Genomic DNA, 519,643 nt, shown 5'->3' with positions numbered 1-519,643 from the left:
AACAGAAAAATGCCATTTGAGTGGAGTGTAAGGCCTCACTGGGGTAGGCCAAAACCAGGATGCACATGTGGAAAGAGCAGACTCCCAAACCAGGCTCATAATGAGATTCCCACTGAAGCAGAGCTGTTAGACACAGTATTACATTTTAGTCCAGTGACTAAAGGGTTAATTACCTCAGCACAGGCCCATGAGTGAAGGTGGAGTTCATGGGAGATGCTGTGCTTCCCTTGGCTAGAAGTGCCTGGGTACAGACGAAGACCATGCCCTATTAGAATTAATGTTCCAACTTGCACCTGTGCTTAAATAATTACACTGGGGCCAGCTATGGTGGGAAGTTCAGAGACAGAAGCTCCTAGAAACTGGTGGTGATACTTTCCTTCGGTCCCTAGAAAGCTTTTCTTTATTTAATAAAAGTTAAGCAATGGGGCAAATCTAGTCCCTGCCTCTGAGGTTGTAGAACCAGGCAGTGCAGGGGGTGGTTGCCAAGGGGCTGGAGAAGAGTGGCAAACACCTGTGGTGCAGAGTGCAGCTCACTGGGCACTTCCTGCAGAGTAGTATGCAGGGGACAGGTGGAGGTGAGTCCTGACAAGCCAGGACATGGATGGAATGGGTGAGGAACGTAAAAGAGCCTGCCAAAGCTATTTCAGCCATGGGGTTAGAGCAGCCTCCATGGAGTAGCTCTACAGTTACTCTACAGCCTGGCAAGGAGGCAGAAGTGTACAAGGAAAGATCAGAACAGATCACCTGCAATCCTACTGCAGATGTAGGAAAAACAAAGCTAAACAGAGGGACCATTAATTCAGTGCTATGCTCTTCAGGGAGACAGTATGGGGTTCAAGGAGACAGTTTGTGTCCCTTGCCTCCTGCTAAAACAGAGAGGAGTAAAAATTCACAATATAGATAAATAATTCCTCACGAATAAACAAAAAACTGAGGAAATATCTCAAATTTCAAAGGCTATCCAGGCAGCTAGGATGATAAAGAAAGTGAATTAATAACAAACAGAGAAGCATAGAAACTACAGGACAAGGGACATATGGTGTCAGTCTCACCAACAGCAGGCTGGACAGCCAAATACAAGGCCAGCTTCCTTAGCAGTCACTTAACTTACAGCTGCTAGTAAACCAGTGTCAGCATGAGCATCTTCACTACTAACAAAAAATTGTGTTTTTTTTACCTCAGGGTAACCAATGTGTCTGAGTTTTCCTGAGGTAAAAACACAGTGAAGAAAAAGAATGTTAGTTTTATTGTGAGGTAAACTCGAGGAGGTCAGCCCTATACCCCCTTATGGAGTTGACCTCTGCAAGTTTACCTTATGGTAAAACTAAAGTGACTTGTCTTCACCTTGGAATACCTCATGTGTGTTAGTTACCCTGGGGTAAAAAATGCATCATCTTTAGCAGTAAAGACCAGGCCTAAGCGTGTGATGCCAAGGTGGGAGAACAGCAGACTTTCCTCCTAAAATGAGCCAGTGCTTAATTTGCAATGAAAGAGATGCCAGGGCTCAAGGAATTAGGTACCGGGGCTTCGCACTCACCCACTTAAATTATATGCCTAGCTGGGAAAACTCACCTAATGTAATAAAATCTAATTCCCAGCTAAGAAACCCAGAAAGTATCTGCCATGAGTGAAAGTACAGTTTGAAATTTGAGGTACAGTGCAGAGAGAGTTGATGTAACCCATTTATAGTTGCTAAAATGGCTGCTAGGCTGTTTGGGTAGAAGTGAATTTATATTAAAATGTTTTCGTTTTTGTCTAAACTGAGTCTGATGCCCTATTTCTTTGCTGCGACTGAGATCGTCTTGGCACAGCAGATATGGGGGCTGTCAGGGTGTGGGTGTGATTCCCATATTCTCTACCTGGCTCCAGGACAGGTTAGAGCAGCCTGGGGGCAGCTAGCAATAGCCCCAAGGGACTGTCTGCTACATGTGAATAACCAGTGTCCTCAGTACAACCTTCCCAACACTTGCACCAGGGCTGTGTGGGTAGGGTGGCTAAGTCGGCTGTATTCCTGTTGGGGACTCTCCTATGCTGGGGAAATCCACAGCAGGGAAGATCAGGCGAGAGAATCTGGCCCTGAATATCTCTTTGACTAATGGACAGGTCTGCTGTTATACAATCTAGCGCAGTGGCCCCCAACCCTTTTGTGGCCAACTGCACATTCATGTTTTCAGAAGAGTGTGGTGGGCACCAACAATTTTTCAAGGCTTATTTTGTATTTGTACATTAAATAATATGAAAAACATCATATTTAATATTACATAATATATGAATCCATAAGATAAAAAAGGTAATTTTACATGTAAAAGGTATTAATTAAGTTATTCGGCAATTACTCTTTCACCTTACCATGTGAATTTGCTCTTTTTTATCTACCTGTAAGAAAAATTAAGGAGATTTTACAAAATAAATATCATAAACAGCTTTCATCTTATTTATTTAAAAAAAGTAAAATTATTTTTTGATTGGACAGTTTTTTTGGAAAAATGTAGACTAGCTGTAGCAGAAAGTAAGGCTAGTAATATTTCAGTCCTATGTATAAAACACTGTTGAACTGCTGGTCCAAATATATTTATTATTCTTACTTTAACATAGATAGCCAGTTATGGTTAATAAAAAATATTCTTTGTATTGTTACTTGTATCTGGATTTCAATAACCAAACAAACGAATATGAAAAAAAGTTAAACACAAGTTAATCATACGTGCTCATCAGCACTTAATGGAAAATAAGTATTATTAATTCACGTGGTTTTTCTAATAAAGTCAGCCAATTTTTCATAGTTGAGAGAGTAAGATGATATTCCCGTTTGTAAGCAATCGTCAAGATGGGCATCTGTAAGCCGAGATCTGTATTTTGATTTTATGATGTTCATTGTTCAAAACAGAACTTCGCATAGATAAGTGGAACCGAAATAAGATTTTATTTTGTATGCTCCATTTTTTAAGGCAGAAAACTTTTTTAGGTCAACCAGACTCCAAAAGTTTTCATCTGTTGCGCAGGATTTTAGAACAATATCATTTTGAAGGTCCACAATCTCCAGTTCCATGTCTTCTGTTCTTACTTGAATGAGACTTGCAATTGATGTAGCCATTTCTGTTACCTCTATTTGGCAAGTAAAAGGATTCACAAGAAGGCAACTACAGGCTCGATGATGGTGAACTGTTGACATCTCTTTTCAAATTGTTCGAGAAGTGTTTGATTGTGGATAACAAATGGTGATGGATTAAAATCACTGTCACATACCATTTTCTTGATACTTGGGAAATGTACGAGAGACTTTGTCTTCACATGTGACATCCACAAGATCAGTTTTGCTTTGAATGATTTTACAGAACCTATCATTTGAGCCACATGTTTGCCTTTTCCCTGGAGCTCAAGATTTAAAATGTTCAATTTGTCAGTGATGTCAGTAAGAAAAGCCAAGTCCATTAACCAGCTGGAGTCTTCTAGTTGCTCGAAGTTCTGATTTGTGGACTTCAGAAATTCTTTGATCTCTTCAATTAGGCTTAAAAAACATGCAAGAACTTTACCTTTGCTCAGCCATCGTACTTCTGTGTACAAGATAAGATCAGATTGTTTATCATCAACATCTTCCAACAGGGCCTTAAAAAGTCGGTGTTGCAAAGGTTTCTCTCGAATAGAGTTAATTATTTTAATAACGACATTCATGACATGTTGAAAAGAAAGAACTTTGACGTACAAAGCTTCTTGGTGGATAATGCAATGATAAGACATAAAGTTCGGAAAGAATTCATTCTTCTTGCAGAGTGCAATGAACCCATTGGTGCTGCCCATCATTGCTGGTGCCCCATCAGTGGTGATCACAGGCAGCTTGTGTAGTGGCATACTAATTGATGTTGCATATGATTTGAATAAATTATAGATGTCCTCACCCTTTGTTCACCCTTTCATAGGCAATACTTCTAATAACTCTTCTTTTACGGTGAAGTCACTAAATACCATCCTCACCATAACTGCCAGCTGCGCTGTATCCAATATATCTGTCGACCCATTGAACTGCAGTGAAAACCAGTCACATATTTCCAAGTCATCCTTTAGCTGAGTTTGCATGTGGCTTGAAATTGCATGTATCCTCCTCGTAACTGTGTTCTCTGATAACTGCAAGTCTTGTATTGCCGACAAAATCTCACGCTTATGAGGAAATCCTTGAAACAGGCAATCAGCACCAGTCAAAAATGCTTTCTTCAACAATTCACCATCTTGAAAGGGTTTTTTCTTCTTTTAGGCATCTAGGGCCAGACTGTAACTTACAAGCTGTCACACATAGGGTGTTGGGGGTGTGGAGCTGTCTGGCACCAGTGGCAGCTCTGGAGTGGTTTCACCTCCTCATTGTGAGAAATCTTTTAGCTACCTGGATATACAGAGCAAATGCACAGGATGCACCATGTTTTTTAGGATGGTGTAGCTCATTCTGCCCAGCACATCTGGCCAGCTGCATGGGATGATGCAGCCAGGCAATGGCCTTGTCTTTTCAATATCCTCATATGGGTGACTTCCGCAAATGGAAAGTAGTCTCTGGCTTTGTCTGCACTGCAGTCAGAGGGGTGATTACAGCACACATAGGCATATCTGAATTAGCTTTCATCTAGCTAGCTCAACCAACAGCAGCAGCCGGGAAGCTGCAGCAGCATGTGGCTTCCTCCTCCTCCCCTCCCTTCTCCCACAAATAAGCCAATCCTCTTATAACTGAACTTGCAAAACAGAAGTGGAATGAATTTAGATGTAATTTCTTCTCTGCTCTTTATGAGGCAATCAGAAAACTGAAGCTGCTGCTGCTCCACCTCCACCCAGACTCATCAGGCAAGTTGGTCTGCATTTGTGCCTGGTTGATTCAGGGGCCTGAGGCCCTACCACCTCCTTCCCTTGGAATCAGGAGGCTCCCAGACGTCGTGGAAGTTAAAGATCCAGCCTCACTGCTTAGTGTTTGGGGTAAAATTTTCATGTAAGGAGCTCACAGCTTAGAGGAGGAAATGAAACCATTCCTGCTTCTGAGTCAGGCAATCTAAGGGAGCAGCACCACATGTGATTGCCTTTGGGACTGTGACTTCACAGCACCTCCGTGCTCCATCCAATTCGGGGCACGTGATTAATACACTCAGACATCTAGTTGTGATCACTCTGCCAGGCCCAGGCTCCTACCACACACATCCCTCTCTGCCTTTCAGACAGGACGGTTCACCTTTGAAGCAGCAGTGCCGGCAGAAGAGCAGGTAAGTGCCAAGCACATAGAGAACATGGCTACATCATAGGGTTTTGGTCATTTCTTACATTGTAATGGGCTGTTTCTCTAACTGTGATATAGAAACTATGGGGTTATTTATTTTCCTCTAGGAACTGAATTGACATGGCAGGAATCTTTGTGGTTTAAAGGACAATGTTCAATAGACTGGGCTCCAAAGCCCCTCACCTAAAAAGTGGGTTCTTATTGTCTGCCTCCCTCTGATGTGTTTTTTTAAATTAATGAAGAGACAACGTTTTAAATAAGTGAGACTAGTTCTCCGCCTTAACTTTTCTCAAGTTGTAAATGTGAGCTCTATGGGACTGTGTTAAATCTACCGAAGTTAAAAAAAAAAAACCCAGTCTTTAGCTTTTTGAAAACAGTACAGCCAAATACTACACAAGGAAATAGATACATAAATGTAGACTGTTAAGGGAGTGCTCTATATCAGTGGTTCTCAACCTTTCCAGACTACTGTACCCCTTTTAGATGTCTGATTTGGCTTGCATATCCCCAACTTTCAAACTCATTTAAAAACTACTTGATTATAAAATAAGAGAAAAATACAGAAGTGTCAGAGCACACTATTACTGAAAAATGGCTGACTTTCTCATTTTAACCATATAATTATAAAATAAATCAATCGGAATATAGTTATTGTACTTGCATTTCAGTGTATAATATATAGAGCAGTATAAACAAGTCCCGTCTGTATGAAATTTTAGTTTGTACTGACTTTGCTAGTGCTTTTTATGCAGTCTGTTGTAAAACTAGGAAAATATCTAGATAAACTGATGTACCCCCTGGAAGACCTCTGCATACCCTCAGAGGTACAGGAACTCCTCACTTCAAGTCCTCCTGGTTAACATTGTTTCGTTGCTGATCAATTAGAGAACATGCTCATTGAAAGTTGTGCAATATTCCCTTCTAACGGCTGCCTGCTTTGTCCACTGCTTGTGGGAAAAGCAGCCCGTTGCAGGTAGCTGGTGGGTGGTTGCAACCAGGGTGGACTGGGAGCCCCCCTCTCAGATCCCCGCTCCCCTAAATTCCCTGTGCAGCAGCTGCTCAGCAGGCTATCAGTTGCTGGCAGTTCAACGGTCCCTCCCCCCACTGCCATGTGCTGCTCCTGCCCTCTGCCTTGGAGCTGCTCCCCAAGACTCCTGCTTGCTGTGTGTGGGGGGAGGGGAAGAAGAGGGGCTAATGTTAGGGTGTCCCCCTCCCCCCTGCTCCTGCAGCCCACTTACCCCATCTTCCATAGAGCTGGGGGGACACACGGAGGGAGGGAGCTGCGGTAAGGTCTCAGCTTGCTGATCTAATTAACAAGGCAGTGTACTTCTGACCCCACTCTTCATACTTAAAGGGGAAATGCACATCTCTATCTCTCAAACACACACAGGGTGTGTGTCTCTGTCTGCCCTCTTTCCTTTCCTGCTGCCTTGTAGAGTGTGAGAGTTAACGCTTGAGGACTCAGCCAATTGCTAGTTCATCATTTAGCAGTAAGGCATTCCCTGGGAAATATCCCACCCTCTGACTCCTCCACCTCAACCAAGTTTCACAATCATCATCACTGTGTACCAGTATTAAATTGTTTGCTTAAAACTTATACTCTGTGTGTGTGTGTGTATATATATATATATATATATATATACACACACACACTAGACTATAGTATATAATATAGTCTTTTGTCTGGTGAAAAAAATTTCTCTGGAACCTAACCCCCTCATTTACATTAAGTCTTATGGGGAAATTGGATTCGCTTAACATCGTTTTGTTTAAAGTCGCATTTTTCAGGAACATAACTACAACGTTAAGTGAGGAGTTCCTGTACGTGTACTTCTGGTTGAGAATCACTGCTCTATATCTTTGAATGTATAAATGGATAGTTAATAGAGAAAGTGCCAGCAGATGGCACTTAGGAACAGAAAGCATAGTTCTTGGGTTTTGTAGGCTCAATGAAACTTGTTGTGAGCTGCAAATGGCTTCCTCTTGCAGCTGTTTACATCATTTCTTAACACAGACCAAAAAGGCATCAGAGGCCTGCTTCTGATCTCACACAAGTTTTACTCTAGTATAATTCTAAAAAGACTTCAGTGGCATTAAGTTCTGATTTACACCATGGTAAATTAGATCAGGCTTATGACAAGTCTCATCATTCCCCCTCAACTAATGTCACACTTGAAATGCCAATATATTATCATCATTTTGTCATTACTGTATATAATCTACTAAAACAGTTTTCAGAGATTTATAGTTACAGAGGATGTACTTTCTTAAGGAATAATAATTAATAATAAACACTACCACATGATTATTATTTATGTGTTTAGATTGTTATTTTCAAAGGAACCCAAGGGGACTTTGTTGCCCAAATCCCATTGACATTAAATGGGAGTTCAGTCCCTGACTCCTTTCTGCTTCTTTGAAAATCCCAGCGTTAAAGCACAAGGATTGATTAGGTCTTATCAGGGGCACATCTGAGGAACCCACAGCATATTTATTCCTCTTTCCAGTCCTTTGCAGAAGGACATATAGTGCAGTGGCACAGAGCAGTGTTCTTTTCAAGCTCCAGTATTCTAATAAATCTAAGGAATGTTGTCATATACCTGGAGTAGGGAGTTGCACCAGAAGTGCATTTTGTCTAATGTACCCAGTATATTAGACACAATGAAGGCATTAACTCATTAAAGCATATAAATGAGTAAAGTTTTAAGATAAATCAATTCTGATGGCTCATGATCTTGACACTGTCAACATCTGCCTTTAACATTCCATCTGTTGTCACACTGTGTCAGATTCACTGATGCATGGTGGCTCACTTGGGCCTCTTTGAAGCTGCTACAGCGAAAAACCAGAAGTAAGAGCTGATTAGACAAAGCAGTACAGAGCATACTGGCTAAACTCCCCTCCCCATACCCCAAGTTTCATTTCAGGCTGAAACATGCCTGTAATATTTTTACAAAATACAAACATTCATTGAATTAACTGTGTTATTAAACACTCAAAAACCCAGACTCGCAAGAAGGGAAATAAACTTATTTCAAGTAATTTTATTCTATTCTCCCTTAGATCAATTTGACAGAATTCAATACTCTGAATTATACATATATCAGCATAAAAATGCCATTATTTAAAGTGAAAAATATTCCACCCAGAATGTTAAAAGCATTATTTCATCAAAATATCAGTTCTGCCTCTCCTCTTACTAGTTTTAGTCCATTCACGCTTGATTTACACTACCGTGAGTTGGAATCAGGCCCATGTAGTTGAAAATTATTTTAATTCAAGAATTAATGGTTTCATGTGTAAGTATTCAGTTCTTTTCTAACCTGCACACAAAGAACTATATTAAAGTAACATTAAGTTGTAAAGTCAAGTGCTTAGAAGTTAGGAAATACCAGAACTAAGGTTGCCTGTGCAACCTTAATGCTGCCCCCCTGTGTAGATACACTCTTAAATGACTTGATCACATACTCTTTTTCCCCACAAGACCCTTGCCTCATTTCCTTCCCTCCCTCCAGCTACCAGTTGCAGACCCCTTGCCCAGCCAGTTCCAATTTCTTTCCCCTCTCCATTCCCAGTCTCACGAGACTTCTTGTTGCTGTCCATTTCTCTCCCTCCCCTGGGTCCAGCTCTTGTCCATTCCAATCAGACTGCTTCCTCCTCCATGCTGCCTGCATTTCTGGTTAAGTGACATGCTGAAACCCTTACAGTGAATAAGTAGCTAAGCAGGAATTCAAACTGAGACCTTCACAACTCACAGCAACTTGCTCATTACTCTAGGAAAACACATAGAACTCTGAATCTGGGGAAAAATCTGGCAAATTAAAGATATGTTTTATTTCAAGACTTAAATAATTTCAGTTCACCTCCACGGCATTAACCTCCTGAATACATTAAACAGAGTTTCCCATATCCTCCCTGATCTACCTATTTCCAGTTTAAGGAATGACAGTTCTCAAGTGAAGATTGATCACTCTGTTTAACTAGTAAGGAATTATCATTAAGTTACTCACATCTATGGCAAATAATTAAATATTTTTATAATAGCAACAAAAAATTATATGATTGAGTCAGGAGTTCCTATATTTTTACTCATGATAACAATAACTAGTTCTTCCGGGCATAATCCTGCTGTGCTCACTCAGGTGAACTCCCAGTGACTCAAAGGGAGTTTTGCCTAAATGATGGCTGCAGGAATGCAACGTATGAGTGAGTTCAGAATTCTAAGTGCTATAATGAGACGCTCTGTGTCTGCATGGAAGCGCATTGGGGAAAGCACAAAGAAGCTCATGCTCATTTTAAAATTCTGTTTTTACAGACACAGCAATGGACAACTTTAACTTCTCACTTCCAGTTCTCACTGGAAAACAACAAGGTAACGTAAAGGGAAACATGGAGGCCAAGGCCTGCGGCACCGTCACACCACAACCTATGTCCCAGCTTTTGCTGTGCTGGCCCCTGAAAGCTCAGAACTTGGCCCTTCTGAAAATGTGCCTTGAGCCATCTTCTCCCCGCTTGTAAAAGACTTATGGAAACCCTCCTAAGGCGCATGCGTCAGACAGCAGGCGGACACCACGTCAGGCTGAGTCACTTGCATTTATTCTGGTTTCTCTTCTGATTTTTTTAACTCTTCTATTTGGCATTAACACAGTTGAGGGGGACGGGATTCTCCCGCACATCCAGGCCTCTGTACACTGCAGCAGGATGAACTCCTCTGTCAGACACATGGCATTGCACAGGCCCACAGCCAGCCGCAAGCCCCATTGTAGGAGTCATGCTGTGACTCTGGGTGCTCTGGTTAGGTCTGGGACACGGAGCTCCTCACAGACAGCCTCCTGAGTTGCCTACATTACCCTGGGGGTGTTTTTGGCCCCAATCAGCCCAGAATCCCCAGAACTCAAAGATGGCTTAAGGCCATCTCTGCCCTCCATCCTGCGGTGCTGTGCTGTGTGTCTTGCGCCACCAAGAGGCATAGCCCAGGAATTCACCCATTATGTTTGCCAACCTACAAAGAGATTAAGGAAGAGAACGAACAATGAAAGAATAACATTAAGTTTCCGTGAGAGAATCCTGGAAGAACGTCCATCTGGGATCCTCTAGCCGCCATTCCCCCTTAGAGATAGGCTGGAACATTTTTACATTTGAGGGTTCAGTATCCAGAAATCAGAATCACACCTACTATATACACCGGACCCTCGCTAGAATGCAGGATTTGGGATCCATGTGCCGTACCGCATTAATGCGGGGACCACGTAAAATGAATTCCAATTTAAGTAATTCAATTTGGGATCCATGGCCGCGACTGCGTGATATATGAATTTGTGCTATAAAGACGCATGTTCTAGCGAGGTTCCAGTGTATGTCACAAATGCAGCTCAACAGTCAGGGCCTAGCTTTAATCAGATTTTGCTCCCTTGCAATCCTGAGCTCAACCGCTCCTACTCTAAGGGTATGTCTACGCTGCAATTAAAAGCCTGTGGCTGGCATGTGCCAGCTGAATCAGGCTCATGGGGCTCAGGCTGTGGGGCTGTTTAACTGCAGTGTCGACGTCCAAGCTCAAGCTGGAGATCGGGTTCTAGGATCCTGAGAGGTGAGAGGATGCCATAGCTCATGCTGCAGCCAGTGCCAGAATGTGTACATCACAATTAAGCAGCCTTGCAACCTGACCCTTGCGAGCCCAAATCAGCTAGCACAGGCCACCTGAGGGTGTCTAATTGCAGTGTAGACATACTGTAAGTCGGCTGATGCAGCCCACATGCTCAGGGTTTAGCTGATCACCATATTTGGGGTCGGGAAGGAATTTTCCTCCAGGGCAGATTGGCAGAGGCCCTGGGGGTTTTTCGCCTTCCTCTGCAGTGGGGGGCATGGGTCACTTGCTGGAGGATTCTCTGCACCTCGAAGTCTTTAAACCACAATTTGAGGACTTCAATAGCTCAGACATAGGTTAGAGGTTTGTTACAGGAGTGGGTGGGTGAGATTCTGTGGCCTGCGTTGTGCAGGAGGTCAGACTAGACGATCATGGTGGTTCTATGAATACTCCCTGATGAGCAGATTCACACCAGTACCTTTTGGTACCCACTCTGTTTTGGCCACAACCTCTAGCATTAAAAATATTTCCCCTTCTTCCTCCACTGAAACAGTAGCATTGCAAAGGTACCAGGACTGTGTTATCAACTTATGAGATTCTCTTGTTGAGTAAAAACAATGAGGAGTCCTTGTGTTACCTTGGAGACCAACAAATTTATTTGGGCATAAGCTTTCGTGGGCTAAAACCCACTTCATCAGATGCATGGAGTGGAAAATACAGCAGAGAGGTATAAATACACAGCATATGAAAAGATGGGAGTTGCCTTACCAAGTGGGGGGTCAGTGCTAATGAGCCAATTCAGTTAAGGGGAAATGGGCTATTCTCAACAGTTGACAAGAAGGGAAGAAAAAAAATCACTTTTGTAGTGCTAATGAGTTCAGTGTAATCAAGGTGGCCCATTTCAAACAGTTGACAAGAAGGTGTGAGTATCAATAGGGGGAAAATTTGTTTTTGTAGTGACCCATCCACTCCCAGTCTTTATTCAGGCCTAATTTGATGGTGTCCAGTTTGCAAATTAATTCCAGTTCTGCAGTTTCTCATTGGAGTCTGTTTTGGAAGTTTTTTTGTTGAAGAATTGCCACTTTTAAGTCTGTTATTGAGTGTCCAGGGAGATTAGTTGAGTAGTGGCAGACCATACATTTCTCTATGCCATTGTTGTTTTTCATACAAATTGGTCAAGTGTTACTCCTTTTCCTAGAAGCCAAACATGCTACAGGGACCCATGCCCATTACCAGAGCTATGTAAGAGCATGACAGTAACTCCTCATCACAGGACCATCCTGTAATGCACCTTCTTTAATTGTATAAATATCTTTTTCCTAGACACTTTTCAGAAAGCTTTTGCTGCTGATGTTGATTATTTGGAAATGTCTGAGAAAATGAACCAGTCCTTCTGGAAATTGTTAATAAAATGTTTAGCCACTGTTAACCCAGCCATCCTGACTGCTGAAGAAACACACAATGTAAGTTACTAAGGAAACCTCATTTTCTTTTGCTCTTTGTAAAATATTAAGTATTTCCTTATTGGCTGCATGGTTTTGCTTGTCCACTGACCTATGGAAACCCTTTGGGAGAATAAAATGTAGAGCCTAATCCTCACTTATGCTAAAGTTCCTTTATGCTTGCCAGAGCTGCATAAAGGGGCCTTAGTGTTAAAGAGAATCATGGACAAAATTTTCCTGCAGATGTGAAGAAATTAACTTTAAAAAAATGTTAGCTCCCCAGTGTATTCCTCTGTATCTATTCACCTGCTTTCTTTGAAGCAAGGACACTAATGCTGAAGTTATAAAATGGCGTTGCAAGCTATTCAAATGATCACATGTCCATTCAAGAACCTTGTACGCTATTTCTCCAGTCCTGGGACTCAGCCACAGAGTAGGATGAAAAGTTTAATGCTATTGCACCATGCCACAGTGATGGCTTGTGGGGTAGTTCAGTGAAAGTAGCATGGGCTAGGGGTGTGAGTACTAAATTGGAAGCCAAGATTCTCATCCCAACTTTGGTCTTGGGCAGAACACATTTCCCCTTCTGTAAAGTAGGGGTATTGTTGTGCCTTTCCTAGATGCGTTGTGTGATGCTTATAAAGCACTTATTATTAAAGTGCTTGGTTTTATTAGTAGGCCTGTTGGATGTGTACTTACCTTTCTTTCAGCTCCTTAACAGAGACATAAACTCATCTGATGAGCGTGCAGCCTCCTTGAAGACCATAGGAAAAAAAGGAGTTAATGCAATGGTTGTGCTTTACCTGCTGCTAAAGGTGAAAGATCTATCTGCCTACAGAGAGCTGCCCAGCTCCAAGAAAAATGGTGAGTATTAATTGGCTGCACATCCGTCCAGACCAAATCTGGGATGTAGACAAGGAGTAATAGCTGTTTTGTTAAAAATGGCTGTAGCCAGACTAGGGCTTTAGTTTTATTTCAAAACACTGAAGTGTGCTGGGAAGGGAATAGAAGTGAATTACAGTAAAGTGAACAGAGAAAGTGCTTAGAAAGACGTATTGCCCAGGTGATGATGGCAGCCAGATAGCTAGAAGCCATTTAGACAGATGGCGACTGTACTTATTCTAGTTTGCAGGGTTTCTCTGGAAAAAGTCGTTGATCATTTAGGGTTGAGATCCTCACTCAGTGGTAAAGTCAAAGGAGCTGTGCCAGTTTACATCAGACCTTCAATTTCCCCCTCTTCTGATTAGACTAATCATAGCAAAATTTTAATTCTCACGTAGACTGCAGCTGACCTATTGATCAAATCAGCAGTGCACTGAGCTGCCATACTGGGCAGACAGCTGTGCTGATCTGGTGGAAATATTTTAGCAAAATTTGCCATTGTGTGTCAGGTGATTCTGTGTGCCTCATCTGATTTCCCTGGGAAATTGGATAACATGGCTAATTTTGAATAGAAAGTGTACAGAATTTGGAGTTTTGATCTTTGAATCTGAAAGCCTGGCTTTGCTTGGGATAGGCCCTTTTCCCATTCAAGTAAGCCTATTTTTTGAGCCAAAAGCTTATAAAATATGGCAAGTTTGCGGGAGATGCGAGCCTACATTCAAGTCTGTAGTGAGTTATGAAAGAACACAAGAACAAGTTGCCAGTGGCTTTGCCTTTTGCTGAACCTATTTCACCACCCTCTGTTAGGAACATGGAACTGTTCATCTCAGGGTGTATTTACACTTGGAAATTTACCAAAATAGCTGTTCCAGAATAATTATATCCTGATTATTAAGATACATTCATAAAGGGTGAAATTCATTCTTGTGCAGAGGGCCTATGTCCCACCCTCCCCCAAAGCCTACTTCAGAACAGGATGGGACTCAGAGGGCAGGGACTGTCCTTTTGGTCTGTGTTTGTACAGTGCCTAGCACAATGGGGTCCTGGTCCATGACTGGGACTTTTTGGCATTACTGTAATACAAATAAATAAGATACATAGGCCTTGTTCAGGATCTCTGTGCAGCATTACATTTAAACCCATAAAGAATTACCTAAAATACACCAGTGACTGCCAAGAATCCCCCACTGCTGGGAGTGTCTGGAGATCCCAAGACCACCCGCTTCTTTGGAAAATTTTCTCTGGAAACATTTTTCAAATGTCTGCAACCCAGTTTTCAGAGCCCAGAAGAGTTTAGCAAGCACAATGTTTAGAGCTCTGTCTTAGGCCTACAAGAGGATGTTGGTGGTGCAGCACAATTCGAGAGAGGTAATGAGAGATCAAGATTATAATGGGAAAATAGCAGCCCCAAAGTTGGTGAACAATCAAGTCCTCCAGCAAAACCACCCCTCTTGTTCTAGTTTTGTCTGCTTCTGGGCAATGTGATTTTTCATGGGAGTTGGCAGCATGGACATGGTAAAGCCCATGCCAAGATGTCTTGGGCTCCCACCACAACAGCATTTTAAACATTTTTTTAAATTGTGGCATTAAGCATTTGAACCCTTGTTTATGTCATGCTTTCGCTAGTGTTAGTTGCGGTGCTGTATGTGCACTAGCAAGCAAAACAAAGTTAAGATTTGATTTTCCTGGAGGAGCTCCCTTGTTAATAATGCACGACCGTAAAGTAGGAAAACCTTAAATATTAGTTTCAAACAGAATATATTTTATGTCTGCATTTTAACAGATGAAAAATTGAAACTACTTCAGGAATTGGAAAAAAGTGTCACATTTTCACAAGAAGAAAGTGAGGTTGAAAGGTCGTCTCGGGAGCCTGCAGAGACACAACCACGAGGTACAGAGAGAGTTTGTCTTGCTTTCGCTTGCAATTTAATTGTAAAAAAATGTAAATTATTGGTAGTCTGACTAAAGGCTCAGATATTTACACAAGAGAATCGTGTGCCAGTTACATAGTGATTCAAAAAAACCCCTCTGAAATAAGAAACTATGCAAAATGGAGATGTCAAAAGAGCAACATCTTTAGATTCACCAGGTGCCAAAGAGTAGCTATTGGTCTCTAGTGGAGAGGTGGTATTTGGGTACTGATAGTCACTATGGACACAAGGAGCAGAGCGAAGTCTCTGGGACTAGGGATGGGATGATGAAAGGCAGGCAAGCAGGAGAACAGAGGAGGTAAGAAGCTGGTGCTATGGTTGTGGAAAGTAATAGAGGCAAGCTGCTGAGGGAGGGAGTAATGAAGGAGGACAGAGAGCACTGCAGATGGGGATGGTGGTAGGGGGGAGATGCAAGTAGGAGACACAGCACTGGGGTTAAGAAGAGCGATAGAAAGCAAACAGGCCACAGTAGGACAGAGCCAGTACACACCATACAGATGTCATGTGCCAAAGTCTGGCGTCCAGGTAGCCATTTAAATATTTGTATCTTTTTCCATTTTGGAATGACACAAACACAAATACCAGCAAAATTCCTGTCCATGCACAGATCAGTGTCAAAGAGAGTATTCCTCTAACCCCTTCTACAGAGAAAACAAACCTGAATCCATTATTCAATTCTTTCTAAAGATTTCTCACTTGAGGAGTGTGATGGGGTCTACTCACCACAGCAGCACCTCCGACTGGCCTTCATGGTGATTAGTTCTGCCAGTCAGTGCACCCTCTCCTGTCATCCTCTCCATCTGGAGACCCACCTCAGTCCAAGTACTGCAGCATCCTCTTTGTGACTCAGCCCTCTGTCCACATCACCCATTCTGTTTCCCTATTCCGGGGATGGGTACCACTGTTCAACAGTCAAGCCACTTCCACAGCGGCGAATGGGGGGGATCCAGCCCTTCCCACTGCTCTGGGTCCCAACCCAGGGACTCTGTAGATAGCAGCCTATTGCTGCATCTCCTTAACTTCCTTCAATGCTGCTTCAGTTCCCTATGACCCCACACCTTCTTCACCCTCTTCTCAGGGCATTCAGCCAGCAAGTCCCAGGAGCTAGCCAGAAGCTGCCTCTTGATCTCCCAGTCTCTGCCAGCAACTACTCTGTCTAAGGAGCTACCCTTGCTGCAGCCTGCTAGGAGCACAGTCCTTACTCCTTGGGCTCCCACAGCCACTGCCCTGCAGCTCCTTTTGTATTAACCCTCTTGGCTCTGATTGGCGGCTCCGTGCAGCCTCCCTCTGAGTGGCTGCTTCCTGCCAAGCCTCCCTAGGCTGCCAGGGGGACTCACCTCCTTTGCTCCTTTCTGGGACCGGATGTGGCAGGTCCATGAGGCCACCATTAACCCCTTCCACTCTGGTGTGGGGTGAGCACCCCATCACAAGTAGGTTAGAGGTTTTAGCAGCTTAAAAAGATATTGTAAGGAGAGTGCTTTAATGCTGTATCAACGCACATCCCTTTCATAAAGATACATTTCAGTGCATAACAACGTTGACTTTTCCCGGATTTCTTGCCAAGTGAATGCTCATATGCCTGCACTCTCCAAGGTGTTCCTCATGTATGCTGAAACCTGTGCTAAGGCAGCTCATAAAGTAGTTTAAAGAACATACAGAAGTAGCTTCTAATAGCTATAGTACTTCACTATCATTTCTTTCATTCTTAGCAACCAGCGCTGGCAAGAAAAACATCTCTGTGGCAACAGTTAAACCAATTTCTCACAAAGAAAGTCAGGAAGACCAAGACCATGAAAATCAAGATGGAAGTGGTATGCAAATAAGCCTTTCTTTCCCATAGGGGCCCCCTATTATCATTAACTTTCTAGCACCCAGGACCAAGTGATTTGTATTTTAGAGGTGAAAAAGAAAAATAACTAGGTGGCTCTTTATACAGCTGTGTGAAAAAACATGGACTCTGTTACTGCAACTTTCTGGCCTCCCTGTAGCTGCACTTCTTGTGCCACATGCATAAGCACAAACACCAGCCAGCGCTTGGCTGTAGAAAGGGACGATAATTATGACAAGCATATGTGCTATAGTTATTAGTATTTTATCTCTTAACTTTTTGAGATGTTTGCATAGTAAATCATTAATATTAGAGCTGGGCCTGGAATGCAGTACCAGCTCTAAAGCCCTTCCCCTCCAGAAACATGGGAGAGCTCCCATCTGGATCTCAACTTTTTGTTGATTTCAGTTCATACCTAGGGTAATGGTTGGGCAGAGACAGCTATTGAAATTCATCTAAAGAGTTCAAACGCAAATTACAGGTGTCATTTACAGTGTTCACAGTCAGCCCCCCAGAATTGATTTGAGGAATATAACTAAAGTCAATGCATTGATTTTTGTTCTCAGGACTTTTCCTTCCCTGTAAAAGAAACCACAAAGCAAGTGCAGTCCAGATACAGAAAATGTGTGTGATAGCCACATACAGATAGTAACATCCATCAGCCCGTAGTAGTGGCCCATAAAATGTAAAAAGTTAAAGCTTTTGACATTTAACTAACCATTCTAAATGTCTCTTGAGTCTGATTCAATAGCAACATGTTTAGATTGACATCATGAGCTATAGTTTGTCACATAGGAGTCTCAAAGTAAAATAGTACTCCATCATCTAGTGCAGGGACTAGGATACAGCAGCAGGGACTAGGATACAGTAAAAATTATTTACTTTCAGTTGCTGAGTAATATTGTGTATAAATTACTTTCCTTTAGAAGCTAAACTGCATAACCCACAACCAATATCCATTTAAAGACTAGGGGCTCAATTCTGCCTTTAGACACACTTGTGCAAGTGTACTGATTTCAGTAGGATTGCATGCATGTGACTGAAGGCAGAATTGGGCCCTCAAGGCTTGCTAATTGGCTGAATACTAATCTACTGTATATTTGTGCACTATTTTAGGTGCACCAGGAGAGGTTGTCCCCTATAACGAATCAGGTAAATTCTCACAGGTTACCACCCTCAGCAACTTCACATGGATGGAAACAGACTTGTGTAAAAGAATAACTGCATGCTTATAAATGTGCTGTGTCAATGCACCTCTTTTCCTGGAGTGCCATTAGTCTGGCTTTAGCTCTGGATATAGCGTGGAGACTATATTCATAGCTTTGTTTGCTCTCTTGCTGGTATTTGACAGGTGTTGATGCTGATTTTTATTACATCTTTCAGCTGCCTTTTGCACAGCTGACGAGGGGATAGCGACTCATTGGTTAGAACAGCCAGGAATGGATAGGATCCATATACAACGGTTTTGGTCATTCCTTTTAAGGAGGGGGCTAGTGATTATGATGAACAGTTGTTCATTCTTCCTCAGGACGCTCACATGTGCCATGCTATTATTCGACCCCTTGTTCAATGTGGCTATGAGACTGTGAGCTGTTTGGAGCTTGTTTTCAGTAAGGTGATGATGCTCAGCTCAGGTTTCCTTCTAACCTTACCGAGATCCTGCAGTATTCATGCATTCCAAAACCTTGGCTTAAATAGGATCCTGGATGAAAGACAAATGAAAATCCAGGTAGAGGCATTGCTAGGCAGAGGGAGCTTGGAGCCGCTCCCTAAATTCCATTCTCCATGTACTGCAAGGTGGCAGCAAGAGATGCATCCTTACTAAAGACCTGTGTGCACCCTGCTGCCGCACTGGGGATGCTGCAGTGGCTGAGCTGATTGCCCTCTTGTGTTCTCCACTTCATCCCTCCTGCTCCCTGGGCAGATGTCACATTAGTCCGCAATCAGGTTCTGAGAGCAGAAATGCTGGAGGAGAAGTAACCATTTTGGGAGAATGCCTGCTCAACCACTCCCCTCTACTGCAATAATTGGCAGGGGTTGGGGCGGGATAGGCATTACTGCCTCCTTGGAAGTAAGTAGAGAAGGGAGTGGTTTTAGGAGGGACTCCCTAAAGAGTGAGCCATTGTTAGGAGGATTGGGTAAGATGCCTGGGAGGTCTGGATAGTAAGGAGGAAATGAGCACATCTGAACACGCTCCCTGAATTCCCAGGTGAGGGTGGAGTCCTACCATGCCTTTTCTACGGTACCTTTGGTGGGCCTGGAGATGCCGCCTTTTTTCACGGATGTGGACTTCACCACAGTTACCCACACCTTTGCTACTTCCAGGCTAGACTACTTCAGTGCAGTCTACTGTGCGTGGGGCTAGCGAGACATATCTGACTAGAACTGAACACTGCTGCCAATTTCATGTGTAAGTTAGATTGATACATACACATAACACCTGTGCTCCATGCTGGGCTGCGCTCACTTCCAATGGCAATTGTGGGGATTGGGTATGAATTATAAATCCCTAAATCATCTGTGACCCAGCTACCTCAAAGAAAGTAGTAGTCATAGCAGTTGTGAGCAGCCAAAATGTTTTTGCTACCTGCTCCTCATGTTGAATTCCTAGGGTGCTGGAGGGCCCCCGTCTCTCACTTACTCCCTCCTCTAGTCTGGACAGCCCAATCTGGTGCCCTTTTTGATGTCTTTTTCCTGTTTTGAGTCTCTAGATGGATTGTGATTTGTCCCTGGTAGAGTTGACAACAGTGGGGAATAATCTCTTGTGTGATCAGCTGTTGACAAAAGGCACATTGTTTTTAATTGTAAATATGCATGTGTGTTGTAATGAAGGGAATGGCATGAATTGATTTTTGTTTTAAACTACAAGGGACTAAGTCCTAATATTTTGTTGCTTTTCAGAGATTGCAAGACGAGAAAATGCAGCTGCTGCTGGTAAATATAAAAAAGCAAACAGAGAAGTTCTGTTTTCCCTAGAGTATGTGTGCCTTTTCTTTCATGTATATTGTATTTCAGTAATTAACTTTGGGTATTGGAGAACTATTTGATCTCCAGATCCATGGTGAAATTCAGGGTTCATACAAAACCCACATGAACCAAAATTGCTGTATTTTACACAACTGTTCTATTATTAATAATTTGTATAACTATAGGTAAAATGAAATTCACCCCATGCAATCATTTGTATGGTGAATTCAGCTGAACATAGGCAGAAATAGCAGAGGTATAGCTTGTGATGATTTAGCCATGAAGGTGTGTTTCGAGGGGGTTGCTTTAGGCCTTGTCAAATGAACAGTGAATAAGAAAAGAAAAATCTTCTCATCAAAACTGTTTGGTTTCAAAATTTGGCTAGAAATATGGTAAAATTTCCATCCCTTTCTGATTTCTTTCAGTCCATCCCTAGCACAAGAACAGTATCTCACAGTGGATTTTGGTAATTCTGCCTTCAGTCCTGGTCAAATTTCTAGTTAACATATTCAAAAACTTCTTTTAAGTCTCAAGAGATTTGGGTCAGTTTTTATTTTATCCAAACAGATTCCTCTCCCCTCCCCCCCCAGATAGAGCTCTTAATTTTGGGGCTATTATAGAAACTCTTTGTCACAGGTCAGGGCAACTGCACCTATATTCCCCCTCCATGATCCAGCATGGACATCTTCCTTTAGGCTTCTAGCTCCCCAGCTGTCACCTCTCATGGGCGAGAGTCATGTCTCTCTTCCCCCGACCAGGGTATTTCCAGGCTGCACAGTTCCCTGTCTCCATTGTGAATTGTCTAGTTCGTCAGACTGCCTCAGCAGGCCAACTGTGCCTGCCTTCCTCAGAGGCTGCAAACAGCATGTTTTTTTCTGAGCAAGCCTGTTTATTCTTAAGGTGAAAGAATTGCAGAGGAAAACATTAAAACAATAAAAATCTACACACCTGCTAATAAAGCTTCCTAGAGATCACCCCAACTCAAAGGGTTCAGGCAGGTGAACAATCCTTCAAATCCCGCCCAGGGATTTGCCTCTGGTTTCAAGTTCATAACTGCCTTGGCTCAGAACAAGCATCTCCCCCCACGAATCTGAGAGTCACTCCTTTATACAGTGGAGCCTCTGATTGTGTCCTCATGTAAAAGGTGATCAGCAGTCAAAAAGGGCCCCTCAGCAAGCTTCAGAAGGAATACCTGCAAAATCAGAGGGGTTACATTTTCATACACTTCCCTGTAGCAATTTCCTGGGAAGCCCACTTAACTTTAAAAGTTCACATGGTTCCAAATAGTCCCTTGAAGCACAAAACACTTTCCTCCCTCGAGACGTTACTTATAATCCCACACTAATGCATGAACATTTGCAGTTTTCATACCAGGAACTCTTGAAGTTAAGTCAGTAGGATTTAACTTAATTCAATAGGGTTTGTCCAGGTTATTGCAGGAAGTTGCCATATCTGTCATACACTTAATCAGCCGATTACAACAGATTCAATCCCCATCGTCATAATGATGAGTAATTTTCATTTATTCCGTGATCGTAGCTGCGGCCATAGAAAACAGATTTAAGACCTTAGGGCTCAATCTGAAATGCCTTGTTAGACAAAACTCTGGTTTATCTGGGTCTCAGTAGGGTCCTGAGATACTGCTACTGCTTCAAGCTCGATAGGCTGGAGAGTTGAGGGCCAGAGAAATGTCTGCTTTTAAGAGAATTATGTTTTGCTAATTCATGTGGTGTAATAATACAGCTCCTTCTAAATCATCACTATCAGTTAAAAGTTCTGTTTTGGGGTTTTGTTACATCTTCCTACAATCACTAATTTGATCTTTTTTGAAAGGCCATTGTTAGTCTTTCCTGGGATCAATATTACAATGATTTTCAAAGCAAAATTCATTTCAGATGCTGAAAGTAAAACAACCCATCAAAAGTTATCTATTTTAGAGTTCCTGTTGCACTAACGGTGGTGTCTCTTTCCTCTAGCAGGTGAAAAGGTTACTTACCTTCAGAGATGTCAAAGACAGTGGATAAGAATACGGAAAAATGGTAAGAATCTTCTTTTATTTAGCTGATCCCAAGCCTAGAGAATCTTGGGCCAAAGAACCTGACCTGAGGGCTTTGGCTTCAGTTCAGCAAGGGACTTAAGCAGGTGTGTAACTTGAAGCATGTGATTAATCATTTTGAAATTAATGGGATTACTCATGCTTCAAGTTATGCACATGCTTCACGCTTCAGCCTAGTAGAACTACATAAGGCAGCTGAAGTGGAAATAGAAAGGATTTATTATAACTGCTGTAGCTGAACATGTATGATCAAGGGCCATGATTTTAGTGATATAATTTCCTTTCTCTCTTATTTCAGATGTATTCTTTCATTTTGTCATTCTTTGCTTTGGCATTGGAACCGCACTAATTAGCTATTACCACTACAAAGGTAAGACAGGACTTTAGCGTAAGGATGAATTATTGTATTTTGGAAGACAGAACAAAACCAAATACTTGTATTTCTTTTATTCTCTTTAGACTGGATCATTTCTCTTGGTTTTGGTTTAATCACCTTTGCTTCCCTAGAAACCACCGGAATATATTTTGGTCTTGGTAAGTGTATTTTACAGTACCTAAGAAAACAAGCAGCTTTATATCAGTACCTGGAAAATGCAGAGTTTAAGTGATCATGTAAAACACACAGATGTAGAAAAATGCTAAAGATTGAGATTATGTAAAATATCACATCACATAATCCTCCCCCACATTCAGAATTACATGCCGCACCTGGCGACACACTGGCCTCTGACATTTGAAACAAGACGCTGACTCATTTTCCCCTGCTTACCAATCACAAGTTCTCTGAAGATACAGAGACACATTCTCCAGCAGTGGTTAAATAATACTATCCTCACAACATCTGGCAAGGTGGGAGTACTCGGAGTTTGATTCTGTGAGGTGCTGGACAACCTCAACTCGTATTGAGAGGAAAAGCAGTTGAAGATGCTCAGCACACCTTGCAGGAATGGCTCTCCAATCAGAAAACACTCAAATATTGCTACTTGGAATTAAAAAAAAAAAAAATCTTCAAGTGATTTCATTGGGGGAAAGTGCAGTTCACAAACTTAAGGTTTCTTGTTACATCACAGAGTAGTAGAAAGCTCCTTTCCTTATTTAATATTAAGGCACTTGACAATTTGTGGAACTGTTTTGTTGGCAAGCAACTTTGTTCATAGTCAGTATTTTGTTAGCAATAGAACTGCAGAAGGACCTAGTTTAAACAGTCAAACTGAAACACTTTGATATTTGTCCCCAACAAACATATACTCACCTCTTGCCCTTTGCTATTTCACTTCTTCTGTGTTGAAATCTAGCTGGTCCTGAACAACTCCTGTATTTTGTTTTTAAATAGTGCATCGAATTCACAGTGTCCTTGACAGATTCATGCCTCTGATTCAGAGATTCAAAATACCAGGTAACACCACATTGTTGCTCAGTCTTATTCTCTGTAGATATATTTCCGAGCTATCTCAGAGCACCCCATTTCTACTGGGGCCAGAGAACTAGCTCTGTTTTTAAAAAAGATTGTACTGTAGGCTATCATTCATTCCTTGAGCCTGTTTTATTTAGAAATTCATTTCTCTCAATTGAGAGTGGCAGTGCATTTTCACATTCTTAACATACTGTGGAGAACTTTCGTTACTTCTTGGCAATGTTTGAATGAGAAATGTGACTGAACTGGGAAAAATCCCTACTTTTTGGTCTCCATACAACTATCAGCTAATGTCTGAATGTATGAAATGTATGAAAATTGTATGAAAATCCAGACATGTGGCATGGGGGGAGGGAGTTTAATAGTCAACCCAGTGGAGTTCATTTGAACAGAATTCTCCTGACAGTCCTGTTTTTTTGTATCATCATGTAGGTATTAGAAAAGTTGACTGAACAGAAGATCTGAGAATTCAACAATTTTCTGGATTGATTGTACTAAAGTGAATAAAGCTGTTTTATGGTGCAGTGATAAAATCTAATGGCTATTATAAAATATTGAAGCATTAACCATAAAATTTGTTATTCTCTCTACTGTGGAATAAAAACTGCGGTACAGCAGGCCTGTCCTTTCCTTTGACATGTTTTGTGGCTCAGTGCAGCCAGTAAAATAGGCTGTGTTTGTTATAAATTCATTCTAAGCTATGCAGGTAATACATCATGTTATTTTCCCCACCCATATAATCGTGTCGGTCCCACTTGAGAGGTCTGATCCAAAGCCCATTGAAGTCAAGAAATGACTTGCATAGACCTCATTGAGCTCTGGATCAGGCCCTTGATGGTTTAAAAAAAGTCTTCGGAAACCCTTGTGGGGTTCTTTCCCTCCCCCAAGTTCTGGGTCAGGTTTACTTTTCATGTTGCACCCACCTAAACCTCCCCGCTAGCACCAGTGCTGATTGGAGCTATTCCCTTTTGGCTAGAGCCCTGCATAAGAGTGCTATCTGAGCGTGTGGACTAGTCAAGGCTGTTTTTCAAAGCACTTTGTTAGCACCTTTCCTCAAAGAGGCAACCTTGGCACTCAGAAGCTCTGCTTTCTTCACACCTTGTGAAACCATGAGCCAGGCAAACCTCAGCTGCTTGCTTGAACACCAATAGTACAATTACTTTGGATTAGATTAATTTATTGTAGCACACCTCGATAAACTGTGCTTAGAACATAATGACCTGCAATGAAAACCAGGTGAGATGTTACACACAGTGTATAGCAAAATGCAAAAATGTATTAGTGACAGCAAATTTAATTTCTCTTCCTGTGACAGCAGTCTGAGGAAAAACAAACAAGTGGTTCAAAAAAGAAAAAACTAACTAATGAACTGCAGATTTGGAACACCTGTCATTTTATAGGGTTGGGGTTTTTTTTGCAAATTTGTAGAACTATAAACAGTGGAAAGTGCTGAAGACAGCAAAAAAAAGTGGTTAAAAAACTAAATGTTATACATTACAGTACATGAAGGCATAAAAATGCATGGGGAGAGATAAGTAAAAGAGAAAGAAACTGAAAAAAGACATCTTAAGATATTAACCCAACACAGCCTATTTTAAGGGCAAAGGAACTATATTTTCAGTCTTGCTCAGCAGACTAGAGAAAATAAATTGTAAGCATTTATTTTTAACGACTCTGACCTTTTTTGCTTAATTTAGCTCAATTTGTTTATTCAGGAATAACAGTAATTGTGAGGTGGTCTGCATGAAAACAGTGGATCACTGAAATAGATGTTTACATGAAGAATTAATGTATTAAATTAAGAGTGTTAATAGTAGCATTATTGAAATGCTCATGGTCACAGCTAACTGATTATATGCATTGTTTCTATGCCTTTGTTGAACAATCCTTTGTCATACATAATGTAACTTCACTTTGAAAACAAGTCAAGTTCAGACAAAGTTAGAACTGCTCAAGCAGACTGTGTTTGCATATTTTGTAATAGAACATTATGAACGTTTTCATCCTGCGCTCATAACAAAGGCTAAGAAACATCTTCCTTTTCTTCTGCTGTAGAATATGTCTTGTTCTAGAAGGGGGTGACTCAGCTTTCATAAGCTGTCTTTGGCAGGGTTGAAGAGAAAGGGAAGAGTATATCCTCCCTCTTTGTTGAATATACTGAAATTAATGTTCTGCCAGAGTACTAACCTACTATATTGTGCTTAATCAAACTCAGGGCAGAAAGGTGAGGTAAACTGGAATTCATAAGAGGAGATACTGCCCACGGACAAGTTATCACAGCTCTTGTATGTGGGTCCTTGAATACTGCATATGGATAATCTAGCTCATCACTAACATGTTTTCCAATGAACCAGGAGTGAGATCCTCACCTCCGCTCTAACCCCTTTATGCTGGGTAAAATGGATGGGGTGATGAAAAGGAGCCCTAAAAGCCCTAGTTCTGTCTGGGAGAGAATTTCCTTCGCACAGGCAGACACTAGACACTCAAGAGAACAGGCAGCAGGCTGACTTACAAGGACACTCTTACAAACCCTGTCATAGGGGACATGCCAGGGGTAGGAGGGTGTGTTAGGGGCAGGGCCACAGCATCACTGCAGAGATTCTGGGAAGCGCTGTGGCCCATAGTATATCCCCAGGAGGTTGCCATAACTTAAGAGGTGTCTAAATTATGCTGCAGGCCTCTCCTGTTCCTTGAAAAGCTCAGAATCAGGAGGTCGGAAAAGTAACTTAAAGCACCTTAGCGCACCATCTCTCCGGGCTACAAAATCTGTGCTGCACCTCGTCAAGGCTGAAGCATAGAATCTCATCCTAAAGTTTTTTAATGGGTGTGACCCAAAGACCTCTTGATGCCAACTGACAGAGAGCACTGGAACATAGAAGGGTTACAGGGATCCCCTGGGTCTGGTATCTACATCTACATTCTAGCCTGTCAAAGTAAGTCATGTCATGTAAGGTCTCTAGTGAAAACCTGTGTCACATTGGTCATCACAATCACTGTAAGATGTATGTATGGAAAATGTGAGGAGTTATGGGGGGGGAGGGGAATCTTAGCCCAACTGGTTGAAAATGTTAAGAAAAGGACTTGGGGTAAGCTAAATTGTAGCAGCTAGGGGTATATCTTGAGAGTTAAGTTTAAGCTCTAGAAAGCATGTTATGATTTTGTTTTATATTGGAAACAAATGGTTACATACTCATACTTTCTACCACTGGAATCTGTTCTTTGATAATAAACTTATACTTGTTTTCACTATCTGTGTATCTAAGTGCTGTGTGTTAAGTGATCCTGAGTTGGACCTTGCAAATAGGTGTGCACTATTCCTTTGAGAATAGTGAAATCAGAGTTCTGTGAGCGTCCAGTGGATTGGGGCCAAGCACTCCAGAGGAACGCTGGGTGTGATCGGCGGTCACTGTGTGCCTATCGCTATATCGAGAGTGAGAGACCTGTGAGGGTAATGCTTGTGGTGCCAGAGACTGGTGGATTAAGGGAGCTGATCCACAACAGGCACAGACAAGACCCCCCCGTGCTGAAGTGGTGATAGCAGGGTGCCTCACAACCCTGGATACCGCTGGGAGGCATCACAATGGTGATATATATAGAAATATAAAGACCCATGAGAAGAACTTAAAGAAGGTGTTTCAAACTGGAGTATGCTGGGGAGGGAGGGGGAATTATACAGTGTATACACCTGTTTCAGGGGTTTCTTTGAATGGAAGTTCACAATCCAATCGAGCTTCTCCTCCGATTTGATATATTCCTGCATTTGAGAATTCCCTGCTTTTTATAACAGAAATGGACACAGTCACAAATTCAGCATTCAGACCTAATTACAGAATTGAGCAGAGAGAGCTGCTGGCCTGGGAGGGAAATAAACCCTGACAAATACATTATGTAACTAAGAAACATGGCAATTAAAATTGTGAAAAACAGGTGAGAGATTAATGGAGGCATGTTCCATGCCCCAAAAGACTGACATTCCAGAACAGTATGAAGTGACCTAAAAAGACACTAGGATGTTTATATTCAGACACCACCACACTGCATAAAAGCCCCTGTAAGTAAAATGATTTAACACACTATTTTGTTTAAATCTTGTATTTTTATTAGACCTTCTCTGCATATATTTTAAGCACCTTCTCCTCCAAGTCACAGTATAGTTTTGAACACTGGTCTGATGTAACACAACGTGCGATGCTTCAAACTACTCTGCATTCCTTGATTTGGAAACTGCCACTTTAACAGCCTGCACGATGGCATCTTTATCAATGCCAAACATCTTAAGGAGCTCAGCTGGTTTCCCACTTCTTGGCACATGGGATACAGCCAAGCGAGTGACTGTGATACCAGGCTCTCCAACTAGAGCACCTGACACTGCTTCTCCAATGCCACCTATGAAAAAAGACAGTAACATTCATAAAATTCATAGTGTCTAGACTAACAGGCTATTTCTGCATAAGCAACTTGCTGCAGCTATTAAAATAAAGACAATTTGGAAGACCTAAAGGTTACAAATTTGTTTTGTTCCCGTGATAAGGCTGCAGTATCAGCACTGTCACCTCCTACAGGCTAGACTTAGGCAAGCCAGGTTCAATTCCCCACTTCACCACAGACAGAGAGAGACCCAGGCAAGTCACTTCAGGTAAAATTTTCAAAAGATCTTAAGTGATTTATAAACACTTAGGACCTTAACTCTTACTGAAAGTCAATGGGACTGAGGCACCTAAGTCAGTTAAATGATTTGGAAAATTTTACCTTTAGTCTCTCTGTGCCTCAGCTCCCCATTTGCAAAATGGGAATAAACTTTCCTATCTCACAAGGATATTGTCAGGTGCTCAGATACTATGGTAATGGGGAGCTATATAAATATATTTAAGATAGAGAGAACTCTCAAGAGGTCAGCAGCATCCTTCAGAATCTGGCACTGAAAGACAGATTTACTGTAACTTTGCATGACAAGACCATCACCTCAGCAGTGTGAAATTAAACTACTGATTTACACTGGCCCAGCAGCCACCTACATATGGTGCAACCCAAGAGAACGTTGAATTTATAAAAGCACCTGAGTTAGGTTCCTAACCCCCACTGAATTCAAGGGGATTTAGGCACCCTGGTTTAGGCATTTTGTAAATCCTACTAGATGTCTATCAATCTTTAGGTACCTAAATATCTTTGTAAATCGGAGGCTGAGTCATTGCACGATGCTGGGAGAGAGGTAGAAAGAGGAGTCATCTACCAACAACAGTTCTGGAGGCTGTCTTGCAGAGGCAGACACAATGGGCTGGATTCTCTTGGGCTACACCATGTGTAGGTGGCTGAACCAGTGTAACTGTATCAAATAAGTGAATTTCACCCTGCCAAGGCAATTGTCTAGTCATGCAAAGTTACAGTAAAAACATCTATGTAGAGCGGAGAATAGGTGCAAAAAAGCACGTGCTCAGTCAAACTACCAGCATTGGTGTCCTGGAACAGTGGCGTGTCTAGACCAGTATTTACAATGATGCTATCTCACGCAGGCTGAAACACTGACCATAAACCCCAGTCCAGGACAAACCCACAGCGACAACATCTAATGATGCCGTACTTCATGTTTGTTCCTCTGATGACGTCCCTTTCAATGCTTCCCTCCCACGCAGAACAAGGCTGACACGTAGATCATGGAAACAGCAATCTGTTCCCCTTTGTGTAATGTAAAGTCTTGCCCTCACAGGACACTTTTACACAGGGAAGCCACTGAAGACTTGTGCATGCAGAAGATATTTTGCCATAGGCCCTACACATGACTTTTTACCCCCCTGGTGCTCTCCAGGTACCCCACAGCAACGACAGGGAATATAACAGGCCTGGCAAGCCGCTGCTGCACAGATTATGGAATGAAGAGAGGACACTGGGAATGCATGCCAAGCAATCCAGCATTGAGCCCAGTGACTCAGGGAATGCCAAGGAAGTGCACATAGCAGTGGCATCTATTACATCTTTTAACACACTGGCTGCTGTATATGCTCTCTGCCGGCCAGTGTGGAGAGGCAATCGCTATAGTCCCACAATCACCCTACCACCTCTGGAGTTTATAGCATTAGCAGGAACAGAAGGATCAAGATTTCACCGGATCCATGTTTAAGGAAGGACCCTAACGGAAACGGTAACTACAGGGGGCCTCTAATTAACCCAGTACCTTAAGGAAAAAACAGAGACTTTCACCCCTCATGATCAGTTTCCATTGTTAAGGATAAATTTGCAAGGAAGATGGCTGGAAACTTTTTTTGAAAGAAATAAAGCCATGAGATCAGCCATGATATTTCTGAGTCTCAAAAGTCAAGAAGAGACTGTAGGCTTGACAGGCCAGCTCTGTGGGCTATCACTAAGGTTGCAGGTCTGTCATGGATTCAGTGAATTTCCGTGACCTCCGTAACTTCTGCAGCAGCAGCAGTTTGGGTGTGTGGGAGGGGGCTCAGAGCTAGGGATTAGGAGGGTGCGGGGGGGAGGCGCTTACCTGGGGTGGGGGTCCCCCTGCAGCTCCTAGGCAGAGGAGGGGGGGGGGGGGGTCTTGGCACCAGGCCCCTGCCCTGTAGCTCCCAGCGCTTGTGGTGGGAACAGCAGAGGCACTCCTGCTCTGGCCCCTGCCTCCACTGCCTAGGAGCTGCAGGGACGTGGAGCCAGGTAGGAAGCCCTGCCAACCTGCCCCACCAGCACAGGTGCCGGGTCACCTCCCCCAGCAGCCCCGGACTCCCCCCTGCCCCCACTTGGAGCACCCTTGCCCCCCTGAGCGCTCCTGCCCATTTTAGTCAGGGTGGGTATTTTTAGTAAAAGTCATGGACAGGTCATGGGCCCGTGAATTTTTGTTTATGGCCCGTGACCTGTCCATGACTTCCACTAAAAATACTGGTAACTAAAAGATAGCCTTAGCTATCACCACCTGAAATCAGCTTACCTTCAGGGTAATGGTCTTCCACAGTGATAATTCTGCCTTTGGTTGCTCTTGCATTTTCAAGTATGGTTATCTTATCCAGGGGTTTTATAGTGAATGGATCAATCACTCGGATGTAGATTTTTTCTGTAGAAGTGGAATTGTAAAGTTATTGTACAATATGGTATGTGCCTTTGAAGAATGTGAGTTAAAAACTTCTGTGAGAAATGCAGTGCGAAACCCTGAGAGGCTCTTGCATAATTACTGAAAAAATGGCTCTAATGATTTCCAGAATATGATTTGCAAATTTTTTATTCTGAACTCATGAGTCATGCATGCTCCCTCCCCATTCCCTCAGTCCCTGGAGATGGCTCCAGCTCTCAGCACAGAGACCTTTACCTCACAGTAAATGCAGTATGGTAGCTGGACCCTGACTGAAGACTTTTCACACAGTCTTTATTGCAGGTCATCTGCTACTTGCAAACTGTTTGAATTTCACAAACCACAATCGCTACTTCTCCTCTGGCCAGCAACTCAGTCTGAGTTTACTCTGCCATCAGCTCAGAGTCTGAGGCCCATGTTTTCTGCTAAGGCACAGCACAACTCAAGGGCATGTACAAAATGGCTTTAAGCTACCTTAGCTTCCCCCTGTTCTTGGGCTTGCTGCATGTTGAGCCAGCTCTCACATATGTCAGAGCACCCTGAGGCCTGGTCTAACTTGTACCAGCTACCAACCACTGCAAGGGGCCAATACAACAGCCAGGGATCGCTGAGGCACAAGGAAACCTCTGCCACGTTATGCTGACAGTTAGGGGATGGCTTAGGAGCTGCTATGTCAGCTCTATGCCATCAGAGGATGCCCCTACAATGGGATGATCCCTGTGTGGCTGGTTATACTGACTTCAGGGCTTGCGGTGAAGTGCAAAGCAGTTACAGTGTAAAGGAGAATCTGGCCCTAAGAATCAAACTTACAACATGCCGCAAGCAGCACAAGGTCATGGTAGAACCTCTATCTACCCAGGCACAGTGTGCAGAGCTACCCACTAAAGCCATTTGAAGCATTAATTGTATCACACTCCGAATGTCTTGTAATCTATTCTTGGGCATAGGTTATTGAATTAAGAGGTGGATTTTGTTGGTCACATTCTCCTATTATTCCACTGAGGGATTTTTGTTTACTCCAAGAGATGTCAGTGGACTAGAACATTGTAAAGGATAAGGGCTTCCTGCTTCTATTTAAATGCTGAGGCACTGATCGAAAATCAAGATAGCAATGAAACATACCTACAGCAAGAAGCATTGTGTACCAAAGTCCTATTTCAATTATCTTATTCCTATTATAGCAAATAATTTATGCAAAACATTTTAAATAAACAGTCAGATTTGTTATTCAGTATGCCTGTTAACTGAAACAGAGCTAAGTGTGCCAACACAATTAATCTCTTCCTTATATAGTGTTTAGCACATTCTGGGCACAATAAAAAAATAAATTAGTACTCAGCCAACTGGTTCAGATATCCTAGAAAAGCTTTGGCTTATTGCAGTGTATTAATCCATCTTCAAACAAACAATATACAAGGCATAATCAAAAACTAATGTGATAAAATAATGCAGGACTTAAAGAGTAAGTGTAAATGATAATATTAAAAAAATTTCAGAGACAGGTGGTACTTGTAACCCAAGGCAGATTTTATCATTTTGAGTCCTGGTTGTTGGTGTAGTTCAATGGCATCCAGCCTGTGTGCCACTGTATGCCGTACTAGTGTATTCTGACTGGCTAAAGAGAATATTTACAGGATGAGATGCATATTGTGTATTTCAATTAACAGGAGATCAGCTGTTCTAGAACAGGTTTTTATATTTAAATGAGTTTCTGATTAGCAGAGTTTACATTTATCTGTACAGAAGACTCAGCTATCCACCAATTCTGACTGGCTAAAGAGAATATTTACAGGATGAGATGCATATTGTGTATTTCAATTAACAGGAGATCAGCTGTTCTAGAACAGGTTTTTATATTTAAATGAGTTTCTGATTAGCAGAGTTTACATTTATCTGTACAGAAGACTCAGCTATCCACCAATCAGGTTGGCTGGTACTGATTACTTATCTGTAACTAGACCTAAAGAAACCTCCATTCACCTTTCTTCAGCTGCTCTGCTGCAGCTAGTGCCTCATGCAGAGTCACTCCTGCTCCAACAACAGTGACCTGGTCATCCTTACTCTTGACCACCACCTGAGAGGAAAAAGCAAATGAGAATTATATTTTTTTTTAGTTTCCTCTTGATGATAAATATTGTTGATGGCTATTTGACTAAGATTCCTTTAGTTTTCTTTACGTATTGACTAGGTGTAGACAGCATACCCTGGAGAAGAAGGGTTTTTTAAGAAGGAACCTGGTATGTTATTTCAGATGGCACAGTTCTCTAGACAGTACTTACCTTGGCCTGTCCAATCTGGAAGTCCTCGTTGCTGCCATAGATAACTTCATTTTCAGGACGACTGGTCCTTATGAAACAAATGCCCTGTTTCCAAAAGGAACACAGCCTGAGTTACAAAAACAGCTGTGGCTAAGGCATTCTAATTTTTATACACATAAAACAAACTTTCCAGAAATTGATTTTTTTCATTCCACTTAGCTCTGGGTTTCATCCCTTCGATATTATCAGTGGTTTTATTGAGGGAACTTTCCCTGCCCAACAATTCTCCCTAAATCCATCACTAGTGCTTTTCAATTACCACTACTCTCAGTCATCGCTGCACAGTTAACCTCTTTGTCATGGTACACAAGCAATTTAATATCTTACTTCTCTTCCAAAGGTCATCCAGTTTTTGCTTCTGGAAATGAAAATCCTACCTGACCTAATTGGGATTTAAAATCGTACCACACTGCTAGAAAAGCTAAAGATCAAAAAAAACTAGGCAAAAGAGGAAACCCTCAACTAAAAGCGAGGAAGTTTATATTCTTTCTGTTCATTTTCAAATGCTCTTCCAAAGGAAAGTATCAATTCTTTTAACAAACCACTACCTGTATTCCTTCCCTCTTTTCCCTTGCTCTTGCTCTCCTGCTCTATATTTTGCACCTCTCTTATGATTGGCCATATCTGACACACCAACATCTCAACCCTGCTTTGCTTAAGGCAGCATTAGGAGAGGCACAGGAGCAGCAACTCAGGTTATTCAATCTTGGTTTCGGCAAAAACTCTTATTTTAGTCAATAGGAGTTTCACACAAGCAGGGACTGCAGCACCTGACGTTTTGTTGCCAGCAATCTTTGGAGACAATGGATCAAATTCTGTCAAAGACAGCCTGGAGTAAGCAGGAACATAAATGGATTTATCCTCAGATCCCCATTGTGAGATGGGCAATGAAATCCCAGAGAAGTTAAGGGATTGGCCCACGGTGACACAGGGAGTCTGTGGCAGCACCAACAGAATTTAGATCTCTTGAATCATAGCCCAATCTCTTAACCAAAAGTGTTATGATCTCTTGAATGACAGCCCAATCTCTTAACTCATTAACAAGAGACCGGAAGAAAAAGGGCCAGATCCTCAGGTAGGGTACGTCAGCATAGGTCCAATGGTGCTACAGTGACTTACACCAGCTGAGGAACTCCCCCACATGCTTTAATTTTTGTCCACTCCATCCCCAATGCCTCTAAGTTACACTCAGCTGGGCTGAATGTGTACCCCACAGAACACCACACTGGGGAATGTTATGCTTTTTGCCCACCCACTGAATACCAAAACAGAGCTAGTTACGCCATACCATTCCCCACATTTTTGAACCAGTTTAGACCCAGTTTGTGACCATCGTTCAACCATTTACGCGAACGTGCCCTAGAGTACAACACATCTCCCATTTGTGCACTCAGCACCAGTCAGGGCAGAGTTTGTCTGTACCGGAGCTGGAGCTCTAATTTCCAGCTCAGGCAGATATACGCATGCTAGCTCTGATTGAGCTACAGCGCTAAAAATGAAGCGCAGATGCAGAAGTGAGAGCAGCAGGACAGGCTAGCCTCCCCAAGTACAATCCCATCTGAAATCCTAAGCATGTACTCGGGTGACTAACCCATCCTGCTGCTTGCACCGCTGTGGCTATGCTTCTATTTTTAGCATATTAGCTCCATCAGAGCTAGCAGATACAGCCGTGACACTGGCAGACCAGGTGGCAGCATATGTCAAGGCCCCAGGCCTCACTGAACACTTACAAATGCATAGCTGGAAACCAGTTTTGTTTGCCCATATATTAGCATTATCAAAATAGATATTAGATGTTAAGTTGACAGGAACGTGTTTAGACTTTTTAAAATACTTGTAGGGTGCTGCATGTACTGATGTCACTTATAACCGCTATAGCCCATGTTATAAAAAAGGGGTCTCATACATGCGGCCCGCGGGGTTATTTCCTGTGCCCCCCCCCCCCCCCCCCAGCATTTACCTAGAGCAGCTCCGGCCTGGAACACATCGGGGGCAGGGCAGGCTCCCTCCCTGCCTGCCCTGCCCCGCTCCGGGAAGTGGCCGGGATGGGGGGGGTGGGGGAACGGGCACAGGGGTCTGTGTGTTGCCCTGGTCACTCCTCCGGGTACCTCCCCCGAAGCTCTGGCTGCAGTTCCCCATTCCCGGCCAATGGGAGCTTCGGGGGAGGTACCTGGAGGACCGGCCAGGGCAACACACAGACCCCTGTGGCTCCCCCACCAGGTCCCAGCCGCTTTCTGGAGGCAGGGCAAGCAGGCAGGGAGCCAGCCCTGCCCCCAGTGCACACCAGGCCGGACCCCCCCCCAAGCCCCTCCTGCACCCCGACCCCCTGCCCTGAGCCCCCTGCTGCACCCCACACCCCTCCTGCACCCCGAACCCCTGCCCTAAGCCCCCTGCTGCACACCTCCCGCACCCCAACCCCCTGTCCTGATCCCCCTGCCGCACCCCACACACTTCCTGCACCCCCTGGGGGCAGGGAGGGGGCAGAGTTGGGGTGGGGATTTCAGGGAAGGGGTTGGAATGGGGGCAGGGAAGGGGTGGGAAGAGGCGGGGCAGCAGGGGGATGGGTGGTCAGTGGTGTGGCCCTCGGGCAATGTACTAGTCCTCGTGTGACCCTCGTGGTCATTTGAGTTTGAGACTCCTCGTATAAATTATACTGAGCATTTGCATTCTAAACCTCTGTAATTGTGTAACTCACCAAACCTGTCCTGCCTACAAGATGGCCCACTGAAGGCAAATGGGTATTGTGTAGCATCAAAGGAGAGAGGCCTTGTTGATTGCATTCCTAACTCCCTCCAGGAAGGAGAGAGCTATGTGTGAACTCATCCCATCAGTTTGGACTCTGGAGTAGAGGGGAAATCTAATTATAGAACATACCACCAGTCTGGGGTGTCTGCCCTGCCTTTTTTGACAGTCTGACAGTGCCTTTAGACACTCCACACAGCATGACAACATCTATCCAAGCTGGAAATCACACCTGCAACTCCAGTATAGACATATCATCAGACTTCTCTAACTGAAGGAGATGTGTTGCCACAATGCCAGTGCCTTTGAAACTGAGGCATACAAAAGATGGGCTAGTAACAAACAAAATTTCCATCACTTATTAAAAATACATTTAAAACAAATACATATTTTCCAGTTCAGAAATGCTATGGCCCAAACCTTAGTGTTAGCAGCTATTTCTACTGCTTTTTCAACAGATACAGCATCGCTAGGATAAAAGACAGTTGAATTGGGAACAGCACGGAACATGCACAGATCTTCCAGCCCCATCTGAGAAGGTCCATCCTCACCTAAAAGAAGAAAAAAAAAACAGGCACAAAATGGAATGACTGTCTGCTCTGGGGACTCATTACAGCAGAGAAGGTCAAAATAATATATATCAGGCACACAGAGGACATGCAAGTCTACCTGCTTCAGAAAAGAATCATCTTCTCTTTAAACTTGGAACCATCTAAATAGTAAATAAGAAGACAGAAGGAAACTAAAAAGAAAGAGAACTAGGGTTATAAAGAAAAAAAACAAAAATAAAATGCAACAACAAAACAATAGGAAAGAAAGAAGCAACTAAAACAGGAAGTGTACGGAAGTAAGAGGAGGAGCTATAAGACATCATAGCACCTTCAGATTTACAGTTCAGCACGGAAGTTTTGTAAGCAAAAGTTACGCTCAAGTAAATGGTGTCACTCTGGATTTAGACTGCTGGAAATGTGAAAGAAAAATCACTTCTACTTCATCAACAGTTAATAGCCCATTTGATATGATTATTTTCAGATTTTTATGTTTGTTTAAAAGACTAAATGAGGATCCATATATTGTAGTAAAATAGTCTCATGAAAGAGCAGTAAAAAGTACAGATATTATTCATTTAACTGTTCAAGTATCTTATGGCATAAATTGCAGGTCTATAAAAAGACTCGACACAGAAAAGTGTTCTGTAAGCCATGAGTCGCCACAGTTAAAAACAAAAAAACAAAAACCCAACAGAATGCCCTTATGTAATAGAGCTCTGGAGATGGCACTATTCCAGACTAACCCTGCAAAGACTCCTGAATCCAGTCATGTCACTGCCTGCACTGGCAAAGGACAAGCAGGAGCAAAGCCTATCTGTTACAAAAGAGGTTACAAAAGGGTTGACGAGAAAGGAGAAGAAGAGTGTGTTTTTATAAGAGAAGCCCCCCCTCCCCCAAAAAAACCACAACTGAGGAATTTTCAAACAGTACCAAAAAAAAAGAAGTACCAAACGCTGGCTCCTATGTAAGCTCAATGAAAATAATGTCGGAACCAGGGCAAAAGTGAACAAGGGGTCTTAACCCACAGTCATGACATGGGAAAAACCTCCCACTGACATGCATGTACATACAAGCACTTGCACTGAATGGGACTTCAATAGGAGTCTTCCCATCATTAGGTCTGCACAATAGTTACGCTTCCCATTGAAAGTGGCAAGCAGAAAGGCAGAGACAACAACTAACGGACAAAGCAAAAAACCCTGAAATTCAACACTACTAACAGGCAATTGAATCAAAACCCAAGATAAAGATTCTAGTGTTAGTTCCACTTCCACTTACATTTCAGGCTTTTACAATCCACCTTCAATATTATCCATTATTGTTTAGCACCAACAATGTTCGCACCAACAATGTTCCAGGTGCTTTACAGATAAGTATTAAGAGACAGTTCTGCCCAAAAATGACTATTTAAGTAAAAATCCTGTTAAAGCAGAAATCTGGCATACAAGGGCAACTAAGTATAGAAAATTATTCAAGTTTTTATGTAACAACCCCCCTGGCTCCAACAAAACCCAAGAATGTTGGGGTTTTGAATTCTCCACAAAATGGCTTGAATGACAAAATGTCACGTGATTTGCCAACATGTTATAATCACTAATATTGTACATTAAAAACAATCATTAAGATGGCAGAGATATTTAAAACATTCATGTACACACTGTAATTTCTGTTCATACACATTTATACTGTCCACTTATTGGCTTCTATAACAGACTGTAATGGCTCATAAACCATTATGATCTAATCAGGTGACTAGCTATTTTGTTGTTGTTGTGTAAAGTACATATTTACAAATCTGACTCTGACCGTTCATTTATTTTATTGGCCCAATTTTCAAAACCACAGAAGCCCAGGATCACACACAATTGTGTGCCCAATCTTCACAGTCAATTTCCACCACTGGCCAGTTCAGGTTCTGAACTCGGTGTGAGCCAGGGGTTTCTATAAAAAGAATTTTTTTTTCCGAACACTGTAAACAACAAATCTTTTTGAGCCTTTCTATCTCAAAAGGACTCTTACCAATTTTTCCCAAATATTCTCCTTTGCAAGACTGTTGGTAGACATACAAAATTTTAGGTGCAAAGAAGTTTTTTTCAAAAAGGTTAGAAGTGGGAACAAAATCCAACTTATAATGGAAACGGTCTTATAACCATAACTATGGAGTCCCCACTGTAGCTCCACAGTAAAACAGTCCAAATGACAAAGGCCACGAAGCAGATCAGAAATCACCGCTCTCACATCAGATGAAGTGAGCTGTAGCTCACGAAAGCTTATGCTCAAATAAATTGGTTAGTCTCTAAGGTGCCACTAGTACTCCTTTTCTTTTTGCTCTCACAAAGGCAGTTCAGCTAATTACTGGAGTCTCATTCTCCCCAGCCAGTGAAAGCTAAAGATAGACACTGATTTCTCTGATGGGGAAGAGGCTCTTGTTCCTTTGGATTTTGCTGCTGGTTAAACACATTAGTGTTAGATTGTGGGAGCTACAGACTATGAAAAGAAGGGAGGACTGGTCTTTACGTAACAAGCTTTGTAAAGAAAAAAACTCTTAATGATACACCCATGCCATAATCCTATATGCTATAGTGGGTGTGGAGACACTCAGCTATAGCTACATTATGAGGCTTTTAGCGACATGGCTGTGCCGCTACAGCCATGTTGCTAAAAGGCACGCAGTGTAGGTGCTGTTTGTCGGCAGGAGAGCACTCACGCTGACAAAGCACTGGTCACTCCGGGGCTTTTTGTCAGTTAAACTTTGGTCGTTTGTGGGGAATTTTATTTATTTATTTATTTTAACACCCCTGAATGACAAAAGTTTTGCAGATGAAGTGCCAGCGTAGACAATCCCTAAGTGTTTGATATGAAGACATATAGTACACAACCATCCACTGAGCTGGGACAAGGCTCCATCTTCCAGCTTGTCTACAGGAAGTTTTTGTACTGCTTTATATTGGCTTGTGGTAAAGTTAAAGTGGTACAAATCCCTAGTGTGGATGCCATTATACTGTATAATTTATATGTTAGCATAGCTTATTCATGTACATTTAGGAATACACACACAATATGAAAATCTGCTCCTGCTTTCATTTTGCAATCTTTACGCTTTTCGCTCAGTCCATCCCCCAGAATAAACAGACATGAATTGAGCAGTTGTGGAGGTAAGCAAAAACCGGAAGGGGTACTGCAAATTCCTTAACTGTGCACCTACTTCACAGATCCTAGTTTTCTAAGCTATCTGTAAGGTTAAGAAATTTAGCTGTTAATAAGTTTATTAACGATTGCAGTAAGTAAGAAACACTGTGATAAGTCAAAATAATTATATCAAATGGGTAAGTTTAAACAGCAAGTCCTATCTCCCATAACAATAATAAAAATCGACTAATATCTAAGACCAATGTTGTATCTTTCATAGATCTCATGGCGCTGAACAAAAGTGGGTATCATTATTCTCCCATTTCAGGGATGGGGAAAATGAGGCAAAGAGAGAAAGTGACTCTACCAAAGTCACACAGCTAGTCAATAGCAGAGATAGGAATGGTCATCACTGAAGCCACTGAAAATTTCTGGTCAATAACCCCAGGTTGCACTTACCAATAGAAACGCCACAGTGAGAGCCACAGAGATTGATGTTACTCTCAGAAATGGCAGCCATACGGATCTGATCAAAAGCTCTGGTGAAAAAGGTGGCAAACGCACTCGCAAAAGCAACAGTCCTGTCGCGAGTGGCACAGCCAACTGCAATGCTCACCTGGGAGGAGCAAGAAGAGGGAAGTCAATTAACAAGGAAGGGTACATGATGGTCTGTGGGAGTTTTCACTGTGAAACCTCTTTATCTCTTGTGATGAGTACCTCCAGAAATTCCTACTTCAAATCTCTCTCTTTCACTAACTTCAAATCTTGTCCCTATTAATTGGATCTTCACCTAAGGAAAGCAAAGGCAATTTCTCCCACCCAATCCTTCTGCTGTGGAAACCCCAGTAGCGTTCATTCTATTTATTTGATTGTTTGTATAGCATCAACATCTTTTCTTCACCTATTTCCAGCCAGCCATTTTGAGGATTCTCAGACTTGACTTCCTCTTATCTTTTCTTTTACTGTAAATGAAGCCTGTGCATTTTCAATCTGGAGATTTTACTACCTCCAATTTGCAGAGAGTGATGATGTAAACAGCTATGGATGGGTTTGTCCACCTTTGCTTCGGACTGATGTCTACCACAAAGGTGCTTCACCAATGTAGATGAGAGCAGAACGTAGCCCTATGTCAGGTTATCATTAGAATCCCTTGATACATTTACACAGTACCTTTTATTTCACTATCACAGAAATATTACTCTGCTCTTGGGGCTGATTTTCTCTCACTGACATGAATGTAAATTAGGAGTAACTTCACGGAAGTCACTGGAAGTATACTGAAACGAAACATGCGAGGGTAGATCCTGTGTCCCTTAGGCTACAAGTTATTAAAAACCAATCGCCAAATTCTGCTCTTACTTACACCCAGGCAGTTTCATGTGTTTCAATGAGGTTGCACAAGTGTCAGACAGAATTTGGCTGAAAGAACATTGTATTATTCTATGACATAATAGATTTTTTAATCCTGTCATTATAAAAACCATAAGGACAATATTGCCTAATTTTCTCCCTCTGTCCTCAATTTTTTACACCCACTCTTGTGTTACAAATTGTCAAGCTGTGCCATTCTATATTTCCAGTCAGAAGAGAGAGTTAACAAGTCTCTTGAACTGACTCTCCACAGATCATGTTGTGGGATATGTTGTTGTTACATACACTCCGTTTGCCTCTTTGCAAGTTCTGCTACGAAGCCAAATATTGTGATTTTTTTTTAAGTCGTCTGTTAAAGATGCATTTCCATTGTGTTATTATTCCTGCCATGTAGTTTTTTCCTAAGCAGAGGGCAAATCAAATTACAATGCCTGGATAAACACCTAAAATCAAATGCTAAAACATTTATCACCAGGACAAAATTATCTGAAGTCTCATCTTCTGCTGCAGGGTACACAGTATTTCATAGAGCAAAGGAAATAATTACCATGTTCTGTTCAGCAATATAGCATTCAATGAAGCGGCTGGGATGTTCTTTCCTAAACAGGTCAGAGAAGGTGGAATTCTTTGTGTCTCCATCTAAAGCAATTACTCGGTCATTGGCATGGCCCAATTTTACAAGTGCGAGGCCATAAGCTTTGCGGGTAGCCATCTTTGAAGAGGAAAATAAAGCAGTACTGTTACTAGGTTGTGAATGGGATTTTTTGTTTGTTTGAGGTATGTTGAAATATTTTATTAAAGTGTAAACTCTATCAAGATTTTAAATGTAAACTATCAAGACACATACAAGAAATGTAATAAACCCAAAACAGAAGTCAGAAGAGAAAACGATAGGGAAAATGCAATACAATACAGTGTCAGGTCTATTTAGTCTGAATAGAACACACATATACTTGCTTCTCTTTAAATCCAGATATGATGTCTATTATCTACTATCTGCACAGTCAAAACTGTATGCCTGTTCAGACATTAAAAAAAAAAAAATACGTAGAACAAAATCCCGTATGGTATAAACATTCAACAAACAACTTTGTTCTTCACTCTGATTTATTTTTGGCTGAGCACTTCAACAAGAAGATGAAAATATTAACAACTCTATGGAAACTGAACACTTATATTCAGCCACAGAAGTGACTTCAATGATGTTTGAGAACATCAGTGTGTGGAACAGCTGCTATAGGTGACTCACCCACAGTTCTTTGCCCTTTAAGCTTCGACTTGAATGCAGGATACATGGCAACTAACTAGTGTGGACAACTAACAACTTAAACTCACACCAATATTAAAGGGTTTGAGGCAATCAGTGAATCCCTCCCAACTACCATGTTGGAAATTTGGAGTCAAACCCTTGTCATCATATTCACGCAGCTAGTCTCTTTTAAGTCAATGGTTTCAATTCTTCTCCCATTCGCCCCATCATGTAACTCCACAGCTGTACATGAGAGGAGAATCTCGTCATCTGAATAAGGGGAACATGATTTAGCCCTTTCTTCATAAAAACCCTGCCCATTTAAACACACTATCCCCCAGCATCAGGCAGGTCACATGGCAGAGGAAAAAAAGGAAATGAATGGGGAACACCTATGGTAGACAGGTGAAGGACACTGCACAAAAAGAGAACTGTTTTTACTTATACAGGGTCTAGTGTAAGACCCAGAATTCATTGCCATTCATTTGGTAAATAATTCACCCAACAGAATGGAAAGTACAAGGAAGCACTTTCCTGGACAGCATTTTTTACCTCCCTCTCATCCCTAAAACAGGTACATGTTAGTAGACAGTGTGGTACCTTTTCTCCTAGTTTGTAATCTGGTGCAGATGACATCTTAATGTTTCTAATATTTATGACTGGTGCATCCTCTTCTGGGAGGCCTGGGGAAAGCTTTTTCTTGCTCTGGATTTTGCCATCAATTTCCTGAATGACTTGTTCAGCCATGTTTTTTGGAAGGGGCTTACCATGCCAGTTTTCCTTATCTTCAATACCTGCATTTAAAATATATAATAAAATGGAATACGTAATAAAAGGAATTAAAGCCCGTAGTCTCACAGTCCTTACCAAGGTGAAAGTGCTGAAATCAATGGTTGCTCTAACTGAAGGACTTCACTATTACGCCCATCGTGAACAGTAACTACATCATCCATTCGCATCAAGCAAATAAAAAAACATTAATGCATAACAGAATAGAAAAGATCAAATCCTCGGTATTCTACATCTATGGGCCTGGAGGAGCAGCCATTCCATGCATGGAACTCCCAGTGGTTCCACCTGGAATTGTGCACTGAGCACCTATAAGACATGGCCCCATAATAGTAACAGAACTTAATTACCAAACATATACATGAATTTCATATGAAGGGCATGTCTTCACTGCAATCGGAGATGTGACTGCAGCTCGGCTTGGCATACATGCACTAGCTGCAATCTAGCATGGATAAAAATAGCAGTGAAGACACAGCGCACAGTCTCTAGTACAGGCTAGCAAGGTAAACACGCACCCAGGGTCCCCGGCAGGCTTCAACATCCCACGCTGAAGCCCATGCCACCATGGTTTCACCGATATTTTTAGCCATGCTAGCTAAATTAAAGCTAGTGCAGGTATGCCAATCTATGCTGCAAACGCACCTCTGACTGCAGTGTAAACATACCTACAGTGTCAGCAAATACCAGTTAAGTATGTCAAACAGAATTCACGCCTCAAAAACTACATGAATGTCCCATCGTTTAGGTACTTATTCAATCTAAGAAAGACCTAAAATTTTACAATATGAATTAAATAGTTTCATACAGTTTTAACCTTGTGTGCCTAACAGTACTGGGAGAAGAACATAAGCCTTGGCAAAACTCCACTACTCTTGCTTGCTTAGGTCATGAAAAGATGAGCATTATGCATTCCAATTTCTACTGATCCTTTAGGTGATCAGAAAGAGGAATTCACATCCTCCCACTTAAAATTTGTATTCAAATTCAGTAGTGGCAAAGTCCTTAGTGCATTCCGGAGCATAGTTGGCATTTTTATTATAGGCTCAGTGTCATGTAGCCAGCACGCCTTTCTTGCCATGCGAGAACCAATATAAAGCTTTCTGTCAGCCAATACCACCTGAGAAGTACAACCAGTTTGGACAGATTTCTTTTTGTCGTTTACAAGCATTGGGCAGAAATGAGAGGAAACATTAGTTTCCTATACATCGACAAGTGTTAGATATGTTTAGTTGTCAGTATCAAAGTGGGAAAAGTACTTTTCAAGGCTAATGAAGTGTTTAAAATAGGGTCTTCAGTGCCACCGTAAATTCCAAGTTAATTCAATAAAGACTCAAGTGGCTTTAGCTACTACAACAGCTTCCTAATGTAACGCACCTTAATGAGAATTACAGATTATGTAAAGTAAGCATGGTATATGATCAAGTCTTGGTGCACTGAGCACTGCACATCTAACATGGATTTAGTGTCATATTTGTGCACACTATCACTCCTTCTGAGCCACAAGAGGTCAGCTGACTCTGCAGCAATGCTACTCCCATCCCCTGCTCAAATGGAGGATTCTCTCTGGATCAGCGTACGGGCAGGGAAGGCCAGGAAGAGAGGTAATTGACCTAAGGGGGATGTGTATTGTCCCCATGGAAATTTTAAAGATGGAGTAATATTGCCTGAGGCTGATTTTCCATGGCATTCTTCCAGATGAGGGAAACCCCTTTAAGGAGAGTCTTAAGGGCAGTCATTAGTGGGCAAAGTTCTGCTATGGTACTGGGGGTGCTCTAAGGACCCAGAGTTCCCACAGAGGCATGAGGCTTCTGCACAGACGGCCTGGTGTTATGTACAGATCTCAAATAACCACCGGGCGAGTAAGCCAGACTCTCTCTTTGCTCTGCAGGGGGGCAAACACTGATGCCTTCCCAAAGGGAGGAATGTAGGAGGAATTCAATGGCAGAAAAACATCATGGAGTCTCCTCCCGCCCCAGGTTTCACCATATAAAAGCATGATCAGATCCACAGTTCGTATCAAATTCCCATCTAGTCCACCAAGCAAAGACCTGATCAGCCTGGGACAGCATCCTCTGTTTTAAGTTGATTAAATAAATATCTAAGATTTAGCTAATAATTTTTTGTAAACTTAAGTTTTACTCAGAAATTTGAAAAGCACATCAGATAAAGAAAATCAATAGTTTATACATTTCATGAAATTGTTATCGAGGAATTGAGTTTCATATGCCAAATGTAGAGATGGAATAAAGAGAGGTTTCATTATCTAGATTAGTCTAAGGTCAGGGTTCAGTGCAAGACCAAATTGTGCCTAGAGTTCAGGTTCATATTCAACAGCACTGAAATATCACCAGCTCTTTTCATGAAATTTCAGTCCCAAGTGATAAAGATCCTCAAGAGATCTGGGTAGATTTCAGCCATCTTGCAATTCTGGTCGCATACAATACAGAACTGGAGAAAACTTTAGAGAGGGTTTCAAATTCAAGAAATCCTCTCAAATTCAAAAGGTTGCTGATCTGAGGGCCTGACTTTGGCCTGTTTCTAACCAAACAAATGTTAACTTTACTTACCTTATGTGCTCCTAAATGATCATACCTTTATGAATGCTGTTTGAAACATTCCTCACATATAAATCATATAGACACGTGCCATTAAATTGTCATGTTATTACCTGATATTCCTTTGCCTTTTAAAGTCCTTGCGATAATGGCAGTTGGTTGATTTTTGGTCTGGCCAAAGGCTTTGCAAAGCTCCTCCACACTGTGCCCATCCACTATGAGAGCATGCCAGCTAGGAATGCGAACATACAGATTGTTTCTAAAGGGTTCATACAAATGAATCTCTGCAAGAGTTAGTAATAATTAATAATACTTCATTATGATACAAGGAGCTCTCAAAGCACTTTAAAAATATTAATTAACACTCATGAAATCAGTAACAATCACACATTTTTCAGATGAGTGAAATAAGACAGAGATTAGGTAATTGCCCATGGTCAACCAGCATAACAGTGGCAGGGTGGGGAACAGAACCTAGAACTTTCATCTCGTAGGTCCCTATTCTAACCCACTTTACCACACTTCTTGCCATATAACAGCTACCTTTCATTACAAGAGCAAGTGCCCCAAATTAAAAAAAAAAAAAGAATAAGAACAGACATCTTAAATTGTAAAATAGTGTAATATGGATCAAACTATAATTTGCCTGTGTAACTTCTATAAGGTCCTGTAAATACTTGTGCACACATGTAAAAAGTATTATAGATCTTTAAGCTAGCTGATGACCTTCCAGGAAGCAGTAAAAATATAAAAACATTTATTTTAACAATAATGTTTTTCCATGCCCATAAGAGAAAAAGGACATTTTATCCCTTCTTCCTGCCCCCTGTACACTTGAGGCCCCCTCTGTTTCTCAAGAGATATAGTACACATTGCCAGATACATAATTCTTGCATATTTTTTAAAAACAATGTAAGGTCCCTAAAGTACTAGATAAGCTCCTCTAATAAATCTGCATGAATAAAAGAGCTTTATTAAAAAAAACAAAGATTAAAAAAAAAGTTCAGCTTTGTATTGTTCTTTCAATACAGAAACAAGGATCTGATCCTGACAAGCAGTGAGAATATCCTGCATGGTGCTCTGAGCAGTTATCTGAATTCAATTCGCATTTTAATATGCATATTTGAAAATACCTGGAAAACAGACACAACACATGGTTTCAAGAAAAGAGGAAATTGAACTTCTTCCAACCACATACCCAAAGGCTTCGCAGCGTTTTTGGTAGATCTCAACATGATGCTGCAGAGGTGTAGGGTCACTTTGTCCAAGACGGTTAATGTCAAGTACAGCAACCAGATTGTCCAGCTTGTAGAACCCAGCAAAGGCCATTGCCTCCCAAATGGAGCCTTCAGATAGTTCCCCATCCCCAAGCAGACAATAGACTCGATAGCTAGAAAAGGGTGGGTTTTTTTAAAGTTAGTCAGTATGTCAATTTACATAAAAAACAGGACACAATATTCAATTAGGATTATACAAAACTAGTATGAATCTCATTAAATAGAATTGACTAAAAATATTATAGTCTTTCTCTGTATAAGTGTATGGTCTTTTTCCTTAGATTTTTTCCCCCACACTGGTTAATACAATCTGTGACTGATTTAAACTCCCACATTGGTACAGTGCTGTACACTTGTATAAATGATTGAGGTTTGTAGTATCTGGTACTGAAACTGTTGGAGTGAGAATATTGGAATATATGGATCATTGGGTCTGTTAAATATTCCTGGGGGAATTCTGTGCCACTGCGCAATGCAGAATTTTGCAGAAATTAACGATGTGCGTGCAGAATTCCCGACACCACTAGGGGCCACTATATCTGGCAGAGCCCAGCTCACAAATAGAAGACAAAGCCAGGGAGAGGGGGAGGAGGGAACTGGAGGGTTCTCAGCTGTTGCAGTTCCCAGCACCCCCTGAAGGAAGGAGGTGGCATGCAGGAAACTCTGTGCAAGCCCAGGACCCAGCATCAGGCTGTTTCTCCCTCTGGATCCCTGGGCTCTAGGAGGATAGGGGATGTAAGTGTCTGAGCTGGGGGTGGGGATGTCTGGGCGGCAGGGGGCGGCTGGGCTCTGGAGCGGGGGAGGAAAAGAGAGGGGCAGAGATAAAAAAACTGGGCTGTCATAGGGGTTTCTTTAACTCTCTACTCCTGTGGGAATTTTTGTGTGTCTGTATTGTTACAGACATATGTGCTGACAGTATTTTGAAGTAAATTACCAAAATAATTGAAACTGGTGTGATTATATAGTGTTATTTTGACTATGTAAAATAAATTAAAAATTGTGATAGGGAATAATTAAACTCCAGAGAAAAAACTTTTACAGACAGGTTTCTCTCATATGTATAGAAAACCATGTATAGTAAATTAATTTTTTTTCCAGAATACCATTTATCATATTTCAACATTTTGATTCTTTGAATCTTTTGGTTTACATGAAAAAAAGTTTGTTCTCAGCATAGGTCTTTGTGAAATTTTACACAGTTTTCCTATTGATTTCAATGGGAGTAAGATTGTGCCCAAATACTATTTTGTATTATGCCACTAGTTATCTAAAATCAAATTCAAAATCTCTTTAATAGTTCACAAGATCTTCCACTATTTTAGTCCAAATACCACTCCAGTTCTAAATGTGCAACCCTCACAGGTAAGTTTACAAAATACTTGGTAATGTGTGTCCCTGTATAAGAATGCTGTTGAGCACAAATAATAATAAAAAAACTATTAAAAATGGTAAATATAATGTGAAATGTATTGTATTCTTACATCCCTTGCCTCCAGACCCAAGTCTATTGTGTGATATATTGATAGGGAGGAAATGCTCCATTAATGGCAATTATAATGGTGATAGAATGCAGTTGCAAGCTAAGATACACGTAACCTTGGGAAAGGAGTTGTAACAATGAATCTTATTATAATTAAAGCTGGAGTGAACATGCCTGTTAAACACTGTCACTGTGACTAGGCAAGACCATTGACAATGCAGGAAACTATCTGAGGATTGCTTTTTGCTTCCTCATTTTATTTCCTCATTTCAGCAGTTCCATTTAGTATACGCCTTAGAAAAAACACCTACATTTTCATCTCAGAGAAACCACAAGTCAGACTGGGCTAAACTATATAGTAAGGATATGCATGATCATCCATAGCAAATATAAAAGAATTATATAGTTTTGCAGACTATTTCCACATATACTGAACTCATTCTTAGGCAAAACTCACAGTGACAGGAGTATTACCTGAGCATGGACTGCTGGATTCAGCCCTTTATGCTTTATCTTTTGTCACCATTTCTTTTTTGGATGGCCACATAGGACTCCATGTAAAACAAATACTGCCTGTTGACTATCACAACAGCAATATATTTACCTTCAAATATATAATTTTAAAACAAAATTGAGCAAAAGGCTATTATAAAATTAAGTATTAGAAGAGCTACTAAACTATTCCATATTATCATAGTAACGGTCATCTACTAAAGCACACTTCATAAGATGCTGGCCTAAACTTGATAATTCACTCAGGCAAATTACAATTCCACACGTATTGGCTGCTTTCCAACACTACATGTAGTACCACTATTTACTGCCAGTAATCACAGGGTAAATTATTCCTACAACTACCACCTGTTCAACTGTATTAAAATCAGAAAATTATCTTTCACAGAAATGATTTCAAGCTAATGAAGTGTAGGGTTTACTACTATATTAACTTAGCAAGCTGCATTTGAATGTGCTAAAACTGCCATATAATATACATCAACCGTATTAGATTGCTTTCTTCCTCAAACCATGTGTCTTTTGACATCTACTTTCCTTGTCCTCCACCCCGACAAATGGCAGAAATGGACATTCCTGTTCCACTGGAGTTGTACGGATTTCAGTTGACATTTTGGACCCCTATTTACAGCCCAGCAGTGCTCCCATTGATTTTAATAGGTGCACAACCAAGTCCTTGTGCTTCATATTTTCTTCACCACCTGTCTTTACCCTGTAACAACTATATTCAGCGAGGTTCTTCCCTGTGGGCATAACCGCTTTGAAAGAACAGCGGTTCTCCATATGCTGAAGGCTTGTTGCTACTCCACATAGCATGCCACCTTCCCTCTTCAGGAATAGTAACATCACCCTTGTAACGTTGTCTGGTTACACAGGAACAGCATACATCAATTTTTGCCAGTCCTTGGATCTGTGCAATTTTATTAGCTAGGCCTCTCAATTGGCCACCTTTAATTTCAAAACTGAATTTGGAGTTGGGGAAAGGAGTGGAAAATAATGGAATAAATAATTTTTGATCAGAGTAAGAAAACAATCGGTTTTCTCAGCATTTTTTTTCTCCCCTACACATCTACAAACACTAAACACTGAAAAGGATTACCTGGCTTTATCAAAGTATTTGCCAGTATAGGCCATACCGCAGGCAGCACCAAGTCCCTGACCCAGGGATCCAGTAGCTACATCAGTGAATGGTTGTTTCTGAAAATAAAAAAGCAAGTTACTTTGCAGTTAAGAACTTCAGAGACTAAATTCACAGGACTAAATCCTGTCTTGATGAGAAAGCCCATTCCCACTCCAGTAGACTCTCACAACAGCAGGACAGGATTCCAATCTGGCACTAAGAAGAGATTAAAGAGATGGGTCCAGGCCAAGATCCATTCTAAATCAAGCCTGTAGATTTCGGCACATTTGAATGGAGTCAAAGTCCCTAAGCATGCTGCCCTGTCCCCCTTCTCCACTGGCAGTACAGCTGGCTTAGCAGCCACAGTGCCACTGGCTAACTGCCCTGCAGCTATAAATTGATCCCATCAGAGAGAGGGTGGAAGTGGTAGATCAGGAGTTGACACTGAAAAGAACAGCATTAGCTTCCAACAAATAATCTGAGGTGCCTTGCTTGAAAAAACCTTCTCTTACTCTTCTCCCTGGGGTAGCGTTAGTGACAGCAAAGAGCTAATGGCTCTGGAGGGGAGGCTCCATCAGGAGTGGGGGGTGAAAAGCCACTGAGGCAATCGATAAGCTTCCTTCGAAACCAGGAGATGCTACATCAGAGTTTCCCCACAGGGAAAGAAGATGAACCATGCTGGAACTCCATAAAAGTGGTTTGCATGGGGACATCGTTGGTGTTTATAACTTTACTAAAATGTTAAGCTTCATATTCTTGGGCATCCACTTCTATTGGGACATCCAGTTCTCTATTTTGCTAACCACAGGTGCTACCATCTTCTTAATAAATAAATAAATAAATAAATAAATCTTTGTCTTTACTGTGCAGTAGTTAGCAAATAGAACTTGTTGCATAAAATGCACATACTTCCTGATTCACATGAAGCTCCAATTTTAAATAATTATTAAGCTTATTCCTCAAATACTTACTGGTACAGGGTGTCCTTCCAAAATGGAATCAATTTTCCGCAAGTTTAATAATTCTGCTTCTGATAGGAAGCCTGCCTCAGCCCAGGCAGCATAGAGAATTGGTGCCGCATGGCCCTAGAAAGAAAAACAAATTCTAAAGAAAGAGCAACTTTCCACAGTATCTCGATACCAAAACAAAATAAAAATGTGTAAATAAGATAAATTTAGCTCTGTGGACCCTTTATGTCCACCAAAAGTTTCTTTTTAATGCGAGGGACCAAGTTCTAAAATGCTTGCAAACAAATCACTGCTTCATATTGCTTCTAAGCCCTTTGAGTTCCTTTCAGAGACGTGGGATTTCCAGATTCTTGCTTTTACTCTCTCCATGGTCCAGGCCTGCACTACAATAATTAGACTTCTAGCCAAGAAAGACTGAATGTGACTTCCTTCATACCTATTTTAAAACTCTTATAGGAGGTCATACTTGAGTAGGGATAGGTTCTCTCTCAGGTAGGTACGTCTAATCTCATGGAAGACTTCAAGTATCAAGACAGACACCTTAACATGGACTCTGTATTCAATGAGGAGCCAGTGCAAAGAATGAAGTACTGGGTGATATACCCATGGCGACCAGTGTTTCTGAATAGATGGGATGTTGAGTTTTGTTCCACCTGGATCTTTTTGAGGGTGTATGGATTTAAGATTAGATACAGTGATAACAATCAAGATTAGAGGTCTTGAATTCACAGGTCACTGTGGTCAGGTTTGAATCTGATATGAATGGGTATAATCTTCGGGTCAACTGCAGATGAAGTGGTCATTTTTTTTTTATAACCGTAGCTACTTTGGCACCCAATAGCTCTAGGAATCCAAAAGGAACCCAAAGCTGTGGAGCAGTTTAGCAATTCAAGAGCAGGAGCCCTCAACATTGCAGGGGTGGGGGTGGGAGGTATCTAAGCAGAATCAATTACTTTGAAGTGATTCCCTCTTTCTATCAGCAGCATCTCAAAATTTGTCTGGTTTCTTTAGCTACCTTATCCTCGTCCAGGATTCATATAGGCATCAAGGAAGCTGAGAGACAGCACTGTTTCTGTTTTACGCAAAGGATATACAGAGATGGCTAGAGAAATTGCTATAGACATTTCCTCTGTAGGGGGTGACTACCTTTGTAATGTCCCAAACTTCAGCCTGGTCATATGAAAACTCAAGATTTCCTATTTGCAGCCCATTCTGCAGCCTGCTGGGATGCTCCCTAGTTTCAAACAACATCTGGTCCAGAGCTCCACAACTACTTTTGCCACTTTTACTTAACAACACCTGACATTTGAAATGCCACTCATCATAAAGTCTTCCAAAGAGCTTTGTAAACCTAAATATATACTCAGGGATCACTGCATCTGCCACTGAAGACTCTAGCAATATGCCAGCGGTTTAACAGAATTAAACACTACAGAACAGTTCAGAATAGAAAATAGAGGACATCAGATAGACACTAAATAACAAGGATGTAATTACCTCAGCTGAAATTTAGCCAGAATTCCAAGCTATCATCCAACTCCGGCTAAAAGTGCCATGGAAACTCTGATGACCTCAAGCAGTCAGGACATTTGTTTTATGTCTTAGCTGAATACACCTTCAGGAGCACTGTTCTCTTTAGTACCTTACTAGTGCATAGGGGAAGAATGTCACCCACTGAACTACCAACGCTACTGCCTACCATGCTCCTTGTAAGGCTCCCGACAAATTACTAAACTGACAAAGCTTAACATCAGAGCTCTGAAAGGATCACAGTAAAGGCAGCATGGCCACAGAGAGAAGAGATGTCACAGAAAGCTTAACCATAACTTATCGGTTAAAAATATACATAATGGCATAATTTCTTGGAACATTAAAAAATAACCTTTGCCTTAAGATGACTTTGCTTCTGGATATATTTCACGGACAGTACCGGGAAAGAATATATAATTTGTAATTAAACAACTTAACTGCTTAAATAGGTTGTATGTTACACCAACACACTGATGCTTAGAAATCTGGCAATTCCTTTCAGGCACTACGCTTACCCTTTCCCATGTTCAGCAAGATTTTATTTGGCATTTTCCTCTTTTGTTGCATATAATAATCTTAAAAGTCTTTTGAAAAGATTTGTATTGTCATTACTAGAGCTGTGTACTGATAAGGACCCTAAAGTATGACAGTGAATAGTAGTCAAGAAAACAGGTATGTTTATTTAACAAACAACTAATCTATGAATTAGATTGAGAAAGTATAGCACAGCTAGTTCTGGTTCTTACCTTTGAGAGTACAAACCGGTCATTGCTAGGGTTTCGGGGATCTTTTGCTTTGTACCTCATGGTATGAAAAAAGAGCACAGACATGATCTCTGCTGCACTGCAACATGATGTCGGGTGGCTACAAGACAAAGCCAATACAAGATTATTGCTGCTGCCCACTGTCAACTTGCTTTCATATCATTAGAATACCACCGTGCCAGTACTCTAACCCTCATCATTAAAATACACAACTAAGTGTTTTTGATAACCCCTACCATTTGCTGTTATCCTACTGCTGATTAGCTATACTTTGAGAGCATCCGATGTCTTGTTATCTAAACCAAAGTGGATGTTAAAATGCAGGTCTTAGTGATAAGGCACTGGCTTATCTGTTTGTGCACTCCATTCCTGAAACCAAGGAATGTCATCACAATCAGCAATTCTAAGGTGTAAGAGAGAATATGCAATACGGTGCTTGAAATTTATCAGTAAGAGTGAAATTCATCCTGAAGCAGAGGGCATGAGCAGAGGTCTCCATGCCACTTAGAACTCACATTAAGTGAGCAGAGTTAAGTGTGGTATAGTGTCTTGTGCAGACCCTTTGCACAGGGGAGAATTTCACCCTCGAAATGCTGCGTGTTTTATTTTTGCAAAGAGCTCTGGGACATTTAGAACTGTACTACATAAATCGCAATTACATTATATCTTATATCATAAGAGCAGCTAACATAAAGGGACTTTGAGAGAATGTGTCTTATAAGACAGTATTAAATAATAGACACATTCCTCCATTTTATTTTCATGTCAATAAAACACATTTTTAGGTAGTGAAAATTGGAAGGATAATTTAATGATAATCAGTTTATTTGCGGTAATTTTAAAAACATGATCAGTTCTGCAACTGAAACATGATGGATTTGTTTGGATGAGTATTTTCTATATTTACAGTCTGAAATATTGAGCCAGTGAATACATTTCAGTAGTTGATACATTTTGGGGGCAATCTTGCTTCCATTAATGTCAGGAGCACTTTTGCCATAGACTTCAAAGAGAACACAAAGGAATACTTCAACCATAATTTACTACAGAAGCTCAGAGAAGTGTGCACTCCAATTTCAGCAGTAATCATGCCACAGCATATCAACCAGAAATGGGTAAACATGAAAAATGTTGTTTCCAGCTCTGGATGGCAAACTATTGGGCTGTAGTGTTTCAAATGTCACAGAAAGGTACTCTTACACTGTTATTTGTGTTCACTACCATAACTTAAATAATTACCATCTGAAATTACTATCCACCCTTGTATAGTCAGTCTATGGTACCACTGCCCAACAAACGAACACAAAAAATTGTATACCTGGCTGTGATTTATAAACGTCTCTGAAGATACACATGAAAAAACAGTCTTAACATTAAATGCATTCCTAATAGAAGGCATTTTTAGCCACCTGTTAACAGGGCCTCTGGTTTTCACCATTTATTTGCCAACCACCTAGCAGGTATTTGGGGTTTAGTAAAGATCCCAAAAAGTAGCAATTTTCAGGCATTTATTGATATGAAACAGGACTATTCTTGATCTCAGCACTCACAATGTGATGATTTAATTTAGGCTGTAGACATCAACACTGGGCTTGGAAGGAAACTCCAGTGTTCAAATTATAGAGTGGTTTTCTTGTCTACAGATATTTAGCATTAAGTTTTTAATGATATTCATTTAAAACCTGAAGCCCTATTTGTAAAGCAAGAACAGTTTAGTCAAGAATGTCACACAGCAAAACTTTTATTTTCCATTTCTACATTTCCCATGCATGTTAGGATTCATAAGACAGTTTACAGTAGAACTTACATCAGAATACACTTTTGGTAGCGACACTTCTCTCCCACCCCTGTAATACTCTCTTATTTCAATCTGAAGTAAGTTAGACACATGCAAACACACTAGCAAAATGCAGAGTAAAGATTAGTATCCATCCCTTAAGTAAGTACTCACATACAGGGAACCAAAATAATTAGGTTTAAACCATGATTCAAACATATATTAGTAAATATTTATACATATGAGTTAATCATTAAACCTTACATGCTCGTTTAAATTTTTCATTCTTTTAATTGTATTAACTTTATACTTAACCATATTTCTATGAACTCTCGGTCTTGGGAAAAAAGGTTTTAAGCAACCTAGAATGGTGAGCATGTGAAAAAAAATAAAAAATGTATAAAAATATAAGAAGTCAACTCCAAAAATATGCTTGTAGAACTACTGGTTAATTAAATGCTTTTTTAATGATAGAAAATAATCCAAGATGAGATTGATTTCCAGTATCCGATGTACAGTCTCAAACCAGTGTACAGAATTTTGTTTAATCAGATGAAATATGATGGTTTATTATTGTAGTCATTTTTAATTTTATTAGAATACAGAGAGCTCCACCGGTGCTAAATTACATTAAAACCCAAGGCACTGTTTATTAGGTCTGAGTCTTTAGAAAAGAAGTTATTTAAATTACTATTACGAGAAAAATATGGCAAATATCATCTTTACTTTATTCATCAGAATACACTTCCAGATTCCATTCAGAATGGACATCCAATTTTGAATTTTAAAAAGACGGTGTGGTTTGTAAACTTCATTGCCAGCTGGCTTTTATAGAAGGGCCACCACACTTTTGAACCTGTTTCCATTAAACAAGAGATTACAAGGAATTAGGTTCTGTATCTTGGGCTTTTGGGGTGAAATCCTGGCTCTGTTGATGGGACCAGGTTTTCAATCTTGATATGTATGTAAATTGCTACACACTTCAGCTAAAAAGGGCTTAATTAAAAAGAACAATAATGCCAAAAAAGAATGAATGCCAAAACTAAAAAAGGATAGTTCTAATGTAGCAAGATCTGTTCATATCCCAAGTTGTGAAACTTAACAGCTTCTAAAGAAATTCCTGCAGCTTCCACTTTTAAGAGTCTTATCAAATCTTACAAGGAAACCATTGTTTCAAGAACTGCAGAAGTTCACCCTTTAGTTTTTTCCTCAAACACCGTATCTCCTAACAGTTAAGATTCTATAAGCTTTGGCCAATCAACTGCTGGCATTAATAAAAGGACCATCTTCTTCTCTGTGCAAAACCAACGAAGATGCAGCGCCAAATATGGCAGCTCGGCCTTCACAATTAGCTAAGCCAAATGCACCAGCTGGAAAAAAAAAATTCATGTAGAAGCTCACCTGACCAAAAGAAAATAATAAATAAATAAATAATAAAAAAAGAGTCACCTTCATCATTGTGTGTGATTGGCTTAGAGTCCCATATTAACGAGACTCAATTTTAAGGAAGCTGGCAGGATTCATTTGCAAGCATTGCACTCTTATCACTGTGAAGCAACAAGACTGCCATCAACACAGTTGTGCAAGATGATTTATTAAAACAAGGAATAGAAACACATAATCCCAGACATCTGTAACTATGGGCATTCTTGGGTGATGAACAGGAGCAACAATCTTAATTCTGAATTACCTAAATTTTGTAGGTTTGTTAACTGAAATACTGATTTTATATTTATTAATCTATTTTGATTCCCAAATATAATTGCAGTGGATTAACAGGAGAATTAAAACAAAACCCCTCTTTGCCCATAAACTTCATTTTTTCACTGGAACAGCCTTAGCATCTCTAAATTTCACATACAATCATCTTGCAGGATCAGGTTTCCAGATACTTTAGTCCTCATTCAGACAAAGCTCCCATTGTCTTCAATGAGAGTTTTATATGAGAAAACACTGCAGTAACTAGTTAATATAGCTACCACCTCACAGCATTGCTTGCAACACAGGTCATAGTTCACAAAGTCATTTCCTTCAAGGAAGTCCACAAGTTCTCTTTTGTTCTTAACTGCTTTAATTTCAAGCATTTCCTGTATTTTTTCTTAATCCTATTGCTCACAAATCATCTTTTAAAACCAAATATTAACATCCTTAACAGAGTTAAATGTAAAATGTGACTCAGACATTCAGTCTTTCTTTGCAATAAGAATGTAATCAAAAGTATTTGTATGCAGTGTTGTTGTGGCCTTGTGGGTCCTAGGATATTAGAGAGACAAGGTGGGTGAGGTAGTATCTTTTATTGGACCAACTTCTGTTGGTGAGAGAAAGCTTGTGTCCTCAACTTCCATTGACTTGGCAGCTAAAAGGAAAAAGCCAAAAAGTATCTTCTCCGTGTGTATATGGAGTGACAGAAAGCAACCCTACACTTTCAATTTTTAATACAACTCTCTCAGAAACAAAAGGTAAAAAATTGCTTATGTCAGAAATACAGTGAAAGATGTTCGCAAATTGAGAGACAACTTTAAAATATTTTGTAGTAGAGTAGCCTTTCCCATTAAGGCCTTAGTATGCAGTGATTATTTGTCCAATTCTTCTTTTTGAAAAGATGCATTTGCAGCCACATTTCAAAAAAGAGTAAACAAAATTTAAATAGCAAAAAGATGGAATACAAAAAGGCAGCGTTCCACAATGAAAAGCTTACGTGTGATGACCGGCAAAAACTCTGGCTTTAATTTTATATAAATAAATATGGATAGTATTTTTTCCATACATACAGCACGATCAAAGCAAGGCCAAATCTGGAACCGGCAAACTTCAGAGCCTGAACTAAATCCTGTCCAGAGGCCTAAATTAACTGCCCATTTGAGACTGCAGGCATTTTGCAGATAATCCCATTTGGGCTAACTTGAAATTCTGTGGAGAATTAGTTCCAACAGACAGGCACAAAATGAAAAAGAAAAGATTTGGCCCTAGGCATAAATTCTTTGGTTTTTAGTTCTGCATTAACTTAACATTCCTGGTATTTCTTTCCAGTCATAGTATATTTACTAGTACAGTGAACCTATACACACTTTGTTAACAATCAGATTTCCCCCAAAGGGTCATAATTAAACTGTCAAAATGTTAAGTGCACGCTTTCTCAATGTGAATCCTGTCCAATCTTGCATCATCAAAGCTGAATCCATGACTAAAAGAGGCAGCACTCCATCGAGACAAAGTGTAAATCACTCCCTCCCTCCAAACAAACATAAATACCGCCCCACCCCTTCCCAGACCCACTACATCCACTCACACCCCATGAACATATACCCATAGCGATACAAGTAGCACATTCAGAAGCAAGGGAACATACATCCCTGATATTTAAGTTATCTACCTGGGTGATCAATAAACTGGCAAGTTTTTGAAGCAACATCCCCAACATGAAAGGTTTTTTATCGCTATCTTCATCACACACATGCACTCCCTATATACCCATCTCCCATCAACATCCATTCCCCCCACAGCTTGCCTCTAAACCTTTGCATACACCCCAATACCGTACAACCTTCCACCCAAAACTGCACATCCACAACCCTGCATGAACCTCTAATCCACATGTAACCACAGTGCTTAATTTGTAATGAAGGAGGTCCGGGGGTTCAAGCAATTTATTTACATTCATAATTGATGCAGTAAGTCCAGAGGTGCCAGGGCTATGAATCGCCAAGCTGAGATTGCCAGGGTTCAGCCCTGGCACAAATTAAGCACCATGTAAACATATATCCCCACCCACACATACATACTACAGAACTTAATACAAGCGGAAGAACTAACGTGAATTAGGTTTTGCACTGGGTCTTTTGATATGTGCTAAAAATGGTTCCATATAAATTCTCAAATGCTACATTTTGCACCTACAGAAAGGGCTTCACTGAGCTGAACCAACGAGTTCACTTAAAACTCACAGTGATTCTAATATAACAAGCTTTGCTCATGGCAAGCTTGGGAAATACAACTGCTTCAAAACTCCAGATCTCCTGATGATGAAAATTCTCTCAGTTCTGCCCACCCCATATTGTGTATTTGCTCCCAGGACAGGAGCATGCTGCTCTCAGAAATAGCATGCAGCACTGCAAACATGGCTCATGGCTTACACATGGCTCAGCAGTCATCTGCTGCACATTTTCTAATTCAGTCAAGTGGCAAATCAAGGGGCAAATTCTGCTTTCAGCTACTCCAGTGAGACCGTACTGAACTCAAATCCAGAAACTGTAATGGCCAGTGCACAGATATACCAGAGGGCAGAATCTGGCCTGCTTCATTTCACTGGCCAGGTGACCTGCAGATTGGGAAAGTGGGAGAACAGAGGAAGAGAGAAGCGAGGTGCTAGGATGACTGACGCAAGGGGCAGAATGAGGGGCCCAGGGAAGAATTATACACAAGGCCTGAGACTGGAGGCAGTGATAGAGGCTGAGTAGGGGGCAGTCTGCACGAGGGGGCAGAGATAGGGGGACTGCAGAGGGGCAGTCTGCACGAAGAGGTCGGCGGGGGGCAGTTTGCACGAGGTCGCAGAGCGGAAGGGTTGGTAAGGGGGCAGTTTGCACGAGGTCGCAGAGCGGAAGGGTTAGAGTAAGGGGGCAGTTTGCACGAGGTCGCAGAGCGGAAGGATTGGTAGGGGGGCAGTTTGCACGAGGTCGCGGAGCGGAAGGATTGGTAGGGGGGCAGTTTGCACGAGGTCGCGGAGCTGAAGGATTGGTAAGGGGGCAGTTTGCACGAGGTCGCAGAGCGGAAGGGTTAGAGTAAGGGGGCAGTTTGCACGAGGTCGCGGAGCTGAGGGTTGGTAAGGGGGCAGTTTGCACGAGGTCGCAGAGCGGAAGGATTGGTAGGGGGGCAGTTTGCACGAGGGGGCAGCGAGGGGGGGCGCCAGGCTGCACGAGGGAGCAGAGCTGGGGGTCGGGGCACGGCAGGGGGCCGGGACGGGGCAGCGTGTAGGGGCGGGAGGAGCAGGGTGCGCGGGGATGTGTGGGGCGGCAGCCAGGCCCCAGTTCCAGACTCACCCGGAGCCGGCGGCGGTGGTGGCCCGGATGGAGCTGATGCGCAGCCGGTTGGCCGCGTCCTTCAGGGCCTGCAGCGCCTGTTGGTCGGGCTTGTGATAAGCCTCCATGGAGCAGCGGCAGGGCGCGGCGGGTCGGGCCTGGGCTGGGAGCAGAGTGAGGGACGGGCCTGGCCTCGGAGCAGAGTGAGGGACAAGCCGCGCCGCCTGCCTACTCGGAGCGAGGCAGACCCAGCCCGCCGCGGGGCCACCCACAGGCGGGGCCAGCCCGCCCGGAACCGCCCCCGCCCGCCGAGGGGATGAGCTGGGCGGCGGCGGGGCGGGTGGTTGCCATGGGGATGAGGGGGCTGGGGATGGTGCACAGCAGGGGGTGTAGCCACCGGGGTTGGGGGGGCAGGGTCCTGTTCCGGGGAACTCCCAGGCCAGCAGAGGCTCTCATCCCGCTTAGCTTCCCCCTTCGCGGGAGAAGTGGCTGCTTTCTGCCCGTGCAGCGTGACACAGCGGCTTTCCTCGGGGCATCGGCACCGCCCCTGTGGCTGCCCCTCCGCTCTCTGGGCCAGGCTCTGCGGCAAGCACGGGCGAGGCATGCTCCCCATGGCGCGTGTAGCACGCCCCGGCAGGGATGGCGGCGCTGATCCTGCAGCCTCTCCTGCGGGGAGGAGCCCTTGGGGGGGAGGGGGGTTGAATGGCAGGATCCGCCCGGTCCCCAACTAGGACGGGCCCAGCTTCGATCTCCTCTAACCACCAGGTAAAATAAAACGGATCTATAATCCACTCAATGAATACAAAAGCATCCTTGGGGATCTTAGATCTAACAAGGGGACTGGGTCCAAGCTCCCTCACTATTTTTGAAGATAAAAAAAAATGGAGGAATTTATTTATATCTTTTGGATAAAAGATTAGCTGAATTAATTCCTTTCTGCATAGTAACTTCAAAACTGTTATTTATTAGACTTAGCCAAGGGAATACACATTTTTACAGACACCCACCCACCCAGCGCTGCTGCCTATCACATGGCATTGCAGTTTGTCATACACCACAGTCGCCAACTTTCATGCCGTAAATGAGCACCCCAACTTTCACAATAAGCCAAAAATCAAGCTAATCCCATTTCAAAACAAGCCAATCCCTAAGAACTCCAACACTCTATGTGTAACTAGATCCCCTGGCCTGCAGTCTGGGACTGTGGTGGGCCCGCTATGCACCCCCTTACTCTCCTTCCCCCCCCCCCGCCCCCGTCGCCTCTGCTTGCTGGGAACTGATAAAAAAAAAAAAGAATCAGCAGCAGCGGCAACAAGCTACAACAAGCAACTAGCTACATGCCAAATACTAGCCAAAAAGCAACTCAGAAGCCAATTAAGCCAAAAACAAGCCCAATTTCTGCATTTTTTTCACGGGTTTGGCATGTGTGTCATACACTTCACTGTCCCACCTGTGGTCCACCACCAGTGCATTTCAACAGACTTCCCAAATTGTTCACCAGCCAGTGGCAGGTTTAAGATTTGAGATAAGAGAGAGATGTTTTAGGTACCTGCATGACTACATGCGTGTCACAGGAAATCAGCCTGTGGATCTCTCTAGAAGGTAGAGATGGGCCTGATTCGCAAAGTTTTCAGACCTGGGTCCAAATTTCTCCCAAGTTTTGTGCGTTGATTTTCTGCTTGCTAATGTTGTGGCTGGTCTGTATCTCAAACATCTAACGTTCCACAACTATTTGGTTAGCAGGAGTTGATATAGACCTAAATATAGTAGAAAGACAAGTTATATTAATATTAACATGCATCTTTGCTATTTACAATATATGGGCTCCATTACCATAGCATCTGGATATATCAGTCTTTCATATATTATCTCCACAACGCCCCTGTGACGCTGGGCAGTGATATTCCCATTTGACAGATGAGGGGAATGGAGGCACCGAGAAATTAAGTGACTTGCTCAAGGTCACAAAGGTAATCAGTGGTGGAGGAGGGAATTGAACTCTGGTCATCTGACAGACTAGCACTCTAACCATTGGGCCATATTAAAATCTATTTTCATTTGTTTAACGGATAAATAAATAAAAGACATTGAATAAGTCCTCTGCATAATTTCAACTGATATTGCCTCATTCCTGAATTTGGTTTAGACATGGATGTATAGGAATTTCAGAATATAACCAGAGTGGGAAAAATATTGAGGGGCAATTCTTCAATGGAGATCTGACAATTTGTACAAGCTGAAGTGCCTGTAAGTTTACTTTAAAACTTAGTTTTAACCCAAACATCTTTTGTTAGTTTATATTAGGATCAAATTCTTTCACTGGTTTTCTTGGGCCAAACTAATACTTCTGTCTTCTTAGCTTTAGCTTATTCTTTTGACTCTCTGTATTCATTACAAAAGTTAACCATCCTACTACAAAAGTAAATGCCCCCGAATAATAGTTTTGCAGCTCTAAAAGGCCCAGCCCAACACCAGCACAAAATAAAGCTATTGTAGGATTTTTCTTACTCCAGACTATTCAAATTACATCCCCTAGATTTTAAAAAAGTTACCATAAGTTCTTGACAAATACTGGACATCATTGCCAGAAGTCCATCTTCACTAAATAGATTTTCTCTAAGAATTGCAAGGATGAAGGGAATATTTGCAGTGTTCTTGTGGCTGAGTTGGTCCCAGGATATCAGAGACACAACGTGAGTAAGATAACATCTTTTAATGGATCAACTTCTGTTGGTGAAAGAGACAAGCTTTTGAGCTACACAGAGCTCTTCTTGTGGTCGTAGGGGAAGTCTCATAAATTTATCAAAACTATGGACTTTGTTGAACAGTGCCATAACTGTATTTAAATCAATGATAAAGCAAACCGTAGAAAAAGAGAGAGAGAGAGAGAGAGAGAGAGAGAGAGAGAGAGAGAGAGAGAACAGAAAAATATATAGAAGAAAAATGCATTCTTCTGGGGATGGGAAGTTTAAGGTCAGAGAAGAGAGTTTAGACTGAAGATGGACAGAATTTAACCAGTTTCTCACTTACAAATAAGTCAGTAGTTACCACAGTCACAGTTCTGGGCAACTGCACCTGTATTCCTCCTCTGTGGTTCAGCAGGGGCACCCACTTTTAGGCTCATGGCTCCCACGCCATCACCTCTCTCTCTTGGTCACAGACCTGTGTCTCTGTCTATCATGACTAGGGTTTTTTCAGGCGGATTTATTCTTAAGGTGAAAGCATTGCACAAAAAAAGTATTAAAACAATAAAGGAGCCTACGTCCATGCTAATAAGCTTATCACCCCACCTCCAAAAAAAGCTGTGGTAGGAGTCAGTCCATCAATCCCCACACAGGGGTTTTGCTATGGTTACACCTTTTGCTTAGAACAAGAACACCTATGCATAGGTTAGCCTTTCCTTTACATAGCCTGGGTCTTTGATATGCAGAGACTGTGAATAGGTAATCAGCCAGATAATGGCTCTGTCTTCAGGACATAGCTTCAAAAATATGGGTCCAAAGGTGGGAATTTGCATTCCCCCTCCCTTTTTCCTAGGAAACTCACTTTACTTTGTTAGACCTGAAAGTGTCTTCTTCTCTGGCACATTGTTTAAAATTCTTTGAAGCATCAGGTTATGCAAGAACTCAGCCTTTTGAGGCATTGCTCTGAAGAAGGGACCTTTGATCTGGCTGATTACCTACTCACAGACGTTTCAAAGACCCAAACTGGATAAAGGAGCGACTAAGCCCTGGTCTACACTAGGAGTTGAGGTTGAATTTAGCAGCGTTAAATCGATTTAACCCTGCACCCGTTCACACGATGAAGCTCTTTTTTTCGACTTAAAGGGCTCTTAAAATCTATTTCCTTACTCCACCCCGACAAGGGGATTAGCGCTTAAATCGGCCTTGCCGGGTCGAATTTGGGGTACTGTGGACGCAATTAGACGGTATTGGCCTCCGGGAGCTATCCCAGAGTGCTCCATTGTGACCGCTCTGGACAGCACTCTCAACTCAGATGCACTGGCCAGGTAGACAGGAAAAGGCCCGCAAACTTTTGAATTTCAATTTCCTGTTTGCATGGTCACCTTCAGCTTGCCACGCTGGCCAGAGCTCATCAGCAGAGGTGACCATGATGGAGTCCCAGAATCGCAAAAGAGCTCCAGCATGGACCGAACGGGAGGTACGGGATCTGATCGCTGTAAGGGGGGAGGAATCCGTGCTATCAGAACTCTGTTCCAGTTTTCGAAATGCCAAAACATTTGTCAAAATCTTCCAGGGCATGAAGGACAGAGGCCATAACAGACACCCAAAGCAGTGCCGCGTGAAACTTAAGGAGCTGAGGCAAGCCTACCAGAAAACCAGAGAGGCAAATGGCCGCTCCAGTTCAGAGCCCCAAACACGCTGCTTCTATGATGAGCTGCATGCCATTTTAGGGGGTTCAGCCACCACTACCCCAGCCGTGTTGTTTGACTCCTTCAATGGAGATGGAGGCAACACAGAAGCAGGTTTTGGGGATGAGGAAGATGATGATGATGAAGTTGTAGATAGCTCACAGCAAGCAAGCGGAGAAACCGGGTTTCCCGACAGCCAGGAACTGTTTCTCACCCTGGACCTGGAGCCAGTACTTCCCGAATCCACCCAAGACTGCCTCCCGGACCTGCCAGGTGGAGAAGGGACCTCTGGTGAATGTACCTGTTAAAATACTATACATGGTTTAAAAGCAAGCATGTTTAATGATTAATTTGCCCTGGCATTTGTGGCTCTCCTGGATGTACTCCCAAAGCCTTTGCAAAAGGTTTCTGGGGAGGGCAGCCTTATTCCGTCCACCATGGTAGGACACTTTACCACACCAGGCCAGTAGCACGTACTCGGGAATCATTGTAGAACAAAGCATTGCAGTGTATGTTTGCTGGCATTCAAACAACATCCGTTCTTTATCTCTCTGTGTTATCCTCAGGAGAGTGATATCATTCATCATCACCTGGTTGAAATAGGGTGCTCTTCTTAAGGGGACATTCAGAAGTGCCCGTTCCTGCTGGGCTGTTTGCCTGTGGCTGAACAGAAGTGTTCCCCGCCGTTAGCCACGGGGAGGGGGGAGGGCCTAGCCATGTGGTGGGGGGGAGGCAAAATACGACCTTGGAATGAAAGCACATGTGCTGTGTATGTAATGTTAACAGCAAGGTTTAAAGTGAAAGAGTGTACCCATTGTTCTATAAAATGTGTCTTTTTAAATAACACTGTCCCTTTTTTTTTCCTCCACCAGCTGCATGTGTTTCAAGGATCACAGGATCTTCTCCTTCCCAGAGGCTAGTGAAGATTAGAAGGCGAAAAAAACGCACTCGTGATGAAATGTTCTCTGAGCTCATGGTGTCCTCCCACACTGACAGAGCACAGACGAATGCGTGGAGGCAGACAATGTCAGAGTGCAGGAAAGCACAAAATGACCGGGAGGAGAGGTGGTGGGCTGAGGAGAGTAAGTGGCGGGCTGAAGAGAGAGCTGAAGCTGAAAGGTGGCGGCAGCGTGATGAGAGGAGGTAGGATTCAATGCTGAGACTGCTGGAGGATCAAACTAATGCGCTCCAGCATATGGTTGAGTTGCAGGAAAGGCAGCAGGAGCACAGACCGCTGCTACAGCCCCTGTGTAACCAACCACCTTCCTCCCCAAGTTCCATAGCCTCCTCACCCAGATGCCCAAGAACGCGGTGGGGGGGCCTTCTCAACTGTGAGGGCTGCTCTCATCTTGGTATTCATGCGCTTCAGGGCAGGGGAAAGCAAGTCACAAAGTTCCATGAAAGTGCCCTTACACATGCGAAAGTTTCGCAGCCATGGGAATCGTCCCAGACCTGCAACACTATGCGGTCCCACCAGTCTGTGCTTGTTTCCCGGGCCCAGAATCGGCGTTCCATGGCATGAACCTGCCCCATTAGCACCATGATGCCTGCATTGCCAGGGCCCGTGCTTTGAGAGAAGTCTGTGTCCATGTCCTCATCACTCTCGTCACTGCGCTGACGTTGCCTACTCGCCCGGTTTCGCTTTGCCAGGTTCTGGTGCTGCATATACTGCTGAATAATGCATGTGGTGTTTAATGTGCTCCTAATTGCCAAAGTGATCTGAGCGGGCTCCGTGCTTGCCGTAGTATGGCGTCTGCACAGGTAACTCCGGAAAAAAGGCGCGAAACGATTGTCTGCCGTTGCTTTCACATAGGGAGGGAGGAAAGGAGGGCCTGATGACATGTACCCAGAACCACCCGCGACAATGTTTTTTGCTCCATCAGGCATTGGGATCTCAACCCAGAACTCCAAAGGGCAGCGGAGACTGCGGGAACTGTGAGATAGCTACCCACAGTGCAACACTCCGGAAGTCGATGCTAGCCTTGGTACTGTGGAAGCACTCCGCCGAGTTAATGCACTTGGAGCATTTTGTGTGGGACACACACAATCAACTATTTAAAAACGATTTCTAAAAAAACGACTTCTATAAATTTGACCTAATTTCGTAGTGTAGACATACAGATTCGCAAGAGTGCTTGCTCTGAGGGAAACCTGTTATGAACTTGTGACCACAGAAAATCCCCTGGTTGTGGCTTCGAGGACTGTTTACCAGCCAGAACCTTTGTTAGAGTGAGGGGATGATCTCTGGTAAGGTTATTAGCATGCGTGTAGATTCTTTTATTGCTTTCAATATGTTTTCTCTCAAAGACTTTTACCTTAAGAATAAATGTGATGCAGTAACTTAACTGTGTAGCGGGCAATTATGCCGTTTACTATCCTTGAGGAGAAAAGCAAAGCTGGCCTGTTTAGACATTCTGACTTGCTGGGGGATTCAGTGTGTAGGCAGGGAAATGTGTAGCGTTGAAATACTCCATTCAGGAGGGGGAGAGATGCAGGTCTCTACTCGGGAGAGGTGAGAACTAAAGGAGCCTGGAGCCTCTAGTCTCTAGTAGGTGCCCTTGCTGGAACCACCGAGGTGGACTACAGGTGCAGTTGTCCTGAACTTTGACAACTGCTTTATAGTTTAGATTATAGAGCACAACCCAATCCACTGAAATTGTTGCCTTCAGTGTTAAACAACGACTTTTCTGAAGTGTGCCCATTTGCTACATCTTATCGCTTAATTGTGAGATACATGAAACTTTTACTGACTCACAATTGACCAAAAGTTACATGACAAGTTTCAAATTGTTCCCAAAAGTCCTAATAGTACCATCAAAGGAGATGAAGAGAAGAAATTCTTTAATTGCTTGTACGCCAATGCTAAGAGACAGGTAAATAAACGAGCAAATCCAATTCCTCTTAAGACATAAATTAGACCTATTTGATATTACTGAAACCTGGTGGGAAGATTTGCGTAATCAGAATATTAAAATAAATTGATAATACCTATTTAGGAAGGACAGAACAGACAAAAATGTAGCGAGAGTGGCACTCTTAAGTCAAAAATGGCATTACCTGTTTCCAAGTCACTGACAACTCAAAAGCAAGTGATTTTGAATGCTAATGGATCAATGTCCAAACAGAAAAATTCAAGATGGAGTACTAGCTAGTGTCTGCTACACACCACCAAATCCCACGAGAGAACAGGATGAACAGTTCCTGAAGCACCTGTCTATAAGGTGTATAAAAAAACCCATAACCCTACGTTATCATGGGATACGTCTGTCTACACACGCTAGCGGTCTCATGTTGCCAGTACTAAAAGGTCATTGGACTTTCTGAAAATTGTAGATAATTTCCTAACTCAAAAAGTGTTGCATCCAACATGGGCAAATTCTATATTAGAACTTATTTTGACAGATGATCACATAACTAAAAATTAGTGGTTACTTAGGTGCAGGTGATCATGATTTACATTTGTTATGTGCTAGTCCATAACAATAAATAAAGTCCAACCCAGTAATACATACACACACACACACACTGAGAGTACAATATATATACACTTTTGCTTTAAAATGGCCAATTTCATAAAGTTGAAAACAGCTATGAGCCAAATCATCTGAAAGAAGTAATTTAAACAGAAAATGTGAATTATAATTGGGAATTTCTTAAGAAATTTTTTTTGTCTCTAGTAAGAAGAAAAAGGAGGCTACACTGGTTAAATATATAACAAATGGAGGAAAGGGGAAGTTGATAAACAATGAATATTAATTAGAAACTAGGAATTGTAAAAATTGATAAGGGAAGTAGAAGGACAAAGGGAAAAATCTATGGACTGCATAGTTAAGGACAATAAGGATTTTTTTAAAAAAGTATATTAGGAACAAAAGGCATGTTAGCAGTTCATTACTAGATGGAAATGATAGACTTGTCAACAATAATATAGGAAAGGCTGCACAAAGGCACTGGTCTTCCACCAATCATGAGAGACCTACTGGTTTGAGACAATCTGCTCACTTTCATTCTGGATGTGACTGTGTTCAAAAGGAGATAAATCCCACCACGTACTGCACCTCTGAGCTTGCTTAAGAACGTTGAGTCATCCCGAGTGACCTCTGAGCCTGTTTAGCCAGATGAAACATCATAAGCAATTAACTGCAGGTCTTGTGATACACCCCATGCCATTCAGCCAGGGTCCTGCCAAACCACAGGTGAGGTCCCACCCAGGTATATCGGGAAGCAGTCTCTCTAGTCTGCTCAACATCACTACCTGGCTGCAAACACTCCCATTGCCAGTAGTTTTGACAGACTGCCCTTGATTCTGCTTCTAGCCAGCCTGTGTTGCAGCCTGCATCTGCTCCTGCCTCAGAGGGCAGCCTGGGGATTCTGACAACTATTGTAGCCATGAGCTAGAAACTCAAAATGAAAACTAATGAAGTTTCCTGCTTCCTGCATAAGAAAAATTGTTGTGCTCATATTAGCATCTTTTAGAGACCCCCAACCTAAACTCTGTTCTTGCTATAATTGTGCAAAACAGCCCAGCAATGAATGTGGCTATGTGTGACATAAATAGAGGCAACTCCACTGACTTCAGTGGGAACTTCAGATGCTCCACACCACCAAAAGTCAGGCCACTCATTTAGATATCTACATATGGAGTTAGGTGTTTAACTTTTGGCCTACCTTTAATATTTTCACCTTAAATCAAATTCCAAAACCAAAAAATAATCATAGAATATCAGGGTTGGAAGAGACCTCAGGAGGTCATCTAGTCCAACCCCCTGCTCAAAGCAGGACCAATCCCCAATTTTTGCCCCAGATCCCAAATGGCCCCCTCAAGGATTGAACTCACAACCCTGGGTTTAGCAGGCCAATGCTCAAACCACTGAACTATCCCTCCCCTGCAAGGGTGCTGACTGGCAAATATTTCGTTACCTAGCACATCATCTACAAAACCTAAGCACTTAAGAGCAAGGACATTACACACCTCATATATAAACAAATTATTCACATCAAGTATAAAGTAATGTACAAAAGCTCTGGGTGGGACCCTCACCTCCACTCCAGCCCCTCTACACCAAGCAAGACGGCCAAAGTGGTGTAAAGGACCTCCAAAAGTCCAGTGTCAGGCCATGGGAAGGATTCCCTCATTAGAGGCACTGCAGCGGACAGTTGTAAGGCTCTCCTCCAAGGACCCCCTTGCAAGCCCTGATTGTCAGGAGGCATGCCAAGGGCAGGGAGGGAGTGTTTGGGGTGGGGCTGCAATTTGGAACAACTGTAGAGATTCTGGGCTGTGGCGGCTAGGGCTAGGGCTAGGCCTAGGGAGCCTGTGTAAATTATGCGGGGGGGGGAGGGGACCTGTCCCATGCTTGTAGCAGCTGAGGATCAAGAGGGCACAAAAAGAACTTAAAGCCACACCACAGCCACACGCCCTGCCCCCAGGCTGCACTGCACCTTCACGCTCTGCCTGAGAGTGAATACTGTTCTTTCACCAGTGGATCTCAACATACAAAACAAAATCCATTTAAAAAAGTAGTGTTTGTTCAAATAGATGACACATTCTGTAAGAGGAAACTCCAAGATCTAGCAAAAACAACAATCGCCTCTCCCACTAAAAGGCTCCCTTGACCTATGGAGAACACGTACAAGTCATTTTTCCAGATCAGGTAACCGGTGAATGTAGTTTAAGTGACTTGCTAAAGATTACATAGAAAATTTGTCACAGAGTTGAGAAAAGAGCCTTATCTCTGAGATAGAGCATGAGGGTCCAGTATGGGTCTGCTAACAGGCACAGGACTTGAGTGCAAGAGCTAAAGGAAGGTATCTACATAAAACACTCTTACGCTCTTTCTAAGGAGCAACCAACAGCCCATAGAATACAACATGCTCATGCAGTGCCTGAACCTGCTCCCAAAGGCAGCAATGGTAAATAAACTCCCACTGAAGTCACTGGGAACAGGACAGAGCCCAAGGATAGCCACAAAAAACCTAGTCATATTTTTGCTTAACTTCAACCTGTTTTCTTCAAATATAGCTGCCCAGGAGCTTAAGGAGATTTTCTAGAAAGCTTGGAGGATAACTAACCAGCTGTTTTTGAGTTAGAGGGACTGAAACAGATGTTAGACAAAAAATAAAATTTCCAGTCAAGGTATATTTTAAATGGCCTCTTACTCAAAAATGTGATTTTTTTTTTTTTTAAACTTTGATAAAACAAGCCAACAAGAATAATTCTTTGTTTTCAGGGTAAATCTGGCATTTTTCAGACCAAGCCTATTTTCCAAGCCAAAATATTAAGGGGCAAAACAGCTTTATATTTGAAGCTTGTTGCAGCCTTTACACAGGGAGACTACCTCCTTTCCCTAATGAATGGATAGTCCATTGAAAACTACTGCAGAGACACATACACAGTGTTCCATCTCCCCATAGTGTTGCAGGAATCCCATTAATGAATTACTTTGGATAACAGATGCAATCCAATACCTAAGTACAATGCGGGTAATTTACAGGAGTGTTTCAGCTAGAGACTGATCCAAGTTGCAAAATTTAGAACCAGATCTAGATTTCAAATGCTGCAAAGTTTGGGGCTATTTGGATCGAGGGTTTTGATTCAGCCACTCTGGTTTCAGCCTTAGTTATGAAGATCTTTGCTTGTGCTTGTTTAAGCCAAGCCTTTAACTCTATCTGATCACAGTTTTAGTTAGATAAATGTTCTTTAGCAAATCTCTACAGCACACACACTTTTAAAAGGTTTCAGAGTAGCAGCCATGTTAGTCTGTATTCGCAAAAAGAAAAGGAGTACTTGTGGCACCTTAGAGACTAACAAATTTATTTGAGCATAAGCTTTCGTGAGCTACAGCTCACTTCATCTGATGCATTCAGTGGAAAATACAGTGGGGAGATTATTACATAGAGAACATGAAACAATGGGTGTTACCATACACACTGTAACCAGAGAGTGATCACTTAAGGTGAGCTATTACCAGCAGGACAGCAGGGATGGGGGGCGGGAACCTTTTGTAGTGATAATCAAGGTGGGCCATTTCCAGCAGTTGACAAGAACGTCTGAGGAACAGTGGGGGATGAGGGGGTGGGGATAAACATGGGGAAATAGTTTTACTTTGTGTAATGACCCATCAACTCCCAGTCTCTATTCAAGCCTAAGTTAATTGTATCCAGTTTGCAAATTAATTCCAATTCAGCACTATCTCGTTGGAGTCTGTTTTTGAAGTTTTTTTGTTGAAGAATTGCCACTTTTAGTCTGTAATTGAGTGACCAGAGAGATTGAAGTGTTCTCCGACTGGTTTTTGAATGTTATAAGACGTCTGATTTGTGTCCATTTATTCTTTTACGTAGAGACTGACCAGTTTGACCAATGTGCATTGCTGGCACATGACGGCATATATTACATTGGTAGATGTGCAGGTGAACGAGCCTCTGATAGTGTGGCTGATGTGATTAGGCCCTATGATGGTGTCCCCTGAATAGATATGTGGACACAGTTGGCAACGGGCTTTGTTGCAAGGATAGGTTCCTGGGTTAGTGGTTCTGTTGTGTGGTATGTGGTTGCTGGTGAGTATTTGCTTCAGGTTGGGGGGCTGTCTGTAAGCAAGGACTGGCCTGTCTCCCAAGATCTGTGAGAGTGATGGATAGTCCTTCAGGATAGGTTGTAGATCCTTGACGATGCGTTGGAGAGGTTTTAGTTGGGGGCTGAAGGTGATGGCTAGTGGCGTTCTGTTATTTTCTTTGTTGGGCCTGTCCTGTAGTAGGTGACTTCTGGGTACTCTTCTGGCTCTGTCAATCTGTTTCTTCACTTCAGCAGGTGGGTATTGTAGTTGTAAGAATGCTTGATTGAGATCTTGTAGGTGTTTGTCTCTGTCTGAAGGGTTGAAGCAAATGCGGTTGTATCATAGAGCTTGGCTGTAGACAATGGATCGTGTGGTGTGGTCTGGATGAAAGCTGGAGGCATGTGGGTAGGAATAGCGGTCAGTAGGTTTCCGGTACAGGGTGGTGTTTATGTGACCATCGCTTATTAGCACCGTAGTGTCCAGGAAGTGGATCTCTTGTGTGGACTGGTCCAGGCTGAGGTGGATGGTGGGATGGAAATTGTTGAAATCATGGTGGAATTCCTCAAGGACTTCTTGTCCATGGGTCCAGATGATGAAGATGTCATCAATGTAGCGCAAGTAGAGTAGGGGCATTAGGGGACGAGAGCTGAGGAAGCGTTGTTCTAAGTCAGCCATAAAAATGTTGGCATACTGTGGGGCCGTGCAGGTACCCATAGCAGTGCCGCTGATTTGAAGGTATACATTGTCCCCAAATGTAAAATAGTTATGGGTGAGGACAAAGTCACAAAGTTCAGCCACCAGGTTTGCCGTGACATTATCGGGGATACTGTTCCTGACGGCTTGTAGTCCATCTTTGTGTGGAATGTTGGTGTAGAGGGCTTCTACATCCATAGTGGCCAGGATGGTGTTATCAGGAAGATCACCGATGGATTGTAGTTTCCTCAGGAAGTCAGTGGTGTCTCGAAGATAGCTGGGAGTGCTGGTAGCGTAGGGCCTGAGGAGGGAGTCTACATAGCCAGACAATCCTGCTGTCAGGGTGCCAATGCCTGAGATGATGGGGTGTCCAGGATTTCCAGGTTTATGGATCTTGGGTAGCAGATAGAATACCCCTGGTTGAGGTTCTTGGGGTGTGTCTGTGTGGATTTGTTCTTGTGCTTTTTTTCCAGGGAGTTTCTTGAGCAAATGCTGTAGTTTCTTTTGGTAACCCTCAGTGGGATCAGAGGGCAATGGCTTGTAGAAAGTTGTGTTGGAGAGCTGCCTAGCAGCTTCTTGTTCATATGCTGACCTATTCATGATGACGACAGCACCTCCTTTAAGAGGTTTCAGAGTGGTAGCGGTGTTAGTCTGTATCAGCAAAAAACAAAAAAACAAAAAAAACCCCAAGGAGTACTAAATTTGTTAGTCTCTAGGGTGCCACAAGTACTCCTTGTTTTTTTTTTTACACTTTTAAAAGTAACTTCATTACATCTACAGAGTAGCTGTCTGACATTTGAATCATGATAAGTAAACAAACTAGTTTCCCCCCCTCCATTCAACAGACTAGGAATTTGCTTTGTCATTATAGGTTGGCATATCTGATCAGGACTCACTGTTTAAAGGAACAACTACATTCAAATGACTGAATTCCTTCGTTAAAGATCTTATTACCAAAAATGGAATAACTTACTTTGTGTAAATAAGGAGACATTTATATTATTTTAAAAAACAACCAACTGTTTCGTGTTTACAGTATAACTAGGAAGGAGAAGGGGAACAGGAGAGGCATCTAGAACAGTCAAATTAAGACTTTTTTGTTCAATGTTTGTACAGTACCTAGCACAATGATGTCCTGGTTTATGAATGGGGCTCATAGGCAACTCCTGCTATACTACTAATAAATAATAAAAACAGACTTCCCATTTACATTATGTCATACGCTGTAAAACTACAGTGGGAGAAATCCTGGCCCCACTGAAATAAATGGGGGTTTGGCATTGACTTCAGTGGGGCCAAGATTTCATGCAATGCAATCTTTTTCTGGAGAAGGGATTTCAGTTTCTTTCCTACAACGTAACAGATTTTGGGATTATTATTCCGTTTGGAAAGAGCAGCAGGAGAGGCCGCCTTTTGGGAGTAGGACTGGCTAGGGCCCAAATTCTTGCCCCAATTATGCAAGCTGTTGTGCACTGCCAAACCACTGCACCGGTGCAAAGATCCATTGATTTTAGCCTTGGATGGAACAGCCTGCAAAAATAGGGCCTAAGCAGTTTAATAAGTATTGCAGGGGTCGGCAACCTTTCAGAAGTGGTGTGCCGAGTCTTCATGTATTCACTCTAATTTAAGGTTTTGCCTGCCAGTAATACATGTTAACATTTTTAGATGGTCTCTTTCTATAAGTCTATAATATAACTACTAAACTATTGCATGTAAAATAAATAAGCTTTTTAAAATGTTTAAGAAGCTTCATTTAAAATTAAATTAAAATGCAGAGCCCCCCGGATCGGTGGCCAGGACCCGGGCAGTGTGAGTGCCACTGAAAATCAGCTCGCATGCCGCCTTTGGCACACGTGACATAGGCTGCCTAACCCTGATGTATTGTTTAGCTAAGCAACAAATAAAGGGGTAATTGGGGCAAAACTATATCCAAATATTGAACAGCATCGGCATCAATGATGGAGGAAAAAAATTAGAAGCAAGGGAACACAAACACTGTAATGAGAGAAAGATGTGGAAAGTTTTTCTAATACCCCAAACTTTCCTTACAGTGAAATCTATCAGATTGGAGATTAGTCTCCCCAGAGGAGGAGTAGAAGCATTGTTGCTTGGCATTTTAGAAGGAAACTGGACAATACACTAGAAAAATATACTGTGGATCACAATCCCACATTGGCAAGGGGATGGAATAGAAAGTCTTGTAGGCCTTCCTCCACCCTTCTCCGATTTCTACAAAGTGGGGCAGGATGTGAGAGCTATATGCTCTCTAGAGTAAGAGCACATAAGGACTCTGCTAGCATCACACTAGATCTTCTCTCTCGTGGTTACGCTGAGCCTCTTGATTTCTTTATGTAAGAAATAAACACCAGCTGTACATTCACATCGCATACCTGCATGCTTTAAGTGAGGCCCAAGGACAAGTGCCTTCAGTCAGCCTGAAAAGGAAGCATATTCCTTATGCCCTTGAGATTAGGCTTCCTGCAATGCATTTTATAAAATTGTACTACTTGCATTTTAAATAGGAAAAAAACCCTCCAGATTTATTCATGAAAAACGAGAGACTGAGCCAATTCACTAGGAACAACTTCTTTCTTAGCAAGAGCTACAGATTTTGGGCTCTAATGTAAGAGCCATCAGCAAAGAAATAGGACTTGGATATGCCATTAGTCTGGCAACTCCATTATCCTGCTTCAGGATATCTGAAGGCTAAAAAAAAAAAAATCCATAATGGACCTGGCAAATAGTTGTGTGCTATCACAGCACAGACTGGGGAAGGGAGGTCATGCCCAACTCAGCTTGGTTATCAGTGTATGGATTGAAATATTCTGGATTCCTAGAAGTGAACCTCATTTCATCCTCAGCTACTAAGCCCTGGTAAATCATCCAAAGGAGGCATGCAGCAGCCCAGGAATGAAATGGTAACTTACAGCAAAGCAACTAGTTTTTTCTGTGTTCCATGTAACATCTTTGTGTGTCTCATTTATCCCTGATCACCTCACTGCTAGTCACCTCTCTCCACATTTTCCCTCTACATTTTGCTTCAACTCTTTTCTGTTGACAGGTTTCAGAGTGGTAGCCATGTTAGCCTGAATCAGCAAAAACAACGTATTTTCCACTCCATGTATCTGATGAAGTGGGTTCTAGCCCACAAAAGCTTATGCCCAAATAAATGTTAGTCTCTAAGGTGCCACAAGGACGCCTTGTTGTCTTTTCTGTTGTTTACCCGCACTTCTATTTCCTGTTTGCTCTCCTTTTATTCTACCTCACTCCTAAAGTTCTTCTTTAAAATGTGCTAATGATGGACAGAAGAGCCTCCTCTCTTTCCCAGTGCTTAACTGGCCCTTCCAGGAGTCCTGCACACAGAAGGAATTTAATGGAAAGCACAAGAAAATTGGAAGACATGTACAAACATTTTTACAAACAAAATTATTAGTGCACTAATTCACAGTGATTGAGCTTTTGACACAATGGTCAATAGCCCGATTTAGATAATATAAAGGTATAAAACTAGAGTAACAGATCAGAATATGACCGCTCATATCAATTCTATACTTTAGTGAAAATTAACATCTGTGGGGAGACCTTCAAATATACATATATATAGACACACACACTTAATGTTTATCTGCCAGATAAAATAAATCCTTAATAGAAATTAACTTTGATAGGGTAAGATTGTTTAATGTAGCTAATTACATTAGCCTATCAGCCTTCTCCTAGAGATGGGCAAACAGTTTGTATTAACTAGTTTTAATCTTTGCCCATCCCACAAATCTTTGATAAGGGGTTTGAAGGTTCAATTGAGCAAAGAAAAATGGACTCAAAATTTCCCAGTTTCAGTCTGGATGGAAGTAGAGAGCGCGCATAGGAGTGCTATTCTCATGAGATTTCCAAGTTGGCCTAGATTAGTAACCTGTCAGGTCAGAGAAATGATAGTAATCATTAATAACAATACTTACACCTTAAGAAAGACAAGAGAGTTCATCTCTGTGGAACAGTTTAGGTTGCTCATCTTTACAGGAAAACAGCAGAGTAGCATAAATGTGATTCTAATCATGATGTCTACTTACAAAGACGAGAAAGCTACTTAAAAAAACATTCACCTGAAATATAACAACATATTTAAAGCAACAAGGAGGAAGCCACCATCTTCACTCTTGGAAAGTACAATTTCATGAAACAGAATGAAGACAGACAAATCGAGTTCCACTAGCAAGCGTTGAAAACAGTTTAAAAGTTATTTTAGGATGTATTTTGTAATGTTTAGGTTAATTTAAGAACTGCTTAAATGCATTGTTAATAAACTTTTTAAAATAAAAACACAATTCCTTTTCAACTTTAAATGAAAGGGAGAATAATCCACCGCAGTTTCATGAAACAACATTTTTAACTGGGAGAAAGGATGGTAGCAGTTTTCCTATCCTCTGATCCAGTAATAGGATATTGGTTGGCCCACGGCAATCCAGTCATTTTGTATGGCGTGAGGCACAACTGAGCTTTAATAAGTATATTGTTGCACAATGGATCACATCCAAAGTGGTGTAAATGAGCATGGCTTTACTGAAGTCAGTAAAGATGTTCCTATTTACACAAGCTGAGGATCTGTCAAAATGTTTTCTTTAGCATGTGCTGTTATTTGTATGTGCCACAGCGTTTATGTATTTCATCCTCTAACTCCATAAGAATTTACCCGAAAACTCAATTGGAAGAATCAGATTTCAGTGGGTGAATTTTCTATGCCCTGATTCTATTTCATGAAACTCTGCCTCCTGCTGGGAAGTACAATGCAGCATCACTAAGAGGTCAGACATCAGAGTCACATAGTCCAGTTCACTGGAGGGAGGTATAAAAACAGTGACAGGTATTTCAAAACACACTGGGAAATTCATTTTCATATATTTAGTTTTGGTAAATATTTCATTCTCTAAGAGGCATTGGAGAAAAGTATACTTTTCCTTTCAGCTACTTTGATAGCCTGGAAAGGAGCGAGCTAGCCCCAGCATTTGGAACATTTACCAACGCAGATGAGGATATACTGCATTGCTGGACAGCACCTGCTGAAGGAAGACCAGAAAGCAGAGCCCCAAATTCCCAGCCTCCCACCTGTTTCTTCATGATTAATACTGTAACCACCTTTCTTTTATAAAATTTGATTTTTGACACATGCTTCCACCCAAACTCAGAAGATACTCTTGTCCATTGCAGAGTCCAAACTGACATGTGAGATGGGAGACCAGAGAAAAAAGGTTTGGCCCAAATTTGAGAGGAATTTTATTTACGCAGTGGATGATGTAGTTTAGATACAGGAAAATATAATTCTTCACTGGATCTCTATAAAGAGACAGTGCCCACAGTACTCCATCCTCCTCCTCTGTGTTGACTGTTGTACGCAACAAATTCGACAAGGCAAGCAAAGCCACAATTCAGGCCATTATGGCTGTTATTTTGTTTTCATGACTATTCCATAAAAGTTATCACTCTCCTACTGGAAGGCTGCCATGCAAGGCAATTAGAGAGGACCTGCTTGCATATATAGTACAGTTCCCAGTCCACTAATAGCTACAAAGATAGCACCATCCTGTTTTAACATACAGTTCTGCCTCTTCAATGTGTAAGTTACATCCTCTTAGACTTATTTAGACTTGCTAATTTGTTGGGAGACTGGGTGTAAGTAGAGTCAAGAAAGACTGAATTTATGGGAGTTTAATACAAGGGCATCTAGCTTACTCCACCTGACATACAACTTCGGAATTTGTCCCCTTGTCTGTCTCAATTTCCCTATCTGATTTATCTTACAACAATTAAATAATGTTTGTAAGGAATATGTGAAGAATTTTATAATATTATTTATATTTCATTTCAGCTGAAAATAAGTTTCAAATTCAAGATGCAAACAAAGGAGAACCCAGAAAAAAAATCTTCATAAAAGGGAAAAGTTAGTGTTATAGTGAAATTGTGCTACAAGGTTTTGTTGCAAATAAATTAAAATTACCAAAACTATAATACTCACCAGTGGTTTGGGCAGCAAAAACAACAATAACTCAGTATTACCATCATCAATTTGTATAGAGTGACAATTGCTGAATTAATCCAGACCACCACCAAGTCTAAATTTAAACAGTTTCAGATTAATATTTGGTTTATCCAGTGTCACACATCTGCTAGAATGGAAGAGAAGGGTACTACAAAAATTAAATATTAGGATGGAAGCTAATGGAAGCAACTGCAGTAGTATTAGCAACGCACATCTTACAGATTTACTTCTTAAAAGGATGAAGATTGATTGGTTTGCCAAATTCAAAATCTAAAATTTAAGGTACCAGGATGGATGACCCCAATGAACCTTTTGAGTTTACACTCATAGCTAGTTTCTATCTCTGCAAGTGAAATAAAACACTGGAAGATTGTAAGAGATGCTGAAATATTTGTTTTTGAAATTTTATTACAAAAATATATTTGCAAACATACAAAATTTTGGATGAAAAATGCTAATTCTTAAACATTTATGCAATAACTTAATATTTGCAAACATACATAGATGGTATAAAGAAGTCCATACCATAATGTTAGTGATGCAGTATCTACGTTTACAGTATTTACGTTTAAAAAAAAACCTGTTTGCATACCATTTTTCCAGAAATCATTACTAAAAATCCCAATGTCTTGAGCATCTTCATACGTAAGAACATGCAAGTAAATAACAACTGGTGCAGCCAAAAAAAAGTGGTAAAAAAAATGACAGTTAAAAATGCATACTTTACATTTTAAACCCCCCCCCCCCCCCGCCACCAATGTGCCCATACACAGAATAGATAAAAATAAATAGACCATCAGGGAAAGATATTGCAATTTTTTCCAATTTAAAGTGGAAGGAAGATATTGCATCTTAACATTTTCACAACAATGTCAGGCTAAACTGAGGTGAAATATATTGCACACATTCCTCCTGTAAAGATATGCTGTAAGCAAGAAGCAATTCAAATAGTTGAAAAAAGTGTCTGATTTCTCACATACTTTTAAAAGATAACTTTCCAAAATAATCACTCTCTTTTGAAAGTTTCCCAGTAATTGCATACTTAACTAGATGGGGCATTATAGGTTCAAGGAATGTACCAAAAATGAAGCAAAACAAAATGTAGGCAAAATGAAACATGTCCAGCAGCAAATGTTCAAACATCAATACCTGGCAAGTCAAACATTTGTTATATGAAACTAAAATTAATAATCACTCTTGCAGTTTCACACTTTGCCTCAATTCTTTTGCAAATATTTTCTACTTTTATAAGATATACGGCTTCCAAATTAATAGCTGTTCAGCACCTTTCATATAACTTTGCAATATTAACAGCTACAAAACTGAGAAACAATTTTAATTTTGTGAATAATAATAATAATAATAATAATAAAGCTGTAAATCTTAAAACCATCTTTGATTAGAAGGTTATAATTTTTAAAGTGACTTAACATTGACCACAGAAAACACGTGCTTAGACTGATAATTAATTTTGGGAATATAGTCTAAACTAATTGTTTTCACTCTCAGAACTAATGGGTACAATCACATTAAGTAGTAGTTTTACCAAAACAAAAAGCCACTTTAAATGATCATGTTAAGTTGCTGTGATGACCCATGGTAACTAGCTATGCATTAACTATCAGTACATGCAGCTAACATGAATCAAGCAATGAAACGAACTTGACCATTTTAGAATACAAAAGTTCAAAATAACCAGAATAAAGCTGTCAAACAACTTCCACATTATAAAACATCTCCAGTTTTATGTTGCAGCAGAGCTTGTTTTACAATGCAGTTCTTCATTAAAGAGGTTTATCTGTTAAATTTTGTCATATTAGAAAAAGCACTATCATGGCACTCTGCATATGCAGGATACTCCTGTTCTCCCAGTGTGCGTCTGTTTATACATACAGCAGGTGGAGTAAATGTGAGTAAGAATTCAATGTGAACAGAAATCAGTTGTACTCATTAGAAAGCTTGCTTAGTCACGGTGATTTAAATTCATTCTGCAAGCTGGGAAGATGTCACTTTTTCAGATTAGCAGAATATAAAAATTAAGAGAACTTGGATCTACCAACATCGTGTTGAGGTTCCTGGACAGTTATAACACAAGCACGTTAAACAAAAATGTAAAATGTTGGGGTTTAAATCATAATCAAACTCTTGTAATGTTGTTGCTACTTAAAATAACATTCCCTTTATCATCAACTGTTCATGACTTACAGACTTAAAATGGAAGTACAATCCATATGAGGGAAATCCTTAGTGTCCCATCATTTATATAAATCTTTGGATATGACATTTTAAACATGAGTCTGTATTTAACCAAAAGTTAACAGAAATGTTTGTAATTGGTATCATCTCAGTAGCTCCTTTTCTCATTTCTATACTTGGGAACTCCTCCTTCCATCCATCCTCCTTTTCAAGCTAGTAGAAATGCTCATAAAAGTCAAGAAAATTACTGCTTCACTCTTTGCTGAAGCCAGAGAAAGACACCTGCTTGAGGGTCTTGGTTATTGTCCACTAGGACTATATCCAAAAGCACCTCTCTCTAGTTTGGCATTTTTTCCTGTTCTTTCTTCTCCAAAAAGGCCCTCACAAGTTTGATTTGGATCAGGTGTATGGGTTTAGATAAACTAATCAAATTCACATTGCTTTGTGCATGCACATGCTATTATAATTCTAGTACGTGACTAGGTCGCCTTCTTCCTTACAAAGTCCAGAAAGTCTTTGTTGCTGAATTCAAATGCTACCATTAATGCTAATATATTTCTTGGTAAATACACATGGTCACTAGTACGTTTCCCTGAATTCTGCATACTAACATAAAAATACTAAATATTTTTAATTAAAAACACTGAGTTCAAAGGCTGAAAAACTCTTCAGAAGGCAAATTTTGCTAAACAAAAATCTTTTCTATTCAAAAACAAAGTTCAAACTAAAACAATTATTAGACATGAAAAATGCAAACAAACATTTTGTTATAACTAGAAGAAACCCACTGCTTTGTGATGGAGTCACAATTAAAGCTTATTTGATCATTTCCAATGAAGTGACCCTGAACCCTTGACTATGTCAACATTATTATAATTAATCCCTAGGATATTCTATTTTGTAGAGCCAAACAAACTCGTTTCTTCTTCATTGCAATAGTGCTTGGAAAAAATAAGCAAAGCATCCTAACTGGTTAAATTTACTACAAATTATCCATTACCAAATATGCCAAGACCTCTCTACTCAAAAACCATTCCTTAAAATTAGTATTACTGGAATCAACTGAGATCTACTTTAAAGTATTACTAACTACCTTTTCATGCCATATAGAAATAAATATAAAAGTCACAGATAGACCAATAGCAGCATAATAAAATATCATTAAAGATTCTTTTCTGACTTCAAATGGGGAGACATGAAGTCGTCGGATTCTTACACTGGTAAATACTGAAATGGTAAACCATATGTAAGAAGCGTTCACTTTTCAACTAAACACAAAGCAGTACTACACAACGTGAAAAAAAAATTTGGAGGCAAGGGGTCAGTTTGCAATTTTTCCGCATCTGTATAGTTTTCAACACTACATGCCAACACAAGTGAATAATGAAACTCAATTCTGGCATTGGCTCATCCTTAGCTGAACAGAAACAATGTATTTCAAATATCATATATAGTCCCAGGGAATAGGAAAATAATAGTCTTAGAGTGATGTTCTTCCCCAGATCTGATTTTAAAAATTTACAGAAATCAGGCTGTTACTTAAAGAGCACATGATTGCCCTAGCCTAGGATTGTGCACACTTTGGATTCAATCTTTTTAGAGAAACCAAGCATATTTCAATGGACACGCGTTTGTTGCCAAAGATGCAAAGCCAAAAACTAACGGAACAGTTACAAAATAAGGATGTACATTGGGTAAGGCTGTTTGTTGCTCAGGAATGGGCAAAAGTATTTTTAACCCCTACCTCAAACATCTAGCTCTAAGGGCACCCAGCTCCAAGCCTGATTGCAGTATCTTTTACTACATGCACATCTGCCATCAACCAGTTTATTACGATAAATGAGCCTCCCCAGCCTCTACAAAGCCCTCAGAACCGGCAGTGGGTTTTACAACCGAGTTTTGTTCTGATCTGTGTAGTGTACTGTACACCTGATAGGTTAAAAACAGCACTGTTCCCCTTAACTCTTCAGTACTGAAGATAGCTAGAAAAAAAAGTCAGAGAAAACATTTGCACATTCACTTAATGCTAATGAAAGCTCATATGCAACTAAATTTTTCCTTAGAAACAAAGGTTTGCTGGTGATGATCACAGTGAAATCACAGATCACTTCTGAGAAGATTACTTTTTAGAAGCATTTTTAAGGAATAGTCTTTGCCAACAGGTTCAAAATTCGAGACACTGAAAACTAAATATTCTTTTTAAAAAAATATTACAGCTTTATAAATGAGGCATAATTGTTTCAGAAGCAGACATATTGTCAGTTGAACTGAATTAACTTCAATTATAGTTTGATGTCTGTATTCTTGGTCAGGACTTGCAAGTAGACTTCATGAACAGTACTGAGAAAACTGGAATCATTCTGCAGGAGGGGAAAAGAGCACATGCAGAACATTAACTGAAAACATACACTTAAGTGCTGATTTTTGCTACTTAATTGTGAATAAGTTAAGCCTCAAGATGGGGTGGGTGTCTCTTCAGAGTGGGGAATATAGGGAGGACTGGCTGCACGAAGGCACTGCTGCACAGGCATCAGAGACTGGGGGAGCATGAGGCTGGGGGCCAGGACTGTAAGATCCGTGATTATACATTTCAAGCCAGAGGTGGGCAAACTACAGCCTGCGGGCCACATCCAGCCAGCGGGACCCTCCTGCCTGGCCCCTGAGCTTCTGGCCCTGGAGGCTAGCCCCCGGCCCCGGTTCTGGGTGGCCGAGCAGTGCAGTTGTAGAGCCGTGGCCTGACCCGGTGCTCTGGGCGGCGTGGCTGTAGCGCCGCCAGCCACCGGTGCTCCAGGCAGTGCGGTAAAGGGGGCAGGGGGGGTTGGATAGAGGGCAGGGGATTTCGGGGTGGTTGTCAGGGGGCAGGGTGTGGATAGTGGGTGGGGCGGTCAGAAGGCAGGGAACAGGGGGTTGGATGGGGCAGGGGTCCCGGGGTGGCAGTCAGGAAGGGGGGTGGGGGGGTTGGATGGGGCAGCATGGGGCAGTCAGGGGACGGGGTGGTGGATGGGGCAGGAGTCCTGGGGGAGCCATCAGGGCACGAGAAGTGGGGTAGGGGTGGGGGATCGGATAGAAGGTGGGGGCTGGGCCACTCCTGGCTGTTTGGGGAGACACAGCCTCCCCTAACCGGCCCTCCATACAATTTTGGAAACCTGATATGGCCCTCATGCCAAAAAGTTTGCCCGCCCCTGTTTCAAGCGGTCCTAACATCCAGCACAAGTAACACTGCAGGACAACAGCCACCATTATTCCAGCCCCTACAATGTACTAGTAATTTTAAGTGGGTGGAAAAGCATGTGCACTGCAGTCCTTGCCCTGAGTTGGAAGGTACTGTCCCCCAGAACTCCTGCTCACTTCAACCACATCAAGTCCCATTACCTGAGCGTCGCAGGGGTGCGGTGAATTTTGCTTTTTGTGCATTTCTGAACAGTACTGACTCCCAAATCCATCTCCAAGCAGTGCCACCAATTATATAAAAAGACTTTCTGCAATTACTTACACTTCTAATCTAAGACCAATTTGGAAACCAATGCACAGTGTGTTCCTGGTCTAAAATCCTAGATCAGTATATTACCAGGAAACTCAGCATGCTAACTTATATGCAATATTTAAAGCTATTCTAGTTTTCTTGGGTTCTAATCATTCAAATGAGATATACTGGTAAAGCCTACAACAGACACCTAATCAATCAGCATGAAGATGAATATTCTTCTCCTTCAGCATTATTTTCACTTCATCCCTTTGTATTCTATTGCAGTCACTATTTATAGTAATCCCCCACTTCTGGGGAGGACAATTTTGATCAGCATTCAGGTTCCTGTCTAAATACGGCCTATACAGAGTGCACATAAAAAGAACTGCTTCCTTTGGAACTGGAACAGCACAAATAGTGTCCTCAAGATTGCACAGATTTCTGCCTGTAATCTGCCTCCGACAATAAATAAATAATAAAATAATAATAAAAGACTGGCTCAGTTTTCAGGTTTTTCCTGGGTCAGCAAGTGTTTTTTTTACAGCTGCGGGTCCTGCAAAAAAAGGCAGGTCGTGCAAAAGAACAAAAACAGCCACCAAACTGATCATATGACTTACTATGGGCCCCTTCCAGACCTAACAATTCTATTGCTAGGAGCTAGGTTTCTGTAGTCTTATTTTTAGAGCTGCATTTTGTGTGCAAGACCTGTTGAGATCAGTGTGGAAAGAGTAAGAGAGCCCTAATGTCGCACAAAGTTTTGTGACACTGATGGTAATTTTACAACAGAAAGAGGCTAAATAATCCTCTTGCTATATGGCTCTATAGGAGCAATAGCTCTGTTGTGATTTACTGAGGCCAGATCTGCATTATATTGGAATAACTCCAACACCAAGGGGCGGGAAAAATCTACATCCCTGAGCAATGTAGTTATACTGACCTTGCCCCCAGCATAGACAGTGCTACGTTGACGGGAGGACTTCTCCCGTCGACACAGCTACCACTTCTTGTGGAGATGGATTAACTATGCCGACAGGAGAAGCTCTCCCGTTGGCATAGTATCATCTTCACTGAAGTGCTACAGTGCTGCAATTGCATCAGTGCAGCTGGGCTGCTACAGCATTCTAAGTGTAGACCTGGCCTGAGGAACATTGCAGTAGAAGTTACAAAACAGAATTGCAGCAGAAATATTAATTGAAGCATTAAAACACTCATTAAAAACTTTCTAATTCATTAATCAGAATGCTTGCAGTTTCCATTTCAAGGTGAGCTCATGCCCCTAAAAAAGGAACAAAGAAAACTCATCTGTAACTGGAATACTTTGTTAAATAAAAATGTAATGGTCAAGTTACTTCCAGGTTGAGCTATTAATGAAATATATTTTGATTTTACTTACATATATTTTTAACTTCTTGCGGGCAAAATCCTGCATCAAATCACCCCTTTCAGCATAAAAACCTACAGAATGGCATAGAGACTCTGCAACTTTTCTCTTTACCCACAAATTCTGCACATCCTGTGAGATTTGCAAGAGGCTAGATTTGCAATACTATAGAGAGGCCTCTGCACAAATCCCCGAGCTCCATTCTGCTCCGTACAGATCCATTGGAGCTGTGCTGCCAAAGACTGCAGGCATGAAGTCCACCCCTGGAACGCCCTTTAAGAGGGAGCTAAGCAGCAGGAGGGGCTCCACAGGAATGTTAAAAAACCCTGAAGCTGCATTAACTTTTCTGTAGATTTTCATAGAGATGTATGTGGATGGAGAAGGAAGAGGTCCAATGCTTGTCCCTCGTGGCTTACCCTCAGCTGTTCCCCACCTCATCACTAAACCTGGATCCCAGAGAGGAAGTAAATTGTGCCATCCTGGGAAGGAAGACACCTTGAGTCAAGGGACCATCTCTACACATGGGACCTGTGTGGAATCATCAGGCTCTCAAAACTGCTGAGCTCTTGTAACGTCTATTGAATCCAATGGGAGTTGCCAGTGCACGGAGTCTCATTACTTGCCTCTGTATTCAGAAAAAACCCAAAGTGGTTTAATCTGATACTGACAGTACCTTTATTAGATGTATTAAGGTTTCCTGGAGCTGAGACCTACTGAGAACAGTAGGAGGCATTGTCTGAATTTCTGTTGCTCCAAGTGTTAGAGGAGAAGAGGAGCTGGCTTTATTCTCCATTTCAGTGGATTTTGTAGCTGACTGCTGGAAAACACTAGGAGACAAGAGGATTGAAGGAGTCACTGTAGTTGTGGCTGTAACAAACTGTGGAGGTGCGACCTGCAAAAGAAAGGAAAATAATTAAGCACCATGTACACTGTGGAGAGGAGTGCCTTTATAAGAACCTGGATGAATTAACCATTGTTGTGATATATGTTATCTAAATAGAAATTTAGAGACTGTTTTTATATCAAACTCTGATCAGACAAATACCTATTTGTAAAGACTAATACCTATATCTGTAGATTATGGAAGAGCCTTTAGTGCCTTCATAGATAAGACTGCTGCATTTTACCATTTCAACCTATGACAGGGATGAGAAAAGTGTCCGAAGTTTTCTCTTTACTCTTAGGATGCAGATTAAATGTTTGTTAAGGTCAAATAAATCAGTTAATTAGATTAAGAACTGGGAGGATTTAAAATGGCTCCATTTGAAATCTCACTGCTGGTGTCTGTCTATGCTGAGGATCTTTTGATCATAAATTATTTTTTTTAAACACTTGGCACTTTCGGTAGTTGTACACCTGAAAAAAAATCTCATGCAAAGACAAAGACAAACTAACATAAATAGAACCATATACAACATGATTTCAAAGATGACAGGATGGAGAAAATAGATTCATTAACTACTGGGAAGCATTAGGAACCTCAGGAACCCTAGGGAATTTAGCAGCTCTTCAGGGCACTGCTCCTAGGGTTGATCATTATCATACTGAGTTCCTTAAAATGTATACTTCTAACAAGCTGGCTTTTGTAGCATATAAAACACAAAATACCAGTATAAAACATTAAAGCTATACATGCATAAAAGGAAGTGCATTGGAGCTTAATTAGTTGAGTCATATCTGTTTGCTTTACAAATATCAAACTTTTAGGAGCTGAACAAGATACAGATTTATCCTCTTTGTAGGCACAATTCTTCTCTGCAATCACTACCCTCTTGTGTTCTTAACTCCGTATAAAGTAAATCAGAGTAGCAAGAACTGAGGGTGTGTCTACACTTACAGCGCTGCAGCTGCGCCACTGTAGCACTTAGTGAAGATGCTACCTATACTTACAGGAGTGCATTTCCTGTTGACATAGTGCTGTCTACACCAGGAGTTTGGTCAGTATAACTGCATACCTTCTCCTCAAGTTTAAGAGCCCCCAAAATGTCAGAAGGCTAGATCTGTGTGAGGAGGGTAGGGAAAGCTCACTCTCTCCAGTGATTAATCTGAAGACTCCCTGTCACCTCAGTTTTATATTGAATATACTGATCTACCTGCTTCTTTTGCTTAGGCTTTCTGGATGACCAAAATGTTTGGGATTCATTTTGGCAACATCAGCAGTTTTACCAAAGAAGGAAAGCAGAAATAAATGGCGAAACTCAAATAAGCTTTATACACAAACAAAAAGCTTCCCTTGGAAATTCAAAATCTTCCATTATAAAAAGAAATAGGGCAAAACTATTCACCCTGAATGTTTACATAGAGAGTCATATCAAAAAGGTTAAACCTTGCAAAATATATATTAAATTCAACATAGTAGGGAAAATACCACAGTAAGATTTAATTTGAAAATCATCACAGCACATTTAAACTTGCACATTTAGTTAGTGGCAGACCACCAGTACACTAAATTGTCTTTTGAGTCCAAAAGTGATGCTTTTTTTTTTTTTTTTTTTTTAAACTGTGGGCACACTGCTTAACTGATCATTGACTACTGGCCAATTTACAGACTGCACTGTGAACAAAGTCATTTTGTTGCCCTCCCGATTAGAGATGAACATGCAACTAAAGCAGCTTTTATATAATGCAAGAGGAATTAGAATGGCATGATTTAGTAATAGTGTTTAAAAGCCTTACCATTCATGATTTTTGTAAAGCCACTAATCAGTTTAGATGCTGCAGGCCACCACTAAGGACTACATTTCACTGTGCATTTCATTTAGACATAAATAATTAAATAAAAATCATTGGAGGACAAGTATATTTTAAAAGATATGATCTTGCTTTTAGGCTACTGCTAATTATTTTCTACCTAGATTCTAAAAGTTCCTTTTGATATTATATTGACCTGGATGTTCAAAGGTTATTCTTTTGTGGTTCTAACAATCTGAAAACTGAATCTATAAAAACAGCAAGTGGTGATTACAATGATTACTGCTACCAACTGGCTACAAAACTGTGCCCACAACTAGTTTGTGCTAGAGCACAATATTTTTTGGGACACTGTCCTTCCCTTTTCCTCACACCTATTTGTCCCATCTACCTGTTATGTCTGCCTTGTCTTTTAGACTGTAAGCTTTTTGGGGGTAGGGACTATCATTTACCATGTTTGAACAGTGCCCAGCATCCAGAATAGGCCCTTAGGTATTACCCCAACATAAACATTAAGTAAAAATAATGATGGAAATATGGAGTTCTCTAGCTACTGCTTCTCAATTGCCACCATCTACAAATGAAAATGCTTTTAAAAACTGCTACTGGTTCAAACAGCACCTAGGATTGGAGAGTCAAGATATATTCTTTCTAGTTCCTGCAACAACACCAGCAATAAAAGATGCTGCAGTCTGCTGCTATTCCTATTCATATTTCACAAAGCAGAAGAGACTAGTTCACTTTCCCACACTGCACAGCTAACATGCAGGGAAAAGATCCCCTACTAAAGAGGGGCCATTTTTAGTATATAGTCTCTCTTCTAACCAGAATAGCATTTTTCAAACTTTCAGAGGTGGAAACAGGACTAATGGGCATGTTAATGACTACAGTCTTGTACTTTAGTCTTCAAGATACATGAAATTATTTGCTGTAAAACAGAAAACTTTGACATCAGAAATATTTAATTTGCTGGAGAAAAGTTTATATGCTTACTTGGCTGGCTTTTGGCAAAGCCTTGGGTTGTGAAAATACATCTGGCTCCTTGTTTTGCTGTATGGTCTGCAATTTAAAAAAAAAGTGTGGTACACGTTATTGTCAGCGTCTGAATTTCTAGTAGTGTTATCTTCTGTTTTTCCTCCAACTAAATTATATATTTTCTTGGATATTACAAGTCAAGGTCTACAATAAGACAGACATGATATCCAATTCTATGCAGTTTTTTATATTTATATATTTCATAAATGGAACAAAATAACAGATGAAAACATGTAAAGGCAAGTTGAAAAGATTACAAGATTGAAGTTTACATTTGAAGACTGCAGAATCAGCAACCCTTCAACCATAGTTAAAGAATTCCAAGGACAGGGACTATAGAAGTTAAAGAAGAGAAGAGAAAAAGAAAAGAAAAAGAAAAAAGAACTTAAATCTTGGAACCCAGATTTTAAGGTACACTGGAAAATGATGGCAAACCAATCTCAATGAAATGAAGTGCTCAATAAATTTTAGTAGACAAGATAATCAAGTTCACAAAAAAATTCTATTCTATGTTTTGCTAAAAGCAGATGTAAAAATCTCAATATAGAATTGAAATCTGAGAATACTGTAGCTTGCTAGAATTTCAGAAAAAGTATTTTAAATCAGATCTCTGTTTTAGTGATCTGTCTTCCTCACATTTACCACTTGTCTAATTTTTGTGTCATCTGCAAACTTTATCAGTGAAGATTTTAGGTTTTCTTCCAGTTCATGAATAAAAATGTTAAAAAGCTCATGAATTAATTCTTGGTCCTACAGGACCCCACTAGAAACACATTTGCATGATAATGATTCCCTGTTTACGGTCACATCTTGATGAAGTGCATCAGTACAGTAAAACCAAGAGAACATCATAAATATTTTGTAACTATATCTGCTTAATCTACATAAATGCTAAAAACACAAGACTAAAATTCTGGGTGACTCCATAAGTAGGTACAAGAGAAAATTCATCTGTTTAGAAGGAAGATCAACTATACCTTGTTCAGTTTAATTAACACGACCATATAAGTAGCTAACAGCATGCAATAGCACTCACAAGTGGAAAAAATGGTGAGTTTGCACAAAACTAAAAGAAAACCAAACCAAACCACAGCTACACACAACAGCATTGCACATCCAAGCTGTCTCTCAAAACCTTTTGTGCTTACATTTATATCTGGGTATCAGCCTCCATACACGGAAAAGGCTCATTACTCTTAATTGAGTCTCAGAAAAAAAGTTTAGCAATAAAATTCTGGAAATAAGGCTAAGAGGAAACATCAGTGACCCCAAGGTCGTCTACATAAGATGTAGATCAAAAATTATTGCCCATTCAACTGGACAACCAATAGCGTCTCAGAGGTATTACCATAGATTCACAAACAAGGAATTACGTCCAAAACAGGAATGGTGAAGCGCTTTGAAGGAATGACAAAAGGGGAAACTGAAGACAGGACAATAATATTAAGTTCTATACCTTCATAAACCCTTGACTGGAACTTGTTATTGACTTCTGCAGCACTACTACAGAACTATCTAGGAAGGAAATCTGTGACAACACACCTTTTATTCCACATATCAGGAATGCACACCATCAACATTCAGTAGCATTTTCGCAATTATAGACATTGGTGGACTACTTGCAGCATACTTGTCCATGGTGATAGCAGCCTGATTAACTGTTCTTCTACAAACAGCTCTATCATTTATGATAGCTGAAAATTATAGGGGGAGAATAGCGCCTATTGGCAGAATTTAACTGTCAAATGTGCTCTGCCTGTCAACTCTCACCTACAAATAGTTGAAATCCAGTGTAACTTCTTGACCATTTAGCAAGCCACTAATATATCCACATATCCTGAGAAGTGCGATGGAGAATTAAGAATCTCCCTCAACACAGAAGAGAATTCTGCAGAAGGAATACTTTCAAATTCAGTTGGAAACTTTACAAATGGTATGTGATAAAAACAAAACTAGAATATCTCAGAAGTCCATGCCACATCAAAGTTATAAATTCTGTTGGCATGACAGAGAGCTACACTGACATGGCTCTGAGAAAGCTGCCACCTAAGTCAGTCAGAAAAATTTCAAATTATTAACCAACATTTTAATGAGAAAGCAGAAGAGAGCAGATTTCTCATCTAGAAGTATTGTAACAAATCATCTAATGCTTACAATAAAACCCTTAGAGTTAAAAGCTAATTTCTAAGGAAGTTCAAATTTAAAGGACAAAGCATTTGTTGCCTGGCAATATTTTAAAAGAAATACAAATATATATAAAACCATAGAATACCTGAAGTGGCGTGATTATTTTGCTACTCAGTGATGCTGGTTTGGTGTGGGATTCTTTGAAGCTTTCTGGTGTTGCAAGCTGGCTAACTGTGGATGAAATGCTAGGTGCCATGGTAGTTTTACTAAGAGACTGTTGTATTTGGTCCTGCTGTGGGGTCAACCTTAGTTTCTGGAGAAGGTCAACATTTGGAAGGGGTGTATTTGAAGCATTTCCTGTATTAGTTGCTGCCAAAGGTGCTATGAACTGGTTTTGGCCAGCAATTAGATTTTGTGGCATGTGATTCACATCAGATGGTGTCTGATTCATAAGTGGGGACATCTGTTTAGCAGCTTGATGCATAACTTGCATTATATTACTGTTTGAGTTTAGGTTGGGAAGTATCTGAGCAGAAGGAGCTTCTGTTGTTGAGGCTGAATTAAGAATAGGGCTTAACTGAACTGTATAGTTTGAAACATTCTTTACGTCAGGCTGCAAAACTGAAGCTGGAGCAATCAGCATGGGTGTTACACGCTCTTGCTGATTCAAAGTACTGCCATTGTTTTTGACACTTGTACTCTCTGGTTTCCGCAATGGTTGGTGTGTCACTGCTGATTGCTCAAGTGAAAAAGGTAAGAATAAGTTGTGCTCTCTGCCTGTAGTGTCAGCTTGCAACTTCTCTATTCTGTCTGGATTGGGATATGAAACTGTTGGTTGTTCCTTTGGCAAGGAGGTTCCAAATAATTCTTCCACTGTCAGATGTTTGTGCGTTGACTGGAATGGCTAGAAAAAGGGAGAAAAGAAAGTGTTCAGAGAACTGGTGAAAAAATAAAATACATCCCCTGTCCCACACACAGAAGCTGTTACAGCATTCAGAACAACACAGTTGGGAAGAATACTTTCTGAAACAGAAAGTCAAGGTGAGCGAGGTAACATCTTTTATTGGACTAACTTATATTGGTGAGAGACACAAGCTCTTGAGCTTACACAGAAAGCAGTAGTTTACTATGTGTGCAAGAATTTCAGAGCTTGCCATCTCACCCACCTGAATATACTAACTGTAAATTAATTACAAAGCCATTATATGGATCCAGGTCGTAGGTACTGTTGTACTGCCACAGAGCTAATTAACTCAGTGACTCTCTTAGGCTACACACTACAGCATAAACTCAACAAAAAGACAATCACTCTATCGACATACAATGTGTTAATCAATTGACAGCATCATAGCTGCCTTGAATGGCAGAGCATTCAAGATCTGTCAGATACTGCATACTTAGACTTGCATGCCAAAACAGGTGGTAAATGGAATATAAAAATCAGTGCACATCAACATGGCTCATAATCAGTCTTTTTGGGTATAATAATTTATACCAGATATTCAATTAGTTGAATGACACCAACTTTCACCACATGATCTTGAAGCATTTTAAGTAGGTGGTAGTATAAGAACAAAGGTAGTTTCAGGAACCCATGATCCATGTAAGGAAAGAAGAACAGGAGTGAGGGGTGCAAGCTCTGGGAGGCAGTTTGGGTGTAGGAGGGGGCTCTGGGCTGGGACACGGGTTTGGGATCTGTAAGGGGGTGTGAGGTCTGGGAGGGAGCTGTGGGCTGGGGTGCAGGAGAGAGTGTGTGGTGCAGGCTCCGGCTGGCAAGCGCTTACCACAGGCGGCTCCCGGCTGGCGGAACAGCACGGCTCAGGCAGGCTACCTGCCTGCCATGGCCCCATACTACTCCCGGAAGTAGCTGGTTGCTGGCAATCTCTGCATGCAGCCCCTGGGGGTGGGAGCAGCAGGTCTCCGTGCGCTGCTCGCGCCTGCAAGTGGGAACCGGCCAATGGGGACAGTGCTGGGGGAGGCGGCAGTGTGCGGAGCCGCCTCACCTCTCCCCTACTTCCCAGGGCCACAGAGATGTGCCAGCAGCTAGCCTCTGAGCCCCAGTGCGCTGCCAGACTTTTAGCAGCCTGGAGATCACGATCGACTGGCCGAGACTCCAGGATTGGCCAGTCGATCGCGATTGATGGGTTGGTGACCACTCATCTACTTTCACATGACATTACCTGCAGCAACAAAGTTGACAGTGTAACAACTTAAAAGGTTTCTGTATTAAATAAACAAACCTTTTTTGGTAAACAAAAAAGATATGAATGGCCTAAATATGCAAGCTGTATCCATTCCAAAGGGACCTCGTGAGTGTACATTTAATAAGTTTTCCTATCTCTTTTATTATTTTTAAATAAAACAAGCCAATTACACAAAGTAAAAACACACCACCATTAGTGTTAGCATTACATATTATTTTGATCACTTATAATTGTGCAATGCGCTTTGGAGGAAACAGTCTGCATCGGTTCAGATGAGTTTCACGATTGAAATTTCAGACACCACAAAAAGTGAAGGTCATCAATAAATAAATGGATTAAAAGGTGGGAGGGGAAGATGGAGGAAGCAGAAGGGTTACAACAATAAGATTAAGCAGTTAGACAGTAAGGCATATACACATCTTGATGGTTCTGTTATATTAGATTTTTAATTTTTTTTAAAAACCCTTCTTGTAGGCAACATGACAGATATTGTGACAAGTGAACTCCAGGAATTTCCAAGTATAGCCTGATACTTAAACCAGATTTTTTTTTTTTTAAATGTACCTCTGAGTTATGACCTGAATGCTATTAACTTCAATTTTTTTCCTATATAAAAGAATGTTCACTGAAGAACAAAATACTCTGAAGGTAATTAAATATCTTGTACAAAATTAATGTGACAAGCATCTTCTTGTTTAAATCAAAGAACCCTGGAACAGCAAGCTTAGGCCCACTTATATTACGCGGCATGACTGGGTTGTCATAATACTTTTTACTATTTTAAGGGATTTCCTATATTTAAAATTTTGCTTTGCTACTTTTAAACATAATAATATTAAATACAAGTTGTTTAATATTAGCAAAAAAGGAAGAGCATGGTCAATTACCAGTTATAGTATAATTTGTTTTCATTCTCCAGTGCAACACACATGGAAAATATTGTACTCTCTATTGACTTTATTTTCCATTTGGCAAATGTTTTAACTTTGTGTGCTTCTAGTAGAAAATGGCTGCCTTTTAATTACTTTAAAAGCAACTGAAAAGCTAAGAATTCTTTACACTGGAGTAGTAGTAGCAGGGACATTAGCAAGGCATTCAAAGTGATGAAGGTTATAGGGAAAATAAATCAAGTCACACATTCTCAGCTGTCCTATAAAAGGAACCCAAAATTAAAGTGCAGATTAGTTAGAACAAAGAAAAGGATGGATGTGATAATGTCTTCTAAAAGCTGTATCCACAATAGGGCAAAGAGTACAGAGCATTTGGGAATTAGGTCCCAACTACGTAGTCCATCTATCAGCCTAGTCAGTGTTACTTTTAATAAATGTAAGTAAAAATTACGAAAGAATCATATTACCATTGTCACTTGGCCCAAGTGCATCATTTAGGGGAAAAAAAAGACTACACTGCCTAAATCAACAGAAAGATCGATACAAGTATTTTTTCCTCTGGCTAACTGAGGAAACGCATAAGGAATTCATACCTCCACCAGAACCCAGAAATTCAAATCTAGGACTGTTGGCAAGAATATGCAAGCTGACGTCACATGTTTCTTTGACAGGGTAACAAGCCTTGTGAATGGGGGGAAGCAGTAGACATGGTATATCTTGACTTCAGCGAAGCTTTTGATGCTGTCTCACATGACCTTCTCATAAACAAACTAAGGAAATGCAACCTAGATGGAGCTACTATAAGGTGGGTGCATAACTGGTTGGAAAATCATTTCCAGAGAGTAGTTATCAGTGGTTCACAGTAATGGTGGAAGGGCATAACGCGTGGAGTCCCGCAGGGATCAATTCTCGGTCCGCTTCTGTTCAATATCTTCATTAATTATTTAGATAATGGCATAGAGAGTACACCTATAAAGTTTGCGGATGATACCAAGCTGGGAGGGGTTGCAAGTGCTTTGAAGGATAGGATTATAATTCAAAATGATCTGGACAAACTGAAGAAATGGTCTGAAGTAAATAGGATGAAATTCAATAAGGACAAATGCAAAGTACTCCACTTAGAAAGGAATAATCAGTTGCACACATACAAAATGGGAAATGACTGCCTAAGCAGGAGTACTGCAAAAAGTGACTTGGGGGTTATAGTGGACCACAAGCTAAATATGAGTCAACAGTGTAACACTGTTGCAAAAAAAGCGAACATCATTCTGGATGTATTAGCAGGAGTGTTGTAAGCAAGACACGAGAAGTAATTTTTCCACTCTATTCAGCACTGATTAGGCCTCAACTGGAGTACTGTGTCCAGTTCTGGGCGCCACATTTCAGGAAGGATGTGGACAAATTGGCGAAAGTCCAGAGAAGAGCAACAAAAATGAATAAAGGCCTAGAAAACATGACCTATGAGGGAAGATCGAAAAAACTGAGTTTGTTTAGTCTGGTAAAGAGAAGACTGAGAGGGGACATGATAACAGTTTTCAAGTACATAAAAGGTTGTTACAAGGAAGAGGGAGAAAAAATGTTCTTCTTAACCTCTGAGGATAGGACAAGAAGCAATGGGCTTAAATTGTAGCAAGGAAGGTTTAGGTTGGACATTAGGAAAAACTTCCTAACTGTCAGGGTGGTTAAGCACTGGAATAAACTGCCGAGGGAGGCTGTGGAATCTCCATGATTGGAGGTTTTTAAGAGCAGGTTAGACAAACACCTGTCAGGGATGATCCAGATAATACTTAGTCCTGCCATGAGTGCAGGGGGCTGGACTAGATGACCTCTCGAGGTCCCTTCCTGTCCTATGATTCTATGAAGTGGCACCCAGGTTCCAAACCACACAGGGCTTTAGAAATCAATGTCAACAGCCTGAAATATATCAGTTATTTCCCGGCTTCTGGGTGCAATATTCAGAATGTGCAATGACTACCACTGCCACCCAAGCAGACATCCAAGAGACAACAATTGAGAGCCCTATCTATCTTTGGGTTTACTCTGGCTTCTAGACTGCAGGAGTCCCAAGATGATGAGAATGAGGGCTGGGCAGTCGGCCATTCTGTTCAGGATACCACTTGGTCTCCAGCACTATCCCACTGCATGGCTCAGAGTTGAAGAGCTGCTCATTGGGCAAGGAATTCCTCCTGTAAGTGAGCTCCCCACCTCTTGTGTATTTCTCTCTCTATTCTGAGGCCTGTCCTCTGTGCTGGGACCAGGAAGGGTTTAATTAAGAGGAGTAAGGGGAGGAGAAGGATAAGATCAGTCCCTTTAAATATGAAAAGTTCACAAATCTTTCCTGAGCGATCCTCTACAGTCCTCTGTGCTGGGACCAGGAAGGGTTTAATTAAGAGGAGTAAGGGGAGGAGAAGGATAAGATCAGTCCCTTTAAATATGAAAAGTTCACAAATCTTTCCTGAGCGATCCTCTACAGTCCTCAAATACTGGGTCATTGCAAAGGAAGGAGCTCCTGTCTAAGCATAGGTGACCATAACCTTCTCCATCCACATCCATCACCTCAAATGCTGTTGGAGAAGACTCTCACCTCCAATTTGGGGTTGGGAACAATTCCCTGGCTGAGATGGGTTTCAGAGCTGTCAACAAGATAGTAGGTTCTCTCACTGGGCTATATCATCCCTTTGCACTCTTTCCCCTTGGCTCAACAACAAGCCAATCTGGTCACCAAATTTATTAGGGACTGAGTCTTCTCCACAGTAGCATGCTCAGTGCATCTCCTAAAGCCACTTCAAAGAGCCCAACTGCCATACATGGCAGGGGGATGGGAGGGCAAGTTTAATAATGCAAGAGACCAAAATTGACATTATGGAGAGAATGAAAGAGATCCTTGAAAGGGACAGGACTCTTCAATGGCACAGAGCTAAACTCCTGTGGGCCAATAGCTGCAGAACTAAATCCAAACTGTATAGAATTCCAATTGAGCAAAGGCTTTTTAGAGTGCTTCGATCAATGAATCTGAAAGCTTTGTTTTGATAGTCATTTATTTTAGAAGTTACCTAGTTCTGTTGATTTGTTGGAACACTCCACATAACTGATTTCCTTGCTTAATTGCTGAGATACAGAGCTTTTGAGGAACTTCAAAGTACTTTAGGGCAGCTAGATTTTTTTTTTAAACCACGTCAGAAGTATTTCTTTGTTGTGGATTAACAAATGTTATATAGATAAATTACACAAGTTTGGATTTTTTGGGGTGGGGTTTTTATTGGAGGGGGTGTAGTATGAACTTTGTAAATAGCTAATATTTTGAACGCAGTTTTAAAGATTTTTTTATCTTACCCTTTACAGCAGGGGTGGGGAACCTTTTTTCTATCGGGGGCCAAAGAAAAAAATCAGTCACGGGCCACACACAGCCCTGTGGGGGGTGTGGAGGCTCAGGGCTTCCCCTAGGCTCCGGGGCGGGGCCAGAAATGAGGGGTTCAGGGTGTGGGAGTGGGCTCAGGGCTGGGGGTTACGGTGCAGAATCTGCGAGGGGATCAGGGTGCGGGTTCCAGCTGGGCGTCGCTTACCTCAGGTGGTTCACAGTTGGCAGCAGGGCTAAGGCAGACTCTCCCCCTGCCCTGGCCCCACGCCACTCCTGGAAGCTGCCACGATGTGGCCAGGCAGCGCTGCACAGCGCGCCTGCAGGTGGAGGTAGGTGCACATGGACTAGGAGCTTTCTTGATCGCCCCTGCGTTTAGGGGCTGCAGCCAACTGACCGGCCTGGCACCCTAGCTTCCCCCTGCAGTGGGGCAAGCCCGTGGGGCTGGAGGGGGGGGCCAGGCACCGAGGCTCAGGGCTTCTGGCCCGCACTTCAGAGACTTGCCATGGGCCAGATGAAATTAAACAGGGGGCCGGATCCAGCCCATGAGCCGGAATTTCCCCACCCCTGCTTTAAAGTATGAAAAACCTGGCCCTTCTGAATTTTTCATTTCATTTCATTTAAAATGATTTTACTCATTGGAGATGGAACTGTTCCTTATTCTCCCTTCATTTGTGCAGATGCTTCTCTACATTAATAAAAATAAAAAAATCAAGGTTGCTCATGTATTGTTGATTGCATCTGTACCTCTATTTAGCTGCTTTTAGTCATTTCCACCACCGACACTAGAACTGGTTGCAATCTTTTATGTAATAACTAGACTAAAGGTTTCTAAAATCTCTGATCTATAAATCTTTCAATATTCAGTTTAAAAGGTTTTATTAAAGTGAGTCTAATAAAATATATCTAGTCTCAACTGCTCTATAAAAAACTCCTTCCCCCTCCTCCCCCAAGAATTACTGTTACAAAGCAATTTGCATATGTGTTTGCTTCTGGATTTATTTTGTAAATATTAAGCTGCCTTCCTAATTACAGTCATTCCTCCAAAGATGTCAAACTACAGAAACTGTAAAGCAATCTTTATATTTCATTTACAAATTTAAAAGTGCAAAAAAAGAATACTTGGGTTTTTTTTGTTTTGTATAAAGATATGACAGAATACAGACATACCAGGGAATTAAAACTAGCCAATTACTAAGCCAAATTGCTAAAGGACATTTTTTTGAAGTTAAGTATTACTTAATGCTTAAGCATTACTTTTTTGCCTCCACTAGGTGGCATTATTAGTAGGCACAACTTATTGATATATTGTGTGGCATCTAATTACAGCATTAGAATTGTTTTAACTGAATCTTCTCTGAAGTAGGAAGCTATACGACTTCATTGTGGGAGAATGCCTATGAGCAAATTTAATCAGTTATTTATCTTCTGACAATAGCCATGCTACAAAATGTCCAGTGATGCTGCAGAAAGGAATCAGAAAGGAAACCGGTTTTGAACCATGGGAAACTTCTGTCAGAGAGAAATTGCAAATTAAGAAATGCGTTTAAATTAGGATATTTTGCTAAAGTTTCCCATCACTGTTGACACAGTTTAAAACTCTACTGGTAGGAGCAACAGTGGATCATTCACATAGAAAAAAATCTCTGGGCAGCTGTTGGTTTTTAAGAATGTCTTCTAACCCTATTCAGAGCAGGTCTAGTAGACACATTACTTAAAATACTTGTAGCCACTAATCCCTTGGGTCAGATCCTTAGGTTGTGTAAACTATCATAACTCCACTGATTTCAAGGGAGCTGTGATCATTTATACCAGTTCAGGATCTAGCCCTTTGTCTATACTAGCGCTATTACCAATGGAAATAAACAGCAGTAATAATGGTGGGGAATTTTTAGAAAAAGTTTCCGAATATAGAAAAATGAGGTTGTATTTTTCAAAAGGACACAGATCTCTAACAGTCATTAGGTTTAGGAGCGCACACATCTTGGCATTTTTAAATTTTTTTTTAAACTGAAGTGTAAACATACCTTTTGTGCTGCAGAAGTCCTGAAAAAAATCTCACTTGTGTAGAACATGTTGTATTTCTATTACTGATGATAAAATATTAGTAAAGGATTGTTACTTTATTTAGGTTTGGATTGAACATACCTGGTCTTGCATTTGTAACGTTGAAGATGTTTGTTCTGAAGTCTCCATGCTTTCTGTCTTCGTGGGATTCTCATTTTGCTGCATTCCAGAACTTGATATAATACTTAAGTCACTGATCTGAGTCTAAAAAAGAAAATATTTACATAAATACATCTGTTTTCTATCCTTACCCCAGCAGCACAATTGCTGTAATTCCATCTGCACTTCCTTTTCCACTCATATATACAGAATGTAGATCTTGTTGATTTTTATAAGTTCATAAGTTTTAAATAAAATGAGACAGTGACATTCACCATATTAAATCTACGAGCTGTGCTCACTATTATTTTGTGGTTCTCTTACTGGGAAATTTACAGGACTTCAGTTTCATATTTTTTCCCCACTTAATAGAAACATGTTCAATTTATAAAAAGATGCCAATCATGTAAACTACGGACACTTAGCTGTAAACAATAAAATCTGCTACACTTCATTACTGCAAGAATTTACACCACATACAAATTACACTTCAAAGATTTGTACATGTTCATTCACTGGAAAAAGGACTAGTTATCTATGTTATCTCTATTGTAGTTATTTAAATGTGCAAGCGCATTAATGGAGGAACAAATTAACACTTGTAAAATACAAGGCAAGGAGAGCACAGAAAATCAGGAAATTAGCTGAGGCTACAGATCCCATGTTGTTTAGAGATGTTAGATAAATGTCCCAGCTGTAATACAGTAAGATAATAGTCAACTTAATGATTCAAGTGGCTTTTCACTTGAGTATTGTTTATGATGCATTTATTTCAAAAGCTGAGATTGATGTAACTTACTATAAGAACTTCAGCCTATATAGCACTTTATCCTAAGATATCTCTAAACACCAGCATCATCAAGTGATGTCAGCATAAAACAGGGGAATGTTCTTGTTACTTAACTGCTGAAGCTGCAAGGCGAGCAAATGGCATCTTACAGTTCATTTTGGGGGTTTTCTGAAAGGGCTATGAGGCTGTGATTTTTTGTTTTTAAAATTTCTCAGTAATTGAGCAAAACAAAACAAAGACTACATATTTAGATTCCAGGGCATTTCTCCCCCACTCCTATCAGCTTCTAACATTTAAGTAGTAACATACATTAGACCTAAAGTCCTTGACTGTTTTGTGGCTTATAAATGAGATTTAAAAGCGTGGCTTTTTTTCACTGTCATCAAAGGATTGGCTATAATACACTTCATTATCTCCCAGAAAGGGGAAGGAACAAACCAAACCAAACCCCAACCAACAAAAAGCATCCACCCACTTGATATAAAAATCTCGGAATTCATTCATTTTCACATATGGACTTGATGTAGAGCGTACTTGGAGGATTAAACTGATTTAGAATCCTAGATTAAATCACTCGGGCCTTTATAAATCTCTTTTTTGCTCTCCCTCTGTCCCCTTCTCATGCTGACTCTCTGCCAATCTCATGTGAGCTGCACACAAGGATTACTGTATGATCCATCTGGAACGTACTAGGCAGATAATTACACATGAATTTGTGTTTCAGTATTTAAGAGCAGAAAGTACTTATCAACTTGAGTGCCCCAGAAGAATTGGTAAAGAAATAAGACTGCATATTCTCCCAAGAAACACTCTTCTTTACAGCAAATATGTTTACTTAAAATTACACAGCATCAGTGTGGAAATACATGGACAAAAGAATAAAGAGAAAGACTCTATAATTAAATAATTGCAGACATGTCAATCTATTCCACAAGAGGTTTCCTTCTAAAACTAATGTGGTCATTCTTTTATTAATCCCACATCTTGAACTAGCTCAATTTTGCTTATCTGGGAAAATTTGACACAAACAAATACACAAGAGTGGAAAACCATGGGATTATCCTTGGCTCTGATTCACTTTATAGCTTGACACAAAATCAAAGAAAGCAATGAAACTAAACACTAATTACTATTTTAAAAGATTTTTTTTAAATAGTAGTCACAACTAATATGAGAGAATGTCACTTAGCAAATTAAATAAAACATAACATCCATAAGTGTTTAAAATCATATGTATTTTTATAGAGAAGTTTATAAAAAATTGCAAACATGCAATTGGCAAAAGCAAATTTGATATCAGATTGGCTGAAAATTGTAGGAGGAGAGATTGGTTTCATACATATAGCATCAAACATGTCAAACCCTATATTATTTGGAAATGCTTTGTTTTTAAATACATCAGAGGTTTTTAGTTTTAATTTAATTTAATTGCAGCAAGTCATTTCAGGCTATACAACATGCCTAAATCACATTTAGGGGGTCGGTGAAGGCCCTTGGTCTTTTGCCTCATGATTCAACACCACTTACACTATTTAAATTTGGACCTGCAATGCACATCCTATCATGATTCATGTCTCAATCAATCCATCTCCTCCCGTGAATTTCAGTACGGAGAAAAAAATGCAGACTGAAATACAGTGCAGAACATGTACAATTAACAGAATCTCTTGAGAATGTTTAATTTTTTGTAATACACATTTATGACTATATTTAATACAAGTCATTTCTACTGAGCTGCTCATGATATATCTTTGTTACCAAAGACTATGAATACTGTCAAAGAGATAAGACAGCGGATTAATACTCTGTATTGTCTGTTTAATCTCATTTATCTCAATTTCAGAAAAGAACAAAATCAGAATATTACAAATTTAATTTTTATTTCCTAATGTCCAGTTTTAAAATTATATGTGAAATACTAGATCTTAAAAAAAAATATAGTGTACTCCTCTGGCGGGCACCTCAATCTACAATTTAATACAAGTGTTACTTAAGCATCTCACTTTAGTAAGCATCTCGCTATTGGAAGAAAAAAGGAACCTCAAGAAGTGAATGCAATTAATTTGAACTATACAGTATTACTGAAGAAGTCTGATACAGGTTATAATACTTATGTACAAAACTGCCCGACTACACTTTGCTCCAACTCTCACTGAAGTCAAAGGCAAAGCTCCATTTGATTTCAGTGAGATCTACATTAGGTCCTTAAATCAAAAGAAGTACTTGGACTAGTTTTACATTACTAATATAGATAATCCTCTAATGCATCTCTCCCCCCCCCCCCCCAACAAAAAAGTTTCCTTACTCGTTCATATTCATCCTTGGCTTTGCTAAGCATTTCCAGGATATCAATGGGTTTGTTTTCACTGCAACCATTAGTTCTGCTGGGACTCTTTCTGTCATGTGAAACTTGCTGAGATCTTTGAGCTTCTTGTTGTACCACTCTATAACGGGGAAGAGAAGAGGGAAAAGAAACTGGATTTCAAAAAAATGTTATTTGGAATGAATCTGTCACACAGAATGCAGCAGTAAATGGATACACTACTATTTATGAATAAATTTTGTATTGTGTGAATAAAAAAACGAATAAGTCATTGATCAGAGTTATGCATTTGCGAACAAATCTCTATAGTCCATCTGACAGTTTGACTATTTTACGATTAACAGCCAACCCAGACTGCCCTGATCTGTGTCCCACAAAATTTTTCTGCAATATGAACTGCCTCTGCATAACTGTCACATTTAGAAGTTTTTTTACAATAAAATAAATTTGTAGATACCTAAACATGGATTATACAAAGAACACGTATTACAGTGTAAACTGAGTAGCATGGTTTCTCCATCTTCACTGACTAATGTACAGCCTCTCCATTTTTGGCCACATCACCTACCAAAATAAAATGTGTGCCCGGCTACACTTAGGATATGTCTACACTGCAATTAAAAACCTGAAGCTGTCCTATGCCAACTGATTTGGACTCACGGGGCTTGGACTAAGGGGCTGTTTAATAGCAGTATACATGTTCAGGTTTGGTCTGGAGCCAAGGCTATAAGACCCTGAGAGGTGGGAGGGTCCCAAAGCTCAGGCTTGTGCACACCGCAACTAAACCACCACACAGACGGAGTCCGAGTCAGTTAGCATGGGCCAGACATGGGTGTCTAACTGCAGCATAGACATACCCTTAAGGATCTGGCCTGCTGTGAAAACACATACACTGGGGAAGGCAGCTGGCTGCCACTGGATGGCGTCATTACAAAGACTCTTCAGTGCCTGTCATAAATATAAAGGGAAGGGTAAACACCTTTAAAATCCCTCCTGGCCAGAGGAAAAACCCTTTCACCTGTAAAGGGTTAAGAAGCTAGGATAACCTCGCTGGCATCTGATCAAAATGACCAATGAAGATACAAGATACTTTCAAAGCTGGAGGGGGGGAGAAACAAAGGCTCTGTCTCTGTGATGCTTTTGCCGGGAACAGAAAAGGAATGGAGTCTTAGAACTTAGTAAGTAATCTAGCTAGATATGCGTTAGATTATGTTTTGTTTAAATGGCTGATAAAATAAGATGTGCAGAATGGAATGTATATTCCTGTTTTGTGCCTTTTTGTAACTTAAGGTTTTGCCTAGAGGGATTCTCTATATTTTGAATCTGATTACCATGTAAGGTATTTACCATCCTGATTTTACAGAGGCGATTCTTTTACTTTTTTTTCTTCAATTAAAATTCTTCTTTTAAGAACCTGATTGCTTTTTTCATTGTTCTTAAGATCCAAGGGTTTGAGTCTGTGTTCACCTACGCAAATTGGTGAGGATTTTTATCAAACCTTCCCCAGGAAAGGGGGTGTAGGGTTTGGGGAGGATTTTGGGGGGAAAAGACGTTTCCAAGCGGGCTCTTTCCCTGTTATATATTTGTTAGACGCTTGGTGGTGGCAGCAATAAAGTCCACGGGCAAAAGGTAAAAAATAGTTTGTACCTCAGGGAAGTTTTAACCTAAGCTGGTAAAACTAAGCTTAGGGGGTTTTCATGCAGGTCCCCACATCTGTACCCTAGAGTTCAGAGTGGGGAAGGAACCTTGACAGTGCCAGAGATGTAAGAGCAGGCTGCCACCAACTTCCCAGCTCTGGAGAGAAGAGTGAGCTCCTGGTTTCCTTCATCCTCCTTGCAGTTCTCCCACTCACTGCTTCTTGTAGCTGTAGAGGACCTCTCCTCCTATGACCCCATTACTTCTCACTTCCCTGCTAGCCTTGCAAACATCTGCAAACTTCAATTTTAAAAAACAGTATGTATGGGACTGAGGGGCATGATATGCAATCATGAAGTGTGACTCCACTAAAATATTATCCTAGTAATTTTATAATAGAAACATTATTCGAGAGACAAGGTGGGTGAGGTAATATTGTTTGTTGGACCAACTTCTGTTGGGGAGAGAGAGAGACGCGGAGCTCTGTGTAAGCTCGAAAGCTTGTCTCTCTCCCCAAACAGAAGTTGGTCCAATAAAAGATATTACCTCACCCACTTTGTCTCTCTAACGTCCTGGGACCAACAAAGCTACAACACCACTGCACTCAGCAATATTATTAACATAATACTATAAAATCTTCATATCAATTTTCAGCAGCAGTAACTACTTCAGTGCATGACACTGACTGGGCATAATGGCCTTGAGCCCTCAAGGCTTCCTAGCCAGTCAATAATCCCCAGTAAACCTACCCCTCAACCCTTTTTTGCTTAAACACAGGAGAAAAAAAAAAAGAAGTGTTAAGGGTCAGACATAAAGGCAAGTGAGCTACTGAAGTTAAGGCTACCATAGATCAATATTTTTTTTTTTAAAAGATATGACACTAGTCCGTTCACTAGGTGATGTATTTTTAGACAGAGATGTGATAACTGCCTTGGCCTGAACAGCCCTCTTAGGAGGATTACAAGATATATGTAACAAAGGAAAGTTGTAGGAAATCTGCTCTCTCTGAAACAGTTTTCCCTTGATTATAGCAGGAATATTCAAACAGTTATTTTTCTGTGTTATTGAGGATAACAACTAGTGTGTTTCATTGACCAACCAGCTCCTTTAAAGACCTCCTGTTGTTCTCAAAAATCATTTGGGATTTATAATTTAAAAGACTGTACAACTGTTATAAGGCTGTGAAAGGCTATACCAAGAAAATGTGTTTACTGCATGTAGGAATGGAAGCAAATGTGATGTCAAACACTGAGCTGGGACATTACTGACTACCAGGAGGAAAAGCAGGCCTATTAGAAGAAAGATTCTTCTACATATATTTTGGTAATCAATAATTATAAGGGAAATCTAGTCTATAGCATTAAACTGTTAAAAAAAAAACCAAAAAAAAAAAAACCAAACACCCTCCTCCCCCGCCACAACCCAAAACTTTCGTCTCATACATTTTCAGCATCCAAGATTCACTAGAGCTGTATTTACGTAATGAAATCTTAATGGGAAGGCTGAATTCAAGCAATGAATGCATCTGATGAAGTGAGCTGTAGCTCATGAAAGCTTATGCTCAAATAAATTGGTTAGTCTCTAAGGCGCCACCAAGTACTCCTTTCCTTTTTGTGAATACAGACTAACACGGCTGCTACTCTGAAACCAACATAATACTGTAACTCTGCAACCACTGCCATCAAGTAGCCCTATACAGGCATGAGGAATCCCTGGCTGCATTAGTGCTGGTATAGCTGGTTCTTCATCCCACCATTAGTCCTTTCACTGCCCGTTCTCCTATCTCCCCATCTAAGGGAGTGCAGGTGCAAGAGGAGAAGGCACATGGCTAACACATTTCAGTGATGGGAGGAGAGTAAACGTAACATACATTTTCACTCTCTTAATAGTTCATAAGATATATCTATAGAAATACATTACTTCAGAAGATAAATTGTAAACACAACACCTTTTAAAAGCCTTTTTAAAATCTGCATTTATCAAGTATTTCAAGAAAAACAAGCATTGTAGACAGGGTAGAGCTTAGGAGCTGGCATGTCACTTCAGAAATCTCATGCTGTGTAACTAATGGCTGATGGGAAAGCCAAAAGGTGCCATCATAACAATCACAGAAAATGTCAATCATTCAACCCTTCATTTTTTTTTTCAGGTCATAAAGGGTTCCAGGATAAGTTAACTCTTTCTGCTGATTTTACAGAGTAGCCAGTAAGTATGCTATTTATGGATACCTTTTTAATTCTTATTTTTAAAAAGAAAGCTTAAAAATCTTACAAGTTTTCCCTGGAAGGTTTATCAGTTAAGCTAATTTGTTTCACTGGATTTTGGAAAAGCTGTGCTCTTCAAAGTAAGGTTAGACATTACAGCTGGCTGTACAGTTCAAGGAAAGAGGCAGAAGAACACAGCTTCTTTCCCAGTTTTGTTACCCAAGGCAGCTTTATACACATTTAATTGTACAGCTACACAAAAACTGCCCACTTGCTGGATTGCCTTATATTTCATTTTTATTAGTTATATTGCATTTAAATTTCTCCCCATTAGCAGACATACATTCACTAACAGGCATAATATGGATGCCAACCCATAGTTTTATATATTTGCTCTGCCAGATATTTTTTAAGTGTTATAACATTTGCTGATTTGGATGATAGAGTTTCTATGGCTAAGACAGCATGTTTAGTTCTAGAACCCTACATGGAGATACAGGGCTAGTCAGCTGACTTCTCTGGCAACCAAAGCAGGTGGATTTCTGTAGCTCCAACTCAGGAGGAAGTGTAGAGTCAGACAAAAGGAGAGCTAGGTAATGAATCAACATGTCTGGCACGAAAAAGGAATAAGAACAGCCAAGTCATACAAGTTAATAAAAGGAGACCTCTGGGTGCACCTTGGACAGTAACACTGCACAAGCACACTGTGTTGAGGGCAAAGAGAAGACTCAGATCATCTGATTTCATACTGGCAGCTAGAGCTGGTTGGGAGTTTTCAGACTGAACATTTTTCTGTCAGAAAAAGCCCATTGGTCAAAAGCTAAACATGTTGTAGAAAACATGTCAATTTCAACTAATTTTCATTTTTGAAAAACACCACATGAAACATTTTAAGAATATGGAAGCATTCTCTTGTGAAATGTTTGGAATGTTGTTTCAATTGGTTTGTTTTGAAACTTCTTTATAATTATAAAAAATAAAACCCATTAAAATCAGAAGATAATATTTTCAGCAAAAAACTCAAAACAATTTTGGGGAGGGAATTTCATTTCACAGGAAATTTTGAAGCTTTTGTTCCATTTGAGAACATATGGAATTTCCCATTAAATGGAAATCTGGTTCCCACCCAGCTCTACTCACATCTTTCTGAACAAAAGTTTCCTTTAGGGCAGTTAGTTCCCGAGCTTAGCCTTAGCCCAAACCAATTAGTTCTCCCCAGAGTTTTGAGAAAATTTTGGTCAGTCATTGTTGGATTTCGTGAGAAGGGGCCACTTTTTCCATCTTATAAAACTCTAAATACGTGTTTTTTAGTCAGGGCTACCAAAGACAAACACAAACCCATCCACCTTTAGTTGTAAACTTTGCCGGTACACAATCCTTGACAATAGCAAATGCCTTTGCTAGGTTGGGGAAAATATTTTACATATAAGGTTGACTGAAAAAGAATAGTTTCTGAGCATGCTCGAAGGGCAAATCTCCCTGACACCATTTACCTCAACGAGGAAGGAGCTTCAGGAACACAGCTGAACTATAAAAGCAGTAATTAAAATGCAGCCTTCCCCCACCCTATATTATTTCTACGCACACACACACACAAACTGAAGACAAAAGTGCATGTTAATGCAAAATAAGTTTATACACCTAAAAACTAAGAATAAAGGAATGCCAAAGTAAAATTTCCTGCAGCAACATTTACTCCTGGGGGAATTCTGCACCACTGTGCATGCACAGAATTCATGCCCCTCTCAGATTTATTTGCTTCCCCACAGAAAAACGACTTTCTGTCAGGTAAGCAAAGAGAAGCTGCAAGAGCAGTCACACATTACTCCCTAGCAGCGCAGGTACATCCTTTCAGGCACCCAGAGTAGCTGGCGGAGAGGTAAATCACTGTGGGACTGAGGACACCCAGCCAGTGGCTCCTACCTGAGCCGAGATCAGCTGCTAGTCCCGGCTGGGCTGGAGAGGACAGGACTTCCTCTGTCCCCGCAAGGAGCAGTGGGGTTGTGTCAGACCCACCCCTGGAAACCTCCCCCAGCTGCAGAAAGCTCAGCATCCTCCCCTGCTTCCTGCCCCCATTGCTCCTCAGCTGTGGAGGGAGGGAGGGAGGAAGGGAGGGAGTGGGGGGGGTGTCACTGTACTGGGAGCTGCTCCCCCATCCACTCAACCCCCCGAGCATCCAGACCTCCCATACCCAGACACCCCTGCCAAGCCTCAGCTGGTATATCCAGAACCCCCCAAGCCCTACATATACAAACCCCACCCACTGAACCTCAACCCCTACATCTGGAGCCACCCTGCACCCAGACCCCCACCTCCAGACCCGCACTCCTACTGAGCTGCCTGCACTCAAACCCCCACCCTGATGCCTCACCCTCTGCATCACCCTGAGCCCCCACATCCAGACCCCCCATGCCACTGACCCCCCAACTACCTGCATGCAGACCCCCACCCCATTAAGCCCTGCTCCTCCAGTACTCAGACGCTTCCCACCTGCTGAGCCCCCCAGACTCCTCTGCTGAGCCTCAACCATCTTCATCTGGAAACCCCTGCAGAGTCCCATTGACCCTGCACCTGGAACCCCCAATGAACCTCTGTGCATCCAGATCCCCCCACACCTAGACTCTTCACTGAGCTGCCTGCACTCAGATTGTCCCACGCAGAATCCTCTCACCTCACACCTGGATCCCCCCCACACTGAGCCCCTCAACACTTGGATCCTGCCTGCCCCACACCTGGCGCAGAGCAGTAGGGCCCCAGAGCGTTGTTGGGGCAGGCCTAGGCCTTGTGCTATGTCAATGATGAGGCTGCACCCGACTCTGAGTCTGTGTCCTGGGGGTGGGGAGGGGGGCTGCGGGGTGATCTCCCACCTTTGTGCAGCCAGTGGCCTGAGCTCCACACTACCATGCTGGAGCCTCTGCATTTATTTATTGACAAATAACACTTGCAGAATTTTAAAAATATTGTGTGCAGAATTTTTAATTTTTTGGTGCAGAATACCTTAATGTTTATTCCTGAGGGCATCCATGTTGAACATCCTGTATATATTAGAAACGCACTTAAAAATAAACCAAACCCATCTGTGGGTTCACCTCAACATAAGTTGCCCTGTCTACAATACATTTTTTAACATCTATTGTATCTTAAAAACATGATAACATGTTTAAAAAAATACATCTTTTATCCTAATATGGATTAGGAGTCTCTTGAAGTCTCTGCCTCCATCACCAGTTATTCTTGTGCAGAAAAGATTCAGGCCACTTGGGGGAGGTGGGGTGGCAAGAAAGCTTAAAGTCTGCAGAAATTCACAAGGTCACTAGAGAGGTGAACATACTGGTTCAATCCAACCTCCAGAAAGAACAAACATTATCATCTTCACCCACAAAATGGATCTTTCCTACTTTCATAGCAGTGGACAGTTACAGTTCCTTAATTTTCTTTAATATTTCAGGTTTTTCAATGCTCTAAATATATCAGACGTGCATACCAAATGTGTATTTTATACATATAAAAAAATTTATTCAAAAATCAGAAATGTATTTTCAACACCATGTTATACATAATACATACATATACATTAAAAACAAAAAAGATTGATGCAAACTGTTGCAAAAACACAAATTTTGAAGGTCATCTAAAGCTAGAAGTCTTTAGTAGCTGTTTTTTAATAATTACAGACAATCAGAAGAGATGCTTTAGAAAAAATACAGGTGGAAAGAATATTTTTGGATGAAGTAAATTCCACTCTATTTAAAAATTACCTGTATTACTGTAACTTTCCAAACGTTCGTGACTTGGATCTTAAAAGCTGGTGTGTGACAGCTCTATTAACTTAGAAGTGGGATCACTGCACAATAAGTTTATTGACTAAAGCATCCAGGCAGCACAGGGATTGTCAAAGCTCAAAGACAGCCAGCACACAGCCAGAGAAAGCAACTTAGAGAGGGCAGACAGAATGAGAGCATGAAGTTGAAAGTTCTCCCCTCCCTTTCTCAGAGACATTAACCAGGATTTTAATTTAAGTGTGTATTATGAAGACTCGCCCCTCTCATCCTCCATTTGAAAATGGAGGGGCAAAGGGCAGTAATTTCACCGTCTGTTTTGTGTCTTTAAGAAATGAAGATAGAAGTTTAAATAAAATATTGGACAGGTATCCAAAATCTCACCAATAATATCTTTTTCCTCTTTCTACTTCCTTCAATGGGCTTTCGATCAGATCTTTAGTTTTACTCTAACTCAAATCAGGGTTGTGATTTTCCACAGCTCCAAAAAAATCTCATTGGAGGTTTTATTAAATGAAAAAAATAGGGCTGTTGAATAATCACAGTTAACTCACGTGATTAACTCAAAAAAATTAACAGCGATTAATTGCACTGTTAAACAATAGAATACCACTTGAAATTTATTAAATATTTGTGGATGTTTTTCTACATTTTAAAATATATTGATTTCTAGTACAACACAGGATATAAAGTGTACAGTACTCACCTTATATTATTTTTTATTACAAATATTTGCACTGTAAAAATGGTAAAAAAAGAAATAGTATTTTTCAATTCACCTCATACAACTACTGTAGTGCAATCTCTTTATTGTGAAAGTGTAACTTACAAATATAGATTTTTTTTTGTTCTATAACTGCTCTCAAAAACAAAACAATGTAAAACTTTAGAGCCTACAAGTCCACTCAGTCCTATTCTTGTTCAGCCAATTGCTAAGATAAACAAGTTTGTTTACATTTACAGGAGATACTGCTGACTGCGTCTAATTTACAATGTCACCTGAAAGTGAGAACAGGCGTTCGCATGGCATTTTTGTAGCCGGTGTTGCAAGGTATTTACTTGCCAGATATACAGTTTTTCCCCAAGGAGTTCAATCACAAATGTAATTAACGCATTATTTTTTTAACATATTTTTTGAGCATCATCAGCATGGAAGCATGTCCTCTGGAATGGTGGCCAAAGCATGAAGGGGCACATGAATGTTTAGTATATCTCCTGTTCTGTTTTACCTACATTCTGCCATATATTTCATGTTATAGCAGTCTCGGATGATGACCTAGTACATGTTCGTTTTAAGAACACTTTCACAGCAGATTTGACAAAACGCAAAGAAGGTACCAGTATGAGATTTCTAAGGATAGCTACAGCACTCGACCCCAGGTTTAAGAATCTGAAGTGCCTTCCAAAATCTGAGCGTGACGAGGTGTGGAGAATGCTTTCAGATGTCTTCAAAGAGCAACACTCCGATGCGGAAACTACAAAACCCGAACCACCAAAAAAGAAAATCAACCTTCTGTTGGTGGCATCTGACTCAGATGATGAAAATGAACACGTGTCGGTCCGCTCTTCTTTGGATCATTATCGAGCAGAACCCATCATAAGCATGGACACGTATTCTGGAATGGTGGTTGAGGCATGAAGGGACATATGACTCTTTAGCACATCTAGCATGTAAATATTTTGCGATGCCGGTTACAACGGTGCCATGAAAACGCCTGTTCTCACTTTCAGGTGACATTGTAAACAAGATGTGGGCAGCATTATCTCCTGCAAATGGTAACCAAATTTATTCGAGCGATTGGCTGAAGTAGGACTGAGTGGACTTATCGGTTCTAAAGTTTTACATTGGTTTAGTTTTGAACGCAGTTATTTTTTGTACATAATTCTACATTTGTAAGTTCAACTTTTATTATAAAGAGATTGCACTCCAGTACTTGTATTAGGTGAACTGAAATATGCTTTTGTTTTTTTACATTGCAAATATTTGTAATAAATATAAAGTGAGTGCTGTACACTTTGTATTCTGTGTTGTAATTGAAATATATTTGAAAATGTAGAAAACATCCAAAAGTATTTAAATAAATGGTATTCTATTATTGTTTAACAGTGCAATTAATAGCAATTAATTTTTTAAAATCGTTTGACGACCCTAGAAATAACAAAATTCATATTATGTGGTTCACTGAAGCATATTTATTCTTCAAATATAAAAAGGCACATATATTCTCCAAAATGAAAAGCTTGCAGTTCTGTAAGATAAGGCCACAGCTATCAAGACCCTCAATCAACTAACTTATTAAGCCTAACAATCTCTTGAATCTGTCCTTCTATTAATAAAAGTTGGTATCTGTATTGTTTTACCAATTTATTTGCTTTTTCAGCACCTAACTGGTTACAAATTTTTGATCAAACCAATACAAATGTGATAAAAACACTCTTTTGATCTAAGCTGGCTGGACAAGTTTTTAAAATTTTGTTCTGCTATTTTACTCTGCACAATGTTTACATCTGGCTTTAGAGGAGGAACTGTTTTTGTTACTTTGTTCCATTCTAATTGCTTACCACCACTTTCTTCAACTTTAGACAAATTGTGTCAAGATTAGTAATTACCAACTTCAGTACAATATATGAGTTTAACACTAGTCACCTGTTTGCAATATTGTTCTGCAGTTTTCACATTTATTCTAGTTAGAATACAAAAACATATTAGTAAATTGAACAATGAAGATTAAAAATTGTAGAACAAGATGAGATAGCCAGCTTTACATGGGCCCTCCTGCCCATCTTCCAGCAAATTTCTGGACTCTGACAAAGAAGCCCTCTTAACAGTTCATAATTCCACTCACTCTCACCAGTCAGCCCCACACCTTTCTCCAATCACCAGTGATTACAACCACTTCCTCCATCCCTTGGCTTCTAGATAGGAAATAATTAAACTCAAAAACTACAGAACTAACAGGCAACATAAAAATCTTCACTTTTTTGGTCTGGTAATTAAATGCATTCATCATTCAAGTTGTTAATCATTTCAACTTATTTGTTGGACTCCTTTTATCTGTGCTGATATTCTGCCATCTAGGTTACCTTGATATTTTATTTCAGCCAGTGTTGTATAAAAATATATATCCACCGAGAACGCATGTGCACATGTTTTTGGGGAGATGGGCATGGGGAAGGGTGGCAAATTATTGATTTTGTCTCGTTTTAGCTCAAGTATTTATAAGAACTTAACATTTTCGAAAGCCTTCTGATGCTCTAAGTTCTAACATGAATTAAAGATTTAGCTATTACAAGAAGTTAAAGAGCAGTAGTGAGAATATCAAAGTTGTGATTTTAAATATAAAAAGCATGTTTCACAGTAAAAATTGAGAGAACATTACATAAGTGACACTGGAGGGCAGAATTTTTGGAGGAAAAATAAAAAACCAGGTACTTACTTTGCCATGAGTTTTGCTATTCGATGACAGTCATTCTTGTCATAAAACCAGATACTGTAAATAGACACTTGAAAACATAAAAAGAAAACAAGACAAAACTGTCAAAAATCATTTGGTAATAAAACAGCTCAGAGCAGCAGCCCACTAGCACTAACATACACAGATTACAATCAATCCTATGTATGAATGAGTATTATTTACCAGGTAATTAGGAATACTACCGTGTGCAGAAGAGGCATGAAAAACAATAAAATCAGTTAGGTTAGGAACTTACATTTCCATTGGGCACCTTAAAATGTAAAAAAAAAATAAAATAAATTTTCATTCACAAAATGACTTTAGTTTTGCAAGTACTATACACCTTCCAAATGTTACAGCTTAATGATCATGAAAGCATCAAGAGCATCTAGAACTTATGTAGTTCTACTCCAGTTAATATTTGTAGATAAAACCATGAACTATTTCAGTTTGTTGCTTAGAGGTCAGTAATGGTTTAAGTCATACATAAAACTGCCTTAATGAGACTTCAATTCCAGTGTGGTAATTAAGCCTTAGGGTTTTTTTTGGCACCTTCACTCACCTAAAACTCTCTCCACTGGAAATCTGTGTGCAAGAGAGGCAGCCCTGAAATTGCAATCGTACCAGTCTTATGTTTACAGATCTACTTAATGCTAGGTACATGGTAGACTCTACTCCTAACATTTAGTAAGCATAGATCAGCTGAGGTCATGAAGGCTCTGATTCAGCAAGGCACTAAGTATATGCTTAATTTTCATCATGAGATTCGTTCAACTAAAACTTGGCTGAATCAGGTTCTAAAAATCACATTGAGTTGAAAGATACACAAGTGAAATGGAGTAATTTTCAAAAATAATATTTCATTCCACCCTCAATGGAAGTCAGAAAGAAACCCATGCCTTTGGAAAGATGGGCTTTCCAAGAGATGGATCATAGCATCTGCCAAGTGTGTGAACTACAGTAATGTTTAGCTAAAGTGCATTGCAACTGAATTACGGTTAAACAGAAAAATATCAGTTCATAGGGCCATTGTAAAGTTCAGTAACACAAACACTGAGGGATTCTTCAAAACAGATCAAGATCTTTTTCATGATTCTGGACAGAGTCATTTCAGTAACCCATTAAAATCTTTCAAGATTAGAAATATTTCTGTGTTCTATTGAAATAAGCTATTTCTCTGAAGGACATCCTTGCCGAGTTTTTAGATATTGTAATTTGCAAATGGAACACGCCTAGTGGAGATTTGGTTTATTAGAAGAATTGTATTTGGATTTTCTAGTTCTGCTTAATGCGTTTGTTTACCAGATACTCATAGCCAACAAATGGAATGCGAACAGGTAGAGAACAGATTCCTGAATTGGCAGATTCTTTTATTGGGTTTGTCAATAACATTTATCTCTAGCCTTAATTAGAAGCAGTGCCATACTGAAAGCAACAAAAATGTTTCCATTTATTTACTGTATGTCAAAGAAAGGATACTAGCGTCTAACATTTCCACATCATAAAGAGGCACTTGACCTCACACATGTGAGTAAAAGATTCCACCTATCAAAGGTAGTAATTCAGTTTGTCGCTTTATAAAGATAACATTAAAAAAAAAAATCCACTACCTTTCTACTACAGTTCTTGTTAAGATTTTTACGACGTCTGAGCCACTATTTGGTTAAACTATCCTTCCAATTCAAAGAAAAAAATTCTTAAAACTGAAGTTCATATTAAGATAGGCCAAAATAATTTCATATCAGGGCTCAATGGGAATCCAGAAAACTTGATTTACCAACTGTAACTTACTAAGCCTCTGTAAGGACTTGTCTACACTGCCCTGCAGTTCAGACTATGGGAATGTGAATAGCAGTGCACACCAAAGTGCTGTGCTGTAACTCCCCAGTGTGGATGCTGCTGGCGTGAACTAAAAGCTTCCTAGTTTGTGTCACGCAACCAAGGTAGATTGACCTACTGCACTCGCATTCTTACACACACACACACACACACACACACACACACACAGAGTTTAAGGCAAATTGAAATATAATTTTCTAGGTCTAATCTTTGGAATTTATTAAAAAGCATGCAAGAGGCCCAACATTTAGGATCTGCAGCATGGATGACAGGCAACAACCTTTTTCAATCATAAAATCAAGATGACTGAATTGAAGAAATATACTATTGCCAGAAACTGAGCCAATAAAGAGTCTTCATACATGCAAAAATTAAAAATGTTTTATGGAAATAATATGAAAAAAACCTTATGATTGAGAAAGAATTAAAAAACCCAAACAACTATTTGAGCTACCAACTTAACATTATGAAAGCTTGATTTTAAACCATTTCTCCCTTAGCAGGAACACATTCTGTAGCATAATTGAGCATTATAAAAAGAGCATCTTCTCCTTCCCCACTCCATTAACAGAACTGCCAACAGGAAAAAAAAAATTCTTCAAAAGCATGTTTGCTGAAGAAATAAAGATAAGAAACCTGTAACGATAGCTTAATGGGGGAAAACGATAACAGTCACACTCAATTCTGCCAGAAACAGACCAGCACAAGACCAGAAATGCATCCCAAATCTGCTCTGTCTACCAACATATCATAATGTTTCATTCTGTGCTGCTGGCAAGGAGTCATAGGGAGTTACCATGAAAGGCTGTCAGTGTCATTTATGATGGAAAACAGATTACCAAACTATTTACAAGGTTTACTAACAAGATACCTATTTGGTGTGGATTTCAGACACTTTCAAAGATTATGGTACTCACTTTTCCTCCCTCTTTTTAACAGCACAACAAAAATCAGATGTTTTATGCACAAATAATTAATATTAAAACTTGATTTTTGAAGATGTTTCTAATTATATGTTCATGTTTGATATGCAAACTACTGCATTTTATTGTTGCACATTTAAGACATTGCTTAACAATCCTTTTACAAGATACAGCAAAATTATTAAGTGTTTACTAATTCCTTTTAAATTGATGTCCTTTCAGCTGGTTATATTAAAATCCTGCTGAATGTGCCCTTGTATGCAAGGAAAACAGTAAAAGATCCTTTCTATTACAGCACTGATTACATCTAGGCTAATTGAACACAACATTATTTGCTTGTGATTAGTGGGATTTATTGTAAAGACTATGTATCTCTTTAAAAACGCTGTGTGAGAGATTACCTAGTTTCACTATTTCAATGGTATCAGTGTCATCTGTTGATGCATCAAGTGTACAGTCGCTTTTCTTCCTATTGCAACAAGAAAATACTTGATTTCATTTTCACTCAGAATGGACAATTGCTGAATTAGTTTAAATGGTATTGAACATAAAATAGTAAATTATGGTCTAATCCATTATTGTATTGCTCCAGTTTTTCCACTGATGTCATTCTACTAATGCTTTTCCTTTATTTTTATTTTAAAATTTACTGAAAGCGAAGCAACATCTTTAGTGGTAAGACAGAAATGCTGTCATTGTTTCACACCAGCCACCAGTATCTTCAGTTAGATTTGTATTTTGCATATTCACGCTGTCTTTAACATAATTAGTGTCATTCCTGGGCCACATCACAATTTATTCCTGGTTTGTCAACTCAGATTTGGTTATCTTTAATGTAATTCTGCTGTGAGATTAAAATGCCTGGCTAAAATTCCTATGCAGTATTTTTTGTTCCATGGCTATTTTGTTACATTCTTTCTGAACCATTATTACTTAGCGAAATATGTTTAAAAAGAAAAAATTCATAGACATTTCTATGAATGGCGATAAGAGTTTATCCTGCCAAGGGAGCACAATACTAGTTACTATAGTTCCAGGATGAAGGCTTTGAGAAATACAAATGTATCATATTCCATTGTTTTTAAATCAGGAAAAATTGCAGAACAACAACGTCACATAAAACAAGACCTAACAACAGCTGCCGGAAAACATTCTATAGGTCACACGAAAGCAAAAAAGAAGTGTGGAACCCCAAAACACAGCACTCTAGGACAGTAAAGGAAACCATGCACCTTTCTTCTTGGCAGTTGGTTAGAACAAACTGAGGATAATCAAGGAAACAAACAACTCCTAGCAATTAAAACTAAACCACAACCCAATTATTTAACCTGTTGTCCCAGAGAAAAATTAAATGAATTAACTTGATCAGAGAAGACATTCTCTAGTCTAAATAGTATTCCAGATTTACTAGTAGTGTGTGCTAAATCCTTTACCCAATGTACTTGTAAAAGCCAAATGCTAATGGATTTGCTCTGAGACAAATCAAGTTGCCTCACTCAGCCACAACATAGATTACTACTTTGCAACAGTGACCCAGAATAGGAAAGTCACTGCTGTTAAAACACCGTCTCCAAGACCATACTATTCACTCTTCTTAGTATCCTCAACCTGAACGCTATCTCCCCTCTCAAAAAACCAAACCAAACCACAACAACCACAAAAAAACCCACACTTGCATTTTACCTCTTCTCTCTATAAAAGAAGCAACAAGCTACCTCCTTATCTTGGACCAGAAGGTTGAGCTAATGCAGTTGCTATAGAGCCATTCTCCTTCAGCAATCATGGAGACATGTCATGCTGGCAACATTGCTGATAAAAATGATAATGGGACAGTATCTTAAGGCTAAGACACATAGCACTAAAAGCAATTATGCAACTTATTTTTTTACGTTTTGTTTGTAAATCTTGTGAAATGAAACAACTAATTTGGTTTTTAGTGTTCTGGATACAGAACGTACTTTTAAAGCTTTAAAAAGTCATTAAATGACAAGCAAAGAAGACAGCAGCTTGTAGTTCAGATTTCATTTTGAATATCAGTGCGCTCCCCTCCCCCCTCAAGGATCTACCTTCTCTGTTGCATTAGCTCTCTTACCCTTGAACTGGGAAAGGGCAAGCAGAGAACTAAGGCAAGGAAACACCAGAGTACCATATTTCTTTTCTTAATATTAAAAGTTTATGTTTAGAATCTATCTTTTCAGCACCATGGAAATTAATTCTCCTGACCTATCTAGTGAACTAGCTTTGATTAAAAAACCTCTACATCAAGAAAGAGACTTCAGATACAAAGGGAAAATTATAAATGAAACAGAATTAGAAGCATACTTCTTGCAAACTTTTAGAGGTAAGTTTATTACTGTTTAATATGTTCGACATTTTCTTTCACTGTAAAGCAGACTAAACTTGTTGAGAATATTACTGCAATCATAATCTGGCACATATTTTAAATGAAGTTAAGATTTGATTTCAACTACACAATGAACATTTCAAACTACAAATGCATAATGTTGTTGCTATATGTACTTCCACCAGTACAAATGAAGGGACGAGAAATCATGGGGTTTGGAATTCTGCGAAAAGCTCATAATGCATGATTTAAACAAATTCTGGGACAACAGTAAACATACATTTAAAAGGTTGTTTTTGATGCTATCACTGTGATTCAAATGCTTCTTGAGGGAAAAAAAATGTAAACTTCTCAAACAGCATGAACTATAAAAGAGTCACCTTATGTCTGAAAAGATTAAGGGAAATTGACAAGTGACCACAGTCCAAGCAGCAACTCTGTATTAAACAATACTGGGAGTGGGGAAACGTAAACAGTTTTGCCACATATTATATATTTTACGATCCATATGTATTCAGTCCCATACATACATAGACTGTACTGTGAGACAGTACGATGTGCACACCGGCAGAGAAAACAAAGATTTTTTTTCCTAGGAAAAATCTTAAAGTAAATTCAAAATGTGTCAAAGACTAAAAGAAATCAGCTAACTCCAAGAAGTCTCACACTTGGAATCATTCTGATGCTTTCTCCATTGAATTCACTACTACCTAACACAGAGATTGAATATTTCTTCTTGTTATCCAGTCTAGTAATAACTCCACTCTACCAGAATATCACCTTAATTGGTACAATGTCAAATAAGATCTTAAGTCATCATAAATTGTCATTTCTGCAGCAGAGAGATCTGATACATAATGGATAAAGGATTAGAATTTCAAAGCAGTATTATATACAATTTTTGAAGCTGACATGACCTGCCTCACTAATGATTAAAGAGTTTTTGGTACTGTTCTAGGATGCAAATAATCTGTCTTAATCCTACTGATGTTTTGAGGAAACAAACGTATTTGAAATAGGAAAAAGTTTTTCTGTTTATATTCTTGAGTTTGGAAGATACAAAGAGAAACAGAGTTTCTAAAACAAATAACTTTAAAGAATAAAATTTACATGTAAATACACCGCTCAGAGACAGATACAATGGATAAATGATCTCATTAAAGACTAAAATTCAACGAGAGGAAAAAATGAAATGAAAAACAGAAGTTAGTTATAGGAAAAAAAACATATTAGGTCACTTATTAGGTCCATCCTCGTGACAGTACAACCCATGAAAGAGAATATAACTGTTAAGTTAATAAATGTGTGTACCAAACAAAAATGTTTTTCAGACACATGCAGAGTACTCAATAAATACTTCTGAAGAAACAGACCGCTCTAACAGAATAGTATTCAATTCTAACTGCAAAACTAAACGACCTAATACTAAAAACATTAAAGGCCATTTGTACCATCAGATGAATACTGCAATATATCTGAGGTTTTTGTTGTGCAGTAGCTACAAATCAGCTCTAATGCACGATAAACTAGTCATAGCAATTCTGCCATAGCAAAAATGCGCATGCAAGTCATAACCCATGGGGCCTTTATGAAATGTGTGGACTACAAAACAAAACAAAACAAAAACAAAAAACAAAAACAAACGCCTGACAAGCAAATCATTCCTACTCTCCCCTCCAGCCAGGCAAGTTACCTGTCAAAAGCAGCCAGCATTAAAATAATCATCTGAGGGCTACTTTGTGGCTGACATGAGACTAATCCAGTTCATAGTCAATAGATATTTGTATCACTCAAGGATTTCCCATGCTGTTAGTCTCAGAGGTGTCACGGACTGAACTGGTACCTCTTTTCCCCAATGATCCTTTCAGGTCAAGGCATAACGGCAGGGCATGGTGAAGAACTTTGCAATGCCATTGCCTTCACAGTTTCTGATATGTTTTAAAAGTGTTATTGATATGGCACTTTTTTAAATCAACATTTAACCTGGCAAAATAATTTCCCTTCACCATCTTTTACCCCTTGCTGTATGTCCCTAGGGAAGTGCAAATCTTAGTTCACAGCAGGACCACAATTCTTATGATAAATGAAACAGATTAACTCCTTTCAGGATCAGAAATGTGGAGCAGCTTTGGTGGCCATGATATGGGCTGAGGTTTTATGAGTTCTTGAGAAATGCAAGGCATTCCCAGCCCACCAGCTCAGGAAGCAGAATAATCAGTACAAGTTTTCCTCATCACATTGAGCACAAAGTTATCATTAACTTAGACTACCACAGTGGGTTTCATAAATGAACCTGCTTCCTTGCCTATTTTGAAATGTACGTTTCTTTAGCTTAAAAGTGCTCATTGTATGGACCTCATCAAATTCAGTGAAAAACTAACTAAAACAAAGGGAGTATGTAATTAGGCCAGTTCAGGATTTTAAAAGTGAATCGCTGAAAAGGCAGAAATACTAAATTATTTCTAAAAAAGAAAAGGAGTACTTGTGGCACCTTAGAGACTAAAATTTATTTGAGCATAAGCATCCGATGAAGTGAGCTGTAGCTCACGAAAGCTTATGCTCAAATAAATTGGTTAGTCTCTAAGGTGCCACAAGTACTCCTTTTCTTTTTGCGAATACGGCCTAACATGGCTGCTACTCTGAAACCTAAATTATTTCTAGTGACCATGCTTGGTTGACTTGGTAAAAAACACACAAATGTTTAAATATCCTCTCTCTGGAACTGTTAAATGTTACTAATATGAAGGGCAGAACAAAAGGCTGATTTTCCATAAAGTAATCCATTAGTATGGGAGTGGGGTGGAGAAATTTGCATATATAAAGAGACCAGAATTTTCCCCACCCACTCCCCTAAACCCTGTAATCCTCAATTTCTCTCCTAAATGCAGTAAACAAATATATTTATAAGTTCTATACTATTCTGTAGCCCCACAACTTGTAATTAGGGGCTAACAAAACTGTATTATACTGGAAATAATGCTTTCTTTTCCAAATGTATTGAAATTGCACAGGAGTTTCTCAAAGCAACCAACTGTAAGAAAAAGGGCAGACTCTCTTTTCAGAGCAGTATTATTCCCATGATTTGTTTGACCTTAAGTAAGAGAAAAAGCCTATCATAAAGATAAGATAATGGGCTACTGCATAGTTGTACCTTGAAAGGAGGAAAAGAATTTAAGGCAACATTCATGAATTATCTCCCTCTAAAATACAACTTACTAACCCAAGGGTAAGTGCTCTTCAGATACAGCCCACTCATTTTATTTCTCTAAGAAAGGGGTTATCTGGTTTACTCTGTCTACGAAACAGTATTCTTTTAAAACTGGACATCTCCATAAATTATGTTTTCTTTGAAGTTTGCATGTCAGGGAAATTCTAGAAGTTCAGAAATCTCAACAGGACAATTTATTCATACAACTCCTAATTAACCATCATAATGGATTCTTTGCGCAAAATCTAAAGCTACTGTACTGCTTATGTACAATAGGCTGCTAACAAGGTAATTTTTCTCTCCCAAACTAGCAGTTCTTCCTCTGAATATGATCGCAATATGGCTTAACCTTGACAAAGGCTTTCTTGGCACCATTTCTACTGAAATCTTTACAGAATGGGCATTAAGAGCTGGCCCTAAACGCTTTCTGTTGTTAATTGAATGCACTATGGGTATAACACCTGAAACAGAAATACACTGACGCTGAGGCAAGGAGGAGGAGGAGGAGAAATACACCCCTCTTTTGTTTCCCAGACCCCTAACCAAAAATTATGGCTTAACTACCCATGCACTGAATTTATACAAGCTGAAGGACTGTGTTCCAGAAAGAGCTGCCACTGACTGTTTTTAATTGGAAAGACACAATACAGACAGAGAAGCCCAGATCTGATACTCAAGATTGTGTCAGCTACATTTGCCTCTCTTATAGGAGGGGAGAAGCTAAACATTAAGAAATTTACATATGTGAGGAAAAAGTGAGGAAGCAAGTCCAAAACTCAAAAATTGAAATGGGGAGAGAAGAAAGGGGAGTAGGAGAAGAAACTAGAATCATATGTAATATAAAGCCAAGATGTAGCTCTCTATGCTCTAGTATTGAGACTTAAAAATTGATTTGGATGGAGCTAAGCAAACACTGATGGACTCGGAGAGAGATAGTTAAAGGGGGTCAGCTGTCTGTGGCTCAAAGGAAAAGGACTGAATTCAGAATTATAAAACTTCACCTAATAATACTGCATATTGTCACACAGGCTCAAGCTCAATGTTTTTCTTGCATGGTTAAAGGGTACAAAATATTTCTGTACACGTGTGTGGAGAGGGAATGCATAAACATGAGTCCACTGTATCCTAATGTAAAGAAAAGAAGCTCCTTCCCCTGAGTTGAGCAGTCTCCTCCACTCCACAACAGCCTCATTTCCAGGAAGCAGCTGACTATATTCTCACCTTCCACTTGCAAAATAAGACACTGAAAAAACTAAAACCATATCAAATCATAAGCCACAGTCACAAAAAAAAAATTGTTTTTAAGTTTAAAGTTACACATAAGACGTAACCGGATGCAGCAGAATTGTTCTACAAAGTTTCAGAAAACTTTAATTCCATTTTGCATACAACATACCACCCTGTATACTTGATCCCTTTTCTAAAAGAAAAAGTTGACTTATGACCTATGTATAGCGCCCCTACATTGATAAAAATGGTTAAAATAAACAGCAACTTCAAGGTAATGTGCAGCTACACATAACTGTATTAAATCAAGTAGCATAGACAAGGAAATAGCCGCAGACATTTCATTAGCATCTGACATATTACATTGTGCTTGAAACAGACCATTAGGTCACAGAACCTGAAAGTGGCCTACATCAGAAGACAGAGTTTGAACTTCTATATAATATATTTTTAAAACATCTATACTCACAGCTAGCGTTTCTGTAAAGAAGAAAAGGTTCATGCAGTTGAAATTCCAAGTCTTTATTTACTGGCTCAACTAGGTTGTGCATATTCAGTCGATTCACAATCGTAAAACCATAGTAGGGAGAAGCTGACCTGTTGTTTCATTGAGAATAGAGTAATTTGTTAAATGTATATCAAGTTTTTACTTAACAAAAATATTATCACGTCTATGCTTTCAAATGCCAAAACAAAGCCTGGATTAAGAGTATAATTTGTAATGCCATATATGCTTAGTTAAATAGCCACCTTCACAATATATTTTTATGACAAACTGTTATGCAGTTCAACCAAGCATTACTAATATTCTGTTCCTTCCCTTCACATGAAACTTTACCAAGATAGACAGATATATTTACTGGTTTCTGCATTTATAAACATATCTAGTTTATACTAAACTAGTTACTAGTTATATAATCATGTTTACATGTAAATACCCCAAACCAAATATATCATGCAATATAAAACCAAGCCTATGCACATAAGAAAACATTTTATAGGTTCAAATGAATTTCTACAGCATAACAAATAGTCAAAGATGAGTAAAAAACAAAAGTTACTTTAATAGAAGTACTTTACATGATCTATCTAAAGTGATCTACATGGAAAAACATTCTAGTTTTAATAAGTAATGGCAAGAATGGATAAAACTGACACTTTCGGTGAGCAAAACAGTGAAAAATCAAAGCAGTAACAGATTTAAAAATATTCCTCATATTATTAGAAGAGAACACTCAATGAAATTTAAAAAAATCAGCAAAATTAAAACTGATTGAAGGAAATACTTCAGTTTAAATTTTGCTTTTTAAAATGTTATAGTTTATAATTGACTTGTTGAACTTGGCACTTCAAGATATTATTGAGGCCAACGGGTTTAATAAGGATTCAGAACAGGATTTAACTACAGATGACATCCATTATGAAAAGTTACAATCCTGAAAAGACTTATGCAAATACTGAATCTTATGCACTGCGAAAAAGTACCTTTGAAGTCAATGCAATTGCTCAGAGTGTATAAAGGTAAGATTGGGCAATGAGTCATTGTAAGATCAGGGTCTTGTGGGTTTAGACCCCTTGTGGGTTTCATGGCATAGGACAGTTACTAAGGGCCTCGTCCATAGATAACTGAAGTAAATGGAAACACATTGATTTAACTGGGCTTTGGGATCAGACACTTTCTGCCTGGAATTAGGAAGAAGCTTCTCTCATATATTTCTTGTACAAGGTGATTCAGTGGAATTGGGCACTACCAGACAGGATATTGGACTAGATAGTCTTATTGGTTAAACTGGTATTGCAAATGCTAGTTTCCTAAAGTGTTCTGGAAAGAACTTTGCTGGCTTATGAGATTTTATCAGCTTGAAAAGAATGTTTATATTTCCTCATAAAAACTCTCTTGGCAAAATTTACCTCTACCTTAAATAGACACAATTTCATTAGAATCAAAAATATTAAGAGAGTTGAGCATGACTAAAAGAGCAGGGAATATATTCCGAGAGGATGCAAAAGCACCCCAACTTGCCTCACAAAGGGGGAGTTCCCCCCCATGACCTCAAAATAGTTCCGAAAAGAAAATGAATATATAGAAAAATTGCTTTGACAAGCATAACAACATTTAATTTCTAAATATTCTGTGTAAGACTTGCTTTAGAGTCTAGTTTTAGAAAAAGGCAAGCAAACACTTTAAGGTCAAAACAAAACAATTTCATATTTGTTTCCTCTTAAATTATTAGATTATAATATATCCTTTATGCTCAGCTATGCCTTTTAACACTTATGTGAACATAGCAGCAAGATGACTTTTTTCTGGTCATATTGTGAGGATACTCTGAGGAAAAATACATAACCATAAACAAAAATCTGCTACATTATATTCAGATGTGATTAGCTGTACAGATTTCATCAACATCACGGCCACATTCACTAAGGACCCAATAATGAAAGGTGCTGAGAGCCTCCTGAGAGGCGCTGAACATACCTGATTACAAGATTTATGCACATGCTTAATTTTACTACTGCAAGCAGGTCCCATTGAAATCAACAGGACTACTCACGTAGTGAAATTAAGCACTTGCTTAAGTGATTACAGGAATGGAGCCCAATGGACATTCAGAACCTCACAGTGCCACTGACAAAATAAATGCTAGTAATATTAAATGGGTTGTTGCCTGTCTCAGGATGGATAAATTAATTCTCCATTCACATTTCTTGCATCTAACGGAGCAGTAATTCATTGTTAAATTAGTTATTTGCCTTTGGTTTAAGATGAAATATTTACATATTATTTCTCATTAAGGAAATATTGGGACATTTCTCTCAAAGTCACCTGTTGAACAAAACAAAAATCCCAACTCTGCACACATACAGACTGTTAGTTTTTAAGTGACATAATCTGTATCACAACCAGTGGAAAATGGCAGACCCGTTCACTGGAAACTATTTTAAAAGAGATTTGGAAAAGAATATAAATTATATAATCCATAATTTCTGGAATATGGAAGGTAGAGGAAACACCATCACTTGGGTCATTTAAATCACTCAGGAATATATTACGGAATGATGCCTTATTACCAAAATTATTAACAAAACAACCTAATTACGACTTACATTTCTATGATTCTCTCTTTGTTTTATTCATTTATTTTCTTCAAGATTGTTACTGAAAAGTTGTGTATGTGCTTTTTGAAGAGTTATATGCCGAGGTGCTAAATTTCTTTTTAAAACAGGCTTTTTAAAACAGGCAGTTGGAGGTGAATTTCTGGTCAAATATCAGAATTAGCTGGAAAGCCTACTACGACAAAAATCTAAACTTAATAAATAGTTACACACTACACTAAAGGATTTTTGTGTAACTTACCTTCTGTACACAAATAAGGTACCTTCTATGTCAGTCTTCTCCTACAACAGATAGCAATTATAGTTATTTTAGTGATATGCTTATTCACACAGTTATGCAGCATTCTAACAAAAGAGTTTTTAGTATCTTCTCACAAAGAGGTTTGACATCATTGGCCTCAGATTTAATCTCTTATCTTTTCAGTGAATTGCTAACCCTTTAAGGCAAATATGTAGTTATACATGTCACCTTGTTGATAAAAACAACTATTCAATTTTGAAAGAAATGATAAATTTCTGATTACTTTCCCTTCCTAACCAGCTTCACTAGGAAAGTTAAAATTAAGTATTTTCTTTATATTAACCCCATATTCATGCATACTAATACATGTTTTACTTTGCAAATTAAAAAAAAGTTATATCTTGTAATGAGAAGTTACAATGAGACTTTTTTGGACATATCTTGTATTATAATTTTATGCTACGCACCATGACTTTGTTCTATACATTAAAACTTAGCTAAAAAGAAAAAAACCCTTATGGTTTACCACCTGCAAAATAACATCTGACTCCTGCAGATAACTCTGAGTTCAACTGGACTACTCATGTGGAAAGTTACGCACATGCTTACGTTTTTGCAGGACTGAGATCTCAGAGGCTACTCAGTTACAACCATGTAACTGGAAGCCTATGTGTCTTTGACAAGATTTTTTAAAAAGTAATCCCAAATCTCTTTACACACATGCTACCTTCTTTTTTAGCAATGTAGTGTATATTGATGGCCTTTATTTTCAAAACTGAAAAACATTCTTGAAATTAAACAGAAATTTTATTTAAGCAAAACAGTCATTTTCAACATTTCTCAAATCCCAGACTTTGTGGACCTCAACGTTACCAGCTAGTGGAAAGTGACAACTAAAAAGGTGTACACACACACAAATATTAAAAAAAAAAAAAAAATCTACAAAAACAAAAGAGTGAGAGTAAAAAGGGTGACAGGCTAGACTACAATATGTGCTACAATTATAATAGCATACATTCAAGCAATGTCACAAGGAAAGTCTGTTCTTTCCTATCATACATTCCATTTCACTCTGTCTGGTGTTTCCTCTGATTTAAATGGTCTCCACAGCCTAAGAAGAGTCCGAGCTGCTGGGGGGAGGGAAGGTGTGAAGATCCCAAACTTCTCAGAGTCACAGCCCCTACCCCGCAAATCACAGTCCCATAATCTGAACGGCCCTGACCCCTGTAGCCGCCAGTCCCGGTGGGGGGAGAGGAAGGGCGGGTCTGGGGCTGCCACTCCGCACTGGTGAGGGGTGTTTCGGTTTCTCCCGGGAAAGGGGCAGGGGGGGTCAGTGGCTACATCCGCGCGCTGATGATAGGGAACGAGTGTGTGTGTCGGTGTCCGCTCCCCGGGAGTAGGGGCAGGGCCTGTGCCCAGCTCTCTTCCGGGGGGAACGCGGGGTGGGGGGGTTGGTGTCTCGCCACACGGCTAGGGGGAGGGATCTGTAGCTCTCGTAGGGGGCGGGCGGAAGGCAGGCTCCAGCTCCCCACTTACCCACTCGTTGGCTTTGGGGCTGAAGCTGTAGAGCGCGACCTGGCCGGTCACGTCGGCGATGCTGGTGATGTAGGGATCGTGCCGCTTTAAGGCCGCCAGGCTCATCTCCTGTCCCGCTTTACTCAGCGACTCCATCTTGGATCCCGGGAGGAAGCGGAGGCGGAGAGAGCGAGCAGCGCGGAGTCACGTGTGCAGCCTTCCCTGCTCTCGCCCGGGTACTGCGGCCTCGGCGCTGCCCGTTCCGCCCTGCAGCCGCTGCGCTTTGGTTCCGTTTGCCGGGCGCAGGGCTGCGGCCCGCCGGCCGCCCGGGAAGCTGTCAGGGAGCCAGCACCCTTCCCCGTACCCCCGCAGAGCTCCTAACGGGGACTTGTGCCCGGGAACCCCAGCTCCTCGGCAAGGCACTGCTCCGAGTACAGAGCCCCCAGGCACCCCGGCGGGCTCAGGCCTCCCTAGTAAGGATCTGCCCCGAGCTGGGCAGTCGGAGAGTTTGCCTGCCCTAGAAAACGAGGTGGTGCTAGCTAGCCTGGCGCTGAACACGACTTTGCGGTCAGTGCAGACTGGGCCTGTGGATGGCACCTGACAGAGGCTGAACACGCTAATCCCTGTCTGCACTTGCTGCAAAATCGTGTTTAGCATCATATTAGGTAACAGAGCTTAATCTTCTATTGAAGACAATCCGGAGGGACTGACACCCCTACCTGCATCCCCAGGCACCTCTGCAAAAACCAGTAACACTCCCACCATGGACCTCTCCCAGGAGCTCCGCAGGACCTTTTCCTCCTTCCCCGACACCTGGAGCCCCAGGGGTTCCATCGCTCCTGGCCCAGCAGATTCCTGTCCTTGGCTTGAATCCCTGAGGTTGTACTCTCCATTCCAGTAGAGATGTGTCCCCAGAGCCCTGAGGGGCCTCCCATGGACCTGGCTATCCCACACCCTTGTACACACTCCAAGCAGGGTTATTGACCCCTGAGTCCTGTGGGATTTACCAACCCTGAACAAGGAACTGTTGACAGCATGGTGGGATTCAAAAGCAAATGGCCTTATAGGGTTTTATTTCAGATTTCCTGTGTGCTAGCTCCAGCTCCACCTAAAGTCTCTCACACAGCTAAGAGGCCTGCAGGACTCTTCCTGCTTACCAGGGGGGCTTTCCCACTCCGTAATGGTGCCCAGTTAATATGAAGCTGCTGGGGTGAAGAAGGAGGAGGAGGAGCAGGTGGTTGCCTCAGGGCCTTGTTGGCAATTATGTGAGAGGACAAAATAAGGGAATAGGCACTTATGGGGTGAGGCTTTCCCTCGTGCCCTGCCTTCTTATTCTGGCCCTGAGCTTGTTTCCCTTGAGCTACTGGTCTAGTGGGGAGATTCACAGGTCACTCTCCATTTGGTCAGTTTTCCCACATCTGGATAAGCCATGTGCACAGAAACAAGCTCGTCTGACCCTCTGCAACATGCTAAGGTAAAGGCTGTTGTATTATAAATACTTTAGCATCCTAATGTGTTACATTAATCGTTAGAGAGACAAGGTGGGTGAGGTAATGTCTTCTCTTGGACCAACTTCTGTTGGTGAGAGGAACAAGATTATGAGCTACACAGTGCTCTTCTTCAGGTCTGGAGAAAGTATTCTGAAGAGCTCTGTGTAGCTCGAAAGCTTGACTCTCTAGTCTCTCACCAATGGAATTTGGTCCAGTAAAAGATATTACCTCACCCACCATAATATCCTGGAACCAACAGGGCTACAGCATTAATCATTGACATATATAGGTAATGCCTCTAGCACACATGGATGTGGAGCCTCAGTTTATTTGCTTTGATTAAAATTGGGCCTGATGGATACTACTGGTTTATAGAGAGAGCCTTGCTGAATCAGACCAGTGGTTCAACTAGTCCAATATTATGTCTCTGACAGTAGCCAGCACTCCAAGTTTATCTATCTTAGGTATTTACATGGCCTCCATTACCAGAGTATCTTGCAATCTTTAATGTATTCAGCCTCACAACACTCCTATGAGGCAAGGAAACACTCTTATCCCCATTTTACAGATGGGGTTCTGAGGCTGAGTGACTTGCCCAAAGTCACACTGGAGATCTGTGCTAAAGGAGGGACTTGAAACCAGGTCTCCCAAGCCCTATGTTATTGCCCTAAACACTGGACCATCCTTCCTCCCTGAAGTTCAGCAAATGTAGTTGACAGTTATGGAAAAAACATGGAATAACCTGCCTATAGGCAATATTTTTTTTCTAAGCCCTTGTATTTAGAGGTTTGTTGCTGCACTGAAACATGTGGGTTTATGTCCCATCCAAAGCCTATTTAATGTAACTATATATGTGTAGTAGGGGACTGAGCAAAATATTCATAAAATGGTTTGCAAAAAGAAAAGGAGTACTTGTGGCACCTTAGAGACTAACCAATTTATTTGAGCATAAGCGTTCGTGAGCTACAGCTCACTTCATCGGATGCATACTGTGGAAACTGCAGAATGCATCCGCTGAAGTGAGCTGTAGCTCACGAAAGCTTATGCTCAAATAAATTGGTTAGTCTCTAAGGTGCCACAAGTACTCCTTTTCTTTTTGCGAATACAGACTAACATGGCTGCTACTCTGAAACCTGTCATAAAATGGTTTGAAAACCTCACATTTGTGGGTTTTTTGCATTTAATTTGATCTTAGGGGAACTGGTTTTATTTTGTGAAAAGCCTTCATAATGCTACCTCTTTAGACCATGTAGCTAGTCAAAGTCTGGGGCCCTGCAGGTTGTTCCAGTTGGGAGTAGAAATTGAGAGTGGAGTCTGGTATTTGTTTTGATGAAATCCTGTTTATTTACGAGGAATGTACAAAGTCCTGCCTCCTCCCTGATCCCCAAATCTTATGAGGGGTGCAATAGTTGAAAAGTTCACAAGGTAAACCTTATGGTGTTCCTAGGTTCTCTGTCTCCCTTCCAGGGGTTTTGCAGCTGGAAGGCCTGATATAACCCGTAAAGTTTTGTCTTCTATTGGCTCTGCAGTAGTAGTAAACTAGCAAACACTATTGTCAGAATGCTGTTGATATAATTTGTGATGCAGGTGTACAAAGCTAGGACCAAATTCTGCTTTTCAGCATTCTTGCATAATTTCCATTAAGGGCCAGACTGTAAAGTGCACATGTACTGATACACAGAGTGGAGGAACCTTCTCACCTTGTGCATACCCCTTACAAGAATGAAGAACTTTTCTTGTCAGGTGCCCTGGGAGTCTTGCATTGCTCAAAAAGGTCAGGGAGGAGTCCAGGGCTTGCTGAGTGGGCTGCACCAGAAGAACAGGCTCCCCCATCCTAAAGGATTAACATTTGAAAGGTTCAAGGAGGGTGCAGTCTGCACACCCACTGTGCATCCAGAAGCTCAAGATAGGATTGTGCATCCCTGTGACACAATCTCACCTCAAGCAATCCTAGGGGCAGTATCACTCCACATTGTCCTTTACTCAGGCCTCCCTTGTATCTGGTACAATCTAACCCCAAGTCTGTTAACTTTAATGGGGGCTTACAAGGGCAGAAAATGGCATCTATGATGAGGTAAAATGCTGTATATTGTGAGTTAAACTGGTTGAGTACTATTCTTTTCTGTATTAAATGGAGGGAAAACAGGTACGAAAAGGAGAAAACAAAAAATTTATTTGAAAGTTATTTTAAACCAAAAGGGTGTCTAACATTCTAGAGAATGAAGGAAATATGTACAAAAATTTAAAAATCCTTTTGAACTTTGGATCTCAGTAATGTTTCTAATGGTTGCAACAAAGAGGATGATCCTCGTCTTCATGTCAGGCTCAGACAAGCCTGCTCTAAAGCAAACATAGCTTTCAAATTAATGTAATGAGAAAATCTTGACAAAGGGCAGCTTTCTGCAATGCCAGATCTTCTTTACTGCATCTTGAATTAAAAGTGAAACATGAAGAGCACTGATAACAGAATCAAGTGGGAGTTTTGGTTAATGGATTATTTTCATCCTCTAACCCTAGTTCCACATTCTAGCCGGTTTGTTCTCCTTTCCCTTCTTCTCTGCTGGTGCCTCATTGTGTGATATTTTATATCAGAAATGAATGAATAGTGTGGGCTCCCATCTGCTTCCTCCGCCCTGAAGTACACTGAAGTATGTGCTTAGCCTCAAACTTAGATCTCTGTGTAAATGTTGCATCCTGGTAGGATTGTTCAGTAGCTATTGTATATTGTGAATCTCTTTGTCCTCCTCTGAGTTATGCAGCAGTTAGTGGTGGGAATATGTTCACCTATTATTCTATACTTTCATTTCTTGTACTGACATGGACAGAAGTGGGGTGATGTTCATAACAATCTTTTGGTGTTTTCTGTTTGTGTAGGATGTTTTCCATTTGTTGTGCTTCAACAAATTAAAAGTACTTTATTTTCTATATTTCAATTATTCAATCAAGGTTTCACAGGCTAGAAAAATACAAAGTTATATCCTACTACATAATGTAAAATTAAAACAAACTAAAGGATAGCGATTCTCCTTCTCCTCTACCAATGGTCTGCTTTTGCCAGGACAAGCTATCTCCATTGATGGTCAGGTCCCTGGACTGGAGCTCTGTTTATGGGATCTTCCTTTCTGCTTCTCCCCATTTTACTATCTTTTGCAGAGCAGATGATAATGAAAATTTCCCCAGAGTTTCTGATAACTCTTCTTCAGACCTTAGGTCTTCAATTTGAAATCACCTTCTATTTCTTCCCTGGCTGACTGAAAGTCACCAGAAAACAGTTTGCTGCTTTGGTTAGGACGCTGGAAGAATTCATTGAATATGCCCAGTCTGTGCATCTCATATCATTCTCAAAAGCCCAGCCGCTGTACGTGGGATATGAAAAGTCTCCTTGGGAGTAGACTGTGGTCCAGCAGTCACAGAGGCAAATTTGCATGACATCCATGAAGGTAGTGTTCTTTGCTTCCCCATGTGAAACTATGGTCACAAGTACTGTCATTCTCCAATTTTCTGCAGTTAGCATACTCCCTTTCTTGAGGCTGCTTAGCTATGTTTTTTCTTGAACCATAAGAGTGGTTTTGTAACTTGGACTACTCGTTTACGATGTCATTTTCAGTTTAATTACTTTTAATTTTAGCAATACTGTGTTGCTGATTCTACAAAGAGAACTATTAAGCAGGCTCCTGCTACTCAGGCTCTGACCTGAGCTAGCTGCCCTGATTATCACTTCCATGATTTATGCCTTATTGTAGATTTTTATTTTACTTTTCCTTCCATGACCCAGACTGCTAAAGCTTATTTGTCCTTTTGGTAAGGGCTGCCCATTTCTCCCATTTTTTAAAATTGGTTTCTCTTAAACTGGTTTCAACAAGTGAGAATGACAGCTTTTTGCTAGGGTTCAACTTTAAAATTTTTTTGTTTTAATTGTAATTTCAGCAAGTAATTAGCATTTTTAAAGTTGCTTATTTTTTTAAAAGAATATTTCAATTGTATTCTTTTGCGTACTGTGGGTTGTAGATTTTGATCTTTTAGCTTCAGCAGCCTTGACGTTCCCCAATAATCTGACTCTTCCTACTCTTTGCTATTCAAGTAACTCTTTATATTCTTAATTAAAGCAAAATGACTTTTCCTTGAAGTTTTACTGCACTCTGTCCCAGGAATCACAATGTCTTATAGGCCCCGAATCTGCAATGTGCTCAGCATGGGTAGATGCTGAACCCTCACAGAGATTCAGGATGATAGATGCTTATTTTTGACTGAGATAAATATTTTTCCACCTTTATATGAACGTTTTCCTAAATCTTATTACCAGCCACAGTAGTTGCAAGCAACAACATTTTCTATTGTTTTTTCCTGAGAGCTTTGGAAAGGTACTGTAGGTATTCAGCTGTGCTGTTTGGTCACCACTTCTGTCTCCTAATGTCCTTCCTTCCTTGGTTACCAGGGTTAATTTTTTTGTTTTGAAATCACTTTTCTGTTATCACTACAATGAGGCTGCTCGACATGTACATCTAAGATCTTTTTTGGGACAGTCAACAACAAATTCTATGGTTTTTCACAGTTCATCATGTCCTACCTGGCTCACCAGATGTTAAGCCCTCAGACCAGGGTATTATCTAATGATACACGTTATTAGGACCTCTGCAAATTCATTATGGAGTATTACAGCAAAGCAATAATTTGTATAACTAAATTTCTCAGGGACTACTCAGATATGCAAAGTTACTCATGTGTTTGTGGAATTGTCACTTTACAGAGACAGGGAGAGGAAAAATAGGGTCCTGGGATTTCATCCAGCTTTGTGCACACAAATAGGCTACATTTACTCTGAAAGAATGTTGCAGCGTATGGTATTATTCATGTGTGCTACACATGCACTGTATTGGTTTCTTTCAGGGAGGCAGCGTGGTCTAATAATTAGAACAGAGACTTGAGAGTTAGGAAATGAGTTGTCTGCCTGGTTCCACCAACGACTGACTGACAGAGACTTTGAGCTAGTTGATTTACTATTGTGCTTTGGTTTCGTCACTTAAAACTGAGATAATAATACATAGTGAAGTATTTTGAGCTCCTTGGATGAAAGGTGCAATAACAGTAAAATATATTATTTATATATTTATTCACTACAAATGACTTTGGTGTAGTTTTCACTTGTAAGAATTTAAATTGTGATTAGGGCTGTCAAGCGATTAAAAAAATTAATTGTGATTAATCGTGCAGTTAAACAAGAATAGAATACCATTTACTTAAATATTTTTGGATGTTTTCCACGTTTTCAAATATATTGATTTTAATTTCAACACAGAAAACAAAGTGCGCAGTGCTCACTTTATATTTTTTTATTATAAATATTTGCACTGTAAAAATAAAAGAAATAGTGTTTTCCAATTCACCTCATACAAGTACTGTAATGCAATCTCTTTATCATGAAAGTTGAACTTACAAATATAGAATTATGCACATAAAATAATTGCATTCAAAACTAAAACAATGTAAATCTTTAGAGCCTACAAGTCCGCTCAGTCCTACTTCTTGTTCATCCAATCGCTCAAACAAGTTTGTTTTGTTTACATGTGCAGGAGATAATGCTGCCCACTTCTTGTTTACCATGTCACCTGACAGTGAGAACTGATCTTCGCATGGCACTGTTGTAGCAGGTGTTGCAAGATATTTACGTGCCAGATGCGCTAAAGATTCATATGTCCCTTCATACTTCAACCACTATTCCATAGGACATGCGTCCATGCTGATGGCAGGTTCTGCTCAGTAACGATCCAAAGCAGTCAGACCGATGCATGTTCAATTTCATCATCTGAGTCAGATGCCACCAGCAGAAGGTTGATTTTCTCTTTTTGTGGTTCGGATGCTGTAGATTCTGCATCGGAGTGTTGCTCTTTTAAGATTTCTGAAAGCATGCTCCACACCTTATCCCTCTCAGGTATTGGAAGTCACTTCAGATTCTTAAACCTTGGGTTGAATGCTGTAGCTATCTTTAGAAATCTGACATTGGTACCTTCTTCGCGTTTTGTCAAATCTGTAGTGAAAGTGTTCTTAAAACAGACAACATGCTGGGTCATCATCCGAGACTGCTATAACATGAAATATATGGAAGAATGTAGGTAAAACACAGAGCAGGAGACATACAACTCTCCCCCAAGGAGGTCAGTCACAAATTTAATTAACGCATTATTTTTTAGCAAGCGTCATCAGCATGGAAGCATGTCCTCTGGAACGAAGCATGAAGGGGCATACGAATGTTCAGCATATCTGGAACGTAAATACCTGCAATGCCGGCTACAAAAGTGCCATGGGAATGCCTGTTCTCACTTTCAGGTGGCATTGTAAATAAGAAGCGGGTAGCATTATCTCCCCTAAATGTAAACAAAGTTGTTTGTCTTAGCGATTGGCTGAACAAGAAGTAGAACTGAGTGGACTTGTAGGCTCTAAAGTTTTACATTGTTTTGTTTTTGAGTGCAGTTATGTAACAAAAAAAATCTACATTTATAAGTTGCACTTTTACATTAAAGAGATTGCACTATCGTACTTCTGTGCGGTGAATTGCGAAATACTATTTCTTTTGTTTAAAATTTTTATAGTGCAAATATTTGTAATAAAAAAATAATATAAAGTGAGCACTGTACACTTTATATTCTGTGTTGTAATTGAAATCAATATATTTGAAAATGTAGAAAAACATCCAAAAATATTTAATACATTTAATTTGGTATTCTATTGTTTCACAATGTGATTAAAACTGCGATTAATCCCGATTAATTTTTTTGAGTTAATCACATGAGTTAACTGCGATTAATCGACAGCCCTAATTGTGATGTTTTATAGAGCAGGGTGGATGGACTTTCTTCTTCTTCATTTACTATTATAAAGGTGAAGAATTCATCTTTTTAAATGTTTATGCCTAAATAAATAATTTTATATAAACTTCAAGCAGTATTTGTTCCAACCTCTGTTTCAGATTAGCTGGAAGGCTTGAATTAACTCACCTTTGGGCCTCACATGATGAGAAAGAGAGAGCAACCTAATGTGATTTGATGTGCTATCTCTTTTTTCCCTTGCAGCTGGTAAAATCTTGTAGGAACTGATGGGAAGCAGGAAGCATTAGAAAAAAACTGCATTATTGAAACCATGTAATTTAATAAAGTACAAGTATAATGACACAAAAGAACATTTATTTCCCTGCAGTTTGGGATTTAAGTATTATCAAGAGTTGTGATTCTTCTAACAGATGCTAACTAACCATTATCTAAAGAAAAGGCAATAAATTACATTTATAATTAAATAAAACTAAGGGCCACTGAAAATAACCAATTTCACTTGTGCAATAAAGCTGTTCCCACAGCAGTGGTACAAGAGGTTGAAATAGGTCACACACAGCCCTCCTTACATTGCTCAAGAACATTAGAAGGATTAATAATTTACAGATTATCTCCTAGAAACAATGATCTGGTGCAGACAGGTAATCCAATCTCCTGTATCCTTCTAACCTGCAATGCCATTTCATTTGGGGATTGTGCAAGTGTGGCAACTTTTCTAGGAAGACACTGTCTGCCTGCCAGTTTGAAACACGTAAATCGCTGGAATTTGCATCAAAAATATGACAGCTCTTATCTGAGGAAGGTAAGTGGTGAAATCAGACAAGTAAAAGTGTAAAATTTTCAGCTGTGGCACCTAGGTTTGGTTCAGAAATTGTATCCTTTGCACTATTAGGTATGAACAATCAGTGAAAACAATACATGGTAAAAACAGCATTTTATCATAAATTCAAATCATAACTAGAGAGATATTATTTCTGTTTTTTATTTTCTGTACATTTTGCATAAATATTTAGTGAAATATCAGTCTTTCTGACTGAATTTATCCAAAAATTCAGTACAATTTATTTTCGGATATCATCCTTCCAATGATGGCAGGTTAAAAGTGCAGTAGAAACAAGCATGGTGCACTGTTTTTTTATTGCTATTACATATTTAATTTAAGAAATATATGGATATTTCCTGTGTCTTTGCCTAGGTTTTCTCTTATTTTACACAATATCTAAATATAAGCGTGGATGATGCGGATACAGATGCTGTATATGTCAGAACCTTGCTAATTTGACTACTGACAGGGATACCTATTGCAAATCCCCAATTTTTTGCAAATTAGCAAGGGAATTAAATACAGTACAAAAGCAAGGAGGCAGTATAACAGAGTGTCCATTGTTCATTTAGTTTGACAAGTTGGGTATATTTTGTGAATATAATGATTTTATAAAAACAGTGATCTCTCAGAAACATGAGAGCTTACTGCAGCCTGTGCTATTAGACCTGTTGTTGAGAGATAGGGAGAGCCTGCCAGTTTTCTTTTGTGGATTATAAATTTTGCAAATTAGCAAATTGAGGATTAGCTAGATTCTACTGTGTACAGGACTGAGAAAATATACCACAAATTATATAGTGGCAGCAGATTGTTTAAATTACACATGACAATTTTGAGATAATTACCTTGGTAGAAGATAATAGTGGAATAATTTCAGGTTTCTAATTTTATCAAAGATTTTATTATGCAGATATTAAGTAGAACTTTTAGAGCATTATTGTTTGCTTACATTATTACTTTCCTGCAAAGATCTTTTTGTATTATGTAATGGTCCCTTAGCTATTTTTAATTTTCATTGATATGTCTGTAGCCCTTTGGAATTTGAGCTCATCCTTTAAGTTTCAGAATTTGTGTTTGCATGCTTCTTAATTAAACTGAGAAGCGGCAATTACTAAGTTGTAAAAAGAAAAGGAGTACTTGTGGCACTTTAGAGACTAACAAATTTATTTGAGCATAAGCTTTCGTGAGCTACAGCTCACTTCATCGGATGCTTTCAGTGGAAAATACAGTGGGGAGATTTATATACATAGAGAACATGAAACAATGGGTGTTACCATACACACTGTAACCAGAGTGATCACTTAAGATGAGCTATTACCAGTAGGAGAGCGGGGGGGTGTGGTTGGGGGGAGAGAACCTTTTGTAGTGATAATCAAGGTGGGCCATTTCCAGCAGTTGACAAGAATGTCTGAGGAGCGGTGGGGGTGGAGGATAAACATGGGGAAATAGTTTTACTTTGTGTAATGACCCATCCCCTCCCAGCCACTATTCAAGCCTAAGTTAATTGTATCCAGTTTGCAAATTAATTCCAATTCAGCAGTCTCTCGTTGGAGTCTATTTTTGAAGTTTTTATGTTGAAGTATTGCCACTTTTAGGTCTGTAATTGAGTGACCAGAGAGATTGAAGTGTTCTCCGACTGGTTTTTGAATGTTATAAGACGTCTGATTTGTGTCCATTTATTCTTTTACGTAGAGACTGACCAGTTTGACCAATGTACATGGCAGAGGGGCATTGCTGGCACATGATGGCATATATCTCATTGGTAGATGTGCAGGTGAACGAGCCTCTGATAGTGTGGCTGATGTGATTAGGCCCTATGATGGTGTCCCCTGAATAGATATGTGGACACAGTTGGCAATGGGCTTTGTTGCAAGGATAGGTTCCTGGGTTAGTGGTTCTGTTGTGTGGTATGTGGTTGCTGGTGAGTATTTGCTTCAGGTTGGGGGGCTGTCTGTAAGCAAGGACTGGCCTGTCTCCCAAGATCTGTGAGAGTGATGGGTTGTCCTTCAGGATAGGTTGTAGATCCTTGATGATGCGTTGGAGAGGTTTTAGTTGGGGGCTGAAGGTGATGGCTAGTGGCATTCTGTTATTTTCTTTGTTGGGCCTGTCCTGTAGTAGGTGACTTCTGGGTACTCTTCTGGCTCTGTCAATCTGTTTCTTCACTTCAGCAGGTGGGTATTGTAGTTGTAAGAATGCTTGATAGAGATCTTGTAGGTGTTTGTCTCTGTCTGAGGGGTTGGAGCAAATGCGGTTGTATCGTAGAGCTTGGCTGTAGACAATGGATCGTGTGGTGTGGTCTGGATGAAAGCTGGAGGCATGTAGGTAGGAATAGCGGTCAGTAGGTTTCCGGTACAGGGTGGTGTTTATGTGACCATCGCTTATTAGCACCGTAGTGTCCAGGAAGTGGATCTCTTGTGTGGACTGGTCCAGGCTGAGGTGGATGGTGGGATGGAAATTGTTGAAATCATGGTGGAATTCCTCAAGGACTTCTTGTCCATGGGTCCAGATGATGAAGATGTCATCAGTGTAGTGCAAGTAGAGTAGGGGCATTAGGGGACGAGAGCTGAGGAAGTGTTGTTCTAAGTCAGCCATAAAAATGTTGGCATACTGTGGGGCCATGCGGGTACCCATAGCAGTGCCGCTGATTTGAAGGTATACATTGTCCCCAAATGTGAAATAGTTATGGGTGAGGACAAAGTCACGAAGTTCAGCCACCAGGTTTGCCGTGACATTATCGGGGATACTGTTCCTGACGGCTTGTAGTCCATCTTTGTGTGGAACGTTGGTGTAGGGGGCTTCTACATCCATAGTGGCCAGGATGGTGTTTTCAGGAAGATCACCGATGGATTGTAGTTTCCTCAGGAAGTCAGTGGTGTCTCAAAGATAGCTGGGAGTGCTGGTAGCGTAGGGCCTGAGGAGGGAGTCTACATAGCCAGACAATCCTGCTGTCAGGGTGCCAATGCCTGAGACGATGGGGCGTCCAGGATTTCCAAGTTTACGGATCTTGGGTAGCAGATAGAATGCCCCAGGTCGGGGTTCCAGGGCTGTGTCTGTGCAGATTTGTTCTTGTGCTTTTTCAGGGAGTTTCTTGAGCAAATGCTGTAGTTTCTTTTGGTAACCCTTAGTGGGATCAGAGGGTAATGGCTTGTAGAAAGTGGTGTTGGAGAGCTGCCTAGCAGCCTCTTGTTCATATTCCGACCTATTCATGATGATGACAGCACCTCCTTTGTTAGCCTTTTTGATTATGGTGTCAGAGTTGTTTCTGAGGCTGTGGATGACATTGTGTTCTGCACAGCTGAGGTTATGGGGCAAGTGATGCTGCTTTTCCACAATTTCAGCCCATGCACGTCGGCGGAAGCACTCTATGTAGAAGTCCAGTCTGTTGTTTCGAACTTCAGGAGGAGTCCACCCAGAATCCTTCTTTTTGTATAACATTCAAAAATCAGTTGGAGAACACTTCAATCTCTCTGGTCACTCGATTACAGATCTAAAAGTGGCAATACTTCAACAAAAAACCTTCAAAAACAGACTCCAATGAGAGACTGCTGAATTGGAATTAATTTGCAAACTGGATACAATTAACTTAGGCTTGAATAGAGACTGGGAGTGGATGGGTCATTTCCAGCAGTTGACAAGAACGTCTGAGGAGCAGTGGGGGGTTGGGGGGGGGGATAAACATGGGGAAATAGTTTTACTTTGTGTAATGACCCATCCACTCCCAGTCTCTATCCTTCCCCCCCTCCCTCACCCACCCCGCCGCTCTCCTGCTGGTAATAGCTCACCTTAAGTGATCCCTCTGGTTACAGTGTGTATGGTAACACCCATTGTTTCATGTTCTCTATGTATAGAAATCTCCCCACTGTATTTTCCACTGAATGCATCCGATGAAGTGAGCTGTAGCTCACGAAAGCTTATGCTCAAATAAATTGGTTAGTCTCTAAGGTGCCACAAGTACTCCTTTTCTTTTTGCGAATACAGACTAACACGGCTGCTACTCTGAAACTAAGTTGTAAGTGAGACATATGACTGGTAATAAATTTATCTAAGGGCACTGCAGTATGTGGCATTTCTTGCATTCCAGAGGTGTCTGCCTTAAAAAATAAGCTAGTAAAGGATGACTCTTTCAAGAAGTAATGTGTATTTTTAGTAGTTTATCTTGGTATATATAGTACAGTACCTATATAGGATGCACCCCATTATGAGACTAAATAATTTCTAGAACTTTTCAGACATTCATAGCATGGATAGGAAGGAATGTAATGTAGAGAGGCATGATGTCTCTTTGGTAGCTTTTTGTATTACTCAGAAACATCAAGTGTAGAAGGCACTGGAGTGGGAGTCAGGAATCCTGGGTTCTGTTCTGGGCACTGCCATTTTGTGTGTTACTAAGTCACTTCATCGCTCTGTGCTTCAGTTTCCCCACGTGTAAAATGAAGATAATGACACCCATCATTGTAGTCATTATGTGTAAAGCATTAAAGTTCAAGGTATTATTATTAAGTCTGACCAGAGAATTGGCCTCTCATGATTTGGGATCTTTCCACTTGGCCAGGGATGGTATTGGTGGTAAACTGCATGAGGGGTTGGTGGATTGAACATTATGCTGATCTAACAACAAAATTCCTTGTAGGGTAGAGGCACCAGTTGCAGATGTGCCTATAGTCCTTAGGCTGCAAAAGTGACCAAGAAGCAGCTCTTCTGTAGCTCTAGAAAGGTAGATTCCACTACCACCCATTGACATAAAACATCTCCCATTCCTGTTCCAGTCTGTTTACTTGGGCTTGGCACAAAGACTAGGTTTGGGCTATTAACTAGAAGAGAGATATATATTCAGACATCAAAGACATAAAGCTTATTTAATCCTGGGTGTAACTCACTGTCAGCCTTCTCCAGTACTTACTTTGTCTCACAGAATCCAATGCCATAGCCACACAGGATACAGTGTCCCCTTATCGGGATAAATTCCGCCCCTGGTAGTTACACCCAAAAGCACAATAAGCTTCCCACCACAATTGCCTAGTTTAGGAAGGGCTTGCTGGGAAATAAGCTGGAAGGAAGGATGGGCGACTTGAGGGTAGAGAAGGCATTACACTGGGAAAGGGGAAACTTTACACTTTGCCCTCAAATTAAGAACTATCACAACATAATAGAGTAGATATGTCAGGTGAGATCCTTATCCCTGCTGTGTGCCCTTTATGCCAAAATGGCATAAAGTCACCCAAAAGCTCTGATTCCCCACAGGGGAGGATTCCTTTTGTGTAGGCACTGCAGAAGACAGCCATGTAGGTATGTGTCTTGTGAGTATCCCCTTGCAAGTTCTGGTCTAGGGGTGTGCTTGGAGCAGGGCGGGAGAGGTGTTTTAGTTTGTGTGTGTGTGGCAGGGTGAGATAGCACACAGTGCTGTGGGGATTCCAGGCATGACTGCAGCATATATAGCAGCCTCCATGGCTGTCCTAACTTAGACAGGCCCCCAGGGCTGTCTTTATGCTGGGGGCCTTTCCAGCCCCAGAGCAGCCCAGGATTGGAAGATGTGCAAAGGTGGCTTAAAGCCACCATAGCTCCCCTCCCCCAGGCTAAATTCTGTGCCATGCCTCTTAGATGCTTAGCACAGAATCTTACCTGTTGTTTTATGAGAGGTTTTTGTCTGCAGGTTGGACTATCTATATTCCTCTCAGAAATGAGTAGTCATTTTAATACCCACAGTCTTTTCAGCCAATGTTCTTCCTTCAGGCAAGGACAAGTGAGTTGGGGAATCCCTTCAGCCTGTCACAACCATTCCTCAATGGGGACCTAATCCAAAGTCTATTTCTGTAACAACCTTCTGTGCTATCACTCATCTTGTCTTTGAGAATTCACAGCCTAGTAAATAAGTTTTCAGAATGGGAGTGAATAGATTTTTCTGATTTTTTTTAAAATCACTTTGACCTATTTGAAATTATACCTGTGTAAAACAAAATGGCAGTCAGCCAGTAAAATATTTTAAATTGTTTTATAATCCAGTAACTGTGAAAATCAACTTTATTTTAAAAATGAAAACTTGGTAAATGATTACTCCACACTTTGGGTGGTCTAATTAGTTTGGTGTGTTTTGAAAAGAAAAGAAAACGAGCCAAGACACTGAGCTTTATAACCATCTACCACATGTACATAGTAACTTTTTCCAAGTAGTTTTTCATACTGAAATGACTTTACCATGTGCACTTAATGCACTGAAATGATGCACCCGAAGAGCTTGTACAGAGGTAATGCATTGCGTCAGGTCAGTGGTTGGTGAGCTAATAAGAATTTGCTCAACTGACTGTAATAATCAGAAATGACTATTTAAAAACTGTCTGAGTATCAATTTCCAAGAGAGGCTGTAATGTGTCTTTCCAAGCCCTCATGATCGATAGGATGAATAAAGCTGATTTTCAAAATTTGTACACATATTTAAACTTATATTTAATTGCATGATGATAAGCTCTGATATTTCTGAAGTGCTTATATTTAATATATATTTGAGAACTGCAGTGTAAATAATATACATATGGAAAAATAGCCTAAAGACCAAATCTTGGCTGTATCTCCCTCTCTGGCATGGTGCCTTTCAGAGCTGGGTAGCTCAGCTGAGCGCCACAGCCATGGTGGTCTAAGGTTAGTGCTCACACAGCTACCCAATTCCTCACCTGCCCAAGAGTGCAATATAAGGTTGACAACAGCTGGGCATGGAGGCTGGTGATGGGTAGGCCCTGATTGTAAACTTTGCTTTCCCTATTTCGTGTGTGTGTGTGCGCTTAGAGGTGTGGGGAGATTTCTCTTTGACTGATGGTCAGACAGACAAGGGGAACCTTCAAGGGCCCACATGCTGCTATTCCAGAACAGAGCTGTCAGCCAGAGAGAAAATCAGTTCCCATAATACTGAAGGACACCCACACTACCAGCCAGTCAGGAAAATTTTGCACTCAAAGGAGTTAGTCATCTTATTTTTGCAGCAGAGGTTTTTAGCCCATTTCCCTTGCACTGCAGGTGCACAATTCAGGAGAAACTAGAATCTTAATCTATGGAGGGCTGCTAAGAATGAGGCGGTGGGGAAATGAGGGAGGAGCTTATTTGCATGAACTCCTCTCTTGTCTCATGATGGGTTTTCACTGAATATGCAAAGAACAGCTACAGATCGCCTGTGTCCACATACCACGCTGGGCCCAGCCATCCTCATGGTTGGTTGTCTCTGTGCAGACTACTCTAGCACAGGAGGCTACCACACTATTTATGACCATGTACACAGAGCTCAGAATTTACCTTAAATTGGGCTATTGCCTGTGTTGTAATGTCAGATACATGTTTACTTCTTTTCTTTTATCCACTGTTAAAATAAGAAGAATAACATCTTCCTTTCATAACATACAATGTAATGGCTTTGACTTTGCAGTGTGTACTATCTGGATTGTATTATTGCACACTTATTTTATACCTTTTAGTACTTTGGTGCAGAGTGGAGAGTTAAGGGTAAAATTTCAGCTTTACAATTTATTTTTTGTTATTTGTGGGTGTTACGTTATCTAAAGATTTAAAATATTAAGAACCAGATCCTGATCCACACTGAGGCCTGTTCCACTTTGGTGCTGGAAAGGGGCCTTAAATCTACACTGAAGAGGCAGCTGAAGATTTCTTTGGATTCTGCTGAAATCCTCAGCAGAGTAGACATAGCACAGCTGATTCTATGCCACCCCTTTCTAGCTGTGATAGCAAAGGCATTCTCAGAGCATGCTGTATTCTGGCAATCTCCAGCTGGCGTCACCAAGGGACCACTACAAACTGGTGCAATTTAAAGTAGTTCTAAATTGCCCTCTGGATCTGAGAACCAGAGGTGATCTAAGGCTATGTATTTCCCCCATCTTCTCAGCTACATTCAACAATACTCAAAATCACCTGAGGATCAGGGCCTAAATATTTAGGACTCAATTTTGCTGGTGCTCCCTGCTTTAAATTCCAATTTAAGTCACGGGGGCTTCCACATGTGGTGGTGTTGTAAACATTTTTTTGTCCATGGATTTTGCATAAAGTCCTGGCTCTCTCAAAGTCAATGGTCAATTGAGAGAGTATAATGTTGTAGTTCCTTGCACAGGCAAGGCTGTAGGCACAGACAGATGCAATCAGTAAGAAGGGTGTTCCCCCCCCCCACATCCCTCCACCCCTCGCATTTTTTGGTATATTGTTGATGTCCCTTGAAACATTGCTGCAAAACAGATGCATTCCCACTAGTCAAAAGATTTTCACTGAAACTTTTTTCTGGTGACAATTGCTTTTTGGATTAACAAATATTTTTGTGGGGGGGAAAAAAATCTGTTTTTGGCAGAAATTTTTGTTTTTTTCACTAACACTTCCTCCTAATTTCCTCCCTAATTTTTTTCAGTTTTCAACCAAAACATGGTTTAAAACTAAGTGGTTTAAGTTTTCATTGCCAAAATTTTTTTAAAAAAAGGTTTTTGATATTTTGATGAAAACCAGAAATATTTCAAAGAAAATTTTTGTTAAAAATGTTCATTGAAATTTTTCATCAGGAAAAAAAAAGTCATTTCCTGTCCAGCTCTAAATCTCACCCAGTGCCCTTACTCCCTAACTTTTTAATATGATTGTACCCATTGGTTAAACAAGATTGAAACAGGAGAGGGTTCTCTCAGTGCACCAGCTATGTATGAAGGGGAGCTGAGACACACTGCTACTGTCCCAAGCCAGGCTGAAAAGGGGGAGCTACACTCCTTTCCTTCCATTTACTTTAATTCTTGATAGCAACCCTGCCTCTACAAGAGAAACTGGGAGACTCAGTTTTAGGGAGGTGCTGAATGGATGAAGAGAGTTTTCTTTTCATAGTGCTGTGGAGGATACAAAGTGCCCTCTTTTGATGTAGAAAGGGGCCCCATATGACTTTGTGTTCATACATTTTTTGTTGGATTCCCTATTATAAATAGTCTGGTTTTTTTATGGACTCACTTAATCAAAAATTCCAGCTGTAATGGGTGCTGGCCAAGTAGGCTGTGTAAACTTCTGAAACTTAACATTCCATGATCTGAAGTGTGATTCATGAGCCGTAATGTTCAAGACATCACAGCCAGCCAGTGCTGAAAGGTTGGGGGGTAAACGCTTCAGGAGAATGTTTAAGTTAAATTAAAAGAGCCCAAATTACTATTTTCATTTCATTTTTAGAAAATCTTGAAAATATTTTTGTTAATATCAGGTATTGTAAATTTATTTTTGTTAGAATAACCCTTCAACTTGGGGGCCTAATTTACGTAACAGTGTCAGTTTAATGCACACACGAGTGCAGAGTGCTCTCCATGGCTCACTGGCAGCATGCCAGCTGCTGAGATGTTTGAAGGGCAATGTCATTTACATTTTATTTTAAGTGATCAAAGGCATATTGCCTAAAATCCAATACAAATGAAGACTAGTTATTAAAATATAGGTTTTACCATCTAAGGAAAAGTTGCAGATGGTTGGTAATCTGAGGGCATCAATTAATTATTTCAGCACATGTACAACCGTTTTTTAAAAAGACAATATTTTTCTTGCACTGCCACAGAAGGGCCTGTTGAAGCAAAGCAGACAGGATTAGAGACACTCATTTAACTATCCTCCACTCCCTATGATCTCTTCACAACCCAAAACAAATGCACAGAGCGGGGAGATAAAAGTTTCTGTAGTCTGTCTCTTTCAGAGTTGTGTGAAATATTCGCAGCAAGCAATTTATTTGAGGAATTTCTCTCTTTTTTTTTCTTTTTTTTTTTTTTGGTTCAAAATTTTCTGCGTACAAGTGTGGATTTTTGCTAATTTGATTAATTCATTTGTAAACTATTCATAATGAATATTACTTCAGGTTTTTGCTAGTGAAAATTCACTTTTTATGCTGTGTGATTGGTTATCTGAATCACAAGGTATTGTTTCTTGAATGGCTCCTGAGAGAAGCAAGAGTTTTCAAGACGGATGCATGCATTTCTGGAGCAGAAGTCTTGCAAATATACATTTATAGAAGCATTAAGGCACTTTCTCTTTCTGAGAACCTGTTTATGAATAAAAATTCTCTCTTGTCATTGTTCTTGGAAAATGAATACAGGGGGCCATGAATACTGTTAAAATGAATGGATGTTTGTGAATATTTTATAGGAATGAATGTTTTTGAATTCTTTATTTCCTTCTCTCCCTATCCTCCACTCCTGCATTGGTTTTTAATGAAAAATGTGACCTGGTACAATTATTAAAAATACTATCTCATTTCCAATGGTATCGTGGACCAAAAGGAGATTGAAACAGCAATATTTAGCTACAAAGTTATAAGAAGTAAAGTAATAAGACATTATAAACAATAGCCAATATTAAAATGTAGAAGTCAGCTACATTCTTTGATTCTTTGGGCTTCTGCAGAATGATAAAAAATATTTAGTGCTTTTGTACCTGTATTTTCATTCTGTTCTTAATGGGATTTTCTTTGTATTTGCACCCACAACTTTAGTAGCACAAATAAATCTGGACATAATTTATAACATTTAGATGTCTAATGAAAATATTTTCAAAGGCACAAAGGGCAGTTAGGCACCTAACTGGCATTTAAAGGCAGTGGGAGTAGGGCGCCTAACTCCGATTTGTGGCTTTGGAAATCTCCCCCTAAAATAACTCATTGTACTGGCGCCTCTCTGTGCTTCCTCTGCATCACTTCATATAAATGGGCCAAAATTCTCCTTATGTCACTATGGAAGCTACTTTTTATTTATTGCTGAAAGTTAATCCAGCTCTGAGCTGGATTAATTATGGCACATCCCCTTACTCATAGGTACCTAAGTTTAGGATGCACAGCTGTTTGGACATTCCTGGCTAGGAATCCTTGCCCTCCACACTCACACAATGCATGTACAGTACATAGTCTTTTGGCTGCGTACACTCATGCCCATCTGTTAGGATGGCATTCTGCCTACATGGAGGTGGGAACTTTTCATTAAGGTCTAAGTTCCAAGCAGTGATGGGATGTCTATTTTAGGGTTGGACATTCTGCAAAATGTACGGATGCCTAGTCAATTTCCGGCATACCATATATGTATCTGTCACTGAAAGAGACACCGACCTGTTAACTGGCTCATTTAATTTAATTTCCCAGAAAGAAAAATGCTGAATGGATTCAAAATGTAACCAATTCATATACTCAAACGTTTGGATATGATGTAACAACAAAATCATGTTTAGGAGAAAGACAGTAATGAAAAAGTGACGCAAAACTAGGAGAATTCAGAAGGCCTGTTTGCAGACTTGTTATTCACATTGATGAGCACCTACTCACATGAGTAGACCCACTTCTTTGGAGCTCATTCATTCCCTTAAAAGTGCACAGAGCCTTAATTTTGTTATGCTCTTCTGTAAAATAGGGGTAACAATATGTACCGATCTTCGGAATGTTCTGTAATACATAATTTTTCATCTAAAGATCTCAGTTATTACATTTGTGCCCTTTAGGCTGGGTAGTAACATGTTACTGTGTGGGAGGCTTACATTTCAGAGGCCTTAATTCTTTGGGTGGATGGAGATTAGGCACATATTGGAAGGGATGTACTTGTTGCCGGGGAGGAGATCAATAATAGTCATCTACTTTTGCAATGTTATAATACCTATCATCCAAGATGACAAAGCACTTTCCAAAGGTGGATACACTTTCTTTTAGTCCTCATTTTACAGGTGTGGAAACTGAGGCACACCGCTGATAAGAGGCTGGTCCACAGTGCAAAGAAATTGCTGTGTATCTTGGAGGAGACCCTCTATTTTCCTCTCCCAAAATTATTGCAATCTCAGACTACTTAGAAATGCAAAACAACATTTCATGTTGGAGTTATTATTATACCCTAATGAGACTATTTATGATAGTACAACTCAGCTCCAATAAATGCTGGTGTCTGTGTAGAAACTAAGGAGAGTGTATATCGTAGAAATGCACGATAACTCTTTCACTGCTGCTCCCCTGTCACATCTGCTGGGCTGCTGTTACCCATTAACATGCCATTGGTTTCAGTAAAATGATCATGGAACACTCAGCAGCAATCAATACTAGCTTTCTGGAGAATATACTAAGATACTTAAAGAGGGTGAATTGATGTGTATGCAGCACTGACTACTCTGAGCAAGGGGGACTTAATTCTGAGATACACTGAAGTCTATAGGGCTGCCTGAGTGTAACTGAGCAGAATTTGCTATGGATTATCTTTTAAAACGGAATCAACACCTCATATTGTCAGTTTAACAGTTGATCACATCAGGTGCTGATGCTATTCCCCTTCCTTCCCCCACACTGTTAATCTGGTTTTGTAAAGTATAGAACATTTTATAGACAGAAAACCTGGTGAGTATGAAGAGGCATATGTTAGAGCAGAATTTTGAAACTTGCCTGCTGAGTGTCTTATTTGCTCAAACCACCTTAGAGACTAAAAAGCCCAGTACTCTTCTTTCCTTTCTCCCATGGTAGATGCAGCTGTTAATTTAAAAAGAGAAATTAAGTGGAATAGACTGATAATTGTTCTGCCTCTTGAGGTTACCAAAAACTGCCTGTGTCTGCACAAGCTCCCCTTGCTCTCGTTCCTTAAACAAATTATTTGTTCTTTATACATTGTTACATTTCTGTTTAATGTTGTAAAAGGGGAAAGCTAGTGGTTTCCGTGTTTGGGCCTGATCCTGCATTCCCAGAGCACCCAAATCTCCCATTACATTGTAGACTTGGGAGTTTTCAGTGCACAAGGGATACATGATCAAGCCTTCATAAGCACTACAGGAGCTGCTTTGTGGTACCATTTCTCTCGTCGTGCATTTAAGTAAGTATTCCTGCCTATAAGGCATAGGTTTAATAAGCCAGTGTGTTCTTAGCTTTATAATTCAATGTTAATAATCAGTTTGAATGTTGGAATTTACCAAGTGTGGAAAAAAGTCTTAAGTTTTTCAGTCGCTTCTTTGCAGATGGTAAATGAAATAGGTTTTTGGCTTAATTCTGTAAGGTGCTGAATGCCTCCACTCCCACTGATTACCTTGGAACCATAAAACCAGGGCTTCCTTTGTGAGGGGCTACTCCTGCAACCCCCCATGAAGGGACATGCTACAACAGAGATGGGCAGCCTTTTTCATGGCTTCCCAGCAGAACCTGAGAGTTGACAATGAGCATTCCCCAACCTAACCCCAACTCATGCCCTTATGCCCCAGACCATTCCCTCACTAGCCATGCACTCCTGATCCAGGGAGAACTCATCATGGAGTCTTGGAACATGGGGAAAGAGTGCTGTGGAAGCAGTTGGTTTCTGCTTGTACAAGGGAAGTGAGAGATCTGTGTGTGGAGGGTTCCCTCTATGCACATGGACCCAAAGAACACTGTCTTGCCCCAAAGTGACCTTAGACCTTAGTCCATCCCATGCTTTGCTGTACATTGGGCTACCTACATTTGCCATCCTTGCCTGTCAATTGCCCTTCTCTCCAAATCTTCCCATTTCATGTTGAAGTGCTTGATGTTGTTCAGAACTGTTCATTTCCATGTTATTCATGGTCTTCCTCTCTTCTTGCGTTTTCTGGCTTCCATTCACGGGCAGTATTTGGTAAGTGTTCTTTTTCCATTCTTAGCACATGTCCCAGCCACTGATGTCTTCTTTTATAGATTATTTGAGAGTGTGCCCCAAAATAAAGGAAAAATTAAATGTTATATAGCATGTTATCTTACATAGCCTTATTGTAGTCCTGCTCCTGCAGCCTTTGTACAGGGAAAATTATTGAGTCAACAGGAATTTTGTCTGAATAGGAACTGAAGCACTAGGTCTTGTATCTAGGTATTGGATAATTTCACTAATGCCTGGAAGACCCATTATAAATGATTGATCATTGCAAATTAGCATGTAAACCAATAAACATGATAAAATCAAAGTACTTGGTTCTATAATTGTAGTTTAATTTTGATTATTTATGCTAGTACTTCTCTGAATAGCACTAAATATGCTGTAGTATGCAAAATTAATGAAGTTTTAGTAAAATGCAGCCTCACAATCAGCACAGCCGCAATTAGCAAAGTTCCGCTGTGTATTCTTAATCATTATTACTACGTGTTTAGCTCTTTGTATTTTGTGGTTGCGTATATAACATAGGCGTACTGTTGGGGGAAGTTTTTAAGGGAAGGCGGTGGTGTCTGGAGTTTTGCTGTAATGTTTGGCTGTAAGATTGGAGTTTTGTTTGGCTGTAACATTGTACAATAGCAAAGCTGTAAAGTGTTCAGGAAGGAATTTCTTTACAACGTAGGCAGGCTAGCTCATGCCAAACAAAAATAGATAAAGGAAACAAAAATAAATATTATATATTGCCTTTTTGCTGTAGAAGAGAGAACATTTTTGTCGTCAGTAGAAGGAGGGGGAGTTGCCTTGGGTTTTGTCTCAGTGACTGAAACTATGCCTGCTTATAGCACCAAACGTATTAAAGGTAAAGTAGAAATATGATCTCCTTGTTGTTTGGAGGATTTTTGTTGCTGAAAGAATGTTAGGTCTTTCTGTGGTCCTTTCATTGGGCTTTCAGGGGTGGCTTAATGAAGGTATAGCAAAACTAAGGTGCAAAATGTTACCTAGTTCTTATTTCCTTTCTCTTTCTAAAATCTCTCCCCTCTGAAATAAGCTACTGTAGGGGGTTTTGTTTTGTTCTGTTATTTGTTTGTAATTAAAAAGAGTCAAATACAATTAAACACAGAATTAAAATGAATTACATTATGAAATGGAAAGACATCAGTGTCTAAGGAGAATTCCCCACCCCCAGTTATTCAAGTCGCTTTGTCATGACCCCCAGTTAGCTAGCAGGGCAGCTACTATTACATTATATATATCTTAGGTACAGCTAATGCTGCCAGCTTTTGTTTCTGTGGAACTCTTTGGAATTCTGTTTCATCTAAGTTTGTTTATGTTAACTTGATATACACTTTGATGTGTTTCAACAGAATATACCAAGCTTATTATTTTTGCAAGAGAAGTTTCCATGGTTTCCTTATATTTGATGTCACATAAGACTTGTCTCTTGCTATGTGAGCTCTCTAACTCATTTTTATTTCTGATGTTTTAGAAAATGCACCTATAACTTGTATGATAAAGATTAATCAAAGCTGTCGTTATTCATTGCATTCAGATTTGACTTTGACTTTCTGTTTTTCATTAGTCATTAATAATGGCATTCGGATGTACCTTTTCACTTTTTTATTTTATGATGCACACATGCTGTGTACGTATGATAAAGACTAGCCAAAGGCAGATTTTTTTCTACATTGAACTGATTTTGGTACCTTTGAGTAGTTCAATGTTCAAAGTCTTCTTTTACCTACCTCTACTGTATCTAATTCTTTGGGCCAGACTCTCCATCTGGCCAAGCTGTGCTTGGTGCAAGACCAGAATGTGGAGGCATCAAAGGTGGTTTTAAGCCATTTTTATACTCCCCCAATCCTGGGACTGGCATAAAGGAGGCTTTATCTTTTGTCTTGTTTCCTAAGGGGCAGTTCTGACAACTGGAGATGCTTATGGGGCAGATCTGGCTTCATACTGCCAGAGCAGAGCCAAGGATCTGGCCCTGTATTTTAAGTTCAGTATAGTTTTTCCTTACATTAGAGTTTCTCTGTTATAGACTTCTGTCTCCTGCAGCATTGTTCTTTCTGGTACTTCCTACACATTACTTTTTATTTATATTTCATCTTAATTACCAGCTGTTATATCACTCTTACAGTTAAACACTGAACCCCGGGTGAGGAACTTTGTTGAGGCTGCTTAACATAAGTTGCTGTAACAGAAAAAATTGCAGTGATATTCTGAAAAGTTTCTCATCCTAATCACCTGTTGGGGGCACGAGCTTCTCTTTCACACTGAATCACGTTCCTTAATTTCCTTCTCTTAGCACTGCTGTGGTAACCAGTAATTGGCAATTGGCTCAGTACTGCATTCTAGGTGAAATTCATCACTTCTCTTCCCTTGGTACACAGCCTGCCTAAATAGACTTTGTGTAGGGAACTAACTAACAGAGGACTAAGGGGTCAGAATCCACCCTATCAGCCAGGGGACAGGCTGTCCAGCTGCTGCATATCCCCTCCCTGATCATTACTCTGGCCTAGTGGCTAGAGAAGCTGCTGTTGGCTTCCAAAAACCGTACGTGGGGTTTCTTGGCCACCAAATCCATGTAAGTGTAGATTTAGTGGCCTCTCTTCCAGTCTACCCCCAATACTCTGCACAGCACCCACGTCCTGGGCTTGGGTGGAAGTCTCCCCTGCATATTTGCTCCAGCCTCACGCTGTGCAGGGGTACCACAGCATGGAGGACCTTGCATAGGTCCAGTACTAATACATTAATTTCACCTTCTTTGTACACCCAGAACTCTCAGTGTAAAGGGTGTTTTGGCTACTCAAGGAACACAAATGAGGCCTGATAATATGCAATACCTTGATGTGCGAGTGTGAGAGGTGGAGAAGTTATATGTTTGAGTTAAAAGCAGGTGTTAGTGTTCATCATGTTTAGTGAAGAAAATATTTGCAAGAAAAACAGTATTTGTTCATTGCATTTCAGGAGTGACATTGTAATTTCCTTTTCTGTACATTAAAACATCACTTTATAAATATGTTCTGTGCATCAACTTTAACACCTTTACTGTATACATTTCTGTTAAATTGTTCCAGGCATTAATCTGTTTCTAGTGTTTCCTCCCACCCCATTGAGTACACTAACAAAGGATGTATTACTCATAGAACATATAAGGATGGTCATATTTCTAGAAATCGAGACAGCTTTAGGTAGTAATTGTGGAATCTTGTCAGCTTTATAAGAAATATTAAATTTAGGGTTGGTCAAAAACTTTTTGGTACTCAACATTTTTGGTTGGAAAAATCTGTTTTGTTGAACTTGAAATGTTCTGCAAGAACCTGTCAATTTCAGTGATATTTTTGACAGACAAATTTTGAAACAATTCAAAATCAAAATGGAGTATTTAATTTCAACGCTCATTTTGTTTAAACTTTGTGTTTTGTTCCAACTTTATTTCATTTAGACTATTATCTTTTCTTATAAAGTTTTGTGTGATGGGGTGTCTACCCTACACAAGGCCTGACCAGGTGAAATAGGCCAATTAACCTATAGGCTGCAGCTGGAGGACAACCAGGGACTGATGAGAGCTAATGGCTGATTGTTCCAGGCATTAATCTGGTAGCCAGTGTGGGGAGGAGCTGGGATAGGTTTATAAAGAGAGGAAGTTGGTGGTAGGAGAGAGTCTGCAGGGAAGAGCTCTGCAATCACTCCCTAGAGAGGAGGGGAGTTGGTTAGGTACAAGGTAGAGTTCTAGGTGGAAAGGAAGCCCTAGGATCCTGCCTTGGACTACGGATTCTGGCAAGAAGCTGAGTGGGGTGAAGTAGCCACAGGGAATGGAGGAAGCTTCAGTGGTAAATCCAGTAGGTAAATCCAGAGACGGTAAAGGAGAGAGATAGAAAAGAGCCCAGGGAAACAGCAACAGGGTCAGAGCTTGAAAGACCATATTGCTGGGCACAGGGTACCTGGGCTAGAGCCTGGAGTAGTGGGTGGGCTTGGGTTCCCCTACCAGTCACTGAGAAAGTAGCACAGTCTTGGAAGTGGATCAGAAGACTGCTTGAGACTGTAAATAGACTGTTTGTCCAGTGGGACTTTGAAACCCCAGAAGGGGAGGACTATAGTGACCTGGCCAAAGGGCCAAGTCACAAAGAAAGAGCACCCTGAATCCAGAGAGAGAGACTATGGGGCGAGCAACTGAAGGAGGAGGTACCAGACTGGACAAGACTAATCGCCAGTGTGACAGGGTTCATCTTAGCATTGTGGCGCCTCCTTCTGGCTGTACTGGGAATTAAGTTAGTCCGCCCCTACACCCTTGTCTGGTGATGTCTCGCTGCCGTCACATATGCTCCAAGATGTGTGTCGTCCCAAAAGATACAGCGTCCTCTTCAGGACACAGCCCTCTGGCTGTGTCACACTCTGTTCTCCCCTCCCCCCCTCCTTCCGCGCGAACGGCAGTCCACTGTTCAGACACTTCCTCGATGGCGAGGGGTGGAGTGGTAGGGGGGGAACCTGGGCCCACCCACTATTCCGGGTCCCGGCCCAGGGACCCTGTAGATGGCAGCCACGTGCTGTATCCCCTCCAACCCAGCAGTCTACTTCCCTGGGCCACTTCCCCACAGCCCCAGCATCACCTTCACCCTTGTCTTAGGGCCTCAGCAGTCAGCTGGGAGCTCACTCTCGCTCCCCAGATCCTGCCCAGCACTGTTCTGTTCAAGGTGCTAACTGCCCTCTGCTTGCAAGGCAGTCAGTCCTCCTCAAGCTCCAGGGAGTGACTGACCTTCTCTACCCTGTAGCTCTTCTTATACGGGCCTGCCTGGCCCTGATTTGCTGCTCCTTATAGCACTCTCCAATTGGCTGTCTCCTGCACAGCCTCCCTAGGGTCCTCTTCCATTGGCTGTCTGTTGCACAGCCTCCTTAGGGTTCTATTAACCCTTTATGGGCTAGCGTGGGGCAGACGCCCCATCACACCCAGATATAGCTACAAGGAGGCACCCCAATAATGAGTGAGTCCCCATTACCTTTTGACATTATCAAAACAAAACATTTCAATATGGCTGTTTTAATGCTTCCAAATTGAATTTTCAGTCTGCAAAGTATCTTTTCATTCGGACTTGCATCAAAAACAAATTTGGAATTTTCTGCAGGATGGAAATTCCATTTTCTGATCTGCTCTAATTAAAATGTTTTTTCCCCCCTACAGTGCTCTAAAGCAGGACTAGTAACATTCTCCAGGCTGAGCAGCACATTCCCATTTGCTGTCTTGAACATCAAAACATTAGAGCTGCCAGATGACTACAAGCTGTATAACACACACACAAACTTCATGAGTGCATAATTGTTCAAAACCAGATGAAAAAAATTAACCTCCATCCCCAAACTAAAAAACCAAACCAACCTTCAGAAATAGTAATGATTTCTCCAGAAGGTGGGTGACTTTCCCCCTGATTTTACAAAAGTAAAAAACAAGCACTATGTCTCTAGACACTTAAGCAGAGCTGCTTTAACAGTGTTTGACAAATTGCTTCAGGACAAAGTTTGAAGTTACAGCGAGAGTTATTCTCACTGAAGTTGATGCGAGTAGGATCAGGTCCTCAGATTTCCTTCTGAAAATACTTCAGTACTATTTCTGAAGGTTAGTTTGTTTTTTTAGTTTGGGGATGGAGGTTGATTTATAAGCTTTAGTGTTTTTGTCCATTACTGTAGAATACTGTAGAACTTTTGCATGTCTCACTGTGCTAGCAGCTACACTTCAGGATCTTATAATTCACCCCCAAGACATGTGCACTTCCATTCCACCTTCCCTGCCCCCCCCCCTCACACTTTTAAAACTATCTTCTATGCTCTTCTCATGCTTGTAGAAATATGCAAAACAGCTGACTGGGGTCATGCACACTGTGTGAATACACGTTTCCATTTCACCTAAGTGATGCATGTAGACTCTGGTGAGGGGATGAGACAATTCAGAAGATTCTTCAGCTTTCTTCTGTCCTATCTAGTCTATTCTTTTTGAGGAAAGTTTACCCTTGTGCAGATGGCCAGCATGAGTCCCATGTACATCTTAACTCCAATTTAAGACCTCTTTTGGGGTGTTAGTTGGGGATTAAGTGGAGGATGCGTCCTGTGCTGGCCCTCTGCGCAGGATTGAGTTTCACATGCTCTCAGAGTTGCTCTGGAGGTCATAGACTTTAACAAACATTTGCCGTGTTGGAATCAGAACACCTTAGGTCCAAAGCTGAGCTAAGTACAGTAATTGGTATTCCCTGATCCATCAGATAGATGATAACCTCAGTTGTTAAGATACAGTAAATGTTGTACTTCGTCACACCATTCACCTAACTGTGTATAAATAAGTAGATATAAACCTTGCACCAATTTTCTTTTACGTATTTTCTAAATTCATATCTCATTACAAACTAGATAGCATTAAAAAAAGAGAGCAAATTTATCAGAAAGACCCAACACTAGCTCTTTTGAATTGGTATTACTAAAAGCTCATATATTGACAGAACCCAAAGTGAGTCTCTCATTGTTCATTTATTCATTCATTTTCCATACATGTGCCATCTGTTACATTAGCACAATGACACACTAAATCATTGCATCTCTAAAGTATCAGTATTTTGCACAAAGGAAGCAGACTGAGAGTGCCAGGAAAATGGACTGGTATGTTTGATTTGTGTCTTTAGCAAACAGCATGCCATTCTCCAATCACACAATCACAAGGAGAGAAGCAGAGTTCTGCTCATTAGCCATTGTGCTCAACTTTAAATCAACAGAAAGAAGAGCAATTTTCTCCTCTGTGTTGCTGAATGCCAAAAAATTATTCAGCAGTCTTAACACACACAACTATCCCCAACAAGTTTATTATATAATAAAAATAGCAACATTAGCAACCATATTTTTAATAACTACAACAAAAATTACTCAGCTACCAATTCTAATCTGAGTGTAACTCATAATAACTCAGGGTGTGTGTGAATGTTTTTAATACTGCATTTATTTTGCATCCATCAGTGCAATCATGTGATGAGCAGAATACACATTTTCTCTTGACCAGCAAATCCACTGGTATAAGAATGATGCATGGCATCTCACTCAGATACCTTCAAAGATCTACCTGTGCTTCAAGAGCAAGGGGATAAGTATCACTGTCCCAAACCTGAAGTCTTTACTCAAATAAAATTCCAACTGAAATCACTGGGAGTTTTACCCTGGTAAGGTTGACAGGATTGGGGTCTATATAATTATCAACTTAAGTTGTCTATCATAATTAATATTCAAAATGGGCCTCAAGTGTTATGCAATACTCATACTTTACATGTATAGTACTTTTCATCCACACATCTCAAAGTGTGTATTATTATCCTTCTTTTCATAGATGGGGAAACTGAGGCAGAGAGAAGTTAAATGATTTGTCCGAAATCACACAGCAATTAATGGTAGAGCTAGGAATAAATCTCAGGTGTCATAAAAATGGCCATAGTGGGTCAAACCAAAGGTCCATCTAGCCCAGTATCTTGTCTTCCAATAAGTGGAGTTTGATGCTTCAGACGAAATGAACAGAAAAGGGCAATTATCAAGTCATCCATCCCCTGTCATCCAGTCCCAGCTTCTGGGAGTCAGAGGTTTAGGGACACCCCTCTAATGGAGTTGCACCCCTGACCATCTTGGCTAATAGTCAATGATGCGCCTGTCCTCCATGGACTTAATTTAATTCTTTTTTTAACTCAGTTATACTTCTGACTTTGAGAACATCTCCTGGGAATGAGTTCCACAGTTGACTGTGCGTTGTGTGAAGAAGTACTTCCTTATGTTTGTTTAAAACCTGCTGCCAATTAATTTCATTGGGAGATCCCTGGTTCTTGTGTTATGGGAAGGGGTAAATAACACTTCCTTATTAATTTTCTCCACACATTCATGATTTTATAGACCTCTATCATATTCCCTCCTTATTCATTTCTTTTCTAAGCTGAACAGTTCCAGTCTTTTTAATCTCTCCTCAGCTGTTCCATACCCCTAATCATTTTTGTTGCCCTTCTCTGTACTTTTCCTGATTCTAACATATATTTATTGAGATGAGGCAACCACAACTGCAGATTTCAAGGTGTGAGCAGACCATGGATTTATAGAGTGGTATTATGATATTTATTGTCTTATTATCTGTCCCTTTCCTAATGGTTCCTAACATTCTGTTAGCTTTTTTGGCTGCTGCTGCATGTTGAGTGGATGTTTTCAGAGAACTATCCACAATGACTCCAAGATCTTTTTCTTGAATAGTAACAGCTAATTTAGAGCCCATCATTTTGTGTGTAACGTTGAGATTATGTTTTCCAATGTGCATTACTTTTCACTTATCAACATTGAATTTCATCTGCCATTGTGTTGCCCAGTCATCCAGTTTTGTGAGATCCCTTTGTAACTCTTTGCAGTCAGCTTTGGACTTAATTATCTGGTGTAATTTTGTATCGTCTGCAAACTTTGCCACCTCACTGTTTACCCTTTTTTCCAGATCATTTATGAATATGCTGAACAGCATTGGTCCCCATACAGATCCTTGGGGGACCCCACTGTTTACCTTTCTCCACTGTGAAAACTCACCATTTATTCCTACCCTTTACTTCTTACTTTTTAACCAGTTACTGATCTATGAGAGGACCTTCCCTCTTGTCCCATGACTGCTTACTTTGCTTAAGAGCCTTTGGTGTGGGACAGTGTCAAAAGCTTTCTGAAAATTTAAGTACACACTATTCACTGGGTCACCCTTGTCCACATGCTTGTTGGCACCCTCAAAGAATTCTAAGACATTGATGAGGCATGATTTTTCTTTACAAAAGCCGTGTTGACTCTTCCCCAACATATCGTGTTTATCTGTGTGTCTGATAATTCTCTTTTTTTACTATAGTTTCAGCCAATTTGCCTGGTACTGAAGTTAGGCTTCCTGGCCTGTAATTGCCAGGATCACCTCTGGAGCCTTTTTAAAAATTGGCATTACATTACCAATCCTCCAGTCATCTGGTACAGAGGCTGATTTAAGCGATAGAATTAGTAGTTCTGCTGCTTCATATCTGAGTTCCTTCAGAACTCTTGAATGAATATATCTGGTCCTGGTGACTTATTACTATTTAATTTATCAACTCGTTCCAAAAGCTCCTTTATTTGCATGTCAATCTGGGACAGTGCTTCAGATTTGTCACTTAAAAAGAATGGCTCAGGTGTAGGAATCTCCCTCCTATCCTCTGTAGTGAAGCTCTTTTTTGCTTGAGTGCTCATTTAGCACCTTGATTGTGCAGTGACTGTTTGGCAGGCTTCCTGCTTCTGATGTACTTAAACATTTTTTGCTATTAGTTTTTGTGTCTTTTTCTAGTTACTCTTCACATTCTTTTTTGGCCTGCCTAATTATACTTCACTTGCCAGAGTTTATGCTCCTTTCTGTTTTCCTCACTAGGATTGGACTTCCAATTTTTAAAGTGTGTCTTTTTGCCATCCTGGTCAGGTGATCAGTAATATATTCCTACTGCTATACTCTTATTATTCAAGCATGAAATTTCTAGCTGTAGAGATTCTATGGTACAGTTTGATTCATTTCAGATTTTTACTATATTTGATTCAGTGCTCTAGTGTCACTCCCCCGCCAGCACGACTGGCTCTGTTATTTCTGTATAGTTTGTACCATGGTATTCCCATGTTCCATTGATTATCATCATTCCAACAAGTTTCTGTGATGCCTATTGTATCAATATCCTCATTTAAAACCAGGCACTCAATTTTGCTCATCTTAATGTTTAGACTTTTAGCATTTGTATACAAGCACTTATAAAATTTGACAATATTTAGCTGTCTGCCTTCATGTGATATAATTGAATGGGACTCTTTCGTTTGACTGTTTCTCTTCAGTTCTAGCTGTACTCTGAGATTCTATCCTCTCCTCTTTATTAAGATATAAAGTATCCCCTTCAATAGCCCCCCCAAGAGATATCTCTGTCCGAACCGTATGCTCTTCCGCACCTGTCGACTTTCCCCCAGCCCTTACTTTACTCTGTGACCTTTTTAATGTAACATGCCAAAAATCTGGTTCCATTTTGGTTTACGTGGAGCCCTCCGTTCCTATATAGGATCCTCCTTTCTCAGAAGGTTCCCCAATTCTGAATAAATCTAAATTCCTCCTCCAAACATCCTCATCTCATCCACGCTTTGAGACCCTGCAGTTCTGCCTGTCCAACTGGCCCTGTGTGTGGAACTGGCAGCATTGCTATCATGGAGGTCCTGGACTTTAATCTCTTACCTAGCAGCCTAAATTTGGCCTCCAGGTCCTTTCTCCTACATTTCCCTATGTCATTGGTACCTACATGTATGCTACCACTGGCTCCTCCCCAGCACTGCACATAAGCCTATCTAGATGTCATAAGAGGTCTGCAGCCTTCACACTGAGCAGGCAACTCACCGTGTAGTTCTCCTGGTCATCACAAAACAAGCTATCTATATTTCTAATAATTGAATCCCCCATTACTATTACCTGTCCCTTCCTAATATCTGGGTTCCCCTCCACCAGAAAGGTATCATCAGTGTGAAAAGAACCATGACATCATCTGGAAAGAGTGTCCCAATTATGAGATCATTTCCCTCGGCTTCAGCTTGATCTTCTCCTTCTCCAAGACTTTCATCCTCTTCCACAGCACAGAAGCTGTCCGACTGGGGTTGGGACCACTGTACTGTGTCCCTGAAAGTCTCATCTGTGTGCCTCTCTGTCTCCCTTAGCTCCTCCAGTTCAGCCACTCAGATTACAAGAGCCATACTTGGTCTTTGAGTACCATGAGTTGCTTGCCCCGAATGTACATATACCTGCTGACGAGGCAGGTAATCATATCTTCTGCATTCAGTGCAATAAACTGGATAGCCCCCACTTTGCTGCTGGACTTCTGTCTGCATTATTTTTAGTGTTGCAAGGGTTTTTGTTTGTTCTTTGGGTATTTTTTTTGTTTTTGTTGGAGGTGGGGGCTTTACTGGTCTAAGATTAGAGTACACTTGTTTGGTGTATCTGGCTGTCATGTCCCCTCTCTGAACTCCCTCGCAGAACTCCCTCGTGTGCTGCTTCCTGTTCACTAGCTCCTCTAGTTGCTTAGGAGCTGTCTTTTTAAACCCGGTTCTCCCTGAGTTAGCCCAATCCCCTTGTCACCGGATTCTAAAGGGGTTAGGGCTCAAAGGATAGAGCCTTGTTAGGAAGTTCTCAGCCTTGCCTAGCAGTCCGCTACGCTTAGCACACAGCCCCCAAAACAGACCACTCTATTAACTTCAGTCAAGGCACAGAGCAAGCAAGCACACAACACACAAGCTAACGGACAACAAACTCACTCCCTGGGGTTACATTGTCGCTCCTCCTTCGCCTGGAGAACTCCCTTGCAAATTCCCCTGCTGGCTGCTCCTGTTCACTGTCTTTACGTCCCATCCTGTTTTCTATTTACGGGCCACACTTGTTTCATATTAGCTGTATCATTTAAGTTCTTAAAAGCTGTTAAAGGTATTTCTATAAATTAAATTGATCTTAAAGGCAATCAAACTAGTTTAAAATGGTCCTTGTTGCAATATGGGAGGTGTTTTGATTCTCAGCTCTGCTTTTTCATTCTGTGGACTGGGAATTTATGGTGCACAGCTCTCAACTCTGAAGGGAAGGAAGATACCTTACTTTGCTGAATAGCAATCTCATGAGCCACTGGGACTCACCCATCAGTCCTTAGTGAGAAGTCTGATTCCAGGGCATTGAGAGTGTATGTGTGTGTAGTCAGCCTTCTCTGTCCCCTAACCTCCTGACTTCCACTATACTGTTACTTAAATTGCCATAGTAATATTTTGCACTCTTTTGGTCTGTTACTCCTCCCTGACTAGTTTCACAGCATTATATCTCTGTTGTGTTCAGTGCAGTTACTTCTGACTTTTACCAGAGCAGGTAAGAGGAGAATCAGGCCCTTTTAGCTTCAAATGTACACAAAGAAAACTTCATTTCTTATTTTGTAAAATCTGTTTGCTCTTGACATGTGATGGTATCGCTGGGTGCCATCCTTGGAGCCACTGCTCCTTTTTTTTCACCCTCTTCTTATTGTGTCTCTGTGCTTGGAGTTTTATGCTCTGCCAAATTTTAGCCTGGAGTGACAGCAGAGAAATGAGCATTATAATAAAAGTGCTGAAAAACCCTTAGCTCTATTGACGTGAATGGTGCTGCTCTCATTTTAGTCTGCAGTGTTCTATACTTTAAATCTTTAATGCTATTTTCTGCCTTTATCCCTTGTCGAGCAGGAAGATCACTCAGGTGGTTTATGGCTTAAAACTTACGCAGTTAAGCAAGTTGTGCTGTGGTGTGGAAGGGCTGCTCACTAGGGGCTACATGCTCCTCTCCACTTTAGCAGAGTGGAGACTTCAAGGGCAGCACAGAGGAGAAAGACTGCTCATGAGGTGTTCCACACCCCATTGCAGAGCTGCCATTTCACTTGCCCCCTAGTAACCATTGTGACGGCACCTTGTTCTATATGACTCAGAAAAGGAAGGCCAGTGTCCTCTGAGGTAGGAGAAAGAGGACATTTGTCAGCATAATGAAAAGAGGGAGGAATTGAGGCATTAACTGGGAGAAAGTTTAGCTCACCATAAAGAAACAGCAGTTGGTATAGGTAGACTGTAAGCTCTGTAGAGCAGGGTCTGTATCTTCGTGTGTGTGTACAATGCTGATTGCACTCTGGGTACTACCATAAAATAAATAATAATGGAGCTGGATCAAGACTGAAATATCCATCCAGTGGATTTGCACTGTGCTTGCCTGACAGTTGCAGTGGGTTTGCCTGACAGCACAGTAACAAAAGGCCTTATCCTGCTCCCATGGAGTTTTTCATTGGCTCCAGAGGAGCAGGAGCAGGTCCTAAGGTAGGAATTTGGGGCCAGATCCTCAGCTTTTGTAAAACTACAAAGCTCCAGGGATTTCACTTGTGCCTTGCCACTTTACACCAGTTGAGGATTTGGCCTCTGACCTTCAGGAAAATATCTGATTAAAGGGGAGACTACAGCGGGTCACACTGAAAGGTGAACTGTCAGGCTGGAAGGAGATTACTAGTGGAGTTCCTCAAGGATCGGTTTTGGGACCAATCTTATTTAATCTTTTTATTACTGACCTTGGTACAAAAAGCGGGAGTGTGCTAATAAAGTTTGCAGATGACACAAAGCTGGAAGGTATTGCCAATACAGAGAAGGACCGGGATATCATACAGGAAAATCTGGATGACCTTGTAAACTGGAGTAATAGTAATAGGATGAAATTTAATAGTGAAAAGTGCAAGGTCATGCAATTAGGGATTAATAACAAGAATTTCTGTTATAAACTGGGGACGCATCACTTGAAAGTAACAGAGGAGGAGAAGGACCTCGGAGTATTGATTGATCACAGGATGACTATGAGCCACCAATGTGATATGGCTGTGGAAAAAGCTAATGCGGTCTTGGGATGCATCAGGCGAGGTATTTCCAGTAGAGATAAGGAGGTGTTAGTACCGTTATATAAGGCATTGGTGAGACCTCATCTGGAATATTGTGTGCAGTTTTGGTCTTCCATGTTTAAGAAGGATGAATTCAAACTGGAACAGATACAGAGAAGGGCTAGTAGGATAATCTGAGGAATGGAAAACCTGTCTTATGAAAGGAGACTCAAAGAGCTTGGTTTAGCCTAACCAAAGGAAGGCTGAGGGGAGATATGATTGCTCTCTATAAAATATCAGAGGGATAAATACCAGGGAGGGAGAGGAATTATTTAAGCTCAGTACCAATGTGGACACAAGAACAAATGGATATAAACTGGCCATCAGGAAGTTTAAACTTGAAATTAGATGACTGTTTCTAACCATTAGAGAAGTGAAGTTCTGGAACAGCCTTCCAAGGGGAGCAGTGGGGGCAAAAGACATATCTGGCTTCAAGACTAAGCTTGATAAATTCATGGAGGAGATTATATGATGGGATTGCCTAATTTTGGCAATTAATTGATCTTTGACTATTAGTGATAGATATGCCCAATGGCCTGTGATGGGATGTTAGATGGAGTGGGATCTGATTTACTACAGAGAATTCTTTCCTGGGTGTCTGGCTGGTGAGTCTTGCCCACATGCTCAGGGTTTAGCTGATCGCCATATTTGGGATCGGGAAAGAATTTTCCTTCAGGGCAGATTGGCAGAGGCCATGGGGGTTTTTCACCTTCCTCTGCAGCGTGGGGCACGGGTCACTTGCTGGAGGATTCTCTGCAACTTGAAGTCTTTAAACCACGATTTGAGGACTTCAATAGCTCAGACATAAGTTAGGGGTTTGTTACAGGAGTTGGTGGGTGAGATTCTGTGTCCTGCGTTGGGCGGGAGATCAGACTAGATGATCATAATGGTCCCGTCTGACCTTAAAATCATAAGGTTCTGTGAAATGGTTTCTTGAACTGTCAGCTAATACCAGCACTGTGTTGTTCTTCAAGAGGTATTCTTCTGAGGGATGGGAATATACTGATACTGTTGAGAACAGCAGCAGCGGAGGTGATAGCATGCTCCTGTAAGTCAGGTTTAATTAATGAAGTTAAAAGAATCTACAAAGCCTCTGAGAGAGGGAACCACAGAAGTGGCTGTAACCCACTTTCTGTTTTTTTCATTATGTTTGACATTTTTGAGAAGCTTTGTTTCAGATTTCTGGGAACTGACTGAGGGGCTTAGTCGATAACATTTCACTGTGATATAAAAGGTACATGGACAAGAAAACTTGCGGAAAAAAACCAAAGTGGCTCATTTGTTAGGTAGCTTTAAATTGATTTTGTGTTGTAGTACAATAGGTTACAGTAGATGAATGGAAGTCAGGACTCATGACTCAGCTCTGCCATTGTCCTGATGTGAGACCTTGGATATATCATTTTGCCTGTCTGTGCCTCAGTGTCCATCGCTTTAAAGTGGGAATAATGCATCCCTATCTCACAGAGCGGTTGTGAAGCTTAATTCATTAATCTTTGTAAAGCACTTTGAAATCTTTAAAGGAAAGGCATGTATAGTTCTGAAGTATTGTTCTCTGAGATAGTTTGGTGTGTTGTATAGCAATAGTAATTAAATCCATGTACAATCCAAGTGTATGGTTTCTCCACTCTCCAGTGCTATTGGGATGGAACACATAACCCATAAAGGGACCATAACAGAAAAGCCATTATATAACATCTCCAAGACAGATAGGCCCAGGCTTAGATGTCTCTCTGGTCATGCATGTTATCATAGTGGGGTCTATTTTTGCATATACAATTGTGGATAGGCAGTAATAGAAATTTGGACTCTAGAGTACATTTTAAAGGTCTTCATGATTTTGCCATTATTGCTATTTATGATGCGAATATGATTTGAGACACCTGGCTACCAATAGACAACAGTGATACTTTGTCGAGTGTCTGCTAAACTTGGAAAGAACTTTCAAAAACAAGATAAATAATTGTTTATATGTGTGTGTATATACTGTGGCAAGTTGCCGGTACGATTATGATTGGTCCTGCGCTTCCTCTTCTTGGGGGCAGTTCAGGTCTCAGTTTTCTGCCCCTGAACTAGGGTATTTACTGTCCCACTAGTAACCCAGAGAAGGGTAGTGGAGAGGGAGGCACCTGGGCCTGCCATCTACTCTGGGTCCCAGGCCAGGGGCCCTAAGGATAGTGGTAAACCACTTGAACTAGTGCTTCCTTCCCCTGGGCTACTTCCCTCTCCTGCTCTTCAGTTTGTGGGGTTTCCTGCCCTCTCTCTCTGCACAAGCCAGGTGTCTCTTTACCTAGGGTCTTGGTCTTCTAGCCAGCCACGGCACTTCTCCACACTCTCCTCTACTTCAACTCCTCCAAACCGCACTCTGCTCCAACTCCTTCCCCCGGCTGATTGACGCATGGGGGTTTTATCAGGTGACTAGCTTCAGGTGCTTTTAATTAATCTATAGAAACCTTTCTTCTCTCTACAGGGAATAAGGCTTCTCCTCATCCTGGGGCTTACATATCTCTCCTATATCACTCTCCTGCTGCCTTCTGGCCACGCTGTATCAGAATACGTATGCATGTGTATATAAAATATTGCTTTCTCATAAAGCTTGTCACACTGAAGTGAAGAGGGAAGCTTAAAAAAACACTTGAATATATATATTTCTCTCTGCAAGAGGGGTATATACTGATTTTTGTGTGATGACTGCAGCAAGCTGCAAATGATATATACCAAAAAATTGCCATCCCGGCACACTGAGAGAATACCGATAGTTCTGTTGTGCTGGACCATATGTATCCGCATGTGTATGCACACACATACGCACATAGTATTTGGGTCAATCAGAGGCCTAGAAAAACCCGTAAGATGTATAGAAATGATAGTTTTTTACAAGAAAGCTTGTTGATATTCGTAGTGTTTTATAAATATCCCATGGCACTTTCTGTAAAAGTTGTTTTTCTCCCCAGAATCCTTGGCAAAAACTGTCCCATGCACACTTTTTCACATTAAACTGCATAGTTGGTTGCCTCCCTTCATCCCAGATGTAGCTGAGTTTCGGTGATGCTGTGTTTTTACGGATGAAAATTGCTTTGGGATCCTTTGGGATGAAATGTACTAAATACATATAAATATTATTATTTATTCATCAAGATTCTGTCCTTGGTGCCCTCTGACAGACTGACAGTGCAGAGGGGCAGGTTTGCAGTTGGAGCCTCCAGGAGGAATTCTGGCTGTGTCAGCTAAAATTGCTTCTGGGAGCTTACAAGGCATGAATGCCAGAGTGGTAGCTCTGCCTGCCTAGGAGAGGGACCTAGTATGTTCCCTCCTCTGTGCCACCTCCAAGGGCAGAGAAGGACGGTGATGTGCTCCTGTTCTCAGCTGACCCCATTCAAACCCTTTTTCTGACAGCTAGTGTCCACAGGGGTGCTAATAGGGAACAAGGACTCTGCTTCTCCAAGGGACTCTGGCAAGGCCCTGTGCGGGGGTGCAAGTTTTGAGAGAGCAGTTAGCTGAGCCACCCCCGTATCTTGGGCACTCACTCACTAGCTGGCCAGAATCTGGGTCCATTGTTTATTTATGTATTAATTAAGACTGACAAAACATTTCCAAAACAGTTTGGCTTATCTTCCTTCTTATCAATTGAATGTCTATGGTATGTGGTCAGCAAGTAACTACATTCTGTTACAAGGATTACTTCTGTCTTATGGAAAACTCATGTCTTTCTCTATAGGAGAGGAGTGTGCATAGAGGTCTGTCAAATTAAATTATCTTCTAGATTTGCCCTTCATTCACATACGGTAAGAGGCTAAAAGTTGTCAAGGATATTTGGTGCTAGTCACACATGCATGGCCTTATGCAGAGACATGCATGCTTTGAATTTTAAAATACTAAGAAAAAGTTTTATTTCAATGTTTATCCTCTAGGTCCTGTACTCTTACTTTCCTTTTGATGCTGAAGAGAAGGAAGCTTATAAATGCACTGGCTCATTCAACAAGTTAAAAATTTCTTCTTTACTAAAAAAGAAAAAAAATCAGATTCCATCATTGACTCAATTTATGTCACTGATTTAGTCTTTATTTTCCCAATGACTAAGCATCTCATTTTTATACCGATTACGAGTTCTTGTCAGGAAAAATTGGTCACAGTTCAGATGTTTTCTAACAAGACAACAGCTGCATCATTAGTGGTTTTTTCCCTTCTAAACTGAACATCAGCTCATATGTAAAAGGAATAATACACTGAGCTCCGTATTCCTGCCTCCTCCATGCTCCACAGATCACACTCCATTACAGCTGTACTGTAATTCACTTGTGGCTCAGCCATTCATAAATTAGCATTCTCATGATCACTAGTGGAGCTACAGAATCATAAACAGTAGAGAGGGAAAGCTCTGTTAGGTCATTCTAGTTCATCCCCCTCTCCGTTCAGGATTGTTCCCTAATAACTATGGCAAACATGTTCCTTTCTATTTATATGAGAAGAAGCCTGCAGAACTGGTTGTGGGTACAGAAGGGGGCAAGGAAGATGGGTTTGTGGAGGTATGGGTCCAGAGGAAGCCAGTAGCAGTTTGTTTCCTGAGGGATCTAGCTGCCTTGGGGGAAAGGGGACCGGTCATCACCATGGAGACATCAGATCTCATTATATGGCTGCAGTATCCTCTCCCCAAAGAGTTTGGAGCCTGTACTTCTGCCTTGTCTGTGAACCCATGAAATCCTTTCCTGCTGAGACAGTCATTCCAAGAATGGGCCTTCTGCCTTTCTTCCACAGATTTTAGTGCAGGGGGACAAAATATGGCCCTCTATTCTATAGTGAGACACATTTAATTTCTATAAATGTTAATAGATTTAATGTGTGTGCAGCAAGTTGTGCTGTGGATCTGTGCTCTGCATAATGAATTGAAATAGTAAATACTATCTCATATTCCCAAAGGTTAAAAATAGTTCTGAAGCAAATCCTGTTTTCAGAATCCTTCTTCATTACCTGCAGAGTCTAATATCAACTCGTTCGCTTAGGTGTTAGACCCAAAGCCATTGTTGTCTTATACAGAGAGCATGTGGCATCATGGCATTTGGCATATTTGCAGGACCAATCCTGGAAGATGCAGTCAGTGAAGTTTTATGGGAGTTGATCAGCCCCTGCCAAGATATGGCTCAGAGCCAAACCCTTATTTATTTGTTGTGTCTGCTGAACTGTAATCTCCTGTAATTTCTCCTTCCCTTTTCATGTTTAGAAGGTTGTTTCATAAAGGATTAGTTAACATTGACTGGTCTTACTATAGCTAGGTCCTCAGTTGGCACTATATTGTATGTTTCTGGAATATTGTTGTATTGCAGTTCACATGAATAGCATGTAAAGGCCTAAGCCCAGGTCATTTCCCCAACACTTTCGTTTAATGCAGAATATTTAACACTCCATGTGTGCATGTGACAGGATACCCATCCCATCACAGTTCAGGTTCCAAAGCCAACTCTTTGCCCACATCTATGAAGATATGTTTTTGTAAGTATATTAGAGCTACAAATCCAGCCAAGCAATGTGTATCCAGTCACATGCAGGGATTTCATTTCTGCTGCTGATTCTCTATGGAGCCTGTTTTTTACTAGTCTGCACTCATGGGATGGCCATAAGAACATATTCTATAAGTAGCATGTGACAAAGAAGATTATCTTACTTATCTATTCCCTGTGTCAAGGGTACTTGTGAGTGTCTTTGTTTAGAGTGATGTGTTAGTTATGGTCATACCACTGCTAGAGTGAAAGTCAATTTGCTTCCTGTAATTGGAGGTTTGTTAAACAACCCAGCTTCCTCTGATCATGATGAGCGGCTATGTAATGTTTATAATGTATTTAAGAAAGCCAACGGAAATCCATTGCATGGAACACTCTGGGACATTTTTATGAGGCATGCCCTTTATCCAGGAAAGACTCACTGTTGAGAATACTGGTGCAGCTCCACAGTGGGAACACTAGTCTAGTGTAGGCTGGGCCAGGCTCTTGGTGCCTGATGGGGTTGTTAACACTTTGTTGTTTAATTCTGCTTAGACTCCATATTAAATGTTAAATATTAAATGACTCCATGTTAAAAATGCTGGTGGCTGCAAGCACTCACCTTTGCTACTTCCACTGAAGTTGAACCAGTGTCAGCAACAGTGGTAATTTTGTGTATGTATAGCTATATAAACTTATTATAGACAAAGACTTAGGATTCAGCCTTAAAAACTTTAGTGACCTGAAAAATTCATTGGCCTCTCTTCATTATGGGCATGATCCAGTGTCTACAGAAGTAAATGAAAATATTCACACTAACTTTTGCTGCTTGTTGGATCAGGCCTTATGTTGCCTATGTGCCGCTACTGTTGGTCACTCCTGGTGCTGAGTGAGCATCGATGCTTTCAACAGAGTTTCATGAAGGTAGTGATGTGCAAGCTGCTCCTGCTCTTCTGAGATCGGTTTGGTGCGAAATTTCATTTTTCCACAATTTGGAATAGTAGGAGCCACAATGAGTAAAGAGAAACTAAGGGAGATAGGGAGGGAAGATGAGAGAAAGAAAGCAACATTGAGAGGTTCCCAGGCTCTTGCACTGGTGACAAAGAGTCTAAGAGTCCCTGGTGTCCCTTAAGGGCAGACATTTTTCGGCTCACTGCTAAAATTACACAGTAACTCAAATTTTTCCTCCTTTACTGATTTTTAGCCTACACCGTATGCCACAGAGTGTGCCTACACTGTAGTCTGAGGTGTGATTGCAGCAGAGGTAGACATGCCCATGCTAGCTTCACCTCTGCAAGCATGGATAAAAACAGCAGTGGCACAGGCTTCAGCATGGGCTAGCAAGGTGAGTATACACAAGGGGCAGGCAAACATTTTGGTCTGAGAGCCACACTGGGTTTCCAAAACTGTATGGAGGGCCGGTTAAGGGAGGCTGTGTCTCCCCAAACAGCCAGGTGTGGCCCGGCCCCTGCCTCCTATCCGACCCCCCAGCTTCTCACCCCCTGACGGCTCCCCTGGGACTCCTGCCCCATCCAACCCTCCTGTCCCCTGACAGCCCCCGGGACTCCTGCCCCATCCACCACCCCCTGCTCCTTGTCCCCTGACCACCCCCAGACTCTCCACCCCTGACTGCCCCCTGCCGCCCCATCCAATCCCCCCTCTCATTCCTGACTGCCCCCCCCAGGACCCCTGCCCCATGCAACCCCCCTGTTCCCCACCCTCTGACCACCCCCGACCCCTATCCACACCCCCAACCCCTGACCACAACTACCGAACCCCCCTGCCCTCTATCCAACTCCCCCTGCCCCCTTACCACACTGCCTGGAGCACCGTTGGCTGGCGGCGGTACAGCTGCGCCACCCAGAGCACCGGGTCAGGTTGGGCTCTGCAGCCCCGCCGCCCAGAACATTGTGCTGGCGGCGTGGTGCGCTGAGGCTGCAGGGGAGGGAGGACAGCAGGGGAGGGGCTGGGGACTAGCCTCCTGAGCCAGGAGCTCAGGGGCTGGGCAGGAGGGTCCCGCAGGATGCATGTGGCCCACGGGCTGTAGTTTGCCCACCTCTGGTATACACCCATGGCCCCAGCATGCTTGTACAGCCTGCACAGAAGCCTCTGCACATACACTACTGTTTTTAGCCATGCTGTTTTTTCCTTGGGGGAAGATGACAGAAGTATGGCTACCTGTGCTGCAGTCACACCTTGGATTACAGTTTAGGTATACCCTCAAAATCAATGGGATTAAGTGCATGCAAGTGAAGGAGGAATCGGGCTCAGTGGGAGAAGTGCCAAGAGAGGGAAGGAGCAAACCAACCAACAGGTAGCATCAACTTTAATAATACTGTTGGAAACCAAGTTTTACATAAAAATTCCTCAACATCCCCAGAAAACGAACTAATTATTGATGATGATTCTCAGTTCTTTACCATTTTGTGTTAATCCGGATCTAAAGTACTGCAATTAATAAGAAGCAATTGACAGTATGCTCAGACTAACAAGATTGCATTATACAAGACTCCTATGACTTAATACAATGAAAAACACCTGGAATATTGGGGTTATATCAAAGGAAAAATTCAGTGATAATATTCTTCCCTGGTCCCCAATTCTGTAGCCTTTTCCCACATGGATAGACTTCAACTGGACTGTTCTCATGCCCGAGGACTACAAAATGTGAGTAAAGGGTACAGAATAAAGCTCTTAGGTAACCAAATGCATGGTGAATAAAAACGTATATATTGTATGTCTATCTGCCTGTCTGCCTAATGTATTTCTGAGTCTCTCTCGCCTTATCAAAGCATTAAATAACATTTATGAAGAAATCACAGAAAGTCAAAACAGTTGTTTTCATCTCTTCTTTTTCCAAGTCCCATTGGTGTGTGTAAAGCTTTATAAATGAATTTGTGCTGATGAAAGTCTTAATCTAAAAGTTGTCTGCAGAGAAATGTTTTCTACTTTCCCCACAAATGTAAAATCACCACTACCACTACATTACACTGCTCTGACATGCAGAACAAGTAATATTCAGGCTTGGACATGAGACAGGTTTAAGTTCTGATATCGTTTGAACCTTTGGGGCTAGAAATGAGAGAATTGTACCATTGCAACAGGACAATTCACAGATTTCCAGCATACAACCTCTTCTTTTGCCCATGGTAGGTTCTAAGGTACTCAGTCTTACAATGGTTGTGCATAGCAAAACAGGTAATATTTATACTTGAGTTAAATTTATCAGTTGTTTCCCTAAAATAGTTTTTGAGTAAAATATATGGCATATAAATAATAGATATGGGGGTTGTGTAAAACTTTTAGCAGGATGAGTTTTCAGCGACCTGCATAACTAATTTATATCTTCAGCATTTGTGAGTAATGAGGTTATCCAGAACATATGTTAATAGAGCCTTTATACCACACCATACATATCTTGGCCCTTTCTCTCTTGCAATATTTCTGTAGTAACAACGCTGGTGTCTCAAGCCCCAGTTCAGCAGTCAATCCCTATTCAGCAAAGTACTTAACCATGTGTTTAACTTTAGGGATATGCTAAAGTGCCATTCACTTCATTAAGACAAAAGAATGTGCTTCATTGCTTTGCTGAATAGAGATAAACTTAAGCATATGCTTAAATTTGAGGGCTGACTTTTTACTACTACTTCCTAGGAGGAGCTCCAGTCTGCTGGCACTGGGCTAGATGTCACTCTCATTGGTGTTAAACACACTGAGCTCACCAGCTCAAGGCAATAGCATTTTTGCATAAAATCATAGGGTAGAATATTATCCAAACATTGTGCTTTCTAGCGGAAGAATGCAACAAAAATGTTGCTTCTTTTTACCAGATCTGAAGTTGTTGTTGAAAGCTGGAAAGGTATTAATGTCAAGCAAATGGGAGGTTTGTGAATTTATGCAAAACTTTTACTCTAGTTACTTAGACTGGTTTATAACAAAATGCCCTGATCTTCCTGCTTGACTTCATGATATTTACTGGGGTTATTTCTCCTCTGGACTGCAAGAACACAAATGAGAGCAATTCATGCTCCGACTAATAACTTTACTTTATCTATTCAATAAAATCACAAAGCCCACTCCCACCCACTAATAAGTCTTAGCACATGAAATATCCTGGCAACTTTTTCCTGCTTTCAATAATAACCTTACAGATCTGGGGGGAAATGCAACAATCAGATTGTATCCTGCCCAGATCTTAAAGGATGATCCTCACTAAGGGCAATGTTTTGCCTTCCTTTCACGGGAGTTCTGCATGTAAAAATAGCAAGTACAGATTCATAGATTTTTAAGGCCAGCAGGGACCACTGTGATCATACTGACCTCTGGAATAACACTTCTAATAACATAGCACTTCTATGAATTAATTCCTGCTTCATGTCCAATAACTGTGGTTAAACTAGAGCATATCTTTTAGGAAAACCATTCAATCTTGATTTAAAGACTTCCAAAGATGGAGAATCTCCCACAACAAATTGTTTCAGTGGTTAACTACCCTCAGTGTTAAAAATTTGCGAGCTATTTCTATTAAGAATTTATCTAGCTTAAACTTGTGGCCTATAACTTTGTATGCTACTTTGAAGAGCCCTTTATTTCTTTATTTATTCCTTTAGCCTCTCACAATAAAGAATGTTTTCTAATCCGCTGATCATTCTTGTGGTTCTTCTCTGAACCCTCTCCAACTTTTCGATATCCTTCTTGAAGTGTGGACCTCTGACCTGGACACAGTATTCCACTAGCAGTCACACAGGTACCAAATACAGATGTAATATAACTAGGGCTGTCAATTAATCACAGCTAACTCATGCAATTAACTCAAAAAATGTATCATGATTAAAAAAATTAATTGCTATTAATCGCAGTTTTAATCACATTGTTAAACAATAGAATATCAACTGAAATTTATAAAATATTTTTGGATGTTTTTCTACATTTTCAAATATGTTGATTTCAATTACAACACTGCTTACTATTTACTATATATATATTACTATTTTTGATTACAAATATTTGCACTGTAAAAACGATGAACAAAAGAAACAGTATTTGTCAATTCACAGCATACAAGTACTGTAGTGCAACCTTTTTATCACGAAAGTGCAATTTACAAATGTAGATTTTTTTTGTTACATAACTGGACTCAAAAACAAAACAATGCAAAACTTTCGAGCCTACAAGTCCATTCAGTCCTACTTCTGGTTCAGCTAATCGCTAAGACAAACAAGTTTGTTTACATTTACAGAAGATAATTCTGCCCACTTCACTACATAATTTTACATTTGTAAGTTTAACTTTCATGATAAAGAGATTGCACTACAGTACCTGTATTAGATGAATTGAAAAATACTATTTCTTTTGTTTTTTTACAGTGCAGATATTTGTAATAGAAAATAAATATGAAGTGAGCACTGTACACTTTGTATTCTGTGTTGTAATTGAAATCAGTATATTTGAAAAGGTAGAAAACTTCCAAAATATTTAAATAAATTGTATTCTATTATGAACAGTGCGATTAATCACCTGATTAATTGCGATTAATTTTTTTAATTGCTTGACAGCCCTAAATATAACCTCTCCACTTCTATTTGATATTCCTATTCACACATCCAAGGATCGCATTAGCCTTTTTGGCCACAGTGTCACACTAGGAGTGTATATTCAGCTACTTATCCGCCATGACCCCCAGATCTTTTTTGAAGTCACTGCTTCTCAGGATAGAGCCCCCTCCATTCTGTAAGTATGGCCTGCATTCTTTGTTCCTAGATGAATGTCATTACATTTGGCTGTATTCAAATATATATTGGTTGCTTATGCTCAGTTTACCAAGCGATTCAGATTGCTCTATATAAGTGACCTATCCTCTTATTTACCAATCTCCTAATCTTTGTGTGTCTTATGCATATTTTATCCGTAATGATTTTATGTTTTCTTCGGAGTCATTGTTGCAAATATTAAATCAGGTAGGGACAAGAACTGATCCTTGTAGGATCCCACTAGAAACACACCTGCTCAGTGATGATTCTCAGAAGTTCGGGGCAAATTACAGCAGGGAGATGACTTACTATTATTAATTATTATCATTTTTAGCATAGCTTAATTGGAATTGAATATTTCTTCTGTTTAAAACATAAAGGAGCTACTCTTATGGACATCATTGGGATTTCTGCATATGGAATGGCTATAGGATCAGATTATTAGGAATATCACTACTTCAGCATTAATAATAATAATACATTTGGAGTTAAAGTAAAGATAAGGTAAAACAGATAAAGGCCAGTGGCAAAGCCAGTAAATCTTAATACTCTTGCTAGTCATTAACTAATTAATGCACTATACCTGGTCAAAACTCAGTGTTCCTGGTTCATGGGAAATGTGTGTATATATAGCGCTTCTGCTATTTACATGTCATAACATGACCTAATACAATAGTTTATTTCATTTTTAAAATTATTAAGGGCAGCTGCTACTTAGTACTGATTGAAATGTATCTCCTGTTTGTGTTGTAATGAAACCGTTTGACACTTTGATACAAAGTTGTTTCATTACAACACAAATCAGAGTCCTGATTCAAGAAAGGATGCTTATAGTTCATTGAAGTCAATAGACAACCATATGCTTAAAGTTAAGCACATGCCTAAGTGTTTTCCTGTATCATGGCCCATGTTGAGTTAGACCTCCATGTATATACACAAATACTAGGCAGAAGATAACAGTTTAGTTTAAAGAAAAGGAGTACTAGTGGCACCTTAGAGACTAACCAGTTTATTTGAGCATAAGCTTTCGTGAGCTACAGCTCACTTCATCGGATGCTGTAGCTCACAAAAGCTTATGTGAATATAGACTAACATGGCTGCTACTCTGAAGCCTGTCAGTTTAGTTTGAGCAGCCTGTTTAACCATCTACTTTAGTATAGCCAGAGACTCGGGTCCATGGGTTACTACAGCCCCTTAAAGGAATAGGGTAAAATCCTAAGTGTTTAGGATATTTTTATATCCTTACATTGAATCTGCTCATTTTGTTTTGTGTGTGGCAGTCTCCTAGATTTACCATTTTGATTGTGTTTTTATACTGTGCTCTTCTTTGTGGTATCTGAGTGCCATCCTGTAGTGCATTAAACAAAGTGATTGCACATCTGATTTCTGTGAGGTCTTCAGTAGACTTACTGGTATTAATGTTTTGTGCCTCAAGGATTTAGAGTTTATGATAGTTAAGGATGTATGTTTTTCCTGGCTGTGACTTCTTGGACAAAACCGTGATACTACGGGCTTTTTTCCATAAAAGGTCCTGGTCTTTCTTATGCCATCCAGTGCATTATTGAGGAAGACTCCTCTATGTATCTTTACAAATTTAGTTCTGCCTATGTCCAGAGTAGTGGAGTCTATTTAAACAATCTTCTTATGAAATAAAAGTATTTATTTGAATTTTTCTCATAACATTCCACAAGAAATATATGTAGTATTAATTAAGATATTGTGTGCCATGAATTTTTTGTCATAACTTATGTCATTTTTTTGGTTATAACTTATGTCATTTGACAACCAGTTTTACAGTAGTTTGGGCTCCTGAGGGCTATAATGCTTTGGTCTAATTCCGGCTGTTGACCTGGTGTGGGGGTGGCTGCATGATGTTTAGAGGTCTGTGATATAGAAGAGGTCAGACTATGATCTTGTGGTCCCTTCTGGCCTTGAACTCTATGACTCTAATTAGTGCAAACCATATAATCAACAGTCTAGTGTGATATGTATATTGGAATCGTGCTACATAGCATAAAATAATGAACAGAACGTAGACTTTTACCAGTCCAGTATAGAGGAAATTTTAACCATCCAGAAAACAAGATTTTAACTTATTCGAGATCAAGTTTATAAATCCCATTATACATTTCTTTATGGATTCTTAGTTAGTTATTGTTAAAATACTTTAAAATAATATATATGATGTGAAATAGAACACTGATATTAGTAACTGTGCATCAGTTATCCAGATTGTTTCTGTAATAGCATGTATGGAAGCAAAATCAGGCACTATAGGCATGATTTGAGGGCATTAAATATTTTTTATTATGTAGCTGTTAAATCCCCTATAATGTCCGGCCATAGTTCATTGAAAGTAATGTATAACTCTGACCTAATTTATTTTTAGCTGTTTGATGTATATAGTTCAAATAAAAAATAACTAATGCAGATATGATCATCCTTTAGCTCTGAATAATTGATTTCTTTGTTAGAGGTATGAACCTATAATAATAATTTTAAGTATATCAGTAACACAAATTAGCAGCAATATATAGGTATAGGTGAGCCCACTGATGGAGATTTGCTTTCTGTGTTGTTGTCGTCCATAAAAGAATTAGAAATCTTCCTCTGGGCGTTTGGGATGGAAATGAATTTGACCTTCTCTGACTAGTTAATGAGGTTGCATACAATAGCATAATTGTTTAAAAATATCTCTGAAATAAAAAGTAAGTACAACAGTACCTAGTAAAAAAAAAAATGGACAGATCTAGCCCACACTTCATACTTGTGTGGGAAAATACAATATACCTCTCACTAGAAATTCCAAAGCATTTACCTTTCAATCTTGGAAATTAATAGATTGGCAAAAAAGGAAGGGACATTAGTGATATATATTAATGGCACTGAGCCAAATTCTGCTGTCTCTTGTCCTGATGGAATTCCATTGACATTGAACTGATTTCTGACATCAGTGAGCTTATACTACTGTGACTGACTGCAGAATTTGTCCTCTTCTGTGAGGATATAACATCTGATCTTCTATTACATTTCAGTCAGCTTTATAACAATCTAATGGTGTAATTGAAGTCAATGGCAAAACTCCCATTGGCTTTGATGGGTCCAGGATTTTCACCCTATGTGTTTAGTTTGTTCTGATACTTGCTAAGAGGTTTGTAAAGCAGCAATGGCTACTATTTTTGAGTGCCCACGAAAGGTAACTGATCATATTCAGCCCTGTGCAGTCGACCAGCACAAGCCCTGTGCACCACATAAGCCTCATGTAAACAATCTTTTCAAGCTTAGGCACTCTGCACAAGAGTGAATTGGGTGGAATGGAATAGATGCCTTCAGTGGCTTTTGCTTCCTCATGTTAGCAGTAAATTTGGCTCAAAGCTTTGTGCTGCCTCTGATGGTTCTACAAAGCAATTATCTAACTGACATTGTTCTCCAAGCTGTGCTAACATCAGCAATGATGGCGGTGGCCAAAGATGTTTTGGAGTAAGTCTCTATAAGCTGAAGTCATCAAATTAAACAGCCATATTAATTTCAGCCCTACTTGAAACATAGGATAGAATTAGATTTCATGGAAGGAAAAGGTTGATGTAGGTGAGTAGGTAGGTAAGAAATTTTATTCCCAAGCATTAAAACTTAGCATTGTTCAAGTGAGAGGCCAGATGAGGAGATGGCACTACAGGGATGAGACACCCACAAGGTTGTTTTGATGTAAGTGGAGATGGATGGGTAATTATGTATGGAGGATGAGTATGGGGGAACTGTTTTTGGTAGATCTTTATGTAATTTAGGAGGTTTGGGCAGAGGTATTTAGAATTTGGTGGGCTGGTTGTTTTAGATCTGTCAGCATCTTTTGATATAATTAATTTTGAGATTTTGCTGAGTCTGTGAGGACACTGCAGGTGGTGATGGATGAAGTTGCTCTTGAATGGCTCCGTGATGGGTGTGGCCCACTGTGTATAGGTCTAGTAATTGCCTGTGAGAAACTAAGGGTAGAAAGTCTGAGGGGGAGATTTTGGGCCATTGTTTCAGAGGTGATATCAACATTGAGGTTGAAGTTTCTCAGAACAACAAGTTTTTGGAACTTTATCACCATGTCAGACAACATCTCTGGCAGCTTCTCTAGAAAGCCTTTCCTTTTTGGAGAGCTATAGATTAGCAGGATAGACGTGGACTTGTCTCTGGGTTTACAAAGTAGTTACATGCTCTTGAAGTATTTTGTCTAAAGATGGCCTCTCTTGTACATGTGGCTGGACTGGAATCTGATGGTTCCTCCCCTTCCATCATTTTTTTTCTGTGGATCTAGGTCTGTAGCATAATGAGTAGGGGTCAACTGATGCTAGCAGTGTACCTGCAATGTCATCCAGACTGGTTGCATGCTGGTGGCCAGGTTGCAAGTCTCTTTTGTGATGAGGTCATAGATAAAAAAGGACATTGTGACCCCTGATCTTGCATTATTAGGGGGAGTTTGAAGTCAAGTTTTTTTTCTTCTGTTGTAAGCTTATATACAGTGGCTATTGCATGATTAGCTGCAGCTGCTTATTGAGCTATGTTCTAGTTGCTGGTTTGTATTTCCTGTGGGTGTTTCTTCTGGGTAACACTGGGAGAGGGGAAGAGAAATTTTGAATTTTAAATGTTGTTACTGTCAGTCAGCAAAAAGTTCTGGGGATACACTAGATGCTGAGGTTAAGACAAGAGTGTTCAACACCATTGGGCAAAGTGCTGTGGCAAGGGGCAAAGCTGGTGAAGCTTCACTCCAGAGGACTGGAAAGTGTGGTAAGTGCACAGTTGCTTGACTATTATTTAAATTTTAAGAGGCAGAAATATGTTTGGATGTTTTATTGCAGGGCCCTCCCTACTGGGGTGCAGGGCCCTCCCTACTGGGGTGCAGGGCCTGTGACATAGGTGCTGAGTTTCTAATCTGCTGGGGGGTGCTCCCCCGTGACTCCACCCAGGCCTCACCCACACTCCACCCTTCCCCCAAGGCCCCACCCCGCCCTGCTTCTTCCCACCCCTGCCCTCCTCTGCCTGTTCCCCTCCCAATTCCACCCTCTCCCCCAAGCATGCTGCATCCTCGCTCCTCTCCCGTCCCCTCAGCGCCTCTTAATGCTGCAAAACATCTGATCTACAGTAGGCACTGAGAGGGAGGGGGAGGTGCTGATTGGTGGGGCCCACCAGCAGGCAGGAGGCGCTGGCGGGGAGGAGAGGTTACTCATAGACTCATAGATATTAAGGTCAGAAGGGACCATTATGATCATCTAGTCTGATTCCTGCACAATGCAGGCCACAGAATCTCATCCACCCACTCCTGCAATAAACCTCTCACCTATGTCTGAGCTATTGAAGTCCTCAAATCATGGTTTAAAGACTTCAAGGTGCAGAGAATCCTCCAGCAAATTACCTGTGCCCCATGCTACAGAGGAAGGTGAAAAACCCCCAGTGCCTCTTCCAATCTGCCCTGGAGGAAAATTCCTTCCCGATCCCAAATATGGCAGTCAGCTGCACCCTGAGCATGTGGGCAAGATTCACCAGCCAGATACCCAGGAAAGAATTCTCTGTAGTAATTCTCTAGCAACTCAGATCCCACCCCATCTAACATCCCATCACAGGCCATTGGGACTATTTACCATGAATAGTTAAAGATCAATTAATTGCCAAAATTATGTTATCCCATCATACCATCTCCTCCATAAACTTATCGAGTTTAATCTTGAAGCCAGATAGGTCTTTTGGCCCCACTGCTTCCCTTGGAAGGCTATTCCAGAACTTCACTCCTCTGATGGTTAGAAACCTTCGTCTAATTTCAAGTCTAAACTTCCCGATGGCCAATTTATATCCATTTGTTCTTGTGTCCACATTGGTACTGAGCTTAAATAATTCCTCTCCCTCTCTGGTATTTGTCCCTCTGATATATTTATAGATAGCAATCATATTTCCCCTCTGCCTTCTTTTGGTTAGGCTAAACAAGCCAAGCTCCTTGAGTCTCCTTTCATAAGACAGGTTCTGGTAGGGGGTTCCTCCTTCTCCCTGGCGCCCGCCTACCTGCCTGCTGCTCACCTCCCTGTTTGCCTCCTCATCCCGCTTGCCCTCCCACCTCACCTTCCCACCTGCCTCTTGCAGGGCCCCCAAAGCGTGGGTCTGGGGCAGTCCCCCAGATTCGCTGTAGGCTAGGGACGGCTCTGTTTATTGGTATTGTAAAATACAAATATTATAAATAAAAGTTAGTGATTTTGTGTCTGAGAGGCAGAGTAAATAACCCATATTTTGAAAATGATGCCAATACACTTTTATTACAGATTATTGTTCTTTTTGTCCTTTTTCCTGCCAAAGTATGGATTCACTTAACATGGTAAAGACTCTGTTGAGCTGTTGCAGTGTGTCTGAATACATATTAATTTAGTTGTCCCTGGCCTGATGTCATCAGTATTCCAAATCATTATAAACAGATAGAAAGTATCAAGTCCAATTCTAAATCCAACATCTTCCACATCCCTGATCCACTTTCTTTTACTGTACCCTTGGCTTCCATTTCTTTATCCATTTCATATTAACTAACTTGTTAACTTCATCTATTCTTCAAAGTGAATATTTGAAATTCAAGTCCCCTGCTTTCCCTCCGGCTGCTTCTCTGTACTTTCTTCTTCAGAAATTGTACCAAATTTTTAAAGATTTGCTCTTTATGAAACCATGATTAATTTGTATTCCTTTATATTTCTCTGAATGCTTTGTGGTCTCATACTTCAATGTTGCTAGGATCATTACTGCCACTCAGCTTAGAATTATTCATCTCTGATTTCCTGGCTCTTCCCAATTCTTTTGCTGAAAGCTGGAGTTATATTCAGTACTTTTGTGTCCATCAAATTGTTCTTGTGCTGTTTGTGCAAAATCATTATTATTGGGCCAATATGTATTTGGGTTTCTTTCTAGGGTCTGTGGTGCAAACAAGTTAACCCTACAACCTTATCTGGCTTTGGTGACTTCACTGAACAGAGGTTGTTTTTTTATTATTGATAATGAAGCCCTATTTTTGTATTACCCGCCCCTGGAAAATGTGTTTACATTTCTGGCATTTTTCCTTTTTCTTTTCCCTGTGAATAGCTAACAGAAGATAGCATTTACATTTTCAGCAATATCCAGTTGATTTGTTATTAAGTCCCTCCTGTACTGATTAAGTTAGTGGCTCAGAGGTTAACTCCTTTTTGATCTTTTCCTCCTTAAATATTTTGAGATCCTTTTATTGACTTTCTTCACTTTATGAGCAATCCTTCTCTGTCTGTCAATTCTGGCTGCATTAATCAGGATTGTTTTTTTTAACACCCTTTCCGCTTCAGTTCATAATCCTCTTTATCCTCTTTAGAGTTTGTGTTCTTATACATGTCATGTACCTTCTAGTTTTTCTTGAAAGCTTTTCTCACATTCTTAGTCATCAACATCAGTTTTATCCCTCTTCATTTATTATTACAGTATTGCTGATTATGTACACCATGTGATGTGGCATGCTTGGCAAACATAGTGTCGGCAAGCTGAACAGTAATGGCTTACATTTTCTGACAGCAGGTGTCGAGTACCAGTTAATTATCAAAACACTATCTTTTGACTCCCTTGCAAATATAAAATGACCTGGATGCACTCTCACTCACATCACTGGCATCTGATTGGCTATGTGTTGGTCCAACAGCGGGACCTATTAGATGTGTGCATAACTCAGGTATTATGCAGAGCTGGTTGCTGAACTGACCACTGTCTTGTTTGATCAAAGTTTTCTTTTTTTTTTGGGCCAAAAATGCATAAAGACCAGCCAGTTAAGCATCTAAATGTTGCCCGGCTGAAAGATCCAACAACTGGTGAACAGTCCTCAACACTGCTAATTACCATGTCGGAAATTTTTCCAATGAGCCGTGATGATGTATCTGCTGAATGGGTATCCCTGTGTGATAGAATCTACACTACCGTTGAGGACTGTGTTGGGTATACAGAATGCTGTCATGCAGACTGGTTTGTTGATAATGATCCTGAAATATCAAATCATCTTGATGCCAAATGGCAAGTGCATGACACGCTCTTTACTGACCCATTCTCTGAGTAGAGAAAAACCAGATATAGAGTAGCTTGCAGCACTCTCCAACACAAACTCCACCAAATGCAAAATATTTGGTTTAACCACAAAGCAGATGAATTACAGGTCCTTGCTGTAAAACATGACTCCAAAGACTTCTCTGACGCAGTCAAAGCTATGTATGGCCCTATTCAATCTGCCTTGACATCAGTAACAAAAGCTGATGGTGAATTTCTCATCGCAGATTGCACTGCCATCCACCAACGGTGGTGTGAACACTTAGTGAATTACTTAATCGTCTATCAACGATCTCTGATGAGTCACTGGATAATTCTGCAAACTGCCTACATCTAACGCACTGGCCCATCCACCCACATGAGCTGAGGTGCTGAAGGCTGTCCAAGCAATGAAAAATAAAAAATCTCCTGGTCCCAATGCCATTCCAGCTGAAGTTTTCAAACACAGAGGAAATCTTCTCACTGGCATGCTTTTGGAATTCTTCTCACATGTCTGGCTTCAAGAAATCATACTGTGACAACTGCAAGATGCCACCATTGTCACTATAAGCACAAAGGTGTAAAAAGCAACTATGATAACTACAACTGCATCTCCTTGCTCTCAGTGGCTGGTAAGTTTCTTGTGTGGATCCTCTTGAACAGGCTCTTGGCCCAAATTATCAGCAAAGTTCTATCTGAGTTGAAGTGCAGCTTTTGTGCTCAGTGGAGCACTGTTGACATAATTTTCATCATCCAACAGTTACAAGAAAATGTCACAAACAGCATCAACTTTTGTATATCTTGTTTCTTGATCTAACCAAAGCTTTGAACACGGTCAACTGCACTTCCCTCTGGAAATTGCTTGCTAAATTTGGATGTCCCGACAAATTTATTAATATTTTTTGGCAATTCCACAAAGGCATGATTGGAAGAGTTAGTGTTGATGGTGATTTAACAGACCAATTTCCAGGCACAAATGTGGTGAAGCAAGGATGTGTCCTTGCTCCTGGCCTTTTTGGTTTGTTCTTCACTACAACGCTTGAGGAAGCCTTCTGTGGCTCTTCAAATAGCATCTTTATATGCTTTCACAATGGCAAGCTCTTTAATCTCTCTTGTCTATGTGCAAATATCAAGGTCATCAAAGCATTGATCCAGGAGCTGTTCTATGCCAATGATTGCACCTTGGTGGCACACTCTGAAGCACAAACTTCTTTGCTGTGGTGGCTCCTAACGTTAGCCTTGCCATTAGCAGAACAAAATCTGAGGGTATGTATCAACCAGCTCCTCAACAACTTTACCAAAATTCATTGATAAGTTTGGAAGGTACCGTGCTCCAACCCATCAAACAGTTGACTTATCTCAGCAGTGTGTTAAATAATGAAGTGACTGTTGATCACGAAGTGGATGTGCAAATTAAGAAAACCAGCACTGCAGATGGTCACCTTTATCACCAAATCTGGAAGAAACATTGAATCTGTCTATAGATAAAAATCAAAGTGTATAATGCTGTTGTCCTCACAACATTGATTTACAGTTGTGAAACATGGGCCTGTTGTCAATGCCACATTAAATAGCTTGACAGTTTCCATTTGTGATACCTACAATGACTGGTGGGCATCAAATGGCATGACCAGGTGTCCAACCTGGAAGTTTTGACAAAAGCTGATTTAGTTTGTATCAAGGGTCATTTGATTTGCGCCCAACTGCGATGGACTGGTCATGTAATTCATATGCCTGGGACTTGTCTAGTAAAACAAATTCTATATTCTGAATTAAGCTCTGGCAGCCGTAAGTGTGGAAGGCAAATGAAAAGATGCTCTGAAACAAAATCCCGACAAGACAAATATTTCTGATTTGACTTTTGAGCAACTGGCAACCGATCACATCATTTGGCACTATACCATAAGGGTGGGTGTCCTCAACTTTGAGAACAACTGTGTTGTGCATCTGGAAGCATAACACAGACATGGAAACAATGTGCAGCTCAGTTAACACAACCAGGCCAATGGCTCTGTGGTCAGTGCGGTAAACGCTGTTCTTCCCAAATTGGTCCGTGGAGCCATGCGAAGACCCAGGAGTACAAACTGTGATTATCCACATCATCCTCTAAATGTCGGGTTGAGTAGTAGTATTATTGCTCATCTCTCTATCTCTTCTCCTCCTCCTGCCTGACCCCAACTCTTTTTTTGTTCATTTCTTTGAATCAGATGTGTCTGGATTGCAAGAAGTACATAAATCACTCGCTAAAGTCAATGATATTGAAGTGTCTGCCTATTTAGGGGAAGCATCAACGATTAGCTTCAGTGATTCTGAGTCAACCTTTGCCCCTAAGCCATTGCTGCATTGTAGACTATTTGAGCACTGGAGGAGGTGGTGCCATTGATGCAGTAGGCAGAGACAGGATAGATGTAAATTTTGACTGACAAGAGGCACAACCATATCTGAACAGTGTGCTTCAGGAGAGGAAGGAAGATACTTAAGAAAATATTAAATAACTGCATTTGCCTGATGGTGATTTGCTGCATTTTTGGAAACCCAAAAGAAAGACCTTTGGGAGCAGAACCCACTGTCCAGAACCTGGCCAATTAGTAGCATATTTTGTCAAATCAGCCTGCCATGCGTGTGCACACATATGGGAGCTGATCTTATGATAGGTTTCTGTGTATTCTGAGATGTGATAAAACCCTTCATCTCTACCACGCGCTCACCTGCTAGACAGCAAATGTCATAGCCCAGAGTCTTTGTTTTTGGACATAATTTTACAAGTGTTGCTTCTGAAGTTGCATAACACTGAAGTGGAATATCTGAAGATAGAGCTAGATGTAATCAAAGACTATAAAAAATGGGCAACATTTTACATGTGTTTGTGAGGTTGGTAAAACATGTAAAACTTCCTGATATTCCATAGGAGCACCAAAAAGCATACCTGTCTGTCTGTCTGCATAATGCTCATTTAGCCCCAATTACCATGGTACCTAAGCACTTCTCCCATGTATTTATGTTATCAAAAATGGGTTCATAAAGCTTCTTTTTCAAAATTCCTGTTATACTTGTTGTCTGCATAGTTCTAAAGCATCAGGAGGGACAACATCTGGTTAACATCCACCTTCCCTTTGATGTTCCAGTAACAACAGTAAAAGTTGGGATTCTGCGCTCTTTTGTCAGTAAAAACTCCCAATGAAATCAATCAATGTTTTCTTTGAGTAAGAACTGGAGGATCAGGCCCCAAAGTTGTGATTGTTAGTTAATACTACTGCTGCTGACATCCATGTCTCTTCATCTTTAATATCACTCTGATCTCTCACATTGCCATTCTCTTCCTCCTTTCCACAACCAAAAACAAAAAAAAAGAAAAAAATTTAACTGAATTTCATATTCAAACTTGAATTAGTCAGCAGAGAGCCTGCATCCTCTGGTCTGGCTGACACCTATTCTGTATAGGACCAGACATAGGTGGGTAAAGGTAGACTATTCCCTAGCATAAGTTAAAGCATGCATTAAGATGTTCTAATTTATGCCTGGCCCTGGCTGCCCATGATCCTAAGCAATTGTTATGGGAGCCAAGAATCACTGTTGCCTAGGGATGACCTGACCACTCCCTCTTTTCCTTGGGATTGTCCCTTGCACTGAGGGCTAAACCAGCTTTGAGGCTGCATTGTGTTACCAGAGCAGCACAAAACAGTCATAGTAGGGGCCAAGTTCTGGTCAAAGGTTTTTATTAATGGTACTAGCAGTGGAAGGAACTTCTCGGCTTTTTTGAGGCCTTGAATTTGTCCCATTTTGTCATTGGATCAGTGTATTTGAGTGGATGGGAGCTTCTAAAGTGCAGCATCTAAAGTACACCTGTAACACACTCTCTTTGGTCTGCTCTAGGATAGGACCAAATAGTTCTAACCAAAATAAGTGTTTTAGAAGTATATACTGGCTGGACATCAATGTTGCTCCTCAGTAAGATATATCCAGGTTGACTCATTTTTCATCGGTTGTTGTTGTTTGTACTACATAGTACATTAAATATGCTCTAACTTTGCAGAACTTCTGTACCCAAACCAAAATCAATTAACCTGAACTGAACTTTCAAATAAAACTCAACTATTAGTTTGTTTAGTAATCCTTATATTCAATATGAGACTAGAAGAGGCTAGTGGTTTCTCTTTAGAGTTAAAAAATGCAAATAAATAAGCTCCACTGTGGGTTTAGTATAGGATAAAGACAGAGAACATTAGAAAAATGGACCAGAATTTGGACATAAATGTTGAGATCATGTACTATATCATAGACTGATTTTTTTTTAAAACTATATTTATATGGAACAGCAAACACAGATTATGGCTTTGTATTTTATATGGCTTCAGCATCTGGTCTCTTGCTGTAATTCACATATTTTCATAGCCATAATCTCTAGTTTCTTATTTGATGATGCAGACCTTTCTGATGCTGAAATGGAAAAATCTTGCCAAGTTTACTGAGAGTCATTTTGAAGAATAATCCCTTTAATTGCTGACAGTAAGAAAAGACCGCAGGCAAAAATGCAGCATGCATATTAAATGACTGAAGATATTAATGTCCAATGTTTTTCATGGCCAGGTCGCTACACAAAGAGGTGCTTTGAAAGAATCACTCCACAGTTGCAAACTGGAAAAGCCACAAGACATAATCCACCTAACTTTTACTTTGCATGCATAATAAAGAGCTTTATTGTAGTTGAAATTGAAGCATGTGTTGACAACCTGCCAGCTATATCAAGCAGATATCTATCTTGGTATGCACCCTTCTTTGGTAACTAGCACCTTATATTGGGATGTAAATTTCATGGTATACACATAGGTTCAAAGCTATAACTGAATTGCACCAAGTAGGCAGATGTACGAGGCAGTTGATTTTAGAATATTGAGATTTGGCTTCACTCAGTGGTTTTCCGTTAGTTTCAAGGGCATGCTGTAGGAAGCAAAAGTGTAGCAGGACTTTGTCAGTTATTTCAGAAATATTAATATGATGCAGAATTGGAAATGTTTCAGTTATTTTATAGCATTTCATTTGTCACTGCTCAAGCACACCAAGATGAGGTTGGATGCTCTGCATCTCTGATGGAGAAAAAAGGCATTAGATAGCTTCCAAGATAGCTTCATGGAAGGGCTGGAAATCATAAGGAGAAATGCAGCTGACTACTGGGAGATGACTGTTAGCAGCCAATATATCACTGGTATATTGCCTGGAATTTTCTTCTCATTACCTCAATCTAATACCACTATCCCTGAGTGCTCTTTTTAAGAGAATTGCTTCCCTACACCATCATGTTGGGGTTTGTGGTGCTGCCAGCTGCATAAATCATGTTCCATGGAGGGACCCTTGTGCATCTGTTTAGTAGTGTAACAATTTTGACTTCCTGCAGAATTCAAAAGTCAACAGAAAGAATCTCTGAAGTATACCCACATCGGGACAAGTGTGCCTGTGTTCAATGGCCCACTCAGGCCATGGTTTAAGTGTGGATTTTGGAGATGGAGAATTTGTTTTAAACCAAATATGGGAACTATAAAAGTTTCTTACTGACTGACCATTTAATCTGAAAAGCAAAAGCAAAGACATTTGCTGAGAAGAACAGGTTGGAGTCTGCTCTTGCTGATATTTTTCATGTTGCCACTTCAGATATCTTAAAAGTTACTGTTTTCATATCTTTTACTCCTGATACTACATCACATTTTCACCTTATATATTATACCGGGCCTGATCCGGCAATAATTCATATTCACATGAGTAATTCCATTGAAATCAATGGGACTAGTATGAGTAAGGAAAGTTAGTGTGAGTAAAGAGCCCATAGAGCATATCGTAGATATTCAGATGAAGGATATTCATTCTGATTTGGTAGCATTTTACACCTACTTTGCATTCACTAGTGCAAATGCCTACACAAGGTGCAGGGCAAGAGAGAATCAGACCCAATGACTCCCAGTTGAGTCTTTTAGCCAACTTGTCTCTGTTGATAGATCTCCTGTTTATTGACTGTGTGGTTCAGTGATTGAGTCTTGGATGTCAACACCAAATATGTGACATGACTAATTGTTGTTTACATTCCAGTCACTGGACTCCAGTTAGCAGAGCCAACAAGCTCTCCTTTCCCAGAGATTGCTATACCCAGTTTAAGGAGATGTAAGATTTGTACCCATCCTTTTCTCTGTGTGCCAAATCCTGCAATCCCTAGTATGGCGGTGGAGGAGCACTGCCTCCTATACAGTGTACAATTTGGATGGTATTCAGTGACTGAGGCACAGATTGATTCATTAAACACAGAAGATAAATATTAATATTGAATACCCACTGCATTTGCTGAGCATGCGCCATCCTGCACAATGAATGAAGCATGGTCCTGTAAAAGAAAAAAGTCATAATGTAACCAAAGGCTGTACACACACAAGAGGGCAGAGTTAAGGTTGTGTGTGAAACTTTAACTTTGGCATTTCTTGACCTTTGAGTGCTTAACCATGCAACAGTAATCTTATTTTAGTGTAGTTTTTGGGATGGAATCTTTAATCTATTTGGGAACAACTCTGCAGGTAAATTTGATAAATATGTTAGACCTGTATATTGCAAAAGGTGAAAATTCTATCTAAGCCTCCTAATGAGTCCAGCATTGTTTTGTGGTTAGAGCTGGGAATTGTGAAACCTTGATTTTGTTCTTTACTCTGCTGTGTGATTTTTTTTTTTAAAATCACTTAATCTCTCAGGATCAGTTTCTCCATATTTAAAATAGGACGGGTGATATTTAGCCACATTTGTAAAATACTTTGAGGTACTGGAAAGAAAGATGGTTTAAATGTTCAAAGTATTGCTATTGTAATTAAGGACTTCAAATTATACCATTAATGTAGATTTAAAATGTCATAATATGTTTAAAACTTATAAGTTGATAATCATTTATATTTGATGAGACTTAAGAATAAATAGTTGGTAAGCATCAATAAATACATTTTTGATGATCTACTGGTGTTTATTTAACATTCAAGTATCTTGTTAAATCTAAAAGATTATATTAATACAGTGGGTTTTGTTGAAAAATTAATTTCTGTTTTAGAGATATTATCGATTCCAAAGATAATTGAGGAATACAGCTGGAACTGGTAATACCTCTAAAACCATAATGAACTTTTAAAGTGTGCCTGTTGTATACGTTGCTATACTGATACAGAAGAGAAGAATCTGCTGGCTGGGTGTTCATTTTAAGGGCATTTCATCTCTGGAATGCATTTCTCCCTTGGGTCTGCCACAGACTGGATTTGTTAACCTTACAGATATGCTGCATAGCTTTTTTTCCCCAAAGATGTTGGGATGAAAGATGGATGTAGTTCTTCACAGATGTGGGATAATAAAACACGGAGGGCAGATCTGATTGTGATTATGGGGCAGCAGAACTGGATTTAAATGGTTTAATGTCTTATTTTTTTAAATAATGTTAATTTTAAGCTTTGTATAATATGGACCTAGAGTTTGGGATGGCATTCTTTTATCTGTTATTTATACATTTAAATAAATAAAGTATTATTTCTAAAGTAATTATTAATTGCTTTATTGCGGGTTATTATGTAACAGACAGATAAGTATTCATTAATGTACAAAATTGTTACCCTGCATAAATACGTTTAAAATAATCAGCTGGGACAGCATCATCTGCAAAACCATTGTTCGAGGGAATTCTGTCTGTCTTGGATATATAGTTATTTCATGAACTATTTAGTCAATATTGGTGATTGTCAGACATTTATTAGAAAAAGTATTAATATTTGGTAGATGCCCAATCAGAATGTCCTCCATGATCTGACATGCAGCTTGTTTCCATAAAAGTTATTAGTTTGCACGAGGTATATGTGCCAATACTGTGAGTCATCTGCCTATTTTACTGTGACATTTCAAAGCTCAATTATCTATAGTATAATTTTTTTTGGTAGCTGGCTATGTTGCCCATCTGTGAAATCATCACTTTGAGTCCTAAAAATAGGAATTAAACTGTTTTAAGCAAATTTTGAACCTACTTGAATGCCAGTTTGAAATGTAGTCATGTAGACAAATATTTTTATACATTTTGCATTCTCTCAGTATAGATTCTCTAAAATTAAGGTGATGTAGTCCTGCTGGCACCACTTGACAATTATCTAAGTAGCATGGTGAAAATATCTGGAAATTCTTTCTGGCTTGGGGCCTGGTCCAATGCCCATTGAAGCCAGTGGAAGGACGTGCAGTGATTTCAATTGATTTGGGCCCCAAGTGAGTAGAAGTAACACATGAATATAATATAACCAGAATTAAGAGGTTGTGGGGAAATAAGGAAAAAAGAATAAGGTTAGAACTAGTAATGAAGGTTAGAACTAGTAATGTTCTAACCTTTAGGTTAGTAAATAAGGTTAGAACTAGTAATGAAGGGATCACTGGAGCAAAATGTGAAGAAAGCTAAAGACAGTGGGTAAGAGGGTAACAGGGTGCCTGAAGAAGAAAAAGGAGTCTAGTAGGATCTGAGAATCGGGGAGATAGAGAGTAAAATCTTTGCCCCATTGAAAGTCAATAGTAGAACTCCCTTTGACTTCAATGGGACCATGGTTTCATCCAAAGATTTAAGAACATGTTAGCAGAAAGTGATATAGAGAGCCTTGAAAGCAGATAGAGGGAGCAACATATGTAGGTAGAGGAATCCCTGAAAGAAGATAGAGTGTATTGTTAAGTGATTGAATCTTGGGAGATCCATCAAGCCAATTTTATTATGTATTTTCATGTCACAAGATGCCAAATAATCTAATTAGTCAGCAAACCACAGTTTGTTACATTTTTAGTAATTTGCTGTGAATAAAATCATGTTTTACATTTTAGGTTAAACAACAGACTTTTTGATATGTTCAAAAGTCTGTTATGTTCTTCACACTTACCTACAGAGACGATTAAAAATTAATATAGTTTCAAAAATACAGTTATGGTAAAAATGTAATATGTGTTTGCAATCATTCATACTGCTTTAGGGTCTGATTGTCTCTCAGTGAAGTAACTAGCAAAACACCCACTGAATCCCATGGGAGCAGAATTCAGTTAGTGGTGATGAAGCTTGATACAAAACTGATAGGTAGGTTTACAGATCATTATATATAGTAAAAACCTAAATAAAAACAACCCAGCCCAAAATAACATGAGAAACAGTTAAAGCACTATTTGTGTTAACAATATTGGTTTACATTATGGATGATACTTATGCTGAGTTTCTCATATGTTGCCAGTAAATATGCTTATTAGATAGATCATTGGTTTCAATGGGCAAATGTCCCTGCCCTAACAGGCAAATAAAAATGTCAGTGTGTTTGGCTTTAGTACTGTTCTTCCTTGTTTATTGGAATAAGAGCTCAATCTTGCATATGTTTTCTATTCAGAACCCCCAGAAACCTCAGTGGAAGTTTTGGGTGCACAATTAATGTAAAATCAGACCATCCGTGACAAAGGCATCCATGTTATCCAATAGTCTCTATATTCATTCTTTTTGAGGCTGGCAACCACTTCCATTGTTGAAGTGTTCCTATTTCCATATACCAAACCCTCAAAATGAGAGAATTATTCCAATATACTCACGACAGATCCTTAGCTGGTGCTATTTAGCATGGTGCTCTTCACTTCAATTTAAAATTTTTAAAATATATATTTTCTTGTAACCTTATTTGAAAATTACCAGGCTATAGAATCTAAGTTTTGTATGACACTGGAATTTTGCATGTTTTTGCCAAATGGTAAATAAGGAAAAGAAAAACAGTATTATGTTTGATCCCATATTGATTCACTGTGTTTAACCAAATTAGCAAAAGGCCATCTATGTCAGGCAAGAGAAGTCTATTTTTTTAATAATGTATTACATAGTTCTAGTGGAGAACAAATAAAAAATGTATTTATTTATGGAAGATTTCTTACATATTGCACATTGAGTCTATGATTTAAGTATGGTAAAAGCAATGCCAGAGCACAAAGCTGAAAGATCTATAAATTTTTATAGTGTGGCAAATTTATGCATTTTAAAACCCATTTAAATATATTCGTGATCTATTTTTAGAGCTTACTTACATGGATTTCAAAAATATGCAGTTTTCATAGCTGCCTTTATAAACTATATTGATAATGACAAGTGTTATTTTAGGTTCCTTAAAGAGTCATCATTAGTTGTACTGACATCAGAAAGTTATCTACTGATCTGACATAAGCACTACAGATTTTGGCTATGCTTAAGCTTCAGTTGTTTCATTTTAGAAAAAATGTTGAAACAACTGCTCCCTATTGCTAATGGCAGCATCACCTTCAGTCTAGGCAAATGGAAATAGGTCTTTAGAAAACAACAAGCAAAATATGTAGCTGAAATTCTATATGTTAGAATGAAATATGTGACATATACTAGCAAAAGACCGAGTCCTGAAAGCCCTTACTCACACAGTCCTTACTCATGCAAATATTCCTTACACACACAAGTAGCTATAATGGAAAGAGTGCCATTAACTTCAGCTGGCCTATTGCATGGGGAAGAATTATTTGATTTTGGAGGATTAGCTGCATTTTTTAACTCCATGTAGGATAAAAAATTATATTAGGCCTGCATAGCTCCCAGACACATTTCAATTGGATGTGTTATTAGTCTGTTCTTTCTGCTGTAAATTATTGTGTAGTGTTGCTGTGCACTGTTAAACAAGTGCTGGGTATTACTGCAGAGGTGGCCGAAGTTTTGGTGAAGTGATATAAATGATTAAATCATCCTCTGTTGTGCACAATTGTGAAGAAAGGGGAAAATAAGTAAATATTTTGGAGGCTGTACAAGACTAGATACCACCCCCCTGGAACAGATTTGTGTGCCTTCCAACTAACCAAATCCTGAGAAGGAAGGCAATCTAGTCAACTCAGTAGATCCCAGCTTGTTGCATGAATGGCCTGTATCTCGATGCTATGTATGCCATGCTCCCTCCATGGCTGCATGACTCTCTTACTAATGTTGTGCAATAGGTCCAAGGAGGGGAAGGGGAAACCTGGATGTAGAGTTACTTTTAAAACTCAATTTTAATTTTGAAAGGCATTTTTGCAGCAAATTCCATGGTGTACCGGGGGATGATTCTGAGTATATTGGTTGCCTGCCCTTCACCCCTTCAAAATATAAAGGGAAGTGCATTGCCTCCGCAGTACAAAGAGCAATATTTAGTATTGCCAACATGAAGACACTGAAATTTAATTTGTTTTTCTCATTGTAGGCTGTTTTTATTCACAATCTGATCATTTACTACTTTAGCCAATAAACATTCTAAAACATCAATTTAATGCTGCACATTTCATTCATGAGTCAGTAAACAATGTTAAAATGATATAATAAAAATAAAGTAATGTTAGTGAAATAATTAAAGACACTACAGTCTACTAAAAAGGCAGGAAAATAACTCTTCAGCAGAATTCATTACTTCATCCAGTAACTATTGTATGTCAACCAATCCAATATATGAACATATTACATCTACAATACAAATAAGAGAAATAAAAATATTATTTCTTCTCAGAATAAACAGCATCAATGACATTAAACATCTCAAAATCGACTAAAACATTTCATTTCTGACTGTGTACACTACATTTCTTGAATAACATAAAGAGAATGGCAACAACACTTTTTTTGTTATTAAGAAGTATTTGATAAAATTGACATTTTGATTTTCATACTTCATTGGACATTTTGGTGTAGTGGCTGGGGCCAAATCACCTTGATCAGTCCCACTGAAGTCAGGGAGACTATTTGCCTAAGGTTTGGGCAGTTTGTGAAAAGAACAGTTGTATATTAGAGGCAAGGGTGGATTATGTCAGGATCCATGGTGCCAGGACCTGAGATAGAGAGGCCCAAGGACCTGAAATATTTGATTTCAAGGATCCAAGTGGGGGTCCTCTGCTGGCGAGTGCTGGGGTCTATCATGAGGACCAAGCAAGTGGAGGTAGCACTGGCAGGACACAAAAGCTAGGAATTTAATGAACACTTGTGAAGTGGAAGGGTAAATGTGACCTTGGTTTATTGTAGGCCCTTTGGGTTGGATCCAGGCCCCTTTTAGTTTTAGGGTACATTTTTCAAACATACTTAAGTGGTTGAGAAGTATAAGTCCCATTTTCAAAGGTAACATAGGCACTTAGGACTAGATTTGCAAAGATATTTAGGCACTGGTGGTATTTACAAAAGTACCCACACAGGTTAAGTACCTAACTCTTGGCCCCACCAGTGCCAAGTAAAGCTGGACAATTATCTCCTGTGTCTTACATCCAACACCCCTGTTAATATGCTGCAGAATGATATCAGCGTTTTTCACAACTGCACCACACTGGTGACTCTCATTCAATTTGTGATCCACTATAACCCCCAGAACTTTTTCCGCAATTCTACAACCTAGCCAGTTATTCCCCGTTGTAGTTGTATTGTAGTTGCACATTGGATTTTTCCTTTCTAAGTGTAGTACTCTGCACTTGTCTTTATTGAATTTCATCATGTTGATTTCAGACCAATTCTTCAATTTGTCATGGTCATTTTGAATTCTAAGCCTGTTCTCCAAAGTGCTTGCAACCCCTCCCAGCATGGTGTCATCCTCAAATCTTATAAGCATAATCTCCACTCATTTATCTAAATCATGAATTAAAATTTTGAATAGTTCTGTACCCAGTGCTGATTGCCTCCACTAGCTACATCCTCCCAGTCTGACAGCAAACCTTTGACGACTAGTCTTTGAGTATGGTCTTAGCCATTCATAACAGGTTGAGAGGTGAAAGACACAGAAGATACCAATGGTGAAGGGAAAGAGATTGGAAATGAATATAGCAATAAGGATGGAGGATGGATGTGGAGATGGCAAAAGGGCTAAAGTATTGTACAATAAGCATGGCAGATGGAAACGGGGGATAAATAATATAGGGATGGGGAATAAGAGAAGGAGCTGTAGATATAACTATGATTGTGAACAGGGAAAGAGAGAGTTCCAGTAATGGGTATGAGTGGCTGATGCTAAAACAGTAGAACCAGATTGGTTGCTAGGGAAAGGAAAGGGGATGAGTGCCTGCTTCTCTGGCTGGGGCAGGTCATGGGTATGGTAAAGAGATGAGGAGAGGAGAGAGGATGATTAAGTGAAGCTAGGCAGGGACAGCGGGAGAAGTGGATGAGGGTGAAGGGTTGATTTGCATAGCCTGTGGCTGGGGCAAGTCCTGGGTATGGGTCATAGGAGGTGGGGATGAGTGTGGGAGGCAGGGCCTGGGTAGGGCCAAGGGGCTGAATGTGTGGGGCAGGACCTGGGTACGGCTAGAGGATGGGGTGTGGCAGGGCCAGGGTAAGGCTGGGGTGTGTGTGAATGTGTGGGGCAGGGTGTGAGTTTAGCTGAGGGAGTGAGTGTGTGGGGCAGGGCCAGGGAATGGCTAGGGGTGTGAATGTGTGGGGCAGGGTGTGAGTTTAGCTGAGGGAGGGAGTGTGTGGGGCAGGGCCAGGGAATGGCTGGGGGTGTGAATGTGTGGGGCAGGGTGTGAGTTTAGCTGAGGGAGTGAGTGTGTGGGGCAGGGCCAGGGAATGGCTAGGGGTGTGAATGTGTGGGGCAGGGTGTGAGTTTAGCTGAGGGAGGGAGTGTGTGGGGCAGGGCCAGGGAATGGCTGGGGGTGTGAATGTGTGGGGCAGGGTGTGAGTTTAGCTGAGGGAGGGAGTGTGTGGGGCAGGCCTGGGGTATGGATGGAGGGGTGGAGGGCAGGTCTCCGGTATGTGAGGGAAGTGATAGCTGTGGCTAGTAAATAGCAGGGACACGAGGGGCTGCAGTAAGCTCCCCCCCCACCCCCCCACCGGCGGTGCTGCACCGAGCCGGGCAGCGAAGGGTTAACGAGGCCGGCGGGGGGTTCCATTTGCGGAGGCTGCGGGGCGGCGGCAGCGAGGGAGTTAACCCTGTGGCGGCGGCGGCGGGGGAGCGCAGCAGCGGGGCCGAGCCGCCGCCGGGTTGCTAGGGATGGAGAGATCCCGTGTCACCCGGATGTGAGTGTCATGTTGGCCCCAACTCCAAGGGATTTGGCAGCAGCGGCAGCAGCAGAGGAGCAGCCCCTCGCCTCTCATTAGTCGCTGCCATGGGGGTCGGATAGTGGGGGGCGCAGGGGGCAGCACACGCCTGGCGTGGGGGTGGGGTGGCAGCGTCTCTGCTTTTATTCCGTTTACACCCGGCAGAAAGTGATAATAATGCACCACCACCAGCAGCAGCAGGAGCGGCAGCACCCAGAAGGTAAGAGCCCGGTGCAGCCGGCCAGGGCAGCAGCATGCCCCAGGGTGGGGGTGACTGCGGGGTGTGGGAGGCGGGGAGGGGGGTTTGGGGGGTGGGGCGGTCTAGGGCATGGGGAAGGTTAGGGGCCCAGGGGGCTTTGGGAGGGAGAAGGGATGCGAGTGGGGGATTAAGGCTGGGAATAGGGCTAAAGATAGATATAGACGGAAGGGGATAGCAGGGATTTAGGAAGGGCACGGGGACAAAAGACAAGGAAGAGGGGTAGGGATGCTGCCCTCGGTGTGTGACCAACATGGGAGCGGGTTTAATTAATGTGTACACGCTTCTCTTTTTGCCCTGAGGCCATTACTATCAGCTGGTGGGGCTGCGAGCGAGAGGTGTGTGTGTGTGCGTCGCTCTCCGCGTGTGGACAGACCTGGCTAGAAATGCAGCTTCCCAGGGCTGGCTGGGGAGGGGGGGGGTGTATTTGGTGCGTGGGCAGGGGCAGGTGAGGGGTTGTTACCGGGCGGGCTTTCGGTGCGATGCGTTCAGCCCACCCCCCCTGGCGCCGCTGCCGGCAGCGCACGGAGAGAGACGACACATGGGGCTCGTGTGTGCTAATCTCCCTTGCCGACGGGCTCAGGCGCTGCGGCTGCCCCCCGGGCTGGGTTGAAATGATTCGCCCCTCCTGAAATTAACAGTAAGTTTGGGCTTGTGTGGCCGTGCTGGAGGGCAGGAGCTCCCCCAGGGAGCCCTGACGCTCGGGCTTTGTTTCATTGTCAAAGCTTGATTTAAAGGCAGATGGAGGGTGGCTGATCTGTGCCGAGTCCCGTTGCATGGCATCCCAGAAAGGGAGGCGGGGGGAGCATGTGGGGCCGTTGGAAAACGAAAGGATTATTTGGAAAATGAGTCAGGTGAAACTGCCAGTGTCAAACTGTGACCTGAGGCAGCAGGCGGGCTCTCTCTCTGTTTCTCTCTCTCTCTCGTGTAACCTAGCAATGGACCCAGCTGTTGATGTGCGGAGTGTCACATCTCTGTGGGAGATCCACGTGGGCAGCAGGAGATATTGTAGGCTAGATCCAGGAGTGACCTCTTCCTAGCTGCCAGCCTAGGGAGCCATTTTAATATTACCCCTTCTCCTCCCCCCTACACACACACACACACGAAGTTGGGCAAGGAGAGAAGCAGCAGCAGCTGAGGCCCGGTTCTATCCGCATCTCCATCGTACCCACACGCTCACAGGGCAGGTTTTTTACTGCCTCGTTGAGGTTGCGTGGGTGGGTGGGTAGGGGGTGGTGTTGGTTTTGCAAATGGAACTTTTATCTGTTTTACCTCAGGTGAACGATCAGGTGATAATATTTCCATCTCCTGCCCTGGCAGATCTGCCTGAGTGTCATTCTCTCCCCTAATTTCCAGCACATATCCTGTGCTAACCCTCCATCTTTTCCCCCCTCAGATATCTTCAAGTTTTGAGTTTACTGGGGCCTTCTTACAGGTGCCATTGGTACTAGACTGTGCTGCTTCAGCTGGAAAGCTTGCAAGACAAATATCCCTGTAGGATATTTGTAGGGCTGTTTTGCCTTCTTTGTTGACCACCTAGATGAGATTATTTCAATGGTTTATTATTTTGAATTTGTAGTTTATTTTCCCCTTAAAAGGTTTTGGAGGGTTTTCAGTATGGCAGTTTACAATGTGGGGGATACTGATGTTTTTGGAAGTGTTTATCATGAAAGGCTATTGAATTTTAATTGGAGGGAAGTGTCCATATAGTTTCCTTTTTTAAGAATGCAGAAAGGTGAAGGATTTAACTTGTTGACAAGAATATTTCTAATTTGATAAATGATTGAGAATATTCTGAACTATTAGACTTTGTTTTGCCCAAAATGGGGGAGGGGGGGAATAGTGAATACTGTGCTGTTTTAACAAACTCAGTCACACACACACACAAAAGATAGGATTTGTTAGATATAAATATGATGATGTGCAAGCTGTCATCCAATTTGGAAAACTCCAATACAGTGCTTCAAGTGGAGGAGTCAAGATGAACAGTGTTTCGGTGTCAGCACATATCTTGACAGTCCTATTTAGCTGACATTTATAATACCGATTCCTGTATCTTTCTTATGGTGGAAGGAGCCTACTATTTAATATATATCCGTGTGTGTGTGTGTGTGTGTGTAAAGGAAACATCAGGAGTTATTTAAATAGCTCCATCCTTTTTATTTAGAATACTATGTTTATATTTGAATGTAAAAAAACTAAAATGAAATGACTTTTTTTTTCTTCTGCAGAGGCAAACTATGCAAGTAGTACCAGAATTCCTCTCCCTGGTGACGGACCAACTATTCAGTCAAACAGTTCAGCACCGTCCAAGCAAACTGTTCTATCTTGGCAAGCTGCAATTGATGCTGCTAGACAAGCCAAGGCTGCCCAAACTATGAGCGCTACCACAGCCCAACCCATAGGATCTCTGTCCCAAAGAAAACGCCAGCAATATGCCAAGAGCAAAAAACAGGGTAATACATCTAACAGTCGGCCACCCCGTGCCCTTTTCTGTTTATCCCTCAATAACCCAATACGAAGAGCCTGCATTAGTCTAGTAGAATGGAAGTATCCTTTTGATGCAATTTTGTTTCTACCATCTGTTCTTTCAATATTCCAGATATGTCAGAGAGATTGTCTAGGACAGGACAAAAAAGCAATGAGGCCTTGGAACAGGAGCAGAACAGTATTTAAATTCTTTTGTTGTAAAGTTACATGGTATTGGATTTGGAGTTACATTTAGTATTTTATTTGTAATAAATAGCAATCTCACAGTCTACATTTTTAAAAATATGAAATTAATTTTCATATACATATTTGTGTAGGTAAAAAAAAAGTCACTGGTTTAAACAATGTTTTGTAATGTTTTATGTTTCAGGTTTTGTTTTACAGTTAATAAATTGTATATTAAAATAATAGCCTTCCTGGCAGTGGAAGCATTTTTAACTGTTGGGGAGATAACACATGTTGATGCACTTATATGTACATGTGTAACCCATTGATGTTAATGGTGTTTACATACTTAAATCCCTGCTCATCAAAATGAGACTATATCCCTTAATCTGTCATCATTACATGGAATTTCATTTCCCTAATTAAAATAAATATATGAAACATAAATGTACAGAGAAAAGCAAGGTAGCAGGTGGTATGTTCCCCAGCTATTTTGCCCCAGGAAAAAACACTCTCAAATAATTTTCTCCCTAGAGAATATTCTGGACATGCTCTTGTAAAAGATAGTTATATGGTTACATATTTATATATTTTAAAATTAAATAAATTTCTTATTAACTTTGCCCCAGGATGACTGATGCATCCGGTGATCCAGGTAGCCCCTTCCTTCCTCACCTGCCATGTGGAATTTTTACTTCTCTGTTGAAATCAAGATAACATCTCCTATTCCCCCTCCTCCACCCCTCCACACACTTTCCTTTACTTCACATCCCTTCATCAAATCCCCAGGTTGCAACCGTTATCATTCTGATGAAGGGAGACTTGATGGGACAAAACCTGTTAATGCTTCTTTCTAATTGGCAGATAAATAACTGCTTGAGTAATATGAAGTATTTCCTCCCCACAGGCTATTGCCCTATAGCTCTCCCAAGCCTGTTTGCCCAAGGAACAAGAAGTCAAGTCTAGATCTTCCACATGGCAATTTCCTGCATTACTGCTAGGCCCAGTGAGCCTGCTGCAGAAGTCCTTTCAAAATAATGCTTACCAAATGGAGAAGTAGGGAGACATTAGGAGCCAAGCTGCAGATTCACTCTGAGTACATACAAGTAGTCTGCAGTACATGATTCATCTGAACTTTTAAGACATATCGACAGCCAAAACACATATTTGGATATGTTCCCTATATAGTCATAGATGAGAGAGCAGAATTGCTAGCATATATTCCCAATGGCTTATATGTTTTGTTTTGTTTTTTCTTGGTTCAGTGGTGATGGGTTTGGGCTGGGATTTAAAAACTTCTTTTGAAGAGTTGATAGTATGTATTTTCATAAATCTCAAGTAACATTTTGAAACAGACTATATCATTTTGGTGGGAGTCCTGGGAAGGGGATGTAAAATTTTGGCCTGTCAACCTAGATAATTTCCCTTTAATAGCAAATGACTGCGCTAGCAAATAGATTGTTAAATGCCAAAATAAATGTGTTACTTCAAAGAGACCCTCCAGCATGAGAGCTGTTAATGTAAAGCATTTGGCAATGGCCAGTGCTACTTTTATAAAGATGTTCTTTTGAGTTATTTTTTAAACATAATTACAAGTTAGATTTAGTGGGCCAAATTCTTCTCTCATTTACACTGGTATAAAGTGAGAGAAACTCCAATGAGTTGGTCTCTCTCAGGCTGAGTTCCACTCTGTTAAATACTTCTGGATTCAGAATAGAATAACTGAGAGCAGAATTTGGGCCCAGTAGCACTACATCATAAAACAAAGTTGTAACTTACTAAAATGCAAATTGATATAATCTACTTATTTCAGCTAGCAGGAAAATGCAGATTTAGATAGATGTATGTTCCTACTTTGTATGTTGAGATCTATTGTACATAAAAGAGCAACCATTGATCTTAATGGGAGTTGCAAACATAAAGTCTGTTATTGAGGATGGATTAATTTTCTCCTATGAAGAGAGCCAGCAAAATAGGGCTTAAGTGGTTTTAAGGTATGCCTAGTCCTTGTGCTGGCTCTCTCCATAGCATTGAATATCATCCGCTGAGATTATGCCTCTAAGGCAATTAAGACCATTTTCAGTATAGTGCCTGTGATGCACATACAAAATACCCATAGATAGAAATCAATGAGAGTTGTGCATGGAATTGAGGATAGTATATGTCTCTAAATAAATATAAGTGAAATATCCTGCTTCTCTTCCCAAATTCAGTGCACAGGCAGGGTAAATGAGCTGTGTGTGGATGAACTTCAAAAGCTTTTTTATTTCTGGGGGAAGAGGAATCATGTTCCCAGTGGGAATGGAATTGGCTACCTGTTATTGCTGTTTCAGCCCTTGGACAAGGATAGTGGCTGCAATTCCTGCATATCCTCTACATGGTAGTTTATAGCCACTTGGTCTATGTAATTGCAGAGCAAGTGACCATGTCCCTATTCCTGGCTCTGCTTATCTAAACCCTTATCTCCAAGCCCTGACTGTGGCAGACCTGATACAGAAGGCAGCAGTTACAGGCGTGAGACAGGTGCAGAACCTTCCTGCATACTCACGCTGCAGCTTTCCAGCCCTCACGCTGCAAAACTGCTGAAGTTCTGTTTCACTGGGACCTTCCTTGTCCCCTACTACAATCTTCACTCTGTGTGGTTTATTCTTCCTTTGATACACACATGTAATTTCCATTAAGGTTAATTGGAGGTGTGTGTGCATAGATTTGTAAGTATACCATATAATCCAATGGCCAACTTATTGATTTAATATTGTGTGATGAGATTTATATCTCAGAATTTAACATAAAATACTGTGTGGCAGAAGGAATGTAGCTATGCTCCTTGTCATAAAAGAAAAGAGGGCATTTCAATGTCATTGTGATCGAAAACAATAGGGTATGGTGATATAATTGATGCTGAGGAGGAATTGGTTGTCAGTCATCACTCAAAAGATTGTAGTGAAAAAAATCAGACTTATTTTAAAAATAAAATGTGAGTGAAGATACAGAAATCAAAAGCAGAATGAGACTGGAGTAGTGTATACATTCAAAATCCATATATTCCTTAACAAGATTTTTCAGACCATTTGACATATTTATACTACTGGCTATTTTTGCCAATTGTGTGGCCTTAGCTGTTTACATCCCATTCCCAGAAGATGATTCTAATTCAACTAATCATAACTTGGTAAGTATTCTTTGATTTTCTTTCTATATTTATGTTGGTTTATTATATACTTTGACAATTAACTGCTAATATTAGGGAGCAGTTGTCAGTATGGATAGTAGCTTTAGTTAGAAAAAATGGCATTTAGTGATACTCTGAAACAAAATGTCTTTGAAATATTTCACTGCTTTGGTTGTCAATTTCAGTGTGTGTTCTGTAGTATCTGCTGTAAAAAGAATTGACAAAAATTATAAATTTTGGGGACAATATATGTTGACGATAATGTTGCATATAAAAGAATAATTTAATTTGTCTGTTACTGTTGTTTAGATTAAAATTACTTGGCTGTTTTTTTGCTCTTTAGTTTTCTGAAATCAGTCCTGTTGAAGTCATACTGTGCTTTCTGGTATATTAGTCTCATGTGTTTTCAGATTTTAATGCTAAATTCTTAACCATATTTTAGGATCTATATTAGTTGAGGTTTTTCTTTATAATAAACTAGTCCAAGACAAGAATTTATACAATGAGTGTTGTTGTATAGTTGTTATATAATTAGATTACTGCCTTCATGTAAAAGATGAAATGTTGTAAGGGGGAGGTGTTGCTTTAATGAAGACAAATCTAAAGGAAGGTTTATGTACTTTAAAGCTGAGTTTTAAAAAGAGACTGCTGTTGCTATAAGAGAGATTTCTAACCTGGGTTGCAATGTGCATAGTGTATCATGTACAGCAGAGTATATCTAGGATCAATTTTTTTTTACTACAGTTGTGTTTTATTGTTCGTCATAAATATATATCAATAATTTTTAAATTGCAATGTAATTGCAAGAATATATTTTATAATAGTATTTGTAATACATATTGTATCCAGTATTAATATTGGATTGCTTCCATTGTTTATATTGAATAATAACTTTAACATTAATGTTACATTTAAAAAGCTGGAAGAGTTCATAGGTCCTGACTGTGCAGTCTTTGCACACTCAAAATCCTCATGGGAGATTTGGGTGTGTAAAAAAAAACCAAAAAAAACAAAAAAAACCACCAAACAAATGAACAAAAAAAACCCCCAACCAAACAATAGAAACAACACAGGATTGGACCCAAACTAGTTAACAGATAATGTGGGATTATTTTTGTATGGAATATCTGGGTTAATGCATAGCCTTACATGAATGAAGACATTTGTTCAGGTTACAATTTGTAACCTTGTTTATTTTACTATAAATGATAATTCGTATACATTGACTCATTTTGTGCATTCTTTGTTTACCGAGGGTACAAGATTAAACAAATATAGACAATAAAAACACTGGCAAAAAGCAGACTAATTCAGGTCAATGTAAAGAACAATTTATGCAGCTGAATATCTGAGCCAATCAACAATCTGTTTTTTCTCTGAGAAATTCAGGGCAGAAATCTCCATAGTTGTCAATCCATCAGAAAGTCTCTGTTAATAACTAATTTCATAAAGCATCACATGAAAGCGTAAAATATTTGTGTGTCAGAGGCTAATAGTTTTATAAAATTTGGTGGGTTTTTAAGCAATAGTTCTTACAAAAGCTGAACTCATATCTTTCTGACCTAATTTTATAATGTGTTAACATTTAGGATTAAAGTGTGTGCTTATTCCTTTCTTGCTCTGTAGCTTTTTGAACTCATATAGCCATATTGTTTTAAGTAGAAATAAATTATAGTCTTTTATCCAGAGATTCATATTCATTTTTTAGCAGTTTAGAGAGGCTTTTTTTGGACTCCTTTCATATACATCAACAAATTCTACATCTTGATCACTCTCCTATTCACATTCTGCTCTGTGTTATATTGGTGTAAATTCTGAGCAACTCTAGAGCAGAATTTAATCTAGTGTTTTCATTTTGGCAGCATTTTTTTGATACCAGGTCAGAGTAAGTCAGGTGAAAGGGAAGGCACATATTTTATCTGTATTATATATATGATCAAATAAAATAAATAGATTGGAATCAAACTGGATTGGCTGTTTCCATGGTGGTAGCTGTACATCATGAAATGGACTGACATGTCTTTTTCTGTGGAATCCTGCATCTATTGACTCGTCTGCCCAGTATAGCCCGATTTCTCCTCTAAATGTGGGTGAAGGCAAAGTACAGGAGCTGCACGTAGGTATCTTCCTGGAAATCCTCTAGGCTCACACGAGAACCTGTCATGAAGGGTGGCTATTGCCTGGCAGCCCCTTGGACCCTGGACTCATTGATGTGAGATAGAGGGAGTTCTGTGGTATTATGGAAGAAGTAGAGCTTATGTTATAGAACTGTTATTGCCCCTTCTTCCGCTATGTCTTGAGTTCCACCAGCTTCTGTTCCTCTTTACTCATGTTAGTCTGATACTCCCGTAGAAACTGTGTTTGGTCAGTGGCTGTCCTAATATCTCATATGCTTTCAGATTATCTATAAACTTTAAATTTATAAATGCAGTTAAAAACAAAATAATTACACGCATCACTAAACAAAAAAAGCATTCATTTAAAATGTAAGGAAATTGTAAAGGCGGAAATTTTATAGCTCTAAATTTGTATAACATTTTAAAATAGAGAACTGGGTTGTCAGCTGGTGTAAGTCACTGTAGCTCTATTGAGTAAAATGCATTGACACCAGCTCAGAATTTGGGCCATAATTGTTACATTTGCAAAATTTATATACATAAAAATGTAAGCATATCAAACATATGCTTATGGTTATGAAGTTGAAAACCTAGATAGGGCCCTGGAAAGAGGGAGCACTGGTCGAGGATGGGGGAAACAGAGGTGGGGCAGTGGTCAATGGGGAACTGGAAAAGGAGTCTGTCCCAGATGAGCAGTTGGGCCTTGAGAGGATCTCCCATCCTGCACATCTTAGGAGGTACTCAGGAGAGGTGTTTTTCTCCTGAAAACGTTGGGAAATCTGCAGCAGAGCCTTCTATCCAGTTTAGACGTACAGAATAGACATTCTGTAATAGAAGAGCTCCCTTCCTGTGGCTTCCCAAGGCTTCCTGGGTGGTCCAGGAGACAAATTCTGAGAGTAAATGCTTGCTTATAGCTCAATCAGTGAAGTATTAGATCACATAACTGGCTGAGTCACTGATGAATCCCTTTGAGGAAGAATACTTTTTCAGTCCTCTACTGCTGACTTAACTTGCAAAAATATATTGTGCAACTCATTCTCCAATGAAAAAAGTCAACACAATCAATTATACATCACAATATTCATTATAAAATACATTTTATGACAAATTAATTTGATTACAAATATATGAAACATCACAGGGCAAATAGAAATGGATATGACTAATAATGGCTCAAATATGTGCACATTAATAAACTTAAAAAATAGCTCATGTCTTAGATTTTGAGAGTCAAATGAGTCAATTTTCAACTCTCAAACTTCAGAAAGTTATTTTCTAGAGGGATTTGCACCATTTTTATTGCAACAATGCAGTAATTTAAGAAAAATTTAATATGGACAAGGCCTAAGGATGAGAGGCCTAAGGTTGTTCATTATCTGTGCATGTTCAGTTACTTACGTCTGCGGAGGCAGCCATCAAAGGTGTCCGTGGTAGTGGTTATGGTTTTTGTGATTATAGCCATCTGTCTACTGTGAAATAAATGGTAAAGAACTAAACACATTTAGTAAATCAAAAGGAAGAAGGGAAGGTTGTTGTGTAGTGTTAGTGGCTCTAAGCCCAGCACACTCCCCTCCTTGCTGTTGGAAAAGGATAGCTCAGGTTTCTTCCTCCTTGCACTGTGGGGGAGTCCAATCTTATGTATCTCCTTGGTTGATAGATGTCTAGTAAACATAAATTCCCTGTCCATGACTGCTGTGATGAGTTCAGTGTGCTCCTCTGTGTGTATTGCTCTCTTTATCCTCTCTCTTTCTTGTCTCCTGAATGGGAAAAAGGAGGCTTTTGTGCTCTCTTCTCTTTCCCTAGCTATAGGGATTGGGAAGGCAGTATGACCATCTTCTTCCACTAGGGTTCTCTTGATGGAACTTCCTCTCCCTTTAGATATTGGTACTCCGCTGCCTACTAGGCTGGGAGGACATAGAAGAAAGAAGGGAGCAATGTGTTTCAGGCAAAGCAGGCAGTGGAAAATTAAATTGTCAGGTAGGGCTGTGCTTGGCTGCTCACCAATTTGACAGTCTTGCATTGAGCAGGTGCATGCATATTTGAGCCTTTTTGAAATTTTTTTCCTTTGATGTATGCCAGTGGGAGAAGTCTCCTCTACCTGAATGGAGCAATGTGTTCATGCTTGTCTGAACTGCCTGAAATGTATTGCAGACCATTCTTACAATGACAAATGATGTTCTTGAAAACTAGTTATTGAACCAAGTCATGAAGTCTTTGTTCTATTTTCAAGTAATCCTAACTCAATGAAAACTCCCACTGACTGAGCAGAAACTGAAAACCTAACATTCAGTTTGGGCTCAGTTCTTCTTCCAGTTGATACAAGAAATCCCTATTGACTTCTGTGGGAATCATTACTATCCTGTAGCAGGAGCACTGGGATGGAATATTTGAGCATAACCTCACTACTTCATTCAGACTTTAAAGTGATTTCTTTCTCCTTCCCTCTGGTATTTCAGGTGCTTTGAGTCTTCCAAGTGCATGAATCAGTTCTTCTTTTAGCACTGTCTCCTGTCAGTGGCTGCTATGAGGCACTGTTTCTGGCCAGATGGATTTCCTCCCTGTATCTTTCTTTTGTTTCTTCCTTTTCTCTTCTCTTTTCAGTTTTGCTGCCCTTCTGTTATATTATTTCCCTTCATGTCTCTTTCTTTGTGCTTACCAGCTCAGTTCTTCTCTTCTTGATATCTGTTGTCTCTGCCCTATCACTCTCCTCTATTTTTCCTCTTCTTCCCCTTTGTTTGCCTTCTCCCCCTGTCTTCCTTGCTCTACCTCATTCCTTCCCACTCAGTTTCTCTCCTTTTCTTTCCTCCTTCATACCACCCCACTGCATCATCTCCTTTTCTCCCTTCCTGCTTACTCCTGCTTTGTCTTCTCTCCCCACATTGCATTCCCCCTGTGGTATGGGAACTTTCCTTATCTTGCTTGGGCAGTGCTTCTCTCTGATTAGTGTGCGCTGCTTCTCACTCTGAAATGTGCAGGCAGGCTGGTGTAAATAAGTCTGCATTTTTGCCACTGTGCAGGGATTCCTATGAGGCTCTTCTTGTTCTCTTTCCTAGGAATAAAATAGGAATAATAAACATGAACATGTACTGAACCAATCAATACTACGTACAAGGAATCTGGACTTTGCTTATGCTGGGCTGGATGGCCCTTCCTGTGTTTAAACCCCACACATTGTTTTATTGGTGGGGTTGCTGTCTCCAGGGAATAGGCAGTGAGGCCCAGTCAAGAATCTCAAGGATTGTTAGGACTTCACATGGATTATAGCAGATAACCAGGTGGTAGAGCCATCTGCACAGAGGCCCCCGTACCAGTTCATTAACTCTGTGTCCCTGGCAGCTCTGGCTACAGTTGCCTTTGGGGATCCCCTTAAAAGGAGGGGGCTCTACAGGAAAGATCATGCCTCCCCAGTCTGTGTTGCTTTTTTGGGAGAATCCCCATTAGGATTGAAGAAAGGACAGCATACATGCCCTGTCTTGCAGTGCTGTTGGCACAGCCAGCCATACCCCCAGCCTGCTCATCCCTACCACCCTAACAGGGCTGTAGGAGCCAGAGTGGATGACGCTGCCCATGGAAATGGCTCAGTCGCCTTCCTATTGTTTGTGTGAGAGGAAGGAGATCCCCTCCTTAGGCAGATCTAGGAGGCACAGTCAGTCCCCCATAGGCAAGCCCATTCCACTAGTGTGATGTAGAAATGTCAACTACACAGTACATTCCAGGGCATTGTTTTGGAATGCAGAAGACTACACTCTGTAGACCTAATCAGACTTGTGACAAAGAAGTGTCAGGCTCCATAGCCATATCTCATTAGTAATCTCACGAGTTATTCAATCACCATGCCGCATGATAAATTAACCCACCCATTGAAAAATACATTTATCTTGAACCAGTTTATTGAAATCCTATATGCACAATGAACTTCTAATAAAAGCCTGAAACTAATCAGTATATACCATTATTAATTTTTAAAGCATTCTTGTAAAAAAGGCCTATGAAGATGCATTTGTTTAATGGCTACAGTTTTCTCTGTTATTTTTAAGAATTGTACGCCACATATTTATTGTCTTTGCTATATTTGTCCTTTTGGTTCAAAGGTCTCTGTGCTCAACCCCACCCTCATCCGCCTGTACTCCAGATCATATACATTTTTAATCTTTTTGTTTCAGTATGTCCTACATTCAGATTCTCAGTTCATTCACACTCTTTAGAGTTAGTGCAATCTATAGCATAAAAGCCAGACAACTAACTAGTATGCAGGAAAGGCAAGGATTGGATTCTACTGGAAATAATATCAGCTACTTAGCAAACAGATAAACATGTCAGAGAAATTAAAACTTTATTTATTGTATCTAATCCTTCAGTAACTTTTTAGCCAAAGTGTAAAATACAGGTAGTGTAGTTGTTCACTGATGCTCTTTTTAATAAAGAAAAATCTCAATATGTTTCATTTGAAAAAGCATTCAAAATATAAGATATAATTGTACCTGATAGGCCACCTGAAATTCAGGTGGCCTATCAATGACAATTAAAGGAAGTGAAAATATATTTATAGCTTACTGAATGAGTACACAGAAGGGTCTGAGAGAAAGTCAGTAGTTTAGTTTTGAAATCAAATGATGGGAAATGTCTTTTTTTCCCTTTCAAAACAAGCGTAACATCAAGTAGGCTTTGAATTCTTTCCTTGTTACTTTTCGTGTGTGTGGTCAAGATAGTTTTGATAAGTTTTTTGTTGCAGTTGTCTTTTCAGTACGATGATTACTTTGTCATCTTTTCTGACATAAGCAAAACATGCAATAGCTGTTTGACTGCCAGAACAACCTGACTTCCTTTTCTAAAAGCAATGGGAAAAATGCCATTTGATAGCTATAAACGGGGACAATATGCATCAGCAAGTAACCTTTTGAAAAGCTGTAAGAACTCTTCAGTAGGAAGCATTTCTGCAAGGGGACTATTTTAAAAAAATGTAATTGTACTTGGGCCTATCTTTGTATTTAAATTTCAGATATTATAACAAGGGCAGAGAGGGTTATTCAACAACATTTATATGCTTATTATTCTGAATTGCATTCTCTTTTGTCTGTTTAGATCAAGGTTTATAAAACCCCACAGGGGCTGGTTCTCCACATCCCTGTACCTCTTGTAGTAATTTACACTGCCACAAAAAGATGAAAATTCTGAATTGGTAACATTTTACAGCCACTCTTGCAACTTTGCACCACTGTGGTTGCATAAAGCAAATGGAAGTCTAGCTTAATGGGCTCCTTGCTCCTTCTGTGAAAAGAGAATCCCCAGGTGACACGGAGTCAGCATAATGTCTCTGTTATCTCCATCCTCAGCCCCTGGAAAAGGGAATGTGTGACTGGGATGCCTTTATCACCTGGCACTTTCCAGCTGCTGGAATAGTCTCTTGGTCTTGTGGGCAGCTGGGATTAATTTAGATCATCCTCAGGGTTACCCTGTCAGGGACTAGACTTGCTCTCAGATAGGAAAAAGAGAAAGGGAGAAGAGGTTTAAAATCACTTTTACCATGGCTCTACTTCATCTGTGTCAAACATGTCTTGGTGACAGATGAGGAACTAGCTCTCTTAGAATAGGTGTAAATGACCATGCAAGGTACAAGTCAGTGGATTATTGGGCCCACAAGCTACATTCCAGGATGCAATATAAACACAACATCACCCTGTTTTTTGTGGAAAACTTCTCTGTTATCCAGTTCATAGAGTACTACTTACTCCTTCTGTTTGAAAAGAAATGTATTTTCTTTATTCAAACATGCAGCTTATTCCTCTGAGAAATCTCTGCTAATAAAAATAAATTCAAGTATGGCTGACATATTGAAGAAACATGTTAGCTACTTTTTCAGTGGCATGATCAGTGGGAAAGTATTGTAATGAACAATGTTGACATTAAGTTGTGATTAAGGTTCAAAGTGAAAACCTAAGAATAGTGGGGGAAATTCACACCTTTCTTATGCATTACTGAAACAGCAGGGGTGCAAAGTTTGATGTGCACATAGTTTAATATATGTAACCCAAGATTATCAAATCATTTTACAGAGCATATGCAAACAATGCAATTTGTCAATTTACCAGCCAGTGTTAATGCAGGTAAACCTCACATAAACACTAGTTCATATCTGCTTTACTCCCTGAGAAAACAGTGATTTCAATTGCTGCATAAACAAAATGTTCTTAAACTGTGGTTCTGAAGCAATTTCCCACCCCACAAGTTTTTGTAAACTGGAGAATTCTACCACATTCCCATTTGCCTATGATTGGATTGCAATTTATTCAGTATGGGGCTACTCTGTAAAACCTCTCCAAAACTTCAGTTGGTGCCAGACTTGGCTATCTATTTGTTAAAGAATGTTTCTTGCAAGGAGCATGTTACACTTAAGTTCAGTGATCAGCACTAGACTGAAATATTTTCCAGGTGCAACAGAGAGTGCCATCTCTATTAAAGCCTTGTGTAGTTGGTATCCAGGGTGGGATTTTCATAAGCATTCAGTATTGGTCTAACTCTGCTCCCACTGAATTCAATGGAAGTTTTTCCAATGACTTCCAGGAGATCAGAGTTAAGTGAGTGATGAGTTTTTCTGAAAATCCTACCCCATGTTACCTCAGAGATTCATTATATGATAATGACGTAGTTGAGGTTGCTTAATTTATTTAATGTCACATAGTGCCCATATCAACAGTGCTTAGGTCCTGTGCATTTATTATTAAAAATATAAAAATTGTTAGCTCAAAACTCACAAACAGTTCTACCCTTCACCTAACCTAAGGCAAACTAACCAAAACAAATTTAAAAAAAAATCAGAATAGAAACAAAAACACAGTAATATTGAACTCAAAGATGACTGAGCCTAAAAGCTTTGCAGCATCAGCTGAAATTCATGCTGCTTGGGCTCTGATGGACAGTCAAGGCAAGCAAGTGTAACACTGACAGATCCTGGTTGTCATCGAACCTGGGGCCTCTGGAGCTTAGTGCATGAGCCTCTACCACATGAGCCAAAAGCCGACTGCCTTTTAGCTAATGCTGTAGAGCAGACTCATTTAGCTATCTCTGAGTGGTCTCAGTGCCACTAGATGGGCCAGAACACAACACCTAGGAGGTGTGTGGGTTACACAAGCTCCAAATGTGAGTACTTTCAGCTGAGAATGCCTTGCCACTGACTTCCTAAACTAAAGCAATGTAGCTAGCTTCAGATACCAACAGTGGAAATGACCTCAACTCTTGGGGCATGAAATAGAAAAGGAAGAGGTTTCACAACAATTGAGGTTCAGGCCAGATAGTGTTTTAAAGATTGCCACTAATGCCTTGAATTGCACCTGGAACTGAATAGGAAGTCAGCTAGTGCATTGTACAGATCACAGGTGCCCTGTTTTCAGGGTAACTCATCCCACCCAGAAGACAGGTTCCTGGGTTCTGCACCAGATGAGGCTTGAGGAGGCTTCCCAAGAGTAGAACCAAATAGAGTGTGTTGTAGTAATCCAGCCTGGATGATCTAATTGATGTGTAACCCTTCTGCCCATCAGATTTGGCAGCAATAAGGGCCGGGTTCAGTATCTAGGGGTTCCATTCCAATAACACAATGCAAAACTGGCTTGAGCCCCTTCCCCGTGACCTGGGACAAATATACACCACCCCCGCTAGGCGCCTCTAAGAGGCAATACTTCCCCTCTCACAAGCACAGAGTCTGAGTGTAGCAAAAGCCTTTTAATAACAGAGAGAAACAATGTGACATTATGTTAAGGAGACACCACCAACAGGATTCATAACACAACCCATGAGCCAAAACCCACCCCAAGCAAATTGGGCCATATCCTTTCCTTTTGGTTCTTGAGTCCAGCAACACAAAAGTCACCCAAAGTCCCAAAAGTCCAACACCCAAAAGTCTCTGTCCCTAGTCAGTGCAGCCCCAGAGTTTGAAAGTTTATCTGCAGAGTTTTACCTCCCAACCTGGGTGGAAATGCAAGGGGTTAAGGGGCACCTTACGTGGTCCGAAGCCGACTGCCCAACCTCTTCGTGCGGCTCCGCTCCACCCCACGAATTGCCAGCCGCTCCACTCCTCCAGCTGTCCCGCAAACTGCTCCATTCCACCAGCCATCACATGAACTGCTCCGCAATACATCTTTAGGCCCCCCCACTACTTAACACAACACTCAGTGATTTCAGCTCTTAGTAATTTTAGCTCTTTAGTGATTTCAAGCTTGTAGTAGGGGAGCCTCAGTGCTGGTATACCATTGACCCAAAGTGAATTCATCTCAGTAGCCTGTAACTAGACTCGTACTGGAATCCAAACTAGCTCTGATATTCTACCGTGGAGCGAGGAGAGGGTACAATTGGCATGTAATAACCTCATTGAGTGGTGGTACCTATACTACCAGGTATTAATACCTGTCCCCAATCTCTCTCAATTCACTGGGTTTTGGAACCCATGACCCTTGCCTAGCGAGTGCTGTTTAGTTGATCGTGAGTCCCTCTATCATAACAAATGGCCAAGTACAGTTCCGCTTCCTTGATTCACATAATCAGGACAATAACAGTTTATTGTTCCTGCCCCAATAACAGAGAAATTGGGGCTCCTACAGCAGTCAGAGTGACCATCTAGGTGGAGTGGGTATGCCTATGCAAATGAGATCAGCCCCTGAAGTTCTTTTCCATAACCCACCATGACTCACCACCAAATGTCAGGGTAGAGCTCATTCTGACTCTGCTTACAGATGTATGACTTGGCTTCTATAACACAGACAATTTTTATAATGGAAATGTTACTAAAAATAAATGAAATGTTCCTCAAAACACATTTTATTGTTACGAGATGGGAAATTTATTTAACTAGCTAAAGAAAGAGGGAAATCTTTCCTCTACCCACTAGATAACTTTGAACAAGGGTAGTTAAAGAACACCATGGAGTAGTGCAATGGGAGAATGGCTGGTCCAGTGGATATGGAGCTAGCTTGGGACTTGAGGGTTCAATTCCTTGCTTTGCAATAGTCTTCCTATGTGACCTTGGGCAAGTCACTTAGCCTTTCCCCCATTTGTAATATGGGAATAATAGTATTTCCCTACCTCTGAGAGGTGGTGTGAGGATAAACACATTAAAGATCTTGATGTGCTCAGATACCACAGTAATGGGATCATGTAAGTATCTTAGATAGATGTACAGTATGAGCTCTTTAAACTTAACAGACTGCTTCTGATATTGCTCTTAGTAAGAAGGGTTTGGCTGGTTGGGTGCTGCACCCCACAGATTCAGCATTCAGTGCATTATCAGAGGCTTCATTTCATCTTTTCAGGATGCAAAATGTTTTGGCAGCAAATTTTGGTGAAGTGAAAATGACTGGTAGTGGCAATATAAAAACAGAAGGAACAGCCACAGTTCCCATAGTGACCCAGCAACAACAGTGACATCTAGGTAAACAGCAGCAGGCAAGTAAATTTGAGGGAATTAGTGTTAGAAGTCTCAGAAGACACAGTCAGCTTCCATACGGTGTTTACTCTGTATTTGAAATGTTAATCCAGTACTTGCTACTCTGCAGGATGAAAGCCCCAGAATGTGTAGTGGGGAGTTAAACCACTTGCCTAGACAGGCGCTATGCCCAGGAAGCCAGAACAGACATCTTTGGACACTGGCAGTCAACATTCCATTCAGCAGAAACTGGCATTTCAGTTAACAAAAATAGCATGTTGTTTTGGGTGTTTGCAAATATGCTCAAGCGAACTATCCAGCTGGTTGGGAATGGTACCACAGAAGGCTGTTTCAGCAAGACCACATGACACACAGATGACAATGGGTATTTATAGAAGCCCTTGTGGCAATAATACTATTGATCTGACAAAATCATTTTACGTATGTATTAGGTTACTTTATTCTCTTAACATATACAATCTCAAACAGATGAGTGTGATTTCAAGTCCTTGGTTCTTACTCATAGGAACAAAAGAGTGGCCATACTGGGTCAGATCAATGGTCCATCTAGTCCAGTATCCTGTCTCTGAGAGTGGCCAGTGCCAGGTGCTTCAGAGGGAATGAACAGAACTGTGTAATATCGTGCAATCCATCCCTTGTCGTCTAGTTTCAGGTTCTGGGGGTCTCGGACAGCAGAACTCCCCACAAGCAGCAGTTTTGCTTGTTGAAGCTCTGTTAACAGTGTTTCTCTCCCCAGTGGGATTTTCAGAGGAGAGACTCCCCTTGAAAGAAACCGACTCTTCAGAACCTTGCCAGCCTTAGGAAATCATTTGAGAACTTGCTGAGTGGAGCTTTCTGACAGATCTTAGGTTGTGGCAATAGTCCTGAAGATCACTGTACTGGATGGTCCATACAGTGGTGATATAATTGTGTCTCCTTGCAGGAATTCATGGGATGGCTGAACAGGCCAAACCCTAGTTACCAGTGGAACTTCAGGGATTCCCAAAACAGGATTAGATCAGTCTGCCAAACATACACATGACTAACCAAAAGCACAGTCAGTTTTGCCTGAATAAGGCATTTGTCTTAGTAAAGACTGAGTAATATCTTAGACCCTGATTTAGCATTTTGTAATGCATGGATTGTGGACTACTCCAGTCAGACTCAACATGGTTGTAGCAGTCTGCCTACGTACTACACAGTGCGCAGGTTCCAAACCTAAATAGCATTTGGACATGTGTGAATAGCTGGGGGAATGAAAGATTCATTATCATCTACTTTTTCCAAGATTAAGGGTAGGCCTGAGATTATGAGCAGATTCCATCCATGTCTGTTTTGAGCTGCCATTTGAGCCTGGTGAGGTGTCATCTGGGTAGTATTATATACTGTGTTATACCACTGTCTCCTTGGATGTCCACAGCTTCTCTCTTCAAGCACTCTTCCGTAGAGAACAATTGTAGGCAATCGGTGTAGGGTCATTGTATCAACATGGGCAAACCATTGCAGTTGACACCTTTTGATGATTCTAGTCACATACTGCACTTTCAGTCTTCTGTGGAAGTTGTCATTTCTTCGCCTGTTTAGCCTTGTCATACCTAGGATATGATGCAGGCACCTCAGTTCAAATGTTTGCAGCTTTTGCTCCAGATGCTTTGTCAGTCCCAAGTTTCAGAACCATAAAGTAATGTGAGTACAATGGGCATTACATATAATCTGATTTTAGCTCTCATGAACATTGATTTAAGGTTCCAAATACTGTATTTTTATTCTGACCTGCAAGCATTCTTTTGGCAGTACTTATTGATGTCATCGTAGATCACAGTGGAACCCAATACTGGCACATAAATGTCTAAGTCTAAGGGTTAGGTGCTGAAGTACCTTTGTGGATCTGGGCCATAGTCTCATATTTGTGTTCCTAATTGAAAAGGAGGTCAGCAGACTACTATGAAGGCCATTCCTCTTCACATGCAAGTGTCCTGAGTCTCTGTTTCCCTGCATCTTCTCTCATCATATATACTTGTGCAAAATATGTGTAAAAACACTATTGCAGGCTGTGGGATGAGTGGAGAATTCACACTTAGGAATGTTTTACGCCCACTTTGCACAGATGTTAATGACAGCACCCAATCTGCAAGACAATGGAGAATCAGTCCCCAGGTGTTCCAGTCATGGAATAAATAGGGTATTGTGTCTGCTGACTTCAGTTCATGTCCTTTATTAAGAATTTAATGCAAAAACTCTGCATACCCACTATATTTTAATCACTCAGATGACCTTGTTAGTCTAGCGTGGATCTGAATATTAAGGCGCATAGGTACCTAGCATTTTTTTTGGCCAAATTTTTAAACATAAAATATATCTGATCCACACTGTTAATGAGGCAGTTTCAGAAGGCAACAGAAAGAGCACAACAGCTAGGAAGGCTAATAGAGACTGAGTTTGGAAGAGCAACTACAGAGAAACACTAGTTTTGATGTTCTTAAATGTATCTTGCTTTAAGAGATAATCAAGGAAGGTCACTTGCAAATTAGCTGCCATGGGATGAACTTAATCCATTTCTGAAGCAAAGATATATCTGTCTTGGATTGTTCTGCCTTGAATGTACTTTGTTGAGTTCCAGGACAATATATTGCATAAAGATTAACAGGTGATTCGAACGGCCTGTCACTAGCTGGTGTGTTGTGAATGAAGCAGATCTTTTGTAGGGTTAAATAATACGTGATGCAGGCACTTTAGATTTGCTTTTTCTAAACTTTATGCAAGAGATAAGGAAACAAAATATGAATGTTAGTAGATGGCCTCTGGGCAGATTAGTCACTAGGAACAAGTTAAGAAAATGATAGGTGTTAGGTTGGTCTGAGGAGATATGGGAGGACATGAATGATAAAGAGATGGATTAAGGCATCTCTATCTTCCCTTAAAGACTCCTATACAATAGTTGTTTTAATGGTTAAATAAGTGGCAGTTTCTGAAGGTTGCTAAGGATGCAGCAACTGTCTTCATAAAGCATCTGCAAATGTGTACAAATGTGTTTAATGCTAAGGAATACTGTTACAAATGCAATAAACATTATAGTCTATTTTGTGTATGTGTGTCTGTGCACTTTGAAAAACTCTCTCTATTTAGCCTATATAGATGGTTTCTTGGGGCAAGGTGGTGATGCTGAAGAATTGATCAGTGGCCCATGCATCAGAAGCCATTTGCATGACCAATGCAGCATACTTTATGGATGGCAAGATTTTGCTTTTACAAATGCTAATCTAAATTCCCTCTCTTTATTTTTTAAAAATACAGTAACTTTGTCTCTGTTTGCGTGTTGTACCTTGCAAAAGTAGTAACTGTGAAAAGTGCTCTTGATTGTGTCTCCAATTTTGCTTTTACAGCAGAATAGGGCAGATTTAGTACTCAGAGTCAAAAAGAATTTGAATTCCCTTCAATAAGGAACAATTATGTTTTATATTTTGACAATTCATTGCTTGGATTTGGGTTTTTTATACTTTTTCCAAGATTAATATTTAAAAATTTAAGCTGTAGCTATAAATTGAGGAGGAGTGAGAAACAGACAGTCATGTGTGTCCAAGTGCATGCTAGAAGATAATATGGATAAAATTGAGTTATTAGACTAGATAATCAGGGGTTATAGAGACGTATGGAACATTTTTCAGTATAAACTCTTTCCTTACACACCCAGAAAAAAAAGAAAGAAAGAAAAAAGAAAGGGAAAAAAAAAGAAATGGTCTAAATCCATAAAAATATTTTTTAACTAAAGAGGTGAAGATAGTAAAAAAAATAAGTTGTGTGTGGCCATTTTACAGAACGTATATGAAAATATAAATTTCTGTATTTTTGTCTTGATTTTCTATCATTATGAAATTTCAAACAATTGATTGTTAAGGGACAAGGTCTGGCCCTTGATTATCCAGGAGTAAGGGTTATGTTAGCCGTTAACTACTACATCAAGCAGCTCTGACAGGGTGTGCAATCTTCAACAGGTTGGTCCAGGTCCTTATTGAAATGTAGTCTCCCCATTCTAGGTGTCACTTTGCTTCTTTCATCTCTCTATCCTGTGCTAAGGTCAGGAAGGCTACCAAGCCCTAAGTCTTCTGTGACCTCCCTCACCTTTGGAGGTATCATGGAGGGATGGGGAGAGAGAGCCAGGAGTGGAGTTTTTGAACTGGAGTCCCCATCCCTCCAAAATACCCCTGTTATCTGTTGAGGAGTGGTGAGGCGTGGCTTGCCTTGTTGGGGTGTGTGTGTGTATGTATTTTTCTCTGTATGGGTTCTGTCCCTCACCCAATTGACTATCCTAATATTTCCTAAGGTGAGCATGGCCTCTTGGTTGGCCCAGTCTGTTATCACTCAGTTAAGGAGATCTATCTGGCCTCTCCACTGCGAAGTCAGGGAGGCAGTGTGCCTATTTCACATCTTTGCTAAGTCATTTCCCAGGACCAATGGAGAAGCTGTGTACTCCCTTTGGGTAGGGGTTAGCATGTTTTGGGCTCACATTTGCCTTGAGTAGGAGTTTCCTGTTCATTGAACAAATAGTACTCAGTTTGTCAGACAGCTCCAGCTGGGATTAGCACTGAGTAGGGAGCAGGACTCAGGGTTGGCCCTAAAACTGCAGCTATACTTATGTTGTAAATTATATGAAACCTTCTGAATATGTGGAGAAGGAGCAACCAAAAGGGAAACTTCAGGGTGCAAGACTTGCTTTCTTATCCTGCTTCCTCCAAAATCTGTGGGATTATATTCCATGGGTTTACTGTATGCAAACCACAGAGGTGAGTCATTCGGGGCAGAATTTAGGTGGCTGTAGGCCATGTGTTTAGGATAGACACTCTGTGGACCAGTAACACTGCAAACCCGCTCTCAGTCTAATTTGCTCCTATGCCTGACACATGTTATGTATTTTGGGGTGCAGTGAGTGGAAGAAACCCAATATTGAACATTAATTTGATCATATGCATTTTTAGGTTTATGGTGAAATATTTTTTACTAAAAATGAAAAAGTGAGAGTCTTATGCATGTGTATTGATTTTTGGAGTGATGTAAAATGATTCAAAGGGCTTAATCTGTTTTGAAGCACATTCTCTTTTGAAGGGGTCAAGGTTCTGTATGTGTATTCACATTGCAGATGAAGTTGCATTTGTCAAAAGAGGCTTTCAGAATCTTTAGCATTTTAACAATGTATCGGCTTATCAGTGATTTAAAATTTCTGAACGCTTCACAAGAAATGGGTTTTTACAGCCTTGTCAGCTCAGAAGTGAAGAGCAAATTCCATAAAATGTGTGAAGAAATATTAAAGAATGTCAAAGTGTGACGTACAAAAAATAGCTCTTGAACTGAAAATTGTGTCTGAAATTAAACAGATCGACCATCCTCACAATAAAATGCTAATTAACCTTTACATATTTGTAGTGCCTTACGTGTAAGCTCCTAACTCCCACACAGCTCCTGAAGAGTTTGACGAATCCTCATTAGTGTGGTCCAGTGCTTTATAGATTGTAATGAATTAAGTGTCACAACACCCTCCAAAATGTAGCAGGATATAGATGTCTGAAGAATTCTTACCCTTTTTAAGGCAGGCCAAAAATATGAATGTAGTACCTTGAACTTGGCTTTCTAGAAAATTAATTCTGTAATTCAACTGCTTTTCTTGTTTTCATATTCCTAAAATAAGCCTATTGGCATTTAATTTTTGACTTTGCCTTTTTGTAGAGTTGGTGACTAGCATACTTTGTTCCTTCCAGTTCTTTATTTCCATCTTCAGTATGAATCCATCTTAGCTTCTAGGACCTTATATTAACGGTATTAGTACATACATTAATTTAAAAACTTTTTTAAAAATATCAAGATTGACACAATGTCATCCAAAACTAAAGACTTACCCCCTTCTTCTTGAAAAACTTCATTCTTTTCTTTCTCACTCACTGCAAAAGGCTGGGAGAATAGATAAGCCTTGCAGCATGCCCTAAATATCAACAAATTCAGCCTCTGGCAGATAAAAGGAGAAAAACTTTCTGTGTTGAGAGCTGCTTACCAAGAATGCCTGGCTCCAACTCCTAGAAAAACGGATTCAGGCACTGTCAAGCTGAACATTCTGGTTGATCTCAAGTGACTAGCTATAATACAAAGAGAGAGGGGTTTGGAATGGTACAGAGGAACTAATCCATAAATGGCTTAATAAATCAAAACCAACCCTTAATTTGCTCCTGGATCTGAACGGAAACCATTGCTCCCAGTGGAAAGCACTGCTAAGCAAGAATTAAATTCACCCTTGTGCAGAAGGCCACCACAAGGCCAATGCATTTCTTAAGTCCCAGATCAGCCTTTAAAATAGGGCTTAGGTGTTGCATTAGCCTTGTACTGGAGCTCTGCACAAAGATGAATTTAATCCTGTGTAAGTAGCGATATGATCAAGAGTTCATCAGTTGTATATTACTTTTTTGTAATATGCTAGTTAAATGTTTCATGTCTCCCTCTAGTGGTGATCTACACAGATAATTGAAGGTTACTACTGCTACCCACTAATCAAATTACTGCTTTAGTGTAAGTCATAGTGGTCTGTACTTTGGAAATAAAGGTCCCAAGGACTATCCGCATTGATAACAATGCATTATACTGACTATACAAAAAAAGTTGGGTTAGAAAACCTGAATGATTTCAGTCTTCTGGAGTACTATTGAACTCTAGTTTATTAAACTGAATCTTTTTGCTGCCATACTTGCTCTGGGGATCCCAACCTATTTATTATGACTTGGTTTTGATGATAAAGTTGTGTTCATACTTCAGCTTGTAAAGTAGAGCCAAATGCTTGCTAAATGTGTTCTTAAACTGTCTGCCAAAATGGTTGAACGTTGAAACATTTTGTTCTTTTTGGATAACACATATTTTTCTTCTGCTATTAATAGAATTAGATTTTTAAAAGTTTTCAATCATGAAAACTATGGGCTTGATCTGAAAACCATTGAAGTCAATGGAAAGATTCCCACTGATTTCATCATTCAAAAAAGTTGGGTTACAAAATCTGAATGATTTCAGTCTTGGGGAGTACTATTGAACTCTAGTTTATTAAACTGAATCTTTTTGGTGCCATACTGGCTCTGGAGATCCCAACCTATTTATTATGACATGGTTTTGATGATAAAGTTGTATTCATATCTCAACTTGTAAATTAGAGCCGAATGCTTGCTAAATGTGTTCTTAAACTGTCTGCCAAAATGGCTGAACTTTGAAACATTTTGTTCTTTTTGAATAACACATATTTTTCTTCTGATATTAATAGAATTAGATTTTTAAAAGTTTTCAATCATGAAAACTATGGGCTTGATCCAATACCCATTGAAGTCAATGGAAAGATTTCCATTGATTTCATTAGTATTTGGATCAAGATGTATAAGCCATCAGTAGGTGTGATAATGTAACACTGGGTTGAGAAACTGATACCTGCATCTTTTGAACCATGTACTTATCAAGTAGCGTATAAAGGATTAGTTAATTATTTTCGTTCAGAGCCACAACACATAATCTGATACATCTAGCAACCATAGTAAAGAAACCAAGACTACATAGTTTGCAATGCATCACTTGAAATAATTGTAAGAAAATTAAAGGAGTGCTTTGGCATTCTCTGTTCAAAGGACTAAATCTGGTTTATGTTCTGCTGTCCTAATTGGGCATAATGACTTGAGACCTTGAGACCTTTTCAGCTTGGACACACACACACTTTCAAAAGGGTAGAATCAAGCACTTGATGTTAGTTATGCTATTTTAAAATACTGTTTACCTCAGCTTAAAATAGAGCATTGTGTTTGTACTGAGCTGTTGCTTTGTAGTCTGCTTGCAACATTGTTTTTAGGGAAACTCTAAAAGTAGTCATGACTCTAAAAGGGGCAAAAATGTTATTTTTAAAAATACTTTGAGAAATTTAAACTCTGTAATTAGTAGGTGAAGCTAAGTGTCAAGATTTTTCTTTTAATTTTGATGGTTTGCCAAAGTGAATTTGGTGTTGCTGGAAGCAATACAGGAATGATAAACTTCACTGTTAAATAAAAACCTTGCTTTATACAAATGTATTTTAACTATATATGAATAACCATACAAAATATTCATCTACAGAAATTACATATAAAATGATGTTGTCAAGTACTTTAGGCCTAAAATGCAATGTCTAAAATCTTGTCAGTGGTTGTTATTCTATTTTTATTATTTTGGAAATCATATAATTTAAAAGTGAACAGTTGACCAAACTATTTTTTCTAAGTTTTAGGGGTGGAGTGAAATCTAAATCCCAGATTGATTCACTGACAAAAAAACCTCATTAATGCAGAATTAAGGTTGCCTGACAATATCTTGTGCCCTTCTATAATGTCAAGTTAAGTAAAACTCAAACCTCTGAAAACCAGGAGATAAAGACTTAAGGTGTTTCAAACTTAAACTTCAGAAAATCAGGAAACAGAGTTAAGGTACATAGCACTGCAGCCTTAATTTTGCTCCCCCCTGCTCCCATCCAGAGCCCCTTTACCTGCCCCTTCCCATGTGTATAATCAAAGGAAAGAGGTGCATGTGTATTTTGAGATATCCAGTATGCCTCATTCCATCTATGAGTTCTGTAGGTTTTGTCACTGGTGTTGCACTGAGGTCTACATGCCATGTGGATTGTCTGCAGGGAGGTGAAATATGAGTGATCTGTGGATTTAATGATGGGTAAGTGAAAGTACAGGGTTAGATGGCATCCTGTGTGCAAGTGTGAAGGCTTTGTAAAGGGGATGAAGAGGTTGTAAAATTAATCAGATATGGTGTTGTTTCTGTGGCTAGTGTTTGAGTGTAGGGCAGGTATAGGTAATTGCTGTTCAGTACAGTTCCCATAAACATAAGTTTTGCATTAGCAAAGAGAAGGCATTAGCCTCTAAGCCTATAGTAGTCACCTGCCCTATTCCCTGAGTGTTCTGTACCATCTGCAAAGGCAGAGTGTATGTGTTTTATGGGTGTACTGGTATTGCTCAAGGAAGGCACAGTTAGGGTTGTGTTGGCATGTACCTTAACTTTGTATTCCGTGGTTTTCAGAGGTTTGAGTTTTGCTAAACTCAATATTCTGGAAGGACATGAAATACCACTAGGCAACTTTAACTCTGCATTGACAAAGTTTTTGTCAGTGAATTTTCTAGTGTTTTTAAAAGAAGAGAAATGTTTTTGTAGGTGTAAGTGTTCATTTAGGCAGTTGCAGTTATCTCGTAGGGATGCAGCTGATGGTCTACTGTGGCTACCTAAAGGCATAGGATATTATGTGATTCCTAAGTGATCCTTCCCCTTCCTGTACATTTTGTTATAGTGGAATGGTGATAATGGTCATTCTCTGAAATGTTTGGCACGTGGAGTTGCTGCAGGGTGAGAAATCACAGACATGGTCTACAGCCCCAAAGCTTGATAGTTTTATTCCGTGTTGGTTACAGTAACTTTAAGATCGTGAGAGAAGACTGGTGTCTGTCTCTCCTTCTCCATCCCCATTCCCCGTTCCCCACAACCAATAGCCACCCTGCCAACATTTAAAGATAACTCTCCCCTTCCCATCCCATCCCATGAAGCCATTAGTTTGCAGCAAGTTTCTCTTTGCTGTCTGGTGCCTTCTGCTCTTCTGTATTTAAATCACAGGCAGCAGCTTACTGGAGGGTCGCATGCTTCCTTTGTTAGGTAGCTCAAGTTGTACACTGAGCTGGGCACTGCATCCCCACTATGCCTCCAGCCTCTGCTTCAGGCAGGCCTCCTGAGCCATACCGCTGGCCTCCCCAATTCCCTCCCCATACAAGCCGATCCCCCTCATCCCACTCCAGCCTGCCCCCAACCCCACATGTTGGTGGCATGTAACTTAACTTTTTCCACTGGTTTTCAGAGGCTGAAATTTGCATTACTTTCAGGGTTCCTGAGATGCTAGCTCAGTCTGTCCCTCTCCTCATAATCCCCTCTCTTCTCTCTGCAGTCTCTAATCCATTCTCCTCTATTCCTCCCCACTCCTCCACCCCACCTGTCCCCTCACTGCTCTGCACTTTCCAAACCTCACACCCCCAAGCACTGTGCAGCAAGCATACACATATGTAAATCATTTTCTTTTTGAAAATAGTTTGAGCCCCTTTGAATTGTATTCTGTACTCGTATTACATTTTCCAGGAACAAACAAACAAAAAATCTTGACAGAGGCAGATAGTAACAACATGGCTACAGATCTTTTTCAGATTTCTGCCAATGGTAGGGTTACGCTGCCTGGACGTAGCTCAGGTTCAATGGCCATATCATGTCCCCTTGAGCCACCCAGGTCTCGTGAAACTAGGCTGGCTGGAAATCTTCTTACTGGTAATTCTGCACATGCACTTTCAATATGATTGGCTCCTGAGTGTTTATTATGTACTATTCAGGAGAGCTAAACTCTTTCAATATTAAATATATTTTTATATATATTTCAATGTAAACATTTTCAATATTTCTCCCCCAAAGGGTCAGTGGGTGCCATGTACTAGCTGAGATAAATATCGAACATCTGAGATCAGTTGGGATATGATGAGAGTCATGGTTTGAACCCCAAGTATGTGCAAAAAAAAATAGCTTAATCTGTTGACTTCATGAAATGCTGTTTTTTGGGGGGATCTGTATCTCAGGAATCCCTTGCTCAAATAACCCCAAATTTGAAACACTCACCTTCTCCAGGCCCTACAAGATGCACAGCAAATTTCAAGACATTTCAAGTAAGCATGCATATTTTAGAGTACTTAGGGTATGCTGGAGCTGAAAGGTGTAACTTCCAGCTCAATTAGACATACCTGCTAAAGATAGAAGTGTAGCCATGGTGGCCTGAGTGGTGGGAGAGCTCAACCACCTGAGTATGTACATAGGGTCTCAGATGGGATTGTACGTGGGGCAGGTATCCTGTCCTGCTGCTTGTGCCGCTGTGGCTACACTTCTATTTTTAGTGTGCTAGCTTGATCAGAACTAGCACAGACATACTATTTGAGCTGGAAATTACACCTCCCAGCTCCTGTATAGACATACCCTTAGATATGTCAGCCTTTAAACAGGAAAGCCTCCACCTTATTACAGTAGTGCTGGCACTCTGCTTTGACATGTATTTTGGTCTGACTCTTTCTGAAGCAAAAGTCCAATTGAAATCAATGTGATTTTTCTTGAGATATGCAGGATCAGACCCTTTTGTAGTCAGATTCCAACCAGGAGCAAACTGCATGGCAGAAGTAAGTCTGTGAAAATAGTATTTGAAGCGATATTCACAGATCCTGAATTATTGTTTAACCAAAAGCATGGCTATAACGTAAGACCTTATGCAACTGCAAGGGCCTGAAGTCATGAGAGTCTTGCCTGAGTAGGGACTATAGGACAAGGTCTTTAATCTGTATCTGAAGCATACAGATATAAGCATAGCATGTTAATAATCATCCTGTGTGCTCATTTCCAATATAGGCAGAAATCATATCTGATTAGTAAAAAATAGGATATTCTTTGGAGTGTGATAGGCATCTTATTGGCTATGCACGAAATACCAAATTTCCACTTTATTTATTATGTAACTATATGTATAATAATGAATATTCTGCAGAAGTTAAAGGAACACACTTTCTTCAAAACAAATGTCTAAGATAATGCTAAGCTTGAGAGAAGCCTTTTCCCTCCCCTTGTTTAAGCTAAATGAAGAGCAAGTCATTGGAAGAGTTAGGTAAGGCTTCACATTTTTGTTGCCTGGAGCTTTATGCCAGTGCTGTCATACCAGAGCAATAATTTACTTTATTTTGACAGCTTGAAAAGGTCATAGTGTTCTTCTTTATTTATACATGAAAAAAGGAAACTTTGGATACAGTGAGAAAAAATAAAAGACTTGCAAAGATTGACCTTAAAAGGCTAAACCCTTCATTATCATGACTATAAATCCTTTTAGTGCAAAAAGCCAATCAGTGTAACCCTCCTACTGAGAACGTCTTTTGTATAATAGCAACTCATACACATAGGGCAGCTTAAAAAGAATCTGAACTTAATCACTTTTTACATTTTAAAAAAATCTAAATTTAAATGATCTCTTAGTTCCTAGCCCCTGTGTTCAGATATGTCTCTCTTCAGGCATCCATGAGTGGCCATCTCTACTTAACATCTCATTCCTGTTCACTCAGCAAAAACGAAAACAAAAACAGAAAGACTAAGACCCAAGGGAAGATTTCTACAACCCATGCCCGGTAATCTTTACTTGTGAGTTGAAAAATAAATTTTAAGTTGATAATGAACATGTATTTATTCATAACCATCTAAAAAAAGCTAAACTAAATGTTTTACTACTTGGAGAAAAACATTTTCTTTCATACTGAGGTGAGGAGGGATGGTTAAGGCACAAGCTTGGAATCAGGAGATCTGGAATCTTTTCCCAGCTCTGCTACATTCTTATTGTGTGATCTTGGACAACTTAATTTTGCTGCCTGAAACTTACTTTCCAGAGCTGTAAAATGGGACAATACTTACCTACCTCACAGGAGTATTGTGAGGCTTAGTGTAGTTATATTAATTAAGTGGTTTTGGACTCTTTGGATTGAAGGTGATAAAGATTCTTTTAGATCTATCAACTACTTTCATACCATTCATCATGAGATGATGCTGATGGTCCTTAAGGAATATTATTATTATTATTTCTACTGCCAGAATATTGAGGAGCCCCAGTCATGGATCAAGACTCCATTGTGTTAGGCGCTGGTCAAACACAGAACAAAAAGATGGTCCCTGTCCCAAAGGGCTTAAATTAGATGGAGTCACTCGGAAGTGGCTCTGTTCCTCTGTTTTCTGAGGTCACAATTTGGGGTTCCAGGTGTGTGACATGTATATGGGGCCATTCAGAGGTGTAAATTACAGTGCATTCAGTATGCTGGTGAAACCTAGTTTGCTATTTCCATCTCCTATTTCAGATCCTGCAGGTGTGGTGGGATGCTTTATTCAGTATCTAATGGAGACTGAGGTAGGGATTAGAGCTAGCTGGCTAAGACTCCGCCTAGATAAGACTGAGCTGATGCTTGGAGAATGGGAGGAGTAACCAAAAGAAATCACAGATATTGTTTCAGCACCCCCAAAATGAGAATGCGTCCACTATTTGATCATGATCTGAGTGTCAGCTGCTTCTGAATTCTTCGTTTGAAGTGGTTGCTGAGAGCTCTTCCTATCATCTGTATTTTTCTAGGAAGTTGCATCTTCTCCTTTTTGAGGTAGCCCTTGCCTTAGTTATTCATGCTTTTCTTCCCTCAAAATTGAACACTTTACTTGTGGGGTAACATCTTAAATTCATCTATAAATTGCACTAGTGCAGAATATGGCTATTTGCTTAATGAGCAATGTTTCACTCAGGAAGCTTATTACTATGTATTGTGATCTGCTTTGATTTCTGACTTATTTCCTGGTGAAGTTCTGACCTATTTGGGCCTTGACTGTTCTGAAATAACACCTCTTTCTTCATGTAATGTTGTAGCAGTTCAATTATATGAGGTGCTTGTGCTAGCAGCCCTCTGGATTAAAGGAGAGAGGGCTGGCAGTAGAACATTTTTGTTGGCTCTAGAACTTGCTACCCCACTTGGTTTTCCAGAACCCAGATATGGTTGACATTCAGGGTACACATAAAGAGCCTCCTGTTTACCGGGGAAAAGTAGTGGATGTGATGAGGTTCAACTCTGATCAAAGGGTGGATTTTACAAAAGGTCTTTTTTTGGATTTAAAATCCCTGAGGGAGCTCCTTTAGAAACAAACCAACCAGCCTTTCTAGCTTGCTTGTTTCACAGGTGTACAAAGAGTTGGGAATAGAGATAATGAAGGCAGTGGAGTGGATAGCGGAGGAGGGCTTATTTTTTGGGATGGGGAAGCCTCTTGAGGGAAATCTTTTAAAATGTTTTGATAGGTTTGTTAATTGTTTGTATCTAAAGAATCAGTTAATTGGTATACTTACAGATCTAGAGTAATAAATATCATGGCACTGTCATGCTTCTGTACTACTGTCTAGGTTTTAAATTTCCTTTTTCCTTTTAATGACAGTGGTGGTGGTAGGGGGAGTCAAGTACAACAATACTGACAGAGGGAAACTAAAATAGAAACAGCTGTTTTCTGGTGAATTGAATGTAGGTCTTGTAGGTTAGAAAATTGAGTTCTTTTCTCAGCTTTCCTACTGACTTACTGTGTGATCTTAGATAAGTCACTTGAGCCCAAATCCTCAAAAGTATTTATGTGCCAAACTCCCAGTGAGGTTTAGGCGCATAAACACCCTTGAGGATGTGGACCTTAGGCACCAGTTCAGCAAAAGAAAATAGCACATGTGTAAGTCCATCCCTGTCCAGGAATCTGGGCATTAACCTTTGTGTTCCTCAGTTTCTTTTTCTGTATAATATTTTTGTAGCCCCTTAATAGTGCTTAGAGGTCTATGGATGAAAAGCACTCAATACGGGTAAAATGGTGGTATTATTTATTAAAACAGGAGAATTAATCCTCCTGTTTAAGGATATAGCCAAATGATATTAGGTTGTTATAATAAGCATTATTTCTAGATTTAGATGGTTTCTAATGTGTGCCAACTCTATATTTTAAGGGGCATTTCTTAATTAGCTATGTTTGTAGAGTGCCTTTAAAAATGTAAAGCATCACTGGGTTTGTCTAATATTATTAACTCTGATTCTTCCAAGTGTCACATTTATCAGTGAAGCTTAAGAACCTAACCTTTTCAGCTATTATACTATTTATTGTAGCTATTTATTAGTTAAGATTGAGGTTATTTTATTAATTGCACCACATTCCATAGCATTTTTCCATCTATTGCTATCTAATTTTGTAGTGTGTTGCAAATATATGTTAATTAAATAATACAGAATGTAATGTTTAAAATAGACAGATATAAGAATTGCTCCTACATTCCTTGTGCATTTGAAATGTCTACAGGCCTAAATGAGATGTATAGTGTACAAAAAAAAATTAGATCGGGACCTTGGTGCAAGGGAGAATGTAGAAGAAAATATGTATTTTTACAACTGGAAGAGAGCTGAACTTGCTAATCTTATTCATTGTTTAAATGCAGAGACATTTACTAGTCGAAGTAATTACTTCATTATTGAGATGTAGTCTCATAATATCAAATAATTTAAAACAAAATATGCATCTGATCAAATTGATTGAAAATGCTATTCAGAATAATTTCTTGTACTTTGCAATAAATTTCTTTATTAGCATGAAACAGCTTAACTAGACCAAATTAATTTCAAAAACATGCCTTGTTTAATATTTGCTGAGCAGGAGCTGTATTTCTTCAAATACTTTTGAGATGAATTTGGGTTAGATCTTATTATTAAAGGAATACTTTTAATAGAAAAAAGGACTCGATTGCTTATCTTCCTTTTAGCTACTAAGATTCAGTCCATTTAGAGAAAAGAAATGAGATATTTCATTCTGTCACTGATATTACTCATAACATGTTCATGTGTGCCTGCTGGCTTCAGATGGTTTGTATTGTAGGAGAGCAGCAAATGATGTCTTTGCATGCAAACTTAGGACCATGTGCTCCTATTACCTCCATATGGTGGAGTCAAAGTATGGTGTAAGAGAAAACTAAATCTTCTTCAAAATAAACTTCAGAATGTTATGATTCCTGAGTAGTATAATGTCATCACAGTTCCATTCTGCTATGGGCAGTGGGGGACACAATCCATAGTTCTTTGAGTGAAGAGAGAAATATGGACATAGTTAATGGAAGACAGGAGGAATAAAGTGAGACAGAGTTTGTTCCATATGATCCCCTCAAACACATGGAAGTTATGTCATTAAAACCCTCTCAAGCTAATGCTGCTTGAGGCAGTATTGCTTTGTGATGTGCTGGCAACTGAGACTGCAGATTATCACTACTGACACCTTCTGGCAGCTGACAACAACGGATGTTGAATGATGCCAATTGCCATCTGTTGTTTGCCCAAGAAGATATTGGTGCCTAGTGTTCTGCACTGTACAGTTTCTCTGCGGTAGCATTTTCCATTGTATGAGGAAGGGGTGGTGAGGAGAGCTGGTTTCAGTGGGATAGCAGTTGGGTCCACATCGTATTGCTGCCTTTCTCACTACAAAGCACCAGTCTGGTGGAGTTTGCTACAGAGCTTATGGCCATGCCATAAGCTTCCAACATATAGTTATTTGTACTTGAATGATGTCATATTATGTCACAAGTTACTCTCCTTGTTTCCTCGTTGAAATTTCAGTGTGAGCAATAACCTTGAGCTCCTTTTACCACAGGAGGAGTGTGACAGGATCATTCCTGGGCTCATGACAACTCACTGCTATATCCCCAGTCAGGTGCAAAAGGGTTTTATTTGATTATCACCTACTTAAGCCAGAGCACCAGCTCTAGCAGTCTTACTCAGCACTCATAATCCAGTCACTGGTAGCAAATCAAAAGAATAATCTCACATCAGGCCTAGCCTCACTCAGAGAGGCTCTGGCAGGCAGCAATCTAGGCAATTGCTGGTCCCAGCCACACTCCCCTCACAGGATATAAGACATGAGGTATGTCTGCACTTTGAGCTGGGGGTGTAATTCTCAGTTTGAGGAGGAATACCCATGCTACCTTTGATCAAGCTAGTGCACTAAAAATAGGTTATGTCTACACTGTACACCATAGGTGTTGTTGTGTAGTGTACATGTAGCTAGACACTGGACTGAAAAGCAGGCTGTGTCCACACTGTGCTGTGTAGCTAAGCATGTCAGTGAAAGACTCTGGCAGAGCAGAGGCAGCACGGAAAAACTTCAGTGACTATTTCCCTGCAGCAGCTCCCACAACGGGTAACTGGCAGAGCCTTTCCCCTCTGCCTCCTTCCTGCCACAGCCTTTTCCCTGTGGTGGGGAAAGGCTACAGCAGTGGGGAGCTCCCAGTGCCTTTCCCTGCTGCGTTCCCACTCCCAGAGCCTTTCACTGTTGCCAGAGTCTTTCCCTGCAGCTGAGAAGGGCTCCAGCAGCCGGGATGCAGCAGGACCCTACCCCACTAGAAGTAGTGGTACGGGCATGACTTGGGTGAGTAGAGAGTCGTGTAGGGTTTGTACTTGGGTACATGCTGACACCCTTCAGGTGTGTCATGACTCTCTTGACCTGTGCCTCACTGTCTACGCTGCTATTTATATACCCATGCTAGGTGGGCTACATGTGTATGTATGCTACACACTGCTGAAAGATGCATGCATTGTAGACATATCCATAGAGTGTAGCTGCAGCAGTGTGAACAGCAGGAGTGGCTAGCTATCGCAAGTACATACCTGTCCAACATTAGGTCTGTACTTGGGGGGAGGGGTGAGCCCCTTGTGCTGCCATGGCTATGCTTGCATTTTAGTGCACTAGCTTGATCAGAGTTAGTGTGGGTGTGTCTCCTTGAGCCGGGAATCACACCCTCAGCTTGAAGTGCAGACAAGTTCATGGTGAGAGCTGGAGGTCTACTCTTCCTCCCATCCAGCTCCCAACTGGGTTGGGCTCTCTCCTTTAAATCCCTTCCTCCAAGCCTGGCACCTATTGCAGGTGAAGCAGGCCAGGGCTCATTGAGCCCACAGCAGCTTGTAAACCCTTTCCCAGTCAGTGTGGGGTTTGTGTACCCCCATCACAAGGGGCTAGTCATTAAGTACTGCTCAAATTCCAAATGAATTTGGCCAAACCAAATTCTTTTCAGATCTTATACTTGTATACTGCTTCTGCATCGCATTGCTAATAACATAAGCACCATGTACAATGCTGGTTCAAAACTCTTCAAATAATTATAGTATGAGATAGGTCCACAACATTTCTCACAAAAAAGTGCATTAGGAAACAACGGAATGTCTTCATAACTCAGTCTTTACCAAATTAAAAACAGATTCTATATTGTACCAGCAGGATAAAGTGGTTAATATTTTCTTAAGGCTGATAATGACCAGGTAGCTTATAAAGAGTTACGAGACATTATTGGAACACCAGATAGAGTGGGGAATAGATTTAGTTTAACGACTCTTTCATTGCATCAATGTTTTAGTCTAATGTTATGCTGTATATCTGCATTGCTTGTTATTATACAGCTCTTCTCCCTTGAAGAAAAGAGATTTTCTGTTATCAGATTGCAATAAATAAATAATTTATGGAGTTTCTTACATACTATTTGCAAGTTTTAGAAAAAACTAAGAAAAGCTGGCAATGCCAACAAAAGAAAATTCTGTAAAGGAAAATTTAGTTGGATTGAAATTGATAAATAATTCCAGGCAGCAGATGCTGATAGGAAATAAACTTTTTGGTGTATTCGCCTTACTAACATTATCTGTAGTACTTCGTGAATGGTTAAATTAGTTAATCAAGTAGTCAGTTTGCAAGCATCTAGAGGAAAATAAGACACTGTAATTAAACAGTAGGCAACACAACCTTGTCAAAATTAAATCATGCCAAATTATTTGTTTTGTTAAAAATTCCAGTCGTGCCCTTTGCCCTCTCAAAGTGAGATTCTCATGAAATCCTGAGTCCCTAAATAGCTCTGCTCCAACACTGCCTCATTAAGCCATTCAGGCATTTGTTCCCCACAGTTCTTCAGCTGAGAAAGTGAGGACAATCTCTTTACTTCAGAGTTCTCAAATGAGACCTATCAAAACTTCCTTCTAGAGCTATCGTCACTGAACTTACTTGGTCTTCAAAAATCCATTTAGAAACCTTCAAGAACCATTATCCAACTTAACCAAATAACTTTCTGTGGATTTTATGCTGCATGTATGTGTTAACAGTAACATTTCTCAGAAAGTTGGTAGGATTTATGATGAACAACCCTCATTTTCATGCTTTTAGCCTGTGCCATCTTGGAACTTTTCAGGAAAAACATGGTGGTTCCCCAGGAATGCCTTATAGAGATAGTGAATACATTTTGTTCCTCAAACTTTTAGGTTGTTAAACATTGCTGTAGTCCTTCAGCTGTTCTCGTCCCTAATTAAACTGGGTAGTAAGGAGAAATGTACTGTTCATTCATCACTTCAGAAACTCCTCCTTCATAGGAGATATTTTTATGACCACATTGGAGAAGGTGTTTACATCAAAGAAAAGGGGGCATGAAGACAATGACTGACACGATGATCACAATGTTCCCTTCTGGCCTTAAAACCTAAGAAATTGCCAACTTCAAGGTCACTTGAAGCACAAAACTAAAAATCTGAGATTCTGTTTATTTCTTCGGGCTATGAACTTATGTCTTCATACTGCCCTTATGACAAGAGTAGGTCTGCAATCCCCTTCTGCTGTTTTTCCTCTCATTGGTGGTTCATTCTTGACAAATCTAGAAGAACTTCTGTAAATTCCCCAGATAATGAAAACTTCCCCCAGACCGTGGTTGCTATAAAAATGGCTGGAAAGTCTTCACAACAAAAGTCAAGATTTTTCATGTGGATATCACACTTTGGCTTCAAGGCTTATCAGCCAGTACTTCATCAGACCTCTTCCCACATCAAAATAGGAATTGAAGGTGAAAGGCTAAACAAACAATCCTAGAAATATCCCTATCCTGTTGCTGCTGTTTGTTTTATAGGATGGTTAAAGGCAAGCTTTTAGTATTTCTAAATTCTTATTTGCCAGATGGATCTCAGACTGTCTTTGAGAAGAATGAGTGGGTCCTGTGTACTGTTCAGGTTGTGGCTTATTCCACAAGGTCCTCGAGAGCATCGTTAGATATGTGGAGAAGTCCTCAGTTGACAAGACCCACAAGGCTGCTCTTTTGGAGGTCTGCCACTTTCAGGCAGAGAGAGCTTATGGCTCTAATATATATGGATTAGTTTGCTTTTTATATCTATTGTTGTGGCCCACATGAAGGGGAGGTAATGTTATACAGATGAGATCTCATCAATCCAGAATGGGTCTGCAGTCTGAGGCAACAGAAGGAGTAATATCTGAAAAATTGTTTCTTTGACACAAATAGACTAATCCAGACAGCCGCTCAGTGTCTTAATTTCTCTAAATGCTGGTAGGCTAGCTGAGATCTTTTTCCTATTTTTATCCGTCTTCTTACCCTTAACTATTAGAGTATCTCTCAGATTTTATTCAGGAGGAAGTTCTAACAAGCCTAAAAGAAAAAAAATCTCTTAATGGTGTCTACTGCCTAACTAAAGGATATAATAATAGATATAGTAATGATAAAGCATAAGTCACAGAAATTTATTTTTCAGATAAGATATTCTAGTATAGTCAGCAGTGTCCTGCATGATTGCCTAGTCCATGCCAGGATTTAAGAAGATTCTGTATAATGACTCTAGTGCTCTAGTCATACAGTCTGTTAATTAGTCAGCTGTGTTAGAGGCAAGGATAACTACAGAGTCTGTCTAGGTTTCAGAGTAGCAGCCATGTTAGTCTGTATTCAAAAAAAGAAAAGCAGTACTTGTGGCACATTAGAGACTAATAAATTTATTTGAGCATAAGCTTTCGTGAGCTACAGCTCACTTCATCGGATGCATTCAGTGGTGTCAGTAGCGAATTTCCTTTGTATGCATCCCAGCTAAGTCCTGTCTCTTTGTTTCCCAAGGAGACTACAGATGTTGCCATATTATGTACTGATCAACACAAAGCTGTGTTATTGTCACAGAGAAAAATAAATTGACAGATTTTGTAAAAATTTAAACTAGTATCATCAATGTGTGTGATAAAACTTCAATAGGATACAAGATGTACTGATTGCTACATTGTCTCAACCAGAAATTAGAAAATTGCTTGATAATGGAACTTTATATATAGGGTAAAGTACAAATATTGTTTGGTAGTTTTCTGTTTGTACATATTAGTTAAATTATATTCACTATTTACTAGTAGGTTTTCTAAAGGTCTACTTTTGCAAATTCTGTTTTCTCCAAAGAATATAGATCAATGTATCATTTGAAGATGTTACCATATTTTTTTACAGTACTGCAACTTACCATTTTTTTTAAATTGAAAAGCAAATTATTCTGTCTTGAGGGCTGATCTCTCTCTAAAGCTTGTCTTACTTCTCAAAATAACCTTTTCATTTATTTGAATCAGCCCTAACTTCTACCTTTATCTCAGATGTAGACAACAGCCGGGAAAGGAATGTAACAGGCTGTCCTCATTGCTGATAAATACTTCAGAATTATTGAAGAGATGGCTGTTTCATGCTGGAAGAAAAACAGTCCTACTCAGGTGGCTGGCTATTCTTTCATCAAAGCACAAGGGATTTTTGTTTTATTAACTGGCATTAATGTTACCTCCACCACACAGTGAAAGGATTATGAATCTTGTGTTATTTTCTGTTAGCTATCATAACGTTATTTTAGCCACCACTAACAATTTAACAGCATATATTACTCTGCATTTGGCTTAAAATAATACAAACAAACATCTAACTGGATACTTTACACTCTCACAGAAATTTGATTAAAATCAAAGGAATAGCTGTTAAAAAAACGTAATATATCTAAGCAATAGCTTATTGGCTAACTAGCTAGATCGGATTTTTATTTCAGAACAAAATATTTTTAGAGTTAGTTTTTCTATCACAGGTTTGGCATACGTAGAGGTTTCCATATAGCTTCTAATAAACGTCAATTTTGTATAGCCAGATGTCTATTTTGCAGTGTCAGAGCCTATTAAATGCTAAGTCAAGATGGTTATGTTTATTCTGTGATCCTGCTTTTGGGTCATTTCCTTTTAGAATCAGTTCTTTGATAGCATCACAGTTAACTGAGTATAGCATTACAGAATATGCCTGCTTTCTTAATTGATTCTGCAGATTTGTTACCACCTCTTTCTTTTGTTCAGAGAATCTAAAATGCTGTGGCACTTCAGGTTCAGAGAGGATGGGTTATATAGTCTCTCACTGAGGCCCCCATTGGAATTAAAGAAGTCACATTAAATATCTTATTTATTTGAGCATAAGCTCACGAAAGCTTGTAGTTGTAAGAATCCTTGATAGAGATCTTGTAGGTGTTTGTCTCTGTCTGAGGGGTTGGAGCAAACACCTACAAGATCTCTATCAAGCATTCTAACAACTACAATACCCACCTGCGGAAGTGAAGAAACAGATTGATAGAGCCAGAAGAGTTCCCAGAAGTCACCTACTACAGGACAGGCCTAACAAAGAAAATAACAGAACGCCACTATCCGTCACCTTCAACCCCCAACTAAAACCCCTCCAACGCATTATTAAGGATCTACAACCTATCCTGAAGGATGACCCAACACTCTCACAAATCTTGGGAGACAGGCCAGTCCTTGCCTACAGACAGCCCCCCAACCTGAAGCAAATACTCACCAGCAACCACATACCACACAACAGAACCACTAACCCAGGAACCTATCCTTGCAACAAAGCCCGTTGCCAACTGTGCCCACATATCTATTCAGGGGACACCATCACAGGGCCTAATAACATCAGCCACGCTATCAGAGGCTCGTTCACCTGCACATCCACCAATGTGATGTATGCCATCATGTGCCAGCAATGCCCCTCTGCCATGTACATTGGTCAAACTGGACAGTCTCTAGGTAAAAGAATAAATGGACACAAATCAGATGTCAAGAATTATAACATTCATAAACCAGTCGGAGAACACTTCAATCTCTCTGGTCACGCGATTACAGACATGAAAGTTGCGATATTACAACAAAAAAACTTCAAATCCAGACTCCAGCGAGAGACTGTTGAATTGGAATTCATTTGCAAATTGGATACAATTAACTTAGGCTTGAATAGAGACTGGGAGTGGCTAAGTCATTATGCAAGGTAACCTATTTCCCCTTGTTTTTTCCAACCCCCCCCCCCCCCCAGACGTTCTTGTTAAATCCTGGATTTGTGCTGGAAATGGCCCACCTTGATTATCATACACATTGTAAGGAGAGTGGTCACTTTAGATAAGTTATTACCAGCAGGAGAGTGGGTTTGTGTGTGTGTGTTGGGGGGGGGGAGAGAACCTGGATTTGTGCTAGAAATGGCCCAACTTGATTATCATACACATTGTAAGGAGAGTGATCACTTTAGATAAGCTATTACCAGCAGAAGAGTGGGGTGGGGGGAGGTATTTTTTCATGCTTTGTGTATATAAAAAGATCTTCTACACTTTCCACAGTATGCATCTGATGAAGTGAGCTGTAGCTCACGAAAGCTTATGCTCAAATAAATTGGTTAGTCTCTAAGGTGCCACAAGTACTCCTTTTCTTTTTATTAATCTTAGAAGCTCAGTTGTGCCATGTAAGGATGTATATATCCTCCATTGTGGACATCAATAGCTATTATTATCAGAAACATCCCTTAATTTTCCTTTTAATGTCTAACCTAAAATTTCCTCCCCCAACCCTCAATGACTTTTAATCAATTTGTAACTCTATGAGATGCACTGAGTTGTATTGCCAATACTATTGTGAAGTACCTTGAGATACCGCTACATAAGGTAGTATAAACATTTGCCTAACTCTGTCAGTAGATCTGGCTGTGTAACATATCATAAGTTTTAGAATAGTTTTGTTAGGAGAAACCTACCAAGGTGCAGTTCAGGGTATGGTATGTAGCTGTGCATGGTGAACATTCTGCATTACAATATTTTTGAAATAATTATAATTTCCTAAAGAATGCAGCAAGCATATTAAGCACAGGGCATTGGCATTCGAATCAGTTCTAATATTAGACATCTGGGCACAATTCAGTGTGTTGACAATCTCATAGTTTGCAAGGATTCCTAAGATAGTAGCAGATTTTTCAAGATGTGCAGAAGAGCACGCCACATATCTTAGTAAGAAATCAGCTGGGGGAAGGGCGGGGTAATGGGACATGGAAGGGGATGGAACCTAATAGCGTTGTGAGAAAATGGCTGTGTTTTGTGCAAGTTCTTGTTAACTTTCTGATCTCTTGTTGTTTCCTGTTTTACTTTAGATTGTTCTTTCTGATATTCAGAGTAAATCTGTTAATGGTGCTTAGAATCCTAAAACTGGGTAACTACAACAGTAACAAGCAAGAGTAATGAGGGTAATCGGGATTTTTAAAAATCCATGGGTGAGATACTTTTGCTCAGTATAGGCTACATCTTGTGGAACTCTTATTTATTTCTCCTTTTAACTGTCTATTTCTACCACCTAACCAATTTCTTTCTATTTTCTGTTCCCCTTTTAGTCATTCCACTGCCTTAGATAAGCAGCATGGTTTAGCATCATGAACACTGTCAATCAATACTTCCTGTATTTTTATCCTGGATGTGACACTGATTCACTGTGTGACTTAGGGCAAGTCACCCCCAGGCCAAATTCTCTGCTGGAAGAAATCACTGACGTTAATGCAGTTATGCTGCCTGACAATCTGGTCCTGTATTTCCAGTCTATAAAATGCGGATGATAATTACCCACCTAACAAGGGGCCACTACTGGCACTGGTGACAGTTACTCTCAGTTACTGTCCGATTGATTTCATTGAAAATATTTGGTTGAGTCACTGCTCATCAGTATAATTTATGGGCTCCTAATCTGGCCCAAGGATATTGCGAACACCAATTAATGTTAGCCTCGCCATTTGAAAGATGTCAGTGATTATTTACACTGCAATAATGTCCAAAGGCCCCAGTCAGGATTGGGCCCCATTTTACTAGGCAGTGAACCAACTCATAGGTAGACGTATCCCTCCCCTAATTATAAGTGTTTTATCTATATTTCTTCTGAGAGTCTTTATTTCTCCTTCAAGTCCTCATGTCACTGTCTCATTCCCCACTTTTTCCCTTCTCCTTTTGATCTTTTCATACCTTTTCCCTCTTTCTCCTTCATACCTCCTGTGGAGAGAGTGGTGCCATGTGGGCCTCACCTCCTCTCCGGCTGTCATCAATCATGGGAGTTACTCTTTTGCGGATCTGGAATACCACCTCTGTGGGATCTGTCATGGGATGTGTTTCTCCTCTGAGCAGTCTGACAGTTTGGATAACCTGTAGTATGTCTTTTAGGCACGAATGTGCCTTGGGCCACTGGGCGAGAAGGAAATACTCATTGTTCCCTTATTTTGCATCATGCTGAAGGCAACCTCTTGATATGGTGCACCATCATCCCGCAGCAATCTGATGATGTCCCTGATTGTTCCGGTGGGTAGATATTGTCTCTGGTGGATTCTGGAGTCTGGGAACCTGACAGGTTACACTGTTTCTTCTTTGGAGCTTTGATATGAGTTACAACCTTTGTAATGTGTGTGTCAGGTGGGTCTTTTGCCAAGAGGCAGAACAAAGATGAAAAGAACGGCACCTCCTGAGCTCTCATCCATCCTACTCTGGAGGGAGGCAGACATTTTTGGAGGAGAGTTGGTGGTTAGGACCAGGCTGGCCTAGATGCAGAGCTCTAGATGCCTCCATCAATTCAGCAGGGGGAACCTATCCACAAATAGAGGCTCAGCACATGTTCCACTCAAGGATTGCTCATATGGTTAGTGTCTGCAGAATCTGTCTTAAATTATGTAAACATGGTGTTTATAAGAAAGCCTCCAAAGAAATACTAATAATGATACCTAGCTCTTACAGAGCACCTTTAATCTGTAGGTCTCAAAGTGCTTTACAAAAGAGCTCAGTATCATTGTCCCCATTTTACAGATGGGGAGACTGAAACGCAGGAAGAAAAATTACTTGCCCAAGGTCACCCAGCAAAGTGGTGGCAGAGCTGGGAATTGGAGCCAGATCTCTTGAATCCCCTAATAAATAAAGTGGTATAGCAGAGGTAAAGCCACCAAGAAGGAATTATTTGGGGTGAACTCATAGCTAATGGAAGAAGTTTTAGAACTAAATTTCAAATACTATAAGTAATTAGGTAGCAGAATTAAATGTGCAGTGTGGGTGAGCAGTGAGTGGGCCTCAGACTATAGCTACTCTTCATTGTCCAAACTGTAAACTTAGAAAGTTTGCTTTGACATTACATAAACTATTATTCCCTTAAAAAGTAAAATGGCCTGCATTAGCTTCAGTTTATTGGTCACATAAAATAGGTATTTGTTTATAAGAAGTAACGCATACAAAAGTACGTCCAACTTGTTGGGGATGATCTGGGTTGTTATTGGTCATATAAATCATTGCGATGCAAGTTAAAATGTCAGTGTATGTTAACTTGGAATTGGGTTATTGCATTAATATTATGTTCCATCTATAAAGCGTCTAAACTTCCTCAGACTCACATTTCTGATGACAGTGCAGTGGGTTTTTGGATCTGATTTGCTGGTAAAAGCATTCATCTATTTCATGACAAGGAGGGTGGCTGCCCCTGGGTGAATAAAGTGATGTTCTCCTGCACCATTTAAGTTTTCATACATTGCTGATTCAGGAACACAGATTGAGAAACTTCACAGTTCTAATGAGGGTGGTTTTGATTTAAATCACTAGTCAGGAAGACTCGATTTAATCATGGATTTCTACATAAAAGCGAATTCTTGTTGGTTGTTATAACCTTAATACATATTCTTCACAACTTAGAGATACATGTAGGTTTCATTTTTAGAAGGTACACACTGTACATTTTTAAAGCGATTTATTTTGAAAACTTTTCAGTTTAGTTTTACAGCTGTATCAGAAAATGAATGAATGTTTGGTTATTTCATTTACCAAAGGTAATTGAAGCAGATATTTATGAAGTCATTGGGAGGTGAACTATCTCCAGTTCAACAGGTTAAACATTAATATTTGGAGGATTTTCTTGCCATGCTGTATTAGGAAGAGAACATCACCAGACAGACATTTAAATTGTTTTATTTAACTAAAACAACAACGTTATGTATTCTGGATTTTTTTCTTCAACAGCAAACATATAATATTTTAACAAAACAAGCATATGAATTTTTGAATTTCGTTAAACATTTAAGTTTTTTAAAATCAAGTTTGTTTTTGATAAAATTGTTTTTAACTAAAATAGTTAAATGAAATATTTTAAAAAACAAAACAAAAATTACATCAACTGTGTCAGCCAGGTCAACATGAGAAACTTAAAATATTGGCTTCTGCAGCTAACTCAGTCGTCTTCACCTTCATTTTCCTATTTGTTCATAATCTGGAAAAGAAAAACAAGCTTTCCTGCTTTTTCAGGTCCCAAACGATTTCTCAATTTGGAATGAATTAGTCCAAAAGAAGAAAATATTCTTTATACACTGGCAGAAAAAGCTACTGCTGTTAAAAGTGAGATTATCACTTCAACAGTCTCTGAATCCAAGTGCTTAAGTGACTTCCACCAGTTCACTGGTGTGACTTTCTTTAAAACATCATCACCAAACATATATTTCTTGAATGGTTCACCCTTAGCTCTGAAGTTTATTGTAGCTGGCATTATGGAGGGATGATTGCTGGATGTCCATGTCATAGCCAACTCCTCTTCTTCAGCAGTTAAGGTTTGACCCTGGTACAGAGTATTGAGAATATTTGCAAGAAAATGAGCTGGAGATAGTGCTTGTCCCATTTGTTTTTTTAATGCTTGTAATTTAACTCTGTCATTGCATATTTCTCTTTTTAAGATCTCACTCAGTTCCTTCCAAATTTCAACATCGTCAGCAATAAAACATTACAATATTTTGGTCAAGGCTACAGAAATAGGCTTCAGGGTACTCAGCATGTGTTCAGCATTTCTCTTAAGCCCAATGTTGAGAACTTTGGCTGTGACAGTGCCATCTATTTCTTCACGGTTTTGTTCACAAACTGTCATCAGATTAGGCCAGTTCTTGATATAGTGGTAAAACAATCCACTACTAAGTTCCATTGCACGTCTTGTAGGAGAGTTAGCTTGGTTCCTCCCACTTTTTTCAGAGCAGCTGCTCCAAAGTGGTTGTTACGGAAGTATTTTGCAATTTCAACAACATTAGCCTTTATTTTTGGAACACTGAAGTCTTTGGCTACGAGGTGCATGAAATGAGCACTGCAAATGTATGTTATTAGCTTGGGACTCTCTTCACTCTCTTCTAAATAATTTCTTCTCATCTTGGATACATTTGCAGCATTGTCTGTGACCAAGCTGCATACTAGACATTTGAATTTTTTCCCCACAGTTTGTTATAGCTTTACTGCTACTTCTCGTAAGTATTCTGCTGTGTGTGCATTTCCTGATGTATCAATTGTTTCTGTAAGGAATTCGTCCAAAATTCCCTTATTCTGTTGACACACAAGCACATACAACAGGATCATTGTGGACATTGCTCCACCCATCAAGACTCAGGTTAACAATTTCACCCTCTAGACCTTTTGCACACTGCTCAATTTCTCTTTCATACACTTTATCCAGCAATTTGCCTGTGACATCTGCTCTGTTGGGTGGACTGTATCCTGGTCTTAATAATTGAACCATGTTAATGAAGTGTGGGTTCTCAATCATACGGAAAGGAGAGTTTGTTGCATAAACAAATCGGGCAATTTTTTCATCAGTTACCTCTTTTTGTAATCTGCTGGTTCTTATCACAAACTTATCTATGGTTGTTTCTGGATGATGGAGTTTTTTTTTTCTTTTTGCTACAGGTGATATACTGTGGCTATGTGACATACATGATGTGACTGAAACACTATCATTGGCAGATAACTCTGAAACTATAGAAAATGATGGTGATCTTGAAGGTGGATAGTCTTCAGAATCCTGTATGTTGAGGATGGATTCTCCTAAACAAAATAAGTCAATGCAGTTATTTAATTATTATTATCATACTGCTCATTTAGTATTACTCATTGCATTCACTGACACTCAGTACTACTTTAAAGGTGAAATTGTAAAAGAAAGATCTGTCTATTTCAGCTATTTATTTTTTATCACAACTGCATCTAAAATGATAGTACCATAGATTAACAACTATATTTTTTGCTCAAACATGAGAATTCAAGAATAGTTCCGAAGGAAGACAGGCAGTCCTTAAGAAAAGTATGAAATAAAACAGTTTACCAACCTGAAGATCCTGCATGTTCAGACACGTTCCTTTCATCATCTTCAACGCAGCTTCCTCCTGAGAAGGAACACTTCTCATGATGTTGTTTCATTTGGGCAACCAGGCCTTGCATTTCTTTGTTGCACTGTTTGCATTTTGCACGCATGTCTGTCTTACCCACAGGTATAGGAACTTCATTAAAATATTCCCAAACTGGGTCTCTTTTACAGCCTGCTGCCATTATACGTTTTCCCTTCTAGCGAGAGAATGGTTAGGTAGATTTTAAACCAATAAAGGGTACACTCAGAAAGACCTCAAGACATCTGGAACATGCTGCTCTAACAGTTTCATTTTTGTTTCTGCTGCCTGTCCCTCCCTTCTCACATTTATCTCCAGACTTCTTGTCCAGATCTATTCCACCTCCAACAATCTTCTATTCATTGAACTTTTTGGAACGTTGCACTTTTAGAGAGAGGTAAGGGATTGACTCTGTGTACACAAATTTGCAGAGGGACAATAGGGTTGAGGTCTGTTATTTCTCACCTCTGTATATTATTTATTTAAAACCATTTTTGCTGTTAACAAGCATGTTATCTCTGGAGATACAAATGCACAGTTGGAGAACTGCAAAACTAAGGATCTCTGATGGTATCTTCTAGACTGAACACTGAGTCCCATTGCGTAGATAGAAAGATTAACCTAAATAATCTATCCAGAAGCCCCTGGAACCCCATAGATTGGGTCCCCTAATCCATGAACTATTGGAACTCATTTACAAAACTTTTCTTAAACATTACATGAATATATTGTCTCATACTATAGAATTTATAATCCCTATTCCATGATAAGATATTTTTGAGCTATAATGTATCTTAATTAAAACTATCTTTAGATAGGTTTTTTCCTCCAGAAGCATTTTTATCAAAGAAATCCTATTTAAATAAAAAAATCTGCTTTCTTTGATTTTTTTAAAAAATAATAATTGATTTTTATCCACCCTGGTTCTAATGTTTTCCAGCATATGATGATGATGATGGGTGATCACTCATTACCGAGTATGATCATCTTCCATGGGAGTTATGGATCCTCAGATGGCTAATAAGGCCAATCCTTGAACCACAAGTTCTATTGCAATTAGGGCAGATGTTTTCAGGCTCAGCAGGAGGCTATTAACCATGACTGGAAGTCAGTCCCTCCTTCCTTCTGCGCCTCTTGTCCTCTTCAGCTTGTTGGTGAACAAGTTCAAAATGCAGGGGACCATCACGTAGGACTTCACTCCATTTTAAGTGATCCTGGGCAAGTGTCTCCCAGGTGTCAGTGTCAATATTACACTTTTTTAGGTTGTCCTTCAGTAAGTCCTTATATCGCTTCGTTGTCCACCCATGTTACGTTACCCTTCTTTCAGCTGAGAGATCAGGACCTGTTTTGGGAGGTGATGGTCTGTCATCCGGACCAGTCCAGCGGAATTGCTGATGGATGATCATTGCCTTGATACTGGTGGTCTTTGCTTCTTCCAGGACACTAATATTGGTGTGCCTGTCTTCCCATTTGATCTTCAGAATCTTATGAAGGCAGCGTTGATGGTGCCTCTCAAGTTGTGTCTATAGGCTATCCAAGTTTTGGACCCATACAATAGTGTTGGGAGAATAACGGCTTGATAAACATGTCTGTTCGAATGTCGTGATCTTCTAAAACCCTGTGCTGTAAATGAGAAAAAGCTACACTGGCACAGCTCAGGCGATGTTGAATTTCTGCATCAATATCTGCCTTGGATGAAAGATGACTTCCAAGGTAGAGGAAATGATCGACATTCTCAGTGCCACTCCATTGATTTTGATAGATGGGGCATGTAATACCTCATTTGGAGAGGGCTGATAGAGCAGTTTAGTCTTCTTGATATTAAGAGTGAGACCAAGACATGCATAAGCATCAACAAACACATTCAAGATAGTTTGAAGATCTTTCTCAGAGTGGGCAAAGATTGTGTTGTCATCAGCATACTGAAGTTCCACAATAGATGTTGTGGAGATCTTTCTCTTGGCTTTCAGCCTGCTAAGCCTGAACAGCTTTCCGTCCATTCTGTAAGTGATTTCAACGCCAGCTGTAAACTTCCCAGCAACTAGGTAAAGAATGACGGTGATAAAAACCACAGACATGGTTGGAGTGATGATACAACCTTGTTTTACTCCTGTTTGTACTTTGAAAGGTTTGCTCTGGGAGCCAGTGCTACTCAGAACAGTCACTTTCATGTGATCATGAAGCAATTTTAGGACATTTATGTATTTATCAGGACATCCAATCTTAGAGAGTACAGTCCAGAGGGCATGGCGATACACTGAATCAAAAGCTTTAGTTAAATCAATAAAAGCCATGTACAGTGGTTGGTTTTGCTCCCGACACTTTTCTTGCAGCTGCCGTGCTGTGAAGATCATATCCACAGTTCCACGACATGATCGGAAACCACTCTGTGACTCTGGTAAAATTTCTTCTGACGGGGCAGAAGGCGAGTTGCAAGGATCCACGCAAGAACTTTGCCTGCAGGAGGGAGATACCACGATAATTTCCACAATCTGCTTTATCCCCTTTCTTGAAGAGGGTGACAATCAGGGCATCCCTCATTTCACTGGGTATCTCCTCCTTTATGCAGATTTTAAGGATAAGCAGGTAAAGCTGCCGAATTAGCTCTGGTCCACCGTCTTTAAAGATTTCAGCGGGGATCCCATCTAGACCTGCTGTCTTGTTGTTCTTCATCTGCTTGGTGGCATTGTGTACCTCAGACAAATTAGGAGGGTCTCCAAGCTCACCCCTAAATGGTCATTGAGGGATTTGCTCAAGGACTTCATCTGCAACCATAGAATTACGGTTAAGGAGATCTTCAAAATCTTCTTTCCAGCAAGAATTGATGGCTTCGTTGTCCTTCAGAAGTGTGGGTCCATCCTTGGAGAGAGGAGGATTCATACCATGGCAAATTGGCCCATAAACAGCCTTGGTGGCACTAAAGAAACCACATGTATTGTGGATGTCTTCAAGATGTTGGAGTTCTTGTGCTTTCTCAGTCCACCATTTATTCTTGAGTTCTCTGGTTTTACGTTGGACTTCCGCCCTAGCCTTGGCATGGGCTTCTCTCTTTATATTACAATTTATGTAATTCTGCCAAGCACAAAATGCCATTCTCTTCTCGTTAATGAGTTGCTCAATTTCAGCATCATCCTCATCAAACCCAGTCCTGATGTTTTCTGGTTTGGTAGCCTATGGTTTCCTCACAGGCATTGATGATTACTGCTTTCAACTGGCTCCAGTGTTCCTCAATTTCTTCCGGAAACTCTGATGGGAGCTTTCCGTCTAAGACTGCTTGGAAGTGGTCACGCTTAATAGGGTCCTTCAAATCTTGAATCGTCAACTTGCGCCTGACCTGCTTTTTTTGCAGCCTCTATTTGGGAGCAATCTTAATTTTCATTGTGTATCGAATAAGGCGATGATCAGTCCAACAGTCATCAGCACTTGTCATTGCTCTTGTGAGAAGTACGTCGCTACGATCTTGGGCATGAACTATAACGTAGTTGAGGAAATGCTAGTGCTTTGACCGTGGATGTCTCCAAGATGTTTTGAACTTTTCCTTTTGTTGGAAGAGAGTATTCGTAATAATAAGTTCATGTTCAGCACACTTGGTCAGGAGCAGAATTCCATTTGAATTGCTTTTGCCAACTCCTTCTTTCCTGATTGTTCCCTTCCACAGGTCTGAATCTTGTCCCACTTGTGCATTGAAATCCCCCAGAAGGATGATCTTGTCTTCTGTAGGGGTCTCTGATAAGACGGTTTCCAACTGAGAATAAAAATCTTCCTTTACATTCTCATCAGCATCCAGTGTTGATGCATAGGCGCTCACAATAGTTGCCTGTTGATTTTTGGTGAGCCTTAATCGGAGTGTCATAAACCACTCATTGATGCCAACTGGTACCTCAGAGAGGCATCTTACGAGCTTGTTCTTTATAGCAAAGCCCACTCCATGCAATCGGGGTTCATCTATAGATTTTCCCATCCAGAAATAAGTGTATCCTCCTTTCTCCTCCCTCACCTATCCTTCATCAGCTCTTCTAGTTTCAGACAAAGCAGCAATATCAATGTTAAACAGACTCAATTCACGAGCAATAATGGCTATACATTGCTCTGGTTGGTCGCTGTTTGAGTTGTCCGTCAGGGTACGTACGTTTCAAGTTCCAAAGTTGAAGAGTTTCTTGCATTTTCGACCGCTGAGGTGGTGATCCTGCTGGATGCGGCTATCCAGCCAGAAAAAACAGAGGCAAGACTATTTTTAGGGTATCTTTTCTAACTCTCTCCCCATGTGGGGTGGGTGAGCAGAGTGAATCCTAAAAAGGACTGCTCAGTCGTGGGTGCAGCTGCCAAGATGCTCGACCCTCAATCCTTGAGCAAGACGACTATCTCACATACCCACCGCCTGTGTGTCGGTCTGTAACTAGGAACTTCCGGATTTCACTGTCCTGTTCCCGTCGCCACTTGTCGATCGCCACTGGACTTTTGACTTGTGCAATATTATTTTTCCCAAAAACTGGAAGATGCCTGTGCAGGACTTCTTTTGAAGTGGGGAGATTGGTGCACAACAGTCACCACTTTATCCTTGACAGATAGAGAACTTGAAACCAATTGCATGGGCACCATGACGATTGGAGATCCTCTGTTTGCTGCAGCCTTCATCCACCTTCACAGTCATTGTAACATTACACAACAGTTTCACTTCCATTGTGCAGTTATCCTCCATCTGCTTCTACTGTTAGGGACTTCTTGGATCACACTTTTTCTGGAACCTCGCCCTTGACCATTTTGCCATGGGTAGCCCTAACGGAGTACATGACTCTAGGCAGCATTGCTCTTGGGGTTATTGAGACACGCAAGCCTCTCCACCACTACAAGGTGGTGATCCATAGAGAGGTTTCCAGCATATATAACCACAGGCATTCACAGTTTTAAGGATAAGAAGAGGATATCTTTTTATAGTGGGATTTAATGAAGCTGAAAACCAGATTATAACTCAGTTATCAGTAATATTATATTTACATGATGAGCAGCTGTTATCAACAAAAGACCCTATGAACTGTACTCACCTGAGGAGGGCCTATGAGACCAATGGGACTGCTTGTATGAGTAGGAAATACTTATGTGAGTAACATTTTGTAGGATTGGTTCGTAAACTTTTTTGCCTTTGTCTGCTGGAAAACCTGCTGCTTTCATCCCAGCAGGGAAAAGCAGCACAAGGTATTGGACTCAAAGGGATAAAATTAAAGGTTATGTTTAAAATGGATTAAATTAGATTGTATTTTTATGCTAATGTTGAGCAACATTGTTCTTGAGCTCTGTGTAGGTACACGAAAGGTGTAAGGAGGTATTTTCTCTCCAGTCCCCCGCTTATACTGTGCAAGGGTCAGGGACAGGTGTGGTCTCTGCACTACCAGGGCTGTGATAGGAGTGCTCCATCCATGTGCCTGTGAACTAGGTCATCCTAAATGGATCTTGGGGAAAGATTGTGCCTCTCTGATCCAGTCAGGGGCTGGAGATGGTGAAGGTTACTTTAAATTACATCTTCTAACACACTTCTTTCCTATCTTCTGGACTCCTTGGCATGCGCATTACACCAGATTAGACTCCTGTAAATGCACTGGGATGTGTAAAAGGTTTGTGTAAATTGCATGTTAGAAAAAGGTCTTGAATAAGACTAAAGATATCTAAGTAAATCTAGCAGGAATCTAAGCTGCTGTAACAAACACACTGAGCAGGCTAGAAGAAGTCATGTTATAACAGCTGAGACTCACTTCTGAATTTGTGCAGGTTTCCTTTCTGCACCGTGGACGTCCGAACCCTCTCTGAGGGGAACAAATGGGGAAGCAGAGGTTGGGGGACTGCCTTGCTGTTAAGGAGCTGCAGGGAGTTGAGGGGAGCAGTTGGCAGTGCTTGGGCAAGGAACTTCCATGCAGTTGCTTCTGTGGATTTCCCAAGAGATGTGTGGATCTAAGAATATCAACAGATTGGGCGGGGGAGGGGGAGGGTCTGTCACTACCATGGAAATGGGGGGGGGGGGGCACAAATCCCAACCTTTATGAAAGAATTAGGCGGAAATTCTGGAAGTAGAAACTTGAAGGAATTTTTGCTCCTCTATGTGGGATATTCCTGCAAAGCAGAGCATTGGAACCTACATTAATGCAATGGTAAGGATAAGATCTTAATCACACCAACTCAGGAAACTCAGAGTTAAGGTTTCTTATTCCAGTGCATATTCATGAATCAATCATGAATCATCAAACTACTGCAGATATGTTATTGTGTAACGGTGCTTCTTTTGTCATGCATACGCACAACAGGACAGCGTTAAACCTGCTGTTGGAACTTTAATTCTGTATTTCCTGATTTCTGCATGATTAAAAACATTGCCGCCTTCACTGTGGAACAACCTGGCTATTTAAATAAATTTTTGAAGTTATCATTGACAAATGGCCGTGTTAAAATAATGAAACCCTACGCATAGGTATAATGTGTGTGTATGATTTTATTCAGAATACTTTGACAGTCTTTCACTAGCATAAGTGAAAGTGTACTTTGCCAGTTAAGTATCTGAACATCTGTTCTTTGTTGACTTTAAGTCAGAGGTATAGAAGGTCACTAAATGGTATTATGGTCCACTGTATATCTAACAGAGAGATGGTGAAGCTTTTCAGTAAAACATGCTCAGTGAGTTATGCTTGTATGCATCATCACATATGCATCTGATTGTAAAAACAGTAATGTTTATAACCACCTTTCATGCACTTGGGGGCTGATTTACTACCCTCTTGGAGTAAAAATGACCTGGGTAGCTGCCACTATTCTCACATAATTATGAAATATAGCAAAGTGCTGGCAAAGATACACAGCTCTAGTGAACCTGCCTTTGTCTGTCACCTGGACAATACAATAATGGCCTGATTTTTAATTATGCTGAACACCTGCAGCTCCCATTGACTTCAGGGGGATTTGTAGGTGCTTAACATTTATGGAAAAAAAATCAGGCTTTAAGAACTCAACTATTGCTCAGAGAGCCTGAGCTGTTTGATGGGATGAGGATTGCGTCATGCCCTGAGAGCTGGCTGTTGTAGGTATTATGTCTCTGGAGGTGATGGGGGAGAACTGTAAGCTAGTGCCTGCTCCTATGTAACCGGTGTAACCTGTCCTCTGCCAGTGCTGTTCTACTGGTTCACAGCTGGTGAAGCCATGGCTAGACATGTACCCATACTCTTGTCTAGAGTACTTGTTTTGTACTCTGGGGATGGGTACTCGCTTGCATACCCATTCTGGCTGTGTCCTGTGGCAGTGCATATGTAGGGGGAAGAGGGTTCCCTACATCTTGTCTTCCCCCTCTATAGCACCCTGGCAAAGGGAGCCATAATGTAGCCATAATCTACCACTAAGCTATTGTATTAATATTGCATTAATCTCTTAAGGAAAGTATGGGAATTTGATTTCCCCCTCCCGAATATAAAATTTCTATTGCCGTCTATTTTGTTCCCCAAATACATCTGCCTTTAAAGTGGCTTTTGGTTGAGTCAGAGCAGCTCAGTTCTGAAAGAAGCAACTTCAGTGCCCTCAAGCTGATAGTATTTCAGATCTATTTCCAATTAAATATATTTAGGGGGGGAAAGTAGGACAAAATTATTTTTTTAATTCAAATATTAATTTATAATCACTGGAGGTACTTTAGGCCTTTAATAATTGTGTAATAATTCCCTTCTTGTCATATCTTATTTCTAGATTACATAATAGCATTAATACTCCTAGTGATTTCAGTAGTCAAAAGCAGCCCCCGCACATGACAGTGCTCACTGGTCAGTAATACTTTTTGTTTGCTGAGCCTAAATGCATACTATAAATGTAATATGAATATGCTGCACTTATGTAATAATACTTAGCATTAATATAGCACTTAACTCTTCAAAGCACTGTATAAACTAAAGTCCCAGTTCTGCAAGCTGATCTGTGTGAGCAGACCTATGCCAAGCCCCATTGATTTAAGCAGGGATCCACACAAACAAATTGTCTGCTTCATGAATCTACTTGCAGGATTGGTGCCTTACTAAATACTGCTCCCAATACCATCCTTGAAACAGGTAAGTATTGATTCCATTTTAAAGAGACAAATAGGCAGAGAGTTTAAGGCCAAAATAATCATTTGTGGGTGCCCAATGTTAAACACCTAAATAAGTGACCTGATTTGTCCAGAGTGCTCAGGACAGACTGCTTCCATTGACTTGAAGTGCAGGGAGCTCATCGCCCACTCTGCAGTGTGCCAGTTCATACATTTTTAGGTGTGTAATCCATAATGTTAGCTATCCAGATTTGAAAATGTTGGCCTAAGTGACTTTCCCAAGGCCACAGAAGGAGACAGGTGAGCCCAATCTTTCATCACTTATCACAGTCTTCCATTCTGTGTGAGTGCTGGAATTATATAAAGCCTTTTATCTGAGGCTCTGAAAAGCACTTTACTGACATTCTTTAATTACTGTAAGGCTCACAGCATCTCTCTGAGGGACAGTAGGCAAAGCATACAGTACATGCTTAATGTGGCACTGAAATTCAGCCACTGCTGGGATCCGAAATGACACTACTTACTGTAATAGCGTGCAGCAGCATTACACAATAGTTTAGGGATAATTTTATGAATAAGAGCCATAAGTGTAAACAAATATCGCATAAGAATTGAAGTTGATTGTCTGTGTTGACACTTGAGCTGCTACTTTTTGTTTAATTTATATACTTTATTGGGATTCCTTATTGAACGCACACTGTAGATGCTCAGATCATTTTCACCTGTAGTTTGGTTCTGGATTTCAACTGTGATTCACCTAATAGCTGGTTGACTTTTGAATTTTGACTTTTAATGGAAAAAGTTAAGGGGTGCCTTCCTTTCATTAAACATACCCACACTTTACTAGATTAGTTCTTTGGGCCTGTTGTGATCTTGAAAGAGAATTTTTTATTGACTTTGGCCCTACAGGCAAGGCCTGCAAAAAAAATTGTTCAGCCTTTTGTAATTAAAATACAGTTAAAATTGGCCTTCAGCATTTGAATCCCTTCTTAGCATATGCGCAATGTGCCTCTGGTGGCACGTGACCAGGATTCATCACTGAATTTGGTCTGCTGGTTGGAAGCCCAAGAAAGTCACACACAGAATGGTGGGTGAATAGAAGGAATTGGGAGCTGGGTGAATGACAAGAAACTACAAATGACAAACAAAAACACCCAAAAATAGTTGTATGAGCTATTATCTAGGCTGGCTGGAAACACGAATCATGTTTTGCAGGAAGTGTTGATGTTCTGAACTTTTGTGTTTTGTTCTGAGCTGTGGGAGCAGCAGGTTCAAGACCCTGCTCTGTCTGTTTTGGAGAGAGATTTGAATCTTGGCCTTCCACATCCAAAGTGAGTGACCCAACCACCAGGCTATTCTGGGCTTTCTCTTACCCACACATAATGGAAATTCCATCCTGCAGCTGAAAAACCTTTCTGACAAATTTTTATCAAAACTGATATGTTTCTCCAAAACACTTTGGTTTGAATGTAATGGTGTTTTCAACAGAAAAAAAGTTGCGCTGAAAATTTTTTGACCTGCTCTACTGCTGTCAGATTCTCTTGTGGATCCACAACTTCCAGCCACTGGACATTGTTTTGTTTTTTTTGTGGTGGTAAGTGAGAGGAAATAAAGGGAGGAAATTCTTCTAAGGTAGGCTAACCTTTAATCTGAACGCATTAGCTTGTTACTGTAGAATTTATGGCTTGAACAATCAGGGATTAAAACTAAAATGATTAGGGGTTTGGAACGGGTCCCATATGAGGAGAGATTAAAGAGGCTAGGATTTTTCAGCTTGGAAAAGAGGATATGGGGGAATATAAGGGGGATATGATAGAGGTATATAAAATCATGAGTGGTGTGGAGAAAGTGAATAAGGAAAAGTTATTTACTTGTTCTTATAATATAGGAACTAGGGCCCACCAAATGAAATTAATGGGCAGCAGGTTTAAAACAAATAAAAGGAAGTTCTTCTTCACTCAGCACACAGTCAACCTGTGGAACTCCTTGCCTGAGGAGGTTGTGAAGGCTAGGACTACAACAGGGTTTAAAAGAGAACTGGATAAATTCATGGAGGTTAAGTCCATTAATGGCTATTAGCCAGAATGGGGAAGGAATGGTGTCCCTAGCCTCTGTTTGTCAGAAGGTGGAGAAGGATGGCAGGAGAGAGATTACTTGATCATGACCTGTTAGGTTCACTCCCTCTGGGGCACCTGGCATTGGCCACTGTCGGTAGACAGGATACTGGGCTGGATGGACTTTTGGTCTCACCCAGTATGGCCATTCTTATGTTCAGTGATATTTTGCACTGGCTTGGTATAGACCAAACAACCACCTCAAAACACAGCCAGACTTGAAGAGATTTGAAATCTGGCTCTGAATATTGAGGTTTGGGCCTCTAAATATTAAAAAATAAACCCTCACTTTATGGGGAGCTTCAGAGTCCCTGGAACCACAATTCTATTGAAAGCAGGGTTTTCAGTGTTCCTCAGAGTCTGCTAAAAGCACAGAGCCTCTGTGTAGGTGGCCTTGACCTTCAATGGATTCTCCAAGATCTGCATATATCCTGGGAGATCCACAGGCCCTCAGTGTAGTCCTCTGCCTTCTTGCCCATGCTATGGTACAGGAATCTCCCTTACAATCCATCCTCCTGCAGAATGATCTTAGGGAAACTCCACTGAGGGAAACTCAAAGAGTTTTTTTTCTCTGTGACTCCCTCCCTTGAGTCTGTGTGCAGGAGAGGCAGATCTTGCCTACTACTTGGGCTTAAAACACATAAAATAAATGTCTCTTCCCTTAAATAATATGCTCCTCTTGGTAGTAAGATGCAGAAAAGCTAAGATCTGCAATAATTGACTCCAAAACAATCAAATCTTCTGGTGATGAGGAAAATTTTTTTGTACTAACAGGCTAGAAACATTGATGGAAAAGACAATAAACCATTGAAACTTAAAGTCAGTGAGGTAGTGCTGGTATAAGAAAGCAGGCTTCAGTCCCCTGTCTTAGGCTATGTCTACACTTGAAGGTAGGTGTGTGATTCCCAGCTTGCATAGACATACTCAAGGTAGCTCTCATTGGGCTGGCGTGCTAAAAATAGTAGTGTAACTGGGGTAGCATGGGCAGTGTGGGGTGGCAGCACAGACGAGCCATGCCAAGTACATCCTCGGGTACATATTCAGCTACCCTGTGCTACTGCTTCTCGTGCCCATGCTACCCAAGCTACGCTACTATTTTTTAGTGCACTAGCTTGGTTAGAGCTAGCGTGAGTATGTCTACGCAAGGTGAGAATCATACCCCTAGCTCCACAGTGTAACCATTCTCTTGGGGAAGATGCAGACAACTTATGCTACTACACATATGACTACCTGAGTGTGAGGTTTAAGGCCATGGGCAAATCTGCAATGACGTTTCCTAAGACCCTTGCAATTGGAAATGAAGCCTACCCCTCTTTCCTCACCCCCCAACACCATTTCTAGTTGGGCCCTGTATTCCCAGACATTTACTTAAGAGTTTATTTATTGTTACATCATAGTGCAGATTTTTGCTGTATTATCTTGCATTCAGTTTTTAATAGTAATTTTCCTTCTTTCTCCAGGGCTATGTAGTTTGCCTTTGCTGCAATCCCATCCCTGTTTCCTCAGACCACAACCCTAGTTTTGGAGTTCAAAGATCTTTTACAGATCTTCTTTGTGGGTCCAGATTTGAGCATTGAGGAGAAAGTTTGGCTTTGTGTGTAGAACTCAGAGGCTGGCATGGTAGCGAGCTGTTACACTTTTCAGACTCTGGGCCAGGGGACCATACTGCCCTTTGCTTTTTTTATTCCTCAGATATTGTCTCTCAGGTAGATTGGATGTAATTAGGTCTGTGGTTATTTAAAATAATGAATCTGTGGGGGGTGGGGGAGGTCAGGTTTTAAATCTGCTGTAAGTCTTCACTATGGGGTTTCAGTATTTTGAGAATCATGTTTATTGTTGTTTTGGAATTAAACTATTGTAGTAATAACTCTTAGGAGCAGCAGACTTCCAATAATGAGCTGCATGTTGCTGCAGGAAAGATCTTTATTTTTAACTGATTTTTGAATAGTATGAATCCTGTTTTGATGTATTTTTAAACACTCAAAATCGATTGGATGGTAACTAAATTTAGTGTTAAGGATAGGTCAGAGTCATGGAGTGTAAGGGTACGTCTACAGTAAGAAATTATTTCGAAATTATTCTATTCAAATTTTCAGAAGCGATTTTATACATTCGGTCTTGTATGCCCCACTAAAGCATGAAAATTCCGCGGAGTGTGTCCACAGTACCGAGGCTAGCATCAAATGTCAGAGCGGTGCACTGTGGGTACTCTCCCACAGTCCCCGCCACCCACTGGAATTCTGGGTTAAGCTCCCAGTGCATGATGGGGCAAAAACATTCTCACAAGTGTTTCTGGGTGTGTGTCATCAGTTGCTCCTTCTGCCGTGAAAGCTACAGTAGAAAATCGTTTTGCGCCTTTTTGGCATGCAGACGCCATACTGCTTTCATTAGAAGGTGCAGTACGGTGCACTGCTTCTCTCCTGGTACTATGAATCCACCTTGCATTTCCTCTCGTCTTTCTGTGTAATCTCTATAAGCATCTACTCTTTCTCTTCCTCATCGACTGCTTCCGCTGTCAACTCTGCTCCGCCATCGTGAACCGAGCAGCACAGCTTCCACCGCCAACTCTGCTCTCCTGCTCTTGCCACGCTACTGAGCTTCTCCATGTTGTCTGTCCTGGGCTCCCACCTCCGTGAAAGCTACAGAAGACAACCATTTCCCACCTTTTTTCGACTGTCGTGAACGGAACAGCACCTCTTCCGCTGCCACTCTGCTCTCCTACGTTTAGTGCCCTTTTTCCAGGATTACCTGTGCAGGCGCCATAGCGTGGCAAGCATGGAGCCCGCTCAGATCTCCGCTGCAGTTTTGACCATTGTAAATACCTCGCGCATTATCCAGCAGTATGTGCAGTACCTGCAAAACCGGGCGAGGAAGCGACAACAGTGTGATTACGATAGTGATGAGGACACGGACACAGACGTTCCTAGAAGCACGGCATGTGGCGATTGGGAGATCATGGTGGCGTTGGGCCAGGTTTATGCTGTGGAATGCTGATTCTGGGCCTGGGAAACAAGCACAGACTGGTGGGACCGCATAGTGTTGCAGGTATGGGATGATTCCCAGTGGATGCGAAACTTTCGTATGCGTAGGGCCACTTTCATGGAACTTTGTGACTTGCTATCCCCTTCCCTGAAGCGCAAAGACACCAAAATGAGAGCAGCCCTCACAGTTGAGAAGCGAGTAGCCATAGCCCTGTGGAAGCTTGCAACACCCGACAGCTACCGGTCAGTCAGGAATCAGTTTGGGAGTGAGCAAATCTACTGTAGGGGCTGCTGTGCTGCAAGTAGCCAACACAATCATTGACCAGCTGGTATCAAGGGTAGTGACTTTGGGAAATGTGCAGACCATTGTGGATGGCTTTAATGCGCTGGGGTTCCCTAACTGCGGCGGGGCAATAGATGGAACGCATATCCCTATCTTGGCCCTGGAACACCAGGGCGGCCAGTACGTAAACCGCAAGGGGTATTTTTCCATGGTAAACCACAAGGGGTACTTTTCCATGGTGCTGTAAGCACTGGTGGATCACAAGGGATGTTTCACCGACATCAACGTGGGATGGCCGGGAAAGGTGCATGACGCTCGCATCTTCAGGAACTCTGGTCTGTTTGAACAGCTACAGGAAGGGACTTACTTCCCAGACCAGAAAATTACTGTTGGGGATGTTGAAATGCCTATAGTTATCCTCGGGGACCCAGCCTACCCCTTAATGCCATGGCTCGTGAACCTGAACACAGGCACCCTGGACAGTAGTAAGGAGCAGTTCAACTATAGGCTGAGCAAGTGCAGAATGGTAGAATGTGCTTTTTGGACGTTTGAAAGCATGCTGGCGCAGTTTACTGACTCAGTTAGGTCTCAGCACAACTAATATTCCAATTGTAATTGCTGCTTGTTGTGTGCTCCACAATATCTGTGAGAGTAAGGGGGAGACATTTATGGCGGGGTGGAAGGTTGAGGCAACTCACCTGGCGGCCAGTTTCATACAGCCAGACAACAGGGAGATTAGAAGAGTGCAGCAGAGCGTGCTGCACATCAGAGAAGCTTTGAAAGCCAGTTTCATGACTGGCCAGGGTATGGTGTAACAGTTGTGTTTGTTTCTCTTGAAGTTACCCGCCCCCTATATATATATGAAATGAAATAAAGTCACAATTGTTTAAAAAACATTCTTTATTATTTGTTGCACAACACATTGAGAGAAATCAGAAGGTAGACCAGGGGAGGGGAGGGGTATTGAGGAAGGGGGGTGGAGGAGGAGGGAAGGACAAGTCCAGGAACCAAATCAAAATTTCGGATATGTCAGCTTTCTGCTGCTTGTGCAATCCTCTGGGGTGGAGTGTGTGGGTCCCCGTAGCCTCCCCGCCCCGTGTTCTTGGGCGTCTGTGTGAGGAGGCTATGGAACTTGGGGAGGAGGGAGGGTGGTTATACAGGGGCTGCAGCGGCAGTCTGTGGTCTTGCTGCCTTTTCCGCATTAGATCCACCATACAGTAGAGCATGTCAGTTTGCTCCCCCATGAGCTTGACCATAGCATTCTGCCTGCTCTCATCGCGTGCGTCCCTCCTCTCTTCGTGTTCATTTAACACTTTACGGGACTCTGCAATTGTTTGCCTCCATGCATTCAGCTGGTCCCTATCAGGGCAGGAGCACTGCATGAGCTCGGCGAACATGTTGTCCCGAGTTCGTTTTTTCTGCCTTCTAATCTGGACCAGCATCTGGGACGGAGTAGATAGGGGCCGCGTTGAAACATTTGCACCTGTGGGAGGAGAAAAAGGGAGGGTAGTGTTTTAAAAGATACATTTTAGAGAACAAAGGGGACACTTTCTCAGTGAAACAGGCAATTCATAGTATACAGCACGTGTTCTTTCTGTACAAGGTCGCATTTTTCCTCTTATACTGAAGTGCCTGCCACTTTGATGTGAGTAAGCCAACACACGCGGCTGGGCAACAGAATTCAGCTTGCAGGCAGCCATGGTAAGTCCTAGGGGCACGCGGGGTTCTGCTTCTTCCGCATTCATTTCAATGCTTTCAAACTGCCAGGCCCCCTTTCCCATAGCAAGCAATGCCTGGTGGGTTTGCCATATAAAAGGAGGGCCTGCAGGCTCTCTGGGATGATAGCTTCACACAACACCCTCTCCTCCCCACACCCACCATGTGGCTCTGATGAGGCTCTGAGCAGGGATGAGCCCTTTAAACTAAACGTGAACAGCCCAGTGTGGCTGGGTTTCCCCCCACCGCGTGGCTCCCATCAGGCTCTCACTCACCAGAAGTGCCTTCTCCAAGGCCATGGTCCGGGAGCCCGCATTGGGAGTGGGTGGAGGCTATTGGGTCCAGCGTTAAGAAAAGTTCCTGGCTAGGGGGGAAAACGGATTCCCCACTTGCCGCCTGTGCACTGTCCTCCTCCTCTTCGTCCTCCAATAACTCATCCTCCTCGCTCCGTGCAACTCCCCCCTTGCAGGTGTCCACAGACAGTGGTGAGGTAGTGGTGGCGTCACCCCCCATAATTGCATGCAGCTCACGGTAGAAGCGGCAGGTATGGGGCTGTGACCCAGAGCGCCCGTTCGCCTCCCTGCCTTTTTGGTATGTTTTCCTGAGCTCCTTGATTTTTGTACGACACTGCTCTGTGTCCCTGGAGTGGCCTCTTTCCATCATGGCCCTGGAGACTTTAGTGTACTTATTTGCATTTCTTTTTTTGGAACGTAGTTCTGCCATAATAGATTCGTCTCCCCAACATGCAATGACATCCAGTAACTCCCGTTTGGACCATGCTGGAGCTCGTCTGCGAATCCGGGACTGAATGGTCTCTTGTGATGGTGGACTCTGCATGGTCGCCTGTGAGGGTGGACTGTGCTGATGGTGACCAAACAGGAAATGAAATTCAAAAGTTCCCGGGGCTTTTACTGCCTACCTGGCTAGTGCATCAGAGTTGAGAGTGTTGTCCAGAGTGGTCAGAAGGGAGCATTCTGGGATAGCTCCTGGAGGCCAATAACGTTGAATTGCGTCCACAGTACCTGTAACCTGAACTGTGATCTCGATTTTAGCGCTACTCCACTTGCCGAGGTGGAGTACAGAAATCGGATTCTAGAGCCCTTTAAATCGAAAAAACCGGTTTGGTCATGTGGACGGAATCAGTTTTATTTCGAATTAATTTGGCTAATTGCAAAATAACTGTGTACTGTAGACCAGGCCTTAGATTGTTAAATATTCCCCCCTTTTGGATTAGAAGTGTTTGTTTGCTTGTTTTTAGATGCACTAAGATGACTGACCAGTAATTCAAGGAGTACTGTGGGAAACGTGAATAAGAGGGCTGGCCAGTACCTCTGGAGGCAGTCAGCAGAGGAAAAAGAAACAAAACAAGACAAAATACTGGCTGAAGTGGGGCCAGTGGGCCAATCAGTCACCCTGGGTCTCAGCCAATTGAACCTCTAGGGTGGAGCCTCACACTGGCGCACCTTGGGTTCACTCTCATAGAGAACAATGGGGATGAAGACCATTTTGAAGGGGAACAATTCTTTGTGGAATTATCTGTAGAAGAACATTTTCCAGCCCTTTTGAAGAAGACACTTTCAGTTATGAAGAATAATGGCAAAAATGACCGTTAATACTAAACAAAATATTTTTAAAAGGACTACCTGTTACACCCTATCTACTCAACAAGGAGGACAGGAGAAGGGAAATTCAGAGGGTGTGTGAGCAGAGGATTGGGTGGGGGACAAGTCGGAGGGTAAATGTGAGGGACAGGAGGGAAGGGGAAACTGGTGTGCGTGTGTTCAGGGAAATGTGGAGGTCAAGACTTGGAGGAAGCTACTCAATACACTCTGGCTGCTTTGCACTGCTGCGGAATGTGGTTAAAACAGCCGGAATATATGGGTAAATCTGGCACTAAAAGTTAAAATAATATTAAAAAGTTAATGTCATATCTCTAAGTGATTAGCAATTTCACAGCAGTTTTGACAAAATGCAAAGAAGATACCAATGTGAGGTTTCTCAGAATAACTACAGCACTCAACCCAAGGTTTAAGAATCTGAAGTGCCTTCCAAAATCTGAGAGGGACAAGTTATGGAGCATGCTTTCAGAAGTCTTAAAAAGAGCAACAATCTCAACAAGCGGAAACTATAGAACCCGAACCCAAAAAAGAAAATCAACCTTCTGCTGGTGGCATCTGAGTCAGATGATGAAAATGAACTTGCATCAGTCTGCTCTGCTTTGGATCGTTATCAAGCAGAACCCGCCATCAGCATGGATGCATGTCCTATGGAATGGTGTTTGAAGATGAAGGGACATATGAATCTTTAGCACATCTGGCAAGTAAATATCTTGCGACGCCGGCTACAGCAGTGCCATGTGAACGCCTGTTCTCATTTTCAGGTGACTTAAACAAGAAGCAGGCAGCATTATCTCCTATAAATTGTAACCAAATTTGGTTGTCTGAGCGATTGGCTGAAGTAGGACTGAGTGGACTTTTAGGCTCTAAAGTTTTACATTGTTTTATTTTTCAGTGCAGTTATTTTTTGTACATAATTCTACATTTGTAAGTTCAACTTCCATGATAAAGAGATTGCACTACAGTCAGGGCCGGATTAACCTTTTGTGGGCCCTGGCGCCAAACATAATTTGTGGGCCCCTACGTAGTTATTGTGGGCTCCGAGTGTGGGCCTGGTGTGGCAGTGCCATTGGCGCCATAGTATACCCAGTGCTGAATCTCAGAGACATTCTTCATTTTGATCACACACCTCTACATGACTATATGCATTGCCATACACAGCTCCCTCAGCCCCCAGTTTTTCTCATTGAGCTGTACACCCATGTGGGTATACCAGTGTCCACAGTGAGCAGAACTTTCATAGTGTTCAGGGAAACTCCCTACAGATTTATCTCCTTCCTCATTCAGACCTTCTATAACCACGTCTCCAGTACCATCCTATGTCACCAGTCACTGTATGTGGTCCTAGTCTCAGCTCAAAGTTCCAAAGTCGGTAGATACCTGATCGGTTCTGACAAATCCCTCCCTCAGCACCTGTCAAGGTTCCTTCCCCACTCTGAACTCTAGGGTACAGATGTGGGGACCTGCATGAAAACCTCCTAAGCTTACTTTTACCGGCTTAGGTTAAAACTTCCCCAAGGTACAAACTATTTTACCTTTTGCCCTTGGACTTTATCGCTGGCACCACCAAACGTCTAACAGGTATATAATTGGGAAAGAGCCCGTTTGGAAATGTCTTTCCCCCGAAAATCCTCCCAAACCTTACACCCCCTTTCCTGGGGAAGGTTTGATAAAAATCCTCACCAATTTGCATAGGTGAACACAGACTCAAACCCTTGGATCTTAAGAAAAATGAAAAAGCATTCAGATTCTTAAAAGAAGAATTTTAATAGAAGAAAAAGTAAAAAGAATCACCTCTGTAAAATCAGGATGGTAAATATCTTACAGGGTAATCAGATTCAAAACATAGAGAATCCCTGTAGTCAAAACCTTAAGTTACAAAAAGACACAAAACAGGAATATACATTCCATTCTGCACAGCTTATTTTATCAGCCATTTAAACAAAACATAATCTAACGCATATCTAGCTAGATTGCTTACTAAGTTCTAAGACTCCATTCCTTTTCTGTTCCCGGCAAAAGCATCACACAGACAGAGCCTTTGTTTCTCCCCCCCTCCAGCTTTTGAAAGTATCTTGTCTCCTCATTGGTCATTTTGGTCAGGTGCCAGTGAGGTTATCCTAGCTTCTTAACCCTTTATAGGTGAAAGGGTTTTTCCTCTGGCCAGGCGGGATTTTAAAGGTGTTTACCCTTCCCTTTATATTTATGACAGTACCCATCCTGCCATTTGAGCAAGCCACTTGCAAACACCATTTCCCCAAAGTGAGGACTTAGCCCGTGGGAATCTGAAGACACCAGCCTTTCTCCCTCTGCTCCCTTCTACATGCTAGTCTAGTACCTGATCACCACTACCTCTCCCCATACTTGTTTCCTTTCTACTTTGGACATGCTCCCCAACCATCTGGGGCTATTCTCCCACTGCAAGCCTGACCTGCTTCCTCTTTCCCTGCTCCCCTTGACATTCCTTTCCTACTGGTGACCTCTGTTCCTTGAGGTTAACTCCAGTTTCTTTATCTGCTCTAGCTTAATGGCCCCCAGTAGTCACAAAGTCACCTGCAGCTTCTCTGGCTATAGCCATGGGGCCAATTGCCAGAGACCAGCCTTAGATAGCTGCAGCTACTAGTCAAGGGAGGGGTGGCTATTCCAAGGCTGAGCATGCTTGAACCTTGCAACAGCAGCACTTGGGACTCTAAATCTTCAGCGCTGGCCCTAGGCAGCTGCAGACTCTGCAGTTATGCACTTCCTTCCTCTAGACCCTGGCTTTAAGTACCTGAGATGCCCATCTCCTGCAGCAGAGGCCACCAATTCCCACGCACCCCTCAGCTAGCACATAGTCATGAAGAAAGTGCAGCCTGAATGATTTTGGAGGCTGGGGTGCCAGGAGGTTCCTATCCCTGAGCAGCAGCTCTGCAACAAGCTCACATGCCCCCACTCTGCTGTGGGACCAGGACCCTGTGAAGACAGTGGAGTTACCCAGTGTATAACCAGTTCTGTCCAAAGCCTCTTGAAGTGAGTGGGAGTCTTTTAATGGGCTGTGTATAGAAGCAAAGGACCCTATTCTAGACTCCAGGAGCAAAGTGCATTCTATGGTGCACTGGTTTACTATTGTACTATTGTGTTATTTACTAACAGGAAGGTCTCACATGACCTAGTGAATAAGCAACACCTCCTACAGCACCTAACTTTTTCTGCGAGGCTTCCCACCCAGTTACTAAATGTAAACCTGCTTCGCTTACCTGGGCTGAAAATATCAGGATGTATGGTTACAAAAGCAAGGCACTTCTGAATTCAGTAAGAATTTTGGATGTGCACAGAACACAGACAGGACGTGTTCCCACATGGTTATGGAACTGCAGTAAAGTGGAACAATTTTCAGTTTGTGTGATTGAAGGATATCTGGATCCATATTATAAGACTGTCTTACATAAATGAGGAAAAGTTGAGGTGTCTTTATTATTATTTTGTTCCACTCTTCGTTTCTATGGGGAATTTGCCAGTGCAATATTACTGTCGTCCTTTTAAACAAACGAAACTAACAAAAAAATAAAAATGGGAATGGCTGTTGAAAATAGCAAATCGAGTCCTAATTAGCACTGGGAAGACCACAGCATTTGTTGCTCAACTTTATCCTACTTCTTCTACAGCAAAGTACAGTGGATCAGTATATTTGATTCGGGAGGAATGAAGTAACAGCTGCCCAAATTGAGCTTGAGCACTCCTGAATTTTGAGGGTGTTCAAATCTGGAAGGCAGGTGCTAGATTCCCTTTCTGAATATTAGGTAAATCTGGAAAGGAAAAGTCAATTTCTACTTTCATGGCTCAGAAGTGGAGATCCTCCTGTACTGTATCTGAAGCTGCCCAGGTCCTCCTCCCCTCCCTTACTTTCCATTTTAACTTCTGGTGGGATCCACATACCTCCCTTGCTAGGCTTCAGATAGAGAGGTGCACTGTCCATTTAGTCCACCCAGTTCCTTCTTTGGGGGCTGCCAGGCAAGGTCACACCCGCATCCCTAATCCAGCCTGGGGAAGTCTTCTGAGGGTGATATCTGGGCCAAAGCCTTCTACTCCTTGGGCATACATGTTCCCCGTTCACAGTTCCACCCCCTTCTAGCAGCTAGCTCTCCATTCACAGCAAACTGCAGCACCTGGGGTCTCACAGCTTCCCCATTCCCTCCCCTCCCTTTCCTGTTGATAGTGGCCAAGGGAATGCTGGGAAATGTAGTTCCTTCCTGCTCCAGGGCCAGCACTATGGGCAGGGAGCTGGCCACAAAACTACAGTTCCCAGGGCCCCGTGGGTTCTCAGCTCCCGTGCTGGATCCCTGCTGCTCTGAGGCTCCATTTCTGCAGCGCTGCGAGAGGGGAGGAAGTGAGCGTTATGGGCCCCCTTCTGAGCTTGGGCCCGGCGCTATGGCGCCACCATAGTAAATCCGGTACTGACTACAGTACTTGTGTGAGGTGAATTGAAAAATACTATTTCTTTTGTTTTTTACAGTGAAAATATTTGAAATCAAAATAAATATAAAGTGAGCAAATATAAATATAAATATAAATGAGTGAGTAAATATAAATACACGTTGTATTCTGTGTTGTAATTGAAATCAATATATTTGAAAATGTAGAAAACATCCAAAATATTTAAATAAATAGTATTCTATTATTGTTTAGAACTTGATTAATCGTGTAGAACGCGATTAATCGTGATCAATTTTTTTAATTGCTTGACAGCCTTAGTACAAACATTACAATAACATTGTAACTATCCCAAAACAAAGATTACAGACTCAGCTAAACGTATGTATGATATGAAAGATTTCTATATATTAAAAAGTGCCTTTGGTTCAGTAAATGGGGTCATCTCTGCTTAGGCAAATCCCTGACTATAGCCCAGGGGTGGGAAATCCATCTAAGCCTTCTCTACTGCCTGTATTGTGGAAAAGGACAGTCATGTAGAGCTGGTCATGATTTATATTGTCTAACATAATGGATTTCCTAGTGTAGAGTTGGCCTTGGAGAACAGATGCACCATCTACCTACAAGCCATCACAGCCCTAGAAGTAGAAGAGACGAGCCCAGGATGAGATAGGGCTAGGCCAGCTGGAGGAGAAATGGATTCAGTGCCCCTTCTGGCAGCAAAGATCCTATACAACCATGATAGGATTTAAAAGCTCATACTTCTCAGAGGTTGAATTGCAGGTACCCCGAAACTGCACTCCCAGTAATCTGGCCCTGTGTGTACATGCAACACTGTGTAGTTTTATTCGAGTTGTACTATTTTGCTTCTTTCTGTCTTGACATTTTTCTCTTTTACATGTAATTATTGTGGTTTTTTTAAACTGTACTATTAACCATAAAATGGATCTATTTCTGTTTTTCTTACACCAGCTAGTTCTGTCAACTCCCTTTCTAATGTAGGCCATTTCATTTTGGTTTAAAAGTTTCAAAACATGAACAATTAGTTTCTTTTCTCCTTCATAGAATTAAAAATAAATTAAAAACAAAAGCATGAAGAAGGAAGTGCTGTGTTGCATTTCTGCAGGGTACATAGGCATCTCTGCAGGAAAATGGCAGTTTAAAAGATAGCAGTTGTTACCAGGCTTCAGTACAGATTCAGCACAGTAAAATGAGTTTACTATTTTTACTGGTATATTTTGTTGATGGTGTTGCAAGTCAATTAACAGAAGCACAATTATATAATCATGATTTAATCACAGACTAGTGTAAATTGAAATAACATGTTATAGAAAACGTCAAACTGATCCGGCTCAGTGGCATGCAGAGGCCTGGATTTGCAAGCAACCCTTGGGCTTCACATTCCCATCCAATAGAGATGTGTACACTAGCATAGGTGACCCACTGTGGTCTCCCTGGGAAATGTGCCAGCTACACAGCTCATAAAGATTTGTTGGAAACTGTCATCCATGCAGCAATCATTTTTAATTATGTAATACTTTTCATTGGATGCCTTTATGATACTGAAAGCAACTGCAGTGTCTTATTGAAGAAGCGTGGATCTAGCGGCTATCCTGTGCTGGGGGAGTCAAATGTTTGAAGTTCCATTTCGGTCAGTCTTACTGTATGCCTTTGGTGAAATCAAACCCTCTCATTTTATCATCTGTTAAATGGGGATAATAGTTCCACACAGTGGTGTTGTGAGCCTTAATGAATGTTTAAAGTACCCTGAGATTCTCATAATGAGGAAGGTGCTATAGAAGTGCAAAGTATTACTAATAATTATTAATTTAAGAATGAAATTGCAGTAAAGATCTCATGTAAAAAACTGTCCTTCACAACATACATAAGGTGCTTCTTTAAAGATCTGAATGTTCTATTTTATGTTGCATGTTAAAGGGATAGTCTCATCTCAGGTAGGCACATGCAATACCATTGATATTACAGGGGCGTGGCCTGTATCTACAAGAGACTGAATTTCTAATTTCTAATTGCATTTGAAACACTGGATCTTTGAACACTTTAGAAGTAGTCTCTTCTTGTGTCGTAACACCAAAGGTTAAGAAATTGTAAAAATTTACTTAAGGCTTTGACACTAAAATGTTTTTAGAGAAATTTGATTTACAAATATTTTTTAAAAAGTTATGTCTTAACTAGGTGGTTTAGTTCATTTATGCTGTACATCAAAGATTCAGAATATTTAAATATATTTCAGTCTAAACCTCCCAGAATTTCTGCTGAACTAGTGTATTTGATTACTCTAAAATACGTGCTTATAGAAAAGAAAAAGACAGCGGATAGATCTATGTTCAAATTGGAATATATAGTATTTTCTGCATGCAAAGAAGTATTTCTCCATCCTGCAATGGGCTTTTTTCATAGGTGCAGTTTTCACCTTGGTGGATCCTATTGTTAGGATCAAGGCCTATGTTAGTTAAATAACAAGGACTGATGTACAAACGTTTTCAAATTTACATTTGTTGCATTACAAGAGCCTGTCTCTGTTCTAGTAGGGTCTCCATATTTCGTAATATGCTGAAAAACTGAATCTTCTTTGTCAACAGTGTGTGGCATAGATCAGTCTTTGTTTCTCAGCAGCAGCTAGTTGCTTTTGTCCCAGTTAGATTCATAGTGCTAGAATTGTTTTTATCATATAAAGCCTGATCATAGATTTTTTTCTAGACCTGTTGGTTCAGACCAGATTTGAATCTTTGAGCTGACCTGCTTATTAACCCTAAATTTTACAAAGCTGTCTTTATGCTTCCTCCTACACAAAATGCTTTGAAATGAATTAAGCACCTGATTGAATCAGTAAAGATACTGACAACTAAAGAAGAATATTGTATGATGGATACTATTGGGGACTGTTTTTAACAGACGTGGGTAAACATTTACATGAAATCGTGCCTAATTAAAAGTTAAAACCACAATATTTACATTTAAATACATGTGCAATTGCAAATTTACCTTTATTCCCACACAAAATACTTTGTTAACTTAGAATTAAGGTTGTTTAAATGCATTTCCTATCAATGCACTAATTAAAAATTAGAGAAAACATTAGTTAAATGAACATTAACATCCACCCCAACTTCATTTCTCATGCTACTACATCGAGTCATCATGCTGCCTAAACACACAAATTCTGCAGATGTACAATTGTTATTTTCAGTTCCAGCACAGAACCAACAGTGCACACATACAGTTCCTTAAAACACACAAAATGTGACTTAATTCTGACCTCATACTTTTTCATGGAGAAATAGCATATTCTTCTTCGAGTGCTTGCTCATATCCATTGCATGCTAGGTGTGTGCACACCACGTGCACAGTTGCTGGAGACTTTTCCCTCAGTGGTATCTGTAGGCCCTACTCTGGCGCCCTCTAGAGCCATGCACTTATGCCCCGGTATAAGGGGTGCTGCTGGCTCTGCACCCTCTTGGTTCTTTCTGCCCACCCGTGATGGCTGCTGGAATGATCCTTCTTGCTGTGGCAAGTTTTCTTTCCCAGTGGTTGGACTTTCTTGGTCATATTCTATACAGTTATCATAGTTAGTGTATATAGTTCTTAGTTAGAGTTAGTGTATATAGTTGTGTTAATACTTGTCCCTGTTGTCGAGGGACTCTTTGCCCACAGGGCTGGGCATGCCCCAGTTCCCGGGCTTCAAGCCGTGCGCTTCTTGCAGCAGACCGATGCCAGTTAGTGACTCACACACTAGTTGTCTAAAGTGTCTGGGGGAATCTCATGTCAAGGAGAAGTGCCAGATCTGTAGGGACTTCAAACCCCATACAAGGAAAGGACAGGGACATTCAGCTGAAAACCATTCTTATGGAGATGGCCCTCAGACCAGCCTTGGAACTGAGCCGCTCTGAATCGCTGCAGCATATTTTGGAATCTGTGCAGAGCGCTTCCCCAGAACTATGTTTTTTCCAGTACCATTCTCCATCCCTGATGCTGAGGAACTAACATAGCACACTGAGAGAGGGTGTTCTCCAGTGCCAAAGAGAGTAAAGTGGGGAGGGACTGGCATAGTGAGACCTGCATCGGCCACTCATTCTTTCCCGAGCCACTGATGGCTCCACAGACCACCTAGAGCACTAGTCTTGTACAGGACCCTCCACTGACCCTTGGGAGTAGCTGAGGGGCCAGACAGGTGCTATCCCCTTGACACCGGAGGCCTTTCAGGCGGTGAAGGATCTGCTGTCACTCCTGATCCCAATGACCCCTCAAAGATCCCCATCGGCTAGGGTGATCAGGGTCAGAAGGGCACAAGGTCTGACAAGCTCCATCCCTATACCGACCACCACGGCACTGTCCAGAGGAGGTGGAAGCGGGTACTGATCCCTGATCTCTTGCACAGCCCAATGGCAAAAGCAGGTACTATACCACCTTGGTCTCCAAGGGAAGGATCCTTTTTGGAGTCTGAAGGGGACTCCTTCTCTCTGGCTAAGACCTACCAGCACCCAGTCTACGGGCCTCTGGATTTCGGTACCGGCCCTTCCAGTGGCACCTGGCCACTGGGCCCCTGACCGATGCAGTGGCAGCACCGGGGCCCCCTTCCCACCTCTCAAACTTCATTGTGTCAGAAAGGCGGACCACCGCCTCTTCCTGCCCAGCACCGGACCCAAACTCCGGCACCGATACTGGTGCTGACATCCAGGAGTTGGTTGGGATGGATGTAGTGGAAGCAGAGGAAGAGGAGGGAGTCCCTCCTCCAGCACAGGCCTCCTCCTCATAGTCCTCAGATGAGGCAGTTGCAGTCCCTAGTAAGACGACTTCAGGGCCCAACAGGACCTCCTGAAAAGGGTTGCAGCGAACTTGGGTTTGGAGGTGGAAGGGCTTAAGGAATCGGCACGCAGCCTAATCGACATGCTGGCTGCGCCTAATGGCATGGTTGATGCATGACTGAACCCTGAAGAGCAGGCTTGTTCGGAATAGGCTCGACAAGTCTTGCGAGGTAACAGAAAACCTTCCACCAGGCCTACCTACTTGGCCAAGTGGAAACATTTCACTTGTTGGGCCTCCAAACAGAATCTCTCTGCATTCTGGTCTTCTCTGCAGTCTATCTTGGACTAGCTGCTCCGCCTAAAACATCAAGGTCTGGCTCTCTCATCTATTAAGGTTGAAGGCAGCCATCTCAGCCTTCCAGCCTCCAGTGCATGGCAGATCAGTGTTCTCCCACGAGATGACAGTCAGGTTTCTCAAGGGGCTGGAATGACCCCGTCCTCAAGTTCATGATCCAATGCCCGAATGGGACTTAAACCCGTTCTGTCGAGATGCATGGGGCCTCCCTCACATGGTGTTCTTCAAGGACAAGATCCAGTTGCGCCTACATATGATTTTCTGACCAAAGGTGGTGTTGCAGTTCCACAACAACCAGTACATTTTTCTTCTTGTCTTCTTTTCGAAACATCAGCTTCGTACATTAGATGTTAGGCAGGCCCTCACCTTCTATATTGAGAGAAGTAAGCCCTTCCGCAAGTCCAGGCAACTCTTTGCAGCAGTAGGAGAAAGGATGAGAGGGTTACCTGTGTCATCCCAAAGAATCTTGTCTTATATAACCGCCTGTATCTGAGCTATGAGCAAGCAAAGGCTCCGCCTCCGGCCATCATGACTGCTCATTACATGAGAGCCCAGGCTTCGTCAGCAGCATTCCTCATGCAGGTACCAATCCAGGACGCAACTTGGTTGTCTGTTCATACCTTTGCGTACCACTACGCCATCATTCAACAGACCCATGACAATTTCGGGAAAGCTGTGTTGTTGTCAGCATGTCCATGAACTCTGAGGCAACCTCTGTGGATACTGGTTGTGAGTTACCTAGCATGGAATGGACATGAGTGGGCCCTCAAAGAAGAAAAAATGGTTACTAACCTTTTGTAAATGTTCTTCGAGATATGTTTTGCCCATGTCCATTTTATAACCTACCCTCCTACCCCACTGTCAGAGTTACTGGCAAGAAGGAACTGAGAGGGCGCAGGGCCGGTGGCACTCCTTATACTGGCGCATACATATGCAACTCTAGAGGGCAGTAGAGCCGGTCCTACAGATACCACTGAGGGAAAAATCTCTAGCAACTGTGCATGCAGCGCACCTACCATGGAATGGACGTGAGCAACACATCTTGAAGAATAATAGTTATGAAAGGTTAGTAACTGGTTTTTTTATGTCTAGATTCCCAGCTGTAGCCAAGGACAAGGGATACAAACATAGATCCTGAAGCTATGCCAGGCTGGTGTTCCAGCATAAGTTAGAATAGCCTGAAGAAGCAACTACACAGAGTCTGCCAGCTGGAGCAAATGCTTCCAGATTACAGCTGCTAAATCCATGTTTTGGGCAATCTTGGCATCATGTCTCCACTCTCTCTGCCTCGTCCCACACTGTCCAAGCCCCAACCTCTTATCTGCCCTTACACCTTATTTCTAAGGAGTTTTCTTTAGAGTTTCTATTAAGTTTTCAGATTTAAAGGATTTCAAGAGATGTTTTCTGTTTAAATCAAAGGACTAAAATCACTCTCCACTTCAATCCCCACAAAATATTAAAACCTGTAACGATTTCTCTCATGAGCTATAAAGCTTTCATATGGGACTTTAATATGAAGGTTTAGGTAAGTATATTTTAAAAGAGATTGATTCTTTTATTCTGTACTTTTTCTCTGTATGCCTGATTCTGCTACCTTTACTTATGTTGGGCAATAACTTATACCCCGAATAGTTCCATTAAGTAAAGGTAGCTGAGTCTGAATTGTAACTTGGAGAAACCTCAGGGCTACTCTAAATTGCACGAGCTGCAATGAATCCCATGGGACTGTTCCAGCAGCTAGTGATCACGTGAATGCAATAGTGCTCTGACTATCCTCTCTTTCACCAGCCATGACCCTATGTCAAGGGAGCTGGAAAGGGATGGCACACGAGGAAGAATCTCCAGGTAGCCAGGTATGACTTGAGATATGGTCCTAGAAGTGTATGTAACTATCACCTCCAGTTCTTGTTGGACTGATATAGGGCCACTATGTGAGGCCTTATCACTTAATCATTTCATGTACAGTAATAGGAGTTACATTCATGTATGGAGAGACTAGACATCTGTAATTTTGAACCAGTGAAGTGTATCTCACTATTTATGGGTTAATAAAACAGCTTTAATAAATGAATGTATTCAAATATCAGAATAAGCATTGAGCTATAAAACATCCACAATTTGTCTTCACATACAAGGTCTTCTGCTAGAAGACTTTAGTGTGTGTGTATGCATACTTGACATGAGAATGAAGCCCAACCAGTTTTGCCCTGAACAATCATTAGTTATAATGAGCCAGTTCCTCAGCTGGTATAAATCAGCATAGCTCCATTGAACTTAATGGAATTGGTTTATACCAGCTGAGGGTTTGGCCAACTATGTTTACTGATGGACTGCTTTATTGTCTTCTGTTTATAGTTCTAGTTATTCTGAATCTTTAGTTAAAACTTTGACATTTAAATCATTTTAGCTTGCTAAAAACTTTTCTGACATGAATAACGAGGTAACATAATGATCAAGAGAAAAGGCGCTGGCTTTTTATTATATTGAGTTCACGATAACATAAACAGATCCTGACAGTTTGTGTTTTCATTGGCATAAGATGATAAAAAAAAATGCTTTGTAGTAGGGATAATGTGGTAAACAAGTTTATGGCTGATTTTTTCACATTTTTTTTGTCGACTCTGTATCTCATTCCTCAAATTGTTCCACAGACATTTTCATTTTGTAGATTTTATCGTTCTGAAACTAGTGAAGTATTATGAATAACAGCAATTGTTAAGGAAAACACATAATATTAACATATAAAATTCACACATATTTATTATTATTTTTCTTCCTAATTAAAATGCTGGCTATTAATTGTGTACTTAGGTGAGCTCACAATTTGATCCCTTCTTGGAATAGTTGTTAGAGGACAGATAAGCTAAGCTGATCTGTAAATAAACCCCCATGAGTGGTTCTTGAATCAAAATTTTCTTGAATGCAGCATGTTTCTTAAGAAAATGTGCCAGTATTCTATGCAAGAAACTGGGTAAGAAGTAGACTTCTTGTGAAGATTAAAGTCAAATTTTTCAAAAGTGGTGGCAGAATTTGGGTGTGTGAAACTGAGGCATCCAAATTCAGCAGCTTCCTTTAAAAATTTGCCTGTAAATGGAAAGCCATGGAAAGCTTGCATTGTTCATGATAGAAGGTTAAACCTGTTCCAATCAAGTACAGAACATGAGACATTCCAGAAAGAGCAAAACAGGCATTTTTTGAAACGTTAACTTTAGATCTCTGTGACTATTGCCATCCTGAGAATGACTATTTGATTTCGTGAGTCAGGTTGTTCTGGCTGCTCCAAAAGAGTATGATCCTTTGAGGTACCAAGCAGTCTCAATGTCCTTTGCTTTCAGTGGAAATTGAAAGTGCTCAGCACCTCAAAGGACTGCTTGACTGTCTTCTTTATTTGTCTCAGACCAGATTAAAGACAATTTGGCTGTTGTTTTGGATCCTCACAAACACAGAAGATAGAACAGTTTCTCTTTAGATTTTAGCAGTCAAGTGTATGAAGTGTTCATTGCACTCATTCCCATTCCTCAAAGAAGCACCCTTTGTTGAATATTAATATGTATTCTTTACTCATCTTGTGAAACTCTCCCTTCAAGTATTGACTCTTATGAGCTGGAGGTTTCTATCACAGAAGTTTTTAATTCAGGCAGTTACTTTGGCTCTTAATGTAAAATGAACATGTAGGCTTAGTAACTGATGGATCCTAAATAAAATTTCATTAGGACAAACTGATGTTCTATACTCATCCTAATTTACTTCCAAAGATAGGACCTGACCCTGCAAGCCTTACTAACAGGAGTAATCCTTATTCACATGCTTGGTTGCCTTGATATTAGAGAAATTATTCATGTGCAGAATTTGACCTTTTAAAATTTATGGTGTAATTCTGCCACCTTTACATTGGTTGAGTAGTACCTTACTCTGTGAATAGTACTACTGATTTTGATGGAATTGCTTGGAGAGTGAGGTACTACCGAACCAGTATATGGGAAGAATCTATCTCTAAATTAGACTCCGAGGGTGTGATTCTGCCATCATTACTCAAATTGAGCTGTAATTATTAGAAATTATTTGTTATAGTAGTAACCATTTGGGGTCATGACCAACAAATTTGGGAATGGTTGATTGAGTAGATTGAGTAGCAATTTTTTTCATGAGTAGCCTCATTGAAATCAGCAGGACCATTCCTGGGGTTAGGTATTACTCAATGTGAGTAAGGGTGGCAGAATTGGATTCTACATCATAGAATCATAGAAATGAAAGGCTGGAAGGGACCTCGAAAAATTGTCTAATCCATCTCCCCTATGCTGAGGCAGAACCAAGATACCTAGACAATCCCTGACAGGTGTGTGTCTAACCTGTTCTTAAAACCTCTAATGATGGGGATTCCACAACCTCCTTTGGTAACCTGTTCCAGTGCTTAGCTGTCCTTATAGTGAGAATGTTTTTCCTTATATCTAACCTAAATCTCCTTTGCTGCAGATTAAGCTGACAACTTCTTGTCTTACCTTCAGTGGATGTGGAGAACATCACAGTCCTCTTTATAACAGATCTTAACATATTTGAAGACTGTTATCAGGTCTGTCCTTAGGCTTCTTTTCTCAAGACTAAACATTCCGAGGTTTTTTTTAAGTGTTCTTCATAAGCCAGATTTTCCAAGCCTTTTATCATTTTTATTGCTTTCCTCTGGATTCTCTAATTTGCCTACATATTTCTTAAAGTGTGGCACCCAAACAGGACATAAACTCTAGCTGAGGCTTCACCAGTGCCAAGTAGAGTGGAATAACTGTCTCCCATGTCTTACATCCAACATTCCTGCAAATAAACCCAGAAAATTAATCTATATGCAACTGCATCACATTGTTGGCTCATATTCAAATTGTGACCCACTATAACAAGCAAATCCTTTTCTGCAATGCTAGAATCTAGCCACTTATTTCCCATTTTGTAGTTGTACATTTGATTTTTCCTTTCTAAGTGTAGTAGTTTGCACTTATTTTTATTGTATTTAATCTTGTTGATTTCAGAACAATTCTCCAATTTATTCAGGTCACGAATGAATGTTTTATTACCAGAATTTCCAAATCATTGGTCTGCTTCTGCTCCCATTGACTTTTCTGGTACAGATTTCTTCCTTACATACTCGTGTTGGATTCACTATCAGTGCTAGTAGATTGTTTCAAATAGTTTTTCTATGATCTACCATATATTGGTATTTATGTGATAAAATTGTGAAAGTTACTAAACAGTTCCAGTATGAGTGTACAACAAGCAATTCAGGGATATAAAATCTAGTATTTAGATAACAAAGATGAGCACACTAGCTAACTCTGTATATGTCAAGTTGTTTTTAGTGAGTAGTGGTTTGACAGGCTATTGCTATGACTACAATTTGGTGATAGGAATATTTTTCCAAGCATAGCCACCCTTTGGGAGCTGCGAAGCGCCGGCTGTGTGCCCTCATTTTCTAATTACAAGAGAAATACACTTATTCCCTGAAAGGCTTTTCTGAAGCACAAACCTGTACTTATATTCTTCAAAACATTGTTTCCTACTCTTTACTAGTCTGTCGTCATGCTGTGGATTAAAGATCGTATCATGGCAGGTGATGAAAAAAACATTCAAATTTTTTTCAGTGATTTTCACTCTGTACCATTTATGGGCTTTTTATATTTAAGATTTTAATCTTAGTATTATTCTAAAAACGTACTCTGAATTGAGAACCAGAGTAAGATAATTCTGTGAAATATGGGTACCGTACTAGAAATACTGCTTGTAATACACAATGATTTCTAAAATGCCTTCACATGAAGCATCTTAACATTTCTGTCATGTTATAAACTTCTCCCTGAGACAGGCCTATGGTCACAATTGCAAACTTGGTACTTTTCTCTTTTCAAAACGACAGCACTATTTAGCAATAATATTTTGCAATTAATGACCTTGTAATGCTCTGCCAGCATTCTGAATAGAAAATCAGTTGTGTGGCTGCTGATATGGAATTAAGAATCCGGATGCATCAGGATTAGAGGTCTGTGGGAGGGGGAGAGATCATTTACGTGTGCGCTCCATTTCTCAGACAGCTCTGCCACTCTCGCAACTTGGTTTATAAAACACAACAAACACGAAACAGGAATCTCTGGGCCAGCTAATTTCTTGGTTAATCACCTTACCGGGTGAAGGGCTAGTTTCTATAGGTTTGTGCAAGCTTCAGTGCTGGACAAGCTCACAGATTTTTGTATTTTTTGTTATACCTGGGTTCAGACAGGTGGTTTGCAATATATTTGAGTAACTTTACATGTTAGCATGCCTTTCCTGATTATCTGTGACCTGCATTCCTGATGATAAGACAAAACAAAATTCAGAACTTAATATTACAAGAACATTTTTGTGTGGAGGTGAAAGTGAAGAAGGTAAGTTTGGAATCTCACATTTGCAATATTTAGGTGTTCTCTCTAAGTGTAAGATCAGTTATGATTTACTGAAGACCAATTATGTTAATTTTGATGGAACAGAGAGAGAGTCAAAGGGGTTAACGCGACTGTTATTATACAACACTAAAGAGTTAAATGGTTCAGGTTTTTGAGTAAAGAGGCCATGGTCTGCTTAGTGCCATGGCAAACACACTAGAAAATTCATGCAGAATTTTGGAAATTTATTGATCATGATGCACAAGAGAAAAAGAATCAGAATGAGACAAAGTATTTTGGAATTAAGGTTGAGTGATTACATGGAACAAACTTAATCAAAGCCTATCAAAATCCCCTTTTCAGAGGGAGGACGTGGGTTAGAGGCGGGCAGTCCTTCTTGGTAGTGAAGACAGGATTAGTTCTGTTGTTGAATTCTGAGTTGTGAATCATAGTCACTTTCCCTGCTGTTGACAAAAAAGAGACACAAGGAGGAAAAAGAGATTAGCTAGTAAAGGTGGGGAAATATAGCCTTTCCTTGGTGTTCTCAGGTGGCTGGTCAATCACAGACATGGTCTGGGCTGGCAGGTCGGCCACAACAGCTCTTGCCCTGGACTCTGGCTAACCTTTTCTCTCTGGTATGTCATTTGTCTGGGCTGGTCATGTCCTTCTCCTTTGCTGGTCTTTCTCAGGCTGGGCAGATCTGGATGGATTGTCTCATCTGGTCGGGCTGCTGCTGTGCAAAACAGTCTAGGGATCAGGGGAAAAGCAGAGAGAGAGAGAGAAAGGGAAGAAAGGTTTCAGAGTAACAGCCGTGCTAGTCTGTATTCGCAAAAAGAAAAGGAGTACTTGTGGCATCTTAGAGACTAACCAATTTATTTGAGCATAAACTTTCGTGAGCTACAGCTCACTTCATCGGATGCATACAGTGGAAAGTGTAGAAGATCGTTTTATATACACACAAAGCATGAAAAAATACCTCCTCCCACCCCACTCTCCTGCTGGTAATAGCTTATCTAAAGTGATCACTCTCCTTACAATGTGTATGATAATCAAGTTGGGCCATTTCCAGCACAAATCCAGGTTTTCTCACCCCTCCCCCCCCCCCCCCCCCACACAAACCCACTCTCCTGCTGGTAATAGCTTATCTAAAGTGACCACTCTCCTTACAATGTGTATGATAATCAAGGTGGGCCATTTCCAGCACAAATCCAGGGTTTAACAAGAACGTCTGGGGGGGGGGGGTAGGAAAAAACAAGGGGAAATAGGTTACCTTGCATAATGACTTAGCCACTCCCAGTCTCTATTCAAGCCTAAGTTAATTGTATCCAATTTGCAAATGAATTCCAATTCAACAGTCTCTCGCTGGAGTCTGGATTTGAAGTTTTTTTGTTGTAATATCGCAACTTTCATGTCTGTAATCGCGTGACCAGAGATATTGAAGTGTTCTCCGACTGGTTTATGAATGTTATAATTCTTGACATCTGATTTGTGTCCATTTATTCTTTTACCTAGAGACTGTCCAGTTTGACCAATGTACATGGCAGAGGGGCATTGCTGGCACATGATGGCATATATCACATTGGTGGATGTGCAGGTGAACGAGCCTCTGATAGCGTGGCTGATGTTATTAGGCCCTGTGATGGTGTCCCCTGAATAGATATGTGGGCACAGCTGGCAACGGGCTTTGTTGCAAGGATAGGTTCCTGGGTTAGTGGTTCTGTTGTGTGGTATGTGGTTGCTGGTGAGTATTTGCTTCAGGTTGGGTAGCTGTCTGTAGGCAAGGACTGGCCTGTCTCCCAAGATTTGTGAGAGTGTTCCTGCCATGGAAGAAAGTAACACACGAGGGAAGGGAAGACAGAGCAGGATATCACATGTATCGAGCTGGGGTCCTTGCTGATGCAGCAGTGATGGTCAGGCATCTCCACTGGTCCTTGAGGCTCACAAATGAAGGACAGAATCCCTGGAGCAAAGTGGAGGCCTGCTGGTCTTTCCCTCTCCTCTGGGAATTCCTCGGTCAATCTGTTCATGCTCTCCCCTGCCCGAGTTTCCTTTATTAGGGACGCTAAAAAGGGGCGATGTATGGAATAGCCCATCCTCTCATTATTCTGCTCACAATTAGGCCTAATTTCTGACATAACAATTTTGATCCATTGATTTCTGGTTAACAGACATGATCTCAAGACAGTCCTTCAGTTATATCATTAGGTCTTCTTGTTTGAACTAACCCAGTCTCTTGTCTCCCTTTTTCACCTTTTCCCATCAATATTTGTTATAGGTATTTGGAACACTTTATCAACTTTTATCCAGTTCCACGCAGCTGAACTCACAATTAGGGTAGGCTAGTTAGGCCCCAATTGTTATAAGAGACTACTGGATTAAGAAATTGCAAAAGAGCTTTTGAACAAGTGTTATAGATAGAAGAACGTCCAGAAACTTGTAGGCTAAAAAAGTTTCCATTTAGAATGGGTTACAGTTTTGGTTGAACAGGAAATTTGATTACAAATGAATGGTAGAACCTCAGAGTTACGAACACCTCAGGAATGGAAGTTGTTCATAACTCTGAAATGTTCGTAACTCTGAACAAAAAGTTATGATTGTTCTTTCAAAAGTTTACAGCTGAACATTGATTTAATACAGCTTTGAAACTTTACTATGCAGAAGAAAAATGCTGCTTTTAACCCTCTTAATTTAAATGAAACAAGCAAGAAACAGTTTCCTTACCTTGTCAAATCTTTTTTTTAACTTTCCCTTTATTTTTTTAGTAGTTTACTTTTAACACAATACAGTACTGTATTTGCTTTTTCTTTTCTTTTTTTGTCTCTGCTGCTGCCTGATTGCGTACTTCTGGTTCCAAATAAGGTGTGTGGTTGACTGGTCAGTTCATAACTCTGGTGTTCGTAACTCTAAGGTTTTACTGTAATTGTTGTCTGCCATTGGAAATAGTTCAACAGTTATCATGTGCAATTTCCAGGTAAATCAAAATAATGTATCAACTACACATTTGACTGCATAATATAATTTAGGATGGTACCTGTAATTGTCTTGGTGCCATTGCTTGTGAAAGTGGTTAGGGAAAAGGATGCCTAAGCAATTTAATGGACTGGTATCATATGATGTAAGTGGAATACAACAGCATCTACATTACACAAATTTAAGAGCATAATCTCATCATGTACTAGAACTAACCTCCTGCAGTGCAGGAATGGGAGAGTCTTGAGTTATATATTTTCTAAATATTGACATGATGATTTTATGATTAATTTTGTAATGCTTTTTATATTGGTAAACTAAGATGAGTTAGTGCACAAACATTTCAGCACAGTTAAATATTTGTATTGCATGTGTCGGTGTGTGATATGATAGGAATAAAAATTCCTTTGCAAGGTAACTTTGAATGCTAACCAACCCAAGAAACTTTCCTTCAGCAAACAAGAGACATCTTTTATAAACGGTCTGTGCCACAGATGCCTATCTTATCTATGTATCTATGTACCACATTCATCACAAGGGTATATAATTCACCTACCTTCTTTGTGGAAAGTTAATTCATTGCTTAAAGCAAATAGAAATCCTCAGTTCACAGAAGAATACTCTCCAGCAATGAAAGCTCTCAGATTTTCCATCATGTGCCTCAAGTAGTTTAGCTTCAATACCCTCTGAATACATTGTGCTGAGAGTGCCACTGTCTATTGCACTGTGGACACATGTATGTTAGGAACTGCAGTAAGAATGCTCATACATGTAAACGTACTTTAGGCCACTGAAAAACCTTCGGATGACTGCTTTCAATCATGACCAGCCTGGGCTAGATTTGAACAAGTGATCTACATGTGAAAGGCTTTATGGCCTGTTGACCCATTAAGTCCTCTTCAGTTACATTTTTAGAAGATATTACTTCTCTAGGACATTTTCGTACATGGGTTTTCTATGCATGAATATGTTCAGAAAAATCAAATTACTTTATTCAGAGAAGCAGGTGTTTCAGACATTTTGCTGCTCTTCTAATTTAACTAACTAACTTTTAACTAACTTTTTCTGTCTGAGGGCAAATACTAACAGAGAGCCCTAAAATATAAAGTGCCATTGATGTAATTTTGATATTCACAATATTTAAAAGCTATTGCGTCACAAAGGAAAAAACAAAGGCCTATCTTATATTTTGTCTCCTACTTCTTTTCTGAAATGGACAGATAGGAGCAGTGGTAGGAGGCAAACAGTAAAGTAATTGTCTTTTTCTGTTTTTCTGGAATCGTGTATCTGCAATATACTGTTCATTTTAAAGTTATAATACCTGCTACATGGGAGTATTTCTTTAAGATTTTTTTTTTGTTACCTCCTGCCAATGTGATATGGCAGAAAAGGCATTGCTTCTGTCAGAAAAGGGCAGCATTATTTGGATAGGGACAAGTAAAATACCATTTTAAGTTTGCATTTTCTCATCTCTGATTTTTATATTGTAGAAAGTGAGATTAAAAATTATTTCTCAGAAATAAAGATTTACTGAAGAAACATATGTGGGCCATATCCTGAAAATTAGGTTGAGTATGACAATTATAATTTATTTAGAAAATACATGAAAAGACTTTTAGACAATTATTTACTTTTACCACCCCTTGATGGATATTTATTTATTATCCATTTTGTAGCTGCTGCGATAGTTGGTTTGTCCAGAAGTATGAGTAAGCCATGCTGACCTATTTTCTTTTCTGAGGAAAGAAAAAAAGCTTTTGCTCTCCTTGGTCTGCCCTTTAGACACGTCACTGAAGAAACCCAAATATTTGGGTTGGAATGTTTGGAAGGACAGAATTCTCCTCCCCTTTCCTCCATTGATCAGGACTTGCTTACAGAAAATCACTATTTATTGTTTATAAAATTTTAATTAATCTTCCATACCAAGCTTATCAGATATGTAAGGGTCCCCACAGGAAAAACATTTGCTACTTTCTGTTCTTTGAAATACTGATGGTCTTGTACAATTGAAATAATTTTATTTAAGATATCATTCAACAGCAAAGGAAATTAAATACAAATAATGTTATACTTAACATTCTTGCAAAAGCCCCCAAATTCAGCACTATGGCCCTCTGAGTTAGATTCTAGACCCTTACAATGGCTGCTTTGCTCCACTGCCTCTGACTGTATTCCTGGTGCGTGGTCGAGGCACTTCTATGCCCTAATAATTCCTAGCTGCCAGAATGGCCCCTTGGGGTCATAGGCAGCCAGGCTGCTGTAACTCATTCCAGGGGCCACACTGTTCCAAGTTTTAGGAAGCTACCTTTGCTCCCACACTAACCTGCAGTGAACACCACTCAGAAACACCTCAGTATCAGGTCATCTGTCCTTAACTCACCCCTTGTGCAGCCAAATTATGCTTGAAGTCAGCTGGACTACTTGCATAAGAAAGAAGAGCAGTATTTAGCACATAATGTTTTTAGCACAAAAGTATTTAGCACAAAATTTCCCACCATGGAAGATACCCTGAAATACTTAGGGACAAGGTAAATGCCACATTCTCACCTCTGCAGTACGAAACAAACATACTTCATTGACAAGAAAATGGCCTAGAAATATGAGGCAACATAGCACGCTCCCTCCTTCCCCCTGAAATCCAGCCGTCTATTTAGTTTGATATCCTGTCTCCTACAGTGTGCGGAACTTAGAAGAAGCCATGACCCCTAACAAATACATCTAACTGTATCCTACTACAGGACATTTCTCCCAGATCCCTGCTTATCATCAGCTTATTCCCTGAAGCAAGAGGACTGATACAATAGGTCTTGAAAATTTTATTTTCGCTGGTGTAACTTAGGGATGGTATTCTTAATATATATTAGTAGTAATGATACTATAGATATAGTGGAGATGGCCATTTAGTTCTGAGCAATACAGTATTTATGTAGGAGCCAGGACCCAGGCAGCAGTAAAATAAAGGGTTACATCCAGCTGTTAAAACAGAGTGAAAAGGGATAGATACACAGATTGTCTCCCGATGAGCCTGATTCTTCCCCGCTTTGCACTTTTGGAGTTATTTACATCTGTGCAAAGTGGCTGTAAAATGCTCCCAAATTGGAGTTGTTCACTCGTGGTTGCTAATTAAACTAGTTGACTGCATATGATGGGAGAACTAAGCTGCATGCTTTAAAAGACTGCACTAACTTACTACACTGGAGTGATAGGATAGCAGGGGCACAGTGCCCCTCAGGTGTGCAGTTTTTGCAGGACCCCTTCTTCTGGGCTGTGGCAAAAGGCACAGTCCAACTGTCTTTTGTTATAATGCTAAAATAGACTGTACTTTTATCCAGCATCTTTAATCCCAAAGGATCTTCAAACAGTCAGGAGTTCAGTCAGAGTTCAGTCAGGCCCTATGCATTGAAAATGCACCCACTAGGCAAACACAACAATGAAGAAGGAAATTTAGGCAGTGATATGGGGATTATCCCCTATTATTATGAAAAGTGTCATAGGTTTTAAGCTTTAACCCAAAGGACCCCCACAGAGCAAATTCTGTGGATTTCAGTTTCTTTTCTGAGGAAAAATAAAGGCCTGAGCTGACCTGTCTGAGATTTGAACCTGTTATGGACTCAAAACCAGTGAAATGGCTTTTGCTGAAACTTAAAAAAAAAAAAAAAAAAAAAGTTCACCCCCTCTGTCAGAGTTTAAGCCTGGAAAATTTCCATCCTAAAGGTGAATGCAGTGGTCCTGGAACAATTTTTATAGTTGTAGTGCTGAAGGCAAAAACCATGTATTTGGGTTTTTACAACTACTTCAAGCCAGGGGTGTGGCAGCACCCCTTGTTCCAGCACCTATGCGTGAATGTTTCAAAAAGTTATGAGCATATGAAAGCAGCTGGTTCTAGATGCATCCCTTGAAATTGCAGACAAAGATTTAAACAAAAGCAGTTGCGTAACAGATGTGCATCCATACTGTGCAACACTGTCAAAATTGCTGGTTGACAATGGGTCATAAATCCGTCATCACCTTTTAAAACAATAGGATCTACATAATTATGCCCAGATCGTGGAGTGTGAATATTCATCAGGCTAAAGTGTTTCTATGATCAAGTCCTGTCTGGGCTGGCTTTAGGTTTTTTAGTACCTTCTCTTTGTAAATCAGGAAAGTGCCAGCCAATTATATAGCAGAATATCCATGCTTTTTGGGTCATCCAGAGGGCTGTCCTTCATGAGCTCAGTGGTTTTCTTGCCTCAAATGGGGTTGGTTGCCCTCATGGCAACACCCTCCCTATTTAGCGAGTAACATTTTTCCTTTTATATTTTCACAGTGCTGAGTTGTAGTTAATTGTTCTGTTGATTTTTTTCTTTGTTTTATTTCTCACCTTTTGTTGTCATACCAAGATGTGTCAGGGAGATAAGCTAGCTGTGTCAGGGAAGATAAGAGGGTCACATTTGTATTCTTTTGAAAGCTTCAGAGTGAGTTTCTTCAACTACAAGTACTCTAGCTGCACTGACCATGACAGGCATCATGTCAAGTGAATCCTGCATGCACCTCATCTCATCTACTCTTAAAAGAGCTCAGTTGAGGAGGCACAGATAGATGTAGGAAGAAAAGGGGAGGTTCCTTGTTCCTTTGATGCACTGGATATCAGTAGTAAGAGCCACAACACCACCTTCAGGTAAAACCACAGTTCATTTCTCAAACAACATCCTCGATTAGTACCCTTTTCCAGTTCTTGCCAAAATTGTGTAGCATGCAGTTGGTGGGAAGGACTGTGTAAAATCAGCCTTGTGAGGGATTTGGGAGTTTTCTTCACAGGAAACATTTCCCAGCTTTTTTTGGAGGGGGAAAAATTACATCTCTTCTTTCACCTTCCCCAGTTTGCCTTTAGAAAAAGGAGAAATCTGCAGTAAAGGCCTTTTTTCCTCCCCCCGCCCCCCTTATTCTTTAGAGGAAGAAGCAGAAGAACAATCCCACCAGATACCTCTGAGATAAGGAAGGCCTTTGTCTATCAGGCTTCCAAGAGTCTGTATTCCAGGTCACCTTTAACAGAAAGCAGAGAACATAGTTTCTATAAAGGGAAATCATGTCTTACTACATCTATTAGAGTTCAACCTGTGAAACTCCTTGCCTGAGGAGGTTGTGAAGGCTAGGACTATAACAGAGTTTAAAAGAGAACTGGATAAATTCATGGAGGTTAAGTCCATTAATGGCTATTAGCCAGGATGGGTAAGGAATGGTGTCCCTAGCCTCTGTTTGTCAGAGAGTGGAGAAGGATGGCAGGAGAGAGATCACTTGATCATGACCTGTTAGGTTCACTCCCTCTGGGGCACCTGGCATTGACCACTGTCGGTAGACAGGATACTGGGCTGGATGGACCTTTGGTCTCACCCAGTATGGCCATTCTTATGTTCTTATGCTTCTTATGTTTTTATAGACCTCTCTGGAACATTCCAAATTGTAGATTGTTGGAATACTCACAGTGTCACAAGTGGAATGGAGAAGACCTCTAGGACTATAAATTCAGTGTCTTACATGTGTGCTAGTTTTCTCCCCTCAAAATTATAATTGAACAACCAAGTCAATCTTTAGTTTATTGCAAGGGCCTAGATTAGCCAAATCATTTAAAAATAAGATGAAAATATATGCAAAAATGCAGCACCATGTGATTAGCAGCTTACAAAGGTAGTAACTTATATGTGTATTGTACCTTCCAGCAAGGCACTTTACAAACCATGGCCCTGATCATGCAAACACTCAAACTCAATGGAACAGCACATGTGTATAAAGTTGCTCACATGCATATGTGTGTGCAGGATTGTGCCCTGTAAATTGGGACCACTGCAAATATCACTGAAACGCAGTTAAGAAATAAAGTAGGATTACGTGCAAACTTGAAGAGTTATCAAGCATATTAATAAGGAAAAGGGCCACAGAAACCACCAGTTCAATGTGCAGCTGCTAAGAAGAACCCTCCAAAACCTAACCACGCTAGGCTGCATATCTGATATTTCTATGTGAACAATATTATACAAAAATAAACAGTTGTAGTAACAAAAGGACAAAATACCAGATAGTTATGATGATACAGTTCATAAGGGCTTGTTTCTGCTCTCTCTGAAGTCCAATTGATATTTGTTAGGCTATACTGCATGCAGAATGTTGGGCCAGTTCCTCAACCATGTGTAAATGGGCTTAGCTCCTTTGACTTCAATAGCTGTGCTTATCTTACCCCTGAAAGATGTTAGTACCTTGGAGATCATTTAGTACAGAGCAACAGAGGGCTAGATTCATAAAGAGACTTAAGGATTACAATGCTCAGTGTTTCAGTGCTTAACTTTTAGGTACTTAGCTTCCCAGTGGAATCCACAAACCCTGAGTTAGGCACAGAGGCTCCCTGTGCAATGCATGGGGAGAGACAGGTGCCTAAGAATGGAATCCACAAAAGCCACAAGATGAGTGGGAAGCTGCCTCAGCAGGAGAAGGGTATATTCTAAGCCCTGCCCCTTTCAGGAAGTTCAGTGACTAAGTCCAGGGTGGAGGGGAGGTGGTTATGTTCATTTGGGATTCACAGTCGGGAACCTCTCCAGGAGTCAGGCCCCTAAGCTGCTTGTAGCAAGAAGGGTGAGGGCGCACACCTAATTCCACACAAAATATCCAGCGGAGGAGTATTTCCTTATCACCTTTAACCCCATGGTTAGGGTACCCATCCAGAATGTGGGAGACCCCCACTTTAATTCCTTCTATGACTGATACGCAGAAGTGATTTGAACATGGGTCTCCTACTTCTCTAGCACATTCCTTAGCCACTAGACTAGGGGATAGTTTGTGCTGTTTGTTTCCTGTTGAAGCTGTTCCACTGTGTATGAAATACTTAACTAACTTAATATGCATTGGGCTGGAGAGCAAATGAGAATGACTTTGTGGACCACTGGTTAGGGCATTTCCCAGAGGACTGGAAAATCTATGTTCAACTCCCTTCACCACATCAGCCAAGAGGGAAGAATTGAACTAGGCTCTTCCTCATCCTGGATGAATGCCCTAAGCACTGCGCTAAACGTTATAAAGGAGGCTGCCTCCCCTGACTACTGTGTGTGGTGTTAGGTGTGCCGAATATACCTAACAGAGTGGGCACCATGTGCAAGAGAGACAGGTCAACACCTAGTTTGAGGATCGTGCTGGGGAGTAGATGTCAGATAGGTGCCAAGCATCTGGGTGGGGTCAGGACTGAGACATGTCCAGGTGCCAAACACATGCCTCTGCCTAGAGGCATTTAACAACAGAAACCTGGGCACCCAGGGATTTTAGGTGTCTCCAGGGTTAGGTGGCAGCTGAGCAAGGTGTTTTTGTGAATGCTGTGGTGCCAGATGGATGTAGTCACCTAAAGTGCCGTGAGGCACCTAAGTGCTTTTGCAAATCTAGCCCAGAGATAGCTCCAGTTTTCAGGACTTTAAGATGTGGGTAGAGGTGTATCTGAGCTGCAAAGCTGGGATCCAGATCCAGATGTTCTCAAAGTTTGGGAGCGTTTTGATCTGTCAGTTTAGTTTGGGCCCATCTTTTGATTTGCAGGAAGGATAAGGAATTTGAATTTTGCCTTATTTTAGTTTTTGTAAAGAGTAGGTGTCAAGGTTCCTTCCCCACTCTGAACTCTAGGGTACAGATGTGGGGACCTGCATGAAAGACCCCCTAAGCTTATTCTTACCAGCTTAAGTTAAAAACTTCCTCAAGGTACAAACTTTTCCTTGTCCTTGAACACTATGCTGCCACCACCAAGCGTCTTAAACAAAGAACAGGGAAAGAGCCCACTTGGAGACGTCTTCCCCCAAAATATCCCCCCAAGCCCTACATCCCCTTTCCTGGGGAAGGCTTGATAATAATCCTCACCAATTGGTACAGGTGAACACAGACCCAAACGGTTGGATCTTAAGAACAATGAAAAATCAATCAGGTTCTTAAAAGAAGAATTTTAATTAAAGAAAAAGTAAAAGAATCACCTCTGTAAAATCAGGATGGTAAATACCTTACAGGGTAATCAGATTCAAAACACAGAGAATCCCTTTAGGCAAAACCTTAACTTACAAAAAGACACAAAAACAGGAATATACATTTCCTCCAGCACAGCTTATTTTACCAGCCATTAAACAAAAGAAAATCTAATGCATTTTCTAGCTAGATTACTTACTAACTTAACAGGAGTTGGAAGGCTCGCTTTTCGATCTGTTCTTGGCAAAAGCATCACACAGACAGACCGAACCCTTTGTTTTTGCCCCCCTCCAGATTTGAAAGAATCTTGTCCCCACATTGGCCATTTTGGGTCAGGTGCCAGCGAAGTTATCTTAGCTTCTTAACCCTTTACAGGTGAAAGGGTTTTGCCTCTGGCCAGGAGGGATTTTACAGCAGTGTATACAGAAAGGTGGTTACCCTTCCCTTTATATTTATGACAGGAGGTCTTTTCAGTGGCTTAGAAAGGGCATTGATAAAGTTGAAGAGAAATGCTTTTTACACTGCTAAGGGGTTCAGAAACTAAGGACAAATTAAAAGTGTGAAAGTGTAAATAAATGGGATACTTGGGCAGAACTGTTTCACACAAAGAGAAAGAAATCTATGGAATCACATTATTGGTGAAGATGTAATGAAAACTGTAAACTGGGGCAGGAACCATGTTTTTATTCTATATTTATAGAGCACCTCGCAAAATGGGGTGCTGGCCCACTGCAATACAAATAATACATAATAATAATAAATAATTAATAAAGTGTATAAATGAGGTAGGATGGATCTACATTGGTTTCTGTGAAGGACTGATTGATGTTAAAAAATGTAAAGTCAGATTAATAGTAACCATAAATAACAGGCATGAATATGACCTTTTCTTGTTCCAGGAAATCATCTTTTTTTTTTTTTTCTTTTTTATGATGATGTACTTTTACTAAAGGAAAGAGGGACTAGTCCCATTCCTGCACTTTTTCTACTGGAGTCTTAAGGATTTTTGTGGTTGCTTTACAAAGGGTATAGCTGTAGGAAGTTACAAAATTGCACTTTCATCTGAGGAGTGTATAATCGCCACAGTGAAATTAGATGACCCTTCAATCCATTTTTTAAAGTGGTTGCAGTTTTCATTCCAGGGCAAGTGAAACAGTAATAAATACAGAGTAAAGAAAGTTAATCTGTAGCCAGAGCACTTTAATAAATGAAAAGTAATAATAATAAAAATATCCAATCTTGCCAGCTCTTGCTTTTATGTATTGTTGTTACTAATAATCCCTTGGACGCTTTACTTCAGTGGGATTTTTTCCTAAGAGGAGCCAGCCAAAAGTATGTGGTATAAACCTCTGGAAAATAGGTTTATAAACGAACTGCCAGGAGATCTATGATTTTTGTGTAGTGAATAGTGCTGCTGTTATTATGAAGTTGGAGTGTTTATAGAATTTTTTATCTTCTCACACCAATTTTACATCTGTCTAACTCATCTGACTTCAGTGGCATTACTCCTGATTTACACTAGCATGAGAGGAGAATCAGGCCCCATAAGTTGTAAAAACAGTTATTATTCATTTAAATGGCCATTTTAAGTAAGACCCAATTAGAGATTATTTGACTATTTCCCCAAGGTTTGTTTAACCTACCTATGGTAGCTCTGAACTCGTCTCTGACTTTCTGTTCCCACATCCTTCCCTTGTTAGTACTTAGGCCCAGATCCATAAAGGGACTTCAGCATTGTGACACTCAGTGTCACAATGCCTAACTTTTAGGTGCCTAGAAAATCATGGGAACAACATTACCGACCACCCAGTTCAAGTCCCCCAATGCCTGATGATGATCTGTCACCTCTCAGATGAGCATCTTAACCATTGAACAATAGAGCCATTCTCATTCTTTCTATGACCCCATTATTATTTAATTAAAGTGGAACAACTTCAATAGGAGACACTGAGGAAGCCCCACATCAGAATATCCCATAATCCAGGGGTTAGGGCACTCACCTGAGAGGTGGCAGATCCCTGTTGAAATCCCTTCTCCTCATCAGGCAGAGATGGGAATTGGTGGTGTCATAATCTAAGGCCATGTCATGATGACAATACAATCAATACAAGTGCTCCTGGTGAGAATGTGCACTGCCAACACAAGGAGCCAAGTGTGTGCACACAAAAACGATTTAATAACTGCCATGGCTGTATGCTGAAGTAAATTAGGTTGACATAATTTTCTAGAGTAGACAGGCCTTAGATTATGACATTCATAAATGAGCTTTTCCTTTGGATCTGGAATATGTTAAGTTTTTTGCTCCTCAGAAGAACTGAAAACTGATTTGCAGTCACTTAAAAGTAGAAACATCTGCTAGAATCAACAGCAGTTTGTTAAACTGATGAATTCAATAACAAGGATATCTGTGAATGAGCAATAACGCCATTACCAACTGTGTCTGATATAGTCAGTGGGATTTTCTATAGAGAAAAACCAGTCCTTTCCCCCAATCCGACAAAACTAAAATAATTAAAGAAAGGGATAAGAACTCTGTCGTCTTGTAGTAAACACTGAGAAGCGTATGCCTTCTCTAAAGCAGATCTTCATTTGACATTTTTCTCTTTTGGGATCTTTCATACTTAAACTGTGTTTCCAGGGTACAGTAAGAATAAAAATTAAAAGCCTGTGAATTATTATCAAATGTGACACAATATGTATTAATTATATAATGGGGTACACATGTATTGAGTTCTTTGAGGAATTTGATTTTGGCTTCATTAAGTGACTAGCCACATAACTGGATTCAAATTGTTAGGAAAGGAGATGTATTGTCCTATGCATTTTGTAATACCTACCCTTGTAGGGGTCACAGATTGAATTCTCAGGATGCTCAGTTCTTTGATATTTCTAAGTGTTACAACCAGGATATGGGCAGTCTGGTCTAGCAGGTAGAACCAGAAGTCAGGTCTAGTGGTCAGAGCCTAAGCCAGGAGGTAAGCCATGGATCAGAACCAGAGCCAGGAGTTAAGCGAAGTCTGGGAATCAGGAGTCAAATGAAGTGCTGGAACTAGAGTCAGGAGTCAAGTCAGGAATCCAGAGCCAGAGTCAAGGGTCAAGAGTCAAACCAGGGGTCAGAGCTGGAGCCCAAGAAGCCAACATTCAAGTCTGTCACTACAGCTGATGGGGATAACTACCTCATTGTACTGACACTTCCTGGAGTCTTCATGGGCTTAAATAGGGTGCCTGGCAATCTCCGTGGGGTCTGTGTGGTAATGCATGAGGCCTTACCATGGCTGCTGGGTAGTGACACAGAATCATCAAGCCACCCCCACAGAACCTCATGCTAAGTAGATAAATTGAGTTCCAGGGAGTTTGCTTTGAGGCCCTGGTGAATGAAACTTCAAAAATGATGGTATATTTCATAAGAGTAGGGGATTATCCCCCGGCTTTCCCTCCCCTTGAGAGATGTAGTGTGCTGTGTGTCTGGGTGCTGTTCTTGACAATGATGTATAGAGGGCCTGATTCCGCTCCCAAAAAGCACAGTTTGGCCCACAGTTTGTAAAGAGGTTTGGGACTCTTTGAGATAAATATTATTATTATGGCATAATACTACATAGAAACTGCTTTACTACATGTACAGCACATGTTGTTGCTTTGTTATATTTTTTCCGATTTTTATCATTTCCCTTTAAAAAAAACAGAAGGAAGTGCAGTTGCTTAAAAAGAATGTGAACTAAGCCATGTAATATGGCTGAATTTCCCTGAAGGAGGAAGTAGGTGTCAGTTACGATTAATGTGAACAGCATTTATGGCCCTGGAGATGTGACCTCTCGTTACAGTAAATGTGACAGCATGAATTACTTTCAATTATGGTGAACTACATTCAGCTACATTAGTCCTGACACACCTCACTGGGAGATTGCTGCTTTGATAGTCTTAACCAAAGGGGAAAAAAGGCAAAACTTTTGAATGCAAAAGCCTAGGTCACTTAAACAAAACCACTGGATTTCAAGTATGATGCATTATTGCCTCAGGTTTCACACAGTTTTATCACATCTTTTGTCTGATTTCCACTGGCATTTTTAGGCTTATGCCGTAAGCACTGGAAAATATCAGAACCGCCTTTTTTATATGCCATGTATAACAAATGTGAATGCAGTGAAATTAAAAAGTAGATACTATAGATTAGAGGAATTATCCATTTTCATCTGATAATAACCTGCATCTTTATTGGAACTGTGACGAGAGTGATGTGTGTTCGAACATTTCACATTTAATGTAGCTTAGCTTCCTTAATTTCTTGTTTAACAATAGCATATCAACGTATTCTTATAAATTAAATGTATCACAACATAGGATACTTATTACTTGGAGGAAACAGTTGTTATAATGTCACTACTTTTCACTGCAGGTCCAATTATCATGCTTCAGTTTCTAGCTTGGAGCTTTCAATAGAAAATAAAAGATGCCCAAGGCAGAAGTCAACCTTTCACTTTTGCTACAAAGGAGATGCCATCTATTTCACGCTGTGCTAAGTATTCCATTGAAACATGAGTAAAACACTGCCTTTGGCATATCATAATTTAGAAATAGCAGTAAGCAAAAGTAGTAGCTTTAATTAAACATTTTGTTGCTCTTTAAGGACCTGATCCTGCAAAGTACTGAGCACCTTCTTTGCAAAGCTGAGGCTCCTCAGTTCCCAGAGAAGCAAATGGGAGTTGAAACTGCTCAGCCCCACGCAGCATCAGACATTAAGAAATTTGCAACATAAGATTTGTAGTTAGAAAAACAACAGAAAGCACTATCTCCTTGATGCAAAACATTATAATTTGAGGCCATTCTGGGTAAATCCCTTTAGTCCGATTAAGAACTAAGGTTCAAATTTCAACCTTCCCAGTAATTACTTGGCCATTGGGTACTTGTATTGATGGATTATTTTAATTTTTTAATGTGTTAATAGCAGTTAACAAAGTTAATATACTATATAAACCTTATGTTTCCATAACATTTTAATGCACATGATGAAGATAAAAATCTTAGCGTCTGTATTATTTATTAATTAATTTATTGTGTGTTATACATATTTAAACCTGAAATTGTATCCAAAAATTTCAACAACTTTAGAAAATCATTGAAACTGCAGGGCTCTTTCATAAAAATAAAAGTAAAACTTGGAATTTTGGCACTCTGGCTGTGGATGATCCACTCAAGTCCTTGGAGACTAGTTTGGATTTAGGCAATCAGATTTTCTACTTGCATATGAAGATCTTGTCTTTGATTATATATTTAGCTACAGAGAAGTCATACAGAATAAGGACCAAATCCTAACCTCTTGTCCTACACAATCAATGGAGCAGCTTGTATGAATTATGTTTGGCCATTTGATTAAAAGGGTTGTAGGACTGAGCCCTAAACTTAGGCTGCGTTAAGAGAAGAGGGATGGATAAACATGATGCATGTTGCAGGATAGCAGCATCAGTGTAGCCTTTTCTGTCTGTAGAGAAGATACACTAGTATTAATAACTCTATACCTTTCCTCATTGTATTTTTAATGATTCTGTGCCAATTAAAAGATTATCTTAGACTGTACACCTCTCTTTTTTCCTGTCCCCCTTTTTTGCAGAGATATGACCATATATGGCTCCAGAAGTCCTCCATAATTTTAGTAATTACCTTTATTTGTTGTTTAATTTTGGACCTGGAATAAAATGTTACTCTTTCTACACACTTTTTATAGCATCTGTCTTTAAAAACTGGTAGAGAGCCCCAACAGTATTATCTACCTAACCTTTATTTCAGGTGTTCCCATGCCACTTACTTAAAGTTAAGTATTCCTTTATAACTTTTATATTTATTTAATATTAACACCTATTCGTTTAAACTGAATAAGAGGTCTTGATGCAGCTGCAGGAAAATCTTCCAGAAAAAATGCTGTAAAATGTTGGAAGCAACTTCACAGATTCATTCATAGATGCTTAGATTCCAAGACCAGAAGGGACCATTGTGATCGTCTTCTCTGACCTCCTGTATGATTCAGGCCATAGAACTTCCCTGAAATAATTCTTAGACCATAGGAAAACATCCAATCTAGATTTAAAGATTGACAGTGATGGAGAATCAACCTCGACCCTTGGTCAATCTGTGAAATTGTTCTGATGGTTAATTACCCTCACTGTTAAAAATTTACACCACATTTCCAGTCTGAATTTGCCTGCCTTTAACTTCCAGCTATTGGATCCTGTTATTCCTTTGTCTGCTAGACTGAAGAACCCATTATTAAATATTTGTTCTCCATGTAGGTACTTATAGACCGTAATCAAGTCACCCGCTAACCTCCCCTTTGTTAAGCTAAATAAATTGAAGTTCTTGAGTCTATCACGATAAAGCATGTTTTCTAATCTTTTGATCATTCTTGTGGCTCTTCTCTGACCCCTCTCCAATTGATCAGCCTCCTTCTTAAATTGTGGACAGCAGAAGTGGACACAGTATTCCAGCAGCAGTCACACCAGTGTCAAATACAGAGATAAAATAACCTCTCCACTGCTATTCTCAATTCCCCTGTTTGTGCATCCAAGGATTGCATTAGATCTTGTGGCCATAGCATTGCACTGGGAGCTTATGTTCAACTGATTATCCACCATAACCCCCAAATGTTTTTCAGAATCACTTCTTCCCAGGATAGAGTCCCCCATCCTGCAAGTATTGCCTACATTCCTTGTTTGTAGATGTATACATTTGCATTTAGCTGTATTAAAATGCATAGTGTTTGCTTGCATCTAGTTTACCAAGTGATCCAGAGTGCTCTCTATCAGCGACCTGTCCTCTTCATTATTTACCACTCCCCCAGTTTTTGTCTTATCTGCAAACTTTATCAATCATAATATTATATTTTCCTCCAGGTCATTGATAAAAATATTAAATAGCATAGGACCAAGAACTTATTCCTGTGGGACTCCACTAGAAACACATCCACTCAGTGATTCCCTTTGTAAAATTACATTTTGAGACCTATCAGTTAGCCAGTTTTTAATTCATTTAATGTGTGTCATGTTAATTTTGTATCATTCTAGTTTTTAATCAAAATGTTATGCAGAACCAAATCAAATGCACATTGTGTTACATCAACACTATTGCCTTTATCAATCAAATTTATAATCTCATAAAAAAGATATCAAATTAGTTTCACAGGATCTATTTTCCATAAACCCATGTTGATTGGCATTAATTATATATATAAGAATGGCAGGGCTATAACTACCTAGGTCATTCCATTTATTTTATTTAAATATTGGCATAACATGAGCTTTTTTCCAATCCTCTGGAACTTTTCCAGTATTTCAAGACTTATTGAAAATCAACATTAATGGTCCAACAAACTCCTCCACCAGTTCTTTTAAAACTCTTGGATGCAACTTGTAAATCACTAAGTTTCGAAGCTTCATGTGCAGTCTTCACACACTTTTTCTTTCATTATTTATCTTCAACAGATTACCCATCTGTTTTCCCTTTTCTATAATCTTTTCTCTCCTTTTATTCTCTTCTCATATATATCACCCCTTTCTCTGTATTTGAGAAATTCTCTGTTTCTTCTTTTAGGCCCAACTCAGTAAAGCACATAAATACATGAACAGTTCCTTTCATATTCAACAAAGCATTAAGCATGTGTGTCATTAAGCATGTGAGTAATCCCATTTAAGACTTCTTATGTGTTTAAGAACATGCTTTCATATTTTGGTGACTCAGGGCCTTAAAGACAAGAGCAGTGCCCTCTTTTCTCATGTCCTGTCAAACCTCCAACTCCTAATTCATTTGTTGTTCCTTTCTCCTACTTCCCTTCATATTCCACACACACCCCTCCTACCTATAATCTTTCCCATGCTGCCTCCTCTCTTTTGGTAGCTGTCTTGCACCACTCTTTCTTATATGTTGTTGCAGGTTGAAACTTTGCTTTCCTTTGAGGTTCATACAGAAGCACTTTTGTGGGGCAGTGACATTAGTACAAGTGTCGCATAGTACAGACAACTGGATGTGAAGGGATTAGTCACTTACAGAAGGAGGGATGCAGACACAGCAAACTGAGCGAGAAGCAGAAAAAAAAGAGTAGTCACAAATAGAGCTGGGGAGAAAATGGCTTTCTCATCTCATAAATATTTTTGAGATTTTGGAAATTTGTCCTGTTCTGCATTGGGATGAAACCAAAACCTTTAAAAGATTTTTGGTGAAAACTCCCAGAGAGACATAAAGTGAACTCCAGAATATCAAGTAGTCTAATGGTTAGAACACTTAGCTGGGATGTGGGAGACCTGATTTTAAGTCCCTATTCCAAACCAGATAGAGCAGGGATTTGAACTTAGATCTCTGACACCCCAGATAACTGCCCTAGCCATTAGGCTATTGGTGGATAGACCTCGTACCCCCTCCGTTACCCCTGTCCATGCCCCCCCACCCCTTGGAGACAGGCTGGGAGCGAGGCTCTGGTTCCGGGAGAGGGGACACAAACAGAGGTAAGGGGGCTGAGGCTGGGGCCACAGCTGGGGGCAGGCGCGGAGCCCCGGGGTGGGGCCAGCAGTTGGACGCAGTGCCGCGGGCAGAGCCCCAGGCATGGGGCTGCAGCCGGGACCGGGGCTAGGAGCAGGGCAGGATTGCGCTCCCTCCTCGCCCACTGTGGGGGCTGGTCTGGGCCTCAGCTATGCCCCCCAAAACATTCCTTGGCACCCCCCCTAGGGCGGTGCACCCCACAGATTGGGGATGTGTGCTCTAAGGAGAAATTCCATCCTGATCCTAATAAACCTTTCTTGACCAAACTTTCATTGAGCCTGGTATGGTCTCTCAAACAGGTTGGATTTTGACAAATCACCATTTTCAGATGAAAAACCATTTCATCAAAAAGAAAATGCCAACACTCAGATGCCCCATTAGGACTAAAATTATGTGTCCTGCTCAAACATTCTTGCCCTGAAGTAACTTGTTCACATTCTTTCATTTCCACTTCTGAAGTTCCACCTTCCTTATTCTGTGCCAGTGTCATTAAAGTAGATTCCTATGAAATATTCATGTTAAAAGCTTTAATTCCTATCCATTTATATATGACAAACAGGAATTGTCAATATTAGTTTGCCATCCCATTGCCTAACAGTTTGTATAAATCACTCTTAGCCTTACAGACTGGTTCAGTATCATATAACTCATTGGTCAGAATTATGGCTTCTTCTTTACAACTACTGAAATGGCAAATATAATGGGGGAGAATAGGACAGATTAGACAGAGTCTGTCTGAAATTCTGTTTAAGTAACTGAGTCAGGAAAAAAATAAATTTTTGCTTATAGCTTCAATGATTTGGAACTGACCAAACTAATAGGCCACTCCTGTCTAGTTGAAAGTTAGACCTTACAACCCTGGCAAAAACTTAGGGCTATGACTTCTTTGACAGGGAACTATGAACTGAAGTTATATGGAAAAGCATCTGAAAAAGAAATCTGAAATTTTGCTGAGCAGAGGGGTCCATTTACCTGAATGTCTGGAAGGAGGTCAGTGAAGCTATGACACTTTACACCAACTATGGATCTGCCCTGAATGGGGAATGTCAAAAAGTCAGGAGGCCCAAAGCACGGTGTATGGAAATTCCTTCAGTAGCCTAACTTAGATATGGATGTCTGTAGGACTAGAACCAATAAGAGAATAAAATAAGGTGACTATGATGAATGTGTTGCTTAAGACAATGAGCTCTCTGTTAGCTAAAACCCGTTCCCAGGATAGTGAATGCAGACAACTTTTGAAGAAAAAAGTCTTAGATGCTGTTCAGATGGTTCAAGAAATGTGTAGTAAAATTGAGTACAATAAGAGAATTAATAGAAGAATCTTTCCAAGGGAATGTTTAGAGAGGTGGAAAATGGAATAAAGAACCAAAAAAAAAAAAAAAAAAAAAAAGTGAGAGAGAATTCCAGGGCTGTCATTTGGAACAGTCAGTACTACATGAAAGGAGAAAAAAGATAATTTATCCTCTAACTTGTGGTTAGGAGTTTGTTCCCCTGGTGTGCACTTAGGAAATATTGCAGATTCTTGTGTGATGCTTGCTGCTGTCTAGTATTATGGCTATTCATGTCAACAAAAAGTACAAAGAACATGAAAGAAAATTAGAGGATGATCCTGTTGTTATTGGCTAGATCCTGAATACCTAGACAGTACTTGCATGAGTAGTTCATACTTACGTGAGAATTCCCATTGTCCTCAGTAGGATTCCTGTTGTGAGAAAGAAAACTATTCACACGAGTAGTGGTTTGCAGGATCTGGACCTAAACTTGCAACTGCAGTCACTACTGGAGGGGCACTAACTAACGTCAGTAACATTATATGGGATAGAAAGAGTTCTGATTCATCCACAGAGGAGAAAGAAATTCAGTTTTAGGGCAAAGAGATTCACATTTTCCTTTCTGTTAGAAGTTGCAGATTTACATCTCTAAGGTTTGATTTTCAGCTCAAAGGAACTGAAGTAGCTATTTTATATCCAGTTAAACTTAGAGTCTTATGTGAGGGTTCTAAATATATTTTCTTTGCTTTAAATAATGTCAGTCAAGAAGGTTTTTTCCCCCACTTACATAAACTGGTGGAAGAATGTCTGAGTAGGATACCAACGTAGGACCGAAGATAACAGAGTTAAACATTTTTTTCTATATTTTTACTATCTTTGTTATTTCTATAGTGCCTATTAGCATACTATATGAGGTGCTGATCTCATTCTAATTTCATTTACTTATTATCACTTTTATTGTCTGTTGATTTCTGAAATGAATATCTGTGAATTATGATGAAAACAAGAGTAAAGCAATACTGTATAATGAATTTATCAGATGCACTCTTGCATTTTTTGTTCTTCTAATTTACCTCTTGTATCTATTCCATTTTTTTATTAAGATGTTCAACACTAAAGAAATTACTCACACGATGACAGACTATTGAATTTTTATAATAGTGAATATCTGCTGACTTCTTATTGATATTACAATTAATTTCACTTACATAAACATACCTCTTCATCTTAGAGCTGTGGACTTGATAGAAGGGTCAAAAAAAGCCAGAGATGGGATTTGACTGTGCTCTGTGTTTTACTGAAATACATGTTAATTTTGAGAGTGAAATGCAACGAGCGTGAACCATCTTTGGAGTGTTTTATCTGAATATAGGTGTCTTGTTTGTATAACTAAACTGTATAAATAAACCAAACATTTAAATCTACCAGCTACACTGAAATGAAATTGATGATAGTATTGGGTTAATATGGGAACAGATACAAATTTGTGGGTCAGTTATGCCATTTAGGTATGACCCCTTCTCAAATTCTTCCTGGAGCTCCCTGGCATGTAGAGGGAACCTCTCTGCAACTAGTCTCTTAGTTTAGTGCAAGAGCCTCACCATCTGTTTACCTCTCTCTGCCCCATTTGAGATGCAGACAGAGGAGGAACATAGAGGGAGCACTGTGCTTTGGGGAGCACAAGGCTTGTAGAGCTGTCCACTGCTGTACGGAAGTGGATTTCTTGTTGCGGCCTTGCTTCTATCTCTCTCTCTCTCACTCATTCTTGTCTTCTCACGAGGTAGCCAGGCACAGTCTGATCTCTCATAATCTGATGTATGCAGTTGATGTAGTTTTCATGCTCAGTTCAGTTCACCTACCAAAACTTGTTGAAAGAATCACAGTTGTCATCTCTTTGATCATTGTCTGAGTATAGTAAATGAAGCAGTGATGACATTTGTGTCTTATATTTGTGAAGTTGCAGAAATGTTAAAACATGAAGGAGGCATCATTTCAAAGGAGTTTCAACCTTGTTCTGAAATTGAACAGCTCCCTTTGCAAGCATATAAGAACAATGAACTTACCTTCTTAAATTGAAACAGAAAATATGTTTTCATAGATATCTGTAAGGATCTCATCCTGCCTGGTTCAAAGTGATCACCTGGCTTTATTTTTCTTCTGATTAAAAGGATTTTTTCATTCAGAGCCATACAATTAAACCTTTTCTTTTACACACCTAATGCCAATCTTTGTCTTCTCACACAAAATTTTCATTGAAGGCCACAATTTTATGTTAATAAGCTAATATGATTTCACCCTTAGATGGCTCAGCTTCAGTCTTAACTTCTGGAGATCATTTTGTTCCTGACTGAACTCACAAAATAGAAGTCTTATTTACCCATGACAGAAGGCTGGAGTAATTCATGCTGATGCTGGAAGGCGTAAACTAGTCTATAAAACCTAGACAAATGTGTGCATACTTGGGGTCTCCTAAGAGACATCATCACATAATGGCACACTATTATGAGAGGTTCTTGTTTACCATAGATACAAGGTAAACTAAGAAATAAACTCTTTGAGTAGACAGATCAACAGTTTGTTCAAGAAGCAAATGTAGAAGATAAAAAGGGCTAGGGATCGTGTGTGGAGCAAACCCTGATGAAGGAAAACAAAGTTGATTGTGCTCTCTATAACATTTACACGGACACTTGCAGACTTTTCCCTTGTCAGATTTGATATGCTCATTTCTTTTTTCTTTTTTTTTCATTTCTGTGTTTAATACACTGACTGCAATCAGTGTTCTGTGCTGCCTGCTCTGATAGTCTAAAGTTAATTTCATTAGCGTCATTGCTGTTGACGACATTTTTCTAGTTTGTGATTTTTTTATGCTCTGCCAAACTCTCCAGTCGTAAGTACTGAAGTCATCCCAAACTTATGTTAAAAGTTATTTTTTTTTAATGTAGCAGTGTGTCATCATCTGTAAATAGAATACAGTAAGGAAAGAAGGAGTGACCCTCAAAAGAGAGCAGTGGTTTCTCTCACCCTCCTTGGTTTGATTCCCAATTTCTCTCACTTCCTAAGCCAGAAATGGGGTGGAAGCACTGCATAGGTGGTATGCGCATACTTGAAGAGGGAATGCTTTATGTTGCTTAACAGTGATGCGTCTAGTTAAAATGGGTCTCATTCAGTCTTCCTCAACTATTACCTTGAAGTGAGGACATGAATGTGTAAGAAAATTCTTAAAGCTACATTAAGGATACAAAATCAACCCATCAACTCAAGTTATTGTAAAATTAATTACTAAAAATAAATATTAGAGATGTAAGTTATATTAATGTCATGTCCTTGGATGATTGTGGCTTTGTTTAGGTTAGTTGTGGGGGCAAAGAAGTGTGGAAGCCAGGAGAGTAAGAGATTCTAACGTGCTAACACTGTGATTTCCTATATGACCTAGGCCATATAAGTAACTTGCCTGTTTTGTTCCTCAATCACCCAGCTGTAAAATTGGGTAAGTCCAAGCAGAGATCCACAGTGTAAACACAAGTTGCATCTGAGCTGACAGGTGTTACATTTGAGGTTCTAATCTGACTTGAACAGCTGACTCATTAGGTCATCTTGGGCAAATAATTTGAACTCCTTGTGCCTCACTCAAAAATTGAGAGTGAAAGCAGAAATCACAGAGAAAGCTGATATGAAATTGTATATGGATCTACTTTGAGTTTGTGCAGATAAATTATAATACACAAATAATGATCCCTTCAGGTGTTGTTTATCCTAGTGTCTCCTGTTCTCGAAATATATTCTTTTAATAAAACCCTTTTTCGAGGCGGGGAGATGGGAGGAAGGCAGAGGGGGAGAGGAGGAAGTAGTACAGTAACTTACAGTTCGGGAAACATAGCAATTAAACACAGTGTATTCCCACTCAACCCCTCCTGAGAACATTTAAAATCTACCAGAGTTCTTGTGAGTAGTGGAAAGAACACTCAGCTTCCATTATAACTGGAAGCATAGCTTTTGAACAGTTTGAAAAAGTAATTACTGGAATTCAATGTAGTTCAAAGAACCAAGATGTTGTAGCTTTATATAAAGGTGCGGGTTAGATCACACAGTTTTATAGTGCGTGCATTTCACGGTATGGGCCTGATCTTGTAATCCTGAAGGATCATGCCCCATGTCTTTTTTAAAAAGTTCTTGGAAGTCTCATATAATAAATAACATTGGATGTGGAAGTTATTAGAATGGCTATTTTAAAAAATTAAATATTGTTGCAATAACCTGTAACCTCTTGAATAACTTTAAAAGGTGCACTGTTAAGTGTTTCAAATATCAGCCATACTTGTGTATTTGAAGGAAAAATTTAAATCACATTTGCTTTTCATAAATAAAGCAGAGCAAAACTCTTTTAAGTGTGGTTGTTCAGATATTTGTGTTCAAGCCTTTCCTCTGTTACAAGGCTGAGACTAGAGCAGGGCAAACTTTTTGGCCCGAGGTCCACAATTGGGGTTGCGAAACTGTATGGAGGGCCGGGTAGGGAAGGCTGTGCCTTCCCAAACAGCCTGGCCCCTGCCCCCTATCCACCCCTTCCCACTCCCTGACTGCCCCCCTCACAACCCCCAAACCATCCACCCCCCCGCTCCTTGTCCCCTGACCGCCCCCTCCCAGGACCCCCGCCCCTAACTGCCCCCCGGATCCCACCCCCTATCCAACCCCCCCGCTCCCTGTCCCCTGACTGCCCCGACCCCTATGCACACCCCTGCCCCCTGACAGGCCCCCCAGGACCCCACCCCCTATCCAACCCCCCCTGCTCCCTGTCCCCTGACTGCCCCCCTGGATCCCCTGCCCCTTATCCAAGCCCCCTGCTCCCCACCCCCAGGAGCTTGCAGCCTCACCACCTGCACGGAGCCAGCCGTGCTGCCCGCGCAGCGACGTAACTGCGGGGGAAGGGGGACAGCAGGGGAGGGGCTGGGGGCTAGCCTCCCCAGCTGGGAGCTCAGGGGCTGGGCAGGATGGTCCCATGGGCCAGATGTGGCCCGTGGGCCGTAGTTTGCCCACCTCTGGACTAGAGCAATAAAACAGAGATGCGTCTTTCTGAGTCGTCTGAAAGTAGCTAAGCTACATTTTCTGTAATAGAAATGTGTTTAAAGTGAAATCAGAAATCGTATGTTTCAAGCAGCTCGGTAGGAAAGCAGCGCTGTATGACTATAGCTAGTCAAGGTTTTATAATTCAGGCATTTTGAAAAGGGATCTATGTGTTATAAAAACAATACTTTGCTAATAACAGATCTGATTAGGCAACCTTTACTCAGGTTGAAAAGCACTTACTCAGGGCATGTCTATGTGAACACTTACTGCACAATAAGCTGAGGTTTAAATATACAGCACTGCAGCAAACTGTATTCTAAGGACAGGTCTACACTGCAGGGTTAAGTTGACCTAAGTTACGCAACTCTAGCTCCATGAATAACATAGCTGGAGTCGACGTAGCTTAGGTCGACTTACTGCGGTGTCTACACGCGCTGGGTCAATGGGAGAAACTCTCCTGTCGACTTACCTTATGCTTCTCGTTCCGGTGGAGTGCCGGAGTTGATGGGAGAGTGATCTGTGGTCAATTTAGCACAGAGGTGGGCAAACTTTTTGGCCTGAGGGCCACATCGGGTTTCCAAAATTGTATGGAGGGCTGGTTAGGGGAGGCTGTGTCTCCCCAAAGAGCCAGGCGTGGCTTGGCCCCCACCTCCTATCTGACCCCCCCGATGCTTCTCGCCCCCTGATGGCTCCCCTGGAACTCCTGCCCCATCCAACCCCTCCGTCTCCTGTCCTCTGACGGCCCTCCGGGACTCCTGCTCCATCCACCACCCCCTGCTCCCTGTTCCCTGACCATCCCCGGACCCCCCACCCCTGACTGCCCCCTGCCGCCCCATCCAACCCCCCCCTCATTCCTGACTGCCCCCCCCCCCGAGACCCATGCCCCATCCAACCCCCCTGTTCCCCGCCCTCTGACCGCCCTGACCCCGGACCACAGCCCCCAAACTCCCCTGCCCTCTATCCAACCCCCCTACCCCCTTACCATGCTGCTTGGAGCACCGGTGGCTGGCGGCACTACAGCCGCACCGCCCAGAGCACTGGGTCAGGCCGGGCTCTGCAGCTCCGCTGCCCAGAACGTTACGCCAGCAGCGTGGCACGCTGAGGCTGTGGGGGAAGGGGGGGCAGCAGGGGAGGGGCCATGGGCTCGCCTCCTGGGCCAGGAGCTCAGGGGCCAGGGAGGAGGGTCCCACAGGCCAGATGTGGCCTGCAGGCTGTAGCTTGCCCACCTCTGATTTAGCAGGTCTTCACTAGACCAGCTAAATTGACCCCCGGTGCATTGATCGCCACAGCGTCAATCCCCAGTAAGAGTAGACATACCCTAACTGTCTGTGTAGATCCTGACCCTGACATACTGCATCTGATGAAGTGAGCTGTAGCTCACGAAAGCTTATGCTCAAATAAATTTGTTAGTCTCTAAGGTGCCACAAGTACTCCTTTTCTTTTTGCAGTACTTCAGTGCATGCTCGAGAACTACAGCATCAGGGTCCACATGGGACGTGCCATGCTGGAGTGCTGTAGAGTTATACTGCACCTTGCTGTGTAGTAAATGTTCATGTAGATATGCCTTCACACAAGTAGGTCCATTACAGTCATGGGAGAAGTAAGCCTAGTGTTATTCCCTTTCATCGCAAGCAACAGTAGTAGGGAGAACAGGAGGTGCATTCATGGTAAAATAAGTGGCCCTGTCTCAGGACTTAGCCAGCTGGGAGACTTGGTTCTCTCATGAGTGTGACATTACACCAAAGGCTCCACCCCATCATTCACCACAAGACATTGATGACTGCCACTTAACTAAACTGCGTACCTCGAAAAATACTTTCAGTGCAGATTTGTGGGCGTGCAATTTGCCAAACTATGAATTAGTGAGGCTTTAATATAAAATCTTTATTTTCATGGTGTATGTTCTCCTAGACAGTTTGTACTTCTGCTGTTAAAAATACATAATAAACAGAATATCCAAAGCAAAAGAAACCTGTGTAAATTCCTCTTTATAGCCCCTCCAATGGCTCATCCTTTCTCCTTACAACTGATTTTTTGTCAACCTTTTGATGTTAATTTTTTTTCCTGCCTTGTGGTTAAAATAGTTAGCAAAACTGGGGTTACTGCTCTTATACAGTACAAATAATTATGACTAAACAATGGCTATGACAGTATAGAATATATTAACAGGGACATTATTTTGGGGTGTTGGGACTTTGACGGGATCATAGGGAACATCACAGGTACACAGTTGTAGCCCTCATTGAAATGGAATACATTGCACTTGATTCATGTAACAAAGGCACAAAATTAAAAACATATAGTTTAAGATAAACTAGAGAGAAATTATCTGAGTTAATACTTTGCAGTTACAGACCATCTTTGCCCACCTTAACAAATTAAGTTTCAGAGCGCTTATGGTGTCCCCCGAGGATCTGTACTGAGATCATTGCTATTCAACATATTCATAAATGTTCTGGAAAAAGGGGCAAAGAGTGAGATGGCAAAGTTTGCAGATGATAGAAAATTACTCAAGATAGTTAAGTTCAAAGCTGATTGAGAAGAGTTACAAAGGGATCTCATGAAACTGGATAGTTGGGCAACAAAATGGCAGATGAAATTCAATGATGATATATGCATAGCATTGGAAAACATAATCCCAAGCAAACATACAAAATGATGGGGCCTAAATTAGCTGTTATCACTCAAGAAAGAGATCTTGGAGTCATCGTGGATATTTCTCTGAAAACATCTGCTCTTATCTACAAATCTACAGAAAACATATGTGAGTTGAGTACATTTATGAAATAAAAAAAATTACTGGAAAAAAAATGCACCATCCATTCTTTGCCCCCTAAGGATGGCCAGACTAAGGCAACTGGAACTCAGATACAGTATTCCCTCTACCCTATGGTTGACTATAATAAGGCATGATATAAACCTATTGTACTTTGGATCTAAATCCTATTAAAGGCTACTGTAAACTTCCTGGCTCTTAAAAATAACCTTGCAAAATGGAAACAGTGTACTGTATGTACTTGGCTTGCATGTGAGTGCCTATATACCAAATTACAGGACCACCTAACCTAATTCTTAAAGATAAATGCTGTAACACTTAGTGTAAGCAACAGAAATGATTATTTTAACTCATTTTTCACAGCGGTGATACTTTCTTTTAAGTCTAGTAGAAATTAAGGGTAAATACAATGTACAAAGTGGGTTATGGTTAACTGATCCTTTAAATTTTGCAAATGCTCCTTCAGTGGCAGTTACCTTTGTTTCTACAATTCATTTTTTTGACATGTGCTGTGTAAGTGTAACAAAGCTTAGTTCATGTTTTTTAACCAAACAATCCTCATAATTTGTCTGCCTGTGAGTTCGCACATGAAGGATTGTCAGGCTCTTTTTAATATGCTGTATTTGTGTAAAGGTTTCCAGTAGTTTTTATATATCACACATGATTTCTTTTGTCTATCAAGCAGAATGTTTCTGGAAGTTTACTATAGCTGCCTTCTCTAGCTGAAAAATGCAAAGATTTACTAGTAATGCCCTTTTCTTTATTATTGGATTTAACTGTCACACAAATTAGAAAATGAGCCTGACCCCACACCCTACTTCCAGTGTAGATTTATGGGAGCAAAGGGAGGGCATTAGGGTTGGCGTAAAGGTTAACTTTTGAATTGTTGCCTTTGAAGATCCTCAAAAGATGCCATTGATTCAAAAGCCCTCCTATGTATCTAGAGCTGAACAGTGTCTATGGCCTCCCCCATTATCAATGGGTGTTAATATTTGGTATAGAAATTGCTATCAGATTGCTTTATGAAAAGACATTATTTTTATCTTTAGGGATCAAATTCTTCCTTCTTGTGAAAATAAGTCAGAGAAAGGGGTAAAGTGCTGTAAAAATTGTGGTTGATGCCCTTTCATTAGGAAGTGATGGCATGGAAGGAGCAGTGAACTTTCATGAGATCACTTGTGAGATGCTCAGTGCCTTGAATTCTCATTGGGCCTTATTCTCATTTACACCAAAGCCAGTTTACATCACTGACAATGTGAAAGGACTGTTTTATGTCCTATAGGTCCCTTTATACTGCTAGAGCATTGTAAAGCAGCTTTAGTGTAAATGAGAAAGCAGGCCCATTGACTTAGCTGAAAGTCGATTGTGCTTAGCATCTCAGAGTAAGAGAATTATATGTTGCAACGGACAGCATTGATTTAAGTGGCATTCAGCGTAAAACGGTTGCTTCCTAGTACTAGCCTCTTTTTCTGGCAAGCAATTTCCACTAACAGTATGCACAGAATCATGACTGGTTGTGAAAGGAGATGGATTGACAGGCCTGGAGAATGAAATCATCCATTTCATCCCTCTGCTGTGACCTAAAGGGATCACTACTAGGAACAAAAGGGTAGTTAAGTCTCTTTGACCCATTCATTCATTGCTTCTTTGCTGGGACTGCCAAGAAGAGAACAACTGTGATGGCAGTTTTCCTGATGTGATCACCTGTCTATTCCTTAGCTGAGATAAGTCATTCATTTAACCTTGGATGCCAAACATCTGCTTGATGGTAGTGATTTTCAGGCACTGCTCTCCTGGGCTCCAATCCTGCAAACTGCACCATATATGCTCATCCCTCTTCCCAGGCAGAGTCCTATTGACTTCAGTGGGTATCTATGCAAGGTCAGGTATCCCACATGGAGGAACCTGCAGGATAAGGTTTTGGGTTTTATTTGAATTAGTGATCTGGTTTAAAACTCTTATTTTGAGTATCCTGAGCCAAACAGCACACTGGCCATTAACTTTCCCTGTTCATTGTGTTCTGATTTGTCACTATTTTTTCATTTTTGTCTGCTGTTCAGAATTGGACCTAAACTTTGTAGAACATGAAACCTTTAAATACTTTGTTAAAAAACAAAACAAAAAAACCTTGCTAGATAAAGAGTGTTAGCTTAATGATGGTAAACACTGTCTCACAAATATTAATAAAATGTTAGTGATAAATATTTTCAGTCACATTAGCCTTCCTACTGAAAACATGTCTGAATTTAATTTCTTTCACACAGAACTCTCTTAAGATTTATATTTGATAAGTTTCCACCAGAAAAATAAAATAGAAACTCAAAGAAAACTATAAAAATAATTTTAAATGGTCTCCTTACTTTTAGCTTGTGTTTGCTTCTATTAAGGTAATGATTGCAGCTTTCTTTGATTATTTACAGGACTTGTAAATTGATTACTCTCCCAATTTGGACAATTATAGCAATAACAGCAAGGGACATCTAGAGAAATCATTAGAACAAGATTTTGCTTCCCTTTGGGTAACTGCACTACTCATGCGTCCAAGGATATGCAAAATCTTCTTTGTTAAGATGTAACTCTTGGCCATCTTTATGTTCAGAAGAGGGAGAGCACATCTTCTCCATCTTCAAAGGAGGATAGTTTAGGCAGGAAGATTAAAACAAAAGGGGCCAAACCCTCTGGAGATGTAAGCTGATGCATCTCCCTTGACTGCAGTGCAACTGCACCACTTCACAGCACCAGAGAATTTGACTCATGTATTGTTTTCTTTACTTGGCCTGCTTTGAGGGAGGAGCTATGGGATAACACACAAATGATCAGTTGATAAATAGCTATTAATTTTATACCTGAGAACATTAGAAAGACTTTAACAACAGAAGTGTCCCTGTCCTTCCTTCAAATTCTGAGCAGTTGAAGGACAGGTCAGGTTGGGTTGTAGACATGTACCTGATTTTTGTGGTTGAGATTTTGATAGCTCAAAGTTTGTCTTGAGAATTACCTTAAATTTCTTTAAGGTATTCAAAATCTTGAATTAGCCTTACATAATGAATGTTTCTGCTCTACTAAAGGCATTTAGGAAAGCAAACAGTCCCATTGGGTGGGATTTTAACTAAGCATACCATAGTGTTTAAATTGGTAAAGCCAAAAGACGTACAGTAATTATATATCTGACAGCTTCTTGAATAAAGTGCTATTTTGAAACACCTCATCAGTTTCACACAATCCTTTTGTAATCAAAGCAAAAATTTGATTCACATGCAGATGGATAAATCTAGGAGAGAGGGAACACCTAGTCAATTAATATGCCCTTTGTTCTGCTACACAGCTGACACTACCGATAGAGAATATAGCTAGAGAGCATGTCTGTGCTCAGTATTAGCTTTCAGCCTTTTACATAAACAAACCATCAAAGGCCCCAGCTTTTGTGAGGCACAGCTCTGCACTGGGGGCAGTATGAAGTCAAGTCACTGTCACAGAACTCACCAGTGCTACCTTTCAAGGGGTGCAGCATACTCCATTCCATGATCCTACCTCCTCTTCTTCTCTTCTTGCCTACTTTGGGGTTCTGTGTGCTTTCAGAGGGACATGGAGGGTGCAATCCTTCTGGTTTGTGTTTATGATTGTGCTCCACCAAGCCTAGTCATGTAAGAGTTAAGTGTTAAATACTCTCTGACCCAGAGAATTATACATGAAAGCTACATTATTTCAATTATTTTAGGACTGTGATTTTTCCAAGATTGAAACAGGCTAACAATTTATGCACAAGTCAAGATACTGAGATGGGAGATGTTAATATGACAGACTGTGATGAGGATCATATTGGCATTGTTGCAGTGTTAATTAAACTAGGTTGACTAAAATTTTTATGAGGGTGCTCATCAAAATCAGTATGATTAGGGTGTGTCCATAGTTATAAGAAGAAATGCAAGGAAAACGCAAGTTTTTTCCCCACAGAAAATTTTGTGGGAAAAATCCACATCAGAAATTATTTATCCAAAATATGTTGGATTTTCTGTGTGAACTTTTATTTTGAAATGTCAAAATGAAATAATGTTTAATTTAGTTTTGATTTACTGTGTTATTTCATTTTGGTTATAGGAAACAAAAATATTATATTTTTGGTTTTTCAGGATTTTTCCTCCTTGGTGTCCTTTTTTTTCCAATCAGAAAACTGGAAAATTTAATTGACGTTCACATTTTCCAGTAATTGGCATAATTGTTACCAGCCTCGTAGTGAATGGTTTTACAAAATGCATTGTCATGTCTTCTGAGTCATCGGGAAATTATGTTCATTAGGCACAGGGTTATTCTCTTGTTTGGAGAGAAATGAATGGGTACAGACTCAGAATATCCTTTCTTAGTTGACTTTTATTTACAGTATTCACATAGCTTGAGATTTTCAAAGCAGTCTAGGGCATTTGGAATGGTTTCCATTAATTGGTTTTAATGGAAAATAGGAGTCTAAACTCTACCATACTTTGTAATTCTCAGTTATAGTTGCTATAGAAATTTTGTTCCTGTAAATTAGCATTGTTTGCATATCAGGCTCCGTACAGGGGTAACTGGGTGGGTTTAGTGGGCTGTGATGTGCAGGTGGTCAGACAAGAGGATCTGGTGATCCCTTCTGGTGTTAAACTCTATGACTGCATATAATAACATTCCAAATAAATGCTTCCCTTGAGGTGAACATAGTAAGAACTTCAATTATTTGAGCTGCTGCCATCTGGATTAGGGCTCCAATCTTCATTATTACATATGCAGATGCCCTTCTCCCTCCATTCCATGGTTGCTGATCACCTCTCACGCTTGAAAGCAGGCTGCAGTTACCAGAAGGCTTCAAGTTCTTCTTTGGGGTGTAAGGGGCAGCAGGACGTAGGGCAGGGGTGGCCAACCTGTGGCTCCGGAGCCACATGCGGCTCTTCAGAAGTTAATATGCGGCTTCTTGTATAGGCACAGACACCGGCGCTGGAGCTACAGGTGCCAACTTTCCAATGGGCCAGGGGGTGCTCACTGCTCAACCCCGGCTTTGCCACAGGCCCTGCCCCCACTCCACCCCTTCCCGCACCCTCCCCTGAGCCTGCAGTGCCCTCGTTCCTTCCCCCCAGAACCTCCTTCATGCCACAAAACAGCTGATTGGGAGGTGCAGGGAGGGAGGGGGTGGTGCTGTGGCATGGCTGCCGGTGGGTGGGAGGCCCTGGGAGCTGATGTGGGGCTTCTGACATATTACTGAGGCTCTTTGGCAATGTACATTGGTAAATTCTGGCTCCTTCTCAGGCTCGGGTTGGCCATCCCTTTCCTGATGATGTCTCTTCATCAGATAGTAAACATTATTCCACAACTGCCTTAGTCACTTGTAAACATACTTCCAAAATTATGCACCCTAAACTGTGCCTTCAGAACAGTTCAAAACATAGAGAAACCAGTAATTTGTAGTGTATTTTTCAACAGGGAGAGTGGGGATTTGGTACACAGAAATGTATACATAATTCTGCCATCCTCACTATGTTTCTACGTGGTCCTACTCATTAATTTAGATGGAATAAAGAGGCCCAGAATCAAAGGGCCTGCAATATCTTCATCCTGTCCTGGTGAGGCAGTAAGCCCCTCTACACTTGCCTCAGTGGATGATTTTAAGGCATTGCAGGGCCTGAGCAAATGCATGGTAGAAACTCTGGATATACCACTAGTGCAGTGGTGCAAGAGAAGTCCCACAAGCTCCTGGGTGTTTGCATTCATCTTTGCCCAGTAGGTTTGCCATGCCATTACATGAAGGACTGATGGAGTCTGCAAAGGAACTACGGGATACACCAATATTAATACTGGCCACATCCAACTGAGCAGACAGAAGGTACCAGCTCCCTTTCAAGGGATTTCAATATTTTTATTACCAGCTGGTACTGGGATCTCTTGTAGTGGTGCTGTCTAGGAGAGGTCAAAACGATGAACGATCTCCCAGAGCCACACCACTCCAAGAAAGAATGGTTACTTACCTTAGAGTAACTGTGGTTCTTCAAGATGTGTTGACCACATAGATCCTATGACCTATCCTTCTTTCCCAGTACTGCAGAGTCCTACTGCTCTTGGATTCTGTATTGGTGAAGGAACTTAGTGGCAGTTGGGCCTGCTCAGCCCTTTCTGCCCTTGGGAGAGGGGTGATAAGGGAGACACTCATTGCAGGAGTGCCTCTTTGTGGCTAGGTGTGGTGTAGCAGCTCTCTCCAAGTCTGGGACCCCTTGCTGACAGTCTCTCCAGTGCCACAGTGGTCTGTCCCTTCAGTGACACAGCTCTCCAGCCAGGCCAATAATTGTGTCCACCCCCTCAGGTTATACAAAGAGTCCTACAAAAGATAGATTCACTGTCAAGCAAAGAGTTCCAGGCCCCGCCAGGCCAAGGTCCCAGAGTCCTGACCCTCTGGGTTATAAGGTCTTCCTGGTCCATATTCCCCTGTAACTCGGTAGGCTTTCAATTTCAGCCCCATCTTGGGGTTGATAGGGAAACCTGGGCCCACACTGTCCACCAGATTCCATTCAAGGACCATGTGGTGGGCTCCAAGTTTCTGCACCCACAAAGGTGCTGTACCACTGCTTCCCTAGGTTGCTTCCTACCAGACTCCTTACACAAAAAGGCAATGCAAAGACTTATAAACAAAATTAATAAAGGATAAATTCCAGACCTTGCAAGTCTCCAGAGTCTTTTCCCCCTTCTCAGGTCAGGTAGCTTCTCAACAGTCTGGGGCACCAGGCAGCTGGAACTCTCTTGGTGCTCCCTTTGAGACACTAACAGTGTACATCTGTTCACCTCCACTAGCTGCCTGCTAATGAGCTGCTTTGCTCTTCTTCTAAGCTACTGCGCCAGCCCGCATATGCTTCATAGGTGTGGCTGTATGGGGCTGCCAGGGCCCAAAGAAGCTCTTTAACTCCTTCCTCTCCAGTGTGGGGTTTGTATACCCTGTCACACAGGTGCACAAGGGACATTTAGTGTTCAGGTATGGCCCCAACAGACACTGTGGGCTGAAAATAATTCAATCTCATGCACATGGGGTACATGCACATCAAGAATGGAATCCATGTCCATGGATTCATGTCCATATCAAAGAACCACTGTCACTGTAAAGTAAGTAACCATTCCATAAGTTTCTCTGCTTCTCTCTGTTTCACTGAAGATCTTCTGTCATTTCCTACCTGGCTTCCTGCTACAGATCTAAAGAGACAGTACATACAGTATCTCACCAAAATTGTTGGGGAGGTACAGATATGGTGTTTTGGTTTAGAGCCATCTCTAAATAGAAATCAGGAAGTAAACAGTATTTAAACAGAATGAAAGGAACAAACAAAATAAAACTGTAATTCAGTTTTCTTTCTCACAAATGGAAAGCCCAGATTTTAGTGTTTTTAATTTAATTTTCTACATTGATCACCAACTGTTGAGAGAATTAGTTTTATCATCTTTTATCAATATAAAAAAGTCATGTTCCAAGTGTGGAAATGACTAGTTTCCCTTTCCTTTTCCCTTTCAGGTATTGCTCTGATGCAGCAATTAAATGGCTGGAGAGATCTGAAAGCACATATCAAAAAACTAATGACTTTATTACGTTTTGAACTTCAAAACATAATTGTCTCTTCTCTTAGAGTGAACAAAATAGAATTTGAAATGATGGATTGTATTCATCAAAAAGATGAGTGGCCTTATGCATTATCAATGCAGTGGAAGGTCACTGACTAGTTTAAAAGTATGTGATTGATTTATTAATCCAAAAATCAAGCATACCACAGCATCTGTTTTCCTTTGCAAATGTCTGCACTGCAGAAAGTTGAACCTGGTTACTTCACTTTAATGAGTCACTTCATACCAAAATCAGTTCCCATTTTGCTTCATGGATATCAAAAAGTGTCACTGGATGACTGCAGAAGCAATTTTTTTCCCAATTCAGAACTAATCAAGCTCTAAGGTGCCCAGGGAGCAGAGAATCTGAGAAAACTCTTTGAGTGCAAACATGTTAAATTAAGATTTTCCAAACTAATTTTTTTTTATTTTGAAACAATTTTCTTGTGAAACTTCTTAAGTTTAGTTTGAAACAATTTTCTTCTGAGTTTCAGTGTATTATTTTACTGCATATAGCAATAGCTTTGCATATTTTCTTCAGAGATTGTGAAAATTTAAAGATAATAAATGATGACTAATGTGCACCATCTGGCTGGGTTAAAAAAAAAGATTTCTTCCTGCGCAACTGAGTTTCTACTAAGCTGATTTACTCAAAAGAAGAAAGCAAACACATTTCTCTACTAAGAAAATGAAGGTTTAATGTCTTCACTGAAATCATGAAATGCTAAAGATGTCTGAGGGTAACATTTGTTTTTGTAATACATGATCGATATAAATTAAGTTGATATTGAAATGGAGTTCATTAGTCTCTCCCATTCTCTGAAGGACCATGTTGTATCTAATCAGTCCTGTTCAGCTGCTGCTTTTTTGTTGCTTTAAACTTCTGGGATACTGTTTGGTCACATGTATCCAACAAAGCGGGTATTCACCCACGAAAGCTATGCTCCAATACATCTGTTAGTCTATAAGGTGCCACAGGACTCTTTGCCGCTTTTACAGATCCAGACTAACACGGCTACCCCTCTGATGTTTGGTTATGTTGTTTTTCCTCTTAAAATCTCCTAATTAATTCCATTGTGTTTCACAACATTTGTACATAGGATGCAGGGAAATTTTATATATATATTTGTCTTCAGTACAGCATCTGCAGTGTTTAATATGGAAAGAAATAAGATTCTTTTAAATCTCATTCTGTTGAGCAAATGGGTTCAAGGCACTGAGCAACACTGGCAAAGTGCTAGGTGCCTTTGCAGGACTGGGCCGTTGGTAAGGAGACTAGAACTAGTTTTGCTGTAACTATAGTCGGTAGCCTGACTCTCATTAACTTCAGTAGGAATAGGATTGGGCCCCTAGATAACATGGGTTTATTTATGGCCCATATGTCCTTTAAATCTGTTTATGACCCAATTGTTCTTTATATCTACAGTCATCAATTCTTTCTCTGTGATTCTAGATGTTAGGTAGAATGAGGACACTCATCTCAGTTCTTATTCAACACAGTTTCTCTTTCTCATGGCTTTTGGTGGCCCAGAGATTATGTATTCATTTATTTATCATATTTCTAAAATGTCACTTACATATCTCATGGCACAAGTGTTCATTTGAAGACCTTTGTAATACCAGCAAGATAAGAAGATGGAGTTTTATACAAGTCTTTAGTGATCAGAGAGGAAAGCAGATAAAACATTTATCTCATTGACACATTAATTCTGGTTGAGTGCCTTCTAAAGGGTAAGATCTATAGACTTCCTTTTTAATCTGTCATTATGCTCTGGGATGTTTGGGCTATAAAGATGGATGGGTTACAAAGTGTGGTTTAGATCTATGTCCACACTGGTTGGCAAAAGGCGGAGAGGTGTTCTGATGACTACCAGTGCCTCCTAGAGGGAGGGAGGGCTGGGTGTCAAGTTTCTCTTGTTAAAGTAATAACAGTGATTATACTAATAATAATGAAGCAATTGTTAGGTCTTTTGCTTCAGACACTATCTCTTGACATGGACAAGCTTTCCAACTATCACCATGTCTTAAATCTTCCATTTTTGAGGGGTGTTACAAAGAAGGATGTTACAAAGGAGGATTATCAAGTTTCCCTAGATTTGATTTTGGCTTTAAACCTGTGTCTAGTATGGAAGCTGTACAGGTGGTATTGTCTAATTTCCTCTTGATTAATGGATAAAGATAAGAAGCTGGATCCTCATGTGCAGTGTGTGTGTGTGAAAGCATGAGAAGATCATTAAGATACCCTCCCTCTTAGTCTTAGAGCAGCTGGACGTTGCTTCATCCCTCAGTGCAAGTCAGAGCAGTGACACTCAAAGACCCAGTGTTAATGATAAATATGTTTTGAAAATTATTTCCTATTATATTTACCTTACAGGAACCAAGTTCAGAAATTCTGAGTTTGTGTTGCAATCATTGTTGGCCTCATAAGGCTGTATAAGTAAAGCAGCTCCCTCTACTGTAGGTGTGTGATGTGGGGGTCCCCACGTGGGTGGCGCTCTAGATCACCATACCCAGTTGTGGCTCAAGTCTGTAGTTTGGCAGTAGCACTTAGTGACTTGAGTCTGCAATCATCAGAAGTGCCTAGTGGCTCAAATCTGCAGGGTAATGATAGCACCAAGTAGCTTAAGTCCAAAATCAGTGGTAGCACCAAGTAGCTTGAGTTGGCAGTAGGGGAACCTGGGCCCTCTGGCTCCACTTAGTTCCAACCCAGAGCCCTAAGGCTGATAGTTCAGGTGTGCAGCCTGAGCAGTCCCTGCTCCCTGGGTACTTCCTATTGTACCCCTGCTCCTGCAGAGGCCCAAAGGGGACCTGGCTATTGACTTGTAACATACACTCAAATGAAAGGGGTTTGGAGGTTCTTCCTCCTCACTCACAGGTTCTCTGCTGTCTCTTCTGTGGTGGCCTGCAGCTCTGTATTAAGATATGCTCCAGGCAGCATAGGACACCTGTTGTATCCGTGCAGGAGCTACCAGTGCAAGCCTGCTCCATTGCACCGACTGCCCTGACTGAACTGTACAGCTCCCTTTTAAGCTCCACCTCAGCTGCAAGCAGACGCAGCTGTGTGGAGTCTCCTGGGCCCAGACCTGCTTCTTAACTCTCTGTTTGAACACCCCCTCACCAGGTGCTGCAATCTCACTGGGCCAGATCATCCTTTCTGCCTTCCTAAATAGAGGGAACTAAGACCTGGTAAATACAGGGTGGTGGCATGGAGAAGAGTGGAGTGGTGCCTCAGCTGCATCATCCTGCCACGGGCCCTTCAGGAGTCCCTGTGTAGGTTCACCCTTTCCAAGATTCTCGGGGCAATAAGGCTCTACATCAAATGGTTCCTGGATATCCCAATGACTGTCCCGTTAGAAGCTAATTCTTTCTCAGTAGTATTGACTTAGTTCTTCAATAGTAAAAAAGTGAAGAGAAGGCATAACTGACTGAGAACATAAATTTAAAGTGAGAAGAGTTAATAAAAACTGGGAATAGTTCAAGGATATCCTATTGGATTCCCCCAAAATACAATTCCACAAACATGAAAAAAGTTATGCTGGGCAAGATAAACATTAAAAAGAGAAGTGGAAGCAGCAATAAAACTAATATATAGGATGGAAAAGAAGGGAAGTAAATGGCAAAGAATATAAATTACAAGTTAAAAGATGTAGGTGACTGGTCAGGCAAGGTAAAGGAATCAATGGAATATCAGTGGCCAGTAGGTTAAAGACAACAGGAAGGCATTTTTTAAACATTAAGAACAAAAATAAAACTAACCTAGGTCAGGTAAAACTCCATTGATAGTTGCAGATGGTAACATTTTAAAAAGTGATGGAGAAAAAGCAGAAATGATTAATAGATATTTCTGTTCTGAATTTGGAATGTATCCATCCCATATAATAATAATAATTAATTATTCTAGTTCTTATATAGTGTATTTCATCCTTAAGCCTTTTCATATGATGTTGTGGATGGAATAGAAAGTTTACCATCTGTGAGAAAGTAGGATGGGAGACAACATCTGCTAAAATTAAACTTGTACAAATCCACATGTCCAGGTAATGTACACCCAAAGATCTTTAAGGAACTAGCTGAGGCACTTGCTGAACCACTAATATTAATTTTTCACAAATCTTGTAAAACAGGGGAAATTCCAAAGTATTGGAGGACTGCCAACCTAGATCCAATATTTGAAAAGCATAAAAGGGGTGACCTGGGGAACAATACACCAATTTGCCTGATGCTGATTCTGGGTAAAATAATGGCACTGTTAATTTGGGACTCTATCAATAAAGAATTAGAGGCTAAAAATACAATTAATGCCAGTCATCATGGTTCTGTGGGAGGTAGTCTTATTAACAGGAGTACAGGTCTGGTTGATAAAGGCAGCTGTGCTGATATAGCATATTTTGCTTTCTCCAAGGCATTTCATTTAGTGCCACATGACATTTTGTTTATAAAACTGGATATGGAACTAACAGAGCACAGATTATATTGATTAGTAACTGGCTCACTGACAGGTCTCAAAATGCAGTTGTTAATGGGCAGATATCACGAAGCAGGTGGTTTCCAGCGGGTTCCCCCAGGGATTGGTCCAGTGATATTTAATAGTTTTATCAACAATCCAGATGATGATATAAAAGTCTTTGCTGATAAAGTTTGCAGAGAACACAAAGATTGGGAGGATTACTGTTACAGAGTGAGCTGAATCACCTGGTTAAACGGTCACAATGCAACACCATGCATTTTAATACATAGAATCATAGAATCATAGAATATCAGGGTTGGAAGGGACCTCAGGAGGTCATCTAGTCCAACCCCCTGCTCAAAGCAGGACCAATCCCCAATCAATTCATCCCAGCCAAGGCTTTGTCAAGCCTGACCTTAAAAACTTCCAAGGAAGGAGATTCTACCACCTCCCTAGGTAACGCATTCCAGTGTTTCACCACCCTCTTAGTGAAAAAGTTTTTCCTAATATCCAACCTAAACCTCCCCCACTGCAACTTGAGACCATTACTCCTTGTCCTGTCCTCTTCTACCACTGAGAATAGTCTAGAACCATCCTCTCTGGAACCACCTCTCAGGTAGTTGAAAGCAGCTATCAAATCCCCCCTCATTCTTCTCTTCCGCAGACTAAGCAATCCCAGTTCCCTAAGCCTCTCCTGATAAGTCATGTGTTCCAGACCCCTAATCATTTTTGTTGCCCTTCGCTGGACTCTCTCCAATTTATCCACGTCCTTCTTGTAGTGTGGGGCCCAAAACTGGACACAGAACTCTAGATGAGGCCTCACCAATGTCGAATAGAGGGGAACGATCACGTCCCTGGATCTGCTCGCTATGCCCCTACTTATACATCCCAAAATGCCATTGGCCTTCTTGGCAACAAGGGCACACTGTTGACTCATATCCAGCTTCTCGTCCACTGTAACCCCTAGGTCCTTTTCCGCAGAACTGCTGCCTAGCCGTTCGGTCCCTAGTCTGTAGCTGTGCATTGGGTTCTTCCATCTTAAGTGCAGGACCCTGCACTTATCCTTATTGAACCGCATCAGGTTTCTTTTGGCCCAATCCTCCAATTTGTCTAGGTCCCTCTGTATCCTATCCCTACCTGCCACCGTATCTACCACTCCTCCTCGTTTAGTATCATCCGCAAATTTGCTGAGAGTGCAATCCACACCATCCTCCAGATCATTTATGAAGATATTAAACAAAACCGGCCCCAGGACCGACCCCTGGGGCACTCCACTTGACACCGGCTGCCAACTAGACATGGAGCCATTGATCACTACCCGTTGAGCCCGACAATCTAGCCAACTTTCTACCCACCTTATAGTGCATTCATCCAGCCCATACTTCTTTAACTTGCTGACAAGAATACTGTGGGAGACCATGTCAAAAGCTTTGCTAAAGTCAAGAAACAATACATCCACTGCTTTCCCTTCATCGACAGAATCAGTAATCTCATCATAGAAGGCTATTAGATTAGTCAGGCATGACCTACCCTTGGTGAATCCATGCTGACTGTTCCTGATCACTTTCCTCTCGTGTAAGTGCTTCAGGATTGATTCCTTGAGGACCTGCTCCATGATTTTTCCGGGGACTGAGGTGAGGCTGACTGGCCTGTAGTTCCCAGGATCCTCCTTCTTCCCTTTTTTAAAGATTGGCACTACATTAGCCTTTTTCCAGTCATCTGGGACTTCCCCCGTTCGCCACGAGTTTTCAAAGATAATGGCCAATGGCTCTGCAATCACATCCGCCAATTCCTTTAGCAGTCTCGGATGCAACTCGTCCGGCCCCATAGACTTGTGCACGTCCAGCTTTTCTAAATAGTCCCTAACCACCTCTTTCTCCACAGAGGGCTGGCCATCTACTCCCCATGTTGCGATGCCCAGCGCAGCAGTCTGGGAGCTGTCCTTGTTAGTGAAGACAGAGGCAAAAAAAGCATTGAGCACATTAGCTTTTTCCACATCCTCTGTCACTAGGTTGCCTCCCTCATTCAGTAAGGGGCCCACACTTTCCTTGGCTTTCTTCTTGTTGCCAACATACCAGAAGAAACCCTTCTTGTTACTCTTGACATCTCTTGCTAGCTGCAGCTCCAGGTGCGATTTGGCCCTCCTGATTTCATTCCTACATGCCCGAGCAATATTTTTATACTCTTCCCTGGTCATATGTCCAACCTTCCACTTCTTGTAAGCTTCTTTTTTATGTTTAAGATCCGCTAGGATTTCACCGTTTAGCCAAGCTGGTCGCCTGCCATATTTACTATTCTTTCGACTCATCGGGATGGTTTGTCCCTGTAACCTCAACAGGGATTCCTTGAAATACAGCCAGCTCTCCTGGACTCCTTTCCCCTTCATGTTAGTCCCCGAGGGGATCCTACCCATCCACTCCCTGAGGGAGTCGAAGTTGCTTTCCTGAAGTCCAGGGTCCGTATCCTGCTGCTTACCTTTCTTCCCTGCGTCAGGATCCTGAACTCAACCAACTCATGGTCACTGCCTCCCAGATTCCCGTCCACTTTTGCTTCCCCCACTAATTCTTTCCTGTTTGTGAGCAGCAGGTCAAGAAAAGCTCCCCCCCTAGTTGGCTCAAATACATACAAATGCAAGGTAATACATCTGAGAACAAACAATGAAGGCTATTTCTACAGGATGGGAAACTGACTTGGAAATCAATGACACAGAGAAGGACTTAGGGGTCATCCTAGTTAATCCCCTTAACATGAGCTCTTAGTGTAGTGCTGGGCAAAAAGAGCAAATGCAGTTCTTGGATTTATAAAAAGGAGAATGTCAACCAGAAGTAGGGAAGTGATCTGCCCTCTATACACAGCATTGTAAGACCGCTACTAGAATTCTGTGTCCAGTTTTGGTGTCCATGCCTCAAGGGGGTGGAAATACTGGAGAGAGTTCAAAGGATGGACACAAAATTGATCCAAGGGCTGGAAAAAAAGCCTTACGGTGTGAGACTTAAGGAGATCAACTTATTTAGCTTATCGAAAAGAAGGTTAAGAGGTGACTTGATAACCGTGTATAGGTACTTACACATGGCAAAGACATCTTATAGTGGGGGCTTTTCAATCTTGCTGACAGAGGAATAACAAGAGCCAGTGGCTGGAAACTGAAGTTAGACAAATTCAACTTTGAAATAAGATGCAATATCTTAGCAAGGATTGCAGTTAAACATTGAAACAGTTTATCAGGGGAGGTGATTGCTCAGAGTTTTTAAAAATGAGATTAGATATCCAAGAGAGATGCTTTAATCCAAGAGAAATTCTCCAGCCGTTGGGTAGAGGGGTTGGGCTAGAAGATGGTTGTGGTGGATCCTTGTGGCCTTGGAATCTGTAACAGGGTGACTTGCCCCTTCAGGGCTGGGGGGCCTGGGGCTAGCCAGCCCTGATTACTAAAGAGGCACATCTGAGTTGGATCAGATAATTCTGTATAAAAGGCAGCAGGTGGCTGCAGAGAAGGGGGCAAGCTTAGGAAACTGCAGAAGTAAGAAAGGCTCGTGCAGGGATGATGTTGATATTGGGGGATTTGGAAGGCCTGGGAGAAGGGTGAATCAGAGGCTACTGGGAGTGAGTGAGTGCCAGCAGAAAGACCTGGGATGTGGGGTTTCTCTACTGAGTCTACAGGTAGGAAAAGCCTGGGAGTGATGCAACAAGAGGATAAAACTGATGGACTGTGTTTGGGGTCTTTCAGTTTTATTTTGGAGCTTTGTTTATGTGAATAAAGTCAGTCCCCCAAGAAGCGGTGGGGAATGCACAAGAGGAGATTCTGAGGAATGTAAGAAGCTCTTTGAGGGAGAAATTGTTAGCAGGGCATTGCAGAGCCACTCCTGGCCTTGGGGGAGTTCATGAAAGGTGGCTGACTCCACTACAACCCACATGTTTGTTTACTTCTCTCACAGGGTGCACCTCTCACTGCTGGGCTGATGCCTCTTCCTGGTCACTCTGGGGATTACCTGGAGGCTGATGCCCCCATCTGTGGTTTAGACACCATCACTTTGACTGGTCTGCGGCCTCTCTCTCAGCCTCATGAACTGCCATGTCCTCTTCATGACGGTCTTCCAGCTAGGTTGCTCTGTATTTCCCGATTCGGGGGAGTGGTGTGGGGGAAAGAGTATCACTGTCCAAAAGTCCAGCCACTTCATCAATGGCAAGTGGGGGGTACACAGGCCTGCCTATGTCTCCAGATCCCGACCCAGGGACCCTATAGATAGCGGCCTCTTGCTGTGACTCTGACTTCTCCCAATGCTGCTACGTCTCCCTGGGCCACTTCCCCACAGCCCCAGCACCTTCTTCGCCCCCTACCTCAGGGCATTCAACTACCCAGTCCCAGCAGCCAGCCAGGAGCTCCCTCTTGCCTCCTCCCACCCTGTCCCGTCCCTGCCAGCAGTTTCTCTGTCCAAGGTCCCGCAGGTCTCTCAGCCGACTAGAGATATAGTCCTCACTCCTTGAGCTTCCAGCAGTGACTGACTCTGTTCTGCACTGCAGCTCTTTTTATATGGGCCAACTGGCCCCAGATTGGCTGCTTCCTACACTTATGATCTAGGGTTAAATAAGTACAGGGATATACATAATGTAAATCAAGGGCAATTGACAAGTTACAGATAAGTGAAGACGATATCATTCACATTTGCTTTGAACTAAATTATTGCTTGAGTGAATTAGTACGCTTAGCATTGCTTTGATATTCACACACAAATTAATTGGCCTCTTGCTCTGACCTGAGCTGGCCTGTCAGCATCACATTTCTTCATGGGCTATGGGGAGAGCAGGAAGTTCTGCATTGCCTTTAGTATGCTCATTACACTTGCAGCTCTACATTAAGACAATGACTATAATAAAATCTCATGATTCAGCCAGTAGTCTGCTGAGGTCAGGAAGGAATTTTTTTCCTGACACATAATTAGCCAGATGTATTCTGGGCTGGTTTTTTCACTTGCTTCTGAAGCATCAGAGATTGGCCACAGATGGAGATGCGACAATGGATGGGGTAGACAAGTGCTCTGAGATGGTACAGAGAATCCTCTGTCTTAGACATCTGAGTGGAGTGTCTTGCTCATGTGCTCAGATTGAAACTGAGTGCTAGATTTGGGATCAGAAAGGAATTATTTCCCAGGTCAGGTTGGCAGGGACTATGTCTTTTTTTCATTTTCCTCTGCATCATGGAGAATGGATCACTTGCTAGGATCACCTGGGCATAGCTCACCTAATCAATTCCTTGCCATTGCAAAGGTACTGGTGGCACCTCAGTCTCTCCAGTTCTTTGCATGTAACACACAACAGGTTTGTCTTCTGAGAATGGAAATGCTTTAGTCTAACTAAAACAAATGGGCTCAATATAGAGGTAACTGGGTGACATTTAATGGCCTGCGATATTCAGGATTATATCAGATTAGATGATAAAATGGTACCTTCTAACCTTAAATTCTGAAAATATAAAACTATGAAAAATGTCATAGAGCATCATAAAATGAATTTAGCATTTTTTGTCCACGTAAATGTTTTGAAAAACTAGTGAATAAACACACAGAAACTTAGAACTTGCATATCAACATTGCTTATGAAAATATAAAATGGATGAGCAGAAAAATATTTATGGTCTTTCTATAGTTTATGGTTTAAATGATATAACAATTCTGGTGTGAGAATAAATGTAGAATTAGGTACAACTGATTTTTATTTCAGTATGATTTATTTGTGAGTTTACAGTCAGATTATGAGTTCTGTTCATGTGGGTAAGGGTTCGTAGAATCCACTCCTTGATTTAATATAATTATTGATTCAAGTTTTTCAAGTCCTTGTTTTCTTTTAAAACCTGTGAACCCAGCAGAGAAGAATCAATTTATTTTGTTTGATTGAAGACCTACTAGAAAAGCTTGCATTTAGATGTTCTACTCAAACATTACTAGATGACATTGTGGTAACAATTGGAGGCGGGGGCAGGGGTGCGGGGGGGGGGGAGAATAAACAAAATAAATACAATGGCTGAAGTTCTCTGCTACACTCAGCTTGTGCTGGATGCAGCAGAGTAGGGGAGCTGTAAGAGAGCTTGCTATGGCCCTGGCATGTGTTTAGAGCAGCCTGAGGACTGCTGTAACTTGAGCCATCTGACATTGGTACACAAGGACCATCTGCCAGCTGTGAATAGCTGGAGTGTAGCACACTCGGGCTACCCTTCTTCCTTGCCCCAACATGCCACCTGAACTAGGAAATGTGTGAAGGGAGGTGTGGAAGCTGCTTAAATTGACTCTATGCCTCCTACAGAGTCCCTCCAACAAGGGAGTCTCCAGGAGAGGACTTGTGGGTGGTTTCTGCTTCCACTTACGCTAGCCTAGATTGTAAGGAGTTCTTCTAGCTCCAATATATCGAACAGATTTTAGGTGAGCTAGAAACACTTCTAAAAACATAACCCTGAGACTATCATGGTCACTTAAGGGGTGAGGGGATGGACGAATATTTGCAAATCTGTAAGAATTTGTGAGGTTCATAAAAGCCCAAACTCCACAAAGTAGATCCTTGCTCAGATTTTGTTTCCCTTTACCTTGTGTCAAGATTCCTTCCCCACTCTGAACTCTACGGTACAGATTTGGGGACCTGCATGAAAGACCCCCTAAGCTTATTCTTACCAGCGTAGGTTAAACGCTGCCACCACCAAAGTGTCTAACAATAATAACAGGGGAAGTGCCCACTTGGAAACGTCTCCCCCTCCAAAATCCCCCCAAGCACTACACCCCCTTTCCTGAGGAAGGCTTGATAAAAATCCTCACCAATTTGCATAGGTGAACACAGACCCAAACCCTTAGATCTCAAGAACAATGAAAAGCAATCAGGTTCTTAAAAGAAAAATTTTAATTAAAGAAAAAGTAAAAGAATCACCTCTGTAAAATCAGGATGGTAAATACCTTACAGGGTAGTCAGATTCAAAACATAGAGAATTCCTCTAGGCAAAACCTTAAGTTACAAAAAGACACAAGAACAGGAATATACATTCCATTTAGCACAACATATTTTATCAGCCATTTAAACAAAACAGAATCTAACGCATAACTAACTAGATTGCTTACTAACTCTTTACAGGTTTCAGAGTAACAGCCGTGTTAGTCTGTATTCGCAAAAAGAAAAGGAGTACTTGTGGCACCTTAGAGACTAACCAATTTATTTGAGCATAAGCTTTCGTGAGCTACAGCTCACTTCATTGGATGCACATCCGATGAAGTGAGCTGTAGCTCACGAAAGCTTATGCTCAAATAAATTGGTTAGTCTCTAAGGTACCACAAGTACTCCTTTTCTTTTAACTCTTTACAGGAGTTCTGACTTGCATTCCTGCTCTGGTCCCGGCAAAAGCATCACACAGACAGAGAGACCCTTAGAGACTGTCCAGTTTGACCAATGTACATGGCAGAGGGGCATTGCTGGCACATGATGGCATATATCACATTGGTAGATGTGCAGGTGAATGAGCCTCTGATATTGTGGCTGATGTGATTAGGCCCTATGATGGTGTCACATCAGCCACAATATCAGAGGCTTGTTCACCTGCACATCTACCAGTGTGATATATGCCATCATGTGCCAGCAATGCCCCTCCACCAGGTACATTGGTCAAACTGGACAGTCTCTACGTAAAAGAATAAATGGACACAAATCAGACGTCAAGAATTATAACATTCAAAAACCAGTTGGAGAACACTTCAATCTCTCTGGTCACTCGATTACAGACCTAAAAGTGGCAGTACTTCAACAAAAAAAACTTCAAAAACAGACTCCAGCGAGCGACTGCTGAATTGGAATTAATTTGCAAACTGGATACAATTAACTTAGGCTTGAATAGAGACTGGGAGTGGATGTGTCATTACACAAAGTAAAACTATTTCCCCATGTTTATCCCGCCCCACCACTGTTCGTCAGACGTTCTTGTCAACTGCTGGAAATGGCCCACCTTGATTATCACTACAAAAGTTTCCCCCAACCCCCTCCACCCCCCGCTCTCCTGCTGGTAATAGCTCACCTCAAGTGATCACTCTGGTTACTGTGTGTATGGTAACACCCATTATTTCATATTCTCTATGTATATAAATCTCCCCACTGTATTTTCCACTGAATGCATCCGATGAAGTGAGCTGTAGCTCACGAAAGCTTATGCTTAAATAAATTTGTTAGTCTCTAAGGTGCCATAAGTACTCCCTTTCTTTAAACTAACGTAGACTCCTTTATATTAAGTTTAGGCCAACTTACATCTATTCTGCTGATGTGCTATGCTGATATGATGTGTAACTTACTTGCTGTTGTAAGAAGGTATAAAATTAAAGTATGATAAGGGCCAACTTAACATATGCTATCCTGCTCCTTAGGTACAGCAACTCAGACTCCTTTACACATCAATAGACCGGTTAGGATTTATGGATTCTAATTGAGTTTAGGTGAATGTAAGGGAAACTAAGTTATACCTCTTTAATTAGCACTCTAAGGACCCAGTCCTGCAAACACTTAGGCATGTGCTTAACTTTATGTCTGTGAGTATTCCCAGTGGCATTAATGGGACAACTCACATATGTAAAGTTAAGGATGTGCACAAGAATTGCAGAATTGGGACATAAATTTGGACCTTTGTTTCCAAAGCAATGTCAAAACAAGGAAATTCCCATCTAATTATAGCTAGTGGTATTGACTGTTCTAAATATTATGTCAAATGCCATAAAAGGGCTGTTTAGATTCAAAGAGAGAGACCATCTTGAGCCAGTGTGTCTTCCTAATACTGATTGGGTGATAATAATAATAATAATGATGCAATTATTCAATTATCCATATTAAGCTTTAATTAAAGAAAGAACCTTTTACATTACTTCATCTTTTATTCTAATACTTGTTTCTTCTCCTCTTTTACAGGAAAAAGTAGAATATGCCTTCCTGATTATTTTTACAATTGAAACATTTTTGAAGATTATAGCATATGGATTATTATTACACCCCAATGCATACGTTAGAAACGGATGGAATTTACTGGATTTTGTCATAGTAGTAGTAGGGTAAGTCATTCACACTTCATTTTAAACAAGGCTTTAAAAACATTGTTCTGAAAATGTGGTATTGTCTTTATGACAACGTAGCTGTATGCCTTATTCTGATGGGACTAAGGGCCAAAGCCTACTAACTTTTACTCACACATAATTTATTGGTCAGCTCACATGAGTGAAGATGCAGAATCAAGCCCTAAAAGGTTCCCAGTTCAGAATGGAGGAACTTGGGTCATATTGTACAATCAGCCTTAAAGCAGAAGACCACAATGCATTCAATGAGTTCTGCCTAAAAATGGATGGCATAACAAGGTCCAATATTAGAGCCCTGTCCTGCAAATTCGTATATGTATGAGTTGTCCCATTGCACCCACTGGGACTATTCATATGAGTAGAGGTTGGGTCCATAATCCTTCAGGGTTCAGCTGTGCCTTTTAAGCAGAGCCCAGTGTTGAGGGTGCTGTAGAGTTGCACTGCCCCATACACATCACCAGAAAAGGGCTGCGTGCTTCAAAGAGACAGAGCACCTGCTACACCTCCCTGGCATGAGAGGGAGACTGGACACTTCTATCCCCTTTCATGGGATGCAGCACATTGGCCCCTTCCCCACCACACAGCTGGACAGCATGATGCAGAGGGTAGGATGGAACCATGACTCTGTTTACATTCTGCCCTCCCTGTCCCCTGTGGGGTGCCATGAACCCCCAGGGGAGTGGTGAAGGAGCATTTCCTGCACGCCCCATTGTGCAGGAACTGCCCTTTTGCCTAGCCCACAAGTGTGGGAAAATTCCTTACTCCCTCCTCATTGTCACTGTATAACTGTGTAAGGGCTTTGCAGCATCTGTCCCTTGTTGTGTCAGCAGGTTTTATATTATTAGCATTGATTCTCTTTGTGTTACATGCTGCATTAAGAGATCCTATGTTCAGGCATCAAAGAGTTAATCTTATAGCATATATTCTGTTTTCCCTAAATATGCAAATATTGTCTGATTAGACTGAAAGAAGGAATTTTTTCAATAGTGAAGATCCTGTTAAGTGTAAAAAAAGCGCGGGGGGGGGGGGGGAATCCTAGTGAAATGCTCTGCCATTTAACATCACTTGAAATATTGCTTCTGACTTGCAAAGAAACCCTTGGCATGCAACGTCTCATAATGCATTTTTTAAAATAGTTTAAATGATACTCAGAGTTTGCTTTTAACTGACATGAGCCAGGAATTTGATGGAGAGAGAGTTCCTAACTCACATCATTGAGATAATGAAGATAATGTGATTTAATGGGAAAGGCCAGCATTTGGGGGAAATAACTGTAATTACTAAATCTGCTATTGTTTTGTGTACATGTAAATACCCAATATTCAAATATTATTTTTAAATAATGAAAATTACTGAAATTATTGCCATAGTACCAATCTGCTGGCACATTCTGGCCCATGGTTAAAGTGGGAGTAAAGGGAGCAACAGTAAAAGATTCTTTAGCCATATAAATAAAAAGAAAACAAGAAAAGAAGAATGACTGCTGAACACTGAGGATGGGTGGAGATTAAAGATAATGTAGATATGGGTCAACATCTTATCAAATACTTTGTCTCAGTTTTTAATAAGGGTAATGAGGAGCTTGCGAACAGTAGGAGGGTGGCTAATGGGAACAAGGATATGGAAGTAGAAATTACCACATGTAAGTTGGAAGCCAAACTCAAACAGCTTAATGGGACCAAATCAGGGGGCCAGGATAATCACCATCCAAGAATATTAAAGGAACTTGCACATGAAATTGCAAGCCAAATAGCAAGGATTTTTAATGAATCTGTAAACTTGGGGATTGTATCCTATGACTGGAGAATTGCAAATTATAATACTTATATTAAAGAAAAGGGAATAAAGTGATCCAAAAAACTACAAGCCCAGTAGGTTGACTTCAATTATATGCAAGATCTTAGAACAAATTTTGAAAGGGAGAGTAGTTAAAGCACACAGAGGTAAAGGATAACTGGGATAAAATACAACAATCAGTGGTTCTCAAACTTTTGTACTGGTGACCCCTTTCACACAGCAAGCCTCTGAGTGTGACTCCCCATTCTAAATTAAAAACACTTTAAAATATATTTAACACCATTATAAATGCTGGAGGCAAAATGGGGTTTGGGATGGATGCCGATAGCTCGCGACACCCCATGTAATAACCTCATGACCCCCTGAGGGGTCCCAATCCCCAGTTTGAGAACCCCTGTACAAAATGGTTTCAAAAAAGGTAGATCATGCCAAACCAACCTGATCTCTTTCTTTGAGAAGATAACTGATTTTCTAGACAAGGAAATACTGTAGATCCAATCTACCTAGATTTCAGTAAGGCATTTGATGCAATTCCACATAGGAAATTATTAGTTAAATTGGAGAAGATGGGGATTTTTATGAGGATTGAAAGGTGGGTAAATAACTAATTAAAAGGGAGACTACCACAGGTCATGCTGAAAAGTGAACTGTCAGGCTGGAAGAGAGGTTAGTAGGTTACTAGGAGTTCCTCAAGGATTGATTTTGAAACTGATCTTATTTAACATGTTCATTAATGACCATGGCACAAAAAGTGGGAGTGTGCTAACAAAATTTGTGGATGAGGCAAAGTTGGGAGGTATTTCCCATACGGAGGAGGACTGGAATATCATACAAGAAGATTTGGAGGACGTTGAAAACTGAAGCAATAGAAATAGGATGAAATTTAATAGAGCAAAGTGCTAGGTCATGAATTTAGGGACTAATAAAAATATTTTTTTCGATAAGGTGGGTATGTATCAGTTAGATGTGACAGAGGATGAGAAAGACTAGGGTATTGGTTGATCAGAGGATAACTATGAGCCACCAATGTTATGCAGCCATGAAAAAGGTTAATGCAATTGTATGGTGCATCAGGTGAGGTATTTCCAGTAGAGATAGGCAAGTGTTATTACCATTAAACAAGGCACTGGTGAGATCTCATCTGGAATTCTGCGTGTGAGATTCTGGTCTCCCTTGTTTAAGAAAGATGAATTCAAACTGGAACAGGTACAGGAAGGGCCACTAGGATGATCGGAGGAATGAAGAACCTACCTTACTAAAGGAGACTTACAGAGCTTAGCTTAACAAAACAAAGGCTGAGGGGAGATATGATTGCTGTCTATAAATACATCAAAGCGATAAACACCAGGGAGGGAGAGGAGTTATTTAAGTTAAGGGCCGGTGTTGGCACAAGTACATATGGATATAAACTGGCCATGAATAAGTTTAGGCTTGACATCAGTTGAAAGTTTCTAACCATTAAAGGAGTGAAGGTCTGGAACAGCTTTACAAGGGGAATAGTAGGGAGCAAAAAACCTAACTTGTTTTATGACTGAGCTTGATAAGTTTATGGAAGGAATGGCATGATGAGATTGCCGACAATGGCATATGGTCCATCCGGGTCTGCTTTTACTAACTATCTCCAATGGCCAGAGATGGGACACTAGATGGGGATGGCTCTAAGTTACTACAGAGAATTCTTTCCCAAGTGCCTGGCTGGTGGGTCTCACCCACATGTTCAGGGTCTAACTGAATACCATATTTGGGGTTTGGAAGGAATTTTCCCCCAGGTCAGATTGGCAGAGACCCTGTGGTTTTTTTCCTTCCTTTGCAGTGTGGAGCACAAGTCACTTGCTGTAAGTAAATGGTGGATTCTCTATAACTTGAAGTCTTTAAATGAAGATTTGAGGATGTCAGTAACTCAGCCAGAGGTTATGGGTGGGTGAGTTTCTGTGGCCTGCGATGTGCAGGAGGTCCATGACTAAGGCTCCTAGGTTCTATAGTAATACAAATAATAGATAATCATCATGTAATCAGGCTCTGCATCAGGTCAAGTGATCCTCAACAGGTTGGACGCAGAGCAAATGGTGCTTGGTGAGGCCTTTCTGTAGTGGAGTGCTTTGTGGTCAGGCGCTGTGGACTTCACACAAGGGAGCTCCTCTCTCAGACCAAGCAATCTTTGAAATAGTCTACCTCTTTGTCTCCCTTATCTGGTGGCCATGTGATTATTGTAGCCCTGGGCAGTTGAGCAAATCCCTAAACTAGCACACCTCATCTAACCATGTTGCTCGTGGACATGGGTGTGTCTTACACCAAATTCTCATACATCTCTGAGTGATGTGTGTGTAAGTGAGTGTAAGGGAGGATAAATTAGTGTAAGGGGAGGTCTGTGTCATACCATCTGGTATGTCACATCTATATTTGGCCCTCTGTCTCCAAAACATCATGTGATAACAAGAAAATTACCACCTAGTTATAAAACAGTCACTACAACTGGCTAAGTTTAATTACATCAAATGCTAACCCTGAATCCACGGTATATAAGAAGAATTGGATTGTCTCCCATCAGATACTCAAAGCCTCATTCTATGACCCAAGTCCCTGCCCTTTCACCAGTCCAGAATAGGAAGGCTTGGTGTACGAGGTGCAAACCATGTAGTCAAAGATCAACCCACCATGATAGAGTAAAAGAAACCCTCAGAAAACTGGTCTGTGGCTCACAGGAAATGCAGCCCTCTTACCCAAGCACCCTAGTTTTAAAATAATCAGTTACAGAACATGATAAGCCAGTACAGGGCCAGTTATTTGATTAACTTGCACTCTTAAGAGAGAAGCCTACTGAAAAATTGATTTTTGTATTTGATCCTATGTAGAGATGGAATCATCTCTGGATGTGATTCCTTTTGAATGGATTTGTTATGGAATTTCATTAGACATTTTAATAGCTTCAAAGGAGCTGCCCCTGGTGTCCAGCACCAGATACATTAAATTAAATGCTCTTACTGTGCATTGTCAGCAGAAAATGTAATGGCTCCAAAGGTAAAATCATGACAACGTTCCAAAATGTACATCTATAAGACAAGAAAGTATGGTGCATATACAAAAGGCAGTTTTCTAACATAAATAATTTGGACATTTAATTAAAAGAATATTAAATGGCCTTAGTAAACGATATTGGATAGTAAATGTTATGTTTCAAAGAAAATCAAGGGCTTGATGGATTTGATAGGACTGATATATGCTGGCAGAGCTGAGGGCCAGCCCTGCACATTTTTCTCTGTCCCGACTCAGTCAAAACTCTCATTGAAATCAAGCAGTTTATGGATTGCTTAGAGAATAATCCACCCACTTGTTTAGTGCCTGGCCCTGCATTCTCTTTTCAGGCCAAATTTCCACGGTTTTCAGTTGGAGCTTCACCTGAGAAAAGAGTCCAGAATCGGGTCCCAAAGGAGATAGCTTGCACAGCAGTATACTGTACCTGTGGATCTCTAATTTGAGGAATTACTTATGCACTGAGTGCCTGACAGCACCCCTCCCCCCCAACTCAGGCCCTGATTTCAGCAACATGTACCTAACTTTAAGAACATGAATAGTTTCATTGAAGTCAATGCGATTACTCACATGCTTACAGTTAGGTCCGTATTTAATTACTCTGCTGAACTAAGCATAAACGGTCAAATGTCTGCCATCTCTTAAAATATGTGGATCTCTGATTTGTGTAAATTAAGTGGGTCAGATCATGACCCCAAGATCTAGGTGCTCCACAGATGGTGGAACAGACTGGGGAAGAGGAGTGGGTGACCCCAGCTGGGTGTTTGTGGGTGTGATGGGTTGGGTCACAGAGACCCCCTTGGGACTGCCACCTGATGTGTTGAGACTACCTCTGAGCCCGTTTTCCCTGGCAGCTTGGGACTTCAGTACTCTGTCTTGTTGAGACAGACACACTAGCCTGCTGCAACACAGACTCAGGTCTGAACCACGTCCCCCACAAGCTGTAGGCTTAACTGAACACAGCTTAAGAAGAGCTCCTGTCTCCAGCACCCAGACACCCAGCTCCCAATGGGGTCCAAATCCAAAATAAATCCGTTTTACTCTGTATAAAGCGTATACAGGATGAACTCATAAATTGTCCACCCTCTATAACACTGGTAGAGAGATATGCACAGCTGTTTGCTCCCCCAGGAATTAATTACTTGCTCTGGGTCAATTAATAAGCAAAAAGTGATTTTATTAAGTAGAAAAAGTAGTATTTAAGTGGTTCCAAGTAATAACAGACAGAACAAAGTAAATTACCAAGCAAAATAAAACAAAAACACGCAAGTCTAAGCCTAAAACAGTAAGAAACTGATTACGGATGAAACCTCACCCTCAGAGATGTTCCAATAAGCTTCTTTCACAGACTAGATTCCTTTCTATTCTGGGCCCAATCCTTTCCCCTGGAACAGTCCTTGTTCCAGCTCAGGTGGTAGCTAGGGGATTTCTCATGACTGCAGCCCCTTTGTTCTGTTCCACCCCCTTATATACCTTTGGCATAAGACAGGAATCTTTTGTCTCTTTGGGTCCCCACCCCTCCTTCTAAATGGAAAAGCACCAGGTTTAAGGTGGATTCCAGTACCAGGTGACATGGTCACATGTCCTGTGAGATCCCAAGCCTTCATTCTTCCTGGCCTGACTCACATAAAGGCTTGCAAGTAAACAGAGCCATCTACAGTCAATTGTCCTAGTTGATGGGAGCCATCAAGATTCTAAACCACCATTAATGGCCCACACTTTGCATAACTACAATAGGACCTCAGAGTTATATTTTATATTCCTAGTTTCAGATACAAGAATGATACATTCATACAAATAGGATGAACACACTCACTAGATTATAAGCTTTGTAATGATACCTTACAAGAGACCTTTTGCATGAAACATATTCCGGTTACATTATATTCACACTCATAAGCATATTTCCGTAAGCATTATGGGGTGCAATGTCACAGTGGGGTCCAGGGGAAGCCTCCAGTATTCCATCTCTGGCAAGCTACTAAACATAACATCTGTTTCTTAGGTTTCAGAGTGGTAGCCGTGTTAGTCTGTGATTCTTGATGATTTATAACCAGAGCTGTGAAAAACTTTCCAGACAAAACTCAAAACTGGAGAAAATTTTCCTGCTTTCAGGTGTATTTTACAAATCTAAAACACAGGCCAAGTTTATTGAAATTTTTGCTGAGGTTCACAGACCTTCCAGTGGAACTAGGCTGAGTTCTGATCAGGCATTGCACGATAGTTCTGTGTGGAAAACTGGATGATGCTCACTATGGCTTGCATGGCTCACACCTGAAATCTAGCAAAACATGGAAGTTTTCACAATGCAAATTGAAATATAGCATGCAAAATGAAGCAAATCTTGAGACCACTGCTGATCTTAACCACCTGCTTCAGTTTTAACTATTATGATTACTGAACTTCCATCCTGACACTATTTTAGTAAATGGCTTCTGCCAGTTAAGAAACACTTTATGAAATGTCTGACTGTAAGGAGAATATTTTTGTGGGTTTTTTTTTCTTTTGCTTACTATGTTTAGAATGTTGAACTGTAGTGTCATAGGGAGTTCATATCATCTACACAATTTAAAACTGTGAGTTTTTTGTCATTATCTATTTAATGTTCTAACGGAAAAACTGATTTTGCAAACCTCACAGTCTGAAATGTCTGAGCAAAAAGCCGTGATAAAGTAGCTTCATCTGTGTAAAACTGGCAGAGACTGGGTACTAACAGCATGTTAATTTAGTGGATACTGTGTGATCATCCCTCTCTTGGGGGATTAGGAGCTCTTGCACTTCATAACCCTTCTGTCATGATTTAATACATAAGTATATGTCATTTTGACAGCTGAACAGTTTTTCAGAACTATCCTCAGTTCAAGCAATTCCCTAACACTTTTGATTACTTGGTAAATGGATGGTGATGCTGACCTTTCTTTTTTTTTATTTGGTAGATTGTTTAGTGTAATTTTGGAACAATTAACCAAAGAAACAGAAGGAGGTAGCCACTCAGGTGGCAAACCAGGTGGCTTTGATGTCAAAGCCCTCAGAGCCTTTCGTGTGTTGCGACCTCTCCGGCTTGTATCAGGAGTGCCCAGTAAGCTATTTTCTGTTTAATTCTGTTGGAGTGAATAAAATAACCATTCCATTGTTGGTTTCAGAGTAGCAGCCATGTTAGTCTGTATCTGCAAAAAGAAAAGGAGTACTTGTGGCACCTTGGAGACTAACAAATTTATTTGAGCATAAGCTTTCGTGAGCTACAGCTCACTTATCTTTTCAGATTATTTAACCTTCTTGCTCTAGAAAGTAGAATAAAAGTGATAGGGTAAAGTTGACTTTCATTATCTGGTTATGTAGATAAAATGTGTTTCAAGATGTACGATATCCTGTTTGAAGTAGAATAAGGGATTGTGAACTCATTCAGTATATGATTGTCTTACACAGTTCACTAGGCAGACAGAAGAATACATTTAACTTTGAGAAGTTTTCTGTGAAGTAATTTAAATATCAAAAGCAAAAACACCAGAAAATAAAGTTGAGATTTTTGATACCCAAATCCTGGGAAACATACTATGTAGCTACTCCTAAAATTGCCCATATGTAGGTAAATGTATGCCAAAGCAAACAACATGTTTTCTCCCCTGCGTGGTTGCAAATAACTGGTGTTGATCTTAATGGGATTTACTGATGCTTAGACTACAGGGAATAAAAGAGCAATTTCCAAAAGTAGGAAACTTGAAAAATAGAGCAATTATTTTAAAAAGACAGTTGAGTTTTATAATTATCCTTTCTATTTCCTTTTCATTCATTATTAATTATTGATGCTTTCAGTTGAATGAGGCCTCTCTGTTTCACAACCCAGTTTCTCACATTCGATCCAGCAGCAAAGTAATAATGCTGTGTTTATTACATCATAATCTGTTACCATGGATATGATTGTGATGACACAGATTTAGGAAAATAACTTCAGTGGAGAATCACGCAGAATGGGGGGAGGGGAAGGGTATGCTGTGCTGGAGAAAGTCTTTGTTTAAATACAAGCAAGCCATATTCTGCTTCATTGATACTGGGCCAGCCCCCAGTCACTTGAAGCTTGAAGTGCTATCAGTGCAGAATTTAACCAATATACATTTAGGGAAAAGAAAAACTATAAAAACAATAAAAAGAAAAGGAGTACTTGTGGCACTTTAGAGACAAACAAATTTATTTGAGCATAAGCTTTCGTGAGCTACAGCTCACTTCATCGGATGCATTCTGTAGCTCACGAAAGCTTATGCTCAAATAAATTTGTTAGTCTCTAACAAAAAGTACTCCTTTTCTTTTTGCGAATACAGACTAACACGGCTGCTACTCTGAAACCTATAAAAACAATGTGAAAGGTAAATGAATGTGTCCAAGTATGTTTATATTTTAAAGTTGCATTCGGTGTATTTGTTTTAAAGATCTTTACCATACAGGTGCAGTGCTCTCTACCAGCACTATAGACCTTCCAGACCAAAGGTCCAATCCTGTAATGAGCTCTGTGCAGATGGACCCCCCTGCACCTGGCTGCCCTGAGCTCATTGCAAGATGACGGCCTGAGCACAGGATTTTTCAAGATTCTTCAGGTGATGTAAAATCCCAGTGACCACCTGGAATTCATACCATCTATGGATTCTTGTTGCTGTCTTTCAAGCATTGCTTTCTGTTACAGACGATGTTCAGTTAGAATTTTTTAACAGAATACAAAGCTTTAAATTTTTTTAAAGCAGCCCTGTGCTTGGACATTTGCTTTTGAAACTGAGCAGCCTGAAAATTCTGACTGTGAGCTGGTGCGGGAAGATTTTGGTGTGTCTTGTTCAGCAGAAACCATAGATTCATCACACTTTTTAAATTGATGGCATTTCTATGTGTTTCTAATTATGTATAATTGCAAAAGATTTCATAATCAGGAAAAGTTAATGCCATATAAAGTCTAACTCACTATCTTTGTGTGTGGTTTTTATTTTTAGGTTTACAAGTTGTCCTGAACTCCATTATAAAAGCCATGGTTCCCCTGCTCCATATTGCCCTTTTGGTATTGTTTGTAATCATAATCTATGCTATTATAGGATTGGAACTTTTTATTGGAAAAATGCACAAATCATGTTTTCTTGTTGATTCAGGTAAGTAATGAAGCCACTAATTTACATAAGGGACCAATCCCACTCCCTTTCAAGTCAGCGGGACTTCAGTGGGAGCATGATAGGGTCCTAGATGTTAAAACTATTGTAAATCTTCGTTTCCATAAGGTTGCGTGATTGTAGGAAAAGCATATTATATTTTAAAATGCTAACTAAACAATAGAGCCCTGCTACTTGCTATGAACTGATCTTGTTTTTAAAAAATGTAGCCAAAGGGTCAGCCCAATAAGATAGCGACAGCCTACAGTGGGAAACACAGTCATCGGACTTTGAATCCCAGGCTAGTGAAGAGCTAGTCATATCACAGAGCAGACTTTCCCTCCTGAGGCAGATAGCTGGCTGTCTCTCTGCTTCAGCACTTTGGGCAGCATGATTATAAGAGCAAGCACTGAGATGAGTAATAGAGGAATCCAATCCTCCTACATTCAGATGTGGGTTTAAATGATACAGTGAAAATATTTGGAATGGGAGGTCTTCGGAGGAGTGAAAGATCATCATTAGAGAAATGAAGTTTAGTAGGTAGGGTACATCTCCACCAGTGAAGTCTGGAATGGAATAGACTAAATGCAGGATCTAGTCCTGGACTGCTTACCCGCTGAGAGGAAGGAAATTGTTAATATGGGATGGAAAAGCGAAGAAAGAGTAATGAGAAGAAAGCATATGTTAGATAAACTTCAGTAATTGAAAAATTCACTGTGTTACCTACAGCTGGCAAAATGCTTCATTTCATTTGCACTGTTGTAGCCATGCTGGCTCCAAGACATGAGAGAGATAAGGTGGGTGAGATAATACCTTTTAATGGGCCATCTGCTGATGAAAGAGACAAGTTTTCGACCTGCACAGAGCTCTTCTTCAGGTCTGGTAAAAGTAATCAGGGTGTCACAGCTAAATACGAGGTGGGACAGGGTGTTAACTTCTTGTGTTTAACAATCTGCCCTACCTTCTGTTTTGCTGTGACACTCTGATTACTTTTTCCAGATTGGAAGAAGAGCTCTGTATATATGTGTATGTATAAAAAGCTTGTCTCTTTCACCAACAGAAGTTGGTCCATTAAAATATATTACCTCACCACCTTCTCTCTTTCATTTCATTGTTATTTTATTTGAACTGTTTTCTCTGTTAATTTTTGAGTATGGCAATTTTTACACACGTAGGACCTGATCCTGAGAGATGAATGCCTTGCATTACCCTTAGACTCCCAGCACCTTTCAGGATCAAGTCTTGAATGAATAATCTTTCCATGTAATGCTGTCTGTAGTCCGTCAGTATTGGAGTTTCTCCTCACAAGCAAGTTATTTCACAAAAATTTTGAGAATGCAGAATTCTGAAGTGTTTTTTGTCAATTTCAGATATATTAGTTGAGGATGATCCAGCACCTTGTGCATTCTCAGGGAATGGACGTCAGTGTGCCACGAATGGCACCGAATGTAGGGGAGGCTGGGTCGGACCAAATGGAGGCATAACCAACTTTGACAATTTTGCCTTTGCGATGTTAACTGTGTTCCAATGTATAACCATGGAAGGATGGACTGATGTGTTGTACTGGGTAAGTAGCTTGGTAGGAAATAGAAATCTCTGAACTTTTTGCTTACTCTTAAAACAAACTTCAATATGCAGATGAGAAACTAACTATGTTTAACAACACTGTGAGCAAGAAATCTTGGCAAGATAGTTCTGCTGCAAAGGAGCACAGCTGCACTCTTCTTCCAGTCACAGCATCTCACTGGATTCCTCAGGCTAAAAAGCCCTTTCAGAAGCAGATTTCTGCACTGCTGGGTTTTTTTTAAGCCTATTCCATTTGGATAAATTTAATCTTATATTTGTGTCCCTTGGACTAGCATTCTTTTGCAAGCCTATAGTTTTTAAGTAGATCTTTTCTGATTTTGTTTAGAAGCTCTATTTTTCTTAGTATTATGGTAAATTAGACCCAAGCAAGCTCTCAGCCGTCTTCATTTGCCTTGAGGCCTACAAACCATTTTTTCAGACGTACCAAGCCTTGACTATTATGCTTCAAGAAAGGTTCAGGCCCAAGTATGTCTCCATAGAAACAACAAAAATGTATATCAAAGGCCATCCCTACTGCATAGGAACCAATCCTGAAAACACTTTTGTGTTACTAAGCACAGTCCTTATTTTTTGGCATTACAGTATCTCTTAGAGACCACAGCTAAGGTTATGGTCCCATTGTATCCAGCACTGCACTGGGGCATAGTGAGAAGCAAACCCTACTGCAAAGATCTTATGGTATAAATGGACAATCAGGAGATATTTTCATTCCCATTTTACAGATGGGGAACTAAGGCACAGGGTGAGTAAGGCACAGATTTTTAAAGATATTTAGGCATCTAAATATGCAAATATATACCTAATTGGATTTGCAGAAGAGCCTAACTCTCATTGCAGTCAAGGGGAATTAAGCACTTATCTGTGTATTTAGGCCCCTCAGTACCTCTAAAAATCTGACCCTAAGTGACTTGTGCAAGGTCATACAGGAAGTCTGTGGCAGAGTTCTAGTCTAATTAACCACATTAACCGCATTAACCACAAGTCTAAGCTTCCTGCTTAAAGTCAATGGGACTTTTCATAATAATCACTCTGCTCAGTAATAAGTGTTTTCAAAATCAGGATCTTAGTAAATGCAAGATAAAAAAATTGGATTTTAAAGGACTGATGAAGCAAAAAATGGTGAATTTTAAAAATTCTGAACAAAATGATGTTAAAATGCGGGGGGAGGTAGCTAAACAAATTTGAACTTTTTTGTTGCTGGAACTGCAACCTATGAGTGAGTCTGTGGATCTGTTGCTCACAGTAGCCCATAATTTAGATTGCTTTGTGGCTGAGTGTGGCCAAGTGGGATTATTTGCTAATGTTAAAATTTTCTATGAAATAATTAGTGCAGTAAAGGATACGGTATTATCCCAGTGAATGGGTACTTCTGTAGCCTGGGGTCATTTGCAGTGAATCAAGATGAAGCATATTGTAGCTAAAAATGAAATACAGTACCACATCAGCATGTGTAGCCCAGGCATTTAATCCAACGTGATACACTGGGGTGCCTAGCTACACAGAGACACTTCGTAAGATGATATCACAATTACAAAATAATTAAAATGGCAAACCAACAATCTGTAAGATTGCAAGATACAAACGTGGCAAAATATTGAACTTTGCTTACCAGAAAATACTGTCAGAGCTCTGAAAGAGAGCCCAGTTCTGCACTTACTAGTACACTTAAAATGCAGGCTTGGGTCCAGATCAGACATTTATGACATAAGTGTTACTCATATAAGGTATATTTTTCCCCTTCTATAATTTGGTATTGGTTTCTTGGAACAATCAGAACATGCACTTGTTCTGTCTTTCTCTTTCTCACTGTCTCGCTTGCTTGCTTGCTCTCCTTATCTTTTCCTAATTGTCTCAGGAGACTTTATGAATGTTCAGTTTGTGCATGTGATTATGTCATTTGTATTTGTGATGGAAAAAACCCAAATCTTCCATGCCCCATAAAAGTGAAGTCAGAGTAGAGGAGGGGTGCAGTAGAGAACACATGCTGTTTTAATTTTTGGAAGCCAGAGCATACTCACATTTTGGTAGTTATGAGCCTATTATTTATTATTTCTTTCAATATATACAAAGATAACTTATCCTAAAAGCGCTAGGAGATATAACACATTTTAAAATACATAATTCATACAAAATAAAATAAATAAATTAAGATGACTTTTTTCCTTTAATAATTAATCACCCAATTGGTTCATCAGATGCATAAAAAATTAAAATAACCCCCCCCCATTATAAAAGCAAGACCACCATCATAAAACTCCACCCTCCCCAAACATTAAAAAAACAGACGGGCCTTGCAATATGCCCTTGAAGTCATCAAACACAGGCTATTTGAGACCAAGAGAGGCAATAACAAGCAAAGCTGAGAATTAACTCAGAAAAACCCATTATTTAAGTATACAGTTTTTCCACATGGAGGATATTTGCACTACATAGATGTCAATTTTCATTTCATTCGAAAAGATACTGAGCTTATTGACCAGAAACACGAAGAAGCGTACCTACCTTGTAAAATATAGCAGATATTTTGCTCTGAATTTGCTTTGAAGACACCATTTAAATAAAATTGGTTCTTGGTCCTCTCTCTCTGTAGACACCCAAGCTGGAATCTTTTTACCAGGATGGAAGAATGTCACTTTTCTCAATTTGGTTTTATCTATTGATGAAGCGGTTCATCTGCTATTTAGCTAATAAGTGAAACATTTTTAGTAATAATGATGAATAAAAGTGTAAAAGTCTTGTGCAGTCAGGAAAGCACACATATTAGTTTTGAATAGGATTGTTTACAGAACCCAAAGAAACCCCATTATCTCTGTATTTTAACTTGTGTTTATGTTATTGTGGGCTTTTTATAGTCTTAGGGAGCTATTGATGGGGGCGATATAACATGAGATCAACTCTCCTAATGGTATTTCAATAATCCAGAAGCTGAAATAAAATAAGAAGAACAGATCCTTTCTAAATGTGGCCCCATTTATAGTTACCTGAGGTGCTAAAAATACTGCAGCAAATAGAAACATAAATCCAAATAGAATCTGCACACATTGCTAGTTTTCATTTGTTCACTGTGTGACCAGTAACAGTACCTATGTAGGGTTACCTTGTGGGCAAGTGTAAGTTGGGTTGGAGGGAGTACGTGCATCCTGATGTACATTGTCAAATGAGGTGTAGAGGAGGTTTTGGAATAAATTGATAGATCAAACAATAAGAAGTCACCAGGACCTGATAGTATTCATGCAAGAGTTCTGAAGGAACTCAAGTATGAAATTGCAGAATGACTAAATGTGCTATGACAGTCAGATAGCTAATGTAATGCCAATATTTTTAAACAGTCCCAGAGGTGATCCTGCCAATTACAAACTGGTGAGCTTAACTTCAGTACCAGGCAAATGGGATGAAACTTCAGTACAGAATAGAATTATCAGATAGATAGATGAACATACTATGATGGGCGAAGAGTCAACACAGCTTTTGTAAAGGGAAATCATGCCTCACAATGTATTAGAATTCTTTGAGGGTGTCAACAAGGATGCGGACAAGGGTGATCCAGTGGATATAGTGTACTTGGATTTTCAGAAAGCCTTGGATGACGTCCCTCACCAATGGCTCTTAGCAAAGTAAGGAGTCATGGGATAAGGGGGAAGGTCCTCTTGGATCAATAACTAATTAAAACATAGGAGACAAAGATAAGAATATATCGTGAGTTTTCACAGTGGAGAGAGGTAAATAGCGGGTTCCCCCAAGGATCTATACTGGGACCAATGCTATTCAACATATTCATAAATGATCTGGAAAAAGGGATAAACAGTGAGGTGGCAAAATTTTCAGCTAATACAAAATTAATCAAGATAGTTAAGTCCAAACTGACCTCAAAGAGTTATAAAGGGGTTTCATAGAACTTGGCAACAAAATGGCAGATGAAATTTAATGTTGATAAATGCAAAATAATGCACATTGGAAAACATAATCCCAACTATACATACAAAATGATGGAGTCTAAAGAAGCTGTTACCCTGCAAGAAGGAGATTTTGGAGTCGTGGATAGTTCTCTGAAAACATCTGTTCAATGTGCAGAAGTAGTCAAAAAAGTGAACAGCGTGTTAGCAACCATTAGGAAGAAGATAGATAATAAGACAGAAAATATCATAGTGCCACTATATAAATCCATAGTGTGCTCACACCTTGAATACTGTGTGTAGTTCTGATTGCCCCATCTTAGAAAAGATATATTACAATTGGAAAAAGTACAGAAAAGGGCAACAAAAATGAGGAGAGATTAAAAAGGCTGGGACTGTTCAGCTTTGAGAAGGGACGACTAAGGGGGGGGATAGGATAGAGGGCTATAAAATCATGAATGGTTTGGAGAAAGTGAATAAGGAATTTATTTATTATTTGTTATTTATCCCTTCACATAACACAAGAATCAGTGGCCACCCAAAAAAATTAATGGGCAGCATGTTTAAAACAAACATAAGGAAATACTTCACACAATGCCCAGGCAACCTGTGGAACTCATTGCCAAGGGATGCTGTGAAGGCCAAAAGCATAACTGGGTTCAAAGAAGAATTAGATAAGTTCCCTGCTCTGGGTGTCCCTAAACTTCTGACAGTCAGAATCTGGGACAGGACAACAGGATGGATCACTGTGTAATTGCCCTGTTCTGTTCATTCCCTCTGAAGCATCTGGCATTGGCTACTGTTGGCATTAGCATACAGGATACTGAGCTAGATGGACCATTGGTCTGACCCAGTATGGCCATTCTTATATTTTCACGTTCTTATGTTCTGTCAGCAGAAAATGACAGCTTCCAAAAACATTCACTAATACTGCTCACTATCACCTGGATAACGACAGTGAACTCCTCTGCGAAATGATCCAAGTTTGAATAATAATATTCTCTTGTACACATCCAGAGTTGATACCAGCCTAATCCTGGTAGGTGCTGAGCACCATTCAATTACTATTGACTCATATGGGTCCTGCTACTCACATACTTGCCTGTGATTGCTTCAAATAAGGTTAGTGTATGTGTGTGCGCCCATGCTTGTATATTTCTCTAATTCTAAGTTGTGCATATACATGTAACCCACTGGTCAGTGTGTGTTATGTTATATGTTTGATAAACAGAGAATGTGAATCTGTGACAGCCCCAGCTGTGGAACCTTGCACTTTAGTTCAGTCTGGAGAAACTTATGCTTTCAGCTCTGGAGGTCTTTTTTGTCAGACAGGATGGCAGGTGTCACACACATTGGTTCTTAATGCTTTGAATCAGTCCTAAAGTTGAGTATGCCCACTTTCTTTGCCATGTTTCCTGTTTGCTTTAGCAAACACTCAAGAGTTCAGAAATCTGAACCTCGATTTTGCAAATGCAGACTTCTCACTGAAAATCTGGCCCTAGATGTGCTTTTATATCCTTGAAGATCAAATAAAACTTTCTAGGTTTATATGACATTTATGGCTAATGCTTAATTTATAAAGTAATGATGCATTATAATTTGCAATTTATTTTAATCAGTTTCATTTGATATACAGGGGTACATATAATAAATTATGGTGCCTGTCACTAAAAGGCCATCATTTGCCCTTAATACCGTTGATATCACAGCGATTTTTCTTCACTGCAACAGTTAACTTGAATTACTATATTTGAGTAACTATACTTGAGCTAGCATAGCTTGAGTGTCAGTGGCCATACTGTGAAACAACCCTCAGCTACACAAAGTAATTTGATAGCAGAACTGAGGGACTGGATTAGCAGAATGATTAGCATTTGGTGAGTTGTGCTAAATCAAATATGTAGCCTGTAGCTGGCTCCGCATTGCGTTGCTAGCTTGAGTGGCAACAGCGCTTAGACTTCACCACACACCTCCTGATGGGCCAGCTAGCTCAGGTTTAAACATCATTTAACTTGAGCTAGAGATTTTACGAGTGGACAGGCGTTGGATTAGGGGAAAGATTGAATTGTTCCTCGAGCTAACATTGCAGTGAAGACAAGCCATAAGTGTAAGGAAAAAGGGTGGTATCTCAGATATGCCTGGCTGTCAACTGGAAAAATGCTGATTTTAATGGGTACCCCTGTATAACACACCATATCAGGGATGCATGTTAGGAGTTTTAAATTCTCTCATTGAAATATTCCCATGTAATCTGAGGTATTTTTAAGCCTTTTGCACTGGGTAGGTAGAGATGTTGTCTGCATGTGTCCCAGTGATCCTTTACTTAACATATTAACTTTTTAAAATTATATCATTTAACACCAATACTGTGATAATAACATATTCCAACATTAGAAAGAAACATCACACAACCTGTTGTCTGTCTCAAATATTAAGTCTTACCTGCAACACAAACTCATTGTAACATCTTAGAGTTTTCTAACTGAAATGATCATTTCTATAACATTGTCTGAGTGCAGTGAAACTTTAGGGGTATAGTGAACTTTTTGAACATCCCTTGTAAACATATCCCTCCTATTAATGTTACTGGGACTAACACACCTATATCTAAGGGTGAAAAACCCTAATATTGTTTACTAACAAAGTCTCCAAACAGCATCAACACCTCTCTAAATTTACTCTCATAACAGACAACAAAAGCCATCATATTCTTATTAGCATTTTACAAGCACAAGGAAATCTTTCTTTCTTGTGCATAGAAAAACGTAATGCAATCATTAATTCTTTTAATAATAGAATGAAGATTGTAGAGAATGGCTATAGCTCCTGTTTAAATACAGCTGGACACAAGACACAATTAATACTTCAAAGAGAATCACTACAATAATAAAACAGGTCAGGCTTTTGGTTGTTCAGCCTGTCAATCAAACATTCAGGAAACCAACCAGATAATCAAATAATCACTTCATTTTATATAGTGTTCTTAGTGCAAGCATTGCAGAGAGCAGCTAACCAAAAACATAATAAAACCGTGTATAGAGTAGTTGAAAGAATAGCCAAATAAGTAAGTCTAGACCTTAGTCTGACAAGTAGCCAAACATTCTGCAGATCTAATTCACAAAAAATCCCACAGGTGAAGTACAAAATACATCATTGGGCCACACACAAAATGATGCAGCCCACAACTGAAGTATTATCAAGACTGAGCAGGAAGCTCAGCTGGAGACACAGGAGATATCTTGGTGAAAAACATACAGTCTTGTAAACGATCAAATACTAAAACTTCGAAGTTGGTATATTGATAAGCCAGAAACCAGTAGAGAGCATCCAGAGCTGGAGAGAGAAAGTAAGACATTAGTCATTATTAGGAATTTAGCTTCCTAGCTCTACAGAAATGGAAGACACATTACAGAACCCAAACAAATACTAGTCAACCGTGAATTGCAGCCTCCGGTCTGAGGAAGACCAAAGCACATATGAGAGTCTTCAGATCTTTCTGAGTAAGTATGGGCCATAGACTAGAAATATCCCCCAGACAATGTCAGATTTTTTTTGATGGGATACCCTACAGAATCCCCTAATTGCTTCTTTCACTTGCTAAGGATTGCTTGACAGTGCTCCCCTAGTGTCAATGAACACCACTCTTGGGGCATCCAAGGGAAATGCTCAAGTGAAGCGAGGTCCTTCTTCCCCCAAAGGGGTTGATTGTTCAGTGTGCACAATTCTTCCAGCCTTTGATAACTTAGGCAGCAAGAAATCTAGCACAGGATCTCTGGCTACATATAGACTGGTAGGAATTTTGGATGACACTATTAACATGCTTCATAGATGACATTTAAGAGCCAGAGATAGCATGTTGGGTTTTTATTCTTGAGCATTAATCAGTGGAACCTAATTTAATTTGAGAGTACAATAAAAGATTTCAGATGTTGATTTGGGCTAATTAAAACCTTTTTTTATTTAGATCTAAAAAGCTAAAAAACATTCAAGCTAAGATTGCAAAGAGGCTAGAAATAGACTGCTATACCAGCTCATTAGAAACTTCAGGAACAGAGAGAAGGGTAGAGATCTGCATAAATATGATAATCAAACCCAGGCCTGCAAATAGTACTGTAAAATGGGAAAATATAAATATTAAAAAGTCTAGAATACAGAGTCCTGAAGGATGGTGATTTAATGTAATAGTTTCAAATGATCAGTGTAACACACAGAGTCCACATGGAGAGAGATGATTTTAAACTACTTACAGGAGGATTCCAATTCCCATGAACTCACCCAGGAATTGAAGATGGTTTATTCTGACCTCATTTCTAGTATCTCAGGTTTATCTGACTGCTGACAGATAGTATATCAGAAGTAGTTCTTTGACAGAGATCACTGTAAATATTCAAAAGAGCATATTGCCCCCCAAAAGTATAAACTAGATTAGAAACTAGATTAGAAATAAATCAGACTCTGGGTATCTGCTAAAAGGTCCTGCAGTTGAATTACTGCACCTTGCTCCAAAACCTTTACTGGAAGAAACAAATGGGAGACTGATCAATAACTTGAACAGTCTTTCTTAAGCAACCAAAATCTCTTAAGGTGATAATACAACTTATTGGATAGAGTTCAGACCTGCATATGGTACTTTTGTTTGATTTACAGCTTCTATATAAATTAAGATACCAGTCACACACTGTTTTTCAATCCAAATAATGTAGACCATTATACCATATTTGAATCCATGTCTTTCAGAAAACACTGAAAAAACAAAACAAAAAAATCCAAAAAACCCCACAGCAGAATTAGCTGTCAAAACAGATTGTTTCAAAAGATATTATATACTTAGTATCATACTTGGTATTATTAGTCTCTGTATTATAGCCCTTTAATATTGAGCACAGTTAGATGGACCCATCTTTCACACTTTGTTCATTCACTTTACTAATTATAAGTAGACAGTTTTGTTGAGCACATTGATTTAGATGACCAAACCTTTTCATATACTTTACAAGTTTCATGTGTGAAATAAACTGGGCAACACGCACTTCATCAGACCAATAGATGAAAAACACAGTGAATAGTATTAACCCCATCTTAACATGTTGAAACCAAATTAGTTGGTACAGGGCAAAGATTCATCACCCTCAGGACACTTGGATGGTGCAGGATGCCCCCATTTGAAGTGCCCTCATTGGATTACCCAGCATGTGAGGCAGCACTCACTAGTTCATTTTCTTGGTGTAAGAGAAAATCATGTCTGAGGACTTCCCAGTGCTCCCATCGTGGTGGTTTAGCTCTGGTCTGCCACCAAGGTAGGCCTCTGGCTGCAAGTTACAATGGGATCTTATGCTGGTTATTTAGAAATGGGAGAATCTTATTTTGTTTTCAAACAACCACATTTGATATCCAGGCTTTCCTTGGAGAAATAACCTGAAAATGTTTTATTTGCCAGGCCAAAGACACTAACCTAATAATGAGTCATCACCAACAACACATAGATACTGGGTGCTAGAAAAGTATCTAAAATGCATTTAAGAACAGTAAGATTCTGCATACTAATTTACTTTGAGTCTTTATTCCAAGATTTTAAAATCATGATTATAAAAAGAAGAGGTTTAGCTTTAAGGAATAAATATGTAGATGGCTAATTTATGCACTTCTTTATTAGCATAAATAGATTTCTTACAATGGTTATAAATTACAAATTGTAGAATCTGAGCTCAGTTTTGAGAGGTCTAAAGATTAAGGTAAGTGGGGAAGTGGGATTCCAGGAGGAAGCACGAGCAGGAGAGCACAAGAGGGGAGGACTCTTGCCTCATACTGAGAAAGCAGGACGATCAGCGAGTTAAGTGGCTATACACAAATGCAAAAAGGCTGGGAAACAAGCAGGGAGAACTGGACGTCCTAGAACAGTCAAGGAATTATGATGTGATTGGAATAACGGAGACTTGGTGGGATAACTCACATGACTAGAGTACTGTCATGGATGGATATAAACTGTTCAGGAAGGACAGACAGGGCAGAAAAGGTGGGGGAGTTGCATTGCATATGAGAGAGCAGTATGACTGCTCAGAGCTCCAGTATGAAACTGCAGAAAAACTTGAGAGTCTCTGGATTAAGTTTAGAAGTGTGAGCAACAAGGGTGATGTCATGGTGGGGGTCTGCTATAGACCACCAGACCAGGGGGATGAGGTGGATGAGACTTTCTTCAGGCAACTAACAGAAGTTACTAGATCACAGGCCCTGGTTCTCATGGGGGACTTCAGTCACCCCGATATCTGCTGAGAGAACAACACAGAAGTGCACAGACAATCCAGGAAGTTTTCTGAAAGTGTAGGGGACAATTTCCTGGTGCAAGTGCTGCTCACAAACAGAGAAGAATTAGTAGGGGAAGCAAAAGTGGATGGGAACCTGGGAGGCAGTGACCATGAGATGGTCGAGTTAAGGATCCTGACACAAGAAAGAAAGGGGAGAAGCAGAATACGGACCCTGGACTTCAGAAAAGCAGACTTTGACTCCCTCAGGGAACGGATGGGCAGGATCCCCTGGGAGAATAACATGAGGGGGAAAGGAGTGCAGGAGAGTTGGCTGTATTTTAAAGAATCCTTATTGAAGTTGCAAGAACAAGCCATCCTGATGTGTAGAAAGAATAGTAAATATGGCAGGTGACCAGCGTGGCTTAATAGTGAAATCCTTGCTGATCTTAAACACAAAAAAGAAGCTTACAAGAAGTGGAAGATTGGACAAATGACCAGGGAGGAGTATAAAAATATTTCTCAGGCATGCAGGAGTGAAATCAGGAAGGCCAAATCACACTTGGAGTTACAGCTAGCAAGGGATGTTTAGAGTAACAAGAAGGGTTTCTACAGCTATGTTAACAACAAGAAAAAGGTCAAGGAAAGTGTGGGCCCCTTACTGAATAGGGGAGGCAACCTAATGACAGAGGATGTGGAAAAAGCTAATGTACTCAATGCTTTTTTTACCTCTGTCTTCACAAACAAGGTCAACTCCCAGACTACTGCACTGGACAGCACAGTATGGGGAGGAGGTGACCAGCCCTCTGTGGAGAAAGAAGTGGTTCAGGGCTATTTAGAAAAGCTGGATGAGCACAAGTCCATGGGGCAGGATGCACAACATCCGAGGGTGCTAAAGGAGTTGGCGGATGTGATTGCAGAGCCATTGGCCATTATCTTTGAAAACTCATGGCGATTGTGGGAGGTCCCAGATGACTGGAAAAAGGCTAATGTAGTGCCCATCTTTAAAAAAGGGAAGAAGGAGGATCCTGGGAACTACAGGCCAGTCAGCCTCCCCTCAGTCCCTGGAAAAATCATGGAGCAGGTCCTCAAGGAATCAATTTTGAAGCGCTTAGAGGAGAGGAACAGTCAGCATGGATTCACCAAGGGCAAGTCATGCCTGACTAACCTAATTGCCTTCTATGATGAGACAACTGGCTCTGTGGATGAGGGGAAAGCAGTGGACGTGTTATTCCTTGACTTTAGCAAAGCTTTTGATATGGTCTCCCACAGTATTCTTGCCAGCAAGTTAAAGAAGTATGGGCTGGATGAATGGACTATAAGGTGGATAGAAGGCTGGCTAGATCATCGGGCTCAAAGGGTAGTGATCAAAGGCTCCGTGTCTAGTTGGCAGCTGGTATCAAGCGGAGTGCCCCAAGGGTCAGTCCTGAGGCCAGTTTTGTTCAATATCTTCATTAATGATCTGGAGGATGGCATGGATTGCACCCTCAGGAAGTTTGCAGATGACACTGAACTGGGAGGAGTGGTAGATACGCTGGAGAGTAGGGATAGGATACAGAGGGACCTAGACAAATTAGAGGATTGGGCCAAAAGAAATCTGATGAGGTTCAACAAGGACAAGTGCAGAGTCCTGCACTTAGGACAGAAGAATCCCATGCACTGTTACAGACTAGGGACGGAGTGGCTAGGCAGCAGTTTTGCAGAAAAGGACCTAGGGGTTACAGTGGACAAGAAGCTGGATATGAGTCAACAGTGTGCCCTTGTTGCCAAGAAGGCTAACAGCATTTTGGGCTGTATAAGTAGGAGCATTGCCATCAGATCGAGGGACGTGATCATTCCCCTCTATTTGGCATTGGTGAGGCCTCATTTGGAGTACTGTGTCCAGTTTTGGGCCCCACACTACAAGAAGGATGTGGAAACATTGGAAAGAGTCCAGCAGAGGGCAACAAAAATTATTAGGGGGCTGGAGCACATGACTTATGAAGAGAGGCTGAGGGAACTGGGATTATTTAGTCTGCAGAAGAGAAGAATGAGGGGGGATTTGATAGCTGCTTTCAACTACCTGAAAGGGGATTCCAAAGAGGATGGGTCTAGACTGTTCTCAGTGGTACCAGATGACAGAACAAGGAGTAATGGTCTCAAGTTGCAGTGGGGGAGGTTTAGGTTGGATATTAGGAAAATCTTTTTCACTAGGAGGGTGGTGAATCACTGGAATGGGTTACCTAGGGAGGTAGTGGAATCTCCTTCCTTAGAGGTTCTTAAGGTCATGCTTGGCAAAGCCCTGGCTGGGATGATTTAGTTGGGGTTGGTCCTGCTTTGAGCAGGGGGTTGGACTAGATGACCTCCTGAGATCCCTTACAACCCTAATATGCTATGATTCTAATAATACTCAAGTTATTTTCTTACATGATGTTTAATTGGAGAGAGTCATCTGGACACATAGTAATGGTATGCATTTTAATAGCACGTTTTACCTTTAGAAACCTGAAGTTCAAATTCAGAAGTGACCTTAAGTAATTATAAGGGAATCTAAGATTATGTAACCTTCATCCATTCTCTTCGGTGGATTCCACAAGTGAACCTCGCTTCGTCTCTCAGCGCTCAGCAGACTCTTTTAGACTTGTTTAGACTCTTTTAGGCAGAACCCTTACCAGCATGTCAGTTACAAACCTGGTTTTCGAAATGGCAGTGAAGTGAAATTCACACAAAGTAACAGCCTCAGAATTCACAACCCACAGGTGCACCTGTCAGTGGGCTGCAGGATCCCTAGGTCTGCAGTGCAGTGAAGATGAATCCAGCCAGCTCAGGAAGGAGTCAGAGAAATCTGTGCTTTTGTTCCAGAACCCAGAGTATGGCGTAGGTAAAGCTAGGCCCTTTTACAGGTGGCCAGCTTTAGAGGAGCTGCTATACTTGAAGCCCGGCCCCTTTAACCAGATTTACGTTAACTCCATTGCAGCTTGGGGGACCCCAGAGCTCTGGAGTGGCTGAAATGCTGTTTGGAATCCTCTAAAATGAATGGAGCTTTCCAGCAGGCGTCGAAGTCAATGCTCTCAGGTTTGTGAACCTACAGTGCAGACTTAAAAGCCTGCTGGATCAATTCCCCCTGTTCACAATACCCTGATTTCTGAGGGCTTTGTAAACCCATCCAAAATTAGGTTTGTTGTTCATTATCATTTCTAAGGTGTTACCAAGGTTGTTCTAGCCCTGATTAATAAATTCACCAACTTAAATGGCAGTGAAGATGTTATAAATTTTAAACCAGCAAACCACCACACCAAAACCCTTTTGAAGTGAAAAGAGTTTGAAACATTATGGAAAAGAAGCCAGGATGGAAACAAATGTTAGAGATGTGATGACACTGCTTTATTAAAATCCCATAATTCAGATCCAGATTCATCAGTAGGTTCAAAGAAGCTTTCAACTCTTCAGCAAGCCAGTGCTACATTTTAAGAGAACTTAGGCCTGGATTTGCATGCAACTTTACCCAGATTCGGGATACCTCACCAGCAGTTACTACACACTGGTATCTGAGATACAGTAGCTATTTTTTAGTTTGTGTTGGGTTAAACTGGAGTATTTCAGATACCCCTGTATAACTCAGTAAATGTTGATTTGTTAATCGATGTGATTCCGTTGGGACTTATTGTAAAGTGTTACCATTTTGTTTGAAAATTATGCTACACTCTCAGTGCTACACCTGAGAGAGCTGTATATTTGGAACAATTAGTCCAATATACAAACTGTACAGCAGGAGTCAAAGTGTTGAGCAAAGACAGTTCCCATTGACTTCAGTGGGAGCTGTTGATACCCAGCACTCCTGAAATCAGGTCCTAAATAGAAAAAGATTGTGGCAGGTACACAAGCTGGTGGTGGGGAGAGGGGAGAAAGGTGCCTGCGCCACCTCTTGCAGCCTTATAAAGGACCTGTTCACAGTCTGATCCTGGCACTCCGTTCAGTGCAAGTGTAAGTTGATGAGTCACTCCTATGATGGGCTCCAGTCAATCCACAAGCCAGGAACTGGTCTGGTGACTCCCCGAGCAAGTATGTAAGCCCCACAGGACGAATAGCAGCTCAGTCTGCTGTGCTCAGTGTTACCCCAGGGTTTGGAATGCTCTCCTGCCTGTCTGTAGTAACAGACTCCCCAAGCCTTAGCCTGCTTCAGCCTTGCTCTTGCTCCAACCCTGTTCCTACACCTGCTCTCACTCTAGCCCTATTCCTAATCCACTCCAGCCTTGCTCTCACTCCAGCCTTGCTCCAACCCCACTCTGGACTCCTGATTCTGGCTCCAAACACTAAGCCAGACTGCCATGGGTCTAACTGACCATCCCCATCATGGTTTCTGACAGCAAGACTGCAGTGGTGGGGCTATAGCATAGAAGGGAGCACTTTCTGTTCCCTGGGGAAAGATTTAGCAATGTCTCTTCTTTGGGACTCCTGGGTCCTATACGAAGCATAGTGCTCCCTAGAACTCCTACCAGGAGGTATGCCTCATTGGTTGACAGAGCTGTGCCTTATGGAAGTATAGTGCTCTTAGGTTTTTAACCTGCCATGGTAGGCTATAGCATTTCAACAGAGTTGAGACAATGAGACATTCTTCTTGTACCCACCTCTGTATTATCTATATTGGTAAGGATATGTATACACAGATAAACGTTCTCTGTCTTCAGTGGGCAGATGTACCCTTGGGCTCTGATGGTATATTCAGATTGATATGCAAAGGAAATTGTTTCTTACCTGCCAATTTTATTTCTCCAAAATAGCATGTTCCCTGATCCTGGACTGTAAGTTATGTCCCTTCACTAGGAGCTAACAGGCAGCCAGATCTGTCAGTCACTGTGTCCCTCATGGAAGGGAGGGCAATCATTCTTCACTAGAACGAGTGTTTCAAGGCTGTTAAAATGTACCATGTAAACTGATTTAATGCCAATGCAAATGGCATAAAAATGACACAGCATAGTCAAGAAGTGGCAACAATGTAAGAATAAATGCTGACAAATACTGATGTAAATGAAGATTACATGCCTCTGTACTGGAGGACCTGCTATTACAGAGATATCAAACTGACTGGTATGAAAAGTATTCCTTTTGTCCTTCATCTTTCCTGGTCTAGTACTGTCAGAATATGAATCAGAGTGAGAGCTCTCTAAGGTTAGAGTGAGAGAAAAAGAAAGAAGGTGGGGTGACTGGCACATATAAAAAGTGGTCCACATGGCAGCTTTACAAACCTGTTTTGGCAATGTACAGGACTTTTTGGTCCAGAAAAATGACATGGCAGGGATTTGACATGCAGTGGCATTCATGGGGAGGATTTAGGCCTTTGGTCTTTTATGCTTCTTAAATACAACTCCTGATCCATTTCACAGTTGAATCCTTGCCTAGCGCCAGGATTTGCTCTGCACTTTGGATGAGAGACCACAAATAATGCTTTGGGCTTGCAAATATACTTGTTTCTGGAGAGGGAGATTTTCTCTGCCTTGCTGATAGCTAAGCCATGTCTCAGTTTTTGTTTTGGATTATGGACAAAATGACATTCGGGTTGCCTCTTTTGACCTGTGGAAATTTGTCCTGAATTTTGGAATAAAGCTTTGAGATAGGCACAGTGCCATTTGGCTTTCATTAAATGAGCTGTCTCTGAATGAAAAAGGCTTCTGGCTCAGATATTCACCTTGCCAATGTTATTGCTATTAAAAATATAGCTTAATGTACAGGAAGTATAAAAATGGTTTGAATGGAGATTGAATAAGTGCCTGAAGAAATAGGTAGTAAAAAATCATGAGAGGAGGCGGGTTCAGACCTATGTTTTTAGAAATCTGTGAGTCAGAAAATGAGACAGGAGAGCAAGCCTGAGCTCCGTAAGACTGTCTTGAAATTGGACATTTGGTCCTCCAATATGTTCTCTCTGAGTCCAAGGGTGATACCAGTTTGCAGAAAATACAGGGTATTTCAAATAGAAAGGTCATAAGCACGTTAAAGTCCTGATCTGCACACCAATTCTGGAATCTGTTCCAGATGTTGGAATGTAGACTAGAGGGAGATAATTTTTCAGTAGATAATAAGGTATGGATGGTACCTGAATATCCTTAATTATTTTGTCCTGTATTTCACAGTAACTGTGTTCTTTGGGATGACCTGATTTTACTTGCTTATTTTGAAAGATGCAAAGTAGATTGAAGAAAAGGCTTAAAGTAGGGATTTGGGACAAAACTGGGATAGGGCATTTGTGGCCTCTTCTTTTTAATCTTTCCCCCTGGAATAGTGCAGTAATAGAATCCAAATTCTTAACCTTGTAAAATGGTAGAGCGGGTCTAACATTCCAGACCTCTATCTGATAGAGTTGGGCAAGAATCCAGTCCCTGTCATCTGGAGCATCCCGAGTGACATCTTGGCTTGCCTTTGAACGTACAGGGAATGGGACCCAACTAACATTACTGGACCAGGGGACATGCCTTTGAAGGAGACTGTAAATTGCATGGCTTTTTATGCTGGTCAGCGGTCCAGGATATGCTGAATTCAATCTTAGATCAGCACCAAAAGTGCACTAGTCCATCAAAGTACTAAGAATAGCTTTAATTTGAATAACTAACACCCACCAAGCCTAGCAAATTATTTATACCATCGAATAGCTGTGATTCCCAACTTCCTCATGCCAATGGTGTAAGCCCTGGATGGTAACATAATGTTGGCCTTAAAATTGCATCACTGTAATGTAAAGTGATTTTTTCTTACATGAATTTTACGTTAGAAACTAGTGCTTATGGTAAAAAAAAACATTAGGGCAAGGTTCAGGGAAGCAACCATAAGGATGTGCAAAGTACAAGTGCTAACATGACCATTGTGACATAGAGAGGATGTTTCAAACTTAGCCTCCCTCCGGTCTGGGTATCTGCAAGGAAGTGGGGAAAGCAGCTTTGGTTCATTCTGGAGGTACATAGTGCTAAACTAACACAAATTCTGGTGGCTCTGGGCATGCTCCCTTGCTGAGCAAATCAGCATCTTGTTGGCTTGCAATGATCATGTTGAGCTCCCCAGACTTGAACTTCACACGAGTTTGGGGTCTTCTCAGATGGTTTACACCAGCAAAAAGTTGTCATCAGCACTGGGTGAGATTGACCTTTTCCTTCTGGTATCATGGGCCTTTCGACAAAGCAAATGAACGATATGATAGGGTGGGGATTGAATGTGAAGGGCCTTGATAGTGAATACAAGCAGATTATGTTTGATGTGACAGAGGAGGGGGAGCCAGTGGAGGGATTCAGAGAGATGACATGGTGCAAGTGATGGGCTGGGAGAATGAATTTTACCCCAGCATTGTGAATGGATGTGAGTGGGACAAGTTTGCATTTGTCAAGGCCAGAGAGAAGGATGTTGCTGTAATGGAGATGCAAGATGATGAGAGCCTGGGCAGGAGTTTTAGTTGTGTGGATGCATAGGAAAGACTGTATTTTAGAGGTGTTATACAGAAAGAATCAGCAAGATTTAGATATAGCTTGGATATGAGGACTAGAGAGAGGTCTGAGTTGAAGAAGGCACGCCGGTTACGGGCCTGAATGACAGGCAGGATGGTGATGCTGTCTAGAATAATCAAGAAGGCGGTAGTGGCGAAGAGAGAGATTAGGAGCTCCGTGTTAGCTATGTTTGCTTGAGCTGATGGCTAGACATCCACAAGTAAATGTCAGAGAGAGAGGCTGAGATTTTAATTTGGACAGAAAGAGTCAGTCTGAAGCAGAGAGGTAGATCTGTGAGTCATCGGTATAGAGACGGTACTGTAGTTGAATCTGTGTTTGTGGATGAGATAACCTAGAGATGATGTGTAGAGGGGAAAGAGAATGGGACCAAGTCCTGTGGGACCCACACAGAAAGTTTGAGGTTGGAAGAGTCTGCTTTTTCCCTTCCTGTGAATTTTCAGGAGCAGGGGATGACTTGGTCCTTGCTATTTAGTTAGGGGGTTTTTTAGGGATAGATTTAATTTAACAAGAATATTCTTGTGTTGCGATACAGTGACAGTCTTCCCCCAATACCAAAATAAGACAAGACAAAACAAAACAAAAACCCTACAAAAAAACCCCCCCAAAACCCTGTGCTGCTTAAAAGTTTTCCTGTATTTAATTTTTCTATGGAGTCCTGTAAAATATGTCACTTATTTAAAACCTCTTCTGTTCTGTTACATAAAATATTTTAAATAGAAAAATGACCTGGGGTAGATTGTTTTAAAAAGACATTGAAGACCTTGGTGATAGATCTTCCCTTTTTAGTCATATTGGAAGTAAACGGAATTAGCCATTTTTTTAAAGTGAAACAAAAATTAATATACATTACCTCACTACAGCTAACTGAGTAACACTGAGAACTCTCCAAGGCCTTGATTCTGCAAAGATTTATGTATGTGTTTAACTGTGACCAAGTGTAGGGCATACCTTTATCTTGTGAAAATGGAGGCTTTGTAAGAAGATTTTAAAATAAAATGAGAAATAAAACTTATCAAGGTTTTCTTTCTGTTTAAAAAAGACTCAGATCTCTTATAGTAGCAATGTTAATGACAGGATTCAAATCCTTTAGCAGGACTTTGAGTGGAAGTTACATGTCTTTAACCCCTATTTCATGCCTCCCCCCCCCCCACACACACTTTTAAAGAAGGAGGAAAAGCGTTCCCTAATGTTTGTTTCACAAAAAAGTGCCCAACCCTATAGTCCTTAAAAAATTCTAATTTTAGTCAGTTGGATTTTTCCTGGAAAGGGACTGTAGGATCAAGCCCAAAATGTCAACATGTGAGCATGACAACCTAGAAAGAAAAGCCAGCACAATTTAACCTATTTTCCTTTCTTGGAATATTGTCAGAAATGACATGTGAAAAATATCTTGGTAATTGCACCCGTATATTTTTTCTTTTTCTTCTAAATATGACATTTTGGATTTCAGTGGATATGTTTCTTGATTCAATCTTTTGAGATGGATGTGGTGAGGTTCTCCAAAAATAGAGAATGAAAAATAAGTTTACATAAAGGTTGTATGTATATAAATAGAATATTCATGTTCAGTTAATTTAACCTTAATTTTATAACAACCACAACAAAACTTTTTACCATGTATGTATAAACTTTAGCTTTTATATAATTTTGGTTCAAAATCCCTTTCTGGAATGTTTCCATGTTTTCGGTTTGCAACTAAATTGGCTTAAATGTTATATACAGTAAAAGCTTTGTTATCCGGCCTGTTGGAGGGATGGGGGTGCCAGTTAATCAAAAATTCTGGTTAACTAAGAGTTATAATTACCAATGGAATACCAATTTTCAAATAATTAGAATACAATAAAATGAATGAAGTATAAAATAGTATACAGGTACTCATCAATCTAGTAGTAGTACTGCACTGCAGAGTGGTTGGTTTCTTGAAACACTTAGGTATGCACAGGTTAAGTTTCTATACAGTAGGTTATCTTAAGACACTACATATCACTATGGGCAGTGTATGATGTACACCCAGATCACTAAAAGTACACTGAACGCTAAAACTATACTGAACATAATTTAATCTTTCTTTGATGATTCAGAAGGCACTCCAGGATCTTGCAGTGCCTCAGAGTCATCATTATCAATATCAATTATCATTGTAGATGTAGAAGATTGGGCTTACTCTATAATGATCCTATGATATATCCTAAAAGAAAAGAAGTACTTGTGCCACCTTAAGGACTAACAAATTTATTTGAGCATAAGCTTTTGTGAGCTACAGCTCACTTCATCGGATGAGCTGTAGCTCACGAAAGCTTATGCTCAAATAAATTTGTTAGTTTCTAAGGTGCCACAAGTTCTCCTTTTCTTTTTGCAGATACAGACTAACACGGCTGCTACTCTGAAACCTATGATATACCCTGGAATCTGCTTTTTTGAATAAATCCCTGGTATCAGTTTCCTTATTTCTGCCTCTTTTGCATAAAAGTAAAGTGCAGAATGTGCAATTGCATAACTTTCTGGGCAATATACTGGTCCTGGTTACTAGATAGAAGATTTGTATTGGGAGAAATCAGAAATGCCGGTTAATAGAGCTTTCTGGTTGATCAAATGCTGGATAACACAGGTTTTACTTTATAAATAAAACTTTTGAGTTACACAAATATATTCCCACTATATATCTTAACAAACTGATTAAGAATATCTTACTGCACCCAATTATATATTTATGGTAAGGAGTTTATTGAAATTATTTGCTACAGAAAAATAATAGGATATTTATATTATTGCAATGAATCTGTTTTACCTTTTAGTGTATGCTTTTTAAAAGAAAATCCAAGTAGGTATAGGTAAGAAATATGCTGATATTAAAAATGAAAAAGATCCCAAATGTCTTAAATATCATTTTATAAGTATTGTTTTATTTTATAGTGAAGAGAAACATTTTCTCAAATTGGGATTGTGTGCAAAGTATTAAGCACAGAAAAAAATTCCTGCTTTGCTACCTTTATATGTTTGGCAAAATAATTTTCATTTGCAAAGCTATGCAATAGTCATTCTTTTCTTTCAGTGTGTGTGCTAGGAATGTGAAGTGAATGTGGCCAGTGCTTTACTTTTCCTCATATGGGCCTCCAATGAATGTTAAGGAAAATGCACAGGATATTGTCTCACTGCATTATAAAGCTCTCTTTTCCTTTTCTCTAATTCTTCCTTATTACATACTATAGGAAACTACTTCTATAAGATCATCTTATTTCTTACAGATGAATGATGCTATGGGATTTGAATTGCCATGGGTGTATTTTGTCAGTCTCGTCATCTTTGGGTCATTTTTCGTACTAAATCTTGTTCTTGGTGTATTGAGCGGGTAAGCATACACCTTTTTCATCATGAAAGCAGAGTCCTGAATTCAGTTGCTATGAACACACAGGTTATATTATACAGGTGAGCTTATGTGCAGTGTTGATGTGGTTTAAAAAGAGCTTCCTCTCTTCCTGCAGTTGTGCTGTATACCTAAAGCAGAAACAGTTTACCATAACCAAGACATAGTCCCTGAAAATAAAGTACAGATACCAAAACCAGAGATTTGTTTTGAAAAATTTAAAATGTTACCAGCATATAGGCTTTGTGTTCGTACTTAACTTGAGGCTAAATTATAAAACAAAACAAAACACTATAAATACCTTTCATTTAAATGTGATGTTTTAAAACATGCCTTCTGTTACAGGGCATAACATCTGCAAATTTATTTGGGTAAGTAAAGAAGTTAAATATGAGTCCACTTGTCTTAAAAATTAACTAACAGATTTAATGGATATATTCAACATTCAGAAGAGGAACCAATTTTTCTTTTCCTAATAATATACAATGGAAACAAATTAGAGGCTGACGTGTAACTAAGTGCTGGAGATGACAGATACTAAAAAGTAGGGCTTATTTTGGAAGAAGGAACACCTATGTGATCTGGCAGCTGCTAAAAGGACTCTGCTATTTAATGAATGGCTGAATCATAACTTATTTCCTCACATTTTACAGGTAAATGATGCAATAGGATGTGACTGGCCATGGATCTATTTTGTTAGTCTTATCATCCTTGGCTCATTTTTCGTACTTAACCTGGTTCTTGGTGTACTTAGTGGGTAAGCAGTTGAGTTAACATTGTATATTTTGCTGCAACTTGTAAGGTAGCCTTTGCATTTATTCAAGCTTCTCAGTGATGGCTTTTTGCATGTGTCTCAAATCTTATGTCATCCTACCAATGTTTGCTCTTTTGACTGAATTGTGTGATCCTTGTGCCTGTATCTATCTGCGACATCATGTGTGTTTAAAGTGCTTGCCAAAAACTATTCATTAAATGAGGCACTAATTACCTCATTGTAAAATTACTTCCAGTAGTCAGATACATTATTTTGCACACAATGAGAGATGGATGACACCTGTACAAACATTTTTCCGCTAGGTAAGAACCATTGTCCCCTTCTGAAAGCCTTACTTATGTTTTTGTTCAAATGTATATAAAATAAATAGAGCCCTCTTTATAATTACCACTCATGCATAGCAAATATTTTTAACAGGTGCACCAGGTTCTTTAATATACAGAGAGGGTATATTTGGATTATAAAGTTCCCTATTCTGCAGTGTCCTATTCTGCCTTCTGTACTATAGCGCTGGGTATTATTAGTTCCCATTGGCTTAAATGAGAGTTGCAGGCAACCAGCACTGTGCAGGATTGACCTTATACATTTATCTGAACTCAGCTGTCCATGTAGCATATTATTCAGTGATAAATTTATATGCAGTTTGTTGTTCCATGTACATAGAACCAAACAGATGTTAGCCAAATACTAATGAACTGACTGGGTGTTTTTATCTGTGGAGTATAGTTATAAAACGTGGTTTATGTTAAAGATCTTTTATGTTTGTTTAAGAATAAAGGAAAAGATACTACAGGTATTTGAACCTAAACTGAAACATTAGATACTGGTGTGAATTATATTATCTATAGTTAACTATGAATTAACAATTGAGGTTTGGAACAATGGCTTCTTGGGAACTTTGGGCCAGATTGTACTGTCATTGAAGTAAATGGAAAAATCCCTTTAATTTCAATGGGAGTAGGACCAAGCCTTATGAGAAAAAGCTAGAGTAGTTTGTGGTGTCACCAGACCTCGATTGTGTGCATAGCCTTCTTCACTATTTCTCCATGGTGTGCTTTTGATATTTAAAAAATATCACAATATTTTACAGAGAAAATATGGTTTTTTTAGAGAATCAAGCGCAAAATGTCCCATTACCCTGCTAAATATCTATTCTGTAAGATTCTGTTTGTCAAAGAGTTGGTTTTAAAAATATAATTTAAAAAATTATATGCTATTTATAGGGTAGGATTTCATTATGTGGAGAATTTGAGGAAAATAGGGAAAGTGATGAATTACCTGAATTTGACAAGCTTTCTGTAAGGAGGAAGGGGAAGAAAGGAAAAGAGAGAGTGAATAAAGGCAGGTGATGATTGTCTGATTTAGGCTTCAATCCTACAAAGTCTTACATACATTCTTAGCTTATATATTGTGAACAGTCCCACTGATTTCATTATATTCAGTGACAAATGTGTAAGTCTTTGCAAGATTCAGGGGTTAGTTTTCATGTCACAATCTCACTGAAAAAGAGGAGTGAGAAGGAAGAGGAAGAGAGAGGAGGATGTTTGCTGCATGATTTACCTCTGATACCTTGATGCCAACATCTAATATTCCTTGTGACTCCAGAGCTCTCACTGAAGTAAATGCAGGACCAGGCTTTCAATGATCCCATCTCCTGAGCCTTGGAAGGGTCATTTTTAGCAATTATTTTCCTCCTATCCTGTGAAGCTGTGCTCTGGGAGCAATTAATTAAATATACCTCCTTTCTGCTGCCAGACTCAGATGCATTGTTATTGGTTTAGTTCTTTTTTTTTTTTTAATTTGTAAGGAATAGGAATATCAGATCTGATATCATAATCCATACAAAGCCTAGGAAATTCAGATAGACACTTATAGCCAATTTGAATGTTGAGATAGTAAAATTTAAATGTTTTATAAAGCTCGCTAATATTTTAAATGCAGTGGGGCCAGTTAAATGTTTTCTTTTGGATTTTTACTACTAGATAAAATTTTACTGGATGGGCCAGATATTCCCTATATACTTAGAATAGGGACTCTGGCTAGAACTGGTGAAAAGGTAAAATGAAACTTTTTATCTGCTCCTGTATTGTATTTGCCAACCCAAACATTTGGGATAGAGATTCTAGAAGGCTAAATACAATTCCCTGCTGCTAGCCCAATTAGCCAAGTTTCGTAAAGGCAATTGTTGCAGCACCAGGCATGCAGTATCTCCTGTTATGTGTGCCCATTCTGAGGTGAGTCAGTGGCCAGTGGATCCATGAAGTGGTTGATCCATTAGTCCAGAGATCTCATTCTTTCCCAAGTCCCTGTCACCCACCTTCAATTGCAGCTGCACTGGGATGTCCACAGCACATAGGGTAAAGTCCTCTCAAATTTAGTTCCCTCCCCTAGGCTGCATAAGTGGACTGGCTCAGCAGCACTTTGAGCCTTTTGTGACCCTGGAGGAATGAGCAGGGTTTGCCCCAAAGTAAGCAATCTAACACTCTCATCTCCAGATTGTATGTGACTTCCATGTTTAAGAAAAATGACGTAAATACATTGTAATACAAATTCCACTATATTTAAAACACATAATCTCCAGAGGTTTTCTTTAGGCCTGTCGGGATTTATGTGTAAAAAATCAATGTTAGCAAAATCCTCAGAACATACTAGTATTTATCGGTAGAAAACTAGTGTTTTTCACAATGAGTCAGGTGTAAAATGTGTAGCACAAGTGTTCTTTATTCTTATCAGAAAAGTTCTCAGCGTGCCTTTCAGATTTGTTTTTTACCTTCTCCAAAATGTCAAATGAAACTTAATTCATGATAAACCTAACAAATTGTTCTAAACTGACCAAACTCTAGTAGTACAAATATAACACCAACTGATTTAAAAAACAGGGCTCTGCACACAGATATTTGGATTTTAAAAGCTGAAATCTGATTTGTGTCTTAACATGCCTTTTTTCCTTATGATGGCATTTTCTGTAGTGTCAAGTTATTCTGTGTACATTTAAATCTGTCTGCTGTTTTTATCTCTCTTTTCTGTTTTAAAATACTCATTCATTGTCTTTGCACTCCTGTCTTATTCTGTGGCCACCTACACCATCATATTCTGTACTGCCTCTCTCTTGTGCACTGCGTATTTGATATGTTGTTTAGATATTGTACATCTGGATGACACTGATGATTTGGGAGATCTTTTGTTTTACATCTAGCCCTTTCTGAAGGTGAGTATGTCCTGATCATCAATGTAAATTGTATCTCCTTAAGTAGTCATGCATTAAAATGAAATTAATAATTTCATTTTTAATGGCTGATATTTAAAATGAGAGAACTAACACAGAGAGGCCTCTGTACCTAGTAAATATTTTAATTTTAAGACACAATCTGACAAGAGAGGATTTGTTCTAAATATTCCCTCCCATAGTAAACTTCAGTAGGGATTCACAAATAAAAATTAGATCAGCATAAACCATTTTCCAGTAATTCACCTTATCAAAAGTCTTGCATCTGTTTTCTCTTTATTAACCACTGGTCCTGACTGTGTCTTTCTCACAGTGAAATTTCAATGGCAAAACTATTTTAGTTACTACAAACAAAGGCTGGTTTGTCCTCATCCCTGTGCAGGTGCATAAGGGGTTGGTGGCAGAAGCATTTCCCATCTTGCACCTCTGTGCGTGAATTAGGCATGATCTACTTGAGGAGAATGCAAAGGATGGGAGAGCTGCCCCTCAAGTACAGTGCCTTGCAGCCCAGGAAAGAGTTATTGCTGAGTCAGTCAAAATTCTTCCCCTGGCTTTTACTTCAGTGTGACCATTCTGCACTCTCTCCACCACTGGATGCAGATTAAGGCCACAATCTGCCCCTAAATATAAATACTGTCTGAGTAAGGTAATAGGATCAAACCTTCCAACCCCTGTTTTATCTTCCAGACAAGGTACTTTCTTGTCTTTCAGATACAGATAATACAAAGAAGAGTCATAAAAGTAAAGATCTGATGTTAACTGTAGTTTAAATAACTGGCAGTACAGGTGAGACTAAGTCATACAAGGCCTGATCCTGCAGTCAGTTGGAGATTTGATTTGGAGTAAAGACTGCTGGATAGGACTCATAGCCAAGCAGCTTTTGTGTATTTTACCTAAGAAAAGTTTGTGACTCACTTCTTCATGTTCAGTATGTATTGCATGTATTAAATGTTCTCATAACACCTCTATTCAGCATATGAAGGTGCAACAACCATTAAGAAGGCAGTCAGATGATTAATGGGTCATGTACTATACAGCTCTAATACATTGTTTGGGATAAAACTAACTAGTTTTTCAAATAAGAGAATGTAGAAATCACCACTGAATCAGGGCAAGAATAAATGGTGCCACACAGGTTTAGTATTTTTGAACAGAGATAATGTGGTGGTCAGTCAATATTGGAGACTTCATAGTAGTAAAATGTCAGAAGTAAGTAGAGCTGAGCAGTTACTACAAACAAATCCCCATGAGTATTTGCTCACATTTTTAAATGACTGTATGTCAGCCATGCTTATGCCATTTTAGTGTTCACTTTCAACGAATATTTGGGCGTTCAATCTTAATGCAACAAATATTTGCAGAAAGAGAATTTCAAAGTTGCATATGCATGTAAACACTGCGACTGGACTTTAATTTGCCCACGTGAATATTCATATAGCACACTTACATCTTTCAAGGTACCAGAGCAATACCCTGAGATTTGTCTGACCAACCACAATTAACCAGAATAGCCTGATTGGTGAATGGTGTGTCTCCAATTCTCCAACAGAACTGTTCATTATGCACATCTACTAAAAATGGCAAAAAAAACCCCAACCCCAGAATAATTTCAATAACAAATACATTCAAGGAAATTGCAATCTGCCACCAGATATCCTGTGGGTGCAAAAGTAGGCTAGGTTCATCAGATAAATTATTCATAGTGAATCATTCATTCAGCTCTAGAATTTAGGAGTAAGAATCAGGAAAAAAGGTACATAGGTATGCAATAATTATTTTGCTGTGACTTTTGTGGGCCAAGTTCAGATGTGATTTGTAAAGCAGTGTAAATTAGACTCTCTTAGTTTCAGCTAGATTTCTTGAGACACAGAAGTTAAAGTAGGATAGTAGCAAATGCAATGTTCAGCTTACATCTTTTTCTGACTCTTTGGGTAGAGATAGGTTTGGTAAGTAGGTACATAACTGTAAGGGAATCTAACCACTTAAGAGAGTCTTACACTCAACTCAGCAGGGTTCAGCTGGAAGCCACACCTGAAAGTAATTAACAAGTGAATTCTAACTCCGCTGTTGGCTACAGGCTGCTGTTTCCATTGGAATTACTGTTTGTTAGCGAGAAAAAGAAAAGTGAAGTGTATGCTGGTGCTTGTTTAATTGTCATCAAAGCTAACATTTTTATCCATGGCAATAGGTGTGAACAGCAGTGCCAGTGCACCAGATGACATAATTTTTTGCTCTTTTATTTTAACTGCTTCTTTCATGAGACTGATCCAAAACATTCACATTCACTCATCTCCTTCAGAATAGCCTTCTGTAATCTGACAGGCAGGCAGGCACACATTAGCTGAGCATTTGCACTATGGGCCACATTTTCAAATTCACGTTGTTCTTGCAGTATTTGTCCACACAGATGCTTACCTGAAACCGAGGAGGGCTTAGCTGCTACAAAGCTGGTCTTTAGCCACCTTTGCATTCCCCTTATCATAGCCGTGGAGCCAGGGGAGCTACTCAGGCCAGGGGCTGACCACTTTTTGGTTGGGCTAAACCTGAGTGGTGCTGAGACCTCATGTGCCTGGTTGCAGTGCCATTCACTCATATTTGGAGAGGGTGGGGCGGGGGTCAGACTGTTGTAGGGGAGTGGAGGGATGCCTAAGCAGGGAAGAGGAGATCAGTTCGGGGAGAGGGGACAAATCTGTGCTCCACAAAAACTTTAAATGGTGCTCTGAAGCCCCTGTCCTTATCCTAGTATGATCTGTCTTGGATCCCCTTGCATACCCTCTAGGGCCGCCTGTGGTCCTGACGGTACCCAGAATTCGGTACCCAGGGATCTGTGGTCATGCTTTCTTTTGCTAGCTGTGTCCACAGGGCCAAACACAGGGAGGTGGGTGTAAGGTAGCAGGCACTACAGTTGCTCTGATCCATTCAAGGATCTCCCTAGGCAGGTGGATTAGGCAAGGCAATTTTAGGGCACCTTTACACTGATGGAGCAGCACAGAGTAGTCCTATCACAGCTGAGGAGCTGGTCTTAAAGGTCCAATTCTGAGAGATACTGAAGGTCTCCAGAGAGGTGCTCAGCACCTCACAAGGTGGGGCCCATGCACTCTGAGCTCATAAATCCCATAAAGTACAAGGCACAGAAATTGATAGTGGGTCTTGTTTGTATTGATCTGCATTACAGCTTAAAATAAAATAGAATATTAGGTACATTACCCAAAAACACAGTGTGGAGGGGAAATGCATAAACATACATGTACCTTTCAGATACCTTTTCAAGTAAAAATAATATCTTACTAATTCAATACACACAACTGTTTTTCTATGAACAAAGAAAATAATGAGTGACAAAACTTCATTATTTATTTATCAAGAGGCACAGCTTTTAATGATTTATGATAATCTGTTCCTCAAGACAGTCTTTATCATTGGAGGTTGTATTCTGTTGAAGGCATTTTTTGCTGAAGGCATTAGTACTTCTTTGGGTAGCCATGGGAACAAATAAGAAGATCTTTCAAATACATTAATAAATCTCTGTAAGTTGCATTTACTTCCTTACTTAAGAACACCAAAGCATATGCTTTGACATGTCCTTATATATATCCTCCTACATGAAAGTCTTGCAGGTTACTAAAATAGTTTAAATATTTTTTTGCATCTCATTACTATGACACTATTTGCAATGCAGCAATATATGTGTAAAATAATTCTAGGAACTAAGAGCAAAGCACTCATACATGCAAATCTCACCTGCAATGATAATCAGTTTATGTAATGTAAAATATGCTAGCCAAGATAAGCATGTACACCTAAGAACCCTTATCTACAGGACACATGGAAAAATCATAGAAAAGGACATTTAAATTATGATACACAAAATAGAAAATGGCAGTGAACTGTCATCCATAGTCTGCTGGCTAAAGGAAAATGAACAGATTTTGACAGTGTTCCTTTTCTTGGCAGAGCAAAGGCTTAATAGAAAAAAAAGCAAAAGGAAAAGATAAAAAGTATATAAATAAACAAAGCATGCATGAGAAAGGAGAGGAAATGGTATTCAGCTCTAGAACTCTGCAGGTTATGAACTGAACTATGTTATTTTATTGTTGTGCGAGTGACCACATGGCTGACTGAAATAAAAGTCTGACTCCGCCATAACATTGAAAAAATAAAGGGAGGGGGAAATAAATTCTTGGTAAAAGAAAGGGCAGGCAGATCAAATGTACCAACAATAAATACTCATCAAATGGTTTTAGCCATCTGCAACCTCAACCCAAACTACAATCCAATTCGCATCAAAATCAGTGAAAGTGTTTCCATTGTCTTCAGTGGAAGCTGGATCAGGGTGAAATACAACAGGCTTTATTTTGGACTCACTTATCTGCTCAGGTTTCTTAGAGCTTGATCCTGTGCAGTGCTGATCACTTATTGGAAGGTGGTTAGCACTATCAACTTCAAAAATGTTATGGGTCTTGAGGGTGCTCATTACATTGGCAGATTGAGCCCATTAAGAGATGTAGTAACACACATAAAAAGCACCCTTCCACAGTGTAAATTCCGCTAATAAATCCATCATGCCTTTGTTTAGTGCTGACTCAAAAAGGTCCCTTCCTCGTAGAAATGCAGCATGCCTTCAGGTTGCTCACACACATAACAGGACAACTCCATCATAGAACCCGTAGGTCTCCACTTTTCAGTTATAACAATGAGGAGTCCTTATGGCACCTTAGAAACTAACAAATTTATTTGGGCATAAACTTTTGTCGGCTAAAACCCACTTCATCAGATGCATGGAGTGGAAAATACAGTAGGTAGGTATAAATACACAGCACATGAAAAGATGGGAGTTGCCTTACCAAGTGGGGGGTCAGTGCTAATGAGCCAATTCAGTTAAGGTGGAAGTGGGCTATTCTCAACAAGTTGACAAGAAGGGGTGAATACCAAGGGAGGAAAAATCACTTTTGTAGTGCTAATGAGGCCAATGTAGTCAGGGTGGCCCATTTCAAACAGTTGACAAGAAGGTGTGAGTATCAGCAGGGGGAAATTAGTTTTTGTAGTGACTCATCCACTCCCAGTCTTTATTCAGGCCTAATTTGATGGTGTCTTTCAGTCATGTGTGCTAACAAGCCAGCATCTTGCATGGAGCTGGCTCCATGCCATTCAAGGAGTCCACTACCCCTGCACAAGTCTGTCACCTCTAGCTGCACTCCTTTGTGCAGCAGAACTGCACCAGGACTGCCGTGGCCAGAATGTACTGTATATTTTGCTCAATTGCTAACTTTAACTGACTAAATTGACTAAATAAAGTAAGTGAATATTAAAGGAGTACTTGTGGCACCTTAGAGACTAACCAGTTTATTTGAGCATGAGCTTTCGTGAGCTACAGCTCACTGCATCCGATGAAGTGAGCTGTAGCTCACGAAAGCTCATGCTCAAATAAACTGGTTAGTCTCTAAGGTGCCACAAGTACTCCTTTTCTTTTTACGAATACAGACTAACACGGCTGTTACTCTGAAACCTGTCATAAGTGAATATTGTACATCATGTTTTCCTTATAAAGGACCCAATCCTCCTTACTTGAGCTAAACTCCCATTGGGATCAATAGGAGTTCAGGATAAATAAAGACTGCAGGACCCAGCATACAGTTATTCTAGACTTGCAACAGAGCAAGTAACCATACTTTATATAAAAACCCAGTAATTAAGGATATAGTCTACATTATAGTTTATTTTATTTGTCTGTCTGTTTCATGGCATGTGCGCAACTGGGTGTGAGTGCTTGCGTATATTTATTTGTACTGTTTAAAGTTTGAATTCTTTGTCTGATTTGAGTCTGCTAATTCATTGATTGATTTGGTTACTACTCCCTGAAACCCTCTCTGTGTACAATTCATCCACATTGTACATATGTGAATACAAAAAATTCCATTATTATGTGAGTCCTCTCTTCAGACAAATGGGAATTTGAGGAATCTGCATTGATGGCTGGGTAGATTATATCAGTGGTTCTCAGTGCTGTGTTCTGGCTCTTCTCATTTAGGAGATAAAGGTTGGTCTAACCTGCCCTGAGTTAGGGCTGAACCAGGCAGAGAATCAGAGCTGTAACCAGCTCCCAGACTGCATGTCCCCCACCTCCACTCTGCTATGCTAAGCAATGCTCCCCCACAGCAGAAAATCTATCCCAATGTAAAGAGAGAACCTCTGTTTATGCATAGAAGCAGGAACCATTTGGCTTCTTTAGAAAGACCTGGCATGAAATAATTGCTCCAGAGTGTCAGAGCATGAATGTACACTGCTGCAATTTGTATGCTTCTGCCTCAGCATTGCTCGTTGCAGGTGGTACTGTACTTGCATAGATACACTGATCAGGGGCAGTCTCCAGATCCTCATTTGGCAAAGAGACAAGAGAGACATTTTCACTCAGCAAGGAGCAAAGCTGCCAGTCCAGTCACTAAATACACTGGATTCTTGAAGGGGAATCTGTAAGCAATTCTGTACTCAGTGATCTCACATCTGCACTGTGAACCCAACCGACTTTGACTCAGTTATAATAAGGCTGCCTTTTGTAGAGTAGACAGGACTTCAGAAAGCTTTACTCTGGTTACAAAATATTATTAAAAAAAAAAGAGTACTTGTGGCACCTTAGAGACTAACAAATTTATTTGAGCATAAGCTTTCGTGAGCTACAGCTCACTTAAGGACCTGTGTGTGCTACAAATTACGATCATGTTGAACTTGATCAATGGACAGTCACGTTACAGGCAGATTTTGTCTCCTGATTCAGTGGTGCTGTATTTGGGAAAAAGGGGAAATCGGAATTAGGTGGAGAATAGGTCACTAATCAAAAGGCAGGTTACTTTGAAGGAAGAAGATACTTTGAAGGAAAATAGAGAAGTTGATGAAAAGCATATTTGATTTTAAGATTTTGTAGAAGTGTTTCTCATTAGGCCAGACTTGCAAAAAGATATCCCTCGCAATGTAGGCATGCTGGCCTATAAAGTCTTAGTCTGGGAGCATGTTGTGTTTAAAAATATGAAACAGGAATCAGTTTGGCTGTTTTTAAACTGTAGGAGTTAAAACAAAATTAGAAGTTTGTTGACTCATATGCTTGTTAAATGCTCATTAAAAGAGCTTTATTTTTAAACTGAGATTTTACAGGCAATAGGCCAGAATTTGAGCTCATACATGCTAATGTAACCCAAAGTAACTTTGCCAAAGTTTATAGTTTACACTGGTGTGAAAGCAGAGTCTGGCCCAATCAAATTTGGGGGAGGACACCTATGAAGACGATAGTGATAACAAGCTAATCCCATATGGCGAAATTCTACTCTTACACATGCAAACATGGTTTCTATTAACTTCAGAGAAGGCCAGGTGTGTATGTCTAAGGGATGATTTTTTCACCATTGTACTGTGACAGAAAACTTACCATACAGCCAAATTCTGCATTCAGTTAAACCTATTCAACTCCACTGAAGTTAACACATGGTTGTAAATGGAGACCCAGGAAGGGAATTACACTCCCTTACATGATCAGCTGTTTTTTTAAATAAAAGTGAAAAACATCATAATCTGGGAGATAGAATGCTGCTGCAACTCCCCCCACTGATAAATTGCAGTCATGCTTCACCATGACAATGCCTGACTTCTACGCTGTGTTTACAAAACCCCCAAAACCTAACTGTGTATGTACAGGACTGTGTTTAATTCCCCGCGTGCACTTATTTTAATAAAAAGTGAAAGTTAGTAGCTGGTTCAGCCCTGAGTGAAGTGCTGCTAGAAGTAGCATCCGTGCCAATTGTTGCATTTTTTAAATGACTTATTTTACTTTGATCCTTTCAATAGCAGCAGCTTTCAATAGTGCTTCACCCAGAAACACCATATATCCATCACTCTTATGAAGCAAACCTGAACAACTTAATTGATCAAATCAAGAAGTCTTAGCAGCAGCCAACAAAAGTCCCTTGTCTTGATTCCACAGCACACCAGGGTATCTATTTTCTCAAGAGATACCACCCCTGGGATAGCAGACCCACAGCTAAGTTGGCAAATTACGGAAACAAGAACTGCCCCTTTTGTACCCTCTGTATCCAATATGAGCTTAAAACCAGCCTTCTGTGAAGAAAACAGGGTTTTCTAAAGCAGTGGCTCTGAACCTTTGCAGACTACTGTACCCCTATCAGGATTCTGGTTTGTCTTGCGTAACCCAAGTTTCACCTCACTTAAAAACTACTTGCTTACAAAATCAGACATAAAAATACAGAAGTGTCAGAGCACACTATTATTTAAAAATTGCTTACTTTCTTATTTATACCATATAATTATAAAATAAATCAATTGGAATATAAATATTGTACTTACATTTCAGTGTATAGGGCAGTATAAACAAGTCATTGTCTCTATGAAATTTTAGTTTGTACTGACTTCGCTAGTGCTTTTTATGTAGCCTGTTGTAAAACTAGGCAAATATTTAGGTGAGTTGATGTGCCCCCTGGAAGACCTCTACATACCCGCAGGGGTACATGTATCCCTGGTTGAGAACCACTGTTCTAAAGGACTTATGACCCTGTCTGCCCAAACAATTAAACTTTTTAAAATTTCTAATAAAGCACTTAATTCTCAGACAGATCTGCTAAGTGGCTTTTTTTTCATAAACATTTTTGTAAAAGGAGATGCCCTTTTAAAGTATCTCCTCTCGGGTTGCTTGGTGGAGAGTAGTAAATGGAAAGCGAGTGCTGGTGTTCTCCAGCTTCATTAAAATACCATCTAATAAATCAGGATTATGTTCTGTGTATGCCAAATCTAATTTTTTTGAATTAAGTCCTAACTGGGAAGAGCTGTAGTAAATGCCTCCATATTTAGTTTCTGCAATATCAAGTGAAAGACAAAAGTGGAGTGATTGCATGTGAAGAGCTTTTTAATTCTTGAATAAATTAAACAATTAATATTTTTGCTTTGCGAAAAGACCCAAAGCAGTTCATGGAACACTTTTGTGCCACTCTAGGAAGGTAATATACTGACACCAAACTTAGATGTAATATTTAAAAGTAAGAGGCTTTCTATTATTTCCATGTCATACAGTATTGGCAACACAATACCTTACCTATGGTTGCACATATCTTATTAAAAATATGTGGGCTAAATTCTGCAGTTCTTAGTTGATTAAAACTCACATTTATTTCCTAATATGTCATTTCATGTGAAGAAAAGATACTAGCTTCAAAAGGATAAGTTCTTCAACAATTGTCCCTGTGATATCATATTAACTGGGAAGTATTTTCTGATGGGGGCTGACAAAATTCAGTTCCTACACTAAATAAAAGGAGTACTTGTGGCACCTTAGAGACTAACATATTTACCTTCAGTCCTTTTGGTATGATGTCCATCTGTTTGCATTTGGAAAGGAAGATGATGTCTGTCTGTATCTGTACGAGTTTTTTCATGAAGTTGATTGATTTCCACTCCATACGGCTAAATTCAGTGCCTTGCATAATGACAGGTTTCAGAGTAGTAGCCGTGTTAGTCTGTATCCGCAAAAAGAAAAGGGGTACTTGTGGCCTTAGGTGCCACAAGTACTCCTTTTCTTTTTGCGGATACATACTAACACAGCTGCTACTCTGAAACCTACACTAAATAAAGAGACATAAAATTTATACTAAAATTGCTCATTACAGCCTGTGTTTGAATTTCAGCCCTTAATGAACAACTGTACCAAACTGAGAAAGGATGGAGAGAACAGGTTTAATTTTAAGGAGGGGCTCATGAAAGCTTCTTAAACTGTCTATGGTCACTGAGTTTTGTATAAAAATTTAATGGGGAAGAACTTTTCAGATCTTGACATATCCCTAAGTAGTAGTTCCTTTAAGAAAAAAGAAATACCGAAAGGGGAAAATTTCTGAGGAAGTTTACGCCAGTGTAGACTTTGTCGGTTGGCAAACTAAAATGTAGGATTGGCAGTGGAGGGCCTGCATTGGTAAATCTAGTGGTATTAACAATCCCTACCTTTTAGAAATATGTGATGTGGAATGAAAAAATTTTCAGGGTGTAACAGTTGAAATTCAGAGTGTGAGGATATCATATTCTCCTATTTAGCTGGGGGCTCCCACTGCTTTCTCTATCAATACGGCTGTAGCTCCCATTCCCACAAAGGTCAGCATAAATCCAGACTATCTTCTGTCAGGTGGACACTGGGGTTTACCAGGGACTATGGACAGTCTAGGGATTTTATGGAAATGTTGTAAATTCAAAGGGATCTTTTCCCACATTGGGTCTGCCACTGATGGTTTGTGTTATGCTTGAATATACGTTTCCAGATTTCATGACAATTACAAGTACAGCTGCTTTATTGAGCTCACCGTTCAACCAAATACTAATGCCATTGCTCTTGAAATAATGGGTCAAATATATATAGTTTGGAGTTGAATCATGTGTGAATCCCAAGAAAATATCTTTTATTTACATGGAAAGCGACAGTGAATAAGAGCAGTATAAACTGGTCTCCTTCACGTGTAAATTATACAGAGAGAACAGCTAGGTGAGGTAATATCATTTATTGGACCAATTTCGGTTTGTGGAAGGGACAAGCTTTTGAGCTTCACAGAGCTCTTCCTCTTCCTGTGAAGTTCAAAAGCTTGTCCCTTCCATCAGTAAAAGGTATTACCTCACCTACCTTATCTCTCTCATGACCAACACGGCAACAACAACGCTGCAAACTATAAATTATACAACCATTCAAAATGGGAGAAAACTAAATAGATTCTACTCTGCTATTTATTTTTTAGATTTATTTACATATTCTCACAATTCTTTAAACGGTATTAAAATAATTGCAGCTCATATTTTGACAGGTTCTTCTTATCAATAAATTAGTGAAGGTTATAAGTAGGTTATGTCCCTGCCCCATAATCATGCCTCTCCCTGGAATAGCAGTGTCAGGGGCCACCCATCCACACAAGATCCGTCTGCTGGGCTGGTGGTGGCTTGCCACTGCTCCTCTTTGGAGTACAGTTCCCTCACTGGACTACAGTGCCTTGTCTTCAGGAAGGCTGGGTTCTGTATGGGTGAGGGATAACTCAGCCTCCAGTCAACCGAGAAGATTCTGCAGGGGGAGGACTCAGAGAATGGAGCTGAATACTCTATTAAGATGAACAGGGCAGTTCATACCTCTCAGAACTATTGTTTCAGGCTGTCTGCATTATTTACACTCAGGTAATTTTTACAAGGTTTTCTTGGCAACCATGAGGTCTAGAAACAATTTATTTTTGAATGAAAGTTGCAATTTCAATGGCATAGCCAGGGCGGAAGCCTTAGGTATGTGCCCATACTTATTCCTTAATACAGCCCTGTGCCCAAGGGGACTCTGCACTGTCTGTACATCAGGGAGCATGGCTCCCAGTTGGCACTCTCTGTAATAAAGTGGATGGAGGAATGTGGGTCGTCAGACGCAGGGCTACACAAATTCACTGGCCAAAACTCCTCTCCTAAGGAGACCACAGGGTGTGTCTCCCTGGCTGTCCCACTTTCTGCCACTGGGTTGGGAGGGATTTTATCCATCCTGCTAAACTGGACATAGGTCCACTGTGCAAGAACCTGTGTGCACTGCCCAAGAGTTGGTCCCATCTCATAAGTCTGCAGTTTTCTTTCCAGAAAGTCATTAATTTTCTTAACTTTCAATAAATCTATCTCAACACAAATATCTAAATTAGTATTCTATTAAAAATACAGAAGGCCAGATTCTTCTCTTACTTGCACTGGTGTAAAATCTTAGTAACTTCATTGACTTCAATAGTGTTACTCTAGATTTACAGTGGTGTAACTGAGGGCAGAATCTAATTTGCAGAAGATACGTTGATGCCATTTGTATTTGCACTAGTTAAACGCAATTTTTCGATTCACTAATGGCTCTTCCACTTTTGAAGTATGCTATCTTTTAAGGCCTGACCCTGCAAATGCTGGCTACTGGTATAGCATTTACTGCTGGTGTATGCCCAGATTGATTTTAGATATATACATGTGAATGTGTGTGTGTTTATAAATGCATACATCCGCCATGTTTTATCTTCTTCCTTATGACAATGTAAGGAACCTTCTCACGCTCCCCTAAAGCTGCTCCTGCTGCTACTTGTGTGTATTCCCAGTTATGTCTCCAGGCTTACCAAGAAAAATAAGTCATTGCTACTTGTTACTCCTCTTAGCACTGCAGAGCCAATACCACACTGGGACAGTGCGCCGCTCTCTTTTCTGGCGTGTACGTTCATCATCAACAACAATGTTAAGTATTTTCCCACTGCCAAATCCTTACTTGTGATAATGCACAAGAGCAAAAAGAGCTCAATTTGACTTTCAGATTCCATGTTAAAATTTATAGGGCTGGTAGTTAGGGAAAACATCTTTTTGCTTGTAAACTGAGCAAATTTGACCTGGAAATCATAGATTCAAGAAACTAGGAACCCCACAATGCCATTTCCCAGTCACTTTTCAGAGTATAACTGCACATGAAAAGCCAGATTTTAAGCAAAGCCTCAACCCAGCCTCCTTATTTTGTGAGCACAATTCTGGGCCTGCCTTTCGTCTCCTGCAAGAACTGTGGATGGAAATATTAGTATTTAGCTAAGCGCTGGGCAGGCACAAATAGTTAATTAGCTAGCTAATATTATATATCTCTCTATTGCATTTTCCTTCTCTATGGATTATAAGTGGCAGCAAGATCAATTATGAAGTCCTTGCTCTGACTGAAATCCATGAAAGTTTTGTCTGAGCAATGGCTGAGTTGGGACCTGAGGACATGGCCCTCCGTGTATTAATACATTGGCTTGGGTTCAAATCCCAGTTCTGAACAAAAATGAAAACGAGCTTACTTGTCTACTTGTCATTGTCAATAGACATTTGTCCATATAATAAAATTACTAAATAACGGAATCCTAAGGCTTATTTAGAGCTGTCAGAACTAGCATAATGGGAACATTGAAATGCAGTAGCATAGCTGTGTGAGGAAGTTTGCATAGTGCCTGCCCTCACTCTCTGTAACTGTAGCCAGTCCAACTGTAGAGAAAGTCGAAATCACACAAAAATGTTAATAGAAGGACATTAAAAATTGGCCAGTGTGGGATTATTGTGGGTGGACATTTCTTTTGCAATGTTCATTTGCTTGTGCTGTCTATTCTGTCATTTCCTGTGCAATGTATTGATCACTATTAGATTTTATAAATTAGATTAGAAGTGGAATTGAACTACAAATATCTGGTCTGCATACCTACATTTGATATAAACCTTTTTATTTAATTTCTAATACCTAGCAGTTGTAATATTTTTATAAACGATTGAATCAAAAATTCAGTTAGTCGTTTCCCAAGCTGTAATGTCATTTCCTTAAAGTGAAACCTGAACATCGGGCATTTTCTTTTGTAATAATCACCCATGTAAATGTGGGCCAGCCGAACAGGCACAATCTAGCCCGTGTTATTTCGGAGCTTCCTATTTTAATACCTCTTTGTTAAGCTTCTTTTGTGCTCTGTCACAAACTGGCTGGAAATTTTCCAATAGAGTATGCTTCACTTCCCAAATAATGGAACCAATTCCTTCCCCTGGTAGAAGGGCAAAACTCCTATTGAATCCAATGGAAGAGTTGCCAGCCTACCTGTGGATAAAACTAGGTCCAATGATAGGTTTAAGATGAGGACCCTTCAGATCTTTTGCAAGAAGACTATAGTGACAGTACTATCACTTTTGACCTATTTGCAACCGATGGTTCTTATACACAAGTACCATATCTGTTGGTACGTAAGCACCTTAGAAAATGTTTGAACACTCTAGCAAAGGAAGACCTGGAGCTCACAGCCATGATATTGCATGATGTGTCTCAAAAACCTGTGTGGACCATGTGTCAAAGAACATGTTGCAAGAAAGTACTTCACTTGGAAGTCATTGTGGTAACACCCTGGCAAAAGTAAGGGCAGAGTATGAGCCACACACCATTTGAAGAGAATCTCATGATAAGCAGTGGCAGAAGGGATGAACGGAATCACAACAGGCTATACTGGATAGATTATATTTCCTAACAAATGGACAACCAGTCAAAAGGGCATAATCCTGATTTATGAGTAACAGGATTTGGGAGGCCTTCTCACAGAGAATAAAGGGGAAAAAGGTTCAAAATCTTGAGCAACCTCTCTACTTGACCTAATGGAAAGTAAGATCACCTAACGGAGATCCTTTGTCTGTGAAGCATAGTCAGGACATGTACTGACATAAATAGTTTTGGCAAAGCACCTAACTCAGAGTTAACAAAGGTGAGGGCAACTCTAAACCAGCATCTACTTTTTGTGTTGGAAGCAGCACTCTCTCCAAGTACCCTCAGTTCAGTTGGGGAGTACACTGCTAAAACTGGGAATATAAATTGTGGTGGAGCCAGACAGAATAATGCTTAATTTTTTTAATTAGACTTAAACTTCACAATAGTTGAGGCTTCAAAGAGTGTAGAGGCCAAAATCATAGAAACTGTACTCTTTGATACATAGAATTCTTGATTTTTATAAATTGTATTTATTACCAGTTATGAAAAGTGTAGCTTGAAAGAAATTTGTCATGAACTTTTAGCACCACAGTCTTGCTTTGAACGAATCTTTCAAATCTTCTGTATAGTATCTTTAGTTCTTTTGCTGTGTCAATATCTATTCTTCAATGTAGATTCCTGGTCAAAAATGCCATGCAGCCTTATAATCAATATTTGTTCTGTTTTATCTGAAATCAATAGGGAATTTTCCAAGGAAAGAGAAAAAGCCAAAGCCCGAGGGGACTTTCAGAAGCTGCGTGAAAAGCAGCAGCTTGAAGAGGATCTGAAGGGATATTTAGATTGGATTACACAGGCAGAAGACATTGACCCTGAGAATGAGGAGGAGGGTGATGAAGAAGGCAAACGGAACAGTACGTATTCTTTACATGTTATACTCCCACTGAAAGATAATTGGACTGCTTGGAGAAGAGTTAATATAAGGGAGAGGATATAGCATATCAAATATTACTATACTAATTTTGTGTTGTGTAAAAATATGCATTAGTTGAGCATCCACATCTTTATTAATAAAATATTCGGTTACCTACTGCCATAAAAAAATGGACTGGAAACATATCCCCAGATTTTGCCCTGCTTTACTCCTGTACAAACCATGATCCACACTCTATTTTGATACCCACTATCAAGGTTTGAAAAGCATTGTTTTATAAAGGTTGTCTATTTTATTTTTGGTTTCTAAAATAATAGTGGCTATACAAATTGCATGCATCTCAATGACATTTCAAATCTAGACTCTTGCTGGCATAGCCAAAAGGGATATATGATTGTCAGTGGCTGTGTGTATTAGAGTTAGAAGAAAATGGCTCAGAAAAAAGTAGATTCTTAACTCCACATTCAAAGCCCAAGAAATAGGAGACATTGAGAAAAACCTAAAGATTAAATGTTAAAGCCTTCTATTGTGTTAAAAAAGATCGTTTCCACTAATTCTGTGAGGAAAGAAATTTCACCTCAGACATCCCCTCCTGTCTAGCAGTTAAGGCTAGGTCTAGGCAGTGGGTTACTGTACAGCAAGCCAGGGTATGACTCCACAGTGCACCAATTTGCTGTGTAGTAATGTACTATGTAGACAAGCCCTAAGCATGGTATATGAAAATATCTTTATGAGTGTCTACTTGAGGTGAAATACTTGAAATCTTTAGGACTTTTAGTCAACATTAAAAAAAGATCACTGTTGCTTACTTTATATAGTTCACCTATTATAAAGTACTGCACTAATGTCAATGGTAACGATGAATGTTTTAACACATTCAGATTTATATCATGACAGTCCTCAAATGCTTCTACACCAAAAAGTCTTAGCAGAAATGTCTACAATGAAGATGTTAATTTTATGATTTTGCAACAATTGTACATGGTTTGTAGTTGTCAGCTAGTTGTCTGTGTAACTCAGAAATTTCAAATATACCTCTAATGGAAAGGTTTTTATACTTTCTACTTTATTTGCAAAGTAGTGGTTAAAGTCTTAATATGAAATGTATGATGCTTTGGATGAATGATCATGTGGAATTAGAATATTTCTGTTGTGGGGTTTCATAGCGAAATGCAGTTACCCTTGGAGGTTGAGGGCCAGATTTTGACACCCTTATTTATGTTGAGTAGTACTCCTCAGATAGATCTACTGGAACCAATGGGAGCTATTTACCCAGCAAGATACTATTCAGTATAAATAGGGGTATCAGAATCTGGCAAGGAGTGATTTGTCATAGACAGAAACTGAACAGTATTCCATATCACATTAATACATATTCATTATTATTGATATTGCTATTATAGTATTGTTATTTAATTATGAAAAACTGCATTCTTTTAAACATATTTATCATATGTTTAAAATATTTCAATGATATCTTAGCTTTTGAACATCAGTGTAATACTTCATTGATTTGCAAATCAGCGTTGTAGCTAGAAATGATTTCCAGGCATAACGTTTGTCACAACTGGTAAATATTGCATGGTTTGTTCCTGAAAATTATTGAAATCGTTTTTTTGTTTTTGGAACTTATTGCCACATAAAAATAATATTTAGGCTAACTCCTGTCCCCAGAGTTCCAGATTCCAGAATTTTAGACTTTTTGGTTCACAGTGCCAATAAAGTCTGAACCCATGTTACTGTCTTAGAGGAAACAGAGTTTTATCCTTGATACTATGGGAGAGTGGGAGGCAAGCTTGGGCTGGTGCTGTTACCTAAAAGGGGTAATGTGTATGTATAAAAGACAGCCCATGCAGAGTTTTAATCCTTGAAAGGTAGAAGAGGCAGAGACAGTCTGGAGTTCACTAGGCATTGCTATTGCTATTGATCTTATGTGGAAAGCACTCATATACTGGCGTAATGGGTGTCAGTATAAAAGACTAAGATATAAAAGAAGTTTGTATGTTTTAGAGAGTACAGTTGGGGTCCACATGGTGTCTGTGAGGGGTTCAGTCACAGAGACCCCCTTGGGACTGTCACCTGATGTGCTGAGACTACCTCTGAGCCCGTTTTCTCTGCCAGTTTGGGCCTCCAGTCTCCGTTTTCTCTGCCAGTTTGGGCCTTGTTGAGCCAGATATGCTAGCCTGCTGCAAACACACACCCACAGACCCCCCGAAAGCTTCAGACTTAACTGAAAACAACTTAAGAAGTGCTCCTGTCTCCAGCACCCAGGCACTCAGTTCCCAATGGATCCAAACCCCAAATAAATCCATCTTACTCTGTATAAAGCTTATACAGGATAAACTCATAAATTGTCCACCCTCTGTAACACTGATAGAGAGAGATGCACAGCTGTTTGCTCCCCCAGGTACTAATCACTTACTCTGGGTTCAATAATAAACAAAAGTGATTTTATTAAGAATAAAAAGTAGGATTTAAGTGGTTCCAAGTGCACCGGACCCTTGCTGGAACCCGCGTCTATATAGCGCGAATTTGCGTATAACGCGGTCCTGGCCATGGATCCCAAATTTAATTACTTTAATTGGAATCCATTTTAACACGGTCCCCACGTTAATGCGGTACTGCGCATGGATCCCAAATCCTGCGTTCTAGCGAGGGTCTGGTGTAATAACAAACAGAACAAAGTAAGTCACCAAGTAAAATAAAGCCAAAATACGCAAGTCAGGTAAATCTCACCCTCAGAGATGTTTCAATAAGCTTCTTTCACAGATTAGACTCCTTCTTTGTCTGGGCCCAATCCTTTCCCCAGTATAGTTCTTGTTAGTTCCAGCAGGCATCTAGGTGAAAAGCAGAGGATTCCACATGACTGGGACCCCTTTGTTCTGTTCCACCTCCTTTTATAGCTTTGGCACAAGGTGGGAATCCTTTGTGTCTCTCTGGGTTCCCCCCCTCCTTCTAAATGGGAAAGCACCAAGTTAAAGATGGATTCCAGTATCATGTGACATGTTCACATGTCCTGTGAGACTTCATTACCCACTCGCTGGCACACAGTATACAGGAAGGCTTACAAGTAGACAGAGCCATCTACAACCAATTGTCCTAGTTAATGGGAGCCATCAAGATTCCAAACCAACATTAATGGCCCACACTTTGCATAATTACAATAGGACCTCAGAGTTATATGTCATATTCCTAGTTTCAGATACAAGAACGATACATTCATACAAATAGGATGACCACACTCAGTAGATTATAAGCTTTGTAATGATACCTTACAAGAGATCTTTTGCATAAAGCATATTCCAGTTATATCATATCCACACTTATAAACATATTTTTATAAAAATATGGAGTGCAACGTCACGGTGGTCACTGAACAAATCCTGAGAAAACAGACCATGTGCATGGGAGCTATACAGGGTCACAATCTTCTTGCCCAAATCAATGGCAGGGTGCTGTACATCCATGCAGCCACTAATGGGGTTATTGGCCAGGAAACCCATGCAGTATGCAGACGTAGTGGCCAGATCCCATCCCTTCTGCAGCCTGTCCTAATCTCAGACCTATCCTTTCACTGCCCTAGAGAGAGCTGCCCCAGACCAGTGCTCAGTGGCTTGCAACAGGCTGTGGAGATCTGGGAATGGGTTCCCGGTGGGTTAGGTTCCCCCATACAGCAGAACCATGTCTTTACTTACCTGTGGAAAGAATGGGGCAGCCTTTGTCTGTACATTGTTAATGATTATGTTATTTTAGGTTATGTTAATTGTCAGAAGATACTTTCAGGGCAGGGAATTTTTGGGGGAAAGAAATTAAAACACATTTTTGAGGAAAACCTTGACATTGATGTTCAGACCATGGGCAGCCTTTAAGGGGCAAGGATGGTTATTTATACTGTGTCGAAATGAAATTGATAACCTGAGAAATATATGAGGAATGCCAGAGGAGAGTCACTTCAACCAATACAATACAACTCTGCTGCTGAGCACTTAGCAGGTTACATTTTCAAAGCCCTGTACAAATGGACTAACTAATCACCACAGCACTCTCATTATTCCTATTGACTTCAGTGAGAGTTCCTTGAAAATCTGGACCCTAATGTGTTTATCAGAACTCCATTGGTACTGCATTGTCTTTGATCTGATAAGGTCTCCTTTGGATGCCTTCAGCTTTTAGACACTTAGGGACAGAGCTTCAGTTCGTCCTCTGGCTGTTTTGTACTGTTCCAGCTGTGGAAAGCAGCCAGATAGCTGGCAGATCTGGCCAGCTGAAGATTTCCCAAGCTGTAGTGGGACTTTGCAGCCAGATGTAATTTAGAGGAACCCCAAAATTGCCCTTCAGCAACCCTAGAAATCAGGGAGTGCAAAGGTATCTTAAAGCCACTTTCCCCCCTCATGTTTCTTCAGCTGTTCCTAGTGGAGCTCTAGCATCACCAAAGATCTTTCCCCTAGTGCCTGCAAAGTAAATAAAAAAGTCCATGTATTTTAGCTACTAGCTGAGCTTGTTTGGGAGTTAAGGACGCCAGATTCTAGACAGTGGGTACAATTTTCAAAAGCTCTTTAAGTGACTTAGGTGCCTACACAGTTTTCATATCATTTTAACTCTATCAGTTTAAAAATTTGCCAGTGTTTAGATGCCAATTATAGCTAAATCAGTACAAAACTTGTGTTGACAAGCCTTAAGTCCCAGTTTCAAAAGTGACATAGGCACATATGAGCCTAAATCTCATTGAAAGTCAATAGGACCTAGGGTCCTTATTGCTAAAGCTGTGTTTGTTAATAGCACTAAAACTCCTAAGTCACTAAGTCCTATGGCATGCATCCAATGAAGTGAGCTGTAGTTTATGCTCAAATAAATTTGTTAGTCTCTAAGGTGCCACAAGTACTCCTTTTCTTTTTGCGGATACAGACAAACATGGCTGCTACTCTGAAACTAAGTCACTTAGGCACTTTTGGAAATTGTACCCATACTTTCCTACTACTTTCACCTTGGCCTGCAGGGATGCCACCTGCTTTGAAATAAAGCAGAAGAAAATGAAAACAATGAACAAAAATTAGGACCATGAAAGCACCAATGGGTTAGATCCTCACGTGCAGCTGAGATATGGGTGATCCTCCTGTGGGCAGAGGCACAGGCTTTAAGTCTATTTCACCCCACAAAACAAACAAAGCACATGTAAGCATCTGAGAAGGTCTCTGGGTTGTTGTGCCCTTTAGGATACTAAGTGAAAATGAGTTTTGATTTGACTTGAGTCATAAAAGTTTTATAATGTGCTGTGCAAAAGTGCACTGGTTTTTGTTATACAATAAACTAATAATATGCCAGTGTCATATTGGCACTAAGCAAGCCCACTTATGTATACTGAATGGACATTTCCACTGAATAGGCAATCTCTTAGCCTATTTGTGCAAATGTGTTTAAAAAAGTAGAGCTGAATATAATTTTGTGCATGATCTGTGACAATGTGTGAAGAAGGTGTAAGGGCTGCAGAGTGGCCTCACTTCCTTCCATTTGACACTCAAAGATTATCTGAAGGTGCTCTGCTGCATTTCAGATTACCTGTGAAGGTATGCCTAAAAGGAGGCAAGATTTCTATGTAGATATTCAGCAGATCCCTTCGGTGAAGGAAGGAGCCCTCTTGTCTGCATTATGAAGTTGAATTTCTGGTTTGGGAGCTTAGTGAAGTTTAAATGACAAGCACCAGAATAATGAGCTTGCAGAAAAGGTCTGTAAAGACTTGTGAGATAAATTTGGTCACCTTCCGAATATACTCCTACAAATTACTAATTTCCGGAAAGGATTCTTTAGCATAAAGTGTAGACCTGCTAGCTCCATTCATGCCCCTTTTCCACATGGAATGTTCATGGTCACAGATGTTTGTCAGATCTCTGCACATTCAAAAATAAGGGACTCAGTCCTGCAATCACTGCAAAATTAAACTGTGGATAAAATACTCAAAAGTGCCTGAGTCACTTAGGAGCCTAAATCAATGGGGGTTAGCCTAAGTGACCTACTTCTAAAGTGGGATTTAGGCTCCTAAGTCAGTTCATCATTTCTCAAAAAGAAAAGGAGTACTTGTGGCACCTTAGAGACTAACAAATTTATTTGAGCATAAGCTTTAGTGAGCTACAGCTCACTTCATCGGATGCATTCAGTGCATCATTTCTGAAATTTTAATCTATGCCTCTGTCTTCAGTAAATTAAACATTTTATATCAGTGGTTCTCAAACTTTTATACTGGTGGTGACCCCTTTCAAATAGCAAGTCTCTGAGTGCGACCCCCCTTTATAAATTAAAAACATGTTTTTATATATTTAACATTATTATAAATGCTGTAGGCAAAGCAGGGTTTAGGGTGGAGGCTGACAGTTCACTACCCCACCCCCCATGTAATAACCTCATGACCCCCTGTGGGGTCTTGACCCCTCAGTTTGAAAACCCCTGTTTTATATGATACCCTTGTAATTCTGTAAAGATTTTTACTGTTAACCAGTGAGTGTTAGGTACTTTTGAATAATGGCACACATTCTAACTATTAAGATGAGAAATACATTGCTAAAATACTTCATAAACTGTTGTTATGCACCAAATCCCCGTTCCTTCAAATTCAGTGAAACAACTCCCATTGACTTCAGAGGGACATTTTGGTCCAAAATGCAGAAATTAGTGTAAGCGGTGAAAGATTTTAGGCTGTAATTAGTTGTGCTGCTGGTGATTTCATTCTGTGTTCTGTCTGACATTGCTTGTATTGTATATGTGGACACATTTTTATTTTTTTGCATTGCAATTGCTGCCATCTACTGCGTAAATGATGGGATTACATATACTTAACACGAAGGGGTTACATTGGACGACTTAATGGAAAAGAAGAAAGGCAGATTTAGCTGCTTTAGCAGTTCTTCCAATAAACATGGTAAAATGTGTTCTGTTTTGCAGCTGAGCATTCTTTTGTGCAGATGATGCATTTTATATGTTGGTTCTTGAAAACATATATGCCTTTTCTAAAATATAGAAATAAACAGCTTTTGCATGCAGACACGCATCATGCATGTAAATGATCTGCTATTTCAAATGCATGCTTCAAACAGTTTGGTGTTTGCAGTGCTTTAACTTTCTAAAGGCTCATTTTTATCCATTTAGATTTCAACTGAAGTGTGCCTTTGTTTGAGAGTGTTCTAGTTTAAGCGTAGGCTTACCTTTTCAAAAGGCAGGTGAGCCAGATATAAAAGCATCTCTTAAATTCAGATATGAAAAAACCTACCAAAACATTTCAGAAGCTGTATAACTGATTATAGTGTAACTTTAGAACAGCATGTTTTAGAACTGTAGACTGTACAATCATATTGTTTTGGTTGTTGTTCCCACCCTCAATTAATGCAAAATTTAACAAACTAAATACAATGTTCTTATGCTACTTTTTTCCTTTCATCTTGTTAATTTTTTTTCCAATGGAGAAACTTTTAGAATGTAAATAATTTCCGGTCTACACCCTTTAAATAATGGCAAACATAGCAACTTGTCAAAATCACAATGATAGCAATTAGGAAGATCTAGTTTAAAATCCTGCGTACAACAGAATTATCAGCGCAATGGCTTACTTGTTGTGGTGAGGCAATCACTTTTGTTAAATAGCAGCTAAGATCTGGAGTGCAGTTGACAAATCTGACCCAGTTACTTTATGATATGAAAAATATCAATCCAAACAGAAATTTGTAAATTGAAAGGATACAAGAGATGCATTTTAAGGAAAATACTAGAAAAAATAAACAAAATGTAAAATTCAAGTCAATTATTTTGATGTTAGATTATATCCTACAAGTAAGTGTATCTGCTAATTGAATAAAATATATGTAAAACATTTCAGGAAAATCCTTACTAGATATTTTAAACGGTCTTGTTGATTCAATTTGAAATTATTTATACGGCTTGAACTATTCAATCTACTTTTCTAGTGGCTTGGATAATTTTTACGAGCTGGAATACCTTTTAAAAACATGCTAAAAGACTGAATAGTTTTTCATACATACTGGAAGTGAACCAGCTAAACCATTGAGACCATTCATGTGTAAGAGAGGGCTGTAGGATTGGGGCCTTTGACTTTGAGAGTTAGATTTTCAAAAACAGTCAGCATTGGACTAACTTTGCTCCTGTGTATGTCAAGGAGAATTTTACTATTGACTTCAATGGGATGAGAGTTAGGCTGCCACTGTGCACTTAAAAATCCCACCCTAACCCATTCTCTTCCAGCCATATGTATTTTTTCATGAACTTCCACCTCCATGGAAAAATTGCAGAAGGACTGCAAGATTAGGCCCTCTTTCCTCAGCTGGTTCCAGATAAATCATGTTCTCCATCTGTTTTATTGAGTGTACCAGGTTCCCAAGATCCATGTAGTAATCCCTTAGATCTCTAGTAATCTGTGAAGGGTTAGTTCATTTGGTACATCTGCATGGAGAGCTGACACATTTATACTATTACTGTCCAGAGCCAGGCTAACAAGCCTCCCCACCTGCACCAGACCTCCTATGGAGTTGCCAGCAGAGAGTGAGAACCTATGGGAACTAATACTGACAGGATCAACATTAAGGGCTTGTCTACATGGTGCATTAGTCTGCACTAAAGGAGTATAAATTCTAGTGCGCACTAGCGTGTTGCACACAAACTGGCTTGTGTGGACCATGCTGGCATGCACTAAAAATTCCCTAATGTGTGTTAATGTAGTTCTGTTTGAAAAATGCGCAGCAGGAAACTTTTAGTGCATGCCAGTAGGGTCCATACAAGCCAGTTTGTGTGCAATACATTAGTGCGCACTAGAATTTGTACTCCCTTTAGTGCAGACAAGTCCTATCTCTGTAGGGGAAAAATAAATCCCATATCTACGGTGCGGCACAGAGCAGCTCCCTCCCAGTTAGGCTCTCTTAAGCACAAACACTGAGTGGTTTCAATGTCAGAGTGTATAGTGACCCTATTCATTCTCTTTATACCTTCCAATTTCTGCAACAAATGAGGCAGGGGTCTGGTATATAAAAAAATTATGTAATTGTATAATTAAAGACTGTATCATAATGCATACTTGCTAGGAGGCCAAATTAAGGTTGCACGGGCAGTCTTAATTCTGGCATTTCCTAACTTTAGAGTGTTTGATTTTGCAACTATAATAATGTTCTTTTAATGTGCTTTATTGTTTGTAATTTCCTAGGTTTAAAAAAAATGCAAACTGAAAAAAACCTCAGAAATTCCATCATGTATGATTTGAGCACCAGTTCTACTCAGTTCTTTGGATTAGGAGATGTATGTGTTTATTGAAGATCTCCTGTAGAAATGAACCGAATTACAATTTAAGGATGCCTGGGAAATTTTCAATGATAAACTGTTTAACTTGCCCCTTCATCATCCGGTCAGTCTTTAAAATGCCAACCTTTAGAAAGTTCATGTACTTCCCAGATGTAGGCGGATAAACAAATAGATATGTGTCTGTTAAACAAATAAGCTTGGCTTAAAAAAATTCTGCTGTGTATTTTTAGAAAATAACAGAAATAGCAACTTGTTCAAGTCACAATGATATTAATAAGGAATATATAGTTGCAAATCCCAGATATAACAGAATTATTGGAGCAGCCAGCTTTGTGGTAGAAAGGCACAATCATTTTAGTTGAATAATAGCTAAGAGTCTGGCAGTAGCTGATATATTTGACCTAAATACTGTATGCTTTGGAAAATATCACGTTACATGCGGTGTTTATATTGCTTAAAACAGTCACATTACATTTGAAATTGATTCATATAATTTGAATTCAGGTGATATTTTTAGTGCTCTTGAACTTTTCAGGGGAGCACCAAAAAAAGGGAGCAAATCTTAATAAAGCAGATAATCCCTGTATATTTCTGTGCATTCATATTTTCTAGGGAGGAAAAACATGTCTCTCGCTTAGCACACCTGAGCTCTAACAGAAGGCCAGTCTCATTAAGCTAATAAAGTTTCCCACTGATTCATCCTATACACTGTTGTTTTCCCCCATAAACTCCTCCTTAAAAGGCTGTGGTCATATAACTCAGCCTGTTTAGTGCAGACGCCAGTGCCAGTTTGGATTAGCTAGGGTGGGTGTGCTCGTGCAGTGTTGCTGCTGAGCTCTACTTGGGATTGAAAGGCTTGTTATCACTCCTGAAGCTAGGTCTCTCTATACTGCCATTCATAGTACTACTACCAAGCCTCTCTGTTGGCCTATTATTAGAGTTTAATACATGTTGGGTTTCTAATTTCCCCTATATTGTCTATTATTCTGTGATTGCTCCCCACACTTTTCCCCAACACTACACTTACAATGTCACAAATTGAAATAGGATTGATTATGACCCTGTTAGAAACAGGGTGAAAACCTGGCCTCATTGTAATCAATGGCCAAACTCCTAATGACTTCAACAGGGCCTAGGATTTTACCTAGAACCTTTATTTTTCTTAAAACAGCTAAATTCAGGAAAAGTGGGGTGAAATTTCTGACTGTGTATTGACCAGTAATAGAATCTTGCTAGGATTGAACTCTAGCCTTGTCTTAAAATTATATTATTGTTATGCTTTTCCCTGTTTTATAAACAATCTGATATTTATTTATTGAGTGACACTTTATAAGAAACTGGATAGTAGCAGAAAGCCTCCATTTCGTGTTTTCTAACTGGAGGACAACCAATAGCCCTGTGCCACAGGACCTGAATTTTCCATTTTTGTTGGATGTATGTATACTACAGCCTAGAAACAGTGGGCCTAATTCCCCTTCCACTTGACATCTGTTTTATACCATTGCAGCTCCTCCGATCTCACTGGAGTCATTCATGATTTGCACTGGTGTATGTGAGAGGGAAATAAGGGATTGTGCTAAAGTATGCATTTATTTCTATGAATTGGGTACCGATCTCACTGACTATTCAAGTGAATAAGAGTTGCAAGATCAGGCACTCGGTAAATCTTCCCCCCTCCCCCCGCATCTGCAAAGAAGCCATTCCCAGTTTTGGCAAGTAAAAAGACTGCAGAACTCCAACAGAAGACAGAGGGTCATATTCTGCTCTGTTACACCAGTGTAAATACAGAATAACTCCACTGGTGCATCTGAGAGGAAACTTTGTCCCAAGAAGCCTATCCTCCTCCCATTAAAATAAGAAGCATAATTCTCATTGAGGACTGTTGCGTGGGATCAGGCTTAACATTATTCATAAAAGAGTTGGGGGAGGGAAGTGGAAGGGGTTCTGAACAAATGTGGAGAAAAATGTATCCATGCAAAAAATATGAGAAGAATTGTGAACAGGGAAGTTGTCTAAGAAAAGGAGAATTAATGTATCCTCTGAATTAGGTAGTTTAAATATAACTGCTTTATTCTACTACACAGAAGAAAAAAATCCAGCAACCCACTAGTTACCATAGCAACTGCCACAACCCCATAGTACAGTAGAGTACTTCTGCTTTTCCAATATCTTAAAGAAACACAGCTACAATTACGTGTAATCATCTGATTTAGTGCTGACCTGAACAGGAATGGACTTAAATATATACTTAAATGCTTTCTTGAACTGTGGCCTGAGGGTACTTGATGTCTTAATTTTTTTTTTAAAAAAGCACTGATAATAAACTAATATTTTCCCAATTTAAAATACTTTCTGTATCTTACACATTAATTCATCTTAATGTAATTTTAAACATAGTGGTTTTCTATTTCCCCTCCCCTATTTTAACATGTGAGGAGATTATTATAATGGACAGAAATAAAATAAAATATTGCTCTTAGGAGTAATATGAATAGTGTGAAACAAAGTTGTTTGGATGGTATACAGAGCTCACCTTCTGTGTGTTTATAGTTTGAAGTTGATCTTCATAAATGACAAGCTTTTTCAACAAATGAGTATACGTATTTCTATGCTCAGCTACAGAATAGTCTCACCAAACCCCTGTATTAATTCATCAGTGGAAGTCCTGAGGTCTACTTTTTCATTCATACAATAATGCAGCTGTGTGTTAAAGATTCACAGTCTTTTTTCCAAAATATTTTAATGTTTCATTACCCTTTGTATGGCAAGTGTGGTGGTTTTCCAGTTGTTCAAAACAACCGAAGCTTTGTTTCATGTTTAGTTCAATAATACTAATTTATGTTATAAAAGATAAACTGTATTTTTTCTTCTTTTGCCATGGCTAAAATGTTGATTTTTCTGCTTGCAAAATCATATGCCATAATATTTCAGAATTTACCAGAGGAACAAAACTTGGCAATTGTTTAAACTTCAGACATGAGACAGCATCCTAAGTAGGAAATCGTGACTGCCAGTGACGCTATTGAACATTAAAAAATAACTATAATTTTCATACAAGACTTACAATATTAATTGTTGATTTTTAAAAATGTTTTGTCTCATTTATAAAGAAAAACATGATATCATAAATGATGCACATGCACTAACTAGGCACATGTGTGATTTAAGTTCAGTATAAAGAAGCTGCTTATATTATGTTAAAAGAACTATCTGAGACAAAGGAACCTTGTGAAACAAAAATATATTTTGCAGTGTTTACTGACTGGACTGTCTTCTATTGTTTGAACAATTGCATGAGCATTTTAGATCTTGTTTCTTATCTCTGTAATGCAACACTGAGGAGGTGTGAAATTTCATGTAATGATGTATTTGTAGCACCAGATCCTCAGCTGTTGCAAATATTTGCTGAGAATCTGGCTAACATAGAGTTGGCAGTCTTACCATCAAGTCCAGGAATGACTGGGTATGCAAATTGAACTAACCCTTGCCACTTAGCGATGGTCTGTCTAGGGTCAGGTTTGATGCAATTTTGCAGGTCAGTGTGGAAAAGCTTGTACTGCCTGTTCTGTACCTGACCTGTGGAGAATAAATACTAGAGGTCCTGATTCTTATTTACACTGAGGTGTGCATAATTTACACCCACTCTATAGCTTCTTTAAAATGCCAGAGTGGTGTAAAGGACCCTTAGTGTAAATGGAAATTTGGCCCTTCAGTCTTCAGGACTATCATTCCAGCAACGGTAACAAATACAAAAAATTCACAAAAACAATGATGAAAAAACTTTTTAGTTACCAGTTTGGTAAGAAAACCTTAGTTACGGAAACAGCCTATGATGGTCCCAGCAACAGTTGCTAAGATACTGGAAGCAAAAGTCTAATTGGCCGTTGTTCTTGCTACTCCGCAGTGACTTCAATGCTACTTCTATACTCACTCTGGTTTTCCTACTTACAATGACATCCCCACTTCATAAATGGGCAAGAGTAAGCCTTTGTAGTCGCGTGCTAAGGTTTTCCTTTCATGTTGACAACCAAAGCCAAAGAAATAATGTTCATTTCTGGAACTGCTGATAGTTATACTCATTCCTGCTTCCTTAACTCCTGTTGCAGCGTGTGCGTATCTCCTTAGGCCTCTGTAGAATTGAGGATCAGTGGGTGTTACCAATATCGGCTGTTTTTGTCTAACAAACAATTAACTATGGTTGCTAATTATTCAATAGTGATTTCACCATATGTATCATAAATCACTGGTGTGTAACAAATTTTATAATCCCCTTTTATCATTGGCAATCCTCCTTATCCTTTGTATTACCCATTTTACCATTCACAGTGCTCCTTCCTGTCTACTCTTGTCATATTTTCAGATCTAATTACCTCCCTAGCACTTCGCCTTCATGTTTTCCTTTTTTAATTTGGAAAATAAAAATAGAGAGTGCTCAACTTTGATAGATTGCTCAGAGTGTGATGGCTTCTCTTCTCTTGTGTCTGAAAGGACCTTTATTGCACTTACTGGAATTTCCAGGCATGTTAGCTGGGACCTAACTATTACCATTCTTCTGGTATGGCTCTGAAAGAACCTCAAACATGATACTGAAACACATCACACAAAAGAGGTCTCACAAATTAGGTCAGGCATATTCCTTTTTCCATACAGCATCTTCTAAGTGCAACGTCTCTTCACTAAGCTCTGTGATACATTTTCAGTAGAAGTTTAAATTGCTGAAACAAGAGAAACATTCTCTAATCCATCCTAGAGTCCTGTGCTTTTACCTTTGCCAAAACAAGGAGGGCTGGTAAAGAGTCTACTACAATGTGGCTTCCTTCTGCTATTCTTCCGCCTGTTGAATAAAACGCTTGGTAACCCTAAACAAGTAGAGCGTAGGTGTTCTTTTAATAAGATATAAAAGCAAATCACTTGTAACTGGCTGGCTTTGGCTGTAAATCTAACACTTACTTTATCTCCTAACAGCAAGCATGCCGACAAGTGAAACTGAATCTGTGAACACTGAGAATGTCAGCGGAGAAGGAGAGAGCCCAGCATGCTGTGGCAGTCTGTGGTGAGTACATAGAGCTCCAATTAAGATGTCAAAGTGTTTCCAACATCGTAGGATTAAAAAGAGCCATTTTTTCTCTTTTGCCTATTCAAACGTATTTGCTTTGAAATATTCAAGCTTTGTGAGATGCTTATATTTTTGGCTTTTAGTCATTCATGGTAAAATCTAACCACAATTTTATCTAAAATTCTGAAGTCAGGACAAATATAGATATATTTCATAAAGTATCCATTTGAGCCTTACATTTAGAAAGATTATAGAGCTTTTAATTTTGCTGCTTCAAAAGCACCAAGAAGAAAAGAAGAGATGTAACCTAAGAAATGCAACAGAGACTAATGTCTTTTAATAATCGAAACATGATCTGGTGTATGCATATTTTACAAGTAGCTAAAAATTGATAATTATTAGATTGATATATGAATATAGCACTAACATAATGATTGTGATAATGACTTTCATTCATATAACATCATTCTTTCAGAAGGTTTCCAAAGCACATTGAAACAGCCATTTAAAGTCCAGGATTTGTTTCTCTGCAAATACCTGTGCTTTATATATATATTTTGGTCCCCAGAGGATAAGATTTAATTTCCTTTCTTTCTCATGTAAAATCCATATGTTTGTAAAGAATAATATTAGAAAAATAGTGGTAAACAGATGACATAGTATTTCAGCATTCATGCAGCGTTATGTTGAGAATACACTTTTATGCACAAACTTTGAGTAATTCCAGTGTTTTGATTGCCAAGTACAGCATTCCGAGGAGAAGGGATTGTGTAAATTATTGTTTCTATATATATTTAAAATTGTGTTTTCCTTTTCTTTTAGTCAAACTATCTCAAAATCCAAGTTCAGGTCAGTATTTTCCTCTCTTTTCCATCACTTTTTTCTTTGCGATGGTTTACGCATCATGACCACATGATTCTGTATTTTCTGTATTAGAATTTGATTGGATGAAAAATGTTACTGACAGAGATTAGGGAATACAGTTGAAGAGGATTCATGAACATTCTTGGGAATAAAGCACCCCAATTTGTTTTGCTGGTATTTGCAACTCTTTTTTCACTTATTCTCAAACATTCGGGCAAATGAGTTTTTATTCACAAGAATGCTCATGGAAAGCAAGTGCCGTGAGTACAAGCAAGAATATTTTAATCTTTTTATTTACTTAATTTTTTTCATTTTCATAGAATACGTATTGAGAAATTGCAAATAGCAAACAAATTTGCAAACAGTAAAGAGACTCCTTCTGTTTATAAAGGTCAGGTTGCTCAATCACGGAACAAAAACAATGCCATCTGACTTAGGTGACCAGTCATGTGGCACATATAGAAAATCACGGATAGCAAATACTCATAACGACCAGTTTGCAAACAATCCACAGGCTAACTATTGTTCACAGACATTCATTGAACAATAGAGATAATCAAGAAGATAATTGAGAAGATTCTAACAAAGCAATTCTGGAAGGTGGACTCCTCCAATTTCCTTGTCCCTGGCAAAACTTGTTTCAGGCTTGGATCTGTAGCAAAAATTGCACTGACAATACTGATGTATTGTGCTTTTAGCAGTTGACCTAACTATTGTATGTATGCTTATTCTACTAGATCTAGCAGCTGCTTTGTTACCGCTGATCACAACATCTTTCTGATGTGCCTTGTATCTCCAATAGGAGTGGGTGGGTGTTGCTCTTGAGTAGCCCTCTTCCTTTTTAAATGAGAGATCCCAAAAGGTAGTTGTAGATGGTGCTCTTCCCCTTTGAAGGTCTTTTCATGTGAGATGTGTTATAGTTCCATCTTGTCACTCGTACAGTTCAACGTGTATGTGAGTTCACTGGTAGGTTAATTAAGAGAAGTTGATTTCAGTTTGCCAATGATCCCAAGTTCTGTGTTTCATTGCTTCTGACCCTGACAGTGCGATGGAACAAATGCATGAGATTGTGGCTTTTTTAAGAGTTAAGTGGTTGAGGATCAGTCAATATACTGAAGTAGCATAGATAAGTTGTGGAAAGCAACTGGAAGAGCTGGAGTGGATTACGTCTCACCCCCGATCAAGGTCAGGTGTCGCCATTTGTTAAGCAGCTTTACAATTTGGAGTTTTGTTTGAAATAGGATTACTTATGCATAATGAACAGGTGGGTGCTTTTTTATCTGCATTTGTGAAAAAATTGTGTCCATTTCTTTTGGACGCATACCTTGTTACACTTACCCATGCTTGTTTCATCTTGAGAATAGAAAACTGCAATGGACTGTACCTGGGACTATGCGATAAGACTGTTTGGAAGCTGAAGCTAATGCAAAATCAAAGAGAAGAAAGCCAAGAGATTACTCTCTTCCGCCACCTTAGCAGCTTCTAAATCATGCCTGGCTGAAGTATTTTTGTTAATTTGTCTCCAGTTAATTCCACAAACCAATATCTACTCCTGCGAAGCCTATTTTAATCTACTCCTCAGAGAGGAACATCTGCTTCTGAGATGCCACCAGAGACTTAGTAACCATACACTCAAAACAGATTGATAACACACCTCCTTTCTGAATTTGGCCCATTTGCATGACAGCAAATCTTAGAAGCACTATAGGAAAAGCAAGCCAACACTGTACTCTGATATACACCCATTGTAGTGAAAGAGAGCCATGAGCATCTAAGACTTCTACTAAATGACACTATAAACACTTCCTCTGAGGAGGGAAAGTTCCCACCAGACCTAAAGCTTGCCATAATCCAGCCAGTATGTAAGGAACCACTAATTGATGCAACCAACCTCTCCATCACTGCCCATTCCCAAGCAAGTTTACTGAGTAGATCACCAGCCAGTCTCCAGCTCTCCCTAGATTCGGCCAGTATCCCTGGATGTCTCCAAGACAGGCTTTAAGCTGAAACATGGAACAAGTCAGTGCTCATGGAGTTGAAGGATGAAATCCTCTTGGCCACAGATAAGGGCTGTACTTTCATACTTATATTGCGAGACACAGCATTTCATATTATCAACTATTGAATGTTGCTATCCCACTTTAGAAGTTCAGCAGGAGGTTTACTGGGATCACACTAAAAGGGGTTCAGATGTTCCAGAAAGTCATAATGGCCATCGGTTCCTCCACCTCTAGAGCTCTTACTTGTGGAGTCCTACAGGGATCTATCTGTTCTTCCGTCCTTTTCTCCTTCTACATGAACCTGCAGGGGAAGTTGTGAGACAGCATGAACTGAAGAATCAGTCATACCCAAATCTACATTACCATCATATCAGATGCAGCTTGCACCAAGGTCCTGGCTGCATTCAACAGCTGTTGAGAAGAGAAAGTGCTTTGAAGAACTGTTCACCTCTGCCCTTCTATCATTTGCAAACTAGCTGTTCTCCTAATCTTCTCACTGCTTCTGGATACCCAAATAACCATGACTGCAAAATTTCCTTTTTCACCTAAAAATGTCAAGAAAAAAGACTGCACCCCATTCTTTTGTATTTGGACCCAAACCCAGTAATCCACATATTTGTGATCTTCAGGCTTGACTACTGTAATTCTCTGTATTTGGGAATGGAATCACTGATTCCTAAAAAACTAAATTTAGCTCAAAATACAGCAGCCTGTCTGCTCCATAGCAGAGGCTACAAATTACACATTGCTCCCATGTTCAACTCTCATTGGTTTCCTGGTAAGTAATGAGTCAAATTCAAGTTTTCAGTCGTCATCTAGCTCCTCCATGAGACTAGTTTAAGTTTTCTGAAGGAACATCTTTCCCTACGCAATCATGACATCCCACAACAGCTGTGTTCTTTTGGAACAGTGGTACAATTAGTCTCAAGAATCATAAACTCAAGAGTTTTCTTAGCAACTGGCTCCCTAATCTGGAAGTCACTTCCAGAAGACATAAGGTTGACCGGACTTCATTGCCTTCAGATCAAAATGCAAAACTCACTTGTCCAACCTAACCTAACCACAATAAGACAAGACAGAAAGGAAGCCAAAGAGAGGCAGATCTTCATGTGTATCTTTCTGTAAATTCATAATGTGCTCAGATGCCATGATAATGGGTATAGTATAAAAACCTAGCTACAGGTATAATGCAGCTGCCTACTTAGTAGGTGTATATTTATATCAAAACCATCTTACATTAATGTATCTATGACCTGCACTGTCTGCCTACCAGCTTCCAGGTGGAATTTAAGGCTTGGGGGTTCCACTATAAAAGCCCTAAATGGCTTGGACCCCAGTTTTTGGACAGACTCTCACACTGTACAAAACTGCCACAGTTGTAGTCAGTGGAAACACTTAAGCAGGAGTACTCATGTTTCAAATGGAAAGGAGCTTCTTGCAAGGTGTTCTATTGTGAAAGGCTGACAACTCTGGAATTTACTTCCCCAGCATTTCAAAATACAGTAGCCTGAAATGTGTTGACCTTCAGGGCATGCTGAGAAGCTCCTCTTTTCTCTCTGACTTTCAGGGATGTGAGGTTTGAGGGGTGGAGAAATAGTTTGGAGGGGAGTTGTCATTAGTGGGTGTACTTGACTGTACTCTCACTGGCTTATTTGGACTGTTCATTGGTTTACTTTATTATTTAGTACTATATTTTATGGATGGTAGGTTTTAAAGTTTTGTTACTGCCTACAGCCTTGGATACATGCACACAATCTAAAGCCCACATTTTCAGAAATGCTGTCTAATTTTGGGCATCCAACTTTACACCCTTGTGACCTGACAGAGATGCTGGGCACCCAGAGCTCTCATGAATGACTACTGTGCATATGGTTTTAATTTTGCAAAATTTCATATAATGCAGGATGTTGCTGATGCAAAATCATCTGGAAATTTTTAAAAAATTGTTAATTTTACACAACTTTATTAGCAAATCTGAGTAAATAGTCAAATGTAGAGAAGAGTTATTATTGGTATCTGTTAATCAAAATAAGACTCACGTTTTACAATGTGGACCCCTGCACTGACTTTAGAGCATCCACCTGTGTGGATTCAATTACAGGATTGGGGCCCAAGGACCATTTGAAAATAAATGAATAAAAATAAAATTACCAACAAATTTGTAAACATCAAGACTTGTTCATAAATGTGAACGGAAAAAAAGCAGGTAAATTATTTAGATGAGAATGAACATAAAGAATAAGTGGCCCAGCTGTGGTACATTATATTAACGATGAGTGTCCCTTCTGATTTAAATACTTCTTCAGAATTGGCACTACAGCTGTGACGAACATTTTGGGAAAAATGCCTTGATAATTTCAGAACAGTGATGTTCCACTTTATTACAAATTTGTGCAAAATGGGGTTCACGTCAAATAAAAAAGAAACTTAAATTTCATTCTTCACTACAAAAATTTCAATGCTTCCCCTGAAAATTAGGAAGATATTGAATGAAAAAGGTCTCAATTATTTTCAAGTTCAAATTTCCACAATTTTTTCTGAAGATGCATCACAGTGGGACAATCTCAGACTCTGATGCCTTCCTCCTCCCTTTTGTGTGTGTGTGCATAATTGTGAATATTTTAGGAAGGGAAGAAAATATGTGCTATACCCCTCAAATGAGACTTTGTTTTGTTTTATAACTGTAAGCTTAATTCACACTAAAGCCTGTCAACCCTTACATATGTGCCTAAAATTGCACACCCTTTGGGCTACATTTTCAGAAGGTTTCCTGGGTTTAGCTGTACTGTTTCTGTCAGTGGTCTCTGGGTCAGGCCATAAATCCATAAACACTGAATATTTTGAAAAGAACTGTTGTCATTTCTTTACAAAACTTTCACTGTTTAAGGATTTAGGGCCTGATTCAATGACCATTGAAGTCAAATAGGAATCTTACCATTGACTTCATAGATCAGGTGCTTGGAGATGACCATGAGTCCCCCCAGCTCTTATGAGTGATCAAGCTCTTGTGGCCTTATCCTATTTTCATTGACTTCAGCAATGCAGAATTGTGCCCTAAGAGTAAAAAATACTGTTTTTTGCATATCCAGTCGGTGAATATACTGATAATGGCTAAGCACATAGCTGGCAGGACAAGAGCGTTCTTGAACACACTGTCAAGTTAGTTCAATGCAGAGATTTTTCTTCATATTATTATTATACTCTATAGGCGATGAAATTTTTCCATAACAGTAACCGAGCAATTACTATTTTCCATAATCACAAGCATGAGTTTAAGGTGAGTGAAAGAACCTCACACACTGCTTGACTGTTTATTTTGCTAAGTTCATTTATTTTTATGAAGACACCATTACATTTTGGATCTACCACCTGAGGCAGATTAGAACGTTTCTAATTTTATATATACTAGGTATGGTACCTGCTGATTCAGAGCAGCAGAGGTACTAAGACTTTTTATTTAATTATTTGTAGCAATTTATTTAAATATTATAGAGCTTAAACAAAACAAAATAGAAAAGTTTAGGGTCAGAAATAGGATCAGCTTATGAACTTCAGTTGTAAAGTGCATTACAATATATTGGAGAAGGGCTGAACCCACAACCTTAAATCCAAACTCTTTCCATTTTGAAACTAGCTCCGGATCCCATTGCAATCATAGGAGTCTTTCCACTGACTCCAGTGGGGTTTGGATCAGAATGTTGGCATGGGAGACTCAGCTTTATTATCCAAATCCACTCCTGTAGTTTTGGTTCTATCTATCTATCTATCCAATATGGCCCCCATTACTGTAGTATCTGAGCACCTCACAATCTTTCGTGTATTTATCTATTCACACAACACCCCTGTGAGGTAAAGTACTTTTATCCCAGTTTCGTAAATACCCAAGGTCACACTGGACCCAAGGTCACACCCAAGACCCAAGGTCACACTGGAAGCTTTGGAGGAAACAGAGAACTAACTCAGGTCTCCCAAGTCCTGTGGTAGCACCTTAACCATGGACAATCCTTCCTCTCTGAGTCAACTAAAACTAGATGTGGCCTAATTTCCAACTCCATTTTGTGTGCATCAAAAATCTCATGAATATGCCCCCCACCATCATAGGATTTCAGCCCAAGTCTTAGCCATTCTTGGGAACAATTGATGTTGTGAGAGTTCCATCATTATGGGGTAGTTTCTCACAAGTTCATCTCATAAAATTTCTCCATTGTTTATTCCAAACCCAAATTGTATCCATGGTTCAACCTGAAATGCAAATTCTGAATCTTAAAACTTAATCTGAATCTAGATCTGGTTTACTTAGATATATCTTGTTATGAAATGAAGTGCAATGCCATGTACTAGGTTATGCAATATTGAGTTGGCTTTGACAAATGCCCTAATCTAGTGATGTCACAATCTGTTAAACGATATGAAGATTATATAGAAATGTGCAAGACTAATTTGTTAAAGTTTTCATTTTTTGTTTTTTATTTGGTTCTAAACTTGAACAAAATTATCATCTTTTTAGCTGCACTTGGTAGTAATGCACACAGCTGCCTCTCAGATTTCTTTCATAGTTTCATATATACACACACACGTACACCCACAAATCTCCCACAAATCTTTAAGTTCAGATACTGTAATATTTTTCCATAGAATAATGCATTTGTTTTTGTTCTAAATTTCAGTCGACGCTGGCGTCGCTGGAACCGATTCAATCGAAGAAAATGTCGAGCTGCAGTAAAATCTGTCTCGTTTTATTGGCTGGTTATTGTCTTGGTCTTTCTGAACACATTAACTATCTCTTCTGAGCATTACAATCAACCTGACTGGCTGACACAGATCCAAGGTACAAGCAAAAACCATTTTTCCTGTTTTTAACCACAGAAAAACGAAAGCTCTCCTTGATTACTTCTGCATTTTGCCATTTTGAAGTTTATTTGTTATCCTTCAGTACATCCAGGTTAAAGAAATTGATATAGAGAATGATCAAATGTTTTCTATTTCCACATCTGCAACACAGCTTAATGACATAATGTACACGCAAAATCCTACAGTGCCAAATTGTAAGCATGTGCCATTATGCTTTAGACATATTACCATTGTCAACCCATGTGATTAAAGATAAGGAAGGACAAATGTTAACTTGCACATCAGAATAGGCTGTGAATCATTTTGCCTTAATTCCAGTCTGGGTTTGAACTATGTTTTTAGCTGGGATAATTTACACAATAAGTTGGAAGGATGTAGCATTTTTCGATCAAAGGGAGGTATTATATGCCTCATGCAAAAAATGGTGTCAAATGCAAAGAAAGCAATTTGTATTTCCCTCCAAAGAGATAAGATAACTGGCATGGAAAATGGATAAAAATTAGTCAGAATATGAGATCTACAAAATAAATCAGAAATATCTAAAACATTATAATTTTCTGAATGTTTTGTTCCAGATATTGCAAACAAAGTACTTCTGGCGTTATTCACCTGTGAAATGTTAATAAAGATGTACAGCTTGGGCCTACAGGCTTATTTTGTATCCCTCTTTAACCGTTTTGATTGCTTCGTCGTTTGTGGTGGCATTGTTGAAACCATACTGGTGGAGTTGGAAATTATGTCACCCCTGGGAATCTCAGTATTTCGCTGTGTTCGTCTTCTACGTATTTTTAAAGTGACAAGGTAAGATTCCGAAATGCATTTTCCTGCTGCTAATTTTAGGGGTACTTGTATGGTGATCAGCAACTCTTTTGTAATATTTCATCACGCACTGTTCTTTTACAGTTTTTTTTTGTGTTAACACACGCATTTTAATTTATAGGCACTGGACATCCCTGAGCAACTTGGTAGCATCCTTGTTAAACTCAATGAAGTCCATTGCTTCACTGTTGCTTCTGCTTTTCCTCTTCATCATAATCTTCTCATTGCTTGGAATGCAGCTGTTTGGAGGCAAATTTAATTTTGATGAAACTCAAACAAAACGGAGCACCTTCGATAATTTTCCACAAGCTCTTTTAACTGTATTCCAGGTAACTTTCTTTCACCCCCTATGAAACGTTTTACCTTTGAACAACAAAAATGTTTAGGTAATCTTGTCTCCTGAAAAAAATCACAAATACTATTTATTCTGTTTACTTTAAGTAGCATTCTGCTCATCATATTCAATACTCTGGTAATTTTGCACCATTTGTACCATTTGTTCCATATCTTATTTGATCTATCTATGCAACATAGCTTTCATGTTACTTCATTAAATTTAGTCTTCTTTGTCCATCAAAGACATGACTAGAAATAAAAACTGGAAGTTATTTAATTTGAATTAATGTTTTTCCTGTAAGCTTGTTAACCGTCTATTTTGTGGTAGATGTGTGTATTTCTAATGTTCAACGACTTCTTAGTAGGGTAAATTGAGAAACATTGTAAAAGTGTATATCTGTGTGAATCATATCACTTCATATCATAAAAAACTAAATATGGATTTCTTTAAAGGGACACTATCAGTTTATTATTATATATATTTTAAAACATTCATATCTGTGTTACTACTAACTGATTATTAAAACTAAAAGAATTCTTACAGTTTAACTTCCTTTTCACTGTTTATGGTGTTTGTTTACTTTTTGTATTTCTCTCAGCGTGGGCAATGAAATTAGGCTAGTCTCTTTCATTTTTTATTCTAGTTATTTTTGCATTTAAGGTTATAGGCATTAACACAATAGTGCAGTGTTTGGTTTGGGTGAATATTTGGTTGTGTGTTACAATTTCCATTCGCTCAAACAGAGATTCCGTAGAATGATGCTTGACACAAACAAAGAAAAAGCTGTTTGGAATGAATTTAAAAATAAAGACATCCTAATGAGAAATATTTCTGTAAGTCTTAAATTTCCTAAAAAAATATTAAAAATAATGGGTCACACTTAGCCTGATAGTGTTCCTTTGAAAACTTCGGTTAGTGTTTCCAAACTCAGGAGCTTAAAGTCAGGCTGCTACATCCATATCCAGGCACCTAAATGAATGGCCTGATTTTCAAAGGTGCCAAGCTCCCACAGCTCCCAAGGAAGCTGCTGGTTACTGAACAGCTTTGAAAAACCAGAATTCTTATTTAGGTGCCCAAATATGGACTTAGGAGAATTAAATAGTGGCCTTTGTGCATGTATGACTTTCTTGCACTGTCACTTAATTGTCTGGGGAGAGAGTCATGTAGCTCACAAAAGCTTATGCTCAAATAAATTGGTTAGTCTCTAAGGTGCCACAAGTACTCCTTTTCTTTTTTTGAATACAGACTAACACGGCTGCTACTCTGAAAACTGTGATGGGGTTTTTTTGGGATAAAACTAACAGCTTCTAAATTGCTGAAAAATATATACAGTATCCCTATAATCTGTGTTCTGATAATCAGGCCTCCCACACTAATGCAAAATAAAGTGCTAAATGCATAATAGACCAGCTGTAAACTATCCTCCTCTGATCTAATCAATTCCTTTAGATTTCATCTGTTGATACAGCAGCAAAGTTGCAAGAAACAGTAGAAAGTAGGAAAATTATTCATTCTCCAATAGCATTTGAGCTCCAATTCAGTATAAACCCCCCTCCATTTAAAGCAATATCATAATGACCCCAGTCTCCAGTTAGGACTCAGATTGGGACAATTTAATTTGAAGGGATAACACACTATGATGTATAGTTTTGGAAAGGGTTTGTGGCCAACATTCTTTAAAAATGGGTGCCTAAAATTAGTCTCCTAAGCCATACTTAGGTTCCTAAATGAGAGTCCAGATTTTCAAAGGTGCTGAGCATGGAGGCTTCAATAGGAGCTGCTGTATATGCAGCACCATTGAAAATCAGGACACTTAGGTGCCTACATAAGAATTTAGGAGCTTAATTTTAGGAACTCTTTTTTTTTCTAGATCTTGGACCATAAGTGTAGACATACGGTTCATTGGCATAAATGCTTCATATAGATGGAAACTGGTAAAGCTAAACCAAGAGATTCTTATTTAAATGGAAATATTAAAATATTGCATAACAACAAACAGATTACTACCATGTTTACTATATAAAGCATCCTATGCAGAGTGATCAGTTAACATTTTCATGTTATAGAAAATGGCTGTGTGTGTTGTGTACAGAGGAAACATAAAATCCTCTTTCAGTCTTTTGACTGTTGAGTCAGTAAAGATGAATTTGCTTGTTAGATTCTAACAGGTGAAGACTGGAATGCTGTGATGTATGATGGGATTATGGCATATGGTGGCCCATCGTCATCAGGAATGGTCGTCTGTATATACTTCATTATCCTCTTCATCTGTGGTAACTGTATCCTTTCATTTCTACAAGTGACACTGGCATTCACTGTAAGCATTTCTGAATAGAGCAGTGAATTTGTGTGTAAAGAGGACTGAACCATTATGACACTTAGGACACATATCTGCCCTCTGTGTAACTGAGTGAATTGCTGTGAACGGTATGCACATTTTCTGTACTACATTTCTTCTAAACAGGAGCTCCCTCCGGCTCCCGTTCCCTTTCTCTGCTTTCCCTAAACAAATAAGACCCCTGCCAGCTCCCTAGGTGTCGCCATCTCACCACTCTGACAAGAACCAGCACATTTGCCCCTTCCTCCTCAGTGGACAGAAAACCTCATTCTGTCTGCTTGTCTTATTTTGGCCGCCATCCCCATCCTGATCCACAGAAGTGCTCTAAACTCCATGTCAGTAATGTCTCATCCTTCCCTGATTCCACCTCGTTAGTTCTGACACTTTCTGAACAAATGACAATGGATGGAAGTGGGTCACAGGGAATACAGGTTACATTGCAGGGGGATCCTAGCAGTAGGAATATGTAGCTGTTTGGTACTAGTTCCACCAAAGTGTTTGCCCTCCACGCCCCCGATCTTCCAAAAGCTCTCCTTTGTCCCCAGTATGGCATCTTTCAGTGGCTACCCAAAACTCCAGTAAGCTCTCATACACTTCTCCTAGACACAACTTAGTACTGGAAAGGTTAGGAGTCAATAGATATGGCAAAAATATTAGACTTCTTTTTACTATATTTTTATGCTCCTTCTGTTGATATTCACACTTCATTGATATGGGCTGAAGTACAGAACTTGACATGGAATGTAGCACATATGGAAAATACTGCAGTGTAAAAATCAACTTGAAGTATCTGAATTAGTATCTAAAAACATTGTGTAGTAGGTGGAACTTGTCTATGCCCATGTAAACTTCAATTTTATTTCCTTTCTAAAATTAACGTTATAAATGACTAGTCTTTTGCTCAGCAGTCCGCTGTATATTCTTGTTGTGATAGAATCAATGGGCTTAAAGCATCACTAGCGTAACTCTGTTGTCTTAAATGCCGTTACAGCAGGCATTAATTTGGCCCAGTAAGTAAAGGTATTATAAGCACTACATCCAGCTCTGTAAAGTTATATACTTAGTTTGGGAGCATGGGTTTCATGTCTGTCACACTGTCATTTTTTCATATTGATAAGGAATAGACCAACACAGTGTGGTAATGCATAATGTCCTTAAGATTATTTGAATCAGATATCTTGCTAAATGTCTTTTTGGCCATTGCGGTGGATAACTTGGCAGATGCGGAAAGCCTGAATACAGCTCAGAAAGAAGAAGCAGAAGAAAAGCAGAGGAAAAAGAATGCCAGGTAAAATAGCACTGGGGTGCTAGATGGGAGTTCAGTATTCACCCACTTACAAGTGTGTTGAATCCTTTATTTGAATATCTTGACAGGGTTAATAGATTATTAATTTAAGAGAAAAGGAAAGAAGATACCATACTGGGTATCTTGGGATGATGGAATGAATGGTGATAATCCATCTGAGGTTTAAACATTGGAATATAGGATTCATTGTGCAATTAGAATATGATTGTATCCCTAGATCTATATGTGCAACTTCTGTTTAGACCAATTCTGCAACCTTACATAGACAACAAGCAAATCTCCAGTTGAAGTCAGTGTAGTCCCATGGAAACCATAAGAGTTGTGTGTAAGAATCCAAGAGCACAGTATATCCATTAGTATTCCTATAAAGACAATGCATTGCATTTTTAAGGAATTAGTTTCTGGAGTTATATTTAAAAGGATAATCTGTTGAATGAATCTAGTGCACTGGGATGAAACACACTTTATCACCTTTGTATGTGGTATGTCTTCTCTGTAAATGTCCCTTCAAATCAAGTACCTATATTTCCGTAGGCGTGACCTCTTCATTTTTAATAGAGTGGGTAGAATAAGTTAACAATCATTCTTTCATCAGTCTTTGCTCTTTACTTAATGGGGTTTGTTGTTTGGTTTTGTTTTTCTTTCTGTTTTTTTGGGTTTTTTTTAGAAAAGAGAGTCTGGAAAATAAAAAAGGTGACAAATCAGAAGGTGACCAAAAGAAGGCCAAGGATAATAAGGTGTTTATTTCTATACAAATATTTTATACTGTTAAAAAGTGGCTCTGTTGTTCATGCCAATAAGTTCTTTTCAACACAGATGTGCATGATGTGATTTCTTTTTTAGGGCCACATTTTCTTCTAAGTGTTTTTCCCCCACATAAGGGACAGGAAGCTGTCAGGGAACAGGGTTTTCATTCTCACAGAATGGGCAAAGGGTAGGGACCACAGAATCTGCTGTTCACATTAGATCCATGTAATTTCAGACCACCTCAAAGGCCCCAACCATTCCTACGGATGCATAGCTCCTGGCAGAATGACTGTACCTGCTCCTCCCGATCCCCGATCCAGAATTTCTCTGGGGAGAGGAGTTTTAGAGCATAGAATAAGTTAACATTGTCAGGTTTAGCATAACCTATAGCTTTAGGCTCCTTGTAGATTTCTGCTGGAAAAGTCCTTTAGAAGGCAATACTGAATTATAAACTTCCTATGGAATTTTCAAACCACTCCATGTAATTTCCATAGAACCCTACCGGTTTTATCCCTATTACATTCTGCAGATCTTTTTGCCTAAGTGTAGAATCACAAAAAGGTATATAGGGTTTAAAAAACCAGACTTTTAACAAAGATTACAGCTTTCCTCTCTTGCTCACTTCCAAAGTGATCAAACCATCATGGCTCTGTTGATACACTGAGAGAGTAAGCATGTACCTGGCTTCTTTGGTATTGAATAATTTATTTGTTTTGTTTTTTGGATCATCTACATGCATCAATTAAATGCTGAAGTTTAATTTTCTTCTGAAGTGTCTTTTTGCCATTGCCATAGGTTACAATTGCTGAATATCGAGAAGGAGAAGATGAGGACAAAGACCCCTATCCACCTTGCGACGTACCAGGTGTGCCAGCAAGACTATAAACATGTTTAAGTCAGTACATTGAAATGTAAATGTACAGTCACATTTACCATTACCTTTTCTTGACTCAATTCCTCTGAAGTCAGTGGAGTTAGACCCTCTGATGTCAAGAGTTATACTGGCCTGTGGAATGCAGTGCTATTGCTTTTTCTACAGCCCATTTAGAGAGTACACATAAAGTCTGATGGCTCATCTAATAATAGTTATCTGGATTTGGGGCAGAATCTGGAACTTCCTTGAAATGGGTAGATGTCATCTTATGAGCTTCTGATGGCTTCCTGCTAACACACATTTCAGTCAAAAATCAGGTTGCTTCTGTCTCACCAGCTGTAGAGCTGTTACATACATCCTACTACCTCCCACCCGCTCTGTGAACCCTTGATCTAGACACATTGGCAAGTGAGGACAGACGCAGGGATGTTAAGTGACAGGCTGCAATTTTATTAAACTTAACACAGGGGAGGGGCACTACCCACCTTGTTACCCATACTCTCATCTACCAGGCATTTTAAGTGGTTCCAGTGCAGGGGTTGGAGGGCTCCTACCATATAACCCACAGGTTGGGATAGATTCTTCTCAGCCTAGCCCTAGGATTCAGCCTGCTCTTCTGAATCATTTCACACACCTCAGGAAGGGGACAGATGATATTAAAATGGGGGGAACCTTGACCTACGAAGGCAACAAGGTGTCCTCCTATCCCATGAGTGCAAGGCCCATCAGCAAAATCCCAGGTCTTTTACTTCTGGGAACCGTCCCTTTTAGCCTTTTCACCAAGGCTAATGGTCCACTAGTTGCAACTAACTAACATCCTACCAAGTACTACCACTAAGGACTGAATTCTATTCCTATTAAATCTAACTGTGCTTCGAGGATGCTGTGAGGAAGGTGAAAAAACCTACCAGGCCTCTGCCAGTTTGGCCCCAACGGGAAGAAAATATTCTTTCCTGACCCCCAAAACAGGCACTTGGTCAGACCTGCAGCATCTGCAAACACATTCCCAAAACTACATCTACAGGAAGTGAGGATTGGGCTGCTGAAATAGAGCTCCACATGCCCCAGGGTAGGGTTTAAATTAATGAAATGAGAGAATGACGGACCAATCAGCTCCTTACCTCCCCCCGCTGACCAGTGAGTGGATAGAGTCTCTGGCGGGGGGAGGTGTCACTTCCAGAATGTGCTGTCCTTTCCCTTTCTAATGGGGCTGTCCCAATCACTGCCCATCTGGTTTTGCACCCACTGAGGCAGGTGAGTGGCATTAACATCCACCGTTGTGCAGAGTCCAATTACTTGGACTTTATATACAGGAAAGTGATAGGTTATGGGATGGGTGGAGGGAAAGCCACGAATCATTGCAAAAATTAACCTAAAGCCACTACCCCTCTCCATCTAAGATGTGGTAAGGACTTTGACTCACTGCACTGACTTTCAATAGGAATTAGGCACTAAATGACTATGAAAAGCTCCCTAAAGAGTCCCTTTGGTGTGTAAATTGATTGATGAAAGATATGTCTCTGACACCTATGGGAATGTTTTTGTATTAATTAACAGATTTTAAACGCCATTTGTTGAATATATATTTTAATACAAGCAATAATTGTATATTGTTATGAACAAAAATTTAATCTTTTTTATTTTTAGTAAAAAAGTGTTTAATTTAAAGTAGGTGAAGATGAGGAAGATGAGGAAAATGAACCAGAGGTACCAGTTGGCCCACGTCCCCGAAGAATATCTGAACTAAATATGAAGGAGAAGATAACACCAATTCCTGAAGGGAGTGCCTTCTTCATTTTCAGCAGCACCAACCCGTAAATATCACCTTTCTAAATGTCACTTCTGTGCCTGGGGGCTTCATCACTGAAGAGCAAATTCTGCCCTCATTGAAGTCCAGGGCAGAACTCCCATTGACTTCAATGGGAGCAAGATTGGACCTTACATATTTCATTAAATAAATGAATTTGGTTCCTTATATCCCATTGGTATGGTGGTATTTTCCAAAATTCAACATTGAAGATAACAATAAAAGCAAAGATGAATGAAAAAAATAAAAATAAAAACAATAAAACCTGGATGCTTTAGGGAATTGGGATTGGGATATAGAGCCTTTCATCTCTAGGTATGATTCCAGACTTGGGCAGTGGTGAAGAAAGCTGTTTTGTTAGTCGATGGAAACTGTGACCATCTAAAAAAAGGAGGACTCGTGGCACCTTAGAGACTAACCAATTTATTTGAGCATAAGCTTTCGTGAGCTACAGCTCCACTGAATGCATCCAATGAAGTGAGCGGTAGCTCATGAAAGCTTATGCTCAAATAAATTTGTTAGTCTCTAAGGTGCCACAAGTCCTCCTTTTCTTTTTGCGGATACAGACTAACACGGCTGCTACTCTGAAACCTGTGACCATCTAGTAGCTGTTCAGTTGTGCATGTGAAGTGAGTAGAGTCCACGTCATAAAACCATCAACACAATTAGCAATCTCACTGGCAGTCTCAGCATACAGGTTAAAGAAGGACTTGGCTTGGAAACAGAGTTACCATCTCACCACTAGAGGTCCTTCCAGGTCAGGTTTGAGGAACATTTGTGGAGCAGTGTATGTGTGGGGCAGTTTATTCGACTGCTGCCCTTGTTATATCGATTCAGTTAATAAATGACTTCAGTCTCCAGACCTGTCAAGCAGCACTTTTCAGAGAAAGACAAAATTCACTAAAAAAGTAAGTTATTGAAACTAAATAGTTTAAAACTTACACACATTCAACTTTAATTTAATAATAAATAGAGCTCTTCAGACATTAAGACCAGATTTCCAACAATGCTGAACACCCACAGATCCTGTTGACATCAATAGCCCAAAGTCATTATCTTACAGTCCTCACACACCCCAAAAATCCTCTTGACTTGGGGGGAATTTTGCTTGCAAAGGGACTGTAGGATTGCTTTGTGGCTTTTCCTTCTCTAAGTAAAGCAGGTAGCATCCGATGAAGTGAGCTGTAGCTGTAGCTCAGGAAAGCTTATGCTCAAATAAATAGGTTAGTCTCTAAGGTGCCACAAGTACTCCTTTTCTTTTTGCGAATACAGACTAACACGGCTGCTACTCTGAAACCTAGGTGGCTTCTGTTATCATGGAAGGTAATCAACAGTACCAGAACATACAGAAATCCTCTATTTACTAAGAGGAGAATAGGTTCCTTAAGAACCCACTGACTTCTCATGGGAAGCTTTCAAAACTATTTCATTCTGCTGATTCTGCTTTCCCACTGATGTAAACGTGGAGTAACTCTATTGAAGTGTTCAGCTGGAATGAGACCCGAACTGGGTTCTATGACTCTAATCCTGTGTAAAGCTGAAATCAGCATTACGTGGTGGCTTCCTAGTAGCAAGCACAATCTTGGAACAGCTGGTAGCCTCATTAGGAAATTCTGTTTTGAATAGAGCCCTGACGTATCTAAATGAGACACTGAGCCCAGTCCAACTCCCACAAAGTCAATTTAGGAATACTTTCATTGGCTTTAATGAGAGTTGGTCCAGACTCATTGAGCCTGAAATTAAGCCTTTCTCATTGAGCCTGAAATTAAGGCTTTACTCCTTCATAGGAATATCTGCTAGCATGGACCCCTTTGCATATGCGCAGTGTGGCCCAATACTGGGGTTTTAAAAGAAACCTAGAGGAGTTAGGCATCAAAATCCCATTGAAAATCAGTGGGAACTGGGAACCTAACTCCCTTAGACTCCTTTGACAACCCTAGCCTCAAAGTCTATGGGCCAGATTTTGAAATCCTTTACCGAAGTTTAAATCAAAGCAGTTGCTCTGGATTTACCTGGGTATATCTGAAAGCCGAATCCAGCCCTGCTCTTAGAATTGTTGCCATAAGCTTGGCAGAGAAGTTTAGAACACTTGCTCTTTGTGAGCCCTGCCTGCTGTAAATTATTTACACATGCGTATTTTTCTGCCTCTTTTTCAGAATTCGAGTGGGATGCCACAGGCTCATCAACCACCACATCTTTACAAACCTCATCCTTGTCTTCATCATGCTCAGCAGTGTTTCCCTAGCGGCAGAAGACCCAATTCGCAGTCACTCTTTTCGAAATAACGTAAGCAAAAATACATAGATGAGTCTACATAACAAATTTTTAACTTATTATGCCTTCCTCCTGACTAATAAGTAATCATTATGCTTGGAATATGCTTATTTTTATAGTGTAGACCTACATGATAGCACATTTTAACTAGTCTACATATATTTGATTTTTTTTTCTCGCTACACATAGTAAAATGTTAAGTATTTTACAATTTTACAAAGAACAAAATACTATTTATACTACCTTTACTAACTAGCGTGGATCCCTTTGAAAAGTAATGCATGGAACAGGGAGAGCATATTTTAATTCTAAATGAATTTTACTTTTTATTTGTGTTGACGTTATGGGTCTGATCTTTTCTCATGCAAATTAGTTATTTCAATTACATGAGTAATTGGTGGCAGGATGAGGCCACATGTAAATTAAAAAAATCAAATGAACAATTTAATTTTAAAAAATTATGACATGAAAAGCAGAACATTTTAATTCATTTTTTAAAAGTGTTATTATTTGAATCTGATTTTGAATATATTTTCAGCTTATAAATGTACATTATACACCCTGACAACGAAAGAAAAAGGTACTAGGTAGAAATGTATCTGTTTCTGGAGAGCCACGTGTTACATACATTGGTATGCAATTCATCTATGAATAGAAATCTCTTTTCTCCTGTTCTCCCATTTGCTTCTTTCATATATGCAAGAGTTATCTTATGATGAGTCCACAGACATATGGACAGCCCTATCACTTCTGTGTATGAAGATATTTGTACATTAACAAAGTAATACTGTTCAGCAGTTGCAGTCTGATTTTTAATGGTCAGCTTGAGAAATTGTCTTTTTCTTTCTTTCTTTCTTTCTTTCTTTCTTTCTTTCTTTCTTTCTTTCTTTCTTTCTTTCTTTCTTTCTTTCTTTCTTTCTTTCTTTCTTTCTTTCAAATTCAGAAATATAAAACTTCTGCTGTATTCATCTTAAATGTCTGAAATGACCACTACGAAGTGGTTAGGTTGGATGTGATTTATACATATGTTTTTCTACTTAAATAATTTTAAAACAGTAACCACAGAGTAAAAAAAAATCACTATAATTCTAGGCACCCTTAAGGTTCCCATGAAAAATGGGTGGGTGAGTTACAATCCAACAAAGGAGGAGCTCATTTGTTAAGTAAATAACCATGTTACCTAAAAATGGCTCCCTATAGCTGAAACAAGCACTGTACCCATCTAGAGTACTCTGTGCTCTTGAGTTAAACAGGAGCTTTGCTTGGCACTCATATACCATGGTGATGGGTGACCTTATACAAACTGAGTTAGATACAAGGAGTGCATACTCCGGCCCAATATCATATCTCCTAACATTTCACCACTGCTGCATATCCAGCATTAGTGGTGATGTAAAGAAGAAGCCCCTCAGCTTCCTATCAGCTTTATACACTTTATATAAGTATGAAATTATTGTTACGAAAAAGAAATGTAAAGAAGCAACCCTATAGGGCAGGGATCGACAACCTTTGGCACGCGGCCCATCAAGGTAATCCCCTGGCGGGCCGGGATGGTTTGTTTACCTGCCACATCCGCAGGTTTGGCCGATCGCCAATTTCCATAGTTCACCATCCCAGGCCAATGGGGGCTGTGGGAAGCGGCGCGGGCTGAGGAATGTGCTGGCCGCCGCTTCCCGCAGCCCTCATTGGCCTGGGACGACGAACCTCTGCCAGTGGGAGCTGCGATGGGCTGAACCTGAGACACAGCAGGTAAACAAACCGTCCCGTCCCGTCAGAGGCCTACCCTGATGGTCCGTGTGCCAAAGGTTGCTGATCCCTGCTATAGGGAATACCATATAGGGAATTTTGGGTTGCTATGACTGAGCTTATATCACCAGGCCCCCTCTTTCTCTTGCCTGTAGTTTGATGTACAGAGGCTGCTCTGCAGCTCCAATAGCCTCTTCAGACCCTGCAGAAGGAAGATGGGGCAGGATCAGAGGGGGATTGAATAGAGGCCCTGTCCTCTTCCAGGCCTCAGCAGGTGCATTTACACTGCAAATAAAGACTTGCAGCAGTGAGTCTCAGAGCCCAGGTCAAGTGACTTGGGCTTATGGGGCCTGTGCTATGGGGCTAAAAATAGCAGTGTAGACATTCAGGCTCAGGTGAGAGCCTGGGCTCTGAAACCTGGAGCGGGGGAGGGGTTGCTGTGTGGTCCACAGAACTTGGCGCTTGACAATAGAAGAAAAAAATGTTTTAAAAAATCTTAACTTTGTTTAGAGGTAAAAAGAGGTCAGAGCACAGACACTTGTATTCCTTCATAAAATATTCAGTGGAAATATGTGCTTTTCCTATCTATACAATCTGGTTAAGTATATTCTTATAAATAAGTCACACTAACAGATAAGGAAGAGACAGCAAGTAGCAAGTCCTTGAGTTCCACCCACAGTATGAGACTTACTCTGGAAACAGTTTGAAGGGCTGAATACTGTCTTTTGCAGCTAGAAGAATGCTGAGCAGGTGTAGCTCCTGAATAGAGAGGCTGTAAAGGATTATCCCTTTGCAGGGGGCACACAGGCAGAACGCCTGAGGGAAGTGGAGGTGGGTGTGCTCCTTGCCCTTCAGAGATGTGCAGTGTGTTGCGCCTATACTCCGGCATCTGGATTCTACATTGACCTAATGCATACAACCATGTTTCCCACCAGTGGCTGGGCCCAGTGAGTAAAAGAACCTTCTAATTAGTGACAGCAACTGGTGCTGTTCTGTTAGCTCAGGTGGTAGGGACTTGTGTTTTGAAAGCTGAAGTCCAGAAAGTGCTGAAAAGTTTGATCCTTGCTGCTGGAAATGATATCTCTACAAATAGGGCCCCATTCTAAATGACTCTCAAGCTGGGTCTTGAATTCCAGTAGGCCTCAGATCTGTTCAGTGCAAGCTTTGCTAATGGGGCTTCACGCACAGGATCACATCTTCTTTTAGAGGCTGACCCATGTGACTATGGGAGCCTTCTGCTCAAAGCTGAAGGAGTTACTTCTTTAACTCAGTAGTGTCCGGTGCTTTTGGTGTGAATGTCCTGGGTTTGATCCCCAGTGACAACCATGCTGTCTTTACCTATGCTATCATAGCTCATTATATTAGTAAGAATGCAGAAAGAGGGGCTGCCTGCCTTGGCTATATCTCTGACCCAGTAGGTCATACTTTCTCTGTGTGCTAGCTGACGAGTTCAAAATGTGCTACCCCCAGTGTTTTGCCTAGCTCCAACACAGATATAGTGAGGGGAAAAAGTGGTTCTTGGTGACCTCTTCCTTCCATTGCTAAAATTCAGAAGGCAAAATAAAATACTGTTGTCATGCTGCAGTGTAATGGTTTGCAATACTTCCTTTCATATTCTAGAATAGGTCTCTTGCCAGTCTTTGCTGAAAGGCTTTGCTATTTATATTTTTTCAGCTATTGCAGGAACCAGAAGCATCTGAGCTTTGGCTGAAATGAAAAGTAGATTTCCCTGTGTCTAATCTAATATGGGCCCCTTTTCCCTGTTGTCCATTATTGAATTTTCCCTGCCATTTCATTAGCTGCTGATCACTGGCATCATGTTTCTGACCGGAAGAACAAATGCGTAGTTGGGTAATTCCCTTGAAAGGAAAACTAATGTTGGATTGCTTGTTAGTTGCCCTGGGTAGGTGCTAAAGATAAATGCACTGTTTCCTTACACAGGTGAAATCCTCGCTGTCTTGAAGTCCATGGCAAAGCTCCCATTGACTTCAGCGGAGTGAGGATTTCATCCAAGGTCATTCTGAAAGCTCTGCACGTCACCTTTGACTCTACTGTTATTTTTATTTAATTTTCCATAAATTACTCACAGCTATATACACCAAAATACAAGAGAAAAAGTAAATGCGTTAGTAGATTTTAGGTACTTTACTTATTCATTAATTTTGCTATGTGGTCCTGTAGCCAGTACATACTGCCTACCACAGCAACAAAATACACATAGCAATATTTAGACTGATTTAGTAAATCTGACAAAGTATACGACAGTCTAATTTTTCGATTCAATACTGTGGTGGAAAAAGTACATTATTAATAAGCTTTTGTTTGTGTGAGAGCCTGTAAGTATATTGGAATCGGAAGAAAGAACATCTGAAAGCTGATAGGTAGGTCCCTACCAAATTCACAGTCCATTTTGGTCAATTTCACAGTCATAGGATTTTAAAAATCATAAATCTCATGATTTCATATATTTAAATCTGAAATTCAATGGTGTTGTAACTATAGGGGTCCTGACCCAAAAGGATGTTGTGGGGGAGGGTTGCAAGGTTATTGTAGCGGAATCTCAATATTGCCAGACTTACTTCTGCGCCGCCGGTGGCGGGGTTTTGCCTTCAGAGCATGGCCAGCAGCCACTGCTCTCCGGCCATCTAGCTCTGAAGGCAGTGCAAAAGTAAAGGTGGCAATACCATGACCCCCTACAGTAACCTTGCAACGCACCGTAGCCCCTTTTTGGGTCAGGACCTCCTGTTTGAGAAACGCTGGTTTCCCACGTGAAATCTGTATACTATATACACAAAAGACCAGATTTCTCGGGGGAGACCAGGTTTCACGCGGGACACCAGATTTCATGGTCCGTGACGCATTTTTCATGGCCGTGAATTTGGTAGGGCCCCACTGATAGGAGAAAAGTCTAAATTGAAAGAAAATATTGCATATTTGGTCCTATCATTTTATGATAGAAGAAATCTCACTTTAAACTTAGTAACTTCTAATGAACTTTAAAATAAACAAAAAATAGTTATGCAGCAGCTAAAAGTTCAAATTACTTTGCCTACATTTCCCAACTAAATTCTTAGATTAAAGTAGGTATTTTTGTGCATGTGATCTAAATTGTAAATATTTATTTATAGATGGATTTCTTACTGTGGCACATATTATACCTTGCAGATACTTGGTTACTTTGACTATGCTTTCACAGCCATCTTTACTGTTGAAATCCTGTTAAAGGTAATGAATTGTTAATTGATCCTTGTTAGCTCAATAGCAGCTTTAGCAATAATGTTTGTAACTTTTTGTTTACCTTCCAGATCCTAGGGTATGCAGATTATGTCTTCACTAGTATGTTTACATTTGAGATCATTTTGAAGGTAACAGGTTTATAAAGAAGTTTGTTTAAAAGGATTTTCCTTGTGTGTCACCTACCAAGAAAAGGCACTTGAAGTGTTCTCCACCTTTTCCCTAAACGATCAAAGCTAAACTCTTTTTAAACCAAAGGATTTTTTAATTTGACAATATTTTATAGTTTTGATTGGTTATCTTTGACCTTTGGGTGCATGTAGAAGCTACTTTTTATCATCACATCAATTTAATAATTCATTTTTTACCCTTTTTTACACTTACAGTTTGTCAGAAAAGGGAAAAATAATTCACTGCGCATGAGCTTTCCTCCTCCTTGTTCTGGCATTTCCAAAAAGATCATAAATCTTTTAAAGAGGGAGCATGGATTTTCTCATTTCTCTTGCTGAACTATATTCATAGAGCTAAAATAGTAGACAACTATTTTCTTGCAACAGGACTTGCAAGATATATTGCGTTTATTTATAGTCTAAGATACTTTGCATTTTATCTTATCTTGGGCATACATTTAAATACTCAGAAAGGCATAAATATGCTTGCTTAAATGTATTACCCATGCATGAGTTCAGAACTGATATTTGAATGTGCAGTTTGTGTACTGATTATTAAGACCATACGCTGGGGCTACTCAACTTTTAGATATATGAAGATTACTCTGGCAAAGCAGCAGTAAAACTAGGGTTTATGTTTACCTGGTGCAGTCTGGGTGACAAATGGAGAATGAATCATGAAGAATAATTAGATATGTATAAAACACTGCTTTAGAGCTATATACATTTTATAGCCATCACAAGATGCTTGAAAGCTTCATGCAATGAACAACAGCCATAAGTCACTTGTTGACTAGCTTTGACATATACCAGTGAATTTTTGGTACAGTAAGAATCCGTACATAAACTTTGCATTTCCAGCTGAGGATTAAGCATAACAAAAACTCTTCTACCAGCTTTGTTCATATTGGTTTGTTCTTTTCACAGTGCATTTTGATTAATACCAGATAATGCAATATTTGGGCTGTTTACAAGATAACCTGTATTTTATATAGTAAACTATTTTTATGTTTGTAAATGTTCACCTACTCCTGCTTATATCCCATGATTTCTTATATTCAGTAGTGAGGAGCCTGCTAAGAAAATAGTAAATTAATTAATAGTTGTAAAGAGCTCTGAAGATGTAAAATGCTAGCATAAGTACTAAGTATTCTTATTATTTATTATTTCATAGTTCCATAGAGTTTAAGGCCAGAAGGGACCATTAGATCATCTAGTCTGACCTCCTGTATAACACAGGCCATTAAATTTCACGCAGATACTCCTATATTGAACCCAATAACTTGGGTTAGACTAAAGCATTTCAGTCCCTAGGGATGAAACTGCTGTGAGCCCCAGACAGAGGACGGGAAAGACTGAGGGGTCACCAATGTACTGAATGGCAGGGAACTGATCAGGTGAGACATGCCCAGATGAGCCCAGCAGAAGATCCAAGCTCCATGCTGCCAAGGAAAGTGAAAACCTCCTATGGTCCTTGCCATTGTTAAATCAAAGCAATGCTGAGAGATGAGCAGAGAGAATTATACACTTGACAAAACAAGTAAAAACAGTAAAGTTGCTGTACTAACATGTCTCAAACTTTGGCTATGCTTACTTATGATTAGAGCTCTCCATACTGTCCATGCTGGGTTTTGCACTGTGCTTTCTGCAATGCCAAGTCCTGTTGCTAAACACTCACAACAAGAGTTAATTCAGGGTTAAACATGTAGTGAACATTATGGTAGAATAATGCACATCTCATTTAAATTCCAGACCAAAAAAAAAAGATGAAACTGGAGTTAATGTAACTTAAAGGTAAAATATATTACAAGAAAATTATAATTATCCCCAAAACAAGCATTAAAACCAAAAAATTCAGAGTTAAGATTAAAACATAAAGAAATCCATAGTAAGATACAGAAATACGCAGTTAAAACACACATGAAACCTTAATTCTGCCCTGTAGTGACACCACAGGGGAGGGGCAGAATGAAAAACTCTTTAAAATGTAAGTATAATCTAATGTGGGATCATCAATGTTTAAAAAAGCCTCTATCATTATCATGTAGTGTCACTAGAAGTAAATTCTCAGAAAACTAATTCTGATCTCAAAGAGTAAGTGCAGTAAGTTGGGGGAGGATGTGTATTATTAATTTCATACATAGCAAAGACATTGAATGTCTGCTTAAATGCGAATACCGAATTCAACCTTAATTATGGGGGAACTGGGGCTAGGTTAGCTCCTGTTGCAAGTCAAAGTAGTTTCTGGGCTAGTCTAATTTTCATCAGCTGGAACAACACTTATGGTCCATTTCACTGGCGCCACAACCACTCCAACATGTCCCCATGTGGGGGTCAAGACTGAATACAGAAGCAACTATACAAACCTATGCCAATCAACTGGTTTCTTTAAACCAGCTGTCCATCTTGTTTGCTCTCCTGGAGCAGTGCAGAGGGGACAGAGTGAGACTTCTGCCGCTGCCCCAGTTCTGCTCATGGCATACCTATGTAGGCCAGTCAGCACTCCTGTGGAATTTTGTACAGAAGAAAGAGACAGCAGCGCTAGCTGAGCACAGAGTAGTAGAAGCTCGCCCTGTTGAGTACATTCTGGGCAACTACTGAGCTTCCATTGCGTGAGAGCTGCAACAATGTTCAACTCTTCTCGTCCACTTCCAAGCCTTGCCCTTGACCCTTTTAAAGAACAAGCTGGTCTTTTTGCATAATGGTTTTTGTCAAAGACTTCAAATGGGACTTATAATTATTAAAGCAGAGAGCAGCCATATAAATATGGTGAGACTTAGATCTGTCTTTTTATACAACTCTATCTTTCAGTGTGGGAGTGTCCCACGTTACACTAACTATGAAGGTGCTCACACACTATGGTGATGGGGATGGAATGAATAGACAGACAGATATATGGATAGGTAGAGGATGTGCTCTATATGATCATGTGAGAATACAGTTGTGAATATTATGTGGACTTTATTGTCTCCATACATCTCACTTCATTAAGCCTCGGGCTTGTATTAAATCTAGGTTTTTGTTCTTCTACCTTTGGGGATATTTAGCAGGTGAGCAACATTTGGCTCACAAAGAGGGAAAGATTAACAGGAAGATGAGAACAGAAGGACATATAAAAGAAAGAACAGTCTCTGGATCCAGCAGCCCTTTTCAGGCGTGTAATTCCCACTGAAGCTAACAAGAGCTCTTGTGTGAAAGGGCTGCAAGGATCAAGCCCATAAACAGTGATATATGTTGTAGGACACATATACTTATAACTTGTGGAATCTTTTTTTAAGGTGTTCACTGATGGAGCTGATCACCACCCTGGGACAAACAGCCACTCCCAGTTCAGTTTATAGCCTCTTTCCCCAGGGCTCTGTTTAGTCTCCAACACAAAACAAAAAGGAAATGTAGGACAATAACAAAATTAATAGTCTTGTTCTTGGCTGAGACCGTGGGGCATCTCGTCTCTGGTAACTGAAGGGTCTGGACCTTCCCAGCCTAGGACTTGGATCCCTGGGGCCGTCCTGCAGCCTTCTGCTGCAACCACAGGAGAATGTGTGCCCCTCACCCGCTCTTGGAGCCGGGGCCCTCATTTATAACCTCCAGCTGGGAATCAGACCCAATCATTGGGTGTTGTTCAGCAGGGTCTGCTGGTTCCAAGGACCATGCCTGATGGGCTTTCCTCCAGAACAGAGCCAGCTGTTCCCACATACCCCTTGGTCCTTAAGGGTATGTCTACATAGCCAGTGACGGCCTGCGGAAGTGAGCCTCCAAGCCAGAGTCAAGACGCAGGACTCATGCCACAGTGCCAAAAATAGCTGTGCAGTCAGTACTTGGGCTGGAGCTCAGGGGCTATCCCCCCCCCAAGGCTTCAGAGCCCAAGCTCCCGTCAAAACTGCAATGTTTATACTGCTATTTTTAACTTGAGCCCCGTGAACCCAAGTCTATCAACCTGGGCTTAGCGGCTTGTGGGCTGTGTAGAAATACCCTAAGGGGCCAGACCACCATGTTATAGGTTGGCAGCTTTTTATTTCTACGTAATGAATGGGAATTATGGGCCCAGTACTATGAGATAATAACAAGCACTTCCTGAGAGATACTGAGTACCCTCAATTCTCCTTGAAATCAATGGCAGTTGAGGGTGCTCAGCAATTCCCAAGAGGTATTTAGAACCTTAGAAGATTAGATTCTGTATTCACATAGCAGATGAGCTGGGTCTATCTGATGACCAGGTATTTTGACAGTACCCACAACTTTTGTTCAGATTAGGTGTGGTACAATCTATACCCATTAAAATCCATACATAAAAAGAAAATTCTATTTGAAATGCCTGTTTTCTGATTATAATTGGTTTAATAGGTTTCCATCTATCCATTTTTGAACCAATATATAACCTTAATTAAGTTAGAGATATCTGTAATAGACTGGAGTGTTTTGTACCACCCGAGAACATCTCTGTGCTTCCCAAATTCTGCCTGCACCCAAGGCCAGGGCAGTCTCTAGCATAATATAGAACAGGGGCTGCTCTAATTAACTGCAATCTCTCGGTAGCTACCTGTGGGCTACTTCGCAGACGGGAAGGGCTGTCGCCCTCAACACTACAGCTACTCCCTCCCCTATCCCCTGATACACCCCTTTGTGAGCCAGCACATCCCCAGAGTGAGGGCAGTGAGGGAGGACAGCCTAAGGCCGCATATAACAGCCCTACACTGCTTCTGCATGAGATTTTTCTCCCAGGCTTTTGCAGCCCCTTTACTGTGCTATGGTAAAGGCCTAATCAGTTCAGCTTTTGTGCACACACAGAAGTGTAACATTTTGATATCCGGAACAACTACCACATCTCGTTCTGTTGCTTAAGTGCAAATTGTTTAATTTGGAGGAATATATATTCAGGCTGTTTTTTTGTATATTAATTATTGTAACCGATAAAATATTTGATTATACATTTGCAGCCTCAACAGATGTCTTGTAAACAGCCTAAATTTCAGGTTAAATGAAGAAAAACAGAGAGTAAATGTGTAACCATTCTATTTTTAGATGACAGCTTTTGGAGCATTCCTTCACAAAGGGTCTTTCTGCAGGAATTACTTCAATTTGCTGGATTTGCTAGTTGTGGGTGTTTCTCTGGTGTCGTTTGGGATTCAGTAAGTATTACAGTTACATTTTAAGTGGCCTATATTTTTTCCTCGGGGGTTTTAAAGTAAAAGTGGCCCTTTGTAAGGGATTAAATTCTGCCGCCTTTATTCATACCTTGAGTCTGGGTGTGCAGAATTAGCATTTAGTTACTCCCCCTCCACCTCCAGAGCAATAAAATGTGGCATAGAAAATGTTATAATTCAAGTATGGGCCAGCAGTAAATTACTACTTCCCTACCTTCACACCAGAGCAGCATAAGCTGAGGGCATTGTGCCTGAGAGGGGTAACTCACAGAGCTACTCCTTGGTATGTTGCAGCTTATGCATAAGGCTACGATTTTTTCGGATAAAATGTTAATACATTTCATGGCAGAGGTGCAGGAAAAGAAATATGTGTCATGCAGGGTGGGGTGCTGTTGGAGAGTGAGCTCACCCCACGCTCCCTCTGCAGCAGTAGCTCCTGTCCTGTGCGGCTGGGACCAGCTCCCTGTTCCAGGCATTGCAACCATACCCATGTGGTCACAGTACCATTCGGGTTTGGCATATCTGCTCCTCTGTTTCCATCTATGGAAGGGCAGATACATCAAACCTGAGTGGTGCTGTGACCTTGTGGGTCAGGTTGCAACCTGGAGGGGAAAGGCACCGTCACTGGCCAGTGCAGGGATCGCAGACTTTATTCAAATTCACAATTAATGAGAATACCATGATTTCCATGACAAAATAGTAGCCTTGTGCCATTTAGAACTATAATTGGTGGTGAAGCGGGATTTTTTTACCCTTGTGATCAGGCAAGCCACAGCCATCCTAGAATAGGCTCCAGCTCCCACTACTTTGTCGAGGGCTCAATTCTGCTGCACTTGAAATCAACAGTAAAATTCCCATTGACTTAGAAATGAGCAAGAGTAGGGCATCATTAACTTGTTCCTCAATTTTTATTCCACTACTCTACCTATCACTGGTTGCTCTAGTATCTCATTAATTATGTTATTCAACGAGGCAGGTAGTACCACACCAGTCATAGACTTCATAGACTTCAAGGTCAGAAGGGACCACCATGATCGTCCACTCTGACCCCCTGCACAACACAGGCCACAGAATCTCACCCACCCACTCCTGTAATAAACCCCTAACCTATGTCTGAGCTATTGAAGTCCTCCAATCGTGGTTTAAAGACTTCAAAGTGCAGAGAATCCTCCAGCAAGTGACCTGTGCCCCACGCTGCAGAGGAAGGTGAAAAACCCCCAGGGCCTCTGCCAGTCTGCCCTGGAGGAAAATTCCTTCCCGACCCCAAATATTGTGATCAGCTAAACCCTGAGCATGTGGGCAAGACTCAACAGCCAGACACCCAGGAAAGAATTCTCTGCAGTAACTCAGATCCCACCCCATGTAACATCCCATCACAGTCCATTGGACATATTTACTGCCAGTAGTCAAAGATCAATTAATTGCCAAAATGAGGCTATCCCATCATACCATCCCCTCCATAAACTTATCAAGCTTAGTCTTGAAGCCAGATACGTCTTTTGCCTCCACTGATCCCCTTGGAAGGCTGTTCCAGAACTTCACTCCTCTGATGGTTAGAAACCTTCGTCCATGCTACTCAGCACTGAGCAAAATACTCTGTATTATCTCTCTCTGACAAATAAAGGGCCCAGTCATACGAGATGCTGAGCATCTTTTGTGGGGTACTGAAAATTTCCAGCTCCGCTTGATTGGAGCTGATGGTGCTCATCATCTTGCAGCAGGCTCTCAGCATCTCACAGGGTAGAGCCCGTAGTTTGTCAGAAATACTGAAGAATGCTTTGGCCAGTATCTTTCCCCAATGACAAAACATACCTGATCTACAGTGTATGAGCAGCCCATGTACTTCTAATTCCTAAGTTGTTCCTGAAACCAAGACACTCACATGATATGTTTGAGAAATTAAATAGGTGTTTTTGATAACAGTAAAGAAGCTGAGATGTATTTCAAAATGCTAACTTACAAAATATTTATTTACTCCAAGGAGTAAATAAGAATTTTTCCTTCTAGAAGGGAACTGCATGAACATAGATAATTTTAGTAAAAGAATAAGACAATTGAAAAATAAATAACTTAGGAAATAACAGGCTAATGCTTGCTTTTTTCCCCCCCACTAGATCAAGTGCTATCTCTGTTGTGAAGATTCTGAGAGTTTTAAGAGTCTTGAGGCCTCTAAGGGCAATAAACAGAGCAAAAGGACTTAAGGTTTTTATCTGTATTGTTTTCCAAGTTATGTTTCTATTGCCCTGATATTCTGCAGTCCTACTGCAGGCAAAACCCCCACTGAAGCCAAAGGAAATTTACCTGGATAAGGACACAGGTCTGGGCCGTAAATCAGTTTTTGATTCTTAAATATGCTAGTCCAAATCCCAGGGCCAGCTCTAGGATTTTTGCCGCCCCAAGCAAAAAAATTTTTGGCCGCCCCCGCTTTTTTTTTCGTGCCCCCACGCCGCCGGCTCCACCTCAACTGCGCCCCTTCCCAACCTCTTCCCCAAATCCCGAGCCCCACCTCCTCCCCCGGGCGTGCCGCATTTCCCCCCCCCCCCATTGCTTCCTGCCGCTCCCCCTCCAACCTCCTGCCCTAGCTCACCTCTGCTCCGCCTGCTCCCACTTCTCCCCTCTTCCTCTCAGGCGAGGGAGAGGCAGCGCATTCAGGGGAGCAGGTGGAGTGGAGGTGAGCCGGGGGGGGCGGAGCGCAGGAAGTAAAAGGGGGGGGGGAGTAGAGGAATCCTTCCCTGCCCCAGCTCACCTCCGCTCCACCACCGCCACCTCCCCCGAGCGCCCTGCCGCTCGGCTTTGCCTCCCTCCCTCCCAGGCTTGCTACGCGAAACAGCTGTTTCGCGCACAGCAAGACTGGGAGGGAGGGGGGAGAAGCGGAGCGGCGGCGACATGCTCAGGGGAGCAGGCAGAGGCGAGCTGGGGCACATTTCTAGGGGTGGCATGGCTGGCACCGGAATGCCGCCCCTAGAAATGTGCCGCCCCAAGCACCTGCTTGTTTTGCTGGTGCCTAGAGCCGGCCCTGCCAAATCCTGCTCTAAGTCACAGCATTTAAATCTGGAGCGTCACCAGCATCACTGAAGGCAGATTTTGACACATAATGCATGCAGCAAGCCAAATATCATTGCAATTTATTCACTGTAATTCCACTGTGTATATGTACTGCCTGTCACTTTAAGATCTGAAGTAGCCTACTTTCAACAGACTGCTGATACATTCAGAAAATCATGCTAATTTCTGGTAGCAGCATTAAATTAATTCTGTGAACATTAAATGAATATTTTCTAACTGATTAATTTATAAAGTGAATATATAAATATATTTTATAAATCTAAGAAAATGTGTGTGGCTAATGCAGTGTACATTTTTCTACAATAATGCCAAGTAACAAAATTAAATTGTACTAAAATCCTTTTATTTTTCCCTTTTATTCACAGCATGTTGTTCAGTGTGTCTTTGTTGCTATTAGAACTATTGGTAATATCATGATTGTCACAACTCTGCTCCAGTTCATGTTCGCCTGTATTGGTGTACAGCTTTTTAAGGTAAATAAATGAATTCCTTCAAAACACATTCAGGCCTGATCCTGCACCAAGGCGTGCCAACTGACTTCAGTAGGGTTCTGTGTTGGAACTGGGTTGTACCCCTGCTGAGCCAATAACAGGATCAGATTCTAAGTTTAGTTAATTTTTATGCCCTACATTCCATCTACATCTTTTGTTTTATAAATAGGGAAAATTTTATCGGTGCACTGATGAAGCAAAACAGAATCCTGAGGATTGCCGGTGAGAACCCTTTCATTTTATAAATCAGATATACACTATTTTGAATTATAATTATAATAATAATAATATAATATGCTGATTTATAAGACAGTCATACCCTGAAGCCTCTGAGCACCTTAGCAGAATTATAAAGAAAACCAAACTCAAGCACATCAAACACAGGTAGGGAGGTTCCAAACCATTTAGTTTTTTATAGGTCAAAACCAACACCTTAAAATCCACCCAGAAACTAGCAGGCAGCCAATGCATGTCACAGAGCACATGAAGTCAGGAGCAGACAGCGCCAATAAACTGATTGAAATGAACATATATCTCAGGGAAGGGATGGCATCATTCTGTGACTAATTGAATACTTCCCAAGTGTTATACAATCAGTTTCTGTTTCTTTTCTTCTTCCACAGGGGAATATTCATTGTTTATAAAGATGGAGATGTTGATAATCCAATGGTCAGAGAAAGGGTTTGGCAAAATAGTGATTTCAACTTTGACAATGTTCTGTCTGCTATGATGGCCCTTTTTACTGTGTCTACCTTTGAAGGCTGGCCTGCGTAAGTGAACATTCAGTATTTCCATAATATCATTAACAGATGTTGCATTTCTCAAAACAGTTGAATAAAATTTCACTGACGCTTCCTGAATGGCAAACAATCACCTGCGCTTTTTAGAGTCTTGAGATGATGGGCCTGATCCTGGGATGTGCTGTGGTCCCTTTACTTACACTAATGTCAAGGGGAATTGTGGCACTTGGCACCTTGAAAGATCAGATCTTCTCCAAGGATATAAAGCCTGATTGTCACTAATGAAGGGGGAATTCAGCCCTATAAACATTCTAAATAGTCTAAGGCTGTCAGGCAATAAAAAAAATTAATCACGATTAATTGCGCAATTAAAAAAATTAATCACGATTAATCACATTGTTAAACAATAATAGAATGTAATTTATTTAAACATTTTTTGATATTTTCTACATTTTCAAATATATTGATTTCAGTTACACCACAAAATACAAAGTGTACAGTACTCACTTCATATTAATTTTTTATTAGAAATATTTGCTCTGTAAAAAACAAAATAAATAGTGCTTTTCAGTTCCCCTAATACAAGTACTGTAGTGCAGTCTCTTTATCATGAAAGTTGAACTTACAAATGTAGAATTATGTAAAAAATAACTGCATTAAAAAATAAAACAACGTAAAACTTTAGAGCATACAAGTCCACTCAGTCCTACTTCTTGTTCAGCCAATGGCTCAGACAAACAAGTTTGTTTACATTTTCAGGAGATAATGCTGCCCACTTCTTGTTTACAATGTCACCTGAAAGTAAGAACAGGTGTTCGCATAGCACTGTTGTAGCTGACATCGCAAGATATTTATGTGCCAGATGCACTAAAGATTCATATGTCCCTTCATGCTTCGGCCACCATTCCAGAGGACATGCATCCATGCTGATGATGAGTTCTGCTCAATAATGATGCAAAGCAGTGTGGGAAGCACATTCATTTTCATTAACTGAGTCAGATGCCACAAGCAGAAGATTGATTTTCGTTTTCAGTGGTTCGGGTTCTGTAGTTTCCGCATCGGAGTGTTACTCTTTTAAGACTTCTGAAAGCATGTTCCACACCTTGTCCCTCTCCAGAGGTTAAAGTAAGCCGGTGTGGTCCGGTCCAGCACACCGATAAGAGAGGTACACAGCCAACCGTACTGGCAGTGGCCGGGAACCCCGGGGCTCTGGCGGTAATTTAAAGGTCCTGGAGCTTCAGCCCTTGAAATCACTGCCGGATCCCCAGGGTAGCGGCCGTGGCAGGGGGCTCCAGCAGCGATTTAAAGGTGATTTAAAGAGTTCAGTTACAAATTTAATTAACACATTTTTTTAACAAGCATCATCAGCATGGAAGCATGTTCTCTGGAATGGTGGCCGAAGCAAGAAGGGGCATAATGAATGTTTAGCATATCTAGCACATAAATACCTTGCAATGCCGGCTACAAAAGTGCCATGCAAATGTCTGTTCTCACTTACAGGCGACATTGTAAATAAGAAGCGGGCAGCATTATCTCCTCTAAATGTAAACAAACTTGTTTCTCTTAGTGATTAGCTGAACAAGAAGTAGGACTCAGTGGACTTGCAGGCTCTAAAGTTTTACATTGTTTTGTTTTTGAGTGCAGCTATGTAACAAAAAAATCTATGTAAATTGCACTTTCACGATAAAGAGATTGCACTACAGTACTTCTGCGAGGTGAATTGAAAAATACTATTTCTTTTATCATTTTTACAGTGAAAATATTTGTAATAAAAATAATAATATAAAGTGAGTACTAGACACTTTGTATTCTGTGTTGTAATTGAAATCAATATATTTGAAAATGTAAAAAACATCCACAAATATGTAATATATTTCAGTTGGTGTTTAACAGTGTGATTAAAACTGTGATTAATCATGATAAATTTTTTAAATTGCAGTAAATGTTTTTGAGTTAATCAAGTGAGTTAACTGTGATTAATGGGCAGCCCTAAAATAGTCTAGTCTTTATACTGCAGTTCTTGTTGCACTTCTTTCCTCCCTGCCTCCATCTTTTGCATTTAGGCATGCAGTCAATGGCATGCGATCCTGTATTCTGTATTTCTTAATCTACCTGCTTCTGAAATAGACCAGGTTTGCCATTTATAAGTCAAGGAAGCAGAAATAATGAGGGAGGGTCTTAACTGTGCAATGTTAATTCTATGATTCTATGTGTTTAGTATATTCCTTAGATTGTGTATCCAGGTAATTCCAACAGGTGGTATTCACTATCTTTCTAGTCTGTTGTGGACAATGGCTACATATTCAAGGACAGGCTTTCCATGATGGTCTTTGATTGTGTGACATCACTGTGGCAAGCACAGCTCAGTGTCTCAATCAGAGTGGCTGTGGACACATTTGTAATGCACATTAAGTCATTCTGGTCAACATTCAAGCTTCCCTTTGCAGGCTAACTCAATTTAATTTTAAAGCTGGGGGTGCACATTGGATATCAGTGTGAGGCTGCCCAAAAAATTGATCTTTAGAGCACCAAGTGACTCCTGACTACAGCATTTGTTTTTAGGGTTTTTTGGTTGTTGTTCTTTTTAAAATTAGAGGAATCTTATAATATTTAGGTCCTGATCTTGCAGCCAAATAGTCTCTTTAGTTACACTCCAACTAATCTTCTGAGATCTTTAGTCCTGCCCCTTTAAATAGTGAAACCATTGTTAGCACATAAAGGTTTTGGCCTTCGGGTGAAACTTTTGCTAGCAAACTTCAAATAATGTGGAATAGATTTCTAGTTACTATCCACTGATTCTAAGTGAAAATATAATCTACAGGTTTTGTCATTTTAACAACAGTTAAAACATATTTTTTTCTTTTTTGTTTTTCAGGCTGCTATACAAAGCCATAGACTCAAATGCAGAGAATATAGGCCCTGTATACAACTACAGAGTGGAGATTTCCATCTTCTTCATCATCTATATCATCATCATTGCCTTCTTTATGATGAACATATTTGTCGGTTTTGTCATTGTTACATTCCAAGAACAGGGAGAACAAGAGTATAAGAACTGTGAGCTGGACAAAAATCAGGTTAAACTAAATAATGCCTTTTTTTCATTTATAAAATTATCCCTTTTGTATTCATACCATGCACAAAACCAGCATCCATTCTGCTGTGGTTTCAGAAGAGGGCACTAGACACCTACTTTACCTACACTGTACAAAAAAAGGCTTTTTAGTAAAAACTGGTTCTAAAAGGTCATCATATTTGGGGGGGGGCGGGAGGGGAAGAGCCCAACATTTTGGTCCTTTCATTGGGATATAGTACTTTTCTACTAGCATAGCAAGGAAAGGAGAACCATTTCAAACTTGCTTATGGACAGACAGAGGTAGATCTTGAAACAGGGAACAGGAATATAAAATGCAACATGTACATATAATATTCTGGAATAGCCATCCCACACCAAAGGGATTGTTCTACCTTCATTTCATGTTCAGTAGGGAAATAATGATTTGCACCTTCAGAAAAAAATGGTCCTCTTTCTTGGGCTTAACTGTTTGACTAGAGAAAGCTGCAGTAATTTTTGTACAGTAGTAATGTTCTTTGAAGTACTAATATTCCATTGTAACATCTATTTTAGCAAGAACATACCTAGTACAGTGGGTAGCATCACTGATGTATTATGCTCTATGAATTAGGTATATTAAGCGCTCCTCAAACAGTTAAAAATCTGGTCAGTTTTAAGGCCTGGTCTGCAATAAGATTTCAGACCCCACTGTAGCTGCACTGAAGCAGAACCCTTTGTGTGGACAGAGTTTACACTTGTGCAGCATGAATTTGCTAGTGCAGCTTTACCCTGGTTTCAGAACTGCACTGTTGCTAATTACACTGTGGGTTTAATATTGGTGCAGCTGCATGGGTGGCTGAAAACCCAGTGTAGACAAGGGCTAGATTATAACCAGATAAATCATATTTATTAGTATTAATTAAGATTAAATAGGAAAATTTCATTAGTATTAATTAATGTTTGTTTAGAACTCTGAAGATGCAAATCACTAAATAAATGCTGAATATTTTAGGATTTTCCTTAGCATTATTTTATGTTTTTTTCTTATACAACTGAGCAAAGTGGTATATATTACTAACCCCAAATTTAAAGACGGAACAGGGCCTGCTAAACTACCAGATTAATGTGCTTAATAGTAAACATTCCATAATAAAAATATACACTGCCTATTTCTTAGGCTTCTATGTATTTTATAACTGTTTGCACTCACAGTAAATCATATTCAGTTGCTAAATACAATGCATGGATTTATAACAGAAGTAATCATACATGAAGTGCAAGATTTTCATAACTTCTCATTTTGAAGCCTAAACTGAAACTTTTGGTGTTTCTGCTTTTACAGCGTCAGTGTGTGGAATATGCCTTGAAGGCACGTCCCCTGCGTAGATACATCCCAAAAAATCCTTACCAGTACAAGTTCTGGTATATGGTGAACTCCACTGGGTTTGAGTACATCATGTTTGTCCTCATCATGCTGAACACGCTTTGCTTGGCCATGCAGGTAGGAACAAAACAAGCTGCCAATTTACTCTATAAAGCCTTTGATGATATGATGGTGCTTAATAGGACTTAAAAGGACACTGTCAACCTGTCATTTTTTATAAAGTGACACATTTTTTAAAATTCCATGTCAAGATAAAGCAGCTTACCTGTAGTGTGTCCTGCTGCCTTGCTGATGTTCATAAAGGCCTTTCCAGCAGGGCCAGCTCCAGGCACCAGCTTTCCAAGCAGGTGCTTGGGGCGGCATTCAGAATGGGGCAGCAGTCTGTGTCCCGCGGCGGCAATTCGGCAGCAGCAAAATTGGTAGAGCCACCCCTGCTTTCCAGTAAGGGAGAGTGATTGACCTGAGAGAAACAACATAAAACATATTTTAGCTTTTTTTCCCCCTTCCTCCTCCCTCATGCTCACTCCTGCCAGCCTCTTCAGAAGCACTGAGGTAACTGGCCTCACAAGTAATAAGAGTTCTGGAAAGTAGAGATCCCCACCCTGGTCCCCCTTCGTACACACCAGCCCCAGGCAGGGATCTAGAGAGGGAAAAAAGAGTCTCCCTGCCCTTTCCCATGGCACCCTTTACTCCTACACAAAGATAAGTATAAATTAGGTGCACAATTACATTTGTATTTTTGTGCATGCACTTGCACATCTAAATGTTTGAAAATGAGGCCCTATTGCCATCATTTTTTAGGGGAGAATAGAGTGAAAATAAGCAGTGAAGCCTTACCAAAAAAAACCCCCTCTTAAATAACTCTCCCTAACGCCGTACAATCTTGGACACAGTGACATGTTATTCTGAGTCACATTTTAGCGAGGGTAAGGATAAGAATATAGCCCTGCCCTTAAACGTGCAGGACATATGTTCTGTTTTGTGTTGTGTTACACTTGTTTGCCACCATTCCATTATTGATACAAATTGCTCCCTTCTACCTGAAGAGAGAGAAAGGTCTCAAATAACTGGTTAAACAACAGTAGGTAAGAGAGAAGAAGCATGGTAAGCAGTTAGAGCACAAGAGTGGGAGGGGAGTCTGGAGGTCTAGTTTCTTTTTTATAGATATCACCGTATCAAAGGTCATCTTGCTGTACCAAAATTCCTCCTCCTATACAATGGTGGAGAATAATGCATGCTTACTTGCCTGGGGAAAAATTACCATGGATCTCAAAATTCTTACCACGGACACGTTGCTGAAATAGCAGTAATTCAGAAAATTGTTAGACTGCTGTGGATCACAAACTCATCAGTTAGCGTAGTTTAAGCAATCAGTGCAGCAGCTGAATCCAAAATAACTAAATGCCAGATCCTGTATCCTTTCCCAGGCAAAACAAGCATTTAACACAGGGACCGCAGTATTGGACCCCAGGGCCCACATGCTCAGAAGACGTGGTTGTAGTCATGGTGGTAATATATCTTCCTGTAGGTACTTTTAATGCCCGCAGTAATCTTGCCATTTAGATGGTGAATATCTGATCTGCACTTGAGAGTGCCCTGCTGAAACTCAAATCCTCTGTGTGGTAACTTGTGCTCCTTTAGGGCTCTCGGTGTGCTAATTTGCACCTCAGCATAATTTCACTTGGGGTACATTTGTTCATTCCCAAAATTGTCCATGCAGAAGATTATGTAGAAAGAACAAAGAAGCCTGTTTATATGGATACATGTTTCCCTCAGCCAGCTAAACAGTTTATTATGTTTCTGTTCTTTTGCCTAACACATGCCGGTATTACTTCAGCTCCTGTTAGTTACTTGCGTTTGTTCTGTGCTGATTTCATGCATGTGCTATGCCATTCTTTCTGTTTCTTGTGTTGATTTTTTCTGACATTCTCTCGCCAAATGTTTAAGAAAAAATATGTCTTTTGTGGCACAAGCAACATCTTTGGAAATGCAGGCGCTCTTGACCCACTAATAATGAGAGCCCAGTGAAGTGTATATATGAAAGCCACTAACCCCCCAGTGCTCTGTGGGGCATGGAGAAGAGCTGTAGACTGTAACCACCATTGATTCAGAATGACATAGAGGAAGAGAAGATATTACGGGTGAAATCTAAATTGGAGGTGTTTTAGAATCTGAAATGTCAGAAGGGAGGGTGTGTCTGGGCATCTCATCCATGAACATAATTGAAAAATTGATGTAGTCAGGAAACATTTACTGCCCTTTCATGTTTACTTTATCTTTCACTTTTCTTCCTGTACCTGGATTCAGCCCATCGCTACTGCTCCTGTGCTTCTGATGCATCATTCAACCCTTCCTTAGGCTGTGCCTACATTATGTAACTATAAACATGAGCTCTTCCTGGTAGAATAGATAATATTCTCCCTCTTTTTCATTTTGTCTTGATCTCCTTTTTTGTTTTTTCCTGTCTTTCTTACTATTTTCTCTATATACATTGTCTCTTTTTCACCTGTCGCCTCTCTTCTGTGCTTCCTCCCTGAGTTATTTCTCTCTTCTTCCCCAACGCAACAGATTTTCAAAAGAGAAAGAATTGTTAAAATCCAGTTTACATGCCACTGTTTATGTTCTTTCCTTCCTTTTTGTATTTCACTCAGTTAGTGATCTCCATTTATGCTGGCAGTGCCCCGTTAAGATTACAGTCACCGTACAATAATGCATTATAGTCTGAATAAAATATGTCAGGCCATTCTAAATAGGTGTCTAAAAGGTGTGACACAAAGTTGTGTAATAAATCCTTAAAATTCATCATATACTGCCTGGGAAATTACTGTTGTTTATATAGTTATATAGTATTTACTACATTGATCATTTTAAAGCACAGTTTTCTATCTGAATCCATATTTCTTGTCCTTTGGATCATGGCTTCAGGAGAAGGTTATTCAAATTTGTTTTTGCCTTGATTTCTGTTAAATGATTAATACACATAATTCAAGAACTACTCTATCCCACCTGTGTGTGTACCTGTCAGTTCCTCTTTCTGTGTGGCTTTAGCTGGAACGTAGGGTTAGTACTTTCTTATATGCTATTGTTTACTGTCAGGTCTTTTTTTATTATTTGGCATCTAAATTTAATTGTATTATTCCAGTTGTTGATATGCTTGGCCTAGGTTATGGCTTGAAAAGTCTTTTAAGGTTTGTAAAATATCTATATTTATAATGCCTGTCATATCAACAACAATATTTCAACCTAAAAACTGCATGTCATAAGCATGTGAACTTAGCTATTTTAAACACCAGGGGTACAAGAACTCTCGTAATAACTAGCGAACTCTAGTAATAACTAACGACTAAAAAACTCAGAGTAGAAAGCAGTATGGAGCTGTATTGTCCCAAGAGGCGCACTTGGGAGATTATGCCTGAGTCAAACACCATCCCCCAGGACCTGCTCCGTATACACAGAGGGGTGCGCAATCTGTTCCATCCAGTACCTGAACCAGAACCAATACCAGTCTGAGATGAATCCATTTTCAAACAGGAGCCATCAATTTATTCTTGTATCTGAGGTCCATTCATGCACTGAACAATCTTTTACAGAGCTAGTAATGGGCCTACACTTTACTGGGCTTTATTACTGACAACTGTTGGTTTATGTCAGCCTACTTTCAATTAATATTCCTTAATTCTTTACTTTTAAAAAGTGTCATATTTTTAATTCACAGCACTACGGACAGTCTAAGCTGTTTAATGATGCAATGGACATTCTGAATATGGTTTTCACAGGCGTGTTCACTGTTGAAATGGTTTTGAAACTCATTGCATTCAAACCCAAGGTAAGTGATTAGGCAGGATTTTGGTAGGTTATCACTAGATCAGTTATATAATCATAACATGAATTTCCCACTAGTTATATATTATTCAAATAAAAGAAGAACCTACATATTTTTCATGGTAAAATATCTGTGAAATCTTCATAGAAATGTTAATCTGATAGTGTGTGTGTGTGTGTATGTATATATATGCATCTACAGGAAATGAGATGTAGATATCAGAGAAAAAAATATTACTGAGTAATTGATGAGATCTGGAATATTTTTGAAGTCATGAAAAGGTTACTGTCTAACCCAGACAAATACTTTCCTGTTACAAGCACTACCAAACATAATGTACACAGGTACTAAATTATGATCACGATTGTTTAAAAAATACTGATAAGCTTTAAAAAATAAAATCTAACTGACGATAAAGAACTATGTATGATTTTATTTTTTTGTATAAAATGCAGATATAGGGCCTGATTCTGCAAATATGCACACAAGTACTCCTTTAGTTTTCTGGGGTTACTCAGATGTAAAAGTGTTTGTAGACTGGGTCCGGAGTAGACATTTTGGTTTCCTTGCCTTAAAGGGACACTGTCAAACTAAACATTATGGCCAGATTTTTGAAAGGAGTCATTAAGGTCCTGAACCCATAGGTGCTGGAACTCATGTTGCTGGGAGTGCTGCCCCACCCTCTAACTTGAAGAGTTTCCATCATATACAGGGTTTATAATTTGGTTCAGTGGCTCTCATGATTGCCACTATACAAATTGTTCCAGCACCCCTGCCTGAACCTCCAAGGAGATACATGCAGATGTACCCTGAGCCCACATGAAGCCTCCTTGGCTTTAGTGGGGCTCCGTGTGGAAGCAGAGGTCTACCTTCAGGCATCTCTGTGCTAGTCTGGGACCTAATTTTGGATGCTTCCATTTTTTGGATGCCCCACTTGAGACATTTTGGGCCTGGTTTTCAAACATTCTGAAAAATATCCCTTGCCTTCATTTGATGTTAGGCTCTGAATATCAGGCCCACTGTGTCAAGCTGAGCACGCAAAATTTTAGGCATCCAAAATTCTAGTTATCGCTTTTGAAAATGTTGGCCCATAAGTTCTTAAAAAGTTAATTCCCACCGATTCTAACAACACCTGGCAGGATTAAAACAAAAAGAAATGGTAACAATCTAATTTGATTGTCATCATCTGTGTTGTTTCTTCACTTTTCACATTCCACCTGTGACAGTGAATGGGAACCAGAAAAAGAAATTAGACTAAATTTTGCTGTCAGTTACAATGAAATCAGTATTTACACTGATCCGTTTACACCAGCAGAAATAAGAGCAGAATTTGGCCCACTGACTATAAACAGAAAGTGAAACTGGCCAGTCTAGTTTTACTGACCTACCTCAACTGGATCTGGTCTGTTTCATGTTCCATTTCCTGCTGGGGAATGTTTTTCATATTTTCAGTTCAAGCTAATGAAGCTAGAACCATCCCTAGTCTGATCGTGGCTGATTAGGGTCCTGACTTTTTCTTGTGTAACCAAGACCTGGTATTCAGACCCAGAGTGTGAGGTTCTGGATAACTGCTCATCTACACACCCACAGGGCTTTCTCTTGCAAGATTCTATGGGTTCTGCTTTAAATGTATATGTATTTATTTATTTTAATTGTTATATCCCTAGTCTTATTCAAATACTAGCTGCTTCACCACATTAAAATTAATATTATTGGAGGCCACAAGAGAGATAGTGAAGATGTTTAGGCTGCAGTGCCATCATTATGCTGATTCTGTGTCCTGGCCCTCTTCTGTATGCTGATTGGCTATTGAGGTCTCTGCTAGTTTTAGTGGCCCAAAGTGCCTTTTACAATCTGTGCTTAGCATGAAGATTGAGTCTTCCCCATGTTTTTGTGATATCAAGACTGAGATTACTATAAAAGGCTCTACATAGGACTATCCCTGAAGACAGGTCAGAAGTTTCAGCTAGTGCAAAATGCATTGGCCCTATGGGTGGCAGAACATTACATCAGTGCTCTGTAGAGTACATGAACTACCTGTTCACCTCTGGATGCTATTCAAGATGTTGATACTGATCTGTAAGACCTGTGCTGTTTGGGTTCTAACTCTGTGAGACTCTGCCTCTCCCCAAATGAAGAGTTCTTGATGGTACATTATCACCATGGGTCTATATGTTTGAATATCCGGGGCTGGAGGCAGGGGCATCATTTGCTATAGGGTAAGAGGTGCAGTTGCTCCCCAACCCCGAACTTGCATAGGTTCTATATACTCTGTTATGTCTTCCACTTTTTGCCACCCCCCCACCTCTCCAGACTTTGGATATGATCATTAGGAAAGCAAACTTTGCCCTCCCCAGAATGTTTCTGAAATGATCCCCTGGATGGAGGGAAGGTATTTTCAGGAGAGAGTCCTTATTTCCAGAATTCAGTTCCCCCATTGGTCCAGCAGACCCCAAATTTGTTGAACAGCAGGGCATGGTGAAAGGACCATGAGTTTAGTCAGAGGTTTGCCTGAGATCAATTAGCAAGCAGGGAATCTAGGGGGCAAAGGCATTAAATATCTTTAAGGTGGCTCTTGTTATCAATTGGAGATTTTACCTTTGCTTTTTATTGTGAAGTGTCCTTTTTAAAGCTACTTATATAGCAGTATAGTATTGGCTGTGTTTTTAATTGCTGTAAATGATTTGACAGGCTAGGAAATGGGTCAATGCCATTTATAAATCTAAGTATAAAAAAGACATTTTTTTAAACTGGTAAAATCATCTTTATTAATATTTGGGTCTATAAATGCAAATTTTAAACCAAACTTACCTTTTGGTTTGGGGTTGTTGTGTGGAGGTTGATTTCTGTTACGTTTATGTTGTAACTGGGTTATTTGACTTGATGTGGGGGAATTGACAGAACTGATTATGTATTTAGTCCCAGATTCTCAAAGTTATTTAGGCAACTAACTCCCACTGAGTTCAGTGAGAGTCACAGGTCCTTAAATACCTTTGAGGATCCATGCCTTAGTACTTCTTTAAAAGCTCTCAGGGGCATCGGCTAGACACTCCATTACTGTAGTGTATATAAATCCACATAAATTAATTAATTAATTAATTAAATGTTGGGCCTAAGCTATTTGACAGTGTCCCTTCAGCATTTTGAGTCAAATACTGTAAAAGATATGGTCACCTATTCTAAGGCCCATTCAAACCTAATGGCGATTAAAATACACTGATATTCTGGGTACAATATTGTGGCATGTAAAATCAAGGTACTGCAGACTGACTTTCAGTTCTGAAATATAGAAAATCTTCAGTGAGTGTCAGATATTAAGGGCTTGATCTGGCAGTGAGGAGCTGAGTGCCCTATACTTTCATTGACTGATTTGGGAATTGAGGGTATGTCTACACTGCAGTTAGACATCTGCGGCTGACCTGTGCCAGCCGACTTGAGCTCCTGGGGCTCAGGCTAAGGGTCTGTTTAACTGCGGTGTAGACGTTCAGGCTCAGGCTGTAGCCCAACCTCTGGTATCCTCCCACCTTGCAGGTTCCTAGAGCCCAGGCTCCAGCCCGAGCCCGAATGTGAGCCTGCACCGCAATTAAACAGACCCTTAGCCCAAACCTGAGTCAGCTGGCACGGGCTTTTAACTGGAGTGTAGATGTACCCTGAGGGTGCTCAGTAGCTGGCAGAATTGGGCCCTAAGTTTTCAGTTGCGCATTGTAACTACCAAAATATTTAGATAATAGATCAAAATGAAAATGTATTTTGTATTTAATTCTGTAACCTAGGTACTCCCCAGGAGTTGTTTTTACTCTGCAGCATTTGCTGAATAAAAGTTTGCAATGTCAGTTGAAAGGGGAGACTTGATTAAATCAAGTTATTCTTCATAAATGCCAAACTCAATTTGTCTAGTGTGCCTAGCACATTACAAAATAAAATATTTTTGTGAAATCTAAAGTAATACATCAGTAAATACTGTTTACACAGTTTTATGAAAGCCAACCATTATTTGAATTTGTAATGATTTTCCATGCTGTTTTATGTCAGATTTTTGTAAGAAAAAAGGAAAGATGGCTAGTAAGTGAATTGATCCTGAGTGATTGCAGTGGTGAAAACTACTAATTTGTGTGTTAATATTTATTTGCTGTGACTTGTCCATTTATACATTTCTCCCTTCTTCAAAATCATCTTTATCTTTTCGTTTTTTGTTTGCTTTTACTTTACATATTATTTTGAACAATATTTGTCTATACTGATGGAAAAGATTTGATACAATAAGCATGTCTTAAGGTATTTTAGAAATATGGAATCAAAATGTGAATGTGTTATTTATGTGGCTTACATTGTAGCAATGTCTAGTAAAATAATATTTTCTATAGTGAAATTTACCCTTCTACAGAGACCAACACACAGTTTATACACCACTTATGTCCTACACTTTTGGGAGGTGTAGTAGGGACAGATGGCATAGCGCATCAGGATTTTGGTTTTGTAGAGCATCTAACTGTTGCTTGTCTCGAGTTTGTTCTTTTTATATATAATTTTGCATCATTGTTTAAAAATCAGTAAAGATATTGATTTAAAAAATAAGTAGGAGAAATTAGGAAAATAAAAGGATGAAAATAATGTTGTTAGAGCTGCTTCCCTGGCCATGTTTACGCTTACAAGATTACAGCAGCACAGCAGTACCGACACAGCGCTCATGTAGCCACATTATGCCGATGGGAGAGAGCTCTCCTAGCGAGGTAATAAAACGAGCTTAACAAGCAGCAGTAGCTATGTCAGTGGGACTCCCGCTGACATAGCGCTGTGCACAAAAGCACTTTTGCCAGCAATATTAATGTCTCTAAGGGGGGTGTTTCTTCATACCCCTGAGTGGCAAAAGTTTTGCCGACATAAGTGCTAGTGTAGACATTACTCAGTATTGTCAAGGTAGTTTCCCACGATATCTAACAGAAACATTAGGGATGATTTGTTCATGGAAATGGGTGGGGCAAGAGTGAACATAGGTTTGAGAACTGAATGTGATTGTTTGGGATGCTAAATACACCAATTTTCCTGTGTTGGAATTGATGGCCAACTACAGATAGGCAGTTAATGCAACACAAAGGGACAGGAGTGGTGACCAGGGTGACGTCCTTCCCCCACTTGCAATATGGAATAGCAATGATACTTATGTTCTTCCTTGGATGATTGATAGTTAAAAATAATATTTGTAAAGTGTTGTATAAGTGCAGATCATTGTTCAGCCAGACAATAGCAGAGATGGAAATAGAACTCCGCCTCTTGTGACTCCCAGCCCTGTGCTCCTTGCCCTGCCTAGACCATTATACAGAGCTGTCTCCTTCCCGGGAAGCTCATTCAAAATTCTCAAGAGCAAACTTCCACATAAAAATAGATTTTTGTTTTCACGTTTCAGAGTGAAAAATTTTCAACTGTAGAAGCTTGTCAAAAATATCTAAACTCCAGGAAGTGCCAAATCTTGAGAAACAAATTAGCAAAATTATATATAATTATATATCTCTCATTTTGCTTGGGTCTGCAATTAAAGAAATATCTCTTATTATGTTATGATAGCAACTTAAATCTATTGATTTTTTTAAAAAAATTCTTTACAGTAAATGGTGTGCTAATAAGAAAGGTGTATAGACATCAATTTTAGGTTAGCACTCCTGATTGCTTATCAATTTTGGTACATTTATTTTTTTAAAATTGCACTAAAACCAAAAAGCTAATGCTTTTTAAAAAATGCACTGTTACTATGAAAGCAAAGTAGATGTTTTCCTAATATTTTAATTGACCCAGGATTCTATTCTATTGACATCAGTAGGAGATCCAGATTGTTTTAAGATTTCTCCAGAAGTGTATGTTGGTATCCACTCTAGATTCGTTAGCAGAGATTAGCTAGTAAAACAGTCTTTATATGAAAAAAATGAACACATATGGTCATCCCATAGGTTTAATTATATTGAAATCTGAGGAAATTGCAGTAGAGCATCTGGATTGCTTCAGTAACCAGATAAGACCCAAATATAATTATAAGAGAAAATTATAATACATCTATATTTTCTGTAGAGTCATATTCAACATCTGGATTTGTAATCAGTGTCTGGATTTAATCCCAGTTTAACCAAGAGAAATACCTCAACAACATTTCTGTTAAACTCCTTCTTTGTGCCAGCCAACCTGGTGTGAAGGACCCATAGGGCAGTGATGAATTGGTCCCTAAGTCATTCCTATTTTATGACCATTAGGTGCATGAGTAACATATATAGGCTATATTAATGGGATATATTTAAAGTCAGAAGGGGTGTGAGGAAGCAGAATTAAGTGATTTACATAAATCTACCTTTTTTGCAGTGTAGTATCTGGAGCTGCATCATTAAGGATCTGCTCCTGTTCCTGTTGAAATCAAAAACAAACTCATTGATTTCAGAGTAACAGCCATGTTAGTCTGTATTCGCAAAAAGAAAAGGAGTACTTGTGGCACTTTAGAGACTAACCAATTTATTTGAGCATAAGCTTTCGTGAGCTACAGCTCACTTGCATCCGATGAAGTGAGCTGTAGCTCACGAAAGCTCATGCTCAAATAAATTGGTTAGTCTCTAAGGTGCCACAAGTACTCCTTTTCTTTTCATTGATTTCAGTAGTGCAGGATCAGGCCCTAAATGCTAAGACATTTTGGGTAGGTCTACACAGCCGCTGGGAAGTTTGGTTCTGCTCGAGTTAATGTGCTAACAGGAATGGGCAGTGGCATGGGAGGTGACTCAGACTAGCTGCCGAGTCCATACCGGAGCTCAGCCAGGATTGTGCTCGGGCATCTAGCCTATGCTATCACCTGTGCCACCACAGCCATACTGCTGTTTTTTAGCATGGTAGCTCAAAAAGAGCTAGCATGTATGTGTATGTTTATCCAAGCTAGTAATCATGCATCATCAGCTGCAATGTAGACATTTGAGTTACTAAGCCCTAACTCTTTGCACTAAATGATTAATTTACCTCTATAGGACCAAATTCTACCGGTGATCTTCATGCACAAACTCATTTATCTGAATGGGAATTGAGGATGTGTAGTTAAGGGAAGCGTCTGACCCTTGTCACAGACTTTCATGAAGTCACAACACAAAGGAGGTCCCAACATGGATGGACCTATATCTCCAACATCAAAGTTATTTTGTTAGCATTTGTCAGGATGTGTAAGTCAGAATTGTTACAACACTGCTGAGAGTCTAATAAACAGAGTTTTATATAATGCCTATTTGCCACGTCGGTGCTTATAAGATGTGTGTGTGTATGTATACACATGTGTATCTATATTTGCTATATATATACTTATATGTATGTGTGAGTGTGTATATATATACATAGAAATATACTTTTCCTTCAGTAGGCAATATTGTTTGTTTTGTTTTCTCATTAGACCCCAGGTTTTGTTTTAAGTAATTTCTGTTTATGCAAAACTAAACAGAAGTATGCAAATATTTGACATTTTATGTGTAATCACAAAACATTTGCACCCTGCCTGCTCTGTTCAGGGCTATTTTAGTGATGCCTGGAATGCGTTTGACTCCCTCATCGTTATTGGCAGCATAGTAGACGTCGTTCTCAGTGAAGCCGATGTGAGTATACCTCAGCATAATTCCCACAGTCCCCACTTCTTTCTCTGTCTCCCCACTATTTCCATCATCTGGACAAGTCACAGATTTTGATCCAACATTTCTAAACTTTGAATTTAGAAACAGGCCAGTCATAGCTGAGTTATGTTGATATGGGAAATAAATAGCCTTTTTCACTTCCAATTATCTCAAACAGAAAGATTGTATGTTGGTACATCACAGAAGTCTAGAATGTTTTTGTGTTATAACACTGTCCTTTTCTTCTCTTTTTCTGTTTGTGTTTTTCTCTTGCTCTCTTTCTGCTGAATGCTTGTCCTAACAGCACTATTTCACTGATGCATGGAACACTTTTGATGCCTTAATTGTTGTTGGTAGCGTCGTTGATATTGCTATAACAGAAGTTAATGTAAGTAACAACTGTTCATGCACTAAATAGTAATTGCTGTCATCAATACAGAAAATGTAAACTTTTCCCCATAAATCCATTTTTTACATTCTGGAGTAAGAGACTAAAGTATTGATACAGATATAGATATAGCTATAACTATAACTATAGATAGATACATATATATATATGTACTCACAGAGATAAAATAGTAAAACAGTGAGTATTAATTTTTCTTTCTACATATATGCTGAATATATTTTAAATCATTTAATTTTTTTTAATAAGGAAAAAAACAGGTCTTTGCTAACCCATTTCAGTTTGAAGCCCAGTAATTTTTGTGAGTAATTTGATCTAATCCATCAGGCTTCTAATAGTGATCTTCAAGGCTCAGTGGTTCAATAAGCCATATGCTTTCAGGTGGGAATCCTAGGTTTTGCGAATGATCTAGGAATTCATGTCTCCCAGGCTGGTGGAATTAGGGTACTCTCAGTAGCTGAGAAAAAGCATAGCACTTACTGCTTTTTTTTTTGCTGTCAGTTTTTCCTCTTTCCTTCCTCCAGGAAATTGTTCTGGAGTTTCAGTGCAGTTTGAAAAGTTTGTGAATTCCATAAACCCATCTTAGACTGGCCAAAATTTTGAGCCACAGCCTCTTGACAAACATTCTGAATGAGACTATTTGGGCAAGAGTAAGAGCTCTTCCCAAGGCCATGCAGGGCAGCAGATATAGAAAGTAAATGCTTTCTGTTTAATTTGTATCACACTTACTGGCGTTACACCAAGCAAGATAAACTATGAGAAGAAATAAACTGAAAACTAACAAACTATGGCCCAGCTTCTAGCCAGCTCCTGAGGGGATGTGCAAGGGGAGGACAGGACACAAGGAGCTTCCACTACATACGTACATCTCTTGTGCCCCTGTATCTCCTCCTTCCTAATGTTTCAAGGGACATGAAGACGGGAGGGGAGAAGAGCGATGGAGGTTGGCCTAAATCAGAGTGGTTGTAGTTGAGAAACAATAATATGCAAAGCTTTAAGCTTCTTTAATTCTAGCCTATTTGGTAAGCACTGTAATAATACACATTTAATAAAATGTATACATGTGTTGAAACCTGATATGGAAACAAATATGCTGCTTTATCAGGTTATAATATGATTTTTAAAATGTCCAAACCAGCACACAGTAAGTATCTGCTAATTTGCACTAAGAACTTGAAATTCCTATGTGGATTAGACATTTTTGAAAATTAACAAATAAGAGAATAAACATGATCAAAATAATTTCAAGTTACTGTAGAATAAAATTCCATTCTTATTTGGTTTTGACAAGTCTAGAATATTTTGAATTATATGCAGTATAAAAGCTGCTCATTACCCTGGCTAGTGCTACACAGGGGTGTATGGGAACAATGGTGATGATGCAGAAGCCAGAAAGAACACAGTTTGACTTTCAGATTTCATGCAGAGTTTGCACAGCTGGCAGTTAAGGGAAAGAAATCTTTTTACCAGTGGACTCAGTAAATCTGAGTGGGATGGTCACATGGGACAGTGAACATGGAACCCCCATTATTCTGTTTTTACAGAGACACTTCTAAAAGGATAATTGCACTTCATTGGCTAGATTTTCAAAAGCAGCCTCTACATTTGTGTGCCCAAAATTACCTGTCATGGTTTTTCGAGGCCCAAGTTTTTTGATGCCCCAAACTTGGACTTCCAAGTTCAGCTCAAGTAGTTATTCATTATCCAGCTTGCATGCACAAATGTTGTTTTGTATGGGGAAGTATGACTTTTGGGACATACAGAAATGTGGCCACCTAAAATTGCTTTCCCCCAAAGCTGCAAAATGTAGTCACATATGAAGGGGTAGTAAAAATAGTATACGGGATATAATTATGATAGTCTGCAGTTAACGCTATGTTGACAGTGGTTTATCTGACAGCATTACTTGTAAGTATAACTGATTACTGCTAAGCTTTCATCTGTGATAAACTCTATGACTTTGTACTAATTCACATATTTGGCTTGAAAATTGTCTAGAGATAAAGCTGGTGATCTCTAGTTCAGTGCATGTGCTGTATTTTGTGTTTAGATTTAAAGTGTGAGCACTTTCATTTCTGAGCATTTCATGCCTTCTCGCTATAGAAAAGGCTCATTGTTGGTGTCTTCTACTACTGCACAACAGACTCTTTTTTCATCTGTTTTTACTCTGTATCACCTTTAGTGCGCTTAATTTGTTTGTGAAAGTGTGGATATCTTGTAGTTGGTTTCTAGGTTTGATTTCCCATTTCCAACATGAAATATTAGTTACTGTAGACTTTCTATAAAAATGCTCGGCTTTTATATGGCTACTGTTTGTGATTCTAGTGAGTATTCCTACTTTGTTAGTCTCTTACAACTGATCAAAACTTTTAAAATTAGAATCTTATATTTTCAAAATCCCTTTATTAACATTTCTCAATGGCATCTTCAAACATGTTATGTACAACACTATTTTTTCCCCCTAACAGTGATAGAAAATGGATTGATATTGGGATATCTGTAGCACCGCAAAGATGTTATTAAGGCCTTCTCTTTGAAATTTCAGGCACCACTGTAGCTGCACCCGCACAAATATCAAGTATAGACACTATTTACACCAGTGTAGTTAAAAATAGTTGTAAGTTGCGCCAGTGCAAACTGTTTTGCAACAGTGTAAATCACATCTACATAAAGGGTTTGCACTGGTGCAGCTACACTAGTGGGTTAAATCTCAGTGTCAACAAGGTCTTAGAAGTCTCGCCAACACATAGGGATGTTCAGACCAACAGCTGAACGTTTCTACATATTTCCACATAGAAATTGCCTCATTCTGTGAAAATAACAGGGCTACATTCTGATTTTACATTAGTGTAATCCAGAAAAACTCCAAGGGTCGATGGGATTACTTCAGATTTACGTTAGTGTGAGATCTGTACCTGACTCAACTTGTTCAAGTGAGTGGGTTGGACTTTTCATTAAAGTGTCATACTGATGGTAGTGTGAGATCTAGTAAAATACATCTTATCTTTTTAATTTGTTATTTTATAAGATATGTTTATTTCAGAGTTTTATAATAATATATATGATGCCTGAAGATTGACTCTTGTGGTCCTGTAATCTCTCTTTCATAGTGGGTCCAGGAGAGGATTTTGCTATGTAGTCATATCAGATATTGAATGCTTTCGACTCCCATGCAAGTCAGGGTGAGTTCAGGGTGCTTAGAACCTCACAAAAGTGCTTAGCACTCTGCAGGATCAAGCCCATGACCAGGAACCACATGTGTTCCTTGACACATTTTATGATATAGATAACCTCAGAGCAAAATATATACACAGTTTGCGGTTGTTGTTTCTTTTAGTTAATCTGTTATTTAATCTCCCTACCCTCTGCCAATATTTCTTTTCTGCCACCTAATTGGTTTTCATGTTCATTTTATTTTTAGAAATTTTTAGAGGCAAGTATATATTAATAAATATATATACGGTATAGCAATTTAAATAATAAAAGCACTACTAAAACCATATAATATTTTTTATTTCTTTGTTCACATTTTGTTTTCCAGAGTTTCCAGTGACACACAAGATCTTGCTTGGTCATCTAAATTGTTCCTTCTAAATAAAAAAAATATTAAAAAATCAGAGAATGGTGACTGTGAGTCATGAAATGTGATTGCTGCAGTCTGGGATTTGAACATATGTAACTTAACCACAAGACAATCAAAGATAAATATGTCTGAAATGTAATTACAGAACACATTTGGAGCTTGTGGTTACAGAAAGGTTATTTTATATTTTGCATTTGTCACTTGAGAAACAGTTTGGATGACCATCAGTGGGTGACTCAGAACATGTTCACATTGTGTTGTACACTGGTAGATTGTCTACAAGAGCTTCGCATTCACATGCTTTTTACTTTTTCATCATTAACATTTGATTGTTCACAAGCTGCTAAAATGTCAAAAAAATATGGACGGTTCGCTTTCCTGGTCTCAAGTGTCTCTCTTTTATTTAGTCCCAATGGTACTATTCCCATGCTTAAAGTTAAGCACATGTTTAGTGCTTTGCTGAAACAGGACCTAAGGTGACAGTACCAGTAATCTTGGCTCTTGCTTCCCCAGTAAAACCATTCAAATTCGACTCACCTCGTCTAAAATATTGCGAGTCTTACTTATGTTTATTTATGGATTCATAGATTCTAAGGACAGCAGGGAGGGACCATTGTGATACTCTAGTCTGACCTCCTCTACAACACAGGCCATAGAACTTCCCCACAATAGTTGCAATTGGAATTATTTTGGGGAAGTCCTTTGGCTTATATTATACAGGAGGTCAGACTATATGATCATATTGGTCCCTGCTGGCCTTGGAATTTATGAGTCTGTAAATGAACATAGGTGAGACTTGTAAAATTTTCGAATCTACCATTGCAGACATCAGTGGGCCAGGGCGGTAGGACAGGACAGGAAGATCCCCCCAAAAAATAGAATTTGGCCAGTCTGTCCTATGGGCATAAAGAAATACCACTTTAGCATTCGAGGGCTATAAATATTATAATATTGACTTACAAATAATTTTCAGTCTAAATTTATGGTTGCAAATCAAGCAAAACAAAGAAGGGATCTTTAGGTCCTCATTTGGGTTGTAGTTCACCTGCACTGATTTTTCACTGGGGACAAAAGTTCCATTGACTTCAGTGGGGTCAGGATTTCACCCTTTGACTTCACCAGAGTTACTCTTCCTTTACACCAGTCTGAGATCAGAATCAGGCCTTTATTTTTTATTTACTCATTTTTACATATGCAGATGCAGGGGTAACTGTACTAAAAAAACATGTTAGCACATGCAGACTATGAGGCTAGATTGTGAACCGTTTGCTAACGCTGGGGAGCAGTTACTCATAGGAATAGTGTAACTGAACTAAATGAGACTGCCTGTGAAGTAAGCTACTACTCTGCATGACTAACAGTGGCAGAATCTGGCCCTAGAGGGTCACTGTCACAACTAGGTATTTGCATGTATTCATTTGCAGTTGGTTTTGTGAATGCATTTACTGTTTGTGCATATTTTGCCGGATCAGCTTAAGCCTTGTTTGCAAATTTATCTTTTTATGTCTAAGAATAGTTCAGAAAACTGTGCTTTTATATAGAGCTTTACATCTAAGGACATCAAAGCACATTGCAATAATTAATCCACACACTACCCCTAAAATATTAGGTTTTTTCTGAGTTATCTCATGGAGGTGTTAACTTATGACAATTGAGTTACTTTAGCAGGATGACTCATAATATAAGGTAACTCTGACCATGTGAACATAAGGGTCCACGGGGATGGATCCCTTTCCAAGATCAGGGCCTTAGTTAGTATTACTAAATAAGGGACAGTCATTTAGTAACTTGGTCAATTCACACTTATTTCAATGGGTACGATATAAATGCAACATTTAAAATATAATCTTATATTACTAAATGCATGTATTTTAGAGGGAAAATTATTATTTCCCATGCCCATATTAGATTTCCGTCTACATAAATATATCCTTCCAAATGTTTACTGAACAATATATATGTAAGCACTTCATTGGTTTTTGAATTAGGATCATAGGCATCCTTATGAAAAAAATCAACAGCCACATTTGAATCACTGCCTTTATGCTCTTAAAAAACATTATTGTGTCCTTCATGTTTTTAAAGATATTTTGACAACTTGGATGCTTTTTTAAACTATGTTCTTGTCATCATATATTTGTATCTCAGATGTGTCCTGCTGCATCATATCAATAAATTACTGCATCACACCCTGGCATAATGTAGTGCCCTTTGGTACACTTCTATAACAGGAAGCATTTGATCTACACTGGCTATTCATATCTACTGTCTCATATCACATGTGTACATCTGTATATTTTAAATTTTTATCACAGAACTGCAGTTTGCTTCAAATGCATGATGCAATCAGTTTTGCATTGTTTACAGTTTGATATAGTGTATCTTAAAAGATATACATTTCTAAAGTCAGGAGGTTTATTTGTCACTTTACTTTCACTGCAGGGTGAGAGATGTCAGAGGAGTTATTATTGAGATAATAACTGAAGTAATTGAGAGATATATTTACCTCTTTGTATGCAACAACAAAAATATGGCTTTAGATTGTTAGCAGGTTGTGAATAGTTGGATCAGGAAGTGTAAGGGAAAGGTTTGTTCTCAGTTAATCTTAAAGAAAACGGCTAACTTGGCCTGTGAGTCACCAGAACATAAGAATGGCCAGGCAATTAAAACACTATTAACCACATGTTATTAAAACACTATTAATAAGCATGGACTTTATCACATGCTTAAAATTGAACATGTTGAAATGTTTTGATGAATTAGGCTCTTGGTGTAGTTGGAGCATGGCTGAGAGAAAAGATAGAAACATTAGGCCAAACTCTGACCTTATGCATACCTGGCCACCCCACTATGTGCAGTGAGGCAATCAAGGAAGGCAGAAGGCAGAATTTGGGTCAGGGATTGTGAGTGTGCCTTATCCCATAGCTTTATTCCCAAGACAAATATTGATACATTGAGTGACAAACCAAATCTCAAATCATGTCATTGTAATCTGATACAAAAGGTGAGTTCAAATACAAACCCCCACCAGATTGGGCAGACATACGCCAGTCAATGCTCAGTGTGGTTGGATGCCTGTAATATACCCTTTTCATCAGAGGAGTTGATGCAGGAGGTTTCAACAGGCTGCCTACAGGAAGTAGTTCTTCAAACTCACACCTTTGTCAACATGCAAGGTCAAAAAGAGCCCTCTCTGCCCAACCCCAAAACCTTAATTATAACCTCATACTTGTACCACAAATACATAACATGCCACCTGCTTAGTCTGTTCACATATATAAACAGTGAGTATTAGTTAATGTTGCAGAGATTGTAATTAAGATTTTTTATTAGGGTGATTATCAGTAGGAGGTGGAAGGAAGTTCTTTTGTGAAGATGCACTGACTCATTGTCAGTAGAAACATGCTGTGTGGACATTTAGGCTACAATTAAGAGATGTTCCACACCTTGACATTCCTTGCTTTTAAAAGTTTGCAATGGATGTATATTACCCTTAACCACATTCATCCCTTTTAAATGAAGTTTTTGCTTCTCAGTCTGTATGTGTGTACTCTATGAATTATCACACAGTTACATTCATTACAGTCATTCATTTTAGTAGACAGCTAGATACTACCCTGACAGATGCGTTATAAATGCCAGCGAGAGAGAGAGAGAGATTAGATAAAAAGGGTCTGACTTTAAAGCTTTGGTGTTGAAAGTGCCTCTCCTGTAATGGACAAATGTTGAATGTTTTTGGCCTCTAGAGAAAAAAATAACACTACATCAGAAATATGTTTTCATTTTTGGTTTTTAATGCCAAGCCCTATACTAGTTATTATTTTACTGTATATCATTTTAAGGAGGATGTTTTCTTTTCTCATTCCTGGCCTGCTCTCACAAGTATCTGTAATTCATAATCCCTTGTCTATGACATCATAACCCTCTCCAGCAGTTGCAGATTAGCTGTCACAAATAGAGGATTAAGACTACTTAGACTAAGGAAGCTGGGGGAAGAGATGAATTATGAGAGGAGAATGTGCGTGTACACAAATGTCCTTTAGATAGGAAAACAAACAGAGGGATTTTACACTCGTCTTCTCTTGAGCACCCGCAGTGGTACTATTCACATACAAATTTGGTAATCTAGTCTTCGTCTTGCTGTTCAGGAATAGGAATTAAGTACTTATTAAATCATAACACATGGAAAAGATGGAGCTCAAGCCTGCTATCCAATACATTGGTCATCCTTGTCCTGGACAGTCTCTTTTATAATTACTATCTTAACTCCCAGTCTTTAGATGTGTAAAGAGATCTTGTCACAGCTGGCAAACACAAAATATTACCCACTTTCTCTGATGTTGTTTTGAGCTTGCCTCCCACCAGCAGAAGTTTGTCCAGTAATAGATACTACCTGACCCACTTTGTGTCTCCAATATGCCGGGACCAACACAGCTACAACACCACTGTATACAAGGAAGATTTTCTAATTTTGGACCAGATCTTCAACTGGTGTAAATCTTCCTAGCTCCATGGCCCTTTATTTTTAAGAGGTTCAGAAAAAGAATTGTTATTTCTGTAGAAAATAACAAGTGCACCAATATTTTGACAAGCTGTGCGTCTGTATGTATTAGTGCTGATCTGTGGCTGATTTAAGTAGGTCACTATGTAAATGATTTATCTTGAGGGTTCTTTTTTATATATATTCAGTGGGTTTCCTATGCAGCAATGATCTGATATCATTGTTCTTTCTTTTAACCTCTCTGTGTGTTTTGTACAAATGCTTACAGAGCACAGGCACTGTATCTGATTTACAAGGTGCTGTTCATGGTGTTGTCTGCTCATATTTCTGAGGACAGGACCTAGCCCTTAGTTAGCATTAGTGCAGTGCTTAGGAATTGGGTAGTATCCTTTTAAATAGCTTTTAATGCCTTTAGTATGCCTTACTGTTTTCTGTGTTTCAAAAACTACTAGAACCCAGCCACAGCAGCAATGTATATAGTTAGATAGGATTTGCAGGTTGTATATAGTTAGAAAACATGGTTATTTTGATTCCACGGTCCCCTTATGGTCCCTTCATAGTACCTATGTTGTCTAAAAAGCAACAGACACAACATTTAGACTCTTAATATTACTAGTAATGATCTGGCTGTAATGGGCTCTCATATTTTGGTGTTTGTTTTGCACAGCTGCAGTGGAGTTGCACTGGCTAAGTGCTGGAGCGCGGGCAGTGTTTTCAGAATCAGCATGGAAGCCCAGCGCCTACACATGTATTATTCTGCCAGGGATCTGTAGGTTCCGAGTGTGAAACCCTATGTTCATTCCTAGGAAGTGCTAACTCTGCCTACTCTGTCCACATCATCACTTCATTCTGATGGAACCATCTGGGGAAAACTCTTCAAGGAGAACCTTGGAGTGGTTTTCTACCTCCCTTTCCTCCTCCCATGAGTAGAGGAAGCCTAGAATTTGGGCCACAATTGTCAAATATGTATAAAATTCCAGGTGGGGTGTTGGGGGTGGGGGAAGCAATCTTCTCTGTAGGATGGAGCATATGGTACACACAGACACACCTGTTGTGCAGAGATTCCCCAGAAGAGAGTGTATGCCTGAAGTACAGTCTCCCCAGTGTTCCTCCTGGGATAAAGCTGCTTGGGGCAGAGATGTAAATGCCACAGACTGGACCAACATACATTTATTATTTTAGCCAAAATATTTTCATGAGTGAAGAGCCGCTTTTCTTTCCATGTTAAACTGATAAGGAGAGCCTTCTGTGGGCAGCGCAAACGGTCAGCTTAGTAAGAATGATTCTATTAGGGAAAATGCTGTCAAACTGTTGTGCAATCATGTGGCAAAACAACAGGAGGAGCAGATAGATATAAAGTCCTCTACATTTTGAGCTGGAGGTATAATGCCCAGCTCAGGAAGGCATATTTGTGCTAGCTCTGATCTAGCAGTGTGCTAGAAATAGAAGAGTAGCTGCAGTGGTGTGAGCGACAGGAGGGGCTAGCTGCCCCACATGTAAAATATTAGATCTATGATGGATAGTTTTTAGACTTTGAAATTCTAATGAACTTATTTAACAATCAAACTCAAAACATGCCTGGATAGGAATAAAAGAGAAATTGGCAATGACAAAGCTTGCAGCAAAGGCTGTCTTCCTAACAATGTCAACTGCATTAAAAATGTTTGTTTCTCTCTCTAGCAAAGTAGTATCTGTTTCTGTTAAGCGCTGCAGAGAAGAATGTTGAGCAAAGAATAGTTAAGTTAAATAATTCAGTGAGTCACTTCACTTTAAGAAACTCCTGATGTGATATTATCAATACCCAGTGATTAGAACATGGTTGGACAACCAGTGAAGGATGAATTAAACCTAAAAAAATTGCTCATCAGCAAAGGTACTTTGAGATGATACATTAATACAGAAGTCTTTGTCTCCAGTTTCACTTATTGTTTATATCTACAATTTGAAACATCCTGTTCCCACTGAAGACAGTGGCAAAACTCACACTGGCTTGCATGGAAGCAGGGTTAGGTCCTATTTTCGTATTTAGTTTACATTGACTCCATTTAGCTTTTTGATAGTAAGCTTGTAGTATTTGATTTTACTCAACCAGTAATGTCATAGGAAACGTTAAGAAGTATCTTGTAATAAGGATAACCATGTTTATCCAAGAAGTATGTACTTTACAAACAAAAATTGTTAATTTACATTTAGAAATTCAGAAAGTCCTTCCTCCTATTTATGGTGAAGTTGAACTAATTTTTTTTATCTTTTGTTTGATTTTAATATATAATGTTCTTAATTTTTTAAAGCCAAAGCCAACTGAAACTGTCACCACTGATGAGTCTGGGGTAAGATTAGTAAACTGACCCCAGTGGTTGTACCTCTACTTGAGTTTATTCTTTTTACCATGCCTATTTTTCCCACCAATTTTTCTGTATTTTTCATAATTGTCCTACTAGCAAGGTGTATGCAGTGGTTTGCATTCATTGTCAGTGTACTATTGAACTCTACTACAAATGAACCCAACATGGTCCTATTAACAAACTAGGAAACTTGGAAATGCATGTGATGTGTGAAGCATTTCTACAGATCCTGTGTTCTTCGCATGTATTTTTTCCTTTCATATCATGCTTATAAAGATGAAAAGACCCTAAAGTACATTTTCAAATCTTACCTCTTTCACCATTGCGTTTGTTGTTGTTTTTCTGAAAGTGTTGCATGTTCTGCTTTTTACTTGGTTTCACTTCTCCGTGATACCCTTCAGAACTCTGAAGACAGCGCTAGAATCTCCATCACTTTTTTCCGTCTCTTCCGGGTGATGCGATTGGTGAAGCTTCTCAGCAGGGGTGAAGGAATCAGAACATTGTTGTGGACATTTATTAAGTCATTTCAGGTGAGCATGATAATGTTAAATCTGCCTTTTAATTACAAATAAATTTAATTTTTATGGCTCAGGATGCAAGTAGCAAAATATTACTCTAGTAATTATATGTTACCTCTTATTACATGGAATTTAAAGTATATGGGATGAAATCCTGGCCCCACTGAAGTCAATAAAAGCTTTGCTATTGACTTCAATGCAGCCAGGATTTTACCCTTAGTCTTGTAATCTTAGTTTTTACAATGAGATCTATAAGGATCAGAGTACTTATTCTAGAAGTGACTTTGTAATTCTAAAGATGTGACAATTGCACAATAGGTTATGTATGACATATTTATGTAGACTATGTTCACCTACAGCATACATAACTAAAGATAGATGCTTACCAGTGCTTGTTGGGATCAAAAATTCTCAGAGGGATATGAACATGTCTTCAAATGCTTTAATTTTGTGATTATGTGAATGAGGTATTTACCTCTTTAACAGATAGATGTCTAAGGTCCTGAAACTGCAAACACTTATGCACATGAAATCAGTCGAACTACTGGCATGTATAATATTAAGTGTTTATGTTTTTGGAGAATCTGGAGCTAACTGTAGTTAAAATAAAATAGAACTGATGTTTTGAAATAAAGAAATATCTTTCTGGCAGAAATCATCTGAAATATCTATTATTTGGTGGTAATATGCTGGTTCTGAAGAGTGGAATTGCCATCCATGCCACAGAAGTGCATATATTACATGTCAGTTCAGATTCTGTCCCCTCCTGTGGCTACTCTACATTGCTTAGACAGAGCAAAGTGGCCTAATCTGTCTCTAAGGAACTAGCTGAGAGTTCCCCTAGCATAGGGTAGCTCTCACCTGGAATAAACTGCCTCTTCCACCCCAGCATAGGGGTGTATCTTGGGGGAGGGCATGTTATGGTTGGGAGGGCTTTTGCCAGCAGGAGAGATTCTGGCAAAATCTCTATAAATGGGCTATAAACTCTAAAAATGTCCCCATTGTACATGGAAGAGTATTAAGTGATTTGAGCTCTTTTCCGACATTTTAATAATTTGTACAAAAACTAAAATCTTGGATAAATCTGTATAGAAGGGCTAAATTTTTTTTTTTTTAAAAAAAAAAGCTCCACAAATTAAAATTATTAAAAAATAATAAATTTATTTGGACAGAAGCTTTCATGGGCTAGAACCCACTATTGAAGTGGGTTCTAGCCCACGAAAGCTTATGCCCAATAAATTTGTTAGTCTCTAAGGTGCCAGAAGGACTCCTCGTTGTTTTTGCTGATATAGACTAACACGGCTACCCCTCTGAAACATAAAAAATAATAGAAGGCTTTTCCCATTGTTTTAGGCTCTGCCATATGTTGCTCTTCTGATAGCTATGCTGTTTTTCATCTATGCTGTTATTGGAATGCAGGTAATTATGAGTAATTTGCCCCTGAAAATGAGTGTGTTGCCATATTCCTGCTGTTGGACTGTTCTTTCCCATGACACTGGGGTTTTGCCCATGCTAATAAAGACATTAGGTTAGATCTGTGCGCTAGAATGATCCCCACGTAAATTCCTGTGTCCCCAAATGGTATAAGAGTTTGGCACAGCCCAAGAAAGAGGGAAGTCTCCACAGTTAGGCTGGGGTGAGGAACATCCTATATGGAGTGGCTTTCCTTTCTAATTCTCCCCTTTTCCCCATCATTCACCAGAACGGGACAGATGCCCTTATGATTTTTAATCTGACATTATGCATGTACAGCATAATAATATTAATCTTCCTAAAACAGGTAGGATAATGGTCTCTAATATACTGTAATATCACATACATATATAATACAATATCATATAATATCTGAAATACTGTACTGGGAAAGGAAGGCTGGTCAAGTGGTCAAGCACTGGACTTGAACTCAGGAGTTCTCAATTCAATTCCCTGTGCTGCCACTGACTGACTATATGACTTTGGGCAAATTTCTTAAACTCTCTGTGCCTCAGTTCCCTGCTCTGTGTCTGTCTTGTCTATTTAGATTGCACAGTCTTTAATAGAGGGATTATATTTTACTATGAGTATATGCAACACTAAGCACAAATGGGGTCTTAATCTCAGTTGTGACCACTAGGTGCTAGTGTAATATAAATAATAAAGATAACATAATCTGACCCAGAACACAGGAGGATGCATAAAATGTGTAATAATAGATTCAGTGATGTTGCACCAAATGTTTAAAGATCTATTCTGTAAATATGCAATATTTACTGCATGTTGTCAGATTTGCATTATTACCAGGAAAGAAGTGAAGAAATCAGATGAAGCAATTATCATATTTGTAAAACTGTTTTTCATACATAGAGATGCTAATTTAAACTGCTGGATTATGGCCACTGTTCATTTAGACGAAATTATGTAGAATGGAATCAAAAATAATATTTGATCCCGACTTCTGCTTGCAGGTATTTGGTAAAGTTGCCATGAGGGACAATAACCAAATTAACAGAAACAACAATTTTCAGACTTTTCCCCAAGCAGTCCTGCTTTTGTTCAGGTAAATATATTTTAATCTTTGCTTTTATTAGCGCTTACGGGTTCTTAAACTGACATTTGGAAGACTCTTCTAGCTTGTGTAATGTCAGTTTGCTTAAAATCTGTTTGAAAGTTAGAAGTAATTTAGTGTGACGGTATGTAATCCTTTCTGCCATACTTTCTACTGTTCACTGACACAGAATAGTCTTAAGAGTGTACAAGGTGTACAGAAGAATAACCTAAAGTCACTCAGTCTGTTAAGAGAGCTACCATGAATAATATCTAATGGGAAATGTATTGTAATTTTCTTGATGCATTAAGGGCTGGAATATACCTGTCCCAAGCCTGAATGTGCAAGGGATAGAGAGGGTGAAAGGAGACTTGGCCTCCATTGGGCCCCTCATACACAGGGGCCAAGCACAGTGGGGACATGATGACTTCACTTGCTGTGATCCACTGTTGTGACTAGCCTCTGCTAAGGGTAAGGGGACTGCGTGCTGAATCCTCTTTTACAGTGTCAATGCAGCTGTGTTTGACAGGAACACCAGGGGGATTGAGTATCCCTAAAACGGAATGCCTTCTGTGGTGATGCAGTTCTGCACTACTCCAATGTAGGACTGTCGCTTCATGCCACAATTTCACCCTAAGGATTTTGATCACATAAAAAAGTCAACAAAAGATTTTTCAATATGTTGGATGTACTCAAGTACTGATATTTCCATGGTGTTACCTAATTAACTTTGAACAATGAAGGTCCTTTGTTCAAGAGATAAGGAACATCCAAATTATTAGATAAAAATGTCATGTGGCAGTAGTTCAGATACACTATCTAATGTGACATTTCCTGATCAAACGCTGTTTGCTAAAATGCTTCAGACAATAAGAGGAACCTTCTTTCTGTTTTAATTCAAATTGCTTAAAAAATTGAGGACCAAGTCAAGACCTCAAGTGAGGTGAAGGGTCCCAAGTTTATTTGTGCTAATCTACAATCTGCACTGGAAATCACCAGCCACAAGTCATGCCAATTAACTCAGGGAAGCCCAGAACCACACTTGCCAGGAGGGAAATGAAAAACACCACAAAGCAGTTTGGCAGTTCTGTATTGTGGGAAAAAATCCCTCAGAACCCATGTCAGGATTCCTTCCCCACTCTGAACTCTAGGGTACAGATGTGGGGACCCACATGAAAGACCCCCTAAGCTTATTTTTACCAGTTTAGGTTAAAAACTTCCCCAAGGTACAAACTTTGCCTTGGCCTTGAACAGTATACTGCCACCACCAAGCGTTTTAAACAAAGAACAGGGAAAGAGCCCACTTGGAGACATCTTTCCCCAAAATATCCCCCCAAGCCCTTCACCCCCTTTCCTGGGGAAGGCTTGATAATAATCCTCACCAATTTGTACAGGTGAACACAGACCCAAACCCTTGGATCTTAAGAACAATGAAAAATCAATCAGGTTCTTAAAAGAAGAATTTTAATTAAAGAAAAGGTAAAAGAATCACCTCTGTAAAATCAGGATGGAAAATACTTTACAGGGTATTCAGATTCAAAACACAGAGGATCCCCCTCTGGGCAAAACCTTAAAGTTACAGAAAACAGGAATAAACCTCCCTCTTAACACAGGGAAAATTCACATAAAACAAAACATAAAGTAATCCGCCTTTCCTGGCTTACCTATACTGGTTGCAATATTGGAGACTTGGATTAGGATGGCTTGGAGAAGATGGATTTCGGTCTGGCCTCTCTCAATCCCAAGAAAGAACAAACATGTAAACAGAGCACAAACAAAAGCCTTTCCCCCCCCAAGATTTGAAAGTATCTTGTTCCCTTATTGGTCCTTTGGGTCAGGTGCCAGCCAGGTTAGCTGAGCTTCTTAACCTTTTACAGGTAACAGGATGTTGCCTCTGGGCAGGAGGGATTTTATAGCACTGTATACAGAAAGGTGGTTACCCTTCCCTTTATATTTATGACAACCCACAAGGGTGATTGGCCACCCCAGTGACAAATCATCTAAAGCAGAGGTTTACAAACTCTGGGACATCCCCCATAGGGGGCACTAAGGAACGTTCAAGGGGGCAAGAGGTGATGTTAGGCAGCTCGGGTTTCAGCTCTGCATGGTGGGGCTCAGGAGGGAGCACCACCTCCACCCCCTGATTCACCTCAGTGGGGCACCCAGCCTATGGGTCAGTGTCAACATCCACCGCAGCTGTGCCGATTTACACTGCCAGCAGCCTCCATGCCCAGCGCTGGCTCTGCCCTCGGAGACTGTTGCATGTGCCTTCCCCCACCCTGAAAACCCAAGTTGCGGGGGGCGGGAGGTATTGTGTCTATTTTTCTCTGGGTTGTGGCGGTGCTCAGCTCAAAATCTGTAATTGTAATTCAAAGCGGGGGCTCAGCTCAAAAAGTTTGAAAACTGCTGATCTAAAGGGAGGGGAAAGGGAAGCTGGAAAAGGGTGTCTCACACTGGCAGCCCAAGCCTGCGAAGCCACTTCTAAACCCCAGCTAGGAGTGAGTGGATCCAGATTGATGTACTGCTTGAGGACTCTAATGGCAATGGGATGGGTAGGCACAAAAGTGTACCCCCTTGTCAGCGTGCTACTCCCCCCTCAACAAAGTGTGGCTCTGTCCTCACCTGAATAAATTGGGTGAAGACAAGAAGGATGTTCCCCTCACCTGCAGGCCCTTTAATCCAAAGGGGGTATCTCAGTTGCTGTCTGGCCCCATCAAAGCCACACTCAGGTTAGCAAATTTGGGCAAATAACAATAACAATTGTTAACACATTTATGTTACTCGAAATTCAACAGATCCATGGGATGGTGGTTTTAGTCTCCTTTTGCACTATTGAATAATAGAAAATCTTTGCTAATCTAATACATTTATCCAAATATTCTATTTTTCACCTTTCCATTTATATTGTAACACTTTTGACCTCTATGGGTTATTAACCAAGCTTTGGTCTCTGTTCTGACTTAATTTTTTCATCTCTTTTATTTACCCCATGTACTTTTGAGGTTAAAGATGTGCTACAGCACGCTAAAAGGGAGCAGGGTGGCCTCAGTTACAGCCATGCAACCCCCCCAGGCACTGATTGGGATTCCATTGGTATAAGTGAATGGAGAATATGATCCATCAAGAAAACAACATATTTTAAAGCAAATTACCAACAGATGGGCATTTTGGTGGGCCTGCCGTAAATAAACCACGTTTTCAGGCATAAATCAAAAAATGTACTCACAAACAAATTACTTGGCATGCAGGTACTTTAGGCACAGTCAGTTACCTTTACGCACTTTGCACATACAAATATGTGTTTGCCTCCTCCCCCTTTGGAAAATGTTAATCGGCTATAATAAGAGTATGTATAATGAACACTGTATATGGTGTCCTGCCAGAAAGAGCCAGCTTCTTCCAGCCTTATCCTCTGTCTCCTCATTCAGGGTGCTTCTCTTCTGCCAATCCTGAACACTAAAGTACAACAAACTCCTTCACCACAGTAGTATGTATGGAGAGAAGCAAGTGACACATTAGAAACAAAAATAACCGAACGAGGGGTCCACTCCTACAAACTCAGCTTGGCATAGTGCTTCCAACTATAAGTATGTCCCTTCAGACTTCAGTGAGACTACTCAAGGTAGTAAGCACTGTGTGAGGTGTATACAATTCATGGGTAACTGGTCAGCCTTTAGGTTGACCAGTTCCTATCCACCACACCAGTTCCTCAAAGGTTCAGGAACTCATGTTGCTTATAGAGAGAGATGATCAATTTTCCCTCAAAAACCAAGTGTTCTACTTCAGTCCTCCCATAACTGTCCCTGTAGGGGCAGTTCTATGGACCACTAGTAGGTGGGTCACACAGTTGCCTCTTGTTTACCCTAGGGACCTCTTGGGTTCAGAAACCTGACTTCTGGGGAGGAACAGCCAAACAGCACGGGCTTCCAAATTTGTATACAGTATTTCATTAACTAAACTAAATAACTAAGCAAAAGCATAAAATACATACGGAAAAAAAAAGTGGGTTAGTATCAAATTAATCTAATTATCAAGTTGATTCAATTATAGCTAATAAAGCAATAATTGCTCAGAAGCACTACGTAATGATTTGTAATGGCAGCAATGCTTAGCCTCAAAAGGAAGAGGATATTATAGAACTCAGTCCCAGCCTCATGAGCTATTACAGTTCCAACCAAAGAGGGTCGGATCCCTGCTGGGTTGAAGCTAATGGGAAGACCACAGCTTTGATGTTGATTAAGACACCTGCTGACATTACCAGTGGTTAGGTGATAGCCAATCTCTTCTATCTCCTCCAACTCCAATACAGGGACACCATGAAACAGTCCAGTACAACTCAAGATGACACAGCTTATTGCATTTCATATTCAAATGACAAATTTAGGTGAAAATAACAATTTTTCAGGATTTAACATGCAACTCCTAACCCACGACATATATTTCTGTGTGATCTTTTAGGGTATTTTCAACTCTTTTAGCTGCAGGTGTGATTCCCAGCTCAAGCTAGCATGCTAAAAATAGACTGTAGCTGTGGCAGCATGAACAGTAGGGTGGGCTAGTTGCCCAGACAATGTTTGCAGAGTCTCAGATGGGTACACACTTGGAGCAGCTAGCCCATTCCACCGCCCACACTGCTGCGGCTACGTTCTGTTTTTCGTTTGCTAACTCATTGAGAGCTAGTGCAAGCACGTCTTCTCAAGCTGGAAATCACGTCCCCAGGTGGAACGTAGACATACTTTTAGACAGCAAGGTATTTTCTGGATATTGAAACACTATCCCACAGGCGCCATTCTCAAATAAATTCCGTGGGTTCTAGCTGCACACACACACACACACACACATCCCACACTATACACTACACTACCAGCCCTCTTCTGGAGTTAAAAACAAGTGCTAGAATGCTAATGGAGAGCTCATTTTGAAACAATAATTTTTGATGGATCTTGTCTTGTTTGTGCCCTAATAAAGGTGTGCGACTGGAGAAGCATGGCAGGAAATCATGCTGGCTTGTTTGCCTGGAAAACGCTGTGATCCAGAATCTGATTATAGTCCAGGGGAAGAATTCACATGTGGAAGCAACTTTGCAATTATTTATTTCATCAGTTTTTACATGCTTTGTGCATTTTTGGTGAGTCCAGTTAGTGTCCACAAACACAAATGAGTTTTAGCATTTTGATTGGACAATAAGCTAACAACAAAAACCCAGATCCACAATCCAGTTTGTAAAATATTTTTTTCAGCGTTATATGTTTCAAAAGGACACCCAAGTCCTTTAGTTCAAACTAAAGGCCCAATCCTACCAGCAGTTATAGTTACTCCAGCGTGAAGTCCCATTGACGTCAATCTTGCCATATGTGCAGGAGTGGCAGTTTGCAGGATTGGGTCCCAAGATATATGAAATATGCTATGATAATTTATCATTATTATTGATTTGTACTATCATACCATCTAGGAGTCCTGTTCACTTACCAGGACTCCATTGTGCTAGGTGCAGTACAAACGCAGAACAAAAAGTCCCTGGCTGCAAGAGTTTATAGTCTAAGTATCAGACAAGAGACAACAGATACAGATAGACTGACGGGAGTCTGAGGAGACACTGAGAGAATCTCTGCAGTGCAGCTAGGAGTGAACCTTCCAGCCCAGGTAGACAGAGTTGAGCTAGTGGTGCTTGAGCTAATCCTCTAAAAATCGCAGTATGGGCACTGCAGCCTGGGCCGGAGCTCAGCTCTCAAGCCCACCTGGCCTCCTAGACTTGAGGGCCCAAGCTCCAGCCTGAGCCGCAACATCTATAAGGCTGTTTTTAATGTGCTAGCTACGTTCCCACTAGTGTGAGTCTGTCTGCCTAGGCTGGAATCCCAGCTGCAGTCTAGACATAACCTGAGACAATATTGTCAGCATAATAGGCTGTGATATCAGCTCACAAGCAGGCTAACCATTGTCAAGATTTTTGTACCTCATGGCAAAGTAGATTTTTAAGGAGGGTTTTAAACAGGGATAATGAGATGGATTTCTAAGGGTTTATTAGAAGCTTCTCCCTGGCATGATGGTCAGCCTGGGATAAGGAACAAGGATGCTTGTTTGAAAATGTAACAGTTGGGCGATAGAGGCTGACAAAATGGGCCAATCAGAGGCAGGAGTCGACCTTCAGTACTGAATGAGAGATGCTAAGTAGAGTGAGAATAGGTCATGAAGGGCCTTGAAAGTGATGCCAAATAGTTTTTGAGAAGATAGAGAAGAGAGAGCTGGTAAAAGGATTCAGAGAGAGAGGTGACATGGTCAAAGCAACTGGAAATGATAATTTTAAAATGATCTATGCAGCAGTATTCTGAATGGATAGCAGCAGGACAAGATTGTATATGTTATGTCAATATAAATAATAATAATATCATATTTGCTGGAGAAAGTTTTTGTACCTTTTGTATCCACTATTTAACCAGCTTGAATTCTAACTCTGCTGAAAGTTAAATTATTTCATATAAACACATATGCCAGCAAAATGAAGGCAAATATAAATTTTGAATTGTTTTTAGATTATCAATCTTTTTGTGGCTGTCATCATGGACAACTTTGATTATTTGACACGTGACTGGTCTATTCTGGGTCCACATCATTTGGATGAATTCAAAAGAATATGGTCAGAATATGATCCTGAAGCAAAGTAAGTTTGATCATTTCTCTGCCCAAATATCCCTAATGAATATATAAAAGTAAAGTGTTAAAAGACTTTCTTCAGAGGCACATATAAATGTGACAACTGGTACGTATTTTTTGTAGGGGAAGAATAAAGCATCTTGATGTAGTTACGTTGCTGCGACGCATTCAGCCTCCACTTGGTTTTGGCAAATTATGCCCCCACAGAGTGGCATGCAAGGTAGGTCTTAAAATAAGTTCCCCTTGTTGTTTTTCTCCATAGTTCATAATTTTACTGCATTACCACGATAATGCTGTCCAGTTTCATGGGTGGGGGAAATGGTCCCTCTGATAAGCTCTCATTCACCACCGAATTACTCCAGTTTTGCACTGGGTTTATTCTGCCCACTCAAATCAGTTTGTTATTTCAGTGAATTGATTTCAGTGTAGTTATACCAACATAAAGCACTTTTAGGATTAAAGAAGTGGCTGTATAAATGTATCATTATTCTATTTTCATTGTCATAGTTTATGTGTATTTCCAAGAAACTGGCTAAAACATCATTTTACCAACGAAATACAAAACAATATGTTTTTTTTCTTCAACAGACCTTCAGTCAAACAGCATTTGTGCTACTTAACTATGTACCTACAAGAGACCATAGCAGCTCTTATACTTGGCAGTGAATCTTGGGTTTTGCTATGGAGAAATAGTCTCTTTTAGAGGGCAAGCCAGCTTTTACTTAATGTTTACTTTTTTTTAACTTAGTGATTGCAAGTGGCCTTGCATGTATGACATAAGCTCATTTCCCCAGGATGCCTTTTTGCTACCTGCATTCAGAAGGAGAGAAGTCAGATTTACAAAACCCCTGCAGTTTTTCTGAACGTGTTAAACATCTAATTGTGATAAAAATGGTTCTGTTTTCATTTTACATTCTGTAGCAATTATTTCACAGAGACAAATTCTCAGAAATTCCATTTTCAGGCCTACACACAAGTGTAGGAGAGAGCACTCCATCCCTTAATTTGTTAATCAAGGGTTGGAGTTCTGCACAGGGGCCTGAAACTAGTGGGTATGTACTTGGCATGGCTAAGCTATGCTTCCACTGTCGCTACTCATGCCACAGTGTCTCCACGGCTATTTATACTCTGGCTAGCTTGAGGAGAGCTAGTGCAAGCATGTGTGCGTGAGCAGAGGAATCGCATCCCTAGCTCGGAGTGTAGACATGGTACTACGCTAGAACAGAGGAAATATCAATTAGACGGGAAAAAATTCTGATAGATCAAATAGTGTAATTTTAGCAAGCTCACTGAGGCACTTCTGTGGGAGAGATTACTGCTTAAAATGCTGATGGTGATAGAGTAGATGACAATTCAAGTCTCATGCAGAGCCATTCCCTAGTTGAATCAGGAGGTCCTTTCCAGATTGATTCAACATAGTTATTACTGATTTTCCAATTACGCTGGCTTACTTAATTAAATGAGTCTGAGATGCGTGATACTGTGTAAAGCACTCCTGGAAAATGTAGTAGCGTTTGCAAGTCAGTTTTGATGATGTGGCTCTTGGGTGGGCATACACATGAATACGAACAACTGAAACAAGCTAGCTGCTGAGAACAGTGAGCCAAATTCTCTCATGCAGTGCAGCTGTTTTGTGCAGCACTACTGGCTCAGTCTGGCCCTAAAGTTGTCAAAACTGTCCCTGAGAGGGTCTCCTCAATACAGGGGATCCCTGGTGGCAAAGAGCCAGCACAGAGGCTCTTGCACCACGTCACCAACCCCCACCCCATTGCTGGCCTAGCAGGGAGCAGGAGGCATGGCCAGAGGGAAGGCTGTGTAACTAGAACTCCCCTGCACTACTCTGATCCCCAGCTGCTTTTATTGGTCTCCTGGGGCTGTTAGCAGCTGGCGTAAGCTAGAGCAGACCTCAAATTCCTTTAGCTCAATGCCAGGGGTCTGGTGCTGCAGAGGCAGCAGGATCAGGAACATACACTTTTGCATACACAAAGCTACATTTACACCTTTCTGCTGTGTGCAGTTCAGCCTTCACCAAGGTCCTGGCCCAATGTCTGCAAAGGGGCTTAGTGACTAAAATATGAAAACCACCAAACATTTTCAGCTCTTCTGGAAAAAATTGTGTTATTAATATCATCTATAAATTGTACGCAGCTGAGATGGATCTTGGGAATGCCATGGTTCATTTCTGGTGTCAAGCAAAAATGCTCTCTTGCAGAGCTGTAGCCTGTTTATCAGCTAAGGGATATGATTTTTTTTTCTACATACCTTGTCAGGTGTTATTCTTTTCATACATGTCAGCTTTTTAGATAAATGAAGATAATTAAACATTGTTGTCCAAATATATTCCCTCAAGAATTCATTTTTTAAAAAGATTCGTTTTCTTTTTTCCACATACAGAGGTTAGTAGCCATGAACATGCCTCTGAACAGTGACGGAACAGTCATGTTCAATGCTACTTTATTTGCCTTGGTTAGAACTGCGCTGAAGATCAAAACAGAAGGTAAGATAATATCTGTGAAAATGACACTTTGTGTGTCAAAATATGTGGTGAAGAAAAGTTCAGGAGATGTGATATTCTGCATAATTCCTTCTTGCTGGACACCAGCAAGCCTGATACTGGTTTTGGATTGAGGGCTATATTCCCAAATGGCTGGAGTGTTCTTTTCTTGTTCTGCGGTTAGAAATTGCATGAGAGTGCTGAGGTACAGGGAGACCTTGGAAACCGTTACAGACCTATATTTGGTGAGATAAGGACACTGGCATATACTGTGGAGGCTGAATCTGAGTGGGTTTAGCAGACTTTTATTACTGTGCATTAAGAAAAGACATTACAGTTTCAAGAAATGATTTGTGATAACTATACCCTTGAGCAACTTCACTCTGTTCTGTCATTTACTGTCTCAGTCTCCTTTTTCCTTCTAATTTTTTATTTTTCTATGTATTTAATTACTTATTGCTCTCCATCCTCTGGTGGCTCCTCCATTCCCCAGAAGACTTCATGCTCCATTGCCCATAACAAGCTGCTTAGAATAAGCCTCTGTATGTAGCATTGTGTGGCAGATCCATATGCTGAGCTCAGTGTGGCAAGAGAAGGGAATCCTACTACCCAAGCTAGTCAATGCTTCTGGCTGCAGCCTGCACGCTAACCTGGAGAAGGTCCCTTTCACTGTGTATTTTTGTTAGAATTTGCATACATTTAAATGAATAACTCAATCTCCCTAATTTCTCCTGGATCTCAGGGTATTTTGCACCCTTGTGAGCCATTTTATTTTTTTTCTTTAAACTAAACAATTCAATGTAAGGACTAAAGAATCATTAATTGCAGCACTAACTGAAATGTAATTGTTTTCTAAGTTATGTGTAGCATAATCATTTTGTCTGTCTCTCTACAGGTAACCTAGAACAGGCAAATGAAGAACTTAGAGCAGTTATAAAGAAAATCTGGAAGAAAACCAGCATGAAGCTCCTTGATCAAGTTGTCCCTCCAGCTGGCGGTTAGTGGGATAAACTTTACAATAAACTATGAGCAAAATCAGAACTTTGTCATTAACCAACAGCAACTATAATGCCAAAATAAATATATCAGATATTATATTTTGTTATGTTAGATAATATAATGGCCGGACTGATCAAAAGAGGAAACAGAAAAGAGAGGTTTTCTGTTAATTTTCTTTCTTGCAAAAATATCTTTAATTAATTGAAATAAAATTGATTTCAGTGCATTCAGCAGAACATATATTTTGTACTAATTAAGCTTAACATTATATTTTTGTTTATATTCTTTTATATTTTGAATATTTCTGGGAGAAAACTGAAACCTTTCTATTTCCTGTTTAAAAAATAACATTTTGCTATATTTATTAAGCCAAAAGGCTCAAATCTTCACTCTGTTACACTCATTTAAATTCAGAGCAATTCCACTGTCTGCAGACAGTGGAGTTGGTCCACATTTACACAAGCATAACTGAGATTGGAATATGGGTCAAAATAAATAGATTTTTAAATTCCACTGATTTCAGTACGTTGGCAAGAACTACAAGGCATGTATGTTACTTCTTATTACGTACTGTAAAATGACACGTCAAATCTTTTGTTATATATTTATATATAAATATATTATATATATATATATATAGCTTTTCTTTACAATATATACATGTATAGTAATATCCTGTAGGGTTAGGTGACTGTTTTTGACTTGCTTTTTCAAGTTTTAAAGGTGCAGGATCTGTTGCACAGTATCATCCATACCAGTAATACATCCAGACATCCAAGATACAGATCCATTGTAATCATCTGGTATGTTTTGTAGCTTACTGTACTTTCAAGACTGATCAGACTCAGGTTTGGAAGCAGACTCAAGATCCCAGACCCGATGGTGGTGGAGGCTGATCTCTCTCTGAAGGTGACATTCTCAGTCTCTAGGGGAGAGAGAGCATGCTGGCTGCACTGCTCTTCGGCATGACTCAAGAAGCAGCATTAGCTTTAGCGCTGGAGGGAGCCACTTGCTACTGGTGTGGTGGCTGCCAGCTAAAAGTGGGGATGATGCCAAAAATGTAGACAATTTGGCTACCAAAAGGGGAACTGATACTGCACATTTAAAACAACTTTTTGTGTGTGTTCTACTCTATTCTTTTTAGCCTTGCACCTAAGTGCTTGCATGGCATATATGAATTGCTTTGTTACTGTTGTAACTATGTGCTTGAGCTTTTTCTGCAGCCTCTGTTCCTTTCAACTATCAGTCTTTCAGAATATTCTGAAGCAATTCTGTTTTAGGGTGGTGGCATGGAATTAGTGTTGCCTCTTGCCTCTTTATTCCCCTACATTTTTATTGAAATATGGATGCATGCTTCAGAATAGCTAGCTGTGCCTGCATAAATTAATCTCATAGAGAATCTTTAAAGATTATATTCTTAGAATTAATCTTCTACAGTTGCACTATAGTTCACCTTTTAAACTTTGGTTTCATTTCATTGCTGATTACAAGCTGTATATTAACTTTCGGTTATACTAAAATCCATTGCTAGTACCATAATACTTACTTCAAAAATGTAGTTCTTAAGTGTAGGTAGGACAGAAGATAAAAAATGTGGACCATCATTAAAACTGTAGAAAACAGATTGTCTCCAAAGATTTACAATAGTATAGTACAAATATAAGACCATGTGGCCAAGTTCTTTTTCCAGTCACTTGACAAGATCATATCTTTCTGTTTCAGTCCTGTTTTGTTTCCTTGCAGAGCCTAGTCAGTATGATTTAGATGAGTAAGTGAAATACAGAAATCAGTGGTATCTTAGCCTACTGAAAGGAGAAAAGAGAAATACAACTATTTTACATTCATATCTGCTATGAATGTAAAGTAGTTGGTATACAACATAAAATAGTTCTTACTGAAACAATATTCAATAGAAAAATAAGAGATAGCAATACAAAAGCTGATGTTTAAGTAACAGTCTGTAAGTGAATAAGTCTTTAATCAAATATGAGCAAAGTATCTCGGTTCAGTATATCAAAATCTGTTACATCAATGGTATTTAAATTGGCCAATCTACTATTTTTTTCTGCAGTATTTTTTTGTTGTGTTGATGCAGGCTAGATCTTTTCATATACTTACACATGCAGTATGCCTGCACAACAGGATCAGAACCAATCAATTCCCTGATTGACAGAATGGAAAGAAATCAAATTACATTTTTTCTGAGCTGTACGTAGATGCAATATAAAAAAATTAAATAAATATTTACTAGCACAAATTAAATTACAAATTACTGTAAACAGATTTCATTAAATCATTAGTAATTAACAACTGATTTCAGCTCAAGAAAGTCCCTTGCAAAAGACAAAATATTAGATGTTTGCTGTGTTTAGCATGAATTAATGTTCTTAATGTAAGAGAATCTAGGGCGGAAGACATAACCAAGAACCACTAAGGTCCATCTCCTTTCTGGAAAAGGAATTTTCCTCTGATTTCCCCCATCCTTTGCCTCCAAGCCCATTCAATCTCATTTAACACTTTCTGCCTTCTTTAAAAATATGTTCCATGTAAATAATTTCTTTTGCTCTCCTTTTAGCTGTAATTAAAATCTCTCTGTGGTGTGATCACTTCTACTTAGCTGCTTCCCTGCCTATACATCTCTAGTCATGTGTGTTACTCAAAAACAAAGTCAAGGATAACTTCCTTTGGCCCAGTCTCAAATTTTCTGTGCCCAGGTCTCCATATACAACTGACTGTGCCTGCAAAAGCATGTGTGCATCCCTTTTGCATGCACACACTAACATTTACATAAACAAATTAGGCAGCTGGGAACTCAGTCTGTCTAATTTGCACAGAAAAAGTGGGTGTATGCCAGTGCTGGTAGGCACACAAAGCTGCAGTGCAAAAGTGGTTGTGTAGCATCATGGACTGGCTTGAGGCATGCTGTCAGTGTGGCCCATAGTGTATGTGGTACAATGTCTCATTTCTACTCATTTGTTCTTTTCACAAACCATTTCACATATTATTTCCTTAAGAGCTCTGTTCAAACACTGGAGAGGAAATAATATTAAGGATGGGGAAAGACTTATGTTGGGAGCCGGAGCAAGGACATATTTCAAGAAGTAATGGTCTTAATTAAACTAAAGAAGAAAGGTTGAGATTAGATGACTTTCAGGGAAATCTTCCGAACATTCAAAACAGAACAATGAGTCAGTTGAACAGCTGCCAAGAGTGATGACAGGTACAACAAAGGAAGTGTTCACACAGAGATTAAATAACTAACTTCAGAGAGTCTAGGAAAAACATTCTGCCTTAGGACCTGATCCTGTGCAGTGATGAGCTCTTACTGTGGGGCGCTGAGCCCCCTCCATTCCCACTGTAGCCAGTGGGAGTTTGGGAGGCTCAGTACCTTTAAGGAGGCATCAGCACTTGGCAAGAGCAGGCCCAATGATGCTACATTGAATGCTACGGTGGAACAGACTGGGCTCCCAACCCAAGCCACTTTAAACAAAATTAGCAATAGTTTTTTCCTTGCTGTCCTTTGATACTTTTAAAGGCACATAAAATAAAAAGCTGCTCCAAATATATCCTTACTGTATTTCCACTGAACTCAGTGGTGTTATGTCTGGGGTGAATTTGGCCCACATCAGACTTTACTGTCACCGATATTTATTGGTCTGAAAGGAGCTTATTTTGAACAGTAGATAATTAAAGAATTCAGTTTGAGAACGATGCTGCTATAAATATAAAAATGTCATCATAATGGATTTAATTCTATACTGCTACAAAAGGACATTGTAGTTACTGAAACTAACTACAGAAACAGACCATCAAAATGAAATATTATGTGCACTTACAGTAACATTATTAAAAGGAGTAAATTAATTAAACTTAAATTCTTAAAAGATGCCATATTATAGGTAGCAGTGGAACCAGTTAACCTGTTGGATCTCTCAGGACATGAGATAACATATAATGCAAAGTCAAAGGGAGACTCAATTTTAATCAAAGTGGTACTGTATGACATGATACAAAAAAAGACAGAAGAGCATTTGAAATGTGTGTAAAATACAATCCACAATATGTTTCCCAGCAAACGTGTGTTACAGTGTGTCTAGACATAGTATTTAGTGTTCATATAGTCTTTCTAAATTCAGCCAATAGAAGTCACAGTTGTGTCTACTAACCTAGATCCTGAGAGGTATTAAGTACTTGTCTTTCACAATGAGGTCAATAGAAGTTACAGATACTTAGCACCCGTCAGGATTTGGCCTACTAACAGCAAAGTAGACTTTGGCACCACCAATATTCTAAAACACATCAGTTCCCCTTGAGGTATAATACCGTGTTAATTAGCAGCCGCATTGCAAACAGCTTTATCAGTATGTTAAAAATATCAAGAGAGAAGGCAACAAACAAATAAGGCAGCAAACTTCACTCTAAAAGTAAGTCCAGGAAAGTAAAGAATACCCAACATGGGATATTTTTAAGCAATAAGATGTCCATAGCTCTCTAATATGTATTCCTTACTAGGACATCAAAAATCCATATTTGGGTGCTCAAACTGGCCTTTGGTCTCATAAAATAAGCATATACATAGTTAAGTGCTGAGCTGAGAACTTGAATGTGGGATCTGGCTATCTTATTAAGGCACCTGTATTTGAAGACTGGGCTTTCCATATAAAAGTGTGGTATGGTTCACAAAAGCGACTCTGTAAAAATTGCTCATTTTTATGCTGCTCACCAAATGACAGTATCTTCTGAATTATAGCTAGATAATTAACTGGCAAAACATACCTTTACATTTATTAGCATTTCAGAGTCAATATGCTGCTGTAGGAAACATGTTCTGCCTCATACATGCTACTATTGTCATATGCTAGCCAATGAGCAAATTCTTACTCAAAAAAGACTCTCAATTTATTTATTTATTTATTTATTAATTTTGAATTTATGAGGGCTGTGGGATTTGTCCCTAAATTCTCATTTCAGAATTTTTGTTGCTGGTAGGCAATAATAAGCAGATATAACGCTGCCGGAAAGGTGCTCAGATACTATGCTGGTGGGGCACCAGTACGGGAACTACAAAGACAGATAAATAGATTTGAGACCACTTTGATGGTGCAGTTCAAAAAATTGTATTTTGATATGTTAACTGTGCAAATTTGGTTTGGTAGGAAGTAACTGAGCAAGAATAAATTAAAAACAGGACATTTCATTTTTATATAGTCAATCTTCTGAGCATATTCAGTTTCTGTAGCTCTGATTTTAATAAATTTGTTCAAAGTAATCAAAGCCAGTAATTCAACTCCTGTGCAGATACTAACATGTTTATGATTTAATTAAAAAGTTACCTGCTAGAACTTAGTAAAATATTCTGTTTTCTTCTACATTAAGGACTACTTCACTTAATTCTAATTGAGCTAGACTGTCTGCTAAAATATTGCTTTATGCTAGGTTTAGGCTATCTTATTATAAGGTGAAAGCATAGTGCTTGTTGCACCCATCACATTTGTTTTCCTGAATCAGATGTGAGTGTTTAGGCTATTGGTGAAATGTGCTGACTTGGGAGAGATCTGTCTGGTCTGTTCATTTAGATGATGAGGTAACCGTGGGGAAGTTCTATGCCACCTTCCTGATACAGGACTACTTTAGGAAATTCAAGAAACGCAAAGAACAAGGACTGGTGGGGAAACATCCAGCGAAGAACACCACAATCGCTCTACAGGTGAATTTGTTTTTACATTTTAACTAACCATTTTGTAAGCTTATTTGAAATAGCAGGTAGATGACTGTTGATGATTGGGTAGTACCTCAAGGATTTTATTTAACTGACACTTTGGGTCCTTCGTTCATCAAAACATAAGAAGTAGGCTTTCTATCTATAACAAGGTAAGTGCAAAATGTCTTTCTTGGTGTGCTACTAAAACAGTAGCAAGCAGTTATATAAAAACTGCTTAAGTTTAATAGGTTCATTGCAGAAATATGAGACAAAGCTGATAATAAGTCAGCTGAAATGAAGTGTCACTTCTGAGCTGTCATTTTCCTTCTCTTCTTCATGCCACTTTCTTTTAAGCTACTGGTTTTTTTGCTTGTGTTTCTGTAATGTCCTAGGGCAGGAACTCTTAAATATTTTCATAGTATGCATCATCTCTTAATGGACAGATTATCTTAAGGAACAACCTTCTCTCCCATGACTTGTCCAGTTCCTTTCCCACAGATAATCACATATACCATCTCCTCTCCTGTTTGCAGTTATATAACGTCACTTTGGCAATTGTGTATATGAAAAATAAATATTTGCAAAGTACTTTTGTCTGTCTTTTAATGCAATTTAGCAAGTGAAAACAAGGAGAGACAGTTCCATTTGATCAGCCAGCTCTCCACAAACCACCAGCAAGTGGTCTATGGACTACTGGTCCGCAGATTATAGTTTGGAAACTTCTGCCCTAGGAAGATGCCTTCTAGATTAGTGAACTGGGCTTTGAAACAAAAGGCTACCCTTGTAAGACCCCCAGTTGTTACACTTTTCCCAGTTTATGTTGGATCAGGACTTTTCTGACATTCAATTAATGCTAGGTAAAGTCCATATAGTTTAAACAGGTTTAATAAGAGTGATAACTTCTTATTTTGATCTTGAATTTTAGTACACTAGCCTGAGAAGCAGTTGATAACAGTTTCCACCAGGGAGTATTTTAACATGGGTCTGATATTGTTTTCTTGAGAACTAGATGCTGATTTGTCGTTCCAAGTTGACATACAGGTAGGAGGGGCAGCACAGACCGACATTCACTATAGCACCTGGGAAGCTGACATATGAAAATAGGACATGTCAGGGCAGCAAGATCTTGTATTTGCATATCAGAGGAGAGATGAAATACTGGGAGATTGAGAAGAGATAAAAACAAAAACAGTGGAGTCCGGGTTGGGAGAAAAATGAAAGGTATCAGAGAGGCCTGGGAGAGATCAGATAGGAAGGTGAGTGGAGGAGGAGAAACCTGGGAGATGGTGGGCCTAACTCTGAGCAATTTTATGCCATCTGCAGCCCCCCTAACTTCAGTGGGATTGTGTGGTTGTAAGTCTTATCAGAACGTCTCCCAGCACAAAGGAAAGGGGCTTAAACGAGATAAAAGACAGCAAGGGAGCAGGACCATTTCCCCAACCGTGGGCAGTCCTACCCACTGTCTAAATCTAACTGTGTCAATATTAGCCAACCACAGTGTATTAGCTAACCACAGTGTATTATGATCAGTAAGAAAAGTAGAATGGAATAATAGATTCAAAATTATTCTTCTCTCATGGTTGCAACATACCCGTCTGTTTTTTCCTTTCTTTTATCTGGCAAACCACTGTGGAGAGAGACATACAGCATTCAGATTTCATGGAACAGCTCAGTACTGTCCAGTTATCGAAATTCTGTAAATAGCACATCTCCTGCCCTGCTTGTCAGCTTGGACATCCTGACACTAGCAAAATTCCTCTACTTCACTGTTGCAATGACAAAATTATACATGTAAATTTTACATTTTCAGTTTGCAAAATCTTTCTCTAAATCAAATGGACTTGAACATGTCAGTCTGTCCACGTTTGAGCTGTGGGTGCGACTTCCAGCTCCATAATCGCCGTACCTCTCATCAAGCTAGTACACTAAAAATAGACTGTAACTGCAGAAACGTGAGCTGCAGGACAAGTTAACCATCCTGAGTACATACCTGTCTGACATCCTATGCAGGTACTCAGGGCTTGCACTACCACAGCTAAATTCTGATTTTAGCATGGAAGGTTTATGAGAGTTAGTGTAAGTGTGTCTCCTTGAGCTGGGAATCACATCCACAGTTCCAAGTGTAGACATGCCCTAGAGTAGCATAGCTTACTTGTTATGGCCCTTACTTACTACTGGTGACCCTGTTACTGGTCTGACTACTGGAATTCTTTAAAGTGGAAATCTTAACACCTACAGGCTCAGAAATTAGCTCACCTTACAAAAAAAATGTTTATTTCCTCCTGATCCTAAAATATCTATCAGGCTTCCAGAATGAGAGCTACCGCACCGTTAAAATGGCAAATACTTGCAGGGCTCTGGGTTTACTACCTGGATTGGGTGTGCACATGTTCCACCCACATGCATGCATCAGCTCTAGGTAGTCCCTCTATTATGCCTGCTTACTTTGACTATGAGAGGGTATTTCAGGATGATAGGATGGTGTTCCCCCTGCTGTGTATTTGGACATGTGATAGCTGATAGCATAAAGCACTGAGTGAGTTTTCAAGCCACAGTACCAAAATCGCAGGTGGTGCGTATAATAGGCCAAGTCTCCCCTGGCACAGCTGCTGCCAAACTGCTGCCGAACACCTGGGTTGTGGTGGCCACGCCTGCCGTCTGCCTCTTCCTGTGCCTTCCAGTTCCTCCTCTTCTCCACTCCACTCTCCCGTCTCCGGAGGTCCCTGCTGCTCACCGCATCCCTCCTCTCCTCCACCCCCTGCCCACTGCTTGCCTGGTCCCTGTGGGTGGTGAGGGCCTCGCAGAGGAGGGGGGTGGAGGAGTGAAGGGACACAGCAAGTGACAGGCGGTGGGGACCTTGCGGGGGAAGAGCGGGAGGAGAGGAGGAATGTGGCGAGCAGCAGCAGGGGGAGCCGAGTGGGAAGGGGGCAGGGTCTGGGGCCGAGTAGGGGTGGATGTGGGCGGAAGAGGCAGGACAGGGAGCTAGCCTCTCCAAGGGGAAGCTTCACCCACTGCCCATGATCAAAATTCTCCATTCTAATTTAATAAGAGATCAAATAATTAGTAGAAAAAACACTGTTTCCAAGTAGGAATGGACTTTTCTGTTTATTGTTACTTGCAGCAAATTGCTCAAATGTGGGGATTAAAAAAGGAGGAAACAGACAGGACAGAATTACTCTTTCTGTTGCCTTCATACCAGTGGGTCTCCGCACACAATAGCTGAAAAATCGGCCCATGATGCTCCTCCCCTCATATACCTGCAAATAATTGTGGGATTTGGGGCACGGCATATTTTTTGGAACATTTTTGACCATTCTGTGATGAGGCAACTGGTGCTGCTGGATGGTAGGGGCCACTTCTATCTGTCTCTCCCTGCCCCATGTTTCCCCTCTGCCTGCCTCCAAATTCTATCTGCTTCCCTCAGCCCACCTCAGATCACCTCTCCCAAAATGGAAGCTTAAAGGTTATTAAGCATGCATATCAGTGTCTCTTAGACTGCATAATTTAGGGACACACCACTGCCATCAAACTTGTGTTTAAACTATCTAAAGAGATTTAGTTGAATGGTGTGTGTGTGTGTAGGGTTTATAATTCTAGGCCTGTGAGTTATACCTGAGAAACTATAATTTATTACACAAAGAGGTGTTTTTATTTTTTCCCACAAGCCTCACATCTTATAAAAGAATTTTTACAAGTTTTCCCATTAAATAGATTAAAATAATGAAAGTAGCTAGCATACAATATCACTTTTACTCGACTCCAGTGCCCTTGGTGGCACTGTTTTTGCAACGTATACCACACTTCCATGATAAACTGTATATGTGCTTTATGTAATAATGATAATAGTCTTACATATGGAGAATCACTTGCAGCCGAATTGATTGCCAGATGATTTATATATTTTTCTAAACCATACGAAAGGTACATATAGTCCTTTACCTACTACTGCAATGCAATCACCCCTGTGCTGAAAGATGGCAAGTGGTTAGCAGTGCCATAAGGTAATACAGAATGGCTTGCAAGGGGGGGAGGGATAGCTCAGTGGTTTGAGCATTGGCCTGCTAAACCCAGGGTTGTGAGTTCAATCGTTGAGGGCGCCATTTGGGATCTGGGGCAAAAATTGGGGATTGGTCCTGCTTTGAGCAGGGGGTTGGACTAGATGACCTCCTGAGGTCCCTTCCAACCCTGATATTCTATGATTCTATGACAGGAAGTGAAGAATACCACCGCCAGTCCAGTGCTGCTTTTGTAGTGAAAGAGGTGCCGGGGCTCAAGCAATTAGATACTTTCATAACTAATGCAGCAAACCCAGAAGTGCCAGGGCTATGAACTATCAAGCCCATAGGTGCTGGGGCTATGAACTGCCAAATCTAGAGGGGCTGGGGCTATACGCTGCCAAGCCCAGAGGAGCTGGGACAGTCCTGGCAAGCCGTGGCACAAATTAAGCACTGTCTAGTCACTGAAGTAACTTTGAGAGGTGAGGTTGCTCATTAAAGTTGCGATGGAACAGAGCGTAAGAAAGCCTTTGAAGTACTCCCTTATTTTGATCAAGGCTTTCCTACAACTGCATCCTATTGTTCATGTAATGTCACCCTTCATTTTAGAACTCTGGTTAATTTACATGTACAGATACTCAGGGGAGGTATGTTGGTCATCTCCTGCATTTTTTGAAAAGACATGACAAGAAGTCCAAGTGGGAGACTGTGCCTGGCCTCTGCATGGGTGCACCAGGGAGAGAGGATGCAAGGAGCTTCCCCCTCCTGTTGCCCACCTACACAGGGGCTGTTCTTTATGGCAATCTGTGTGCTCCGTGCTGCCATTGGTGCTGGTCTTTCCATAGAGCAACTTCATGGGCATGACTGAACTTCCACTATAGTCAGTGCTGGTCATTACATTGACTTCAGTGAGCTGTTGAGTGGGGAATACTCTCTTGGCATTCCTTGAACTTCCAGGAGGGACTGGCCTCTGTTCTTCGCTCAGTGCAGTATGTGCCTAAAAGGCAAAATATTAGCCAAATTCTGCACTTCATTACACCCAATCCAACTTATTGACACCAGTAGGGTAGCAAGGTCTGCGGGTAGAATTTGGCTAGTTGCTGGTAATCACCAGTAGGGCTGTTAGGGCATGTCTACACTTACTTCCGGAGTGATCGATCCAGCGGGGGTCAATTTATCGCGTCTAGTGAAGACCCAATAAATCGACCACCAAGCGCTCACCCGTTGACGCTGGAGTGAGAAGCGTAGGCGACGTCGTCAGGGGCGCCGCAGCAGTAGACCTACCACAGTGAAGACACCGTGGTAAGTAGTTCTAAGTACGTCGACTTCAGCTACGCTATTTTCGTAGCTGAAGTTGCGTAACTTAGACCGACTTAGCTCACCGCCCCACCCCCAAGTGTAGACCAGGCCTTAGTTGTACATATTTTCACAAAGAATGCCATAGCCTTTTTAGTACGACTAGCAAAAGGAAAGCAAAATGTTCACATTGCATTTTTGAAATCACACATGCTGAAGTACTGTAGCAACTACTGCTAAAAACATGCAAAATGCAACTTTTTTATTTCAAATGTCAAGTGTTAACCCAAGAGCAAAACCATCTATCACCAGTAGGGCTGCAGGCAACCAACAAAATATTATGGTCAACCGGTTCAAAGGCAGCTGACAGAGAAAATGAAAAAGGACAGAGTTGATGACATCCAGTTATCACTAGGAGAAAATCATCAATTAAGTCAGTGAAATTTGTGTGTCAGATCTGGTCTTAAAACTCTTCTCCCATTGGAAAGCATTAACTTACCTTACCCCCTTCTGTTGCTTTTCTGCTACAACCCTTTTTACACTCTTTCAAATGTAAATTAACCTCATTTTACACATCTACTTAATGCCAAATTGATGCAAACATCTCTATTTTGCTGTGACATCCATTTTATGACTCATTACATCCATTGTGTACCTCACACCACCTCTCCTGAATTTAGCCTAGAGAAATCCATGGGAGTTGCTCCACCTCCCGCCCTCATGCACACGCACACACACTAAAGCTCTCATAGTAGGAGTGACAGTAATGCTTGGAAAGCACTCTTCTCCTCCCCCAGCATAAAAGCACTAAACTAGTTGGCCTCTCCCACCTTTCTGAATGAGAAATGTCCTCAAATACCCACGAATTCCTGCCACTGAGACCAGGGTGGCCAGACCAAGACAACTCTGTGGCCACTACTTTTAAGGCTCTTGCAGCCTTTTCAATCACTCTTCAGAAAGGCCAAAAGTTTAAGACACTTTTTAGTCCCCTCCAACTGAATACTCACTTGGAGCATGAAAGATGCACCTGATGTACATATCCTTTGCACACTGTTTTTTAAATAAATCCCACACAACCCTAATATATTGTTGTACTTGTATCTGCCTTGAAAGATGAATAAAATCAGCTTTTTTAAAAATTTACTAGAAATATGACAACCTATGGCTGATTAGGTTTTTGACTGCCCTCCAGTTACAGTTACATTACAAATAAATATGATAAGTCACAGTTCTGTTTAAACCCAGGAGCTTAGTCATAGGCCACATATTAGGGCTCTTTGGGCAGTATTTAACAGCCTCCATACTACACATAATACTCTTTAAGCTAAATGAAAGTCAACTCAGGAAGCCATTTTGCAACTTGCTTGATAAATCTATGCTATCTTGAGCTGTTTTTTCCTTATTGGGAAACTCAAATGTTGGTGAGATAATAAGTAGCACTCTTCTCAGCATTGTAGAAGAGGCAGCTTTGCTGTTGGTCCCCCCATCTTTTGGATGAGAAGTAAAACCAAGGCCCTCACCCCCAAGAGCGTATTGGCTTTTTTATAGGTCACCCAAACAAAAGGTATCCTGGCTGAATTCCAGTTTGAGTAATTATATTCTGCCGGCTTATCAAATTTCCCTGCAGTTCCCCAAAGTTCCTTTCCTTAACTATTGTGTGCTATTAAAGAATTGTCACATTCTATTCAAGAGATTAGTGCATTTCTGTGGTGGATGAAGTGAGTGTTGAATATTTAAAGTTTTATAAGTATTTGGAGATCCTTTTTGTGAAAAAAACCCACCATGCAACATAATATACTATTTGTTTTTATCATTATATTACACATATCTTTTTGCATATTATTCTGTGATAGAGGAAACTTTTTACGTGTGTCATCAGTCTCTACCTAAAATTTAAATCATTTGATGAAATTTAAAATACTACCAATCGAGTAATGATATCTGGAAATAGTCACATGATTCCATTTTAAATCTTACTAGAGCCTTAATTATGCTAATGCAACTAGAAAAATCAGTTATATAGCTAATAAAAAAATTAAGATAATGCATTTTGATTAGGAGCAAATGACAAATTAAAGAATTATCTCCCTAGATAAAATGTAGATTATCTCTCAAAATCTGATTAAATTTGCAGTTTCCATATGCTTTGGGATGCCTTTAATAAGTTATTTGTTACTGATCATCTCATCAATATGTAGTTGCATTTCATTTATACTTTATGAAATCTTTGGCATGTTTTTCATTATATAGTGATGATAGGAGGTGGCTGAATGGATAACATCACAGCATAAATACACGTTTATTTTAAGAAAACCAATAGTTTTTCACATAATGCACCACTTCTTAAGCAGCAGATCCTCTCATGGGCTAACTCTTCTTCCCAGACTGATTCCACATCTTCCCTGCAGCAAATATAGTATTAATTGAAAAGAATATTAGGTGAGTACTATGGAGCCAGCATGGAAATAAACTCATCTTAATACAGTGAGTGAAGTTTATTTGTTAATATTCCCCAGTGTTGTATCTGTGCTGCTCATATTCTCTTCCTGGGCATGGGGTTTACTTTTATTAGTATAAACTCCCCTGTATATTGTCAGGGCCCACTATTCTAATGTCTCCAGCTCACCATACAGTTGCGTTATATCTTCCAAGGTGGTAGCAACCGCTACAGTTTTGGTGTCATCCACAAATTTGATTAGTTTAATTTACACCAGAAGAAGAGCTGATGAAGGAACATGAAACAGCTGGGCAGTGTGCGTAGAAGTGGCCTTCCAGGATTTTTTTGTTTTCGTTTTGGTTGGGAGTTTTTAAATTCCATTTAGAACAGCCTCTAGATATTCTAACAGTGTCCTTGATGGGGCTACACCTGGTACATAGCATCACCCACCCATGTGTGCTCTGCAAAACAGCAGTGGTCTGCAGACCAATGTTTGAGAAACGCTTACATAAACTAACCTTGAACAGAAAAAAACAAAACAAAACAAAAAAAAATGAGGAGTTCTTGTGGCACCTTAGAGACTAACAGATTTATTTGGGCATAAGCATAAGCCCAAATAAATCTGTTAGTCTCTAAGGTGCCACAAGTATGCCTCGGGTTTTTTTGGTTTTTGTTTTGTTTTGTTTTTTGCTGATACAGACTAACACGGCTACCACTCTGAAACCTGTAATCTTGAACAGGTTATAGGAGAGCAAAACCACAAACAAAGAAGACCTGCCTTATCACATATTGTATTGCTGCCCATGATGGCTTATTTTACCATCCATCTTTGATTTTTGCTTAGTCTGGTATAACCACTACTTGGAAGTAAATGTTTTTCTGAGGACTTTATTAATCAAAATTAAAAAGACATACCAAGTATCCTATATACTTGAATTCTCTGCACATCTGGATGAGAATGTAGTTTGCACAACTTGCCTCATTCCAAAAATACCTGGCTACAAATTAAAATTTGGGGGGGGGGGGGGGTTAGCTGAACATATTTTTGTCTGCCCATACTGGAAGAAAGACAGGAGGCAATGGACGTGGTTTAATGAGGCCACTTAAAAATCTGGGAGTACCCAGCAATAAATTGTACAGTGCAGAAAGGAGGAGAATCGGCTCTCTCCTGTTCCAGATGTATGAGCCTGAAACCCCATTGCTCAACTCCCTTAAAGGGATGCTTTCCTTGAAATCCTTTTCTAATTCATTTTATCCAATAACTGATACCTTCCATACTGAGTACTGCACTGAACATCCTTTTACATATTAAGTTGCAACATTATAACCTAACCCCCCATTTCACCACGAGGGGTCCCCAACCAGCTCTGCGAAAGGCAAAAGAAAGAAAACAATCCACCCTGCCTCTGCCCTCCAATCTGGTGGTGAGGGAAAAATTCCTTCCCAGCTCCCCAAGTTCATGAATTGGTGCTGCCAACCCAAACCTTGTAAAGAGGGCCTTTCTGGGGCTACAAGGGTATTACCACCACCCCCTACACTCTTCCGATCAGCAAGAAGAGCAGTGCAGTGACCTTGTCCTGACCTGGCCCCAACTGCTTCCAGCCCTTCCTGTCCATTTCTGTAAACTTTCCCCCTTCTGCCCAACTGCTGTAAGGGAGCCCTTAAAGGCAGTGGCCCTTTACTTCCAGCTAGCCAGACAGAGACCCCTAACATAAAAGTTGCAGTGGGCACCTTATCGTGTGTTTTCTCTATAGATGTGCAAAAGCATCTTATAATACTAATACTGCATTTTATAACATAGAAACGTTTGCCTTGTTCATCAACAAAGATATATTCTTCCAACATAGAAATACAGGAACCAGGAATGGTTTTACCTGATAGAGTTGCTAAATAAACATATGTCCCTCAGAGAGCTTCCTTCTGTGTAAAATGTACACAGAGGCACACAGCATTGTAACCTTATAAATATGGGTAATAATAACGATAATTGCCCCTGCCTTTACATAGAGGAACCCTTCAACCCAGTTGATACAGTCATTGCATGGGCCATTGTAGTTTGGAAGGCAAAATAAATAACAGCACCAGAACCACTCCATCTAAGAACAGTCAGAAAGGGTCAGGATTAAGCCGACAACTCAGCCACTTCTCTGGAAGAACAGTGAGTGACTAAATTCCATCCTAAGAACTCTCATCTCTCTGGCCCGATTCCAAGCCGATTAAAATGGTGATGTTTGAGTTACAGCTGTTCTTGTTTGTGAATGGTGAGGGCTTCCTGGAACTAATAGAAGCTCAGCTATCAAGTGTCCAGTCAGATGTTTTTCTCCATAAAGTTTGCCTCAGACAAATTCCAACTAGTGCATTTTGCCTTGGGAGGTTCTGAGGGCAAGACAGTTCACTTCAACATAGAACAAATGTCAGACCAGTGAGTATTGTACCTACACGAGAATCTAGTCAGGGGTCTGCTGTGTGGGAAGAAATTCTGCTAGGGCAGGATATCTCACTTTGAATGTGCAGTTGTAAGCCATCATATGCAGCACAAGTTGAGAGAGAAGGGATAATTGAGTAACTGGTCAGTTCATCTCCCTCCCCAGAGTTCATGGCACTGAACACTGGAGTTAGTGCAGTCCGTACTGCAGATGGTGGGTTTTGTCCATTGCCTTGCATGCTATCCTATCTGAATTTAGTTGTGTAGGAGTTCCTTTAAAAAAAAACAAAAAACAAATACTGAATAGGAAGCTGACACTGGCTCCTAGAGCCTCCAGCCCTTGTTGATTGTACGTGGCACTTCACACCCCAAAAGAACTACAGGTTCAGAATGGTCTTCCCTGCTAACAGCTGAAGAAGCATGATGTGGTGAATTGTTGGAATCCAAAGAGACATCCCCATAAATACAGCAGAGCTACTCAACCATTGGACATACAGGCCACAGTGGCCTGCAGAATCATTGCTGATGAAAAGTATGTCACATCTTGAGGTCTTTTGAGGGAGCTGCCTACTTGATGCAGAATGATGATTCTAGCACTAGCCAAGTGCTCCTTTTCACCCTGATTTCTGCCTGCTGGAGAGAAACTTTTCACTAGGCTAGATCATTAAGTGAAGGATGAGTTGCCTTAGCCTGGATGTGAAGATTGCATAAGTGAAGCATGTCATGTTCAGTGCTGTATCCTGCCCACATTTTGCTATCCCCATTTCAAATGCACCATATCTGCTTCCTAACCTCTAGATGATAACCTCTGAAAACAAAAGAAAGGTGATTTATTGCATCCAAATGAGGATGGGCCTTCCAATCCAGAGTTAAAATAAGGTGCAGATTCATCCAGCTATATCCCCATTGAATCATAGATTGTATTGTTATAGTTATTAATTTGTAGTGTCAGGATCCCATTGTGCAAGGTGCTGTTCAAGCACATAGATCCCTGCTCTCGAAGGTATACATTCTACTTTGAAGCCAGACACAGCAAGTGAGGATGACAAACAAAAGGAAGGAAGTGGGGTGGACAAGGGTAGGAAAGATAGGGTCACGGTGACATGGGAAGCTATTGCACAAATTGATGGTTCCAAGTCAACTAAAATAGTAAAGATAAATTAATAAAATCATCTGTCACTGGCCACTTGTAGCCAGAGCACCATCCATCCGCAATTCCCTCTCTAAATCCTGAAGGCTTTCGGAAAGAAAGGGGGTCAGAAGAGGCAACAGAGACTCATAAACAAGTGAGGGGGCACAATAGCCAGAGTAGGGATCACAGTCAGGCTCTAGAGGGAGTGGAGGAAATAGCCTAGCCACAAGTCAGCAGATAATGGGTTGCCACAGATGTTAGTTACAGAGCTTTCTGGCAAGCTTAGGGTTCTCAGTTGGCTTTATAATTAGGCCTATTATTTGTCCCTTAATTATAATCTTTAACACTATGACTAACTCATGAGTCTTAAGCAATAAGGCCTACATCTGAGCCATTTGATTTCACCCAAGTTACAGGTATAGGCTGACAGGATTTACTTGAACAATCTGCCATTGATTTTCTTCTTATGTGAAGCAGAAATTCTGCCTAACTGAATATTTTTAGACTGTTTCTTTTTAACCTTTTCAATAGGTAATCGTTCTAGCTAAAGAGAGCTCTCATACTCCAGATTTTCTTAACAGCCCACCAATCTTTAAATTCCACCTTAATATTGTCCTGCAATTCTTTATTGGAAAGCCTCTTTACATTTTGAATTTGATTTCTTGATAGAGAATAATATACTGTTGTTTCCATTAATACCTCCTTCTTTCTCTCTCTCTATGTATATCCGGTGTTGCAATCAGACAAATGACTCACCTTTTTCCCTAGAAACATTATTAAATGGCATTATGAGGCATGGAACCATGACAGAAATGGCCACACTGTTCTGAACCAGAAAGAATGCCAAACACCCTGTAGATAAAAACAGGGGATCCTCAAGACTAGATGTTTAAACTCCTGCCAAGCCAGCCACGCCCCACCCCCAACATACCCTTAAAGACAAAAAAGTTTATTTGATTTCTGATATATCTTTGAACACCATTTCCACTAACTTCCCAATAATCAAACTATGATTGCATCAAGATGCAGGCTGTTGATAAACCTAGAGGAGGAGCAGTACTATTTCCCCTGATTTAGGGGAACCAGACAATGTCAGGATAAATAGAAAAGGGAAGTTAGGCCACCTACAGTGACATGATCACGAAAGGGCAGTCCAGTCTTTAACTTGCAGGGAGCAGTACCTAATCCTTGTTTATTAATGGGAGCCACGTGTTCAGCTGGAGAGCTCCAGTTTGGGGCTGGACAGGGCAAGTGTATGGCAATGATACTAGTAAATAAGAATGTCCATCAAATAAATCATCCTGCATAAGTCCCTCTCCCAAAAGTGAAGGTGTGGAAACTAGTGAACAGGGTCCTGTAAAAGTTCCAATAGAAGATATTGTCTGTATCTCTGCAGGGCCCCTTCACCAGGGGCAGGTTGGATTGTAAAGTCTGTGGTCTTGGTTCGGCCAGCAGTGGTAATATAAGAACATACAGGTGACTCCCAAGCAGTATCCGGGGTGGGGACCATATGTCCAGACGTTTTGGCTTGATATTGGGTAATAAGCATCCCTACTGGGGTCAGTCTTACTGGATATTGATCTCTATGAGGAACAGATATACTCAGTCCAGACCAGATATGAATCCTCACAGGGTCAGCCCCACTAAATCTCACAGGAAATGTATCCTTGCTGGGGTCATCCCACCTTGGTCCATCTTCCTCCTCTTCCTCCCATCAAGTCCACACAGTTGCTCACTCATGATGAAATCCAGGCAGCTCACGAGTGGTTCATGCACATAGTTCCTCATGTTATAGAAGTAGTACTACGTGTGTATAAAACTCACAAAGATCTCATCCCTCACCATCACAGAACTGAATAAAGTACTTCTAAAATAAATACCATTAGAACACTGAAATAAATAAAATAACCTGCTGAATCGTTAATATGAGACACCCCCAGTTCTTTGCAGGGTGTCTACACACTTTCACCAGTACACCTTCCCATGAACAGGTGAAGCTGCAATCAGTTGAGTCTGCTGTTCTTCAGGGTGTAGGATGACCACTTCAGGATAGGGTGGTACTGCTTCCCTCTGGCATCCACACCTTTTGGAGCCCTGCCTGCACCAGCAGTCCCAGTATCTCCTCTTCCACCAGAATCACAGTGGCACCACTGCTGGCCATGGCCTTTGGCACAAGTGCCTCTGGTTGGAAAGGATGATACTTCTGGCACCTCTCCGGGTACAGGGACCCCAGTTCTTTCAGATGCTGCTGAAGAGCCAATTCTGGGCCTCCAGTTTCTTCTTTTGTCATACCATGCCCATCTACTGCTGGATTATGTTTCTTGCTGGATGATGGCTTCAGACAGTACCCCCATCTCCACCACCATCGAGGACCATTTTGCCTTTATACCTAGGGTTTTCTGCTAGCAGCTGTATAAGACTGTCACCACTAAGTCACCACTGTGCCCACCTGTGCCACCAACAGTCCCAAGTACAGTAACTAGTTGAGTCCAAAGACCAAAGCACGTTTGCATTTTTGAAAAATGTTTAAAATCTGGGAAAGGATTGATCTTTAAATATTCATGGTAAATAGGCCTAATGGCCTGTGATGGGATATTAGATGGGGTGGGATCTGAGTTACCCAGGAAGGAATTTTCTGTAGTATCTGGCTGGTGAATCTTGCCCATATGCTCAGGGTTTAGCGGATCGCCATATTTGGGGTCGGGAAGGAATTTTCCTCCAGGACAGATTGGAAGAGGCCCTGGAGGTTTTTCGCCTTCCTCTGTAGCATGGAGCACAGGTCACTTGCTGGAGGATTCTCTGTTCCTTGAAGTCTTTAAACCACGATTTGAAGACTTCAATAGCTCAGACATAGGTGAGAGGTTTTTTGCAGGAGTGGGTGGGTGAGAGTCTGTGGCCTGTGTTGTGCAGGAGGTCGGACTTGATGATCATAACGGTCCCTTCTGACCTTAGTATTTATGAATCTATGTGCAGCTTGCTCACTAGGACAACTTATATTCTTCTTTAGACTCTGTCTCTTGTCTGCGATCTGTACTTTTCGTATCTCACATAAGCTTATGTAGACTAGAATACAGAATTGGAAGGACAGAATATAAATGTTTTGTGATTCTTGTAACAAGGCAAGCATGTTTAAAAGGGAGATTGTGCATTCCTCAGTGGGGAAGAGAAGATGTTATTTCTCTGGGATTTAATTTTCATTGGAAATTAATGGTAGTCCCTTTAAAGAGGGGGATTATGGGAGTTCTTCTGGATATAAAAGCACCTGGGTTTCACTAGCAGCTTCTCTTAGTCTTAGACTGAACAATGAGATTACTTTGCTGTTTTGTGAGAGAAAACTTGTTTTGCTTTAATTATCTGAGTTTGTTACTTGGGGATAGGATTTGCATTCATTCTTAAACATTTTTAATTGAATTATTTTGAAGCTTTCAAAAACTTTTTTGGAGTTGGGAACTTTCTGCAACCTGGGAAGAGCTAGTACCTCCTGCCTATGTTCTTTTACTGTTCTTTGTTTAAGTTGGTAGAGACTTTCATTACTTAAATGAGAGCCCTACCCTACAATTTCAAACAACTTCTCTTAAATAAGTAAAATTATAAACAGCTGCAAACAGGTAGATGCACAGGGAACTTGGAACCAAGAGCAAAACAGTTTTCTACAGAATGTTACATTGCTAGGTGTCTGTCATCAAGAGTCTTAATGTAACAACTTCTGTCAACAGATTAACTAGAACCTAGAACAAACAAAACTCAAACTGGCTTTTTGGGAAATAGGTCTTTTGTTAACTTAGTGTGACCATCAGTCTGCCTTTTCCAAGGTATTTGCTAACTTCAGTGAGCACTGATTGCTTCAATGAGGAACCTAATCTTAGTGTTATCTTTTCTATCTGTATGGGCTGCTCCAGAGTTGAGGAGGAAGTTAGCTCCCGCTCTGTTAGATCTAGAGTGGGGCCTCTGCATATAATTCTGTGAAACTGAAAACTTATTATGTGGGTGAGGGAGTGTCTTCCAAATGTTTAGCATACAACATGAGCATGCTTGATCGAGCAGTACTGTGGGGTGCACTGTGTATGTGCCTGCTATCAGATCCTCTTACACTCCCACATGATATTTGATTAAACACAATTGTTTTAAAATAATTTTATAGGCAGTGGAGAACAAGACATAGCCTCTATCAGGAATTCTTTACTAAGGGGTCCTGTTTGTGTCAACAAGCCCTACATCCCAGCTAGGAAAGATGATAGTGTCTGTTCTATCATGATTATACTGGATCCATCTATTTTCCTTTTTATATATTGGTTAAGGTATAAAACAAACAAAAAATGGTGGGGACCAAACCAAAAAGAAACATCTGAACGTAAGGAATGTTGCATAATGAGCCATGAGAGAGAAGTGTAGTTAAAATCACTTCTGTTGGGAACAACAATAATGCTATATGTCAAGGTCTTTCTTGTACTTCTGCAGGGAGAAATATTTAGGTAAAAATTTTTCTTCATGGCTATTACCTCATTAGTTTTTATGTGCGTTTCTATGTCTCTAGATAAGGAAACAATTTCTGTGGCCCAAATCTGACTTCAGGAGTATAATTCAGAAGTAACTACATTTAAATCAGTGGAATTAAACAGACAATCTCAGTAATTTTTTTTCTCTTCCCCACTGTACCTCCGAATTTTTAGCCAGCAGTTAAAACATATATGGGAGGATCCACAATGGTTAGGAAAAGATATGGTATTTTATTAGTAGAGCCAAGTGAAAAATGAACATGCCATGGGCAGAAAGGAAGTCCATTTCAAGGAAAGAGAACTCCTTTTTTAGTTCTGCAGAACCAACTGAAAAGTACTATATAGAGTCTAGGAGGAGGGATGAGTTCTGAGCCTATTTAAAGACAATTAAGGTTAAAAGAGCAATAAAGACCCTGATCCACAGTGGGTTAAAAAGTTCTCAGGGAAGTTTGTTCTGTGGTTTAAGGAGGGAGGCTCTTATTGCTCAGTGTTAAATATTTGAGTATGTGATTAAAGAAGAGTGGAAGCACCTGTGAGGGGCAGAAGGCTGGCCAGGCCGTCAGTATATAAAACAGAATAGAAAACACATGGTTCTTCGTTTCTCCAGTGAGTTAAACTGTTACATACTAAAGGATTTTTGTTTTTAAAGAGGCAGATAATCAGGAGAGTAGAAGTGTCTCTAAGAATCGGCTCTGGCTGTCACTCCAGCACACTGTTTACCTAGAGCCATTTGAGAATAGAGCTGGGATTGAAGAGTATGGCAGGGCATAAAGGCCCAGCAGTTTTGTTTCACCTAAGAGGCAAACAGTTACTAAATACTGAGCTCTTATTAGCTACTTTATTTAACTTTTATTTGTTTAATTTTGCTCACAGAGCACCTTTCAGCTGAGGATTTTCACAGTGCTTTACAATTAATGAAGTCTCTGTGAGGCAGGTAAATAGTGCAGCAGAGCTTAAGTGACTTGCCCAGAATCATTCAGTAGGTCAGTGTCAGAGCTTGGAAATAGAAATCGGGTCTCCTGATTCCTAGTCCTGACCCGTGTAACCACTAGACAATCTTCCCTCCCACCGACAATCATGACAAAGACAATCACTGAGAAGAATTTCCATACATTTTCAAATGTCACTCTATTGAGGACTAATAGTCTAGTTGCAAAATCCTCAGCTAACATCCAGGTGAGAGCACCATCACCTCCAATCTGTGCAGAAGAAATATGTGCAATAAATACTCTTATCCTACCCCTGATATCTGTAATTGTCTATTGAGGCAATTGTGGGTGTTAATGGTTGAGGACCTGCTTTTTTAGGAGTCCCATAACTCCATACAAACACCACACCTTCCTGGCTGGCTATATCTGCCCTCTCTAGCAGAAGGGGGAGGAAACAACACACCAGCAGACCCTAAAACTGATATCCAACAACTTGAGTGGAAGGGAAGGCAAATCATGCCCTGATTTTCCCTTTTCCTGCAGTCTAGCACTCTGACAAATCATAAGGCCAGTCATGTCTACTGCAGCTTCTTTATCATATATGGCAAGCTTCCATTTCTTAGTGGTTATCTGTTCTAAGTGGCAAGCTGTCTTCCAGCATTTAATAGTTTGGACAAAGTAGCAGCTTGGTGCTGAAGAGTCTCATTATCCCACTTAATTTGCAGGAAAGTTAAAATATTTTTCCATGACTGCCACTCTTCCTTGCCTCCCTCCTCTCTCTGGATCTGTTCCCCTTTTTAAAAGTAAGAGGCAGTTAAGCTTGGTACACTCCTGGGGGGGGGAAAAAAAAGGTAAAAATTTTCCAGGTAAGGCTCCTTTCTGCAGCATCAGCTGTTTGCCTTCATATGCCCCCAGGTGACTGCTATTCAGTTCAAGGGAAATTAATGAAAAACAGGATGCAATTTCCTGAGCTCAGGGCCCTCCTGTTAGATTTTATATCAGTGCATGTGTTAGTCATTTAACCATGTGTCCTACTTGAACAAGTGCAGAGAAGTGTTCCTCAAGAAGTTAAACTGTTTGGTTAGATGAAGATCTATAAAGAAGAATGTCATTTTTGAATGGCCATTAAGCACTGTAGGAAAGCTCAGATATTCTTTTCACGTCAGGGAATAAAGCAAAGACTTTTTTTTGTTCTTTCTCTGAGAAAGACATCAGACTGCTCTGGTGGTAGATGTGTTATCCAAAGACTAATGGAACTTTTATTTATTTTAGCATGTTCCCCAATGCCTCTGACTATATATTGCTCAGTAGATGAAAATAGAAGGGGTTGGTTCATGAGCATCAAACTTGTCTCTCAGACTTCAGTATTTTGAATGGGGAGGGCTGTCAGTGTGCCAGCTGATCAGATTTTTAAACAAGATTTACTGAAGCAGGCCTAATAGCTCACTTAGTCCAGTCAAGTCTATACACTTGACAGTATAGTTACAGAGAGAAATATTCCATTAAACCAGATCATGGCATAAATCTTCTCATGTTTAATAACTGGAATAAGAGAAAACACGTAAACCACAGAAAAGGCTTGGGATTGCTACATGAGAACCTACAACTGTAGGGCTGTGTGGTGTTAGCTCCTGAACTTCAAGTGACAACTTGAAGCAGTCGAATAAGATTATAGAGAACTCTGTCATCTAATCCACATTTATAAAGAGCTGTGAATCTGATTTTAAAACTAGACAGATTAGGAAATCTCTAAACTGGAATCTGAATTTGGAATCTAAATCTCCATTTGAGTCCATATCTATGAAACTGCATTTGCTGTTGTCATAATTTTAAGCAAGGAAGATTACAAAGACCAGTACATTACTGGTAGGAAATTAACTGTATGCCTTTCACTAGGACGAAGAAGTATTAAGAATCTGACTGGCATTTAGCCCAGTCATTCATTGATCTCAAGAAACAGAAAGAGAGTATCTATCATCTATTCCAAGTTATTGGGGGTAGGAGGTGGGGAAGAACAACCACCTATGCTTTTTCTTATCCTTAAGAATGTTTTTTGTGGGTTTTAATACAAAATAATCACAATATGTGAATACCAGCTTCACAGCTAAGGGTGATTCCATCGTTTGAAGAACCTTGAACCTAGTTTATATGATAGTTTTAATATCTTCTGAATTAATGAACAAGTTAGGATTTATTAATCTTGCTTCCCTAAATACAACACAATTGTTACATCCTTGTGTCCTTTCTAGTTAGAGGAACAATACTAAATTCTCAAGGCTGAGAACAAGTACTAACCTGTTATCTGAAAAGATTTTATAACTGGTGGGGAATATCCTCTTTTCTCCAGGTCTATTCCTTTCCTTTTTTATTCCTCAATTATATTGTCAAGTGCTTAAAAACAAAAAACTCACCACCCCTTCAAATGCAAAGTGTGGGTGCCCCAGCTGCTATGCAACATGTAACTAACAAACACCAGTCCTGGGGAGGTAATGTTCACACTGCTGACATCAGTGATGCTAGTGCATAAACAGGGAGTGGACTACAAAAGATCCTCATTGGGTTCTGCTGCCCTAAATTTGCAGCAGAACTGTGTGTTTGCCAAATACAGATAAAGGGAGAAGGCACACTTCTTATTTCAAGGTTATTGCAACCCACTATCACCTCATCACCAAAATGAAAAACACTGTTCTATAAGCAGTTGTATATCTATTAATTCTCCTATCACTTTGGTGAATATGTATTTAAGCAGTAGCACTTCCTGTGCACTGGTCTTAGAAATCATACCTCTGCTGAGGTTGGCAGTTTGGACTCGTCCAAAGATATCATCAGTGTTACCGAGAATCAAATAGAGTGTTATTTAAAAAAGAAAGGGAGGAGGCACGTATAATTCTGTGGCCCCTTGAAGCAAGTATTGCAGAAAGAAAATTGTTACACCTTGATTGTAATCAATAACAGTGCATTTTTTTAACAGAACAATAAATATGATAAATGTTTGAAAGAATTCTTCCATTGATTTAAACATTTAACTGAAAGTACTAACAGAACTTAGTGAAAGTTAAAAAAAATAGAAACAGTTTTTTTTTAAAGTGTGTCTGTCTCCCATTCCTGCTCTCTCCTTTAGCCAACAAGGAATGCTTTTCTCTGTTGGCCTGCCATGCGCAGCCATGTACCTTGACAGTGAGTGTGTCTCAGCAGGTTTCAGAGTAACAGCCGTGTTAGTCTGTATTTGCAAAAAGAAAAGGAGTACTTGTGGCACCTTAGAGACTAACCAGTTTATTTGAGCATGAGCTTTCGTGAGCTACAGCTCACTTCATCGGATGCATGCAGTGGAAACTGCAGAAGACATTATATAGTGCCTCCACTGGGTGCATCCTATTTCTTTCACATTCATCCGCTTGCTTGCTGGTGTGGTGAGGAGTCGGTGCCACAGTCTGAACCAGTCTGTTGTTTAAAGTTCTTAATCTTAGGAATGATTTAGGAAAGTGTCTTTGCATTCACTGCTATGGGAGGGAAGGCTATTGGTACACTCAGAGGGATAGGGCAGTGACCAGGGTATCAAAGATCACAACTGCCCCTGACATAAACTAAAGCAGTGGATACATTTTTCATCATGAAGCCATGGGGAGATTTGCATACAAAGAGATGTGAGAATCTGACCCTTTGACTGAACTCCTCTTCTGGGTGTAATGAGAGTGGACCTTGTGCTGCTCTGTTAGTGAATGGAAAATGATGGATAGGTGCTTTTAGTTGCTTTGCACTCTCTGGGCTTCATCAGGTATGAATCTCATCACATCAGGAATTGAGGGAGAAAAGCCTTCTGCAGGGTTGGAATTAGGAAATGCTGAGGGAGGAAGAGACAAGTTCACAGGGAGCTCAGTTTGAGGCAGGGAATTAGGAGTCTTTGCACCTTGGTTTGATAGTTCCTTAACTCCAAGAAATGGGTAGGCAGGAGCTCCTCCTTCCTTTTTCTCCACGTGAAAAACTTCTGGGAACACTGTCTCCAGGCAAAGGGCTATGTCTGGGTGCACTTTTGAACACTAATTAGCCTGGCTGTTGTTGGATGGAACGTTTAGTGGGGAGGGAGGGCAGCTTGCTCTCTGGTCAAATTCTGGAGCAGAGGTCTCCTCTCCAGCATGCCCTGCTGTGTCAGTGAAGGTTTTTACATTTTATCAGCAGATTACTATTGGTCTACTGGAATATTTTTCTTTATCTGTCATTAAATGGCCTTTTCTGCAACATGCAATGTCCTAGACTTTGAATTTATTTACAATAGAAGCAGGACAATTTGACTAGCTCAAACCTGCCATCAGCTTGTCATGTCTGGTTCATAGTCCCTAAAAGTTGCTTCAAGATTGAGCCAGCCATCAGCATTGTAACAATCTGAATGAACTCTGCAGGCCCAAGGTTTTCAGCTTGCTGTCAAAAAAAAGTGTAGTGTGGCTCAGCTCCTTTTCTAGTTCACACTGTGTGTATGCTTTTATTCTGACGTTATAAAAACTCCTAAGAAATAAATGAGACCAAAAAAATCCCTTAATTGATTTGCTTACAATGAAATTTTGTACTGATTACATTACTCCCTTACCATTTTCTGACAGTATGCTTCACGCTCAAATTTCCACAGATAAACAACAAATCTTTATATTGAAGTTGCACAAAATATGTTTGTGACAGTAGTTTGGGAGCTGCCGGACAGTTAGTCTTAACTATCTTTCTGTAATGATGGAAATTTGTATTGAGCCTAACACGAGTAACGGTGCTTGTAAAATAATGTTTAGTAGAGCGTAAATAATTTTAATTTATATCTAATACTTGGAGTTGGATTCATTCATTCATTCATTCCACTTTTGTCAGAGAAGATAATTATTACAGATAATATATATATACATCATACATATTTCAGTGTGTGTATGCATGTATGTATATGTTTGTGGGTATGTAAGAAATGTAATCCGTGTGTATCATACAACATATAACATATTGATATATTGATCTGACAAGGATTTAATCTCAGGGACATCTTTCAGATTTAACTAACTATGCTACTTTGTATAAAAATTGTAGAGGCGCTATCCAGTACGATGGTAAATTAAGAAAAAGCCCTAGTGGGCAACCGCTGAAGGGTTAATACACTGCTCAGCTTCAGTTTAATTGGGCTGCCATGTTCATATTGTGTTCACGGTAAGACTTAGCTGGAGAGAGCCTGGATTTGACAGAGAGCACAGAGCCTTTGTGTAGTTACAGTGCAGTGCACTGAGCTGGAGGGTTTTAAATAAGATGGGTCCTGTGAAGACAAAGAGATCTGGGGAATCAAGACTTGACTACTATGTCTCATATGTTAACTGCTATAGCGTAGGTCCATTCAGTTTTGTTGTTTTTGGTTTTTCGTGCATGATTTATATTCTTATTTGAATTGTTCTGGTATTGAATTTTGTTTAGTACTGACTTAGCTTAAGTAAAAGTGTAGGTTTCCAAGTATGTTTTTTTCCAAGTTTGTTTGGGGGTTTTTTCATTTGCTTTGCTGTAAAACATGCAGGTTTGTGAAAATTCATGTCTGAGCTAAAAATAGATTATTCATTGTTCTTACAGTGTTTTGAGGATCTTCAGGTCTAGTAATTTACAATTAGTATTTGTAATATATTTCAGATATATTTTTACTTAGGTAGAGATATATCCAAACCTCTAGCATTCTATTAAAATCTGAGCTGCAAAACTTAAAGGCATTTTAATACTTTATAATGTCTTTATAAAATATATCTTCAAAGGGAGTGGGGAGTGTGTGTGTTTTATATTTTAAATTAATAAAAATTTTAGGATAAGTGTTGAACTAGCGAGTTATGAATGCAATTTGAAAAATAGGCTTAAATTGTGTCTTTTTAAAAAGATAACTAGATTGCATTATAGCTCACATATAAAGTTTACTAACTTTATAGAGTGAAGATTTTTATTTGTTTTTAGTTGAAAGAATATACGTTATTAGGGAATAAAAATAAAGACTGAACAATTTACACAAATTATTAAAAGCAGTGTATGTGTTATATAACAGTGAAAGTTGTTTAAATATGGGTAGAGTTTTCAAGAAATTTCATTGGCTCTGGATTTTTATAGATATATTGTCATCTTTATATGCAATATATATTTAGATAGAATATGTAAAGCAATCGTTTAAAATGCATTAATAAGTACGTGATCTTGAACCTTCATTTATTTGTCTCTGAACTTGGGTAAAAAGAACTATGAGTAGGATTTGTTAAAAGAATCCTTTTTAATTTCAGCGACTCATTGATTTCAGTTTTATGATCCATGGTGCTTAAGTTTTTTTCAAGTATCTTTTTAAGCCTGCCTTTGTTTCCTATTAATGACCAGCCCAAATTAATATATTTGTTAGTTATATGACAGTTTTTTCAGTTGAGGGGTTTCCTGAGGTTAGATCATTTCACCATTTAAAAGAACACATGCTGTTTCAACTTAGTATCTTTTCAAAGAGAGGGGTATCGTTAGTTGTCTTTTGAGATGTTGTTTATCACACAGCATTGGGGTATTAATGACTTACGCTGTCTTGAAAAAATTGTAGGTGCTATTATGCCTCATAAAGCACAGCTGCACTGAATTATCATGTCAATTTAAAGTCATAATTTTGTGCACTACTGAAAAACCTATTGAAGAGACATCCTTGATTTTATTATGTGATTATGTCATTCATCACACAGTACATATGTCATTGATTTGCTAACAGACAAGCAGATCTATCCAGCAAGTTTTACTCATGCCCAGTGGGAAAAAGCTGCAGGATTCAATTTAGGGCAGAAATCATCTGAATAAAGTCCTTTATTTTTTGCAACTTTACAAGCATAACTGCTAAATAAAGGTGAGACAGTTGTTGCCATTTGAAATACAATAACATGGATCTCTACCTCCCCCAAAAATTCAGAACAACACATGCTGTCCTGTATCACAGAACACCATGAATAATTCAGTGATGCAATTTGATTTATTAATTATAACATTTTATCCCTAGAGAGATGTGGTGGCAAGTGTCTAAAACTCTGTTGCACATGTTTTATTATCACATTTTAACAATTGATTGTTGCATATATCACAGGACAAAACAAAATATTAAACATATGTGTTGGAAGTGTATAGCTTACTAAAAGGCATCAGGTGACTGCAGCATAAATATTAGAACATTCCATGGAATGTTTTTTTTTTTCTTCAAGCTACAGAGATCTCTGCATCTCTGGTATAACAGTTTTGCATATAGCCAATGTTAATATTTACACTGTATTTTGAAGATAAATTGACCAGTATGTCCAAAGAACTTTGTATTCTTAAATATCCTTATGTTTTTAACTTAGAAAAATCATGTAGCTGATGTCACTTAGGGTGGTTTAAGTCAGGAAGATTTACAGATCGAATGAGATTACTTGGATGTCAAACTGATATAAATGAGAGCAGAATGAGCCCCAGTTCTTTTGAAATCACTTTTATGGTACTATGGTTTAAAATGGGTGTTTTGTAAAATACTACAGTACTTACATTAAAATTTACAGTCAATTGGAAAATCTGAGGACCAGATCCTGCCTTACATTAAGGCCAGTTTTGCTATTGGTGTGCCACAAAGTGATCTTAAAGCTTCCCTAAGGGGGATTTCCCCTGACATTGGAGAACCCGCAGGGGGTGTAACCTAGCATGGGGGGTGGAGACATATCAAGGGTTGGAAGGTGTGGGACCCCTCCAGCAATCTTTATTGGCAAGATGGTCTCTAGGGGAACATCACAAACTGCTGCAAGTTAAAGAAGCCTTTAGCCTCCTCCAAGATTGAAAGTAGTGGAAAAGGGACTTGGAGCCACTTTTCCCTCTTCCCCTGAGACTCTGATGAACTATGCTCAAGGGCAGTGGAGAACTGAGCCTTGAATACATTGATTGAACTTTCTGCTACAGGGCTAAATTTATTGGAATATGTGGTGCTTCAAGTCTGTGGCCCAGCCTTGGCAGTCATAACATTTAATTATAATAGCACTTACAGTAGTTCTTGTGCAGCTCTTATTTAAGAAGAAAATGGTTTCCTAGTGCCACATTCTGGCATGTGTGGCAAAAATTGTGTTACTCCTGGGGAATTCTGTGCGTGTGAAAAATTCATGTCCCCCACAGATTTCTTTGCTTCCTCGCAGAAAAATGACTTTCTGACAGGGCAGCAATAGGAAGCTGCAAGAGCAGTCACACACCACTCCCTAGCAGCACAGACACTTCATTCCACCCATGCTCTCTTCCACCCAGAGCAGCCGGTGGAGAGGTAAATCACCGTGGGGCTGGGGACACCCCAGCTAGTGGCACCTACTCTGAGCCAGGATCAGCTGCTAGTCCCGGCTAGGCTGGAGGCAGGAGAAGTGTGTGGGGAGGGGTCACTGTACAGGGAGCTGCTCCCCCATCCATCCAATGCCTATGCATCCAGACCTCCCACACCCAGACACCCCTGCCAAGCCTCAACCAGTACATCCAGAACCCCCCTAGCCCTCCATACCCAAACCCCACCCCACTGAACCTCAACCCCTGCATCTGAATCCCCCCTGCACCCAGACCTCTTGCCTCCAGACTCCCACCCCTGCACCTAGGCCACCCCACACTGAGCTCCCTGCACTCAAACCCTGATGCTTCCACCCCCTGCACCACCACACATCCAGACCCCCACACTGACCTCCAACTAGCTGCACCCAGACCCCCACCCCACCAAGTCCCACTCTCCCAGCACCCAGACCCCTCTGTTGAGACCCCCACACCCAGACCCCTCTGCTGAGCCCCAACCACCTTCACCTGGAAGCCCCTGCAGAGTCCCATTGCTCCTGCACCTGGAACCCTCCCCCACAATAAGCCTCTGTGCATCCAGATCCCCCCACACCTAGACCCCCCCACTGAGCTGCCTGCACCCAGATTGTCACACACAGAATCCTCTCACCCCACACCTGGATCCCTCCACACTGAGCCCCTCCACACTTGGATCCTGCCTGGTTGAGCCTGCCTGCTCCACACCTGGTGTGCCTGGCACAGAGGCAGGGCCCCACAGTGTTTCTGGGGCAGGCTCAGACCTTGTGCTGTGTCAGGTTCAGGTGCAGCCTCACTGCTAAGTCCGTGTCCCAGGGGTGAGGGGCCTGCAGGGTGATCTCCCACCTTTGTGCAGCCAGTGGTCTGTGCTCCCCACTGCCATGCTGGACCCTCTGCATTTATTTATTGACAAATAAAATTTGCAGAATTTTAAAATATTGTGTGCAGAATTTTTAATTTTTTGGCACAGAATGCCCCCAAGCGTAATTGTGTGCGCATCCCGCAGACTGGGAACCCACATACTCAAAAGGCACTGTCAAGGTTCCTTCCCCACTCTGAACTCTAGGGTACAGATGTGGGGACCTGCATGAAAGACCCCCTAAGTTTATTCTTTCCAGCTTAGGTTAAAAACTTCTTCAAGGTACAAACTTTGCCTTGTCCTTGAACCCGATGCTGCCACCACCAAGTGTGTTAAACAAAGAACAGGGAAAGAGCCCACTTGGAGACGTCTTCCCCCAAAAAATATCCCCCCAAGCCCTTTGCTGGGGAAGGGTTGATAAAAATCCTCACCAATTTGCATAGGTCAACACAGACCCAAACCCTTGGATCTTAAGAACAATGAAAAAGCAATCAGGATCTTAAAAGAAGAATTTTAATTAAAGAAAAGGTAAAAGAATCACCTCTGTAAAATCAGGATAGTAAATACCTTACATGGTAATCAGATTCAAAACACAGAGAATCCCTCAAGGCAAAACCTTAACTTACAAAAAGACACAAAAACAGGAATATACATATAAAATAGCACAGCTATTCTTCCAGCCATTAAACAAAAGAAAATATAATGCGTTTCTAGCTAGATTGTTTGCTAACTTTTTACAGGAGTTCTGAAGAGCCTTCCTGATCTGTGCCCGGCAAAAGCCTCACACAGACAGAGCCTTTGTCCCCTGCCACATGCAGGCTTCCAAAAGAGCAATTGAGAGGAACCTGAATTGGAATTTAGTAAAGTAATGGACTAAGCAGGAAAATCATCCATTTCTTCTGCAGTTTGATGGCATCTAGAAAGAAATTGAGATGAGGAAGCCACTGTTTCCTTTTCAACTTCAGATCCCAGCAATCACAACTCTTAAGTCAGGTTCTTGGGACTACCCTCTGGACAATAAATAATCACATTTTACCTGCACAGACTGCATTTTCATTGTTTTGGATGGCCAGACAATGATATTTTTCCTTGCATATACCAGCAAAGCCTTGATTAGCACAATTTTACTGTATGTTTATTAAATGGGGAAAAGCTCTCCTAAAAATCACGTTAAAAGGCCTGTCTGTACAAAGGCATTGCTTTCTTGGCATGGAGTGCGATGTCTGCTTATTGTGTGGCATGTAGGTCCACTTGTTCATTAACATATTTTATATGAAAGAAATTTGCCACTGCGAGACCTGGACACCATACTGGTTTAACTTCGTCGGCATTTGCATCTGACCTTCCTCTCTCTTCCTCAGTTTCTTTCAGATCTTCTCTAATCCTGTTACTGTTATCTCCCTGTGCTTCCTGAAGGGAAGGCAAGGCTGCAAACAACTTTTGGGGCATGTCGTCCTTTGGAATGAAATGCTTTTCTTATTGAAATACCTTTTATTAAGAGCTTATTGATTTTTAATATGTATTGGCACTCTGCAGCAGGATGGATATTATGCCCATGAATAATGCACTGAGGGACTAATCGAATGCCCAGTATAGTCAATGGGAGTCTCTCCATTGACTTCAATGGGCTTTGGGTTGGCCCTCAAACCAGGATAAAAAGGAGATATATTGGACTCGGTGTTACGCTGGTGTAAGCATGGTGCTAATGACAGTGGACAAAGGCTATATAGGTTTAGTTCTGTAAAGTAGCACCTCGTAATTACATTTATAGCAAGATTTATAGACTTTACCTTGACAAATAGACTATCCTTTTAAAATAAGTTACCTGCTTGTGATTTAATTTCAAAAAGGAAACTATATTCCTAATGTATTATGATATTTTCATTGATTTAGGCAGGACTAAGAACTCTTCATGACATTGGCCCTGAAATTCGTCGAGCTATATCCTGTGACTTGCAAGATGATGAACCTGAGGAAAATAATCATGAGGAAGAGGAAGATATATATAAAGTAATTACTCAGAAAGTAGCCACATGGCAGAATGTTTTATTATATGTTTTTATATTTCTAGAACTCATCAGACCACTTGGACTGCATCTACCAGAATATTTTAAAAGATATTTTAACCAAAAACAATTTTAACAAAAGGACACATTCCATCCCCTTCAAAATTTAGCTGAAATATTTTTCCTATAGTTACCCCACACAGGAAAAGTCACGAGAAAAGGCATGAGTCTTAAGCTATGCTCAGTAAGTCAACAATATCATGTTCTCTTAGGCCAGTGGGGGAGCAAATTCCAGCATCAAAGGCCATGCACTACACACCTTACCCCAGAAGTTCAAATCAAGGACTGGAAGTGAAAGTACCTCAACTAGTCTCAGCTTTTACAATGGTAGATAGAGAAAGGTGGATTCTTAGGTTGCCAGATTCCAGACTAAGACAGCATAGTTTAAAATCAGCACCTTGAATTGCACATAAAAGCCAATTGGAAGACTTGGGATAATAAGTGTAAAATACTGACTATGGTGGCAGACACTTGTAATTAAGGGGGAATCTACTTTCTACATTAGATGCTCCTTCTGAGTTGTCTTCAGGGCACCCATGGAGAGCATGCTTCAGCTGTCTACTCTAGGAGGTACTAAAAGCAATAAAAGGGTGAGTTCCACATCCAAGAAACAAGGTCAAAGGTAGAGCTCGTCAAATAGTTAAAGAGCAGGTTTGTGAATGTTTCTTCAAAAAGGAATGCCAGGTTCTGTTTGTTATTATTTGTGGGGTCATGTTATTAATTTCTCATTAATATTTGGAAGGCTGTCATGTATTTGTTTAAATATATGCAAAATCAAAAATGTTCACAAATTTTAGCACAAATGTTTATTCATGCAAAAATGCATTCAAGAAGCGCATTTATTAATTATTAGCCCGTTTAAAAATGTTCAGACATCCTTTTTTTTTTTTTTAAACAGAGGAATGGTGCCCTGTTTGGAAACCATATAAATCATGTTAGCAGTGATAGGAGAGATTCGTTTCAACAAATCAATACCACACACCGTCCCCTGCATGTCCAACGGCCTTCAATTCCATCTGCAAGTAATACTGAGAAAAATATGTACCACCAGGCCTCAAATTCTGTTTTCCATAACCATCATAATCACAACTCAATAGGAAAGCATGTTCCAAATTCAACAAATGCCAATCTCAATAATGCCAATATGTCCAAAGTTGCTAATGGAAGGCACCCAAACATTGGAAATCATGAGCATAGGTCTGAAAATGGATACCATTCATCCTCCAGAGCTGATCATGAGAGGCACAGAAGATCAAACAGTAAGAGGTAAACTTTATGATATGTTTGTGTTCAGTAAATAAACATCCTATAGCATGTGCAATAATTTAGAATGGTGTAGTGCTACTCCAAAACTCCTCCCGGGCTACTTATTACCTAATATATCAAAAGCTGTTTGTTTTAAGGATGGTGGTAGAGGTACTGGTTGCTTTCATTTTTCTTTTTTATTGTATTGACAAATGAAACTATGATTTAACATATAACTAATTTCTTACCCAGTTAGAAAAATATATTTAACACAATAGCCCATGTAATCTAGGAGTGCATTGTCTCAAAGAGTTAAAATATGTTTTTTTTAAACAAATCCATTGGACAGTCACAGTATAGAAAGAGTGTAGTCACCATTAATAGTGAAGTTCTGAAAATTATTTTAATAGTCTGATTAAAAAAATTTCTCTCCACATTTTTATGGCTTTCCTGGATAGAACACGCTATTATGAAACTTACATTAGGTAAGTGCATATTGTTTAAGACATATGTTTAAATCATGAGACAACATAAAAGCTCTCAATGTTCTTACAGTGGAAAAGCAATAATAAAGTAGCCAGAGTTAACCGGAAACAAACTTAGAATAACTAAAGTGTGGAATTAAAAGATACAAAATGACTACAAATTTGTGATAATTTTATGGGACTAATTTCACCCCATGTCTGTATGGTAAGTGACTCACATGGGCTGATAAAGTTCAAGACTTTGAACTTGATTCTGCGTTATTAAAATCAATGGTATGTTTGGCAATGACTTTAGTGGACACAGGAGCATGCCCAAAGGGTAGTTCCTGTTTAAAAAATGTCAAGTTTAATCCTACTTCACTTAGACTGGAGGAGATAAAAAGTATGCAATGTTAAAGGTATTACTGTAAGAATTACTTAATATTGGCTAATGATATTTATGGGCAAGGAAAAGATAACCTATTTAGTGTTTGTCAGAGTTGCTTGCGTTATGAATATTAGAGGTCAGATAGAGGGCACCTCCTGAAAAGTATTTCTTAATCTAGTAGTTTTTATGTTTAGAATTTGCACAGCTGTTTTCACACTTTGCTTTGGAAGACTTTACTGAGTGCTCTTATATTTTTGCCCACTGACAAATTTTAGATATTTGAGAAACTTTTTTCATACATGTACTGTAGACTTCCAGCTTGAAAGACTGATTTAAATGTGCTTGACTTTTCTAACTACTCACAGTAACTACAGAAACATAGTAAATCTACCATACTTCTATTAACGCTTTAAAACAGAAAAGCAAAGACAGAATACCCATGTACCCATCTGTAGTTCAATGGAAGTTACTATAAAGCATCAGTCCAGCTACGAGAGAACTTGTATGCCTGTCTTTATTTTTTTAAAAAAACTATGCTAAAAGTGCAGGTTTAAATATAACCGTTATGGATAAAGTATAGTGAAATCCCAAACCACTGTACCAATTGTAGGTCAGACTCCGGTGATGGGCATCTACCAACTATTTGCCGTGAAGACCATGAAGTTCAGGATTACTGCAATGATGATCATTATATGGAAGAGCAGGAATATTTTAGCGGAGAAGAGTATTACGAAGAAGACTATATGTTGTCAGGAAGCAGGTGAGATTATTAGTCTTAACTACAAAAAATGTCAATAAATTATGTACGTACACCTAGCGTTACATTAAACACACTTTATACCTTAAAAATTTCACTATTCCTTTCTTAGGGAAATAGAACAGTGAATGAGAATGCAAAATATACTCAAGCACATCTCATGTTGGGGTATGAAATGAGACCCCAGCAAATCCCTAATACATAATTCCAGAGTAGTGACAAAGGAAGTTAGTTCATTTGGACTGTGAGAAACTCTACAGTCCAAAATCAGAGAAGTCCCTACATTTACTGGGGAAAAATTGAATACCACTTGAGATAAATGAAGATTTAAGGCGTGCCCCTGCTCCCAATGAAGTATATGACATAACTCCCGTTAACTTCAATGGCAGCCGGATCAGCCTCACTTGGGGAAGCTTTTAATGATGGTTCATTTGATTCCATAATCTCAGCAGAAGGAAGGATGATAATGAGACAGATAAACTATATGATGGACCCTGTATAGTAAAACATGACCAAATAAACTACAGGCACAACCTCCCTTTATCAGTTCTCATCGCATCACCTTTTTCCATGTACCTGGTACAACCAGTTGATACTGTGATACCTGGCCTTTGGGCACCACTGCATTATAAATATTTAGTATGACACATTTGTTTCACCCAAGTCACGTCTTTCACAAGAATTTCATGGACTGAATTTGCAGAATTGCTGAATTTGTATTTATTACACATTCATAACCCTGAGTGAAATTCTAATTTACATTAATCTGAGTCCACACCCTTTTCCCTTTCCTTCCTGGCCCCTACTCTAATTCCTGAGGTCCAGTTTTCCCACCCAATTTCTCCCCATTTTTGGACTTGTTTGGATTTTCCCCAGCCAAAATTTCCATTTGAAACTCGTTTCTTACAGTTTTAATATATCTGTCCTGCAGCATCCTTAGAAGGCCTGTTCTAACAACTTTCTTTTTGATCCAGTGTCGACAATTCTTGTGACTTTCACATTCAACAGTTTAACTTCTTTTATTGCTGTCACTTGCTCAGATTTATTCAAAAAGTATGTATCTATTCCATGTAGATCCAAGCTTTCCCACTTCAGCTTGGATTCATACAGTTACCTGAACTGGGCGAGGGGCAGTCATTAGGTCATTAGTATGCCCTCTCCTGACTTTCTTTGCATTTAGAACAATCTGTCTTTTCATGGTCTGTCATTTTACTGTGCTAACATTTCATGGAACAGGTCTCCTACTTTTTTGGCAACAGTCAACATTCTCTGTTTTACAAACTGCTTGTAACCTTTTTTCAAACATGTCAAATGTTTCATACATCCTGTTAGAAACCCCTGCCTCATCATGAATTATACACAGATTTGTACTTACAGGAATAACGGTAGATTGTTTCCACCTTCCTTACAAAAGGCTACTATCATCTCTCCTAAGTTGCTATCTAGAAAGATTCCAGCTGTTCAACCAATTCCACAGCCTCATAAGTCTCCTCAGCCTCCATGTGTTGGTTTTAATTTGCAAGGGCAGATTCCCTGCTTCCATTCCCTGCTTGTCCTAGATGTACCTGTGCATATCCACATGTGCCAAACATAACAATCTTCTCTACTCCTAGTTCAGGTGGAGTCTCCACCTTCTTTTTTCTGTGTGCCCTACCTGCACTCCAAACAACTCAGATTGGCAGCTGGCCCCAAATTGAATTGGTCCATCCAAGTTAGCAACTAAGAACCCCCTCCACTTCCATTTCATTAGGTATCCACTCATTTTGGATATAATATTAATTAGAGTCAAATAGGCCTTTGTAATACTCAAGCAGCAACAGTCTGAACTTTTTGCACTGAGCCCCGCAAATTACCCAGAAATCATAAGGAAAGATGTGGTGGGGGTGAGGAAAGAGTTTTGTTGTTTTTAACCAGAGGATAATATTGAGGCCTTGAGTTATAATCTTCAGTGATAATAGTAACATTGATGTCAAGGATTACAACAACGTGGTTTTTTACCAAGCATAATATTATTTAATTAAACCATGAAGGTTAATGTGTGACTTATTCTAAACAGACCAGCGTATGGCAATTTTCTCATAATCAGTGCACAATCAGAAACCAATATGTTAATAATGAGTCATGTTTTTCCGGATGTTTTGTTTAGTTCTCATGCTGCGGCAAGAATCAGTATAAGAACAATGCCTGCAGTCCTTTGGCCTGGTAAATGAAAAGATTATTGATCAGTTCATTGAAACTGCCCTTATTAACAGTATGTTTCTTTAATTCAGGCATACGTATGACTATCACAACAGATATCACTGCAATGACTTAGATTTTGAGCGGCCAAAAGGCTACCATCACCCACATGGATTTTTTGAGGACGACGATTCACAGATCTGTTACGATTCAAAAAGATCTCCTAGGAGACGGTTGCTACCTCCAACACCTACATGTGAGTACAGTAAAAATGTCTAAGTGTGTCAGATTTTTAACAGTGAATACGTGGTCAGTTCTACATAGAAGCTTGGATGAAAAAAAGAGAACATTCTTGTGGACCTTGACATCGTTCTCACCATCACTCCTTGTGATTTTTTTAGAGTAAACCCCTCTGATTAGTATATTTACCAACTTTGCAGACAACAGATGGAAATGTCTATCTTGAGGTGCAGCCCACAGAATCTACAGGTCCCAGCATATAACTGCATGTGTCTCTCATTCTCCCTTGCTTCCCTCATCCCTTCATCATTTCATTAACATGATGTGACTGTCCTGCATTTTCTCCAGCTAATATAGAAAACATTGCAAAGAAACAAAGTCCCTGGTCTCCGTTTACTTTATGAAGTCAGTGGAAAATGGTCAGGTAGGATGCAGCATACATAGAGATTTGCCCTACATAGAGCTTGGATCAGGAAGTGTTTTGTGTGTGTGTGCGCGCCCCTAAGGGAAACAAAGGGTTATTCATGTTCACAGGTTTATTATGTTGATATAAATCAAACCGAACAATTGTCACTCTAGTGACTCACCCTCTGGCACTTTCCATGACTCTTTCAAACCAGATACACCACCTGCTAATACTATTATAGCTTTTATTTGATTTTTTTTTCAGATGAAAGCAACACAAGCTTTCCCATTTATTTTTAATTTGGAAAAGGTGTTTTCTCAGTTAAGGGCATCTGCACCTGTATCTCCCCTCAGTGGGTAAGTGCACCCATGCTCAAGCCTCCACCTCCCCTGTCGTTGCCTTTCTTGGGTGGAGACACGTCTCCCTCCCTTCTCAGTGGCGTATCTCCATGCTTATCAGTTCCCTGCCTTCACTATGTATTTCTCAGCAAAGGCAGTTTGCCTAAACAGACCTGCTTGCTTTCTCTTCAGAGATAGATAACAGAGTGATTGCTAGGGATATAAGTTACCATGCAGCACTTCCTCTGCAAGTCTACAGAGAAAGCATATTAAGAACAATAAAATAACTTGATTGTATGCTAATAATCTTACCAGGCATCACTCCAACCTAAGCGTTTCTTTGTGATTACAAGTTCATGGGTGCTTCAGCTCAGAACAAGCACACAGTCTTATAAGGCCTCAGTAGGCCATGTCCTTCTAATCCTTCCTTAAGGATTGGGGCCTTTCATGGACCAGGGGTCCTGCCCATCTGCTGGATCAGAAAGAAGGCCCTGATTCAGGTTAAACGCCAGGCTTTTATCCAAAAGTATTTTCTTTATCTGTTGGTCTCTGCGGAATCCAGTTTTAACTGGTATATGTGCATCTTTCCAGGGAGGTGGCTTCAAAGGCTGATAACAGAGAAAGTTCATTAGCATCCCCCCACTCCCACTAGAGAAGGTCCATACAATGTAACAACAACATAAACACAATTGCATTTTTAATACAATGTATTACAAAGGTATTAGCTCTAATTCACTGAGGTTTAACTTAACTCAGTAAAGGTTATCTTAATTTGATAAATTTTATTCAGAATATTACACAATATTATCTGTCTGTCGCAGGTGTTTTGTCAGTAACAATACAAGTACTTCATAATGCTTCTCTTTTTGTGGATATAACCGAGGCAGTCTCCATCCATATGGTTTTAGCAAACACCACAGATAAATGTAAACAAAACAGCAATAAGTCACCAGGACCAGATGGTATTTACCCAAGAGTTCTGAAGGAACTCAAATGTGAAATTGCAGAACTACTAACGGTAGTCTGTAATCTGTCATTTAAATCAGCTTCTGTACCAGATGTCTGGAGGATAGCTAATGTGACACCAATTTTTAAAAAGGGCTCCAGAGGTGACCCCGGCAATTATAAGCCTGTAAGCCTGACTTCAGTACCAGGCAAACTGGTTGAAACTATAGTAAATAACAAAATTACCAGACTCATAGATGAACATAATTTGTTGGGAAAGAGTCAACATGGTTTTTGTAAAGGGAAATCATGCCTCACCAATCTACTAGAATTCTTTGCAGGGGTCAACAAGCATGTGGACAAGGGGGATCCAGTGGACATAGTGTATTTAGATTTTCAGATAGCCTTTGACAAGGTCGCTCACCAAAGGCTCTTAAGCAAAGTAAGCTGTCATGGGATAACAGGAAAGGTCCTCTTACGGATTGGTAACTGTTTAAAAGATAGGAAACAAAAGGTAGGAATAAATGGTCAGTTCTCAGAATGGCGAGATGTAAATAGTGGTGTCCCCCAGGGGTCTGTACTGGGCCCAGTCCTATTCAGCATATTCATAAATGATCTAGGAAAAGGGGTAAACAGTGAGGTGACAAAATTTGCAGATGATACAAAACTACTCAAGATAGTTAAGTCCCAAGCAGACTGTGAAGAGCTACAAAAGCTACAAGAGCTAAAAACTGGGTGACTGGGCAACAAAATAGCAGATGAAATTCAGTGTTATGAACTGTGAAAGTAATGCACATTGGAAAACATAATCCCAACTATACATATAAAATGGTGGGGTTTAATTAGCTGTTCCCACTTAAGAAAGAGATTTTGGAGTCATTGTGGATAGTTCTCTGAAAACATCCACTCAATGTGCAGAGGCAGTCAAAAAAGCTAACAGAATGTTGGGAATCATTAAGAAAGGGATAGATAATAGGACAGAAAATATCATATTGCCTCTATATAAATCCATGGTATGCCCACATCTTGAATACTGTGTGCAGATGTGGTCATCCCATCTCCAAAAAGATATACTGGAATTGGAAAAGGTTCAGAAAAGGGCAATAAAAATTATTAGGGGTATGGAACGGCTGCCATATGAGGAGAGATTAAGACTGGGACTTTTCAGCTTGCAAAAGAGACAATTAAGGTGGGGTATGATAGAGGTTCATAAAATCATGACGGGTGTGGAGAAAGTAAATAAGGAAGTGTTATTTACTCCTCATAACACAAGAATTAGGAGTCACCAAATGAAATAAATAGGCAATAGATTTAAAACAAACAAAAGAAAGTATTTTTTACACAATGCACAGTCAACCTGTGGAACTCCTTGCTGGAGCATGTTGTAAAGGCCAAAACTATAACAGGGTTAAAAAAAGAACTAGATAAGTTCATGGAGGATAGGTCCATCAATGGCTATTAGCTAGGTTAGGCAGTGATGCTGTCACAAGCCTCTGTTTGCCAGAAGCTGGGAATGGGTGACAGGGGATGGATCACTTGATGATTATCTGTTCTGTTCATTCCCTCTGGGGAAGCTGGCATTGGCCACTGTTGGAAGACTAGGTACTGGGCTAGATGGACCTTTGGTCTGGCTCACTATGGCCGTTCTTATATTCTTATATAATTTCAGATTGAATACAGCTAAAATGGATTGATGGTGTTTTCCCCCCAGTACTTTTGGGGGGTAGCATTGCCCTTTCAATGGGCTTTTTTTCAAATCCTATTAAAATATCTTGGTATTATTCATCATCAAGATCTCTTATTTGAAATTCACACCAGATCCTCCATTTATTATCTCAGAAACATTACTAGAATTTAGTCTGTGTTTTTTCTCATGCGTGCAGAAATGGTCATTTCTACTTTAGTTTCTATGTTGAAGTAGTGTGGTGTATTGCTACATAGACCAGACAATAAAACACTCTGTAGACTTCAAGTTCCACAGAACGCTGCCAGCACGTTTCTGACATGTACTCCTATTTTTCAGTCACTTTGTCCACTGCTCAAATCTTTACTTTGGCTTCCAACTAATTTTTGTATTACATCCAACATTGCTCCTCTCATCCTCCAAATCCCAGTGTAGTCCTGATTTACATACCAGTCAAGCATAAATAGATTAGCAATGCCAGTCTTCTGGTGCATTTTCGAGCCAAATGAAGTACTTGGATCTTGATCTTTGAACTGTGATACTTCATGGGTATGAACCATTTTTTTCCTTGTTTGTTTTGAGAAGCAAATAGTAACTCTGTTTTTAATGCTAGACATAAAACATATTTGATTTCTATTGCTTATTTTCTTCAGTGGGGAAGGGTCATTAGAGTCTAAAATGCCCTGGGACTCATTATGTAAGAAATGCCAAATAAGAGCAGTTTTGATTTGTAAAATGTGAAAATGCATGAAGACCCCAAATCTGATTAAGATTCAGAAGTGTGTTAAGAATTAGTTTTTGTGTGGGAGGGAAGTGTAATGGGGTCACTGCCACCCTCCCCAGGGTAGGGTCAGCGGCTCTTTTAAGAAAAAGTAGAAAACCATAATGAAAAGCAACAAATACATAAGCAGTTTTTGCAATAAGTTCTCTAATAATGTTATCTATGCAGGACTCTCACTTCTGAGCTTCATTAGCTTTTGCCTTTTGGACCCTTGGTGGTGGTAGTGAGATAAAGCACAAAATCCCTATAGGTCATCACACTGGAGAGTATAAATGTTGCTCTCCAGATGTTCCCACAATTTCCTTCAAATGAGTGAGAAGTGAAGCCACCAGAAAGTTACAAGCCTTCTGCTAAAGGCATCAAGGAACACCAACTTAGAAAGGGACTCCTCCTCTGTCCTTCAGGGAAGCAGGCTCCTATATAGCTTTTCACCAGTCCCTCTGATAACAAAGATACTGGAAAATCTCAGGCTCTTCCCTTCAGCCCAGTTAAGGGGTTTGCCTCTATATGGTTCAGATGAGAGTGGAATATATATACCCTGTACATATAAGTGAGAGAGAAACCTTGAGCTAAAAAGTTCTCTGTGGTCTCTTCTCTTCAGGAGCGGTGGAGTGGGAGGTTTCTCTATGGTAACAGCCTGTCAGCCTCATTCAGCTTTTCCTCATAAAATGTTGGTGGGCTAAAGTCCTCCCAGTCGCAAACAATATTAATCTGATAAGTCTTTAAAGAAGATTTACCAGTGAAAGACTGTTCCATTTTATGTTCTTGCCAGAAAAGACATTTAGGGCCTGGTTCTGATCTAAGTTGCATCAAAGTAATGCAGGGGTAATGCCAGTGAAATCAATTGACTTAAACCAGTGCATTTTGGCACTTTAATACCCCAGCAGGGTTTAAAAGAAGGAAGATCCAACTAAGTCATTTCAGTTAATGTTTGAGATGTTTGTGAAGGATACATTTATGTGTACATTCCAAAACTGATACATTACACTGGAGAATTTCTATGAGCATCCAAATATGATCCAAGTTAATGTAACACACTGTGCCTTGGGTGAGTATTGCAGTTTGTTAGTAGATTCAGCTCTGGGAGCTCTGAGATTTGGGGCCGTACGGTAAAGATCAGGCCGTAAGGTATCCTCAAAGGTATTTAGCCACCTAACTGTTTTTGAAGTCAATATCTTTGAGGATCTGTATTTAAGTGCTTCTTTCTTACTCACTATCTTCAAATTTCTGTACTTTTCAAAAAGATGCAAAGAATGGTTTCCATGGACAGATTGGTACCTCGCAGGTTTTTCATCATGAAATCCACATGATGGAATTTACCCGGATTATGGAAGTTGAAGTTAGACAAATTCAGACTGGAAATAAGAGTGTATATTGTAAACAAATTAGGGTAATTAACTATTGGAATAGTTTATCGAGGGTCACAGCTGATTCTCCATCACTGGAAATTTTTAAATCAAGATTCAACGTTTCTAAAAGATCTGCTCTAGGAATAATTTTTGGGAAGTTCTGTAGCCTGTTTTATACAGGAGGTCAGACTAGATGATTACAGTTGTCTTTTCTAGCCTTCGAATATGTTTTTCCTAATAACATGGAATGGCTTCTTACTAGGGCTGTCAAGGGATTAAAAAAATTAATCGTGATTAATTGCATGATTAAAACAATCACAATTAATTGTGTGATTAATCGCACTGTTAAACAATAATAGAATACCATTTACTTAAATATTTTTGGATGTTTTCTACATTTTCAAATACATTGATTTCAATTACAACACAGAATACAAAGTGTACAGTGCTCACTTTGTATTTATTTTTGATGACAAGTATTTACATTGTAAAAAACTCCAAAGAAATAGTATTTTTCAATTCAGCTAATATAAGTACATGCTGATAATGGGTTCTGCTCGATAACGATCCAAACCAGAGTGGATTGACGCATGTTCATTTTCATCATCTGAGTAAGATGCCACCAGCAGAAGGTTGATTTTCTTTTTTGGTGATTCGGGTTCTGTAGTTTCTGTATCTAAGTGTTGCTCTTTTAAGTCTTCTGAAAGCATGCTCCACACCTCGTCCCTCTCAGATTTTGGACGGCACTTCAGATTCTTACACCTTGGGTCAAGTGCTGTAGCTATTTTTAGAAATTCACATTGGTACTTTCTTTGCGTTTTGTCAAATCTGCAGTGAAAGTGTTCTTAAAACGAACATGTGCTGGGTCGTCATCCAAGACTGCTGTGACATGAAGTATATGGCAGAATGCAGGCAAAACAGAGCAGGGGACATACAATTCTCCCCCAAGGAGTTCAGTCAGAAATGTATTTAATTCATTATTTTTTTAACCAGCATCATCAGCATGGAAGCATGTCCTCTGGAATGGTGGCAACAAATGAAGGGGCATACGAATGTTTAGCATATCTGACACGTAAATAACTTGCAACACCGGCTACGAAAGTGCCATGAGAATGCCTGTTCTCACTTTCAGGTGACATTGTAAACAAGAAGCGGACAGCATTATCTCCTGCAAATTTTAACCAAACTTGTTTGTCTGAGTGATTGGCTGAAGTAGGGTTGAGTGGACTTGTAGGTGCTACAGTTTTACATTGTTTTATTTTTGAATGCAGTTATTTTTTGTACATAATTCTACATTTGTAAGTTCAATTTCATGATAAAGAGATTGCACTATAGTACTTGTGTTAGGTGAATAGAAAAATACTATTTCTTTTGTTTTTTACAGTGCAAATACTTGTAATAAAAATATAAAGTGAGCACTGTATTCTGTGTTGTAATTGAAATCAATATATTTGAAAATGTAGAAAACATCCAAAATATTTAATAAATTTCAATTGGTATTATATAGTTTAACAGTGCGATTAATCGCAATTAAACTTTTTAATCGCAATTAATTTTTTGAGTTAAGTACGTGAGTTAACTGCAATTAATTGACAGCCCTACTTCTTATCTATCTCAATATTAAAAACATGGTTAGTACAAAAAACTACTACTTTAATTTACTTTGATTTGTGTAATGTTTCCAAAATTACACATTACATCGACCTGCAAAGAACCAAGGATTTGGTAGTTTCTCTTTGGAAGCATGGTTTTTCAGCATGATGTAGCCCGATCTATAGATTTTATATATATCTATATACAGAGAGAGATCCCCAGATGCCACTTGGAGGGTCGACAGGTTTTTGTCCCAAGATCAGGCCCAGTATTATTCAAATTATTATACAGTTGGGAACCCCAATGTGCACAGTTGCAATATTCATACTATAGAAACTCCTCTATATTTACAGTTTATTAATACATTTAGCACAGTCTCAAACACCCCAGCTCAGTGAGGTAGATAGAGATACTACAAAATATACATCTGCACACTCATATACTCACACCATCCCTTGTAGAACAACCTGAAGTGTTAGCCATCATCTTCCTCACACCATCACCTTTCCCCTCATCACCAGTGGCCATCATTCTGGCACCTCCCAAGGACTACATCTCCTTCTTCGTACCACCCCTAGGCTGGGATGTCACTTTTATAATATGTTGTGCTGATGCCACTATGTTTGATGCATATTCAGTAGGGGATTTCCCTCTTTTCTTTATTTGTATTTCCTCAACTTACTAATGTTGGAGTATCTTTTTTCTATAGGTTAGTATATCAATGATCTTAACTTATTATTATATATGTTAATTTGTTACCATGGCCCTTCTGTGGTTAGGTATCTGTGGATGTAGGTCGTGTACCTGTTGTTATATGTCAGTTCATTGCCATAACACTCATGTGGTTGGATCATGTACCTGTGGCCAGAACTTCCCTTTGAACACTCTATTTTCAGCTTCCCAATACTTCGGGTTTCCATTGGCTGTTTATCTGTTCAAAGGTCATAGGCCTTAAGTCTTACGTTAACTTGCTGAAGCTAATGTCTTACAGGATACAGGCCTGTAAGTTCCTTGCATTACTGCTGAATATAGTGCAAACCATTGAATATAATAAAGGCAAGCTAGCCCACTGGGCTACAATGAGGAACTTAAAGCTTCAGTGAAGAAATAAATAGGTTAATTGTTATTTTAACTATATACAAGAAGCTTACAATATACAGCTAAAGTCAAGCACCTTTCCCAGTCTGTTCTAAAGTACTCACTTTGAACCCTTCCTGAATTTTACCTCTATTAACAAATGCAACTTCCACCTCCTGTATATCCAGTTTGGGTATTGAGCTGCCTCCTTCAGTAAGTCAACAAAGCCCATTTAAATCTGTCCCAATACCTGCAGGGTTGTATTAGGTTGACCCATACTGGAATTTGGAAATATTTGACATTGAGAATGATCATAATCATTTTACTAATGAAACATTGTTATATTTTAGCAAATCGCCGCTCTTCCTTCAACTTTGAATGCCTCCGCAGACAAAGCAGTCAAGATGAGATACCTCTCTCTCCTACTTTTCACCACCGCACTGCTTTACCACTGCATTTAATGCAACAACAGGTAATTAAAAAATCTTTATAAACTGATGTTTAGTTAGACCAATTTAGCTTAGATCTTGTACCTCCTGGCTTCATGATTGTTTGAAAACCCATCGGTAAGCTCTGTACTTTGCCTGTGTACCTTGACCTACTTCCAAACAGTTGTGTACCTCACCACCTTTGCTGTGGTTGCCAGAAACAAGGCCTCCTAAAGCTGAATCTTCAGCAATGACAACTTCAGATATTGTAGATGATCTGACACCAACCAACAAAAATATTATTGGGGAATGCCATAAAAATATGATGTTCCCAACCATTCTAAATGCCCACAGATTAAGAAATATTGTCAGGTACTGGGTCTTTTAGCCACTCTGTTAATAGTACTGCTGTTCCTCAGGCTTTTTAACACATGAGTATATTGGAACAACTGCTTCAGGTATATGGTTACCCTACAGCTGATGCCCTTGCAAAGTCTTCCTCTGCAGCAACACTACCACCTATTTTACAGGCACTGCACTTTGCCGTGCACGGATTTATTTTTAATCTTTTCTTTCAGAGAAGTTCGACTGGTCTTTTTTTTCATGCAGTCTGAGATCTTGACAGCTGTTTCATTTTTTAAATATATAAGCTTAGTCCCTTCAGGCCTATCAAATAAGGGATCAAGAGTAGTTAAAAATGACAAAACTGTACTGATGCCTAGACCCTCGAATATAGAGTAATAGGTGGTCACTGTAATGTATGACGATGGTGGAATCTGTGTTTGGAATAATGAAAACATTTAAAAATACTGGCAATACATACTAATAACCCTTCACCACAGCTCCCTCCTTATACCGTATCCCATCTGAATAAATCAGCTATCACTTACTGCTTTCATTGGTGTTTACTTTCTCATATGCCATTTGGTTTAAACTACATACTATATTCTGTGACATGTTGAACTTCATGATGTTCTATGATTTCTAGATCAAAGTTCAAATAGAATGAAATAGTTTGCTGTTGTATCATGGGACAAATTCTGAGCAGTGTTAGTCCCTTTTACACTGCTCTGATTGTATGGTGGATGGTCCACAGGGTTTGCTGCAGCCAGAGCAGCTCTTAAACTGAATTATATCATGCCATCTGGGAAAGACCCAGGCAGCCATAAAATACAAGGAGCTTAAAGCCAATTTAAAGATTAAAACCAGCTTCTTCGTCACCTGTTCCTGCAGGAAAGAAGGAGCAAAGATCAGGGACTATAGTCTGTTTGCCTTACTTGCTGAATATTAGGGTTGTCGATTAATTGCAGTTAACTCACACGATTAACTCAAAGAAATTAATTGCAATTAAAAATTAATTGTGATTAATCGCAATTTTAATCGCACTGTTAAAGAATAGAATGTCAATTGAAATTTATAAAATATTTTGGATGTTTTTCTACATTTTCATATATATTGTATTATATGTTGTATATTTTTATTATAAATATTTGCACTGTAAAAATGATAAAAGAAATAGTATTTTTCAATTCACCTCATACAAGTACTGTAGTGCAATCTCTGTCGTGAAAATGCAACTTACAAATGTAGATTTTTTTGTTTATATAACTGCATTCAAAAACAAAACAATGTAAAACTTCAGAGCCTACAAGTCCATTTAGTCCTACTTCTTTTTCAGCCAATCACTAAGAGACAAACAAGTTTGTTTACATTTACAGGCGATAATGCTGCAGTCTTCTTGTTTACAATATCACCAGAAAGTGAGAACAGGCATTTGTCTGGCACTTTTGTAGCCACCATTATAAATGTATTTATGTGCCAGATATGCTAAACAGAAGTCTTAAAAGAGCAACACTCTGATGCTGAAATTACAGAATCTGAACCACCAAAAAAGAAAAACAACCTACTGCTGGTGGCATCTGACTCAGATGATGAAATGAACATGTGTTGGTCCATTCTGCTTTGAATTGTTATCAAGCAGAACCTGTCATCAGCATGGACGCACGCCCTCTGGAATGGTGGCTGAAGCATGAAGGACATATGAATCTTTAGTGCATCTGGTACATAAATATCTTGCGACATCAGCTACAACAGTGCCACGTTCTCACTTTCAGGTGACATTGTAAACAAGAAGCAGGCAGCATTATCTCCTGCAAATGTAAACAAACTTGTTCATCTGAGCAATTGGCTGAACAAGAAGTAGGACTGAATGGACTTGCAGCCTCTAAAATTTTACATTGTTTTATTTTTGAATGCATTTTTTTTTGTACATAGTTCTACATTTGCAAGTTCAACTTTCATGATAAAGCGATTGCACTACAGTACTTGTGTTAGGTGAATTGAAAAATACTATTTCTTTTGTTTTTTTACAGTGCAAATACTTGTAACCAAAAATAAATATAAAGTGAGCACTGTACACATTGTATTGTGTTGTAATTGAAATCAATATATTTGAAAATGTAGAAAACATCCAAAAATATTTAAATAAACAGTATTCTCTTAATGTTTAACAATGCAATTAAGTGCGATTAATATTTTTAATTGCTTGACAGCCCTACTGAATATATTTTATTAAGCAAATATTCAGTCACAGTGTATCAAATAGGGTTTGGTCAATAAAAGATCCACTAGATAGATACTTGCCTATGTTGCCAATTAATTTATTTCCATTCCTCCCCGTCTTTTATATTGTCAAGTATCAAACGTATAATAATTAGATTGGATTTGAAATGAGGAATAAGCCTGACTACAGGATTGTTTGAGGTACGCTAACTCTTGTACTATTTTTACTTCCCTTTACCAGGTCATGGCAGTTGCAGGTCTGGATTCCAGTAAAGCTCACAAACATTCACCAAGTCGTTCAACACGTTCTTGGGCCACCCCACCAGCTACCCCACCCAACCGGGACCGAACTCCATATTATACACCTCTAATCCAAGTTGACAGGGCTGAATCTACAGAGCAGATGAATGGCAGCCTACCGTCTTTGAACAGGAGCTCCTGGTATACAGATGACCCTGATATTTCCTACCGAACATTCACACCAGCCAATTTAACTGTACCTAATGACTTTAGGCATAAACATAGTGACAAACAGAGAAGTGCAGACAGTTTGGTAGAAGCGGTAAGTATTGAATAATCCCTGAAGTAGCCAAGTGTGTCTGTTCAGTTTTATGTTAATTTTACTATATACCTGGAACAGACCACACTGGAGTGTACTTAATCCACATACTTCACTAGAAATACTGTATTTCAAATTCAAATTCCCAAAAAGTAAGGTGGGGAAAAGAAGGTATGGACCAGATCCTCAGCTACTGTAAATCAAAGTCCACTGACTCCCCATCTGAGGGCTTGGTCATAGCATGAGTGTCAGAGAGAGAACATGTTGACAACTTCATCCCAGGAACTAATGTATTAAAGTATAAAACAAAGAGGGGAATGAAAATTGGGAGCACTTCAAGAATATGACTTAAAACAAGGTTTCACTGTTGGCTAAATACTAAGAACTAGATACTGCGCTGCCCTTCCATAATGGCTTACTGAAAAGGAATGGCAGAAGGTGCCTGTCCTTCTGGTGCTTTTATGCAAGGTCAAAAGTCATCAAAGTCCTTGCATTAACTTGTTAACCTGAACACAAGGATGTGCAAAGATATGGAAGGGGTGCGCTGATGGGGAATGCCCATTGCAATCCGAAGAAATGGCACAGTTGTTTCTTTGCATGTACTCTCAATAATATTATGAATTAGTAAGTGGTTTTTTTGTTTGTTTACAAAGCTTTAAAAACAAAGAATACTATGTAGGGTGCTGAGAATTATCATTATCATTACTCTCCCAATTGTAAAATGTTACTGAACATCCCTATCAGTCTAGCTAAGTAGCATGTGTCATGCTCAGGAATATAATTTTCAGTCTCCCCATCTCCAACATCAGTTCCCTCCCACAGCTGTGAACCAGAATGTAACTTAATTGTCATCTACAGAAAACATTTTAGCTGAAGTTTTATTATACACTTGCTTGAAGTTTTATTGCCTAGTGTGGCTTCAAGCAGAATTCTTCCTTAAATTTTATTACAGTAAACCAGTTTTTAGTGTATGATGTTTATCAAGGGCTTGATTCATTTTAAACCTCCTATAAAAGAACTGAATGTCATGCATTGTCAGTGACATCCTTACTATGTTGATAAAACCCTCTTTGGGGCCATTTGACTATTGTAAACGCAAGTTAATTACATGTAAGATTTTGTTCTGGTTGCTCTAGTGACTTCAGCTCATAGACTCTCTTGGGCTTTGCACCTAAGCTATCCAGGAGAAACGTGACGCTTGCTGTGTATTTATTTATAACCTGCTCTTCATTCTAAACATTGAATCCACATTTATCCTATTTCTTTTTCAGGTACTTATATCTGAAGGCCTAGGGCGGTATGCAAAGGACCCTAAATTTGTTTCAGCTACTAAACATGAGATCGCTGATGCTTGTGACATGACTATTGACGAGATGGAAAGCGCAGCAAGTAACCTTCTCAATGGAAATATTAGCAATGGGACCACTGGGGATATGTTCCCCATTTTAAGCAGGCAAGATTATGAACTTCAAGACTTTGGTCCTGGTTATAGTGATGAAGAACAAGACACTGGTAGATATGAAGAAGACTTAGCTGATGAAATGATATGCATTACAACCTTATAGTATTTAGCAAGAAACAAATAAATAATTTTTAATAACAGAAAAAGTGCCTCATAGTTCAAAGATGCTAGGCACTAGCTGGAATTAATAACTAATCAAGCTTTGTACAAGTGATGTCACACCTCAAGGAAGCCATAATTTATTTATCAGTAAGTGTCTCCAGGTTGTTGAAATGTGATCAATGCTGTAGTACGTCAAGTCCTTTACCACAGAATCTTCATTTCCTCAGTAGGAATAGAGTTATGTAAAACCAAGCCAATTCTGAAGATCCCGTTTCCAGAGGACTAGAGAAGAGTTCTGAGGTGTAATATCTTGCCTGTCTTTCAAACCTGTGCTACTGTCATTCATAGTGAAGCAGGAGTTTCTGAATGAAAAATATGTGTAGGTCCAGCACAAAAAATATGTGGGGAAGACTACTATGTGAGACAGGTGATGGCAATCAAAAGTGTAATTTCCTCAGCATTCAATAGCATATCAAATGTTCACTGCATTCAGCATATCCATTCTAATATTGTTTTCAAATTTGCCTCCTGATTTATTTTTCTTAACACTCTTCTAAAATATGTCAAACTCTACCTACCAGAAATCTTTGGAAAAAAGAACCTAAAAACATTTCTGTCATATGTAACATTAGTTTACATAGGAAAATATCATTCAGATAGTCTGTTTTATGACTATCATGTTAAGGGCAAAATATACTGGAATAATTGCATTCTTACTAATGCACTTGCAACCAGGTTAAAGTAGAATTAGTTAAGATAGTTTGTTAAAAATTATATAGTAGAAATTACTGTAAATGAATTGTAATATACAATAATTTGTATTTGTAAAGAGATGTTCTATATTTTGTAATTATTGTACCGTAATTGAACTGCAGCAATATTTATGAAACCTAATTATTGTAATTCTCCGCAGAATTCTAGATATAAGTATTTTTACTTGGAATATATAGAGCTATAGGATAAATATTTAACTAGAGCCACCACTCAATGTAAATCTCTTTTTGGGGTAAAGTGTCAGGTTTAGAGAAACTTGACAATATTCAGATTTTATAAAATATTTTGAGTCAATAAGAATCTCTCTTTACATAAGGGATGCACAGATATCTATTTTCAGTCCTATATTCAGAAAATTAAAAGAATGGAAATTATCTGCTAATTTTTTTGACTGACAATAAGCTGTGATCTTTTTATTATAAATATCCTAAAATTATAGATAAATACTAAATTAATTGAAAAAATTGGCCATGTCTTCATTGGTCTTGAGACATTTATAATTTTATCACAACTAAATTGACCAAGTAGCCTAATTCTGTATTCAGAATATAGGGCAGAAATTTTTTTGCAGGTGGATGAAAATGTCTTAATTCCAATCCTGTGTACTAATTATTCCGCTCATAATGAAAAACAAGATAAAAGGACTCTCCCCAGAACCAGTCAGATTCCTGATATGTAAAAATACTACTTTATTGCCTCTCCCCTTTTGCTGTTCTATGTGCAGATTATATACTTTAAAGGATTTATTTTTATGCAATTGAAAGAGGGATTAGGTTCTGTTCACGATGCAGTAAAACCCTGATACAAATACAATTTTGGGGGGAAATGTCAAAATCTTCTATTTTATTAACACTGAATAAAATTGACTTGCTCTGCAAAGTTACCTTATCAGGGTTTACCTGTACTTAACAAGATAGGTAGCAATTCAGTTCACATTTTTAAAATGTGACATATAAAACATGTCAATAAACATTTTTGTACATAATGAAAGTTTGCTATGGATACCTTTCAGACCTCTTCTTGAATCATTCTTATGTCAAATGCCAGGATAATAACTTAAGGGTTTGTAAATTATTTCTTGACCTACATCATTTTGTATTAAAGCAAATGCAAAATGTTCTTCAGAATAAAACCGTGTAATAATTTTATTATACTTGGGGCTCCTTCGTCTAACACTTTCAACCAGTGTAATCTCCAAAAGTTAAACGCTTATTGCAGCATTCAGCAAAATGGTGGTCTTTCATTTGGAAAATGCACGCCTAAGGATTTACGCTATTCTAGCCTAAACTTTTTATGAATCGTTGATCTGAAGTATATAAAACATGCATTTAAAGCTGATAAGGCATTTTGTGTGTAA

General features: G+C 40.1%; 4 protein-coding genes across 13 annotated transcripts; 2 read left to right on the top strand and 2 right to left on the bottom strand.

Moving 5' to 3' along the window:
* The first annotated feature begins 5,099 nt into the window (after positions 1-5,099).
* On the top strand, positions 5,100-26,601 carry TMEM40 (transmembrane protein 40). Of its 4 annotated transcripts, none has more exons than XM_027830378.3 (13): positions 5,100-5,234; positions 9,564-9,620; positions 12,156-12,295; positions 12,985-13,138; positions 14,940-15,047; positions 16,797-16,898; positions 18,032-18,067; positions 19,817-19,849; positions 21,862-21,921; positions 22,237-22,308; positions 22,398-22,472; positions 23,272-23,334; positions 23,785-26,601. In XM_027830378.3, the coding sequence occupies exons 2-13, from the start codon at positions 9,572-9,574 to the stop codon at positions 23,802-23,804; spliced, it is 912 nt and encodes a 303-aa protein (XP_027686179.1). In that variant the 5' UTR covers positions 5,100-5,234; positions 9,564-9,571; the 3' UTR covers positions 23,805-26,601. The 4 variants fall into 4 exon arrangements, with proteins under 4 accessions (XP_027686179.1, XP_037759521.1, XP_027686181.1 ...); XM_037903593.2 differs by having other exon boundaries at positions 21,859-21,921; XM_027830380.3 differs by lacking the exon at positions 18,032-18,067.
* An 827-nt stretch (positions 26,602-27,428) lies between these two features.
* Positions 27,429-60,095, bottom strand: TKT (transketolase). The gene is made up of 14 exons (XM_037903592.2): positions 59,588-60,095; positions 52,757-52,874; positions 50,484-50,597; positions 49,492-49,589; positions 46,321-46,512; positions 45,236-45,354; positions 42,376-42,569; positions 41,074-41,238; positions 39,615-39,771; positions 35,896-36,026; positions 32,695-32,778; positions 32,396-32,489; positions 30,278-30,400; positions 27,429-27,738 (listed from the first exon to the last, which is right to left on the bottom strand). Exons 1-14 carry the CDS (start codon positions 59,692-59,694, stop codon positions 27,551-27,553), a joined length of 1,884 nt encoding a protein of 627 aa, XP_037759520.1. The 5' UTR covers positions 59,695-60,095; the 3' UTR covers positions 27,429-27,550.
* Positions 60,096-78,595: 18,500 nt separating this feature from the next.
* Positions 78,596-128,535, bottom strand: DCP1A (decapping mRNA 1A). Of its 2 annotated transcripts, none has more exons than XM_027830385.3 (10): positions 128,348-128,535; positions 126,812-126,852; positions 123,923-124,050; positions 113,895-113,961; positions 102,822-102,960; positions 99,709-99,831; positions 91,257-92,015; positions 88,943-89,008; positions 85,932-86,150; positions 78,596-82,771 (listed from the first exon to the last, which is right to left on the bottom strand). In XM_027830385.3, exons 1-10 carry the CDS (start codon positions 128,480-128,482, stop codon positions 82,694-82,696), a joined length of 1,755 nt encoding a protein of 584 aa, XP_027686186.2. In that variant the 5' UTR covers positions 128,483-128,535; the 3' UTR covers positions 78,596-82,693. The 2 variants fall into 2 exon arrangements, with proteins under 2 accessions (XP_027686186.2, XP_043406380.1); XM_043550445.1 differs by having other exon boundaries at positions 78,596-85,153; positions 128,348-128,522.
* A 69,341-nt stretch (positions 128,536-197,876) lies between these two features.
* On the top strand, positions 197,877-519,438 carry CACNA1D (calcium voltage-gated channel subunit alpha1 D). 6 transcript variants are annotated; one of them, XM_043551627.1, is made up of 48 exons: positions 197,877-198,088; positions 200,356-200,674; positions 203,846-203,951; positions 326,655-326,794; positions 334,579-334,721; positions 336,616-336,768; positions 338,136-338,332; positions 359,196-359,299; positions 378,056-378,225; positions 392,502-392,589; positions 393,415-393,441; positions 400,124-400,284; positions 400,883-401,108; positions 401,248-401,455; positions 403,622-403,742; positions 404,975-405,089; positions 405,775-405,844; positions 406,650-406,719; positions 408,398-408,542; positions 410,692-410,821; positions 415,721-415,780; positions 420,982-421,088; positions 423,218-423,305; positions 424,535-424,642; positions 424,830-424,882; positions 425,284-425,430; positions 428,276-428,477; positions 429,798-429,956; positions 433,555-433,665; positions 441,183-441,266; positions 441,586-441,669; positions 452,518-452,646; positions 453,988-454,053; positions 455,079-455,170; positions 460,127-460,286; positions 461,689-461,816; positions 461,933-462,029; positions 464,204-464,306; positions 465,199-465,300; positions 470,879-471,009; positions 498,782-498,898; positions 499,853-500,220; positions 500,658-500,684; positions 501,662-501,811; positions 504,079-504,242; positions 512,750-512,871; positions 515,631-515,951; positions 517,220-519,428. In XM_043551627.1, exons 1-48 carry the CDS (start codon positions 198,046-198,048, stop codon positions 517,511-517,513), a joined length of 6,510 nt encoding a protein of 2,169 aa, XP_043407562.1. In that variant the 5' UTR covers positions 197,877-198,045; the 3' UTR covers positions 517,514-519,428. The 6 variants fall into 6 exon arrangements, with proteins under 6 accessions (XP_043407562.1, XP_043407558.1, XP_043407557.1 ...); XM_043551623.1 differs by lacking the exon at positions 441,586-441,669; XM_043551622.1 differs by lacking the exon at positions 441,183-441,266 and having other exon boundaries at positions 198,001-198,088.
* The last annotated feature ends 205 nt before the right edge of the window (positions 519,439-519,643 follow it).

This window comes from Chelonia mydas, chromosome 7, assembly GCF_015237465.2.
Source record: "Chelonia mydas isolate rCheMyd1 chromosome 7, rCheMyd1.pri.v2, whole genome shotgun sequence".
Classification (NCBI taxonomy): domain Eukaryota; kingdom Metazoa; phylum Chordata; order Testudines; family Cheloniidae; genus Chelonia; species Chelonia mydas.
Note: the sequence above shows the minus strand (reverse complement) of the source record. Positions and strands in the feature narration are given on the sequence as shown.

Excerpts from the sequence above, each read along its gene's own strand:
- TKT (XM_037903592.2), bottom strand. The coding sequence starts at position 59,694 with ATGGAGGCTTATCACAAGCCCGACCAACAGGCGCTGCAGGCCCTGAAG. Across the intron at positions 45,355-46,320 it reads AAACGCTGCGAAGCCTTTGG|CTGGCATGCTCTCATAGTGG; the intron begins GTATGTGGTTGG and ends TCGCATTCCTAG. Across the intron at positions 42,570-45,235 it reads AAAAGGCAAAGGAATATCAG|GTATTGAAGATAAGGAAAAC; the intron begins GTAATAACATGA and ends TTTTAAATGCAG.
- DCP1A (XM_027830385.3), bottom strand. The coding sequence starts at position 128,482 with ATGGAGTCGCTGAGTAAAGCGGGACAGGAGATGAGCCTGGCGGCCTTA. Across the intron at positions 113,962-123,922 it reads TCTTTACAGAAACGCTAGCT|TGTCTATTTACAGTATCTGG; the intron begins GTGAGTATAGAT and ends TATGTTTTCAAG. Across the intron at positions 92,016-99,708 it reads CGTTACAAATGCAAGACCAG|CCATTCCAGTCAACGCACAA; the intron begins GTATGTTCAATC and ends CCCTTTTTCTAG.
- TMEM40 (XM_037903593.2), top strand. The coding sequence starts at position 9,572 with ATGGACAACTTTAACTTCTCACTTCCAGTTCTCACTGGAAAACAACAA. Across the intron at positions 15,048-16,796 it reads TGCAGAGACACAACCACGAG|CAACCAGCGCTGGCAAGAAA; the intron begins GTACAGAGAGAG and ends TTTCATTCTTAG. Across the intron at positions 19,850-21,858 it reads AGAAAATGCAGCTGCTGCTG|CAGGTGAAAAGGTTACTTAC; the intron begins GTAAATATAAAA and ends TCTTTCCTCTAG.
- CACNA1D (XM_043551627.1), top strand. The coding sequence starts at position 198,046 with ATGCACCACCACCAGCAGCAGCAGGAGCGGCAGCACCCAGAAG. Across the intron at positions 401,109-401,247 it reads CGTATTTTTAAAGTGACAAG|GCACTGGACATCCCTGAGCA; the intron begins GTAAGATTCCGA and ends TTTAATTTATAG. Across the intron at positions 421,089-423,217 it reads CTGGTGTCGTTTGGGATTCA|ATCAAGTGCTATCTCTGTTG; the intron begins GTAAGTATTACA and ends CCCCCCCACTAG.